This window comes from Tenrec ecaudatus, chromosome 11, assembly GCF_050624435.1.
Source record: "Tenrec ecaudatus isolate mTenEca1 chromosome 11, mTenEca1.hap1, whole genome shotgun sequence".
NCBI lineage: Eukaryota > Metazoa > Chordata > Mammalia > Afrosoricida > Tenrecidae > Tenrec > Tenrec ecaudatus.
Window position 1 is genome coordinate 26341417 of NC_134540.1, and position 576716 is coordinate 26918132.

The 576716-nt window shown below is 37.7% G+C and overlaps 1 protein-coding gene and 1 non-coding gene across 3 annotated transcripts; one reads left to right on the forward strand and one right to left on the reverse strand.

Moving 5' to 3' along the window:
* The first annotated feature begins 63567 nt into the window (after positions 1–63567).
* KLHL1 (kelch like family member 1) lies at positions 63568–480575 on the forward strand. 2 transcript variants are annotated; one of them, XM_075563613.1, is made up of 11 exons: positions 63568–64064; positions 181992–182174; positions 189037–189173; positions 222322–222518; positions 310179–310391; positions 359869–360055; positions 382465–382689; positions 432114–432276; positions 450706–450918; positions 472983–473154; positions 480516–480575. In XM_075563613.1, the coding sequence occupies exons 1-11, from the start codon at positions 63568–63570 to the stop codon at positions 480573–480575; spliced, it is 2247 nt and encodes a 748-aa protein (XP_075419728.1). The 2 variants fall into 2 exon arrangements, with proteins under 2 accessions (XP_075419728.1, XP_075419730.1); XM_075563615.1 differs by lacking the exon at positions 181992–182174.
* LOC142462060 (small nucleolar RNA SNORA48) lies at positions 197426–197569 on the reverse strand. The gene has a single exon (XR_012787205.1). It is a non-coding gene; the product is annotated as a small nucleolar RNA SNORA48 (small nucleolar RNA).
* Positions 480576–576716: the final 96141 nt, after the last annotated feature.

Sequence of the window (576716 nt, forward strand, 5' to 3'; positions counted from 1 at the left end):
CAAATTCCTTGTGATATTTTCATTCATAGTCAATCAAAGTCTTTCCTGAAAAGTTTCTCCCAGAGGCCAAAAGGAAAACATCACTCTAAATGTTTCACAGAATGTTTTGTATAGCGCTAGCTAGTTCTGAATGAAAATATCCTCACGTTGATTTTCACCAGCATATTTCTCTTAAATAGGTAATACCTAATCCATTTGTATTACCATTGGAACGAGTTAGATGGTCGCATTGTGGCACTGACATAAATGTTCCCTGAGTGCATGGATCACCCTCTACTCTTGCTGCAATCCCTAGTTCCGCAGTGACCCGCTGAGGGCAGACAGAGTAAACCCGCAATAGATTTTGTTAAACAAACGGATGAAATGTACTCATTTCTTTAATGCAAACGCCGGAAGTGTTTACAAAAAGTCACAGACTTGGAAGCATTAGTGACAATTATTTCTAAAGTTCCTAGTCTTGTGCAGCAATTTATTCATTAGGAGAGTCTGTCTTCAGAAGACAGAGAAACTTTTATTCAATGTGTAATTGTACAATGTCAATTCAACACACATAATTTAATGCTTATTTGAAAGTCTTAATTTTTTCTTTAATTTTCTATATTTGCACTAAGACTAATGAATGCCTGTGCTGCAGGCTCATCTGGCTGTTCCAGTCTTTCACTGTTTCTCTAATTATAATACATTTTTAAAATGTGTTAGAAATCACGGTCTTCATTAGTAGAATGCAATGCATCGAAGATCTGAAATACTTGTAATGATAACTTAAATGCGATATTGGAAAAGGAATTACCCACACAATGTGTGAGAGCTTACATTCCAAAACACGCAGCTTGTGCAAAGCTGTGGTTTATGTTGCAGCAGTAATTCTATGTTGAGTCTTGATGCCAAGTTAGCCCCCATTTGAGTTTATTCTCATCCCTGATGAGCAAATGGAAAAATCTCAAGTGGAGTGTTATTTAAAGTACACCACAATTCCTTGGGCCATCCAGGGAAAGGTTGTCTTTCTCCCAGGATACTTGACTGACAGAGCAAGGATGTCACTTTGTGCCTGACCTGATTGCTAGGTAGATAGAAACTTGCAAATAAAACAGAGGTGGTGATGGCATGGATCTGCCAGAAATTGTAACTACACGGGGTAGACACCATTTGCCTGTACATAGCTCTCTACACAAAGGATAGGGTAGACCGTTGCCCATAAAGACACCTCTCCAGCACAAAGGAACTTGAAGTGCACACAAGACACATCTTATCGGCAAAAGAGACCAGAGAGAGTGAAAGTTGGATGGCATAAGACATGATCACCACATTACCCCCTTGCTCCTCAACCCTTCCAAGAAGTCTTCCTTAGCACATTTTCCCACAACATGACTTCTGATTTCTTCACTGCTGTTTTCACGGCAGGAGTCTTGGCGCTGTTGTGATTGCATATTGGGCTACGATCTGCCTCGTAAACAGTCTGAAACCACCAGCAGTTCTGTGGGGGAAAGTCTGGGTTTTCTGCCCCCATTAACAGTTGCAGTCTCAGAAACCAACAGGGGTCACTATGAGTGAGCTTTGATTGGGTGACCATGAGTTTAGCTTTGGGTTTGACTTTCATGAGCATTGGTTGTGGAAATCAATGACAACTTCCAAGTAAAATGAAATCCTTGATAACTTTTTTTTTTACCATTTATCATGATGTTATCTATTGTTCTGCTAATGATGATTTATTTCTATTTTTTGTTTGTTTGGTTTTATATTGAATTTTCATCCATATGAAGACTAGAGTCCTTACAGTTCAAGTGCTTTAATTCCGCCTTGATTTCAAAGAGCAATGTGTGTCATCTGCTATTTTCAGATTGTCAATCAGCCTTCCTCCAACTCTCGTGTTCAGTTCGTGATATATCCAGCATCTTGCATTATTTGCCCATCAAGCAGATTGAATAAGTGCTCTGGAGTTCTCATTCTTCTCAGAGGTATCCATATTTTGTTATTGTGGTGAAGAGAATTTTCTTAATATAGCTCTTGTACCCAAATCGTTGTAACTCCCACCAAAGGATTGAGTGGGACTATACAAACAAACAAGATATTTGTAAAACTAAGAGAGAAGCATGGTCAGTTTTCATCACCACCCTCTTAGCCATAAGGAGGAGCCATCCTTGATGTAGCAACAGAGAGAGAAACTCGATGGACCGTCGCTCAGCCAGATCTGTCAGAGATGGTGGCTCAGAGACTCAGAAGAACAACACCAAGACTAACGAGTAGCTTCTCCACGCCTGATCCAGGATGATGAAACTGTCCGACAGAAATAAGTGGCTCATGGGAACAAAAGCCAAGGAACCATGTGGCCAAGAGACTGAGGACCAGAGAGATGGAGCTAAGAAGTGACTGAGAGTCTGAGACCCAAAAAAGAGACTTAACTGAGGAGACCAATGACTGTATCCTTGCTGTTTGCTGATCCTGACTGGTGCTAAACTTTTGACTTCCCTAAAAAAACCCTCTAAATTATGTGCATTGTCAGTGAGTTGTGTGTGGCCATTGCAGTGAATTATCAAACCAATATAAATATAGAGTGGCATAGGAAAAGTGGTTGGTGGTCAGAATAGGTACAGAAGAATGGAGCATGCATGACGTCTGGCTCCTGCCTCATGGCCATAGGCAAGTCAGAGGAGGAAAGACAGGCCTGCCTTCACCGGCACTTACCACCGTTATGATCCACTTAATTGAAGGCGTTTGTGCAGTCAATGAAACACAAGTAAACACACATTGGATATTATCTGATTTTTACCAAGAGCCATCTGACATCAGTGGTGATACCAGCATGTCCTCTTCTGAATCTGGTTTGAATTTCTTACAGCAACATGCTAATATACGGTTCCAAAATTGTAAAATGATCTTCAGCAAAGTTTTGCTCACTATAACTGGTGTTTGAAAATGTCTGCGGTCACTTTTCTTTGGAATGGGTGCAGATACAGATCTGCTTTGGGTGCTTGGCCAGGTAGCTGTCTTGCAAATTTCTTCCCAGAGATTGAGTTTATTGATCTATGCAAAACTGCGATAACTTCTGAGTGTGGGCACCGTATGACACGTTCTAATGGAGAAAAGACCTGAAACAAAAGCTAGTTTCCTGAGCAAGAACCGCAACCTGCTTACGCTTCCACTTTCGTTTACATAAACGTTTTATTAGGGGCTCATACAACTCTTATCACAATCCATACATACATCAGTTGTGTAAAGCACATCTGTACATTCAGTGCACTCACCATTTTCAAAGCATTTGCTCTCTGCTTAAGCCCTTGGAATCAGGTCCTCTTTTTTCCCCCCCTCCCTCCCCGCTCCCCTCTCCCTCATGAGCCCTTGATCATTTATAATTATTATTTTGTCATATCTTGCCCGATCCTGCATCTCCCTCCACCCCCTTTTCTGTTGTCCATCCCCCAGGGAGGAGGGCACATGTAGATCCTTGTAATCAGTTCCCTCTTTCCAATCCACTTTCCCTCTACCCTTCCAGTATCGCCTCTCACACCCCTGGTCCCGAGGGTATCATCCGCCCTGGGTTTCCTGTGCCTCCAGCTCCTATCTGTAAAAGTGTACATCCTCTGCTCTATTCAGACTTGCAAGGTAGAATTCGAATCATGTTAGTGTGTGGGGTGGGGTGGGGTGGGGGAGGAGCATTTAGGAACTAGAGGAAAGCTGTATTCTACATCGGTGCTACATCACACCCTGACTGACTCATCTCCTTCCCTATACCCCTCTGCAAAGGAATCTCCAGTGACCGACAAATGGGCTTTGGGTCTCCACACTGCACTTCCCCCTTCTTTCACTTTGGTAAGATATTTTTGTTCTGAGGATGCTTTATACCTGCTTCCTTTGGCACTTCATGATTGCACAGGCTGGTGTGCTTCTTCCATGTGGACTTTGTTGCTTCTGAGCTAGATGGCTGCTTGTTTACCTTCAAGTCTTTTATACCTGAGATGCTATACCTTTTGATAATGGGGCACCATCAGCTTCCTTCGACACATTTGCTTATACACCCATTTGTCCTCAGTGATCATATCATGGAGATGCGCACCCAATTATATGATTTTTTGTTCTTTGATGCCTGATAACTGATCCCTTCAAAATCTCGTGATTATACAGGCTGGTGTGTTCTTCCATGTGGGCTTTGTTGCTTCTGAGCTAGAAGGCTGCTTGTTTATCTTCAAGCCTTTAAGACCCCAGACTCTATATCTTTTGATAGCCGGGTACCATCAGCTTTCTTCACCACATTTGCTTATTCACCCACTTTGTCTTCAGCGGTTGTGTCGGGAGGGTGAGCATCATAGAATGCCAATTTAATAGAAGAAAGTATTCTTGCTTTGAGGGAGTACTTGAGTGGAGGCCCAATGTCCTTCCGCCACCTTAATACTAAACCTATAAATATAGGCACATAGGTCTATTTCCCCATCCTCATATATATTTGCATATGTACATGTCTTTGTCTAGGCCTCTATAAATACCCCTTGCCTCTCAGCTCTTTCCTCTATTTCCCTTGACTTTCTTCCTGTCCCACTATCATGCTCTGTCCCCACCTGGATTTCAGCAATACCTCTTGTTACATTACCCTTGATCATGCCCAACCAGGCCTCCCACACCTACTAAAAGAGCAAAAGAAATGCTGTGCCGGGGTATTTGCAAATAACATCGGATCTGAGTCTTTGAGAACATGAAGATCTAGGATGGTGCCTCGGTATTATCACAAACTGATGCAAGAGCCAAGAGGATCAAGCTTTATATGCTCATCAAAGTGGGGGTGTGGTATTCAGAGACACTTCTTTGCTGGGAGGACAGCGCCAGTGGCAGGCACCGTTTTGTACATTCAGCTGTGGATATTTTTAGCTTGTTGGAGATGTGTGTTTTGGCCCTGAAAGCATTTAGGAAGATCATTATCTTATTCATGGTGACAATAGTCTCTCCAAGATTAAATGCTTCGTATTTCTTATGATGATTTTCCAGGCAGGATTTTTTAAAACATTATTATCAATGCAATGATTGCTATGATTACATTTTCTCAAATATTTTAATGCAATGTAATGATTGATTTTATACAGTTAGAATATAGCCAGCCCATCACTAAGTTATCATAGTATTATATTTGTTTAGCTTTTACAGGAATATGAGGAGGTATGTGTACATGTGGTCCATCCCAGATGTAAGATAGAAATTTGCTCTTGGCAACGGGGGTGTGTGCTAGGTCAATGCTTGTCATTAAAATAATATGTGTCAGAGACATTATCAGCTTACAGTTTCTTCAGTGGTAAACAAACAAAGCAATCATGTGATCGTCGATGTAATTTAAAATGTAATGCAAAAAGAAAAACGTACAATTGTGCAGTACAGGAAAATAAATCAATATTACCAAAGCAAATGATGTGTGTAATTGCAACTACCATGCACAGAAAAGCTGGAGTCACCTGAAAGAAGACCTTAACACCACTGAGCCAACGACTCACCGAAGAAGCGAACTGCTGGGCTGCACGTCTTTCTGTGCTCAGCTGTTCTCAAGCCCTGGGAAATCCAAATCAGCTCAATCATGCAAAGAAATGTCTGCCAGCAGGTGAAAAGGATATGAAAAGTAACTCCCTGTGATGTCAAGTTCTTATAACTAAAAGCGTATATTTCAAGGTGTGTCTGTTGTATAATTTTTCACCTTGTCTAATTTCCATAATATTTCAAATTTAGTAGAAGAGATAGGCTGTCATGCCTGTAATGTTAAATAATAATAATAACAGTAAGTACCTTGATTTTTTCATATGTTCATAAGGGGGTAATATGTTTCACCATTAATTATGACAGCTTTTTCCCCTCTATATATTATCCTTTTTTTATTATATTTTATTAGGGGCTCATACAACTTTTATCACAATCCATACATATACATACATCAATTGTATAAAGCACATCCATACATTCCCTGCCCCAATCATTCTCAAAGCATTTGCTCTCCACTTAAGCCCTTTGCATCAGGTCCTCTTTTTTTTCCCCCTCCCTCCCCGCTCCCGCCTCCCTCATGTGCCCTTGGTAATTTATACATCGTTATTTTGTCATATCTTGCCCTATCCGGAGTCTCCCTTCTCCCCCTTCTCTGCCGTTCCTCTCCCAGGGAGGAGGTCACATGTGGATCCTTGTAATCAGTTCCCCCTTTCCAACCCACTCACCCTCCACTCTCCCAGCATTGCCCCTCACACCCTTGGTCCTAAAGGTATCATCCACCCTGGATTCCCTGTGCCTCCAGCCCTCAAATGTACCAGTGTACAACCTGTGCCCTATCCAGCCCTGCAAGGTAGAATTCGGATCATGGTAGTTGGGGGGAGGAAGCATCCAGGATCTGGGGGAAAGCTGTGTATATATTATTCTTTATATATGAAAAATATATATTATTCTTTATATATGCACAATATTAAAATTAGAGATAAATAGACTGAGAGATATATAAAATATTGTGTTAAGAGTGTATCTAATTTTTCAGTAACTACCTAAAGAAACCTAAAGAAATTTATGTTCTGAAAATTGCCCTTTTACTTAGTTTCTCATTTTGTGTTGGTTGCTGTCATCAGCATTATTTATTGTATATTCTTTTTTTGTTGCTAACAGTGGGCCTTGTTTGTTTATATTCTAATAGTTTTTAAATGACCAAGGGAGATAGCTATCTTTTAATATTTGCATATTTGTGCATATCTGTTTTAGATTTGAATGTATCTGGCTGGAAACAAATATGTGAGGTTTTATTATTATTTTTATATGAAACTTACTGTTTCACCATGCTCTATAATTGATTATCTACCTGGAGAAATCTAAATGTAAATATAGTCTGACTTTTCCTCTCTAGATATTTCCTCATCTGTGTGTTTGCTGGTCTGGATATTTTCAGAATTATTTAATGAAGATTTCTAGTGCATTTATAAGAATATGTCTTATTATCCTATTTGAATCGTATTCCTCAGTCCAGCTGTCTCCTTTCAATACTGAACATTTCTTTCATTGAAATTACATTCTCATCAATGAAAACTTTTCTTCTCTAATTATTTTTAAGTTTTATTTATTCTGTTTGTCCTCAGGACCTATGTCTATTCAGATTCATTTAAAAATTAATTTCATGTTTATTATTTTTTAAAATCTTCCCTACTTTCTTTCAGTTTTATTCTGGGCCCTCTTTCCATTGCCTTTGTTAACACATTCCTGGCCAGGTTGTGAGTAGAATTTTTTCCCCTTCTCCGGTAACATGTGGCTTTATTTTCTGAATGATGGAGATTTTCTTGCACTTTTACCCCAAACTGGGCAAACTCAAATATTAGCTTTAACTGGTTTTGTATTATTTCTTCCTATATTTGTCTTAAGATTCCTATTTCCATGTGCAATGCTTTATATTTTTAACCAAAATGTTCACCTGTTCTCATAGAGTCTTCCTAGAGGTGTGGGGCTAATTCCATGACCCTCGCTCTCGTGGCCCTTCTTTCTCTTCTGCTATGTAACACTTCTATGTAGTATCTACAATAGTTTCTGTTTATGATCACATATAATTTCCCATGACTTCATAGAGCACATCCATTGTTTTAAATATAAAAGATTTGTAAGAAGAAACTATTACAAATAACTTTTGAAATAAAGTGCATTTGCAAACACCAACAAAGTACTGTAAGCCTTTGTAAATTTCTAGAAAATGGGTTATTTAAGGTATTCTTTGCAGGGTTGTGGAAGGGGAAGGTGTGGGAGGGATGTAGGTATTCTGACCAAGATTAGGATTAAGCTACAATACCTGTTAAATTTGACACTCTGATGAGTTGAACCAGTTACGTGTCAGAGTGAACTTCATTCAAGATATAAGACATTTTATAGAACATTCTACTGAGGATGACTTAGTGTAATTTGTTTAAGCCAAAGATCCAAAATTTAGGTTCCTGATTACAGGTTTCAGTCTTTTCTATGCAACTCCAGTAGTGAGGGGAGCAAGGTAATGAAATATTATTCATCTCAATTTCCTCTAAGATGGATTGTTAATATTAGTAAATTACTAGTATAAGGTGATAGTATAATTATTAAATGAAAGTAATTACTGGTTCATTATAAATACTATATATGCTCTCATTGCAAATAGGGTTGTTTTATTATTTATAGAAATAGTAGTAGTAAAATTGTACTGTAAAAAGTGAATCTGATATTCTGAAAGTAGGAAGTTGAAAACAATAGAAAATTTGGTGTCAAAGCGTCATGAACCAAGTGCTTCAAAAACAAAATAAATCAAAGTAAACCTGCTTTAGATTTGATTCCAATCCACAGCACTCCTATAGGACAGAAGGGCTGAGTGGAACTACTTCATAGGGCATCCTAGGGAGTGTAAGACATTAAAAATATAATATATATGTGTATGTGTAATGCTTGTTTACATTATATAAATGTTTGTAATATATAACTTTTTATGTAAAACATCAACTGACTAGATAACACTTCTACTTTGCTACTTGAGGTTATTGAGCCCAAAAGTTTGCCTTAGGATTCTAAACTTGCTCATGCGACATCCAATGAAGAATACAGAATTTGAGAAGAAAATTCTCTGAATATGAACTAAATTCACCTCATTCAAAAGCTCTATCCTCCTCCTTCTTCATTATTCAACAAAAGGCCAGGCTACTTCAATACCTACTTTACTCTCTGGCTTCTGATAGAATTCCATAAAAGAGGAGGAAAAAATAATGGAAAAAGGATCCATTATGGTCCACTTGTTTATATTGCCTTTACTGTGGCGCTAGTCTGAAGCTGTCTACAGCCTTCGAGGACTTTATTGGCTTCCTCTGAAGATCCACCAAGCCTAGGCATGGCAACAGAACCTCATGATTTCTGAGCTCACTAAAACAACAAAAAACAAAACAAAACAAAAAACCCCGCAAAACAAACCATGTCTCAATGTGGTAGTTAGGTTTGTGTCAACTTGGCTAGGCACATGTCTCAGTAGTTTCAGAGTAAATACCCACAATGTGATCTAGCACAATGCAATCACCGCCATATTGGAACCTGTGTTAGATTGGGTTGAATACAGAAACAAACTCAGAGATACTCATATGTGTGTGAAAGAGCTTTATATCAAAGAACATTTATGTATATTGAGTTAACAGCCCAGCCCAGTTCATACCAAGTCCATAAGTCTGACATCAGCTCCTCTGCCCGATACTAGTCTATAAATTCCTCTTTAGACTCACGCAACACATGCGATGATGCTTAATGCAGCAAGATCACAGGCAGGTGGGTGGACAGTCTTGTGGATACAGTGATGGTGGAAGCATCTCCAGGGCTCTGTCTGCCATCATGATGGCTCCATGTGATTTGTCAACAGGAAGGTGAAGCAGAGAGAGAAAGAGACAGGAAGTTCCTAGAATCCTCATGATTAGGCCATGCCCACAGGAAGCATCATCAGACTGTGACCTGATTGACAGGCTAAACTCCACCCCGTCGTTCTTTTATCAAGTTGACGTGAAATTGTGTAACTACCACAGACCTAACATAACATATTCAACTATGGGAGGAGCTAGCAGCTGTGGTGTAATGCAGTCCCCGTACCCCTTGATTCAAAGCAATTGCACAGCCTTGATGCGATTGGAAGGAAGACTTCTCAGAGCTGGGACCTGCTCCTTTGAAAACAGGTTCCAGGGAGACATCACTTCTGCTGAATATGTATATTGCATGTTTCATTCATCTGCTACTACATGACTTGTCAATCCCAGGAGCCATCGGCGACCAGCTGACTGCGGATTTGATTTTGGATCCACTAGCCTGAGGATTCCTTTTCCATTGGTCTCCTCAGCTACATGAGTCAGGAAAAGCATCCTGTTTATCACCTGACACAGGACTTCAACCAGCCTGGACACAGCTGCTTTTGTGAGCTGTGTCTTGATAGAAATCCCCTCCTACACACACACACACACACACACACACACATACACACACACACACACACACACACACACAAGCTTCACTTGTTTTGATTTTCTAGAACAGGGGTGTTTGTGGCCCCCAGTGCTCTGAAATAAAATGTAATGAGGGAATTGTGTGTGAGGTATTGCCTTGACCTCCCCTAAGCGCTATTTTCTTCATAACAATTTTTCTATTTTCATTTTATTACAGAACTTCGTGGGCCACAAAAAATGCCCTTGTGGGTGCATTCAGCCCTCAGGCCACCCCTGCTCTAGAGAACCCAGCTGAGTCATCAAGTCAATTCCAAATCAGAGTGGCCATTTATAGAGGTTCCGAGTTCTTCTGAGAAGTAGCTGGTAGTTTTGAACTGCTAACTCTATGGCATAGACTTATGGAAACAAGAGTCTAAGGAATCTTGCAGGTGCATAAATAGAGCTAAATTAGTGGGACTATTCAGAGAAAAGGCAATGACACCTGGGTCAAAATAATTAGTGTTTCTCTTTGCTGCTTTTACAGTCAAGGTGCATGAATTTACTATGATCTCATGAGCTCTAGAAGTAAATTTGCTTATTATTTCTAGTATAACCTTATTTAAAGTTTTCATCATTAAATTGTTCAGAATGTTTACTTTCTTTGCCAGCTTGCTTTAAAAAATCAATTTTGAGGTTGTTAAAATTCAAGAAGGGTAGGTTTATAAATATCTCCTAATTCGGTAATTTATATTTAGACATTTCTACAGCATAGATGTCTGTCTGTCATAATAATGTCTTAAAACAACACTACTTATCAATCCACTGGGAGTCTAAAAATACCTACATATAAGTAGATATTATTCTATGTTGAATTAATGTAGTTTGGCATATTTTATAGCCAATATATAACGCCAGCTCTTTGTTCCAGAGTTCAGCATCTCAGCTTTCTAAAACTTATGAGCAACACTGTTTTCTATCTGTTCTTTTAAAAATGCTCTGATATCATTTTTACTATATGATGCCAATAAATTAATATAAACCTGAAACTATATTGCTGCATGGAAAATATAATTATGACAATTTCCTAAGATTTGACATACACTTAAAATTTAGAACATATCCAAGTCAGTTACTATGTGAAGACTTGTGCTAAATTAATGCCAGATGCACTATAGCTTCAACTGAAGTCAAGTCGGTGCACAAAACCATGCAGTGAATTTATCTAAGAGCATTTTTATTAGTGCTGGTGCTGGTGTCTGTGTGATGTGAACATGCTGTAGATGGGGTTGAATTCCACATAAAATAGCCTATCATATGCTACCAATTTAAGTGCATTCGCTGGAAATATTTATTTCTGATCCCCAGATAGTTTTTCCAATAATTTTAATGGAACAAAAGTTATATTGGGAATAATAACCACAAAAGAATTATTTGACTTTCTTGCAATTTCTTTACTATATTAAAATATTTTGTTTTATTGCTTTAAGAGGAGTAAATGAATCACAAAGTAATAGTAAAGAGACTTGTAATAGAGATTCTTAACCATTTTGCTTCAAATTGTACAGTGCTCTTTTGAAATACCAATTATAAAAACTAAGTTAATACTTTTTTATACTAAAATGAATGTTAGAAAATAACTAATAAATAACCTCAGTAATTGATATGCTTTCTGGCTTATTTTTGACAAGATGCCGAGCTTAGTACTATGAAGTTGCAATGAAAGATAAAAAGGAATTATAGTACCTAACAAACCGAAACAGACCAATGAAAAATCCCCTGCCATTGCGTCAATTCTCATCCATAACGACCCTATTTAGGAATTCCACGGCTCTTTGCAGGAGCAGACCGCCTCATCTCTCTCCTTCGGCACATTCGGTGCGTTGTAATGGCTGAGCTTGAGGTTTGCAGTCCAAAACTTACCCATCAGTGATCCATGCCCTCAATTTAGAAGCGTTTACACACACACACACACACACACACACACACACACACACAGCCAGGAGGAAATTTTAAAAAGCTGAGAATATAAGTTATTAATGGTGAAACAATATGAGTACAGTTTATAACAATGGTGGCACAAAAAGTATATAACCAACATAACTGTCCACTATGTGTAAAATATGAGTATGCTTAAAGCTTTCTATTTTGTTTTATTTCCCATGCTTCTTTGTTTCATGGCAACGGTTGTAATTCTCTGAATTACGCTTCCTTGCTGGGTTTCCTCAGTCTATCTGTCCATCTTTCTTGTCCCATCCTGCCTTTTGAACTTCGTTTAGAGGCTAATGCCATTCTGTTTGCCTCATGTGGTTGACTATACTCAGGGGTGCGTTCTCCCCGGAGTTGTTATGTATAGCTCCGTCTACTGTTGGGTTGAAAGTTGATTCCCAGAGGTAGGTTCAGTTCTTTGCTAGGATTGACTCAACTGTTTTTAGTTTCCATGGGCTTTCTATGCCCATGAAAATTAGTCTCAAAGTCTCTGGGGCAGTTCCATCCTGTCTTCTGAGGGTGAGGATTGAACAGGACTGTCACCTAAGAACTAATAGTTCTTAAATTGGAGTGAGGATTTAGTGCAAGCCCCAAACCCATTTCTGGATCGATGTTGTTTGTTTGTTTGTTTTTAATCTGCCTTTGGCTCTCTTTCAAAAATTCCTAGTTAATTTACGGTGGAGAGTCTTATTGCTAATCGCCCCGGGGCATGAATATCTTCCAATAGTATTGTTTTTGATTATTTCCTGGTACTAACTTCATGGCTCCAATGCTTTTTTGGGTAAGCTTCTTTCAAGGATGGATCGTTGGCAGCCGCAGTCCCCTTTAGCTACTGTAGTGACCATGTGCTTCTCATCCTGTCACTGAATTGATGATGACACATGATAACCCCAATGTTAGCCCCTCTAATGACTCATAACCCCTGTAATCTGCATTGCCAATCAGAACTGCCCCCTAGAGTGTTCTTGACTGTACGCCCCAGGAGGATCCCTGGTGTTGGCTGGTCCACCAGTCACTTAGAGGGTGAGTCATGTGTCTGTCTGCTCCCATAATGATTACAAGTCTCTGACCTCATAAGGCAGTTCTAGTTGGTCCCATTGGGTCACTATAAAAATGGAATCCACTTGATGGAAGTGAATTTGCTGTATTTTATTTTATTGATACTATCAACAAGCAAATTGCAGGTCTTTTATTCTGTAGGACCGATGGGTGTGTTTGTCCAGCCAACTTTTGGGCTGGCAGTTGACCAGAAACCTCACCTGCCATCTAGGGGCCTCTTTCTTTCATTACATGCTGATGGACCATGATTTGCCAAAGTCGCTGGGCGTCTCCCTCATACATTTAGTGTTTAAAGGGAGGAAATATCTATACAGAGGGAATTGAATATGTATAAACTGGGATTAAGAGATTTTGGAATTTTTCCATTAATATGTTGAAGCCCCTGGCATACATACATACATACATACATACATACATACATACATATATACATACTGTGTACATACTGTGAAAAATGCACAGAGGCTACATCTGACCTCTTTCAACTATGCAGGAGAGGAGAATCCATTTCCATGCCAATCCAAGGCTGATTGTCACAAGGCAGAGGTCAGACATGCCTCTAGCTCCTTTATTCAATTCTGACATTAACTGTTCCTCCCACCACACTCTATAATTTGTTGCAATGCTCACACAAAATTCACAGACAGCACTCACAATTATCTATTTTTTAAGGGAAGTTATATGTTTAGCACTAGCTGTCGTCAGAAAACAAAAAAGATTCACGCATTCCTCCACAGCAATACTTCTCCTCAACCAGCAGCCAACGCTCCCTCTCTGGTTTTCATCCTCTCCAACAGATGATTGTCCTCAGCCTCAGTGGTCCAGGAAGCCCACCCACTGCTCTCCCTCACAATCTTATAGTCTCATTTTATTATCTCCTCACCTCCACCTGTGATCTCAGCTTCCTCCACTTCAAGAAGGGCTCTCAATGGGCTCTCAATGCCTCTTCTTTGGTGGAGGGCCATTTCTGTTCCTGCTTCTGAGGTAGCTCTCTTGTAATCAGGAGAACAGCAACTAAAAGGACCAATCACTTCTACTAATGTAGCACACACCCTTTTAACATAGCCTCGTCCAATCATGTGTTAGGAGTTACAGGCTCATAAATAAAAGAGCCATAATAGGAATTTTACTTACACACACACACACACACACCTTCCGAATTTTAATATTTTAAGAACCTTGTGTTGTATTATAGTTTATGCAAATATTCTCTAGTTACATGTTCAATTGTGTTTAGTAGGAGAGAATATTTGAATAAATGAGAAAATACTGAGAATAAAAAGTAAAAGAGTAAAAACTAGAGGTATTCTTTAAACCCTTATGGAAATAAATACCTGGAAAACCATGTGCTCATGTTTTAGTTTGTGTTAGGGAAAAGGGTCTTTTAAATTAACCTAGTCAAATGGAATTTATTTTAATTCTTGTTAATGTTGATTTTGTAAGCAATTGAGATTCTACATTTGAATTTACTCCTTCAGTATGATTTCCCTTTTATAATGATTAGTGAAAAAAAACTTTATTTTTGTATTATTTTTTTAAAAAGAGAAATTTAAAAAATACTTGTTCATATCTCAAAGTGTTTTCAGAAAGAAAACATTCTATTAAACACTGAATCTGGAAAAATCATACAGAAGATAATTAAAAAATAATTAAAGGAGTATATTGACAGGGAATGGCTAGAAGGTCAAGCCAGATTCCAAAGAGAACTTAGAACAAGGAATATCATTTGAAGGTCATGTAGAGACCAGCTCCTATCTTACATTACTAACTGGTTCAAAAACAGTGCATGTGCAATGAGAAAAGTTATATCCAGAAGGGAGAGCCAAACGCTGGAGTGCAGGGTCCCTGCAGTATAGACACTCCAGTGTCTCAATTTTTATTAGAGGCAGACTTCAATACATTCCCTGCACGCTGCCTGCCACACATGACAGGATTACACAAAGGGAGAGTTCACTGTTCAAAGGCTTAGAAAGAGGCATTAACGCATCAGCTAAGTTATTCACAGATGGGAGCGGGGATGAGGCTGGGAACATGAAGTAACTGATAAGTTTCCAGACTGCTGCTTTCTGGAGTCTAGTCAGGGAAGAGGAGGCAAGTGTCTGTCAGGTGGAGAGACAAGGCGGCCATTGCTCCAGGAGCCAAAAGCATTCTCCCGTGAACCCTGGAAAGTGGCGGTTCTGTTCCATTTGCCTAAGGAGCAATGCTTCCCCCACCATTGCTGAAGACATGTGACTCTTGGTTGGAAGCATAACATACCAGATGAGTGTTTACTTGTGTTTTATTGACTATACAAATGTATTGTACTGCTTTTACAGAATAAACCCACAGATAACACTGCAATGACAGGGAATTCCAGAACACTTAACTGTCTACATAAAACTCCCATAAATACACAAAAAGGCAGTCATGTGATTAGAACCAGGTGATACTGAATGGTGTAAAATCAGGAAAGTTGCACATCAGGGTTTATATCACCTCACTATATTTATTCAGTCCATTTGCTAAGGAAATAACACAAGAAGCTGCAGTGTACAAAAAAGGATGTAGCACAAGTCTGGAAGGGAGGCACACTGGCAACTTGATATGCACCTAACACCACCTTGCTTTCTGATATCAGAGAGAACTTGATGCACTTAAAGAGGGAAATCTAAGATTGCAGATTTCAGTATAGATTATACCTCAATATAAAGAAAACAAAAATCCTGACAGCTTGAACAATAGAGAACATCAAGATAAACAGATAAAAGATTACAATTATCCAGGATTTTATTTCACTTGGATCCACAATCCACACTGAGAGAGCAGCACTCGAGAAATCAAAGGATATGTTATATCAGAAGAATCAGAGGCAAGGTGTGGTGACGCTACATGACGGCTGGCTGTCAGACAAACAGTGTCCGGGGGTCTAGCCATCTAAGCCAGGTATCCATTAAGTCTACATGGAAGAACCATACAAGGCTGTGTCATGCAAAGATTATAAATAATAAATCCCAAAGGGGGGGTGATACCAGAGTTTAAATTATGAACAGTGGGTTTGCAGAAGGCAATGGATGACCCTGGAAGCCCTACATCCATCGAAGGCCCCCGCTTGCTTTAAACCTCTGGTGAGTCCTCTGTGACCATCGTCCCGGCATGTGACCAACCTTGCTGCAGACATCGAGCAGGACAAAGTGCATAACAGAAGATGTAGCCACCTTGGAGTGTGAGACCATGCCATTTGCTGGCCCTTTGGACCCATTTTAAAGTTGCTTCCGTTTTTAATATTTTCTGGTTTCTCTTTGAGGTTTTTCTCCGTTTTATTTGTTGTTGTTGAGTTTGTTGTTGTTCATTTCTTGTTTGTGTTTTGTATTTTTTTGTGTTTATATGAAATCTAAGATAGCTAAATCTATAGGGAGAGTGACTAGATTCATAATTACCTCAGACATGGAAGGGGAGGTTGGTAGGCAAAGAGGAGCTAACAACAGTGAATTAGAGGATAAATGACCTTCTTAAAGTGTCAAAGAACAAAGATGTCACCATGAGGTTAAAGGACATCTGATAGCAGTCAGGATGTTTTCAACTTCTGCGTCTGCTTGTGACAGCCACCAATGAATATAGAAGACCAAAGAGAAATTGATGCATTTAATTTATGGTGTTGACTTCCAGAAGGAAAGACTAAATTTATTTTGGAAGAAATACAGCAAAATGCTCCCTTGAATGAATTATGGCAAGTTTTGGCCTCGTGTCCTTTCCATACACTATTAGGAGGGACCAGTTTCTAGGGAAGGACATAATGCCTGGAAAAGTCGAGCATCAGTGAGGAAGAGGAAGACGCTCAACCAAATGGACTGAGACACCGATTGTAGCAATGGGCTCAAACATAACAATGGGGAGGACCATAGGGCACCAAGCACTGTTTTCATATTGTCTATGGGTTAGGATGGGTAGGTACTGACTCCAGGACACCTAAGCAGAGCACCATCATTTATTTAAATGTTTTTCTTTATTTCATTGTTTGATGTTTTGAAAATATAACATAATTCTTAAAATACTGCTTAAGACACAAATCAAACAATAGACATGAAAACATTAGAAAATTAGATCAAACCAAAGGGTTATTTAAATTTTCCCATTGGTTTATAGAAATGGAAAATTATTACTTTCCTACATGGTATTTAGCTCTATTGTTGTTTCCATGTTTAAAAGCATGTTTTACTGATTGACGTGAATTATAATACACAAAAAGCATTATAATAATAACATGTTCTTGGCAGCCTGGTTTCACAATGTCTATGATTGATGATGGGAATGCATTTGAATTTTAAGTGGGTAAATTGAAAGCATAAGCACTGATATAATTTACTGAAGAATCAAACCATTGACAAAGGCGGAAGAGTGCCAGTCTGCAACTAAGCTGACAGGGTGGTCCTTTTCCATCTTCTTATTAGGAGAGCTTCGTAGAACTCATGCTTTTCCTAGGAAACATTATAAGAAAGCTCGACTTTTTTCCTGTCACTTTTTAATAACATTAATCATCTCTATTCCACAAACTATAGTTTTTCTTTAATTGATGTAATAATGTTGCAAATAAACAACCAAGACCCATTTTACCATGTGAACCTGTAAAATTATATATACACATATATATTATAGTGTGCCTTCAATTTGATTTTGACTCATTTTTATTGCTCTCTAGAATTATGGTGACCTATATAATTACCTCATATAAGTTTTTAAATCGGTAATGTTCACAGAAGCAAACTGTCATATTTTTATTCTATGGAATGGCTGTTGGGTCCAAACCACCATAATTTTGGTTAGCAGATGAGGTCTTAACCATTGCACTGCCAGGACCCAATAAAGAAAAGCTCTTCCCCACGCCACTGCAGAAGCATCTTTTCTTCTCTCAGCTGTAACATAATATTCTTCACATTCATTACAAGTAACATTAACTAAGATAACCATTAAAGAGTATGGCATAATTCACACCCTTTAATAAGGTCAGATCATGACCTCCAAAATGGAACTATAGCTATAGGCATATGAAAACCAAAATTATAATATATAAGATATTATGACTGGAAAAGACATATTAATTGACTATATAATTTTTATATATTGACAAGGCACTGACAGCGGTAGCTGAAATATATGACAAATAAGTATGGTGTAAAGATAAAATGTAAAAAGAAATAGCATATATCTGGATTTCTTATGCAAAAAATATGGGGATATAGGAAGTGACAAAAGTTGAAAATTAATTTTTTTCCTTGAGAGCACAATATAGGGTATCAAGTTGAAATGGATGGCATTTTTTTTTCAGTCCTGGCTTTAGCACAAATCTCAAAGCTTAAGTAAAAAGATCAAGATCAATTCAGTAGTTTAAAAGTATTCTCAGATACTAAACCTAAACCTGGGCTCACCTATGCTGGACATGCTGGGAGTGTGAAATAGGATCTTCTATGTGTAGTCTGCCTAAAAAAGTGGAGGTTGAAATGCAGCTAGGAGAAATAATTTCACAATCCCCAGTTCCCTTTTACAGTTTGAAAGGAATGCTTTCTGATTATTTTAAAGTCACTTCAGACTTTGTTATGTATTCCTTGGAATTCAGAGAACACTGGAATATAATTTGACTCTTGCCAGGAGTCTGACAATGGAAGTTGTAGATTGGGCTTCCATTGTCTAGAAATGAAGTAAAGTGAGGGAAAAAAAACGCAAAAAAACCCCTGGGAGGATATCTTCCTGTGCCCTACATCCCACTGACATTGAGTTGATTTCAACTCACAAGGACCCTATACAGGATCTCTGAGAATGTAGGTCTTCATGAGATCAGACCACTTCAGTTTTTTCTCGTGGAGTGGCTGGTGGTTTTGAACTCCGCAGCTCAGTGCCTAATCCACAATGCCACCAGGGCTCCTTTGTGGCCTTTCTAGAGGGGAGATTTTTAAGCAAGGAGAACAATACAAGAGCATTGAAAATAAGAACCCTCTTTCAAGTAGATTTAAAGGTTACAAGAGGAGCAGATTCCCGGAAGCTTGTGTTCTGGGGAGCTAGTAGAAAGTTGTCAGCCTAAGTAATATTGCCATTGTGCTGGATAGACTAGAGAAAAAAATCCAGACACACATATGTGTATAAGAAAGAGCTTTATCGATTTGTATATTGAGAAAATATCACATATGTGTGTAATAGAGAACTTTATATCAAGAGAAACTTTATATTAAGAAAACATCCCAGTCCTGCCCAGACCAAGTCCATAAGTCCAATATTAGCCCATATGTCCAATACCAGACTATAAATTCCTCTTCAGACTCTTGCAACACATGCAATGACGCCAAATGCAGGAAGATCACAGGCCAGTGGGTGGGAAGTCTTGTAGATCCAGTGGCAATGGAAGCATCTCAGCACTGGCATGTGTCCCCATGTGGCTTCTCCACCTCCAGGGCTCTGACTTTATCAGCATAACTCCATGTGACTTGTCAACAGGAATGTCTCAAAGGGAGAGAATGTGAGTCTGGCCTCCAGTGAACTATTTATCTCTGTATTACCTCCAAATGAGGTCATCAAACTGTGATCTGATTGACAGGTAAACTCCACCTCTTCGCTATTAATAGTCTCAAGTTGACACCAGATTATGTAACTACCACACCATATTTAGAGAACTGTAATTGGGTACAGAATTGAAGTTAGCGATCATTAATATATGTAATTTGTCACTAAGAGGACAACACTTTTTCTTGGTTAGTCAAATAAGAACAACGCAGCAAAGCATTGTCCGTCTTCCCACATCCACGTACACTAACTCAAAGGAGCCAAATTGAACAGATGGAAAATGGTAGAGAAGAAAAATAGAAGCAAAGAGAAGCCCTCCCCCACCTGCAGTGTTTACAGCTTGCAGAAGTTCTGATTTAGAATCTAAAAGAGAATTTCAAACCGATTTTAAAATAAATTTAGAATATTAGACTGAAATAAATTGTTAATGTTAATAAAAGTTGTTAATGAAACTCTCTTGTGATTGACATAGATTTGAAGAGGTGTGAGACGTACCAAGAAAAAAATTGGACTATAGGTTTTAAAGGCTTTTCTTAAAAGAAAATTTTGATAGTTTCTACTTTTTCAATTTGGGTTCAGATGTAACATGCAATTTGTCATGTAGGACCTAAATGAAAACTCAAGGGACATTGTAAGGATGACAGTGAAGGAAGATAACCAACCCCAAAGTTATGGATTGAATTATGTCCTCCCAGAATACGTCTTGTATATCCTAACCAGCATCCTTTTGGTTGGAAACTTGGTGGCACTGTGGGCTAGGCAAACAAGGTCAGTGGTTTAAGCCCATCAGCCACTCTGGGGGACAAAAATTGGACTGTCTCAGAGGAAGATGGGACTGTCTGCCTCCTTATTACAGTACCAGTAACTATATCGGACTAATATGAGATGGAATGTCCCCAAGGGCAGTAGTTTGTTTTCGTATGCCTGTAGTTCTCATTCCATTTCAGATAGGCCCTTTTTGGCATGGTAATAAAGTAGGACTCGCGTTGGGCGAGTCCCCAATAAATCTCTTGAAATATAGAAAGAAGATCAAATAGATTCTAACAAGCAGAGATGGAGAAGATCGTTTCATGGACACGTAGAGTTCTCTAAGGAACCAAGAAGCAGGAGCTAAAGAAACAAGGTCTTTCACCAGAGCCACAGGGCACTCTCTTTCTCCAGATCCAGCACTCCGAATTCAGACATTGAGTCTCCTAAACTGGGAGAAAATAAATTTCCATTCATTCAAGCAATCTGCTTGCAATATGTCTGTCATAGCAGCGCTACTTAACTGGAACGAGCGCTGAAGGTAGCAATTAGGAAAGTAAAACAGTCACACTGACAACACATGAAGCAAAGTTCCAATTTTAAATAGGGACAATCTTCAATATGAACTTTTTAGAGTTACCTGGTGAGGAGAAGCAAGCTCAGCATGTATGACTCGTATCCTAAGGAGCCTCGGTGGTTAGTGGTTGTTGCATATTGGACTGGAATCCTCACGATCAGCAGTTGAAAACCAGCAGCCAGCTCTGAGGGAGAAAGACAAAGCTTTCTATCCCTGTCAAGAGTTACAATCTCGAAAACTCACTGGGCTGTTCGACCTTGCCCCAGAGGGTCACCCTGAGTCAGAATTTACTCCAAGGCAGTGAGTTTGGTTATATTTACTAAATCGATTGATTATTTGGCTAGTCATTTTTGCGCTATTTTTTGCACTGGGAAATCTGAAGAACTCACTTAAAGACTACCAAAGGCCCTTTTCATGCTTTGTTTCTCCTGCTCCTTCTCCCTTAGTGGCCAACTCTTCACACAATGATATCCTAATGTTTGTCTCTCCTATTGAGTGATTCCAGTTAGCTATTTTCCTGTTAGAAATTTCTTAGTTTCACATTCAGATTTTCCTAATTTTGACTTGTCTTTTTTTAATATTCCAATTTGTGTATGTGAACTTAAAGTCCCATTTCCTATGCATCGTTTCAATGAATTCCCATTCCATCATTTTGCTCAGACTGTTTTCTGTGCCTAAAATTCCCTTGCCCCATCTTTCCAATTTGTCTATGTTCAAATTCTATCTTTGCTGTAAGACATTCCTTGTTCAACTAAGTCAGACACTTTATTATTTCACATATAGGCCTGTGTCAGGATTATCAGTGGTTTCTTGTTGTGTTGTGTTTTTAGGTGACTGTGGGTTGGTTCCAGTTCATAACCCTATTCCAGTTCCAGTTCGTAGCCCTGTGACCAAGCATGACGTCCTTCCTCAGGGATTGGTCTCTCCTGAAAACATGCCCAAAGTACATGACATGACATTCCCTCCCCATCTTTGTCTCTGAAGAACATTCTGGCTGTCCTTCTTCTAAGACAAATGTGTTTGTTCTTTTGTCAGTCCAAGATATTTTCCTTAATTTTTGCCAGTAGCATAATTCAAATTCATAGTTTTTTCTTCAGTCTTCCTTATTCAATGGCCACCTTTCACATGTATACGAGACAGGTAAAATGGCATGGCTTGGCTAATTAGTAGAATAAAATATTACATATGCATTTAAGAAACTAATATATTTTCTTTTGCATGCTTTCTTAGGTAATTACAATAGCTAATAGCCCTTGCTCCACATGCAAGCACTTGTCTAGAGATTCTCCTAAAATATCGTAATATTTTTTTTAAATGATCTCAAATTTTAAATTAGTATAAAACCAAACTTGGTTTAAAATAAAAAGAGAGAAAATAAGCAGTCCTCCGTGTCACTGAAATATAGATAGAAGCACAGGAAAAAGAAAACATGTCCAACATTATTTTTTTCCAGATGAAAAGTCCTTAGGATCACTTTGGATTACTTGTTCGACTGGACAGAGCAAGGGCAATAAGGAAAACATTGTAGAATGCGGCCTACATTCTGCTGTATCATGAACATCAGTTCAAGCAATATATGGGTAAGTTTTATTTCTGAACAGATTTAAGGGCCTTCACACATATCCAGTTTTAGAAATTAAAAAAAACCCAAGGTTTCCATTACTCACACTTATTAAAATACTTATTTTCTTAAAGATGTTCACATTCTTCATAATTCCTTAATGTCATTTGAAGTTATGCTCATTTCTCACATTAATTTTAAAAGTATTGAACATTCTTTTCCCCTCACAAACTTTTGGAATCAATTGTCACCTACACATTAATTTGATGGTTGACCTTTCACTGTCTTAAGATCTTGTAACTTATTAGAAATCCCATTTCAAATAATTGAAAAGACTATGTTTTAGATCTTAAACATTTCTACTGTCTAGCTTCATATTTTTAAACTAGACATAACTTTTTGACATAGTGAGAAATTATCTTAGATGTGTTTTTCTCCATAGCTCCACAAAGCAAACGCAAGACCACAAAAAGACAAAAACCTACAATATAAGTATCTCAAGATACTTACAAATTGGTTTTATGGGATTGTCACCTCAATATTTTCCCAGAGAACCCAAAAGTTATTTGCAGGTCATTTTCAGATTTCTATAGCAAGACTTTCTTTTTGTAGTGAAGCAATATTAAGTATATTTGAATTCAATAAACAACATTGATGTTAATTCAAGAAATTCAGATGCATGTTTGAGATCATTCTGCAAAGACTATCTACCAAGCACTTTACATATTCGATCATCCTCTTGTCATGGGCTTAGTTCTCATAATGTGCTATTTCCTTTGTAGGCCTGAGAGAGTTTCCACGTTTCCATTAGTACTCATATTTCTTCATGAAAATGTTTTTACCTTCTAAAAATGTCATGGAATATTAAGGATAATTCATTTAGAATTCAGTTGTGTGTTCATATTTGAGATGTAGTCACTATTAGGACTCTTCTAGTGTGGTGATTCTGCACTCTAAGCATACGACTAGGGTCCAGCTTGTGGTCTGTTATGGGATTCAGGTGGCACTAAGTCCTTACCATAGTAGAGAGTGAACCAAGCCATACTCTTTGTTTCCTTGGAGGAACCTTTAAGGTGACTCTAGAGTGTGACGCCTTCCTTTGTTTCACTGGGGCTCTGGTCATGTAGAAGATGTGTTAATGCCGTTTGGGAAGCAGAAAAAATCCCAGGAATCATCCAAAGAAAATGTTCAGCATGTCTGTCTGAGGTAGCAGAAGTCCCTGAGATCAGAGACTGATCATGGGGACAACGGGACAGAGAAGAGGAGCAGCACTAAGACTGTGGGGCTCTGAGGCATAGTGACAGGCAGACTTCCTGGTCCATGAAGGCAAAGGCCCAGGAATGCTTGACAAGAGGCTAAGGACCAGAAAGAGGTTTGACCTGTGACTGAGCAAAGGGGTTATTGTGGACAAATAATTATGGCCTTTCTGTTTGCTGATCCCGATTCGTGGTAACCTTGAATTTCCCTAATAAAGCTCTTCAATTGTGAGTATTGTCTCTGAGTTCATTGTGCTACTGCAGCCAGTCATTGAACGCAGCATAGAAAGAGAGTTCCGTGGGAGGAGTGGGAGGCAGGGGTGGTGTCAGCATAGGTCAAGAAGGATGGAGGATGAAGGCATGTCGGAGCCTTGCCTTGTGCCAATAGGGAAGCCAGAGGACATCAGCTAAGGTTGCCCACCCCCACCCCCATGCTTCTGAATGGGATATTCCAATTGTTATTTAAAAGTAATCGTTCATATGACCTTTTAAAAAACATAGAACCCCAAATGTAACAGAGTCACTTCAAATACCCAGAAGCAAATAAGTAAACATCTGATGTCAATATATATAATAAATATGTCATTTTCTTTGACCAAAATTATAGAAAGAGAGAAAAGTGATTTCTCTCATTTTCCCTCCCTCCTCCGGGTACACTTTGCCGAGCACTAGCACATTTTTGTAGTTCGGTATTCTTTTATTTATTTATTTTTCTTGGTAGCATTCAAAATGCCAAAGGATGTTTTCTCTCAGAAAAGGAATCACCTCATCGCCCCTTTCCTTCACCTTTCCAGTTTCGGGTCGCGTCATTGTTAGGTCTAGATTGATGATGATAACACAGGTGGACGTTGAGTCATGTGATGAGTTCCAGGTTTCTCAATGCTGAGTACCAAGCTGTGACTCAGGTTTCTGCGACTCCATTATCCTTGTCCGCGACTACTTCATCACATTGACTCTGACATCTGATGTGTAAAGATCAATACCGTTTTAAAAATAGGGGAATCAGATTTTAGCTAAACTGTATCAAATAAAAGGAAACTAACCGCTCAACCACATATTGAGAATAAGACTACTTCCAGTATAAAAGAAATATATCGCAAACACAGGTGATTTGAGAATTATTAATCATTTAAATGACTCATGTTATTTATGTAATATGTAGCATTTGTAGGTGAGTTATGCAGGCATGCACATAAATTATTTCAGAAAAAGGGCTATAAAATTCTTCCACAGAATAAGTATATGTCTTGATTACATAATTCAATATTTTAATGTTAATAGATTTATCATACTACACTTTGTAAAAGATGTCTGAGATCATATAAATTATATTTTCATTTTCTATAAATGTATAATTGTTTGATAATATTCATTTATTTACTTATAGTGTCTAATTAGAATAATTCCTGAAAGATAAAAATGGCTAAACAAATGTCCAGTTGCTAACAGAACTAGGAACTGTGATCGTCTGTGTCTATGCATACCAGAAACTATGGTAGCTGAGTGATACATCTTGGTTGCGAGGCTTAAGGTCAGCAATTGGAGATTTTGACCTTTGTACTCTGTCCTATAGGGTAGCTAGGAGTTAGAATTAACTCATTGACAGTGAGTGAATGACTGAGTGAGTGAGTGAGTGAGTGGGTGAGTGAGTGAGTGAGTGAGTGAGTGAGTGAGTGAGTGAGTGAGTGAGAATCCACCCAAAAACCCCTTGGCAGAAAGGCCTGGCATTCTACCTTGAAGATCGCAGACACTGAGCACGCTATAGATCCCAGGTCTACCCTGAGGCATGTATTGCTGTCATTAGTTTGAGTTGATTTGTTCACAACTAGTATGGTTTTAGATTGAATTAGAATAAACAACCATTCTAGAGTTCCAAGGACTTTCTTTGGCTTAACACCAAAACTCCCAATACTTGAAAATCAGTGTCAGGCAAACCAAGATTGTTCCTATCACTTTTTATCTGATATAATTAGTAGATAGAACTGAAAAATGTATGCCTAGAAGTCAAGAGACGTTTTCCCATAGAAATTAAATCGGGCATCTCTACTTCACTACTCACTTTGACGGAAATATGTGGAGAGACCCTAATTGAATACATACTACCTAGCTTTCAGTTTAATTCAAAAATTGCTCATTAAGAGCACAGAACATGTCAGACCTCATGATAAGTTCTTGCGTTTAAAAATAAATAGGAATACTGTGCCTTCTATTTTGAAAAGGAAGGAAACATACTCAAGTAGGCTTTTATTTCAAAACACATAATCTGTAACTTCAGCGTGAGGATAGTTCAGAAAAATAGACAGTTATATGCCAAGCCGAGTGGCTGCTTTTAGAGACTTCCGTGCGTATTGTGACCAATGCCACACCGCAGGACTTATTCATAGGATTTTCATGGTTGTAATCTCTTGGTTGAAATGATTTATTTTATTTTCTGGAGAGTTGCCACCACATCTCAGTCGGGTATTCCGGGTGAGGAGTGGTAACTAAGCGACACAGTGAACACTACCTCATTAGTGGACGAGGCCCTCGGACAGAACATCCTGGAGGAGAACAGCCTGTGAATCTCGCTCCGGAGCATCAGGAGCCGGGGTAGCCGTCACAGTTACAGAGGCAGATCACCGGGACTTGTCTCTTTCAAGTCTGCCAGGCAAGTTCGAACCTCCAGCCAGGTTAGAGCCACTTACTAACCCGTTGATAACCTCAGGAGAAAAAGACAAAGCTTCATTCCTAATTCATCAAGCTACCCAGATCAGGGCATTTAACTGCAAATGGGGCCAGATGGAGAAAACGGTGTGTAGAGAGGGGCAGTACCTGTGCTATAACCCACGCTGGCAAAGGGACACGGGACTAGAGAAAAGGGCAATGAAGCTCACAGAAATAATTTTAGAGAAATAGTCATAAGAAGGATAATACTACAGTTTAACACTTAGTATGCTCTTATTTGATGCCAGGCACCATCTTCTATGTTTCCTTTTAATATCCCAGTTGATATTCATAAAACCATTTTTGTCTAATGTTTGTTTTTTACGAGAACCAGTCCGAAGCGTACACTAAGAGAACCCAAGCTTGTAATTAGGAGCCCCGGCGGGGTCATGGTTACATGTCGGGCTGCTAACTGCAAGGTTGGTATCAGAAACCAGCAATTGCTGCGCTGGAGGAAGCTGCGGCTCTTGCTCCCATAAAGCAGGGCACAGAAACCCACAGGCGCAGCTTTCTCCGGGCCTCGGTGGGCACTGCAGTTGCAATCCACTCACTGGCATTGAGCAAATCTTTTACTTTATACACAGCACAGAATGTGGGAATCAAGATTACTTTCAAATACAAAAACATTATCAAAACTTTTTTTAAAACGTCATTATTAAGGGTTGGTGGCAATACATTTTACCTGAATTAGCTGACACCAATATTTTGAACTGCTACTTATCTGACAGGCTTCGGTGCTGTTGTGATAGAAGAAGCTGTGGTACCAGTATTTTGAATACAAAGAGCGTCACTTATTATGGACGGGATTCAGTAGAAAGGATAGATGAATGCAGGCCACAAAGAAGGAAGACACAGTCCTTTCAGGGGCATTAGCCCTCTCCCCCCAAAAAACTTTATAAATAGCAATGGAGCTTTGTCTGAGGTGCTGTAACTGAGAGCCTCAGAAGAGAAAACACTCAAAATGTGGCTGGAGGAGAGCTGCCTTTTCAACGTAGAATCAACATGAATCACACAGTAAAACAAAGCTTTGGGGACCTTTATTTTCTGGCGGGGCATGACCCAAAATGAGGAAAATAACTATTATTAATATTTAAAATGTGGAACATAGGAATATGAGTCTAAAGGCTTTGAAGTTATCAAAATGAGAGAGAATGCATGAAGATCAATGGCCTGGGTATTAGTGAACTGGAATGAATGGGTTTTCACTATTTTGAATAAGACAATAATAATACTATTCCACAAAAGGCTAAATTGAAGATATGATACCTCATTCATGGTTAACAGGAAGCTTTACAAATCTACTTCGAATGCTGTGCAATGCTTACTGTGATCTTCAGACTGAGTCTGATCACACGTGAAATTAGGATGCAGTGATCATCACTGGTGATTAAAGTGTGAACACTTTAAACAAAAGGAAAGAAGAGTAATTGGAAAATAAAACTTAAAGACAGAAACAATGCTGGAGATCACATGATAGAATTTAACAAGACAAACACCTTTTTCATTTCTCTTTTTTCTTTTATTACTAATTTTTAAAAAATACTTTAATTGGCATCTCTTATATCTCATCACAATCCATACATTCATCCAGTATGTCAAGCACATTTATACATATGCTGCCATCATCATTTTCAAAGCATTTTCTTCCCACGTGAGCCCCTGATATCAGCTTCCCATTTCTTCACCCTCCCTCCCCTGCTCACCCTCCCTTATGAACCCTTGATAAGTTATAGTTTATTATTTTCATATCTTACATAGTCCTCCATTGCCTCTCACCCATTTTCCATTGTTTGTCCCCCTGGGAGTGGGTTATAGATTGATCATTGTGAATGATTCACCCTTTCTCCCCTCACCCTCCCCTAATTCTCTTGGTATCTCTACTCTCGTTGTTGAACCTGAGGGGTTTATCTATCCTGGATTCCCTGTGTTGTGGGCTCTTATCTGTAGAAGAGTGTTCATGTAGAATTGAGATCATGATAGTGGAGGGAAGGAAGCATCAAAGAAGTAGAGGAAAGTTGTGTGTTTCATTGGTGCTGTTCTTCACCCTATTCTAACATCTTTTCAACAACATGAAGAGTTGCTCTACAGATGGAATTGCCAAATGGAATAGACAGGGACTGAAGTGATTGCATTTGTAGAAACAGTGGAAAAGCTCAATATCATCTTTAAAGCAAGGCCATAATGCAAATTGTGGAACAAATTATCAAATGCTTATATGTACGTGAACCCAAGTGTATGAGAACCAAAAAAAAAAGAATGTTCCTTGAGTATATTCCAAGAGATACTCTTATACTTGTTAGTAATTAAAAGACCTCTCAAGGGCAGACTGATTCATTCAACACTAATGCCCAAAGACCAAGAGAATTGTTGGATGAAATAAAAAATATCATACATGAAAAAGGCAAATGGCCATGGAAAACACAGGAATTTTATAAAAAACAAAATGTATGTCAGAGGAGACTCAGGAACTTTCACTTGAACATAGACTAGCTAAAGCAAATGGGGGGAAAATGATGAAGTAAAAGGGTTGAAGGTAAAATTTCATAGGGAAATTAAGAACACCCAATATTATAATGGTGTATTTAATGGCATAGGGAAGAACAAGGTCTGCTTTTCTCAAGTTAAAAGAACTGAAGAAAAGACACAGGCTTCCGACAGCAATATTGCAGGTTTGGGTGGTCAACTAGATCATCCAAAAACTAGATCGACCATGCTATCAACAGGATATTGACAGGAAGCTGCCAGAGGTTCAGGGGCATTCAGAAGTGGGTATGGAACATGGAATATCATTGCTGATGTCAAGTGAATATTGGGTGAAATCCGCGAATACCAGAACTATATTTGCTTGTATTTTATTTCTCTACCAAAACGATGGCCGGTGTAGATGATAACCGACTAAGAAGAGCCTTGAGAAGAGTGGGAATGGCAGAACACCTTCATGGTTCTCATGAGAAACCTGTGCATGGGTCAAGACGCCGTTGTGCAAATAAAAAACAAATGAATACTGCTTGGCTTAAAATCAAGAAAGATCGATGACAGTGTTGGATCCTCTCATCAAACTTGTTCAAATCTGTGGGCTGAGCAAATCATCAGCGAAGCTGGCTCATATGAAGAAGAATGTGGCATCAGGATTACGGGAAATCTTAATTACAGCATGCAATATGCAGATGACAAAACCTTACTTGATGAAAATGAACAGTAGTTGATGCACTTGCTGATGAAGATCAAAGATTGCAGCCTTCAGCATGGATTATAATTCAATGTCAAGAAGACCACAATCCTTACATTGGACCGAGAGGTAACATCATCATCCATGGAGAAAACAGTGATGTTGTTAAGGATGTTGTCTTGCTTGGATCCACAATCAATTCTCAAGGGAGTTACAGCCAAGAAATCAAATGACTCATTTTATTGGGAAAATCTACTGCACAAGATGTCTTTAAAGTGAGGATGAAGTCAAACCTGACTCAAGCCATGGTATTTTAAATCACTACGTATGCATGTAAAAGTTTGGACATTGAATAAGGAAGACCAAAGAAAACTCGATGCACTTAGGGTGTTGGCAAAGAATATTGAAAGCACCATGACCTACCAAAAGAACGAACAGATCTGTCTTGGAAGAAGTACAGCCAGAATGCTCCGTAGAGACCAGAATGGGGAGACTTCATCACGCGTACTTTTGTCATAATTTCAGGAGAGATAGTGCCTGGCTTCTCTACAGCGAGGGGCAATAATGAAGACTGCATTTTTTGCCCTTCCTCAGTGAATTCTTCAGTTCCTCTTCACTTAAATCAAGCAACGTCATGGCATTTTGATGCCTCAGATGGTTGAAAAGGCTTCTTTCAATCCAGAGGCTGTGTTGCTCTTCATAAAGTCCAGGTTCCCACATTATTTTCTCCATAGACAGATTGAATAAGTATGTGATGAAAAGATTTAATCCTAACACACCTCATTGGATCCAACAGTGGAATGGTAAACTCTCTGAGTCCGTGCATGAAGACATCATACGTTGTCAAGTGGAGGGGCAGCAGAAAAGATGAAGGCCCTCGACCAGCTGGATTGACAGTGGCTGCGACACGGGGCTCAATATAAGAACAATGGTGAAGGTGGTGCAGGACAGAGAGGTGGCTTATTCTGTTATATACGGAGTCTCTATTAGTTGGAACTAAACTAGCAATGATCACAAGGGGTGTATTAGTCTGGGTACTTCAGAGAAACAAATCCACAGAAACTCATGTATAAGAGAGAATTTTATATAAAGGTTAAGTGCACATCAAGAAAACATCCCAACCCAGTGTTGCCAAAGCCCGCAAGTCCAACATTAACCCATATGCCCGACACCAATCCACAAAGTCCACCTCTATCTCACAAAGCACAAGCAATGATGCCGACTGCAGGAAGAAATCTGAATCAGTGAACGTGTAAGCATCTCAGCGCTGGCAGAAGTCTCCACATGGGTTCTTCAGCACCCAGGGCTGCATTGGGGTAGGTCCATGTGGCTTCTCCTCAGAGATGTCTTACAGGACGTGAGCCTTGCCAGCTGATGCAGGGAGCTGTCTAAGGCAGCTGCACCCTTGTCTGACCATTACAAAGCATGAGACCCAAGAGCTAGAAGGGCGAGGCTCACTGAGCCTTTTATCTCTCTGCCCTTCAATTAACCCCACAGGTGTTTATCAGCCAGGTTGGCACAATAACATTTAACTAACTCTATGGGAAACTATTGAATGATGCAGAAAGCTTCAAAAAAGATTGAGGGAAAACAGTTGATCTTCAACTATTTTACGAGGTAGCTTACGATGAAGAACCTTTCTATTGCAGAAAGAAATTCATGTTGTATTGATTGCACTGGCAAAACAAGGCTCCACGACTTGATAGAATACAAATGGAAGCACTCGCTATTCTATGATGAGAAATTTGGAAGACAGCTCTCTGTCCAATCAACTAGTAAAGACCCACATTTGTGTCTATTCTAAAAGAAAGGTGCTCTAGAAGAAGGTGGAAATTGTGGAGAATACCATGCATATAGACAGATGTAAACATTTGCTAAAGGTAAATAAAAATGTCCACAGTACAACATCAGCAGGGCTTTGCCAGCAATTTAAGCAGCATTCAGGAGAGGCTGTGGAATGAGAGCTGTCTTGGATGTCTGCTGGGTCGTGGCTATGCAAGGGCATTTGACTCCGGATTAGAGCAAACTGCACCGCAGTGCAAAGAGCAAGGCTTCCGCGACTTTCTGTTGCTCATGCAGAACCTCCACACAGACCAGGAGGAAGACAATGAAACAGAACAAGGAGCTATTTCATGGTTTCCAATCAAGAATGGTGTGTGCTACGGTTAAATATTTAGATCACACTTAATCATATATACGATATTTGACATAATTATTAAGATGCCCCGCTAATAACTTTAAGGTGAGATGGTTAAAACCAACAGCTGCTCTGTGGTAGAAAGATGGGAGATTCTGTTCCATCAGAGATTCACTGTCTTGGAAACCCTGAGGGGAATTTCTACTTTGTCCTGTGATGCTTCTTTGGGTCAAAATGAGTCAGAATCTACTTGATGACAGTACTAGGTTTACCTACTGTCTTAGAGGGTGTTCTGACTCATAGTGACTGACCCGCTACAGAGTTTCAGAGACTATAAATCTCTAAGGGAGTGGACAGCCTCATCTTTCATCTGAAGAACAGCCAGTCTGTTTGACAAGCCAACCTATGCTCAGTAATGCAACGCCTAGCCCCGCAGTGCCAACAGGACTGTTTTAGAGACATACTAGAGGAATGCATATTCTATGTAGGCTTCTCCACAATGCACAGCTGAAAACATGTGTGCCTAGATATGTAACAGAAATAGAATTCCCAAACTTTAATCTCACACCAAGTTTTCTCTGAGTCTCCTCTGTGTCCACTGGACCTAAGAGACTAGTCAACAGCATCTGATCTGGGGTCTCAGTTTTAATTTAGAAACAACAACAAAACCATGATGTATGTTAGTTTAAAACAAGCAACCAAAAAAATACATATATACCACGATTCTTATTTGGTTTAAGTCTAGGACATTAACAATGGGAAGTTTACAGTTATGAATTAATGAAACAGAGTTGTTTCAGATTTATTGCTGATGCTTTAAATTTAAGAAGAGAACGCCAAAAGAAACACATAAAATCCTCAGGGTGATGCCTATGACCAGCAAATGAGAAAGCGAAAGAGAGAGAGAGAGAGAGAGAGAGAGAGAGAATTCATGTTACAAACATTAGACTAAATCAAATAACACTAAAAGGAAATATGCTAATTTTTAATGTGAATTAATATCAACTACTTTTTATCAATTGTATAATAAACTGACTCTTTAAGGTGATCCTAAATGTAATTTCAAAATTCTATATACACTGAAAAATATCCTGGAAATTCATGGCATTTGTGATTTTATATGCAACTTTCATTTTCTTTAAAAACTTTTAAACTCTTACAACAATTAGAAATTCATCAGATAATCTAGAGTGTGAAGAGATCTTTTCTCTTAAGATCTATCACCCAAAACAAGCAAATTCACTGCCATTAGGTCAATTCCTACCAATTCCCCTGAGTAGGGTTTCTGAGACTATTGATTTTCACTGGTGCAAACCACTTTCCTCTCCCACTTCCCCCCCTCCACCCCGTGGAGCTGCTGGTGAGCTTGACCTGCCACCTCTGAGGCCAGCAGCCCAATGTCTAACCCGCAGGGCCAAGAGGGCTCATTTTAAGCAATATGGTGCCTAATTAATTCATAGCATTTTTCATTGGTGAGGACAGACATAAAATTCAAGAACTATAAATGGTTGAGGGTACACTCTGTAAACTAATTTATATAAATAATTGACTCATTTTATATACTTTTAAAAGCTCAAATATCTTCTAATAAGGAATTCATAATTAAAACTTTCCAACTCCACCCTAAGGGACAGGCTTTGAATAGTCTATCATCTGGAGTCTGTACAGTTATGACCCTTTCTGTCTCTTTAAAAGTGCACAACCCACGATGCAAAATAAATGTAATTACCATGAAAGCAAAATTCTCAATCCCAAATTGAGTAGGACAGAATCCTGAATTATAAATACATTTATCAATCACCATGGTGTCCATATCTCTCTTATGCATACATACACAAGATGCACACATATAGATACTTAAAATCTCTACATAAACACTTAAAATATCCATCCAGCATTTTTACTGCATTGCCTAGGCAAGCATTCCACTTTTATAATCCCTTTAAGATAGTCAGTGAAATGAGCCTAATTTCCCATCCCTACTGAGCAACACGTTCCCACACAGTTTGTCCATTTATCTCAGCGATGTGGGACGAGGCTCGAGCATGTGCGCTGTGATGACAGAGACGGATGGGATCTGCGGTCGCTAAGCTCTGAGCAAGAGTGCCAGATGCCCCGCTTGCAGGCGTCTCATTATTCTTCCTTGTTCATAATCACTCACTTGGCAAACCATTCTTTCCTTTCTCTCAACGAGCAAAGTGGCCCCAATTACAAGAGGGTTTACTCTCCACATCATGATTTACAATTGGCATGCTAACATATTGATAAAAAACTTTGATTAGAATCATTAGTGCCAGTTATATCCATTAAACAAGTGTTTCTGTTGAAAGAAAACCCTTGCCACAGACTTCTTTACCTCAGTGTCTCTACAGTCTAGATGGCATTCTCATACATCACCTTCTGACAGCAAGTTCCTCTAATGGCCTAATCCATGTTAAATCCTTGGTCCTTATTAATCAAATTACATTTAGCAATTTATTTTTACACATGTACTTCATGAAATTATTGTACTTATTGTCTGTTCTTCCCTGAAATATAGCCAGCATAAGAGAACAGGGCGTGGCCTGATATTCTATTCCTGTATTTCCAGCAGTCGGAGTAATGTTTGGCACGTACAAACACAGGCTTTGCTCAAGTAATGAAAGCAAATCATAACAATGTTGAGTTTGTGGATAGAGAGGGGGAAGGAATAACCAATAAAGATCAGAGTTGGGGAATGATTACCTGTGTGTGCTGATTTTTTAGAGCATTACATATTTCCTTCATTATAAACATGGACAAGCTTCCTGGTTGGAGAGAGGCGGTGGAATCCCCAAGAAGATGGTCCTTCGTCACTCTTCGGGCTTGTAGCTCAAGGTTCAGAGCAAACATTGGAGGGTTCTAGATGCAGACCAATAACACTAGACAAGCACAAGCTCCCCAAACTGCCATTTGACGTCCAGTGAGTGGACAGAAAGTTTCACAGAACTTGGGTAAGCACTAGAGAATGGAAATACCAGCTTGGGAAGTGTGCAGACCAAGACTAGGTCTATGTGAAGACACAAGATCACTTAACCTTGTGCTATTTCTGTTTATCAAAGTTCCTTTGATTTTGTATCAATATTTTTAGTTACTCTAGCAAGTTCTTTATTTTAATCGGGCCATATTAATATATGGCACTAAAACCATACATTTTGAATTAGTCCTTTAAAGTCCTACACACAGCCAAGTTAAATTTATTGAATAAGTTAAAGTGGAATATTTAAGGGTCCTCAAACAATGTTCAGTGCGACAGGGAAAGCTATTGCAAAATTTGAGCAACTTATTGTGCAATATTTCATAGCAAATGTCACAGCTATTGAGGTAATTTGTTAGGTCCTCATCAAAGCTGCTTGAAAACAATTGATGGATATTCCAATCAGGGACTGAAAATGGAGTAGCATTGATAAAACACATCTTCATTTTAAAATTACTGATACCACTGGGAAGCACAATTTATTCAGAGTCAGATATAGTTTAAGTGGTTTATTGTAAAGAGAAAAATACTGATCATGTCTATTCACCTAATTTTTTTCTACTCAGCTAAGAGATAAATAACAAAGTCATAGCTCCCCCAAACTACAACAATAAACCAATTGGAAAAATATTTTTGAGAAGTGTTTCTTAGACATAACTACTTACAGTTAAACTTTACTGGATTTTATGGGAGGGAAGTTCTGGGTTTTCTATTGAATTTGTAAGAATGTCAAGTTTTTTGATACAAAAACATTAAGCCTCAAATAACTTTGTGCGGTTACAAATGAATTTGAAATTGCTGCATTGCTGATGCAGCACACCAATGACTGCATCTCAAAAAGGCTCACATGATTGGCTTTATTCCTAATGGAACGGTAGAATTTTCTTATTGATATAATACGAGATTATTAAAAAATGTAAAGTCTGTCCGTGACAGCAAATAGAAAGAACAATTATCAAATCATTTGCCATTGCATTGACTGTGACATACAGTGACCCCACGTGCTAAGGAATAGAATGTGATGTATTGCGTTTTCCATTACAGTTCTCTTCTGGAAGTAGAATTTCTTCCAAGCTGCCTCTAGGGAGGTCTGCTTCACCAGTCATTCTCTTAGTAAGTGACTGAGTTCTTGACCAGGTGTACCAATCTAGGAGTCCTAAACATAAGAAAGCAGGTGTTCAATTACAAAATAAGTTCCACAGAGTTAACTCTGGCTCACGGCCAACTCAGGGACAACAGAGTCGTGCTGTGCTCTATATTATTCTCAATATTTTTCTGCCTGTCGGTGAACCTGAGCTACCAACCTTTAGGTTAGCAGCTCAGTGTGATAACCACTTGTGCCACTCAGGACTCTGGTGTATAATTACTCTGACCATAGTTATATGAAGAACATGCAGCAGGATGTAGGAAAGCACAGAGCAGGTAAAAGTTGATCCAGCCTGAATTTATCAGAGGACAGATGCACATGAAAGTGAGATCAGAGCTAATTCCGGAAATCTGTAGAATTCACAGAACAAAAAGTGATTTTAAAAAATAATGCTATTCTTTTTTGGCAAGAACTTGCATTTGTACATTATTGAAAATTTAAAAAATCATTCTTCATTGGTTTTATAATACCAATGAAGGACATTATTTAAAATTAAAAGATTGCTTGCTTTCTTAAGCATCGTTTGACATGTACTATTTAGAGCCAAGTTTGATTGCAAATGGAAGACGTATCTAAGATAACCGAGGTTTAAAAATGTAAATATCACCCTCGCCCCTCATACACAAGGCCGCAGGGGTGAAGTTCAGGGATGCAAGAAGATTTTTCTGTCCATGCTATTGATGATTTGCTGCGATGGATGAGGGGAAAGAGAGGAATTGGGTGACTGTGAGGTTTTGATGGGGCCAATAGGTAGACTGAATGTTATTAGATACTTAAAAAGAGGATAACGAGTTGAAATTTAGAAACTATGTGATGACATTATAGAGAATTTGAAATTGATTGATCCTATAGGAGCGACCAATCCGTTGCAGGGGCCATGCTTTGGAATGTGGCCTGCCTCTGGTGTGCAGCTGGCTTGGTCTCTGGCAAGGCTCGCTCTCATTCGCAATCTGGCACCTGTCATCTTAATTCAAGCGGTAAGGATGGAGGCCTGTAGAGGTGGCTGGCCTGCCACCTGACATGCCAGTTGTGAATTGGAGAACCCCAGCAATTCCGTGTGCCAGCACAAGCCACCAACCTGCCTCCAACCGACCTGCATTTTGAGTTTCATCATCTCCTGCAACCGCGTGGGCCCGCAGAGGTCTTCCGTCTGCAGGCTAACCCACTCTGGCCTTCCAAAATGACTCTTAGGCAAGCAGTTCCTCACAGTCACATAAGCCATTTTCTTCAAGGAACTCTCTCTCTCTCGATTTACTTATCACTCAAATATGTGCCCCAGGGGCTCTGCTCTTCTAAAGGATCCAGACTAAAAGGAACATGGGAAATGTTTTGCCAATATGAATATAAAGTAAAAGAGTGACTCTCTTTGTAAGCACATTTAAATATAGCACAGACACTTGCATAACTCATAATATGAAAGATGGCATGTAATTATAATTTTTCTTAGGTTTGGATTTTTTAAATGCTAAATTTAATCAAATATATTATGCTTTATTCTCTCATGTTAAATAAATACAGGAAAAGAAACACATACATTGGATATGTGTACAGCCAGGAAACATTAGAAAGGGAAGTTGGAATGCGTCATTAGAGAAATATTTTCAAGTTTCCTGGTTTAGTCAGGGTGCATGCATATGCATACACAGAAGGAAATAGAAGCGCCAATCTTAATCTCTTAGCAAGATGACTATGTACACAGAATAAAAGTCATTTGATCTTCCCTCGACCACATACCAATACTTCAAGTAAGACCATATATTAGAAATTGTGACTACATTCTGAACAGTAACAACGTATAAAATGAAATTTCCACAAGAACCATCTGGTTGACTAAATCTAGTAGCTTAGTGTTGTTGCTCTTTGCCGGAGAGGTAAAAATAAGTGTGTAGATGGACAGCGTTAGGCAATCGGAGAAGGATGTCATCATTTAGTGAGGGAACAACACTTGCACTAGAGAAGCTTGCATGATTGAAAATAGCATACCAATTGATAACACTTATTACAGTACATACATCTTAGACTTTTGATTTATGATTCTATTTCAGCATGGATCATTATTAGCCGTGAAATTCACTGCTAGGAGTCTGAAGTTTCTTTGAGTAATATTATTTTTTTAACTCCAGTTGCTGCAGATTACATAGGTCCATAAATCTTAATTCTGCTTAGAAAGTAAGCTGTTACTGCTCCCCCTCGCTAACATCCGCTCCCTCCTCCCCAGAATACACACAGGTGAGTCTTGTGATTCCGTCTGCAGAGTCACGTGAAGAGAGCAAGTGAATTCCCTTGTAAAAGACAGTTATGAAGCACAAATGTGCCGAGCGAACAGTGGGTGAGAACATCACATAGATTTCCAACTGTTTAACAGAATCGTGATATAGGGAACCCATACTGAGTTATTTCTGATGCTTATTTTCGCTTAATGACCATTAGGCACAGGCAACTCAGCATTTAGACTTTAGAGTACCTATTTAAGGATGGGGGGGGGAGAGAAAGGTCAGGTAATTCAACTTGTTAATGGTTATGTGTTAGATGATGTAAACAAAAATATTAAATATGATCTCTTGATTAACACAAACTCTAGTACATCTTCTTAACTACTTTCTAGTATAGCTTATATGTATTTTAATGAAATACAAGCACATAAAATCAGAGTGCTGTAGTATAGGAAGAGGAGTTAGCGATAAATAGTTCACTCCCCAGTTACACAGCTCCCTAAAACATTTTTTATTTATTCCGAACACATGACAATTCAGCCTCAGTTTGGTCATTAAAAACAAAAACAAGAAAATTTTCTATTTAATTTTTTAAGTACTTCATCTTTTTTTCTTTTTAATCATTTCTTATTTTTAAAATTTGAGATCTGCAGTTTTTTATACTGCAGATTTTCACAATAATATTCCAAAATTTCTAAATAAATTATTTGGGGACAGAGCAGAAAAGATAGTGCTTTTTGTCTGACAGCCTTCCAGATATTTGGGGCAACAGGGTATACGAGAGAGGAGTAATGGGGGCTCCCTCTTTCACTCCCCCTCAATGTCAAGCTAACTTATGCCTTTACAACGCACCTTCTCTGAAATGAGCAACATAGAAAACAAGCTCATAAATATGAAAACCCATATACCTCGATATATTTGTGTTTATTTCCAGAGCTGAAAATATCATAATCCTTTACATGAATAATTATCTATACTTTTATTTATGGTATTAAATAAGGAAAACCAAGTTAAGGGGACTAGCAACATCCTATCATGCTTGGAAACCTTCACAATAAAAGTTTCTTTTTCACTTTAATTATTGGAGAATATCTAGCAATACCTTGACAAAAATGTGAAAATGTGTCTCCTATCTTTAGAAATTTATGTCTCATTAGGTCATAACTATTTTAGGGCAGACACATATCTAATTGATATAAAAATTTAATTGTATAAAAAAGAGATGAATTACCAAACTATTACACAATTCATAATTATTTTTCTAATTTTAGTTTTGGATAATAAATCTGCTTGACCTTAGTATATGCAGATATATTGAGATTAGCACAGTTTAGCCTAATTTAAGCTTCAAAAGAAATGAACAATGCTTTGAAACAATCGGTAAGAATGAGCAATATTATTACCATGTTTGGCGGAAGGGGTTAACCATCTGACTACTAGTCAAAAGGTGGGTCATTTAATTCCACCCAGAAGAGATCCGATGGTCTGTAGCTGATCACATGGTCATAGCTAAGATTGAACATCACGTTCTGTAAAATCCCTCCCATCTTCCTCTGCCCTTCAGTTAGCCTCTATGTTGGTTGTGGTTCATTGCTTCATAGGGTCACCTAAGCATTCACTTCTGCATCTGACCATTCATTGTTGCTGTTAGTCACAGGGACCCTAGGTCCACCAGAGCGAACTCCGCACTGTTCTGCACTATCTTTGGAATTGTTGCTGTGCTTGAGTCATTTCATCTTTCTGAGGATCATCTTTATTTGTCAAGCATGATGTCCTTTTCTAGGGACTGTTATCTCCTAATAACATGTCCAAAGTATGGGAGATGGATTCTCACCATTTGCATGTCTAAAGAACATCCCGGCAGTATTTCCCCTGAGACAGTGAAGTTTGCTCTTGTGTTTGTATTGTTGTTCGGTGTCATTGAGTAGGCCCCCACCAGAGCGACCCTGTGAACAACCAAAAGAAACACTGCACGGTCCCGTGCCACACGCACAGTTGTTCCTGTGTCTGAGCCCAATGATGCAGCCACCATGTCAATCCATCTCATCAAGGGTCTTCCTCTTTTTCTCTGCCCCTCCACTTTAGCATACCTGAAGTCCTTCTCCAATGTTTGCCTCATCTGGAAATATGTCCAAAGTATGTAAGACAAAAGTCTTGCCGTTCTTGCCTCTAAGGAGCACTCTGGCCTTACCTCTTTGAACACAGGACACTTTGTCCTTTTAGAAGTTCATGGCACTTTCAATATTCATCTCTAACACCACAATTCAAATGCATCCGTCGTTCTACAGCAGTAGTTCCAACCATCCTCATGCCGTGACCCTCAAACACCTTTCCTCCTGCTGTGGTGACCACCACCCCCTCCCCAACCGTAAAATTATTCTCACTGCTACTTTAAAACTGTCATTTCCTTACTGTTATCATTCAGATGACTCCTGTGAAGGGGTCGTCCACCCCCAAAGGGGTCACAACCCACAGGTTGAGAACCTCTGTTCTACAGTTTTCTTCCTTTCATATGCAAGTTTTTCACATGCATATGATGCAATGGAGAATACCATGGCTTGGGGAAGAGGCACCTTCCCCCTCAAAGGAAACTTCTTGCTCTTCTATAAAGAGGTCTAATGAAGCAAATTTAACTAATTCAATTTATCTTTTGATCTTTTGGCTGCTGCTTTCACAAGCGTTGATTGTGGATTCAAGTAAGACAAGAAGATCTTTGACAACTTCAAACCTTTCTCCATTTATTATGATGTTATCTATTGATCCAATGATAAGCATTTTGGTCTTCCTTACATTGAGTCGTGATCCATACTGAAGGTTACAATTTTTGCTTATCGTCAGCAAGTGCTTCGATTCCTCCTCACTTTCAGCAAGCACGATTGTGTCATCTGTGTCCCAAAAGCCTGGAGACAAGCCTCCTTCCAATCCCGATGCCACACTCTTTCTCATGCGACCCAGCTTCTCTTAGGATTTGCTCAGCATATAGATTGAACAAGGATGGTGAGAGGATAAAACCACACACACACTTCCTGATTTTAGACTCTTCACTATTACCTTCTTCTGGTCATACAACTGCCTCTGGATCCATTGACAATTTGCCCATGAACACAATGGAATATTCCTGAATTCCCATTATGGAACATTATTCACAGTCTTTGTATGGCACACAAAAGAGAATGTCTTCCAGGGTTGTCATGAAATTCAAGTAAACGTGTTCCTGTTATTTTCTGTTTTGATACAATAGCCATATAACATCCGCAATATCCCTTGATCCCAGTCCTCCCTGGTTCCGGCCTGAACTTCCGGCACTTCCCTGTCTGTGTACTGCTGCAATCATGGTTGGGGGATCTTACAGAAAATGTGACTTGTGTGCGATGTCAATCATATTATTCTATAGTTTGAGCACTTTGCTGCGTCACTGTTCTTTGGAATGGGCACAGATATGGGTCTCTTCCATTAAGTTAACCAAGAGCTACCTTCCAAACTTCCTGGCATAGAGGAGAGTGCTTCTTTTGCTTCTTCAGCTTGCTGAAACCTTTCAATGGGAATTCTGTCAGTTCCTGGATCCTTGGTCTTGGCTAATGCATTCAGTGCAGTTTAAACTTCTTCCTTCAACACCATTGGTTCTTGCTACCTCTTGAAATGGTGGAGGTCGACTAGTTCTATGGGGTACAGTGACTCTATTATTTCCATCTGCTCTTGATGCTATCTGCAGCATGCAATATTTACCTATAGAATCTTTCAACATTCTGTTCAAGGTTTGAATTTTTTTCATGAGTTCTTTTATGCTGAGTGGGTTCTTTCCTCTTGGTTTTTAATTCTAGGTCTTTGCACATTCTCCTCTTTGACTTTATTCTTTCTTCTATTTTCTTTAGCTACTCTATGGTTAATAGCAACTTTTCAAGTCTCTTTTGACATCCACTTTGACCTTTTCTTTTTGTCCTCTCTTCTTAATGAACTTTTGCATTCTTTATGAATGATATTCTTGATGACCTCCCACAGTTCATCAAGTCATCTCTCATTAGTGTTCAACACATGAAATCTGTTCTTGAGATGTCCTAGACATTCAGGTGGGATAGATTCAAAGTCATAATTTTGCTCCTGTGGACTTCTTTTTAATTATTTTTAGCTTTATCCTGAACTTACACATGAGCAATTGATGGTCTATTCCACAGTCTGTCCTGGCCTGGTTTTAGCTACTAAGATTGAATTTCTCTATCATATCTTCCCACAGATATAGTAAATTTGACTTCTTTGTATTTCATCTGGGTAAGTGCATGTCTCTACTTGCCTGTTGTGTTGTTGAAAAAGGATATTTTCTATGAATAGTTAGTTGATTTTGCAAATTGTTCCATGTGATCTCCAGCTTCATTTCTATTGCCAAGCCATATTTTCCAACTACTGTTCCCTCCTCTTTGTTTCTAACTTTAACCAATAATTATAAATTCATCTTAATTGCATGTTTGATCACTTTCCCAATGAAGTCCTTGGTAGATGTGTTCAATATCTTCATCACTAGCTTTTGGTGTTGATACATAAAGCGGAATAATAGTTGTATTGACTGGATTTCCCTGAAGAAAGATAGATATAGTCTGATCACAGATAGCATCTGACAACATTTTAGTTCTTTGAACAGTTTCAGGAATTGCATAATTCATTCGTAATAGCTACTAAGAATTTGGGGCATAACCCAAAGCTGAAATGAATAAGAGCATGTAATCCTCGGGCTGTTTGAACTCTTTCCCCTTTACAGTCTCTGTTTGTTTACTGGAGTAATAATTTCAAGAGAATAGAAATGAAGCATTTAATTAAAAGTATTACAAGTTTTCTGAAATGAATTAATAAATACTTATGGACAGAATGAACAGTACTACTGGCGCTTAGAATATGATTTTGCACAGACAGTGTTAAAAAAAAGAACAAATAAATTAAATTTGTAATTTCCATTGCAAATCATTGTCTCTCATGTTAGAGAGAACTTTGATTACAAGTGCCACTTTAATAACTGGTTTGCCAAGTTTAACAAAAAATTAGGTATTGTTTCTGCTGAAACTGACTCAGTCCCGTGACTGTAACCCATGTGGCAGATTACAACCATCAATCTTCATCAGCAAGTGCTTCAAGTGCTCCTTATTTTTATCAATCAAGCCTGTGCCATTTGTCTACAGAGACTGGTTAATGAGCCTTCTTCCAAACCTGATGCCTCATTTTCCTTCATACAATCCAACTTCTCTGACAAATTCCTGCCATCCCAATTCAATAAATATGGTGAGAGGATTCAACCCCATCATACACTGTTCCTGATTTTAAACCTTTATTCCTTTTTTCTATTTGTACAACTGCCTCTTGGTACTTTTAATTGCCTCATATGCATATGAACATTGGGCATTTAAATAGGAAAACTGAGGAGAATTGATGCATTTAATTATAGTGCTGGTGAATGATATTTAGACACCATGGACTACCGAAAGGATGAACAACTCTACCTTGGAAGAAATGCAGCCAGAATGCTCTCAGAAATGAGCAGGAAGGAATTTTGCCTCCGGTATTTTGGGCAAGTTATCAGGAGCAACCAGACCCTTCAGAGGGGCATCGTCCTTGGTAGAGCAGAAGGGCAGAGAAAATAGGGGAGACACTTAATGAGATGGATTGTCACAATGCTTGCAGCAATGAGTTCACAGATAAAAACAATAGTGAGTACGGTGAAGGGCCAAGCATTGTTTTGCTGTGTTGTGCACAGCGTCTCTATGTATTAGTATTGACTTGACTGTACCTAACAACTACACACACACACACACAGACTTTATTTTTTAATTTTGATATTGAAAAGCCATTCAAATAGAAAATTTTAGAGGCAAACACATAATACATGATATATCAACCAAAAATTCAAACCATTTTTCCTGAGCTTATTCTAACAGTGGCACGACATATTGTTGCTGATGTAAGTTGTTCCGGGAGCAGTCTCTCCATAGAACCTTGACGGGTTTGAATTACAGACTCTGTTAGCAGTCTAACACTTACTCATGAGTGCTCCATCAGTGCCTGATACTGTTTGTTTAGGGTTTATACCCAATTATGTACATAATTAGGCATCTATACCAAAATATGCATATAAAATCTATCTATATTTATGTGTAACTATACAACATAGGGAATGATGGAAGAACACTAACAGACAAATAATAGATATTCCTTGGGTCAGGAAATTTAATTTTGAGGGAAAAAATACTTGGATGTTCTGAACTTTGCCATTAAAATTAGTAGGCATAGAAAGATCAAAACACAAAGATATTCTCTATCTTCCTAGAATGTGTATGATTAGGAATGTGTGGACTAACTACAACTAACATTAGAAGTGCTATGGTTATTACACATATCTTTATTTTAAAAGAAAACGAGTAATATGATTGTCAGATGGCAGGTCTACATTTTCAGCCTAAGAATGGTTACAAAGAATGATGGGGCCGGGACACATAGGCAGTGGTAGCCTCTAGGAGGGAACACACAGACACACACACACACACACACACACACACACACACACACACACACACACGGACTTCCCGCAGAGACTTGCAATTTCTTCTGAGATAACAGTTAATTGAGTCATCCATTTAATTATTTTTCTCTCTTCCATTTACTGTAGCCCTAACATGCCAAAGACCTGCCTCAGAGCTTGTCCACTTGCTTCCTTCTGCCTAGATGACTACTGCCCTGGTAACGGCAGGGCTTCCTTTGCTGCCGGCCCCCACTCTAAGCAGGCTGCTGCCCCAATGCCACCTTCTCGGATAGACATTCTCTAAACATGTCATCTAAAACACTGGTCACGGCTCACTCACATTCTTTTAGTGCTTTACTTGCTTTATTTTCTACACAGTAATTAAATCCTGACAATTATTGTTACGTATTCATGTGTTTGCCCATCTTTTCCCTCTAGGATGCATGCTCTACGTAAACAGCTGGAACCGTGTTTGGTACTAGTATGGAACAGGAAACATTGATTATGTAATGTCTTGGAAAAGGAAAAATGTGACTTCCCACCAACGTTTCTTTGGAAATGACAGTTACTTGTTAACTTACAAAGGAAGAAAATAATACCGGAAAATAACACATTCTACCTGCTTTAAATTACAAAGAAAGAACGTGAAAAATGTGACATATTAAATTCAATAATATATTATGTATATGCGATTAAACATTGGGCCTCTAAATTGATTGCTTATAAACTAAATTAACAAAACACAACTGCTCCTGTTTGTAGTTCATTAAAAAATATTTTCAAAAAAACTCCTCTTGCATTCAACATGCTCTGAAATATCATTTCTGTGATTGAACTACGCATTGTAAATAGTAGCAAATTTACATATCTGTCCTACATGTTGCTGTTGTTGCTAAGTGTCATCACGTTGGTTCCAACTCTAACAAACTTGGATAGACCGGAAGCGAATACCCTGCCCTAAGCTTTCCTAACAATTGTTCTTATGTTTTATCGCTTTGTTGGTTGAGGAAAGAGTACTTTGAAGTTTTGATCTATGCCCTTAAAATTAGAAGTAGAAGCAGCCACTGTGTCAGTCTATCTCATTGAGGGTCTTCCTGTTTTTCAATGCCGCTCCACTTTACCAAGCTTGATGTCCTTCTCCAGAGACTAGTCTCTCCCACCAAAGTACTTGTGAGATGAGGACTGGCCATCCTTGCCGCTAAGGAGCATTCTGGCTGTACTTCTGCCAAGAGAAACTTGTTTTTCCTTTTGGCACTCCATGGTACTTTCGATATTTTTGTCAACACCACACTTAAATGCATCTATGTATCTATATAAATAACTTTATGCATCTCACAAAGTAATATACTTTGTGATAACTGAGTCAAAAATTATGTTGATTTTTTTCACTTAATTTACAAATAACCCCTTTATCCCTAGATCTCTCTTCTTGATGCGTGTGTTAGATTATATAATAACAAATTGTTACTGTTTTAACATATTCGGAATCTTTTCTGTACCTACACTGATAGCCACTTGCTTCCTTCTAAGAACAATATGATTTTATCTATCAAGTGGTATCTTCAGTGGTCTCTTAAAATTCAAACGAGTGACAGTGCTTTTACATCTGGCCACTGCTTTCTGAAGATGATTCTTTATGACTGTGACTCTGTAAAGGAAATATGAATGATGGCTATCTCTGGTAGTGATTGTAGGACTATTTGACAAAGGAATATTTTAGAGTGATGAAGTTTATCTCTATACTGTTCTGGGTGGTTGTCATATGAATTAATAAATACACTAGTCCAAACTCATCAATTTAAGACTTAAAAAATCCATTCATTTCTTGTATGTAAATTATAAAAGAATTTTTAAGCAAATAAAATACATTTTAAAATGCAAAACGAAACCATGTGATGACTTAACATTAAAAATTGATAATCATTTCCATCATGAGTGGAACTCTAAATATTCTTCACAGTCACTGTCAATGCTATACTGGTATCTATAGTCACTTACGCAGGTGACTGTGGTGGCTACCCAGGTATTGTGATATCATAAATCTCACCTCATTTCACTATCAATCAATGCAATATTTAAATTTTTTATCAAAGAACCTCCTAACAAGCTGTTTAACTCAACTTCAAAAGGTCCTATTTTTCTTGATAATTTATGGATATGTGTGCAGTTTATAATAATTACATGACTAAGAATTTTTATCTCCAGAACCTCATAAAATCTATTTCATAATTTACCTAATAAAATAGTAGCACATTCATCCTGAATCATCTTAATTTAGAGATAAAATGTAGAACAAGTAAATGAATATTTGCTGAGTACATTGTTATAAGATAATACAAGTTAATGTATTCCTTCTCAAAATCTGTGAGGTATTATAAATTCTGTTTTACAGATTTAAAAAACAAAGTCTCTCAAAGGTTTTGAAATTACTTCAAGTTCACACTGTTAATAAATGGCAGGGATGAAATTTAAATCCAGCTCTTTCTCCCCTTTGTCATTTTAATAATTTGGTAGATCTTGATAATATTTCTTTCATTTAGTCAAGATTAAAGACTAATCATTATATCTCTCTTCCTGGGGCATCTTCTTACTCTCTTTATTACTTTACTTTTTTCATATTAGACACCATCAAATTCTATTATTTTACTATATATTATTTTAGAAAACTTACAAAACATACATACCATTTTTATAAGGATTTCTAAAAAAATGTTTCATTGTTATCATAGCAAACATTGAGAATAATGTCATGTTTCACTTATAGAATTTCAATTAATGTCCAAGCATTTCCACTTGCTTTATTTACACTTTCTTGTCTCAGCTAATCTTGAGGCAGATTCCTAAGAAAGAGAGAAAATAATAGATGACATTAAATGATTTGTTATGTAAACTTTCAAGAATTGGTGGGGATTTACACTCCTATTTCAACCCAAACTGCAGAACTCATTCTCTGCCATTCAACCATAGATTAAGATGGACGAATAGTTCATTAAATGTATAATGTCAGATGAGAAAAAATGCAATAAAATTAATTAAGCTTCAGGACATTTTGGAGTAGGCTATTGCATGAGAAAATGTTCAAGGTTCTTCAAAGACATTGTCTAGAAAACCTGTTCTGTAAGACATGGAATAAATGGTCTCCTGCTCTGGAGAGTTTGTTTTTGGTATCTGTTATATTTTAGGGGGGAGTGACTTTTTATTATGAATATGTTCCCTCATTTTTGTAAGAAGAAGAGTGGTACTAGCAAACAATTTTTATAAATTTAACAAGTAAATTCTAATTCCTAAAATAAACCCAAACGGTACCTCTGCATGAAAGAAAGCATTAAAATCATCCAGTTCTTATTGCCCACCCCCATGACTGAATGTATTTTAGGGTCCTTATTGAATCTCTCTGTTAGAGAAAAAAGTCCTCAATTATTTCTTTTCAATTTCATGTTCCTATGAACCAATTTATGCAGGAAATAAAATGAGATGGAACAACTACAAACACCCATTAATATTTGGAACTTAGATGTCCACTTGCCTATACATGGGCTTTGGGTCCCCAATCCGCACTCCTCCTCATTGACAATGATATGATTTTTTGTTCTTTGTTGCCTGATACCTCATCCTTCCAACACCTCGTGATCACACAGGCTGGTTCTGCTTCATAACAACAGAATGAAACACTGCTCACAATTGTCATGTTTGAGCCTTGTTTGCAACCATTGTATCAACTCATTCTGTTGAGGGTTGTGTGGCTGCTAGTATTGAGCCTCTCCATCATTTCATCCAGTAGATGTCAATTTGATTCCTGTGGACTCCCTCTGGAAGGGTGCAAGGGTGCAGTTACCACCATTCAGGTTCATTTATGTTATTGATAAAAAGTGTTTGCAGCAAAGAAGTTATTGGCTTTGCAAAATTCTACCATGTGATATCCAGCTATGCTTATTTTTGATCAATTTTAGACTGAAGAAGTTGATCCAGTTCTTCAATTTCTTCATCACTAGCTTTAGTGATTGGTTTGTAAATTGGAATAAAAGTTTTAACTTGAGTGTCCTTCTAGCCTTTCTGTCATGGAGTCAAGTCTGACTCATAGCAACTCTGTAAGACAAAGTAGAGTTGTTTACAGGAGTAGAAAGTCTCATCTTTCTTCCAAGGAGTGGTTGGTGGTTTTGAACTATTGATCTTGTGATTAGCAGTCAAATTAGGTGTGTAGTATCATTCTACCAGACAGCATTGTACTTCAAGATGGATCTAAACTAGTTCTTCTGACAACGAATGCAGCACCAGTCTTCTGTAAATAGTCGTTCCTGTTATAATGAAACATATGATTGTCTGATTCAAAATGGCCAGCCTGGCCTATTTCAGTACATTAATTCCTAGGATATTGATCTTTATTTGTTCCATTTTATTTTTAAAGACTTCTAGTTTGTGTAAATCCATGCTTCCTATACTCCACATTCCAATTTTTTTATAATCATTTTATTGGGGCTTGTACAACTCTTAGTTCAGAAACAATAAAGCCCACGTGGAAGAAGCATACCAGCCTGTGTGATCATGAGGTGTTGAAGGGATGAGGTATCAGGCATCAAATAACAAAAAATCATATCATTGTGAATGAGGGGGAATGCAGATTGGGGATCCAAAGCCCATCTATAGTCAAGTGAACATCCACATTCCAATTATTAATGGGTGTTTGTAGCTGTTCCTTCTCGTTATATTTTATACCCCTTGAGCAACTGAGAGTCATGAAAGCTTTATCCCAGCCACATCATCATAGTCACCCCTCCGTTAGAGGGTGACTCCTCCTCAGTTGCATTTTGGGTTTTCCAATCTGAGTAGCTCATCTTCCGGCACTGTTGTATGACTATGTGTCAGTGTCTAGTACCTTAGACATGGACCACTTTTTCCTCTTCATACTCTTTCTCAATCTGGAAAATGTGCCTGAACTTCCTCCTCTCTGGTGAGCCTGCTACTGAGTAGAACTTCTCTTAAAGCTTCTTTTCAAACTGTGAACAGTGGGCACATCAAATGGTTATCCAAGAGCTGAAAAAGTTATATAAGTATTATAGCAGTTATCCAAGTTAGTTAAATATCTTACAATATGGGTAGCCATAATTTCTAAAACATTTGTTTTGTTTTCTATGTCTCATAGCACAAAGTGTCCCTGTTGCTTTCACTACACAGGACTGAGCCTATAGGCAACTCTCATTACTAATATATTGATTTATTTAAATATGCAATGATTTAATTAGTTATGCATTTTCCCCCCTTTTTTGAGTGTCAGAAATATAAGGGCCTAGTTAGTAATATTAAAAGATAAATATAAAATTTTAAGCTACACATCAGAAATAACGAGTCGTTTGGGTAGCCGCTTCGGTTGGACTGAAGAGTCAATCTGGAAAGCTAAAGCTATTTTAGCCCAAAATATAATTTTTCCATGTCTACAACATTTATGCAGATCACATAGTGTGTGAGCGCACCCTTATCAAACTTTGTTTCTTTAGCACCAATTAAGCAATGGTATAGAGAGACTGGAAGCCCCTTTACTACAGGCGGGACTAGAAAATAGTGCAACCTCCATGGAAAATGCTATGTTTTTATCTTAAAAATGTTGGAAATAGAATTGCCATAGAGCCCCACCATCCCCTAACTCAGTACATTTTATAGAGAAAAAGGCCATGACACAAGTAGGCATTCATATGCATGGCCTTGTGCATTATAGCATTGTTTACAAAAGTATTATAGCATTGTTTACAAGTAGGCATTCTTATGCATGACCTTATGCACTATAGCACTGTTTACAAAAGCAGCAGGAAGCATACAGGCTACACACCCACCGAAGGAAGGGTAGACACACTGTAGGCCAGATCCGGGGAACACCACACCGTGAAGCAGTGATGAGCCTGTGCTCCTGTGCAGCATGCATACAGCTGGAGCACATCACCCTGAGTGAAATCAGTCAATGACAAAAGGACTGATATTATCTGAGATCACTACTGTAAAAAGTCAAGGAAGGATTTTCACTAAAGGAAATTTTCTTTAACAGTTATCAGGGTTGGAAGAGGAAGGGAGAGTGCATTCTGAGACAAAAAGATATCGATGCATATTATCTTGGGTGAAGGGAAATACTATTTACAAAAGAGGCCAGCAAAAAATGCTGGAGGCCGAGCTAGAAGAATGCAGGAGCTAAAGACAACCAAGCTCAGTTCTACTGTACACACACCTTCAATAATGGTGATCCATGGATAGATAGATGCATGCATACACAGAGACTGAGTGGGCATGGAAGGGAGAGTATGACTATACCCACACATATGTATAGTTTGACAGAGGATATCTATACAAGTGTATTTATCTTTGCTTTGATTATATCTGTGAGCACAGTGGTGCACATTGAAGAAAGGTTATACATATTTAGACATACGCAAATATCTTGAGGAAATGAGTTCCAGCGTCTCTGAGGACACAATGATTAATTGGCCTAAACATTGTTCAAAAAGATGGTATTCTACATCTGCCAATGGGGAGTAGCGAGTGGGTTCTTTGAGAGAATAGCTCAGATGCACCTATTAGTCTCTCTCTGTTTGCCTGAAAGAGCGGTGAAGGCACACGAAAACAATTAGTCCAATGAGCTGATGGGTCACATGATCATAACATGAACAGTGCTAATGACTCTAAGATCTGTTTTAGGCTACAATGAGACCTCAAATCTCAAAAATAATTTAAAGAGAATGAGTAGTAAGACATGGTACAAAGACAAAATCACATCATCCAGAGGGGGAAGAAAATTCACATGAGGTAATAATGACATGCAAGGATTTGCTGAGTTACAGAACTTTAGAAAGAAAATGGAAGGGCAAAGGAAACCATCCCCAAAGTATGTTTGGTAGCAGATCAAAATATCATAATTACCAAGGCAACAACAGATGCAGGAACAGACTATGATTGGGACACATATATTAGGCGAGACAGAAGCGTTTACCAAGTTGGTCTAGGCCCTTCCAACCAAGCCATTCAGGACATGACTGATAAGGCATGAGCCATGACTATGTGACTCCCAGTATAGTAGTCTCCAACAGAGAGACACCAGACAAGCTCCGAAGGTTGACAGACTGCTTCTCCATGGACTGTTGGGGCGGGCGTGGAGGTCATCCATTTTCTAACACACTCTGCTGGAGTGCAGGACTATTCACATCCTTGGTCAATGGTCAGAAGGGATTCAACAGAGCCTTAGTCTATGTGGAGGCTGCAAATGAATTTTGGCCTTTCACTGTCATTCATACCCTTTTAAAATAGTGTGCTCAGAATTTAAGATCTAATATAGACCATACCAAATAAATGGCGTTGCACTAAGACTACCAATTGATCTGAAAGTGCTCATATTAGAACGTGAGCCTTGAGGCCAGACTGGAGGGGAAATGTGGATCCAAACACTAATCAGTAAAAATGATCAGGCTTATAATTGGATAGAGAGTGACGAACAACTGAGATTAGGGCTTTTTGTTATCCTACATGCCTGGAAATGAACTTAGCCCATCATTCAATTGTCATCCAACCAATAGCAAGTTTATAATGGGAGCAATAACACGTGGGAGGTGTACACCTTAGAATAATCAGCCTAAGATCAAAGGGAAACACATTCACTCAAGTAAAATGTTCAGAAGTGTCAATAAAGAAGGAGGAATGGAAAGAGGAAACAGTGGGAAGAAATGGCATAAGTGAAGGATTTATGAGGATTACAACCAATGAGATGAAACAAAATGTGTATGAATGGTCGAATGGAAAACTGATCTACTCTGTAAACCTTCACCAAATCACAACAAAAACTTAAAAAAATTAAAGCAAATGAAATAATTTTCCTTGAAATATACCTAAAATTCCTATGAAAAATCAGAAGTTTGATGCCATATATGCATTAATTATCTTAAATCATTGAGCAAAGCCAGAAAACAAAATGAGAAAAATATGTTTGGGGAGAAAAAGATGGACAACACCAGGTAATTCTGAACTGATGCTCCCCAGCTTGGAATATGAGCTTGCTCTTTTCCCTATGACCTTGCCACAGTCCTGTGTATTTATACATTTTATTTATTCCCGATTCAAATGTACACTCTCATACACGCTTTATAATCCGCTCACAATGGTCCCTGTTTTCCTTGCTGCTGCCATTTCCTGTTTATTCTCATCATGTCCAACACAGTAATCTTAGTTATGTAACCCTGAGTATCAATCTTATGCTTTAAGTTGCCCAATGAGTGAGTTCTTACTTCATCTTATCTGAAGCACCAGCATTTGCCTGGAAAATCCTTCAAGTGATTTGGTGCCTGCTGCTCCCTAAACTCGCCTCTTATCTTTGCTTACTCTGCTGGAGTCCCTTCCATATGCTAAATGCAGTATGCCTCAAGGCCTTGTTCTGCTCACTCTGCCTGGGGCACTGCCCCAGATACAGAAGCAGCTCCAGCTTTCTCCAGCTTCAGGTCACTGCTGAAGAGCTTCTCTATCAGCTGGACTTGACCCTTCAGTCTCTTTACATATCAGACTCCTCCTCTCAAGAATCTCTATCTTTGATCCTTAATGTATTAGGTATCAACATCTAGATTTAATTTTTTGGCTAAATTTTCTTATCAAAACCTGCCCTTAAGAATGGCCACATCTGTTGGTTTCGTTTTTATAAATAGCCATAGCTCTAGCATGTTGACTATGTTGTGGTGGCGGGTAGGTAACTGTGATTTGATTTTTGAATGATTACACTGTCCCCAAGTGGCAGAGTAGTGCTGTCCACAGGGTTACTGCAGCTGTAATATGCATAGGAGCACACTGCTGAGTCTTTCTACCACAGGAATCGGCTTGAACCTATCCAATTTTTCTGTAAGGATTACAATCAGTAAATATGTCACCAAAATGCCTTACCTTGAATATAATCAGTCCTCAATAAAAAGTGTTGGTTTCTGAGACTCTAACATTTTCAAGCGTAGAAAGCTGTTTCTGACTCCCATGGAGCGCCTGGTGTTTTCCAACTGCCAGCATTGCAATTGGCAGCACAATGCATAACCACTACATTGCCCCCTGGATGGCAGAGGGTTAGTGCATGGATGGAGGAATGGATGAGTGGATAGAAGGATGGGTGGATGCATGAATGGATGGGTAATGGATAGAATGATGGATGGATGGATGGATACACGGAATGACAAGTGCATGGCTGGATAGGTAGCTTATTAATGTTAATATACTTACCAGTTTAAATGTAAATAAAATTGCATTTAAAACCATACTATACCTTCTATTATTTCATTCTTAAATAGAGTACACTGAAGAGATGTTGAATCTCTTATAAGATTTAATACTTTAAAATGTAAATGAGAGTACTGAAGTATTTCATAAACCTCATAGTTTTGTAAGCCTATTTTTTGTAACATCACACACAAGCTTTTGTAGTTTTGTGTTTATATATGTGTTAGCCTGGGTTGACTAGAAAAACAAATTCATAGACACTCATATGTGTATAAGAAAGAGCTTTATATACAAGACTAATTGAATAGTGAGAAAACATCCCAGCCAGTCCAGATCAAGTCCATAAGTCCGTTATTAACCCATATGTATGATACCAATCTATAAATTTCCCTTCAGACTCACACAACACATGCAATGACTCTGAGTTTAGGATCACACAGACCAGTGGGCGGACCCAGTGGCAGTGTAACCATCTCAGTGCTGGTGTGAGTCTCCACGTGGTTCTTCCAGCTCCAGGGCTCTAGCATAGCTCCATGTGTCTTGTCATTAGAAATATGAAGTAGGGAGTGGCTCCCAGGGAGTGAGCTATTTATTTAGTGCCTCCAAATGAGGTCATCAAGCTGCTACTTGATTGACAAGCTAGATTCCACTCCTTTGCAAGTTGGCAGGAGATTATAGAACTGCCACATATATTATGGTTTTTCTTCCTTTTTTTACTATAAAGTGATCTTTCTAAATGTATCATTGTCATTAATATCAAAAGCATTCATTGAGTGTCAATACTATAATATGCACAGTGTTAAGAGAAAAAAATTTTAAATAATGAATAAAACTGAAACCAAACCCACCACAAACAAGTAAGTCTGACTCATAGTGATCCTCTCAGATAGAGTAGAAATATCCTGTAAATTTCTAAACCTGTAAAATTTTACAGAAGTCAACTGCCACATATTTCTCACGTAGAGCACTGGTGGTCTCAAGCAGCCAGCAGGGCGACCCAGGGAACTGTGGAAGGGGCTGTGAACTCATCCTTCAATGAGATACAATGTCTGTCCTCCCAAACCATCTTGCCCTAATAAAACACTGTTCTCCTTGGTGGCATAGGGGTTATGTGTTGGGCTGCTAACTGCAAGATGAGCAGTTCTAAACCACTAGCCATTTCATGGGAGAAAGATGAGGCTTTCTACTCTGATAACGTTTTACAGTCTTTAAAATCCACAAAGGTTCCTCTAGGGAACGTCTCCCCTGCCCTATTAGGTCACTATGAGTCACTCGATGGCACTGAGGGTGTTTGCTTCTTAGATTTTGTTTTTGGGGGAAGTATCAAGGAGAAAAATCATTATTTATGTTTTCACATCATTATTTATTTATACATGTGTATGTATGTATGTATGTATTTACACACAAAATTAGATTGAGAAAACTAGTATAAATTTCTTTATGACAGCAGAGAAGATTCATAGGTTATTAACCACCTCAAAAATCAGAGTCACACAATTTATGAAAGTATACTGAGAACCATTTCCTTTAATGAATGTGTTATTATCTTTTATTTATGCTAATATATTACAGAAGCCAAAAATTTAGAGCAGTGTCTAAGCTAGGTAATAAACTTTCCAGGGACAAGTAGAATTTTGGTTTTTTTTATAGTAGTATGTTTTATAATGTCTGAATACTGAGAGGTTTGTGGAGGAAGTAAAATATTTATCTGGTGCCTAATCAGATAGTATGAAATGGTTATTCTCTTCTTAGTAGCCCTGTATCATTACTTAAGAAGAATCAGTGAGAGGGAAGAGGGTAATGCAAATGTATTACTGGTAGCACTTCAATTCATACATGAAAGAGCTCATTCCAAAAAATACTATGTTTACATCTATCTTGGTGATCAGTGGATGATTGAAGAAACATTCTCCAAGCAATACACTTCTCTAAGTCTAAGGAAATTGAAGGACGGTCACATCTGATCTCCACTAGCTACATCAGGCGGAAGAAGAACTCAACTCCACTTTTGCCCAAGGATTATGGCTAAGAGGTGGAGGTAAGGCATATCCCACCTCGCATTCTTCTTTGCCTGTTCTGACACCAGTGGTCCCTCTCACAGCATCCCACTTATCTGTTGGGTTACATAATTCATGGTAATGGTCATACAGCTCACAGACAACTCAGGATGGGTTGTTAAAAATGGAAACAAATATGTTGGAAAGTGGATAGGATATAGTTCTTTTGTCCACAGTGCCTCTTCTCAAAAATGCTGGCAGACATATTTGTGGTTCTTAGTCACATGCTCTCTTGGCCTCTGCCCTGCTTATGAAAGTGTTTCAAATAGCTTCAGTGGTGGCAACTATCTAAAGAACCCTCCGTGCCCAAAAGCACTGTGACAGTTCTATAATCTGTTGTCAATTTGACAGGATTAAGAGTGAAGGGGTGGAGTCTAGCCTATCAATTAAGTCATAGCTTGATGACCTCATTTGGAGGGGCTAAGGAGATAAATAGCTCACTGGAGGCAGCACGCAGTTTCAGTCCCTGCGAGACATTCTCGTTGATGAGCCACATGGAGACAGGCTGATGGCAGCCAGAGCTCTGGAACTGGAGAAGTCACAGGGAGAGCCCTGCAAGGACTGAGATGCTCACACCACCACTGGATCCACAAGACTTTCCACCCACTGGCCTGTGATCGGCCTGCATTCGGCATCATTGCATGTGTTTTGTGAGTCTGAAGAGGAATTTATAGATTGGTATTGGACATATAGGCTAATATTGGCTTTATGGACTTGATCTAGATGGGGCTGGGATGTTTTCTCAATATTCAATTGCTCTTGTATATGAAGCTCTTTCTTATACACATATGAGTGTCCATAAATTTGTTTCTCTAGTCAACCCAGACTAACACAGGCATTAAGCTTTAATCATTCCATGGCTGGAAAGCATACATCTTTTTCTAAGGGTCTCAACCAAAGGTCATGAAACTGCAGCTCGAGAGGCCTATGTGGCTCTTTCAGTATGTATAGGTATGGACACGTGACTCTGAAGTGAAAAGGAAAAGGAAAATTTCACAGTTCCATTTATTAAAATTCTAAAGGATGTTATCTTTAATCATTAAAAACTTTTGAGACCGACAGGATTGACGCTTCCATGTCATGTGGTCTAGTCTCAGTTTCTGTTCTGCCTCATGGTCTCAGGGCTGCGATCTCTGGTGCCCCTGCTGCCTCTACTTCAAACAGGGGGATCTGGTTTCGCTGCCACCTCGAGCAGAGGTTTCACATGTGCTCAGCTAGGAGCTCTTCTCTCTTGATGATTGCAGGAGTCTTGTTCCTACTTCTGAGATGGCTAAACCGACCAGTCCCAGAGCTGAGACCCCTCTTCAGCTCATTTGCAAACTCCTACACAGTCATTGGGTAGAAGTTACAAAAATGACAGATGTAAGAGACATCGAGAGTAATTTTACTTCACTACTCCACCAAAGAGTCTCTTATGGTGCCTTAAAAAAAGTCTAAATACACGCTGGTTGTCAAAGGGATCTGCTAGACCATTTCCATTCTAAGCTGAGCGGTCACCTAAGGTTATGACAGGTCTTTGTTTTAAAATTCAAAAAGGTTTCTTGTGATAAATGTTCCTGTAGTAATTTCGTTGGGAAACCTTACCTGATCTATGCAACAACCCAATCTTGCCCCTAAAAACTGATTTTTGTTCTCATCACTCAAAGACATTTAAAAGAAATTTGATTTCAGTTTTTCAACAGTGTCAAAAGTGCCATTTTGATATGGTATAAATGGAAAAGCACACAGATTTCCTGGAAGAGTTAGAGATGGGAACACTGACCCCAGATGTGAAAAAACCTAGATGGAGGAAGAGTTGAAGAAAATATAGCTTCACATTTTGACCGTTTATTTACTAAAACTCCTTTAATTTTATAGCAATAGTTTTTACACCTATTCATATGTATAAGTACATATCCTCACACATATAAGTACATATATGCAGAGAGAACCAAAGGAGGAGTGCAGAGAGACCCAAAGCCCATTTGTAGGCCACTGGACATCCCCTTATAGAAGGGAGTCCAGGAGGAGAAGAGCCAGTCAGGATGTGATGTAGCAACGATGAAACATACAACTTTCCTTTAGTTCTTAATGCTTCCTCACTCCCCAGTATCATGATCTCAATTCTACCTTGAATGTCTGGCTAGCCCAGAGTACATGGATGGGTACAGATAGGAACTAGAAACACAGGGAATTCAGGGTGGATGATCCCTTCAGGACCAGTGGTGAGAGTGGGGATACCGGGAGGGTGGAGAGAGTGTGGGGTAGAGAGGGGGAACTCATTACAAGGATCTACATATAACCTCCTCCCTGGGGGATGGGCAACAAAAAAGTGGGTAAAGGAAGACATCTGACAATGTAAGATATGACAAAATAATAATTTATAAATTATCAAGGGTTCCTGAGGGAAGGGAGAGCGGAGAGGGAGGGGAAAATCAGGAGCTGATTCCAGGGACTTAAGTGGAGAGCAAATATTTTGAGAATTAGAGGGCAATGAATGTACAACTGTGCTTTTCACAACTGATGTATGTATGGATTGTGATATGAGTTGTAGGAGCCCCTAATAAAATGATTTAAAAAAAAAGACAATGTTCTTTTGGACAAGGTGCTAATTGCCACTTTGACTGGTTAAGAAGAGTCAGGGAAAACATACCAAGTGTCTTGAAGTGGTAATATTAAAATTTAGCAATTGGATGTGTAATAATATTGTTCTTACAAGTAATATCCTTAAAGCTGTGATTATATAATTTACTAGGAATAAAATCAAAGTATTTCTAAAACCGATTCTATAGAAAATACATTTTTTGCTTTTATAAATTCGCCAATGATTTACACGTGAACCTCTGGAGGAAAGGGACACACTAAAATGTACTTGCATTTAATGTTCAGTTCTAAGCAGAAATGCGTTACAGCAAATGAAATCTTAAATTCTAAGTCAGGCTTTTTCCCCTCTGGATTTTAAAAAGATTTGGTAACATTGCAGATGAATGCAGATATAGAGGCTTGGCAGATGTATCTCGAGATGGAAAGAAGTGTGAAATCAAACATGGAAAAAACCTATTAACGTTTTCAAAAGTCTATTTAATTTTCCATATGAGACATGAGACAATAAAACATCATCCACAAAGCTCTTTCAAGGTTAATTTAGAGGAAGAGGACATTTCCAGGCCTATCTAGCAGGCAAAAATCATGATTTTAAAATATAGTTTTCTCAAGGGTAAAAAGAACATTTAAAATTTGGGGTTTTTTTATTCCTGCTTATTCAGTCAAAACAAACTCTAATTTATAATTTCCAGATGTGTGTTATATAAACCACAATCTTTCTATTTTATGTTAGTAGTGGTTAAATCTTCAGGGGACACATACGACCTCATGGTGATTGACACATGAAAATATGTAATGCAATATAACGAGATTACTTCCTTTACATGATGCAAGTGTAAATCAAAACTACAATCAGAACCATTTTTCCTTTAAGGAAATCTAATGTTATAAGACAAAATGTGGGACATGGTATCTCAAAATCTCTTCTATTAATAGAAAACAACTGAACAATTAATCAATTATATATCTCCCTATGTATTTGATTTTACCCTAGAAATATTTCATAAAAGAAAAACAAATGATCTTAATCAAATCATACTACCCAGCACAGTGTGGTTTATGTAAGTGAGCTCTAACACAGAGCAGTCCACAATGAATATTCACATGCTGTCATCAACATTGTTCATGCCATTCTAGGAACTTAAGAGACAAATAAAACCAAAACCTAGCCATCATTAATATGATGCATTTTAGTGCCATTTGCAATTCACACATTCATGCAATTGTCTCAGCAATTCACATGTGAGGATTTCTCAAGTACATACAGTTATTGCGAGAGCCAAAGCGAAAGGTCAAACAAGCCAAAGAGGTAGAGTGCATTTAAAATGGCCCCTGAGGATCAATTAACACCTTACAAATGTTTATTAAGCACTCACTTAATTGCTTTTTAACCACAGTATACTTATACTGTAATGGAGATTAATACACCTTGAACGGGTTAGATAGATTTGTTTTAAGAAATGGAGACCTGGATCCCATACATCAGGCAACTAAACATTCGTGCATGTATTTACTCCCTATAGGAATGAAAACGCCATTACAAGCATGCCTCATTTAATTCCCATGAGAAGAATGCTGCGCAGTTATTTTAAATGATAGCTCATTTTAAGTAAAAGTACTACGTATGCACATAAGTAATATAAATTAAATAAAATATTTTTAAACCACCAACTTTTCAATTTGAGAATCATTAACTATTCAAATACTTCTTTTGAAATATACTACATATTATGTAAATTACTAGACATTCTAGAATAACTGCCAGGAAGATTCAAGAGAGTCAGAAGTCACTTTTCCTAGGTAAACACACATTTAATGGAGTGTCTTTATAAAACGATTACTGAACTAGAGTAGTTTTGAGCCAAGAAAATGCTTGGCACTAAATCCAACTCTGTTTATTGCTTTGATATTTGAGTTATAGAAACTTCCAAAGTAATTTGTCGGAGTAAAGAATTATGTGGGGTATATATATACATATAAAGAATGTAATTGTAGAAGCATTGTCTATAATTTCAGTACGTTGATAAACTTGTCTTGCTAAAATATATTGAATATGACAGCTCATGGATGTCAGCCATACAGCCATTCATTTGGTAGCTCCTGAGTGGCAGAAATGACAGTTCGCTTTAGTGAAACAATAGGGCTAAGATAATTGAATTGGCTTTACTTGCAAAAGAAACTAATTTTGTTCCAATTCTTTAAAAAGCAATCTTTATTATATCAACATCTTCTCTATGACCGTCGACATCTTGAAACTACATTTCATTGATTCATAAGTCAGTGATAAAGTATGATTTCCCAGTGTTTCATGTTAAGCAGTTAAAACGACAGTTCTTTGTCAGCTCCTGAACCAGGCTAAGCTCTTGAAGGTAGAGCTGTTCTACCATAGCTGATATTAATTGGCATCAGGTCCAATATAAGGAAAGTGCTTTTCTAAAGATATATGCTTATGCATTTTTTATCTTTTTCAATTGTCATTTCAATTTGCTTAGAAGAATTTCATGCTATGTTTACATGGAAAATAATATTTGTAAATTTAATAATTTAGATGAATTACATTTAAATACCCATTATACTCTACTTACATGTAATATGTTGATTGGTAAATACAGAAAGGTCGTTGTTATTCTTGTTAGGTGTCATGGACTCAGTTCTGACTCACAGAGTGAAACACTGCCAGGTCCTGCATCATTCTCACAAGTGTGATGCTTGAGCCCATTGCTGTAGCCATTGTTGTCAATTCATCTCATTCAAGGTCTCCCTCTTTCTCATTCCCTCTCTACTTTACCAACCATCATGTCCTTTCCCAGGGATTTATCTCTCCTGCTAACATGCATAAAGTGTGTGACAAGTAAGTAATAGGCTGCAACAATATTTTAAACATAATTAATATTAGCCCAAGACTAAAAATAAAAGTGTTACTAAATATACCTTAGTAGTTTTCGTTCATTATTGTTTATCTCAGTATCACACAAAGTACTGAATTACAAACATAACTTTTAAATTGTGGGTTAATGATATCAGTACGGCCAGGAGAATATAAATGGAATTTGATAATAGCAATAAAAATGAGCTGTAGATGACACTTTCTACTACCAATGGTGATTGGTGTTCATGGAGAATATGCAGACAGAAATGACTTATTGTGTGTTTTTAATGTTATATATTTAAATAAATTAAAAATGATATATCAGGGTTGAAAGTTCCTGAAAGAGCAATATCTATAGAAATCACTTAATCATATGCACTTCAGAATTTTGCATTATCTTTGATGGAAAGTTTTCTCTGTCCTGTTTGTGATGTGTAATTTCACACTGTTTTCTCCCCTAAGGGGAATACTTACTTCATTCAGTTCTTGGATAAAAATGATCTGCCACCATTGTTTGCTTTCAAAGACTTTTTTTTTTTGCCTTTAAAAAAAAACACTGAATACTGAGAGAAACATCAAGGCAAGGCAGGGCACAGGGGACTCGGTGCAGCTGTTGTAGCATGAATCAATATTTAAATACACAATAGTGATTTTCCTCCCTAGAAAGTAGCGCTTTTGTGCGCTTAATTTCCTGTTTTATTAAAACGTCCAACTTTCTGTAGGAAGGACTTCAAATTAAGCTTTGGCTTCTGTTTAAGTTTATTTCTCAAGACCTGGATACAGAAGAGCAAGATGACTGTTTGAATGCTTAAATCCTCCTCCCTGTTGGGGGTTTCTGAAGCTGTGCATTTCATGAATGGACAACAATCATGTTCTGGGTTAGTTCCGGAACCCGTTGCTTGGCGACCCCCTTTTGCCTTCAACAAAGGTTAACCTGGGCTCTATCTTAATACTCATTAAGGCAAACAATGAAATATTAATAAGTGTCCGTGCCTGAAGAGGAATCCCTATTCCGGTGATTCTAAACATAGGTGTCAGGGAAAGGGCAGGGCTGCCTTTCTCCTAACTGCTACTCGGGGGATCAGAGCCTTTGGATCCATTCGTTTTTGCACTGAACTCTTGCGGACGCATGATATCATGGTTTAGTGCTGGAAGGTGGTATCTGGAGATTCTCTTTTTGTTATTGCATTATCGTTCTTGGTTTACAGTGAGAACAGCCGTCATTCTGAGGCTACACATCAAACCCGCTGATCTTGTCAAGCCTGTTCTCAGGGCTCAGATACCCCTCTTTCCAACCTGTGCCCCTACTCCCTAGACCGGTGCACTGCCTGGGTGGCACGGCCCGGAGAATCACAATGTCAGCATCAGCCTGGTGCCCACCAGCACCTGAGCGCCCGCAGCCTAAACAACCCTAGTCCTTCACCTGCAACCTGCAAAGCGAAGGCAGCCTATTAAGTTTACGCTGCCATGATACCTGTGCGGGGGCTTGCCGATGCTGAAGCCTGACGCCTGGGTTGCTTTACTTTTCTTGCTACCCACTGAGGCGGTGGGGAACGAGGCGGGGCGTGGGGAGATGACAGGTCCCCCGCGAGGGGACAATAAGAGCAGCAGGCTCACTTGCACAGAGATAGAAGCTTTCCTTCCCGCCCTCCATCGCCAGCATAGGCCCGGGGGCCGCTCTGCGTCACCAACAGGAGGGAGGCGGCGGCGCCGAGGCGGGGAGAAAATTGGACTGTGAGGACTGGACAGCTCCGCGGCGGGCTTTTCTTTTCGCCTCTCTCCCTTCCCTTCCTGCAATCTCGGTTTGGCTCTTGGACCAACTGCCTGTCTCCCGCCGCACCTCCTCGCCACCCCGGAAGGCACTGGCCTGCCTCCACGGGACCCGGGACGCGATCACGGTGCCCTGGGCACCTGGGCGCAGGTGCTCCCAGCAGGCTCGCGTCTAGCGCTTCTCCAGGACTTGAACTTGGGGCTCTCCCGTGCCTTCTTTCGCTCGCTCGCCCAGTACGGAACTCCGAGCGGCCAGCCCGTGAGCCCCCACCCCATCTCGGTGGAGCCTCTGCGTGGGAGCCTCCCAGTGAGGGTTCTTCTGCAGCTCCCCCCCCCCCGGAGTCCCGGGGCGCGCAGACTACCCCCCCCCCTGGCTGGAGCATCCGCCTCCACGGGGGGCGTCCTTGCCCAGGCAGGGCTCACAGCTCTCTCCGCGGCGCCGCGCCTAGCATTGGCCCCCAGGGGTGCCGAGAGTGCACCCCATCTTCCTCTCTGTCCCAGCCCCCCCGGGGGAGCTCCTCAGGCCTCCCCCCACCTGCTGGCTGGTCCCCACCTCGCGGAGGAGCTGAGCCCCCTCTGGCTGCCTTACTGAGAGCATGTCAGGCTCTGGGCGGAAAGACTTCGATGTCAAGCACATCCTGAGACTCCGCTGGAAACTCTTCAGCCACCCCTCGCCCTCCTCGGGGGGCTCGGCGGGGGGCGGCTGCCTGCCCCAGGACAGCGGCAGCTTTGAGCACTGGGGGCCCAGCCAGAGCCGCCTGCTCAAGAACCCGGAGAGAGGTGGCGTGAGCGCCTTCTGGAAGAAACCTTCCTCCTCCTCCTCCTCCTCCTCCTCCTCGTCCTCCTCTTCCTCCTCTTCCTTCCACCCGCTGAATGGCACATTGCTGCCAGTGGCCACAAGGCTGCAGCCCGGGGCTCCTGGGCAGGGGGCCCCGCCGCCGGCGCGGACGCTGTTCTACGTGGAGTCGATAGAGGAGGAGGGGGCGCCTGGCATGGACTTGGCGGGGCCACCGGAGAAAGGGCTGGTCCTACAAGAGCTCCAGGTGGAGTCCGCCCACGCGAGCCGGGCAACAGGTGAAGGAGGTGGACACAGGTACCGTAAGTTTCCAGGGGGCTTTCAAGCATCGTCAATCATTTCCCCAGGTGCTCCTCCAATGGCTTCTCAATCTCCAACTTTCAGGGGGAAAGTTTGGGGAGAGTGACGTCAGTGCCCCTTTTATTATCCAAGTTGTAGTGTCATCCAAAGTTTGCTCATTAATTTCTATTGCCTCACACTTATGACATTTTTCTTTTCTTTTCGCAATTGTCCAGAGTTTGGTTACTCGTGCGTTTTGTCAGCTGTTCAGATGATAAATTCTCATACTTCTGGGATGATACCTATCTTCCCTTAAGTGATGATTGCCTCTCAGTTAGCTGTTGTCTCGTGAGGCTTGTTTTGAAACATACATTTCATATGTGGATCCTGGAACTGGTTTAGCAAATTGTCTGGGATACCCTTGGCTAGACTCTAAGGTGCACAAGAGGGACAAAGGAAGGCAGTGGACAACCTAACCCAGCCCCCATCCATGAAGTACAGGGCTGTTTGAGTCAGTACTCAATCCCCGTTTGGCCCTTGTGCTTGTGTGAACCCTTGCCCTGCCCAGCTGAACTTCGCTGGACTACACTGTGGCTGAATCCCTTTGAATTCAGCAGTCATGGCTTCTTTACTTGGTAGGGGGATTAGGTATTCACAAGAGGCAGGTCACTATGCCTTTCTAGTACCTTCCCAATATCACTGCTCTTTGGATATTTTTTTTCCCCTAAGACGTCTAGAAAAATCTTCAGATAAATAAATCTCCTGATCTTTTTTTTTTTTGAGAGAGAATTGATGCACTATTGCTCTGTACTTCACAACGACTGGTTTTTGTATAGAGTTATCACATGAAACTATTTGCATTGAAAATCTAATAGTAGCAGGATATATTATTAAAGAAGAAATAGCAGAGAAATACAAGGACATGAAAATGACCATATTAATAACTACCAATGACCTCTTGGTTAAAAAAATGGGAAAAAAGAAACTTTTGAAGTATTTGTGATGAATTGTGTATGTACTCATTTTGGTAACAAAAGAGAACATAAACTTAAAATAATATGTACAGTATTATTTATGTTGACAAATATTCATGAGTTTATAGTCACAATAGAATTATCCCTAAAAGTGTGTATCTGACTCTATGTATTTACATATAATTTAACAGCCTTGAAGATAATAAAATATGTTTTATAATATTGGGTAAAGCATAAAAATCATCTCGCTGAGGAACGGTTTATTTTTATAATTTTCAACTGACTTAAAGCTTCCCTTCCAATGCACATACACACATAGGAGATTGACTTTAAGTTTGTTTACTTAATTAGGTAAAATATTTTAGCAAAATATTTATAGTGTTGTATCCAAGGAAGTTATTTGATTTGGAAATTCATTAGTTACCTATCATTTATTTGTTTTCCTCCCCTTGTAAAATATCTTGGGCTAAAGCCCATTCTTGGAAAAATCACTTGTTCTAACATAATACATATGGAAAACTATGTATAAATATTTAGAAATTCACCTTATATAATTAAAATAACATTTTGTTACATGTATATACATGTATATGTATATAGATGTGTATATATGTATATATACACAGACATACAGACATATCAGGGAAAAATAATATTGGATTGATTTTGCTAAAGCCTTCCAATCAGTTTGAAATATCCGACATTCCAGATGATGATATTTTTAGAAGCACTATCTGTTCCATATCATATAATTTAAAAAAATAAATAGCTTATATTTGTCATGAATACTTCCTTGAGTCTTTAAAACACATTGGAAATTTCCAAAATAATGACTTATAATTAACAAAGCATTTTTTTTAATTGTACTAGTTCGGTTAGAAAAAAATCAGTCTCTTACTTCTAAATATGCTTCTGTGTTTTCAGAGTTATGAGTGATATGGACTCTGTAAATAATCAAGTTACCAACCCACATCATTTCTGTTGTTGGAAACTTAGTATCCTATGAGAGCTTGCATATAGAAATTATTGAAAATCGGGTTCAGTTTTATTTTAAAACTCTTACTAATACTTAAATGTTTTAGATAAATCTGAATTTTCACTAGATGAATCAGTAACTCTGATAGTATTTGATGAATGATGTGTGTTCCTAGCTTACATTGCACATTGGGTTTGTGCTCATGATTGATTGAAAGGCACACTACTAAACTCGGTATTTAATCACTATCAATATATATTATTTAATATGTATTAAGAATAGCTTCCACTGCTTGGATGAAGATAAAGCATGTCCAAAGTGAAATCCTAAAAGGAAACCTTATCCCAGTTCATAACTTTACACAATAGAATCAGTCATGTGGGTTTAGAGGTTTTGCTGTTCATCTGTTACGGCACATCTGAGAATGCCATGGTGTTTGTAATGATCAGAAAGGAAATATACTATATCAAACCCGTGTGATCCTCATGAATACACGTGTCATTGACATAGCACCAAACTATGATGTCCTATTTGATATTTAGCATTTTGGTCTATCAAGTCTGACATCTATGCTAAATTAATCTTCACATACCCATTTCTTCTCTTTATCCCTTTGACCTCACACTGGGAACACTGAATTGTGTGAGTGTAAGTAACTCAGCTGAGTTAACCTTTTATTAACCCAGCAGCCAGTAGCACCTCAGGGAAAAGTTGTTCTTAATCTCAGGATTCTAGAAGGTCCAATTATCATGGACTAGAGAAAAAAAAGTTAGCAGGAGGTTAATGGGAAGTAGATTTGCTGCCCAAGCCCCACCTTTCTGTTCTGTATCCACATGAATCATGCATAAAGAAAGCGCAGTAGTCTTACCTTGTCCATCACACCAGTAAGATTTCTAACCTTTACAACTCCAAGCAGCTGACTTATGTTATAAATCATTTATTTTTTCAACCTCTATATAAATGAGGTTATTGAAAAGTGCACAATTTCATATATATTCAGATCACCATATATCTATGTTGAATACATTTTTGCCCAAAATCCCATGCAGAGTAAAGGAAGACTTCCATACTACTGAACGGTATTTGTATCCTGGAAGACTGTAGTGATGTGGGTGGGAGGAGCGATTTGTGCTTAGTTCTCTAAGTGCCTACCTGGCACACTGATTTGAGAGTATGTCTCCAGCGTTTCTCCATAAGCTGTATTACAACAGTTGCATCTCCCAGCGCATATCTCCCTCAGAGCCTCCATTCCATCTCCGACGGATAGCAAAAAGACAACCCATACACAATTACTCTTAGTGTTCTGTTCGGTCTCTTTCTTCCCTGTATGAGATCATTTTGCATTTACTCTCCACTACCATCGAGGTGTTGCTGCCGTACAGAGAGCCGATCTGGGGCTTCTGAGGCTAGAAGTCCAACCAAGAGAAGAGAGCCTCATCTTTCTTCCTCAGAATCCACAGAAGTGTGTGACCCACCGACCTTTCAATTAGCAGTTCAGCGCTTATCAACAGCAAGACCAGAGCTCCTGATATGTGAGGGTACCTCTCGATGTTGGGCAAACCAAACATTTGGGGTGACCAACGTCAGTCTGCTCCCTCTTGTTATGCCCAACGCTTCCTCACGCTTTGGCAGTCTTCTCCAGAAAAGATTCCTCTGCACTGGTTCTACTTCTCTCATCTCCATGGGTACACCTAAAATTAACAGGGGTCCGATTTGAAGTGACCGGCTACAGCTGTCCTCACTCCTGCTGTGTGCCACTTCCCCCATTCAGACCACTTGTGCCCACCGCACTCTATTCTCCATCCTAAAGCAATGGAAACTGTGAGTGATAACTCATATCTGGTCCCTAATCATGCTGTGCATTTTTCCCCCTGAGAAGATGTCTGCAGTTCTTGGATCAAAATCTGTGCTATTATGGTTTGGAATGATCTGACACTTTGGTATCTGGTCACTAAGTGTACCATCTTTTTCCACATCCAGGGCTTCCAGAATCAAATTCTGTCTTTGTATTTCCTCCCTGAATAAGGCCTTAGATACTGGCTTGATGGCCATGATTACCGACCCTCTTCCTTCAGCACTCTTTGCCAGATTTGTATGTTTGTGTCTCTTCGTTGTTAGAAAGTCTTGGTTGTAAATTCGGCAACTTTCTGAGCGAAGCAACCCTTAATCTCTCAGACTATTCATAATCCCTTGTTTGGTGTTCTCATAGTAACTGTTGTCTAGTTCTTTCTCAATTCCTTACTATACATTTTATAATATTAATTTCTGTGTTTATTTGATGGCTTATCTACAATGATAAATCCCATCGAGACAGGGCGTATCTCTTTGCTCATCATGTTCCCTATCATAAAGCATGTAATTCCTCATTAAACATTGATACATAAATAAAATTTTCAGAATCATAATGAAGTTGATCAAGAATCTACTACTTTTTGAATGAGTCATTGAATATTTATAATTGTGCAAATTAATATTCACAACAATCTTATATGTCTGAAACTATTGCATAATTCTCTGGTAAAATAATTACATATTTAGATACGGTCATTTTTTCTGCTCACAAGTAAGGTCTTTTCAGTAGAGGAGATGGATTTTTAAGCATTTCCATCTAAATCCAGACACTGTGCTATAATAACTTGCTCAGACAGAGCTAAAGAAGTTCTAACTGGAGGTGGAGAAACAGTTCTTACGTTGCCTTCGTGGAAATTATGTTTGTGCTTCAGTGGTTAGAGCAGGCTTCTAGAAATGGTGAGCGATGGAGAAGCAAAGCTCCATGAGACAGAACCTTCTAGACCAAGCTAGCTAATACACCCTTATTTTCAAATTTATGGCACATTCAGTGCATCTTGTTTATAATTGAGCTAAGTTATGAAGGTGTACTCTAGTTAAAGGAAAAAATAACTTACTTTGATGCTCAAAAAGTGTCACAGCATGAAATTTACTTTTGGACTCCAAATATGACTACTCTATTGCCACATGGAGGCCAAAATTACTGCGTCTGGGTCAATGTCAACTCAGAGACCCTGCAGGATGGTCGAAGTGTGTCTGTGAGTTTCTAGGGCTGTCATTTTTCACAGAAGTAGAAGCCCTGGCTGATGGTTTTGAATTGCTAACCTTGTGTATCATAGACCAATGTCTAATCACTACACCAAAGAGGCTCCCAAAGAGAGTATATGTGATCAAAATCTCAAGGGAGGTTGCTGAGAATAGAAGCAGCCACTTGTTTAGAATGAAAGTGAGGTAGCAATGCTTCAGTCAAATGAAAAAAAAAATGGAATGATAATGGATAATGTCTATAGGAATGCACTTTTCAAATTATGCTTCCATGACACACATTAAGATAAAATCATGTTCATTGTGCTTCCTCCCCTTTTCCCAATTTCGTAGTAAAAAGAGTATAATGAAGGGACTTCTCTCAATTTTATATTCTTCTTTGCAAACCTGTCCTATATTTGGGTGTTTTAAAGCTTACTCTTCATTTAAACCACAATTGCATAAAATGATAACTTGTTTGAGGTAAGAGTGTTTTACATATTTCAGGATGAATTTATTAATGTCATCTCTAAAAATGACTCACAATATCTAGGCAACCTTTCTTTTAGCAGGTTTGCTTCAGGCAAACTAATAAGATCATAAAGGAAGAAGAAATGGGATCACAAGGTTGCATTCAAAGTATTTTGAAACCCAGAGCTGTCTGGAAAAAATGACGAAAAGTGTGAGATGAAATAGTAATTATTACTTTTAATTATCATAAAAGAATATGGAGTCATAATATTGTGGTACAATTTATCTATTTTAAAATGTGCACTTAAATGGTTTGGCTTCACTTAAAATACTGTTTCAATATATTTTAAATGTTTAAGAAATATTCCCTTCAATTAATTCAGAATTTGACTCCAGTATAATGGAACTTTTCCCAGATGTTTATCTTTGATTTCTCTAGCCTCTTAAGACCAGTTGTATATGTGTAAATAAGTGACTACTAATAACTGCATTTTAATTAACTTTTCATTGTGCGTAAGCAAGTTCTCTTCTAGAATCCATATAGCATTTCACTGTAGGTTAGTTAAGAGTTAAGCACTGTTCGTTGAACATGAAAATGGGGAACATTTTAAATGGATTCGTAAAATAATTGCCAATATACCACTGTATTGATTTTAGAGTGCTACCCAAAATAACTTTAGGTATTTTTATAGTGGCTATTTGCAATAAACTGCTTGGAAAACTACATATTTAAAAAAGGCAGGATAATAATCAGTTTATCATGTTGTATTAGAAATAAACTAAGAAGGAAATGACTGTTATAGATGTAAATGAATTCAACCAAATTAAAATTGGTTTTGGAACACTTTCTTACCAAAGATGGGCAGACATTTGGACTAAATCATTTTGATGTTAACTAACTTGGCTATTTTTTTTTCACCAAGATTGATATAAATTGATTAAAATATTTGCAAAGGCCCTTTAAAGGCAAACTTGACCAGAGAATGGTGTGTTACTTTTCTGGGGCTTTGAGGAAAAGTTGCTTCAAATGTGAAAGGTATGAGCCAGTGCAGTTTGATTGAAGATCCGTTCATGAAAGGGCTGCTTATTTAAAATCACTATTATGCAATAAAACAAAACGTGGCCTCACTGTCTAGTAATTCTAAATTCAACCTGTTCCATTCTTCAGGGGGCCTTGACTCTCTTTTGATAATAGATGACTCTAGGAAATCTCTTCGTTTGTTTCTCATAGTTCTTCATGGTGACGCTCCCCTGGAAAGCATCCTCACAGGCTTAGTAAAGTTAATTGGCATGCTTTCCTAAAACTTGACATTTTCATCTTATCCCATTTGTGACCCATGGGACATAAATAGCCCACCAATATTTGCAGCCTCCAAAGTTTGGGGGAAGCTTAGATCCCAGTTTTAGCAAGTTCTACCAGCTGGTGGGGACTGGTATTATCGCCAGAGTCTTTATATGGGCCTTGCCTCATCAATCCTTCCACAAGAGTCCACTTGGGACATATGTGTTCATATTATTGTATCAAAATACATGTTACTTTTAAAATATTGTCCTTGATTTCAGCATATCTTCCATTTTGAAATCACATTATAGCAATGAAACACATCCAAAAACAGAAAACAATTCTTTCATGAAAGGTTGAGAAATATGGGATAATTTTAATAAGCAATTTAAAAAAGAAAGTTTTTAGAAGAAAAGTATATAGCTATAAAATATAAATGATGAAATTATGGTTTAATAGTAAAATTCTTACCTTCCATTTGATCTTTCAAATGCCTGGTTCAATTACCAGTCAATGTACCTCATGCTCAGCCACCGTATACCTGACAGTAGAGATCTGCAGATCCCTATGTTGCTGAACAAGACTTAGAGGGCATCAAGATTAAGACAACGTAGAAAGGAAGGCCAAGACATCTGCTTCCAAAAACCAACCTATTAAAAAATCTGTGAAAAATAAAAGCCCAATCTACAGCCAATCACAGGGATGGTACAGGAACAGAAGTGATGACTCTATTGTGCATGGAGTAACTATGGATCAGACACCAGTTCTGTGACACCTAACAGCAATGTAGTTCCCAAGAGGGTTGCTTGTCTAGAGCAGTGGTTCTCAACCTTCATATAGTTCCTCATGTTGTGGGGATGCCCCAACCATAAAATTGTTTTCGTTGCTACTTGATAACTGTCTTTTGCTACTGTTGTGAATTGGGTGACCCTGTGAAAGGGTCGTTCAACTCCCAAAGGGATTGCAACCCACAGGTTGAGAACCGCTGGTTTAGAAGTTTCTGCTTTTCCCAAAATATCCAGGGTCTTTTCAGTTCAATATCTTCATATGCTAGAACTTCAACGAAAAACAAAAACAAAAGCCAAAAACATCTCTCCCTCCTCCCCATCCCCCCAAAAAGCCTTGGTATGAAAACTTCTTAATTGTTATTTATTTTACTTTATTTTTATAATAATTTTATTGGAGACTCCTATAAATCTTATCACAATCAAAACATACATCCATTGTAGGTCAAGCACATTTGTACATTTGCTGCCCTCATCAGTCTCAAAATATTTGCTTTCTACCTGAGCCCGTGGTCTTGTTATTTTGAATATATTACTATGAAATCAACCTGAGATTTTATTTTGAAATCTATGTAATTTGAAAATATACTTAGAGCAGATTTTATTAGTTGTAAAGATTTCAAGTATAAATTTTACTATTCAAGTAACATATTCTTTGATATATTACTATTTGATTTTGACAGAGGTATTTACAGAAATGAAAATTTAGATATTTTGTGCTAGTTTATCCTCTGATATTTTTTAAGCCATATATCCATATGGCTTAAATGACAAGAGACTTGTCATTTTTGTGTGTAATTGTTTGTATTATAAATATCTTATAAATTTGGTTTACAGTTATTTTATTTCAGTCAATGAATATTTAAAGGTAGCATGAATATGCCCAGACCTTCTATATAGAAAAATAATGATTTAAACAAGCAATGCAGATGAAAAAAACCTTGGGTCAATTCCATAAACTTGGGATGAAAAAAAGAAGAATTGGAACTCTTGCTTCTACCTGAGATGGAATTCCAGGCTCTGCATTTCCCTCTTACCTGAAACATCAGCAGTAATAACAATGAAAGTAAAACAATATATAAGACAAGACTTTTAAGGGAAAGGATCTCAGGTATTCTGAGAAATCGATTTCTGAGATTTGGAATATGTATGACTTCCATGATTGTTCTAATCCATAGCTGCTGATTCATAGTGACCCTCTGTGAGTGTCTGAGACTGTAACTGTTTACAGGATCAGAGAGCCCCGCCTTTCTCCCGCGGTGCTTCTGATGGTTTCAAACTGTGGATCACAGCCCAACACAAACGCTACACCACCAGGGCTCCACTTCCGAAACCCCTACTAGTAAAATATTCCAGGGAGTGACACAGGTAGACAACTTTACGGCGGGACCCAACAAGCACCCTGGATTACAGAGATGAAAGTGAGAAGCCTAAGAGACAAAGTCAACAAAAAGTCACAGGACAGAGTACCAAAAAAAAGAGAGGATCACATAGAAGGAGAAACTATCTGAATTTGAGGAGCTTACCTTTGCAGAATAACTGGTTTTTGTGTTTGAGGAGACTATTAAAGGCTGGGGGGAGAGGGAATAGTACAGATTTCTACCAGTCAGGATAACAAACACCATATTTCATAGGATTGCATAAAGCACTGCGTGTGGGATCTTACATCAATATTGGTGGAAAACTAGGGCAATATACTACTATGGATCTCCAAACACAGGAAATCCAGGACAGACGAACCCCCTCAGGACCAGTGTGAGAGTGGCGATACCAGGAGGGAAGAGGGAAGTGTGGGGTAGAAAGGGGAAACCGATTATAAGGATCTACATAAAACCTTCTCCCTGGGAGACAGATAACAGAAAAGTGGGTGAAGGGAGACATAGGGCAGCATAAGATATGATAAAATAATAATTTATAAAGTATCAAGGGTTCATAAGGGAAGGGGAGCGGGGAAGGAGTAAGAGGGAAAGATAAAGGAGGAGCTGATTCCAGGAGCCCAAGTGGAAAGTGAGAGTTTGGATAATGATGAGGGAAATGAATGTATAAGTGTGCTTTACACAATTGATGTATGTGTGGATTGTTATAAGAGTTGTATGAGCCACAATAAAATGATTTTAAGAAAATCTTAAAAGTAAGATCCCTATTATCAAACTAATTCTGAATATCTTAATTGTGCCCCAGAACAAAGTTCAAGAATAATTCACATGTATCAAGTTATTCAATAAGAATAAAAGATTACATAGTGTCCCCTGACAAAGCAAATTGTAACCCCAAACCATTGCCTGGCTTTACCCCATGGGCTTCAGGCACTGAAGCGGGTTACACAGTGAAAAAAAAGAATAAAAGATTAAATTTATTACGGTATGGATGTCATACAGTCAAATACTATGCCTTCAAGAAAACAGGGGAAACGTATAAATCATAAGGGGTGAAAATCATTTGATTATAACTGACTCTAAACTCTTGCTGTCAAGAATATTTAAAAGATATTTTGTATGTTGAATGCTCAATAAATTAACCAGGGGCATCCTAGATATGAAAAAATACCAAAAGAAAACGTCTGGAGCTTAAAGAGGAAAACAAGTGAGAGAATCTTAGATGAAAAACACACTAGACTAAGCTGAATACAGACTGGGAACAGCAGTAACAATATGTGGATTCCCTGGATTAGATACAATGCATAAGGGCAAATCCTTTTGACTTTTGTGGGGTGTGCAACTGATAGCTATAATTATAAGATATTCTTTCTTGAGAACATCCTGTAACAATAAATCTCTAGTGAAAAGTTTTCTGATAATCACTGTTGCTGAAATCTTTGAAAAATTCTCGATTCCAGGTAGCTCTGTCCACCTCCTTTGCTTCACAACAGATAATCATTTCCTTAGTTTGATAATTAAGTTTTTACAGAAGTTTACTATTCTTCAAGTAAAAGTGCTGGGAAATGGGAAAATGTAATTATCATTTCAAGAGAGGTTTGTTATTGGGTTTGATCCATAATCTAACAGTTAAGCTTGGTGACACTTAGTCTGTTCTCATAATGTTTTCTAGTGGGACTAATCACTGATATTTAAAGAGTGAAAGTGAAATTTAACTTGGATTGAATTTTGTTGGGAAGCAGGCTACAGAGGTAATAGCATTTTCGTCATGTGAACATTTGGCACCTAAGAAGCAAGACTGAAGCAGAATCACTGCACTCGAATTATGATGCAGAGAACATCGAAAGTACGATGGATTGCCGAAAGAACAAGCAAATCTGTTTTGAAGAGGAGGTGTTGTTAAGAGAACTCTGTGCCTGGAAAGGAACATCCTGGTAGGTGATGTGTGAGTCAGTGACAAAGAGGAGACCCCTGAGCAGATGGACTGCCACAGTGGCTGCAACGGTGGCTCACCTTGAAGAGCAGGTGTGAGGATAGTGCAGCTCTCGGCAGTGTTTCCTCTGTTGTACATAGAGTCGCAGAGTTGGGGTAGACTTGAAGGCACATAACAAGAACATAACAATTTCTTCAGAATTATAAATTTGGCAAACCCATGAATCTCTTATTGTGAGTGGTTAGAAAGTAACCTGTTTACCTATTCTATTTACTAGATTGTTTTTACTTTATTTAAAAGTTAAGACGTTAATTAGCTTGATTGGCTTTTATTTTAATCCCAGCAGTGGTAGAAGTGAGCAAAAGGGCTTCTAAGTGGTCTACCACTAAGGGGCAATTTTCAATTTGGGTCCTAGAGGAAGGTAAGAAACCCATCTCTTTCCCCAGGAAAGCAAAATCACGCATCACTCCAAATCTATACCTATCGTTGCATGAGGCAAGATTTGCAGTGATCACACTCAGGTGAAAATACTGTGGGTTTGGTTACAATATGTTCTCTCTGGAAATGAGAACTATAGGGGATAGGGTTTAGATAAGACATCAAATAAAGTTACGCAATATTTGAGTGTGGGGAAATAAAATCCGATAGTAGCATTTAAACAATCATAGGGAAGATGATCAGGATCATGAGGTGGAGGTATAACAAACGGAGGCAAAGAAGTTAGATGCAACCAAATATGCATGGCAGCCAAAAGAACCTTGCTAAAAGTCAAGCTGCTGGCTGAATGAAGCTGAGTTAAATTGGAATTTAGAATGGTGAGTACTGCAATAACAATAAAAACACTCCCCAAAATCATGAGAATTTTCTTGTTGTGATCTCAACTAGCCTTGCAATTGCAAGACTACTCAAAGGTAAGCGGGATAGCCTTGAGCAATGGGTTCTAACTCAATAGCATAATAGCTAGCATCTAGTGTATGGGAAGTAAAACATACGCTGTGATTGGAAAATATTAAAGCAGGGGTTTTAATCAATGCTTCTTTTTATTAGCAGACAGTACTTGGTATTCTTCAGAAAGTTGAAAGAGATCTGATTCTATAGTTTTTTAAATATTCACAGAAGTTGAGATAAGAAAAGACAATGCAATAAAAACAGATGGACACATCTCCCTGAGAACCATCTTTACAATATAGCAGATGCTCAACTGAAGTGTCCTCAGTTCTAGTGAACGCGGAGAGTTTGAGGAGGTGATTGGTGCACAAACCCTGGGTTGGGACCAGAGTGTTGGGTCCATGACTTCTCAGTAATGCAGCAGCTAATGGTCTTTCTAACCCTGCCTGTAATGCCAAAGAATGCCACTGAGTAAACCTGCTAACCCTTTCTTGAGTAAAATTAAGAAGTTTGGTGAAAACAGAGGAAATTTCGAGTCAGGGAATGCTGAATCTCAACAAAAGGAAAGTCAGTCCCTGGAGAGCAGCTGCCACCATGGGATAGTTATGGAACTAATTAAGGAGGTTGGGGTACAGTGTTCTGATTGGTGAGCTAGTAATTGTGGATGTTTCATGCAGGTCTTCTTGAAGTGCTGACCGTAATATGGCTTATTTCAGGTGGGTGTATGGACACATTGGTTGAAGGCAATATAGATTATAAAAATGCGTGGCTCTCTGGTTATTATTACTAGGAACCTACTCAAGGGCAGTGCGTTTACTTATATCAGTATTGGGGTTAAGTAAATGATAATTAAAATTGTTTTTGTAAACAATTGCAATGGGTTCTGTGCTGAGGGCATCTCGTTAACAATAGGTTAACTGGGAAGGTGTTTTACTATAAGTGCTAAGACATCTTAGATAAGAAGCTGGTGTCAGGATCATACATCCTTAGCTTGACCTCAGTGAGAAAATTAGCCAGGATGCATGTCTGTAAAAGGTTCACCATTACTAGAGTAAAACCAGAGTCAACCGAAAATTCAAGACGGCGTTAGGTATAACCCTGAACCAGCTACTGCATATCACCAGCTGTCTCAACTGTATAACACAATCTCACAGTGACAGAGAAAAACACGAATAGTGAGAGAAAAAAAATAAAGCGGGTAGAGAAAGGGAAATGACACAGATGAAGTAATATTTGTCATTGGGAGCAAACTAGTAATTTTTGACCTTCACCTTGTAGAGTTTGATGCTGAAACATTCACATAAAGTCTTTTGCTGCTTCATCTAGACTGCAAATGAGAAAAAGAAAGATGAAATTGTTTTTCAGTAATCATCTCTTCACAGAGAGCTCAGAATGCTTTGTCTTTACGACCTGGATGTTTATTTCAAGGTTGGGCATCATTTTCATTGTTAGTACAAGAGTATCAGCCAGAGGACAGGGATATTGCCAAAGAGCTAAACCCTAACAGAAAGGGAAGGGTGGTAGCTTGCTCCTCTTTGAGGTCTTCATATTCTATCAATTACTTGAAATCACCTCTAAAAACATATATTTTCCACAACAGAAAGAACTAAACACCATGCTACATATTTGTCTTAATAAATATAAAATATTTATATGTAATTATTTTACTTAACACATTTAGAACAGCAGTGATTTTAAAATTTGAATTTTAATACTTTTTTTTTTCATCTATGCATTGAAATTTATATTACTATATAACTCACAGCTAATATTTCAAATGTTTTCTAAATGTATTTTTTCATACATGTAACATATCTTTTTGAAATTTTAATAAACTATGAATAACCTTGAAATGAATGGAAATACCAGAACACTTAATTCAGCCCATGCCGAACTAGATATATATAACTAGGCAGTTATATGAACAGAACAAAGGAATACTGTATGGTTTAAAATCTATATGATAAGAAAATAATCCTAGAATCTGGACCATATGAAGAATATGGTAGCAAAGTGGAGAAAGACTTATTAATAGGCTACAATATTCAGATGGTTCAACCTGACTGTAAGTGAGGCTGATGTCAATGCGGATTACATTTCAACAGAAAGAAAAGGGAAATCCTCACAACTGGACCAATGCACAAGATCATGATAAATGGGGACAAGAATGAAGTCATCAAAATTTCCTTTTTGTTAGGTACATTATCAAAGATCATAGAAAAAGTAGTCAAGAAATCAAAAGACCTTTGCAAATCTTCTGAACAAGACTTGTTAAAAGTATTGAAGAGCAAGAACACTAGCGTTTTCTACATTCTCATCAAGAAATGGGGTATCACAACTGTCTTGCTCATGGCCGGGCCTTTGATGGAGGTGTGCCTTTCTGCCTGCAAACACCAAAACAATTGGAAGACATGGTCATTACTTCTGCACAGGTTAGGTAGGCCGGTCTATCTTTTCTCAATTAAGGAGGCACTGGAGGTTTGCCTATTAAGAGATTAATTTCAAACAGGAAATTCATTCTTCTTTCAATATAGATATCAAATATGATTACAGTACATCAAAATTTGGAGAACTGTGGCTAAAAGGGCCATATTAATTACTACACTAGGCTCTCTTCTGTCTGTATGTCTTCATCAAGTTTTTTAGAGACATGAAACCGGTGGTCTATAAGGTTTTCTGTGTATGTGTTTACTTCAAGAGTTTAGCTCAACTAATTGCAAATACTGGAAGTTTGAAATCTGTAGTTCATTTAACTGGATCAAGACTTATACTGGGTTACAGGCATTTGGTGGCTTGATAAATTCAAAGCCTGCAGGTCAGGTGGGAGCCTGGAGACATCTGCACACTTTCATCCCCAAATCTGTAGAACAGGAAAGAGGAAGAATATTGAGTCAAGCAAGAGAGAGGGTTCTCCAAAATTCAAATTCACTGTCATCAAGTAAATTCTCATAGCAAGACCATAGGACAGACTGTCACTGCCCCTGTGAGTTAACACAATTGTGATTCTTTGCAGGAATAGAAAGCCTCATCTTTCTCCCCAGGAATGGGCGGTGGTTCTGAAATGCCAGCCTTGTAGCTAGCAGCCCAATGAGCAACCACTATGTCATCAGGGCTGCCTGGTGTACCTCTTTCTAGCTTTCAAGCAGATTATACTGAATAGGAAAAGCTCCTTTCCACTGAATTATTGACAACATTGGATTACATTAGAGGAAGTGATTGTTTCAATTTTTACTATAATATTTTACATTTAGAGCGACAAGTCGTCTAGTACTTGTTCAAACCACTGCGAACCATAGCTTACCGAAGTCAGCGCATGAAATCATCACAAAGTGTTTACTCTTATGCTCCCTCATATTATTTTATTTGTCTCAAACAAAACATTTGACTGAGTGTTCTACTTCATATTTATAAATGGGCACTGAAAAATGCTGGAGTCATTATAATACCACAAACTTAAAATGTGTATACTTTACACATAAATCTAAAATTTGTGTTTGATAGTACTTCTCTAAGTTAATATATTTTCTTATTCTGATATACAAATGTCCATCATTACATGACTCCATACAGACTGAATTATGCTTTAGATGATATTTATTATAGGGTGATCTATGCTTTAATGGGAAAATATTAACATTATGCTATTTTAATATTCTACTAAACCATTTTGTCATTGGGATATAGGAGGAGGGAACATGAAATGCCTCACATCTAACTTCTTCCATTCATTGTCACAGAAAACATAGTGGGGTTTTCAACTGATTGTCTCAGTTGGACATCTAAACCATCAGCATGAATTAGGCTGTATTTTGGTGACCTAAGATCTTAAACTGAGATCTATAGTGAGCAGTTACAGTATAGTATATATAAAAAAGGAAAAGCTGCCTCTTATTTCTCTCAGTAAAGACATCTTGTTAGTGTTGTTAGCATCCACCAGATCAATTCTAACTCATGGCAAATCCCAGCTTTTCATCATAGAATTTCATGCAATAGGTGGGTTATCAAAGCAGGAACCTGTCTGTATTAGATCATGAGGCCTTGTTTCCATAGTGCCTCTGAAGAGGTTTTAACCTTAAGGCTTCCATTTGTTTCCCCCAAGGACTCCATCAACAAGACAGTTTGAAATCAATTACTCTTAAGACAATAGATGGGAATACTTGTGTTGCTGCTGCTAGGTGCCATCCAGCAAGTCCCAGCTTGTAGGGAACCGACATATAGGTGGAACCTAAATATGACAAAGAATATATTTCAAGAGAGGGTGTATTTTATTTAATAAATGTCACTGGTATTGCTAGCATCTCATACCCACTGCTATTAGATCAATTCCGACACATGCTGCCCCTACATAGCATCTCCCAGGCTGTACATCTTCTCAGGAGCAGCAGCTTCTCATGTAGCAGGGGGAAGAAGGTTAGATATTGGTTTCAAAGATAGACCAAATGAATGATCAGATGTGATAAAACAAAATATGTTTAACATATTACAGGCAAAGTTAGGGGAAATGGCAAATCTGGAGATGATAAGTAAATATGTTTTTATGATCTAAATTATTTTTATCAAAATATACTTGACACTTGAAAAAGCATTTGTGGCACTCATTATGGAAAATGTTAATACCTTTCAGACTAAAAAAAATTCTAAAATAGAAATTATGCCATGACATTAAAAGGCATTAGTCATCAGAGAGATTAATCAAGGATATTTACTGCTATAGAAATGTAAATATTACAATTTTGGAGAAGGATGGGAAACAATTGGGCAACATCTACCTTAATGAAACATATGAAATGCCTCTTGCCAGGGCTAGAGTATTTGGAAAATTATCTTACAGAAATAAAAGCCCAAGGAACGAAAGGAGCCCTCGTGACATAGCGGGCTGTGAGCAGGGCTGGTGATAGTAAGGTCAGCCCTTCAAGACTACCGGGCCCCCCACTGGAGGAAGAGGAGGCTTTCCACTCCCATAAGAATGTGTAGTCTCAGAAACCCACAGCAGCAGGGAGAGTACTACAGCGTCCTGTAGGGCTGCTATGACTCAGAACCAACTCCACGACAGTGAGTTTGTAGTTCGTTCAATAGTTCCGCAGTAGGAAAAGGAGAAGAAATCATTTTATACCTGTTGTGTAAAAGCAAAGAAAGTATGAAAAAGGATAAATGAATTTTACTGTGTAGTATGACTCAGGTAACAGAACTATCCAATGCATAAAATAGCTGGGAAAGCAATGGCTTCTTTATGATCATATTTTAAAATACAAGGGGTAGTCCCCAGCACACACACTCCAACCCAAACAGATTTTTTTCAAAGCTATGTATTAAATGTTTTAACCAGACAACCTTATTGCCTTCAAAGTACTTCAAATTGCCTTCAAAGTACTTCAAATTGATTGCAAGTGATCAATTTGTCAAATTGTGATTCATTCTTGGAATCAGTTTTCAAACTCATCTCTTTGGATGTCTGACAGCATCTCCTTTATATTTTTCTTCATCTCTTCCACATCATCAAATCACTGTCCTTTCATGTCCCTCTTAATTAGGAGCGAAGTCAGGCGGGTAAGGTGCATGGGGGAAGAGAGGCATGTTGCTTTTTGTCAAAAACAGGTGCACTGAGGTGGCTGTATCAGCAGGTTCATTGTCATGGTGATAGAACCAGCCCTCTCACAATTCGGACTTCTTTTATTATTCTCTCACACACTGTTATGCAATCTTTTCAGAACCTCTAAATAGAAAGCTTGACTAACAGTCTGACCTGGTGGAACAAACTTCAAATGTACTATGAGCAGGCATTAGGGAAGTTGATGAAAATTCAGAAAGAGGTTTGTCGTCAATCAACATTTCACCTTTTACAAAACCACTTGTCCACTTGAGTTTTCCCCATCGTGCTGTCCTTGTAGGCTGTGTTCAGCATCACACAGTTTCTGTGGTATTTTTCCTGAACAGGAAACAAAATTTCACAGTCACATGCTGTTCTCTTAAATTGAGCATCACAAAAAACAAAGATTGAGTAGAACTACTTTTAAAAAAACATTCACTGTGACCCAAGAGAACCTTCCCAAGTGATGCCACTGGGTGTACTAACTCAGAGAGTTCCTAGATGCTCACCTAGTGGGTAAAACGTTACTATGAAATCTCCACTCTGCCCAGCACAATTCAGTTTGTTTTCCTTTAGTTATTCCCTCATAAACAAAAACTGGAATTGACCACATAAATGTTCATATTTTTAACTGTATTTTTAGTGTCAGAGAAAATATGGAAAGTCAAATTTCATATATTTTTTACATTTCTCACCTGAAAGTTATCAGATTTATATCCATGTTCTGGCATTTTTATATTTCTATTATAATTTTTAAATTAGTAATTGAAGCAAAGCTACAAAAATATTGCCTATTATTTTTCAATATATTGTACATTTTCTGTCAAAGCTAATCTCGAACATTTATAGTAGATTCAAGAAAAAAATGATTTAATCTGGTAGATCTGTATTTACATTTAAACTCTGGTCCACTAAAAAAATAGGAGTCAGACAGCCAGTGTACATAACACAATACACAAATCAGGAAATCAAAAAAATTTAAGATCGTAAGCCATTATCTCTTAATTTTTCCCCATTTTTCATCTCCAATATCCACCACACTAAGTATAAACGATTTTATTTCCTTACATTAATTAAAGGGACATTTCTGGAAGGCAGAGTATTTAATTTAACTGGTTATAATACAGCATGATTAACTCTGTCATCGAATCCTTGCTGACTGAGAGTGCCCCTCTGCGGGTGTCTGATGCTGTGATTTTCATCGCAGAAGAAAAGGCCAGTCTTTTCCTGTGGAGTTACTGGTGGTTTCAAACTCCTGACCATGCAGATTGCAGTCCAACTGGTAACCACTGTGTCACTAGAACTACATTACCCCATGATGCTTCAAGGAAGTTTCCTGATTAAGTCAGCATTTAATCCCTAATTCTCAAATATAACAAACATTTAATTACCCCCAAAAATAAAATGGAAAAAAAATATTTACCTCATAGAATTTTAATTAGTTGAAATTGTATCCAAGTATCAAAGACCTGTTGGCTCAGGATTAAATGCTGCTGATCAAAAGGTAGGTGGTCTGAATTCATCAGGTGCTCTACAAGAGAAGTACCTGGTAATCTGTTCCTATAAACTTGCTCACTTAAGAAACCCATCAGCAGTTCACTTTTGTCCTACTGGTCCCTCTGAGATGGACATCACATAGCAATACCTACCTATGTATGAACTATACATAAATTATTCAGGTTGCTGTTGGTCCTTGGTACTGTCTGGTCGTTCCAATAGATCACAGTCTTATCGGTACCATCCTCACAATCATTGCTGTTCAAGCTGATTGTTGCAACCCCTCTGTCAATCCAACCCACTGAGGGTCTCCTGCTTTCTGGCTCACCCTGTACATGGGCACCGGTGGTGTCCTTTTGTAGGGACTGATTTCATCTGATCATTTGCCCAAAGTATGTGCATGAGCTGAGGCATCTTCATGCTCTTTTGCAAGGAGCATTCTGGCTGTACTTCTGTTAAGACAGATTGTTGTTTTGGCCCTTCAGGATATAAAGTAATAAAGTCACAGTCAAAACCTGCAGGAGACATTTATAGAAACTAGATTACTAGAAGAAGAAATGCCATGATGCTTTAGTAGTGTTTCTAAATTCGTCTATGTCCGTGGCTTCATTAATTATGAAAGACGTCAATTCATTATATCTATCTCACACACATAGTCATCAAGAAAATTCTTGGACTTGGGTGCTTTAACAAACACTATGTAACTCCCACAGCTGTTAGCAACATTAGTACTATGATTCAAAGTGCCGGCGTCATGAAACTAGTTTGAAAGTGCTTGTATCGTTATTTTTTCTCTATTAATTAAAACCCTACATTGGCTTTTATATCACCACATGTAGTTTGCTGGATAGTTTCCATGCAGGACGTTATTAGCTAAGCATGCAACAAGTAATCCTTAAGTACATGACCCACCAATGTTCTCTACATGGTCCATGAGCCATTTCAATTAAATAAATAAGTGGGTAAAGAAATAAAACAATAATGACAATGGAAATTAAACAAATAGCAAACAATCACATATAAACCCTAGGCCTTATTTAAACTAGTTCTTTGAGCCTCTTTCTGAGTTTTATTTCGTGAAGTACAATGTCAAGACAACTCTTGAGTCTTCTTTAAACAGCACATGTACAGGTCTAGCTCTTGCTGTATCTTTCAGAATATCATCTTGCCCCAAAGCTAGCAATTTCAACTAAAGTCATCTCATTTAGTTAATTGATTTTTCAATAGTTAGAGTTAAGTTGTGTCCTCATTAAGATTAGGCAATGTGGCAACTGCTGTCCTCTAACTCTTCTTCCTTATGGAAGATAACCTAAGCTGAAAATCGCCTTCTTCATCCCTCTCTTACCTGAAACTTGAGGATTGATTGCAGCCCATGAAGATTTTTTTACTGTTTTGTATGATTTCTGCAGTGCTTAACAAATTAAATACAAAACAATGCTCTTAAGAAAGACTACTCTCAGTACAGTGACTCAGCGTTCAGCTGTGGACAGACTCACCTGTAAGGTGCGGAACGACACCAGGAAGGTAGGCCCTCATCAGAGCAGAGCAATCAGCAATAAGACATCCCAAGGGCAATAATTGCTCCAAGACGAAGTTCAAAGGCAGGACAGGATGAAAAGGAAATCTAAGTAGAAAGGTAAGCATAGGGTGGAAGTAGGAAATACTGCTTCATTGTGAGACTTATAATCAATCTCACCAAATAAAATGTGTATTAATGTGCTGCAAACTGAAAACCACAATTTAAAAAAATGACAATTGGACATCCCTCCCAGAAGGGTCACAAAGAAGGAACAAGCCAGCCAGAGTGAAGTATAGCACCGATGAAACGTGCAGCATCCCTATAGTTCTTTAATGCTTTCTCCTCACAACTATCAGTTATTCTACCTTACACATCCAGCTAGACCAGAGCATGTATACTGTTACAGGTAAGAGCTCACTACACACAGAATTCAGTTTAGATAAACCCATCAGGAACAATAATGGGTGCATTGATACCATTAGCATAGGGGAAAGGTGGGGGGAGAGGTGGGAGAAAGGGGGAACTGATTGCAAGGGTCAAAGTAACACATCCCCGCCCCCAGGGGGATGAACAACATTAATATAGGTGAAGGAAGACAGCGAACTGTGTCAAATATGGAATGATAATAAAGTATAATTTATCAAGGGTCCACGAAGGTGGAAAGGCAGGAGAGAGGGACAAAAGAGGAACTGATACCAAGAACTCAAGTACAAAGAAAATGTTCTGAAAATTATTGATGGCAATATATGTTCAAATATGCTTGATATGATTGATACATGGATTATTATAAGAGCAGTAAGAGCCCCAATAAAATGATTTTTTAAAAGATCCTCACTTTGGGAATACATTCCTTATGAAATATAAAACCTTACTGATTGCCATAGGAGGCTTCCCAACACATATTGAATTTTCTCATTAGGGCAGCCGTGGAATGCTCTACGTCCCACAATGCACTCACTGATGGCAACCCCACAATGCACCATCACTTATCCCTTATTCCCTGAGTTTCTGCTTTCCATGGTAAATGCTGCCCATTTCATCTCAAATGGCTGATTATTCAATTGTGTTCGCATCTCTTTAGTGTTATTGCTCCCCTTGGACTATGTATCATTTGACTGAAAATTTAGACAGGGGGTTAAGTTCGACTTCAGATTGGAAGGGAGACTAGAGACCATACTCTTGGGTTCTGTCAGTCTCTCCGGACCAATAGGCCTGGTCATTTTGATGGCACGAGCAATGTTTCACATCATTCTTCCACTCTCTATAGGGCTTTCTGATGTCATTCCCTCCAGAGCTATTGGCAGTTCTAGCTTGGGATCTAGTTCTAGTCTCAAGGTCATGAAGACTGATGTTTGCAAAACTCATTAGCCCACAGGACGACTTGTTTACATGTGTCCTTAATTTCTTTCACTCTTCTTCCCTCCAGACAAGGGGAGACTCATGTTTACACCTTAGATGCCCCTCAGGAGCTTTTAAGAGATCTAGTCACTACTCACCATCATAGAATGAAGAGCATCCATACTTTAATCTCCACCACCACCCATGGATAAACTACTGAAATCCTTAATAATGTTTATATATAGGATTCTGCATTTTCATTTTGAATTTTGGTTTATAATTACAGAATTAATTCTTGAGAAGTAGAACAAGTTCTTTGTTTTCCTAGATTTCAACAAAGAAAATCTCAAGCCCAGAGATTCATGTATGTCAAAGTAGAGCAATAGTCCATAGAGTTTCCAAGGTTAGATGTGAACTTCTGAACTTCTGGGTAGTAGACTATTTTACATATGTAACACTAAAGAATGATTTTATGGTCTACTCATAAATTTTCTCTTGAAAATTCACAAATCACCATGGAAATATTTGTTCTGAAATTCTTGTTCTTAGCTATGTCATAAGGGACCATAATGGGCCCTAAATTAACTTAGATTCTGTTTCTAAAGCCATTATTTTTGTTCAGTAGACCACTGACTGACGCAGCGCTCATTACTTATTGTAATAATTCAGCTTTGATCACTTGTAAGGCAATAAAAAACAGGATTATGTCAGAGACTTTGCTTCTGTTGCTGAGAAAACAGAGCCATCCAAGCACAGGTAGTGATAATAAGATGGTTTTATTTTAACAAGGGTAAAGTCTGGGTAGAGGAGATGGCTATGAAGATTTAGTCAAATATTTCCTTTCCTCTTTTATTGCCATTCACTCATTGACTAGCTCAAAGTTCAAAGTTGCAAGACAGGGAGAATTCTTTATTATGTTTGTTTGAAAAATGCAAGTTTCAAGCATATTATTAGTTGCTGTGGGGTCAGCTCCGGTACAAACCAGCATTGTGTGCAGCAGATAAAAAGGTTGCTTGGTTCCACTATTTTTTCAATATTGTTCATATGTTTTAGCCCATTGCTGCAGACACTTACATTTTGAGTTTCTTATCACCTAGGGGCTGCTCTTCCAACATTATATAGGAAAATAGTAGGTTACAATCCATCAAATTTCTATTAGCAGTAGATCCCTGAGTCTTTCTTCCAAATTTGTCTTTGTCTGAAAGTTCCACTGAGACTTTAGGTGATACTGCTGTTGTTTGAAATATCTGTGATGTAAATTCCAGAATGGCAACTACATGAAAGTCAAGAGTACAACAAGCTGACAGTCCTATGATAGGAGAAGAAAAACCCAACTTGTTAGCACGGACTCAATTCTGACTCTTAGTGACGTGGGGTTAGAGAGTAGACTTGCACCATAGTGTTTCTCGTTGAAATCTTTATGGAAACCGAGCCCTAGCATTGTCCTCCAAGGTGGCACTGGATGGCTGGTGTCACAGAATTTAGATGAGCAGCAGATGTAGACTGGTGGTGAGGGTGTATACAATAGAGCAAAAAGAAAGGCGAGATATAAACAAAAAGGATGTCCTGTCGGTCACAAGACCAACTAATGAAGCTGCTCTCAACCTGTTATGTAAAGAAGACAATTCTCTTATTTTATCTCAAATAACACAAAGAGCACATCGAGTATAACAGCCCCGATGGGGTTATTTGTTTGTTTTACAACTTACTTATGAACCTTCCTAACTACAGCATAATTAATGACTTCAGTATCTTGTAGGAACTGCTGTTTTCTATTTCAGTTCACATGAGTATGCATATTTTTATAAGATGATCTTTTGACTTTGCTGCAAACAGCCACATTTTGTCCTCAAATTAAAGTCAACGATGGATAATTTGGAATACTCATTTAAATAACATTTTAGAACACTGTACTTTCACATAAACCTTGAATGTATTTCTGGATGTCTACAATTGTCTCTCTGGCTCCTGTACGAGGGTCTAATGCCATATAACTTATTATTTAGAGGATTCCCCTTTTCTGATGTTAAAAATAATTATTGATAATTTAATGCCAAGTTAGAGCTTATGATAGGTAAAACCAAATACAGTGTCTTATGTTTTGCAAAATGCATAATTTCATAAACAAATATGAATGTCATTTTAAAGTTATGTCATCAGAGAATTTTTGCTTAGTTTTTTATTGAAACATAGCTTCATATGCTCATGATGTTGATAAAATACACTTGCCAATATAGCATGAAGTTCAATTCTGATTGCTGCATGGCTTTTAATCTTAAGTCTTTATACAAAATTTTTGGTATTTTCAAGGATAATTTACCCATTCATATCAAAGACTTTGATCTATATTTAAGTTTGATGCAGCTATTTTTAAAAACCATGAGGGAAAAAAACAGAAAATACCTAGTCAAAATCAAATTAATGTCAAATGCAAACTTAAAATTTAGAAAAATAATAATTATGTGTCTGCCAGTCAGTGAAACATTCCTGCCATCTGTGTCAAAGTAGCTCTGTTGACTTTTTTTATTTTTCAATTAGAAAAGAAAATTATTTCAAGTAAAGGACTTGGAAAGATTAGGATATTGCTACTAGTAGAGTCAAAATTTTAAAAAATATATAGATATTTTAAAAATAATTTTATTGGGGGCTCTTAAAACTCTTATCACAATCCATACATCCATCCATTGTGTCAAACACATTTGTACATTTGTTGCCATCATCATTCTCAAAACATTTGCTTCCTACTTGAGCCCTTAAGATCAGCTCTTAATTTTTTCCCTCCCTGTTTACCCCCTCCCTCATGAACCCTTGCTAATTTATAAATTATTATTATTTTGTCATATCTTACACTCTCCACTGTCTCCCTTCACCCACTTTTCTGTTGTCCATCCCCCGGGGAGAAGGTCACATGTAGATCTTTGCAATCAGTTCTCCCTTTCTACTCCACCTTCCCTCCACCCTCCCAGTATTGCCACTCTCAGCACTGGTCTTGAAGGGATCATCTGTCCTGAATTCCCTGATTCCTTTTCCTTTCTGTACCAGTGTACATTCTCTGGTCTAACTAAATTTGTAAGGTAGAATTGGGATCATGATAGTGGGGGGAGGAAGCATTTAAGAACTAGAGGAAAGTTGTATGTTTCATCATTGCTACCCTGCCCCCTGACTGGCTTGTCTCCTCCCTGAGACCCATCTGTAAGGTGATGCCCAGTTGCCTACAAACGGGCTTTGGGTCTCCACTCCGTATTCCCCCTCATTTACAATGATAAGATATTTTGTTCTTTGATACCTTATACCTGATCCCTTAGGTACCTCGTGATCGCACTGGCTGGTGTGTTTCTTCTATGTGGGCTTTGTTGCTTCTGAGCTAGATGGCCACTTGTTTACCTTCAAGCCTTTAAGATCCCAACTGCTATATCTTTTGATAGCTGGGCACCATCGACATTCCTTACATTTGCTTATGCAGCTGCTTTGTCATTCAGCGATCAGAAATGCTCTGCCGCTGCACTCCCCAGATGCCCCCGAGCGTACCAGCTGGGCGGTTGGTGTCAGAGGAGGGTGAAGCAGGTGGGTGCAAGGAGGTGTGCTTACAGTCCTAAGGAAGCCAGAGGAGGTCAGCTAGGGCTCCTGCATGCACTTTCTGAACTATCATTATTCAATGCTCTACCCACTTGTGGATTGGGAAATTCTTTCTCACACGTATCCTATCAGGAGCATCCTTTGGAGTGAAGCTTCCTTGTGGGTGCTGAAAATTCAGAGATGATTTTTTTTAAAGGTATATATTTTTTTCTAATTTTTCATCTGCTCTCTTCACTCTGAGCATCTCACAAAAGGAGCAATGATCTTGTTTTTTGTCAGAAGGGCTTCTTGCCAGAGCTCTAACTGTTGTTTGTCATTTTTAAACCTGGTTTTCAAATCTTCAAACAGTAGCTGCTAAAGGAGAGATGGTTTGGGGTTGATTGACCTAAACAAAACATTAGATTTGGGCACATCCCCATCACAATTAATTGTATAATTTCCCCCCACAAAAGTCTCTTTAAAGGACTTTCTTAATATGCGATGTCCCTAGTAGAAGTCACAACGTCTCCTACGAGTTTTATAATCCCTGCGTCATTGTTGCTACTCAGTTACTAGCGTTTCCATTCATCTCCCAGTGAATGAGAGAGAGCTCAAGTACAGAACACATCAGAACCTGCCAGGCGGATGAGGCAATGCCACTCATCGTGTTTTCACCATATTACAAGTGGAAAACGGAATTTGTTTTCATTTCTTCAAGTTGACTCTTTAATTATTTTTTTAATATTTTTCCCTCTTTATTTACTTATTTTAAATTTTAACAATTTATTAGGGGCTCATACAATTCTTATCACAGTTCATACATATACATACATCAATTGTATAAAGCACATCTGTACAGTCTTTGCCCTAATCATTGTTTTCTCCTCTTTTCTTTTTTTACATTTTATTAGGGACTCATACAACTCATCACCATCCATACATATACATACATCAATTGTATAAAGCACACCCATACATTCCCTGCCCCAATCATTCTCAAGGCATTTGCTCTCCACTTAAGCCCTTTATTTTTTTATTCACACACATTTCCATGTAGTGTCAGCATTCACCATCTTGACAAGACCAGAAGCATAAACATCAAACATCATCTTTGAAATTCTCATTGGCCCTCCACTTAGTGCTGACAAGTGACCCGTCGCTTCTTCTGCTTCTAAACTCTCTATTTTCTCAATGTCTAGTGGGAACATCTTGGTAGATGGAAATCTTATTCTTTCTCACCCGTCCTCCTCCATGAATTCCTCGTTATGGTTCTAACCTTGCCCCAGTTCAGTCACCTTCCACAGAGCCAAGTGATTTTCAAAAACTCAAAAGTTAAAGTATCACTCCAAAGCAAACATGTGTTCCAAGACTCATCCTGATTTTATGTCCTTGTTCATCCTATGCTATTCCTGTGGTTCATGCATCCTCAACACTTGCAGACCACGAGGAATTCTAAGAATTCAGGGAAGATTAGGTGAAAATGAGGTTGTAAAGAATCAAATATCCTATAAGATGTCAGTGAGCTTTGGCCTGCTCACCTCACCTCTCCCTCTCTGAAGGCATTCGACATAGCAGACAGGCTTGGAAAGGACGATGAAAAACACACTCAGGAGCTCGCCTGAGAATGCAGAAGAGCATATATAGTTAAATCTTCCGCGCTTTTGAGATCGTTTCATTAACCCTGCACTCTGAGTTTTAGACAAGGGTTTTTAGCCAACAATATTCTCGCACTGTATTATTGATTTATTTAGGAATTTTAAGTTGCATTTTAGTTCAGGCAGAGCTTATGCTGATTACATATAATTTTAAGTTGTGGATTCCTAAATGTACCTTCGATTACCACTATTCAGTGGGGGTTATGAGTGGTAGAAAAGGTTAAACATTGTCTGAGTAATAAAACACTGGTGGTTCAAACTTATCCATATCCTGGAAGAAATGCTGGCGGCCGGTTTCTGAAAGGCCATGACCTTGAAAACGTTATGAAGCCTACTTCTAACATGCATCAAAATTCCATGAATTGAATTGGACACAATAGCAACTTAAACAACCACTACTAATGTGTAGTGATATTTCACAATGTATTTTTAACTCCATATTCTCAAAGTCCCTGGAAAGGTTACTTTGGTGTCTCTGATTATTCCTTGTATTTTAATCGCTGCAGTTTCTGTCTTTCAAGATGTGCAGACCCAGCTATATAAACAGTTTCTTTGAGTAGGCCTATTAATATGAAATGCTACTCACACTTATTTCTAGTGCTATTAAAATAATTATATACATTTTATATAATTTTAAAATGCATATATAGAAGTAGAGGAAATTATACTTAGCAATAAATAATTTCTGACAGTGTATATATGGATAGCCAATTAACATAATCGTTTTCATTTAATCTGTTTGAAATAGTAATTAAGAATTTTATTATGCCTAAATATCGACAAAAAAACAAATACGATTATATTTTCAAAATTAAAAGTTAAAAGAAGCACTGCCCTATTTTACATCAATCTTCATTTACTTGTTATATTCAAACATTCCATTCCCAAAGTACACTAACCCGCAGAACTAGGCTATAATAAGACTTCAGGAAAACCACTTCAGATCTTCATACAGTGCACCTGCACTTGTAAGGCTTTTAAGTAGTGAAAATACTGTGCTGAATTTTCATCATTTAAAGATTTGTAGCTTAGTTGCAAGAAGAAAACTAGTGTTTTTCAACTCATTACCTGTCTTCCTTCCTTCTTCTCTTTCCTCCTCTTGCTTCTGTTTCCATTCTTCCCTCTCTCTGTCATCTCCCGCTTGCTCTGTGTGTGTGTACACTTACACTCCTATAGTTACAGGAAAGCAACCACAGTGCAAGCACTTGCCCTGAGTCCATTCCAGCTCAGAGCAACCCCAGGGACTTCAGAGAACAGGTGTGCTTCATACGCACTCAACACTCACACAGTGTACATACATGTGTTTATTTATATTCTATTTATAGGTGATATACCCTACCTTCACAAACAAATACATGATATTAGGGTTTAATTTAGACATCAAAAAATGATCCTATGCATGCCTTCAATGGATGGCATCCATGAACTGAATTTAACTCTTCCGCACTTTAGTTTCCATTTATAGGTATTAGATAGAAGTCTTTAAAGCTAAGCATATGAGCACTTACCATATGATGTTCTCCTTTATAAATAATACATTTCAATCTAAAGCAAAACAAAAACAGGCTCTGGACAACCTGTAATTTCTATTACGGTGTGAAGTTGCTTTAAAAATAACAAATGCAATGAGAACCATCACTAAGAGTGAAGATACTCAGATATTAAAGGGAAATAAAAGCACTATTTATGCTTTTATTTGACAGAAAGTCTTAATTGATAAGTTTGAAAGAAAAACATTTTATGATTCATCATTTACATGTCCTTCATTTGGTAACATTGTTACAAACTTAACTTCCAGGTACATTTCTAAGATTTGGATACGTTGTCTCAATATTGCTACACAACAGTGCTGTGTAGTGAAAGTTAGTACTTCATAACCAGTCTTCCCTGTGCAAACACCCACTCATTCAGTCACTAAAGGATTACTAGAGGAAACAGCCATTCACATTTTTGTTTTATTTCTTAAATAACCTTAATTTGAGAGAAATAAAAATATTCTCCTAAGTGAGCTATGATTTTAAGCATCAAAATGACTCATATTTAAGTCTAGAGCATAGACATGATGAGCTGACCGCGCTGCTCTGCGCACGGGGCCACGCGCCTTCACCTGGGAGGGGACATGAGGCCGGAGTCCCAGGACCATCCTGGTGTCGGCCAGCCCAGGGAAATCTATTTTTCCAAGTCAACAATAGCAGCAAGGATCCCTACCTTTTTATAAGTCTGGTCTAAGTACGAAAATTTATAATAGTGCACACAATGTGAAGTCCTTCGTCCTCGCTCTGAAAAAGGAAACGACGTGCTTTCCGTCTTTCTAGCCACTGTCATTATCCGTGTTCTCATACTTGCTCTGAAGGGATGTGTAAATTATATTTACCCAAAGAACATAATAAACCAGGTTTGCATCAAAATAGAAATCTAGAGGAATTCCATCCTTTTCCATTATTTGAATATCTATTTAATATTAGACACATTATTGTATTATTATTGTTATGTAGTTCACTTGGAAAATGTTGGGCCCTTCTTTCTGAGTGTAGAAGCAGGGGTTGGAGCAAGCAGGTTTCAAATGGGGACATTTTTCCCCTGCATTAATCAATAGACAACATTACTTTATTCTTATTGGATTCTTTTCCAAATTCTAAACATCAATTACAATCCATTAATTTATTCTACTATTTTTGTCTCTACCATATATTTATATTTCTATGTAGCTCTAATCTTTTATATTTAATATTTTCTCAACAAATCTGCCAAAGTTTTTATAGTATATTTAACTTTCAAACATACCAATTTTGATTTTAATTATCCTTTTGATTTTATCAGTTGTGGCATTCATTGTTTTGGGGACTTGTATTTAATTCATTTGAATTTACCTTCTCACTTTCCGCCAGACGCTTGGCTTTCTGTATAGTATATGCTTGGCTTTCTTGTATGAGGTTTTAAGATTATACAAGAACTTGGAATGACCATTTAAGCAGAATTTCACAAGTTCTGATAGGAAGATACACTATTATAATTAATGGTTAGTGTTTAATTTTCTCTACTAAGTCTTGTCTGTCAGTGTGTCAGTGTTGTGGCTTGGCTGCTGCTGCGAGGATGTGTTGCGAAATCACTGATATTTCAAATACCATCAATGTCTCTCAGCGTGAAGAGCATTCTGGAGAGTTCCACACTAAAAACTGACTAGGAGGAGGAAATAGATCGTCCGCATCAGAGGTATTAGCAAGTGAAAACGTTAGGAATAGCAGTGGAACACTGGCAGAGATAGTGTCAGATGAGCTCCGCTGGCCAGGCACCACGAAAAGTGTCTGAGAAAGACATGCTTTTTTGAAGTAGAGTCAACCTTAGTGACGTGGATAGAGTAACGCCGCTGAGACCTTCATTTGCAGATGGCACATGACTTAAAATGAGAAGAAGCAGCCGCTCGTTTCTATTAATAACAGGAATGAGGAATAAAGGCCCAGTGATCTAGTTTCTAAAAATTATCCAATGAAACCCTAGGAATCAAACGATTACTGTCTGATGTCGTGCTAGACGGTCAGACCCTAACTTTGGAAGATTCAAAAATACACACTTAACAAAGGACTCACACTTGCCAATTGTGAAAATGGTGCAGGACAGGGTACATGAGCTCACTAGGAGCTGGAGCTGCCTCAATGGCAAGTCATCCTAAGAAACCGTCATTCTAGTCAAGAGTCCCATGTATATGTGGGATTAATTTAGATTTAGAATACATTTGGGGCCTTGGAGTGAACCCTATAGTGGGATGAGGTTCATAGGAACCATGAAAGAAGAGTAATGCATTTTATTATGTGGAAGGAAATGAATCACTGGGATATTGTGGCAGACAGAATTGAGGTCATGGCCCTGATATTAATTTATTTATAATTCTCTCCTCCCAAGAATGAACAAAGCTTATGGCTTGCTTTTAGGCAGTAAAATATGGTAAAACTGATGGAATTTAACACCTCTACTTGGATTATATATGAACTTGAAAGATAACGGGATGCTTCTCTAAAGCATATGTGTATATGTGATCTTTACATATGTATAATATTTATTCTAGGGTGCTTGCTAAAACACACACTAGACAAACATGTTTAACTTTTTCTCTGAGAAGGTATCTTCAAAAAATCATCTATTCAAAATAGTGGTTTTCAATGGAATCTACTTGACCTTGACAGTTAAATTCAAGGTTCAGGGATCAACTCTGAAGATATGGCAACTGTTTCTAAAGATAATGAAAAGGTAATGTTGCTAGATTTTACAAATAGATATGAGATGAGCACGAGGAATTATTATTTAGTTTTAAGGGAAAAAAATAAGTTTAAGTGAGAAGAAAGGCCAGTAAAGATGTACCAAGGAAACTTTGCCCATTGCAATGTACTTGCTGATTCCTCACAGACAGCAAGTGCTATCCTATGGGAATTTTGTTGGTAAACCTTACTCAGTCTACCTTACAGCATTACTTTTGTCATTTCAGACATTATTGTGTTTACAAACTCAAAGAGTATTTAAAAGGCACAAGATTTGAATTGATTGCAGATGCCCAAACTGACATTTTGACATGGTGTAAGTAAAAGAATGTAGAATATTTGGGGGAGGCGTTTGTACTGCCAACACATGATCCGATGTCTCAATGGTCCTGTATAGAATTTTCAAGACTGTGAATCATTATGAGATCAGACAACCTCGTCTTTATCACACTGTGTGGCCAGCATGTTGTTTTGCTGGACAGGAGCTGACCTTGTGGTTATCAGTCCAGTGATTACTTGTCAGCACCACCAAGGCTGCCTCAGGCGTATATAGACTCAGAAGGAGGGGTCATTCAAGAAGCCATAGCTGTACATGTCGATATTTTTGTTAAAGGAAAAGTTTTTATGACTTTGTTGCGATTCTTTCTGTTTACCTGTGTATTTCCTTGCTGGCTTTGGTCCAGTGAGATGCCACGTTTGGAGAGAACTTGCGCAGACCTCTCTGTGTGGATTTGCTGGTGGCCTCTAGGTGCTGGGAGATGCCCCAGAGGACAAGAGGGAACGAAAGGAGGAGCTCAGTCCTATCACAAGAGAGCCAGCTCCACAACAATCTAGTTGTGGATGATCAGACTGGCAGCTGGTTCTTTCCCAATGCAACCTCCAGATTAAAACAAAACAAAAATACAACAGCTCAAACAACACCTTAATGGTAGCTTGTTAAACCTCAAACAAAGGATTCAGTGTAACTGGACACTCAGTCTAAGAAAATGGTGTCATAATAGATCAAGGTATAGTTTTAAACTATTAGATATGTGATAACATGGTATGAAATGATAAGAATTTAAGATAGCAACCTTTCCATTTTACCCCAAATTGGAATTCAGTTTTAAATCTGAGAATGTTCTGGCAAAATGGAGCAGGTGGATTTTACTGCTTCTCCATTGCATTATTAGAAGCTCAGATACATCTTTCAATGCATATTTGTTAGAATTATAGGCAGAATTTCTAGGAGCTCTATGAAAAGAACTAGATTTTCTACACTGCAGAGTTTATAATATTTCAAGTTTCTAAATGTTGCACCGTGCATGCTACTTTATTAATATGTGAACATTGGGAAGGGAATTTGCTCATTACTACAGCTCATCAATATATTAGTCTGTAAGTATTGCCCTAATAAGAACTGGTGTTCTAGTAAGAAGAGAAGGTACAAAAGCGCTGAGAGACAATATTATGCCTCCAGGTAATTTTGTTTTACATATATATGTATATATATATGACTTGGTTTCAAATATATTATAAACAATTTAATTATAAAGGTTCACTCCCTTTATTATACCTCTTTTGTATTTTATTTTGGAAGTAAAATAATACTGTGGCCACTGCTCTCTTTAAGTCCTTGCCAAATGCTGGCAGGTGTCTGAAATAAGAGCCAAGCCACTGTTGGCTTGCTCCTTGGATCCTCCAATCAGCCAGCATTCAAGCTAGCAGACACACAAAGGCTGTCTGACCCATGCCAATGTTCATCCCCTCAGACTTTCCCAGAGTCTTACAGCAGGCTGCCTATTGACTAATGAACAGCATGTTGTATGTGTGGTAGAAGCTCCAATACGAAGACACATCTTGGTGCCTGTCCACCAAAGCCCTTTTTTCACTTATTGAACAAGAGATGGAATCAAGCATTATGAGATATATTATCATATCCAGATCTGAACCTCCACAGAGTTATCTCAGAAAACCACTAAAAAAATTCCCCATAGACTTAATTAAATTAAAATCGCATAGGAGGTGGCATAGGTTATACAGGGCTAAGCGTACACGTTCCTGGAGCACAAGCCCTTGCTCTAATTCTGACTTAGTAGCGCGCCCATGAGAAATATTCATATTTTTATGTTTCTGTTTTCTCACCCAGAACATAAGGATAGTAATCTTATCAACTTCATGAGGATGTTGTAAAAGATTAAGTGAGGTAATATTTTTAATTCAACTAAAATCTTGCACCTTATACTCAATATATACATACTTTTGTAATTCATTATGCTTTGAAGATGTTGAAACTCTAAGATATGAAAGTAGACTTAAACATAATATTAATTTTGCTATGCTTATGAAATAAAGTAAATGACCTTGTAATTCTCCTTGTTGTGATGGAATTTCAGTAAAACAAAAATCACTTTTAATTTTTCATCTAAACTCACAAGTTTGTATCTACCAGAATGACCTAGAGTAGCTATTGTTTCTAACTTTGTTGTACTACCTCTTCTCACTACAAAAACATCATGAACATACTTTTAAGGAAGTATATATCTTGATAATTTGCTAGCTATTATATTTTTATGGGAAGTATTAAAAGATTAGCATGTGGGATAATTACTTGTGAAAATTTGAACAGTATACATTACTAATTTCCACCCTAGGAGATTCTCATTCAGGAAATCTGGTAGAAGTCTTGGAAATATTAGAGATTCTCAGGGTAGCCAGGTGTAGGTGACACTGTCTGATTCTCATTTATTGATGTTCTGGAGCTCTCATTGGACCAGCTATACAGTCCAAAAAGCTTAGCAAGTCCTTATCAGTTATGGTTTGTATGCCACGATAGATCATTTCTGGGTTCGATTTCTGTCCAGTACATTAATGAATTCTATTGTGGATTATTTGTAGTGAATATGTTAACACTACTACATTGCTTTGCCATCTACCAGGTAGGCCAGTTTATCAACTTTAAGAATTGGTAGTTTGATATTAGTAAAAGAACCTGTGTGGATATGTATATTGAGACATATTAGTGCAGAGAACTGGTTGCTGAAATGAACACATTTTAGCTAAAGACTCACATGTCATGACTTTTGTGGAACATGCCATGAAGTATACTAATTACATTTGGTTACTCTTTATATTTGTGATCTTATTTTTATTTTCAGTGTAGCAATTTGTGTTGAAGAAGCAATGATGGATGAGTAGTAGAATTCTCACTTCCATGCTTGAGATCTGACACCGGTGCATGAATGCTTCCAGTGCTTCATCATCTTATTGAAACATTTCAATTGGTATTTAATCAATTCCTGGGGCCTTGATTTTAGTTAACACATTCAGTGAAGCTTAATATTTTTTCCTTTTGTGACATTGACTCTTGCTCTTATGCTACCTCCTGAAATGGTGGAACATCAACTAGTTCTTTTTGGTGCAGTGACTCTGTGTCTTCTTTACATCTTCTTGATGTTCCTGCATCGTTCAATATTTTTCCAATAAAACCTTTACTATTTAAACTTCAGATTTGAAATCCTTCTTAAGTTCTTTTAATTTAAGATATGCTGAGCCTGTTCAACTATTGGAAGCACTCACTCATTTCTTTCAGGAAATTTGTAAAATAGCTACTTGAAAAAGTGATGGGAAGAGTTCTATATTTGTATCCATTGAAAGAAAGTTGACCTAACAGAGCGCTCAATTTATAGAACAATTTTAGTGATGTCACATACAAGTCAAATTCTGTTCAAGACTACCCAACAATGATTGCAGCAGTACACTTACAGGGAGCTGCCAGAGGTTCAGGCTGGATTCAAGAGGATATGGAACAAGATATATTGTTGCTGACATCAGATGCTTCTTGGCTCAAAGCAGAGAATACCAGAAAGACGTTCATTTGTGCTATATTGATTATGCCAAGGCATTCAACTGGGTGGATCATAGCAAAATATTATATCTTGGAGAAGAATGGGAATTCCAGAACACTTCATTGTGCTCACTGGGCACTTGGACATGGACCAAGAGGCAGTAGTATGAACAAAATGGAGGAATGCTGAATGGGTTAAAGTCAGAAAAGGTGTGCATCAGGGTTTTGTCCTCTCACAAAAATGGTTTAAACTGTATGCTGAGGAAATCGAAGCTAGCTTATATGAAGACGAACATGACATCAGGATCTGGAGAAGGTTTGTTAACAACTTGCGATATCCAGATGACACAACCTTTAAGTGAGGAGGACTTGGAACGCTTGTGGATGAAGATCAAGGAGTGCAGCCTTCAGTGTGACTTGCAACTTGATCAAAATCCTCACAACTGGACCAATAAGTCACATCATTATAAATGAAAAAAAGGTTGAAGTCTTCAAGGAGTTTGTCTTGTCTCGATTCAAAATCAAGTTTCATGGAAGGAGTACTCAAGATACCAAGAGACACATTGCTTGGGTTAAATCTGCTGGACAAGACTTCTTTAGAGTGTTGAAAAGCAATGATAGATATCACTTTGAGGACTAAAGTACTCTGACCAAACCATGATCTTTTAATTTGCATCATATGTATATAGAAGTTGGACATTGAATAAAGAAGACCACAAAATAATCCATGCATTTGAAGTGCAGGCTGGAGAAGCATATTGGCCTGTAAAAAGGACACACCTGTCAGTTTCAGAAGACGTTCAGTCAGACTGCTCCTTAGAGGCAAGGATAGCAAAGTTGGGTCTTGTATACTTTGGTTTTCTATACTTATATATGTTGTCAGAAGAGATTAGTTCCTGCAGAAGGACATCATATTTGGTAAGGAAAGGGATAGTGAAAAAGAGGAAAAAAAGGCTCTCAAGGAGATGGATTGATGCCCTGGCAACAAGGAGAGCCTCCAGCACAAGAAGAACGGGGCAGACAGTGCAGAAGTGAGCCCTGTTCCTCTGCTGTGCAGGAGCTCAATATGGGTGGGAACCAATTTAATGGCACTTATCAATAACAACAACGTGCTTGAGACCCAAGTTACATTCTGGCTAATGTACCACAAGTGCAGATAGCAGGTACCTGTTTATTAATGGGAATTTTTGGTTTGCTGTGATGGTAAACAGGTTTCAAGAGAGCTTTTAGACAAAGACTAATAGGAGAAAAAATGCTGGTGTTCCACTTCCAGAAAATCATTCAATGGAAATGCTGTCATTCCTAACAGGGCCAGTTGTCCATGGGAACATGATGATCTGATACTTACTTCATGACAAAAAAACAGCAGCGATCCCAGCGGAAGTGCATTTATATTTCCAAAGAGCATGTGTGTATCAACACAGTGAAGAGAGGGATTTCATGGATAGAATAGGAAAGCTGGCAGCGATTTTATAGATGATATGGCTACAAGACTAAAGATCTGAAATGTTCATTGTAACATTACAAGGTTATAAATCACATTAGCGGTTTCCCTAATTTTAGAAAATTGGCGACAAAGCCAATACCCTTTTCACTAAGGCCAGTGACCTCCAGATGACTCCGAGTTTAACGCATAATTTTACTTTTTGGTTTCCTGTAGGCATTTGTATTAATGTATAAAATAATATTTGGAATTTCTACAAATTAAAAGTTTCTAGGATACAACTTGTCATTGAAAACCTAATGGAATACTTAAATAAATATTAATAAAAAAGAAAATATGGTGAAAAAAGCTGATGGTGCCTGGCTATCAAAAGATATAGTGTCTGGTGTCTTAAAGCCTTGAAGATAAACAAGCACCTAGCTGAGAAGGACAAAGCCCACATGGAAGAAGCACACCAGCCTGTGTGATCATGCGGTGTTGATAGGATATCAGGTATCAGGCATCAAAGACCCAGAGCAGAAAATAATATCCTTTGAATGATGGGAAGTGCAGAGTGGAGACCCAAATCCCATCTGTAGGAAACTGGACATACCTTACAGAAGGGCTGTGAGGAGGAGATGAGCCAGTCAGGGTGCAGTGTAGCAATGATGAAACATACAACTTTCCTCTAGCTCTTTAATCCCCCCCCCATTTTCATGACCCCAATTCTACCTTACAAACCTGGCTAGACCAGAGCATGTACATGGGTAAAGATAAGAGCTGGAAACCCAGGGAATCCAGACAGATTAACCCCTCAGGACCAATATTGATAGTAGTCATAACAGGAGGGGAAGGGGAAGGTGGTGGTGGGGGGAAGGATGAACCCATCAGAATGATCTATCTATAATCCCCTCCTAGGGGGAATGGGCAATAGAAAAGTGGATAAAGGGAGACATCGGTCAGTGTAAAACATGAAATAATAATAATAATTTCTAATTTCATGAGGAAGGGAGGGGGAGGGGAGAGAAGGGAAAATGAGGAGCTGATACCAAGAGCTCAAGTAGAAAGAAAATGTTTTGAAAATGATGAAGGCAACAAATGTACAAACATGCTTGACAGAATGAATGGATATAGGGATTGTGATAAGAGTTGTACAAGCCCCCAATAAAAAGATTTGCTAAAATCAAAACAGAAATGAGAACTCCAAAGTACAAAAAGAGGAAATGAATCATAAAATAAAGCTGTTTTAAAATGTATATCACTAAAAATATATTATATATATCACTAAATTGCTAATTCAAAAATTATTTTGGTAATGAAAATCATCTTAATTTCACCCTTCTTAAAAATCCATGTATTACACCCCCATCCCAAGCCAGCCCTGAGGCTTTGAGGCTTGGCTCAAGGGGAGTCCCTCTGCGACATGGGGGTACAGTGAATGGTATGCCCCTTTGCTGGGCATGCCTACACAGTAGGGCATTCTGGGCCCCTCTAGGGTTTCCCATGTTGGCTCAATAACTGTCTTCCCTTTTGCTTAAAAAAATCCATGTATTAAATGGAATCTGCTCTTCTCACTATGAATGTTGTAATAAGAAGGGTATTTGAAGGACCTTAAGTGGTGTAAGCATTTCTGTGCTTTCCACCCCCACTCCTTTTCCCAGGTTGAATTAATCCCCTTCATTGGAGCTCATTAGACAGACAAAGGGACTGAGTTCTGCCAGGTGTGTAAATCCTCCTTTTCTCTGATTAGATCAAGTCAAACAGATGGCCCCCTTAAGAAGGGTACCTGTAGAGGACAGGTTAATAGGATCTTTTCCTAGATGAGATTTTTAAAATAATAGTAAATATGGACTGAATTCTACTTGACCTTTCATTTAATAAGAAGAAAGATTTCCAAAAGGACCCAAAACCTAACAAGGTAAATATCACAGAAAGGTCACAGAACATATGTACAGATTTTGCATGAATTCTAGTTCATAAGACATCTTTCCCTTTACTTCTTGTGCTTATAACAATTCTTAGTACTTTTTACATTCAACAATGTTAATTTTAAGTATTAAGAAGCCCGGAGATTATTAGAAAATAAATAATACATGAATTTATTCCCAGAGTTGACACAAATCTATGCACTTCCTAGTTATTTCAAAGAGTAGTAGACTCAAGCTCTCCACTCTTATTCAGGAAAAAAGGCACATTTTCACGCTATAATACAGATAGGCACTGCAAAAATTGACCCCAAAAGATCATATCAGATGTTTCTTTTAGGTGAAATTACCTTTGTAGAAATCAATTTGGGATCCAGAATTCAAATGCATAAAACTACAGAAAAAAATTGGGTAGGCCAATCAACTAATGCACCACTTTCCCAATAGTTTATGACTCACGAAGACTTTATAAAGATGAGGAGAACTTCCTCCAAATATTTCTGATACTGCAAGTCTTAAAGAATTGAAAGCCTGATCTGTCAACTCAACAATTAACCCACCGGGCCACTTGGAATCTTATCATTTTAAAGCATCATAACTATTAAAGTGTCACTGTTTCAGTAACAGTATTTTGAAAGATCAGGGTTGGTAACTCCATATGATATGATATACTGTATATACTCGAATATAAGCTGACCCGAGTATAAACCGAGGTACTTGGGAAACCATAAAAACTGATTGACTCGAGTATAAGCCTAGGGTGGGAAATGCAGGATGTGAATTAACACAGAGACCAGAGGGGAGAGACAGAGCGCAGCCACAGACACATCCTTACCAGTTCAGCTGCCAGCTTAAGTGAATCACTACGGGTGCTTCTGCAAATTGGAGCCGTCCACGTCATAGGATGGCTCTGATTGGTTAGATGTGAGTAAACAAAAATTCAAAGCCCTGCAGTGTCAGCGGGGCTTTGAATGAACAGCAGAGGATCTGCAATCACCTGTGAGATGTTACACCTCGCTGGGATAACACTGACCCATGTATAAGCCGAACCCCAGTTTTTCAGCACATTTTTTTTGTGCTGAAAAACTCAGCTTATACAAGAGTATATATGGGAATTAAGTATCTGCACTTGAACTAGATAGATCTATAGCACCAAATTCCTCCCGAATCACAAGCATTTTATTTACATTGACAGTAGTCTACTGCGTTAGAGAAGTAAATCAGTCTCCCACCTCCTGACAAAGTTGGATGGGAGTGACACTGGTCAGTGAGGCCTTCATGCTATGTTTTGAGAGGCTTGGCTTATGTGCATCAATCGCTGAACAGGTCCTCCAGTGCTTCTGGAGTGTTCTTTCTTCCTATACTTCTGCAGATGGCAGCAGTACCTTCCAGTTACCTCCATTCTAGGTTTGAGTGAAATTCTGCTTCACTGATTAGGCATGTTACCTGAGAGCATCTATAGTTAGGGGGGAAATAGTGATATAGTTGGCCATTGGAATGATTAATTCTCCAGCTTTGGGGCAGTTACATTGTTTGGCTATCTTGGCCCCTTTAAAGAGCCACTGTAAAAACCCGTGCGCAGGGATCAATGGTCTCTCGCAAGCCTGCCCTACTTCCCTCATACGTGACGGCTGGATTCAAGTCTGGACAGAGGGTGATTTAGACGACCAGCTTTTCCTTACTCCCAAGTGCCAGGGTTCAAATCTCTGGGTTACTACTTAGTGGTTTTGTGATATTGGCTCAGGCTCCTCACTCTCAGATCTGTAGTTTTCTACTTCTAAAATGGGAATAACAATAGCAGCTATCTCACTGGCATTTTAAAAATTAAATGAGAAAGTGCGATGCACACAGTGTACAGCACAGAAACAAGCAGAGATTAGGAGTGATTGCCTTGATTCCTTCGCCCTGCTATTTCAGACACACCACAAACAGATAATGAACGGAAACTTACTGTGGGTGTTTCCCAGGTCACAGGTGCTGTTTGTATGTAGCTATTGATCACTTCTAGCCGTGGGTTGGATAACAATATTATGACAGCTCTCTTTGTTCTACTGACACAGATCATAAAGCAGAGTCTACTGAAACTAGAAGGGAAGCATTAGGAGAACAAGGGCTTAGTTTCCTTCAGACAAAAATTTTGAGTGCTTTGGTGAGTGCTTAGTATATGTAATGTCATATAAACACTGACAACTCTATTTTCTGAATCATAATGAAACTATGACTCTGCACAAGGGCAAACATATCTAGGTAAGCAAATAAACAGATTAGTTATTATTCAAGGTCTGTCCACTGAAAGGCGTATTGTTCTTTATGTCATCAGGCAAATTAGCCACTTTGGCATAAATATCGCACGTACTGTGCTTTCACATCAGGATTTCATAATGTAGTAAGGCCATAATATGTCGGGTGAATTATCCATTCTTAGTCGCTGCTCTGGCAGTGACAAGGGCTTCGGTGCAGCATGCTTTTTGAAGCCTGAGCCTAATCACAACAAGACGTGAGAGGAAACTTCACCAGCATTTTTGGGCCCCATGAGAAAAACGCAAAACAGAAACATTTCTCACTACCAAGGAAGATTTCTAACTACAACCAGAACCAGGGTGATATATGGAAGTTTTTATTCATAACCCGTGCTTAATATAAGTCTAAAGAAGCATTTTTCTTTCTCTCATCTAAGCAAGTACACTGGGTTTAAATCACTCACTAAAAAGCATGTTATCATGTCTTCAAGAAAAGTTCTAGCTACAGGTATAGTGTTTTATTGATGTCTATACTGCTGACAGTTCATGGCACATAGTAGGCTATCAATAAAGAATTGTTAAACGTTCCTTCATAATATATATCTGTAATTGCTAGATGATTGAGTGATTAAATTAGTAACTTTAGCTTTGCTTAATAAGTTTCTAAAATGTGCCGCAATTCCCTACCACCTCTTGAGAGCTCCAAGCTTGAGTGTACATTCACAGCACAGACAGTGAAGAGCACAGCTGGCAAACCACAGGGCACATTTACCAGCCATGTGCGCTTCAATTCAATTCAGTTAATTACTGTTTGTTTTGAATAATTATGCTATAGTCTGTAGTTAAAAGAAAAAAAACCGTTTTATCTGAGTCAATTGATAGAAATATTTATCAATGTCCTTAGTCGATGCTTTCATTTCCCCCTAATTACCACTGTGGAATGCAAAGTTTAGCTCACTGTTCTCCATAATAAGACTTGATACATGCTTAGCCATCTATTTTAAATATTTATTTTTTGCTCTATCTAGCTTTTGATGTAGTAATGAATGCTAGTAGTAAACCTGGGAATTCTGACTACCATCTGTCGGATCCACCTGCTAAGTCCTTATGTCAACTGACACTCAGGTGTCATTGAACAAAGACACTGCTGCAGATATTAAAGTAAATCAGTGAAAAGCTACAGTTATAATAAATCTACATCCTCTTTTCCTAGCTTATTGACCCATCCTACTTAAAGCTACAGACAAAATGAAAGAGATGTTTTGTTCTCTTATACTTTCCATTTTCCTTAAAAGGTTATTTTTCTTAGCAATCACTACTGAAAGGTGTATTTTTCTTTCCCCCAGTGATATCAAGGAAACCCCACAAATGGGACCGGCTGCTCCTGTAAGCATTTCTGACTTCAGAAGCCCGTAAAGATCGCTGTGTGGTGGCGCCCACTCCATGACAGCAGGCTTGCTGCTTGAGACTCTTTCATTACATGACAATTACCAAGTATGGCTGATTTCTTGCCAATGGTTTCATTAGGTTTAGACAAGTTCATGTCAAGCCAGACTTTTACTCCCAATCCGTTTGCTTCAAATCTCTTCCCACTTTATTATCCACTAATATGCAAAGCATATTAGAACCTTGGTTGGGCAACATGCCATAGCCCAGATAACCACACTCTAGACTTGGACCAATCATCAGGAGCTGCTAATGTTTCTGTGATTTTTTTAAATAGAAGATTGGTGGTTTTAGCCTGCTCACTTCTTCATGGGACAACGGAATGGCAGTCCGTGTTCATAGTTACACCATGGAAACATCAGGGAGCGGTTCTACCCCATTCTTTAGGGTCTGGTTAACCTGGGTCCACAAGAGAAACAAATCCAGAGACATTCATATATGTGTACGATGTAATTTTATATCAAGAAGCAATTATGCATCAATAAAGCATCCCAGCCCAGTCCAAATCAAGTCCGTAGGTCTGATATTAGTCCATATGTCCTATACCAGTCTGAAATTTCCTCTTCAGACTCACACAGCACATGCAATCATGCCAATTGCAGGAAGATCACAGGTTAGTGGGTGGAATTTCCTGTGGATCCCATGGTGGTGAAACGATTGCAGCGCTGACATGGGTCTCCACATGGCTCTTCCAGCTCCTTGGCTCTGGCTCTATCAGCATCGCTCCATGTGGCTTTTCAGCAGGAAGACATATCAGAGAGCGTGTCCTGCCTTCAGGGAGAAAGACAAGAGTTCCCAGAATCCTCAGGAGAAGGCCATGCTCACACAGAGGCATTATTGGCTCTGACTTGATTGACAGGTTTGACTCCAACCCTTTGCTCAAATTGACAGGAGATTATGTAACCGCCACAGGGTCTCTGTGGGTCTTAATTAAACTGATGATAATGAGTCAGGTTTTGTCTTATTTGGATAACCTTTAATCAACCAAGGATAATTTATTGAGCACAAATGTCACCAAGTTTTAATACTTGGAGTAGTATATTTATTTTGGATTTTACCAATATATACAATAATGGCTAAATTAACATTTATCTATAAACAAAAGAATAATTGACCCAAGAACCTTCGATAGGTCTAAATTAAGGTAGCGTTGTCCTTGATGACTCTTGTATTGGAGTACAAAGCAACCACGGGCCATCAAAAGAGAAGCATTTCAGCACGATCCAGACGCTTTCCAAAGTTTCCCTCTTTGATCCTTTAAACTTGTACCTATTCTTCAAATGTTCATCCACTACGCAAAGCGAACCCATGCCCATCGAGCTAATTCTGACTCATGATGACCCTATAAGGCACCTGAGAACTGCCACCGATTGCAAATCTCTCTAGGATTACAGAGCTCCTCTTTCCCCTGCAGAGCAGCTGGTGGTTTCACACTGCCCATCTCGTAAACTGCTCCACCACAAGGGCTCCTCAAAAGAACAGTTATCTGGTTATGTCATCATAATAATCCTGCTGGAATATAAACCTTTTAAATATATGAGACATTGGTGCTCATAGAGAGTAAACAACCTAGAATTTCACATTATTTTTGTAAGACAATATCTCTTCCTTTTAAGCATTTTATTGGGGGCTCTTACAGTTCTTGTAACATTCCACACGTCAATAGTATCAAGCATATTTGTGTATATATTGTAAACATAATTTCCTAAGCATTTGCTTTCTACTTGAGCCCTTGGTAACAACTCCTCTTTTGCCCCCTCCTCCTCCACCCTCATGACCCCTTGATAAATTATAAATGATTGCTTTCATTTCTTACGTTGACCGCTGTCTCACCTCACCCATGTCTGCTATGCACATACCCCTGTGGGTGGGGGTGGGGGTTACGCATCAATCATTGCCATGAAGTCCCGTTTTTTTACTCTTCCCCCCATACCCCCCCTACCCTCCTGGTATTGCTTGTCTCATTTATGTTCCTGAGGGGTTTATCTGACCTGTATTCCATGTGCCGTGAGCTCTTATATGTACCAGCATACATGTTCTGGTCTAGCCAGAACTGAAAGGCAGGACTGGGGTCATGATGGTGGGGTTTGAGGAAGCCTCAAAGGACGAGAGGAATAGTGTGTGTTTCATTGGTGCTATACTGTGTCCTGGTTACTCATCCCTTCCTTGTGACCCTTCTGTGAGTGGATGTCCTATTTTCTACAGATGGATTTTGGGTCTCTGCTCTGACTATATATATATATATATATATATATATATATATATATATATATATATATATATAGCTTTGGATCCTCTGATGCTTTTAAGACCCTAGAAGCTATATTTTTGATAGCCAGGCACCACCTACTTTCTTTACATTTGCTTATGCACCCATTTTATCTTCAGTGATTGTGTCAGGAAGGTGAGCATCACAGAATGCCACATTATTAGAACCAAGTGTTTTTGCATTGAGGGAGGGCTTGAGCAGGCCCAAAGTACATCCATTTTCTCAATATACTGCCATATAGATATATGTAGATATGCTAATACCTCTGTTTTTATGAAATAATAAATTCACATAAGTGCAAACTTATGTTTATAGCTCTATCCACAGATTTGCTTTCTAGATCTTTCCTGTGTCTTTTTACCTTCCTCCTGCCCACCATCACACTCTCCCTTCTTCTACCCCTTAGTACTTCCTCTCAGCTAGATTGCTGTTGCTCCAACAGCACTAGGATCTCTACGTCCTCCTCGTTGTTGCTTTTAATTCTCTAGCTGTTCCCCTGCCTATGGTGTTGTTGGCTCACTGACCCCTTCCTCCTCCTCCCCTCAAGTCCCTCCAGGACCATCAGCCCCGTTGCTTTCTCCGCGGCTTACTTCCCATGCCTATCTTGTATTATATTCCGTGTATCAGTAGGCAAAACAACTATAACGGAGACAACCCAAAAAGAAAACAAAAACGTGAATAAAAAGACGTGGGAAAAAAACAGCCAAAAAAACCCAACAAAAGGAAAAACGGTGCATAATTCTAGTTTTGTCCTCTGACCTTTATGACTATCTCCCCACAAGTCCTTGGGTGTTCTGGGAACTGCCCCTCCTAAACTGGAGCCTAATTTGGGAGCTCCTCAGGGTTTTTGTGGCTTTGCATTGTTCCTGTTGCTGAGCTGTTATTTTCCCTTCTTGGTTCACCATACTGTGGGGATGCCCCACTGTGGGGATTATCAGACCGGACTCACCCCTTGCTGTATCCCCCCAGTATTGTCCTCTGTCGCAGTATGCTCCAGTGAAAGGACATCATGTCTGGGGGTGCTGTCGGCCCTAAAGTCTTCTCTGTGCCTTGCCAGCTCTGGTCAGGGACATAATCTTTAGGGTTTGGTGTAGCATTATGGGGTCTAATCCCTAACTCTCTTTTTCCTCCTTGGTTTGCTTATGTATGGGTGTGGCAGGCAGGCTCCTGCCCCCAACCTGTAGGTTTAGTTTTGTCCTCTGTAACACATGTTTTGGGGGTGGAGGTGGAGATGTGGGGATCAGTTGGCTCTGATTGGGGCTGGCCCTATAGACCTTTCTGTTCATGAGTTGCTCCATGTGGCTGCATTGCCCTCAATGTTTGGGGCACTGTGGTGGGGCCTGCACTCACACTCCCATATCTATGAAGACATAAACAATTCCCTCCCCCTGGGTGGATTAGTGCCCTACTCCTCCAGTTCCATCATCTCCCTCTTTCCCCCCCGCCCCTGTTGTGAAAAAGACATGTAATATATCCAACAGATTTCAGAGATAAAGCAATGAAGAATAAAGTTATTTTTGCTTATTTTTCTTACTTTCCTTAATTTTTTCTCTTGCTTTCTCTCATATTCTGCTTATATTTAAGAAAGATCTCTGGGCCAGAATTAAAAACTAGAGGTGTTTTTAACTAGACAACTAAAAGTGATGAGCCAAGCGTTGACAATAGAGCCAGCGAGCAGATCTTCTCCAGTCCATTTGTGGTGTGTTTCCAGAAAACAAGAAAGTATGGGGGCGGGGGGAGTTTAAAAAATTTATTTTTGGCCAATGTTTTTTAGGACAAAAATTATGAACAATCTTCAAAATAAAAGTACCCTACGACTTCCCATTGTCTTTAAAATGGAAATTAGTCTCTTTTATAAAAGAGACATGAAGTAATGGCACCTATCTTGTCATTAACGTTTATCATAAAAAGCAAGCACATTGCCATTTAGCTGTCCACCCGTAACCATCTGATCAAGATCAAAGACATCATCCTTTAATAGGGAGTGCGCTTCCATGCTCATGGGAGCCGCAGTGAAGGAGCCAAGTGAAGGATGGCTTTGGTCACGTATCGTGTACAGGACCTTCACACAGTTATGAAGAGCAAGAATTTCATTTTGAGGACTGAGGTGTTTCTAACCCAAGCCATGGCTTTTACTATGGCCTCATACGCACTTGAAAGTTGGCTGTTGAATAAGGAAGATCAAAGAAGACATGATACCTTTGAATTTAAGTCCTGGGAAAGGATATGGAAAAGTCCCATGGACTGCCAAAAGACCAAGGGCAACTGGTGTGGGCAGTACAGCCCGCTGCCTCCTAGAAGTAAGGGTAGCAAGAGTGAGTCTCACATGATTTGGACATATCATCAAGAGAGACAAGTCCTGGAAAATGATTCCATGCTTGGTGTAAAGTAGAAAAACAACAACACTGACAAAGACTCTCACTGAGATGGATCAACAACGTGGCCCACAGTGGACTCAAGCCTAGCAGGAATGATGGAGTGGCACAGGACCAGACAATGTTTCCTTCTCCTGTCCATAGAGCAGCTATGAGTAAGAACCAACTGGATGGTACTTCACACGAAGACCTCATAGGCTGGAGAGATGTTTTAGGCATTGACATTGGCAGGTTGCCCAGGTAACTGGTTAATACCATTTTTCATTTATTGAAGACATATTCACCTTATAATACATGCAGTCAGGCAATGGGGTACAAGTAAGAAACAAAAGAAGTCAAAAGTCAAATCAGAGTTTTAAAGCGATTGTCCATGAACATACTTTCCAAATGGTCCTTGTTTGATCAGAGAAAATAATAAGAGTCTTGCTGTGGTGAGAATGACCATCCGGTGAAGCTTGCTCGGATGCTTCTCTATGAAAACTTTGGCTCATTTTCTCAAAACACTGTCTTAATAACTAGATGTTACTGTTCTTTGGTCCTGAAGAATGTCAACAACACAAATGTTTTCAGCATCCCCCCAAAACATTGTGGTCATGACTTTGGACTTGACCAGTAAGTTTTTGCTTTGACTGGACCAGTGGTTCTCAACCTGTGGGTCACAACCTCTTTGGGAGTTGAACAACCCTTTCACAGGGGTCACCTATTTCAGACTAGTAGCAAAATGACAGTTATAAAGCAACAACAAAAATAACTTTATGGTTGGGGGTCACCACAACATGATAAACTGTATTAAAGGGCCACAGCATTAGGAAGGTTAAGGACCACTGGACTAGACCATGGTGACCTCTCGGTAAGCCTTGCTTTGTGTGTCTCCAGATCGTCCTAGTAAAGCCAGGTCTCATGTCCTGTTATGTGCCGTCCCCAAAATGCTTTGACACCTCTATGCTTTTGCTGGTGATCTGGATGCAAGAGTTTTCACAGCCACTGAACAGAAGATTTGCTCAACTTTAATTTTTCTGTTATAATTTTTAAGTGGATGCAATTGATATATCTGTGGTACAGAGTATGGCTTTTGCTGTTAGTTAGCCATCTTCTTTAATTAGGATACCAATCCCAAACCCATAGACATTGAATTGATTCCTACTCACAGTAGCCCTGTAGGACAGAACAAAATTGCATCTTTGGGCTTTTGAGGATCTAAATCTTTATGGGATCAGAGAATATTGTTTCCTCACAAATTGATGCGAATAGTCTATCTATGTGGACTATAACTTCAACATTGTTTTGTCCCACCTTAAAATGTATTGTCCATTTGTAGACTGTTAATTTATGTAGGACATTTTGTAAATGGCCTAAACTTTTTGTAAAAAATGCCATAAACTTTTTGCAAAAACATTTTGAAAATGCCCATACACGTTTTGTAAAACATCAATGATTTCACCACTCTTTCACCCCAATTCGCCATAAGTGTTACGTCTGTTCTTGCTTCAGTGCCAGTAGTGCTCAGGAGCCTCTCTGGGAGAAGTTCTTCTCAAACTAATGACGTCACCTTCTTAGTGTCTCAGATGCGGTCCTGTTGGGGAATGTTATAAGAAATCAGCACACTTTTGCTTTGATGAAAAAAAATTGAAATCAATGCAATTTTTCCATGACACAGATATCAGTGAACTTTTTGAATATCCCCTCGTATGTTTCTAAATGTAAATTGAACAATCAAAAATATTTATAATAATCACGACAAAGGCAATGGTAAATATCATAATTGGTAGATGGGATAAGGCTGAGCTACAATTTCTATTATTAGTTGTAGCAGTTTTGCAAATGCCAATCCGAAACAAATTGTGGAATATATGCGTTTAATATTTGTATCTGTAAAGGCTCCCCTGACTGAGTCAACCAATCTTAAACCTCCCTAACTTTCCACATAATGGTAATTTAAGAATATACATATCCTTTACATATATTTATGTACTTAATACATATTTTAAAAACAGTTATAATTATTCAAAGACATTAAACTTGTTTAATATTGTTGCTTGGTTTTGCTCTGTCTTGTTTTCGTGAATGTGATTATCTCTACAGGTCTGTTTAAATAAGATAGGCTGGAAGAAGAATCTGGAGGACAAAACAACTGGACTGACAGTTCTGAGGGGAAGTTGGAGAGGGGGAGGTGAGGGGAAAGGTAGTGGTGTTAACAAACCCAGGGACAAGGGAACAACAAGTGATCCAACTCGGTGGTGAGGAGGGTGTGAGAGGCCTGGTAGGGCATGACCAAGGGTAATGTAACCAAGAGGAATTTCTGAAACCCTGGTGAGGACTAAACATGAGAGTGGGACAGGAGGAAAGTCAAAGGAAATAGAGGAAAGAGCTGGGAAGCAAAGGGCATTTGCTGGGAAGCAAAGGGAAGCAAAATAGAGGAAAGAACTGGGAAGCAAAGTCTAGATAAAGACATGTACATATGAAAATATATTTATATATGAGGATGGGAAAATAGATCTATGTGCATATATTTATAGGTTTAGTATTAAGGTAGCAGAAGTATATTGGGCCTCCACTCAAGTACTCCCTCAATGTAAGAATACTTTATTCTATTAAATTGGAATTCTATGATGCTCACCTTCCCGACACAACCACCGAAGACAAAGCAGGTCAATAAGCAAATGTGGTGAAGAAAGCTAATGGTGACCGGCTATCAAAAGAGATAGCATCTGGGGTCTTAAAGGCTAGAAGGTAAACAAGCAGCCATCTAGCTCAGAAGCAACAAAGCCCACATGGAAGAAGCACACCAACCTGTGCAATCATGAGGTGTTGAAAGGATCAGGTATCAGGCATCAAAAAACAAAATATCATATCATTGTGTGCTCACTACCATGATATGATTGCTGAAGACAAATGGGCACATAAGCAAATGTGGCAAAGAAAGCTGATGGTGCCTGGCTATCAAAAGATATAGTATCTGGGGTCTTAAAGGCTTGAAGGTAAACAAATGGCCATCTGGCTCAGAAGCAACAAAGCCCACATGGTAGAAGCACACCAGCCTGAGTGATCACGAGGTATCAAAGGGATCAGGTATCAGACATCATTAGAACAAAAATATTACCATAGTGAATGAGGGTGGAGTGCGGAGTGGAAACCCAAAGCCCATGTTAAGGCCATTGGACACTCCCTTACAGAAGGGTCGTGGGAAGAGATGAGTCAGTCAGGGTGTGATGTAGTAGCGATGAAAAGTACAACTTTCTCTAGTTCCTAAATGCTTCCTTTCCCCTCGTCTCTCCCCTACTCTCATGATCCCAATTCTACTTTGCAAGTCTGGCTAGACCAGAGGATGTACACTGGGACAGATAGAAACTGGAAACACAGGGAATCCAGGGCAAATGATCCTTTCAGGACCAGTGGTATGAGTGGCAATACTGGGAGGGTAGAGCGAGGGTGGGTTGGAAAGAGGAAACCAATTACAAGGATCCACATGTGCCCTCCTATCTGGGGGATGAACAACAGAAAAGTGGGTGAAGAGAGCTATCAGACAAGGCAAGATATGACAAAATAATAATTTATAAATTATCAAGAGTTCCTGTGTGGGGGAGTGGGGAGGGAGGGAAAATTGAGGACAAATGTTTTGAGAATGATGAGGGCAATGAATGTGCAAAAGTGCTTTGCATAATTGATGTATGTATGGATTGTGATAGGAGTTGTATGAGCCCCTAATAAAATGATTAAAAATACTTTTAATAGACTTTGAGACAATTACTGTCTTCTCCATCATTTTATCCAAGAAAGCTAGAAAATGTCTAGACACCAACTGGTCAAACCATATTATTGCTGCTTTGTCCAGTTTGTTCACCATGCCAGTAAATCAGGCATATAATTAAAGCTTGATAATTAATCAACTTAAAATTTTATTACTGTGATTACTATATTGATATTAAATTCAAAAGACTTTGTAAAGAAAACATATCATATGATTCATGTTTGGGTTGTTTTAAATAAGCCCTGCTGAGTTTATATTTTCAAACTTGATTCTCCAAGGTATAAGATCTGTGAGACACCTTGTAAGAATGCTTGTTAGCCAATAACATGCTAAACACTTTTATGTGAATGTTTTGGTTTTGTCTAATTCTTTCAAAATTAGAATGAATTTAGGTCTCAACGATCTTCCTCTTTTCATCTTCAGTTTCTTGGAAGATAAACAGTGTTATAAGTTAAACATAGAACCTTCTATAAAACTAGGAATTTCACAACACTAAATCTGAAATTTGTGCACGTTGAAGTTTTGGATAAGAGACGTAAAATTGCCTGGAATTTGGATGTCATTTTACGAAGGCAGTTGAAATCAGTGGGTTCCGACCCCAGGGATCCTGTGTATTGTAGGGTAGGATGCTATTCCACAGGGTTTTTAAGGCTCTGACCTTTCAAAAGCAGCTTGCGGGGATTTCTTCTGAGTTGGCAGTGGGAGGTCTAAAGTAACCAGTCTGCAGGTTAACTGTCAAGGGCTGGTGCACTAGTGTATGCACTTGGCAGCTCATCACAATGTCAGCAGCTGAAGGAGATCACTGTCTACACCAGTGAACATTGACCGTCTCAGAAACCCACCAGGGGAGCTCTATTCTGTTGGATTTCCAAGAGTGGAATCAACTTGATGGTAGTATTCTCATATATTTGTTCTGACTGATTTTTACTTCACAGTCCCTTACTTTTCACTTATATTTTCCCATGTTTAGGTATTACAATGGCATGGGAAAACAGTAGTATGAGCAAAAAATCACAATATGAAGAATCATGAAAATATAAGGGAACTTCAAAAAGGCAATGGAAAAGTCCCATTCTCTTTTAATTCTATTTTCCACAAAATTTTTGAAGCCTCCTTGTAACAACTCATTAATGACAATCAAATCAGAAACTATGTGGTGTCATAAAATGTATAGCAAATAAATTATATAAAACTGAGGAACTGACACCAAGAGCTCAGGTAGAAGGAACAAGCTTTGAGACTGATGATGGCAACAGATGTGCAAGTATGCTTGACACAATGGATGGTTGGATTGTGATAAAAGCTGCATGAGCCCCAAATAAAATGATTAAAAGAAGATGTAAGAAATTTAAATACTATTAGAAAAACAACAAACAAAAAATTTTAAACCCAGAAATTACAGGTTTGAAAAGAAGATATGGTTTGTACTTCTTAGATATAAAAAAAAGATGGTTCTTAAAATTATTCATGTATGGGTTACCTACCTGGAAAAACCAAGATTCTTTGAAAAATGAAGTTATGAGAATAGGGGAAATGTTTTGTTTCTCAAGATACTTGTACATTCCATTTACAGCAGTTTATTGAGAAAGAAGCAATCAGTGGTAGACATCGAGACTCAAAGAGTTTGGTGAAGATTTAAAATCATGAATACATAGATAGTTGATGTATTTATTCAATTATTGATTTATTCATCTATACTAAATATATTCAAAATCCATTTTGTATCTTGATTAAAAATGAATAATTGAATTTCCACTTAAAGAGAATAAGTAGGGGAAATTAAATAGCCCACTTTTTTTCTTTTTAAGTAATAGGTGATACTTTATGCTATGTAAAATAAAAATATTTCTTTGGTAAAATACACAGCCAATAAAAGGATAAAAGTTGTAATCACTGGAAGCATACAAGAAATATGACTTTTATGATCTTCTAATTTAATATATTTACGAAATATAAACAAGTTCCCTTAAGAGATACAGGCCTTACAGGTAAATTTAAGCAAAACCCATCTTTATTTTAATACCTGAATTATTCCAATAACCTATGGTATTAAACTCAGGTAAGTAAATTTCAAATAAGTTCACATTTACTCCAAAATTACCTGAAGCTCAAAATGTTCTGCCAGGGCTCAATTGCATTATGTTAGAAGAACTCAGTAAAATGCTTCTGGCTTTATTACAGGAACTGCACTAAGATGACCCTTTCATCTGAGAATGAAAAAAATATTAGCTAAAAACAAAAGCAAACACACAATCAAAGCACAAGAAAACAGAAAGAATCCAAGATGCACAATCCTGTATTGGATAGAGGTGGCTTTACTTTTGCAGCCACTCTTTCGTACCATTCAATTCATTTGACAATTCAGAAGACAAAACAAAGAAACTTAGAACAAAAAGAAAACAAACAAACATGAATTCGGATCTTTGACCAATACCAAACAATAAACACCTATGAGGGATGCGTGGGGGGAGGTAGGGAAGGCAGGTGAAAGCATGAGAAAAGGGGTTTTCTACTCCCCTGCACATAGCCATTTACAGTGCAAAAAACTCACAGGGGAGTACTTCCCTGGCTTGTATTCTAAATTTGGAAGGGAAGAAACACAGAAGAAGTTCCTTTATTTCTTAGAATTTAGTTGCCTACCTAGAAGAGATAGCCTCTTGGAGAAATATAAAAACAAATTAATAAATAACCTAAAGATGATTCTTTTTTTGCCAGTTCCCACAGGGCAAAATTATTTCATTTTAGGTTGATTGTTAGGAAAATAATTCATATCTTAGAAGAATGAAACTCGGTATACATCCTCAACAAGAAATATAATTCATATTTCATGACAGCGTCATTCGCATGAATTCTACCAGTGACTGAGCAGACATATTTTCTGTGCACCAGGCACTGTGCTGCTTATCCAGCAGTTGGATTTTGGCGCGGATTGAACTGCATTTCAGTGCCATATGCAGCTGCTGGGAAAGTGGCGGGGAAGGTTAGTTTCATGAAAACTAGGTTCTGAAATACTGATAGCTGTCCTAGCTGAGAGGAAATATAAGCTATAAAATATATCTTAATAGACATTGGTAGATTGAATAGACATTTTTACAAAACTAAGAATGGATTGATGATTTTGCTTCTTTTTTTAAAGTTGAAATATATATTTTTCGAGCACACAACAGACCAGATGCGAGGTACCAAGAATTTCCCTAGTGATTTCCTGGCATCTCTGAAAAATAAGCAGAACAAATTGGCAGAGACTCCATCACGTCAGCAAGGATAAAGAAAATCATAAATCACAGGTGCTAAGGGTCCTCCTATCATCAAGTTCACCTACACATATTGTCCAGGAAATGCTCATATAACATCTTTGTCACAATCTCCAGTAATAGATATTTAATCGTTAAAATTAATGTGTAATTCAAAATCTTCTTTAGACAGTGTCAGCAGTGGAAGTTTTTCCTTTCATATGAATTAAATGTGATTCATGAAGTGCCTGCGTCAAGTGCTTGGCTTTTTCAACAGGAAAGTCTCATGTGCTTCTTTCAGGCAAAATCAAGTGTCTATATCATTTTCCAAAGTAAACGTTAATGACTAAGAACAGGCAAGAAATAATTCTCATGTATTAATTTTCCAGGGCTGTCCAAACAAGCTGTCTGTCTAGCCGCATCTCTTTATAAATCACCAGTCAGGAGATTAAGACTCACCCTAATTTGGTGTCATTTCAACTGAGAACATCTTCAGAAACTCTATTTTCAAACAAAGACATATTCACAAATGTCAGGCATTGGGACTTCAATATCATGTGAGGAGATTTATTCAATTTATAAAAGACCTCCTCTAGACTCTCAAAGTTTATGCTTAATCCACAGGCGAAATTCATTCACCTTAACGTAGCATCTCCCCCAATATTAACTCATTCTAGTATAAAGTGCAAACTTAAATCTGATACAAGTATGAAATCTTAGTATGGTCAATCCTGGGGCGAAATATATTTCCATCTGTGAACCTGAAAAAGTTAGAATACAAGTTCACTGTTTCTAAAAGGTAATATTAGGGTAGAGGGAGCTCTGGTGGTGTAGTGGTTATGCATTGGACTGCAATCCTCATGGTTGGCAGTTTGAAACCACCAGCAACTGTGTGGGAGAAACACTGGGCTTTCCATTCCAGTAAATGGTGACACTCTTGGAAATGCACCAGGGGGTCACTCTGACTCAGCTCTGACTCAATGGCAGGGAGTAGAGGGTAGACATTGTATTCCAAAATGGAGAAAGTAGAGGCAAGTTTGAAGCCCACCAGGGCAAATTACATTTCTAGACCTGAAAATAACGCAGGACTCTCATACCACCTCTCATATCACCTGGGCCTCATCATCCTTGCGGGATGGTTCAAATTCTCAGAACCAAGCATGAAAAGGCCCTGCCCCTGCACCATATGGCAGATGGAACTGGTTTTGAGAATGCTCTTTCTTTCTCCTCAAAAATAACTCTCATAAGCAATTCAACAATCCCATGATCTCTTTCTTCTATTAGTTGAATCTAAGTAGTCCACCCTAGCTCGATCACCTTCAGTCTGAGCTGACAGGATTTCTGCTGAGATGGTTCACTGATTCCTAAGTCAAGCATCTTAGCTTTAGGCAGCCTTCCCCCCACCCCACCAGCTACACGCCTGACATCCTCTCCAGAGCACACTTCTTCAATGTTTGCAATCTGAACAGACTAACAATTGCTGAAATCTTCAACTTCTACTTTTCCCAGAGTCTAACATGATTAACCCAAGTTCTTTGCCACTTTATAACAGTAGCTGCCTTTTCTCCATTGCTCTCCCATTTCATTTACAGAACTCACCGGAAGCATCTTCCATGTCCACATGCCCAGTAACGTGCTGTTCATGATGCTAGAAGCTCTTTGCATGGCTCTACTCACTTGATGCTGAGCCAGCATCTCCCTCCACGTCCCCACTGACCCCTCACTAGCACTTCACAAGCCCCCACCGGTACTCTTTACCAGCCCCAGAACTGTGGTCCACATGTTAGGTGTTCATTACTGAAGCTCTTCCTTTTCAGGCCTGTGACACTGTGCAGGCTTCTCTCCTGAGGGGCGCTTGGGACAAGGTCAAATGGCTGCCGTTTTGACTAGTAACCATCGTCACACTGCAGCTCTTTTGACTAATAATCAAGTGCTTAAACGTTTGTGACCCCAGCGACTGGAGTAAGACTGCAGAGATATGGGAGAGTCGGCCTCTCTCTTATCTAGGGGAAACATCTCCCTCGTCTCTTACAAGTCCTTGTAGCCTCAGGTATTTCTTGATGTTCATTGATTTGTACATGCATGTTTACATTACAGTCTTCCCTCATATGTGTGCTTCTGTATACCTTTCCACTTTATAAATATACAACATATAGATGTGGGACCCACTCTACTCTTTTTTGTTATTATTAAAAGATATATTGGGGTCTCTTACAATTCTTATAACAACCCGTACATCGATTGCATCATGCACATTGGTTCATACATTTCCATCCTTCTTCTCTGGACATTTACTTTCTATGGAGTCCTCAGTATCAGCTCCTCTTTTTCTCTCCCACATCCCACCTTCGTGACCTCTTGATCAATTATAAATTATTATTTTCATATCTTACTCCAACTGCTACCTACCTTCTGCCATGATTTCTATTTATTTTCCCCTTGGAAGGGGTGGTGGTGGTGGTGATGTGTCAGTCATCGTGATTGACTCCCCCTTCCTCCCCTCCTCTCTCCACCTTACCCCTACACTTTTGGTACTGTAATTCCCATTCCTGTTCCTGGATTCCATGTGTTGAGGGATCTTAGCTCTTCTCTGTACCTGTGAACATGCTCCAGTCTAGCCCCCAGCAAAAGGCAGTACTAGGGTCATGATAGTGGGGAGACAATGAGGAAGTGTCAAGAAACCAAAGGATTATTGTGCTTCATCGGTTCTTTGCTATGCCCTGGTTGACTCATCTCTTCCCTGTGACTCATCTGTGAGGGGATGTCTCACTGTCTACAGACAGACATTGGGTCTCTTCTCTGACCCCCTCGGTCTCAACAATATGGTTGTGTTTGTTTGTTTCTTTGTTATGGGTCTTCTGATGCCTGTTACCCAGTCCCGAAGACACCTCATGATCGCACAGGCTGGTGTGCTTCTTCCATGTGAGCTTGTTGCTTCTATGCTTTATGACCACTTGTTCAATTTCCAGCCTTTAAGACCCAGATGCTATGTCTTTTGATAGCTGGGCACCATCTGCATTTTTCACCACATTTGTTTGTGAACCCATTTTGTTTTCAGTGATTGTGCCAGGAGGATGAGCAACAAAGAATATCCATATGTTAGAAAAAATTGTTCTTCCATTGAAGTCCAAAGTCCATCTACTCCCTCAGTGTATTGCCATATAAATATATGTACTTAGGCGAGTACCTCTCTTTTTATGAATTAATACATTTACAGATGTACACACCTATGCTTATACCTCTATCCATGGCTGACTTCCTATATTGTTCCTCTGTTTCCTTTGACCTTCCTCCTGCCCCACCATCATTCTTGCCCTACTTCCACATCTTAGTAATTCTCTCAGCTAGATTGCTGTTGTTCCTTCACCCCCAGGATCTCTGTGTCCTCCTTGTTGTTGATTTTATTTCCCTAATTATTCCCCTGCCTGTGGAGTTGTTTGCTCACCCCTCCCTTCCACCACCTTCTTCTACCCTAAGTCCCTCCGGGACTGTAAGTCCCATTGCTTTCTCTCAAGCTTGCTTCCCATGGCTATCTTATATCACAAGGCAAACCAACATGGCATCATATTAACTAATTATATCTTCAAAAGCCCCATTTCCAAACAAGGATATCTTAATAAGAATCAAAGATTAGGGAATAAATATACATTGAATGGAGGATGGGTGGGACAATATCTATATCTTTGGTTAATATTCTGTTTCTCTCTTCAAATACTAAGGAGTTGAAGGAAACTATCAATGAAGAGTGTGACCTTCAGTCACTCACTTTAATTTGCGAAATAAGGATGAAAGAAAATTGTAATCAAATGGTCATCTTGTTAGATTATGCTTCTAGGAAAAGTATAGTGTCACTAATTATGATTAAATAAAATGATATTCAATCTCTGTATAATATATTAGGATTTAATTTTTAGATCTTAAATGTTTTCATAGACATTCTCTTAATATTTGCTTAGGGATACATTCTAGTTCTACAGCCAACATATCTATTTAAGGACCCTTGGTGCTGCTATGGGATAAGCACTGGGCAGCTAATCTGAAAGTCTTCCATTCAAACTCCCTAGCTGCTCCACTAGAAAACAATGAGATTGCCCGATTCTTCAATATTACAGCTTCATAAACCCTTTGGGGTAGTCTTGTTCTGACCTATAGAGTCACTGTAAGTCAGCATTAACTGACTAGTGGCAGTGGATTTCCATTTTGGTGATGGAGACATGTGCAATATCTTCCACATATGAGACACACGCACACATATACACACATGTATGCAATATTTCAAGGAGCCTTGGTGGCTCAATAGATAAGCAAGTCCCTCTAAGGGAAAGGCTGAACATTTGACTGTGAACAATGGCTCTGTGGGAGGAAGGCCTGGGGCTCTGCTTCAGTAATTGTTAAGCAAATAAACTAACTACATTGCTCTCAAGTTGATTCTAACTCACACAAACTCTTTAGGATAGAGTACAACAGTCTCAAAGGTTCCTTGCCTCTGTAACTTTACAGAAACAGGCTGCCTCCTCTTTCTTCTGTAGTGTGCACTGGTAGGATCCAAGTGCCCAACTCTGGTTGGCCAGTTGAGTATCCATTCCTGCATCCCCACGAAACTTTTCCTTAAAGATTACAGTGTAGAACGGACTGTGGGGCAGTTCCCCTCTGTCACCGGGAGTGCATAGAGTCAATATTCACTCAGTGACACTGGACACTAGCCACCTGTCCTATTTCAAACAAACCTCACATTGAAACCTAATCGACCTCCTTATAGTCACTAGCAGAAACCTCTCTTTACACTTCTAGTACATACACTATGTCAGAGAGCCGCTTCTCTGCTATGGGAAAAATAAGTCCAATACTTTAGGAGTAATAAGAATGAGTACAAAATCACCTAATGCAAATGCAAAGCATGTTCAAAATGTCACTCAGATGTTATTGCTACAATGATTTACTTTTCTAAAATTTAATTTATGTTGAATAAAGCATGGTAGGAAATGACCAGTTAATACTTATTTTAGCTAAGTTTTAGCATATCAGTTATGACACAAATGAGGGAAATCAGTTAATCACAATTTCCCATTAGGAAATTTCAGAAATGCACTTTATTTCATTTCTTAACTTCTTTATGTAGAAAGGAGTGTTAAAATAGGAAAGAATTTCCTTGCTTCCTTTAACTGTACATATCAGAACCTCAGCTCTCATTTTAATATTTTATAATCTTAAACCTTATAAAACTTTAACACTGTAGATAAAAGTTTAATACGCTGGTGGAAGCTGGCTTCTGAAGAGTTTTATGGAAAGGTTTCTTAAGAAGGATGAAGAAGGCAAAGATACCAGAATCATGTGTGAATATTTCATGTAGCACAAACCAGTTTTAATCCAAAAGTTTCCTTCAATTTTTTTGACATATAGAGAAGAAAAATACTTTCAAACTTTGTGCTATGAGTTCTCACCACATAGAGGTGTTTTTCTTTTATCATTTCATCTGATCAATCATAATATTTAATTAAAAGCAGTAGTATTTTCACAGTGAAGATGGAATCAGTAAGTTGATGGTTTTTAAATTTAATACTATATTCACATTCTTATATATTACTTCATAAATCTCCCTTTACATATAAAACCACCTATTAGTTTGCTTTAACTATTTCATACTCATTTAAATTCATATTTCTCTCTCACTTTTATGTTTTGCAGTTTAAGTTGTGCCTATAGAGTTATGTATCTGTATGATTAGTCTGTTCAAAGAATGCAAATGGAATAATTTTTAAAGGTGTTTGTGTACAAAAATGGATTCAAACTTTCTTGAATTTGAATTTCTAACTTCATGTACTGGGAACAGCACCTAGTTCATCTTGGGCTCTTTTTTATCATACATCAACAGGGAACAAAATATTCCTTATTGTAAAGTGTGTTATAAGGTTACAAAGGCTAATGTACATAAAAACACATTGTAAATAAAATATCCTAAGTAAATAGATTTTTATAAGTTATAGTATAGTATCATAGTAACACTACATTAGCATATTAACATGCTATTATATTTATATAAAATACATCATAGTATTATGGTAATAATGTTACATTAGCATATTGACATACTATTATGCTGATATGCAATAAATTAAAAATGCTTATGTCTATGGCAGCAAAGATGCAACTTTTCATCAGATGGTAAGATCAAAAGTAAAATAGTTTCAATTTTCCTGATTGTTGATTGAGATGCTCATTAATTTTTTATGAGTAATTCAGAATAAGGTCAAAACATACTAGAAGGACTCAAGATTTACTAAGTAATTTAACTTTTAGGAAGATAATTTCTTAAAGAAACAAAACTGTAGTTTAAATAAGTACTGATTGCATTTCTTCCACTCATGTTTTTAAACAGAAATATAATGATTAAGTAAAGTAATAGAATTGTTTTGTCATTTAACAAGACTCTTTGGGGTTTCATTTAAGCCTTCTTGGTCTTAAGATTCCATATATAATGAGTTTAAAAGTTCTAATTCTGAAAAAAAGAGGCTAAACTATGAAAGGAACAAGTGTGAACTTTCTAAATTATACCCCATAATCAAATATCTAATAGTTGTAGTAGCTAAATTTCACTCACTTAAATTTGGGTGGGTTGACATAAATTGATTTATCTTAAAAAATGCTCATGTGAATACTATAGCCATTTTAAAGTCAAGCAATGCATGCACATTTTTTTCAGTCTTGCCACTGTCTCTGGACACTTTTGACTACTTTGACCCATGTAATTGGCACCTTTATGCTTCATAAACTTTTTGCTGTTTGTCCTCACAAATAATTTTGATTTCATTATTTTCTGATAATTACTAAATAATATCCCTGCATTTCACAGAACATGAATTGAATCAACCTTTCCTTTGTCATTCAAGTACTATAAAATGGAAACTTAAAGAGAATCTCAGAATTATAAATTAATTTTATAGGATTCTTTGGTATGCATAGAAATTAAGTAGTTGTACATTCTAAGTGACATGCACATCTTTTTACATCTGAAAAACTCACATCCAGTTCAGAATTTTCAGTTTTCATCCCTTCTTAGGCTAATCAGCTGTAATAAAAATCTAAGCCATATATATTTAAGCTGAACTCCAAGAAAGAAAGAAAAGCGGGAATTTTTTCAGTAGTATCAGGTTTCATTTTCTGAAGTTTGCTTTGAGACAGCATGCCAAATTACTGGAAGGTGTACTTCGGAGATAAAGAGCTGACTCTGCAGCTATAACAGAGAATTTGAAGTGATGGCATCAATGAGTTTTTGAACACTTACATTCTAATACAAGGCAGCAGGGACAAAGAGGCGCTCAAGGCCACATCCAAACTTCTGAAGTTGACCACAAAGGGTTCCACAACTAATATGAAATATTCTTTCCTGGCCCTTGTCTCCATTGATTATGTGGAAAATGAAATAAGTAGACAGAAAAAAATAGGAAGAACAACCTACATGAAGGAGGAAATTTATATATTTTCAATGTGAATTATCAATCATACCTTTAGCAATAATTAAAGGGCTCTCTTTAGTAATATTTTCAACAAAATGTGTTCAAAATTGCTTTTCTACTTGGAAATGACCATGATTTGACATGACCAGAGTACTGGATAGAGGTGAGAATTTATCTTTCATGTGTAATCGAGTTATGTGTGTCATGAACACATACTTTACCTTATTAGGTGTAAGCAGATAATGGGTAGATAATACAATCTTCATAATCTATATTACAATAGGCTAACTCTAAGCCTAAACTTGTCATCGAATCTGCTGCCTAATAGCTAATTCCAATTCATTACGACCCTATAGGACAAAGTAGAATTGGTTTGTAGGATTTCCAAATTTGTACTTTTTATGGGAGGTGACAGTCTCAACTTTCCCTAAAAGAGCAGCTGTGGGTTTGAACCACTGATCTTAGCAGCCTAAGCTTTCATTATTGCAGTACCAAGGTTCCTTAATTAAACCTAATTGTTTTTTCTATATTAATGAGTTTATTTAAGTTTGGACTAACCTTAGTTTCCTGGGGCTGTGAGGTATAGAACATGATTTTATTATCTCACATTGGAGGAGCCTGTGGGTTTGATTGAATCCAGGGCATCTATATTACCACATTAGGTGCCATGCCATCTCTGTCCACTGGCTCTAGCAGGAGATCCTCCCTCTGATTGCCAGCAGTGTATATGCGTGTGTGCGTGTGTGTGTGTGTGCACTTTTTGTGGTTCTTGTCACTCCTTGCATTAAAGATGCATATTCAGTTGACTGTCTTCTTCCTGTATGTCTGTCTATGGTCATTATCCTCTTATATACAAACAATAATCAGATTGGATTAGGACACATCCTACTTCATTCAGTATGGCACTTTCACATCAACTGGGTTTTAGGGCTCAGTACAAGGGGGCTCCCCCCATCTCCCCAAAAAGGAAAAAAATCCCTCTGCTAGACAGAGCTTTCATAGTACATATTTTTCCTGCTAGGCAAGCAACCACCAACTCGCTCTGAGCACACCCATTGGCCTTGCCAGCTTCTCTCTGGCCACAGTGAATTTTATTGTAAAAGCACTTTTGTTCAAACCTTGGTTTTTTTTGTGATAGCTGATTGAAGAGACCAGCATGAGGCTGTGCAATTTTGTTTCTGCTCAGGAAAAATGCCACAGAAACTGCTGTGATGTTGAACACGGCTTAAAGGGCAGCGCGATGGGAAAAACTCAAGTATATGGTGGTTTACTTATTTCAAAAAGGATGAAATGGCCCGTGGTGACAAACCTAATTCTGGACATCCATCCATCTTCCCAAATGGATGAAAATGTCAAAAAAAATTGTGCACTGGTGCTCAAAGACTACTGATGGACCATTGAAGAGATGGGGAAGTAATCTGGACTATCTTGGACATCTGTTAACTTCTCAAAGGATGAACATGTCCATTCATAGTACCTTTGGAGTTCATTCCACCAGGTCAAAATATTAATCAAGCTGTCTATTTAAGGGTTCTGAAAAGATTGCATAACTGTGTGACAAAAAAGGCCTGATTTGTGGCACCATGACAGTGCACCGGCTCACACAGCCATCTCTGTGCTCTAGCTTCTGGCAAAAATAAGTCCCAAAGCATGCCTCTCTGAGCCCTCGCACCTTACTCATTTGACCTCACTCCTTGTGACTGCCTTTGTTTCCATGAATGAAGCTGACATGAAAGGACTGGATCAAACTGCCCAGGAAGAAACAGAGTATCCAATATATGCTCGCCTTGGACTCGAAGTATTGTTGCTTTCTTTCCCCACAACATAAGATTTCCTTTCCACTTGAATCCACCAACAGAAATAAAATCACTTTCTCTTAGACATACATTGCCCCCTCTCCCCATCTTGACTTGAACTTCCAGTAAGGTCCACTCATCACTCCTAGGGGGTTTGGTGATTGGAAGTGACCTTAGTACAATTTTGAATGACAGCAACTGAATGTTCTCCCCCTCTCTCCTAAAAAACTGACCCCTGCTGAGGGGAAGTGGCCCCTTCGAAGTGGTTTTGAAGGTGTACCTCTAGAGGGAGTACTTTATGGTTCATAGACGCTAGACAGGCTCTCTACCTCATTGCGTGGGGAACCAGATTAGAAGATTACATGACCTGCAAGCAGAAGCCTCTCTTCATCTTGGTGTTTATCCTTATATTAGTGGACTTATACATTATTTTTCTTTTGGTTATCGACTAACTTCGCTCAGCATAATGGTTTCCAGGTCCCTCTATGTCGTGAGGTATTTCATGGTTGTTTTCAGGGATGCATAGCATTAAATTGTGTGTACATTGCAGTGTTTCTTTGTCCATTCTTCTACTCATGGGTATTTGGGCTGTCCCAAGCTTCTTGCTATTGTGGATGGTGCTGCATTGAACATGGGAGAGCTTACAGCTGTTCATGTTCTGTCTCTGATTGCTTTGGGATACGTGCACAGCAACGGTATTGCAGGGTCATATGGTAGTTCTGTTACAGGTTGATTTGGGTATCGCCATATCACTTTCCACGCAGTTGTACATATTACAAGTCCATCAAAATGCACCAGTGTTTCTATCTCTCCACACTAACTGTAGCTTTTCTTATTATATATGTTTTCTTATGCTTTTTCTATGATATATGGTTTTTATGAAAAGACAGTGTAATATAGACATTTTAGATCCTCAGCTTTTTATATATTCTTCTCTTGTCAGTCTAAATTGAGCAGAATGTGTGGTTCCAAGCTTCATGAAGGATTGTTGACTGTAATATTCATAATTTCTAACACAGGTTGAGTATTTATTGAGCTCATCTATTAAAACAAATCCTTGTGTATTCCTGAGTGCATTCTAAGGAAAGGATGTCCATTGACAACATCCTCAGACTATAGTTGCTTTAAAGCCATGGAGGAGTCGAAGTAAAGAGAACTCAGGATAGTAGTTTAAGTCTTTGATATGTCAGTTTAATCCAGCGTGTTAACACACGGGATCCTGTAGAAGGGAGTAGATCTGCCCGTGTGGGTTTCGGAGGCTGTAATTGTTTACAGAAGTAGAAAGCCTCATCTTTCTCTTAAGTACTTGATACTGTACGGTACAAAATCCCCGTCTGCAAAGCGAGACAATCCTGAATTCAAGTGAGATATCTGCCACTCTACTTAGGGAATCTTAGCGCATCCTTTATTCGCCCTGAATATCATATTCTTCATTTATAAGATTGAGACAATTTTCTGAACTGTCTAGTTTTTGTGAGGATTCAATGTGCTAATGAATGTGAAACATCATGAAAATATCTGCTTTTGTGATCCTCCCAAGTATATTTTATAGCAATTCTTTGTAAGATTTTTGTCTCACCCAGCCTAGCCTCAGTGACAGAAACAAAAGCAGCCCATGAGATTCTAAACCTCCTCCCCCACACACTTTTACTCCATATACCCCAGCGTACTCCATTCTGTGGACTTCCTGGTCTACATAAATCTTCCTTCTATAGAAAACTATGTTATCCAAAGGCTATTGAACAATCTTCTATGTATCTTAATGAGTAAAAGGAGTTTAAAGCTGATTAAAAATTTTGGCAAAGGTAGTAGATAGTTGGCAATTTTGGATGCAAAAATACAGTACTGGTTTTTATGAAAAGTAAATACACAGAAACTTAATGTAAAGCATTTTATTTGGACCCATAAGAAAATATATATGATGTGATGTATGTTAGTATTAAATAAAGATATCTCTTTTAAGTATAGACAGGAATTTAGAAAAGAAAATTCAGATTGGGTTTGAATTCTTTATTAGCCCTGTTAACATTAGAAATCTAGTAATCATCTTTATGTTTGTTTATTTTGTTCAATGGAGTTTAAAGTGTGATATATGTTTTTTTGGTCCACTCCCAACCTCTCTGTTGTAGCCTTCAGGATATGAAACAATCCTGTCTATATTTCCCAGTCTCTGAAATCTACCCGACAGCTGGCTAATTATTTCAAAAATGTGTGAAGAATTAATAATAATTTTATTTTTAGAACACAATGGGGAAAACAAAACTATTTTTAGAGTACATTTATTAAATGGTTATTTGAGAATATTTGTTGTTGAAAAATTGTAACAATTTTTAAGTACTTTATTATAAGAATATAAAAGGTCATTTGCTTGCTTGTGTCTTGAATTTATAATAGGTTATATTAATCCTGATTGCAATATGTTTGATTTAATGAGTTTAGAAATGATTCCATTTTTTCCCCCTAGGTTAGATCTTTCACCTTAGACAAAGCATGCACCGACCATTAGAAAATGGATATATAAATCAACGTCACACATTCCTTGAGTTGTGTGTTGACTCTGGTTTAATAGTTCAAATAGCCATTTGTGCTATATGTGTGAAGATCTTGAACATTTCTTCAGATATAACATATTGTACATAAAAATTATGAGAAAGAAATGTCCATGTTTTCCTTTTGTACCAAGAAATCATAGTTGCAGAAGGTTAAATGACCTTTTCAAGGTTACTCAGAGAGTTACAATCAAATTGAAAATCTAGCCCAAGTGTAGATTCCCTTCTATGATTCCTGAAATGCTTAGTATTTAAAATATGTGAGATTGATTTATGTTGAGTAGAGAAATAGCTATATAATAGATTATTTTAAATAATTATAAAACTAAAAAATTAACCCTATTTGGATCTTGAAATATAATTTAAAATTAGATAGTACAAATTTTTACTTCACAACAAATACATTTAAATTAGTGTGCTTAAAGGGAAAACTCATTTTCTTTTCCATTAATCCAAATTTATAATACATTTGGAAATGTAAGTACTACTGGCCAAAATAAAAATGAGGCAGCATACACCTGTACATTTATTTTGCTATCAAATATTTTTAAATTTTCATAATGGGAATTTTGTGATAAGGAAAATACGGATTAAAATATTCCATGCTTATATTTTTCATGTGAACTATTTAATTTCTTTTAGTTTCCAGTAATTCAATTTATCTAATATTGATTGCCTGCTATTTTACTATTTTTTGTAAAAACACAAAACGCATACTTATTTATTACATTTATTCATAAATGCATCGATAATTCTTTATATGTACAATGTAAGTTTATGTACCCTGCATAATCACATGAGTCCATATTGCACAACACAACACAATTGACGATGTACATTTTTTGTCATAACCTGAGTTTACTCTGATGACTTGCACTGAATGGAATGAGCCAGGGATGCATAGTCCGGGCAGTAGCTGCTGACAGCCAGCCTCAAGCACACTTCCAAATGATCATCAGTCATGGTGAACGTACTTGGATTAATGATCTTTATGTGGGAAAAGGCTGACTCACATAAATAAGTAGAGCCGAACAACACAGACAAGGAAGTAGCACATTTTCTCAGGTTTGAGTACTTTCCCTCTGCAAGTAAGTTCCAGAACTGTTCCTGCGCTCTGGACTTCAGCTGAATGTCAGCTCGTAGTGTCAAAATCTCCCATTCCGTGTGAAAGTGATACGTTTTTGTCTTCTTACTTGGTCCAGCTCCCCCTCCCCCTCATTTTAATACCATTTCTTACGTTTAAGAGAATAAAAACAAGGTCTAAAAATTGGCGATAACTTAGCTTGTCAGTTTTGCGGCACTTAGCAGAGTTGTTTGCGCGTGCATTTGACATCTAAGATTGCATCTGATAGGCTGAGCTGTGTATCAATTAAGTGATGGGATTGATGATAGGTTTACATCTATATTTTAATGCCGTGTGATCTACCCGGGCTACATTTGCGATCGACTAGTAGATCGTGATCAACGTATTGAGCACCCTGGATGTAAGGCATCATGCAATGACTAAGGGACCACACCCACCTCAGCATGCATGGCCCTCACGAGAACTCGATGGTGCCTGGCTACTGCTGCCAACCCTGCAGAACAACACCAAGTTGGAAGGTGCTGGGTATAGTTTGAAAAAAAAAACATTTGGAACAGAGCTCTGGTAATGAACGAGACCATGTCTGCTGGTCAGCAAAGCTACTGGTGGGCCTCCTGAGACTCTGGCCCCTCCCTCTCCAGGTCAGGAGATGATCTCACCCCCCTGACCTAATTTTTAACCACGCAGAAACCAGAAGCCAGCTGTCATCAAGTGGATTTGAACTTCATTGCCGCCCTACACAGGATTTCCAGGACTAAATCCTTAGAGGAACAGCCAGCCTCGTCTTCCTCCTGCAGAGCGGCTGATGAGTACGAGCCTTGTAATGAACAAGTTAACACCCAATCTGCACCATGCTATTGGAACTCCTGTCAGGTGAATAGTGATACTGAGATACACACGCCTTGGAATAATCAACTTTGATAGCAGAAGGCAGGGGTTTCCCAAGGAAAAAGTTCAGAAGATAGGAAGGGTTAAAGGGGGAGAATGTATAGAAACACTAAGCACAGGGACACATTTTTTTTCCTACTGGAGCCTTAGGTTTATTAGCAGAAAGGCGGGGGACATAAAAATCTAACACCAGTCTGATCAAATAGAATATGGCAAGGGCAGCCATTCCAAAGGAAGAGTATTTTTCCAGGTTCTGAAATTAAATATCATGGTTTTATTTTCATATTGGTAATAAGAATGTCAAGTGAAAAGCATTCTGTCGTAAATGATTTTTAAAAACACAGAAGGAATCAACATGACACAAAATGTCTATACAAAAGATACGAACACACAAGCAAACATGGGCAGATCAGTGGCTTCTGGAGAGGGAGCTGTGGACGAGGGCTGCGGACTAGGGGAGAAGGGGAAAGTTTCACAGTACACTCTTTTGTTCTTTACAATTTTGCCCCTCGGTGATTGAGGGATTCTTGCTACAGAAAGAACATTTCTAACTCATCTAGACTTCTTGAAAAGCTATGAGTTTGGACCTAGAAAGAACATTTCCAACTCATCTAGACTTCTTGAAAAGCTATGAGTTTGGACCTAGATTATTTGAAAGCAGTCATTTTGTGTCACAGGATTGACTCACTCAATGCCGACTTGTAGCAACCCTGAAGGACCGGGTTGACCCGCCTCGGTGAGTTTCTGAGACTCTGACTGCTTACAGTAGTACAAAGTCCAGTATTTCTTCAGCAGTGTGTTTGGTAGTTTTGAACTGCAGAACTAGTGGATCTCAGCTGAGTTCTTGACTGAAAGTCGTATAAATTACATGATTATGATTGCAATCAATGTCTTTTAACAGAGTTTATATAAAGTGAATGGAAAATCAATTCCATCTGTAAATCTTTATACCTTGAAAACACTATAGAGTATTTCTTATATAAAACAGAGAATTATGTTTATTTACAAATACCATAGAGAGTTATACTCAAATTTTTGATTTATTTAATAATCTGGTCCAATTAAAACTAAACCAATTAGGAGGTAAATATATTGATCTTATTTTAAATTTCAAATAAATAGTTATTGACATTCAGATGTTTCCTAAAAGAGAATAACAATTTATTTTTTTTAAAGATTTCTATCTTCTTTTCCTCTCATAATAAACATTACACGCGCACAAAGATAGGCCCACTCATTTTATTTCTTCCTGGTAAAAAACTACTCCAAAGCATTACTTTGTGTATTCCTTATGTCTGACAAGGGAACTTTGTTCTCAGTTCTGCTTCTGATCCCATATAAGCAGCGAGGCAGATAAATACAGTTGCCATGACAACTTTTCCACAACTGTAAAGCAAACCTGTAATTCCACTCACGGCTCTGGGGCCCACTAGTCAAGAAAGCACAGAAATGTGAAGCAAAAAAATGGACATTTCAGCCTCATCTACTTCAGTCTTCTACTGCTCTGACCTGAATGACTTACTATGGAGATATTTATTTTTACTTACTTATTTTTAATTTAAAGCCAGTATTAGATCAATTTCTTGGTGGAGAAATTAATTTGAAGTCTGTACTCTATAAATTGTGTTTTGCACTAAACTTTTGTACACTTGTTCAATAAGGTAGTAATGATATCTATTTAAACTTGATATGCCCTTAAAGACTAACCAAAGTAAAATAATGAATGATTTACCATCATGATACATACCTTCTGGACAATTTTTGAGTATATATCATTGAAACCCCTGAAGGAATCCCAACTAGTTAGATAGTTGGAACAACATCATTTTTACTACACTTTACTGTAGTTTCTGTAAGATCCATGTTGTGTAAAAGTGGCCCAGAATGAACCTGAATTGAGGACAAGTGTCTCATGATTTGACACATGGTCTGTGTTAGAGCACTCTGTCATTTGCCATAGAGTTGATGCTGACTCATAGAAGCCCGAGGCCAGAGCAGATTTATCTGTGTGATTAGATAGCTTCTTCTGTCTCCCCAAGAGCAGCTGGTGGCTTTGAACTTCAGAACTTGCAACTAGCAGTGCAATGTTTGACCTACTGCATAAGTGAGATTCTTAATTTAAATCATAAGAATTATTTTTTTACCCCATAAGATAGGTCAGTGAAAGGCAAAATGATTTAATGATTCCAGGAAAATAGAATCAAACATTTCAGAGGGAAGCATTGGAAAGAAAGAATTTTTAAAGTGCAAAGTGTATGTTAATTTTTAAAATATCTACTTTTAAAATTGTTTTTATATGATAGGACTTCAAAAGTTCATGGAACTGTAACTAAAATATAAGGAGTATAAACTTTATTTCTCAATGAAAGCTGAATCAAAGTAAAGGCACTTTTATAAACAATGATGATAACAACCATTTAATCTATCTATAAAGAACTGACTCAAACCAAACCCAGTGACATCCAGTTAATTATCATTCATAGAGTTTCCAATATTAAAAATCTTTACAAGATCACACAGCTTCATCTTTCTTCCCAGAAGAAAATGTTGAGTTGAACCTCTGATCTTGAGGTTAGCAGGCCAGCACCCAACCTACAGTAGGACATGGAACTCAAACATGCCAACACTGGGGGTTTTACATTTTTAACTAAAGAAAAATAAATACCTTTTAAAGATAGTTTAGTATTATTAAAAACAAGGAAGTAGAGGGCTTAAAAAGTGAATGTCTAATAGATTCCCATCAAACGCTCATAAAATTGTCCTTGCTCAATGAACTAAATAAGCAGAAGCACTGCTAGGGTCTAGAAGGCATCTCTGGTGAAAATCCCCAGGGCATTTTTGTCCCAAAGCTTGGGCTGACTTTCTCAAAATAATCTTAAAATAAGTACCTGTTATAATTCTTTGGCTTGAGCATAAAAAGAAAGAAAGAAAAATAAGAGAAAGATGAGAAAAATAGAGTAAGAAAATGACCAGACCCTTTGCACTCCTTGGTAAGAATTGCGTTGTTTGTGCTTTGTCTTCGGTTTCCTACAGGGTAAGTCTTACTTAAGATCTTGTTCCCAACTGTTGGTAATTTCCATTGGATACTCTGCTTTTGTCTACAACGAATGTGGGTGCTACAGTTTGGGAACCCATTGAGTACATAGTTTGCTCATTTTTTGTTTTGTTTTGTTTCAGTCAGATTTGTAAGAGTTGAATCAATTGAGAAATTGCTTAAATGTTGACTCTTGTTCCTGCTGTTAATCATTGTTCCTCTTCAATCAGGACAGGGACAACATTGTTTCCTAACAAACAGATGTGCATTGTCCTGTCCCTTCTTAAAATGAGCTATCCATTTATAAACCATGGTTAGCTTTGGACATTGTCCTCATAAATACTTTGCAAAATGCTACTGACTTCATCATTCTTCCAGCAAAATTGCACTGTAAATTTGATGTTTCATTTTGCTTCAGTTTTAGCACAATTCATGTTGCTTTGATAGGGCCCTATCCTTCTTAGTGCTTCAAATTAGATTATTTCCAGAGATGTACTAACAGTTTATTTGGGGCAAAAAAATAAGCATTGCAATCAATGAAGTTGTGTCATTACTGGATTTTCAATTTTTGAAGGCTCCAACATGTATTTTAATTGTTAAGGATTAATAGTCAGGAAGAAATAGTATTGAATTTCAAAGGTCAAATCATTTTAAATCGATATTTATCTACTTGATCTATGTTATGCTAAATAATTCAGATCTACAATTGACATAATGGAATTGAACCAATATCATGGTACTTAATAGTCACATAAAATAATGATAGTTGTAAAAAATTGAAATTTCAATTATAATATGCGAAGTCATTTATTTTAGTCATTTTTGTAAAATGAACATAGATGATTTTTCATGCACATATTTGCTAGACATTCCAATGTAAACACATTTAAATTATTCTATAATTCACTTTATCTTTAAAAAAATTCTGTTTTCTAAATTATATATGTATATTGTGACAAACACAGTCACATAATAGACATAGGGCTTTAAATAATTATGTTGATAATATAGCATGTGAGAAAAGGATACTAACATTTTTATAGCATATTTTAATGTAAACCTTTATGGCAAGCAACCTACAGCCATTGTATGGCATAATAGGTGCTACATAAAGAAACGTTAAAAAGATCACTCACTTTCCTCCATTGTTATGCTCTAGTGTCATTATTCAGGGTTTTCACAGATGCAACATGTAGTAAAGTGCTCTCTGTATTTTCTGGTTGTAAATTAAGCATAAGAGCATCAAATCATCTTTTCTTTGGGAGTCGGGGAAGAACTACCTATCTTCCCATATAGTTATCACTTACACACCATTTCTGCAATTCAAAATGATTATTATAATTTCATTATAAAAATTATATATCTTAATTTCACTAAAATGATCAGAATAAGTTATTTCACATTTTATATTTGAAGTTTCAATTCTTTATAATTATCATTCTTTTATGTGACCTCAATACCATGATATTGTTTCAATTCATCATGTCGATTGTAGCTCTGAATTTTTTCACATAACATATATCAAGGTTGACATTTTGAAACCACCAACTCTTCCTCTGGAGAAAGACAGGTTTTCTATTGCTCTGGAGTTAAAATCTTGTAAACCTACAGAGACACTTTTAATTTACAGGAGAGTTCTACCCTGGCCATTAGTGTCCCTTTGAATCAGTATGGACTCAGTGGCAGTGAGCTTATATTGTTTGTTTGTTTTTAGGAGATATTTATTAAATCCTTTCGAGGTTGTGATAAGTCAACCAGGACACAGTATAGCACCTATGAAACACACAATATCCCTCCGGTTCTTTGAGGCTTCCTCACCCCCAACCATCCTGACCTTTCAGTCCTGGCTAGACTGGAGCATGTACACTGGTACAGATAAGAGCTCATGACAAATGGAATCCAGGACAGATAAAACCCTCAGGAATAGAAGTGGGAGTAGCTATACCAGGATGGTAGGGAGAAGATGGTGGGGAGGAAGGAAGGAAGGGGGAACCGATTGCAATGTTTGACACGCAACCCCCACCACTGCCCAGGGGAACACACAACAGAAACTTGGGTGAAGGGATACAGCAGACTGTGTAAGATAAGAAAATAATAATATTTTATCAAGGGGTCACAGGGAGGGGGGTGCAGACACCAAAGGCTTAAATAGAAAGTAAATATTTAGAAAATGATGATGGCAGCATATGTTCAAATATGCTTAATAAAATTGATGTATGATTGTTATCAGAGCTGTAAGAGCCCCCAATAAAATGATCTTAAAAAATTACAAATAAATAAATAAACTTTGAGTCATTCATCTGTTAATCTATGGATATTTCGGGGTCAGATTTAAGTATTACCGCCTGCTTGCAGCATACTGATTCCATTTGAAGGTGGTACTGGTGTGAGTGACATCTAGACAGAGGTGATGTACAGTGACTTTATGGCCAGTCCTGTGCCATCGTTGGTTATTCTTATGTTGGAGCCCCTGTAGCAGTCACCGTGTCCTTCCATCTTGCTGAGGATCTTCTTCTTCTGTCCCCCTCTGCTTGACTGAGCACAATGCCCTTCCCCAGGAATTGGTCTCTCCTGATAATTTGTTCAAAGCACATGAGACAAAGACTCACTATCCTTGACTCTAAGGAGCATTTGGGTTGTACTTCTTCCAAGACAGATTGGTTTGCTCTTTGGCACTCCATGGTACTTTCCTTATTCTTCTCCAGCACCACAGTTCAAGTGCACCTGGTCTTCTTCAGTCTTCCTTCCTTTCTTCAATTTCCAAGTTTCAAATGCATATAAGGTGATTGAAAGAAAATACCATTGTTTGGGTCAGTCACATTTTAGACTTCAAAGTAGCTTTGTTACTTTTTTTTTGTTTACAGACACTAATTATAATTAAGGGGTTTTATTAGGGAAGTTAATAGGTTATACAAGTCAGAATCAGCAAGCAATGCGGATTTAGTCACTTGTCTATTCAGTCATCAGCCAAGTCTCTCTCTAACTTCCAGTCAATCAGCCTCATGGTAGCCAAGCATCCCTCTGGCTTTTAGTTTTTCATCCACGTGGTCCCTTGGCTTTTGCCTCCAAGGGCCAGGAAGCCAGCCCACTTGTCCCTCTATCCCAAAGTTAAGCTATCTTGGGCCAAATTAGGAGAAGATACCCTATAGTCTCAGCACTGTTCATAAGATTCCATAAGTACGGTGCGAGAATACAAGGTAGCAGCTGGACAAAATCTACCATTCAAAGGATAGCTTCTGGTGGTAACAGGTGTCTTCCAGGTAAAATTTTAAATACTTGCTTGATTCATACCCAGAATCCTACTAAAAACTCACTGTCAATCAAGCCAAATTTGACTCAGAGAACTTCACATCAGTTTTCCCTTTCTCACACTCAACTCTAGGAAAAATGGCCAGGTCATAGCCTTAGGCTTGGGACTCCCCTTTCCCTCCCCTACTTCTACTCAATAGCTAGAACCAGGTGAGCAATACTGCAAGCATACCATGCTGTCTGCTCACTTCCTTCCTTTATCTTGCTCAGTCATAGAATGGTGCTTTCTCTCACGGCCACAGAATTTTCCTGCATGGATGTATCTAATGGCAAATTTCTCAAAATTTTAAAAGCTGAAGTGCCATTTGTGCTCTGCAGGTCTTCCCTTAAAATGTGAATCTTCTCTTCTCCAAGCAGATCTGGTTGGGCTTTGTCGTAAAATAAAGCATATTTCTTCTTTTGGAGACATATCTCAAATCCTGTTGAATATCTAGTTCAGTGTAAGTGGAAGGTGGATTTACAAATTCTCCTGAGGGCCATATTGGTTTCTACAACTTATTTAGACCTAATTTAAAAGTCAGTTGGAGAAACTTTCAGTATTCATAGTTCAGTCCCATAAACACATAGCTTTAATCCTTTCAGGAAAATCCAAGTTTAATATTCTCTTCAGCACCAGAGACTGTGTGTTTATATGCATAGGGCTTTGGGAGGGTGGATTCAGGACCCCTCTGTAACTTTTGACTATCTTGTTTAACTATCTTGCCTTTCTCCCCAGGTCATGCTAGAATTTTTAAGTTTCACTTTCAATGCCCCTTCATTCTTTCCCTTACAAAGTCATTGGCACCCAATGAGCTTTAGCCACTGTAGTAAACCCCACTTTTTTTTTGCCAACAGTCAAAAAAGAAAGAACAGCTAGTTTGGCAGCATTATAAGCAAGTTACCCTTTTTATCTCTTCAATGTGAGGAAAGTTAGTAGGCTGATGAGCCCATATTTTTATTGCAATAATCTTAGAAGGGAATAGTCAAGCATCTAAGATTTCTGCTACTAATGTTCTGTGGTGTTATTGGTAGTTCTGAAAGATGCTATGCTTCTATAGAACATTAGTTCAAAACTAATGAATCACCCCAAAAGTGTAATTAGAATCCAGTCACTGTACTCCTTTTAGCAAATTCGCCAACTCAAATAAGAGCAATAAGTCAGCTTGTTGGGCTGAAACAGCGTTGGTAGAGGTCATGATATAGCATCTGCTGCTGGGAAGTAGGGCTCTGAGGACCAGGTTTTAGACAGGAGCCATCAACGAAGAGACCTAAATCAGGATGAGTGGGCAAAAAATATCTGATAAGTCTTTCTAGGAATTAACATACCCATTTAAACTTAATCAAAAGTGTTGGATAATTGTCAATTCCTGGAAAGCATGTAGGGGCATTTAAATGAGCCACAGAATGTAATCAAGTATTAGTTGCAACCAGGAGGAGTCCTTCCTAGAAAGTGAATCATCTGATAGAAAGATGAGGTCAGACTTAAGGGTGGCAAATGCCGAATGAGAAATCTATACACTGAGAGCGCTGTCCAGCACTATACTAGCAGACAACTCCAGCGGTGCTCTCCTGTAAGCACTGGACTGCCAATCACAAGGTCAGTGGTACAGAAGCACTAGTTGCTCCACAGGAGAAAGTTGAGACTGTTTGCCCCACTGAAAATAGCAAGCCTTGGAAACAGAATACAGGGTCACGATGAGCCAGACTCAACAGATAGCGGAGGGTTTGTTGGGGGGATCTCGGCCACGCTTCTAACCTGTTGGCTGTGGCAGCATCAGCTCTGAGGCAAGGCGGGTCCGTGCTAGCTCCAGAGTGAAACTGCACAAAGTAATAGCCTACTTGTCCCTGGAGTTCTCCATCCTTCTAGGTAAACATTTCTAAAGCATTTCTGGAGGATTCCTGCACAGATAATAAGGGGGAAATCTAAGTAAACATTAGGAAATTCCACTGGAAGTGCGTCTTGAAGAGCTTCTTTCAGCTCAGGTGCAGCTTCTAAATTAGCTGGGAAGGTTTCAAATAGTTCTATTGGAGGTTGGTTAACAACAAAAAACAAAGAACCTAAGTTATAGAATAGCTGCAGAGCTCCAGAAATTTATATAGGTAATTGTTTCTTAGTCTGGGAAATAGGAAAGGCAAAAATAGATTTTTTTTTCCTGCTCAGGAACAATAGGTAATCCTTCTGAAGAAATCAAATTACCTTAACAGAAGGCTGGGCCAATTGTTACATGTCTTTAGAAACGTTATGCCCTCTGCCGGCTAAATATTTTAATAAGATTACACTCTCTTCAAGGCGAGCCTGTTGGGAGATGAAGCAGACCTGTAATTTAGCCGCATGGTTCAGTCTGTGGACATGCTTATAGAGAGTCAAGTTGGCAAATCTACAAGTGAAGATTTCAAAAAGATAAGTGAGAGATTGAATGAAATTCTGAGTTATCAAAGTCTAGGAAAAGGTTAATTTCTCAGGTGAAAACAATGAAAGGGAAGTGACATTACTTTAGTTACATTATAGGAAGGTGATAAAAGGAACACTACGAAAACCCAAACCAAACCAGCAACCCTGCCAGACAGGCTAGAAGGGCTCCGTAATGTGGCCTTGCTTGTAACCTTTATCGATAAAGACAGCCTTGTCCTGGTCCCACGGAAAGGCTGGTGGGCTCACGTTGTTAGCCTTGTAATGATGAGGCCAACTCCTAACCCACGACACCAGCAGGTCTCCATGGGGACATTCCAAAGTAATAAGTAAGGTTGGTGCTCATTAAATCTAGGAATAACTATGCAGTGATAGTCCACAAATCCTGAACAAATCCCCAGTCTGTATCATTAGGTCTCTAAACCAGAGAGTATAAAACAATTACAAGAACCCGTGAAACTGATGTCTGCTCCACTGTAAAGGAAGCATTTGGTAAAATAATCCTCCAGACTCACTGCCATCAGCCCTCCCGGGTAATCCTTTATTAGTTTTTCATTTATGGGTGTTTTGAGGAAGTAGGGGTAAATGTGTATACCTAAATTTTAATGCATCTGATTACAAAACATGCCCCACTTCTGTAGCTATGATATCATAGGTGTCAGTTATTAATGAAAGGAGGTCACAGAGAAGCAGGTTAGAGTGAGTTAAGTTGTCTTTGTGCATGTCTCACGAGTGTAAGCAGAAGCAATTTCTTTTAGAATTACTTCTGATTAATATCCATTTGGGAGATTCTGACAGGATCAATAATATTCCCCTTTTTCAGGAAATTGTAAATGATGGGCCATTTTAGCACAGAGATCCTCCTGGCCCAGCAAGTTATCAGGAGTACCACAGCTAGAGAGGAATGGCTACAAAATTCCAGTGGGGCAGAGGGATACTAGAAACAGTCTCAGATTTACTTAAAATCTCTTCTGGATCTGTCACTACCCCAACTTTCAAACTTGTGTACTATCAGAAAGTGTGTCCCACATCAATGAAAAAAATGAAGTTTCTCCATTAATGCACAGTATTTTCTCTTTGCCAATTACAGCCACTAATAGAAAAGTGCCTCTTTTATTTCCGTAGCCCCTTCATTATTAATCTGGCTTAGGGTTTATCGCTTGCACTAATTAATTTGGTTGTCCTTTGCACTCATACCATCCTTGTTCATCGTTGAACGCCTCTAAAGGGGTCTGATTTAGCATGCTGCTAGGAGACTGCACATGTTCTCATGTGACAGCGATTCCCTTGCTTGCCTTAAAGGTTTCTTTGCAGTCTCCAAAGTCTAAGAGGATTTGGGACTTCAATTGGTAAGTTAGGCAATGGGAGCTACGGAGCTACGTTCCAATCTACGAAAGCACCGTTTTATTAGAGCTGAGAATTAAGGATTGGGACCGATATTAATGCTACGTTAAATGCTTCCGTATCTCCAGGGATGATGAACCAATCCTAGGATGCTCAGACAAGCTTGGTACTAGCTGCTCTGGTATTCACTTTTGCCATTTACTATTCAGAGGTGGAAATGTGTGCCATCTTCTATCGAGGAGAAATCCTTTCAAATGACTTTGGACAAGCTTATAGTGATGACTCCAGAATTATCCAAAATTAGGTGACTTTTATCTAGGTCTAATTTTAGGTCTAGTCACCTAACTTTTGGGTTTTTTTTTTCATTTACTCTGTTCTAGTCTAATTAAGGGTTCTTTCTCTGGCCCATTTATTATATAAACTTATTTGGTACAAATGAGGGAGTACAGGCTGATAAGATTCAACAAGGATTCTGAATTTCTCAGAAATTAAAAAAAAAATCCTTCCAAAGCTTTGAGTAACCTTGGACATCCCCCCTGCCCACACCCCCCTTAATTTCAATGTATTAAAGGAATAAAAGCACTGAGGGCATAAACTTAATAGTCAAACTGGAATGGGTTTCAAAAGTCACTTTTAGGCTTTATGCTCTCTGTATCCTCTTTAATGAAAGGGAAGAGAGACAGGAAATAGAGATAGGGATAGATAGATAGACAGATAGACAGATAGACAGACAGACAGAAAGATGAGGGAATTGTATAAAAATGTTATTAGAGGAATCCTTAGAAGCCTCCAAAAAGCAGGATGAATGAGGAGGATACAAAGAACTGGGACAAATAAAGAGTGGTCCTGGGATATTATTGTCAGTTGAAATAGAAATCTGATTGCAATGCCTATATCATATTTAGTTAGTTTTAAATGTTTATCTTGCAGGGCAGCAATTTTATTTCCATCACATCAAAATGCTTTTAACTGCTGGGCCCACGCCCTTGAGATCATGTGGTTTGGGGGTGGAGGTGGCTGAAATTCCACAAACTCAAAGTTGCAGCTTAGTGTTTCGTGCACGTCTAGCATCTCTACAACTGCCGTCACGTTGATTCTGGCTCTCAGTGGCCCTGTGTACCCACCTCCCCCCCCACTCCTGCTGCGTCCTCACCTGTGTTGTTCTGTGTGAGCCCATGACGTCATTCTCCAGGGACTGCTCTGCTGGGACAGCATGCCCAGGTTGTGAGACCAACCGCTGCCTTTATGGAGCATGTTGGTCTTTGGGAAGTGCACAGTACATTCAGTATTTTTTACCAACACCATAGTTCAAACATATGGGTTCATTTTCAGGTTTCCTTAAAGCTAATAATTCTTGCATGACCAGAATGAAAACATAAAGGATATAATGAAACAGGTACTATAAACTAAACCAGATTTTAAAAATTCAAACTTGAAGAAATCGACAGAAAGAGACAAAAATCAAAAATCAAGAGTTTGCTTACCTAGTGGTAATTTCCCCCAAATTATCCGGTTGTTGAGACTGAGAAGTCCGGCTTGGTGCTGATATCTACTGATATCTACTGATATCTAGTCCTCAGAGCTTGCTGTAGACAAAGCTCCTTGAGAGCGCACAATCCCTGACACTAAAAAACATCAAAGAACAAACTGGAATGTGTTTTAAAAATAAACCAAGGGGTTTTATTGGAGAACTAGAACAATTTAGATTGGGTAATACTTCATGAGGATTCACAAAAATACTCCAGGCAAAGGAATTTTTATAGGATTAGATTACAGTGAATTCAGAAAATTTCAAGGAAGAGATTAACCGGTTGGGGTGCGGTATAGCACCGATGAAACACACAACTTTCCTCTAGCTCTTTTATGCTTCCTTCCCCCATTATCATGACCTCAGTTCTACCTTAGAAATCAGATGAGACCAGAGCATGCACACTGCTACAGATAAGAGCCCTCAACACTGGATGCCAGGATAGATAAACCCTTGGGGTCCAACAAGGAGAAGTTGAGATACCAGGAGGATTAGGGGAGGGTGCGGGGGAGAAAAGGGAAATCCATCACAAGGATCAATATATAACCCCTACCAGAGGGAAAAGTGGTGAGGGGCGATGGAGGATGAAGTAAAATATGAAAATAATAATCTACAACTATGTGAGAAAGGGCATGTGTGAGAGGGAGGGGGAGAAATGGGGAGCTGATATCAGGGGCTCACGTGGGAAGAGAATGCTTTGAAAATGATGATGACGGCATTTGTGCAAATGTGCTTGACACACTGGATGAATGTATGGATTATGATAAGAGATGTAAGAGCCCCCAATAAAATCATTTTAAAAATTCAGAAAATTTTAAGGAGACAATTGTGATTATTTGACATTTACAAAATTGTGCTTTGATATTCACTAGATAATTTTGAAATCTCCGAAGTATTGTTTCGGTAATCATAAATTTTGAGGCAAGTACCTTGCTGGTTTAGTAGGGTTTGGCTCCTTTCTCTCTTGTTATGAGACAGAGAAAGGGATGTGGAAAGGAGGCCAAGGCTTTCTAAAGCATCTACGGACTAAATGCCCGCTCAGAATAAACAACAAAAATGGACTACAGCCTACATCTCCAGCACAAGCCTCTCCTTATGTCAAAGACCTAGAATTTTCAGACTCCTTCACAATCTTATAAAATCCAATTAACAATACACAGTTTCTTCTATTAATTTGCTGCTTTGACCAGAACTAAAGCTTCATTAAAGATTTATTGTCTCATTTTTCCAGAAATGGGGTTTACCAAATATTTCACCTCTGTTACTAATAACTGAGTCCTTGTTTCTAATCACCTAAAACTTTCTGCGCCTACTTCCAATGCTGAAGTGTAATGAAGTTTAACAAACCTCTACATCTCAGAAATTTAAAACAATTAAGATTTATTTATATGTCACAGATTGGATTAAGCGATTCTGCTCCTGGGAAAATATATTTTTCAGTTCATTTTGCTCTTGCTTCTATTGTGAGCTTTGAAAATGCTCTCTGTTCGGTGAGCTTAAAAAATCCTTAAGAAGATGTCACTTCTTGGGCTTCAAGAGCAACACTGCCTTAGGGAGAGTTGCCTCTCCCTGCATCCAGTTCTAGAAAATGCAGTCCCTTCAGAACCCCAGAATACAGAGCTTATGTTTGGATTCATACCCTGTCTTGGGTTTTATGATTGCACAATTCTGTCTTAAAGAAATGTGCACTTCGTCGGGAGTCATGGAGAAAGAGAAAAGAGCAACATTTACTTTGAAGGGATTCTAAGAGAGATTTATACTCCCCTGGTTCTCCTTAGGCTTCCCCCCTCCCCCTGCCTCAAAGCAGCAAACTGGATCTCTGTTGCTTAGTTTCTCATCTTTCCAGAAAAGCACTAAAAAAAAATACTACTCGTAAATTAAAAGTGATTTTACTTTTCTACCTTTGGGAAGTGATTTACTTATGAAAATAGTCAGAAATATCAAAATAGCCTTTTAATGGAAGCATCTATAGAGCCATTTCTCCCTTATATATCTCATACTAAACATAACAGACCTTCTTGGAGAATATCTCGTCAGTACCCACTGTGCACACTGTACACTCACTTAATCTTATAAGGCATTTGGCACATGTGTGCAATATGGCACGAATGTCATAATTGTTCTCATAGAGGAAACTTTCAGTGTTAAATCAAAGTAGAATGCATATCTTAAAGTAGTGATAAACTATATAAATCTATTCCAAGTACATTATTTCATAAGTTTTGCTAACAACTTTACATTCTCATTCCTCCATAACTTTGTTGTGCTTTTAATATTTTGTTTCCACCTCAGGAATTCCTCCCTTCATGTGTGAAATCTAATATTTTCCTGTCATCCTTTAATTTCTCTCTCTCCTCCCTCTCTTTTACCCACACATACACACACACCTTTAATTTCCTAAATGAGAACAACTCTTCCTTATTCACCTTGGCATTTCTAGCCATTACAGATTTCCTGGTTATTCTATACTATTTTACAGATGAGGATATACTGAACTAATTGGTCATTGCATTAATTCATGTCACAATTGGTAATGATAGTAGCATAACCTCCATAATAAACCCCATCATTGTGTGTATGTTCTATGAGTTTCTGTAGGGCTGGGGCAATGCTTTATCAAACCACCTGAGGAGGAGAGAGTGATGACCGGGACAGGTGTAGGTTTGCATTAGCTCTTAGTCCCCGCTAACCAAATGGAAAGTTGAACGTTGCCTTGGTGAACTATTTCATGCCAATTTACCTCGGTGTCCTCAAAAACTATGGTCCTGATCTCCCAGGCCCAGTGCTTCATTCCCTCCAAGCGTTTGGTTATATCTCAGAAGTTTCCAGATCTTGGCCCCTGTGTGCTTCACCACATTCATGGATATATTTATAGGAAAGGTGAATACACCTATACAGATACCTACTGTCAAATCCGTGTATGTGGTGGGTATATTCCCACTCTTCCTCCCACTTGTTGCGTCTGTTTGTCTATCCAAGCATCTACTTGTAGATCACACTATTCATGGACTGTGTCTGTAACTGTGTTTGCCTTTAACTCTGAAGAGCCTCCCAAGATCTTCCCCTCATTTTGCTAAGTTCTGCCACTCTCCCTCTTCTTGTACATTTCCCCCTCCTACACTGCTTGGTTGCTGGACAGCTGTGATTGCCCCTCTCTGCACGGTCCTCCCAGCCCTTTGCTGTGAAGAACTTTCCCTGACTTTTGAGAATGGTGATTTCATACAAATGCCCTTCTGTGTTTGAACTACGTTCACTCACCAAAAGGATCCCCGTGTTTATCCATAGTGTGATGTATATTGCAGATATATCAATATTATTTATCACTGTATAATATTTCATGATGTGTATGCACTAAAGTTCATTTATCCATTCTTCCACTGATAGGTACTTAGGCCCATCTCCTTGCTATTTTGAGTTGTCCTGTAATGAACATGGGTAAGCATAGGTTTATTCTTTCAGCAGCTTGGCTTTCTGTCAACTGTAAACCAAGCAACGGAATTTGGCTCATGGTATTTCTGCTCTCAACTTTTTGCGAAAGTTTTATACCACATTCCACAGTGGTTGCACCATCTCATAATCCCACCATCAGTGTATGGAGTTACCAGTTTCTTTGCAAACTTGCTAATATTTGCTTTCAGTTTGTTTTAACTTTGCCTTTCATGCTGGGGTGGCTGAGGTGATATCTCCTGGGTGCCTTGCTTTGCATATCTTGAATTGCTAATGATAGGGAACATTTGCTCACCTGTTTGAATATTTTCCTTTGTAAAGTGTCAGTTTATGCCCTCCGTCCATGGAGGCCATGGTTCTCCTCAGCATATTAAACTCTTTATGAATGTTTTATATGTCTAGGTCAATGTGTGGGATGAGGCTAGTTATGAAGGAAAATATTTATTTGTGATGTAGCCATTTGATAATCATTGTCTTACGTGGACCCTGTTTTCCCTTTTGTTGAGTGCTAACAACTGGCTACTAATAATTAATTCGTCCACTAATCCTTTGGGTTACTTGTTTGCAGGTATATTTGATTTTCTTTCTTGGTATATTTTCAATTGTTTAGGCCAAAGATATAGGAGAGATTAATAGTTTCACTTTAAGTGGCTGCTTCCAAGCTTTTAAACAAGTCATTTACTTCTAAAGGAAGATGTGGAACATTGTCTTTGTGGAGTATGTTATGCTAACTAACGATGTCTCTCAAGATGATGATGCTGAGTCCCCAGGCCAAGTGACCTTCCCTGAAGGTGTCTGGTTCTGGCTATTATGCTTTTATACTTTCCCCCAGGGATGCCCACTGCCATGGCTTCACTGTCAACCAAAGGTAGACCTGTAAGATGAAGGTACTCCTTAGATCAATCAACTGCATAAGGCACAAGGGCAGCATTTACCCCTGATAAAACTCAGAAGAGAGAGAGAGAGAAAGGAAGGATGAATGGAAATGGTAAACACAGGAAAGAAATGGGAAGGGTTCTGTTTAAGGATGAATTAAAAGCTGCATGAGTTATGAATGGAAAACAAATTTGCTCTGTAAACTTTCCCTCAAATTAGGCACCAAAAATACAAAAAGCAATTTACATAAACATAAAAATAGTGGCAAGGAAAAGAGGCAATTGTTTGTCAGCTCTCCTTTTCTTGTAGCATACGAGACAATTACTTTGCTGAAACTTTTTGCAGAATTTTGAGTCAAGCTTTACATGATTAATATTTGGAGCTGTGAATAAGAAAAAAAATCCAATTTCAAAGTACTATTGTCTTTATCAATTGTATAACTCCGCGGTGACTTTGCCAAAGAAGGTCTTTGTTCATGGAAACTTCATGTCAAAGTCTTTTGCTATGAAATTCTCAACCCCATCCCAAGGATTTCAGGAATATTTGGTATGTGCATGTGTGTGTATGTGTGTGTATGTGTGTGTGTGTGTGTGTGTGTTATGGAACAATGAAGCATAAATGAAAAAATTAAATGAGTTTGATGAAGGGAATATAGCAGTGGTTGTCTTTCAATCATTTAATGTACTGAACATTTTCTTTTACAAATCTGGTTACAATCAATTTCTTCCTGTAATGTATAAAAGAAGACGTACTTTTCAGAATTTCATAGCCATCTTGTAGAAAATGTGGAAACAAACTTCTGTGAACAACAAACAGCTTTTGAAACAAAGGAAACATTAGAGGAAATAGATGTGCCATCCATATGGAAGACAGATCCAAACTGCAGCATAAATAAACCGTGATAGCCCTCTGGGCTTTGGGATGTACCTTGACTCCGTGTAGATTCTGCCTTTCTTGAGAACTTTAGCACAATTACAGTTTGCCAGATTGCTTGCCTCATAAAGTATGCGCCAAAGAAAACGCGAGATTAAGGCATGAAAAGACTTAAGCTTCAACATATGCTTAGAGAATAACTTCACATCTGTCCATTTCAGATGTCAGCACATAAAATAACTAGCTCTGATGTTTGCTAAATTTACCTAAGCTCAGTGTCTAGCCCATCAATTTGCATTCATAATAATCAAGGAAATTTGCTTCAAGATCACATCTCTAAAATTATGAACATAGAAATTTTCAGAGATCATCCAAAATATAAATGACATCTTTATCAGTTACGTATGGGGTATTGGCATAATATACTTGTCTACCAATCATATTTTATTACTGGCAATTTCCCCCCAAATACATATTTAGAATATAAAATAATTCCCTGGAATTTTTTATGCTGATGATTTTGTTGTATATTTATCACATAAAACATGAGCATACATGGAACAATATTACAAACCAAGAGCAATACACAGACACACATGTATACTTTGCTACATTCATGTGCCACATAATGTTCATTCTGGCAGCATCAGACTTCATATGCATCCAAATAGTCTCAAGGCTACACAAGAGTCCAGAAATCCTAGATGTAGGAGACACAATGTAGCATCCGTTTTTTATCACTAAACCTTTGATATACATCAAAATTTTAATATAATAGGTTTGGTCCATAACTACAGATTTTATTTTGGAAAAGTTGTTTGCAATGAAGAAATCATTGGTCTTGCCAAATTCTATCTTCTAATCTTCAGCTTAATTGCTACCAGGTAATATTTTGATGTTTTTTGTTAGTTTGTTTTAATATAAAACGGTTTTAACTCCATCTTATAATGCAAATGTAGGTTTTTAATGCAATGACTAGATGAAAATAAATAGGAATCAATTCAATACAGCATTAGAGTAGAATAATAGTGCACATACAAAAATAAAAACATTCACACCAGTATTCATACGTCTATGTCAGAAATATGCTAATATATAACTATTATCTCCATCTTCCTGCATAGATTTGCAATGAGTTTCTCCTATAGGCCTTTCATGGTGGGAAATGGGACTTTGGGAGATAGTGATAACTCTGTTTCCCAGGCCTTTCCGAGATAGGAAGGAAGGGAGTAATCAATGATGGGACCACAGGCGAATATAGCAATTGCTCTACATCCACAGACAAAGAAAAGGTATTTTTAAGAGATTTTAATGAAAATGGTTTTCTATGAGCCTTTGAGGATTAATGCAAAATAATTGAAGTAGAGGGGAAAAAACATTTCAGAAGGAAACAGAAAGCATGTATTTAAAACAGCTTATGCATAATTTTGAAGAATAATTCAGTGTTGTTTGCCATTTTCATTAAAATTAATGATCTTTAAACTCACCTTAACTTGTTGCAACTAGGAAATCATTTAAAGTTTTTCTTAATTTGATCTTCTATCTTACTTCAATTACTGAAGAGCTGTAATATTAAAGGGGAAGAATCAGTGGTGGGATTCAGCTGGTCCGCACAGGTTTGGCAAATTGGTATCTAATTATTTGTTGAGTCTGGCCAACTAGTTATTAAAATAGCATTTGCCTTGAGGGTTCTCTTTAAAGTAGGCAGCTTTGAAGCCACTCACTATGGAAGTAAAAGATTTACATTGTTTCTCTGTTTAACATTGATTTGCACCACAGCCTATTGTAAGCATCTGTAATAATGTTCATACTATCCATTGGTATCAAAATTTAGATAAAACTACGCTTGTAATTAATTTTATAAAACTCATTATACATTTTATTTAATACTATGTTTTATTCCTTTGCGTTTGCTACAAACATACAAGAAAGAAACCACTTTGTTGACTTCAACTTTGCGTTATGCTCCAAATTCCCATGAGATATTATAAATGAATTATGATATTGCTGAAAGTGTTCAAACAGCTAAACTAGAATTGGAATTTTAAAAATATGAACCTAATATTTGGGTCTTCTTAGGGAAGAGGAATTTTAAGATCTCTCAAACCTCTTGATCTCAAACTGAAGCATTCAAAAGTAATCATGGCTTTCTCTGGATTCTGACCTTTGGTTATTCTTCAGAGCATTTCCTAATGTTTAAGTCTTGCACGAGGGATTCACATTCAAACATTTCCTTTTCTTGAGTCAACTTTCTGCTGAGGACATTCCAAGGAAGCAATTGGTATTCACAAACATCAACAGCCAGTGCACCTTTTTTTCTTTTCCAATGTGACATACACTTTATATGGCATTTCATCAGGCATTTCACCATCTTTTTGAAATCTGATTTTTTTTAAATGTGGCAACAAGGGCCTTATTGCCTCTCCTGCTTCTCGGTCTTGCTGCCTTCCCATCCCTAACTGTTGTTGCACCTAGCTCTGTCTAAAGGATTCTGGCTGGCACAGAGGGAAACTGTTGGCTGCTTTCTGAGAGGTTGCTGGATTGAACTCACCAGGTGCTCCGTAAAAGAAGGATTTGGCAGTCTGCTTCTGTGAAGATTTCAGCCCAGGAAGCCCTTGGGTCACTCTGCTCTGTCCTCTAGACTCACTACTGGTCTGAATCGACTCCACAGCACTGTGTGTTCATTTTTGCAGTAAGGTCCATCTATTTTTTCACTTGAAAAAATGCCCTGAGTTATCTCATTCTAAACATTGATTTCAACCTCTAACTGTGTACTATTGGGTCTTAAGTATCCTGTTATACAGACCGCTCCCTGACTCTTCAAATGTTTTATTCAATTGCTTCTTGTTCCTGCAGTAGAACCCCAGTACTTGACCACATCACCCGATTTCGATGCAAAATGTTGACAACATTTTGCATCCGAGCTGAAACAAAACATTGGAGTCTGACCTGATGCGCATGATTTTTATAAACAAAAGTAGTTCATATTTCAGTCACTCATCGTTAGTTGGCGTTTTTTAAACCTTTTGCGGCTGTGTTCCAAGCATTTTGCTATGCTTTTCTTAGTTTCTGTGATGTTTTATACTGTTTTCAGATAGAAACATGGGTCATAAGAAAGAGTTTTTTGAAAAGAATCATCGTGATAAGGAACTGGTCAACCGTGTTATTAATATTGTTGATGATAATGTAGTGATCCCTTTCAGAAAACTGCTAAGGAAAATGCCAACAGCATATAGATTTGTTAAGACAAATCCACCCAGGGCTCAGTGAAAAAAAGACAAAGCAGCTACCAGTTGATGTGAGGGAAGGGGATTCCCCTTCCAAACATGGTCTCTCTCTCCATCCCTCCTCCCCGCGTCCATGTCCACAGATCCAGGTCCTCATCATTCTCAAAATACAGGCCACACTGTAGTTGTTTAAAGCTTTTTAAATGTTGTGTTTCCTATTCAAATTATATTATTTCTGTGTAATAGTTTGTATAAAAAGGCAAGGTTAATGTAAAAATGTGGTGGTTGAGGATGGATTAATCCATCTTCAGTTATTTCTTCTGGGAAAAAAATGATTCGGAACTTGACTGCATCACATCTTGACCCTCCTTTTGGAATGGATTAGCGTTGAGGTCCAGGGTTCCACTGTATTTGTTTTGAATAACAACCTGTCCCGTACACCCCACATTAAAAACTGAACTAAGCCTCGTTTTCCCAGCCTCCTCCTTTTCATCTGTTTACATTCTCATTAAGCAGCAAAGCCATCCAGCGGGTCAGCAAGGGCCTAAAATTCAAATTGAAGCTAAATTGCCCAACGCCACCCCTCTCCACAATCAGACAGAATGGAGACAGCTCTCCCTTTGTGTTCTGCTAATGATGGTTGCATTTGAGGAGAGGCTAGACATTTAGAAGGATGCCCTAAATCTGTACAGCAACTGATTAACACAATCTGTTGCTGACCGCATGGTTCGACGTTTCACCCTACCCTGATGCTCCTCAGGAGACAGGCCTGGCGATTTGCTTCTGAAAAACCAGCCATTAAGTTTCTGTAACACTCTGATGTACATGTATTTGCCATGCGTCAGAGCTGGTTGGCAGCAATTGTGTTTTGTGTATTTTTCATTCAATTCTTGATTTTTCACATTTTACCTGAGTAATATTGGAAAGTTATCCTATTTCTCCTTTATCAACTTCTGAATTTACAAAATGGTTAAAACAGTGATACATTTATTATATAGTTTTTGTCAATAAGTATATTAAGTTATGTAAAAATTTGCCTAGATGTAGACTTTTAAATTGTTATCTGGCTGTTGCTGTTATTTCTAGTTGTCTTGGAATCAATTCTTATTCATTATTTCAACATTGGTTTTTAAATATGCTTCCCATAGAAAATAAAGCATTTTATATATTTTATGTTGTTTTACATTTAAACAAATATCTTCTAACCTTCTCTAGCAAGTATTTTGGACTTCAGCAACAAATTGATACTTGAGCCCTAAGTATTGTTTTCATTATGCGGTCTGGCTTTATTTCTCTATTGTCAGTCCCGTTCTCTTTGCTCTGTGAATATTGTCTGGTAGTTGTGGATGTGTTTATTGTCGTAGACTTGAATAACTTCAAAAAACTTTTGGAGAGTTTTATGGGATTAAACAGTGAGTTAGTTAAGGTTTATTGTGTCAACCTGGCCCATAAACACTTGTGGGATTAATTTAAGGGGAGAGAGATAAATGGCTCGGTGAACCTCGTCTTTCTAGTTCTCGGATGCAGCTGCCTTAGCCAGTTCCCTGCTTCAGCTTTCAAGGTTCACTTCCTGCAAGACACTCCTAAGGAGAAGCCCCATGGGCCTACCCCAATGCAGCCCAGAGTGCTGGAGCAGCCGTTTGGAGACCCCTGCCAGCGCTGAGATGCTTACATGTTCAGTGATATAGCTTTCCTCCTCAGTCAGCATCATTACATGCATTTTGTAATTATAAGGAGGACTCTGTAGATCAAGGTTGGACATATGGACTAATGTTGGAATTATAGGCTTGGACAGCATTGGGTTGGGTTGCTTTCTTAATGTACACTTATCCTTTATATTAAACTCTCATATATATATGAGTTTCTGTGGATTTGTTTCTCTAGTCAACATGGCTAACACAAATGGCACGTTTAGAAGCCAAAGATGGATTAGTACTGACTTGCATTTTCAAAAGTGCTCCCTGTATACAAAACCCACTTCAGGTTTCCGAAAAGGTTAAGAATATAAAACGGATATTTTTATTCAAATGTGTAAGAAAGTTTTAACTATTTATATCTTATTTTTTAAACAAAATAATGAAAACTTAAAATCTATCAGAAAAGAACAAATGTGAAGTGATGCATTAAATATGAAAATATGTGTTTGAAGGAATAAAATATACTCAAGTATATTATAAATGCATACATTTATATGTATCCATTTCTATTTCTTAGGTTCTAGAAAAAATGATGAACTACTTTGTTTTTCTGCTGTTTTCCTTAGATTTTTTTTTTTCTGGTTGTGGTTATTGTTAGCTGCTGGAGAGTCCCTTCTGCCTCACAGAGACAGTGTCTGGTGCCTCCCAGGCCTGACTACCTGATTCCAAGGTGCAGCCACTGAATCAATCCATCCTGTTGAGGGTAATTGTTTAAAATATTATAGAACACAAAATAAAACAAGGTCATACTATTCTAATCTGATCCAGTTAGGAGTTAACACGGCATTTTTGCTACCTTCTTCCTCCGCTAATACATTCAATGCATGTTGACTGTCGGTTTTCCTCTTCCGCATCCGAGTGCTGGAAGCTCAGTAAGCATTTGTACACGAATCATGTCAGTATTATCATCATTCACACAATATTCCTAAAAACCATTTACAACACTTTACGTACATTGATATTACATTAAAATCACCATAAAAATTGCAATGTCATTTTGTACCATGGAGATTCTTATGGGCAATAATGTGAAGAATTTGAGAAGCAGCTAGACTTTATGTTTTACTCCCTTATCTTTCTTAGTAACTTTCAATTTGGCATATTCAGTGAGGGTTTTGCTGTCATGCTCAAAGTAAAGCTTTTCGATACTCTCATTCCCTACTTCTTTATCATCAGAGAGGTGCGATTTGCATTCTCAGAACTGCACCAGAAATATTCTGACACACTTCAGATAAAAAAATGAATATGATAGCTACATAAAGTTTTAATTTTAATATTTATGTTATTGTTGAGAATATCTACTATAACAAACATCTGTCCACTTTCATGTGGACCACAAAGTAACAGAGCTCTTCCTCCTCGCCTTGTTCAATCATTCTTGCCCTCTGGTTCTGAGCTGTCTCTCCCCCATCAAACAAATGCAATGTGCCCTAAGCTTTGTATCTTATCTCTCAAGTTACTATGGCCAATTTGATCCCATCTAGATAGCTCTTTAAAAACCCTTGTGCTTAAGGCAACCATTTATTAATAGGTAAGATAAAACTAATTTTGTTTAAGACTTGAGGAAATTTTTTGGTTTAAGGGTCAAAAGTTAGACTTGTGCATTTATTTTGGCTTCGCTGTTCATTCTCTTTGAGCCTCATAAAATTTATTATTAACTTTGATTTATTATGAGACTAGAATATATGTATTCTATCTTTTTAGTCAGACATTAGTGTTACCCTTAGAAATATTATTTCTTAGATTTTTTGAGTTCTTCAGAAAAAATAAGATGTTATTTTTCTTAGTTCAATTTATTAATATACATATTAAACACTTGGCATGAAGGTGAATCTAAGTGATATAGTGCATAGTGTTTTAATCAATATTCTTGAGGAAATGGTATCCAAGACACGTCTGACATTCTTTGACCACTCTAGGAGAACCACTGTCCTCAAGTGGACTCCAACCCAGAGTGACCTTACATGAGGTTTTCAAGTCTGTAAACATTTATGGAGGCAGACAAGCTTCATCTGCCTTCTGAGGCATGGCTAGTGGGCTTGAACCAATGACCTTGTGGTTGGCACGCTATAGTTTTCCCAACAGGGTCACCCTAGCTTGGAGAATCCAAATTCACACCAGCCGAAGGTGAAACAGATGTGAAATATGTCTTCTCCCTTCAATTTTCCTCATTCTGTGCTACCTGTCCCTCCCATATCATTCTACCCCCCTGAGAGCCACACCAATCCCATTGACATTATCCATGACAATAGGGGTTTATTCAGGGAAATTAAGAATTTACAAGTCAGTATCAGAAACAGTACTGATACTGTTCTTTTGTCTGAGTATTATTTCTCAGCCCGGCCCACAGATGTGTCTCCCTGTGATCCTCAGCCTCTTCATCACAAACTCCCTTTGTGTCTGCCAATGCTGGGCCTGTGTTTTCCTTTTGTACTAATCAGTGACCAGAGTGCATCCCACTCTGCAGGCTTTCCTCCAGCTTAAAGGAAGCCTGCATTTTACTCATTCAATGGCCTAGGAAGCCTGTGCTCTGGCTCATGATCTCATAGCCACTTTTCTGCTGAATGTTGCTTGTCTACGACCTCTCCACCTTTCTGCACAGGGATCTTGTATGAGTTTTGCTCCTGGCTCTCTTTCATTGGTGATCATGATATTCTCTGTTGCTGCTTCTGACTGGACTCACTCTAAACCAACTGGAATGACAAAACTGACATCCTCTAAATCAGAGTTTCACACACCCTATTTGCACACCCCCAACTAATAATTTTATGCATATTACAAAGACAATAGATAGAAGAGCCATCCATATAATTAACCAAATAATTTAACTTTGCCACACTTCTACTTTGTGGGGTATTCTTCTCTAGAGAAGCATAGATTTGAATTTATTTCTTCTTTTCTCAAAATTGATGGTAATAGCTGCTTAATAATCCCAAACTAATATGTAGGAAAATAATCGTATCTTTGTGTGTGTGTGTGTGTGTGTGTCTGTACCTATTTCACAATTATAGATTTTGGAATACTGCTATTGCATTAAGTTAAATAACCCCTTTGGTGTCTATAAAAAGGTGAACAAATGAATTTGCTTCACTCGCTATGGGTTTTTACCACATGTACAAACCTATCTTTACAAGTATGGAATTCATTCCATAAAAGAGCTCCCACTGCATTGTAGACAGCTAGGATGAACAAGTTTCTACTAATTTATATCTAAATAATCCATCTAAGAAGTTTGTCTTTTTAACAGCCATCATGTATTTTATAATATTTACAATACAAATACAATACTGACTTTGCATTGTTGTTAGTTTACATCAGTTGTCTGTGACACGTGGCTGCCCCATGCATGACAGAAAGAAAGGTTGCTTAGACTTACGATCTCTTCACGATGGTTGGCAAGCTCTAATCTAGCAGTGTCAAAATAGCGGTCTGTTTTGGGTGACTTTCCATCCAGGAGGAGCATGTTCTAGCACTGGTACTGGAACTTATGTACATTTACCTAAAAGCAAAACCACTGCAACCAAGTGGATTCTGGCTTTTAGGAGAAAATAAACGTGCCCCCTAGGATTTCTGAGACTGTAAGTTTTTACAGTTGCTGAAAGCATCATCTTTCTTCAATAAAGTAGCCTGTGGCTTTGAACAGCTGACCTTGCAGTTAGCAGTGTAATACTAACCCAGAGCATCATTGTGTGTACCCACTTAAAACAATACCATAAGTAGAAAGAAATAAAGAAAAACAAAACAGCTTTAGGTCATTAATAAACAAAAGAGTGAGCTTCCAACTCTGGGATATTTCAACTCCATGTTCCACCCTGGTAAAATTAATATAGATAGGTTTACTATTTCCAAGCTTTAATCCATGAATTAAGTGCTCTTTCTCCAAGTTATCAGCAAGTAATGCAACCTGTCATGGAAGACCTCTGTTTTTACTATCATTCCGGGTAATTCAAAGAGCCAAGTAAGACTATCTTATTATTGAAAACTAAGTACTAAGTGCCAATCATAGTGATACTTAATACTTATGCACCCTTGGGTTCTACCCCTCCTCTTCTTCTTCTTCTTTTTTTTGTCATTTGCTCAGAAACCTATTTGAGAATATTATCTTTAAAGCATAGAATTCTTTACAGTTGGATGTTGTACTTTGGCATCTTACTATCTCTTTGATACTTGGGTTCATGTGTTTTTTTATACTGCTATTTTTCTTTATATTTAGAGTTTCTCTATATTCCTTTTCAAATTCGCAGAACACCAGCATTTGGTGTTCCAAATAATAACTTGGAATATTTGGTTTGTGTGTCTAGTTTAGTAAAGCGAACGCCAATCCTATTTTCAAAGCCTTCTCTGAGTCACTTTGAACCACTTACTTTTCTGTTCGTAGTTCAATGTTTTAAATCTTTGAGCCTCCAGGACTTACTGGCATATTGTTACTATTATTCAAATGGCATGTTCATGTTTCCTTCTTCCTCTCCAAAGATCACCACAGAAGTCCCCTCGAATATCATTACAGTAGTGCAAAAGCTTTTTAAAACTTTTCCTTAGGCAAAATTTCCCTGCAGAGAAAAATTTAGATTTGTGTCAATAAATTAAAGTAGTAAACAATGAGTGTGTCAATAAAATGAAAAAATAAACTATATGGGTATATTCAAGTTTAATTTTCATTTTTGAAAATAAAATCAAAGATAAAAATATAAAACTAGGATAAAGAGCACGAAGAAAAAATATAAACTAATCAGAAGGAAGAGAAAACGTGAATTAAACAAACCCTTTGCTCCTAACAAGTTAAGGGAAATGGGGAGCATGAGGTTCAGTAGACTATTTAAATACAAAATGGAGCAAAATACAGATATCTTTTTTCCCCAGATATCTCAATTAACACTCAATTTTCTTAGAAATCAGTGGCTATTTCAAAAATTTTCAAGTTGTATCAAATTCTTACACCGAAACATCATTCTTAACGCTGTGTGTAGCCTCTGGTAGCATTTCATGTACTTTGTAGCTATTAAGAGCAAATGTTTTCTTTGTGCGTTGGAAAAATATAAATAGTAATTATACATGCTGTAAAATAATTTGAATAACAGGACACAAAATGCAATCCATTACTTCCTGAATGGATTGATCTATACTTTGAGGCATCGATGATAATCTCTAAGTTTGACTTTAGGAGCAAGTGTATTTTATAATTGTGAAATATTTTATTGCTCTTATCTGTGTGGTCATCTCCCTCAAGTGGATATTTATACTTGTAAAAATAGTTCCAGGTCACTGATCCCTGAACAACCATTTATCCATTGCTATTTTCTTCTTCCCTCTCCAAAAGAATGCGTTTGATAACATAAAAGGGCAAAGAATGCGTTATTTAGTAAAGTAAAAGGTCACTAAGGGGGGAAAGATTTTAATTAACAAAATATTTCAATATTTCTGATGCAAATATATTATAATAAATTCCTTAACTTTCAGTTGAGATATTTTTGAATTGTAACAACCATCAGGAGAAGAGCCACAGACTAGAAGAACGTCAATTACTATGAAAGGAATGAATGGTGGGGGGGGGGGAAAGAAGGGGGTTGTTGAGACAATAGTCCAATGAGTCTATTACTAATGTAGCTTTTCTTTTTGGTGAACCACTAGAAGAGAAATCAGTAATCTACATTTATAATGCCCTAAGTTAATGAAATGACTGTATGACTGTGATGGATCAAGTATATCCTTATTTCAGAAAGGTCTGTAATCTATCCTGACAAATAAAACAGAACATAATGCATAAACAAACACCACAGCCTTTACGAAAGAGCTTCAAAAATTCATGGAGAAATCCCACATCTTTTCGTTCCGTTTTCCCATCCACTTTTTGAAGCCATTTCTCTCGGTTTGTCGTTGCATTTGATTACTCGGTGGTTTTACTAATTATTTTGCCGGCTATACTGTACTTGCTGTGATGCGCTGTGGAGTCGGTCTCAGTCCACAGCACCCTGAACACCCTGAGCCATCCTCACAAGCACTGCTGTATTCCAGCCTGTTGCTGTAGCCATTTGTAAATCCAACTCACAGAGGGTCTTGCCTTTTTATTCTTCAATACTCTCCTTTACCAAGCAGCGTGAGCTTCTCCAGGGCTGGGTGCCTCCTGAGAACACACAAAAATACAAGGACCGAAGTTCCAGCAGCCTGAGATCTAAAGATCATTCTGCCTGTGCTTCCTCTGAGACAGATTTATTTGTTATTTTGGCATTCCATGGTATAGTGGATAGTTTTACCAACAACATAATTCAAAGGCAAAACCCAAACCAGACTCACTTCCGTTAAGTCAATGCTGACCGCCTTGTTTGCTAGAGACTGGATTTAAGAGTAGGAAGCCCAATCTCTCTCCTGGGATCCAGTTGCACACCTTGAGGGTTGCAGCCCAATGGGCAACCACCAGGGGGCCCCGTTCCCAGGCAGCAGCTGCTCACAGGTGGCATCAGTCTTTGTGGAACTTTTGCCTTCCTGTGAGGCAAAATACCATACTCTGCCTTAGGCATTATTCGTCAAAGTGATGTCGGTAATTTAAAAAGATGCTATAGGTGTTTGTTCTTCTAAGGAGGTCCAGCGCTAAGCTTCTTGAGTGTCCTTCGTTTTTCAATCACCTTGTTTTAAGGGTTTGCAGAGCCTCCAGGTGCACTCCATATCAGAGAAGATTCCTGAGAGTTACTTTGTTGTCATTTTTTTTCAATAAATTCATGGCTAATAAGTCAATGACAAAAATAAAGTAAAAAGAAAAGTATGATTAGAACTCACTCATTTTTGCTTTTTAATTCACTCAATTTTATTTTAATGCACATAACAAAAACAATTAAATTGTAAACAAAATGAAATGAATTCTCCCCCTCCCCCATGCGCTGCTACACAGGCCTGCAGGTGCGATCTCCGGAAGCACATGGGGTATTTTGTTTTTATTTTCTGGGTAGGTTTCAACTGCCACCCACTGAATAGCAGTTAAACATAAATCCAACAAATCACTTGGTTATAGGCTCTTATCTCCCTCCTTACTGGAACTAATAGCAGCATTTAATGGAATTCATCTCTTCAGGCTCCCTTACTTTGCCTTTGACACACCTGGGTATATTGTTTATTCTCATATCTAGCCAGTTCTTTGTCTCATTTGCCACTACTTCTCTGGGCTTAATTCTTCAGCCCCTTCCCTTTGCTGCGTGCAATCAATGTCTATGTAATCTCACTAACTAGATGAGCTTCAAATGCTGTGGAGAAAATGGGACATGCGTATTTGTAACTCAACCTCTCTGCTTGCTCCAGAGATCCAAATGCATATGCCTTACTGACACCTCCAGTTGGATGTGGACTGTCATTCCACTGTTCCTCCTGACTTTTCTCTCTTTCATGGAGTGGCAACTTCATACTCCATGTTCCTAAGGTAAAAACCTTAAAAATTATATAGATTCATTTCCCACCACCCTTGCTCTCATAATACCATATGATATCATGATCTTATGATCCAGTCCACACACCTTCTCTTAACAGTATGTTTGGAATATACTCATTAAAAATAAAAGGTTCTTTAAGGTGTTTTTTTTAACCACCTACATATAAACCACCGTCATTAATTATAGTGGCCATCAGCTCGACGGCCTTTGAACTCGCCTTCTTGATTCTACTCTTCCTCAGGTAATCCATTTTACAGATAGAATAAGTGCGTCTTCTAAAACATAATCTCCATACAGCTTTCCTTCATAGTTTTCCTTTTTATTCATAATAATAGGTTGACAGGGAGCCTGACAAAGTCTTCCTGAATCAAGGCTCCCGTCTTTCTGACTTCTTCCCCTAAAATATTCCACTGCCCCCTTCCTTTCCAGCCGTGCTAGCTTTCTTTGTATCCCTAAAATGCAAGGCACGTCCCTTCTACTTCTAGGAATGGACGTTCCCTGGAGGTCATCCTTCAAATGTCTCCTTCCTAGGGAAGAGCCTCCTTCTCTGATCCTCTATATGTTAAAACGGTGCCTTGTTGGTTTTGTCCTGTTTGATTCCATTATTAAGCATCTTTTACAACCCAGAATATTTTTTAAAATAGTTCACTTCCTACTTAAGAATGACAACTCTCTCTTTTTTATACATGGATTATAGAATAATTCCTGATATATCATAGCACTTAATATATTTTGAAATAAGTGAAAGACTGCATGACTCATGTACTCAATTATTATTTCCATTTGATACTTGAGAAACACGGTGCTCATATGAGGGAGATATACTGGATCACATTTGCATAGCCAGTAGTCCCACCCCATCCTCACTATTACTGAGTCTCTTTTGACTCATAGTTACCTTTTATAGGGCATCTGAGGCTGCACATCTTCACAGGAGCACACAGCCTGATCTGTCTCCCAAGGAGCGCCTAGTGGGTTTATACCCGTAACCTTGAGATTACCGGCTCAATGCTCTCTCAAGGGCAAGCCCATATTTGAATCTTAGCTATTCTTTTTGATTTGATTAGCTACCCCAAATCTTGAAGCATCTCAGAGTCAAGATAGAAGAATGTATGTCCCAATTCCAGTATGGAAAGTTATTTATCACCTACCATTCACTACTTTAAGCCACTATCACTACAGAAATTCTTCCTGACTTGTGAATAGCTAGCACTCCTGTCTGTAAAGGTATTCTTCTTATCAAGAACATTATTCCTCCTCTGAAGGATCCCTGCTGGCATAGTGTTAGCACTTAGTTGTGAGCCAAAAGGTCAGTGTTCTGAACTCAGCAGCTTATCTCTAGTGTGGGAGGAAGATGGTAGTTTGCTTCCTTCAAGATGTTGAACCCTAAAACCCTTGTAGGACAATTCTACTCTTATCCTATAGGGTTGACATGAATCAGAAGAGACTCTTTGGCAATAGTTACTCCTTCCCTTCCCTACTCTTATGTAACTTTGTTATTCCGTAAAACCCAGTTTATGAATCTCTTCTTTGGAAGTCTTATTTTATTGCTTGACCTAAAGGTAAAACAAACAGAATGCTTCCTCTCTTCCATATGAGATATTGTCCATTCTTTGTTCACAGCATGGTGACTGTCTGCTGTCTTGTTGTCTGTCTTCCCCATAAACTCGTTAATGATAGAGGCTGTGACTTCTGTATATCTTTAAATATTATTCTCAAAAAACTAATGTTTGTGCATAATTATGGTATAAATTATCTACGATTTTCAATCCAAAAATTAAATATACTAGAGGGAGATGGTAAATGCTTTAATCGTGTCTTTTTATTGTGTTTTAGAGGAAGCATGCTATAATCATGAACATCAAAGGCAAATTTAACCTTCAAAAGGAGAAAAAAGAAAGGGTTCTTTTGTATTTTTAGAGGAGTCATCCTATTGATCCACTTTTGAAATTGCTTTCTCTTGTAGTTTTATAATTTTCTAAATCAATGAAAATAAATTAATTTGATTCTATCAAAGTGGCAGATTTGTGCTGATAAATAATTACATTGATTTCTCTGTTTTGGAACTGTTATTAAATACTTGATAGAGGTCAGTATTCAAGTAATTAAACAAGGATAATAAATCTATTAAATATTATCAACTTTTGAGGAACAGGTGGGGAAAAAAGGCAGGTGAGGACAAATTGTGTCTTAAATGAGGCAGCTTTAGGAAAAAGAGGTTAAGGATTAAAATAAATGGCCATGTCCATTGTCCCCAGGAGATTTTTAATTCTTATATAATTCTTCACTGCCCTTAAGTTAATCACCAACTCATGGAAACTCCATACTCAACAGAACTTAGACTATTTTGATACATGGGGCTTGTCCTGACTGATGTTTAAAAGGCTATCACTAAGCCTAGTGTGCATTGTAGTGTTGAAGGTCTGTTGAAACTCATTCTGAATCATAACAACACAGCAATCTCCACTGATAGACAAATGTTGGCTGCGTTTGATATGTACTGGTTAGGAATTGAATTTGAGTCTACACCTCTTCTTTAGGGTTGAAATCGCTTTGGCATATGGATGCAACCACATTTGAAGTCTTAGAGCCTAAACCACATTCAATATACTCATAGAAACTCATTTATCAGCAGATGACAGAAACCTGTGTGAATGAAAAGACGGGACCCCGGACCTGAAAGCTAAAAGACAAAAGACCATGTTTTCAAATAAATGAGACAACGTGTGCTTTATAATATAGCCCAAACTCAAAGAAAATGAGAATTAGCTCTTTTACTCAGAAATGTACAAAATTATTCATGACACATAAATATCTAAAATAAAATCCAGAAAGGCTGTCATAATAGTCTTTTGCCCCCCAGGAAACAGATTTTGAATATAAACTGTCATGGAAAATGATACTTTACAATGAACAATTCCAAAATGGATGATTTAAACTCTTACCTAAAGATGGATTATTTAGAAGAATAAGGACAGCCAAATCAGTATGCACTAATATCTAATATTTCAGATTATAATATATAAACTTCTGTGTATATTACTGTCACACTATATGTTTCCAATATAACTATTATAGAATTTGTGTACTAACTAGCATATTGTTAAGAAATGTATTTATCCATTGTTTGCCAGTGTGTGCTGGAATAAAGATACCAAAAAAAGAGGAAACCTATTTTAAACCATTAGGGTCATATAATCTGATCGAGTCCTATGAATCAGCTTGGACTCAATGGCAGTGAGTTTGATTTTAGACAGCCATGTAGAACAAAGGGCAAAGACTCGATTACAGTCAATGAATTTAAAGTCTATGGAGATCTTGTGGAGCTGTCAGATAAATACCACTACCTGCAAGGTAGGCAGTTCAAACCTACCAGTCACTCTGTGGGAGAAAGATGAGGCTCTCAGGTTCTGTGAAGATTTACAAATAGGAGGTGGCTGTGATTTGAAATAGACTCCATAAGTGTGGGTTTGTAGTTCGTTGGTTGTTTTTTATAAGAAAGAATAAATGTTATCAAAATGATAGGAAATAGAGGTCATGTTCTATTACAAAGAACCACGTTTAATGTACATTTGAATTTTGTTTCAATGAGTGACTGATGATAAAACTTATGTGAGGGTGGGTTTTGAAGTCGACTGGTGATGCAGATATTAAATACTGTACTGTTGAAAACTTGCTTTGGCATCATTAGGGAGACATTGCACTAGAGGTTAATATACAATCTCTCAGTTAGTCTAAAACATCTTGATTTTCCTTCAACACAGAAAACAACTTTCATTGATATTGTGGCGGGACATGAGATTAACGACCTGATCTATAGTTACATGTCAGGAGACAAAAATAGGATATTTCTCAGGCTGTAAAATTTAGCTCAGAATGACAGTATGCTCTCACTAAGAAAGGTCTACCGGAACGGAAACTGCCTTAGGGACTAATATAGATACTCCTTCTAACACCTGCTCAATACTTGAGTGATATGGCACAATTAGTTATTTTATTCAAATTCTATTTCCTCACCTTCGTCTCTTTCAATTAAAGATTTGATTTGCCATAAAGTCAGAGGATAGGTATTAGACTCATTGTCCAGGCTACAAACATCTTATTGACTATACTAGAATATACTATGGAGAAATTTCATGAAGTCAATAAATGACATCTCTCACCCACACTAATACTATCTAGTTGATACCAGCTAGAGATCATTTTTACCACCTCAGACAGGACTGAACGGGCCCCAGTGAGTGTCCAAGGCTGTAACTCTTTGTAAGCAGAATGCCCCGTCTTTGTCCCTAGGAGAGTCTGGTCCTTTGGAAGTGCTGGCTTTGAGGATCACAGCCCAGGATGTGAACCACTGCATCGCCAGGGCTCCTGAAACAGCATCTCCAGTTACCATTTTTTATGAGTATATGGCTCTCTGTCTGTCTGTGTTTACATTTGTTTTACTGTACTGTGTTTTAGGGCATGATGCTAGTTTTAGTTCTTTAAATAATCACTGCAAAATATAAAGTGGGGTAATTATACAGCAATTAAAAGCTTTATATAAATTTTCCAAAATAATTTTAGTGGGAGTTAGTACAGATATGACATCAATCCATATTTCAATCACATCAATCAGTATTGCGTAATTGCTACCAGTTTCAAAGCATTCCCTTCTTCCTTGAACTCCTTGATATCAACTCCCCTTCACCTCTCCTGGCCGACGCTCCCACCCCGGGATCTTCATTCTCTTCGCTGTCTCTGTAGGGTCATCAATCCTAGGTTTCATCTACTGAGAAACAGAAAAAGCATATGACAATAATTTAAGATGTTTATCCCCAAGGAGATAATTAATACATGTGAGCTAACCCACATATGAAAACATATAGAAAATGTTGAAAACCAGATCAGGTCCAGTGTGGATCAGAGAAATCACTGACATGTTTTAACCGTTCAAGTCAGTTTTATCATTTTGATTGAAGTTTAAATAGTTAGAGGTAAGGGGACAACCAACCTCTGAACCCCGCTTTGAATTATGCACATATACTGATGTGTGCAATAGATACAATTGTTAAATTCCGGGAGAATCGCTTCAGACTCATCGTGACCCTCTGTACAACAGAACAAAAGGCTACCTGATGCTGTACCAGCCTTGTGATTATGGCTCTACTTTCGCACATGCGGCAGCTACTATTTCAGTCTATCCCACTGAGGGACTTCTGTTCAATGATCCTCTGCTGGAAACTGTAGCCTTCTCCAGAGACGGATCCCTCCAGACAACATGTGCAAAGCTTGCGAGAAAAATTCACCCTTTTGCCTCCCAGGGAACACTCAGGATGTACTTTAACCAAGACAGACGTGTTAGTTTCTCCTCAAGTCCTCTTCACGTTCAGAAGACCGGGGTATGTCATCTACATATCACCAGTTAATGATTGTTCTTCAAACAATCCTGTGCTGATTGAATAAGTCCATTGAAAGAATATGATCCTGATGTGCAAATGGAGCTTCTCGTGTGTTCTCTCTCTACAAAAATAATTATGTATTTACGTATGTAAACATGAGTTTGATAGTCTCTTTTATTTTGTTAAAAAGTTTATCAACTCGGGCCACATGATAATAAATTCTAGGATAGATACTTCTCTAAACTAAGTACTTTCCAACTATATGTTATGACATCCAAAGTTTAAGATTTCACTAAATGAATAGATATATCACTTTATAAATATCTAGATATAGATATCCATGTGTGTGAATGGATTTCTTAGAAAATACTTTTTAATTTTAGTACAAAATTATTAGAAGAGACCTATAATAATAAATCTAGTTGCTTTCATTTTATTGTTACAAAAATACATATTTTTAATCTTATTTGCATATTTGATCTATTGGAATATACTTCAAAAGTAACATTTCCACTTATGATTGATACTACAGATTATTGATAGAAGCTTCTCTAATACATTTGAAGTATTAGAAAACTATAGGATTCATAATGTTAATCAAGTCAGTCCCTTGACACTTACATTTTGTCAATAGTTTCATAGCTCTGATAGTTACAATTTATGTTTCTAAATTCAATAAAATATATTAGTGAAATATTTTTATATATAAACAAGATTAAGAGAGATTTTTTTATAAGGAAGTTTAAGTTTGAGCTGTTTTAGGATTCAAAAATCACATTCCAATAATAAAATGAATATTACATTTTCTGTAATTAAGTTTCATATCACTCCAGTTTGTTTTATCAATCTATTTGTTTTGTGCTTATTTTATAATTACTTAAAGTGGGATAAGATAATTTATGATATAGTAGAGATTTTTAATAATAAGTCATCTTAAAATTTTTAACACTTCACTACAAATAGCACCTTTTCTTTAAAACTGCAGAAAACGTTTTAATGTGAATATTCTTTCTTAATACAAGCTATCACATTCAATTAAATTCTTGTATAATTAAGAAAAATAAAATTTCGAAGAAAATGAAATTGCACATCAATTAAGGAAAAATACTTAAGCATGCTGACATTGACATGAATCACGTGTTATGTTTTCCTTTATCTAAAATAAATGGAACCAACAAAACACCGACTACCACTGATTCCTAAAATGAGACACACTTCTCCTCACATGCATGTGACTTACTGATTAAAACTGGACAACACTGTAATTTGAAATCACACTGTCAAGAAAGAGAAGCATTAATTGACCGAAAGATAAATGCAGTTAAGTACTGATTATTAGCCTAATTTTCATGCTCGTGATTTCAAATTGCATAGAATATGCAAGCAAAATGAAGTGTTTGACACTTCCAATGCAAACATCAATTAGAACACAAAATTATTTTGACATAGTTTGAAATGAAAGACTTTGGCTTATGAATCTAAGAACTATTTGTTATTCAATGCCAGTGGAATCGCTACAAATGCGGGTCTCTTCCAGTCAGTAGTTACCATCCAAATTCCGTGCATAGAAAAATAACTGCTTCCAGTACTTTATCAGTTTGTTGAAAATTTTCAATTGAGATAAGATAAATTCCGGAAGCCTTGATGTTGGCTAATATTTTCAGTACAACTTGATCTTCTTCCTTCAGTACCATTGGTTCTTGCACATATTCTACCTCTTGAATGGTTGAATCTTGCCTAATTCTTTTTGGCAGAGTGAATCTGTGCATCTTTCCATCTTCTTTCGATGCTTCATTTATCATTTATCATCCATATACCATTCTACTTCCCCATAGATTTTTTCAATATTGCCACTGGAGCCTTGAATTGTTCCTTCATTTCAAGATATTCTGAGGGCATTCTTCCCTCTTGGTTTTTGAATTCTAGGTTTGTGCACAGTTCATTATAATGGTTAGCTTTGTCTTCTCGGGCTGCCCTTTGGAATTCTGTATTTAGTCTTTGACTCAATCAATTTTTGCATTTGCCTTAACTAGTCGACGATTCGGAGCAAGTTCCAGTATTTCCTCTGACATCCGCTGTCGTCTTGTCTTTCCTTTCATGACATTTTCTCTATGATGTCATCACACAGCTCACCAGGTCCTCTGTAACTAGTATTCCGGGTGCTTACGTCATTCTTGTTAGTTTTCTAAATTCAGGTGGCATACACTGAAATTTGTATTTTGGTTTTTGTGGACTTACCTTAGTGTTCTTCAGGTTCAACCTGAACCTTGACATGCGCAACTAAGGGTAGATACGTGTTAATGAGTGTGAAGGGAAGACAATGCACACTGGGGCCGTGGGCATACAATTATCAAGGCAAATGAAAACCAGGAGGGGTACAACAGTGATAGCCCTGCAATGCCAGTCCTCGCAGTAATCCAACGTGGATCCGCTGAGAGATATGCAAGCCCAACAAGTGTGAGGAAGTTTAAGGAACTTTACATATGAGTAAGTATAGTCTGACAGTAATTAAATATGTTGCAAATATATTCTGAATATAATAGAGCATACAGGGATAAATACTACTAAAAACATCTTAGCTATAACCAAACTCCTTGAAAGAATGAACTGTGAGCTAGAGGCTCAGAATCTTAATGTCTGGTGACTTCAAGGTCAATGCACAAAGATATATTCTACCTCCAATTTTGGTGAAAAGAAGCGGTCATGTTAAGAGCTTCTCAATAGGCACCTGTGGTGTAACTTTTGACTTTTCTTATCCAGAGAAAATAAGAATGAAATAAAAGACACAAACAGGTGAAAATGATGAGAGCAAAGAACTAATGGAGCAAGCAGAGCTAAGCCTCCTGAGTGCTGAGCCAGAAGACCTGTCTTCGATGGTGCCAGCTCGCACTACTGACTGCTCTGACAGTGATCACATTACACGGTCTGGATAGAGAGGGAAAAGCAAGTGACATGGGATTGAAAATCATAATAAAACCAGGCTTATTGTTTGGCGAGAGGCTTGTGGAATCTATGAGTCCATGACTCTCATCCACGTTTGATGCTGGAATTTAACTCACTCCCAGGGCTAAGTTTTCTGCCAAATAAACAAGTTTCCAAGATGAACAAGAAAAAAAAGAGATACAAAGTTAACAAGAACCATAGAGAGCTACCAACTACTCTGAGCAAGCAGCCATTTCAGACAGAAAGGGAAGCATTTTCCCTAACACAGTTCAGAAGGCGCGGAAGGTTTGGAAAGAAAACAAAATGGGAATGAAAAATAGAGGGCAGCCATGGATGAATGACGTTACCTTGTGGACATTACAATTAATGACATTTGATCAAGATGTTTATGAATTGCTGAATGGAAAACAGACTTTCCTGTAAAACTTCACTCAATTCACATTATAAGTTTAAAGAGAGGGAGTAGAAATGGGGTTTTGTACAGTAAACACCGAGGGTGAATTTGTTTATACCCTCAAAATTGTTGATTTTGTTAGATGCCCTCAATTCGCTTCTGAATCATAGCCAATGCTGAGTCAGACAGAAGGGATTGCTGCCTGGGCTTGAGCCAACTTCACAATAGAGGTCTGTGAGATGGCCTGTGGCACCCACGATGTTCACGCATCTCCTGTAAGCTCTCTCTTGCTTTTTCTGACCCTCTAGTCTACTAAGAAAGTTCCCTTTTACAGAGATTCATTTCTCCCAATTACATGTCAGAAATAGATAGGACAAAGTACACCTCCCTTGCTTTAATGAGCATTCTGGCTGTTCTTCTTCTAAGACAGATTTATCTTTTCTTCTGGCAATCTTTGGTATATTAAATATTCTTTGCCAACATTATTTTTCAATAGTGTTTCTATAAAAACTAACAGTCAGTTTCCAAAATTCTTTCTTTTAAATATCTAAAAATAAGAACATAGAGGATAAAACAAAAATTCAGTTTAAAGAAATATCATGTTGAATGAAACCAATTAAAATATTTCATTGAATTAGAAGTTTCTGAATCTCCAGTTAGAAAAAACTAATGTAGCTTATAAAATAATCCATTTACTCAAAACATTTCATTAAAAATGTGCTATTTTTTAAAAGTGCTATTTGTTAGCTTACTTGACTAATAGGTATGTGAATATAATATGAATAGGAGACAATTATTGATTCTCAAATTTGGGGACTTGGAGTCTATAAACAATAAAATGATGAAATGTCCTGCTTCATATTAATATAACAAAACAAACAATACTGACTCATAGTGACCCCCTGTGTGTTTCCAAGACTTTCAATGGTCGCAGAAATAAGAACTCCAGTCTTTCCCCCAGAGCTGCTGGTGGGTTCTAACAATCAATCTTTCCCAGCACTTAGCCCCTACACCACAGGGCTCACCTTGAGATACTGTGAATATACGGTAGAACCACATAAATGATGCCACCGAAGGTGAAATTGTGCAAAGGAAAGCCTTCATTCAAAGTTAGATACAATGTATAGTAATAATGATAAAGAAATACTTTATCCAAGAATGTTAAATAGGGCTAGACCTAGTGTAGGTCAGTCAGAATTGATGTTGAATTTAGATTCAGCTAGTTGGCATCGAGGGTAGAGATTTTTACAATGGTTCTAAAAATGAAGATGGTGAGCATTAAACCCTTAATAGCTAAATTCATCCACCTGCTTAGAGAGCTTAGCATAGTCTTTTCATGATCTGAACCTTATCTTCAAACACACAGTTTCTCAAGTCAAAATAATTGCAATTCCACCTTAAATCCTTTGGAATATGAATAGGTTTCAGTCCTTGCAATCTGCATCCCTTTATGTCACACAGCCACCCCCCCAGCTCTTAATCACATACACCTGCGCTTCCTTTGAATATTAGCTCAAGACCCACATATTCCTTCAGGATTATATTGAATCTTCATGGTCTAATAAACCACTTCATTTGTGTTTCCACAAAAGACAATAATGCATAGATATCTCACATAGAACTTTTTACTTACCCTATTTTCACTTTAAAAAATATGGGTTTCCAGAGCTCTTCTTATTAACTAATTTAATTCCAGTATAAATGAAATTATGTTATATTAAAATGAACTCGAAGTATGTTATCATAGAGATATATTATTGTGCTTATCTAATTTTGTTCAAAGTAATATTTTTCTTCTAATACTTATTAGATGATGGTTTCATAAAAACTTTGATATTGTAGGATTAGAATTGCATAAAGGCTAGAAATTACATTCATGTGTACTTTTCTAAAAAATGTAATATAAAACTTCAATGGAGATCAGTAAATCATATTAATTCACAAAAATGAGTGGGAGGAGTTATTAAGGAAGTTAATATTAGTGGATATAATTGATTTAATCTGATTTAGTATTTAACAAGGGGAAATATTAGCACAGAATAAATAATTTTCCAGGTTAAAATGGCTTTTAAATTATAATGGGAAAATGAGTATATTGAAGATACATAATATCTGAAGGAATATTTATGCCTGTTAAATAATTGAAAAAAATTATATCTCCAAAGCTAATGATGCTTTAGGAATAACTACCCCAAATGATTTTCTATAATGTGCTCAAATTTAAGCCTTATTCATATCAACAAATTTCCACTTTGTCCTTTTATATTTTCTTCAGTAATATAAATGGTAAGAAAATGTAGTGAAAATGACATGAAGTCAATGAAATCTAAATTTATCTGTACAAATTATGACTAACTATATTGTGTCCTGAATGAGGGCAGTGAGACGAAGAGATATGCCCTCTTGATAGCCCCAGCACCTACCCAGTATTCTAAAATTTGTTTAAACCAAGTCTCTTTGTTTAAATTAATCTAATCTAAATAAATACCACTCATTTATTTTGCATGAAATCAAGGGACACATGCCCTAATCTTCCTGATAACTAATTTCCCTAATGCATGATAATGCTTCATATATTTTTCTAATTAATCAACTTAACATTTTAGAGCAGTTTTAGGTCGACAAAAACAGTGTACAGACAAGCCGCATGCTCAAACACCTTCACTCACTAGAAAAGTTTTCTCCCATTGATAAGCTTGCTAAATAGACAATTGCCATTAATTTAACTTAGACTCATGACATTATTTTCTTTTTATAAAAGCAAACATTGCCTATACCGCTAACATCTACAGAATAGCTAGCATATTGTGGTTATTGTATAAAACCATCTGATCAGGGGTTTCCCCCACTTGTTGGACCATGACCCTACCAAAAAATGATTGATCAGTTTTGGTGCCTTGTCAAAAGCAAGGAAGTCTGCCACTGCTCCTTGCCTTGGTTTTTCTTTACAATAGTGGTGTCATAGAATAGTTCTTTTTATAATTGACAACTTTCACTCAGCATAATATTCACCAGGTTGATCCATGTCATGAGGTGCCTGTGGCTTCATCTTTTTTTTTTTGATGCATAATATTGCACCGTGTGCTTGTACCAAAGTTTTTGTTTTGTTTTATTTTTTAATCCATTCTTGTACTAATAGAAATTTGGGTTATTTCTGTCTTCTTTCTCTTGTGAACTGTGCCACAATTACCATGGAAGCATGCCTGTTTGTGTGATGCCCCTTACTTCTTTAGAAGCAAAGCACTACTGGATCATATGCAGTTTCAATCCCCAACTGTCCGAGGTAGCTTTTCATTTCCCTCAGTGGTTGTACATATTGACAGTCACCCAAGCAGTGTATGGGAGCTTTCTTCACCAACTCTAGCCTTGGTTGTGTTTGCTTGTTTATTTGGCTGCTGTCATTGCTGGAAGATGATATCTCATCACTGCATGAGAGCTACTCACTGAGCTACTTAATCACAAGGATGTGAATCTTTATGGAAGGTGACTGTCACATGTTTCTCAGTGGAACAGCTAGTAGGTTAAAATCAATATTTTTGGTTATCAACAAAGCAGCTAAGACCATTATTACTCTTCCTTATTGTAACATTTAACTTTAATTGCAATATTATTTTTATTGACCAAAACATACATATTGTCATTCTACATAAAAAATACTATATTTCTTTTTTAAAACTTTTTAGTGTATAAACATTTTGCCTATGTGTTATTCTTAATGATTTTGCAGTGGGTCAGAGGCAATGAGAGAAAATAGTTTTTATTAAGTATTTAAATTTTGTTTGCAGAGACAGGAAATGCTTCCCTGAGCATAGTTACCTTTCTATATTTCTTAAGGCAAGTGTTCTAATTTTTGTGCTAGGCTGAGTGTTCTAGAAAAACAAAACCAGTGATATTCATGTATATAAGATCAAGGTCAGTCCAACTCAAGCCTGAGTCCAGTGCTAGCTGGAGCCAATTCAGACCCTCGAAGTGGGCAGTAGATGAAGCTAGAAGATGAATCAGGAAGCTGTGAGTGTCCCCACATCAGTGGGAACAGAGTCACATGGATCCAAGGTTCTGAGAAATATGGCAGGGTGAAGGGTGCACAATGATCAAGGTCAAAGGGTACGGAATTGCATGAATCCAAAGTAGGTGGCAATATGACATGGTGCTGACAGTTTCCAGGAGCTGTAGGACATGTTGGCTGCCAACCCACACCAGATGCAGAATCCAAGCCAGCAGGAAGACAAAGAGGAGCTAGCAAGAGCCTAGTGCTCTGCCCCTTTTTCACTTCCAAAAAGGCCAGGCCCCTAAGGAGGTATCACCACACAGCGCGGTTGTAGTCAACCCCTACCTCCAATCAGGTACACGAATATGACATAATATCTAACCTTCACAGTAGTAATCTACAAATGTTTCCTAGAGATATTTTTTCTTTGTTTTCAGTCAGCTTTAGAAAGAATGAATTTAGATATCTTACTGTATATATGTCTTTATCTGTTTATATTTCTAGAAAACTTTATATTTTTACATTATTTTTTCAGGTTTATGATTTATTTCTGATAGACTATCAGTTTTTTAAATCATTTTATTGGGGGCTCGTACAACTCTTAGCACAATCCATACCTACATCCATTGTGTCAAGCACATTTGTGCATTTGTTGCCATGATCAGTCTCAAAACATTTACTTTCTACTTGAGCCCTTGGTATCAGCTCCTCATTTTTCCCCGCCCACCCCGCTCCTCATGAACCCTTGATAATTTATAAATTATTATTTTGTCATGTCTTACAGTGTCCGATGTCTCCCTTCATCCACTTTTCTGTTGTCCGTCCCCCAGGGAGGACGTTATATGTAGATCCTTGTAATCGGTTCCCCTTTTCTATCCCACCTTCCCTCCACCCTCCCGGTATTGACACTCTCACCACTAGTCTTGAAGAGATCATCCCCCTGGATTCCCTATGTTTCCAGTTTCCATCTGGACCAGTGTACATCTCTGGTCTAGTCGGATTTGTAAGGTAGAATTGGATCATGACATTGGTTGGGGGAGGAAGCATTTAAGAACTAGAGGAAAGTTGTATGTTTCATTGTTGCTACACTGCACCCTGACTGGCTTATCTCCTCCCCGTCACCTAGACTTTCAGTTTTATCAATATGATTTCTTCCTGCTTTTCTTTGTTGTGATTATCACCAATTTTCCCTGCCCCATTGTTACCTCTAAATGCTTTTCCTTTTTTTTTTTCAGTGTCTTTTTTCTTTAAGTATGTCTTGGTAGTTGCCCATTATCTCAATGACTGTATAAAGTTTATGAAGATATGTTTGGCCTATATATAAATTTAGACAGACATGCCACTATTGCTAAGTTTATATTATATCTATATAATATTCACATTTATTCTGATTTAAATTGGGGAAAGTATTAATGTATGTAGTAGTTAGAGTTGATGTCAGCTGGTGCTTGTGGAGGGGTGGAGTTCAACCTCTCCATCAGGTTGGGTCCCATGGAGGCTCCTGGAAGGCAGGCGTGAACCTTTTATAAAAGAGAAACTGGGAACTTCCCCCTCCCACTCAGCTCCTTCATCTTCCTCCTTGTTGGCACTCTTTGTCTGCCTCCAGGGAAGGCCCCAGTGGCTGCCAGACCACCGTGAGAGCTTTTGGCCCTCTGCCATGTTTCCATCTACTTTAATCCATGTGATGCTTCCACCTCTGGCCTTGCTATTATTCCTGCCTCCTACTTCAGCTTTTTGTGCCATTGGCCTGCATCTAGGAAAGTTTGAATAAGGCTAGCATCAAACCCTTGCACTTAAGGTGGACTGGGCTGTAATACCTTTGTGATATGATGACTTCTTTATATAAAGCTCCTTTTTATACATATATGAATGTCAATGATTTTGTTTCTTTGGACAATGGCCCAATATGATGTGTTTCTATTATATCTATTATTAAATGTAATTTTTATTTTATTATAACAAATATTTATATTTTAAGATCCTTTTTTCCAGACATTTATTGGATTGAACAAATTTTACTGATTTTTTTTTGTGTGGAGAAATGAGGAATTTAGGCTCTTCTAGGTTTCAGATTCTAAGTATATATTTTATATGTGTACTTTTTAGATATACATTTTGTTTTTGCCCTCAGTTTTAAACTTTTTCCACAAGTGTATAGTTTTATAATTTTCTACATCATTCCTCAATTTAAGCTAGTAACATTAACCTGGTTTCCCTTCTTTTTTATCGTGCAAGCCCTAAAGTCTATTTTCAGAACAACTATGTAGGGACCATATAGAACTTATTGTGTTTTTTAAAAAATGATTCAAAAATCATTGTGGCACAGTTACACATTTACTTACAATTTGGTTAACATTTATTATAACGTGAAGAGTCTAGGAAGAAGAGTGGGCTGCATACGAAATTGTTAACCACAGATCAGCGGTTCAACCCCAGAGGAGTCCCAGTGATCCAAAGGGGCAGGTTAGCCTGTCCCACAGTGTCACTTTGAATCAACATTGACTTGATAAAAATGAGTTTTAGCCTCTTGGTGGTATTTTTAATTTATTTGTACATTTTAGAATCACATCTTATAGTTTTCTTAGATTTCTAAAAATTGCCTTTGATTATATTTTAGTGTAACTCTTTTAGTGTGCTTCTCTGTATAATAGAAGATTTGAAAACTTGAATGTATAAAAATAAATTTATTTATAAACTATGTATAAAATACATCCTTATTGTACACTCCTACCTGAATGCTTTTTAATTTACTATATAACTAGAATTTTAAATTCAGTGTTCACCGAGTTTGATATTACCTATTGCTTATACTGTCTCTTAATAAAATTAATAGGATGCAAATAGAATAATCAGATATTCTCTACTGCTTGCACTATCTCTTAACAAGCTTAAAAAGATGCAAATGGAATAATTATTCTTTTAAAATATTAATATATTTGAATGTATTTAAGCAAACTGTTTTACTTTTAGATTCATAGAATTATAAAGAGCTTTTTTGAATTGTAAAAGGTTCAAAAACTCAAAAATATTCATGAATTGTAGAAGCATTTTTACAATTGAACCAATATGTTATTAGAAGCATCTACTTACCTTTAATATTATAATACTAATTTTTTCAACTTCCTAAATAATTTATTCTTATTATTTAATTTTATATATATTGTGTGTTATAGCTATTGTGTGTTAGTCTGGGTTGACTAGAGAAACAAATCCAATGACATTTGTATGTAAATAAGAAACAGCTTTGTATACAAGAGCAATTGAAAATTGAGAGAACAGCCCAGCCTAGGCCTGATCAAGTCCATAAATCTGATATTAGCTCATATGTCTGATACCAATCTGTAAATTCCTCTTCAGACTCACACAACACATGCAATGACGTTGAATTCAGGACATTCACGGGCCAGTAGGTGGAAAGTCTTGTGGATCCGGTGGCAGTGGAATAATCTCAGCACTGGCGGGAGTCTAAAGCTTCACATAGCTCCTTTTGCTCCAGGGCACTAGTGTAGCTCCATGTGTCTTGTCTTCAGGAATGTCTTTGAGGGAGTGAGCATGTGTCCTGTCTCCAATGAGCTATTTATCTCCTTAGAACCTCCAAATGAGTTCATTAAGCTGTGACCTTATTGACAGGCTAAACTCCACCCCTTCACTCTTACGTCTCATATTGACAACAGGTTATGTAACGACCACATACTTTCTATTCTTACTTTCTGAAATTATTCAAGATGCACTTGAAATTTCCGGATAAATTCTTAACCTTTCCTATTATTGCAAAACTACTGGCATCTTCAGCTATTGCTGTTACAGTTCTAGTGAATTTTTGAGTGGTAATTCCTAACTTACTGGATGAGTTGAGCTGCAGGCTTGAAGGGTGCTTAAGAGCCAGAATTTCAGATATTCCTCCTGTCTGTCTCAGATCAGTAAGCCTGTCTTTATTTTTAAAATGATTTAAAGTATGTTTCACATTTTCCTTCAGCTGTATCAGTTCACTTTCAGAGTAGCCAAGGAGTGTTGGTGGGACACCCATTCGTTCTTCTAATCTTAGGAGAGTGGAGCGTGGTGTTCATGTAATATATTAGTTCTTTGGAATAACTGTTTCCTTGTTCTCTGATGTTCTTCACTTTTCTTGGGCAAACATCTTTTCATGTTACAAGTCAGGATTGCCTGATTTGCTTTATGGTGGTTACCATTTCATAAGAAAATACTGAAGGAAGAAAAGTACTACTGAGTTAGTAGTAATCATAATTTCTTATTCACTTGCCTTATCTATTTATTTAAACCTTTGTAAACACTATTTGACAGAAGCTTGAGACAGGCTGGCTGAGTGCTCAGCTGTTAATACCAAAGGTCGCTGTTCAAACCCATCAGCTGCTCCAGGGGAGAGCAATGTGGTCACACGCCTTCAGAGAAGCCAACTGCCTCATGCTTTGCACGTGGAGTAGCTGGTATTTGAAACCACTAAGTACTCCTATATTTTAATATATATTTAAATTATGAAAGGCATGATATTTAAATTATCACTAGAGTAATCAGAATTAAGAAGAATGCCAATGTGTTTTGGAAATTCCAGGTGAGGAAAAATGGTCATGGAAGCTACAGAAGAAAATGACAATAAAGCAAGGATACAGCAGATTGTAGAAACTGGAATGACTAGGTATGGAGAGAATTAAAGCTAGAATGAAGGTTAGGAAAAGTTGAAGAAAAGCTTCTATCATGCACTATGGAGTTGGTCCAAAGAAAATTCAAAATTGGGAGAAATGGTAGCAGGTAAAGTTTGGAAATCATCCATTAGTCTGAAAAGGATACTATTTTTGGTTAATTTGCACAAAGTTATAAGAATACAATTTATTTCAGAATTGTTTATTACAGAGAAAGGGAAGGCTGTTTCATGCTAAGTTGCTTAGGAAAAGAATGCTTATGAGTTTTCAGTAGGTACTGAATTAGTGCTTCCTAAATTCAGTTATAAACAATGAAGCAAAACAGGAGTGGATTTGACATCAAAACCAGAAAAGCCTCAGGTTGATGCTCTGCTAGCAACTCATTCTTTCTCCTACATAACAATGGCACGTGTGTCCTCCAGAGCAACCGATCCTCTTGGGAGACAGAAACACAACCACAGAACTTAGGTCTAATATGGCAGCTATCTACACTGATCATGTGTGTCCTCCACATGCCTGAAGAAAATCAAACTTCCTGTATTAGGCTTCTGAAAGGGCTCACTATGTTTCTTCTGAGTCTTCAATTCCAGAGCTGCAACCCATAAACCCCCCGTGCTGGTTAGCGTAACTGTAAGATCCACAGTATATATATTTGTGCAGTCACATTTTCACTCTATCAAGACTGAATTGGTGCGAATTATTTTGAAGACTTGGTTTTTAACAATCAAGAAAAGAATTGAAAGGGAAATACACTAAAGCTCCTAGGAAGGAACTGATGTCCTTGGTAGAATCAATTTCATTAGATCTGTTTGGGAAGGCAAGTTGTAATTAATGAATCAGTGATGAGAAGAATAGAAAGTTAGGGTAATGAGTATAGCTATTGCTTTGGAGTCACGGGGTTATAAAAGAATAATGGAAAATAAATGATAAATTTTAAAAAGGTTTTATTCATTTTATTTTATGTATCTTGAATTTTAAGCATGCTTAAAATATTTGGGAAAAGTTATATTAGACTTTTAAAGTTACATTTTTAATACCTTAAATCTTTATCTTTTTTGACCTCAATAAAGATTTTTCAATTCTTAGATTTGAAAGAAACTGTAGGGCGTATTTAGATAGAAGATTTGGGTGTTTAGACAGGAGCAAAGCAACACTATCACATGCTTATTGAAACATCTTAAAGATGAGATTTATATTTTCTAAAAATTGAAAGCCTGTTTGTTAAAACAATATGGATAGACATGATGATAAAGGTATGCCAGTTATTTGATGAAAGTATATTTTAAAATTAGTAGTGTTGCAATTTAAAAACTTTTCTTCAAAGTCTATCCTGATTCAAAAGTCAAGGGAAAGGAGTCCTAACTTTGCTTGAGAGTTAGAAATGTTTTCTGGGAAAATGTGCAAGCACCATGACCATGACTTTATCATTGTCATTGAAAAAATCAATGACATATCATTTATCATTGTCATTGAGAAAATCAAGTCAAGCCTACCTACCAATTTCTCTGACAGACTGACCAACCTTCAAGAGAATTGACCAGTGATTACACAAAACAGAGTCAAAGCATGAGACCTTTTAGGAAAAATAATTTTTTAAAAAACCTTGTAATTTGGGGAGAAATATTGAGCCTAGTTTTTTAACTCTGTGTTGGTTGAAATCTATTCTTTGAAATACTTCAGAAAGTTCCCTAGTGGACATTTTCTTGAGGGCCCTCTTAGTAATACAGTGGTTAATTGCTTGACTGTGAAAACAAAAGTTCAGCAGTTCAAAACCTGCCAGTTACTTTATAGAAGAAAAATGAGTTAGTCTGCTTCCATAAAGATCTAGTCCTAGAAATCCTAACTGTAGTTCTACGGCCTACAGATGTGCTATAAATCAGAATGAACTCAATGCATTAAGTTTGGTTTGTTTTGTTTTGTTTCGTCTTCAAATTTCAAAGAAAGGTGAGCTCAACTGAGGCAACGTTGAAGGGGTCAGTGATTTCATTTACTCAGATCCATATTTAATTCCCAGGGACTCAGCAGTCAGAAAAGCAAAAGACATGTTGCCTTGGTCAAATCTGCTTCAAAATATCTCCTAAAGGTTGCAAAACCAGAGATGTCACCCTATAAACTAAGTTTCAGGTGACTCAAGCCATAGTATTTTCAATCACCTCATATTCATGTGAAAGATGGATGAAGAGAGCCCAAAGGAGGATTAAGACTTCTGAATTATGATGTTGGTGAAGAATATTGGATATTTCATAGACTGCTTAAAGAATGAGCAAATCTGTATTGGAAATGTTTGCCTCTGAGAAGTGAGAATGGAGACGTTCTTTCGTGTTCTTTGAAAATGCGATCAGGAGAGACCAATTCATAGAAAAGGACATCAGGCTGAGTAGAGTGCATGGTCCACAACAGTTGCTAGGAAGCCTCTCAAAGGCAGACGCTGACTGCAAGCACAGGAATGATGCATAAAGGTGCAGGCCTGGATAAAGTATGGTAATAAAAATTAATGGTGAGAAAGCCTCTGTTTTTGATAGGTACAATCTCTAAATGTAAGTTCATGGAAAATTCAAAATCTCAATGTTTCAAAACCCATGTATCTATTAATGCTTAAAATATTTGTAAATTTTGAACTGATAGATTCTGTTTACATTTTGGTTTGACCAAATGTGTGAAGATACTAAAAAAATTTCTCTGAGATACATATGTCAATTGTTATTACAAACCATATTTCCTCATGTTTTTATGAAATCATCTATTGTAGAACATTTAAACCATGACAAAGTATGACGACATAGTGATAGAACTAGAATGACATAATTAAGTTGGCTACTTTAATGTCATGGGAAACCACTATTTGATTATTAGTCACTTTTACACTAAGCATGTTAATATGGTGGTAAGTTAAGGAACGTAGTTACCAGGGTTTTATTTGATTACATACACAAGTTTATTCCAAAAGCGAAAACAAAGAATCGCGGTTAAACATAGATGGCTACAGATTAGTTCTCTCACTAAAGCGGTTGTCTTAGTGTTTCCATTTTGAAAAGGCCAATAGTGACTTCTGAGGAGATGTACTGAAACAGATCAATTCAAGGCAGAGGCCAGATCAGAAATGTTTGAGGACTGTTTTTATTATTAATAATGTTATTTCTCTAATGGGCGATTGTGATATATTTTCCCAGAGGACATACATGATCACAGAAATTTACTGGAAAGAAGTTTTAAGGAAGTTGAAAACTATACAGAGGAGAAAAATCCGGGAGAGTTGCACTGAAGGATGCACCATCTCCCTGACAAGCCATGTGCTCATTCTTTGGGAATAGCTAGGGCTATTTCACAAATTTCTACTGGGAAACCTGACTACATCTCCCCTATAGCCAAACTCCTGCCCCTTCAGACATTTTTTTGCCTACAGTTAAAGAATCTCTAAATGAGCATAGTGTGAGTCTCTAAAGCAGTCAAGGCTGCTCTTTAGGCTTGGTGAAGCATGAAGGGTGAAGAGATTCTTTAGGAAAGAATTAGAGAGCTGAAAACATTGACTTGAGAAATATGTAGACCGAGGTAGAAGATAGGTTCAGAAATAGGGCTTCAAACTTTCATATCGCTGTGAGGTACACTTGTAGCAACATTGATCCTCTTGCTATTATATACAGCTACTTATGTGACTATTTCACACGTAGTAACTTGTTCTAATACCAAAACACCCAGAAGCATCAAGCTGATCGTAATTCATATCCACCATCTGAAATTCCTGATAGAAGCAAATAGCATCTTTTTCCTGAAAATCAGCTGGTGTGTTTGAACTGCCACTTGCCATTTGCCCAATATCTAACCACAGTACCAACTTGGCTCCTTTAATAACTTTTTGCACTCTAATATATATTATAAATATAATAAAGGCTAGATATATCTATATAATTACTTAATACAAATATATATATATATATATACTTTTGTGCTGTGTTAAAAATAGCAAAAACCAGGATGGCAACAGCTTTTCCAGAACACATTTTCAGTGTCTGTCTAGATCTGGATAATTGAGTGCACTAGTGAACGCATCTTCCTTCTTTGTCTCGCAGATTGTCAGCCAACAGCCACGCTCTGACACCGCAGAGCGAGATGGACTCCAGTAGCTCTGAGGAATTCTATCAGGCAGTTCATCACGCAGAGCAAACCTTCAGAAAGATGGAAAGTTACCTGAAACAACAGCAACTCTGTGACGTTATCCTCATTGTTGGGAATCGAAAGATACCTGCACATCGGTACAGCGGTCTTCTTTATTGGCCATATGCAGTTTGTGTTTAGAACTGATGCACTGATAGAGGGCTTGCAGAATATTCAGTGATTGCAGAATTGAGAAGCTACATTTCTAAGGGAATTTCAGTCTTTAAAAAATATTTTTCTACTTTTTTCAAGGATAATGTTATTTTAAATAGTTACTTCTTTAATAAATGAAGGTAAATCATTAAAAGAAAAAACTTATAGGTAGAGATGATAACTATAGAGAAAAGTTATTTCATTTTTACTGACTCTCATTTATACTAAGTGGAAATAAATTACAATATAAATGAATGTACTTTTGCCAAAGATCTGAAGTAAAGTAAATTTTTCACTTCTGTCAAAATTTAAAGAAAACCTGCTGGTATTAAAGACACTAGTTATTTCAACTTTGAAGGTGCAGGTACATCACATCTGCATGTTAATTTTGCTCTTATAATTATTTATTTAATGATATATTGATAAAGTTTGTTAGGCTCAACAGCAAACACATTTAGTATCATAAAAATTCATCAATTTTGATTCGGTTTTATACTTTGTTTTTCGTACAATTTTAAAGAACAAAAAATCTATTTAATTTTATTTCAATATGGAATATTTCAGATATTGAGTACCTGTGCAAGTATCCATAAATTATCTTGAACTATTTACCAACTAATACTAATAAAACTAAGGAAGTAATGAAATAGACAAAGTATCTATGTGAAAATACAGTATTTCCAACGTTTCCCTGTACCCCACTATTTTTACACTTATATGGAATTATCTGGATAATATAGGTTCACTTAGGTGTATACTATTTTAAATATGACTATTTTTAACCATTGGAGAAAGATTAACATGTGGAAAATACATTGAAGCTTATAATGTGAACATTATGGTGTGGATAAAATATGTCTAATACTACAAATGTGTAAGAAGAAAACTTTGACTCTTCAATAGAGTTAATTTAGACTTTCAGTTTACAAGATAGTTATGGTGCAAAATCCTGTAATTGTAAAATTCACATTTATTTTTTCCACTATTATCATAACTTTTATTATCGTATTTTAAGGGAGCAGGTGATGCCAATTATTGTTATTATTAAGAAAAGCATTCCATAGAGTTTCTATAGTAGCAAACATGTATTTCGTGTCTCATCTTGCTACCATGCTTTGGTTTAAAGAACAGATTTAGTTTGAATTGGTGAGAACAATTTGCTAAAAGTAGTGATGTTATTAGGTGCCATAGAGTTGGTTCCGACCCACCTCGTTCTTATACACAAGAGATCGAAACACTGCCCAGTCTCTTCCCTATTGTTCTTAACGTTGAGCCCATTGTTTCAACCACTGTGTCAATCCATTTCATTGAGGGCCTTGTTCTTTGTCACTGGCTCGATACTACACCGAGCATGATGTCCTTCTCTAGGGTCTGTCCTCTCCTGACAACATATCTAAAATATGTAAGACAAAGTCTCATCATCCATGCATCAAAGGAGAATTTGGCTATACTTCTTTCGAGACAGGTTCGTTTGTCATTTTGGCAGGCCGTGGGACTTTCGGTATTTTCCACCACTGGCACATTCAAATGCATCAATTCTTCTCAGGCCTTGATTACTCAATATCCAACTTTCACATGGCTTTGAGAAATTAGAAATACCATGGCTTGGGTCAGATATACCATAGTCCTCAAAGTAGCATCCTTGGTTTTCAAAACTCCAAAGAGGTCTTGTGCAGCAGGTTTAACCAGGGCTGTGCATCATTTAAGCCCTTGAACAGTGGATTGTAAGCCCAACAAGACAAAATCCTTGACAACTTCAATTTTTTCTCTATTTATCAAGATGGCACCTATTAGTCCAGTTGGGAGCATTTTGGTCTTCCTTACATTGACTTGTAATCCATACTGAAAGCTACAATCATCGATCTACATATCAGGAAGTTCTTTGAGACCTACTCATTTCCATCATGCAAGAGTAGGTCATTTGCATGTGTCGGCTTGTTCATAAGACTTCCTCCAATCCTGTTACCACTCCTTGTCTGTCGAGAGACTCTGGTTGGATTCAGAGACAAAGAATGAGAGAAAACAGTGCTGATCTCAGAGAGATCGTGGCTGAAAGCAGAGAACACTAGGACTAGGTTTGCTTTCGTTTTATTGACTAGGCCAAGGCTTCAGCCATGAATCATAACAAACCGTGACTAGCCTAGAGAAGAATAGGAATTCTAGAGCCCTTCATTGAACTCATTTGGAACTTGAACATAGCTCAAGAGGCAGTTGAATGTAATATCACTGCTAATGTTTTATACTTGGAGCGATTTGTTGGGTCACCATTCTTTGGCATGGATACACATATGGATTTCTTACAGTCAAGGGGTTATGTAGCTGTCTTCCAAATTTCTTGACATAGATGTCTAAATGCTTCCAGTGCTTCCTCGGCTTGTTGCAACATATGAATTGACGTTCCATCATTTTGTGGAACCTTTGTTTTGGCGTGACTGCTTTCAATGGAGCCAGAACTTCTTCCTTCAGCACCACAGGTCCTTCAACGTATGCTACCTCCTGAAATGGGCTAATATGGATCCGTTCTTTTAATGCAATGATTCCATGTATTCTTTCCATCTTCTTTTGATGTTTATTCCATTATTCAATATTCTGCTCACTGAACTTTTGAATATTGCAACTTGAAGTTTGAATATTTTGTTCAGTTTTTTTAAGTTTATGATATGCTAAATGTGCTCTTCCCTTTTGGTTGTCTTACTCTAAGTCTTTGCAATGCCATTATACTATTTTGACTGTATCATCTCCAGCTGCCCTTTTAAATTTTCTATTTGGTTCTTTGACTTCTCCATGTCTTCCATTTGTTATACCAAACAGATAGCTGCTACATGTTTAAGACAAGTTTCAGAGTCTCTTCAGAATACTCTTTTCCCTCTTCCCTTTTTAGTGACCTTTTCCTTTCTTCATGGGTGATGGTCTTGATATCCTCCCGTAACTCATCAGGTCTCCTGCCATTGGTGTCCAATGCATAAATACATTCTTGAGATATTCTCCAAATCTAGGTGAGATATTTTGGCTCATGTAGACTAGTTTTAAATTTTCTTCAGCTTAACCTGAACTTACATATGAGCAATAAATGGTCTGTTCCATAGTCAGCCTTGACCTGGTTTTAGCTGTTGATATTGAACTTCTTCATTGTGTCATCATCATGGTCATCATTCAAGAAGAAAGCAAAATCAGCTGTTAAAAAGACAGGAAAGAAAGAAAAGATCAAACTGGATGTCCGAAGAGGCTCTGAAAATGTTATTAATCTAGGAGTGGTTAAATAAAATGGAAGAAAGGATGAAGTCATAGAACAGAATAGAAGTTCAAGGGCAGCTTGAGAAGACAAAACCAAGTATTCTAACTAGAAGACAAAACCAAATATTATAACATGTGCAAGGACCTAGAATAATAAAATAAAAAGGGAAAATATGCCCAGAATATCTGAAACTTAAAGAATACAAGAAAAAATTCAAACTGTGAATAGAATTTTGAAATATTCTCTAGGCAAATATTGAATGATACAGGTAGCATCAAGAGAAGATGGAAAGAATATCCACTGTACGAGAGTCGCTGTACCAGAAAGAACTAATCGATAGCCCAGCATTTCAGGTGGTAGCATATGAGCAAGACCGATGGTTCTGAAGGAAGAGGTTCAAGCTGCATTGAAAGCATTCAAGAAAACAAAGCTCCAGGATATGATGGAATACATACTGAAACATTTCACACAGGTGAGGCAGCACTGCAAGCACTCACTAGGCTGTGCCAGGGTATTTGCAAGACAGTTACTTGGCTATCTGACTGGAAGAGACCCATATTTGTGTCAATTCCAAAGAAAGGTAACCCAACAGAATGCTCAAGCTATTCAATGATATCACTGATATAGAACACAAGTAAAATTTCACCTAAGATCATCCAAAAACAAATAAAGCAGTGTGTTGGCAGGGAATTGCCAGAAGTGTAGGTTGGATTCAAAAGAGGACTTGAAACAAGGGACGTGATTGCTGACGTCAGATGGCTTTGGAGTCAAAGCGAAGAATACCAGAAAGATGTTCCCTTGTGTTTCATTGACTATGCAAAGGCATTCAACTGTGTGGACCATCCTAAACTGTGGATAACACTAAGAATTATGGGAGTTCCAGAACACTACATTGTGCTTATTAGAAATGTGTATATCAATCAAGAAGCAGTTGTGAGAACAGAACAAGGGAATTATGTATGGTTTCAAATCAGCAAAGCTGTACACCAGGGTTATGTCTTCTCACCATATTGATTCAATTTATATGCTGGGCAAATCATCAGAGAACCTAGATTATATGTATAAGAGTATGGCATCAAGATTAGAGGAAGGTTTATTAACAACCTGTGGTATAGAGATGACACAATCTTGCTTGCTGAAAGTGAGAAGAAATTAAAGCACTTGCTGATGAAGATCAAGGATTACAGCCTTCAGTATGGATTACAACTCAATGTAAAGAAGATCAAAATCCATACAACTGGATCAATGAGCTTGTCCAGGATTTTGTCTTATTGAATCCACAATCAATGCCCATGGAAGCAGTAGTCAAGTGATCAAAAGACTTATTTCCATAGAGAAATCTTCTGCACAAAATCTGTTGACAATATTTAAAAGCAAGGATGTTACTCCAAGGACTAAGGTGTACCTGATACAGGCCCTGGTATTCTCCCTTGCATCTTGTGGTAGTTCCATAATATGGTACCAACTTGAGAATATTAAGAGTTAAGGGGTGAGGTTTAGCCTGTCAATCAGATCACTGCTTGATGACCTCATTTGGAGGTGATATAGAGATGAATAGCTCTCTGGAGGTGGGACAGAGACACTCTCCTTTGTATTCCTGATGGCAAGACACATGGAATTACGCCAGAGCCACGTGGAGGACCACGCCAGTACTGAGATGTTTACATCACCACTGGATCCACAAGACTCTCCACCCACTGACCTGTGATTTTTCCTGCATTTGGCATGGTTGCATGGCTCTGTGAGTCCAAAGAGGAATTTATGAACTAGTACTGGACATAGGGCTAATGTTGGACTTATGGACTTGCTCTGGACTGGGCTGGGTCTTGTCTTGATGTACAGTTGCTCTTTATATAAAGCTCTTTCTTATGTACATATGAGTGTCTATGAATGTGCTTCTCTAGTCAACCCAGACTAACACATCATATGCATGTGAATGTTGAACATTGAATAATAAAGGCTGTAGAAGAATAGATTACTTGAATTGTGGTGCTGGAAAAGAATATTGAAATTACCATGAACTGTTAAAAGGACAAATTGATCTGTAGTATTAGAAGTATGGTCAAAATGCTCCTTAAAGGCAAGGATGGCAGGACTTCATCTTCCATACTTCAGACAAATTGTCAGGAGACACCAGTCCCTGGAGAAGGACATCATGTTTGGTAAAGTGGAGGGCAGTTAAACAGAGAAATGTCTACTACAAGATGGATTGACACAGTGCCTGAATCAAAGCATGGGAACAATTGTGAGGATGGTGAAGAACTGTGCCATGCTTCAGTCTTTTGTGTAAAAGGCTGGAGCCAAATTGATAGCCCCTAACAAGATCACTTCTAAGACGTTTTCTGGCTACATTTGTTCCAACATAGCTTTGTCCCTTATGCTGGATGTCCACAGTATAATCAGTATTTTTCAGCAACACCATCATTGAAAGGGATCAATTCTTCCTTGGTCTTACTTATGCATTGTCCAGCTCTTGCATACATATGAGCTGATTTAAAGCACCTCAGTTAGTTCAGGAACACTTTCATATTTGCATTTGAGCACTTTTATGAAAGATCTTTTGCAGATTATTTTCCTAATGCAATATGAAAATTGATTTCTTGTCTGTGACTTCCATGGATGTTGATTGTGGGTGCAAGTACAATAAAATCCTGATAACTTCCATCTTTTGTTTCAATGTCTATATTGTTCAAATTGTTCCACTGGTGCAATTTTTTCTTCATGTTTCAGTATAATCGAAGTATTTGTCTTGCAAATTTCCTGATATAGACAAGAATGCTTTCTGAAAATGCTATCCATTTGTTGAAACATCTCATTTTGTATTCTGCAATTCCTGGAACCTTTCTTGTTGACAATGGTGTCAGTGAAGTTTACATTTAATACTTGACACCATTCATTCCTGATCATCTGCTACTTCTGGATGTGATTAAATGTTGATTGCTTCTTTGTGGAAAAGTCACTCATGAAAAGATCTTTTGTGTTATTTCCATCACTGTTTGTATCACCAAGCACAAATTTTCCAGATACAGAGCCATACTCTTTTTCCAACATTCACATTACAATCTCCAGTAATTATCAATGTGTCTAATTGCAAGTTTGACCAATTTTAGATAGAAATGAAGTGAAAACATATATGCCTCATTAATCATAAAACAGAATCATAGTATAGAAAATGTTTTATTGTCACAAACTCAAATAAACACTAAAATGATAGAAATATAAAAGTGTGTTAATATACATTTATATTCCAAGAACTGATATAATTGACTCTATAATTAATTGAGAAAAATTAGACCCTAGTAAGTAGTTCTGTAAAAAATGTAGGTCAGTATCTAGATAAAAATGATTGAAGTCCAAATGGGTAAATAATAGCTATGAAATATATAGGAGAAATGTTTTTTTTGTAAGTAGATGTAACAAAACTTCCTAGAGCTGTTTTAAAAAGAAACAGCCTTAAGGCAATGTATAAATACATATATTTGACTGATTGATGGGATGTGTCATCTGCACTGCGCTGTGGTCAACATAATGTTTACATTCACTGCCTAAATTAGATCCTTTTAATCTTTCAGACTTGTTCTGAGTTCTGTGTCTGACTACTTTGCGGCCATGTTTACAAGTGATGTTTGTGAAGCCAAGCAAGAAGAGATCAAGATGGAAGGCATCGACCCCAATGCTCTCTGGGACCTCGTCCAATTTGCATATACAGGTACAGAAAATGACTTATAAAATCCTAGTGTGTTTTATTGTGAATTTTCTTTGAATAACATTTTAAAGCTTTAAATAGAAATCATAATCTTAAACTTGCACTTCCATTTTGTCAATTGAAAGACTAATGAGGAAATAATAAGAATATTTTCATTTATTATTGGAATCACAAATAATGTTTATAGTTATATATATATATATATATATACATAATCCCTATATCCACAAAGGAAGTAAACTGGCTCATCAAAAAAAGAAAGCTTCTTAATTGAATGCATGGACTTGGGCTAGAATTAAGGAGAATCTGTATAATTAAAAATCTCTTATTTCCAGACTTTCTTAGAATACTGAAAAATGAAATCTTCCTTTGGAGGTCGTGTGCTCAAGTAACTTCCTCCCCCTCCCCTCCCACTCTCCGGGAATGTGTGACTGCTATGATAAAATGTTAATGGTCCATTTACTTGGACTTGTAGTTGAATGTAGGTACATGTAGTTGAACAGGAAAATATTTCACATCTTTGATTTTTCTTAACTACTATGTCAACTTTTTCTAGTTTTCATGTTCATGCACTTTTGTTCATTGCACAAATATTTATTGGATATTGTTCAATCTAGAAGTATTAGTTTTCACTCTGATGAATAATTAATGACTAGGCCATACCACTTGCTCACAATTCTAGTGGAGAGAAAAGTTAGACAATAGAATAAGTAGAATACAAGGCAAATATTAAATAGAAATTAGAAGACATAAAACCCTGTTGCTCAGCACATCTGGGTTTAGATTCATTTGAAATATTTTACTAGTTTTGAAGATTAGAAAGGTGTTATTACTGCCTTATACAATAAGGGGAAGCCATTATAATAAAATCCAGGACTACTGGAAGCAGACAGCCTGAGTTCTGAATCTCTTTCCTGTAATACATTTAGAAATGGCATGTGGTTCACAATGAACCCCCAACATGAGTTGGAGATAGTCTGACAGATCAGGGTCTCATCAAACAAGCAGTTGCCTTATGGAAACCTTTCTATTGTGTCAACATTTTTGCTATAGAGGAAACAAGAGGCTGCATCGTAAAGGTCAGTCTTTGGAACCCATAGTCCCTGGAACTATGCTAAAATTAGGTTTAGCACAATGAGGCATTTACTAACATTAAGCTCAGACCCAGGACCTTAAACCTCTTAGACAAGGAAAATATACCTACTCTTGGTGTTGAATCTCGAAGTAGTGACAGCTATGCAAACACTTAAATATGTCCAGGCTTCAGTCATCTTTTAATAATATTTAAATTTGGAGACAAGCTAAACGAGGAACACTATAAAGGGAATATTGGTTCTGAGCTGAAAGACCACAAACTTAATCAATTCATAATTTCCTGGAAAGTGAAGAATCATGAAAGCGCCACATTTTAGGAATCCCTCCAGGAATGCAGAGCCTGAGCCAACACTAAGCCTCAGTGACCTGGCAGCACTGACTTCATTGTGTGCAAAACTAGGTCAAAAGATACTCAGCTTCTTGCTGCAGGAAGTGAGAAGGTATTTCAAAGCTCCCTGCTGAATATAATGACCCAGATTTGGGCTCTGCCTATTAGAGGGCAGGTAGGATCCAAAGTTGCCTTTCAGTTGCCCCTGCTAACTTTGGCCTTTGCTCCAATGCTCACCTCTCCCTGCTGGTTGATAAATTTCTAATAGTTACTTTAGAGACATGCAGTAGACAAGAAAATTACTCCCATTACTTTTTTTTGTATATACACAATGTAAGGATGGCCACAATGAAAGAGATCAAGTGCACAATGATATCAAATAAAAAAGGAAAAGAGAACGGATATCTGTGTATCTTTCTATTTAGCTAACTAACAGATATTTCTGATTTTCCTTTCTAGAAAAGAAGAATGAAAGGTTTCCAGATAAGAGGTGGGAGGGAGAGGGGAAGAATAAGTGAACTGAAAGACATGTAGAACATCAGCAATTTTGAACTACTTTATTATATTGGCTTTGAGAGTCCAAGAAGGGTAAACGATGTCATGATTTGGCAAGCCAAATGTTAGCTACAGATTTAAAATATTCAATGGGTCAGATATTTTAAAAATAATTTAGAGACATATTTGCATGAATTCAAGAAATCTTGCAAGATTTTAAAGAATCACAGCCAAGTAAATAGACAGATAAATAAATATATATATATATATATATATATATATATATATATATATATATATATATATATATAAATAAAACTCACTGCCATTATTTGGAATCTGACTCATGACAACCCTATAGAACAGAGTTGAACTGTCTCTATGGATTTCCAAGATTGTTAACCTCTTTGGGAGTAGAAAGCTTCATCTTTCTCCCAAAGAGCAGTGGCTACCTTTGAACTACGGACCTTACAGTTAGCATCCCAATGAACACCCCAATGTGGCATCAGAAATCTTTTATGTCATTAATTTGGAAATTAAAGAAGATAATGAATATTAATTGTTCAGAGTTTTGATTGAGATTAGCTTCATAATCACATGGCTGATGTTATATACTGATAACTGGGTTCTTGCTCAGAGACATGTCCCATAGCAGAGAACTGTCCCATAGGGTTTCCTAGGCCATAAGCTTCCATGAACAGATCTCTAAATTATTCCTTCCACACAGTGACTGGTACGTCTGAAACTGCTCACCTTTCAGTGAACAGCCAGGCACTTCACCATTGGGCCATAAAGACTTCTTCCATTGGAGAGATGCATATAGAAGATTGAAAGGATAAACCTAACTTGAACAGTTAAAACATTGTCAGTTGATCCCCACCCCTGATTCACATAAGCCCTGGTCTGGTTTTCAACAGTTTCTGTATTTTTGTTTTGTTTTGTCTTTTGTTGTTCATATTTGGGCTATCTCAGAGGTGTTATATCCTTCGAGGCAGCCCTCTTCAAGTTGCATTATATGTTTTTCTATTTTTGGTATATTATGAATCTATAGGATTGATGAACCTATAGAGATAGCGATTAGAATAAGGATTTAAGGGGGGAAGGGGTACAATGGTGGTGGAAGGAGGAGGTATAAGGTAGACTATATCAAAAAGTCCAGGAAGGAAAAAAATATTGGAAACTGATTGTGGTAGCAATTGTACAATACTGCTTGACTATGGAATGAAATTATATATGTATTAGCTCCCAATTAATAATACTTTCTTTAAAAAATACTTAAAATTATCTAGGGATATCTGTTAATATAATGGGCAATGTTCAATTCCTCTAATTTATTAATAAAAATTGTAATTACAAAAGAAAATAACTCATGTTTTTTATCTTTGAAATAAAAAAAGAATAATTATGTAATTTCATTTAGTACAAATATGTAACAAAACTACCAAATGTTTTGTTTTGTTTTTCCTAGACCAGCAAACTGATAATATTTTCATAAGAAATAAGGCAAATATTTACATAAATGGTAATGGGGCAGAATGAACTTTGAACCAATGCATGACAGTAATAGCTTATGTGAAATAATATTTTTATAAGAAAAGGGCTATAATAATAAAATAAAAATACTTATAAATATGTAAAATAGCACAATAATAAATAGAATAAAGGAAATCAGAAAATTTTGACAACAAAATTAAATTAAATATATTTTCTATTATAAAGTGCATAGATACATACTGAAATGGCCCCTCTTTGGCTATTATAATAATTTTTACTAAAAATAAATGATAATATATAGAACTTCACATGTTATATTATCTCAAAAACAGAAAGATGAAAATATATACTGGTGCTAGCTAGCTAGAGTTGTATATCTTCAGATCAGTTATCTCTAGATATTCTAGCCATAGCTTTCCATCAAATGATTGTGCGCGGCCATGAACACTGGGTGTATGCAAGTCTCACATTGGAATTGGTTAACTTTGCCATCTACATCAGTGTAAAAGGAACCAGCTCAGAAATGGGAACTTGGGATCTCACAACCATCCAGAAAGAATAGCAGGAGTCAAAAACATCCACTGGACCTCATGATCCCCTTCTATAATATCATTCATGGAGCCATGGTGGAGAGAACTTAGGAAGGTTGGCTGAGAAGCAGCAGCAGAAGTTAAGGGGTGACTTTTGGGTATTTATTGACTTTCCATCACGTGTCTGTGAGGATCCCCTTCTGTGGGGCCTTGCTGTTGCTCTGTGTTGCTGGAACATATATCACCCATATTTCAAATACCAACAGGGTCACACAGAATGACCCTTGATATCATGTTTCATCAGAGCTTCCAGATTAAGACTAGATAATGAAGAAGGACTAGGCTGTCCACCTCTGAGGAATTCGTCTCTGAAAACTTTGTGAAAGGCACCAGAGTATTGTAAGATGCTGAAAAGTTCATGCCTGGCAGTTGAACACTGTCAGGTATAGTGCCAGAGATGAGCCACTCAGGCGGGAAGGCACTCAAAATCTGACTGAAGAAGAGATGCTGTCTCCAAGTAGAGCTGACCACAGTACCAGGGATGCAGGAAAGCTCTGGAGACCTCCATTGGATGATAGGGCATGACTCAAAATCAGAAGAAGTAGATGAAAATATCGATTAAAATTTGGAACTTGGAATATATGAAGTATTAATCCAGGAAAATAAGAAGTAGTCAAAATGTAATGGAAGGCATAAAGATCAATTATCCCAGGTATTACTGTGCTAAAGTGGACCGATGCTGCCCTTTTTTAATCACACAATCAAATGGTTTATTAGACTGGCAATAAAACATCTAAATATAAATAATAAATCAAATCTAGATTAAAAAGTATCGAATTTACCATCAAAAGAATATTTTAAAATCCATCTTGAAGTATAATGTTGTCTCTGATAATATCATGGATTACAGGAAATCCAATCCATACATATTATTATTCAAATTTAAGCCCCAACCACTAAAGCTAATGATGAAAAAATTAAAGAAGTCTACCAATATTTTCAGTAAAAAAATCAACATGAAATCAAGATGTATGGCTAACTATTGATGATTGTAATGTAAAAGTTATAAACAAAGAGGAAAGAACATGGTCTTGCTGACAGAAAACAAGCTCTAGATTGCATGATTCCGTTTTATAAGACCAATGACATTCGCAGCACAAACACCTCTTTCAACAGCACAGACAGTGACTATACATATGGACTTTGCCATTAGGAATACTCAGAAATCAAATTGATTACATTGTGGGAAGCACTGGTGAAGAAGCTCAATATGAGGATCTACAATGAGACCATGGACAAATTGTGGAATAAATTGTTTATCAATGCATTATATGTAAATAAACTCAAGCTGACGTTGAAGAATTAAAATACGTCTATAGGAACGAAATCAGGTCTTTCAGTATATCTCAGATGAATAACAACAGGACCTCAATAAGAGATTTGACACATTGAACATGAATGACAGAAAACCTGATTAGTGTGGGATGGCATATGAGCATCAGACATGAAGACAGCAAAGCCATTAAAAATACAGAAAAGAAAGAAAAAAATCAAAGAGTTTCTGCCCATTGCTTTTAATCATACAATGGCTAAGACAAATTAAAAATAAAAGAACTGAACAGAACATTTCAAAGAGCAGCTCAAGAAGACAAAGTAAATATTCTAATGAAATATGCAAAGACCTGAAGTTAGAAAGCCAAAAAGGGAGAAGATACTGTCAATATCTTAAACTGAAAGAACAAAAGAAAAATATCAAGCCGTGTGTGGCAATATCCAATGATTCTATTGGAAAAATACTGAGCAATGCAGGAAATCTCAAAAGAAAATGGAAAGGATACAGAGTTACTTTATCAAAAAGCACTAGTCAACATTCAACCATTACAAAAGCTTACATCATTGAAGTGTTTACTATGTAACTTAAATTGATTCTTTTAACTGTTTTCCCATTTGTAGCCTCACCTTTGTACTGAAGATTACTTCATTTAGAAATATATGTGTATATTAAAATATATTAATTTATAATGAAAGGGATAGAGGCCAATACACATATATTTATATGTTAAGTATTAAGAAGGTAGATGGACTTTGGGCCTCCACTCAAGGCCTCCCTTAACACAAAACACTTTGTTTTAATAACCTGGCACTCTTTGGTACTCACCTTCCCTTCAAAATTGTTGAAGACAAAATGGGTGCATAAGCAAATGTGATGAAGGAAACAAATGGTGCCCAGCTATCAAAAGATGTAGCCTCTTAAAGGATTGACGTTAAACAAACATCATCTAGCAGGGAAGCAAATAAGCCCACGTGGAAGAAGCACACCAACCTGTGTGATCATGAAGTTTGAGAGGAGTAGGTATCAACTATCAAAATATTCAAAACATTAACAATTATATTGAAGCAAAAGAGGGGGGTTGGAGTGGAGACCCAAAACCCATCTGTAGACAATTGGATATCCCCCCCAAAGGGTTATGAGGAAGGGATGATTCAACCAAGTGCACTATAGCACCGATAAAACACACATCATTCCTCTAGTTCCTGAATGCTTCCTCTCCGCCCCCCCCCCAATACCATGACCCAGTTCTACATTACTAATCCTGCTAGACTGGATTAGTACAGATAAGGTACAGATAAGACCTGGTACAGATAAGACTAGTGCAGATAAGAGCTCTCCACACATGGAATTCAGGACAGATAAAACCCTCAGACAGTAGAGGGGATAGCAAAATCATGAGGTAAGGGATGGTAGGACTGGAGAGGAGGGATAGAAAAGGGGAACCCATGACATGGTTGAACATACAACCCGGCACCCCGGATGATAAATAACAGAAAAGTGGGTAAAGGAAGACAATGGACAGTGTAAGACACAAAATAACAATAATAATATATAATTGATCAAGGATTCATGAGGGTTGGTGGGTGGGAGAGGGAGGGGAAAAGGGAGGAGCTGATAAGAAGGGTTGAAATAGAAAATGTTTTGGAACTGTTGATTGCAACACATGTACAAGTGTGCTTAATACTATTGAATGCTGGGTTGTTATAAGATTTGTAAGAGCCCCCCAATAAAATGATTAAAATATAACTAAATTGAAAAAGTGGGTGAGTGCAAAGTGGAGACTCAAAGCCCAAAGGTAGCCAACCGGACATCCCTTGCTAAGGGGCTGTGGGGAGGAGTTGAACCAGGCAGGGGTGCAGGTAGCAACGATGAAACATATAACTTTCCTCTAGTTCTTAAATACTTCTCCCCACCCCCCACTATCATGATCCCAACACTACCTTGCAAATCTGACTAAACCAGAGGTTGTACATTGGTACAGATAGCAATTGGAAACACAGGGAATCCAGGACAGATGACTCCTCCAGAACCAACAATGAAAGTGGCGATGCCTGGAGGGTGAAGAGAATGTGGGATAGAAAGGGGGAATTGATTACAGGAATCTACATATAGCCTCATCCCTGGGGGAGGGACAGCAGAGAAGAGTGCAGGGGGAGATGTCAGACAGTGTAATATATGACAAAATAATAATAATATATGAGTGATGAAGGGTTCACGAGGTGGGGGAGTGGGGAGGGAGGGGGAAATGAGCAACAGATATTAAGGGATCAAGTAGAAGGCAAATGTTTTGAGAATGATGATGGTAACAAATGTACATATGTTTTTGACACAATGGATGTATGTATGGATTGTGATAAGAATTGTATGAGCCCCCAATAAAATGATTTTTTTAAATAACTCCAGAAAATGAAATCTATGAAATAATAATATAATTTAAAAAATAGTTCCCTGGTTTATTGCTCTCTAAATCTGCCATGATAGCTTTGATTTGGCACCAATGGAGGCAGACTAGCATTCAAGGGAGGCTGCAGAGCATCCTCAAGAGCAGGAAGTCAGAGACAAAAAGAATAATGGGGCTTTCCAGTTTTGCCACATTTTATTCTCAAATCACTTAGAAAGTTAGAAATGTATAGCACTTACAGAAAGTCCGTCCTCAGTAGTTATATTTTATGGGTGAATCTTTTATTTTATTCTGACTAAGTGTATGATGGAAAAAATAAATACCAACGATAGTTTCCTGTGAGTTGTGTATCTGATTTGTCATAAACGTCCTGATAAGATCATGAGATGTCAGGATCTTCTAGGCCTCTTTTGATATGAGGGGACAGTTTTTTGTCTTATGGCTTTGTTTTTCATTTCATAGACTAAATGGTGGTTCCATAGTCGAATTCTTACCTTCTACCCTGAAGACACTAGTTCCCGTCTCAATCATGTGCAGTTACCGTGTCTGTTAATGGAGACTGGTGTGCTCTTTTTTTTTTAATGTGCCCTAGGCATGAAACAGCTCTGGCCACGATCTAGGCATCAAGCTAGGATGAACAATGGGCTGCCAGTCTGCTCTGCCCCTGACTGATATAAGAGCACCACCACTAATCAGGTGTCTCTTTGCCCATAGCCAGGGGATGGTGTGTTCTTATAATGTGGAACAGCTGCAGCACAGTTCACTAATTATGCCATAATAGGATAAGATCTCTGGTTAAAAAAAATAAAAGACGTCTATTTGTCTCCTAAAATTTGGCCAACGAAACCCTGTGAATCACACTGTTTTCGTTTCCAACCGATGATGGGACCAGTACATGACTGGGTGTCATTGCTTCTGTATGGCATGAGGTAGCCACTAGTCATGGTTGACTCTGGCAGCTATCAACAACACATTTTTTAAAGCAACCCACTCATAGGTAAAAAAAAATCTGAAAAATATAACCATTAAAAGATCTGTGATTAGCACATGAACCTAAGATAATAAAAGCAAATGCTTTTATGCTATTTCTTCTATGCTATCACTCAATGCCCATTTATGGATTATGACATTGGAGTGACTTTTACCTTACTGTCTTGCCCTCCTGGAAGTTGGAATAACTTAAGTTGACTTCCATTGTTCTTAGTGACTCCCAGCAGGTTTGATTTAAAAAAAAAATCTAACATTAGCTCACTGCAGGTAGCAATGGTGCTTGGCCATTTAAGTACATTACTGACTAATTGACTTTACTGTGAGAGCACTAAATGACCCTCAAGTGGTATGAAAGGGGCAATATGTGTCATGCCTGTTGATGAGCTCTGGAAAGCAATAAGCTGGATTGCAGTCACTTGTTTCAAGGAAGGCTCAAAGTTAGGATTTTTAATAATTACTTTATGACATCTTTTTGGTATAAAGTTAATACCATTTCATCTACAGAGTCTAATATGTCCACATTAGAGAATCTTAAAAGACAATTTTTGAGTGATCGCCTATATAGTTGGTGTGGGTTTCTGATGTAATCAAGTAGTATGATCACATTGTGTAAACAAGAGAGGAAACAGAATGCATCTGAAAAGGAAGCTTTGGAGGCCAGTCTATTTTAAGGGTGCTCATAGGAAGATAGAATTGGCTCATCTCTCAGTGTCCTGACATACTTGAAAACGTACTGTGTTCAATGATGTGTAAGGAGAAAACTTTTATGACAAATATAGGAGATAGAATTGCAAAGTTTATTGTCAGATCATATAAGATCTGATAAGCACAAGGTTTACATAAGGGAATCTGTCCATCTAGTCATAGAATTGGAATGAAGGCCAGAAAATTAAACTATCAATGGCAAACATTAAATCATCCAAAAGTGTTCATTAACTTTATTATTAAAAAAAGAGTTTTGCATGCGGCTGTACTTACTTAGGGCCTAAGTTAGCTTCTGATCACTGCCAAACATTTGCATGATAGAACTGCACATGCATAGAAGAGATGCTAAATAACCCGCTTTCATATTAAAAAGGATATCTCAATAAATTCAGCCTAGACGAGCATATAAGCTCCCTTCAGAGTTTTTATTGTAATTAAAATTAAAATATTGTTTCATTTTCACCACTTGTTTAGTTTAAGTGATATAAATTATGCAAGTGCATTAACAGAGTGTTAATTTTAAACATAAGCTGTTACTAGATGATAAATTCTGCTCCCAGTTTAAAAATTTGAGCCATTGTAGACTGGCTTTATCTATTCTTGTTATGTATTAATTAGTAATACTGATTCAGGTAATTTTTTTTTGTATTCAGAAATACCCAGCATATTTAGTAACAAATTAAATAAATCAAATAATTCAGTAAAATCAGTTGTATATTGATTGCCACCATACCCTTATCCTTTCATTATTTTACCAATAAAACTCTGTATATATATATATATATGAATTGAATAAAATTTTATAAAAAATATTGTGTCAAAATAAATTTTAAAAATGAATTCTATTTTATAAAGATGTTAGATTTCTCATGTGGAAAATACACGTTTCTTGGCTTTGCATGAGAAAGAATTCATGCCCAAGACTGGTTTATGGTCCAGGTGGGTTTTTATAAAGGACAGAAGAAGTTTCAGGTTCTACAGTTGCTAAACACGGGGCAACCTCATGGGACTGCACACCCACATGTGGTGGCCCGAGGCCAGGGACACCGTGGCATGGCCTAGCAGGCACAGGACAGGAGCTGAAGGGTGAAGATCATCCATCCTCCTGTAGAGGGCCTTCAGGAATGGAGAGGGACACCCTCCACCCCCTGTACTGCTACCTAACATATCCCCACTGAAGAAGTATAGACCCGCATCTTTGGGGTACTAGGAGACGACTTCTCTAGCTGCTTTCCGCTTGAAAAAAGGAGCGCAATGTTTGTCTTTAGGTCCACACCCTCCCTACTCTGCGGGAAGGGGTTGTCCACTTGGGCCCCACCATGGATGAGGCTTGGGTGATCCAGGAGCTGGTGATTTGGGGTTGGCACACTTGCCTTAGAGACATTGATAACCTGACAACTTCTGGAAGAAACAAAACAGGTGAACAGTTGGGGTCAGAGAGGGCAGAGCTGTGAGACAGCAGTGTCCTTGGAGGTGTAGGTTTGTGGCACAGGAAGTTTAGAAAAGAGATCTTAGGTCTGGCAGGCCTGGGTGCCAATTTACTTTAAACACAGGCATTGGCTGATAGCATTGACTAGCTTGAAGACTGATGTGGGTCTGAGGTAGGGTTTTCTGTGGAGCACTTAGCTGTCCTTGGGGGTGGTGGGTGAAATGACATCGTAAGACCATCCAATGGCTCAAGGGAGTACTTATAGGTTCCTGTGGGGCGTCTCTCTGTAACAGTTTCCGTGTTTTCACCTGTGAAAGGTGCTTGGGGTCTGGGTAAGAAGGTAAGGACAGAGTAGACAGCACCAACTAAGAGAACATGTATTGAGTTGACCCGCCTTTCCAACATCCATGCACAACCAGAGTTCCAGACCAAGAACCACAGTCCTTTGCTGCTGGGGCCAGCCGGCTGGGCTGCTTTGTGCAGGTAGCAGGTGCAGACGGGCCAACTGCTCGCTTTCCTCTTGAGATTCCCCATAGTGTGTAGTTTGTTTGTTTACACTGATAGTGTGGCCTTTGGGGAGGCCGGTTCCCATTAGGGCAACCTTTGACCCATATCACAAAATGCCAACACATACATGGGACTGTGTACCCAATTCAGGGGTCTTGGAACCTGTGATGCTGTGGGCTGGCATTGGTTAGCTATGATGGTCAATACCTGCATGTCGAACACCTTTCCTTGTGTCCTTTGGAGCCCAAAGCTTTTTCTCTTTGTTCCTATTGTAAAAGGTTTTCTAGCACTAGTAACCATTTCTTCTACAGTAACTCCTTCAGGACACTTCCCTCTTAATCTGCATACGTTCAATTAGGGTGAAAGGCCTTTGAATTGACTTGGGTACCAAACTCCCCAGCTGTCTCTACTAAGGGTAGAACGTTGGCAGGGTCACCTCTTTCCCCCACCTCTACACTACAGGTTCAGGATCCAAGGATGGTGTGACTGGGCTGGGGGTGGAATGACCTTCAGCTTCAGAGCCCCTTAGGGGGGGTCCTTGGTACACTTGGAACAAAAGTCCTAACTGCTTCTCAAGAGGAAAAATGCCTTAAAACATAAGGGAGCTCCTCCCGCTTCCCCATTCTTCCACAGAAATGTTCAAACTGAATCAGGGTTTGAAGAGAAAGTGTGCCATTCTGTGGCCAGGATCCCCGTCAGCTAGAACATACTGAGGCCACATGTAATGCAGAAGAAGATTGTGCAGATCAAATCTATGACAAGTGGACAGGATACAATGGGGGACAGATATTCCAACACCCAGCTAGAAAACGAAACAACAGAGACGTTAGGAGAGAGCCTGGTGTCTCAGGGTGACAGCTGCAGTCCCAGCGCATGCCACTATGGGCCGTGGAACTGGGACAAGGAGCAAGTGTCCCTGCTGCCCTAGGGAGGTGTTGAGGACCCAGTCTCAGAGGGCAAACTGGGCCCTGGCTGTTTTCAAGATTATTTATTTTAAAATCTTCAGGAGGTTGGAAGAGAACCAGGGAAGACCTTAGCCGCCCAACCACCTCTCAGGTACCTTCAGGTATGGAGAGGGACACCATCCCTGCTCTGCTCCTTAATAAAGATGCCCATTTTTGTGTTTTGTTTTTAAACTTTATTTTGGAATTTTGCATTGGGGTTTAAGAAGGTTTATAAATAAATAGTTATGCAAAATAATACTATATTACAAGTGATAGATAGTATAATCAAATTTACTTTCTACATTTTCAATTAAGGAAAATCTCTTAGATCTCATTTCATAATCATAAAACTTTCTTGTCTTAGAGAACTTGCTCTGTGTTTTATGTTATTCCTACTTATAATCTTATAATTGCCTAACTTTCCATCCACCTTAAGTGCTGGCAATGTAGGTGCCATATCACATTCTGCTGGACCTGTTGTGCAGAGACTATGTCCTATGGTGGTGGTGGTGGTGGTGGTGGTGGTGGTGGTGGTGGTGGTGGTGGTGGTGGTGGTGGGTGGAGGAGGAGGAGGAGGAGGAGGAGGAGGTGGTGGTTGTGGTGGTGGAGGTGGTGGTGATGGTGGTGGTGGTGGTGGTGGTGGTGACGGTGGTGGTGGTGGTGGTGGTGGAGGAGGAGGAGGTGGTGGTGGTGGTGGTGGTGGTGGTGGTGGTGGTGGTGGTGGTGGTGGTGGTGGTGGTGGTTGTGATGGTGGTGGTGGTGGTGGAGGAGGAGGAGGTGGTGGTGGTGGTGGTGGTGGTGACGGTGGTGGTGGTGGTGGTGGAGGAGGAGGAGGTGGTGGTGGTGGTGGTGGTGGTGGTGGTGGTGGTGGTGACGGTGGTGGTGGTGGTGGTGGAGGAGGAGGAGGTGGTGGTGGTGGTGGTGGTGGTGGTGGTGACGGTGGTGGTGGTGGTGGTGGTGGTGGTGGTGGTGGTGGTGGTGGTGGAGGAGGAGGAGGAGGAGGTGGTGGTGGTGGTGGTGGTGGTGGTGGTGGTGGTGGTGGTGGTGGTGGTGGTTAGGTGCTGTCAAATCAGCTTCAACTCAGAGAAATCTGATGTGCAATAGAAGGAACCACTGCCGGGGCTTGCACCGTTCTCACAATGGCTGCCTTGCTTGAGGTCAATATGACAGTCTGTTGGGGTATGGGGATCCCCAACACTTCAATGGGTCCTCAGGAGCACTTTGCAGTTGTGGAAAATAAGACAGACAGACAGTGGGGCCCAGAGTTTCTCAACCCATGTCAGGACGGAGAGAGTGAATGTATTTTCCATGAGGTATGCATAACGAGGCTTACAGATCTTTCAAAAGGCATATATGTCATACAGAAAACATATTACACAGTCAGTGGGTGATATAATCAGTGGGTAACATCATGGTCTTTATAGAGTTGACCTCAAAATCCCCTGAGCCCTTCCCAGGGGTTTTCTTTTATGGTAGCTTCTTTAGGATTGCTCCTTAATGCAGGGTGTGTGTGTGTGTGTGTGTGTGTGTGTGTGTGTGTGTGTGTGTGAACAACATGTATTTGAAAACATTTCTGTCTCAGAAGAGTGGAGATAACTGTCAAACTAGGGCTGTTTTCTGTGCCCTGTTGTTGTGAATGTAGAAATAAGGCTAAATATACTCTACCAAGTCCTCAGTTGACCACAACACTCCATCTTCCTGAAAGTCTTCTTTTTGGCACTGACTCCACTTTCCCAGGAGCTCTGGTGGCACAGTGGTTATGCTCAAGATCAGTAGTTCAAAACCACCAGCTGCTCACTAGGAGAAAGATAAGGTTTTCTAATCCTCTTTTGGGAATCCGAAAGGGCAGTTCTACCCTGTTGTATAGGGTACCAATGAGTTAGAACCAATTTGAGGACATTTACTTTTCATTTTCTTTCTTTCTTTTATTTTTTTCCTTTACTTACTGTGTTGCAGGTTCAAGTAAATGAAGACCACTAAAATGTCTAATTTAAATTATGTGAAGTCTTTATTTTTATCAGGCTAACCTGGACTGCAGAGGGGACATTCAAAGGATCTGTACACCATACTGCACTGTTGGTCTTCTCTGGCTAAGCCTTTTTTATATTATTTAGGGAGGCTGGAATACAGAATGCAGATTTAAAAAAAACAAGTTAAAATGCATATATAACTAAGTAAGCAGTATTGACAGAAGTAAAACAAAAGTATATTTACCGGTAGGTAAAGTTTCAGGTGCCTTATGACAATATACCTGGTACTGACGTTTCTTCTGACTCCAGTTTGAATTTTAGGTAGTTTCCTGCTGTGACTCTTTCTGAATTTTATTCAGCAAAATATTACTTGCAGTTGATGGTAATGATATTGTTTGATAATTCTCATATTTTAACATCCTTTTCCTTGGAAAAACAAGGCATAATATGAATTTCGTTAAACTGTATAATCATGCATCTTCTAAATTTTATTTCATAGGTGAAAGAGTGTTTCCAGTACTATATAATTTTCTGAACCATTTTAATTTATGTTCTTTCAATTCCTAAAATTTTGCTTTAGTGCCAAAGTCCTCAGCTCAGTGCAACTTAGATTTTTTCCTTAAATAACATTGTTTCTTGATCATGTGCTACCTCTTGAAATGGTTGAATGTCAACTATAGTTTCTCAAAATAGTTAGTCTGTCTTCTTTTGCTGTTTTCTCCATCATTGTATATATTGTCAACAGAATCCTTCAATATTTTAACAGGAGTCTTGAATTTCTCTTCTGTTTTCTCAACCTGATCTATGCTGTCTGTTTTTCCCATTTGCGAATGCAAATGCAAAAACTCCGGGTTTTTGCATATTTCATTATGATATTTTACTTCATCTTCTTAAGCTACCCTTTGAAATTTTATGTTTAGCTCTCTAATATTATTCCTTCCATTTGCATTGCCTACTATGCACACTAGAAAAAGAATCAGAACACCTTCAGACATTTAAAAAATTTATTTTCTATCTTTTGAATGACCCTTTGCTGTCTTCATGTATGATATTCTTAATATCATCTAACAAATCATCTGGTATTCAGTGTTTAGTACTTAATGTTTTAAATCTATTTTTGAGATTATCTCTAAATTATGGTGGGATACACTTAAAGTTGCGCTTTGGCTCTGTGCACTTGCTTTAATTGTCTTCAGCTTTAACTTGAGTTTACCTATTAGCAATGGTCTCTTCCAAAACTCTAGCTTTTTTTCTGAATGATGATATGGAGTTTCTCCATCATTTATTTCCATACATGTAGATTATTTTATTTCTGTGATTCCAGGAATGTTTTTTGTCATTTCTACCATCAAGACAACATTTCCATTGTATGATTACCATTATTTTAAATTGTTTAAATTTGTCTTGCTCTGTTCACACATGCTTCGTAATCTACATACAGGTTCAACATATGCACAGTAAAGTGTTCTAGAATTCTTCTCAGAGCTATCCAGAATTTGTCCTGATCCTCACAGTCTAATGATTTTGCATAATCAACAAAACACAAGTAAACATCATTCTGGTATTTTCTACATTCAGTCACGAGCCATCTGATCTTAACAGTGATATACCTTGTTCCAACTCCTCTTCTGAATATGGCCTAAACCGTTGGCAGCTTCCTGTCAATATGCTATTTCAACAATTGTCGGACGATATCCAGGAAAATTTACTTGCATATGATATTGTTCTATTACTTGATCATTCTGTTGGGTCATCTTTCTTTGGAATTGGTACAGCTATGGATCTCTTCAATCAGTTAGCCAAGTGGCTTTCATCCAATTCCCTGGCACATTGGTGGAGTACTTCCAGTGCTTCATCCATTTGTTGAAACATTTCAGTTGGTTTTCCATCAATTCCTAGAGGCTTGTTTAATGTATTTAGTGCTGCTTGAACTTCCTTCAGTACCAAAGCTTCTTGGTCATATGCTAACTCTTGAAATGTTAAATGTTAAAATCATAGTTAAATGTTGACAATTACTTCTTGGTATAATGACTCTGGATATTCGTTCCATATCATCTTAATGCTTCCAGCATAATACCATTGCGTATATTCTTCCTTTTGGCTTTCTAATTCCATGTCTTTGCACATTTCATATAATATTTGTCTCCTAAATCTGCCTATGAAATTTTCTGTTTAACTCTTATTTCATTTCTTCCAGTTGCCTTGTCTGTTCTATGATTAATAGCAAATTCAGACTCTTCTGACATCACATATATCTTTTCTTTCTTTCCTGTCTTTCTAAATGACTTGTTTTCTTCATGTATCATGTTCATTAGGTCATGCCACAGCTAATGATATTTCCAGTCATTAGTGTTCAATAAGTCAAATCTATTCGTGTAATATTCTTGAAATAACGGATATACTCAAGGTCATATTTGACTGTCATGGATTTGTTTTAATGTTTTTTATATTTCATTCTGAACTTACATATGAACAATTAATGGTCTGATCCCCACTTGTTCTCTGTCCTGATTTATTCTCCTGATACTGAGCTTCTCCATTGTCTCTTTTCCGAGTGCTGTCCATTGAATTTTGGGGTTTTCCATCTGGAAAAGTCCACCTTCATTACTGCTGCTTCTGTTGTTGTAGAATGTGTTTGCTGTGAACAAGTTGAACAATGTTGTGACACCAGAGCAGCAAAGGCAGCAGCAGTGCGAGCAGGAAACACGTATGTGGCTCCCTGGTCCCTGGAGCAAGAAAGCTGAATGTCTTCAAGCACTTGGGTCGTGGGTGCCTTTTGGCAGACAAGCTACATTTGCTGATGCACAGAGCTAGAGCCATGTGTCTTGCGGATGAGACTTGGGTGGAATGGACTGCCGTGTGAGCCTTTGTCAGCAGCTCTCAAAGAAATTTGAATTGCTGTTGAGCCTGATAGAAGCCAAGGGACTTCAAGGCTTAGAGCAGTGGTTTCCAATCTGTGGGTCATGGCCCCTTTGGAGGTCGAATGACCCTTTCACAGAGGTAGCCCAAATCAAAACAGTAGCAAGTTTACAGTGATGAAGTAGCAACGAAAATAATTTTATGGTTGCGGGTTCACCACAACATGAGGAACTGTATTAAAGGTCGTGGCCTTGGGAAGGTTGAGAACCACTGACCTAGAGACAAACGACCACTGGTAAGTATGACCCACAAGAGGTGCTGCAAATTGAGGAACTGTATCTTTAAAATTTTTGATCCTGAAATGTAACCTGTTAACTTCCCTAATAAGCACTATAATTATAATTATGCTCTGTGAGTTCAATATGACCATTAAAATGGCTTGTGGAAACCAACAGAAAAGTAGAGAGTGTTGTAGGGGAGATGGTTGGCTTCAGAACTGGCAAGGAAGCTTAGCTGGTAGAGATATGTCTTGCCTTTGTTTAACAGGAATCATTTGTAGACTGAGGTTGAGTCTGATTCTCTTTTCCCCTTGTGAAATCAGAGAAGTTTGGATACCTTTTTTTTCACACTTAAAAATTATTTGCCTCATAATTTAAAATGTTTTCCCCCCACCCTCCTCCCTGCTTGAAGTGTAGGCAGGGAAGGGGTCCATTTGTAAAAGCTAGAAGGCACAAATGGAATATTAGCAAGTGTTGAGCTCGAATGCACCCAAATTGAGATACCTCATGCATGATGTATTTCTTTATATCAATAACCTAGCTATTGCTCTCACAAAGTTAGTGGGTAAAAAAGGGGGAAATATATGCTAGGTATTTTAATTTAAAAATGAATATTTAAAAGGTATTAATAATTATAATGCAAAGAAAAAATAATGATCTTTCATTGAAAGGTAACATTTACGTAACAATACTCAAATGCATTGAAAAAGAAAAAGAAATAAAATCCACTGCTGTGAATTTATTCTGGCTCACAGTAATCTTATAGGACAGCATAGAATAGCTCCCTCTAGTGTCGAGGTTAAGTCCGAATAAGAACTGACCACCTCATCTTTCTCACTTGGAGAAGTTGGGGTTCAAATTGCTGGCAGTGAGGCTAGCAGCCCGATGTGAACCTCACTATGCCAGGAGGGCTCTGTGTTAGACTCAAGTGGGCATCATTTAGTTTCTTTTATGACTGTGTAGAAATTTATTGATACCCAAATGAAACGTTAATGACATGAGGTATATGTTACTTATATAGGAGAAAACTATCATACTATTTTCTCAGATGATAGGAAAATATTTATAGTCTCTCTTAAGTTTAGAGAAAATTCTTCCTTAGAGATAATTCATTTAAAGGGTCGATACATCAAGAAAGACATCTATTTCAAATGTCATGTTCAATTTTCCTCAAATGCTGTATTTACAGGCTTCGTTTTAATAACGGAAAACATCCACAAGAAAAGGAGCTGTCTTTTCATGAATACATTCATTGCATTAGTGAATACATATTTGCTAAAGACCCCCAGCAATCTTTGCTCTGTGCTGCATTGGGGTGAGGGGGTGGTGAGGGGATGTTATATGACCTTATCTAACTCAATAATTTAAAAAAATTAGTTTTGATGTTAGATACTGTTTATAGAATCAGCCACCCTGCTATGTGTCCAATGGGAGAAAGCGATAAGATGTTTTGTTTTTTAATAAGACTCTAACAATTTGTGCTACCTATAGCCACAGCGTCCCTGTAGCAAATGCTAAAAACTACTAAATGTTCCAAATTCTATTTTTATCCCTTGATTAAACACTGATTTTTAAATCAGAGTATGGTTAAATTCACATGCTATTACACTCAAAATATATAAAATGGAACAGGCACAAAAAAGTAAAGATAATAAGTGAATCGATGATAATCATTTAAAATTTTCTATTTTTGTATTTTTTGTTGTTTAAAAGATGCACACCAAAACATGCACCAACTCCACAATGTATGCACTGAAATGTTGGTGCTGCTGGTTCCATTGTTCAGCCTGAATCACCGTTCTCACCCTTGTTTGCGATGAATTCTTCCTTCATTAACTCCCTGCCACCTATATTCCCACTTACCCTTTTGCTTTGCATTTGTCACATTAATCCTATATTGATAGTTATTGAAAACAGTCCTATGCTCAAGTAAGACATTCTTTACTAATTAAGCTAAACTATACTTTTAAAAAGAGCGAGCATATTTTTGGTTTAAGATTTAAAGATTATCACAGCACAATTGTTTTAGGGGTCCATAAAGCTTCATAGCTTTAGAAATCTAGATTACATGATATTTTGAAGGCTTGTTTCACATTTTCCTACTTTTAATAGAGATTTGTCTGTGAGAACTTTGACCAGAACATTCACTGGTGTGACATGGACATGATACAGTTATTCCAACATCATGGAGGTCATTAGCCACACGTTTCATTTGCACCACCTGTCTGCGACTGTCTTTTCTTTCATTGCTCCGGTATGTAGTTTTCTCTGGGTAAAACAGACCCCAAATTTCCACTATAATTTAAGGAGAACACTTGTTAAGTCTCCAGCAGGACAAAGACACATGATCCAGATGAGGAAGACACAAGGGCATAATGCCACCCGAGGATTCACAGAGAACTGAAGACTTACGTAGGCCAGAGGAAGGCCCAGGAAAGTATCACAAAAGCATGATTGCTGGCAGATGAACACATGCCAGGTGCAGGCCGGCTGGACTACAAGCAGAAATGGGACTATGATTTGGACGCATGGACGCATACATTATACTAGATAGACTCTCCAACCAAAGCAGTTAGGGATCATGCATGACCAAGTGACCCCAGTACCCCAACTTCAATTAACAGTCCATCCAGGCAAGTCCCTAAAGGCTAAGGCACTCCTGTACTAGCCAGGGAAGTGTAGTAATCCACTTTCTAATGTACTCTGACTGAGAGCAAAACTATTCACCTTGCTGATTAAAGGTTCAGCAAGAATTCAATGGAGGCTGAATTTGTGTGAAGAATCAAAAATAGATGGCTTGAGGACTTTCGCTGTAATTTCCTACTCTTTAGTATATTGAGAGCTCAGAATTTGACTCTCATACAAGATGGACCAACTGTATATCTTAAGTAATCATTTGTACCTTTTATGAATCCAGACATCTTAAACATTGTGATAGGTAAATGATTATTAACAACTCTGCCATATTTTCATGCTTCATCTATAATCAGTTATATTGAAAATAAAATAGATGTTGTCTAAGATGACATTAGTAATGACTCTTCCATGAGACATATAATTATCTATAATATCCACACATAAATTAGATAATATATATGCAAATAAGAAAATACTAATAACTAATATAAACAATAGAGTAACAATATTTTTACAATTCTTAGGAGCTTCAAAATAAAGTTTAAAAATTAGAATAAGTTTCTATTTGTATCAGTCTTGGTGGACTAGAGAAACAAATTCATGGACACTCATATGTGCATAAGAAAGAGCTTTATATCAAGAGTCATTGTATATTAAGAAAGCTTCCCGGCCCATTCCAGATAAGTTTATAAGTCCAATATTAGCTCATATGTCCAATACCAGTCTATAAATTCCTCTTGAGACTCACACACCATATGCAATGACAACGAATGCAGGAAGATCACAGGCCTCTGGGTAGAAAATCTTGTGGATCCAGTGGGGTTGGAAGCATCTCCATCCTGGTGTGGGTCTCTACATGGCTCCTCCTGCTCCAGGGCTGTGACTCCATCCGCGTACTCCATCTGGCTTGTTGGCAGGAAGACTAGCAGAGAGTCTGGGCCTGATGTCCAGCGAGCTGTTTATCTCAGTTGTACCTCACAATGAGGTCATCAAGCTGCGACCTGATTGACAGGCTAGATTCCCTTCACTCATAATAGTCTCAAGTTGACACCAATTTATATAACAACTAGAGACCACCCCTTGTCAACTTGACAATTTTATATAACTCTTTAGACATGTATAATTTTTAAAGAAAACAATAAAAAAATCATATCTGTACCTAATAGATTAAACTAAAATGCATACAATTCAATATGTGCCAAAGCCTCCTTTAACATAATATTCTATAAATGAGCACCACAATATTCTATGCCTAACAATTGCAGCTAAGTAATGCTTACACCTTAATCCTATGGATATATTCTCCCAAATATGAAGGTTTATAAGCCAGCCACTTCATGCCTTTACCCTCCCAATTTTGGGTCTCCAATTTCGATACTGGCCACTTAATATCAACCCGCTGCTCTGAGGACACAATCATATTGTTTGATGTGAAGAATCTTCATTCCAGTTGGAACCTTGTGAAATCTGCATCCATAAGCAAAGACAAATCAAGACGGGCCATCTGTAAAGTCAGCAGCAATGTGCACCAGTTCACAGGTTCAAATATCTTTTCTTCCTCTAGTTGGGTTCTGGTCAACTTCCTGTTGGCTGCCTCACTTAGTCTCATCTGGGTGTCCATTGGCTGCCTTGCCTTAAGACCATGGACCCATGACAAATTCTCAACAACCCTAGCCCCGTGGGCTATTGACTATTGGAAGATAATTTAAGAAGATACTGGGGATCCACAGATAGCATACACTACGTTTCACCTCTTATAAACATTATTCTGATCCAACATACCATCTAGGACATCCTTTTTTATCTTAGATATCAATTATCTGCAGACTTCCATTTTCTGTGACAGTTTCTTGCAATTTATTAATTTTGTATGCCTCTCACGGGTGTGGGAAGCACTGATCAAGGATGTTGCGTAGTGCCCCTTGATTGGTATTTGTTTGATGTTTTTCTTATGATTAGAGTGAGATGATATATTTTAGGCAGGAAGGCCACATAGGTAATGCGTCATTTTTATCACATATGAAGGGTAGGTACTACCAATACTGCTTTTCGTCGTTGATGTCAGCCCTGAACAGCTGACTGATGCAATGCTTGTGAGGGGTCTCTACTATAAAGTTGCTATTTTCTTCTGGCCTCACTAGTGTAGACAGGCACTTCAGAATTAAGTAGTTCAGGGTTAGTTTTCTTCTTGAGTTATTTGATCTTCCTAATAAGAGATTAATCTTATTTTGAATTATTCATATTAGTGATTATATAGGTTACATGGGTTATGAAAATGAATACACAGGTTTAAAAAGTGTTTGAATAAAGGCCAGAGAAGGAAATTTTCTCCATTCATTTAGTTACTTTTAGAAACTTAGAAGCCTTTCGACAATTACGAAAAACAATTGAGTTTTATACAATTAATACTTTGACAGCCATCAAGTGTTCCCTATTACCAGTGGGGCTGAAATCACAGACACCCTGGCCTTATCTCCAGTTTGGAAGAAAGAAATAGCCATCCTCTAAAATTTATAGCAGCCATATTTAAGAAACAGAATGAAAATCTTTGTGTAGGAAATGATCTAACCCTAGAACTCACTAAAAAATAAGCAAACAGTATCTTATAAGCCTGAGAGCCACAAGAAAAGCATGGCTTCTGTTTAGTACGTGCTAAATATATCTAAGAATTAAAGATTTCACTTCTATCAAAGGCATTAGGAAATAATATGCAGCAATCAGTAAATAAATACAGAGCTTAGACAGAAAATTTCCATTGGCTACTGACTGCAAGGGCAGCAGTTTGAAACCCCCAGCCACTCCTTGGGAGAATGACAGGACTTTCTACTCCCAAAAAGAGTTACAGTCTCAGAAACACATAGGGATAATTCCACCCTGTCCTATAGGGACACTATGAATCAGCATTGACAATGGCAGAGAGATTGATCAGCAGATCCAATGGGTTTCAGATCAGAAACAAAAGTGTTACTTATTGGAATTTATTGGGATTGTTTAAAATCCATTCCCTTTATTATGCACTTTTGAGGGAAAAAAAAACCAAGGAATTGATTTCTGAATACAAACCTTGACCTTGTCCAAATATATTCTTTTTAGTCTCATTTTCTTACCATTAATGGTGACAGGTACTTTTGCTGTTGACATACCATCATATTAATAACAGAAAAGTTGGTCATTCTAATCCATTATAGACGAACCACTGAAGAAAAACCTAGAGACCTGCTTTGAAAAAGTCACCACCTTGGAAACCTGGGTGTAGAGTCTCCTGGGTGCACGTGGGTTGGCCTAAGTGAGAACCTACTTGATGGTAATGTGTGCTGTTATTTATCACCGTTTTCTTTCTTTTTAATTCAAGCACACATTATTTTTCTACTCCTGACCTTGTTATGGAGTTAGGATAATACGGTCTGTCACTCGGCACTTACAGAAATTTTGATTGTGAGAAAAAGTCACAAAAAAGAGTAACTCAAAGTTATAAACATGATATAAAAACCCATTTAAGAAATGTGATTTAGTTAACTGTATACTAGAAATGGGATAAATATGTCTCATTTTGCCAAAACAGGAGTAAGCATTATTAACTGGAATATCTTTATACAGAAAATAAAATATGAAATTAGAATTTCTAGACAGAAAACCTACTTGAGTTCAGCATAGATATTACAGTTCCCTCTTTAATTCATAGTCTGAACTCAGAATACTATTGTTACGATATTTTAACATGATAACATACTATGCTACTCAAGATACACTATTCTGTTATCTAATTCCTGAGATTATTGCAGCCTATATACTTGGACAATCTTATTTCAAATTATACCAGTTCATAGAATATATAATTCTATAATTAATTACATTGTATCTGTTTGGGTATATTGGAGCAGATGTGTGATAGGCTACTTTCCTATGAAAATTAAAAATATAGGAAAACTCTTATTAGATTTAATAATTAGTATACCTGTGCCCTGGTCATGAGTGCCTGGTGGCACAGTAGCCATGAACTGAACACATGGTCCACTGTTCCATTTCACCAGTGGCTTCTCGGGAGAACACTGTGGCTTTCTCCTCCTGTAAAAAGTTACAGTCTCAGAAACCCATAACAGCAGTTCAACCCTGTCCTGTCGGGTCTCTGTGATTCAAAGTCGAATGGATGGCAGTGAGTTTAGTCTGGGCTTGTTGTATATACTGAATAAATATCTTCCTTTATTTTACAATACAACTGATTCAATCATTCATCTTGCCTTGAGGAATGAGACACTAAAACAAGTTGATAGCACATTTCTCTCCTGACAGCAAGGCTTTTAGGACATTATACTTACAGTGCAATTTATTCCATGAGTGTTATATGTTTCGATGAAAATAGTTTTATGGTTTGTTACTGTTGTAGTTGAGACTGTACATAGCAAAACATAGACCAATAGTTTCAATATGTACAATTTAATGACATTAATTGCATCCTTCAAGTTGTGCAACAATTATCAGGCTCTTTTCTAAGTTGTTACACCCTCCGTGCAAGTGACATCGTTGGCCTAGGTACCTGTCTAACTTTTCAGATTGGTTTTCTTAATTTGATCCCATACTGATAGTTCTGAAAAAGCATAACGCTCAAGCCAGATGTCTTTTACAAGTTAAGTTAAAACTGTGGTCCTGAGAAGACTTCAGCAGATATATTTAATTCAATGTTTAAAGACTATCGCAGGCATATGTTCAGGGGTCCATCCGAGCGCAATGACTCTAGAAATTCTGGAATGCATGATCATTTAAAATCCAGTTTTCATTTCCTCATGTTTTCTCAGTATCTAACCAAAACACCAAACTCACTGCCATCAAGTCAAGACTGACTCATAGTGGCACCCTGAGCGTTTCCGAGGGTGTAGCTGTTTGCCAGTAGAAAGCTCAGTCTTTCTTTTGCTGAGTTGCTGGTAGTTTATTAACAGCCCAATGCGTAACCACTACACCACCAGGGCTGGGCAAAACCCTTCATCAAATTAGTCAGGTATAGTAGCTAGTCTTCATCCGATTATCTTGGAATCATGGCAAAGTTGATCAGAGAGGAATTAAGCACATGTGCCTTTTTTGTTTCAAGCAAATATAAACCAATTGTGCTTTGGTTTGCTGATTGCAAACATTTAAGACTATATTCATTCTGTAATAAGCTAAGAGGTACAACATAAACACAAAACACATTATGAGGCTGATTAACTGAGATTCCCAAAGAAACCATGACCTTACAGCTCCAAACCTAGGAACTAATGTTCAATTTGTTTTATTTGAATTCCAAGATCTTATATGCATGAAATTGTAAGAATAAACTAAGAACAAAATCATTGTTGCCAGATGCCATTAAGTCATTTCCGACCCATAGTGCCCCTGGGGCACAAACGGAAGAAACAATGCCAGATTCTGAGCCATCCTCACAATGATCCTTGTGTTTGAGTTCATTGTTGGTGCCACTGTGTCAACCCATCTCAGTGATGGCCTTCCTCTCGCTCACTATCTCATTCTTTATCAAGCACGAAGACCTTCTCCAGGAACGGGTCTCTCCTCAAAACATGTCCAAGGTACCCGGGAATGTCTCACCATCCTTACCTCTATGGAGTACTCTAGCTCTTCTTCTATTGGCAAAACAGAAGATATTCTATTGATATTGATATAATACATATATCATATCATTCCATAGTTCAATTCCATTAATCTGTATTATATAATTGCTACTGCAATCAATTCCAAACCTTCTTTTTCTTCCTGGACTCCTTGATATCATCTCCCTGCCCCCTCTGCCCGCCCCCATCCCCAGTGTACCAGTGTACACTGCACTCTCCCCACTCTCCTCCCAAGAAATCTTTATTCTACTTTGTGTCCCAATAGATTAGTCAAGCCTAGGTTTCATATACCAAAAAAAACAGAAAGACATCTACCACAATTTCAAGAGGGTGATCCCATTCTATAACACTCCGAGATAAGCCCTAATATGAATAAACAAACAAACAAAATACAGAAAATGTTGAAAAACAGATCAGGTACATCGACATGACATGGGGGCTGGCTGACAAGGTTATAACGTTCGTGTTAGTTTTATCCCTGTGATCTTCTATATGCAGCTCTCCAATGCACTCTGCTTAGCAACCATTTTCATCACATCCCTCTCTTATGGATTGAAGGAGTTCACCAGAGCCTTATTTCCTATGCAGTTCCCACAAATGTATCTTGGGCTCCCACTGTCACATCCATAGACTTCTGCAACCAGGATTCTCACAATTTAGGCTCTTCTATTAATCCCTCTGTATACTGCGGATGATATGATATCCAATCCTTGGGTGACTGATGATGGTATGCTTCTGCCTTCTCAATGACATTTCAACTGAATTCATGTGGCAGCATTCTAAGACAGATATTTTTGTCCTTTAAGCAATCTTTTAAGAGTATTTTCAGTATTCTTGCCAACACCACTATTCAACACATCAATTCTTCTGTCTTCTTATTCGTAAATTTAAGTTGTGTTTCCTTTGGTTTTCACATGTCCTTTCTTCTTCAATGCCCTATTTCAATCACAAAAATAGAAGGAATGTTTAAAAGAATATGAGTAAGATAAAATGTGCTAGACAGATTTGAACTGAATTAAGAAGGGTCATCTGAGAGAGATGAATTGAGTTGAAGTTAACTGCAACATTTTTATCATATGAGACTTAAAATTTGTAAAGTTAACATTTTTTAAAAAGCATTAGCTGTGTTGAAGAAAGTATCTGTAAATATGAAAATGATGAAATACTGCAAATTTTGGTGGTACAAATAATTTTCATGGGGATAATTTCAAGATATAAAAATAATCATCACAGTTTTTAAAATTTGGTTTAAAGAACATGTTAACTATCTATGGAAAGAAAGAGTAAATGTGAAGTAAATGTGTTCTGTGCAACAGAACAGCAAAGGGAGCAGAGCGATGAAGTCCCCAGATAGACTTTGGGGCCAGGGCATAGCACCCCATCAGACTCGGCCAGAAAACATTCCTAAAGGTCAACAAACAGACCTTGAACTATTTACAGGTTTTTCTTACTTTCTTTTTTGGTTATTGTTATTGTTAAGGAAGTGGATGTTAACATACCCAGGGACAAAGGAACAACAAATAATCCAAAATCGATGGTGAGGAGGGTGTAGGAGGCCTGGTAGGGCTGGATCAAGGGCAACGTAACTTAGAAGAATTACTGAAAATGAAATGATGCCTGAACATGATAATGGACAAAAGGAAAGTAAAGGGGAATAGAGGGAAGAACTAGGAGGCAAAAGGGATTTACAGAGGTCTAAATACAGGCATGTACATATGCAAATATATTTATATATGACGATGGGGAAATAGCTCTATATGTATATATTTATAGGTCTAAAATTAACGTAGAAGATGGACATTGGGCCCCTACTCAAGAACTCCCTTAATGCAAGAACACTTTGTTCTATCAAACTGGTTTTCCATGATGCTCACCTTCCCGACACACTCCCTGAAGACAAAGTGGTGCATAAGCAAATGTGATGAGGAAAGTTGATAGTGCCTGGCTGTTAAAAGTTATAGAATCTGCGTCTGAAAGGCTTGAAGGTAAACAAGCAGCCATATAGCTGAGAAGCAACAAAGCCCACGTGGAAGAAGCACACCAGCCTATGTGATCACGAGGTGTCAATATGATCAGGTATCAGGTATCAAAGAACAAAAAAATCATATCATTGTGAATGAGGGAGAGGATGGAGTGGGGACCAAAGCCCATATGTTGGGAACTGGACATCCCTTATGGAAGGGTTGGGGAGAGGAGATGAGCCAGTCAGGGTGCAGTGTAGCAACAATGAAACATACAACTTTCCTCTAGTTCCTAAATGCTTCCTCCCCCGCCCACTAGCATGATCCCAATTCTACCTTACAAATCTGATCAGAGGATGTACACTGGTAAAAAAAAAAAAGATCTGGAAACACAGGAAATACAGGACAGATAAACCCCTCAGGACCAGTAATGAGAGTAGTGATACCAGGAGCGTAAGGGGAAGGTAGGAGAGGAAGGGGGAACTGATCACAATGATCAATATATAACCCATCCCTGGGGGACGGACAACAGAAAACTGGGTAAAGGGAGACATCAGACAGTGTAAGACATGAAAAATAATCACGATTTATCAATTATCAAGGGTTCGTGAAGGGAGCAGGGTTGAGGAGCTGATTCTAAGGGCTAAAGTAAAAAGAAAATGTTTTGAGAATGATGTTGGCAACAAACGTACAAATGTGCTTGATACAATGTATGTATGTATGGATTTGTTAAGAGGTGTTTGAGCCCCTAATAAAATGATAAAAAAGTGTGTTAAGATTTGAAAATATAGATATGTAGAAGTTAATGAAATGATTAGCATATATATTATGGGATGTGTTTTTAGGAAAAGAAAAATGGTAAGATCAAAGAATAAATATTTCAATATGAATTGGCATATTTCATAATAATAAAACCATACATTTTTATATACATAAATGCCAAAATTTAAACCAAATTAAATGAGTAATTATGCTTCTAAGTCCTTTTTAACTACTGTATATATTCCTTTAACAAATCAAAGGAACTGATTCTCTGAAAATGTTACTCATTTAGCATATTTATTTAAAACACTGCATAGTTTGACAAAATGGAAATTATAAATGACAAAATAAGCAGTATGTGGGATAAACATTTTGAAAAGTTAAAGTAAAGCTGATTTAGAATAAAATAGAAATATATATTTTAGAATAGTAAAGGCTACTGATATCAATAAAAGAAAACAATATTTCATCCATTAAATATTAGTTTATTGGTGCTTATGTAAGAATTGTGCTCAAGTTCTGGAAATCCATTCAGGATATTGGCTTCTTGTCTTTTGTGACACTCTGTGGACTAGTTTTCTTACCATCTTTAAAAAGGACATGGATGAATCTAACACATTTTTGTACCCTTGTTCTGTTTGTAGGATACAACCTTTTCTATTTATGGTCCATTTAAAAGACCTGCTCTATGTTCTATCTAATTTTAGGAAAAATTTGGCCTGGAACTATGACATGAGAACAGTAGATATATTTCTAGTCAAAATGTTAAATGTATCATTAAACAACTAGAATGAAATAGGTTATTTTGGAGCATGTGTAATTCATAATACCTTATTCTAGCACAATAAAAAATCTAAATGAAACTAAAATTATTACAGATAGTTAATTGTTATTTATTTTTTATAAATTTCTAATCATTCTATTGGGAGCTCTTACAGATATCTCTATCTAACTAACCACTAAAAGTCCAGATGGTTTCACAGATGAGTCCTGTCAACTGCCCGGAAACAGACAATCCTATTCTTTAATCAAGTATTCCAGAAATTAGTAAGGGGGGGGGGATGAAACATACAGAAAAGCTCTTACAAAAGGCAAAAAAAGGTGAAATACAGTTATAACCATAAGTAAATGAGAAGCTACACCTTGACAACTCACTATTTATATATATACACACACATGCACGCACACACCAATGGACTGTCAGCTTGTCATACAGAGGTGACGTGTGTTTTGCTGCAATGGGGGAAGCTACATCACCAGTAATTTAAATATCAACAGGGCTACCCAAGATGAGCAGGTTTCAGTGGAGAATGCAAACTAAGAACAGGCTACGACTCACACTACTGATTCTCATGCTGTCCCTTAATCTGAAACGAAGGAAATAACATTAATTCTAACTGAAATGATAGTATTGTTTCTGTGTGTCATTATATTGAATTCAACTGCCCCCTGTGGTTCCTGAGCCGTAATCTTTAAGGAAGCAGAAAGCTACATCCTTCTGTTTTAACTCCTAGTCTTTGTGTTAGTCGCCCAGGACGTATTTCACCAACAGAATTTCCTTCTGAATTGTAAAGTGGTATTTCTAAATTAAGACTACTTTGTATTTGATACTTTTGACAGTTATGAATTAGGCAAAGGTTGTTAGAGCAGATGATCAGTTTTACACTCAATAGCTGATGTACATTTTATTTCAAGTCCCTCAAACTGCCACCGCGTATTCCACTTCCTCTCTGTGGTTTCTGTTTCGATCCCTCCTCCTTTACTAACCCTCCGTCGTTTGCCTTTGGTGAATGCTGCTCATTTCATCTAAAATGGTTGATTATTTTCACATGGAATTGAGTCTATTTCCTGACTGAGGGCCATGGTCTTGTGACTTTGTCCAACATTTCTGTCTCTTCCCACACACTCTTTCTAAGATCTCCTAATATGATCCCGTTCGATGGAGTTGGTAGTGCTAGTCAGGCTCCATCTAGTTCTTTTGGTCCAAAGGTTTCAGAGAATGTTGTTTCTGTGGTCCATTAGTACTTTGTTATAATCTTTTATATCTCTCAATCTCCATCATTTTTCCTCCTCTGGACAGGAAAAGACTAATAATGGATCATAGATAACTGCTCATGAGCTTTTAAGTCCCCAGCCACTATTCCTGAAAGGAGAATGTAGAACATTCTGTGTTACATTCATTGAACTTTATGTCCCCTAAGATTATGACACTGAGACCCTAGATTCAGCTACTCATTTCGTCCAGCATTTTGGTTATGCCAATATATATATATTATATATAATAATTTTGCTTCACCAAATTCATGGATCTATTTGCAATAAAGTTAAATACATATAAATATCTTCCATTACTTATATATATGTATATATATACATACATTTATAATATATAATCTCCAAGGGAATACTCACACTCTCACTCCCACGACTGTTGTATCTGTGTTCGATCTGTGTGTCTGTCCGAGCACCTCCTTGTAGATCCCCGGTGTTGCAGGATTGTCTGTATAACAGTATTTGCCTGTGTTGAACAGTATTTGCCTGTGTTGACCTTATCTCTTGCGAACCTTCAGATATCTTGCACTACTTTCATCGTATTTGGTTGATTTCCATTTTAGTGTAAGTTGCCTTCCCTTTCACCCAAATAGATTTTATCTAGCCAATAGCATCCCCTCCCCTATACCACCTGGTAACCATCAAAGACTACTTCATTTAGTGGAAAAACCTTTTATGATTTTTCATTATAGTGGTCATCTAAAATATATTTTTGTAATTGACTAATTTGACACAACACAATGTCCTCAAGGTTCATCCAGTTTATGAGTTTTTTCATAGATTCATCATCATTCTTGAACATTGTATAGTATGCCATTGTGGGTGTATATCTCAAATTTTAAATCCATTATTTCTGTGATGTACACTGAGGTTGCTTCCATATTTTTGCTATTATAATAATGATGCAATAACAGACAACAGTGATATGATATAATATATTCTGTATGATGAATGTGAATACACATGTATTTATTCATGTTGCAGAGCTTATTTCTCTAGGATGTACGCCAGGTAGAGGAATTGCTGGCTCATGTGGTCCCATTTTTGGAGGCAGCGTTACACTGCTTCCCACAGTCTGTACCATTTTAGAGTCCCATCACCAGTGTATGAAGGTTACTGGGTCTCCACATCTTTGTTAACACTTGTTTTTATCTGTTTGTTTGTTTGCTTGCTTGCTTGTGTTTTGAAATTTGCAATGAGTGCTGGGTAAAGTGACAGCTCATTGTTTTTATTTCTTTTCCTGGAATGCCTAATAGTTGTGAGCATTTCCTCATATGTTTGTTGGTGAATGATGGTACAGTGGACATTCATGCTCTCTGCTCAGTTTCAAAGTCTGGTTGTGGTGAGGTAGGTGTTGACATTTTAAAATAAATTTAGGAATTAGTCCTTTGACATCTCTTTGACAATATTATTTCCTAGTATGTGGGACTTTTTGGTTTTGGTACACATACATATCTAGTCTTTAAGTGGTCTCAGTCACTTATTTTGTCTTTGGATATTTGTGTGTTCTCATTATATGTGATAATGTATGTTTTGAATTAGGGCCTCAAGTTGGTCCCTACTTTTGCATTGATTATCTTTATAATTTTATGGTTTCAATTTAGGGTTTTGATTAATATAGAGTTCATTTGTGTATTTGCTGTGGGATAGGGGTCCTCACACGTTCTTCTGTAATTGGATATTGCCAGCACCATTTAAGGAGACTACATTTTCCCCATGAGTTAAAGTTGATTACTTAAAATGGCCTTTGAGCCACAGTTTCATTCACCATAATCCATTTTGTGATGTATTGTAGGTTCTGATCCCTGTGCTTCGAATGATCCCATTGGAGAGCTTGCTAGATCCTACTTCACTGGCGGGTATGACTTACGTCACCATTCTTCGTTTCCCTGTGGGTCTGCTCAGATATAAGATTCAAAAATACCTCCATCAAAGGCCCTTCTGTGACCTCTGTTTTCTGAGGGAGTTTTGTTAGAAGAAAGAAGAAATGTTTGACATTTGGACATGTGTGGCTTCTGGTTCTGGACCCTGTACTTGGCTCACCTTTGCCTGACCTTCCATTTTCAGAAGGAAGAGCACGCACAACCACGTGGGACATGTCCTAATGTCTCATGCATTTCTGTGAGTCACTGCAGCAAATCACAGAACGCAGGGACTTGGAGGAATAGACTCAAGGGGGAAGTTGGGGAAATAACATCTTAGAAAGAGTTGGGACATTTGGAATATCTTTAATCTTCAACTCCTTGGGACTAGTCAGGTATTAATTCTTCTAAAGGAAATGATTGCCACATCTTATATGTTCCGGCCTTCATATAAAATCAGCTCTCTGTAGGTGGGAAGATTAAACTGAGTCCCCAGCTCTATTCCATCGGTCTCCATAAAATTGTTCTACTTCTGTCAGGCAGTTTTGACTACTGTGGCTGTGTCGGTAAGTTATGAGATCAGGAAGTAAGGGAATTTCTCCTTTGTTCTTTCTTAGTACTGCCTACTCATCTGGAATTTCTGTACTTTCAATAAAATAATTTGTGATGGATCTTTCCAATTATTTAAAGAGGGATAATAGAATTTAGATCTGGATTGTATTGTATCTATAGATCACTTTGGGTTATATTGGCATTTCATGGTGTTAAGTCTTCCTGTTTTGACCTATTATAATATTTAATATTATATTTACTTTGATTATCAATCTAGACTCGATGGATTTTTCACAGCGGTAACTAAGTATTTAAATAATACTTATGCTTTGAATTGCATTTCCTAATTCTCTTTGCTTTTGTTTAGGTTGCTTGGAATTAAAGGAGGATACCATTGAGAATCTTCTTGCAGCCGCATGTCTTCTTCAACTTCCTCAAGTAGTAGACGTGTGCTGCCACTTTCTCATGAAGCTTTTGCACCCATCTAACTGCCTAGGAATCCGAGCATTTGCCGATGCTCAAGGATGCATCGAATTAATGAAGGTGGCTCATAGCTACACAATGGTAAGAAAATTTAATTTGCCGATGATTGAGGCTTCCAGAGTGGCCTCAAAAAATTCATGAAAAAAAATCCATTGTCTTTACTCCTTTTGTTCACAAACTTTGTTTTTAATTTTGTGTTTTCTTCTTTTTCACAAACTTCTAGAAGTCCTCTTCTTGCTACAATATCTGAAATTAATATATTTACTATTGTGGCATGTGGACATTATCTTAGATTTTAAATAGTTTTGAATGCTTGGCACATTTTTCATTCTGGGTTATGGTGTGTCATACAGTATTTCATAATAGACTTTACCATTGCTTTATGTTTGAAATGACATTGTATGGAAAATACAGACTATATGTGGACTATTTGCATTTTAAAAATCATAAATGCTAATTTGTCTTAATTGCTCCCACTAGGTCCCTCATAATATTCACCGTCAGGCTTACCATCTATTTTTTCCATTTTTATCTTGACTTCCCATGACAGATTATTATATTGATGTGGTTTTGTCTGTATAATTTGTGGAGAAAATCTAACTGTGGTTACAGTAAATATTGGATGCCAGGACTGCCTGCCTCTTCTATAATAAAAGAGATATTCAGATGCATAAATCAGCAGAGATATTTGACCACTTGATTTTCAGTATCATTTCAATTAGGGTTTTAAACTGAATAATTGCCACTCAGTAACTGTCTTAAAATAATTTAAAACTAGTTTTATATTTTAATTTCTAAATGTGTTTCTGCTTACTAATTTCTACAGCTTTATTGAAATATGAAAAGCCACTGCATTTATATGCATTGAATGTGTAAATTATTACATATATTTATTTATTCTTAAGTTGCCTGTCTTCTAGAATATAATTGCCACAGACTCATGCATATGTGATACCCAAGAGTTAATAAATAATAAAAACTTTTAATACCATAATTTGTAAGCTCCAGGTAAATGCAGAGTTGTGGGTTAGATGTTATAGTAGTAACCGTTGGGTTAGTAGTTCAAGCCCAACAGTTACTCACAGGGGAAGAGGAAGCTGTCTCAAAGAATTACAGCCTCAGAAACAGTGTATAAGATGGCTATGAGTCAAGATCAACTGCATGACAATAAGATTTTTTGTTTTTTCGTTTTGTTTGTACATACATTTCTCCTCTTTTGCTATTGTCATTTTAGTATAGTAATTTTATTGATGGTTATTGTGATCATTAAGATAGCCAATTATTAAATGTTATGAAATGTTCCTTTGAAAATCCTGGAAAGAAATTTCAAAACATAAATCCTCATTGAGCTCTCTTAAGCTATTTCTTATAAACCTTCCACCGTGAAATAAAGGGCTTTACAAATTACTAGTGGAAATCGACATTTTCAAGATCTCTTAATTGTTATTCTTAGGGAGCACTTCAGTATTATTTTCATTTTCTTCTTTAATCTTTTAAGCTGGCTGATAAATTGAATCAAATATAGAAGTAAAATGAGAGTTGCATGATATTTTTCTATTGTCAAATGCTTCCACAGAAATACTCCATCACAGGGCTCAGTACTACTGTTGAAATCATACGAACTAAAGAAAATCAATGTGAACAAATACTTCATCAACTAAAATATCCAAGTCTAATTGTAGTCATTTAATTACTCATGTCTCTTTACAATTAGCAGGCTCCTGGCTTAGCTAGCTTCAGGGGGAAATATTCCTCTATGTCCAGAGGGCTAATGATCCCTTCTGGTCTTATTTAAAAATTATTAATATTATAATAAAAATATTTTTCTTGCAGCTGCTTGGGTGGTTCTTCAATTTACTTCAAAATAACAACAATTTCTTTTACAGACTTATATATATGTTCTCTCTAGAGAAATATATTTGGGAAAAATATATAAGGAAGTTGTAGCTAATGGGATCAACATTCTAAACAACTGTCTCTATTTTTAAGATATTAACTAGATGGTAGGAAATATATAATTTGTTGAAATGTACCAGTAAATTATTATTATAATTTTAACTTAAAAACGCAGAGCTTCAGTATTCTCCAGGAGCTTGAAGGTCACTGTTTAGGTGACATGGTGGTTATGCATTGAACTGGTAACTGTGAGGTTAGCATCTGGAAACCACTCTGCAGGAGAAAGATGGGTTCCAAGCTTGGAAACCCCCTGGGGAAGGTCTTCGCTGCCCACTAGTGTCTACAAGAGCCTGAATTGACTAAAGGGCAGTGGTCATTTGATTCAAGAAAATTCACTCTGATACTCTTTCCTCAGTTCCAGCTTTCTAAAATGGATGCTTAGCATCTGATATTATAGTTCTTCACCACATACTTACCTGCATTATCAGGTGTATGTAATCATTTATTTTTTCAATGTGTGCTTTGAAGATAAACCAATTATGCTCCTGCTTACTTCTTAATTGCTTTTAGTAACATATCGCACACTCATTACGGTTGAATTAACTTTTTATTTGCCTATATATTAATTACATACTTTTTATAAGTACTATTGATTTATTAATATTTTCACATTTTATTAATATGTTAAGTGATCTTGATGCCTTTGAATTATTCAATTTTCTTAGTTCTTTACTTGACTGTAAAAATGAACATCTGTTTTGTGGTGACTGTTTATTTGCTTTACAGTATTTCTTTTGCAAATATTACTCAATAGTAAACCTTCAGCTATTGATTTTATGTGGATGATTCTAAAATCTATCCATATAGACATTAGTCCATGTGCAAAACATTGGGAAAATTTGATGACAAGCTGAATATGAGGTAGAAGTGTGAAATGAATTATGAAACATGATGGTAGATTTGGGCTTCATGAATATATGGAGTGTCCAAACAACTTAATTAATGGAACGAGTCACATTATATTCTATGGGCTATGAACAGGCTTATTCTTAATTCTCGATGTCACATTTTAACACGATAGAGGGTAGTAAATAGAAACAATTAATAAGATTAGTATTAAAAATCTACAATTATGAGATATGGAAAATGTCGAGAGAGGGTATTATGGTTGTTTATGGCAGAGTGAAAGTGGGGCCTGACAATAGCTGTTTTCAATGCTACAATAGGAACAGACTTGTGTTTAAAGCAAACCAAAAAACAAAAATCAAACCTGACTGTTCAATGGATTCTGAGTGATAGTTATTGTACATAAGGGTTCTGAGAATGTAGATATACACAGAAAGAGGAGGACTTTTACTCCTGTGAGAGTACAGGAAACCCACAGAGGCCATTCTGCTTTCCTGACCTGTCGGGTAGCTGTGAGGGAATATTGACCAGTGGCTTTGGTATTGAGGTTGCTTTGTTTTTCTTCATTGTTTCATTGTGGGGCATTCTTCCAGGATCAGCAGTGGGGAGGGGCATTGCATCACAGACCTTTCAGTTAACAGTCTGGCAGTCTCACCAGAAATCCTTTGTGTTTAAAGCAATCATGTTCAATTGATTCTACTTTTGTTTTTGATTTAATAATGTCTGTTGGATAGTTCTATAACATAGAGTGAAACTTTTGTCTTATGGGTTCCCAAGACTGAAAATCTTTATTGGAATAGAAAGCCTCTGAAAAGCAGCCCATAAAAATTTCTATGAATCACAATGTTTTTGTTCAAGTAATTTTATTGGCATATAATTCACAAAATATACAATTCAATAGTTCAACATATTAAGAACATTTGTACAAGTATCACTACAATCAATGTTAGGACACTGTCTTTGTTCATTTATTCATAGTTATTAGATCCCTATATCCCACTGACCAACATTGCCATACCCCAAGAAACCATTCATCAAGTAACTGTCGCTATAGAGCTACCTGATGTTACCAGGTATAGTCAATTTTTATTTTCAATATTTCAATGAGGAAGTCACTGACCTTACACAATTTTACTGTGAGATTCCTAACTTTGTTCCTATTACCAAGATCATATTTTCCAATTATTGGTCTTTCCTCTTTGTTTTCAACTTTGGCGTTTAAATCAATAATAACAATCAATGTATCCTGATTGCATGTTTGATCAATTTCATGTGGAAAACTTTTGAAAGTTTTACAATTTCTTCATCACTAGCTTTATTGGCTGATATATAATGTTAATAACTAAATTTCTTTGTAGTGAATAGATATTATCTTATCACAGATCACATTATACTTCAATGGATCTTAAAACGTTTTTTTGACAATTAATTCAATGTCATTCCATTTGAATCTGTTATTCCTAACATAGAAAACCATATGATTTCTGATTCATATTGACCATACCAGTCCATTTAAGCACACTAATTTCTAGACTATTAATTATAATGCATTCTATTTCATTTTTAGTGACTTACAATTTTCCTGGATTCATACTTCATACATTCCAAGTTCCAATTATTATGTTTTTATCAATCATCTTATCGGAGAACCAATTTTATAACAATCTATCATTCAATTATATTAAGCACACTTATACATATGCTGCCCTCAACATTTCCAAAACATTTTCTTTCTACTTGAGTCCTTGGTATCAGCTCCTCTTTTTCCCCTCCCACCCTACACTCCCGTTCTGTGAATCCTTGTATATTATTATTGTTATTTCTTATCTTTCACTCTCCGTTATCTCCCTTCACCCACCATTTCTGTCATTCTTCCCCCTTGGAGGTGGCACTATATACCCAACCTTGTGATAGTTCCTCCTCTCTCCTCTTCCCCAACCCACCATCCCCCCACTCTCATGATATCACTGCTCCCACTACTGTTCCTGAGAGTTTTATCTGTTCTGAATTCCATGTCAAGAGCTCTTATCTGTACCAATGTGTACTCTAGTTTAACCAGATTTGTTAGATAGAACTAGGTCATTGTAATGGGGGGGGGGGGGCAATGACACTTTCACAGGGGATGCCTGATTCATAACAGTATCAAAATTGCAGTGATGAAATAGCAACAAAAGTAATTTTGTGAGTAGGGGGGTCACCACAACATGAGGAACTGTATTAAAGGGTTGCAGCATTAGGAAGGTTGAGAACCACTAAACTAGAAGAATGATGTGTGTTTCATCGGTGCTATCCTGCACTTGCTTGAATAGTTCCTCCCAACCCTTCTGTGAGAGAATATTCAATTGTCTATATATGGACTTTGGGTACCCACTCCTACCCCCCTCTTTTGCATCGATATAATTATTTGTTTTGGATCTTTTGATACGTGGTACCTGATCCTGGCGAAAGCTCCTGATCACACAGGCTGGTGTGTTTCTTCCATGTGGGCTTATTTACTTTCCTGCTAGATGGTTACTTACATAACTTAAAGTCTTTAAGACTCCAAACACTATAACTGTTGATAGCCGGGCACCATCTGACTTCATTCACTACATCTGCTTATGCACTCATTATGTCTTAAGCAATTGTGTTGGGAAGGTGAGTATCAAAGAGGGCCAGGTATTAGAACAAAGTGTTCTTGTGTTTAGGGAGGTCTGGAGTAGATTCCCAAAATCTGTCTGTTATTTTAATACTTAATAACATATATATGTTATATATATATGTATATATATGTATATATAAACATTGATCCCAATCCCTTTCATTATAAATTAATATATTTATTTGTATAAATTCTTATAGCTATACCTCTATACTTTTTGCCTTCTACTTATTTTATTTATCTCCTTTCACCTTCCTACTGTCCCACTATTATTTCCACTCTCCATTTGGCTCTCAGCAATTCCTCTCATACGATGCACCCCCACCAGGCATTATATCCCCTCCTCACCATCAATTTTAGATCACTTGTTGTTCCCTTATCCTGGAATTTGTTGGTTCCTTGCTCCTCTCACCTGCTCTCCTCTTATGTCCCCCACAAGACCGCTGGTCCTGTTGGTTTCTTCTCGGGATTGTTTTTCCTGCCTATTTTATATAGACATTGAATGAAAGAAGAAAAATTAAAAAAGAAGAGAAAAGACCAATAAATAGTTCTATGTCGGTATGCTGACCCTATGAGTATTTTCCAATCAGGTCTGAGGAGGTGCCAAGCCCTGTACCCCTAGTCAGAAGTCCATTTTCAGGATTCCTTGTAAACGGAGACATTGTTACTTTAAACCCCTTGATTCCCTGTTGCACTCCCTTTGCATTTCAACCTGCTGTGTGGGGGGCAGACCAGGCACACCTTCCACATATTTTCTACAGTGCTGTTCCCATCATGCAATGGGTGAGGGAAGGAATGTTGTGTCCTGTGATGGGGCCAGCCTTATGGTCCTATCTGTGCATTGGCTGTTCCAAGCAGGGATGTCCCCAGGGCTAGTGGCCCATGATGAGAGCTATATCTTCAGTGCTGTGCTCTGTATCACATTATCCTGAGGAGGGAGTCAATATAACTTGGCTTGAGCCCAGTTCCTTGTCCTCTCTCAGTTTATTGCTCCATGCTGATATGTTGCTTTCAAGGCTAGACACTCCAAAGTGGGGTGTGGTCCATTTCTCCCTTTCCTATGGAGATATAAGCAATACCCCTCCCGTGGGTGTATTAGTGCCCTGTTCACCCATCACCCTAATTTGTGTTTCCCCTCTCTTTCCCCCTCTCTTTTAGTAGGCTATCATATGCATCCCTGGGTTGGGTCAGACCCCTGCCAAAGTGCCTGGACCTCAACCCAGGATTTATATATTAAGTAGCTTATCCTTTATGCCCACTGCATTTTTAAACTTATCTCAGTGGAATCATGCTCTTGTCTCTTTGTGCTTAGGTAACTTCACTTAGCATAATTTCCTCCAACTCTCCCCATAAGACAATATGCTTCAAGCATTCACAACTGTTTTTTAGGGCTACATAGTACTCCATTGCATGTATATACCAGAGTTTTTTAATCCATTTGTCAGTTGGTGGAAATTTAGATTATTTGCAATTATAAACTGCACCGCGATGAACATTGGAGCTCAGATGTCTGTTATTAGTCTGTTCCTTATTCTGGGAATATGCCCAGTAGGGGGATTCTGGATCATATGGTAGCTTGATTTCCATTTGTTTTAGCTATTGCCAGATTGATTTCCATAGTGCACATACCTACAGGACCACCAGTAGTGGATGAGAGTTCTTGTTTCACAACACCCCCTCCAGCATTTGTTGCCCTCTGATTTTTAGAAACGGACTAGCTTTGAAGGTGTTCTCATAGTTATTTTAGTGTGCATTTGCCTATGGCTGATGATTGGGAACATTTTCTCATATGTTTATTGGCCATTCAGATTTCCGCCCTGTGAAACTTCTGTTCGGGTCTTTTACCCACTTCCACAGTGGACTCTGTTTTTTCCTTGTAGGCTAGTAGAGTATTGTTTATTTTAGTAATAAGTTCTTTGTCTACTGTGTCGTTGCTAAAGATATTTTCCCAGTCTGTGGGCTCTCTTATTACTCTCTTGAAAATGTATTTGAATGTGCACAAATGTTTATCTTCAGTATATCCCAGGTGTCAGTTTGTACTTCCTCTGTGTTTGTGTCCTTCCCTATTTCCAATAGCCTGTGGATTCCTGGAACCAAAGGTTTCAGGTATGTCCCAATTTTGTTGTTGATGGTCCTAACAGTCTGAAATTTCACCTTGAGGTCTGTGATCCACCTTGACTTTATTCTTTTGCATGGAGTGAGGTGAGGGCCTTGCTTCATTTTACTGAAGGTGGATACCCATTTTTTACAGCACCACTTGTTGAAGAGGACATCCAATTCGCATTTGATTATTTTGGGACCCTATCAAAGATCAATTGTCTGTATACTGATATTTTTTCTTTCTTTCTGGATTTTCTGTTATTTTCCAATGTTCTGAGTATCTGTAAATATATCAGATTGTTTTGACCATGGTGGATGTATAATAGGTGGTAAAGTCAGGTAAATCAAGCCCTCCTACTTTGTCCTTCTTGAGGAGTTCCTTCCAATTCTGGGCTTCTTCCCTCTCCATATGAACTTGGTAGTCAGTTTTTCCAATTCCTTGAAAAACAATCTTGGTATTTGTACCAGAATAGCATTAAATTTATATAGTTCCTTGGATAGGATTGACAGCTTCACTATATTGAATCTCCCAATCCATGAGCATGGGATAGTCTTCAATTCATGGAAGTCACTTTTGGTTTATTGTAAACATGTTCTATAGTTTTCCTCTTACAGATTTTTTTTTGAGTTAGGTAAGTTCCTAGATACTTCAGTTTGTGCTTGCTAATGTGCTGGGTACTAACTTTTTGATCTCCTCTTCTGTTGTGATCTCATCCAATATATATCGCAACCTAATAGACTTCTATTTGTTGATCTTGTATCCTGTCACTCTGCCGTGTTCTTCTATCACTTCCAGCTTTCCTCTTGTAAAGTTTTTGGAATTTTCAATATATAAAATCATAATATCTGAAAATAATGATAGTTTACCTCTTTTTTAAAATGTTTTTCCTTTGCCTTGTGTTGTTAGCTAGGACTTCCAATATGACTTTGAATAAAACAGGGGGCAAGGGACATTTTGTTTGGTCCATTTTTCAGTGGGAATGTTTTAAACTTTCCTCATTGACTGCTACATTGGCTGTTGATTTACCATATACATTTTGTATTATATTGAGGAAATTTCCTTTCATTCCTATTTTTTTGCAGTGTCTTAAACAGAAATGGGTGTTGTACAGTGTAATTAACCTCTTAATTTCATTAGGATGGATTGTAATTTCCCCCATTTCGTCCCTTATCCTGGCTATTGATGTTGTTTCCTTCCTTTTTGGTGTAAGATTTGCCAACAATCTATGTATTTTGTTAACCCTTTCAAAGAACCATATGATTTGCTGCATGTTTTCCCACTCTTTTATCTCTGCCTTGATTTTTATTGTTCCTTTTCTTTTATTGTAGCAGAATTATTTTGTTGACAATTACTGGAGGTATTGTGCCAGTGTATCAATTTTAAGTCTCTCTTCCTTTGTTTTGTGTGCATTTATCACTATCAAGCTTCCTTTGATAACTACTTATGCTATTTCCAAAAGGTTTTGACAAGTTTTATTCTCATTCTCATTGCTTTCTAAAAACTTGCTAATTCCATCTCTACTATGGATCATTACCCACTCATTTTTCAGTTTTACTCATCTTCCAATTATTTGCCCTTTTTTTCTTAACTATTTTTTGTTATTTCCAGCCTTATTGCATAGTGATCCAAGAAGGAAGTCTGTGTGATCTTAATATGCTTCAATATACTCAGACTTGACTTGAGCCCCAACATGTGGTCTACCTTCAAGTATGTGCCATGTGTACTTGAAAAGAATGTGAAGTTGTTTGTATTTGGATGAAGAGCTCCAAAAATGTCTGTTAGGTCAAGTTGCATAATTGCGGAGTTTAGTTATGTAGCTTCCTTGTTAAGATTCTTTTCCTGTGATCTAACTTTCTCAGAGTGGTGTATCAAAGTCACCTACTATGATTGCTGAACCTGTGGGGTTTTTTTCTTATTCTTTGGAGCATTTGATTGGTGAATTTCACAAGTCTCACATTGAGCATGTATATATTTATTATGCTCACTCATTCTTGGTCTACTGTTCCCTTGAGCATAATATAGTGCCCCTCCTTATCTCTTATTATGGACTGCACCTTTAGATCAGTTTTGTCAGAGATTAAAATTGTAACCCTTTCTTTATTTGAATAACCATTTGGTGGCTATATTTTTTTGCCAAGTAAAAAACGCTATATTTTTTCCCAGTCTTTAATTCTCAGTCTTTTTTGTCCGTGACCTTTAGATGTGTCTCTTCTAGACAACAGATATATGGGTTGTTTTATAAGCCATTCTGTTAGTCTCTATATTTCAATGGGTGAGTCCAGTCCATTGACATTCAGAGATATCCATCTGTGGACTCTGTGATGCCATCCCTTATCTTTTGTGTTGGGTATTTATCTCCCTACCTTCTAATCATTGTGTTTTTCTTGTGTGTATGCAGTGGGGGTTCATTCTTACTTTGTTTTCACTATTGAGCTAAAGTTATCTTAGGGGCTGTTTTTGATGTGTTGTCCACTGGGTTCAGTTGCTCTATGGGGTGATCTCCTATTTATGCTTGTTGCATGGTGTTCTTATGACAACACAAAGGTTGGTAAGAATTTTTTATAGAGCTGGGTTTCTTTTAATGTTTTCTTTGTGATTTTGCTTGTTAAGGAAGACACATACTTCTCTGTCTATCTAGTATCTTTATAGGTGATTTCTTTTCTTTTCTCTTTTCCTTCTCTCATTGTTCTTTTGATTTTCTCCTTTTATTCAAAGCTGGATAGTTTTAATACTATATATACTCTAGTATAAGTCGACACGAATATCAGTTATGGCATCTAATTTTACCACAAAAACTACATTAAAAGTGTGCTAAAAACTCAGCTTATACATAAGTATATATGGTATTATGTGCCTTGCCAACTTCTTCCTTGGATTCAGTCTAGCTGCTGTCCTCTCTGCCTTGTGAGTGGTTGCCTGATTCTCATTCATTAAGCTCAGGAAGTTTTCGTATAGGAATTCCCTCACTATATTTGCAGCTCTTGGCTGTGTCTTGTTCTGGTGATCCAATTATTCAGATATTGTTCCTCTTCATAACATCAAACATTGTTATTAGGTTTCCTTTAGCTTCTTTTATTAACTTGTTTGGCTGTCTTTTCTGTTTGTTGAAGTCTGCCTTGTCCATGAGGTGTCACTCTTATGGTTCTCTGCTTCTTCTAGTATATTAGTGATGGCTGTTAACGTGTCATTTGCTTTTGTTACCTCATCCCTCAACTCCTGTATTTCATTTTGGTGCATGGGCTTTATCTCTTCTATCATTTCATCCTTTTTCTGTACTGTTTTCCTCATATCCCGTATGACTCCAACCAGCATTTCTGTGGTAGATCAACATATGCTTCTTCTATGCATATCATTAAGTTCAGGACTTCTTCTAATATTGCATATTGTTTTTCTTATTTTTTCGTTGAAGTTGTTGGGGAAGATTGCCGTCTGCATGTCATTTTAGAGAAGTTCGGTGCCACTTTCCAGACAGTGAAAGAGCACTGGACTCTCTCTTTGAGAGAATCGTAGCAATGATTTTACAGACTTCCTGTAGATAACTGCGCTGCAGGGTTGGGCTACCTCTTTATCCCGCTGGGGTTTCGCGCTCTCCTTAGCCAACAGGTAATCTGTTATTTGGAAGGCAAGTTGGATGACCCTCTCAGGGGACGTTGGTTGGATGGTTGTAGACTGCGAGAATGGTGCTGGTCCTGTTGATCACATGGGACACAGTAGTGGCGTGACCATGGCAGCATGAAACACCTCTGAGGGCACATTGGGGTGCCTGCTGTGGTAGGAGTTCCATGGAGGACAGGTGGAGGTGCCTGAGCACCTAGGTGGCAGGGAGAGCCCTGAGGGAAGTGGGTGGTTTCTAGAGCTGTGTAGAGCATCACAGAGGGTGGGAATAGGTTGAATGGTGGACAGAGTTTCTCTAGGTGGAAAGAGTGCCATAGAGGGTGGGCACAGGTTCCTGTATCCCTGTGCAGTGATGCAGATGCCTGTGGGGGCATGGAGAGCTGTGGATGGCAGGTGGATGTCCTCCTAACCATGTGACGTGCCAGAGAGGATGGAGTTTCCTGCAGTCATGTGCAGTGCTGGAGGGCTGGCAGAGCTGCATAGGTGGTATAAAGCACTGTGGAATGTGGGATGAAGTTTCCCCAGCCACATGGAGGGCAGTGGAGGGCGGGCGTGAATTCCCCATGCTGTGTAGAGCACTGCAAAGGCTGGTAGGAGGTCCCCAGATGCATGAAGGATTAAAAGTTCCAATTATTAGTAGATCATTTGTGTTCTTTTCATTTTACATTGTACCCCATCAGAAATTGGAAGTTCCAAAAGCTTTACTCCTGCATGCTTTTTTTCCTTCATAGTCATTATAGTCTACTGTATTTTGAGTATTTACCTACTCCTTATTCATAGTTTGAATACCTCTAACCTGAGGTGGTCATCTGCTAGCATTATATCTGACAATATCCACTGTTATTTGGAGATTTTCAGTATTTTGTTAAGTTCCACTGCATTCATAAGGTTTTCAGTAGTTAGTTCCCCAAAAGGATAAACCTATTCCTTCTTCATAGTCTATTTTTAGTCTGGAAGCTCTGTTGAAACCTGTTCACTTTAAGTGATCCTAATGGTATTCAAAATATCAATATATCAATGACATGGTTTCCAGCATCAGAGCAATACACACACAAGCACTACAACAAAGTGACAGACAATTGGTAGTCATATATATATTCAACCATTTTTAAAAATGAGATAGACCTGTTGATTTATTTCTAAACATATGCTGTATATTCTGTTATTTTCTACTAAATTCATAGTATTTCTATTATCTAGAATCTGTGCAATCTACTTCTAAAAATCCCAGTTTAAAATTTATATTCAAACCCTGCTCAATAAATAGTCCCAGCATTTTATGACATTCTTTTCTTCCTTAAGGTTATATAGTATAATCATAGATATCCTTATACAATTAATTACCATCATGGCTTTTTTTGTGACTGGTATTACAATGATCTAGTAAACTCCTTTATGAAAGTAAGCAATTTTCCTTGTTAAATTTGTTTTCTTACAACAAAGTGTCTGGAACATCACCTTACATTCAACATAAGCTCTTGATATATAGTAATTAATTCTTATAATTTCCTTAAGCATTATTTTAAATTTATGAATCTCCGTGCCTCTGATTCAATAAAGCTTCTTTTGGTTTGCCTCTGGCCTATTTTCTAATATCATTTCCTGCCATCGCTTTCTCTATTCACTAAGTTCCAGTTACACTGACCTTTTTAATGTCTTTTGACTATAGCCAGCATAATCTCACCTGAGGGCCATTGGACTTGTTCTTTCTTCTCTCTGCTAAAGCACTATTCTATCAAATGATTACATACTTTTCCCTTTGTCTCATTTAGATTTCTACTGAAAAGTAACTTCCACAGAGATTTCTTTTCTGAATATTATACATGAAGTGAAAGTTTTTGAAACTCACTATCACAGAGTTCTTTATATTTTTAAGAACGTATTATTCACTTAAAGCAATATTTTTGTTAGTTTTAAAATGTCAATTGCTAGATCAATACGTATGCATAGCCATCACTGCCGAATGAAGAAGTGAATAGAGGAGTGATGGTTGGCTTTTTTCTAGGAGCTGGGAAAATTACTGTGCATACAATAATCAGCAGGATAGGCATGGCTTAATTTTAGAGTCCAGGTAAATATTCTGTATGTGAGATGTCTTTAATTAATACAGAGCTTCTAGTTATAATTTTTTATGTGATGTATTTTAATTCTAGACTGTATACTTGTGGAAATGGTGCTGTGATTGGTGTAGTGGTTACTCATTGGGCTGCCATCCACATGGTTGGCAGTTCAAAACCACTAACAGCTCTGTCAGTAAAAGATCAGCTTTTCTAGTCTTGTAAACAGTTATATCCTTAGAAACTTATAGAGATTGCTATGAGTAACCATTGAGACTGAGATATTTGCGCCTATAATCCTATTTTGGAAGTCATTCTCTGATTAAGATGGGATTAAATCTTGACATTAATAGATGACCTGAACTATGATATTCTGTTTTGTTGGGTGTGTGGTCTGATAAAAGACAAAAATCATACCATCATCAAATCCATTTTTCTGTGTAAAAGAGACATCTGGGACACAAACAGAAATCCCAAGACCATCATAGAAGCGTGTTCCACATCTCTGCCTGAAGTGGCAGAATCCAAGAGAGATTGAGAGGAACATCATTTAGATTGTGGGTACTGTATCATCTGACACTAGACAATGGCACTGTGAGTTAGAGGGATAGGCAGGCTGGTTTCCTGGCCCACAGAGATACAAGACAAAGGAACAAATTGCTGAGAGGCTAAGAACCATAAAGAGATACTTTGCTGTTGACTGAGTGTAGGTGTTGCTGTGGACTAATGGCTACATTCTTATTGTTTACTGATCCTGACTTGTAAAATTTTAATATCCTTTATAATTTATAAAAATCCCCATAATTTTAAATATTGTGTCTGATTTCTATGTGGTTATTGAAATGTATTATTGAACCAGCATTGAATTAGAGTGTCATTTGACTATTGTTATCAGAATAAGTAAAGCAAGATAGACTGTGGAGGTATATCTCATCCTTGCCTCAGGCAATAGAGACTTCAGAGGAGATCATATATGGCCACATACTCTGAACCATTGTACTGCAGTATGCAAATAAATGAGAGTTATAAGTGAATATCATTTATTATAAGTGTAGATGCAATTAGCTGCATAAGTAAATATGTATGCATATGTGTATATACTTAAAGATAATGCTACAATAAAGACAATTACAATATGATATGAAATAGCAACAACCCTTTGTGGAGCTTTAGTTTAGCACTCAACTCTTTGCCGAAAGACCAGAAGTTTGAACCAACCAGACCAGCCGAACAACAGTAGAAGATACTAGCGTGGCCAACTTCTCTAAAGATTACAGTTGTGGGAACCATATGGGAGAGTTCTACTCTGTCCTACCACGTTATGAGTAGGAATCCATTTAATGGAGACATTTAATTTTATAGGTTAGAAAGAGTAAATTTAGAAAAGTCTGTTTGAACAACTGACATTTATACTGCATTGCAAAGAATGAGATGGCGATAGGTGAAATTTGGGGGGGAACGAATGTTCCTGACAGGTGGAAATGGATGCATCAATTACCTGAGGTGGGTAGGAACTTTCATCTATGGAAATTGAAGAAAATGGAGTAGTGGAGAGGGGGAATAAAAGGGGGAAAACAAAGGAGCTGGATATTTAGGGTGAGCAAAGTATCTAGGGCCCATGGAGATTGTATTAATACAATGAAGTACAATGTTGTATGATTGAACATTTTAAAATAAATGTTATTTAAATTTTGATTTATTTTAAGAAGACATAAAGAAAGGGCCAAAAGTTCACATTAATACTTCACTTGTTGGCTGTTACTGTATTTTAGAAAATATGTAAGGGTTTTTTGAATTAGGGTAGTTTTATGGGGGATGTAGGGAAATAGATTGGTTCAAAGAGTATTTTTGAGTATATGATAAATTTACTAAGAGATTATATATAGATGAGAGAAGATAGTACTTTTCATCATTTTGGATTATTGTTAACTGGAAACTAAGTGACTCAGTTTTGTAAAATCAAAATATTACATACAAATATTTACTTACCCTTTCCATGTGTAAACATTTATTAATAAAAATCACAATATTTGCATTTTTGTTAGTATGTTTTTCTACAGGGGCACGTTTTTTACCTCCCCCATGCCCCTCTGAATCATTAGTAGGAATTTATCTTTCAGTAAGAAAGGGGGAACGAATTATAAGGATCTACATATAAGCTCCTCCCTGGGGAATCGACAACAGAAAAGTGGGTGAAGGGAGATATGACAAAATAAAAGGGATTTATAAATTATCAAGTGTTCATGAGGGAGTAGCGTGCGGGAAGGGAGGAGAGAAAAATGAGGAGCTGATACCAAGGGCTGAAGTAGAAAGCAAATATTTTGAGAATGATGAGGGCAACAAATGTACAAATGAGCTTGACAAAATGGATGTATGTATGGATTGTGAAAAGAGTTGTAGGAGCTCCCAATAAAGTTATTTAAAAAAATAACATAGCAGCTGAGAACACTCTTCTAATTATCATTATTGGGTGTATTTCATAGGAAAAATATTACAGATAAGGTTGATTTTAGCCTGTGTGTTTTCATACCCTAAATTCACCTCAAGGTCACAGAACCTCTTTCTTAAATTTGTCAAAATTGGGGTTTAGGAGGGATCTAGAATTCTAGCAAAATAATAAAACAAAGAGTGCAGAGCTATATTTCTAAATCCAAATGAACAAATATGAGAAATGGGGAAATTTGTCTGGAGGTACTTTAGACAAATTGGAGAATAAAAGGTTGAGCAATGGTAGGTTCTAGAGTCCAAGAAAGTTGAAGGATGCTGAAATAGAGACTAGACTAACAACTTTTAAAATGATCACAGGTCTGTGCAGTAGGTGTTAAAAAAATGTCAAATTATAGAAAATAGTAGCAGAAAAGAACCTTAAATCATATTAATATTTCAAAATACCTTTCTCCTAGGTTTTGTGTTGAAGGCAAATAATGGATGGATGGATGGATGGATGGATGGATGGATGGATGGAATGGATAAAACGATGGACAGATAAAGGGAGCCCCTTACAGTTATATTAGGTTTGACAGCTAACAGTAGCTCTACTGTTAGCAGTGCTTGCTGTGTTAGTCCGGTTGACTAGAGAAACAAATGCAGAGGCTCTCCCAAGTGTGGAAGGGAGAGCTTTATATCAAAGAGCAATTGTATATTGAGAAAACATCCCAGACCAGTCCAAAACAAACCATAAACCCGATATTAGCCCATATGTCCAATACTAGTTCATAAATTCCTCTTTAGACTCAGGGAGCACATGCAATGGTGCCAAATGCAGGAAGATCACAGGCTGGTGGGTGGAAAGTCTTGTGGATCCAGTGGTGGTGGAAACACCGCAATGCTGGCATAGGTCTCCATATGGTTCTGCCAGCTCTCTGAGTGTCTCCTCAACCGGAAGGTGTGCAGAGACAGAGTGTGTGGCCCACCTTCAAGAAGAAAGTGAAGGATCTCCCAGAATCCTCCTGAGAAGTCCACACCCACAAAGGATGCATCATCAGGCTGTAACCTGATTGACAGGCTAGACTCCACCCCTATACTTATTTATCAAGTTGATATGAAAATATGTAACTACCACACTTAGCCATGCTGATTCTGGTATTGCCACAAGATATAAATCTGATGTATTTTATACCTTATTCTAGAGGTTAAACTTATTTTTTCCCTAACAAGAGAGGTGTAGGAGTTAATATAGTCATTATACATATGATAAAAATATGGTTGAGCATTGTTCAATTATTTACTCCATATTAAAAAAACACTAGAACTTTCAAGAATGGTAATTTTCTTCTTCTAAATCCCACGACCTAACCAGCATGCTGATCAATTGTCCTTTATATTATTATAAATATAAGCCCAAACCAGATTGCTGATGTCATTAAAATTGTGACACATTGATTGTAATAAATCTAAAACTTAAAGGTATCCAAAGAATGACATGAACACTTTTCTTTAGTTTTTCACTTTCCTGTTTATTAACATCACATTTTCTGCCCAGTGTTACCAGTAATATTTCACAAGGATTACACCTGGGGCAGAACTTGTGGCAACAGGGCTGGTTAGCAGCAGATGCAGTCAATGAGTAGCCTTCACAGGCAGAAGACATGGAAAAGGGCAAGAAGTCCTCCAGAATCAGCGTTTGCTCTGAAAATTCACTGCCCTTGCAGAGCCTGGTACCCAAAGACTGCGCTGTTTACCTGTGCTTTAGTTTCATTAGCACACTGCTTGAGAAGGAGTTTAAACTTTATTTGAGTGGTTCTAGTCACGATTTTCAACTACCGTACCTGGTATTTCCTCTGGAATTATATCTGGCAGCATGCTTTTCGTGCCTACCTTTGAAAGGCTCTTTGTAAAACATAAATCTGATTGTGTTTATTAGTTGAGAGTAGAGTTCTAGTCTGTAAGAAATGGGGTCCTTGGGAGTCGGAATTGACTCAAAGGCAGATAACGACATCGACTGTATAGTCACAGCTTGACTTTGGAACTAAAAATAGTTGTTTTTGATGAAATAACCAGCACAACAAAAGGATGCTCATGAACATCCATTGCATAATAAGCATAATCACTAGACAAGAGAATCTTGACTTTCCTAAACTGAATAAGAGAATCCAGTAATATATGTGTTTTTAAATTAAGGATCTGTCTTAGAATAAAAGGAAGACCCTCAGCAAGATGTACTGAGACTCCGACTGCGACAATAGATTCAAAAGCTAGCACTGGCGGGGAGGATGCACACACACGGGCACACTTTTGTTCTGTTCCACGGATGTCCTTATAAATGGAATGCACGCAGAGGCCTGTAAAAACAATAACGAAATAAAATCAAATTTGTAAATAAAATCCAAAAGCTCGACTGCCATGGAGTTCATTCTGAGACATAGTGACTTTTTAGACAGTTTACCCCTTCTCCTCTGCTGCTTTTCAACTGTGTCTTAACTTCAAGTTCTTATTGCTCTACTGGAGAATATCTCATTTCAATAAAGTAATTCTCTATTGTTTTAATTAATGATGCTACTGCTATTCAAATTAAAAGGCATTCTATTCGTTGTAAAGATTCTTTTGTTTGCCTGGTTTGAGTTTATTTTCATTTTCTCTACTGTACTGTAAAGAACAAAATATAGTAAGTAGATATACTACACTGTGTATAAACAACCAAAGGTAATATTAAAAATAAATAGATTTTCTCCTATCTTTTGAGAGAGTTAAATTAATTTTAGAGCAGCTATATACCCTACTGTGTAACTCACACTTAAAAGTATTTTCACAGTGATTTGTAAATAGTTTCTTTATGTTTAATGATTTTAAGGATATTATCTATATAATTCCATTTTGTATGAACAATATTCTGCATTATTATAATAATAGTTTTGCAAAGTGCTTCTTGTGTGATATCAGCAAAAGGAATGTCAAACACTTTATGGCAACTGGCCCATTTCACTTTGGAGAGCACACGTGGTCAGAAAATAACTTAAGTAGTCTACTTTTGTTTGAATGAGAAACTCTTCTGATATATATGGGTGGAATTCTCTCTTTCTAAATAATAGTTTGCACATCATAAAATAAGGTAAGCATATTCTCTGTTGAGATAAAGACTTACATATAATGAAACAAATGTTATTTTAGGCCTCTAAAATAATATTTAAAGATGATTAGCAGCACTTTTTTCTTTTTGAAAAAAATTAAAGGCAAAAACATATCAATTCTCCTTCTAAGGAAACATGATAAATCAGATTTTTCCTGAGGGAAACAGCAGGCTGCCCTTGGTGCACAGGGCAGATTGAGAATGGGGCATATAATCTCTTTAATGGATTGCTTTCTGAAGCTCCTTGTACAACCTTATAAAACTCAAGGGAAAAATAGACTTTCATCAAGGCATCAGATGCCCCTGTCCAATTAATTATAAATACATGACAATTATATATACAGTTAAATTACATGCTCACTAAAATTACAAGCTACTTTTGGCATGTTCTTTGTTGCCCTTATAATTCTGAATACAGTACCTTTTGCATTGTGGGCATAGTAAGTGTTTATGGCACACCTAAATAGATAATGAAGAGATAAAATCACTGTATCTCATTGATTTAGAGTGCACTGTTAAATAACCTTAATTTAAATATTCTTAATATCAATAATCACAAACAAAATGTTTCTTCCCTATTCTACACAAACAATCCACACACACACACAAGGGTAAGTCAAGAGTATTGCTACGAAGATCCCATTTCATATGCATATTAAATAAATAATAGCTATAGATATTAATTCCATTCTTTTGTCTTATATTAAATTGTAATAATAAATACATCTTTATAGAATATATTCATAAAATTGATTGTTGGTTAACTTTATTACCAGTTATTTAAAATTTTTTAAATTTATCATAATTTTCAGCTTGCCATAGGTACATTTGGAAATTTATTTTTTTGTTTTTGTCTTATTAATTATCTTCTTTCCTAAAAAATTCTCTCTCTCTCTCTCTCTCTCTCTCTTCTCTCTCTCTCTCTCCTCTCTCTCTCTCTCTCTCTCTCTTTCCTTTTGGTTTGTTTACAATGACTCAATTTAAACAAAATTGTTTTCTACTTCTCTATCTCAAACTTCCTCTACAGCTATGTTTTTATTATCATCTTTCCTAGTCTCTCGCTCTCTATTTTTTCTTTGGTTCGTTTACATTGACTCCATTTAACCAAAATTGTTTTCTAGTTTTCCATTTCTCTATCTCAAACTGCCACATACACACTCTAATCTTCAGGTTACTACAATGATTATTGAGGAGAAAGAGTTGGCAAAATAGATTCTGCACGTTTAAATGGAACATATTTTAATAATTAAAGAAAGATTAAGTTTAAGTCTGGTTGGAAAATAGATTTGTTAGGGAATTAAAGGCTACTTGTTTACATTCCATCCATTCTACAGTCTTTACTCAATTATATATCCACAAATCAATACACATTGCCTCTAGGAGGCTACACAATCACAGAATATCTAAAAAAAGAAACTAAGATTACTGAATCTCATCTAGTGTCTTAGTTCACCATGGTCTTATCCAGAAAGAAAGAAAGGGCCTGTAAGAACTTAAGAAAAAGCAACAACAACACTTGTTGCATATTCTGATAAAAACAAAAACAAAAAACAGGCACAGAAGTCCTTTTGTCTACACAGAAAAGGCAAGCTCACAAATGTTTAATGTAAACATAAAAAGGAAAGTACACTACAGATGCGGAGAATGCCAGAAAAGTTTACTTGTGTTTTATTGACTGACTATGCATTTGACTGTGTGGATTCTAACAAACTATGAATATCCCTGAGAAGAATGAGAATTCCAGAACTCTAGATTGTGCTCATTTAAAACCTGTACATGGATTAAGAGGCAGTTGTGTGAACAGAACAAGGGGAAAAATATGTGGTTCAAAATCAGGAAAGATGTGAGTCAAGGTTACATCCTCTCTTTGTTACTAGTAAATTTGTATGCTGAGAAAATGATCAGAGGAGTTGGGTTACATGAAGAAGAGTGTGGCATCAGGATTGGAGGAAGGCTTATTAACAACCTACAATATTCAGATGACATAAACTTGTTTGTTGAGAAAGAGGAGGACTTGAAACAGCTGCTGATTTAGATGAAGGAATAGAGACTTTAGTATGCAGTACAACTCAATGTAAGGATGACCAAACTCCTCACAACTGGAACAACAGATAGCATTATGATAAATGGCAAGTAGATTGAAGCTGTCAAGACTTTTGTCATACTTAGATCCACCAGCAATGCTCATGGAAGCAGCAGTCAAAAGATCACAGGATGCATTGTATTGGGTAAATGGCTATACCACAACACTCTATTATGATGAAAAACAAGGTCGTGACTTTGAGGAATAAGGTGAATAAATAATATGGCTAGGACATAGTATTTTTAATCATCTAATTGCATGTGAACGTTGAACAGTAAAGAAGGAATAGTGAAGGAGAATTAATACATTTTAATTGGGTTGCTGCCAAATATTGAAAGTACCGTAGACAACCAAAAGAAGTATCCAAATTGCTCCTTCCGAGTAAAGATGGTTTGACTTTGTTTCACCTGCTTTGGACATGTGGTCAGGAGAGAATAGACTCTGGGAAACTCTTGGGAAATACAGGGGCAGCACAAAGAGGAAGATCATTGACAAGGTCATTGACGGAAACAGTGGCTTCAATAATGGACTCAACATAACAACAATTGTGAGGATGGCACAGGACCAGGCGATGTTTCTTTCTGTTGTCCCTCAGGAAATGATAACCCTTAAGAACAACAACCACACTATGGAATTGCATCTGAGCTTTAGAACATCTGAGGTTCCCTAGAGTTCCAAACTCCGGAACAATATATCATAGCAATGATTGCCTGAGGGAGTAACTTAATTACTCCCATATATCAAAAAAGCAAATGCTTCTGCAGTATTAGAATATTTCTATACCCAGAATAATATCACACAATATTAAATACAATTCTTATTTTATTGAATCTTATGCTGTGTTGGCAAATTATTCAAAACTTCAAAGAGGGTTTTAAAACTATAATCATCCCCTTGCCTTATTTAGAAGTTTTTTCTAATATTCCTTAAAAAGACAAAGAGCAGCCAGAAAGGGAAAAAAATTTAATAAATGTTTTACGATACAGATGAGATTGTCTTATGTTTCTGAGTCTTAAAAATTTTCCATTCTATTGGTCATTGTAGTGGAAAATTAAAATTTCCTTATCTGAGATTTTCACCCAACATAAGTTCTGTCCTTCACAAACTTCACTATATCACCAAAATAATAATAATTTCCATACATATAGTACTTAATACTATGAAATAGGTGTTATCGTTGAAATTAAAGAAACAAAAAGCTAGTTAACTTTCCCAACACCATTGAAGTAGTAATTGGTGAAGCAAGGATGCAGATTACTGAGACTAACTCAAAGTATTCATTTTAACCACTGGCTGCTGATCCTGGCAATCTACCTACCTTGGATCCACTCATCTCTAGAGCATTAAGCTTTACCTGTCAACTTTAGATCCATTGCTTCTGTGGTCATAAGCCTATAGTTTTATTGCCAATTTTGGATACATCTGCCTTCATACCTATATAACTCAAGAGAAGAAACCTCTAGCCTAATATCTTATCCATAGGTTTGGGATTTGACTGCAACTGAAATGAGCTTGCTACTAGAACTTTGTGAGCCATTTTCTTGATATAAATGTCTCTCTAAAAATTCACATACCATATATACTCGTGAATAAGCTGAGTTTTTCAGCACATTTTTATGGCAGTTTTTGTGGTAAAATTTTGTGCTCCAGCTGATATTCGGGTTGGCTTATATTCAAGTATATACGGTACATATATAAACTACAATGTTGCTTCTCTAGACAAGGAGCCTAAAATGAATATCATGACTCATATTCAAAATTAACACTTCGAATATCATATGTAAAGGCTAAATAAATTAATCTTGATAATGTAGATTTTTATTGATCTTCCATAGACAAAAGCAGAGTTAAAAATCTGCTTTCTCTAAATATCAAATCCAAGACAAGATTCCTCAAAGTCAGACCGCCCTATGTAAGTACAGTCTAGAAATGCTTGAACCTGCACTGCAATTTTGTTTCAGTATCCACTGGCTCACTAATACACTGCTACAAAATTGATCAGTGACCTCAGTGCTGAGAAATCCAATTGCAGTTTGCTGTTCCAATTTTCGGTAATGTTGGGCATTAATGACCTTTTTATTTTTCCTTGAAAATCTCTCTGACCTTTAATTTAGAGGCAGCTTCCATTATTGTTTTCATTTCTCCCTTATCTTGCCGTTTACTTACCTTTATTTATTCTCTTTCAGTCTTGAGTCCACTGCCTAGTTAAGTTTTGAATTGTTTCCCAGTTGAGCTGTTACATTCAGTTCTATATCTATCTCTTTAATTTAGTTTATTTAAAATATTTTCTCTGTAATACTTTAAATCCATGGTGAATTCTTTCAACTATTTTGTTTTAAATGCATTTTCATTAATTTCTAATGCTTTCTGATACAATATATTAAAATTTAAAATAGAACAGAAAATAATACTATAAGATGTAGTATGAAAATCACCATTGGTAATATAAGTTATCCTGTGTAACAAATAGAATTTCTTAGGTATGATTTTTCTTAAGTAATTAATTTCCTCAGTAGCACTTCAACTTGTTTATTCCTTGAAATTATATTTACCTCATTATCTGTTGACAATGAGAATTTCATATCTGTAATAGTTCTCATCTTTTTAATGCATGTAACATGTCTGTATCCCTTAAAAAATCTTAGTTTTGCTTCTCTTGTCTTTTTAAAAATAGGGGTTTGTAGTGCATCATTCCTTTGCAATTCTTCTATGGTAGAAAGAAAGGTTTATTTGATTATATAAAGAATAAAGCCTCAAATCCAGGATAGATAAATCTATAGAGACAATAACTAAGTAACTGAATTAATTGTTCTTTGTAAGGTATGGCAAGGAGGGTTGGTGTAGAGGGAGCTGTAATGATGAGCTAATAACCTTGTGTACAAGAATAAAGAAAATGCTCTAAATTTGATTGTAGTGATGACTATACAACACTACTTGATGACCTAGAACTATTTAATTGGATGTTATATGAATTATATGCCAATAAAACTTTAAAAAATCATTTTTAGGGACTCAAACAACTCATCACAATCCATACATATATCAACTGTGTATAGCACATATGTACATTCATTGCCCTCATCATTCTCAAAACATTTGCTCCCCACTTAAGCCCTTGGCATCAGGTCCCAATTTTCCCCCTCCCTTCCCACTTCCTCCTCCCTTATGAGCCCTTGATAATTTATAAATTAATATTTTGTCATATCTTGCCCTGCCTCACGTCTCACTTCACTCACTTTTCTGTTGTCCATCCCCCAGGGAGGAGGTCACATGTAGATCCTTGTAATTGGTTCTCTCTTTCAAACCCACTCTCTCTCTACTCTCCCAGTATCGCCACTCACACCGCTGATCCTGAAGGTATCATCTGCCCTGGATTCCCTGTGTTTCCAGTTCCTATCTGTACCAATGTACATCCTCTAGTCCAGTCAGACTTGCAAGGTAGAATTCAGATCATGACAGTGGGGAGGGAAAGGAAGCATTTAGGAACTATAGGAAAGTTGTATTTTTCATCGATGCTACATAGCACCTTGACAGGCTGATCTCCTGCCCTAGAACCCTCTGCAAGGGATCTACAGTGGCTGTCAAATGGGCTTTGTGTCTCCAATCTGCACTCCTCTCTTCATTCACTATGGTAAGATTTTTTTTGTTCTGATGATGCCTTATACCTGATCCTTTCAATACCTCATGATCGCACAGGCTGGTGTGCTTCTTCCATGTGGGCTTTGTTGCTTCTGAGCTAGATAGCCACTTGTTTATCTTCAAGCCTTTAAAAGCCCAGAGGCTAAATCTTTTGATAGCTGGGCACCATCAGCTTTCTTTACCAACTTTGCTTAGTCACCTGCTTTGATTTCAGCGGTTGTGTCGGGAGGGTGAACATCATAGAATGCCAATTTAATGGAAGCAAGTATTCTTGCATTGAGGGAGTACTTGAGTGGAGGCCCAATGCCTTCTGCTACCTTAATATTAAAACTATTAATATAGGTACAGAGATCTATTTCCCTGTCCTCATATATAAATATATTTGCATATGTACATGTCTTTTTCTAGACCACTATAAATGCCTTTGCCTCCCAGTTCTTTCCTCTATTTCTCTTGACTTTCCTTCTGTCTCACTATCATGCTCCATCCCCACCTGGGTTTCAGCAATACCTCTTGGTTACATTACCCTTGCTCATGCCTTACTAGGCCTCCCATAGCCACCTCACCACCAATTTGGATCATTTGTTCTTCCCATGGCCCTGGGTTTCTAACACCACTTCCTTCTTTCCCCCCACCTCCCCCTATCCCCACCAAACTGTCGGTCCTGTTGTTTTCTCCTCCAGATTGTTCATCCAGCCTATCTTATTTAGACAGACTTGTGGAGATAATAGCATGCACAAAAACAAGACAGAGAAAAACCAAGCAACAGTATACAACAAAACAACAACAAACCACTGACAAAGAACAAAACAAAACAACAATAAAGAAAAGCTTGTTGTTAGTTCAAGGATCATTTGTTGGCCTTTAGGTGTGAATTCCAGTCCGGTCTGTTAGAACACCACATCCTGGCCCCAACTTCCACCTTCAGCATTCCCTGGGTACCTTGCTGCTCTATTCCCTTGCTGTTCATTGCACTCCCCCAGTGCTTTTCCTCGGTGTGGCGGAATCAGGTTGGGCGCAATTCCCATACTGTCTCTGGTACTGTCACCCGCATGGCCATGGGTCAGTGAGGGCATCATGTCTCATAGTAGGGCTGGCCATGTGGTCCTCTCTGTGGGCTGGTTGTTCTAATTGGGTTCATCATCCTCAAGGCCTTGTGAGACAGGATGTGCTCCACTCTCTCCTCCTCCCCCATCTCCTGCTCCCTTGTGCTCTCATCAAATATGTCCCTCTCCAAGAGCTGCAGATTCAATGCCGTCCGTTGAAATAAATTCTTCTGGGGGGAGGGGCAGGCGTCCACTTAGTATTTGGTACTGGGACCAGACCCCCAGACCTCTCAGTGGTTCCCTATTTCTCGCTGGAATGTTGAATTCACACCATGGGGCACAGGGTTGAAGTCTGGTCCCTCTTTCCCTGTGGATATATAAACAATATTCTCCCTTTGGATGGGTTAGCACCCCATTCCGCTGCTACACATTTCTTCCTTATTTTCATCATTTTTTTCTTTCCCCACCACCTCCCCAGTTGTCTACCATGAGCATCCCTGCATTTGATCTGGTCCCTGCCATACTATATGTCGTTATCCAAGAATGTTTGTATACAGTAGCTTTTTCCCTATGCCCCTTTTGCATTTTTTTAAACGCTTACCTCAGCGGACTCATGTTGTACTTGTCCTTTTGTGCCTGAACTTATTTTACTTAGCATGATTTCCTCCACTTCTTCCCATGCAGCTATGCGCTTCATATGTTCATCATTGCTTTTTAGCTATGTGTAGTACTCTATTGTATGTATATACCACCGTTTTTTAATCCAATCATCAGTTGATAGAAATTTGGGTTACTTCCAACTCCTTGCAATTGTTAACTGCTCCACAATGAACATTGGAGCACTGATGTCTGGTCTTGGTTTGTTTCTTGCCTCTTCTGGGTATATGCCCAGTAGGGGGATTGCTGGGTCATATGGTAACTCTATTTCCATCTGTTTTAGATATCGCCAGATTGATTTCCATAGTGGCTGTACATACTTACGGGTTCACCAGCAGTGGATAAGAGTTCCTGTCTCCCCACAGCTCCTCCAACACTTGTTGCTTTCTGATTTTTTGAATTGGGCTCCTTTGAGGGTGTCAGGTGGTACCTCATTGTTGTTTTAACTTGCATCTCTCTTATTGCTAAAAATCGGGAACATTTTCTCCTGTTTGTTGGCCATTCGGATTTCTGCCCCTGTGAAACTTCTGTTCAAGTCATTTGCCCACCTTTCAAGGGGCTAGTAGTTTTTTTTCTTTTTGGAAGCTAGCAGAGTATTATAGATATTAGTAATAAGGCCTTTGTCTGATGTAACATTGCTAAAGATGTTTACCCAGTCCGTGGACTCTCTTATCACTCTCGGTGAATTCTTTCAATATACGCAGGTATTTTGTCTTCAGTATATCCCATTTGTCAATTTGTGCCTACTCTGCGTTTGTGTCCTTCCCTATTTCTGATAGCCTATGTATTCCCTGTGTCAAAGTTCTCAAGTTGGTCCTAATTCCCTCATTGATGGCCCTAGTAGTTTGGGGTTTAACTTCAAGGCCTGTGATCCACCTTGAGTTCATTCTTGTGCATGGAGTGAGATAAGGGCCTTGCTTCATTTTTCTGCAGGTAAATATCCATTTTTTTCCAACACCGCTTGTTAAAGAGGGCATCTGTTTCCCATTTGATATTTTGGGGCCCTTATCAAAGATCTGTTGTCTGTATGCTGATGATTTTATTTCTGGGTTTTCAGTTCTTTTCCATTGGTCTGAGTATCTCTCATTGTACCAATACCATGAGATTTTGACAACTGTGGCTGTATAGTATGTGCTAACGTCAGGTAAAGCAAGCCCTCCCATAGTGTCTTTCTTCTTGAGGAGTTCTCTGCTAATTCTGGGCTTCTTCCTTCTCCATATGAAGTTGATGATCAGTTTTTCCATCTCTTTGAAGAAAGATGATGGTAATTGTATCGGGATTGCATTAAACTTATATAGTGCCTTTGGTAGAACTGACATCTTGACTATATTGAATCTTCCATTGGTAATCAGTTTTTCCATCTCTTTGAAGAAAGATCATAGTAATTGTATCGGGATTGCATTAAAATTATATAGTGCCTTTGGTAGAACTGACATCTTGACTATACTGAATCTTCCAATCCAAGAGCATGGGGTATTCTTCCATTTGTTGAGGTTGCTCTTGGTTTCTTATAATAGTGGTCTGTGTCAGGCATATTCCTAGATATTTCAATTTGTATTTGGCTATTGTGAAGGGTACCACCTTTTTTATCTCCTCTTCTGTGGTCTTATCCAATGTGTGTTAACAGTTCTATAGACTTCTGTTTGTGAATCTTGTATCCTGCACTCTGCCATACTCCTCTATTGCTTCCAGTACTCCTCTTATGCAACTTTTGGGGATTTCCATATATAAAATCATATCATCTGCAAATAATGATAGTTTTACCTCTTCCTTCACAAATACCTTTGATGTCTCTTCTTTTCCATATGCTATTAGCTAAAACCTCCAGCATGATATTAAATAAGAGTAGGGGCAAGGGGCATCCTTTTCTGGTCCCCCTTTTCAGTGGGTTTGTGTTAGCTTTTCTCCATGGACTACCAAGTTGGTGTTGGTTTTTCATATATAGCTTGTATTGTCTTGAGGAATTTTCCTTCCATTCCTATCTTCTCAAGTGTCTTAAACGGGAATTAGTGTTGGATGTTATCCAACACTTTTTCTGCATCTATCAATAGTATCATGTGGTCCTTATAGTTTTTCATATCGATGTGAGGAATAATACTATTGGTCTTTTGTATGTTGAACTATCCCTGCATACCTGGTATGAATCCCACTTGGTCATGGTGAATTATTTGTTTTATATACTTTTGGGTTCTGTTGGCTAATATTTTGTTAAGGATTTTTGCATCGATGTTCATTAGGAATATTGGTCTGTAGGTCTCAATTCTTGTGGGATCCTTGCCCGCTTTTGGTATCATCAAAGTTATACTAGCTTCATAGAAGGAGTTTGGGAATTTGTTATCTTTTTCTATGTTCTGGAAGAATTTGTGTAGGATTGGTGTTAGTTCATCCCTAAATGCTTGGTAGAATTCTCCAGTGAACCCATCTGGTCCAGGGGACTTTTTTGTTGGTAATCCCTTGATAACATTTTCTATTTATTCTATTGCTGTGGGTCTGTTGAGATTCTTGACATCCACCAAGGGTAGTCTAGGGAGGGACACTTTTTCCAAGAATTTTTCCATGTCTTCCAAATTGTTGAATTCATTGTAGCACAGTCCTTCATAGTACTGTGTAACTATCATTTTGATTTCATTGGGGTCTGTTGTAGTGTCCCCTCTTTCATCCCTTATTCTTGCTATTGAAATGTGTTATCTCCTTTCTTTGGCTAGGTTTGTCAGTGGTCTATCGATTCTGTTCATCCTTTCAAAGACCCAACTTTTCACAGTATTAATTTTTTCCATAGTTTTCTTATTTTTCCTCTCCTGAATCTCAGCCCTGATATTTATAATTTATTTTCTTTTGCTATTAGTGGGATTGTCCTGCTGACTCTGCTTTAGTTGTTGTAAATTTTGTGCCAGCATATCAATCATGAATCGCTCTTCCTTTCTCAGGTGTGCATGTATTGCTATGAAACTTCCTCTGATGACTGCCTTTGCTGTGTCCCATAAGTTTTGGTAGGTCGTGTGCTCATTCTTGTTGGCTTCTAGAAATTTCCTAATTTCATTTCTGATGTGCACGAGTACACACTTCTTTTGCAGTAGAGAGTTATTCATCCTCCAATTGTTTGCTCTTGTTTTCTTTGTCTTCCTTTTGATGATTTACAGCCTTATGGCACAGTGGTCAGAGATTGATGCCTGTATGATTTTAATGTGCTTAAATTTATGTAGAATCACCTTATGCCCCAGCATGTGGTCTCTCTTTCAATGTGTGCCATGTGGACTTGAAAAGAATGTGAAATTTTTTGTATTTGGATGAAAAGCTCTGTAAATATTTATCAGGTCAAGTTGTCTATTTGTGATGTTTAGATCTCTAGCCTCCTTGTTGTGTTTCTTTCTCCATGATCTATATTTCTCAGAGAGTGGTGTGTTGAGGTCACCCACTGTAATTGTTGAGGCTGTGATTTCTTTTTTAATCTTTTGAAGTGTTTGGTTGATGTATTCAATGTGTCTCTCATTCAGGGAATATATGTTTACAATGCTTAGTAGTAGGCAGCAGATTGATGGGTTGTGTTTTCCATACCAGTCTGCTAGTCTCACTCTTTTAATGCCTGAGTTCAGGCCAGTGATATTCAGGGTTATTATCTGCATCTGCAGATTCTGTGATGTCATCTTATACCTTTTGTGTTGGGAGTTTTCCTACTTTCCTTTCTCATTAGTGTGTTTTGCATGTGTGTGTATCATTCTTGACTTCTTTCCATCTTTAAGCCAATGCTAACTTGGGGTTTTTTTTTCTCTTTGTTGCCCTCTGGGTGAGGTTGTTCTATGTGGCAGTCTCTTATTTATGCTTGGTGAAGGTTGTTCTTCTGTCCATACTGGGTCGGCAAGGATCTTTTGTAGGGATGGGTTTTTTTTTAACGTATTCTTTGAATTTTTTTTGCCTGGGAAGACACTTACTTCTCCATCTATCTTGATCAATAATTTGGCTGGGTAGAGCATTCTTGGGTTTGTGTTGTTTTCCTTCAATTTTTGGAATATATTACTCCACCCTCTCCTCTTCTTCATAGTTTCTGCTGATAGGTCTTAGTATATTCTTATTTGGGAACCTCTATATGTGATTGCTTGTTTTTCCCTAGCTGTTCTCATGATTTTCTCCTTTTCCTCAAGGTTGGATAGTTTAACTATTATGTGCCTTGGTGACTTCTTATTGGACTACAGTCTAGTTGGCGTTCCTGAGTTGTTGCCTGGATTTCATTCATTAAGCTGGGGAAGTTTTCCTCCAAAAAATATCTCACTATTGTTGCAGATGCTTTCTTTGTTGTGTCTTCCTCTGGTAAACCAATAATTCTAATGTTGTTCCGCTTCATAGCATCAGACATTCCTCTTAGGTGTTCTTCAGCTTCTCTGATGATCTTACTAGATTTTTGTTCACGTTTGTTAAACTCTGCTTCACTGTCCTCCCAGTCATTGATGTGGTTCTCTGATTCCTCCAGTCTATTCTCAAGGTCTGTGTTTCTGCTACTGGTTTTTGTTATCTCCTCCCTCTGCTCCTGTATTTCCCTTTGGTGTATGACCTTTATCTCCTCTATCATTTAATCCTTTTTCTGTATTGTTTCCCTCATATCCTGTATGACTCCAAGCAGCTTTCAGTAAATTTCTTTTTGTGGCTGCTCAATGTATGTTGTTATAGTCAGGATGTCTTCTGCCATTGCCTTTTGTTTCTCCTGTTTTTTCATTGAGGTCATTGGGGCTGATGGTTGTTTGTGTTGCATTGCTTTAGAGGAGCCAGATGCCATTTTCCAGGGAGTCAAAGAGCACTGGCTCTCTCTGGGAGACTTGTAGGAATGCTTCTTCAACTGTCTACGGCTAATTTTGCTATGGGATTAACCTATCACTTTATCCTCCTCTGACTTCCCTATCAGGGAAGTGCCCCAGAAGGCTGGTGGGTTGCCTGCTTTGGTGTTGCGGAGATTGGGCAGAGGTTCCTGCAACAGCTTGGAATGTTGATGAGTGTTGGCTAAGCTGCCTTATGCCCCCAGGAACAGAGGCAGGAATTCCCTGGTGAGAAGTTGGCAGAATATCCCCTGGAGGGAAAGCAGGGCTTTTCCTATCTCTGGCTAGCTAAGCAGGGTGGAGCTCACCTAGCTGGGTGTGGTGCAGGTATAAATGCCCTAGGCTAAGGGGAGTGGTCTGGAGGTCAGCAGTGGACTGTGAGAGAACAGGAAAGAGGAGGAAAAAAATAAGGCCATTTAGACTGTGTGGGAATATATGGGACCCATGGAGTTTCAAGGGTTTAGTCCCTACTCTGCGGTAGCAGTGGCAAGCCATAATAGAGCCATGAAAAAGCCCCTGCACCTGCAATAGCCTTCAAAGACTGTGGGTACAGAGAGCAGAGATGTAAACAGAAGCAACAATGTAGCTGAACCCCAAACACTGCCCGTGCAACTGCAAGGGTCCTGTCCCTGCCCTGAGGCAGGCAGGGGCAAACAGTGGCTGTGTTGAGACCAAGCCCGCTATGCACTCCAAATGGTCTCAGCTCTGGCAGAGACAGTGGCAGGGCTAAGGTCAAGCCCCAGCTGGCTTCCACTAAGGTAAGCCAAAAGCCCTCAGCCCCTCAAAACCCCTGGGTCTGTGCCTACTTATCTTTATGATGCTCCTCCTGCATACCAGCTGTGTGAAAGCTCCCTCTAAGCAACTCTCCTGTGCTGGATTCTGCGGAGTCCCTATGGTATGTGTCACTCTGTCGCCATCTTCCCTGAAGTCCTCACCAATAAAAGTTTATAAACAAACAAAGAAGCCTTAGAAAATCTATATAGGCTCTCAAGATAGAATTAACTTGATAGCAGTGATGGGTTTGGTGTTAAAATAATGTTTAATATTATTTTTAATGCAAACTTATACTTTCCTAAAATAAAAATATGGTAAAATTTGTTCCATGCTTAAAAAATTTTGTTGGCTCCCAATAAATTCTAATATAACTTAAAAACTTCAAATAACATTTTGTTAGAATATGGTTCATTGTTCCATTTCCAATATGTCCTTAGATTTTTATCTAAAACCTACTCTTCTGCATTACAAATTACTTAAAGCTTCTCAATATTCCATATTATTTTATGATTGTGTATTCTTACACGTTACTGCACTGTCCATCCTTTTATCTGTTTGTACAATTGTGATTTAATTTTCAATTCGAAAGTACAGCTTCCTAGGAGAAATCTTCTCTTATAGAAACCTTCTTCTTGAGAAGTACTACTTTTACTACATTTTTTTCTTTAACCTTGTCTTTACTTCTTTGGGAGAATTTATTACAATTTATGTTCTATTTGTATTATTGCCCTATTATAGTTCCATTATATTCTCATATGTATCATTATATTGCCTAAAAATTATTTTTAAGGAATATCTCTGGTGTAGTTCATTTTTTTAACCTAAAGTTCTTTGTTCCTATATACCACAAATTTGAATAAATTGCTATAATTTATTGATTAAATATGAATGAATGGATGAAGTAATGAAAGAATGACTGCTGAAATACACTCATGGTTGAGAGAAACCATGGAAAGGAAATTTTTCTTGATACTAACAGAGAGAACAAGATTTGGAGCCATTCCAGGGAAAGAGAGGTACCGCATTCAAACATCATTTATATTCAAAATATCAAAGTCACCACCAACCACATAATTCTGACTTAGTGACAGTATAGGAAACCGTGGAACTTACCCGTGGGCTTCTGAGGCTGTCAGTCTTTATGGGAACATATATCCCCATTTTTCTCCCAGGAGTGTCTGGTAGGTTTGAGCTTTTGACCTTGAAGCCAACACCAGGATCCTTATTTCTCAAACAAGATGAAGACAAAGGAAAGACAAAGACAAATCGTCCAGATGAAGGGGACTATCACCATGAAACCATAATGTTGTCCAAGATTTCACAGTAACACGGCTAGGTAAACACCACAAGAAACTATCACAAAACCAGGATTGGTAGCAGGCCAATTTGTATCATTTGTAGGCAGAACTACTATAGTGGGAGAGAGACAATTATTGGAATCAGTAGACTATTGCAGATTAGAGAAGTTTCTAAGACAGTTTGAGGGCTCTCTGACAACCTTGGTAGGATTATGGTTCATATCCACCAGTTTCAAGCAAGGGCACACTCAGGTAAGTTTCTGATGGCAAGATTTCTCATTGTTGGTCTGATCAAAGGAATTTCAATAAACTTCTGTAAAGACATTTCTAGAGAAAAGTCAGGAGGCTAAATCTTCATGGAGAAACAAATTGGTGTAGGGCTCCCATGGTAAACGGTAGCCTTCCAGAATCCAAATGTTCAAATTTGATTCCTACAACAGAACTCTAACATGAGGTCATCACTTTGAGGGCTTAGAAGCACCTAACCCAAGTCATGATGTTTTCAGTCACCTCATATGCATGTCAATGTTGGACACTGATTAAGAAATACTGAAATAAAATTAATAAATTTCAATTATGGTGCTGCCTAAGAATCTTGAAAGTGCCGTGGGCTGTCAAAAGAACAAGCAGCTCTCTAGGTAGAAGTACAGCCAGAATGCTCCTTAGGGCCGGATGGCAAGAATTTGTTGTTAGAGATACCAGTGCTTCTGTGAGGACATTGTGCTTGATACAGTAGAGGGCAAATGAGACAAAAAAAAAGGAAGACCTTGGCAACATGGATTGATTCAGTGGTTGCAACAAAGAATGAACATATAACAACAATTGTCAGGATGGCACAGAAACAAGCATGGTTTCATTTTTATTATTTTTTTAATTTAATCATCTTATTGGGGCTTGCACAACTCTTATCACAATTCATACATCCATCCATTGTGTCAAATACATTTGTACTTTGTTGCATTTGCTTTCTAGTTGAACCCTAGGTATCAGCTCCTCATTTTCCCCCTCCCTCCATCATGAACCCTTGATAATTTATAAATTATTATTATTTTGTCATATCTTACACTGTCCACTGTCTCCCTTCACCCAGTTTTTTTTGTCCATCCTACAGGGAGGAGGTTTTTTGTAGATCCTTGTAATCGGTTCCCCCTTTCCATCCCACCTTCCCTCCACCCAGTATTCCACTCTTACCACTGGTCCTGAAGGGGTCATCTGTCCTGCATTCCCTGCATTTCCAGTTCCTAAACACCGCTCCCCACCCACCCCACACCATGATCATGATCCCAATTCTACCTTATAAATCTGGCTAGAGCAGAGGATGCACACTGTGTACACTGGTACAGATAGGAACTGGCAATCTTTATGAATCTGAACTAACTTAATTAAACCTAGAAACAGCAACAACAAAATGTCTTCCTTATGATTTGGATATGGCGTCAATATTCAGACAGGCAATGGAGACAAGGTGGAAATTTAGACAAAGTATATCCAGAGCCCATTACATTTTGGAATTACATTGTCCAGAACTCTGTTAGCAGTTCCCATGAATCTCCTGTGTGGAAGAAATCTTCACATGGTATGGCATGCATGTGGGAGGCAATGCTACTGAGGTCAGCCATGCTGCCTTGTCAGTTTGTCTTCCTCCTAGAACTCTCTAAATAAAGTTCTCTTGTGATGCCCTATGTCTTCCAAAAGGAAATCTTTCTCTTGGTAAGATAAGAACCTGAATTGCAGCCATAATGCCTGCATTGCACGCAGCTTTCCTGATGGTAAACCTTGTCCTTGTTCTGTTCCTCTTCGTGCCTCTTGACATGGAATGATTAGCCTATGCCAAGTCTTTGAAAACTTATTTCAGACTTTTGGGCCAGATTTTTTTTTTTGTGGACAGAAATATATGTCCCTTGTTATTTGGTCAGTGGGATCATTAACATTTTAGCATACAAAAATTCCCTCATTATCTGACACTGAATGTGCTGACACAGCATGAGTGGCTTAATTGTTATGCAGAAATTGACTTTATGAATATGCTAAGAAAAGAGAGAGGTTAACATTTATGCCTTTTATGTATTTGTATATTTAATCTTCCTGGTTTATTTTTTGTTTTATACATGCAACCTTTACTTTGTGATTGTGTATTGAGGATAATTAATCTTCACGAGATGCTTTATGTCAGAGACAATATGTATACAAATAACTATTTTTGCTGGCTTCTCTTTTTTCTATTAAAAATTGTTAATGAAAAATACCATTGAACAATACTCATTTATTGCTGCCTTTAATACTTTGACTATTTTAAATTAAAACACATATCTATATACATGTCAATAATATTAAAAGCTAAAGATTGTCATAAATTTGCATGAAATTAAATACTTATTATGACATGTCCAAACAAATATAAATAAATGCAAAATGCAGTTTTTACTTATTATAGTGTTTTAAGTTTTCATCAATTTAACTTCCTCAATTTTTCCAATCCAAAGATAATTTTGTTGTTATTATTTCAATCAGATACACGACTCCCCTTTACCAAATTCTTCATAATAGGCTTGATTTAATAACTCCATTTTATTATGCCTATCCATAGGGAGAAAGATGAGGATTTCTACTCCCTTAAAGAGTTACCATCTCAGAAACCCACATGGCAGTTCTATAGGATCCTACAGGATCACTCACAATCAGAATTGACGTGATGGTCGTGAGTTTGACTTTGATTATCTGTTGAATACGGAAGTCCACCTGACTGTCACAATTCTACCCCTTAGTGCTGACCTTGTGTGTGTCGGTGCACTGGCACTGCGGTTTCTTCTTGTCCAGACTATAGTTGTAAGATCTTTCTTCAAACACTTACTGAAGTGCCCAAGCATGTAGTTCTAACTACATATTTACACAGATCTCCACGTTTTTCCAAATATGATTATTTGTGACAGAGCTCTTTAATAAACACCTTGGAGTGATTTTCATATAACTATTGTCCCTGGAGAAAATTACAAAGAGTAATACTAGTGAGGAAAACAGATTTCATTTGGCACATACAGCCAAGAGACAACAGAGATGGGAAATGAACTGACATGCTATCAAAAACAAGTCTGCCTGAGACTGGAGAGCATCAAAAAACAAGCAATGTATATTGAAGTTGCAAAAGAAATAAATTAATTAAAGGCTTAATTCCTTACATACAAGACATCACACTCATTACCCTCAAGTGGATTCCCACTCATAGCCACACTATATGATGGAGAAGACCACCCTTTTGTGTTTCTGAGAATGTCAACTTGTTGTTGTTAAGTGCCATTGAGTTGGTTCTGATCCATAGAGACCCTATGCACAACAGAATGAACTACTGCCCGGTCCTGTGCCATCCTGATCATTGTTCCCACACCTGAGCCCGTTGTTGCAGCCCCTGTGTCAATTCATCTCCTCAAGGGTCTTCCTCATTTTCCCTACACCTCTACTTTACCAAACATGATGTCCTCCTTCAGGGCCTGGTCTCTCCTGGCAACATTTCCGGAGTATGCAAAGCGAAGTCTCAACATCCATGCTTCAAGGAGCACTTTGGCCCTACTTTTTCCAATGCTGATCAGTTTGGCCTTTTAGCAGGTCCTGGTATCTTCAATATCTTTCTCCAGCACCCCGATTGAAGATTAAATGCATGGATTCTTCTTTGATCTTCCTTACTAAATGTCCAACTTTCCTATGCACATGAGGTAATGGAGAATACCATGGCTTGGGTCAGGTGCATCTAGATCCTCAAAGTAACATCCTTGCTCTATACTACTCCACAGAGGTCTCTTGCTGCAGATTTCCCTAAGGCAACACATTTTCTAATCTCTTAACTGCTGTTTCCAGGAGCATTGATTGTGGATCCCAGTAAAGTTAAGTCTTTGACAACCCAAACATTTTCCCTTTTTCATGATGTGACCTATTGGTTAGTTGTAAGATGTTGGTCTTGTTTACACTGAATGATAATAAATATGGAAGGCTATAATTCTTTACCTTAACAGTAAATGCTTAAAGTCTTCCTCACTTTCAGCCGCCCTGATTGAATCATCTGCATATTGCTTGCTAATAAGACTTCCTCAAATCCTGACACGACGTGGTCCTTCATATAATCCAGCTTCCCTGTTGATTTTCACAGCATACCATTTTAATAGATACAGTGAGACGATAGAGCCCTGATGCACACCTTTCATGACTTTAACCATGGTGTATCCCCCTGTTCTGTTTGAATTCCTGTACCATGTGAGCATAATGTGGTGTCTTGGAATTCTAATTCTTCTCAATAGTATCCATGGTTTTCTGTGGTTCACACAATCAAATTTCTTGGCTATTTCACTAACTCTTTAGGGGAATAGAAAACTTCATCTTTCACCCACAGAGTAGCTGGTGGTTTCAAACTACTTTCTTTGTGTTTATCAACACAATATATAACCATTTTGTCACCAGGACTCCTCATTTCTTTGATAGACATGCTGAACACTGTTAGTTATTGTTATAAATATCATTGCTATACATATATAGTACAATAGGTCAAATGATCTATTTTGATCAAATAAGTAGGACTGAAGAAGGACAAGAATTATTATTGCTCTTTATCTACATGTCTTAAAGGCAGGACAACATGTAGGCCAAGTTTCCCAACATAGGCTTCCTTGTTCTCTTCTGACATACATAAGTCTTCTATGAGTTACAGCAGACGGAAGGGCATCTAACAACAGCTGAGATCAGTGGATGGATCCATATAAGCTTTCCTTGTAATACATTTGTCAATTTCCTTACAGAGCCTTGAAAAAACTGTTTTAAGTCGGTTTGAATAAATATGCGGTTGACAATGGGATCAGCTAGGCTAGTTAAATTCGAAGCATATAACTTATTACAAAAGGATATGGTAATAACCTTTTGGGATTCCAAAGATATAGTCATGATCGATTTCTTCAAAGGACACAGGGTGATTATGGGGCTTACTATGAAGTTGTGTTCAGGACACTGAAAACTATATTGGGCAAAAAAGCCAGTAAAGCTGCCCTGCCACATATATAATTGAGACAATACATATGCTCGTTCTTTTAGGTAATTAGGGCTGTCTTCCAGACATGTTCCTGTCAATTTGTCCTCCCATCATGGCTTGTGTATTGTTGAGATGCTAGAAGCTATGCCACTGATATTACAAATGGCAACAGGGTCACCCAAAGTGAACAGATTTCCAGGGAACTTACAGACTATGAACAGACCATGAAGCGTGTCTCTGCTGCCCACTTCGGAGAAAGTAGCTGCTGAAAACTTCATGCATAACTTTGAGACATTATCAGGTAATGATGGGTTAATGAATGGAAGTTATTGTCAGGATTATGGTTGGAGGATGGAATTCTGGGCTAGCAAAGTCTTGAAATATGACTCAGAAGATGTTGCTTTCTCAAAGTTGAGTCAAACATGGTGACATGAAGGGAGTAAGCATGTGGGCATGGAGCACAATTTAAAGTGAGAAGAAACCGATGAAAAATCTAATAATTAGAATTGGAATGTATGAATCCAGAGCACTTGGAAGTCACCAAAAATGCAATGCAATGCACAAAGGTTGACATTCTGGGCATTCGTGAGATGCAATTGATCAGCATGTGCCAGATTGAATCAGAAAATCATATAATGTACTATGCCAGAATGACACGATCAATAGGAACTGGGTTGTATCCATAGTCAAAAAGGACATTGCAAGATCGATTATGATGTACAATGTATTGTGATAAGATTATGTCTATTCTTAATTAAGGAAATCCATTCAATAGCGCTATTATTCAAACTTATGCACCAACCAAAAAAGCTAGTGATGAAGAAATTAGAGAATTCTACTAATATCTTCAATCTGAGATTTACCAAACATGCAAACAAGATGCATTGATAATTATTGAGGATCGGGATGCAAAAGCTGCAAACATAAAGAAGGAACAGTAGTTGGAAAATATAGCCTTGGTCATAGAATCAAATGTGGAAATCACATCATGTAAGCGAATTTTGCAAGACTAACAGCCTTTTCCCAGCAAATACTTTTTCAACAAAAGAAAATGTGTCCATACACATGAACTTCCCCAGAGAGCACATACAGAAATAAAATTGACGACATATGTGGGTAGAGACTATGTAAAAGCTAGGTGGTGCCAGCTAAAACTAGGTCAGGGTTGGCTGAGGAACAGTCTGTCAATTTTTCATATGTAAATTCATGACAAAGCTAGAGAAAGTTAAAACACATCCACCAGAGCCAATACATGACCTTGACTTTATCCTACCTGAATTTCAAGAACAGATTTGTTGCATTGAACACTAATGACAGAAGATCTGGAAGCTGTGATAGGACGTCAAGACTAGCATTCACAAAGAAAGCAAAAGGTCTTTAAAATCATAGAAAAGGAAAAAAAGATCAAAGTGAACGTGAGAAGAGACGTGGAAACTTATTACACATAGAATAGCTAAAGAAATGAAAAATATGATTAATTCAAAGAGCTGAACAGACAATTTTAAGGGGCAGCTCTAGTAGTCAAAAGTGAAATAATATAATAAAATGTGAAAATACCTACAATAGAAAATAAAAAGGAAGAGTAGCTCAGCTTATCTGAAACTGAAGGAACTCAAGAAAAAAAACGCAAGTCTTGACTTGCAATCTTGAAAGAGGCTATGGGAAAAATATTGAGTGATGAGGAAGCATCAAGAGAAGGTAGAAGGACTCTGCAGAGCCACTGCATCAGAAAGAACTCGTCACTTTAGGGCTTGCACATGAACAAGAACCAATGGTTGCTCAAGGAAGTCCAAATTGCACTGAAAGCATTAGCCAAAAACAAGACTCCAAGAATTGATGGATTGCCAATGGAAACATTTCAACAAACTGATGAAATACCAGAAGCACTTACTCATCTATACCAGGAAATTAGGAAGGGAGCTACTTGGCCAACTGACAAGAAGAGGTACACATTTGGGCCCATTGGGAAGAAAGGTGAACTACCAGATTTCTCAAACTATGGGCCATATCACTGATATCACATGCAAGTACAATTTTGCAGGAAAGCACCCAAAGGCAGCAGTATTTCACTGACACGGAGCTGCCAGAGGTTCAGGAAATATTCTGAAGATGCTGTGGAACAAAGGATACCATTGTTGATGTCAGATGGATCTTGGCTGCAAGAAGAGAATACCAGGAATATATTTACTTGGTTTTATTGGCTATGCCCATGTATTTGACTGTGTGGACAATAACAGGCTATGGATAACATTTGGAAGAATGTGGATTCCAGAACCCTTGATTTTGCTCATTCAGAACTTGGACATGGATCAAGAGGAATTGGCGGGAGAGAAAAAGTGAATAATGCATGGTTTTAAATTAGGAAAGGTGTGCGTCAGGATTGGACACTTTTCCATACTTATTCATTTTGTATGCTAAGCAAATCATTAGAGAAACTGGATCATATGAGGAAGCATGTGACATCAAGATTGCAGGGAGGCTTAGTAATGATCTAAAATATACAAATGGCATAGCCTTGCTTGCTGAAGGAAGGAGGATTTGAAGCAGTTGCTGATGAGATCAAGAATTGCAGCGTTCAGTATGGATTTCAACTCCATGTCAAGAATATCAAAAATCTTCATAACGGGCCCCATGATAAAGGGAGAAAAGAACAAGCCCTCTTTAGAGTATTGACAAGCAAGGATAGCACTGTGAGAACTACGGCGCACCTGGCTCAAGCTGCCATATTTCAATTGTCTTACATGCATGTAAAAGCTAAACATTGAATAAGGAAGACTTAGGGAGACTAACTGCATTTTAATCGTGATGCTGGTGATAGATACCGAAAGTATCATGGGCTGCTAAAAGCAAAAACAAAACACCTGCCTTGGAAGAAGTGTGGCCAGATTGCCCTTAAATGTAAAGATGGTCAGACATGGTTTTATATACTTTGGATACATTGTCAGAAGAGACCAATCCCAGGAGAGGGACGTCATGCTTGCTACACAGAGGGGCAATGAAAAAGAGGAAGGCCTTCAATGAGATCAACTGGTTGCAACAATGGGCTCGAGAATGGAAACAATCGTGAGGGAAGCATAGGACTGGATTGCCTTCTGTGAGAATTGGGTCACTGTGGGCACTTGAATTTTGTTGGAAAACCTTACTACTTCCTACCTTTATCCTGGTTTTGTCTCTTCCGGCTTTGTTTTGTTCACCTATCACTAGGAACCTAGTTTTGAGCTCCTAAAATTTACCAAGCTGCCTCGATATATGTGTGTGTGTATGTATATATGTCTATATATGAGTAATCCTACATCTTAGTGGTCTCGTTTTATTATATATACTCCTAGAAATATTCATTGTATGCATATATAGGGGGAGCACATACATACTTTTGTATGTTTATCACAAGGTATGTGTAAAGCAATGACACATATTAAATATGAGATAATCATAGGTAGTTTCATAATAAATATCTCTGATATTTCCAGAAACATAAGAGGTGTCAAGGAAATTTACAGGTGCAAATATTCCATGGTTATGCTAGTTTCAGTGCTCTGGAGGCACAAAGCTCGTGATGGTTGTATGTGTTCAATAATGAATGAGATTTACATCAAGAAATGGCTTATATCGTTGTAGAAATAGCTGTAATCCAGTTCAAGTCAGATTCTCCTGACTGGAATTTGACAAAAAGGAAACAAGAGGACAACAGGGTCATGGTCGAACACAGACTGGCTTATGTAGAGTTCATTTGTATACGAAGTCACCCAATGAATCCACTGTGGTATCTGCTGGGGGCTCCTGGGAAGGGCAGGGGATGTGACAGACCTCAGAGAAATGAGGGGAGATTCAGCCCCAGCAGAGGAAGATGCTCAAAGAGAATTTTCTCTGGTCTGTCTTTCTCTCTCACTTACAAATTGCCACGCTGTCAATCAGCCTGTGACTCTCTATATAAGTTGGGCTCTGCCCCTACCTGACCCAGGAAATGTCTAGTTGACATACTACCTAGCCATCAAAATAATCAAACTGTATATACAAGGCTTATGGAGAGGAGAATGTAATTAATTTATTAAAGGAAGGACACACCAGAAGTCCAAAGAATTGTTTTAAGTAGTTATACTAATCTCTTGAAAATTAAAACTAAATACAGTTAAGCCTACCCTTTAATTTCATTGTGTTGTATTGGTTGACTTTAAACTGTATTAAATTTTTGACTTGATGAAACATGTCTGTTATCAAAAGTATCTCTCAGCTGATATAAGCTGACTCCATCAGATAGTCTTTCAAATAGCTGTATTCAGAGAGCTAAACAAAAATAAAATTTACTTTGGATTTTGGGCCATAGATAGTGTTGGCCAGGACAAAACAAAACATTCAACTTAAAATTATGTGTTAAATAAGATAAAATTCAAGTGACAATTTAAGAGGAAATATGTAAAATATTTAATGACGAAAAAGAGACTCTACAGTCTCACATTATGAAGACACGTGACTTATATGTAATTGTTCTATAGAACTTGAGATTTGGTTGTAGACTTTCTAAAACATTACATTCTACATCTTCTAATATATATCTCCTAATGCTAACGTCATTCTCCTATGTAATCATAGTAACATTATACTTGAAAAATCATACATTAAATAATAGCATGTAGTAGAAATTCCATATTCAAATTCATCCCATTAATTATAAGTATTTTCCCAAACTAATTTATGCATACTTCAGGATAAATTAGGTTAATTTAGAACATGTTGTTTTCAAATTTTGCTAGTTTCCATTAATCCAACATTGGAAACTATGACAGTGTCATTTTTTAATAGGATGCAGGCACTTGCCATAGAGTGTTACACAGTACACACATTGATATATATATACTATTTATAAATAGATTCAGTGAAGTGGTATACATCCCCGTGTCTTACGCATGAAGATTCACCTTGTCAATTTGTCCAAATTTTTGTTAATTCAATTTAATCATACTCTGAATAGTCTCTGTTAAATCTTGTAAAGTTCCTTTGTAAGAAATAACTGATATATTTTAAACAACAGCAAATATCTTATTTTCCATTCCTGTTCATTCATAGTAAAATATCGATTTTCGGAATGAATGCATTATATCAGTTTTCAGGATGATTTTTTTCTAAAAAACATTTAAGTGCAATAAACATTTAAAAAGACACAATTGGAATGCCTAGTGACTCAAATGGTTCAGCAATTGATTATTAGGCAGGACGCCATAGATTTTCCAAAGGTAGGACTTTCTGGAAGCAGATGATCAAGCCATAATCCAAGGTGGTTCTGAGTGGGTTTGAACCACTAACCATCAATGTTTATGTTTAGTATATGGTCACATCTTTTACCAATTTTTTTCCTGCCAGATGGTTGGTCTTTTTCTTTGAAATTAATAAAAAAAGACATATCTGAAAAATATTAGGCATTTATCTGTAATACAAGTTACTATTTTTGTGTTCTTTTCTATTCTGTAACTCATCTTGAGTATTTTGTCCTAACTGCAGTGTGTTTTTCGTTATTTATGCACTTGATTTTCTGCCCTTACCTTTCTGGTCTTTAAATGAACATCTTCCCCCCTAACATATTTAAAGTAATTGATCCATTACTTTTCTATTATTTACATGATTTTTAACAAGAGATATATTTGTTACACTTAGAATGATCAAATTACATATATGATAAGATTCCAACTTTTTTACTGAGCTTCATCATCTCCCAGTGATTTTTTAAAACGTTTTATTAGGAGCTCATACAACTCTTATCACAATCCATACATACATCAATTGTGTAAAGCACATCTGTACATTCATTTCCCTCATCATTTTCAAAGCATTTGCTCTCCACTTAAGCCCTTGGCATCAGGTCCTCTTTTTCTTCCCCCTCACTCCCCGTGCCCCCCTCCCTCATGAGCCCTTGGTAATTTAGAAATTATTATTTTGTCACATTTTTCCCGGTTCGACGTCTCCCTTCACCCACTTTTCTGTTGTCCATACCCCAGGGAGGAGGACACATGTAGATCCTTGTAATCAGTTCCCTCTTTCCAACACACTCTCCCTCTACCCTCCCAGTATTGTCACTCACACCCCTGGTCCTGAAGGTATCATCCACCCTGGATTCCCAGTGCCTCTAGCTCCTATCTGCACCAGTGTACATCTTCTTGTCTAGCCAGACTTGCAAGGGAGAATTTGGATCATGATAGTGGGGGGGGGGGGAGGGGGGAAGGAAGCATTTAGGAACTAGAGGAAAGCTGTATTCTTCATCAGTGCTACATTGCACCCTCACTGACACATCTCCTCCTCTAGACTCTTCTGCAAGGGGATCTCCAGTGGCTGACAAATGGGTTTTGGGTCTCCACTCTGCACTTCTCCCTTCATTCACTATGGTAAGATTTTTTTGTTCTGATGATGCCTTATACCTGCTACCTTCAACACCTCGTGATCACACAGGCCTGTGTGCTTCTTCCATGTGGGCTTGGTGCTTCTGAGCTAGATGGATGCTTATTTACCTTCAAGCCTTTAAGACCCCAGATGCTATATCTTTTGATAGCCAGGCACCATCAGCTTCCTTCGCCACATTTACTTATGCACCCATTTGTCCTCAGTGATCGTGTCATGGAGGTGTGCACCAAATGATATTTTTTTGTTCTTTGATACCTGATAACTGATCTCTCCAGAACCTCGTGATCACACTGGCTGGTGTGTTCTTCCATGTGGGCTTTGCTGCTTCTGAGCTAGATGGCCGCTTGTTTATCTTTAAGCCTTTAAGACCCAAGATGCTATGCCTTTTGATAGCCAGGCACCATCAACTTTCTTCACCACATTTGCTTATTCACCAACTTTGTCTTCAGCGGTTGTGTCTGGAGGATGAGCATCATAGAATGCCAATTTAATAGAAAAAAAATATTCTTGCATTGAGGGAGTACTTGAGTGAAGGCCCAATGTCCTTCTGCCACCTTAATATTAAAACTATAAATATGGGCACATAGATCTATTTACCCATCCTCATATATATATTTGTGTATGTACCTGTCTTTGTCTAGACCTCTATAAATGCCCTTTTCCTCCCAGATCTTTTCTCTATCTCCCTTGACTTTCCTCCTGTCCCACTATCATGCTTTGTCCCCACCTGGGTTTCAGCAATACCTCTTTGTTACATTATCCTTGATCATGCCCTACCAGGCCTCCCACACCCACCTAATCACCAATTTGGATCACTTGTTCTTCCCTTGTCCCTGGGTTTGTTAACACCACTTCCTTACACCCCACCCACCTCCCCATATCCCATTCCCTCCCATAACTGTCAGTTCCGCTGTTTTTCCTCCAGAATTTTCATCCAGCCTATCTTATTTAGACAGACCTGTGGAGATAATAATGCACAAAAACAAGACAGAGCAAAACCAAGCAACAATATACAACAAAACTACAAAAACAAACCACTGACAAAGAACAAAATAAAACAAAACAAGAAAGAAAAGCTTGTAGTTAGTTCAAGGATTGTTTGTTGGCCTTTAGAAGTGTCTTTCAGTCCAGTCTGTTGGGGCACCACGCCCTGGCCCCAAAGTCCACCTTCAGCATTCCCTAGGGAACTTGCAGCTCCATTCCTTTGCTGTTACTGCACTCCTCCAGTGCTTTGCCTCGGTTCGACTCCCAGTGATTTGCTAATCCTTTATCATATAATAAGTATCTATTTATTAGAGCCTCTTTATGGACTTTCTATTTAATTTTATTATTTTGTCTTAATATTCATATAACATTTGATGTATATGTAAAGTTATAATTTTTTAGATATCAAAAATGCAAGACAACCCAATACCATGGCGCTGAATCTTATAGGGACCCTAGATAGAATTTCCAATACAATACATCTTTATGCAAGCAGACAGCCTCAGCTTTCTTCCACAGAGTGGCTTATTGGTTCGAACTCTCAACCTTGTGGTTATATTATATTTAAAGATCTGTTAGGGCTATCTCTTCATTTTTCTTCCTTTGTTGCAAAGGCTTAAAATGTTTGGTATTTTTACAAATGATCTGTAGTGGTACTTTAACTCTAGAATATTTTAAATTTCCATTTCAGTCCTGAAACCTAGGAATAAAGCATCTCTAAGAATTTTTAAAACATATTTTGAGACATGGTTTTGGAAGAATTAAATGCATATATTCACTTATAATATGCACCAAATATAGTGTTTAGAGGCCCAGATAGATGTATATATATAAAATCAAGTCTTGTAATTTACTACTTCAGTTTAAAATGGAGTTATTTCAGTATATTGTAATGCTCTCCCCATAAATACCTGAAACTGTCATAACATATGTTTCCAGAATGAACTTCAATATTTTCTTACCCCGAGGTTGTCATTTTCTTTCTCCTTTGTGGCACCTTGGAATCCTGGTCATATGCTTTCTCACCATTTTAATGTGGTCGTTAGCTCTGTCTCCCTTGCATTCTGCGGTTACCCTACCTCAGCTTTGTATGGAACATTTCTTTGGCGTCTTTGACATATGTGCCTCTCTCACTATTTGAAGTTATGGATTTGGATGTTAAGCTCTCTATTTTTATATTTCCATAAAATTTTTAGTAAATAAATCTAGAACCCAAGGGTTATTACTAAAATCCAAATCTTCACTTAATAGATTAATGAATAACTAATCTGCTTAAGACCAGGCTCTACCTTGAAGGTAAATATCAGATTTTCATTTTGAATTTTTTTGTTTGCCAATTTAGAATTTATTCTAAAATAATTCCTGAATTGATTTTTGTCTAATGAAATTGTGGATTTTACCCGTATTTTACTGTGTGATGAAACCTTGTTAGCAGGTAAGTTTGTACAGCCTCTAAACATATAGGCTAGTTAAGATGCTACACTCACTGCCGAATGTCTAGGACCCTCCATGTCATCTTAAAATTCTCATCCCGGTGTGTTAATCATTGGATTGCTAAATGCAAAACCGGTGGCCCAAACCCTCCAGCTTCTCTGCTAGAGAGAGAAGAGAGTATTTGCTTCCCCAAAGTTTTACAGTATCAGAAGTCCTCCGGAGTCTTTCGACTGTTTGGACAGGTAGCTGTGAGTCAGAATTGACTCTGTGGCTCTGGACTGTTCTAATTTTCAGGATTATAATTGCTTAGATTCTGGGAAAGAGAATGCACATTTCCTTCTTAAGACATAACTATGCATGTGGACACATATACCCACACATATACAGTGAAATCTGTGTAACTCAGGGTTCTATGGGATGATCTTGCGTATCTGACACTCCTTATTTTCCTCTTTTGACAGAGTTTAGTCACCATTTTTCTATCATTTCCTGTTTAATGGGCAGTATTTAAGTTTTATTTGTCAGATACATGTTTCTGAGTTGAACATGTTCTGGTTTTCACTGTATATGATCAAAAAACAAAACAACAACAACTAAAAAAAGCAAAAAACCTTTGCCATCGAGTCAATTCCAACTGACTGTGACCTCATGATGTGGTTAGTAGTACAACTGTGGTCATAGGGTGTGTGAGGCCGGACTGACTAGAGATACAAATCTGACACTCATACCTGTGTAAGAAAGAGCTTTATAACCAGAAGTTATGATTTATCAAGAGAGCATATCAGCCCAATCCAGATCAAGTCCATAAGTCAATACGAGTCCACAAGTCCTTCTTCAGACTCAGCCAACCATATGAAATGATGGAGAATTCAGGAAGATCACAGACTGGTGGATGAAATGTTGTGTGGTCGCACCCCAGGGCTCTCAGAAACCAGCAGCCAGCCGGAGAGTGGAGGCATCCAGAGAAGGGGCAGGTTCCCAGGACCCTCCTTAGGAGGAGGCTACCTATACCCACAAGGAAGCACCATCAGGCTGCGACCCGATTGACAGGTTGAACCTCCACCCCTACACTTTTATCTGTCTTCAAGTTGGCTTGGAATTATGTAATTACCACACAGGGATTTTATGTCTATAACTTTTTGCCAGGTTTTTCTTTCTAAGCATCTCTGAGTAGATTCAAACCATCACCTTTATACTTAGTAACCCGGCACTTTAGCCAGTTCCCCTCCCTTATCGCTACAGTATGGTTGTCAGGTGCTTTTGTGAAGTCATTACAATTGATAGTGACCTCATGGATAATAGCAGGAAACACTAACCTCAAAACTCTCACATTTCTGGCATTTCCCTGGAGGTGTTCTGCTGTGTCTTAGCTATCAAGTGATGCTTCAACAAAAATGCCCTAAGTGGATAGTTTTATCAAACAAATGTATTCATTCACAATTTTAGAAGCTAGAGGTAAATCTAAATTCAGGCTGCCAGCTCTGGGGAAAGGCTTTCTCTCTTTGCCGGCTGTAGTTTCAAGTGTCTGCGTCTTGTCAGCATCTGTAACCCCAGAATTTCTTGGAAATGTACACGTGTCTTGGCTTTAGTCATTCCCTGCTTCTAGAAATTGTCAATGCTGTCACTGCAGGTCCAAAGCTTGTAGTTCATGGTCAGCTCTTCTTTCATGCTGGTAGGAGGTTACTCTGATCTCAGCTTGCTTCTTTCTCCTTTTAGCTTTATGAAAAAAGATGTTACAGGCCTGATTGGTTTATCCTATCAGATCACGTTATGGGGCATGCATGATTATATAACTGACACATTGCCTTCCTAGCTAACTGACAAACTAGAGAATTATGACCCTGCTAGCTTGGCATATATTCAACTCACGAAATTTTGCAACTATTTTTGAAATATCTTTAGCAAAATTTTACTTAGGTGTGACTATATCATTATATAATTGCCATTGAATGCCATATATCATATGTACATGTACAGAGATACACTGTTCTGTGGTTGGCTTTCAAGTTGATTCTCACCCATGGTGACTATTTAAGGAAGAGTAGACATGCCCCTTAGGGTTTCTTTATCTATAATCCTTATGGGAGCCGATCACAAGACCTCTTCTAAGGAGTCTCTGGTGGATTAGAACCTCTGGCTTTTTGATTGGCAGCCATGTACTTAAGCACTATACCACAAGGACTCCTTTATATCTATATTTTACATGCATATGAAATGCATGCATTTATATGTTTATGTATGTATATGTGAAAATTCTAAATTAGATAAAAAGCTAAAGCATATATCGGTTGAATTGATTCTGCTCAAACACTCTGGATAATAAATTCCATTTGTCAATATAATATCTTTAACAAATAGCACAATTAATAACTAATTATCACTTGGCATTTTATTAGAATTACTGTTTCAAATTTCATTGTCATTATTTTCTCTATTTGTTGAATTATCCTTTTGGAAAACCACTTGAATTATATACTTCATGTATCAGTATAAAACCAATGAGTGAAAAGAAAGAATTCACTGTTCTTGAGTGTGTATTCTGAGAGGAATAGAACCGTGGAAATAATTGTGAATTATAATACTAGTGACAACCAATAAACCAGATGAGATAATTTAGAATAATTATGTAATTATTGGTTATTAGGACTCATATCAGGGTTATTATGAGTCTGATTGACTCAATGGTAGTAAATTTTGGTTGTTGTTATTGTTGTTGTTTGTAGACATCATATAAAAATGAATATGCATAAGTGAATTTGTATGTCCAGTGATTTGAATTTAGATGGAAGATTGTGAATAGATCCTATTACATTAATGTTTTCCAATTGGACTGATTCATTTAGCAATCCACACCCTCTTAGTCCCAAATGTGTTAGCTATTGAAATTACCTACACAATAATTTCCATCCTTACTCAGGAAATCATGGAGTTTACAAGACACATGTAAGGTAATCATTTCTAGTACAAAAATGGTGCCACTGAGAGACAAATAAAGTAAATATTTAAGCTGCAAGAATTATGAAAATGTGAGTGCACATTGCACATTGAATTTGTTTGCCAAGGAGTTTCCATATCCAATTTCAGAGTTATTGAGGAGCAGAAAGGTAATATTTCAAGGAAAAATAGAATACACTATTAACAAAAGTCCTTGATGAAGTTTATGAGGTCATTCTTTAATGACAAGTGAAGGGTTAACACATAGAAAGCAGATCCATATATCTGAAAAGGCCAAGAGAGATATTGGTTTCAGGCTTGCCCTAATATAGGATTCCTTGGATGAGATAAGAGTCTCTCTGATATTGCAGCCTTTGGGTTGACTTCAGTCCACAGTCTGCATGATTCATTTTGCCATTGCTTCTGTTCTCTGAGCAAACAGGTCCACCACACAATTAGCTCAAAGAGTATCTTAACACTCTTCCCGGCTGATCTAACTTGATCTTCTCTATGGCACACCCAACTCTAAGTTATCATTGTGGCCAGACATACGCCGAGTTTAGCCCAAGTAAAGTAGACTTCTGGTGGTGCTAGATGTAACATCAACTTCTCCAGAAACAACCAATTTTAGAATAAAGTAGCTAATAATTTCACCAGAGAAAAATAAGTTTGCTGTGTATGTGTGAGTTTAGTAAAAAGTGGAATCAACATTTCAATGTAAAACTTCATGTCAAAGGACAAAATTTGATTCTGCATTACATCCATGAGAAATAATATAGTGTGTAGTAAGCATCATATGTATATACCCCATGTCCATTTCACGTATATATCTCAATTAACTTAGACTACTCATTAACCTATCTACTGAAATTATAAATATTTGTATTAAAATTGGACATAGTTGAGATAAGAAAAAAGGCCATAGATTATAAGCTAAGGGTGTGGTGAGCCAATGTAATGGAAGTTCAACCAAATGGAGCAGAGGCCTTGAATAGACTGTTTCATTTCAGGTTGTCCCAGTTGTAGGGACCATTTCCAATGTTAAAGAAATTAAAATATTGGTACACAATACAGTAAACAAAACATCATTGTTGTTTAGCCCGCTCCTCCTTTGGTAACAAAGATGTCACAGAGAAATTTGAGTGGTTTTGTACAATTGGCACAGGAAAGATGACAAGATAACAGGAAATAAAACTGGACTGCAGTTTAAAGAACAACTGCTGTGTAACGGCTATCTGGTTCTTTTTATTTTATTTTTTCTCCCAGCTATCTGCACTCATGATAACTGCCTTGGAACCCTGTGGTACTGAGTTAAGTGTTGGGCTGGTAACCACAGGTTGGTGGTTCAAACTCACCAGCAGTTCAGTTACCCGCTAAAACTTAAAGTCGTGAAAATCTTATATAAGTTTATTATGAGTTGGAATTGGCTTGATGGTAGTGTGTTTGGAGTTTTAATATTAACATGGCTAACAATTGATGCATATTGTTCTTCTTTAAAGAGAGGAAATAAAGTGTTGCCTAATGGAAGTAGAACTGAGTCCTGCAACTTCCTTTAGAATTTGGTTTTTCATTTATTTTAAATTTCATGTTATTTCTGCATCATTTTATATACATCATTATGTATAAAACATTGATTTCACCATCAGTTTAAATTAAATATTTGACCAATGTTCACTTTATAATTGTATAAACTGTTTTAACTTTTAGATGATTACAAGCACACGTAGTTTTCCGAGGATAGTTCAAACCATTTCATTTTATTTTCCCATCTAGAAGTCTTGACATTGACTATGCTTCTACCTTATAGGAACTCCTAAGAATAGCATTCCTCTGGTTCCCTGGACCATCACCCATTCCGATCCAGTCTTTCCTGTTCCCGCCTGTCTTTTCCCATTCCACCTGCTAGTACCATTCTGATTAAGAGACACCTTGGTGATCATTGTTTCTGGATCTAAAGGAGCAAGCTGGACTCCTTTACGTTTTTCAGACTGGAACCTCATTAAACACACTCGACACCATTATGTTATTATTTGCCTTCTTCCATAGCAGGAATGTAAACCAGTATCTGCTAACAAAGTGTTTGACCTTTCATTTTATCTTATTCAATAAGGTTTAAGGAGGAAGAGAAAGACGAAATCGCTGGCACATGAATGCTCACCCTGCCACACTAGTTAATGACATCATTTATGCAAAGTAGCACTCTTGCATGCCAATCATTTTTAAGGTTAAAAATACAATTTGATGACCATGACAAGTATTTTGTTATTTCTCCATTCATTGTAATTACAATATTTATGTTAAATTCTTGACAGCCATAATACTGGCATAATATTGCGAGGTCTCAGCTACAAAGACTTAAGACATAAGTCTCAGCAAACATTGTTCGCTTTCACTTATTTTATACAGAATATTCCATAAATGCCCTAGGTAAAATGTTTGTTATTATTGTGTTTTGCTTTTGATTTTTCCTGATTTCCCCCCCTGAATATGTCTTTGGCTATTTGTTTATTTATTTCTCTTCATATGAATATATAATTTCAACCATGAAGAATAAACATTAACAATTTTAATCTATTAAACACTAAATACATTCAACACAAAGCCATATCCTTGAATCTTTACAAAATCAATTTTTATTCTGAATAACACCGTAAAATTCATTTTCAACCCAAAAATGTTTATATAAAAATCCTATGTTTTATATAGGTTGTTATTTGAAAAATTATGAAACATGTATTTTTAAAGTAACAAAAATTTCTACTATAAGAAATTATAAGAAAAAAATAAATATATTAAAAAGTATTGTTTATTTAAGTAGAGCTTTATAATGTCCTACTTTGGGTTTTGAAAAAATAAAGTAGTTTATTAGGTTTTGTGGAATTTATTTTGTTTACGTTAGACAGAGAATCAATGGTTAAGCCTTCCTTGTGTTGTGCTTTTAGATAACTCTGTTTGAATAACGTTGTATGAAATATTTTATATCTAGGCTGTTTTTCATTCCAGAAATATGCTTTTATGTGGCTGTAGATCCATTTGAAATAAATTCTCTCTGAATCTAAGAAGGTGCTTTTTCAGCACAAGTCTTGCCATAAAAAAGAGGCACTTAAGATTCCCTCTGGGTGAAACTCTGAGAAGCAAGCCCCTAATTTACAGTGTTGCCCTGCCCTTCCTTTCTCTCCATCCGCTTGCTTCCCTCCTTCCCTTCATTCCTGTCTCCCTAGACCCCTCCCTCCCTGTTTCCTCTTCCTCCTTTCCCCACCCTTCCTCCAACTCTGTATCTCTCTTCTCTCAACATCCTGTGAACCCATGGCCGTTAGTAAGAGACAAAAAAATTCATTAGAAATGGTCACAATAGAAATATTGTATGAAAATAGGGAATGTTTAGAAATAAGGATTTCATCTTTAAAAAGGGCATCCATTCATGCACGCATACCCCGCCTAAATGAATGAATAATATATAAATTAATTAATTAATTAATATAAACATTGCTATTAAGTTTATTCGAACCCTTAGTGGTATTGTAGGACAAGGAATAGAACTGCCTTCTGGCTTTCTGCAACTGTTGCATTTTAAGGGAACAGAAAGTTTCACGTTTACCCCACAGAGTGGCTGGTGGTTTCAAACCAGTGACCTTGTGATTAGCAGGCAAACACATAACTCACTGCTCCATCAGAGCTCCTTAAAAAGCTCCTTAAAATTGCAATCTGCCTTATGTCCAGCATATTTTATTGAATATTCTTTTAAAGTATTTTGAATATTAAAAAATACAACAGTCTTTAAATGAAAAAATGTATTCTAATAGAAATGATAGGCAATTACAGTAATCAACTCTACAATGTTTGATCCTTTTAAATAAATATTAATATACAAGAAGATTTTTCTGTCATGCTCAGCCCTAATTTTTCACTAGAAACAAAAATAACATACGCTAACATCCTCTATAACTTTAAAAATTGATGAATGAATGAGCTGCTAACGTTAATACACATCACTTATCATCATCATGTAATTGGTCCAGTTATAAAATATTATAACACAGTTAATACTAAGTTCAATGTTTTGTGTATTTCCTTGTATTTAAAAAGTATTTGTGTATATGTCTCAGAAGAAATGTTTTGTTTATTATTGTTGTCTTTAATTTACTCCTCAGGTTCTTAAAGACTAAATTTAGGCCCTTAGTCAATTATGCAGCCCAATATAAGGCCCACCCACTATATCACTGTTACTATTTTGAATGTTATGTCTAATAATAACTCCACTAACAAGTTATATACATCAGCTCCTCTCTCCATTGCAATCTTTGTTCACTCCATTACTGAGTTCAGTGGGTCCACTGATCTGTACTTTAGTTAAGAATAATACAAAGTTATGCAGAGCATCAGCATAGCATCATTTTATTTACTTGTTAACAAAGTTAGGAGATGGGAAAATTTTTCAGAACACTCCATCCTTGAAAAATTGGCTGGGGAATTTTCTGCCTAAGCAAAACTCAGAAAGTCAGACGTACTCATGAAAGGGGTAAGGGTTCTGATGCATATTGATGGAGGATCAGCGCAGAGCAGGCTCTTGTTGTTTTTCAAGATGGAAATTTTTGTGTTAATCCAACATATGGTAAAGCAATCTCTCGCTTTTGCTTGACTTTACACCACTTGCCCAATTTGTTCTGATCAGAGCCCATCCCTTGAAAATAAAATAAAACAAAAATGAAGACAGAACTATTACAGAGGGACTTTGACTATCTTGCTCAACAAACATTGGCAGCTAGTGGCAAGACATTTATGAGGTTAGACGTCTTGTTAATTAGCTGTCTTCTATATTATTCACTCAAGGGGTGAAAGTTTCTATCTGTTAAGTCTTAGCTATATCCAAACGTAAATTACAACACTAATAGCAGATCCCTATACTTTAAATGGGCAGTGAAAAAGAGGAAGGCTTTCAACTCTATGGATTAACACTGCGACTTCAACAATGGGCTCAAGGGTAGGTACAATTGGAGGGGGGGGGCGGCACAGAACTGGGCAGCATATTGGCCATAGGGTCCCTGGAAGAAACTGACTTGATGCCACCTACCAGCAAGAACATATTTTAAACAGCAGATTCTCAGTAGGATCCTTGGAAATGTTTCTTAATATGTAATATGTTCTTTGGTTACTCTCTCCATGTCCACCCCAGGGTCTGGGGTGGTTTCATGTCTCTTTAATTAACCTACATCTACTCCAGTAAAAGGCCATTTTGCTCTTATGAGTCAGCATTTATTCCCAAACTCAAATGGAAATCTTAATTTTGAATACAAGAGCCCAATAATTTTACCTCCATATCTAACAAATCCTGATATTTAGTAGTTGTAAATAAACTTCACTGAGACCGAGTGACACAAGCTGTTTCCCACAATGTCAATGGTTTTAATTCACAAGTCACTCCTCCTGAGAAAGGCTGCCTGCTCCCATAAAGACGGATAGACCAGTAACTTTGTGGAGCAGTTCTACTCTGTTTTACAGAGTGATGAGGAGTTAAGATTTTTTTTTTTTTACATCCATTTAGATGCTTAAATTTCGCACCATGGGTTCACTATCCTCCACTGAGGTATGTGCTATCAGGTCGCTTTGACTCAGAGTAACTGCATGTGATAGAGTAGAATTTGTGTGTAGGATTTTCCCAGGCTGTGACCTTGACAGGATCAGATTACTAGATCTTTCTTCTGAGCAATCACTGGGTGGGCTTGAACCACCAATTTTGTAATTAGCATCCAAAAGCCTAACTGCTGTCACTAGAGCTCCTTTTATTATCTAGGTTAACATCTGTCTCTTTCTTTCTTTTTTTTAAAATCATTTTATCTGGGGCTTATACAACTCTTACCACAATCCATACTTACATTCATTGCATGTCAAGCACATTTGTTGCCCTCATCATTCTCAAAATATTTGCTTTCCACTAAAGCCCTTGGTATCAGCAACTCATTGTTCCCCTCTCTTCTTGCTCCCCCCTTCCTCATGAACCCTTGATACTTTATAAATTATCATTTTTTGTCATGTCTTATACTATTCAATGTCTCCCTTTACCCACTCTTCTGTTGTCCATCCCCCAGGGAGGAGGTCACATGTAGGTCCTTGTAATCAGTTCCCCCTTTCTACACCAACTTTGCTCCACCCTCCCAGTATTGCCACTTTCAGCAGTGGTCCTGAAGGGATCACCTGTCCTGGATCCCCTGTGTTTCCAGTTCCTATCTGTACCAGTATACATCCTCTGGTCTAGCCAGATTTGTAAGGTAAAATTGGGATCCAAGGGGACACGGGAGAATGGGTGGTGGGGAAAAGGCAGTGGTATTGACCAACCCAAGGACAAGGGACCAACAAGTGAAATTCGTGACAAAGAGGGTGTAAGAGGCCTGGTAGGGACTGATCCAGGGCAATATAACTGAGAGAAATTACTGAAACCCAAATTAAGGCTGAGCATGTTAATGCGATAAGAGGAAAGATAATAGAGGAAAAAACTAGGAGGCAAAAGATATTTATAAAGGTCTAATACAGGCATGTACATATATAAATCTATCTATACATTATCATGGGGAAATAGATATATGTACATATATTTATAGGTTTAGTATTAAGCAGATGGACATTGGGCCTTCATTCTAGTACTTCCTCAATGCAAGAACACTTTGCTTTATTAAATTGGCATTCCATGATACACACCTTCCTGACAAGATAACTGAAGACAAATGGGTACATAAGCAAATATGTTGAAGAAAACTGATGGTGCCTGGCTATCAAAAGATATACCGTCTGGGGTCTTAAAGGTTTGGAGGTAAACAAGCAGCCATCTAGCTCAGAAGCAACAATGCCCACATGGAAGAAGCACACCAGCCTGTCTGACCACGAGGTGTAGAAGGGATCACGCATTAAAGAACAAAAAAAATCATATAATCGTATGCCCACCTTCCTGATATTATTGCTGAAGACAAATATGTGCATAATCAAATGGGGTGAAGGAAGCTGATGGTGCTTTCTTGTTATTTCAAAAGATATAACTTCTGTCTTAGGCTGGGTTCTGGATAGTCCCAAAGTTTTTCAAATGCAGGGATTTGGGGTGAAAATATAGAGACAGTAAAAGGTTTTTCAATGTACAGCAACCAAATATTAATTCAATATCAAAATCCTAACGACGCTTCTGACAGTAATAGCCCATATTGCAAATTTCTGTGTAAAAAAGGGTTGGTGAGTGGAAAATACTTAAGAATCTCAGTAGAACTATAAAACCAGTGAAGTGTGTAAATAAAAAGAGATAGCTAGAGAGATTTATTTCCACTGACCGACTCAAACAGTTGTGGCATCTAGCATCTGGATGGAAGGGTTTCCAGATCCATGTGAGTGCAGGGGCTGAAGAATCCAAAATCATCTGAGTAGATACACTATTGGCTCACCATGCTGCAGGAGGCAGTTAATTAAAAAAAAAAAAAAAAAGACTTGCCCAAGAATGGAAGGTCAGGCAATAGTGAGTCAGATGCATGCCCAAGAGAGCATAAGTTTTGCTAGAATCTTTAATGTACAAGAAGACAAAATTTTCTTGGGAAAAATGCTATTTGAAACTAAATTTCCAGAAGATCACAACCTACATCAGCTTTTCCTTTCAACTAAATGATCCTATCATAGTATACCAAGCCACTGATAATCATGTTCTTGCCTCAATCACCACACCTTCTACATTTCCCACTATCTTTCCATTGTTTGCTAGAAAGTTATTCTTCATCTTGTTGATAGAATTTTATTTTTCTGTATTTACAGGACCATTCTCTTTAAAAACCTGTGTGGGTTTCCTCAACCAATAAAGTTCCATCTCCTTACAAACACACCAAAGTCATTTTTAACAAGGTTATATTTGACTTCATCAGCTTGCTCTTAATCTGCTTCTACTTCCTTTAACTGCTCACATTTTGTCCATAGACTATGTACTCCCCCAGTGGTGCTGACACTGGGGAAACCTGTAAGTTGTAGCATTGTCATAAGTTAAGTGGTGTGTTTACAAAATGTGCAGTTAGAATTGCGCACATCCTTCCATGCGTTTCATAAGGGTAGCCAGCCACTCGTATAGAGGCGTGACTATTCCTAATTGTTTCTGAAGCCAGAAAGGGTTTCATTTTTAAATATAGATTTACAATTCTATTTATATTCTGAAATGCATTAAAAATCTTCAAGAACTTTTATATGGAGGAGAAATCAGAAATTGGTTCTGGTGAAAACATTACTGCATCATTCGGCAGGTTGGAAAATTGCAGCGCTGATCTGAACACTCATGATATTTGAATTGCTGTTTTAGTATGTTCATTTTAAGATTTTGTAGTCATGGTGAATCTATGTAACATACTTATTTAGCAGTCTGCTATGTCAAATTAAGTATGAAGCAAGTTAGTCATGATCATATCATTATTCCAAATTGGGTTTACGAACTTTGCAGACAAATATAAGCCATCAATGGGCATATGTGATCAGCCATTCAATTTTTTTTTTTTTGCGTAGTGAAAATAACAATTAAAGGGCTGGTAATAGGTAACTGAAAATAAATTTCATACTTTCATGACGGAAGGTGATGTTTGAAAATCATAGATAGTTTAATTTGTTATATATATATAACATATATAATCTTTATTAGAAACATATATGTATATAATCTTTATTAGAAACATAAACAAACACCCCATCAATCCTCACAGAACAATATCAAAATACAGTCATATAAAGGACCTCAGAAGTTTGGGTAAAATGGAACTAAAAAGATAATGAAATTTTCCCACAAACATTTGGAAGCCCTTCTGTACTGCTAAAAGTCAGAATCTATGCAATGCTAGTGGTTTGTGGATTTGCTTTATTTTATTCTGTGGGCTGTGTATAATAGTCACACAAAAAAATGTTCGTAACAAAGGTGACCAAGCTTGTGTGAAGTAGAGAATTTAAGGTCAAGCAATTTGGCCTTTTGCTTGGCTCCTGAGAGCTAATCTTTGGAAATTTCTGACTAAGTTAGGTGTCTTGTCTCTAATTCCATGCCTGAGTGCTTTTGCTAACAGGTGAGGGTGAGCCATGCCAGCATATCCCCAGATCTGATCTAATATCAGCTGATCTCACTCCATCTTGCCTATGCAATGAGCCCTCAATCACGACTACATATTAAGCCAAAAAGGCTCTGGGCACAGTACTGCATGGGCTTCCTAGGTGAGAAAAGACATTGTTGCACGTAGAAGAGTAGCTATCCCTGTGGCCATGGAAGCTCTGTGTTGAAAGCTTCCCAGACCTGGCCCTAGGGGTCTCTTCTGATTTGTCCTTTAAAACAAAGCTGGATTTTTAAGTTTAGCACTTTCTAAGAATCAATTTAGACAATCATCAAACCCAAAGTGAGGATGTCATGTGGTATTTTAAACATGCAACTAGCAAAATTTTACTTGGTAGTTCGGGACATGCTGCTTTTTAACTTATGAGTTCTGATCCAAAATCTAGTTCCACAGAAGACTGCTGCATGTCCAGTTGGTGTGATTACTGAAAAGGGAAGTTATTTGGAAGTGAAATTATATGGTATGGTTCTTCTGTCCATCATCTTTGTAACTCCCACCAAACATGTAAATAATGGCTGGAGGATTCTAACGCGGGCTTGGTGAGTGTTCATTTTCATAAGCTTCAACATGAACTTACGTATCTATGAACCTGTAATGGTCTGTTCCATAGTCAGCCCCTGGCCTGGATTTAGCTGCTGATAGTCGGCTTTTCACCATCTTGTCCCACAGGTGTAATCAATGTGATTTCTCTGTATCCCAGCTGGAGAAGTCCAAGTGTGTAGTGTCCTTTTGTGTTGCTTTAAAAACAACAACAACAAAATGGTTGTTACTATGAAAGTGGGAGGTTTTGCAAAATTCTACTACGTGATCTCCAGTTTTGTTTCTATCAACAACACTGTGTTGTACAACTATTGTTCCTCCCTCTTTGTTTCCAACGTTTGCATTTGAATCAGCAATCATTATCAATGTTATTTGACTGTGAGTTTGATCAATTTTCAACTGAAGATGGTGGTAGAATTTTTCAATTTCGTCATTACTAGCTTTTGTGGTTGGTGCGTAAATTTGCATGAATTGTATTGGATCACACACAGCCTAGTACTTCAAGTTTGATTTTGTAATGTCCTTTTTGACAATGAATGGCAGACCATTCTTCTTCATTTTATCATTCCCAGCATAGTAAATCCTAAGTTTTTCTGATTCAAAATGGCCAATACTAGTCAATTAATGTGCACCGAATTCCTAGGATATTGATCTTTATGTGTTCCATTCATTTTTGATAATTTCCATTTTTACTAAATTCATACGAGTACTTTGGACATTCCAAGTTCCAATAATTGACACAATTGTAGTTGTTTCTCCTTGAGTCATGTCCTTATTTTCAAATGAGGATCCCAAAAGCTCCCCTCCCACAGGCTTTACTCCACTCAAGTCACCATGGTGACTCTAAGCTGAAAGGGCAGCTCCTCATCGGTCATGTGTCCTGTGCCTTCGGACCTATGGTGCCCGTCCTCTGGCAGCATCTCCAACAACTTTCTGCTTCCATTCTCTAGACCTTCTGTCTCTGACAGTGTTTCCAATTGATGCCCAATGTCTTCAGTGTCTACTTCCTTTAAGTGGGCAGCAGATGTAGTCGTTGTTGTTTTTCTTCGTCTGAAAGCTCTGCTGAAACCCCTTCATTTGGGGTGATCCTGTGGCATGGAAATACCAGTGACATGGCTTCCAGAATCACAGACACACACAAGTCACTATGTTATCATAAGCTGGCTGTACGCATGGGCATCCACATACAAGTAGTAGGCTTACACGTTTATTTCACTGCAGTTCAAATGAATCCAAATGATTACAGTTTTTTTTTTCTTTTCACATGTGATTTTAGAACCCTCTTACTTATGATGCTGTAAAGAAGGCCGTCCATGGGATGGATTGACCCAGTGGGGGCAACAATGGGTTCAGGCAGAGACACAATTGTGAGGAGGAGACAGGATGGTGTTTGCTTGGTACTGTTGTGCATCGTGTTGCTAGGGGTTGGAATGGACTCAATGGCACCTAACAAAAAGAGCAGCAGCAACAACAACTGCAATCATCATCTTCCTGTTTGTGATGCGGTTAGATCATGCTTATCATTATCCCAGGCCCTCTCCTACTTTAGAAAGCTCCTAGGGAAGTATCATCCCTTTCTGTGTATCTCCTTAATCCAGCAATACAAGTTTTATAAGCAGGTGTTTTTTTTTTCTTCCCAGTTTAACATAAGAACAGAAACAAATGTCTTCAAACCTCAAACAAAGTAATTCATGCCTGAAAGTGTATATATTTATCCTTTTCCAACAGGGTTGCTTGCTTTTTTATGATATTTTATCTGGTTTACTTTGTACACTGACTCAAATACATCTTAGTAAGGAGCATGATATAAATGGTAAGTAGCTAATAGCAATACACTGCTTCTTTTTCAGGCATGAGTCAGGTTGATATATGACGATATTAAATTTATTAGGATATTTTTATTCCAGGGAAAATAGACTACTGTTTTCTTTCTTCCTTGCCCCTAATATGCAATATGATATGAGATGGAGTTTGCAGTCTAAGGTAAAATTACATAAGCACATAAAAAAATTAATGATCTCGGTAAGAATGCACAAGGCAGATATAAAGGAAAAAGCTAGCTCAGAGGTTATCAGGTTGGCTAAAAGCTTGAGAACTTAGCCATATTTGGAAGGGTTTGCCTCAAATATTAAGTTTATTTATTTATAATGTATATATAGTAAATATATAAAGCATTATTACTTAAATTATTCATAGTATATTTAGAAATTTCATTGTAAAACTTTAGAAAACCTAAAACAAAGCATCAAGAATCCAAGAAATTAACCAAAACATCATCACTAGAAATGCCAACATTAATTCTATGTTTCCTTACAACCATATTTTCCTATGCATGGATTTATAGGTACAGCTCATTCTTTGATCGATGATAATTAAAAATGACTATAATAAAAATATGTTTTCTCACGATGCGCCTGTTAGCCTATTTTGCAGGCTTCCTTTTCCTTGTCCCAATAGATAAATCAATGATCAGTACCATGACTTCACTGATGATTTTCAGTTAATGAAATTTCCCTTAGGAACCTTAAGTCACAGTTATAGCCTTATTTGTGTAATTAATGTGTCCACTCTTATCTAATGTTTATTAGTAACATCTTGTGGAACCTCAGGAACTGCTTGATAAGTGGCTACTCTCATGGGTGGTAAGAATGTAAGAAAACACGGAGGAGTGAAAGAAATCACTGTTGGGGCCACTTTGCCAGTCAACCTTCTGTTGTCAGTCGTTTTCGTGCCTGGAGAGAATTTTGAAACACCAAGGTAATTTGAGGACAGCAGTTGAGTAGCATGGCACTTCATTAGCGTTGTTATGGTAAAACATACATATCTTGTAAATGTTTTGAATTGTTTATTCTATTTATTAGGGGTTAGTGTGTGTAAGGAGACAATGTTACAAATGCTAAAACGCATGGGTTTGTAGGCAGGCTGATAGAGTTTGCAAAGTCCTCATTTGCACAGCTATTTAGCACAACTAAAGTTCCTGTGCGTCAGTTACCCCCTCCCTCCCTCCTTCCCCCCCCCCCCCCCCCCCCCCCCCCCCCCCGTGTAAAAGTAAGCAATGCTATTCCTCACCTAAGGGGGAGAGGGCTGCTACATTTATTTTAAAGAAACCTAAAGCGTGAAATCATAGCTTTACCATCGCTTACCATAGGTACCACTATGCCAACTATTATGGAATTGGCAATTACATACTTTTATAATAAGCAAGAGCCCTTGAAGTTAGGGAATTACATAATTATTTTTTAATAACCAGAATTTAATAAAATTGCCTGTCACAGAGTGAGTGGGGCAATAAGTGTTTTTGTCATTTGTTTGCTTTTAATTAACCAAGTGGATACTTACAGTATTTAGTATTCAATATTAATAATTATAAAGGCTATTCAACCAGCCCAAGGATTTAATCAATGTTGGGTATATAGAGATGGAAGATAATCCCTTGATTATTTTACATAGTACACTTCTCTGCTTGATGTGTTATTTTTTTAAATTGAGTTCAGAATTAAAAGGCAAGGATTGCAAACTATCCCAAAGTAAAACAGCCCTTGCATTCAATCAGCGTTGGTGCAACATGTAAAAAAGACTCACCGAACGTGAAAAACCCTAGTTCGGAGCATGGTCATATTCTTTTGGAGCACACACACCAGAGGGCAGCTTGGTAACTTCTGATGATTGTAATCTGTGCTACACATAGAACTGTCTCAACCCTGATGACCACTTCAATGTGGCGTGTGGGAATGAAATAAATTGAATTCATTTTTGGATTGAATGGAATAATAACAATTTTGATTGCCCTTTCAATTTTCTTTTTAAGATAACCATGAGACAGGCCATTTGCTTACTCTAATTCTCTCAGTATGATATTTAATTATTGTAGAAAACACAAGTATCATACAACCATCATTAAGAATTAATCAATTATTTGTGTGCCTCTTTTAATGTCATATGATCTATAATAAGAATGTCTTTCAATTGGACATCCCGTTACAGAAGGATCACAGGGAGGAGACGAGCCAATCAGGGTGCAGTATAGCAATGATGAAACATACAACTTCCCTCTAGTTCCTAAATGGTCCCTCCACCTCCCACCCCCATTATCATGATCCCAATTCTAACTTACAAATCTGGCTCAACCACAGGATGTACACTGGTACAGATAGGAACTGGAACCACAGGTAATCCGGGGCAGATGATCCCTTCAGGACCAGTGATGAGAGTGGCGATAATGGGAGGGTGGAGGGAAGGTGGGGGAATAGGGGGTACCGATTACAAGGATCTACATATAACCTCCTCCCTGGGGGACAGACAACAAAAAAGTAGGTGAAGGGAGACTTCAGACAGTGTAAGATATGACAAAATAATAATTTATAAATTATCAAGGGTTCATGAGGGAGGGGGGAGTGAGAAGGGAGGTGTAAAAATGAGGAGCTGATGCCAGGAGCTTAAGTGGATAGCAAATGTTTTGAGAATGATGAGGGCAATGAATGTACAAATGTGCTTTACACAATTGATGTATGTATGGATTGTGATGAGTTGTATGTGCCCCCAATAAAATGATTAAAAAATGTCTTTAAATGAAGATGAAAAATAAATCATGTGATCATTGGCACAATACTAATGTAATTCACCTATTTTTATAATTGAACTAAACTCTCGTATATGACTATGTAACTAAATTATATATACTGTGGTCCATTGCTTGTGACTCCAGCTCCATTTTCCTTTTGTTTTGTGTGCTTTCATCAACTTTTACCTCCAACCCTTTGACATTATTTTGTTGAATAAGCCAACAAGTCAATTTCAACTCACTGTGACTCCATGTGACTGCTCAGGACTCCCCGTTAAGATTTGTAGAGTGAAATCTTTTTTAACAGTTTTATTGAAATATACAATTCATATATCATTTAATTCAATATTTAAGCATATTAAAGAGTTGTCCAATCCTCATCACAATTAATTTTAGTATATTTTATTCTTTTTTGTACCTGTTAAAATTAGCTCTCCTTTTTCTCCAAACCTACCTTGCCATAATCCCAAGAAATTGTTAATCTTGTTAATGTCTATAAATTTACTTATTATTGATTTATATAAAGAAAAAAACAACAAAAAATCAAACAATAAAAACCAAAAATCCAACAATGAAAACAAAATAGAACATTAAAAAAACCTCAGTTGAAAAGATAACCGAATGTAATAAACACTAGAACAAATTTAAAATGAGTCAAGAGTGAAAATAAATGATAAAGTCTTGAATTTTCACCTAATCCCTTTTACATTGTCCACTTTCTAATGCTCTCTGTCTGACAGGCAATCCATCACTGAGGACACACTGGGGGCTAATTCCAAGTGGGGGTCCAGGAAATGGATTTTGGTCTTTCACTGTCATGTATCACTTTCTACAAACTGGGTGCTCAGAACTTAAGCACTAATGATGTTCTATCCTCTGGTCTAAGGTTTTATAATTACAATCCTTGGATCACCCTGGCTGGTGACTTGATTAACCATATAGTACCAGCTGGATCCTTACCCTTGAAGGACCATAGAAGCAATGTCAAGCATTTCCCTCAAGGGCAAGTCATTCCCTCGGCAGTAATTCAAGAGAGGTCTTCTTTGAGGACAAACACTGCCCTCTGAGTGGTTATGGATCTCCAACAGGGTATTGGGCACCCATATAGAGGACCACAGGGCATTCCTGCATGGCGTGAACTATTTGGTCGTCTCCTATTCCCCCTCCCTCCTAATGAAGAGCTGTCCTCAATTGAGGTGAGGCCCCTGGTGAAGAAGTTGACCACTTTTTGTTAAATGGAATTATTTCATTTCCCTCATTTATCTCTCTATTTCTCTACTTTATTCTATTATAGTTTAATACATACTCTCTGCGTATGAAGATCTTATTCTGTACCATACTCTTTTTCTCTACTTTGCCATCAGTTTAGATAAAGTATTTATTTAAAATATTATGAGTGCCTATGTTACTCTGCCTTTGTGGTGATAAATATTGAGGGGACACTCAAGGATTGGGGTTAGGTGCCATTGACTTGGTTCTGACTCATGCAGGCTCGTGTACGACAGAACCAAACACTGCTCAGTCCTGGGCCATCCTCACCAGTGTTTCCATGCGTAAGTCCGTGTGGCAGCTCCTAAGCCAATTGAATTGTTGAGGGTCTTTATCACAGACCCTCTCTTTTACCAAGCAGTGGAGTCCCTTTCCAGGGATTGGTCTCTCTTGACAACATATCCAAAGTACTAAGACAAGATCTTGTCATCCTCACTTCTAAGGAACTTCTTCAAGACAGATTAGTTCATGGTGCTTTTAATGGTTTTTTTTTTTTTTTGACAGCACCATAATTCAAAGGCATTGATTTTTCTTCTGCCTTCCTCATTCAATATCCAATTTTCACATGCATATGAGGTGATTGATAATACTGTGGGATGGGTCAGGTGCACCTTAGTCCTCAAAGTGACATTCCTGCTTTTCAATACTTTTAAAAATTCTTGGGCAGCAGATTTACTAAATGAAATGCGTTGTTTGACCTTTTGACTGGTGCGTCCATTGACCATTGACTGAGAATCCGAGTGAAATGAAATCCTCCACAATTCAATCTTTTCTTCATTTCCCATGACCTATGGGTCTACTTGTGAGGGTTTTTGTGTTGTTTACATTAAGTTCTAATCCACATTGAAGGCTGTAAATTTTGATCTTCATCAGCAAGTGCTTTAAGTCTTCCTCACTTTCAGCAAGCAAGATTTCATCCTCTGAAAATTTCAGGTTGTTAATAAGACTTCCCCCTAAGCCTTAGGCTGAACTCAAATAGCTTAGTCTTAATATAACCCTCTTCCAGGGGGATAAACAACAGCAAAGTGGGTTAAGGGAGACAACGGTCGGTATATATATTATGCTGTGACAAAGAAACCTCTTGGGACAACCAGGCAGCCTTGTCCTTACCAGTACTTTCCCTGCTGGCATTTTCATACCTTTAAAAAGCCACCCCCTTCCCCTCCCTGTATATAAGCCTAGTGGGTTTTTTTCCCTCCAATATTGCAGGATAAAAGAGACATAATTCTGGTTGGATGTGGATATGTCTGACACTCCTCACTTCCTAGGTTGATTTAGTTGGAAAAACCAGGCTTGGGAATAAAATGGCTGGGAAGGGATATTCTTGTCTGTTCAGCTATGGTGCTAACAGGCCACAGGTGACATAAGCATAAACGACAGTGTCTCTACCTCAGCGTACTTGGCTAAAAGGAGACCAGCGAAAGGCAGAGTTTGTGTATCTTACGATGCCTAATAAGAGAAACGAATGGAAGCTTTCTCTATATCCACTGTGCTGAGAAACTAGGAGGGACTGATGTGACATGTCACTGACCCATTTCAATCTTGAATTCTTGACAAAAAGTGGGATGCTCATGAATGAGCTGTCACCTGACCCAAGGGCTTTTGAGTCGTGGAGAACGGCGAACCATGTACTTACTTTGTTCTCTACAGTTTGCTTTTTTTTTTTGGTTAGGAAGAAAATATATTTTCCGTATTCTAACATATACTTGGGTCTTGAATGTAAGAGCATGACTGAAATGGAGTAATCTATATTGATTGTTAGCTCACTTAATCTAATGAACTCGTATCTAGAAAGCAGGGGCGATCAGTTAGCACCATCCAGCTCTGGCACGCTGTCTCATCTTTTCAGCAGTGGTGTTTTCAGTGTCACCACTCACTGCTAACATTCTTGTGACCACATTTTCATTGGAACCATCTCCCTGAAGGTGACTAGGGGACACTAATGACGGACCTAGGGGCTTTTTCTCAGTCTCCAGCCTCCTCAAATTTTCTGTATTTTCCAATTTTGCTGATGAATTTCTCTTTCTTAAAACTTTTTCATCATCTGCTTCTTTCTATTGGATGAGTATAGCCTTTCCTTCCAATGGCCTAAATCAGCACAAGCTGTTGTAAATGGAAGGGCTTAAATTCTTAATGATTTCTGATCCACTCTGACTAATACTTACCTTTCTCATTTACCTTCATTTCTAGCTTCCTACTAGGGTTTGCAAAATATTCTTCAAAACCAACAAATATTGTAAAAACCCAGTAGACTATTTTTCAGGTGTTTAATTTTTACTGAATTTTCCCATTGCTAAAAGATATAATGGATTTATTTGACAGCCCAGATATAGGCTGCCATTGAATGTAACTTTCCCTTGATCACACCCTGCTTTGTCTTGTTTGTTTTCTCAAAGTCCTCATCAATTTGCTCTAGGAAGGAGTTGCGCAGACGTAGTGCATGGCTTATTGAGCTACTCACCGATCCTCAGTAGCAGTGTTAGGCTGTCTCATCCCTTAAGGATTTTCAGCTTCAGAAACACCAAGGGGCAGTTCTCCTCTGTCCTATAGGGTCACTATGAGCTAGAATCCATTCGATGGTGTGGACATTCATTTACCCCAGACTAAGATTATGTGTTAGGCCAGGCAGACTAGAGAACCAAAATCAGTGAAACTCAGTTATGTATATGAAAGAGTTTTATATCAAGAATAAATGTATATTAAAAAAATCCCATCTTAGTCCAGATCAAGTCCATGAGTCCAATATCAGTCCATAAGTCTGATACTAGCCCATAAATCTCTCTTCAGACTCACACAGCTACTTGCAATGTTGTTGGATGCAGAAAGATCATGGCTGGAGATGCAAAACTGTGTAGATCCAGTGGTGTCAGTCACATCACAGGGCTGGATCCTCCTTAGGAGAAGGCCGGGCCATACCTACAAGGAGGCAATGGCAGGCTGTGACCTGCTTGCCAGGCTACTTTCCACCTCCTCACTTGTATATCTTCAAGTTGACATGAAATTATATAATTACCACATCATGCATATTTCTATTAAATGGTCTACAACTGTTCCTTCAGTGTTAAGTGTACTTCACTAAATAACTTTTCTTCATGGGAATTTACTTACTTTTTCCAGTTTTTGTTGATTTAAACCCATTATGAGAAATTAAGTTAGACATAAAGATGAAATACAGATATAGGTGTACATTAATGACTGCTCTGAATTGAATTTTATCTCATAAAAATATGTGTTGTAATTCCCAATTCCCATGCCTGTGCTTATAATTCTATTTGGGAATGTATTTTTCTTGTTATAACAACGTAGTTTCATCATCTGCTCCATGTAAGTAGAGTGCAGGTCGCTTGGCCTGAAGACACTTCACAATGAAGGGATCAAATTGTCAGGGGGAGCATAGGGGCATGCTGTCTGCTGAGTGGTTGCCATGTGGATCTGGTGTCAGGTTCCCTGGAGAGGGAGGCAGCCCAGTCTGAGGGATGAAGCTTACTGATGGCAGGGGCAGCACAGAGGAGGAGTGAATGAGGATGCTTAGGAGAACATTAGGTGGGGAATGTCCTTAGTGGTGTGCAGTGGGTGGGAAAATTTGAAATAGAGCATCTGGGGTATCCCAAAACCCAGGTTGGCTGCTATGGAATGCTGGGGTACTGATTCCTGGATCTTTGGGGCCCATGGCATGCTCTAGAGGCTGCATCAGTGTGACCTTGTGCAGGAACTCCACAGGGTGAACGAGACTCACCCTCAGACACATTTGTAACCCAAGGACTTAAGCTGGAAAACACATGGAGTCTGAGGAAGCACAAGTCAGTCAGATGAACCAAGAGAGGTGTACTGTTGGTTGGCGGACAAACAGGAGCTTGTCACATCCCTGTATGCTGTATTAGAGCACACATTAGCCCAGCAAGCCTCTGGTGGATATTCTATTGTATTTTACTTAGGTTTGCTCACATTAGGGTGTATCTCAGAGATGTGTCCAAATTAGGGGTCAACCTTTTGAAGCTGTGTTATTTGTTTTTTTGTAAATGAAATCCAGGATGCTGAGCCTAACAGGAAAGCAAATATAACAAGGGTTTCAGGGGGGAGGGGATGGGGAGGGTGGAGCAGATAAGAGGCCAATGAAGTCAAGGATTCTACTCAGGGAAGTATGCTTGGAGACTGATTATGGGATCATGCACAATTCTGTTTGATGTGATTGAATTATGCAGTAATATGACATTGTATTAACTGCTAGGTTACAGCATATTAAAAGAAAGAGAAAAAAAAAAAACAAACCTAGATCCAGGAATGGGTTTTGGGTTCGCACTGAATCCTAGCTCCAAATTAAGAAACAATTAGTCCTTACATGATGGCCCTTCCCAAAACTCACCCTCAGGAAGGGAACACAGAAGATATGGGTGCTATAGCAAAATGTGGCAAAGAATTTAAATACTTCCCCAATAGCAGATAAAATAGTGGCTGGGGTCTTAAAGCCCTGCTTCCAAACAAGCAGCCATTCAAGTGAGACGTCAACGACGTCCACATGGAAGAAGCACACCATCATCAGTCACTGATAAATGGGAATCCATAAAATCTGAAGCTGAAGGAGGGACCAGTATCAGAGCCTAAGCTGTGAGAATCATGGAGCAGAAGGTCATAGCTGACAGGGGGAGCCCAAGATCCATTGGTGGAATTCCATAGGACAAGAGCCTCCAGAGAACTCCCCCTGTCTCTAATGGAGGGAGGCAAGGAAAGCAGTCGCTAGACAGAGTGCTTGGGGAGAAGAATGTAGATCAATGGAGTATATCTCAGGTGTTATGCCCACATAAGTGGTCACACTCTTGAAGCTGTGTTATACGCTTTCCAGTTGTTCGGTTTTTCAGGATTGATGAACCTATGAGGAATACCAAATAAAATAAGGGGTTCTTGGCGTGGAGTCCAGTTGTGGTGGTGGTGGAGGTGAAAGGGAAACAATATCAAGGGGTCTATGTAGAAAGGGAATGGCTGGAAACTGATGAAGGTAGCAAATGGACAATTCTACTTGATGTGATTGAAATATGGAATGTTTTATGTATTCAATGCCAGCTAATATAAAAAGAGTGTAGTTTGTGTGTTAAGGCAGGCATCTTTGAATATAAACATAATAGATTCAATAGAGAAGTGGGTAGCTGCTGGGGATGGTCAATCCCAAGTCAAATCAAGCTCATCAAGGATCCAGGCATGAGGATTTCTCCTCAGAGAGAAGAGCACTTCCTCTAGAGCCGTGGCTCTGAACTCAGATGTTCAGGCTCTTAAACCCTGTGAACTTAACCAGCTGTTTCCTTAAAGCTGTTCCTTCCAGGCCTCTCCCACCAGCAGTACTGCCTAATGGAGACCCCTCTGACCTCGCTGGGTCTCTGTGGGTGGATCTCTCAAATGGTCTGTGCTGCCTTCCTTCCACACATAAAACAAGAAATGAGTCAATGGATGCAAAGTACTTGTCACACTAAAATGAGCGGGGGAATGCAGAGTGGAGACCCAAAGCCCATTTGTCAGCCAGTGGAGATCCCCTTGCAGAGGGGTGCAGAGGAGGAGAGGAGCCAGTCAAGTTGTGATGTAGCACGATGAAACATACAACTTTCCTCTAGTTCCTAAATGCTTCCTCCCCACTCCCCCCACTCAATTCCAAATTCTCCCTTGCAAGTCTGGCTAGACCAGAGCATGTACACTGGTACAGATAGGAACTGGAAACACAGGGAATCTAGGGCGGATGATACCTTCAGGACCAGTGGTGTGAGTGATGATACTGGAGGGTAGAGGGAGGGTGGGTTGGAAAGAGGGAACCGATTACAAGGATCTACATGTGACCTCCTCCCTGGGGGACGGACATCAGAAAAGTGGGTGAAGGAAGTCGGACAGGGCAAGATATGACAAAATGATCATTTATAAATTATCAAGGACTCATTAGGGAGAGAAAGTTGGGGAGGGACGGCAAGAAATGAGGAGCTGATGCCAGGGACTTAGGTGGAGAGCAAATGTTTTGAGAATGATGAGGGCAATGAATGTACAGGTGTGCTTTACTCAACTGATGTGCTTTACACAATTAATTGTGATAAAACTTGTATGAGCCCCTAATAAAAAGATTAAAGAAAAAAAGCACCATTCTTATGAAAGAGACATGAATTCTCTCCTGAGTTCAATTCATAATAATAGATTGGTGTCTTTGGGAAACGGTCAGTTTTAAAGATCTAATTATGCATAACAAATTGAGTATTGGAATTTCAAAAAAAATAAAAAAGAATGATTGGTGTATTTCTATCATTGACAAAGTTGAATTTTTCTTAAAGTGCTTTTCCTTTCCCTCTGTTTGTTGTTCTTGGCGCTGCAATGTGGGAACAGAAACATCACAGTACAAAGTAACCAAAGACATTTTCACAGATCACTGAGATCCAGAAGTGCTATTTTCATTCTGGTTCACCTACTGCCACATCCCTTGGCTTACACATATTATTTGTGAGTTTCTTGTTTGTGTTTTATAGTAATAATTGCATTAGAACTTAATTACCTCTCTCAGAAAGGAAAGATCTGTGCTTTCCTAGAAAAATCCAAAGGCAAAGCTAATGGTCCAAGACATTATTGGGCTATGGCCTCTCGGGAATGCCAAGGGATGGAGAAAGAGAAAGTGGGCCAGGAAGGAGGGAAAACAAACTGAAGGCAGTGCATTTCTGAGCTCGTGATAGCTTCCAAAGGAAAGCATGACTGGAAGTTTAACACTGAGAATTGTCTTCCAAATCGGACAATGTGTAGGATGGCAGTGATTCAGAGCTGTCCATCAAGTGGATTAAAAGAAAGGAATTCTCCTCCAACACATTGTGTCTTCTGTTTCACAGTGGCAAAATTTGGCTGACATTATTTCTCTCTCTCTCTCTCTCTCTCTCTCTCTCTCTTCCAAATTGTGTTGACTAGTTCTTGGAAGATTCTGGGCAAATTACAACTCATGCCCACTCATGTTGGGATTTATCAGAATCTGGTGGTGCAAAGGTTATAAGTTGAACAGTTAACTTCAGGGTCAGCAGTTCAAAACTCCCAGCTGATCCTTGGGAGAAAGAGGAGGCTTTTGACTCCTTTAGAACCCACAGTCTCAGAAATCCACAGGGGCCCTTGGAATTGCCTTGATGGCATTGAGTTTTTGTTTTATTTATGCTTGGTAGGAATAAGACAATGTATCTGTCTGTTCATACCTAACTAGAGTGCTGCAGATATGTATGGTGAATCTAGCAGTCACTGGATGATGCACAGACTAGGGGCTCAGTTGGTAACCTGAAGTTCGGTGGTTTGGACCCAACCAGAGGCATCTTAGGACAGGCCTGGAGATTTGCTTCCAAATGTCACGGTCTTAGGCATCCTCTGGAGTAGTTGACTTTTCACATAAAGAGTTCCCATGTATCAGAATCAACTTGATAGAATACTGATTATTTTTATCTTTTTTGTTTTCTTTTGGACATGCCAAATCAAATCTCACATACTGTGTAAAGTTTAACAAATTAAAAATAAAAGGCAATAAGGCAATTTTAACTGTGCCCATCATGTTTCATTGAATAAGTAATTGGATTCTGAGACAAAAGGTGAGGCTAAACAAATATGGGGGATTATTCAGTCAACTTCTTGCGCCATTTAGGTTCCACTGTAGCCTCTTAGGGCAATGACTCATATTAATTGCAGTGAAGTAAACTCTGGCTCAGGAAAAAAATTATGAATCATGGAAGAAATGGGGTCCAGTCCTGTGCTAGCCTCATGATCATGGGGTAATTTCAGACTTGGAAGACATGTGGGCATATGAATTTCCTATTATAAGATGAGAGCCTGTTCTCACATAGAGGAGCCCTGGTGGTGTACAGGGCTGTGCACAGAGCCTCTGACTGTAAGGTCAGTAACCAAACCCAACAATCTCTCCAAAGGAGAACTAGAGCTTAGCCACTCATACAAAGATGTGAAGTCTTGCAAACCCAAAGGGGCAGATCCGATGTGTCCTATTTTGGAACTCACTATGTGGCAGTGAGTTTATTATAAAAAATAAGTGGATGCACATTACCTCAAATATATGTTCTATACCCTGGAGTGATTGATCCTAATTAATTAACCACTCCAAGTGCAACTGAGAAAGAAAAAAGCTGTTTATGAAGACACTAGCCAATGAAACATTCCATGGAACCAGCTCCTTTCTGGATGATTGCATTAGCCCAATTGCCAAATGATATTTATAATAATTTCTGCCAAAATACTAATCATATGTAGGTGGACTATAAATTTAAAGATACATGACTGGCTACAAAGTCATAAGCCACATAAAATATAATGAATATATAAAAGAAGAATTCTATAATCGATCACCTTGACATCTGCTTTCTACCTGAGCACTCTTATCAATCTTATGAAACGTCAATGTTCGAGGGGTCATCCACAATTTGCAATTTGCAAAAATAACCAAAAGAAATACATTTAAACACATGTTGTTTGGAATAAACCCTAACATGTAAGATCTGGAAATCCTGGGATCAATATATTTACTTACCTTAATAAATGATGGCAGGGACCGTATGAAGGATTTTGTGCTATGGGGTATAAACAAGTTTTCACTAAACTGAAAAATAAACTGCTCATTTGTGATTCACATAGAGTTAATAAGAAGGAAAACAAACAAACAAAAAAACTAGAATGAACACATAAGTTCAAGAATTTTGTCCTCATCGTACAAAGTATCGCTCTGATCTCCCCACCATCATGTCCCTGCTGACTCACAGCAAGCCTGGAGACCAGGGTAGAATGGCCTCAGTGGGTTTCTGAGACTGTAACTGTTTATGGGAGTAGACTAAAGGCTAGATTTGTTATAATCTAGCATAGAAAGGCCTAGATATTTTATACTTTAAATATTAAAACCAAGAGTTCCCCCACTCTACATGAGAGGATTACCGGTATATAATAGTTTCACATTTTGAATTTTTTGCTTAATAAATGTTTCTATGATTTTATAGCAATATATTTTCTTAGCTTAACATCACATGTAATCCTTTCATGTGAGGATGTTCCACGACCAGGCAGTGTTTCAATCTGTTGTACATAGGATCTCTCTGAGTCAGATTTGAGTAGACAGCACCTAGCAATAATAACAAGACAGATAAACCCCTTCTGGTAAACACCAATATGCCAGTACGACCCTTTTCTAAACTAGTTTTGAATTCTTTCCTTTTGCATTAACTAACTATAAGTCTTTTGACTTGAAGTTCTAGTTGAGACACAAGCAAATAATTTTAGTGTCTAGTGACCTGTTTGACCCTGGTTCTGACAGTGAGCAGTTGCACTGCACACTGAATGTCCTGGGTCTAGCTAGCATTACTCAGTGGGGTTTCTAACCCTCACACAATATTCATAATCACCGGTCATCCGTAGATAGGTCTCTGGTTATCAGTTGATCCAAAAAGAACATTCTCGGCTGCAGAGACAGAGTCTTGATACAGATTTCAGAAGTGTGAACCAAGACCTTATCCATGAGTTTGCTACAATCTCTCCCCAACAGTCTCCTGACCACAGATACTACCAGAACAAGTGGATTGCTAACCAAATGGGACAAATGACTTTCCCCCTAACATGAGCATGTGTGAGCTGGTTCCTCATCATCTGAAGAGATACTGAACCAAGGGGCTTGTATCAGCCGAATCCAAAGAAATCCAATATATTCTTTGCCCGATTTTTGTTCTTGCAATGACTTGTTTGTTACCGGATCACTCTTGTCCAAAGATGAGGGAACATTTCCTGCTTAGGATTTATCATTCGCCCTCACACACACAAGCCTGTGCTTCACTTAGTTTTCTAGAAGAGTTATCACGTCCTGCGCCTCAAATCCTATTAGCAGGATGATGTCAATAGAATGCATCCCTTTGAAGTTTTATGAAATCTCAGGAGAGTCCATAGATTTTTAGACAATGTCAGAGAGAACAAGAACTCTGAGGAAAGACTGTGAAAATGCCCTGACACCTTTGTTAAGAAAGTAAACTGTGTTTCCTGATAATGAGAACTGAGCAAAGCCTTTTTGTCAATATGGGCTCCAGCTCTGAGCGCCTCCCTGTGTCTAAGAGCACATCCCTTTGTCTGACGCCTGCCTGAGGGGATACGCTCATCTTCCAAGCCTGCTGATTCCACCCTTTGTTTATCTCCTCTGGTCAATTGAAGAACCTTTCAGGGATAATGCACAGAATATTAATTAACCTGTTTTGTTGGTTATGCCTGATATAATGTAAATGGCCTGATATTGGCATGTAAATCTGATGTAGTAAATAAAATAGTAAAATCTATACTGTTCATTTATATTTATTTTTTTTCTTTACTTAGAATATTGAATAGCACATAAAACAAACCATGACAATCTAAATAAGGATTTCAGGGGAAAAAAGCATTACACATTGAATAATATTTTTGTTTTGTTTTGTGAACCCCACATATTATGTAATCTCCCTGTCTCTAGGGAACTCATATATATATACATACACACACATTTAGAACAAATATGTAACAACACAGAGAAACCAAGTGGGGCTATTATCAGCAATTAATATTTTAATTATATATTTAAATCTAATAAAACATTCAAAATAATAACAGGGCAGGACTATGAATCCCTTACACCAGTGTGAGAAGTACTTTAGACCAAACTTTATTCACCATGTATCTTGGAAGTTCTTTGACAATCAAAAGACTAGTTTGTCATTTCAATGCAATGCAACTTCTTTATCACATAATTCACAGTCCTCAAACACGCCATGCACGTTTACCTTAGGAAAACCTGCAGTTCCACTGTGGGTGCTTGAAGTGGTATCATTTCTCAATAGAGCTCACCATCTTATTATTATTTTTTTCATTTTATTAGGGGCTCATACAACTCTTATCACAATCCATACATATAGATACATCAATTGTATAAAGCACATCCGCACATTCCCTGCCCCAATCATTTTCAAAGCATTTGCTCTCCACTTAAGCCCTTTGCATGAGGTCCTCTTCCCCCCCTCCCTCCCCGCTCTCCTCTCCCTCATGAGCCCTTGATAATTTATAGATTATTATTTTGTCATATCTTGCCCTATCCGGAGTCTCCCTTCCCCCCCTTCTCTGCCAATAAATAACTTCTGAGTCTGTGAACTTATTTGACCTAAAAACCGGGAAGAAGTAAATTTTTCACTGTAGCTATTATTATTAGCATATGATTGCAAACTAATGAATTGCTTATTATTCAAATGAAATAACACAGCAGATGGCAGCCAGGCCATCAGCACATCCCAGTATGTATATCTAGATAATTTCCATACCTCCAAGTGGATCTGGCTAATATGAAGAAGAGTGTGGCTTTAGGATTAGAGGAAGGCTTATTAACCACCCACGACATGCAGATGACTCAACTTTGCTTACTCCAAGTGAGGAGCTTGAAGCACTCGCTGATAAAGATCTAGGACGGCGGCTTTCAGTGTATACAACAACTCCCTGTAAGGAGACCGAAATCTTACAAGTGGTCCAAAGGTAATATCATGATAAATGGAGAAAAAGTTCAAATTGTCACCGAGTTTGTCTTGTTTGGATTCACAATCAAAGCTCGTTGAAGCAGCAGTCCTGTGATCTAAAGATGCGCTCCATGGGGTACATCATCAGCTGCAAAAGACCTCTTCACAGTTTGATGAGCAGGGCTGTCCCTTTGAGGACTCAGGTGTGCCTGAGCCAGGCCAGCCAGGGTGTTTTCAATGGCCTCCTATGCTTGTGAAAACTGGCCGTTGAATAAGGAAGACTGAAGTAGAACACATGCCTTTGAATTGAGGTGCTGGAGAAGAGTACTGAAAATGCCATGGGCTGCCAAACGAAGAAAAACCTTTTCTACAAGTATGGCCAGAGTGCTCCTTAGAGGCAAGACTGGCAACATGGTGTCCTGTACACTTTGGAAATCTTGTCCGGAGAGCCAGTCTCTGGAGAGGCCCGGTGTGTTTGGTAAAGTAGCCGGGCAACAAGAAAGAGAAAGGCCCTTCAGGAGGCCTAGCCACAGTCCCATCAGCCTTCAGAATAAAGGCTTATAAACTACTCCCACAACAGCCAAAAAATCCTAGTCGGTGATGCTCTGTAATGTAAGGCTGCCCGCAGTTCAAGTTTGACTTCAGAGCAGCTTCATTCAGCAAATACTGAAACTCCTGAGATGAAAGTGAATATAGATTAAATAAGTGATGAACTTCTATGTTTTTACAGCATTCTATGATTTGTGTTTTTCACTTGTTAATTTTATTTATAAAGCATAATATGCATGGGCTTATGGTTGGCACCAGCTTCACGTAAAATATACATTATAATGAAACTAATGATTCTTTGATTTTTTAACTAGAAATTATGACGTGCTAAATTATTATTTGGATAACATGAGAAACATTCATCAGATAATTATGTGACTAGCAGGAATTTCCCTTTCAATTCATTTTTTATTCCATAGAGTGAAGTATGCTACTCATTAATTTCTATTTTAGGTTTGTCTTTGGAGAGATATTTATAACTTGCTTTTGATCTTTATTTAAAATTTTAGCAAGGATTAGAGTTCTGTCTTCTGTTTGAAAGTTTTAACATAGATTAAATAGAAAATGTTGTAGTGTTGGTTGTAAGCAACTAGTAAATTAGGCTAAACCAGACGGGAAATAATACAAATCCTTTTATTAGGCAGTAAATTGTTGTAAAATGATAATTAAAAGTGTATATGATGCTTCGGTAGAAACCATTTAGATGTTAAGATTGTAATGTAGTCTTTGTTGGGGAATGCTAATGTTTCTCATTACAAAATAATCAGTTTAGTTCTGTAAACAAGTTTATACTTAATCTTTTTTTTTTTTTTTTTGTCGCAACTGACTCTAGCTCTTTCAGATTGTGTGTACTCCAGCCTCCCAGGAAGGATCTGTTATGCTTATAAACATAAGGACAAAGGGGTTTATTAGTCTATGTTGACAAAATAAGCCTTTATGTGCTCAGGAAAAAAATTGTTTTCAGTAAAGATAAAGGATAAACTTCCAATTATCTATAAGTATAGCACGAGCCCTACCTGGTAAAATATACATTCTTACATATCAAAGTGGATTCTTACAGTCAATTTCTTACCAGATGTTCTGGTAGGGAAGACGGGAATACCGTCATGATTACATTTTCTTTATCTAGCTAGGTTGTAGAGGATCCTTATTTTTATGTTCTCATCAAGCCTCCTAACTGGCTTATGAAAAAAAAAAAGTGCATGTGACAGTGTCCTGGTGGCTTTGCTGCAATGAGCAGGGGCAGCTGTGAACACAGCGTGCTGCTGTTTGTGCTTTAATTGACAATGGCGTCATTTTCCCGCGGGTCGCCACAGCCACATGGCTTTCATAAAGGTTGAGCAGACCTTTTCATCCTAAGCTTCCCAGCCGTTGTCACTCGGAACCGTTCCTGTAAGACCCCCAAAAGAAGGTCGGCCAGTTCTGGCCTGGAGGGATGTATAAGCGTGTGTTTGAGAGAGAATTTGTGACCCTCCTAAGGCATCAACATACCAAATATTAACAACTGAAAAAATGAATGCTGCTACTTTAATAACGTACATACAAATGCTGTTGCACAGTGTGCAAAGCAGTTGTCACACATAACAATAGACAGTTCTTTTCTTTTAACAAATAACTCAGGGAGAACTGTTTGCCTGGATTTACTGTTATTTTTATTTTCTGTTAATAAAGCTTATGAATGTTTTCTGCATACACCCTTCTCCAACTTTGGTAGGTAACATGCACTACATACCAGCACTATTAAACCATCTATAACTACTGTCAGAGGAAGGTCATATTAGCATAAAGGCTAAAGACTTTCTCCAAAATAATTATATATATATTTTACACATATTTGTAAAACTCAGTTTAGGGTTTGTTTGTTTAATCTCAATTGAATTTGTAAAGAAAGCAACAAAAAAGTTTAGGAGTTGAGTGTGCTTAAGTAACCCATTAGCAAGGAGAGCAAGTGTCTGAGAATGATTGTGTACTTCTTCCCTGGGAAATCGTGGATTGAATATATCAGAGTTAAGGCAATATTCCAAACCCTTTTACTCAAAAGTCATTACTCTTTTCACTACAGGCTCTGTCCCATCTTATCTCTTTAGTAACATTTTGTCATAAACTTTTCCAGGCAAAGCATCATCTATTTTCAAGGGACTCACAATAAGGACAGTCAGCTTTTATCTCCAGTGATAACCTTGAACGATGGCCATCAGATACCATCTCTGGCATTAGACACAGTTTGGGAATTACTAAAAATTGCTTTTTAATTTTAATGAAGACAGATTTAAAATATCTCATACCCATCTATCTATCACTAATATACTAGGTGGTAAACAGCTAATCAAAAACAACCAAACAGGTAATCATTTATGTTTGTTATTATTGTGGTCTGTCAACTCAATTCCAATTTATAAAGAAGCAAATATAACTTAGTAGAACTGTCCCACATGATTTTATCAGAATGCTTCCTTTACAGGCACAATATGTCATGTCTTTACCGACACTCCAGCGAGCCAGTGGTTGCTTTGACCTACCTTCTGGTTAGCAGTCCAGGGCATACCTACTGCACTGTGTGCTACCTCCTTCCATTTATGTCAGTCTGGCATGTCTACATCAAAGTAGCTCTGCTTTAATTGAGGGAATTTGGGAATCTCTTTTCCTAATATCACTATTTGAAAATACTGTGCAGAAATGTTTTTATAGGCTGGCTATTCATGAAACAAAATGTTAATATCATTGGACTTGAATTTCATTCACCCTCACCTATAATATTCTGTACCCATTCTCATTTTTAAGGCATCTTTATCTTATTATATTGCCTTGAGGGGTAGCTCAGCTCCCTGACCTTAAAAGATTTCAACTCCCTACCATGTGTCCACCAACCTTGGATCCTCTGGGCTCTGCACCCAAGCCTGCAATACCCCTGCTTTTGTCATCACATTTTTGAATCATTGCCTGCAGCTACACGAGGCTGAAGGGGCACTTATGGGCTTGGCTCAGACTTACACACAAATCTGATTAAGCTCAGTTGCCTTCTTTTGATAAGGCAGCACTTGTTGATAGAAAGCTCTTTTTATGTATGGCTGTCACAGGACAACCTGGCTTAACACAAAACTCTTTATGTTATTTTCTTTGTATATTTAGTATTAAGATATTATGTGTATGGCAAGCAATCAACAAAAGTTTATTGAATAAATGACTGGAAAATTAGAGAGAAAAAATATCCTAGGAAAAACACTGAAATCTGAAGGCACATTGCCCAGATAGCAGTAGAAGACTGACATGAGGGGTGAATTCAGATGCAGAATAATAAAAACGAACATATCCAGGTTAAGAACAAGGATGCACACGCACACATGCACACACACACACACACACACACACACACACACACACACTGCACAGAAGAGAGCATTTTTAGGGATTAGTTCCAATGGGAGCACTCTTGCCATCTGAGAAGTCATGAGATCCATGCCTACATCCATCAATTGATATAAAGAATCTAGTGGCTGTGGAAGGAGCTCTGGCAGCATAGTGGATTATGCATTGTCTTGCTAACTTTAAGGCCAGTGGTTCAAAACCACAAGCTGCTCCATGAGGGGAAGATGAGGCTTTCTGCTCCCTTCAATGCTTGCAATCTCAGAAACCCAAAGGGGCGCCATTCTACTCTGTCCTATAGAATGAGCGCTACTTAGAATTGACACCGCAGCAACAACAGCAATAAGTTTTCTTTATTATTGTTGGGTTTTTCTTTTTGGTTTTAGTGGTTCTGTGGGGTAAAGTATTGGGCTGCAAACTGCAAGACAGGTAGATCTACTCCTCTGCTTCTACTATGGATACCATTGAGGCTTTCAATTTCCATAAGATTTATAATCTCCGAAGCTTGATAGTGAGATGCTGTGAGCTGAAGTAAATTCAGTGACAATGGGTTTAACACACATAATGTTTTCCATGTGCCAGATACTTCTTTAAAGATATTACGTTTAATCTTCTCAATCATAAAATACACTGGATACTTCTTATATTGCCACTCATAGACGTGAAGCAATGACAAAGGCAGGAAGAAACTTCCTAATATTCCCTAAAAAGTGAGAAGCAGGATTAGGATATAGGAGGGGTACCCCCAAATGTAATTGTTTTTCAAAGATATGTATTTAATATTTTTACAACCTTATCATTTTCAAAGTACTTTCAATTATACTTGATACATTTATCAAATCAGCAATTCCATTCTTGGGACATTTTTCAAACTCATCTGTTTGGATGGCTGACAGCGCCTCCTCATTTTTTTCTTCACCTCTTCTAGATCATCTAATCACTGTTCTTTCATGTCCCTCTTCATTCGCAGAAACAAAAAGAAGTCTCATGAAGCAAGTTCATGAGTAAAGTGTGTAGGACAAGAGAGGCATGCTGTTTTGGGCCCCAGACTGGCTCACTGAGATGCCGGTGTGAGCAGCTGCATTGTTGTGATGGCAAAACCCCTATTGGCCACAAATCGTGCCTTTTTTGTCGCATTGTTATGCAAGTTTTTCAGAACCGCTAGAGAGAAAACTTGATTAATAGTCTGATGTGGTGGAACAAACTCCAAAGGCACTACAGGCTGACATTTCAACCATTAGGGAAGTTAACGAGCATCCAAAATGAGGGTTGTCATCAATGACATTTCACTTTTTTGAAAGAAGAAAACCACTCCTGTATTTGAGTTTGTCCCAGAGTGATGTCCTGGTAAGCTGTGTTCAACATCACAACAGTTTTGGCAGCGTTTTTCCCAAGCAGGAAACAAAATTTCACAACCACATGCTATTCTCTTAAATTGGCCATCACAATAAACAAGGTTCAAGCAAAACTGCTTTTATGAAAAAATTCACTGTGACGACACAGAACCTTCTCACGTGACACCACTGGATGTTCTAACTCAGAACGGGTTGCTAGATGCTCACCTAGTAAGAGGAATGCTTACTAAGCACCGGCCAGTGGATCTTTTCCTGTTTTTAGGGGGGCAGGGAAATGTTCATAATTAGTAGAGACCTCATAAATATGAAGATCCAGGTTAAGAGTCAGGATGCATTTATTACACAAGTCAACTCAAGAGAGGGACTCCAAACCAGATGGGCAGATGTGGCAGGAGGAAATTGAGCAAATGATAGATAGCTCTTGGAAGGTGCCAAATATGGCAATGCAAGAGACTCAATGGATAATCCTACCATTATCCTCATCTTCAGCATCATTTTCTGTAAAAAAAACAAGGCATGGCTATCTCCTAACGAGGATTCTTTCGAAACACTTAGGGCCACATTCAGAGTTCAGATAACAGTTTTAACACGAGATTAGAAATTAAGGGAAGAAAATAATACAAAACCTAAGAAAGCCATTTACAAATTACGATTTATAGTCTTGACAATATCTTAGTAAAACTATTTTAAGATAGGGGTTAGAAGAAGGCCCTGATAACTGAGAAGGGGCACCCTTCTTTTAAAATTTTTTGAATGTTTTTACTCTAAAGGTACTATATAAAAAAGAAAACAAATATATGAAAGAAGCTGATCCTAAGAGTACACCTTTTTTTTTTCTATCCCTGATACAACCTTTTTTGTCAAGTTATACCTGCTATCTCTCAGAGTCATTATTCTTTAAAAATAATTAGTTAAAAGATTGGGATAATAGTCATACTAAGTTTAATTTTTTAAATACCTCTTATAATATCAAGAATGAAGCACATCATCATCAGACACTGAGAATTGAGAAGCACATAGTCCAAAGTCAAAGAAAGGAATAGTATTAGAGCTGAAGTGTGAGAGTCAGGTGTGCAGAAGGCTACAGATGACAGTGGAAGGCCCAGATCCATTTGTGGACCTACATAGGAACCAGGCCTCGGGTGAACTCCCTCTGCCCACAATGGAGAGCTAGAAGGAAAGTAGTTGCTGAATGGAATGCATCAGAGAGTTGAATATAGGAAATCAAAGGCATAAATCTGACTTGAACAATTAAAACAGTCAGTAGATCCTGCTATGATGCATGCTAGACCAGATCTGGTTTCCAAAATTTTCCATATTTTTGGTTGCGGGTGTATCTCAGAGGTGTTGGTCCATGTAGAAAAGGAATGTTTGGAAACTGAAAGTGTAGCAAATGTACAATGTGACTGAATGTGAACTATGGAATGACATGATTATATATTAATTCCCAATTATAATAGAAAATAAATAACACATCTGTAGAACTCAAATGCGTGTATTTTTCTCTGTATAGAGTAAAGTCATGAATAAATATTTCACTTTTAAACATCAAAGCAATTTTTAATTTTGCTTCAAATTCTGACTTTAGACAAAACGTTGCATTATTTACACTAATATAAACCTTAACCAGAGATGCGGAAGGAGCGTGTAGCCACTCCTTTTATTTTCCATTTATTTGGTCACAGGTGTAGCCTAAGAATTTTTATTAATTTTTGCTAATGAACATTTTAAAGAGCAGTTAGAGTTTACTTATATTATTTTGACCTGATGCGAGCTCTAACTTTTAGCTTTTAACTGGTATATTTTAAACAGTGCGTTATAATAGAATTTCAATTAGAGCACTATTGTTATGATTATCTATTTACAGGAAAATAACAGGAACCCTGGTGGTGGTTACACATTACCCTGCTAACTTTAAGATTTGCAATCAAGAAAACTAGCCACTCAGCAGGAGAAAGAGGAGGCTTTTATTTCAGGAAAGAGTTGTTTTCTTGGAAACCCTCAGGGACAGCTCTGCTCTGACCTATAAGTTAACTCTGTGCTGAGATCTACTCAGTGGTATTGAGTGAATATCAGGAAGCAATAATAGAAATAAAATACAGGAGGGAGTGAATAACAAAAATTATAGCAGGCAGCAACATTATTATAAATTTTTAGGAAGTAGCAAAATAGATAAAATAGTGGTTTTAGTCTGTATTTCTACAACTAATAAATAGTATCGTGTTATATGTAAAGGCAACTTAAACATTTCTTTACAATAAATATGTCAAACTATATGATTAAAATTATATGTATAATACCCATTCAATGGCAAGAGCAGTTGTTTTGGACAAAAGCTTTAGAATGACAAAGCATGAGAGAAAACAATAATTTTATATGGGAAAGAATGAAAAACTCAGGTATATCTAATGCTGGTGTCCTAATGTCCAGTTTTCTTATAGAAAACTTAAAAGTGACTCTCATTGTTCCCAAAGATATATAAAGGATATAAATTGCAGGAATTTACTCTAAATAACTTGCAAATATAAAAGGACAGAACACAACGCTATTGACTGGAACTGTTATCTAAGAAAGAAATTAAACCATAAAAGTTTATAGACTTCCGACTGGAAGTCAGAATGGATTTCAATCTGATTCCAAGTCGTCTAGTGTGAAAACTTTAAAAAGGGATAATTTTCATAATTTACAGCATCCACAATAAAAACAAACCAATTTACTCAGGAGAAGTGAAATAATTGCTGTCACTAAAATTTGAAATACATTTATCCTTAGGGTCAGCATAAATTGGGAAATATAAAATATAATGAAATACGCCTTCAACATTATGTCTGTGCTAGACACCATTAAACGTTTTATAAGACTGCTTTAAATGATATCCTTCAATATCCATTGACTGTCCAGGTAAATAATTCTGTGTATTGTTTAAGATTTTTTAAATTAAATTAGTTTAAGAACTTTTTATTAAGCTGGTTTATTAATCGGTTTCAATAAACTAGTAGATGGATAAAAAAATCTCTCAAAGATTCATCAGAGACATTTTATCTTTTGATAGCTCTTTAGAGAAAAGCAATGGCACTAGATCACAGATCACTTGATGAGTCTATTTAGTAAACAGTGGTGAATATCTATTCTTTAGATATAGTCTTCCTAAAAGAACATCGTGTTTGTCATTAGAGTGTCTTCTGCCGCTCAGATCCTCGCCACAATATTGGTGATACAACCCAGTCACAGACATCAGAACAAAGAAAGGCCTTACCACCTAATTTCACAAAGCGACTCCCATGGAATGCCCCCATGATCATAATTCTGCCCTGAAACACATGGCATCACACTGAGTCAGAGCTGACTTGATGACAACTGGTGTAGTTTATATTAATGTTATTGAGGCATAACAATAAAAAGACAATACAATCATTTCCTATAAATCAACTATTCTGTTATGTCTGTTACTAGAAAATAAATAGAACAAACTTCTGGAGAGCAGTACAATGTAAATATCTTTTGGTAGGAAGGAAATTTCAATTCCAAAGACACTCCAAAACTGACCCAGGGTGTTCTGCAGACAGTAGATATTGACCTATTCTGGCATGGAAATTCAGACACTTGCTGAATATTGCACTTCTGTTTGGGGTGGTCACCATGTCTTTACTTTGGGAGAGTTGTATTCTCACCACAGGTTTTATGCTAAAACAATGGTTTTATTGGGAGTTCTGTCAACCAGGAAGAAGCACAACACACTGTGTGATAACGAGGGGCTGAAGGGATCAGTTATCAGGTATCAAAGAACAAAAATTCATATCATTTTGTGCTCACCTCCCAGATATGATTACTAAAGACAAATAGCTGCATAAGCAAATGTGGCAACGAAAGCTGATGGTGCCCGGCTATCCAAAGATACAGCATCTGGGGTCTTAAAGGCTTTAAGCTAAACAAGTAGCCATCTAGATGGGAAACAACAAAGCCCATATGGAAGAAGCACACCAGCCTGTGTGATCATGAGGTGTTGAAGGGATGAGGTATCAGGCATCAAAGATCAAAATATCATATCATTGTGAGTGAGTTGGAGTGCAGAATGGAGACCCAAAAGCCCATCTGTAGGCAATCTGACATCCCCTTACAGAAGGGTCGCGGCCAGGAGACCAGCCAGTCAGGGTGCAGTGTAGCAAAGATGAAACATACAACTTTCCTCTAGCTTCTAAATTCCCCCCCCTCCCCCACTATCATGATCCCAATTGTACCTTACAAATCTGGCTAGACCAGAGGATGTACACTGGTACAGATAGGAACTGGAAACACAGGGAATCCAGGGAGGATGATCCCTTTATTACCAGTGGTGAGAGTGTTCATACCCGAAGGGTTGCGGGAGGGTGGGGTAGAGAGGGGGGAACTGATTACAAGAATCTACATATAACCTCCTCCATGTGGGATGGACAACAGAATAAAATAATTTTTTTTAAAAAAGCTGTGATCTGAGAGAACCGAAGTATTTCTTCCTTAGCGTTATCTCAGGATGGGAGACAGTGATCAAACAGCTGATTGCTGTCTTCTTTAACTATATGTTAATTACAGAAGACTTTCAGTTGCAAATACAAAAATACTTACAGTTTGTGATAAGGTCATTTCAATAAATCAAATTTGAAACTCAGTTTGGTAATTTCTTTATCAGGCCTAGTCACATTGCACCGCGGAGGACAGAGGAGGTATACGCAGAGCTGGTGGGAGTCAAGAGTGGGCTCAGTTTAGAAGGCATGGCCCTTCAGTTGAATCTTGATGTATCATAGGGATTAGAAAAGTTGATGATAAAAGCCATTTAAAAGCAATTTAAAATTGGTTGGATGAATAAGGTCATCCAGCAGCATGGTAAAAGTGAGTCATTTGGGAGATTGAAATTCAAATAAGACAGAAAATGAAGAGTTAGAAGCAATAGGTGGGAAAATCCTGAAGAGGGAGAGCTTTGACTCCAAAGGCAAGGAGACACTGAAACAGAGAACAACAAAAGCAACGAGCAGCCCTTCAGAGTAATGCTATGCCCGTATTTATGTTTAGAAATACCATTCTGGGGTTATTATAGAGATAGAATCAAGAAGACAGAAAGAGCTATTAAGAGGTTATGGCAGCAATGTGGAAGAAAAGAAATGAGAATTTAAATTAAATCAGAAACATTGTCATGAAGTAGGGGAATAAATGAGGATGCAAAATGTTGTATTTTGTGATTGCCTATGGCCTAACCTACCTTTTGAATGAACACCGATGCACCTCATCATTTTATTCTTCTGTATGTAATTTTACTCCCACTTTCTTATAAATACATGTTTATTCAAGCTTTTTAAAAATTGAAATGCGATTCTTTTCATACTCACCAAATCATACATAGTAGTCCACTTGAAACCTGATCATTTAATCACTTAGCACATTCTGCCCGCATAACAAAGCTCTACATTATAATCCTCCAGTTTATTACAAGACGGGTGCCTTCTCTGATACATTTACACTTCAATTACAATTACAATGCTTTCATCTTAACAGCTTCTAGTTTCTGGAGGATTGAGTCTCAAGGATTACACTATAATGAGAACAAAGGTTATTGACTGCATTTCTCATTTCTTTCTGAGATACTTTACTAGCTAAATAAGTGAAATGGAATTTATGCCAAGATGCTTTCTCCCTGCAGGAAAACATAATGGAAGTTATGAGAAATCAAGAGTTTTTGCTCCTTCCAGCTGAGGAACTCCATAAACTCCTAGCCAGTGATGACATTAATGTTCCTGATGAAGAAACCATCTTCCACGCATTAATGATGTGGGTCAAGTACGACACACAGAGGAGATGCAATGACCTAAGTATGCTACTTGCCTTTATAAGACTGCCGCTACTTCCACCACAGGTAATTGCATGCAACTCTGTTGTAATGGCTTTGGAAAAATACAATCTATCAAAAGTAAATAAGCCTTTAAAAATCTTACTCACACATGGCTTCTGTTTTGAAAAATTACATACGTTTTAAGGTAAATCATGATGGAGACTTCAGGGATGCTCAGTCATTGCTCTGAAACGTAGCTCTGGCACTTAATGAACCATGGTTGTAGGAAGTCCACCGAATTGTTCTGGTCATGGTTCACTTTCTACATCTTTGTAGCACGATTTATTGACACGCAAACATGCAAAGTTCTGTGAGAATCAAACATGATGCCATATGTAAATACATTTTGGGGGAACAAAATATTATATATATGCTTATATAATTATTCATTTTGGCTTCCCTGTTTCTGAAAATAATTAATTTGACTTAAAAGACAAAGTTGTGATCTTCTTTGATAAAATAGATATTGTATGGTCATCTAAGGGTACCTCTTAAAGTTCCGTAAAGGATGTGTTAAGCACTTAGAAACAGAAAGAATATATTACTCATATGTGAATTATGAATAGGATGTTGTTATTATATTCCATTGAATTGGTTCTGAATCATAGCAACCTTGTGTAAGACAGAAAAGATACCACTTAGTCTTATACCATCCTCAAAATTATCCTTATGTTTGAGCCCATGGATGCAGCCACTGTGTCAATTCATCTCATCAAAGGCCTTCCTCTTTTTCACCATTCTTCCACTTTGCCGAGGAGCACATCCTTCTCTAGGGACTGGTCTCTCCTGATAACTTATTCAAAGTACAAGGGAGGAAGTCTCACCATTGTTTTCTCTAAGGAATGTTCTTGCTGTACTTCTTCAAAGACAAATCTGTTTGTTATTTGGCAGCCCATGGTATGTTCACTGTCCTTTGCCAGCATCATAGTTTAGGTGCACCCAGTTTTTCCTAATCTTGCTTATTCAATGTCCAACCCAGAAATGCATAATGGGCCATAGAAAATAATATGGCTTGGTTCAGGCATACCTTAGTCCTCAAAGTAACATCCTTCTTTTCAACACTTTAAAGAGATCTTAAGCAGCAAATTTACCTAATGCATTGCTTCCTTTGATCTCTTGACTGCTGCTTCCCAGGGTAGTCATTGTGGATTCAAGCAAGATGAAAGCCTGGACAACTTCTTTTTTCCTCTGTTTCTCATGATATTTGCTAATCATCCAAGTGGGAGGATTTTCTGTTTCAATTACTTTGAAGTGTAATCCATACTGAAGGCTGAAATTGTTGATCTTCATCAGCAAGTGCTTCAAGACTTCTTCACTTTCAGCAAGCACTGTGTTGTCATTTGAATGTAGCCGGTTGTTAATTAGCCTACCTCCAATTCTGATGCCTCATTCTTCTTCAATTTTTAATCTAGCTTCTCTGATGACCTACTCAGCATACACATTGAATGAGCATGGTGAGAAGGTACAACCCTGATGCATACCTTTCTTGATGTGAAGTATTTTCCTGTTCTCTTGACCCATGTACAGGTTCCCCATGGCCACAATGAAGTGTTCTAGAATTCCCATTATTCATGAATATCCATACTTTGCTGTGATACAAGCAATCACATGCCTTTCCATGGTTAAGGAAGCACAAGTAGACATCTTTCTTGTATTCTTTATTTTCTGTCTGACTTCAACAATGATATGCCTTGTTCCACTTCCTGTTCTGGATCCGGTCTAAATCTTTAGCAGCCCCCTGTCAATGTAGTCTTATAGCTGTTGTTGGATTATCTTCAGCAGAATTTTGTTTGCATGTGATATCAATGATATTCTTTTCTAAATTTCACATTCTGTTGGGTTACATTTCTCTTGAATTAGTACAGCTCTAGATCTCTTCCAGCTGGTTAGCTGAGTATGCAGCTGTGTTCCAGATTTCCTGCCATAAGTGAGTGTGAGTGCGTCTTGTGCTTGATCAGCTTGTTGAAACATCTCGGTTGGTTCCCATCAATTCCTGGACCCTTGGTTGTGGCTAATACATTCAGTGCAGCTGTAACTTGCTCCATCAGTGCCATTGGCTCTTGCTCATATGGTACCACTTGAAGGGGTGGAGTGTCTCCTAGATCCTTTTGGTACAGTGACAATTTTTTTCCTTCCCATGTTCTCTAGAGGCTTCCTGCATCATTCAATATTTTTGCCAATAGAATATTTCAATATTATAATCAAGGCTTGAGTTTTTTCCTGAGTTCTTTCCATTTAACATACCATAATTACTCAAGTATAAGCTGACCCAAATATCCACCTAATCTTACCACAAAAACTGTATGTGAAATGTGCTGAAAAACTCAGCATGTTCTTTTTTTCATTGTTTTTCTAACTCTAGGTCTTTACACATTTGACTATAAAATTTCATTGTCTTTTCAGCTGCCCTCTGAAAGTTTCTGTTCAGCTCTTTTACTTTATCATTTCTTCCATTTGCTTTAGCAATCTACAACTAAGAGAAATTTCAGAGCCTCTTGTGACATCCACTTTGATGTTTTCTGTCTTTTTATTGACCCTTTGCTTTATTAATGTATGATGTTTTAGTTGCCACAGTCCCTTAGGTCTTCTGACAGTGTTTAATGCATCAAGTCTGTTCTTAAGATGTTTTCAAAATTCGGGTGGGATATACTCAAGGTTTTATTTGGGCTCTCCTAGAGTTGTTTTAATTTTCTTCAATATCAACCTGAATTTACATATGAGCAATTGATTGTTACACATTTGGAACTGATTTTAGCTGCTGATATTGATCAATTGTTTTTTCAATTGTCTCTTCCCACAGATGTAGTTCATTTGATTTCCACCACAATACTACAAATAGATAAATGATGGAAGAGTACCTTAGCAATGATGATGACTATTATTATAATCCAGAATGACAAGCATGTTTACAATGTTAAGTGATATTTTAAAGGTCTCAGGGATAGTGAATAAAGTTTCTGTTCAAATTTTGGCTAGTCAGATATGAGCAGAAACTGAGATAAGACTATTGTGAACATCGCGGTTTCACAGTTCTTCGTTTCCTTTGTTCCCACCTCTTAAATGGAAAAGGATAATTTATTTGACTGAATCCAGTATTTTTAAAAGCTTCTATACAGAAACTAGAGAAGGAATAAGAAAACTGGAATCATATCTAAATCACATTCTGAGCTATTTTATGTAGCACACTTTTCCCGCAAAGAGATACAAGCTCTGAAACTCACAGATGCAGTTGGACCCTACCCTATTGCATCACTGTGAATTGGAATTGACTCCATGGTCATGAGTTTGCTTCATAAAAAAACAACACTTATTTAATTTCTATATGATCTCTATGCAATAAATATTATTTCCATTTCACAAAAGTGCAAGTTAAGAATTAGTACAGTTAATTGATTTACTATTAAATTCTGCAGTTCAGAATGTGCTCCTGATAGACCTAAATATTGAAGGGATTCTCCTTATGCTATGCAGAAACCTGTCCTATATGTGTGCTTGGAATTGGCTTCCTAATTCCTATGCGGTTCAGGCAGGTTTTTTTAACAAGATAAAACTGAACCTCGCAATTTCTAACCTTTTACATGGGCCAAGCTGCTGAGGTTGTTTATCATTCGGATTATATTTTCAAGCTCTTAAAATTATCAGAAAATAATTTTTGTTGAATATGAAACCATTGATTATAGGCTTGGTCCTTAATTCTTAGAGGGAGCAAATTATAGATTTTCTATAGCCTTTTACATATTTGAGTGAGCACATGTGCCTAAATATCTGTTATCATTAAGAGTAGATAAGCTGTATTTTTTTTAAAAAAGGTGGTAGAGTAAAGATAAGATAAAAGTAAATAGAGTAAAATTTTAATAGTAGGAAAAATTATTTGGAGATAATTTAATACCAAGGTTGTAGTGTAGAGTAAGATTGGATATTTAAAGTATTAAATAATATTGAAAGTATTAAATCATAAATCAAAATATTGATTAATATTGAAATAATCATGTGTTGAGAATAGATATTTTTACCCCCAAACCATTTACTCATCATATATTAAGCCCCTCATAATGAAATGTGTGGCTTTTGTTGCTGTCTTTATTGTTGTCAACACTTTTTATATTGAAGAGATGTGAGAACAAAATAATATGGAAGCAATAAATACACTTTCAGTTTAATTAGCAAGGATATTCCATGACCCTAACCTTCAATTCAAGAAACTCAATACCCAGAGTCTCTGTTTATGCATAAGCAGTCTCACAGCACCTACTTTTAAAATTTATTTTTGTAAGTATATCTAGCACTCAACTTTTGCCAATCTAAGTTGTAATAGTTATACAATTTATTGACAAAATTTACACTAATAACTTTGTGGGTTCACCCTTGTTCATTGTGAATTCCCCATACATTGAAACTCAGTACTCTTAAATATACTTAAATATAACCCCCACCCCACCTACCCAAGGTAATCACGAAAAACATAATCTTCATATATTTGCCCGATCTCCTCTTTTTATGTAAGTCATGCGGCATTTTCCCTTCTGGTTTTTGCACAGCATGATGGCTTCAAGCGTCCGTCATACTGCAGGATGCATCAAGATTGCAATAATCTTATTGTCTGAGTGTATCAGCTACAATTTGCTTAACCATTCCCCCTTGAATTTAGATAATCTCCATCTCATGTTTCTTTTAAATAGTGCTGCAATGAATGCCTATTGGTGTACATGTATCCATTAAATCTATAGTTTTAAGTCTTTTAATGTGAAATTGATGAGCTATATGGTAAGCTTTTTAAGGCACCATCAAACTGTTAAATTCAGTATCTTGTAGTGCTTGTGGTTTTATAAGCTTGCAAGTGAGCATCCAAAGATCAACAATTGATCTCTAGTCATTCAGAAAGTAGCTCTGGTGCTGCTGTGAGTTAGCCACTGAGCTGCTAACTAGAAGCTCTGGAGTTGAGACTCACTAGCAGTTCTGTAGGAGGCAAATGATGAGATGAGGTGAGTGAGAGACCAATATTTAGCATATCATTTGTGAGCTGCTCAAAATATTACTGTATTGCTAAGTAATATATAACAGAACACAAGGTGACAGCAAGAAAGGTGGAGGAGATCACAAGATGTAAAGAAATGCTTAAAAGTAAGTGTAGAGAAAACCTTTTATTTCAAAGTTAAGTAGAACTAGACAATCTGTACTTTTTATAGGTATGAATTTCTTTGATTATATTTAATAGCTTATAAAATCTTTCAAGAATTTAAAATGAAGTAACCACAAGGAAAGACACTTCACTGACAAGAAAAACATAAAAGATGGACTACTGTCAAAGATGAAATTTTGATAGAAATAAAAGTCTTTTGTGTTAAAACAATTTACCAACTTGACATGGGGAGATTTCAGTTCAGTCTTTTCTCCCTTTGTGCATTTTCCCGTGTCATTTATTTATTCAGTCCAGGCTGATTTTGTATATTTGTGCTTTATTTATTATTAATTTAAGATTATACATTATTTTAATTAACAGTTGCACTGACATATAATTGACTGTTTTAAATATATTAACAAGACGTGTGCGACCATCACCACAATTTTAGAATGTTTTCTTCTTTCTTGTATTAACTGTTGTTAACTCCCCATTTCCACCCAAGCTCCCAAGAAATTATGAGTCATAAAATTGTCTCTCTAGGTTTACCTATCCTGGATTTCATATACAGAAAAAAATACCCCCAAAAAGCTAAAATGCAAAAGGAACCCAACAAAATAAACAGAAAAACTTCAATCGAAAAGAAAGCAGAAGATATTTAAAGTAAAATAAATTTTTTAACAGAACAAATTTAAAATGGGTCAAAAGGAAGGTGAAATGATAAGGTGTTACATTTCAATCTCATGACACCTGCAAAAAAGCACCTACAATGTACTCTGTCTGAGAGCAAGGCTACACACATTCCTGCTCAGGAGTTTCAGGGGGATCATCCTGCACGAACATCCTGCAAATCGATTTTGAGCTTTCACTATGACCTTCTCCACAAGGGTTGTTCAGAATTTCAGCTCTGAATACCATTCCCTCCTTCAGATTTGAATGTATTTTTTCACAATCCATGGATCACACAGGCTGACATGATTTCTTCTGATGCCTCCCTGCATGGCTGCTTGTTTTAAGATAAGCCTTTAGAATTGCCAAAGGCAGTCTTGGGGAAAGCTGATCACCATCTGATTTCTTTACCATATTTTGCTACACAATCCGGATCATCAGTGTTGTCATCTTTCCATGAGGACAAATATTGAGTAGGTTCATGTCACGGAATTAATTGTTCTTAGTTGGTAGTTGGTAGCTATGGTTAAATTCAAGCTCAAAATCTATTCATCTACTATGGTTTGTATATGTCGCTGGTCCACTTTAATGACATCATTATCTTTTTATGGGAGAACATTGGAAATCATTCCCATGGGGAAATAATCCTATTGCTGCTGTTGTTTTTAGGTGCCACCCAGTGGATTACAACCCATATCAATATTATGCACAGAAGAACAAAACACCACATGGTCCTTCTCCATCCTCCCAAGTGCTCCATTGCTTGAGCCCATTGTGCCGCCGTGGTGTGGTGTCCATCAATATCCTTGAGGGCCTTCCCCTCCTTCCGGTCCCTCTACTAAACACGATGTCCTTCTGCAGGGACTGGTCTCTCCTGAAAACAAGTCCAAAATATGTAAGACAAAATCTTGCCTTCCTTACCTCTCTCTAAGGAGCACTCTAATCTGAGTTCTTCCAAGACAGATGGGTTTCTCTTTTAAACAGTCCATGATAGTTCCAATATTCTTCTTCAGAAGATTGCAATTCAAACACAACAATTCTTTTGTGCTCCTTATTCAGTGTCCAACTTGCATCTGCATATTAGACAATGAAAGTGTCATGGCAAGGGTTACGCATACCTTAGTCTTCAAAGGGACGTCTTTGATTTGCAACCCTTTGAAGTGGTGTTGTGTAGCAGTGAGTCATTTGATCTCTTGGTCAGCTGTTTCCATTAGCTTCCATTGTTAATTCATTCAAGGCAAAATATTTGACAACTCCAAACTTTTCTCCTTTTATCATTTTGGTCCACTTGTGAGGATTTTGGTTTTCTGTATGGGGAGTTGTAAGCTAGACTGAAGGCTGTAACCCTTGATCTTCACTTTCAGCAAGCCATGTTGTTTCATCTGCATAACACAGGTTAGTTAGCCTTCCACCAATTCTGATACCACATTGTCCTTCATATAAATCAGTTACTCTGATGATTAAGTATGGTGAGAGGGTACAACCCAATGGTATACTTTTGTAATTTTACACCATGTAGTATTCTCTTTTGCTCTTTGCACAACTTCCTTTCTATCAATGTACAAGTTCCACATGAGCATAATGATACTATTCTCTTAATAGTATTAATTTAACCAATGGTATAAAATGTAAAATATCTTTAAGAATACATATGTATTTTAGATCAAATTTTTAGACTAAGATACATGGATTGGTGACTTCTACAGATTAAAGACTTAAGTGACTGGACACTAATCACTCAAACAATGAGATTTAGAAATAGGACAAAACTTTCAATAACACTCATTTATGGAGTCATACCTGCTCGAGTAAGACGCGTCATAAAAAAGCAAAGAGTATAAAAATTGCAAATATATGGCAATCTTAAATTGTAATTTATTGGGAACCTTCTGATGCATTTAAATTAATTTCTATTATTTTAATATTCTGTGTTTTAAAATAGATTTCAATGGTAACTCAGAACTCACAGACAAGATTCATGATTGAAGGGTTTATTAAGGAAGTTAACAGGTTGTACTACCAGTGACAAATGCTCAGGTAACTGTTTGCCAGGATATGTTACAAAGTTTCAGGTATGTTAATAAATGTAAACCTCAACCTGAAGGTATTCAGCTCGAGTTGTGTGGGTCAGCAAACCCTACTCCTTGAATTAAATGCCCAGAGACCACACACCCCCACTCCAGTAAGCCTCAGCCCAAAGGCACTCACATCCAATTCTATGATTCAGCAAATCCAACTTCCCAATTTAGTCTCCAGGTGCACCCCACACCACAAGTCAGCCTCCTGTACAGATCCACTCATTTATATTACTTGTTTTGTGGTTTGGTAAAAGGTGCCACCCTGTTCCATGTTCTGTATACAGGTTCTGTGCTGCTCCTCTGATATTAGAACTGCCACCTGGATCCTGGAGGTTCATGGCACGGGGATCTCAGATCCCAGGGAAGAGTTCCATGCATGGCTTTGGCTGGCAGTGTGATCCCACCTCCAGCTTGTCAGAGGACGCATTTTACACACAGCAGGATGACTCCAAAGAAAGCATGGCCGGCCCACTTTGGAGAAAGTAGCCACTAAAAACTTTATTCATCTTATGGAAGCATTGTCAGACACTGAAGATGCAATAAAGGGAAGTAGAACATTACCACCAATCGTGAAGTAGGAGGGGCATCTTAGATTGAAAGGTACTCAAAATGTGACTGCGGAGGACTTCTCAAAGTAGAGCTGACCCTGGTGATTTGAATGGAATAAACTTCGAGGAATGGAGCCTTTAGGATATTCATTTGCTAATGGGCATAACTCAGGTGAGAAGAGACAGCTGAAACCCAATCTACTAATAATAGAAACGTGGAACGTAAGCAGTAGGAGTATAGGAAAATTGAAAGTGGCCAAAGATGAATTGAAAGACATAAAGATTTATATCCTAGGCATTAGTGTTCTGAAATGGACAGATATTGGCCACTTTGAATAAAAAAACCTGTGGTATACAATGTTGGGACGGGCACAATCATTGATGATGTCAGCTGGATCTTAGCTGAAAGCAGAGAACACAAGAAAGATGTTTACTTGTGTTTTATTGATTATGCCAAGGCATTTGACTCTGGCAGATACGTTTGCTGTTTGTTGAAACAGACTCCATTGTACCTAAAAAATAAGGAGCTACTCCAGGGAATCCACCCTTTGGTACCAGTTAGAGACTGGCCCAAAGAGCCCTTGAATCATTCACTGTCCTTGAACCCTCAAAGCAAGGTCTTTGGACAAAAGCCCAATGATTTGCACACCACTCACCATGGGATGTCAGTCATCTGCTTCTTCTTCCACTCAAGAAATTAAGTCTTAAATCTAAGACAGCATTTCTTTCCTTTTTACCCCTTCATTTGCTGTAGGCAGTCATAGGGCAAAGTGCAGTGTAGTAGTTACATAATCTGGTATCAAGTTGGGACTTGAGAGGATTAAGAGGGAAGGGATGGAGTCTAGTCCGTCAATCAGGTCATAGTCAATGAGGCCTCTGTGTGGGCATGACCTTCTCCTGAGACTTCTGGGAACTCCTGTATTTCCTCCTTAGAGTCAAGAGACACTTGTCTCTGTCTCTCCTCTCTCCCTTGGAGATGTGCTATGGACAAGACATATGGCACTGAGCCCTGGGAGCGGGAGAAGCCACATGGACCTACCCTGATGCAGCCCTGGGTGCTGGAGAAGCCAAGTGGAGATGCCTGCCAGCGCTGAGATGCTTATAACGACACTGGATCCAAAAGCTTTCTACATATTGGCCTGTGATGGTCCTGCAATCGGCATCATTGCATGTGTTTCAAGAGTTTGAAGAGGGCTTTATTTATTGATATCAGACATATGGGCTAACATCGGACTGATGGGCTTGGACTGGACTGGGTTGAGATGATTTCTTAATGTAAAATTACCCATTATATAAAACTGTCTCTTATACACATATGATTGTCTATGGATTTGTTTCTCTAGTCTACCCAGAATGACATATCCAGTTTATTTAGTGGGGTCTCCAAATGACACACTTCTGGTTTGGCCTATGAAGTCGATTCTATGTCAGAAAGGACAGAGTCTACTATTACAGTTGTCTATAGCATGTGGCCTCAGTCTCCAAGTGTTGAATAGAAACTAGGTGAAAAATATCCACGTAGGGACGTAAAAATGGGCATATGTTCCCATTGGGGTGGAGGTGGGGGTAATATATAAATAATGTTAAGCATTATTTATTTATTCTTTACAATTGCAGCTTCTCCCACCTGGTTTAGAATTGAAATCACCTTTCACAAGACAAATAGATCCCTGCACCGCGCCCCTGCCCCACCTTTTAACTTACATGGTCATTAAGGTTCACTGAACACTCTTGGAAGAGAATCTGTTGATTTGGAGTGTTCTTAGAATAGCGGTTCTCCACCTGTTGAGTGACCCTTTCACAGGGGTCACTCGATTCATAACAGTAGCAAAATTGCAGTTATGAAGTATCCATGAAAATAATTTTGTGGTTGGGGGGTCGGTCACCACAGCATGAGGAACTGTACGGAAGGGTCACGGCATTAGTGAGGTTGAGAATCACTGCCGTAGAACCGCACCAGGCAGGCATCCCCATGATTGCTTGAGATGCAGACAACATGGCATGAACTGAGAATAAATACCTGCCCTTTCTTCATGTTTCTCCTCATAGTAATGGATTTACACACTATTTATCCTACTGTTACTGACTACACTCCGTGTAATGGTTTCCAGGTTAATTCACATATCGAGGTGTTTTCTCGTGTTATCACTGTGTTTTGTAGAGATGTACAGTATTCCATTATGTTCACATAGCAGTTTCATGATCAGTTCTGCTGATTGGTGTTTGGGTGTTTTCAGCTTGTTGCTATTGTGTACTGTACTGTGGAAACAAGTGCACATCCACGTCTGTTCATATGGTGTCATTTACTCATTTGAGATGCATTCCCAGCAGAGATACTACTGGGTTGTCAGGGAGTTCTAACCAGAGTTGGTTTGGGTAGCTCAATATAACTTTTCACAATGGTTGTACATGTACGAGTTCCAATATGTCCACAACCTCGCCAACATTTGGTGTTCAATGTTTTGAATTTCGCAATCGTTGTTGGCTCTAAGTGCTCTCTCATTGTTGCTTGAATCTGCACCTCCAGCATGGCTAGTGAGCCTAAGCATTTTGATATGTGTTTGTTAGCCATTTGAATGTAATTTTGGTGACCTGTCAGTTCACATATTGAACTCACCTTTTAATTGGATTGTTTGTTTTATCTCATTGAAGTTGTGTAGAATTCTATAGATTTTAGTCCTTACTCTCTTATTCATTTTGTGGTTGCTAAAGATTTTTCTGTTCTTTTTACTCTTTTGATATGTTTAAGTGTCCTACTGTTATTACATCCCAGTCATAAATGTTGTTTTCTCCTTTGTGCACTTCCTTTATTAACTTTTGTAGTATGTGTTTGCCCTTTAACAGGGCCCTTAAGTGGTCACTGTGTTTTCATTAATGGTGCCTGTAGCTCTGGGATTTACCTTTAGGTCCCTGATCCATCTTGTGTTAGTTTTTGTTGCTCCTGGAGGAAAGTACAGATCCTGTTTTACTCAAATGTAGATGAAGATACAATTTTGCCAGCATCGTTTTTAAAAGAAACTCTTTCCCATTTCGTGTTTTTTGGCCTTTTGCCCAAATCAGTTGTTTGTAAGTGGATGCATTTATTTCTCTGTTTTCTATTCTGTTCCTCTGGTCTATGTCTATGTATCATTGTACCAGTACCAGGCTGTTTGATATGTGAGGCCCAGTAGTGGGAGGCCTCCTGCTTTTTCGTCTCCCTTAGGGATTCTTTGCTTATCACAGGTTTCATCCCTCTCCATATAATGTCAGTAATTCATTTTTCTACTTCTTTAAGAAATAAAGTTGGTATTTGTATTACATTTTAAAAAATATAGATTTCTTTTAGGCAGGGGTCTCTAGAGAAACAAAACCAGGACACTTATATGTGTGTGTATCACATATATATATATGTTTGTCTAGTGAGAAGGAATAGCAAGGCTAATTAGCCCACACAGCAGTACAGGAGCCTCAGTTCAACTCAATTTTTAAAACCTCAGAAACCAGAAGTTTCTATGTAAATCAACTTAAGGACAGTGAGATTTTTACTTGAACTACTGAATTTGTTGTAGCAGCTGAGTGCTTTAATCATTGAATTATAAGGACTCCTATAATATGCATATACATATTAATTTGTTATATATGTATTTTAATGTATATGAAAGTATTAGAAAAAGGATGTGCTCTTTTCTAATGAGTGAGTTATGAAATGGAGATATGTAACTTTTAAAATAAATGAAATTAAATTCTGTGTAAAATTAAGCCAAAAGATTCTAAGGATTATTCTTTTACTGCAGCAAGAGACTACTTAGAAGGTTGGAGAGATGCAGATTTCCATTCCTCCAGTTCGTAGACTTGTTTTTGTTTATCTCTTTTTTTAAATGTAATAAATCTTTTTATTGGGGTTCATATTTCTTGCCAATGATTGTGACGATTTTAAAACCACAAAATATTATGGATTGAATGATGCTTTACAGAACATATCATTGGTTTTGCAAACAATGCGTATGCAGTTTGATTGAGGAGATCTGTTTCAACCCCCACTGTCCAAATCTTCCTCATCTTAATGAGCAATCAGCTCCATCTCCCAAAGCCAGCGATGCTTCAAAACAACCCAGCAATGTGTGTGTGCTAGTGTACTAATGCACATCTCCTCTTATTTTCTGTAGTAAAGGCTGAAAGAAATATGTTTAAAATGCAATAAGAAACTATTGCCTAGGTTTAGAAAAATATGGTTTAAACTGATGATAAAAATAACAAGTAAAAATTATCCAACAAAATATAAAACAGAAGTTTAAACTAAGTGTTAGCTTTAGAAACCAAATATTATTCCTAGTTACAGAAATAATTCTGTTTTAATAAATTCACATCAAACTATAATCCATGGTAAACAAAGCAATATGAAAACGCACGACAAGGCCTTCCACCTTTAATCAATTGGAAATAAGATAATTGACCTCATATCAGTGACATAAAGACTCTGTTGTCATAAAAATTATAGCCACAACTAAGAAACCTAATAAAAAGCAAAGTGGCCAAGACCAAATCTATACAAAAAAATCAGCTATGACTCATAGTGCAGGATCTGAAATTGGTGAGAAGTACATGGTATCGAGATGCTTGTCTGCTTGTCTTCCCCATTTGTAAACGACTCTAATAAATCCAGTCATTCTCAAAGTCTCAAATGTCTATCCCATAACAAAAATGTTTACTAGTCTGTTCTATATCTTATCTTTACAAAGGAAAACAAAATATTATTTTTACTAATAAGTAAAGAAAAAAGAATTGTTCAAACACATTAACACAATTACTAATCATTATTAGTTTATAACTTTTTCCCCATCTTTCTGATTTACCTACTGTCAGATCAATGATTGTACAAGTTCATCAGTGTGCAGTTAGTATTCACAACAAAACTAAAACTACATAACCAAAATAAAGAGCACAGTTATTCTTTTTCAAACATAGAGACACACATATTAAAACTATAATATTAAATCCAAACTAGTAACCAATATATTTTTCATAAATATAAACTAATTAAGTGCTTAATATATTTATAATCATTTATCCAATTATGATGGTGGCAGTCCATATTACATTTTAAAAATATATGTTTTGTTCAATTTCAGCATTATTATAAATCAACTAGAGTATTGACTTAATAAAAATAAGTGAATATATGAAAATCCACAAACTCATAGCTACACCAAATAGCTTTCTTTGTAGAGCAAGGAGGAATAGAGAAGTTGGAGCCTAATCAGTAAGCCCTTTTTCTTACCCCATGGTAGGTTGGTTCGATTAGAGAAACAAATGCAGTGACACTCATATATGTGTACAAAGAGCTTTATATAAACAAGTAATTATATATCAAGAAAGCATTCCAACCCATTCAACTCAAGTTGATAAGTCTGATGCTAGTCCATAAATCCCTCAGACAACCACGTGTACTGATGCAGAATTCAGGAAGATCTCAGGCTGGTGGGTGCCAGTCTTGTAGATCCACGGTCGGTAGGGCTCCAGAAGCAGTCTGGGAGGCCAGAGGGCAAGAAGATGAAGGCAGAGAGAAAGAGAAAGAGACAGAGAGCGAGGGAGAGAGAAAGAGACTGGCCTCCAGAGAGCTATATATCTCAGTTTGTACTGCCAAATGAGGTCATTGGTTGCAACCTGATTGACAGGCTAAATTCCACCCCTACACTTTTGTATACATATTCAAGTTGACATGAAATTATAGAACTACAATATCCCCCCCAATAGATCAATTATCTCTGCTTTTATCTAGTGCTGTTCTTATTGCTTGTGATGCATATCCTATCATTACCTCTGAAACCTCCATTGCAAGTATCTATTATCCATCATCAATGGTCACTCTTTATTGGATCATTCCATTTGATTTACAAAGATGTGCTGTTTCAAACTTATTATTTTTGAGTGTTTCATTATTTTCTACCCAAAGTCTTCTAATTCTCTATTTCCTTTATTTGAGAAAACATGAAATTATTTTCATCACTCACTACCTTTCAGTTGCTTCTGACTCATAGGGACAGAGTACAATTACACAGAGCAGACCCCCTCCACCCCGGGGGTTTTCAGAGGCTATACATCGTTACGGAAGCAGAAAGCCTCATCGTTCTTCTTCTGAGAAGCTGATGGTTTCAAATCACTGATGTTGTAGTTAGTATCCCAACTCTTAACACATAAGTGTTTCCGTGACTCTCTCTTCAGCCCGTTCTAGTTTGTCTTTGCTGTACTCGCGGTTATCAAAAGCCCTCCTTTTACCATCTGCTTTTTACCTCTTGTCTTTCTCTTAGCTTCTCAGCAGCATTTGACACAGTGGCTCCATCTATTCTTTATTTCATGTGGGTACATGTCACAATGCCCTATTTATCGTTTGTTCCACATAGAAAATAGCATTTATGCTCATATTTTTAAATGATGACATTTAAAAAGATATTTCTAGTAATAACAATTCCTCAAAGATGTTCTCAAATAACCACTGAATTTCCAGAATTTTAGTTGGACGTCCCAAACTCTAATTGGCTTCCCAAAGTGGAAAATTTCAAAGCCCAAGCCCTTGTTCCCAATTCTCAGTGAGCAATACCACCAACCATTTAATTACACAGGTCTAGAGAAGTTTTAGGATTATTTGAAATTTTTCTCTCGGGTGACATTTCACATTCACTTCTTCGGGAATTCTTATTGAATCAATTCTAAGCCACATGCTGCATCTGTACATTTTGTTGGTGTTAGCATCACACTTGTCCATCTGTAAAACATGCTGGCAGGATGTCTCCCACACGATGATAACAGCCTCCCCTCTTGTCGTCTTCTATTCTGTGCCACTCCAATAATTTTCCAGTTAACAGCAAGAGAGGATGTTTTGCAATATGAATTAGCTCACCTCAAGTGTATGATTTATCTTATCCTTATTATAAAACCTGCCTGAAGGTCCTCGATGTATTCTCGCTTGCTTCGTTCTCTGACCTCATTCCTATTATTACTCAGTACCTTCCAGACACACTGAACTTCTTTTTCTTTCCCGAGCAGACCAAGGTCGTTCCTTCTCTCATATATTTGCACCGGCTGATTCAAGGGAACAAAAGCAGTGACATTCAAAAGACAGAGGTTGGCATTGGTCTATAAGGAATTTAAAACAATAATAAAACAGTTGAAAATCTGTTTTTATTATTCACTACATCTTAGCAAAGATGACATAATCTTATGAGTTGCCCTGACACTGTTTTTCTTATTACTCATGCCTCATATGAAAGACTTTTGGTGCTTACAATACTGGTATACAAAGTGTGGGTTTATTTGATTTTTTCTACTTCTCTGTGACTGTATTTATCAGAATACTGGATATGAATATGTTGTTTATCAAGTAGCTGACATAGTAGGAACTTAATGTATTTGCTGAGTAAAGATATGGAAAACAATTACCAGGGCCTAACAATTTTAGCTTCACTTATTTTAACTATATATTTCTATATGATTAGGTAGAAATGTGACAGAATTGTCTACAATTTGGGTATATTACAATGAGGTGATCAGTGAGTGCTGGGTACCTTGTTATAAAAAGGAATAGGAGAGTATTGTTTCCAGCTTTACTAAAAGTTCTCAATTGAGTGGATTTGAATAGGATATAATTGCTAATTTTTTTGCTTTATTAATTAAACTAATGGATTCACCCAAATTTGTCTACCTGAGGCATCCTTATTTTTAAAAGATCAACTATAAAATATTTAATTTATTTTCATAAATCAGAAAAACAAAATCCATATAAAAATAGCAAAAACAACTTAAACCTAAAAATTTAATTATTACATATAATTTAGCCTATATTAAGTTATGGTATACTTAGCCTTTGCCATATGGTCACAGAGTACTAGAGCAATTATTTTTATTAATTAACAGTGTTAATCTGGTTGACTAGAGAAACAAATTCATAGACACATAGATGTGTATAAGAAAGAGCTTTATATAAAAGAGCAATACTATATTAAGCAAACATCCCAGCCCAGTCCAAATCAAGCCCAATAGTCCGATTTTACCTCTTATGTCGGTACTAGCCCATAAATTCCGCTTTAGACTCATGCAGACATGCAAGGATGCCGAATGCAGGAAGATCACAAGCCAGTGGGTGGAGAGTCTTGTGGATCCAGTGGTGCTGGAAGCTTCTCAGCACTGGTGTGGGTCTCCATTTGGCTCCTCCAGCTCCAGGGCTCTGGCTCTATCATCATATCTCCATCTGGCTTGTCAACAGGAATGTCTCCCAGGGAGGGAGCGTGTGTCTGGCCTCCAGTGAGCTATTTATCTCTGTTGGGTCTCACAATGAGGTCATCAAGCTGTGACCTGATTGACAGGCTAGACTCCACCCCTCAGCAATTTGACAGGTGATTATGTAACTACACAGTAACCCAAGTACATAATCACATTATTAAACAATATCATTGATGCCCCATGCAAGTACATTTTTGCTGAAGATCACCCAACAACATTTACAGCAGGATATTGTCAGGGAGTTGCCAGAGATTGAAGTCACTCTCAGAAGAGGACATGGACTAAGGAGGGTAAATTCTGATGTCAGAAGAATCCTGGCTGAGAGCAGATGATACCAGAAAGATGTTGTGATTTAGTGACCGTGCCAAACCATTAAAGTGTATGAGCTCCAGCTATGGATAGTCTTGAGAAGAATGGGAAATGCAGAAACTATGCAGGGATCAAGAGGCAGTTGTGCAAACAGAACAAACTAAAGCTGCATGGCTTAAAATCAAGGCAGGTGTGGGTCAAAGGTCTATGTTTTTACCATAATTTTTCAATCCATGTCATGAGTAACTAATCAAAGAAACTGGATTTTATGAACAAAAATGTGGCATCAGAACTAGAGGAAAGTCTATTAAAAACCTGTTATACGCAGCTCACACACTCTTGCTTATTGAAAGCGAGGATACTTGAATCATCTGCTAACAAAGATCCAAGATTGCAGCCTTCAGTAGGGCTAACAACTGAATGTGATAAAAAAATACGTGCACTATTGGGCCAGTAGTAAAAGAAGAAACAATTGAAGTTGTCAAGGATTTCATCTTGTTTGGATTCACAGGCAATTCTCGTGGAAGCAGCACTCAAGAATTCAAATGACACTGCACTGGGTAAATCTGTTTCACAGACCTATTTAAAGTGTTTTAAAAAAGCGTGTTCCTTTTCAGACTACAGTGCGTATGATCCAAGTCAGTGTCTTCAGTGCGCGTGCAAGTTGGGCATTGAATGAAGACAACTAAATAATCAAGGTGTTTGGATTGTGTTGCTTACTGTAAATATCAAAAATAACACGGGCTGCCAACAGGACGAACAAATATGTCTTGGAGGTAGTACAGTCAAAATACTCCTTAAAGGCAAGGATGAGAAGACATCGTCTCATGCACGCTGGAAATGTCAGAAGAGTCCATTTAGTGGAGAAAGGCAGTATACTTTGTAAAGGAGAGCGACATCCAGAAAGAGGAAGGTCAAGGTAATGGGGTCCCAGAGTGGCTGCAACATGGCCTTAAACACAGGAACAATTTTGAGAGTGTGTGGACCAAGGAGTGTTTGTTTTGTCGTTCTTGGGGCTCTGAGTTGTAACCGCTGCAATGGCACATAGCGGCCATACACAAGCATGCCTATGCACACCTCTAGGAAGGTTAATTAAAGTGGTTTTGTAAGATGTAGAGCCTGTGCAACCCTGGCTTATAAAGTCCCGTTGCGTCAGAATCTTCTTGTTGGCAGTGAGGTAGTAGGACTCTGCTGCAGTCCCTGGGTGGAACAAAGGGCTAAGTGATTAACTATTGTCGTATATACTCGAGTATAAGGCGAGTTTTTCAGCACATTTTTAATGCAGTTTTTGTGTTAAAATAATGTCTCGGCGGATATTCAGGTTGGCTTATACTCGAGTATATATGGTAAATTTAAAATTGGGTATTTGAACCCACTCAGAAGCACCTCAAAAGAAAGACTTTGAAATATCTGTCTGAAAAGTGACAGGCAGGAATTGTAATTAATTACGGATTAAGAAAGTAGTTAATTACGAGAACTCTTAAGAATATAGAAGTAAATGATATATGAAATAACTGGTACCCGGGGGTAGCTAGAGAACCCCCAAGGAAGACTCTTCCTCACTCCCAGATGCCCTGTCTGTGACACAGGTGCGTATCTCCACGGGGATGAGGCAGCTCGGTCATGACCTGTGGGATGGCAGAGTCGGTAGTGTGATCCGCTGAAGGAATTTTCTGGAAATCTGTCCTCTAGTGTGCGACAGCTCAAGCACGGGATCAATTGTGAGGATGCTTCAGAACCAAGCAGTCTTTCCTGCTCTTGTGCTTAAGGTCACAGTGGATTAGATCAGACTCGATGGCATCTAACAAGGATGGCAGAACAGTGCTAGGGAGATCTCTTCAAGGAGAGGTGTCCCGTCAGGGCAAAGGCCTACCCAACTCTTCAGGAAACCTCAAGGGAATCTTCTAGGTGCAGCTGGCCACCAGACAACGCAGGAGAGAGACTGAAGAAAATGAATTCAATACTTGAACCTGTTGAAGGAGCATACCCAAACCAGGATTCACCTGTTTTCTCCTTCAGTGAAAACACCTGGCAGTGGCATAACGAGTTATGAGTTGGCTACTAAGCGAAGGGTTAGCAGATCAAAAATACCAGAAACTCAATTGGAGAAATATAAAGCTTCGTACTCTCAGTAAGAGTTCCAGCCTCCGAAATCCTTGGGGAGAGTTCTACTCTACTCTATAGGGCTGCTATGAGTTCTAGTTGGAATCCACTCTGTGGTGGTATATTTTTTGAGCTTTCTCTTCCAGTGGCTCTGCAGCACCCTCTGCAGACAATACTTACACATTACAGCTACAAAGGGGCTGGATGGGGTGGTGGTGGTGGTATGTCCATTTCCAATAGCAAACAATATTAAAGTTGAGAGTACATAAATTGATCACCAATAAATATAGAATTATATAATGATGTAACAAAATATTGTATTGAAAATAGTGTGTGAGATTTCAGGCACACATATTAGGGCTGGCATCAGAAAGGACAATAGAAAGATTATATTTTTCATGGTGTATGAAACAAGAATATCTATAAATCAGTGTTTATTTAGATTATACTTTAGACTGAAATTCATGCATTCACTGTTTGATAATGTAAAGCTTATTTAATTTATGTTACCATCAATTTCCATACTGGGTCAAGGAGGAACTCAAACCCATGGCCTCAAAGTTGTGTTGAAAATAATATTGTGTGATTCAAAGCAGAATTTCAGTTCCTAAGAATTGATATTGTTTGAAATAACATGACAGCTAATTGTATGTGTTAGGCATGGATGTTTCTGCCTGAAAGATGCATAAGTAAGAATAGTGCTTTTAATAAAATCTCAAAGAATTGAATACATTTTATTCATTTCAAAATATACTTAAAGAAACCAAATGTATTTTAAAGTCTGATTTTGTTTATCAATGTTTTACTGAATTAGATTCATTTACTTATAGTACTTTTCCTTTTAATCATTATTCATGAATTTTAACGAGTAGAAAATATTAATACTTTAAAGATCAATAAACTATTTACAATGACTTTGGAGGTTTTATAATTAAAAAATCTATAAATGGAAAAGAAGGAGACTATCAACTACGTGAAGGAACCTCAGGAGAATTAAATTTCATCACACATGTGTGGAAACAGCTACAACTGAGATTTTAATTTCCCAGAACATCAGATCTGATAAATCAAATACCTTATTATTATGACTCTAAAATCTGGGAGTAAAGACTCCCTAGATAATAGAAAATTGGATAGTAACAAATATCCAGAGAATCAAGAGCATATTTTTACACCCTAATTATATAGAAAATACCTATTTATCACCCAAAGTGAACTTCTTACTTTAATAATAATAATAACAAAACAGTATGCTGCTAATGTAAAAAAAATAGTACATATTAAGTTCTTTAAAAGAAGCACTCAAAATTTAGTAAGAACATAATTTTTTTAATTCAAGTTTTAAAATCCTTGAATAATCACATTGATGTTGAGTATTATGTAACTTTGGTTTTAATTATTTTCAATCGGGGCACATGTTAATTCCATGTTTCCCATATACAGATTTTTGTATACAGATAGAACCCTGGAGGTGTAATGAATTAGGATACAATGTCCATGGTGGGCAGTTCAAAATCTTCAGGTGATCCACAGGAGAAAGACAGGAATTTCTAATAGTTGCAGTCTTGGAAACTCGTAAGAGCAGTTCTGACATGCCCTACAGGGTCACTATGAGTTGGCATCAACTCAAAGGCAATGAGGTAGTACTAGAGCATAAAGATGTACATCCAAACCCAAGACTCTGCCACTGAGAGGATTCTGAGTCATAGCAACCCTTTGAGATAGAGTAGAATTGCTACCAAAAGCTTCCAGTAAAGTCCATATTTCTCATTGCAGATTGCCTCATCTTTCTCCCAAGAGCAACGGGTGCATTCAAACTGTTGACCTCAGAGTAAGCAGCCCAGTGGATAATCCACTATGTTACTGGAGCTCCTTATTAATGATAAGCGAACAAAAAACCAAGCAAGCAAGCAAACAAAACAAAGTGTGAGTGCAGTTAGGCATAATGGATATGCAGTCAGGAACTATCATGTGGGATTCTAGAGAAACATATCATACGACAGTGTTTTCTAAATTGCTTCTCAATTCTGGCTAGTTTCTACAGGCTGGAGGAATCTGCTTCTAGCAGTAAAGAGAGTGCTGCTAACCCACGGTATGATGTGGCAACAGAAATGCACAACATACTAGCATTAAAAGATCTAATATTTATGAGAGACAAACAAACATCCTTGGGTGTTTCTTATCGATATATCTATAATTTATCAGAATGAAAATCACAAGGACTGCTTGCTCGGTCCCACCTTTGTTAGACCAAGCAGTGAGAGAAAGGAATGAACTCTAAATTTCAAAATCACAGGCCAAATACTACATGTGAAACCTACATATGACGCAGTTCTGTGCTTAAAATATCTTTGTTTCTTATAGTAATAGAATTGTTATTGTCAGAAACCAAAACCAGAGCCTTATTGTAAGAGTTGCTCATTTACATGTCAGTTGAACCCCAAGTGTAAATGTTATCTGTCAATATATGGGCACTAATTATGAAGAAATGATCCAAAAACTTGGGATGGTGATCTAGGTGTATAAATAGGATGTAATCCCATTTTAGAGGGTTTTCACTACTAATGGACAGGCTTAGGATGGGATTAAGACCTGATTTTAATAGAGCAAAGGAGACCAGGTGACATAGTAATTATATACTGTGATTCTAAAGCTCAGCAGTTCAAAAACACCAGCTACTAAATGGGAGAACGTTGAGGATTTCCACACTGTTAAAAGTCTCAGGAAGTCACAAGGCAATTATACCCCACCCTATAGGGTCACCAGGAGTCAAAATGGACTCAATGGCAGTGAGTTTGACTTATTTGTTTTTGGTTTAGTAGAGTGTGTGAACTAAGACACATTTTTTGTTTCCTTATCTTTATACTAGACACCATCCTTTGTTACCTTATGATCTGAAAAACACATAAGCCATACCTCCATCAAAGAAATTCACGTTTCGTGATTAAATCTTGTAGAAACAAGATCTTCAACTTTCAGATATTTTTGGATTTCGAGCACTGGACCCTGCGTTTGCTTAGCTTCTATTAGGGAAATCAGAGTGTTAGCGTGGATTAACAGAATTGGACCCATGATTCTCTGGAAGTTCAGAGAACACTACTTTTATCGCTATAGTGAGACACAAGTTTGTGAAGAGATACTTAGCACCCTTGAAGATTAATGTGAGTGTTGGTTTCTTTATTTTTTTTAGATGTTGAAGTTCAGGATTTTGATTCATTATTTTTTAATAAATCATTTTATTGGTGGTTCTTACAACTCTTATAACAATCCATACATCAATTGTATCAAGCACATTTGTACATATGTGTCATCATCATTTCAAAACATTTACTGTCTGCTTGAGCCCTTGGTATCAGCTCCTCGTGCCATCCCCCCACCCTCCCACTTCGTGACCCCTTGACAAAGGATAAATTATCATTATTTTCTTATCTTACACCATCTGCTGTCTCCCTTCACCCATGTTTCTGTTGTTCATTCCCCAGGGAAGTGGGTGGGTTATTCATGAATCATTGCTATCTGTCCCCCCTTTCTACCCCAACCTTCTCCCCACTCTAATGTTATTGCTTCTCCCAATATTGTTCCTGTGGGGTTTAGCTCTCCTGGATCCCATGTGTCAAGAGCTCTTAACTGCATCAGTGTACATGATCCAGTCTAGCTGGGTTTGTAAGGTAGAACTGGGGTCATGATAGTGGGAGCAGGAAGGTTAAAGAACTAGAGGAATGTTGTATGTTTCATGGATGCTATACTGCACCCTGCCAGGCTTGTCTTTTCCTTGAGTCCCTTCTGTGAGGGGATGTCCAAATGTCTGCAGATGGGCTTTGGGTCTCACTCTGACCCCCTTCATTTTCACTGATATAATTCTTTGGGGCTTTCTGATGGCTGATACCTGAGGTATGATCACACAGGTTGCTGTGCTTCTTGCATGTGGGCTTTGTTGCTTCCTGATAGATGGCCACTTGTTTAACTTCAGACCTGTAAAACCCCAGATGCTATACCTTCGAAGAGCCAGGCACCATCAGCTTTCTTCACCACATTTGCTTATACACCTATTTTGACTTCAGCAATCATGTCGGGAAGGTGAGCATCGTCATAGAATGCTAGGTTATTAGAACAAAGGATTCTTGAATTGAGGGAGGATTTGAGTAGAGGCCCAATGTGCATCTGCTATATCCCCATCTTTATATACATTAATTTTAATATATATAGGCATATCTATATGCCTATAATTAAACTTCTATAAATGACTTTTGCCTCTTAGTTTTTTCCTCTATTTCTTTCACTTTCCTCCTGCCTCACTATCATGTTTGAACTTCATTCAATTCTCAGTGACATTGCACGTCACCGTCATCAATCCCCACCAGATGGTCAACACCTTCCTCACCATTGATTTTAGATCTCTTATTCCCTTATCCCTGGTTTGTTGGCTCCTCCTGCCCTACCCCCCACATCCCCGTCTTCCCTGTCCCCCTAGAACCACAGTCCTATTGTTTGCTCCTCCAGATTGTGTATCCTATCTACCTTACTTGGGAAAAAAAGAAGAGGGAAAAGGGGGAGGGGGTCCGGAGGGGGGGCTATAAATAGTTCCAGGTCTGTCTGCTGACCCTTATGTAGGTTTTCCAATTGAGACTGATGAGGTTCCAAACCTCTCCTCTGAGTCTGAAGTCTACTTTTAGGATTCCTCGGGAACTTTTTTGCTTAGCTCCCCTTGCTGCTCTGTTGTGTTCCCTTTGTGTTTTGCCCTTTGTGTGTGTGTGTGTGTGTGTGTGTGTGTGTGCAGGAGCAGTTGGGAATCAGCAGGGCACAGCTCCCTCACTGTGTCTCCAGTGTTGTCCCCTGCAGCGCTGTGGGTCAGTGAGGGAACATCATGTCTCATGGTCGGGCCGGCCCAAGGTCCCTCTGTGCCATGGCTGCTCAGAGCTGGCTGTGCCAGGTTTTGTGGTTCTCTCTCTCTCTCTCTCTCTCTCTCTCTCTCTCTCTCTCTCTCTCTCTCTCTCTCTCTCTCTCGTTTGCTCCCATGTGGTCTGAGCAGACTCACCACTCTCCCTGAACTGTATCTTCAATGCTGTTCTCTGTAGTGCCATCTTCTGGGGCTGGATTGAGGCTGGCCCATGCAGATCTCTCTGCTGTTCACTGCTTTACAGGTATGTGGCCCTCAGGCTAGGTGTACCAGGTTGCGATCTGGTTCATCTCTCCCTTTCCTGTGGAGACATAAACAATACTTTCTCCATGGATGAATTAGTGCCGTTACCCCACTATCCACGTCTTCATCTTTTTTTCTTTTCCCCTCCTTTTTGGTTGGCTGCCATATGCATCCCTGAGTTGGATCTGAACCCTGCCAGAGTGCCTTGTCCTTGTCCCCAGAATTTACGCATTTAGTGGCTTTCTCCCTGTGCCTCCTGTGCTTTTTAAACTTACCTTAATGGACTCATATTTTACCTGACCTTTTGCGCTTGGCTTATTCGCTTAGCATAATTTCCTCTAACTCTTCCCTCATAGCAATGAGCTTCATGCATTCATCACTGCTTTTTAGGAATGCATAGTGCTCCATTGTATGTATGTAACCGAGTTTGTTAATCCGTTTGTCTGTTGATTCCAAATTTGGGTTGTTTCTAACTTTTTGTGACTGTTCACTGTGCCGCCATGAACATTGGAGCACAAATGTCTGGTCGTGGTCTGTATCTTACTTCTTCTGGGTATATGCCCCATAGGGGAATTGCTGGGTTAAACGATAGCTCAATTTTCATCTGTTTTACATATCACCAAATCAATTTCCATAACAGCTAGACATAGCTATATGTCCACCAACAGTGCATGAGAATTCCTATCACACTACACCCCTCCAACACTTGTTGCATTCTGATTTTTTGAATTGGGCTGTCATTGAGCATTTCAGGTGGTATCTCCTAGTTGCTTTAATTTGCATTTCCCTGTGTCTAATAATCAGGGGCATTTTCTTATATGTCTATTGGCCATTTGGAATTCCATCCTTATGACATTTCTGTTCAGATACTTTTCCCAACTCAATTGGCTATTATTTTTTCTTATTGTAGGTTAGCAGAGTATTGTATATTTTAGACAAATAATGCCTTTGTTTGATGCTTCATTACTAAATATGTTTTTTCCAGTCTGAGGACTCTCTTATTCTCAGTCAATTGACAGGTATGTTATCTCCAGTATATCCCACTCATTAAGTTTTCCTTCCTCTATGTTTTCCTCTATTTCTGATAGTCTATGTACCCCCTGCCCAAAGTTTTTAGATTTGTCCCAATTCCCTCAGTTATGACGCTAATAGTTTGGGGTTTTACCATGAGGTCTGTGATCCTCCTTTAGTTTATTCTTGTGCATGGAATGAGGGGAGGGTCTCACTTAATTTTTCTGCAGGTAGATATCCATTTTTTTCCAGTATTACTTATTGAAGAGGGCATTCACTTCCCATTTGATATTTTTGGGGTCCTCATTAAAGATCAGTTGTCTGTATGCTGATGATTTCATTTCTGGGGTTTCGGTTCATTTGCATTTGTCTGACTATCTGTCATTATCTCAGTACTGTGCACTTTTGATCACAGAAACTGTACAGTAGGTCCTAAAGTATGGTGAAGCAAGCCCTCCTACATTGTCCTTCTTGAGGAATACACTGCTAATTCTGGGCTTCTTTCCTCTCCTTATGAAGTTGATAGTCAGTTTTTCCAATTCTTTGAAGAAAGATGAAGGTATTTGTATCAGAATAGCATTAAACATATAGTGCCTTTGGCAGGACTAACATCTTTACTATATTAAGTCTTTTCTTCGTGAGCCTAGGATATTCTTCCATTTGTGGAGGTCACTTCACTTTTGGTTTCTTCAAATAATGTTCTGTGATTTTCCTCGGTGTCTTTCTGATGGAAGTGCTATTCTATGTAAGTCAGATCTGACCATTAGAGACAACCTGGCTGTATTTCTCTTAAGATGTATTCATTCTCAAAATTCACGATGTATTCTATATTCTTTGTCATTGTCATAACTCAAAGATATCAATTATTTTTAATGCTCTTTATTTATTATGCAGCTTTCACATGCTTTTGTGGGAATTGAAAATGCATGATTTGAGTCAAGCTCACTTTAGTTCTCGAAGGGACAGCTTAGCTTTTGAACATTTTGAGATTATCCTTTACACCACATTTTCTGTGTTAGGTTGTTTGATTTGGACCTATGTCAATTGAAAGCTTGAGCACTTCAACATTTCCCCTATTTACTATGATGTTGCTTATTTTCCAGCAAAATTTTGATGATTCATGTTTACAACGAGCAAAGACTTGTTTTATTTGGCATTGCGAATGACTTTGTAAATAGATTTTCAGGAATTAAACCTAATAGTTATTTTAAAAGTCAAATATTTGTTATATCTGAGTAAATGTAAAATAATTTAAAAGTTGGAGTTGGTTCCAACTCACAGTTTTGCTGTGTGCAACCAAATGAAATGCTACCTGATCCTACACCTTTTTCCCAGCTGTAATGTTTGAGCCAATTACTGCAGTCATTGTGCCAATTAATCTTATTAATGGGATTCCTTTTTTACTGAACCTCTACTATACTAAGCAAAATATATCATTTCAAGGACTGATCTATCAAAATACACAAGATAAAGTTTTACCATCTTGTTTCTAAGAAGAACTCTGACTGTTCTACTTCTGATACAGATTTGTTTGTTGTTCTGGCAGCCCTTGATTCTCTCAATATTCTTCAGGACTACCACAATCCCAATGCATCAATTTTTCTATGATCTTCCTTATTCAATGATAACTTTCATATCCATAGGAAGGAGATGACTGAAAAATCATGACGGGTCAGGGGCTGACAACTACAGATAAGTTAATTGTCAATGTCAATTATAGACAGAGGTGCTCTGTGTATAATGATTATATTTAATAAGGTATCTATAACACTTGATTGTAAGGTTGGGTAACAATGGATTGACATTTCATGTTAATTACACAAAATCAGGGTGGTTTAGGTGTAGTAATAGTTAAGGAAATTAGCTTTCTTTCATTTCTATGCTCTTTCTAGCTCAAAGTAGCCTGCAAAATTGGCTTTGCTGAGCTGGAAAAGCAGAATATTCAGTGAATTCAATAAGCTGACCTATAAAGACCTGGAAACAGAGTCATAAATAATAATGAGTGTGTTATTCCCTATTCAGTCAACTGTGAAGGCTTTCCAAACCATTAAACAACTTCCCAATTTGCTACAACTCTGCATAGGTGCTTTACTCTTTACAAAAAAATCGCCTATGAATAAAAGAAGCAAAATATATGCTAAGAATTTAAGGAGAGATGAATAGTTAATCAATTTGAATACCAGAAATCTGGTTTCAGTGAGCAGTTGCCTATAACATTCATGTATTGTAAAAATAGAAGATGGCATTTTATTCTGTCCATTAGAGTTCACTCATGCCAATCGCTATCTGGGTTAATATTCATCATTCTTAGTATATATTGAGATATGAATTAAATGTGGAAGATAAATGACTTATGCCATAAACAAAAAATGAAATTATATTTAAATGGCAAATGTTCACTTTATTTATTGGTCATTTTTTTTTAAAGCAAGTCAATAACACTTTTCTTTGTTCCCCAGTCACAAAAAAGTACCTAGGAATTTATCTAAAATAAAGTTCTTCTCAAGTGCTATTATCTTCTTATTTCATATGTCAACAAGCCATTTTCTTTTAAATCACCCAATAAATATTGTTGTATTGTATGATTATCCTTAATATGTTTTTTATATTATTGTCCTTAGTTCAAGGCTTATTTTTGTGATTGGATATATTATTTTCCACGTTCAATTACCTAGTTTTGTAAAATCTCTCCCCAAGCAAATTTATATTTTAAAAATACCGCCAGATGATTTTTTAAAACATCTAATTAACTAAATGTTCAACAGATTTTTAAGGGAGTAGGAAGCCACGTCTTCCTCCAGGCAGAAGCTGCTGCCTTCAAGTTGTTGACCTGTGGTTAGCAGCCCCATGTGCAAGCCGCGACCACACGACAGGTCCTTTCTAACGCAACTAGAATGGAAAACTAGTCACTGATACATGGCGTTGATTTTGTATTATTCAATACATGCTGATTGTTGCTATTTGTGTCATCCAGGCCAGTGTAAGCTGTCACGCAGAAAAGCAGATGAATTCCTTCAAACTTTAAGTACTTAGACAATACTAAAGAATGTGTATAGTCAAGTATCGTGGGATGTATATCTTCAACTGAATGTTATCTTCAACTGAAGAAGAGTGTTTATAGAGACGAGAATGCATATCAGAAAGGAACAGAAAGTCCCTGACTCCAAAGACCTTCATATTTAAAATATTCTTCTCATCTGTTTAATTCTTGTGCCAAGATTCAGGTCTCAGGTGTTGTTTTTGCTTCATTATATTTGTTTTCCCAGTGGAAGTGGCATTACAAAGTGTAATATACTTCCCTTGTTGCTAATAATTGGTGAAAATATGAGTGATAGCCAAGAAAGAACAAAGAATCAAAAAGAACAAAACACACAGAAATTAAAAAAACAATTAACAATAAAAAGAAAAATGCAAATATAGTTGCATAAAATCCAATAATAGGAATGCCATGAATCTATTAATGGGTCTTAATGAGATATCAGAAGAATGTAATTTAAACATTTTACCAATTAAATGTCAGCCTTATATTTTAAAGGAGCTGACAACTTTGCTCAGAAGATAGTAACCATTTTCTTTTTGTTTTTGGAAATCCAATGTAAAATACTCACCTTGAATTCACTTACTTACCTTATACATTCCTTGGTAAGTTTTGAAATTTGTAGGATCATTAGAACCACTTAATGTCAAGAGCCTTACTTTCAAAACATGCCAGTTCAACTGTCAAAATAATAAATGGTAAAAATAATCAAAGACCTCATTCATGAAAAGTCATATTTGTAGCACAGATACTTCAGAGTACTTCCCACACACATAGTTCCCACCAACCCGGAACTTTCAGCAGCCCTTTGGTAGAATGGGAAGTTAGAATCAGAAGCTGTCGATTTGTTCATGAATCTGCTTCTTTTCTAATATTTGGCTTCTTGTTCTGGTAAAAAACAATATAATTATATTTATTCAGAATAAGTATAATATTCCCTTTGTATACTTCAAGCTTTCCCTTTAACACTAATGTAAGTATTATTTGCTACTCTGTTAAGTGTTCTAAACCCCATTATCAGCCTGTTATTTGATACTCACATTTAAAAAGATATGCTTTCCTCCTCTGAATCAACTATGTGGTACTAGGTAAAACTGAATACTAATGTTATTGGTAATTATATTACTCAAGCCTTTGTTTCCCATTTTAGCAGCAGAATCTGAGGTTAGACTGATCAAATAAATTGCAAACGTGTACTAAATATGCTGTACAAATGTTTCTTAGTAGTATATCACTGATACAATTTTTAAAACTGATAATATATTTACACAGATAAATAGTAGTAGTATCAAAATTGCAAAGAATATAGAAAATGATTTCTGAATAGGAACTATAAGGATGAAGCTAGATTTATGGGAGAAGGGAAGCAACTGTGTCAATGGAAGCCCCTCAGGAAAGCATGTCAACACCAGAGATTTAGAAACAATTCATTAGCTTCTTGGACTATGTTACATTACTTATGAATAAGCAAGTTCGCTAAGAAACGTTGGGTAGAGCTCATAGTACATTATTTATCAGTCAAGTGGGGGCTTTTCTGGAAAAAAAAGAAAAAGATGTGTTCCCTGAGGATTACATTCACCCTGTTCTCTGGGTATATGGGGTGGGATCGCACAGGAGCTGCAAAAGTTTACAAGAATTGATAAATTATACCCAGGTGAATATCCAATAAGAAAAGATAGCTTTTAGATAAACAGATTTCATTAACTTGTTTTCAATTAAGAAGTCTATTTGTAAGTTTCTTTCAAGCATTCAAATTCTGAAGGAGAATACACAACTAGAAATATATAAAAATTAATAGGTGCAGGCAAATCTTATAAAAATTCATAAATTCATTGAATAAATCTTCTCCTTATCGTAATTTTACACAAAATTGGAGAATAATTTATATAGTGATATATGATTTAAATATATGGAAGTATTTAACATACTTGATTTCACTTCAATTTAATATACTGAGATATGCAAAAGAGGCTTTATTATCCACAGTTTTTAAATGAATTAATTAAAACTCATGAAGTTTAAATGTCTTGGCCAAGTTCATAAGAAGTTACAGCGGCAATCCAGATCCAGATCGTTGGGCTTTGAAGTCTGTACCTTTTCCATTAAATCATTTTATTATAAAACCATGCTGAAACATTCCATCAATAGTATCTGTAAAAATTCCTAAAGATTTGTTCAATATATGTGAAGCAAACAGCTTTACAATGTCACTAGCATCCCCCCCACACACACACACCAAGAATGCTGCTCATAGCAATTGAGTAAGTAGCTAATATTAGATAAAATGAGAATTAATATTCTTCTTTGATTGATTCCTACTTGCTCAAGTTTTTTTCCCCAAATTCACACTTTCTATATCACACAGATTAAAATTAATCATGTACTGCCTAACATCTGTTTGGGCACTATCTGATCTTACATACATCTATGGTCACATACATTTATAGTAGAGTTCAGAGATCTGTGTTGGATAATACAATGTACAGAATACAGCAGCTTTTGGGGGGTACATAGTATTCTATTTTGTGCATCTACCAGAGATTATTTAACCATTCTTGGGGACATTTGGGCTATTTCCAGCTTTCAGCTGTTGCAAATTGCATGTAAACATGTGAGAACATACTCCTGTTCATGTTCTCTCTCATAGGTCTTTGAAGTAAGGCCCAGAAAAAACATTGCTGTGTCACATGTTATTTCTATTGTCAGTTGTTTTAGGTATTACTCTACACTTTCCGCTATGGCTGTGTATGTTTACAAGTACTCACTGAAAATTAAAGGCACATCAGGGGCAAGGAGAGGCACTAATGTCTCAAAGAAAGTGATTGCACTTATGTTAGTTGTAAACCAGGGGGACCAACATCCCAACAGGGGGAAAGAAAAAGTTTTGATAATATTTCTCTAGCACTGAAGAGGAGCCTACACCCATTACTGACCCTAATTTTGCACCTTTGACCTTGGTTACCGTGGGTGTGCTATACACTATTGGGAATTGCCTTTCTGTCCTTCCGAAGTGCACAGCACCCTTCACAGGCCACACCAGAGGAACTCGTGGGCACTCCGCTCCGTGAACTGGGCTAGATCTTCAACTCACCTGTAACCGATTTTAAGGCATTGACTCACTCTTGTGAACTGAAGGCTGAAAGGTCCTAATATGAGAAGAAGCAAGTGACTATTCTCCCACAGTTAGGAACGTGGAGGTTGCTACCTTTGATTTGGATCTCTTTGTTGAGGATGCTCAGTAAATGGTCACTTGAGGCTACCATATATTTATTACTTTAGTGCTGTCTTGATTTCTTATGGCATGAATTAGTTTGGTAGACATGTGTGTCAGTCTGGGTAGACAAGAGAAAGAAATTCATAGACACTCACTCATATGTATATAAGAAAGAGGTCTGTATACAAGAACAATTGAACATTGAGAAATGTCATGCCAAGTCCAGATCAAGTCCATAAGTCCAATATTAGCCCATATGTCCGATTCAAATCAACGAAGTCCTCTTCAGACTCACAAAGCAAATGCAATGACACTGAATGCAAGAGGATCACAGGCCAGTGGGTGCAAAGTCTTTTGGATCCAGTGGCAGTAATAGCAACTCAGCGCTGGCAGGAGTCTCCATGTGGCTCCTCCAGTTTCTAGGGGACAGAGTCTATCAGAGTAGTGACATCTGTCTTGTCAGTAGAGTGTCTCGCAGAGAGTGAGCAGAGAGAAAGAGAGAGAGAGAGAGAGAGAGAGAGAGAGAGAGAGAGAGAGAGAGAGAGAGAGAGATGTCTCCTGTCTCCAAGGGGGAAAACACAGCAGTTCCCAGAATTCCCAGGGGAAGGCCATGCCACACAAAGGTCTCATTGGCTATCTCCAGATTGACATGCTAGACTCCCTACACTCTTAATCCTCAAATTGACACCAAATTGCACAACTATCTTAATATGATTCTGCATTTATGCATGTTATTCATACCTTATTGCCAACCCCCATTGGCGCATAAATAAAGTAAATTAGAATTTTAATCTATATAAAGTTAATGATTTGCGTAGAATGGATTGAAGCTGGTCTATATTTTTCTTTTTTCAATAGTGTTTTAAGCTCTATGCTATTGGCTAAATTATTGATACTACCAATAGAATCTTCTCTATCTTTAAGACCCCAGATGCTATATATATATATATATATATATCAGATTTCTTCACCACATTTGCTTATGCACATATTTTTCTTCAACAACTGTGTTGGGAAGGTGTGCATCATGGAAAGCCAATTTAATAGAACAATGTGTTCTTTCACTGATTAAGTACTAGAGTGGAGGCCCAATGTCCATCTGCTGCCTTAATACTAAACTTATAAATATATGCACATATATCTATTTCCACACCTTCCTATATAAATATATTTACATATATACATGCCAGTATTTAGACCTCTATAAATACCCTTTGTCACCTAGTTCTTTCCTCTATTTCCTCTTGTCCCACTATCATGCATAGCCTTCATTTGGGTTTCAGTAATTTCTCTCGGCTACATAGCCTTTGCTGAATCCCTACCAGGTCTCTCACACCCTCCTTGCCACTAATTTTGGATCACATGTTGCTCCCTTGTCCCTGGGATGGACAGCACCACATCCTTACCCCCGTCCCCTTCTCCTCTGTCCCCCGGGAACCATTGGTCCTGTTATTTTCTCCTCCAGACTATTCATCCATCCTATCTTATCTAGATAGATCTGTAGAGATAATAATATGCACCAAGAGTGAAGGCATAGCAAGATAGGCAACGATTGAGAACACAGTGATGAGAACAAAAACGAAAACCAATGACCCATAAAAGAATAAATTAATTAAAAAAACTTATAAAAGAAAGAAAAACCTGTAAATAGATCAAGGTTTGATTTTTTATCTCTAGGTGTGTCCTTCAGTCAGGTCTGATGGGGTGCCACACTCTGGCCCCAGAGTCTGGAATATAAGAATTCTTATATAAGAATTCAATAACATCTTACTGTCATAGCCATCTAATCAATGCTGATTCATAGTGACACGCTGTGGATTTCTGAAACTGGTTTTAAACAGTCAACCTTGCTTGCAGATCACAGACCAAAGCTTAAACACTACACCTACTTATATCAAAATGTACATATATGTCGATGTAAAAATTTCAATATATCTTAATTTTGTTTTTCCACAGGCTTTTTAAAGCCCCTTTAAGTAATAGGTAGGAAGATAGATGAGAGTTAAAGTTTCAGATTTCTAGGGCAAGTCAAAAAGGCTTTCCTACAAATTCATAGGAACTTCTATGAAAGAACACATCAAAATGTGAAGCTATTGTTTCTCGGATGATCATCCATCTATATGCACACCCTTCTGAAACTGGGCTTCCAGTACTCCACAGGCACCCTCATGGAGTCACCAACTATTGATCCTTCCTCTTTGTTTCTAGCTTCACATTCCAATAACCAGCAATAATCTCAGGGCATCTTGATTTCATGATCCATCAATGTGAGATTGACTAAAGTGTTTGAATTCTTCCAAACAAAAGAACATGGGGTTTCTAACATTGTTGGCAGCAGTCATTGAGTCTCTGTGGCAGAGAGCTTGCTCATACACAACATCATGAAGTGTTGCCCAGTCCTTTCCCATCCTCACAATTTCTGATATGCTTGTGCTTGCTTTTGCAGTCGTTGTGTCAATCCTGTCCCTAAGAGTCTTGCTCTTTCTCACGGACCCTTAACTTTATCACGAGCCCTGGTTACTCACTGGGTAGTGACCAGTATGGTTAGCAGTTTGAAACCACCAGTCACTGCAGGCAACAGAGTTCCAGTCTCAACTCATTGGGGCATTTTCACCTGCTCGACAGAGCTGCTGTTAGTCAGAATTGACTGGATAGCAGTGAGTGGGTGCTGCTTAATCATGCACTATCCCTTCTCCAGCAACCAGTTATTTCTAATGACGTGTCTGAAATGAGAGACAGAAGCCTATGACTCACATATCTATAGATCATTCTGCTATACTTACCGAGGACTGATTTGTTTCTCCTTCTTAGAATTTCAATATTCACCAATAACCCAACAATTCTTCAGTCTTCCTTTTACATAGTCCCGATTTTCCATGTGTATGAGACAATTGAAAAGGCCTGGGTCATGCAGGAGGTTAAGCATTGAGCTGTTAACTGAAAGTCAGCAGTTCAAATTCACTGGCCCCTCCATAGGAGAAAGATGAGGCTGTCTGTGACCATGAACACTACAGCTTTGGAAGGCTTGTATTGAGTGACAGAAAAACATTTTCATTTGATCAGACTATGTGAAGGAACTGTAAGACTATGTTGGGAATTTGTCCTGACTGGGTTAAATGCTAGGTCCTATATAATTAACCCAAACAAAAGGACTGGAGTTCTATATATGTCTACAATTATTTTGGTATTGGGGTTAGCTGTAATAGTTTGCCATAATATGCCACGAGGTTGCATCTCTTTCATTTTTATCCCTTAATATGTTCCTCCAAGTTTGTTATCTGAATTTTGATTTGTACTTCATGACTTCTGTGAATCATTTATGTTTCCTTAGATACAATTCCTCCTCTGAGACAAGTGGAATAATATTAAACCCTTTCAAGTAAGATACCTAAAAGAGCTCTGTTGGAATAGTGGGTTATGCACAGGGCTCTATCCATAAGGTCAACAGTTCAAAACCACCAGCTTCTACATGGAAGAAAGATAAGTCTTTCTACTCCCATAAAGATGCATGGTTTATGAAACCCATAGGGGTAGTTCTAGTCTGTTCTAAAGGGTCAATAGGAATCAGAATCAACTCTGTGGCAATGAGATTGGCTTTTGGAGTAAGATTGTTCTGGGATTAAATCCCTTATCACATATAAAGTTGTTCTCCAAATGATTAAGTGTGATCATTGTTGTCAGTTATTGTCAACTCCTTTCCAAATTATGATGGCACTATGTGCTATAGAGTAAAATTGTCCCTGATGTAACTGTGGGTTAACACGGGACTGCTGGCTGTAATATGGATGGTTCAAAACCAGATCATTCCTCAGAAGGCAGATGAGGCTTTTTCACTAATGTTTTTCAGTTTTACAGAAACCCTTGCCTTTGCTGGAATTAACTCAGTGGCAGAGGGTGGGTGGATTAATCTTGAAAGTCGACTGCAAGACCCAGCTCCATAGTGCCAGTGGGGAGGGTGAACCACTAACTCTTAAGTTAATCATTGAGCATAAGCCACGTGATTCAACATTTGATTTGTAGACTTGGTTTTTGAAGAAAAAAGCTCACATAATGTATTTTGGAGATATTAAAGTTAATGATATAGATAGGATCATACTTGAACCCCCCAACTAAAGCTTACCAGACAGCTTCAGTAAGGCTCCGTCACTCTAATCACTGAGAAATAATAACCATATTCTCCAGTGTATTCTAACATTTCTTTGCGTAATGGACTAATACCTTTTTCTATGCCTCATAGAATTTGGCACATTAAAAATGCTCGTTTATATTCTCAGTATTTATATTAATAAATTTCTTTTGCCTTACCTCTGTAGTTTTTCTGCAAAGTTGTTTGAACAACTTATCTTCATACCCACACTTTAGAAATTCTCCAGGCAGTGTGTCTACCCAGGAGAATTAGCTTCACTTCAATGAGTTATTTTAATCTCTTATTGAGTTGCAAGATGCATCCACCTTGATGTTTTCACAGGAACTTATTTCACTGATGATGATCAAAGAGGAGTGTGGGGCTTTGATCAGAGTAAATCTAAAGAAATCTGAAAATATGCAGTGATTAAAATTCTTGATCTAACTTCCTTGGTGAAAGGGGGGAAGCAACACACTGGTGGACACCATAATGTGAGTGTGAGGCAAATGAAAAGGTTTTTATTTAGAGATGCTTGGGATGGAGCTAAAACAGTCTGAAAGATTAGGACCAGCGTCACACTGTTGTTGATATTGGGGATCTGATATCCATAAGACCCCTGGTGGCATAGTGTTTACAGCAAAGTCAACAAGGAAACTGCAGAGTCAGCAGTTTGAAACCATTGGTGCTTTGAGGGAGAAAACTTTCTACTCCAGTAAAAAGTTCTAGTCCAAGAAACACACAGGAGGAACTCCTAGAAAGTTTCTGTGAGTCAGCATCAGTTTGATGGCCATGACCTTACTTTTGGGTGTACTTATATCAGTAAGATGAAATAAACAGTAAATTCAATGAATGTAACCCCTGTTGGTACAGTGGTTTAAGGATCGGCCTGCTAAACACTAGGTCAGCAATTCAAAATCACCAACTGCTCAACAGGAGCAAAATGAGGATGTGCGCTTCAGGAAAGACATACAGTCTAAGAAAGCCTACGTGAACTCTATTCTATGAGTGGGGATCAACTAGATGGCAGTGGGTTTTGTTACTTTATCTTTTTGTTTTAAATTGAATGAAGCCTCTTCAAACACTTCCCTGAATATTTGTGTCTAAGAACTTTCAGGAACATCTTCTGCTTCATATCACCAGAATTACCATATATACTCAAGTATCAATAGACCCGAATGTCAGCCAGCACACCTAACTTTACCACAAAAACTTCATTAAATGTGCTGAAATACTCAGCTTATACACAATTTCACATGGTAACTCTTTGAAATAAATTATCCAGAAGTAGAGTAATTATAATTCTTTCTTGTTACATGAGATATTTTTCAGAAGATAGATTGTCATCTAACTGGAATATAGTGTTAGGTCACAATCAGATGTATACCTTTCAAAGAAGTTGTGCTTGAAAATGACCACATCATTTGCATTACTCTTGTTAGTTATGGACCATCCAAGGCTACAGGAAGGGTAGCTCTAACTTTTGACTCAGAAAATTTCTCAAAAGAAACCCAAACAGAAATACAGTATAACCCTGAGCATTATAATTGAATTTTATTCTTTCAGCAGTATTTTACTCACTATAACATAATGTAAAATCAGGTTATAATTTGAGTATCTGACGTCACTATAAAACCATTCATTAATCTCAGCTAATGATATCTACTATTAAAATATTGAAATATATCACAAGATATTAGTAAATCTGTATGACTAATAATAATGACATATTTTAAAGTCTTTTTAAGTGAGGTTATTTTCTCTTGGTTGCTAGTAGATACGGGATATACAGAAGGAGAGTTCAGAAAGCTAGCATCAATTGTAACTAGAGAACGTGTCCATCCAAGCCAGGAAAGTTTATGATAAGGTCTAGGAGTATAGGGGCATGGCAGGCATTTTTGGAGAGTACACAATTTAATGGGAAGTTGCTATCCCACTTTAAATACATACTGCCATCTGGTGGGAGCTAGTAAAACTGTGTATAATGATAAAGGCCCTCATCGCTCAAACTCCAACTCCAAAATCATTCAAGATCCAAACTGTACTAAAAATACAGCATTCGATGAAGAAAATAAATTTATCTTCAAAGTGTTAAGTCAAATTAAGAGTTATTGTCAATTGCAGTGCAAACAATCATAACAATGCAGCAGGCAGTGAATTAGACTGCTTGTGCTTTAGGAAATTATTTGGGAGGAGTCTGGGATCCATTCATGGTTGCTTCTGCCAGAGACAAAAATTCAAATTATTATTCATCCTGAAAATTTCATAGAATTGTTTATAAGAGGGCCAGTCATGCAAGGGTCTGAATTACGGCAGACCCAATCCCACGGGCCTTTCAAGGGTGCAAATGAAATATCACGGTAAGCTATCAATAAAGGATGAAAGACGTTGAGCTAATGGGAAAGAATGAGTTCTGATTGAAATATAGCAACTTGAACGGGTGATGGAGCATCCAAATATAATGCCTCCTAGAGGAAAACGGTGTACAAAGTCAGCAAAAGAATTCATTTAAAAGAGTTGTAGTGATGACTATGATTATGATGACATAAATTGTTTTCCATACAGAGATACAAGTACATTTCAATCAGTTCATGAACATTTTCTTATCTTTTAATTTCATTTTTTCATAATTTTTTGAGGCTCCTTAATATAGATATTTGGTCAATCAAAATCAACTGTTTCTGAATGACCATAAATACTTATGAAGATGATTAATTTATCAATTGAGTTATGTTACTGGATGTATATCTGCCTCTGTATTTTAATCCATACTAAGTATATTAATTTTTAATCCATACTAAGTATATTGTTTAAAATAAATTATATGTTCTTTTCTGAAAATAAATGTGCAATATCTAAAGCAGATTTTGAACATTTCCTAATAGCCTATTATCCTGTTAATGGTGCCCAAAAAAGAGGTTTCAGGCATTTTACCTGATGTCTGTGGATTAATAACTTAGCATGTATATGAACGTGTGTTAGTCTGGGCAGACTAGAGAAACAAATTCATAAACATGCATATGTGTATAAAAAAGAGCTGTATATACAAGAGCAATTGAATATTGAGAAAATATCTCAGCCCAGTCCATGTCAAGTCCATAATTCCAATATTAGCCCATATGTCTGATACCAATCTACAAAGTCCTCTTCAGAATCACGTAAAACATGCAATGACGCTGAATGAAGGTAGATCACAGGTCAGTGGTTTGGAAGTCTTGTGGATCCAATGGCATTGTAAGCATCTCAGCGCTGGCAAGGGTCTCCACGAGGCTCCTTCAGCTCAGGGATCCAGGGTAGCTCCTTGTGTCTTGTCAGCAGCAATGTCTTCCAGGAAGTTTGTCTGTGTCCCCCCTCCAGGGAGCTACTTACCTCCTTAGCATCTTCAAATGAGGTCATCAAGCTGCAATCTGATTGACAGGCTAAACTCCACCCCTTCACTCTTCAGTCTCTCTCAAATTGACAAGAGATTATGTAACTATCACAAACCCTAAATGACTTCTTACATGGGAAGAGTTAAAGTCAGATGGGATGGATACAAACAAATGATACTGACAGTGGCCTGAGCAATTATGTAAAACATGGAGTTAAGCCTTAAAGGTGACTCTGGTGGTTGGGTTATAATTGAATAGAAAATCCAAAGAGAAAAGTCTTTTCAGACATTGGTCCACTAAGAAAAAATTAGAAAAGGTGAGTAGAGATTTGGAAGAACAAAATAGCATATCTCTTTTAATGGGGCTAAAGAAATTAGAAATATAAATGGGTAGGATAACAATCACTTACCGTATATACTCCTGTAGAATCGAGTTTTTCAGCATAAAAATGTACTGAAAAATTGGGGGTCAGCTTATACACGGGTCCACGGTACCCCAGCGAGATGTAACATCTCACGGGTGATTGCCATTCCTCCGCTGTTCATTCAAAACCCTGCTGACACTGCAGGGCTTTAAATGTTTGTTTACTCACATCTAACCAATCAGAGCCATCCTCTGACGTGGATGGCTCCAATTCGCAGATGCACCCATAGTGATTCACTTATGCCCGCAGCTGAACTGGTAAGGATGTGTCTGTGGCTGCGCTCTGTCTCTCCCCTCTGGTCTCTGTGTTAATTTACATCCTGCATTTCCCAACCTAGGCTTATACTCGAGTCAATCCGTTTTTCTGGTTTCCCAGGTAATAATTAGGTACCTCGGCTTATAATCAGGTCGGCTTATATTTGAGTATGTACATTATTTCAGTTGTAGAGATTGTGAAATTTCAAATTACTAATGCAGTAGGAAGTCTAATTTAAGAAATAGTAGCATACAATCCATTTCACTCAACCCTAATAAGAACTATTATTTGTGTTAATTGGTAGTGTAAGTTATAGGCAAATTGGTGTGAGGATGCAGATGGGATTCAATGGTAGAAGTCTTGCCATTAATTATGGAAACTCTGACCCATTTCTCTGCCATTGTCCTTCATGTGAAATAATAACTCTCTGTCCATGATGGTGTTCATGAACAGATTTCAGGAGGGAGTTACAAACAAGGCAAACATTGAGAACGGCCTGTAAACGTCTCCTGAAAAAAAATCATCCAATGAACATCTTATGGATCATAAAGGTCTTATCTACAACTATAAAACTTGGAAGCATATTTCACTTTCCATAGAGTTGTCATGAATTGGGGATTATTAATATTATAGCTATCTGTATTAGTCTGGGTACTTTAGAGAAACAAATCCACAGAAACTCATGTATAAGAGAGAGTTTTATATAAACATTAAGTGCACATCAAGAAAACATCCCAACCCAGTGCGCCCAAGCCAACAAGTCCAACATTAACCCATATGTCCAACATCAATCTGCAAATTCATCCTCCATCTCACAAAACAGACACAGTGATGCTGACTGCAGGAGGAAAGCCAAATCAGTGAATGTGTAAGCATCTCAGCGCTGGCAGGGGTCTCTACATGGGTGCTCTAGCACCCAGAGCTGCATCAGGGTATGTACATGGGCCTCTCCTTTGGATGGCTTGCAGGAAATGAGCCTTGCCAGCTGAAGCAGGGCACTGGCTAAGGCAGCTGCATCCTGGTCCGACCATCAGAAAGCAAGAGACCTGAGAACTAGAAAGGCGAGGCTCACTGAGCCATTTATCCCTCTACCCTTCAATTAACTACACACGTGTTTATTTGGCCAGGTTGGCACAATAAACTAACTACCTCATTATCAAAAACTACATTAATGTTTAAGGATATCCAATATCTTGAAAACAATAAGAAATTAATGGTGCTTGTGAACCTAACATAGCACAAAAGCTAAGTAATGTATTGCTAAGTTGATTTGAACTAATAGCAACTCCATGTCTATCCGAGTAGAACTGCGTGTTCCACAGGGTTTCTGATGGGTATTTTTTGAGAAGCAGGTTGCTAGGTCTTGCTACCAAGGAAAGTCTCTGAATGGATTCTAACTTACAACATTTTAGTTAGCTACAAGTACATTGTAAAAGTTTTCACCACCAAGCGATGAACTTTGGATTTAATCTAAACACTAAAAACCCCATGCCAACTTGTGGATTCCAACACCCTTATATGTGGTGTTCAAGGCAATATAGCATAGACATGTGTGTATTTAGGAACATAGTATTGAGGGGAATAGTGGAGTTTGATGGATTAGGGCTGGATGTGAATGCCAGTCTCTAGGACCCAGAACAGTTCCTGACACACAGAAAGTGCCAACTAGATATTTTTCTGGATAAATGAGTCACCAAAAGAAAAGCCCAGGGCCCACTAAGACTCTCTACAATAAATTAACAAGGAGGTTTTGAAAGGGAGCCAAAGACAGATGAAAAACAAACAAACATAGATCCAGAAATGAATTTTGGGCTCACATTATATCCTAGCTCAAATTTAAGAACCGTTAGTTCTTTAATCATGGCCCTGCTGGATACTCGCTCTCAGAAGGCAACACAGAAGATATGGGGATATAGCAAAGTGTGGTGCAGAAATTAGATGATGCCTGGTTATCAGATAAAATAGGACCTGGGGTCTTAAAAGTTGTCTCCAAATAAGCAGCCATCTAATTGAGATGTCAACGAAGTCCGCATGGAAGAAACACAACTGCATAAGTGACCAAAGGATTGTAAATCATATAGTCCAAAGCCAAAAGAGGGAATAATATCAGATTCTAAACTGTGATAACCTCCTTTGCAGAGAACTTTGAATGACAATGGGAACTCAAGATACATTTGTGAGCCCTACAGAGGAAGTTGACCTCTGGTGATTTCCCTCTATCCATAATAGAGAGATGGAAAGAATCTGAATATCTTATAGAGTATATTAGATATGACTATAGCAGATCAAAATGATGCACCTAATTTGAATGGTTACAACTTCTGATGCATGTTGGACCTAATCTGGTTCTCAATATTTTCCGTATTTTTTTTCGTTTGTTTTTTTGTTTCTTCCTATTGGGGTTTATCTCAGATGTGTTACGACATTGGGAGTGATCCTCTTGAATTTTTGTTAGATTTCTTTCCCCTGTTTTTCATATACCCAGGGTTTCATATACCCAGGACTGATGAGCTTATAGAATTAACAGGTCAAGTGATAGTTCTTTGTGGAGGATACAGTTGTGGGGGACATGGATGGAGGTAAAAGGGAGCTGATGTCAAGCAGTTTAAACTGGAAAAGAGTGTTTTGAAATGATTGTGTTAGTGATTGTATAATATATCTTGATATGATTAACTAGGAATCATAATATCTGTATTAGCTACTAGTAAAATTGTTTTGGGGGAAAAATGGAATTGTTCCGGTGAAAGTGAAGCTCATGCTGGGCACAGAATCACTTATTTTAATTGTAGGAATTCTGAAATCTCAAATTACCATTGGGGCAAGAAGACTAATTTAAATAAATAAAAGTTAATCATAAAATAGCAGCATAAAATCCATTTCACTTGTCACTAATAAGGACTATCATTTGGGTTAATTTTATGGGCTCTACTTGTTTTTATTATGCCATTACTCTTCTCTATTTGTACTGTCAGCTTCACCAATTATTTTTCATCTTAAGGCAATGAAATAATTCTGTATTCAGAATCAAATTAATGATGCCATTCTTATTGCATAGATTGTTTCTTCTCATTTCCTGGGACATATCTGACATAAGGCTTAGAAGGACATTAATTTGTGCTTTCCTCTTAAAATGAGTACACTGGAAGATAATATACGGTGGTCTATTTAATTTGCTTTCACGTTATTAAAAATGTTTATCTGCTTAAAGTTTACCTTGAATAGTAGTTATTCCATGGAATGGGCTAGAATATATTTCAGTCTCTTAAAATTGGATGATTCTATCCATTGACATCCCCCCCCCCCAACCAATGGAAGTTAATGGGATTCTCACGTGTAATAAGACAATCTATCTACTCAAAGGTAATGAATTTCTTTTGGATTACAGACTGCTAAATGGGTTCATGTTGCTTCAGTTATTATTCCAGTTACAGCTGATATTCAAGCACTGATGAATTGTTTCAAGTATTAGTGGAATAACTAATTGATATTTCCAAAATTTTTGCATTATTGTCAATAACCTGTTCTTTTAGTGATGAGAGACATGTTATTTCTTATGGGGACTGGCACAACGTTGCTTATGTGGTCACTTTGTGTGTGTGTGTGTGTTGCTACAACACTTACATGTTGTCCAGGAGCCTGGTAACAAAGTGGGTGATGGGTTGGGTTGCTAACCACAAGATCGTCCATTTGAAACCACCAGTGATTCTACACGAGGCTGTCTGCTCCCATAACGATGTATCATCCCACAAAAAACCCGAAATATTCTACTCTGCCCTAAAGGATCCCTATGAGTCACTATCTCCTGCATGGCAGTGGGTTTTGATTTTTTTTTTCCATTTTAAGTTTGAGTTTCAGGTATAATTTGACAGGTTTTCCTCCTAGCATGCAGGAAGAAGTTTGAAGCAAGTTTAAAACTACATTTGTGAAGAACAAAAAAAGCCAGAAAAATTATGCAGAGCACATCAGTTTTCCATTCATATTCACACATCACCCCCACCCCACCTTGCCACCATCTAATGGATTTTCTTTTCCGATGTACAAGGTAACATTACTTATCTCACTCCTTCCTTGTATTTCCAATGTTGACTTCTCCTTCCTTACTCACCCTTCTGAGCTTTTCCCTTGAGCAAATGTTGCCCCTTTGATCTGAAATGGTTGATTACCATGTGGAGTGCTGGCCTCCTTAATTTTACTGTTCCCTTTGTGAATCTGATGTTTGTCTGAAAATCGAGTCATTGGCATGAGTGTGATTGCAAATGTGCAGGGTGTATTATCATTATTGGTGAGTGGTGTATTTTTCCTATAATAATATAAAACAAACTTAAAAAAACAAGCTAGTGACTATAGTGGAGGCATTCCAATAACAAATGACTCACCTTAAATGGGGTCTGAAAAATATATTAGTGGAGAAAATATGAGGGTAATATATTTGGATTCTAGAACTTAGGCTAACTTATTAAAAAAAAAAACCTTTTCCAAGGTGACAAATAGTTTCATAACTTTGGATTGGCGGCTATAGTGAAATAACAACCTTGAAGCAAGTACACGAGTAACATATCTGCATTTGCTGATTTATTGTCATATCCTTTAGAAGACATATCTCCTGAATCAAATAGTTATTTTGCTTGTTTGTCAGTATTGATTTGCATAGAGAAAGAGATATGCCTTGTACCATTGGCCACATGTTTAGCATGAAGACAAGATATTTTAGCACTGAACTGATTGGAATTTAATTTGTTCTAATATATTGAGATGCTTCTTATCTATCCTCTCTATTTCTTACCTCTCTCCCCATCTCCCTTACTTACCTGTGTATAAACCCATCATTCTGTCTGTATATCTCTCTACCTTGACTTATTTACGTTAAAACGAATAACATTATAAAGAATTGTCCATGAGAAGTGCCGTTACAACCAAGATAGTTTCATTATAGATTTTAGGGTTCCTGAAGAAATTTTAGTCAAGTATTTATATCTTCACACGAGCAACTCAGGATACTTTCTCCCTTGGAAGGTAGGTGGGATTTATATTGCCAAAGTTATAGTGCAGAGTCTGATGTTTATCAGCCAGCAAAACCAGAAATTCTACAAAAATTGTGTCTCCAATTGTCATAATTATTGGGATCTTTTATGCTTGGAATAAATTCTATCTTGTAAAGAGTTATTGTACACATTGTATATAAAAATGAGTGTTTCTAAGTAAACACAATTTTGAAACATATTACTATTTTTCTTGTAAAATAAAGGATCTCACAATGATATTGAATAACTTAAAATTGAATAATAAAAAATACCAAATGGATAATTTTAGCTATATTTCATTTTATAAATATAAATGTATATATATGTAATTATAGGGCCATTCCAGGAAATATAAGGACTGCTCAAGGTAGATACCTTAACCATTTTATTATGATAAATCTGAACTTCAAATTGAAAGAGAATATTGTCAAAGGAAATTTAATATGAACATATGTAAAAAGAAGGAAATTGTTACAATAATTTGGAAGCACACGGTAATTGACCTTAATTATAAAAAATTAAATTCACATGTAAGTGCTGAGAAATATATAGCCATTGAAATAAAAGATAAAATTAATTTTTGTTTATTATTGATGAATATTTTATTAAGGTATGATAAACTTTAGTAATCTATTTTGAAAAATTATTAATTTTCATGCATATTCCTATTTCTTTGTCGCCTTTTCCATTATTGACATGCTGTGGCCATCAGATTTTATGACCACTGGGACCATGTGAAAGGGTGTAAGCATGCCACATCTTCCAGAGATTCCTCCTTGGGGATGTAGCCTTTTGTTGTTGGGAGATTTTTTTAATCATAATTATTGATTGGGATTAATACATATATTAAATAATTCCATACTTTAATCACATCCAGCAGAATTATACATTTGGTACCAGTTGTATGATTAGAATATTCTTTTCATACTGTTTATGAATGGAAGATTCTTTTCCTATTAGGATCGCTTGACATCATAACCCCTGTACCCTGCCCCCACCTCTGGGCCCGCTCTCACCAAAACTCTATTCCACTTGCTTGCTCTATAGGTTCATTGGTCCTGGTATTCATACAACAAAAAATGAAAAAAACATAAACTACAACTCCAAGAGGGTGCCTCCCACTAATATAACACTTCTGAGATGCCTGCTAATATGGAAAATTAAAAACCAAAAAAAAAGAAGAAAAACCAAAAGTCCATAAATTTTGGAAACGAGATCAGGTTCAGCATACAGCACGGGGGACTCTGTTGCCAATTTTAACTGTTTCAGTCAGACATGCCTTCTGCTCTCAATCCTCCAATGAAGTCCATTTAGTAACAATTTTCCTCATAGCCCTGAATTGTGGAGGGGTATTTCCTACGTAATTCCAACAATGAATCTTAGGCCCCACTGTTATACATTGACTTCTGTAAACCTGATTATCAGACTTTAGGCTCTGATACCAATCCCTCCCTTCCCCTTCAGATTATATGCTTCACAATCCTTCAGTGACTGATGATGGTATGCTTCTTGTGGACTTCGGTGACATCTCACATAGATGGCTACTTTGTTTGGAGACAAGCCTTTAAGACCCCAGATCCTGTTGTATCTAATAGTCAGGCCTCATGTAATTTTTTCACTATTTTTAGCCAAAGCACCTGTCTCCTCTGTGTTCCCTTCCTGAGGGTGAGTCTGAGCAGGGCCATGACGTTCTTAACTTGGAGCTGGGATTTAGTGTGAATCCAAAGCACATTCCTGGATATATGTTTGTTTTTTTCTTTCAATTTATTATTACTTGGGAATTAACCCAAATGGCATGTCAATGCCTCATTCAGTCTCATTAAGCATAATAGTACCATTGCTTCCATAATTTGTTTCTAAACGTATTTCTTCCTGGGTAACTTGGTATCATCTTGCTGCTATTGTTGGCGCTCCTTTCCCTCTACCCCATCCCTGAAACCCTTATTCTATTTGCTGTCCCTATAGTTCATTAATTCTGGCTCTCATTTACCAAAAATCAGAAAAAAATTGTATTACAACTTCAAGGGAGTAAACCGCCCCCTCTATAGCACTTCTGAGATGCACCCTGATGTGAATAAGCAAAAACCAAAAACTACAGAACGATTGTCACAGGTTTGTCAGAATGATACTTATTACAACCTACAGGGAATTGATGTAGCAAGAGGTGATTTTCTGCCTACCAACAGCTCTCCAAAAGTGAACCTTATTATCTAAAATCTAAGACAATATCTGAATACATATTTTCATTTTTTCATTGATGTTAGTGGCATCTCTAGGGTTGGTGTCACCCTATACCTTAAAACATGACATCACTGCCCTGTGAGTGGGGTCAGCTGGTAAACCATCCTTGGATGGTTGGAATGGTCCAACTTTGCCTTGCGTTCAATCAGGACTGAGAGTGAGGCATAGCCTCACCTACCTAAATTCCTGCTCTCTCCCCTATGCCAAAGCAGAGGGCACATTGACTGGTCGGTGACAAGTGTAATGTATTATCACCAGAGGTTAGGTGTGTCACCAATCCTATTGATGCTGCTGCCTTGGGGACTGCTCACCCTGCAGCACAGAATTACCTGCCACCACTGTCAGGGAGCCTGCGGTTAGTTTGTTCTCCTCCACTCTGACCATGGTATTGAGATGGTCTGTGCTTCAACTGTCCTCACGGGAAACCACTGGTTGGAGTGTAGAAGTTTGGCAGAGTAAATGATATAAGAATGACATACACTTTGAGTGTCTTCTGCATTTTTGAAAAATTTAAACTGTTAATCTGGATATGTTACTCCTGAGTGTATACTTAATGACAGAATGACTTTGTCATTGTTTGCTATTGCTCATTTTTTAAAGGTCAACTAAATTTATATATACATATCCCTGTGAAAGATAGTTTATTTTTCTCTTATAAGAGAAGAGAAAGTTTTCGATGAAAGGATACTTTAGAACTTACATAAGCAAGCATGGGTCATATTAAAAATATCCCCCTTTAAGCTTATATAGACCACTGAGGTCTTGTTCCTTATATATATGATATTTCATGTTTTAAAAACAAGTATTCTACTAAGATAAAAATAATAATTTTCTTAAAATTTTTCTGTTAGAGATTCCATATGCTATTCTAAACAATTTTTCAATTTATTTATTTATTTTTCTGATTTAATGTTTGGGATCGAGATGGATAATAAGAACATAGCTAAAGAGAATATAGCCATGACTTAATTAAAAATCCTCACATTTATAATTTAGCATCTGGTCACTAATATGCTAGACTGCTTATTCAGCTTCATAGCTTTTGTGTTCTCCTTCCTGCATGGTATAAATGAGTGTTTTATGTCTTTTTATGTTCTTGAAGCCTCCTTTAGTAATTTATTAGGGTAGCCAAATAAATTAATTAAGATTAAATTAGTGTGTTGAAATTGGTAATTTAATTACATAGTGTCACCATGTATTAAGTTTTTCATTCGATGAACATTGTTTGTAGATGAGGTACAGTGCTCGGTAATGGAAAGGTCATCGAGTCAATGTTACAGTCAGCCTCTTGCTGTCCTAACCCTATGCAAAACTGTCATTGCCACTGAAACGGAAACACATTTACTTAAAACAAGAAAGAAGGAAAAATAGAACATAAAGAATGAGTGAGAAAGACCAAAAATAATGATGGTTTGGACTATTAGCAAATAGGGATGCACACAGATGAATTAAGTATATGTGTGCACAACCAACATTCATGGAAGAGCAGTTAGGTAAGATCTCAAGGTGTTGAAATACCAGCTTGTGCTGCTGATAATGAGGGTTGCCTGACCCAAGGCATGGCATTTTCAATAGCCTCCTATGCATGAGAAAGTTGGACATTGAATAAGGAAGAGTGTGGAAAAAGCAATAACACTGATACATGGTGAAGAAAGCACCATGGTCCGCCACAAGAAGAAATAAATCCCTCTTGGAAGAAGTAGAGCCAGAATGCTTCCTGGGCGCATGCTGAACATGTGGTCAAGTGAGACCAATCCCTGGAGAAGGACATGATGCTGGGTGAAGTAGAGGGGCAGAGAAAAGGGGGAAGACCTTGTGCAAGATGGATTGGCACAGTGGCTTCACCTGTGGACTCAAACTTAAGACCAATTGTGAGGATGGCAAAGGATGGGGAAGTGTTTCTTTCTGTTTTATGTAGGATTTTATCTAGGGTTTTCTATAGGGTTGCTATGAGTAAGGATCCACTCACAGCACCGAATAAGAAGAATGAAGGACATTTACATATCCCGAAATTCTGTTAAACTGTTATATTCTTTTAGACAGAGCTTTAAAATTTTAGTATTCTTAAATGTTATGAAAGTAGGTGTTTTTATTTACATTGGGTTTCTTTGATTTGAAAATAGTTTGTCATACCCAGAATGTCTTAAATTATATATATATATAATATATATTATATATATATACATACATACATACATAGGATAGGCTTGTTATGCCTTAATATGTTGAAGAATATGTGTCAATTTTCATCATTGAACATATTTATGACCAACAGACAACTATATTTGATGTGCAGTTTCCCTTAGAGGAAGTGGAATGGAAAATAGCTGTCTGCAAAGCACTTTAATTTCTGTGCGGTGAAAGTATGTCAAATAATATCAAACTCAAATAATTTTTATTCTGATTTATGGAAACCATGAATTTTAACTATATGTACTTCCCAGTAACAATAATTAATAATACATTCTGTTTCTCTATTAGTATGGGGTGATATTTTAGCTTTCTGATTTTGACTTGCCCTATTGATATTATAGACACATTTCTTTAAAGTGTTACTAACAACCCTTGTATATTATTCACAGATATTGGCTGACTTAGAAAATCACGCATTATTTAAGAATGATCTAGAATGTCAAAAGCTGATTCTGGAAGCAATGAAATACCATCTATTGCCAGAAAGAAGGACTTTAATGCAGAGTCCAAGAACTAAACCCAGAAAATCTACAGTTGGAACCCTATATGCTGTCGGAGGAATGGATAACAACAAAGGTATGTAATTCTGCATGTGCAGAACACATTGTGTGTCATTCTATGGCACGCCAACAAAAGTAATGCTAACTCTATCTTTTACGATTTAAGTTTAGGGGGATAATTAAAAAAGACCTCTTTTATTTCCAGTCTATAATCTCTGCTTCTGTTTGCTATTTGTCTTTAAACCTTTAATCCATTTCTTTTACATTATACTTTAGGAGAAAATATTGGCCACATAATGCACTGCATGTATTTAGAATTGCTTTCCATTGCTAAGATATGTAATTGGTTAGGCAGCTGCATGCTGGGAGTTCAATTATGAAGAAGAGAATGGAGGTAAAGAAATAGGTACTTATAAGGGAGCGTAGTAACTGTGGCAATTGAAACTTACACATTTGATTTTAATTACCTATTTATTCCCTCAAAAAGTGAATGGTTTGTATAAAAACTAAACACACTTTTGAAGGCATTAATTTTACATTTGCATAGTTACTGGAAAATTTTCCACAAATATTAATTATCTTCTATCGATTTAATGTATATCTTACTTTACTTGAGTAAGTACACATGCAAATAATATGTAGAAAAATAAAAATTGCTTATTTGTGTTAATACATGATATATTTATAATGTAATATATCAATATATTTAAATATTATAGAAAAATATAATTTGCAGCATGTGGTATATATATAATCTGATGTCAGTTTGAGATGTAGGAGTGAAGGGGTGGAGTTAACCTGTCAATCAGGTTGCAGCTTGACCTCTTTTGGAGGCACTAAGGAGATAAATAGCTCATGGGAGGCAGGATAGACACTCACTCCCTGTGAGAAATTCCTACCGAAATGACACATGGAGCTACACTAGTGCCCAGGAGCTGAAGGAGCCACGTGAAGACCCCTGCCAGCGCTGAGAAGCTTCCACTGTCACTGGATCCATAAGACTTCCCACCCACTAGCCAGTTCAAGCATTAAAAAGAATTGTATAACCATCTCCACAATCAATTTTGGAACACTTACGTCTTTCTTGTACTCATGTTTGTTGGTCCCCCAGCCTCCCATGCCATATCCCCAAGAAACCATCAATACAATCATTGGCTTTGTAGCCCTACACACCTATCCTGGATTTCAAATACAGGGGAAGTAGATAATAAAATACAGAAAAACAAAACAACACACTGAACGTTACACGATAGCAAGGCTGTTCACATCCCATCATCTATGGTCCACGTGAGGGAATCCACGTGGACTTTAATCCAAGGGTGGACTTTGGAGTTGGGATGTGGGGCTCCCTTTGTCATCCATAGATCAAGTGTTTACAATTTAAGCTTTGATACCATTCCCTCTATCAGGTTTGGATTTCATCGTTGGAAAATTTTGTTTCACACAGGCTGGTGTGCTTCCATGTGGGCCCAATTGAGGCCTCCCTCAGATGGCTATTTGTTTGATGAGAAATCTTCTAAGACCACAGATGCTATTCTCTCTAATAACCGGACACTGTCTAGTTCCTTTGCCACATTTTGCTATAGCACCAGTATCTTCAGTGCGTAAAGCAAAGCCGTGTCATAAGAAGTAATTGTTCTCAGAGTGCACCTAGAATTGAGTGTGAGCATCAAATTGCTTCATATATTTAAAAATTACATGTCTCTGATTCACTGTAGAAATGTCATTATGATTCTATGTTAGAGAACATCATCAATCATCTTAGTGCGATGTATGGTAACTCTATTGATAAGCGTCATTAATTTAACCAATAGTGTAGAGTGGGAAACACTGTTGAGAAAAGCACTTTAATGCAGTTTTAGGCTGCCTAGGAACCTCAGTATACGAATTGTTGAGGTGCACAATTTAAACTCTTCAGTGACTGGACGCTGTTTATACAAACAGTGGTTACTGGTCATAGAGGGAAATTTTCTAGTATATTCATTCGTAATGGCAGAGCCATGATGTCTTGACTATGCCAAGTCATTAGATTGTGTGGATCATAATAAACTATGGGTAGCTATGAGAAGAGTGAGACTTCTAGAACACTTAATTGTGTTCATGAGGAATATGTATAGATCAAGAGGTAGTGGTGCAAAAAGAAGAGAGAAATACTGCATGATTAAAATCAAGACAGGTATGTGGAGCACCCATCCTCCTGCCCAAGGCCACTGCCTTGTCCTCAAGCCCCACCGGTGCTTCAGATGATCTGTACTTGGCACGAACTGACAGCACAGCCTAGACAACCAAAGCTAGAGCATCGGAGAGCTGGGCAGTTCCGGGGCCTCCGACAGGACCCTCAACTCTGACCAGGCTACACCAGGGCAGCCCGCACCACCCCAAGCCATAGTATTTTACATTGCCTCATAGGCATGTGACAACTGGACATTGGATAATGAAGGCCAAAGAAAACAATGCACTGAATTGCGACACTGGTGAGAAATACGGAGAGTACCACGACCTGTCAAAAGCTCTAGCAAGTCTGTCTTTGAAGCAGTATGCTTCCCTTTGAAGCAGTATGCAGAATGCTCCCTGGGGGAAAGAATAATGTCCTTGTCTCCGGCCCTTTGACGTGTGTCAGAAGAGAGCAGCCCCTGGCAAAACATACTGCTTGGTAAAGTGGATGGACATAAGGAGAGCAAGACCCTTGATCAGAAGGTTGACGCATTGGCTGCAATGGTGGCTCAGATATGGTAACAATTGTCAAGATAGCACAAGACCGGGGACTATTTTCTTCTGTGGTTAATAGCGTGGCTCTGAGATGGAGCTGACCCAACACACCAAACAACAACAGCATATACTTGTGAAAGTTCGACAATGCATACGGAAGAAGAGAGGACGATGGATGCACCAAGGTGCTGTTGAGTTAAGGTGTTGTCAAGAATGCTGTACTGCCTGAAGAACAGACAGATCGGTCATGAAGTACAGCCAGTCTCCATGCTCTTTAGAAACAAGGACAGCAGACTGAATCTCACATACTTTGGGCATGTTTTCAGGAGGGACCAGCCACTAGGGAAGCGCATCACGGTCTGTAGACTGTCAGTGAAAGAGATTAAGATGACTTTCCCCAAGGACTGTAAGGACACAGCGGCTGCAACAATAGGCTCAATGATACCAGCAATTGTGCTGCTGAAGTCTTGTGTATGTTGTAGCTCTGGGTTGTTATGAGTCAGAAGTACGTGGGTGGCACCTAATGACAATACTATATCATCATTTTGAGGGTAATAAATACCGTTTAATGTACCCAGTATTTGTTTTAATCCCTGAAGACTATATAATTTATTCTGGATTTCAGGGGTGTAGTGGTTAGGCATTGGGCTGCAATCCTCAGGATCAGCAGATTGACACTACTAGCAACTCCACGGGAGAAAGACTGGGCTTGCCACTTCTGTAAGCAGATAAGATCTTGGGAAACTGCAGGGGTCGCTATGAGTCAGAACTCAGTCAAGGGCAGTGAATTTTTGAGTATATCATTTTGGGGGACAAAGGTATGAAAATTGTATTATAATATTGTGCAAGATTTATTTTAACTTTAACAGTAAGTATACTGATTTTGGGTGACTTTCAATGAACATAATTATATTTATCTGCAAGTCTTTTCTAAATAAGTAGTAATTTTACACTGGTAACACAAATAGTTTAGTGATCAACTATTTTAAAAAAGGCTGACACTTATAATATAATCTGAGGGACTCGAGGAAAAGAATGACAGTTGGTTTCCCAGAGGTTTTCACATTGGAAACCTTATGGACTCAGATCTACTTTGCACACATGGGCTAACCATGATTTCGAATTAATTGCATGCCAGCTGTAATTGATATGAAATATTAGATCAAATGGCTCATTTTAATTTTTAAGAATACTTCACTCTACATAATCTCTTTAAAATATTAATTCTAACTGGAATTAATCTTAAACAGAGATTAATTTTATATGATATAAGAAATTTTCACACAGTTACATTTTTTTTTCTAAAAAGAAATTAACATTACATCTGACAATGACTAGGATTTAACATTAATCTATAAATCAGTATTAGTATAGGAATCAAAATATCACTAAGAAGTCAAGGATATTCATTTTTACCTATTTAATATATGTAAACAATTAATTTCCCTATAGTACGTAAAACTTAGATTATATTTTCTCTGTATAAATTGATATGGGACTCTATAAAACACTTGTCTAATTGCACAAATGTTGAAGCAGGAATTAAAATTTAGGTAAGCTGTACTGTTCCAATTCTCTTTTAGTATTAGAAAACTGTTTCTATAATAGTCGTCTTAATAACTAAAGTATAATTTTTATAAAATAAAAGAACATGGAGCCTCTCAAGTTAAAAATTTGCGAAAATTTCTATTTATCTAACCCTGCCTTATGAGATTAGGAAGAAAAATAAAACCTTTTGTTTTAATGGAACTACCATAGGGATACTAAAACCCTTAAATTTAGATTTAATAATACCAAGCCTTGTAGTACCAATACATTTTTTATTATAAGATAGAGACACAATAGAGTATCAAGCCAAGCAGGTTATATCATCAGTAAAAATAAATAAATAAAACAGAAAGTATAGCTCCTAGAGAAAACTCATAGGCAGGATTAAGATGGCCTTTGTTATTATCAGTAGCCCTTGAGTAGGTTTTGGCTCATCGTGATCGGATGTAAAACAAAAAGAAACACTGCCTGGTCCTGCACCGTTCTCGCATTTATCCTTACTGTAGAGCCCACCACTGCAGCCACTGTGTCACTGCATCGTTTCGAGGGCCCTTTTCTTATTCGAATTGTAGCAATTGGTCATCAGCTATATCCCATAAACTTTGACCAAAGTTTAGGACATCATATTAATTCTCAGAGAAATTATTCTTTCTGAAGCAGAAAGTTATTGAAGTCAAACACTGCAAAGGATTGCAAGCAGAACTGAGATATTTTAGAGATAAGTTTTTGCATTTTTATTGTGCTTTTACTCCTTAAGATGTGTTTTCTACTTTTTGTTAGCTATTATTATCTGTAAGTAGGCATTAAGATCGTATCTAAAAATTGTACTCTCTTCTCTTAAAAATCATTAGGTCAAGGGAATTTTCAAAGGTACTAGCAAAGGGAAATGAACCAATAGCAAAATAATCTAAAACTAATTTTTCTATGTTCTATGCATGACTAATTTTAATAACTATGGTGTCATAGGAGGAGCTTTGTATCATAAGATGCATAGTGCATGACAAGTTGGACTGATAATCACTAGTAGTTCCTTGAAGGAGCAATGAAGCTATCTCCTCCCTTACAGAGCCACGGTCTTCATGCACAGGGGAACTCTGTCTTGCCCTGTAGAGACAATATGAGTCAGAATCCACTCAAGGGCAGTGACTGGTTTTGTTTGTTTGCTTATTCTAGCGGCATAACAGACTACACATTGAGCTACCAACCATGATGTTCGCAGTTCAAACCCACCAATTACTCTTCTGGGGAAAGATGAAGTAGTCTTTTTTTTTTTTTTTTTTTTTTTTGCAAATAGTTAAAGTCTTAGAGACCCAAAACACCAGATCTCCTCTGCCCTAAAGGTTTGCTATGATTAAGAATCAACTCCAGTGAATTTTGGTTTGAGATGCTTTATCACAAGTAACCTCCTAGTTTACTTGGTCATTAGCCCAAGAACTTTCTTCGAAGCATCGAGAGTATGCCCGGTATGCTTCACATGCCATAGAATCCCAGGCATACAAGGGGTGGGCGGAGTTGAACCTCAAAGGCAATCCTTAGTGAGCTGAACAAATGCCTCAGAATCTGTTCTAAAGATGAAATAGTTTGACTTAATTTCCAGTCACCTCAGACACACACACAAACAAGACAAAGCCAAGAGCGTCTTTATTGCCCATAGTAGTGATTAGTTCAATTCTGAAACTTTTGTTGTTGTTGTTACTTTTCCTCCCTTGTTCCTGACTCTGCCTTCTCACGTTTGATTCCTGAGATCGCCTTCCAAGTAAGTTCTACTTCCAAGTGCGGGTCTCAGAAGCTGCGTTCAGGACAGCCAAAGATGTGTAAAGAGTATTTTCACAAGCACTATGTAAGAGTCAAAAACAGCAGTAAACAAGGCAGGGCAGTAAAACAGGCACACTTCATTGTCCTTGGCCCAACTCTAATGAGGACACACAGGCAATTCTCATGTGCCACAGTATGATGACATGCCCAAAGGAACACACCGTACTTCTCCTAAAAATATATTTACTTTCAATTCTACTGCACCATATATACTCGAGTATAAGCTCACCTGGATATCAATAGAGGCACCTAATTTTACCACAAAAACTGCATTAAAAATGTGCTGAAAAACTTGGCTTATACACGAGTATATACGGTACCTTACAACAAAATAGCTTTTTATTTTACTTGATGATTCTCTCTTTCAGTGACCTATTTTTGAAAAATTCCAGTGGGTTTTACTTTTAGGGACAAAAAGCACAAGAGAGAGAACCTCTAATTGATTATCTGTAGACATTGAACAAGTGACATTGTAAGTGACTGGTCATAATGCGCATATGCTTTTTACGTAGCCATTTCTGGATAGAAGAGTTAATCCTGTATACTGTATGCACTTGCTCACTTCCAACATATTATAGCAACTAAATTAGGATTCGACTTTGGTGCATCAAATGCATGCATAGTGGAGCCCTGCAAGTGAAAATGACTCTATTTTTGAAAGAGAATAAAAAGGAAGTACTATTTGATATACACAAGTGGGGGTAGCATAATGACAGGGCATCAGCAACAACAAACATGAACAAACTGTTGAAAAATTAAGGTGCACATGGGGCATAAAGTAAAGAAAACAATAAATGAGTTGCATTATTATGCTGTTCCTATATAACCTGGTATGATATTTAGAACTTCAAAGGAACCATAATTGAAGAGAGGCTAAATATGCTGATAACCTGTCTAGACTGTGCCAGCAGCACTTGTTTCCTTATGTAGTGATTAACCACGAGGACAAGGGGAGGACGATAAACTCTACTCTTCTTGCAAAACGGCAAGAAAAGGTCACGTATTGATTTTGATCAGGCAGCCTCATCGTATTTACATGAACCCAGAATAAATCTTCTTAAAGTATGAAACTTGTCAGAGGGGCTGAAGCAAAATAATCAAGGAGAGGGAAAAGTTGACTAAAAGTTATAATTTCTTAGGGATTTCTATTAGTGAATCATATTTTTAAGTGCATGTATAATTATATGCTAAGATTTAAGGCCAACTTAGATTGTGTCACATATTTTAAGCTAAGAAATGGTCTAAATTTATAAATAAGTTTTGATATGTTTGCTCTTTGTTCTAATGGATAGCGAACTCCTTTACATGGAAGCATTTGGTGAATCATGTACTTTACTTGGTGTCATTATCAGTCTTGTTGAAGGCAACAATGGAAAGGGAAATCGCTAAGAGTGCTTAGCCTTATTGGCTTGTTGTTTACTTCCTCGGCTTTACTTGAACTAGCTGCATTTTCAATACTTCTAAAGTACAGGTTTTCATACCACAATCCAATAACTGGATACTTTTTAAGGCAACAAACTCAATAGTAATTAACATATGATTTTTAGAAAATAATTCTGCACCACAGAAGCCAGAGCTTTAGGGAGGGGAACATATTTAAAATACCGTGTGGCTTTTCTAAGGAAACATTATATTAAAAAAGAAGAAAAAAAGCTTACTCTTTGATTTTGTCCTTTCAAATACTGCTTTTCTTAAAGTCTGTCTCAGAAACTGCATTCAGTTCCTGTGGTTCCACTATAGAACTTTGTCTTTGAACTTAGCCTATCGCTGGAGAATACCAGGTCAGGGTCACCAGCTGAAACTGTTATCAGAGAAACTAAACTCCCCACACCCCTAAGTAACATGACAGCCAAAGCCAAGTTTGCTACCAAGGGATATTTGTTTTTGGAGCGAAGCATACTTCCCAAAGGATCCCATTGGAAAACCAAGGCGAATCCAGAGTCTCTGGATCCTTAATACTCTTTAGAATCATGAAAAAAAGGTTTTTGTGCAAAATTGAATTATTTAAATATTCCTCAGTGAGTCTGCAGACAAAGACTCAAGTTCATGATTGTCATGTTCCTTCGCAGATAGTGAAGGGAGCGTTTCTCAAGGGAAAAGTCAATCACCTTAAAAAAGATGCCCTCGCATTCCCTTCTCTTCACTAGAAAGAGAAAATGTCTAGTTACCATCTCAGCTGAAACTATTTTTAGTGCCTCTGCTAGAAATGAATCCAGGATAAAATAGGTCTGATTCTTCTAAATTTAGCCTACTAGCAACTTCAGCTTGCGTTCACATAGTCAGAAGAGTTAGCCTACTCTATTGTGCATTCTATAACTCTCTGTGAATGTTGATTGAATAAGTTTGTGTTTCTGAATAAAATGCCTGCTATAATTACAAGTTCTGAAGTACACAGCGCTTTCTTTTTCATCAATCTCCCTAGGAATGTGCTATTCACTACGAGTGTGCATTCCCTTCCTATTTCATTATTTCCTCTCTGGTTGCAAACCTGCGATAGAATTTATATGTGTATGTACGCAAGTGTTTCATACACACCTAGTTTTAATCTTCTAATTCATGACTATACTTTGGAAAATGAAAAGAGAATCCCAATTACCTTAAATTACTTCCAGAGAGTTACCCATGGAGAATAAAAATTAAAATATTATAAAACACATGAAGTTTCTACACTCATCAGTCAGTAACATGCCACTAATATAAATTTTAATGTTGAAGTTAGTAAAAATCAATTATTCATAGATTTCCCAGCTGGTAGCCATTAAGAAAAATAAAGCTAAAATCCCTATAAGTTTGAATTTTAGGTAGAGATAAATCGAACCTCATGTTCCAAACACACTCACTGCCTTTGAGACAATGCCTACTCACAGTGACCCACGGGACAGGGTCGAATGGCCCTGTGAGTTTCTGAGACTGTACCCCTTAAAGGGAGCAGAAGACTCCAACTTCTCCCGCTGAAGGGCTGGTGGTTTCAAACTGCTGACCTTTCAGTTAGCAGGCCAAAGCTTAACGACTATGCAATCGGCGCTCCTTCATATTCTGAACTACTTTTCTGGACAGACAATTCAATGACTTGGATGTTAACTACAAATTGGCATGTGAGTCACCTTTTTATTTTGTTTTATATTGATTTTTCACTCATCAGTGCCCACATTATCAAGGAAAAGTTAAGTTTGAATAAATGTTAACTTTAATGTGTTTACTTGTACCTAGGGCATTTCAATAGTAATATACAAAGCAATGAATTTGCTGATCCTTTGCACATTTTATTAGTTATAAAATAAATCACTATTTTGAAAATGTCACATAATATGAGTTCATGTTCAGGGATTCTGTTTTGAATAGACAGAAAATGAAATGTACTTTAATTTTTTTAGAGTTATGTCCACTTAACAATATTTATTTATAATCATTTTAATGGGGGTCCTTTCAGCTCTTATTACAATCCATACATCCATCCATCGTGTAAAGCACATTTGTACATATGTTGCCATCATCATTCTCAAAACCTTTTCTTTCTTCTTGAGCCCTTGGTATCAGCTCCTCATATTTTTCCTTCCGCCCTCCCACCGTCATGAACCCTTGATAATTTATATATAATTTTTTTCATGTCTTACACCAACCGCTGTCTTCCTTCACCCACTTTTCTGTTACTTGTCCCCCTGGGGTGGGGGTATACCAATCATTGTGATCCGTCCCCTCGCCCCCTTAACCACTCAAATTCCCTCTACCCTCCTGGGATTGCTATTCTCATTATTGATCCTGAGGGCTTTATCTGTCCTGGATTCCCTGTGTTTCAAGCTCTTATCTGTACCAGTGTACATCCTTTGGTTTAGCCAGATTTGTAAGGTAGAATTGGGTTCATGATAGTGTGTGTGTGTGTGTGTGTGTGTAATATTAAACAACTAGTGGAAAGTTGTATGTTTCATCGATGCTATACTACGTTCTCACTGGCTCATCTCTACCTTGTGACCCCTCACAAAATAATGCTTGTTAATAGGTGTATCATTTTCTGCGAAATTCATTTAATATGTTATTGATTATTTATGTTGTGAAAATGATAGTTACTAACAATGATGAAATAAAATAAATACAAGTCTTCCCTGACCTTTTCCAGGTTCTTTTTCTGTGATGTCTGCTATTATACATTGGGTCCTGACAGTAAAAACAAATCATTAGGTAATTCTGTGACCATAAAGTCAAACTCAGCTAAATTCACGGTCGTTGAATCACAGTGATCCTTTAAGACAGACTAGATGTGACCTGTGGGCTTCCCTGATGGTCACTCTTTCCAGGAGTAGAACAGTTCAGCAGAGCAGCTGGTGGTTTCAAACAGTTGACCATGTGGTCATCAACCCAAATTGCAACAACTATGCCACCAGGGTAGAGTTAAGTGACTGTTCAATTTGAATTAAATCAATGGAATTGTTGGGTCCCCCCCCCACTCTCTATAATCAGCAAGAGCTCCTTCAGCTGCTCTATATCAACCTAATGTATAGATTTTTTCAAAAGCTTGAAAATCATGTGACTCAGATTATTAATATTGCATTAAAATTATATTTAAAAAGACTTTGTGCGAGGACCTGAGGGCCTCTCTGGTGAGTTGAGTAAAGGAGACTTATATTCTTTATTGGAATTCTCTGTGACATCCATATTGTCATTTCAGACAAATTGTATTACTTAATTTTATGCTATGTTCAAGATTGGTACATTTGCTAAATACCCAAATTAGGATAGTGAAGCAAATTCTATCCTCTCTATTGTCATAATGGACTATCTGTAAAATTATTCCTATTGTGCACCTAAAAACAGTTATGTTTCTCAATGGATGAACAGTTTTATAAAATCTTCTTCAATTATTTCTATTTTTGATTTTGACTAAGATGTTTCTTTTATCAGGAGGAAAATGCAAATTCTTTCCAGTAATTTCAAACTAGCATAGAAATCAAATACTTGTTATCATAGACATCAAATAATTCATACATTTTAAAAATGCAAATGAAAATAACTATGGTCTGAGGAGTCCTGGCAGTGCTATGAGGTAACCGTTGCTAACAATAAGGTTGACATTTCAAATCCACCAGCCACTCCAGGGAAGAATGATGAGGCTGTCAGATTCCATTAAGATTAGGGTGTTAGAAACACTATACAGGGCACCATCAGTAAAAATGAACATGATGGCAGCAGGTTTGGGGATTGCCTGACCCGTCATGATATTTTCAATCACCTCATATGCATCTGAAACATGCATCTGAAACCTGGTTAACAAATAAGAACGATTGAAGATAATTGATACATTTCAATTCTGAAAAAGATCATCAAACAAAGCAAGTACTGCCAGAAGAACTAACCTATCTGTCTTAGAAGAATAGAGCCAGAATACACCTTAGAAGGCAGGATCAAGAGGATTTTCCTCACTTACTTCGAACATGTCATGAGGTGGTACCCATGCCTTGAGAGGATATTAAGCCGGACTGAGGGTCATTGAAAATTAGCATGGCCTTATACATTTGATTAACAATGGCTGCCTCAATGGAACCAATATAGCAACAACTCCCAGAACTCTACAAGACTGGGCAGTGTCACACCCTTGTAGATAGGATCCCTATGAGTCAGGGTCCACTTCAGTGCACCTAAAAACAACAGCAGCAGCAAAGTATAGGAGTGCCTTGGCAAATTACAGCTCGTGTTCTCATTTAGTTCTGGATCACTGTGACCTCATGTGCGAGCTTAGAGCAGCCCCAACAGTGTCTCTCTTGCTGACTCACTTCGCTGGCTTGAACTGTCAATATTTTGGGAAACAGCTGAGTGCTTAGAGTTGTGCTCCCCGCATTCAAATTCTAGTATGCTTCATTTCCCTTTGAATTCCGAATTTCCCTTTCCATCACAGGCCAGAAAACAAACAAACAAACAAACAAACCAACATACAAACAATCCTCTTTGTGGTTAAGGATTTCTGGGATTTTCTGGGGCCCTGGTGTCACAGTAGTTAAAGCACTTGGCTGCCACTCAGCAAACTGATGACCCCTCATCCACTGCTTCACTAAAAAAACAGGTGGCAATCTGCTTTCTGAAACATTGGGCCACCATCGTAAGGATTTATAACCTTGCAAGACTTAGGGGCAGTTTTATTCTTTCCTATCACAGCCAGTTCCACCCAGGTAATGCCCTTGGTTTTACAGGCAACTCTGCCACCCAATTCCCTGGACGATGTAAGTGGCCTGCAATAGTCATATAACTCACCGTTTGGGAGTTTGAACCTACCCATTGGCTCTGTAGACCCCTGATGTTGTAAAGATTGCAAACAAGGGAACACGTTGGAACAATCCGACCCTATCTCCTATGAGGCAAACTAGAATCATAAACTAGAATCAATTCTAAGGAAATAGGTTAATTTGTTTTTGTTTAGTGCCATGTAAGATGGCAATCAAAGGAGCAATACCCAATAATACTCAATGTCCAGGGATTAGGATATAGAATAATGGAAGAGATCATTGTAAATATCCTTCTTGCTAATTGCAATGAACCCTGTTCAACAGGGAGAGGAAGCATTAAATGAGAATGTTGAATAGGGTAGCATTTTATTTTTAGCAAAGAGACAAAATTATTTAAGACTTTTGTTCATCGTGTTTCTTTTCTTCAATATTGTCATTATAGTAATAACTGGCTCATAATATTATGTGGAAATTGAAAATGCTTTAAAATATTTAAATCTTGTATAGTTTAAGACCCATTACTACTAATTCCAATTCATAGAAACTCCATAAGACAGACTAGGAGTGCCTCGTGGGGTTTGAAAAGTGGCCTATTCATGGAAAAGATTGCTGTGTCTTTCTTACGTGGAGTAGCTGGTGAGTATGAACTGCTGACTACGGGGCTAATAGTCTAGAGCAACGGTTCTCAACCTGTGGGTTGGGACCCCTTTGGGGATCGAACCACCCTTTCACAGGGGTCGCCTGACTCAAAGCAGTAGGGAAATTATAGTTATGAAGTAGAAATGCAAAGAATTTCATGGTGGGGGCGGTCACCACAGCATGAGGAACTGTATTAAAGGGTCACGGCATTAGGAAGGTTGAGATACACTGGTCTAGAGTATAGCCATTGTGCTATTAGAGCAAGGAGAAATTAATGTTGTGAGGAGAATCCTGGATGCTAATCAACTGATTTTAAGATAAAAGGATCATTTGGAATCATATCAGAGTGGGTCAAATAGAATCACAATTGTCAATGATCAGAAAGACAGTTATGCTGACTTTATATATGGGTAATCATACAACCATCCAAGGAATATGAGTCACTTCTAGAGGATGATTCCAGAACAAGGGAATTAATTCCCCTTAGAGCCTACTGAAAATAAAGCATCCCTTCCTGTACATTTAATGTAGAAAGGGAAGACCCCCTTCAGACTTCTGAGCCTTGGAATTGTAATGCAACAAGTGTATATTGTTTTATCCATTAAATTTACAATAATTCTGAGTTAGTGCATCCAGTTGCATTGCCTGGGAAGATTCTCTCTGGTCACAGGGAATTTTTTTCAGAAAAGCAATTTCACTCAAACCTCATTTTTTGTGCTTTCCAATTTAAGAGAAGAGCATGTAGCTGTTTTGTTTCCTTCTTTGAAAAAATGCTACAGAAAGTGTTGTGATGTTGAACACAGATTATGAGGACAGTGATGTGGGAAAAACTCCAGTGTATGAGTGGTTTTCTTATTTAAATAAGGGTGAAATGGTGATTGATGACAAACCTGGTTCTGGATGTCCGTCAACTTCTCAAATGGACGGAAATGTCCACTTGTAGTATATTAGTATATATTTTATTCCACCAGGTCAGACTATTAATCAAGCTTTCTATCTAGTGGTTCTGAAAAGATTGCATCATAGTGCATTGTAGGAGCCTGCCGATGAGTCAAACAGTTCTGAGGGGGAGTGAGGATTAAGGAAAAAAAGAAAGACAGAAAATATTGGGAGAGCAACAGCGAATACAGAAGCCCTGAGTTTATTCCACATAATCCTTTTATCCATGCAGAAACAGCCCGGGGTTATAATTATTTCATTGTTAAGCAAGCACATTTGACACACATTAGCAACTCAATCTTCTGCCAAGCCAGACATCCTTGAGAAAATTAAACAACCTGTTTCCAAGACCTTGCATACTTTCTTGTTCTTGTTCTTGACAGTCTGTTCAAAATGTTAAGCTGCAGAAGAAATCAGCCAATACTGAAACATAGGTCATGAGACTTCTCAGCCATTTCAAGACTGAGTTTTAATCGCCTTCAACAGTGCATGGCAAGAAAAGGCCCGGTTTCTGACAGACAACACTGGTTTTGCCATTACAACCATGCCCCAGCTCCTGCAGCCATCTCACTGTGCCAGTTTGTGGCAAAAACAGCATGCCTCTTTTGTCCCATGCTCCTGATTCACATGACCTTGCTCTGTGAGACTTCTTTTTGTTTCCACAAATGAAAAAGGGCATGAAAAAAAAGAAGGAAGTGCTTTCAGCCATTCAAACAAATGAGTTTGTAAAATGTTTCCAAGAATGAAATTGATGAATGTATTGTATTATTGAATAGAGAGTACTTTAAAGGTGATGTGTTGTTTTGTAAAAATAATTAAACACATAGCTTTGAAAAAATTATGTTTTGGGGGGCATATTCCTTGTATATAATGTGAAAACAAAAGATACAAACAAGTACTTATATTTCCTATGCAGTAACATTGTTGGGACAATATTGCTGTCTATATGAGTCAGGGCTGACACAATGGCATCTAAGAACAACACTTTTGTTATTAGTTGCCTTGAACTATATCTTCATTAAGAGAAATCTTATAAATAACAAAAAAAGCAATGCCGACTTCTGGATCATATTCACCATATTTCCTATGATTGAGTACACTGTTGCAGCCACTTTTTTCAATGTATCTGGTTAAACATCTTCCCACTTTTCATTGTCCCTACGTGTTACCAAACAGTGTTCTTTTCCTGATTACATGCCCAGAGTATGTGGATAAAATCTAACAATCCCTTCTAAGGAGATTTGAGGTTACACTTCTCTTCAGAGAGTGTGCCTTCAGGTATCAAATCCTAACACCTTCATTTTTCTGGCAGTCTGCTGTATATTTCATATTCTGTGCCAGCACCATAGTTCAAAAGCATCAATTCATGTTGCTGCCGTCATTATCAGGTGCCAGTGAGTCAGTTCCAACTCACCGAGACCTTACGTGTACAGAACAGATCATTGTCTGGGCCCGTGCCACACTTGAAATTGCAGTGCTGGAGCCCATCTTTGCAGACATTATGTCTTCCACCCATCTTATTAAGGGTATTCCTCCTCTTCTCTTCCTTTCTATGTTATCAGCATGGTGTCCTTTTCTAGGGACTTATCTCTCCTAACACCATGTACAGAGGAGTGGCATGAAGTCTCTTCAGTCTGACTTCTAAGGAAAATTCTCACTATACTTCTTACAAGAATTATTTGTTTGTTCTTTTGGCAGTCCATGGTACTTGTAATGTCCTTCATCAGCACCATAATTAAATTGCATCAATTTTTTGGGTTATTCTTTATTCAATCAAACTTTATCATGCATATGAAAAAATATTCATGCATCTGAGGGGCCTGAAAATATCATAGCTTAGATCAGGCCCACAGTAGTGCTCAAAGTAACATCTTTGTTTTGCCATGCTAAAAAGTTCTTGTTCAGCAGATTTATCCAGTGCAATCAATTGTTTGATGACTTGAATGCTGTTTCCATGACCACTGATTGTTAATCCAAGCAAGATGAAACGCTTGACAGCTTTTCCCCCAATTATCATGATGTTAGCTGTTGGTCCAATTGTGAGGATGTTAGATTTCTTTGAGTTGTAATCCATGTTGAAGGCTGCAATTCCTGACCTTTGTCGGCAAGTGCTTCACATGTTCTACACTTTCAGTAAGCAAGGTTGTGTTTCTATGTATTGAAGGTTGTTACTAGCCTTCTTCTATTCCTGATGCAAATCATTCTGTGATGGTCAATCTATTGTGCCAACCTGGCCAAAAGGAACTTTTGAGATTAATAAGGTCGCAGTATGATTGGAGGGCAAAGTGCTGCCCTTCTCTCTCTTGCCTTTTGGTGATCAAACCAGCATATGGCTGCTTTAGCTAGTTCTCTGCCTCAACTTGTGAACTACACTACCTGTGGAATACCCACCCAAGGATCATCTTGCTAGAGCTTGAGGTTCCTTTGAGACCTGTTTAATAACATTGCTGGTATATACAGTACTTAAACTTGAGGCTGATGGAGCCTTTCATCTTGCTTTGCTTGAGTTCAATATCCCATCAGGGCCTGCTTCACTAAAATCCTGCGCTGCTGACTGTTGTTGACCCACTCTGCTTTTGCTGCCTGTGGCCAGACTGCCTGCATTGTACTAGGGAAGATTCAGCTGTCTGCTTCCTTGACCTTGCACCCAGAAGCCTTCAAGAGTTGAAGGATTTCAGTATATTAATTGTTCCACAGAAGTGAGTTGAACTGAGCCCTCTGTACTGCTTTGTGGACTAATTAACTGTTATATTCCTATGTGCTGTATATATATATATATATATATATATATATATATATATATATATATATATATATTTATTTATTTATTTATTTATTTATTTATTTATTTATTTATTTATAAGTGTCCCAGTTCTGTTTCTCTAGAGGACCCTGCCTAACACACTTTGTTAATATAATCTATCTTCTCTGTTGATTAAATCAGCATACACATGGAGTAAGTATGGTGAGAGGATGCAATCCTAATACACACTATTCCTGATATTAAACCATTCAATATTCCCTTTGTGGTTCACGCAATTGCCTCTTAATCCATGTACACATGCATGCAATCAAATGTTCTAGAATTTCTATTCTTCTTAAGGCTATCTATAGTTCGTTAAGAGCTACACAGTCAAATGTATTTGTGTAGTGCAGTCAAGAGCCCCTGACATAACAATGATGACCCTTGTTCTAAGTCCTCTGGTAGCTCCCTGTCTACATAATGCTGTGATGGTTCTTGAGTCATCTTCAGCAAAATTTTGCTTACACGTGTTATCAGTGATATTGTTCTTTAATTTTCTCAATCTTTGTGGTGTCCATTGTTTCGTATGGGCAAAATCAGGATCTATTCCAATCAGTTGGACAAGTAACTGTCTTTCAAATTTCTTAGCATAGACCAGTGAGGGTTCTGAGTACTTCATAAGCTTGTTGAAAATTTTCAATTAGTATCCTGTCAATTCGTGCAGCCTTGTTATCCATAATGCTGCTACTGCTGCTTGGTCTTATTCTTTCTGTTCCATTGGTTCATGAACTTATTCTACATCTTAACATAGTTGCATGCTGACTAGTTCTGTGACTCTGTATATTCATTAGAGCTTCTTTTGATGTTTTATGCATTTTCCAATGATTGTTCTGCCTTAGAACCCCTTGATATTGCAGCTCAAGGCTTGAATTTCTTCATTTTTTTAAAATTTAAGAATGCTGACTATAATCTTCCTTTTGAGTTTTCTAATTCTAAGCAGATTTACTTTTCTATATGTTCATGTGAATTTATATTGAAGACTAGTCAGTGGTTTTTATCAGTGAGTGTGTGTTAGTCTGGGTAGACTAGAGAAACAAATTCATAGACACTCATCTGTGTGTCATAGAAAATTTTATATCAATGAGTAATTGTATATTAAGAAAACATCCTAGACCAGTCCAGATCAAGTCCATAAATCTGACATTAGCCCATGTGCCCAATACTAGTCTCTAATTTCCTCTTCAGACTGACACACAACATGTGATGGTGCCAAATGCAAGAATATCACAGGCCAGTGGGTGCAAAATATTTTCCAAGCAGTATAGTGCAAGCATCTCAGCACTAGTGTGGGTTTTCCATGTGACTCCTCCAACTCCAGGGTTTGGTTCCATCAGTTGTCTCCATGTGGCTGGTCATCATGAAGACAGAGAGTGTCTCCCACTCACAGGGAGGAATATCAGCATTCCCAGAATCCTCAGGAGCAGACCATGCCCACAAGGAGGTTTCATTGACTATGGCCTGATTGACAGGCTAGACTCTACCCCTTCACGAGTTGACAGGAAATTCTGCAACTGGAACAGACCATCCCTTGTCAACTTGACACTTTTACACAACTCTTTAACCATATATAATTTTTAAACAAAATAATAAAAATCATATCTGTACCTAACAGTATAAAACTAAAATGTAAACAATTCAATATGTGGCAAAGTCTCATTAAGAGCCTGCTTTGCAGGTGGTCCTAACCCATTTAAATTCCAATTTAATAGCTGAGGGCAAGTAGTTTTTCAAACTCTCTATTTTTACTTCCCAATAAACATTTCTATCCATCATTTTTATCAATAAAAATAAGTAGAAGAAATCAGTATAAACACAATAGAATTATATACAAAATTTAATTATTGTAACAGTGAAATTAAATTATTTAAACTTATCAAAATCTTAATTATTCAATTGATACAAAATATGTCCTTAGGCCTCTGACAGCTTCAAGCCAGGGGTCTGTCTTCTGTCAGCCATTTTGGCCTTCTGCCAGTCATTTTCACTAAACTATATGATCTCTGAGAAATTCAAGGTGTGATTCAGAGCTCAAACTATACATTAATCACATTCATTTTTAACATTTCATTGAGGAATTACCCAAGACAAAAATCAAACAAAATTATCAAAACGTTAACTTCCCATTATCTTTCCAGAAACAACCCAGTAAACGACATGGGCATATCTGACCTCTGGGTAGCCAAAGAAGAAAAACTACCATAAGGCAGAGGTCGAACAAGCGCCCAACCTCCATCTTCATGATTTGTTTCTCTAGTACCCCTCTCCCAAGGTACTACAATGTGTTAGTTTGGGTGGACTTAAGAAACAAATTCATAGACACCCAAATGTGTATAACAGAAAACTTTATATCAAAGAGTAATTGTATGTTAAGAAAATATCCCAGACCAGTCCAGATTAAGTCCATAACTCTGACATTAGCCCATATGTCTGATACCATTCTCTCTATATTTTTTTCTTCAGACTCACACAGCACATGCAATGACACTGAATGCAGGAGGATTAGAGGCCATGGGTGGAAGTCTTGGGGATGCAGTGGCAGTGAAAGCATCTCACCACTGGTGTGGGTCTCCATGTGACTGGTCAGCAGGAAGACAAGTAGAGAGTGTCTCCTGCCTCCAGGGAGGAATATCAAAGTTCCCAGAATCTTAGGAAAAGGCCACGCCCATAAGGAGGCCTCATTGACTATGGCCCAATTGACAGCCTAGACTCCACCCCTTTGCAAGTTGACAGGATATTATGTAAGTGCCACAGAGTTCTTCAAACTTTCTTTGGTTTCAGTAAAGGGGAAGACATGAGATGTTGCCTGGCTATAAGATTAAATAGAGTCTGTGAGTCTTAAAGGCTTGTTTCCAAACAAGCAGTCATCTAAATGAGATGTCAACGAAGTCCACATGGAAAAAGCACACCAACATCAGTGACTAAAGGAATGTGAATCACATAATAGTATCAGGCCTAAATTATGAGCATCTGGTTTGGAGAAGGCTATGGATGACAGTGGGTGAATAAGGTACATTCGTGGGATCTACATTTGGAATAAGTCCCCGGTGATTTTCCTCTGTCCACAGTAGTGTGGTGGGAGAAAAGTGGTTACTAAATAGAGTGTATTGAAGAGGTGAGCATAGAAGCTCTAAAGAATAAACCTGACTTGAACTGTTAAAGCTTTGTCAGTTGTTTTTCAGTTTCATGCGCATTAGCCCTGTTCTGGTGTTCAACATTATCTGTACTTTGTCTGTTTCTTTTTTCATATTAGGGTTTATCCCCATGTGTCATGTCATTGGGGCTGACTTTCTTGAATCCTTGTTATAGGATTTTCTGTTTTTCCGTGTATGAAACCCAGGATTGATGAAGCTCTAGGCACAGCAAGGAGAATAAAAGATTCTGGGGGATAGAATCTGTGCTGGTAGTGAGGTAAAAGGAAACTGATGTCAAGGTGTTCTAGAAGGAAAATAATTTTTAAAACTGATTGTGATACAAATTGTACAATATTTCTAGATGTGATTGAAGTATGGAATGGTGTGATATCTGTATTCATTCCCAATTAAATAGTTTTGGAAAAAAATAAGACACATCTGAAGGCTGAAATTTAAGGGAAAACACTATAAAAGTAATGAAATCTGTCATGTTTTGTTACTTAAGATATATCTACTTAAGCCTTCTGCATCAGGTCCTCTTTTTTTTTTCTTTTTTTCCCCCTCCCTCCCCACTTCCCCCTCCCTCATGCTTTGAGAGTGATTAGGGCAAAGAATGTACAGATGTGCTTTATACAATTGATGTATGTATATGCATTGATTGTGATAAGAGTTGTATCAGCCCCTAATAAAATGTTAAAAAAAACAAAAAAACCCCAAAAACAAATATATATAGTTTGTGGTGGAGAGTTTCTCAAATGTAAATTAAGTTTTCAGTTGCTTATTTTAAAAATAAAATGCTTTGATAATTCAGAGGTAGTTCATTTCATCCACTGCCAATTATTTTTCTTTGAGGAGTATATTTGGACCTAAAATATTTTACTATGCTTTGACCTTAGCTCTGGACACTAATGGAAGTATAGATGTTCAAATGCTCACCTCATTTCCTACTGTATCTAAAAATATATGAGCCTCCTGGTAGTGGGTTATTTATAATTATTTTGTTCTATTTCTTCTGCCAATCATTAAGCAAGAGAGAGACACAGGAGGGAAGCACCCGATCTTATTCTTAATTTCTAGTGCACAATTAGGAAATATTGTTAGAAGACAGATCAACTTGAAATTATTCTGAAATGTAGCACATTTTAGAATAACAATATATACACATTTTATTAAAACATTTAATATAACATATAATAAATATTTAAACATAAAAAGTAACTTAAAATGCTTTTTAAGGCTTCATCTTTTTATAATGTTTTACAGTTATTTAATGTGAAATTTAACTGAAGATTTAAATTACATCCGGAAAAAAGGATTTTGCATCTTATTTGGTGATTACATTATTAGTCGTCAACGACATTTGAATAAAAACTGAACACCGTATGTGGGCTTTTTATTGCTAGTATGAAACATCTGTTACTAAGATATTTGTTTTTGTTTTCATCAGTGCGAGTTAGGTTTCAATGAGTGAATATGTCTCAGAGGAATATTTTCCCCTAGATGCAAGCTTTTATTATAACTCCAATGAAATGGAGTGTAAGTGCTTAAGGGAAACTACCCAAAAATATCACACATTCCTTTGGAAGCATGTTAATCATTACAAATGAAACGTTGATGAATGTGACGCTGAACATCAAGATCAAACACTGAAGCAACATCAGGGATTATTGTTATAACAATGTACACATTTGTGACTTCATTGTAGGCAGGCGTGTTTGATGTGGAATACATGAGTCCATTGAAACAAAACTCACAGCAATTTACCTTGTATCATTTTCCAGTATTAATTTTACTAGTCAGGATCTCTGGGTTTCTGATATTTGTATATAAAAACCTTATAGGAATGATGTTATTTTCTCTGTAGAATATAACATGTTTGGCTTCGAGTATTATTTATTATTCAGAGAAGGACCCTTGATGGAGAAGTAGTTAAGCACTTCGCTGCTAACTGAAAGTCCATGGTTTGAACCAAGAGAAAGATGTGATTTTCAGGAGAAAGAGGTAATTCTGTAGGAGAAAGATGTGGCAGACAATTTCCATCAACTAGAGATTACAGCTAGGGAAATCCTATGGAGAAACTGTCCTCTAGGGTTCCTATTAGTCAACATTGGATGGATGGCCAAAAAGATTTTAGAGGAATTCTTATATCCCTTCATGCAAGTTCAAGCATGTAAGCTATTTGCTCATATCTCCGAAATTACCTTTGGAAACCTTCTGGTAAAACATAGGACACATTTTTAAGGGGGGCACAGTGATCACTTAATTCGATTAACTTCTCTTTAAGAAATTTATACTGACAACATTTTATTTCTTGGTTTTTAATCATCTTTATTTTTTCCATACCAGAATTATTCTATATAGTTTTTAAAATGGAAAGCACTGGTAAAGAGAAGTTGTAGCATCTACTGACAGCACTGTGCCATGCCCGGCTGTGTCTATTCACTCAATAGTTTAGAGTGAGGCTATTATGTAATTCAGGCAAGTCTCATATTTGTGTATATTTTGATCATTAGTGTCTGCCACGAAGAGAAAATAAAGTACTGCCTTTGTTTTTCTGTCACTTTCCTTTTTTAAAAAGAGATATGGCTGTGACACAAAAGTTTTCACACCCTAATTTGTTCATTGCCTTGGGGAGGCTGTGCGTTGGATTGGTATCAGTTGGTGACTATTTGATTTTGTGTTTTATCAGGAGCTACAACCATTGAGAAATATGACCTCAGAACCAATTTGTGGATCCAGGCAGGCATGATGAACGGCAGGAGGCTGCAGTTTGGAGTGGCCGTTATTGATGACAAACTCTTTGTAATTGGAGGCCGAGATGGCTTAAAGACTTTGAATACCGTTGAGTGCTACAACCCTAAAACAAAGACTTGGACGGTTTTACCCCCAATGTCGACGCATAGACATGGTCTCGGTAAGATCTTCTCCTTGCTTCTGGAAATATTTTATTGATAATTAAGAATACTTATAATAGTATTATTTATCAGTTCTTATTAACTTTTGATAAATTATGGAATATGTGTGGCAATTTTGAAAGTTCTTGACATTTCCATGTGTTGACTAACATGTATTAAACTGAGAGTAATAATGAAAATATAAAAAACAAATATTACTCATTCTATTCTCTAACTTGTCTTGTGCACATAAAATAAGTAGAAGCAAAATATGTTAGATGCTCTCTAGTCAATTCATAGTCATAATCCTCCAAAATAACGTTGATGTTAGAGAACATGATTGCAACCACTCAGTCAAGTCTTCTCCTTGAGCGTCTTCCTCCTTTTCAAAAGCCTTCTATGTTTCCAAGCATGATATCCTTTTCTAGGAACCAGTCTTTCCTAATACCATGTCCAAAGGACATGAGATCAAGTCTCACCATCCTTACTTCTGAGGAGCATTCTGGTTATACATCTCCCAAGACAGATTTCTGGGTTCTTATGAAAGTCCACAGAATTTTCAAAATTCCTTGCCAACATCATAATTCAAATGCATCAAGTTGTCTGCAGCCTAACTTATTCATTGTCTAATTTCCACTTGTAATGAGGCAACTGAAAATACTATGGCTTGGTTCCAGCATACTTCAAACTGACATATTTGATCTACAAAACTTTACAGAGATCTTGTGCAGCAGATTTACCCAATACAATATGACATTTGACTTAACTAGTTTCCACAAGTATATTATCCTTAGATAGAAGCCAGATACTTCACTTTACCATTGTCTTCTTTTCTCTATAATAATGTTATCTATTGGTCCAGTTGAGAGGATTTTATTTTTCTTTACATTAAGTTGTAACCCTTACTGAGGGCTGTAGTCCTTGAACTTCATCAACTGCTTCAAGACCTCCTCATTTACAGCAAACAAGATTTTATAATTTTCACATTGAAGCTTTTTAGTTAAATTCCTCCAATCCCAATGCTTAGTTCTTCTTCATATAATCTGACCTCTAGGATTATTTGTTCAGCATACAGGTTGAGTAAATATGATGAAAGGAGGCAGTCCTGACACACACACCTTCCCACTTTTAAAAATTCCCCTTTTCCATTTTTCTGTTCCTACCACTGACCCTTGGTCCTGGTGCAGGTGCCACCTTAGCACATGGAGTTTTGGAATTGCCATTTTGTCAGTATTATCCATAGTTTGTTCTTACCCCACAGTCAAATGCTGGAGTATAATCAGCAAGTTACAAGCAAACATCTTTCTGGTGTTTTCTGCTTTCAGCCAAGATCCATCTGATGTCTGCAATGATATCTCTCATGTCATGACCTCTTCTGAAACCAGTCTGAACTCCTGGAAATTCCATATTGATGTATTGCTTCAACCCTTGTTGAACGATATTCAGCAAAATGCACTTGAATGTTATATAAATGATATTAATCAATAAAATTGTGTCACTTTTCTTTGAACTATGAATAAATACCCATCTCTTCCAGTGGTTGGGCTAGATACCTCTCTTTGAAATGTCTTAGCATCAATGAGTGAATGCTTCCACTTCTGCTCCAGCTGGCTGAAGTCTTTCGATCATATTAAAATTCCTGGAGACTCATTGTCTACAGTGTCTTCAGAGGAGCTTGGATGTGTTACTTCAATATCATTGGTTATTGATAATCTGCTGTTCTTGAAATCATTGAACATCTACCAATTCTTTTGTGAGAGCTATCCTGTGTCATCTCCCATTGTGTTGATTTTTCTTGCATCATTCAGCATTATGTGCATAGAATTCATCATCGCAACTTAAAACTGAATTTTTTTCATCAGCTCTTTCAGCGGAATGTGTTCTTTGTGTTTGCCCCTCTCATTCCAGGCCTGTGCACATTTCATTATCATGCTTTATACTGTCTTCTTAAATTGTCCTTTGAAACTTTTGATCCACTTTCTTAATCACTTCTTCCATTTACTTTAGGCATACCTTTTGATCTCTTCAAAATTTTTTATCCTTTTGATTTCTATATGTATGACACTCTTGATGTCATTTCACACCTTTTCAGGTCTTCTTCCACTAATCTTTATTGAGTCAAATTTGTTTTGTGGTGATCTGAAAATTCAAGTGGGATAATACTTACGATTGCATTTTGGCTCTCATGGAATATTTTTATTTTCTTCAACTGAAACATGAATTTATATATGAGCCATCTATGATCTATTCTGGTTTTCTCTGGCCTTTCTTTGGCTAAAAATATAGAGCTTCTCCATCACCTCTTCCTACAAATGTAGTCAATTTTATTCCTGTGTATTCTACTGGTGAGATCCATGTCTAATCATGGGATCACTAGTTTAATTTCAGTCACTAAAGCCATATATTCCAACTTTTCCATTCAAATTGCTTAATCTTTAGATATATACTGATTGCGATTTTAATCAGTTTCATACTGATGTTGTTAGAAGTCCTCAAATTTCTCCATAATTAGTTTATTGTTTGCTGTTGAATTTTAAATGAAAATTTTATTAAATGGACCTCTTGGCATGCATATAGATATTATTCTTTCACAAACGACATTGTACTTTAAAATAAATCTTGATGTATTCTTTTTGACAATGGTTGTGACTCCATTCCTTTTGAATTTTTCATTACGGAGAGGGTAACCCATATTATTAGCTGGTCAAATGGTTAATATTAGTCCATTTCAACTCAATAATTTATAAAATCTTGATTTTTCTGTATTCCATTTCATATTTTAGTTTCCAATTTTCCTAGAGTCATACTTTGCATATTTTGCATTCCAGTTAATAATGCATAGTTGAAGCTGTTCTTCCCATTTTCAGGCTAATTTATTTGTGTTAATGTATATACATGCTTCCACCACTTGTCTTCTAGTTCCTCATATGTGGGGTTCACATGTTGCAGTAATTGTGGCAGCTATGTCATGGTATTTCAATACCAGCAGGACCACCAAGGAAAACAGATTTCAGCAGAGCTTCCTGCCTAAACACAGAACTCAAAGAAGAAATACACTATCTACTTCTTAAAAATTGTACATTGAAACCTTTTTTTGTGTCTCCTGAATAATATTGGATACTGAAATTTTCACAAATTGCACAGCGACACTGTCAGATATAGTGCTGAAAATGAGGATAAAATGCACTTAAATATTAGTGAGGAAGAGCAACAATCTCAAAGTACAGTAAAGCATAATGAAGTTTATGAGTCAAGCTTTCAGGAACTTTGTTAGGTGATGGCATATAATGCAAAATGAGTAGAAATAGCTCTAAACATCTATTGATAATTGGAACACAGAATGTATGAGGTGGGAATCTAGGAAAACCGGAAGAAAATAAAAAGTAAAATGAAACACATAAAGATTGATATCTCAGAAATTAATGCACTTAAAAGACAAGTATTGACCATTTTGTATCAGTCAATCATATGGTTAATAGGCCAGAAAAGATATTCAAATATTTAAGATATAGCATGAGATCAAGAACCAAGGTTCTGCAGGAAACCGTCCAAGGTATATTAAATGCATTATTGAAAAACAACGCTCCAGAAATTGAAAGATTAACAATTGAGGAGTTCAAACATAGTAGTGAAGCATTGGGAGCATAATGACAAGAAATTTGGAAGTCAGCTACCTGGCCAATCAGCTGAAAGACATCCAGATTTATAACCAGTCCAACGAAAGGTGACCTCACAAAATGTAGTAATTATTGAAAAATTGACTTATAGTTAATTAATATGGCTGCTTCATCCATAACACTGTTTTTGGTACCATATCAGTTCAGATCCTCTTCTTGTAGCTGTGGTCCAATTTTGGAGAGAGTTACCAGTCACAGGGTTAACGTGGGACTAAATTCTGGCCTCAAGTTTCAATATTGAAAGATTCTATGGGCAACCTAATGAAAGATACAGGAACCATCAAAAGAAGATGGAAAGAATGAAGAAGGCACAGTCTGTAGCAAAAAGAACTGGTAGAAATCCCACCATTAGAGGAGGTAGCATATGAGCAAGTATTTATGGTGCTGAAGAAAGCAGTTCACGCCACACTCAAAGAATTAACCAGTTGAGAGCATTAGCCACTAAAACCAATGGTCAACTGACTGGGAAAGAATCATTGTGCCCATTCCAAAGAAAGGTGACCAAACAGAATAAGATCACTGGCCTCACATTCAAATACAATGTTACTGAAGATCCTCCAGCAAAGGTTGCAGCAGTGCATGGACAGGGAACTTCCCGTGGCTCAGGCCAGACTCAGAGCAGGACATGGAGCAAAGACGGTCATTGCTTCTGTGAGATGGATGTTGGCTCAAACCAGAGAACACCAGAAAGATATTGTGTTGTTGTGTTATATTGATACATTATTTGCCATGACATTTGACTGTGTGGATAGTAACAAACTATGGATAACCTTCAGAAAAATGGGCTTTCCAGGGCAATTGATTGTGCTCATGTGGGATGTGTACATGGATCAAGAGGGCATTGTGCAAACCAAACAGGGGGGTATGCCAAGTTGAAAATAAGGAAAGATGTATGTCAAGTTTGTATCCTCTTACCATACTTATTCAATTTGTGTGCTGAGTAAATAATCAGAGAACCTGGATTATATGAAGAAGAATGTGGCAGTGGAATTGGAGAAAAGTTTATTAACAACCTATGATATGCAGGAAGACACAACCTGTTTGCTGAAATTTAGGAGAACTTGAAGCATTTTTATGATTGAGATCAATGATTTCAACCGTAAGTGTAGATTACACCTCAATGTGAAGAATACATCAAGATACAAGAATACAAAATCCTCACAGCTGAACCAATGATACATGACAAAGAGTTGATGTTGTCAAGGGTTTTGTCTTGCTCATATCCACAATCAAACCTCCTGCAAGCAGCAGTCAAAGAGTAAAAGATGCCATGTACTATGTAAATCTGCTGGAGCAGATTTCTTCAAAGTACTTAATAAGGATATGACTGGAGGCCTCTGGTGAGCCAGACTTGAGCCATGGTCTTTTTAATTATTTCATAGCCATGTGAAAGGTGGGCATTGAATAAAAAGTCCCGTGGAAGAAGAGAACCATTTGACTTGGGGTGCTAGTAAAGCATATTGGAAAATACCACGGAGTGCTAAAAGGACAAACCTACCTGTCTTAAAAGAAGTACAGCCAGAGAGCTCCTCAGGGTTAAGAATGGCAAGCCTGTATCTTACACATTCTGGACATATTGTCCAAAGAGATCATTCCCTGTGGAAGGACATCATGCTTGGTAAGGTAGAGGTGCAGCGAAGAAGAGGATGACTCTCCACAAGATGTTTGATGCATCCTCTCTCACAGTGGGCTTGAGCATAGCAACGGCTGTGAGTGTGCTCCTGACTCAGCAGCGTTTGGGTCAGTTATGCAGAAGTTTTCTATGGGTTGGAATACCTTCCTGCCTTCTAACAATAACAGCCAACATTGGCCTCCACAGAGGGTGTGAACCAAGCCACACCCTCTGTTTCTGTGGTTACATTTTCAGACTATTTTATTTGAAGATGTGACTTAAGACACCATTCTGCATTTTTTTTGTGTGTTTCCAGTCACGTATAAGACAAACCATACTTCTGTCAAAGCCCTTCCACAGTATAGAAGATTTATTTTTGATACAGAAGATTCTTAGGACCATTTTTTTGCTGATCCTGCCTTCTGGTAACCTACTGACTTCCCTAATAAACTCTAATTGTGAATACTATCTATGAGTTCTCTGTGGTGGTTACAAAGAATTGTTGAACCTAGAAGAGAAGTAGAGCACCATGGGAGGAAAAACTACCGTCTGAAGAGGTAAAGGATAGAGCTGGCAGTTACTTCTGACCCCTGCTTTATGGCAACAGGGAAGCCATAGAGGTATGATATGGCTACCTTACATTTCCATGAACCACGATAATATCATTAATATCACATGCAAGAAAACTTTGCTGAAGACATTCAGCAATGGTTGGTGCAATACAGAGAGTGGGAGGTGCCAAGAATTCAAACTGGATTCACAAGAAGGTATGAACAAGGGACATTATTGCTGCCATTCAGTGGATCCTCGCTGAAGCAGAGGACATCAGAATGATGATCACTTATTCATTATTTAAAAATATTCTAATGTGTGGATTAAATAGAGCTTAGCATAGAGAAGAATAGAAATTCCAGAACACATCATTGTGTTCATGCTTAACATTTACATGGACTAGGAAGCAGTTATTCAAACAAAGCAAGGGAATATTCCATGGTATAACATCAGGAAAGAATAATAACCCTCATATTTTCAAATATAATAGCAAACCAACACTTAAAGGACAATAATTGTTCAGTCAATTTTAGATTTAAGATCCTTTGGAATGCATTATGATCATTCAATTCCAAATAATAAATAATATTTATTTTTAAAAAATCAGATAAGGTGTGTGTCCTTTCACCATATGTATCTAACCTGTGTGCTGAGCAAAGATCATAGAAACGGGATTATATGCAGATGATTGCAGCATCAGGCTCAGAGGAAGGCTTATTCACAACTTACAATATGCGCGTGATACAACCTTGCTAACTGAGAGCCAGAAGGACTTGAAGCACTTGCTGATGAAGATCAAGGATTGCAGCCTTCAATATGGATCACAACTGAATGTAAATAAAACCCAAATCTTCAAAACTGGATTAACAGATAGCATTATGAAAAAAGACAAAATCAAATTAAAGATGTCAAGGATTTCATCTGGCTTGGATCCACAATTAATATTCATGGAAACAGCAGTCAAGAAATTAAAAGATGCATTGCTTTGGGAAAATCTGCTGCACATGCTCTCTTTACAGTATTGAATAGCAAGAAAGTCACCTTGAGGACTTGGGTGAGCCTCCCTTAAGCCATGGTATTTTCAATACCACCATATGCAGATTACTTTGGAAAGACCAAATAAGAATTGATGCATTTGACTTATGGTGCTGGTGAAGAACATTGGTAGGGGCTGCCCAAACGACACACGGATCTATCTGTCTTGAACAAGTATAGTCAAATTGCTTCTTAGGAGTAAGAGTTGTATGAGCCCCCAGTAAAAATGATTTTAAAAAGAGAGAGTGAGAGAGAGGGAGAAGTAAGTGTGGTTGAGCGAAAGTGCTTACTATGGCTCTTCTACCAACTCTCTGTTACTCCCACCAACTGATTGGCTGGGACTATGCAAATGAGAACACTATTTGCATAGCGTGTGACACTAACAAAGGGAATTGGGTCACTTTCTGTTACTTGACTCCTGGCTATAGGGATGGGCCCTCTTTGAGCAGAAGAGCAGAGAGAAACCCCAAGACCACAGAAGAGCACCAGGAAGATGTCTATCTAAAGCACATGATGCATCACCGATTGTGCAGGGATAGTCAGAGGAGCAGTGCAGAGACTGCGGGGTGCCTTCTTCTTATCTGGTCTGAGACTGTGAAACTCTGGGACAGAGTGATGGCCCGGCTGGCTTCCTGCCCGTGGAGGCAAAGGTCAAGGGACCATGTGGTGAAGAGACTAATAACTGTAGAAAGAATTGGCTACCACATAGCTGAGACACAGAAGTGGGAGAGACTCCACTTCTGGCTCAGGGAACCAATGGCTGTGTACTTACTGTTTACTGATCCTGACTTGTGAAAATCTATTAAGTCTCCTTATAAACCCCCTTAAGAAGGGGTGCTATCTGTGAGTTCTGTGTGGTCATTGAAATAATTTATTGAACCTAGCATAGATGTAGAGTGGCTTGGGAGAAGGGTAAGACTAGCTAAAGAACGATGAAGCATGGAGGTATGTCTGTCCCTTTCCTCATCACATTAGGGAAGTGAAAAGATATCAGCTATATCGACCTCCACGCAATTTATTACAGTGTGGATAGTGACACTTTGTTTCAGTTATTCTGGACAAGTTGTGAGGAGAGATCAGTCCCTTGAAAGGGACATCATGCTTGGTAATTAAGCATATGTAACACCAAGGTCAGGGTCCCAGCAAAAATTGCAAGAAATTAAAGGATTTTGAACTTTTATGAGCCTGTATCTAAGGTGACTTGATATTCAATGGTGACTTTTGCCTCATGTGCTGACTTTATATCGTAGAGACTGCAAAAGACATTACTTTGCTATACTAAACTTCCCAATAATTGCTTTCTTTCACTACTACTGGCAGATAAATATGACAAATTTTGTATTATAATAGTGCTCTTATATTTAAAAGTATGTTGGATCTTATGTAAACTTCAATAAAAGGAAAAGCAGCTTCATAAAAAGAGGAAGATCCTTGTAGAAGTGTATCGGCACAACGACTACAAAAAGTGCTTCAAGAAGAAGTGCAATTGTCAGGATGACACAGGATGTGCAGTGCTGCGTTCTGCTGTGCCTAGGATTCCTATGCGTCAGCATTGACTCTCAGGCACCTAAAAAGAGCAATGCATGCATTTCTATGCTAACATGGGGAGGCCAGATTAGTGCAGCTCCAAAGAAAATGTAATTAATACGGAATATATAAATATTGACCTAAGTGCGTCACTCTTAAATTTCTGATCAGACAACTGCAACTAAAGCATTCCACTTGAAAATGAATTTCACTTTGAAAAATCCAGGGGAAAAGGTGACACATAAGCTAGCACTCAAGGTCAGCACAATATGATTTCAATTGACCTTGCCTATAAAGTAATCAGTGGAAGTGGAACAACTATATTTGGGTTCAGAAGATCTAGATTAGAGCCTTAGGCCTAATACTTTAGATTGGACTGACTTTGGTCCATCACGTAAATGCTAAGCCGCACTATCCTGATTTGTCACAAATGGACTTTAGGAAGTTGTGCACTGATAATGTATATAAAATGAATTTGTAAATTAAAAAGCACTCTACATCTTCATAAATAGAGGGATTTAATAAGGGATTAGAATTCCTTTTTTTGTAAAGTAAAATGAAAATTGCTTTTTTTGAAGACCTGCAATATGCCACATAGTAGATAGTACATTTTAGAATATGCATTTTAGAGTGATATCATAGTTTAATTGTGTTGTCACTATTGATATCAAAGATACTTTGAAAGGAAAAAGTTAAAACATTTTCAAAACAAATATTAATGATCATTCTACTTTAAGATCCTTTGCATATTTCTTCTTATTTATGTATATGCCACCTGAAACTCAGAAACCCGCCCCCCCAAAAAAGCTAATAAAATGATTATGAACTGACAAAAACAACCTTTTTGATCTATATTAGACCAATTCAAACCCCTTTCCTAAATTTACCTATTAGTAATTCTGGTAGTTACATAATCTGGTGTCAATTTGGGACTTGAGCGGATTAAGAGTGAAGGAGTGGAGTCCAGTGTGTCAATCAGGTCATAACCAATGAAGCCTCTGTATGAGCTTGGCCTCCTGAGAATTCTGGGAAATCCAGTATTTGCACCTTGGAGGTGGGAAATACCTCTCTCTCTCTGATCACTCCTGGAGAGACATTGCAGCTAATAAGACACATGGAACTACACTAGTGCCCTGAGCTGGAGAAGCCACATGGATCTACCTTGATGCAACCAGACCTCTGAAGCCAGAGAAGCCACGTAGAGACCCCTGCCAGCACTGAGAGGCTTACAGCACCACTGGATCCAAAGACAGTCTACCTACATTCAGTGCCAGTGCCTGTGTCTGTGAGTCTGAAGAGGACTTTATAGATTGGTATCAGAAATATGGGCTAATATCAGTCTTATGGCCTTGGACTGGATTGGGTTGGAATGCTTCCTTAATGCACAATTACTCTTTATATAAAGCTCTCTCATACACATACAAGTTTCTATGGATTTGTTTCTCTAGTCTACACAGACTAGCACAGTAATACTGCATATTAAATATTCATGACTTGTTTTATTCAGATTGAAATGATTAGGACCTGATGCCTAAACATTCCTTATGATTTCAATGTCAGAAAAATGGTAAGAAAATTATCGCAGAGGCTCTTTGATATTCTCTTTGGGTTTATTTCAAATAAGCAATTTAATTTTGTAGTTGACCAAAGTAAATCAATAGAAAACTTACTGAGGGTGATAATGATTTCATAAAATTGTCTTTGCTCTTTGACCTAAGTAATTTTCTTCTCTCAGTTTCATATTTTGTTTAATAAAAATTTTATTATAAATTCTCACATAGCTGCTATAATTAAGAAATGTATATGACTTTAAGATATGAAGTCTTGTCCCCAATTAATAATGATATTTTATCTTACCTAATACATAACTTTTTTCAACAATGCCTTTACCTGGTTATTATTATCATTCAAACACATAAAATATTGCAATTTAATATAATTTTTATTATAGAATTTGGTTTGATGTTGCCATAGTCACACTAAAAGGACTGGGTTTTCTTATACAAAGTTTTAAGATGTGAGTATTTTAATTCTTGCTGAGAAGTATGATTTTATGAATAATTATTTTAAAGTCAAATGATTTCATTTTTTAATGTTCAAGTGTTCAAATTACAATTTTATACTACAGGTAAAATCATAAGAATTTCTGTCACAAAAAAATTCCTGTATCAATTTACTTAGATAGCCTTATAAAATTTTTGATATATTCAGAAGAACAAATATAAAAACTTGATGTTATATTCCTTTGTTTCAATTTTACTTCTACAGAATTAAGAACAGGAGCACAGTTCAACATTTACACATATAAGAATTAATATTACATTTATAATATGAAGAAACAATTGCAAATTTTAATATTTTCCAGTTTTAATAAAGCATGTATATATTTCATTTGGATTTGGAAACAGAAAACATTTGTAACCAATTAATAAGCTTTACTAATTCATGAGACTCACATAGGGTGTCTTATGACCTTTCCTAATTTGTATTCAATACCACATATTAATTTTGTATGAGATGTATGGGTGTATATATGTAATTATTGATATTATTTAGTAGAGTCTCATGAAGATCATGACAGAGACAGTGACTCTAAGTGAATCATACACACATAAGTCTAAATCTCTTGTTAAAATCACAAGAATACAGGCACAAAATGGGCCTCCAAGCTGTTTATATTTATTGGTGTACATGCAGTAAATTGTAGGACACAATATCTCTGAGACAACTAGTGTAAGCCAAGTAAGGAGTTTCAAATTTAAAACTGCGTTGTTTGTGTTTTCCTGTGAGCATTGAACAGGTAGCCACTAGTTACTTTGTGGAAGAAAGATGAGGCTCTGTTTTTGAAATTTACAGTCTCAGAAACCTAATATAGGGCCTCTATGCATTAGAATTAACTCTGACAATAGGGTAAGCCAAATATGAAGTAGAATTTAATGAGTCCTGTGGGAAATGAACCTGAAGGAAATTTCAGCTATACCACTTAGGATTTATTGAAAAGTTCTGTTGACTTCCCTCCACCACAAAACTGTTTCTGCTACATACAACACTATTGCCACTCTTTTTCCATTGGTTTATTACTTAAAAATGAAATAACTATGGAATAAGGGGACTTCATAAGGAATTCCAATTCCTTGTGGTACCATGAAGAAGGTAAAGTAAAATAAAAATTATTCTTTTTGAAGGCTTCCAATAAAATACACAGAATATTAAGTGCTTTTTATATATATTTAGAATATGAGCATTTTGAGTGTCTAATTATGTCTTGATAATGAATTAGGCAACAATGAGTACATTCTCACAACTGTAGAGTATTAGAGCAGCAAATTAAAAGTAAAATGAAATAAATATGAAAGATAGATAATGACCAATTTACTTTGCCAAAATAATTACATCGTATCGTTATGTAGCCATACTTTTAGCTATTACTATTTATTGTTTTATAACATGATAAAAAGACCTCAGCAAGTATACATTAGATGCTGTCATAATGTTATCAATTAAGAGCAATTAATAAGTAGGTGATATTGGAACTATGTAATACGGTGCCCTGGTCCAAATCATGGCAACTATGCTGGATTCTGATATTACTTTTCTTCCTGTTAATAAGAAATTATTTGCTGAATACCTTCCATTTTCTCTTCCTCATTCCTAAAACACTAAACCGAAGTTAATGCTGCAGTTTTGATGTACGTTGAAATTGTTAAATAAAATTATTTAAAAATACTTTGTAATTTAAACTTTATTACAAAAACCCAAGGATTTCACTTTAAGATAAAATTGCAAATTACATAAACTTCACATTTACTAATCTGTAGCCTACATTTGAACAGGTTTTGAATTGTCACATCTATTATTAATCCCATAATTTATTAATGATCTTATTGAAGTTTTCACTTCTTTTACTTGCCATTCTTTTCAGTATAATTGTCAGGATGGGATTTGCTGCTACATTAGCAATCTGTCCTGATTTATCCAGAAACTAGAAGTTCCTATCTGGCTAGCTCATAGTTAAACATTTCCTACTCTGTAGCCTGTAGTATTACAAAAAATGTGTAATCCTGTATGATATTGGAAGGGATTTGATGAGGCAAATGGTTAATCAAAATCTGCTGCTTATCCAGGCTGGTGGCTCAGCCTCAGCCTCCAACTCAGCAGGAAGAAGATCTGGCTAATTCTTCACACCACACAGTGCTATGATTTTCTACCCCATCATTTGGGGTTGCTGTTTGTTGGACATCATACAGTTGAGCAAAAATTAGCCTGAATTGATCGTAATGAATACAACTATTTTCAACAGTGGTGGTACAGGGGTTAAGCACACAGGTGGCACCCAGTTTGTGAGAAGAAAGAGGGAGCAGTCTGCTTCTATAGAGCTGACAGATTTAGAAACTCTGAGGCAGTTCCATTCAGTCTTAGAGAATGGTTGTAAATTGCAATAGACTCAGCCACATCAGGCTTTTTAGTTATCTTAGTTATGTAGCTTTGTTCCCCTTGACTTATATGGAAAAATATTCTTACATAATTCTATAAGTTTATTTGCTGCTAAAGATGATCATGTGATCAACATATCACATCGTGACAACTTAATGAGGAAAAGTAATAAAATAATACAACGGAAACTACTTTTATTATTATTGAGTTATTTTGCTTTCATCATTATTGACTTTCATTTGAAGCATTCATAAATCTGATATGTATTGGTTTGGGAGGTGATAAATATGACATAAAAGTTACAGGTATACATTTTAATACATTCATATATACATGGAAAATCACAAATCATGATTTACTTTGACAATGAAGAAGAGTTATACAATATGGGCATTTTGTTAGTTGCAATAAACTCCACTTATGGAATGTTCTGAATCACTTGGATTATTCCTGAGAATAGTTACGGTATTTCTGTTTAAAAAGGTAAGAGTTTCTTTATCCTCCTTTCTTTATTTGCTTCATATATTTGCAGGAATATCTTGCTGTTTAGCAAATCTGACTTGCAAGTTTAGCAAAGATCTTCATCTTCACGTTTTCATGCAAGTCTTCCAAACCAAATCCCCTGCCCATGAGTTGTTTCTAATGAATAGTGATCTTCTAGCACAGAGTAGTAATAGCTCCCTAGGGTTTGTGAAACTGTAATATTAACAGGAGAGGGAAACTTCATCTTTATGTCAGCAGAAAAGTTGGAGGATGTGAATAGCTGGATGTGCCCCTGGACTGAGTGGAGAAAAACTCCAGTGAACCCCTTCTTTGCACCATCTGGTCTACTTCTCCCCTGCCTCTGGCTCATTCTTTATTTCATCTTGAGCATTTCTTCTCTGTTCACAATCCATTTGATTGTGATCTGTTATGTCCCCTTACTTATGACTTTGAACTGTTCCCCATTAGTGATGCTAGGTTTTAGATTCAATAATTTTACCACTGACCTCAGTCATTTTTTCACTGAGCTCATCCAACATATTATTCTGAGAAAATTTTTGCAGTGTATTCACATTAGCCACCAACTCTTTCCATATCTTCTGCTTCCCCTTTTCTCAGATAATCAATATTTCTGCTATAATGGAGAATATTGTAATTCTGTTAGAAATAATATATGACTTTATGTCCATCACTGGCAGCGATTCCATGAGCAAGTGTAGTCCGTAGGTAAGATGTATAAGGTGGTGATTATATCTTGAGCTAAAAGCTGAATCACAGTGGTCTTATCGGGAGATAGATATACCACTTCTACATCTTGATTTGATCATTGACGTCGACATTGTTATGAAGCGTTATCAGGAACTGGAGCATGAGCAGTTTAATTATCATATATTATTAGAGTTAACATGATCCAACTTTCTATTTGTTTTGACCCCCAACTGTGAAACCAACGACATTGTTGACTAGGACATTGCCAGTTATACTACAGTGTTTATACTTGTCGAGGATAACATTAAATATCTGCAAGTGAACATCTGAGTATAACATCATTTAATTAGGTAATTCAATGCATATGCAGTACATATTACTTATGATAAGCAGTACTAAAAACAACAACAACAACAACAACAAAACCAGAAGGCTGTAAGTGGAGTTCACACCTCAAAGGCATCAGAAGTCAGGCACTACCTATATAACAATTCCATGCATATTATATCTGTGAAACCAAAGGAGTAATGCATTTACCTAGGGAATTAAGCTAATTAAGATCTCAGTGGCCTGAATATGCTAGCAAGATTTTAGGTTAGCATTTATGCCTTTCAAGCATATAAATCTATATTTATGCCTGTTCTCAAACATTTATTAAAATTAAGTAAGATGTTATGACAATACTTTTGACAGTTAGATATCATGAGCAGAGAGGGAGGAATATTATACTCATTTTTGTCAAGTCCATTCCAAGTCATGGAAACTTTCTAGGACAGAAAAAAATCTCATAAGTTTTCGACAGCTGTTACCTTTCCAAAAGCAGACTGCCCTACGTTTATCCTGTAGAGAGGCTGGGGAGTTAGGCTTGCCTATCTTTGATGAGTGTCCAAGTGCTTGAAGCACTGCACTATCTGTGCTCCATTTTCAATATTTTAAATATGGTAGGAGTTATTTTGTTGTTTTGAGTGTAAATGTGGCAATTTACATATAATGTTAAAATATTTATATTATGTTATCGTTGAGAATACACAAAACTAAGCATCCATCAGCTCAACATGGTCTACTTGTACAATTCAGTGACAATAGTTACTTTCTTTGTGTTGTTCAAACATCCTCACCCTTCTTTGTTTGGAGTTGCTCCTATGCTATTAGCATCAATGTCTTGTCTGCTCAGCTCCCTATTAAAACTTTCAAGTTCCTGTTTTTATATTATTATTGATTCATGCAGTTAATTCTTCAGAATGTAATTCTCACAGCAGATATTTTTACTATTAAGAAAAAATTTTAATTTTCTGTTACAAGACTTCATAGGTTACTTTCTATTTAAGATTTAAGAATTAGTTCGGGACAATATTTTCCAGGATTCATCGAGCTTTTATGGCTTCAGGAAGAATCGAGTCAATGAGAATTTGAAATTCTGTCCTGAATTTCCTCTCTTTGGGTCAGGATCCCTGGATTGAATCCATGATCAATGTTTTTTTGTAATGGTGCTTCATGGCAAAGTTCCCAAATTGTTCATGGGAATAATCAACCAACATTCCATATTCTACTCTTAGTCTTTTTTATTAAATAATATTTTTATTGACATAGCTTACTCATTCCAATATATCTGTTCCCTTCTGAACTGTAGTTCAGTCCCATTGAGTGGGGCTATATCACCAATGCTATCACCTCCCCTCTCCTTTACTCCCCCTCACTTCCCACACCTCCAGGGAACCCTTACTGCAGTCACTGTCTCTGAGGGGTCATCTATCTTAACTACCATGTACTGAGCAATCTTACATGTACAAAGGAACATGTGCAAGTCTAACATGACCTATGAGGTATATCACATATGGACTATAATAGTAAGGGGGAGAAATCTTAAGGAATTAGAAAATAGTTATGTGGTTCATCAGTAACACACTGCATCCTGAATTTATCCTCAGTTCCATGAGGCCCTTCTAGGAGGGACTGCTCAGTTGTCTTATAGGTGGACTTTGGGTCTCTACTACATCCAATCCTGTCATATCAATTTGGATGTGTGTTTTTTTATCTTCTTCCCATGGGCACCTCAAAATCACACAACCTCATGTGCTTCTTCCACATGGACTTTGTTGCTTCCCTGATTCCACAGACACTGTAGCTTTTGACAGCTGAGCACCATCAGCTTTCTTCACTATATTTGCTTATGCACCCATTTTGTCTCCAGCAATCCATCGTGTCAAGAACCTGAGTATCAGCTTCATTATAAGAACATAGAAAAGTGAAACATTATAAGAATAAACCATTTTCACACAGAGGTAAAATTTAAGTAGAGGCCCAAAGTACATTTACATATATATATGCAAATATATACATATTCTTATATATATGATTTTGTTTTTGCTTTTTTATCCTACCCAACTATTATGCTTTCCTCTCATTCACCTCTCAGTAATTCTTATCAGATACAATTTGATTGATCCAAAGTGCCCAGGAGAGCTACCCCCTCCACAAAGTCCATCTTAGGACTCTTACTATTCCCTTGTTCCTGTTATTGTTGGCTCCATGCTCACCTGCCCCACTGGCTGGCTGCTGTCTCCAAGACTACCCATCCTGCATTTCTGGTGTATATCAACACCAAAACCCAGAACCAAAATAATAATGAAATAGAATAAGAGATAAAAACAAGAACAACATATAGATAATTACCAGACTAACAGTGATCATGATATATAAAGGGGTAGCCAAAAATACCAGCATTTTAAACGTTATGTATTTAATATTTTTTAACAAGCAACCTTATCACCTTCAAAGTATTCTCCATTACACTTAATACATTTTTCAAATCTGTGATTCCAGTCTGGAAAACATTTTTCAAACCCATTTGTGTGGATGGCTGGCAGTACCTCACTCATTTTTTCTTCACCTCTTCTATGTCCTCAAATAGCTATCCTTTCAGGTCCCTCTGCATTTGCAGAAACAAAAAGAAGTTTCAGGGGGGCAAGGTCAGGTGAATCAGGTGCTTGGGCAGGAGAGGCATGACGCTTTTGTCTGAAAACCAGTGCACTGGGATATCTTTGTGAGCTGATACATTGTTGTGGTGACAAAACCAGTCCCCCGTCTGCCACAAATTGGACTGTTTTGTCATATATTGTTTCTATTAAAAACCTCTGAATAGCTTGATTAACAGTCTGACCTGGTGGAATGAACTCCAAATGCACTATCACCCTCACATCAAAAAAAAACAAAAAAAGGAGCATCATCTTGATCTTTGATTTCCATGATAAACTTTTTTGTAGGACAATGGTGTCTTCCATTGGCTTCATTAATGTTTTTTTCAGGGTCTTAAGAAGAGCACCATGTTTCATCACCAGTAATGACTTTGGAACAATAAGTTTGTTGATTTGGAGCTGTTCTTTCAAAGGACAGCATGTATGTTTCCAGTTGACGCTCTTTTTTCTGGTTAGTCAGAACCGCAGGCACAAATTTCACAGCGACTCTGAATTCCCAAATCTTCTGTTAACATTCACTGACCCAAGCTTCAAGATAGCTTGTCAACATAAATATGAATCAGAAAGTTTGTCCTACCTCCAAGGAAGAACACAGGAGTTCCCAGAATCCTCTGGAGAAGGCCATGCTCACACAGAGGCATCATTGGCTATGACCTGATTGACAGGCTAGACTCCACCCCTTCACTCAAGTTGACAGGAGATTATGTAACTCCACAATGTTATTGTTTTAGTTTAGGCTGACTGGAAAAACAAATTCTAGTCACAGCACTCATACATGTATAAGAAAGAACTTTATATGAAGAGTAATTTTATATTAAGAAAACATCCCATTTCAGTTCAGGTCAAGTGCATTAGTCTGATATTAGCCCATACATCTGGCACCAGTTTATTATATATCAGATATGAAAAACAAAGACATATATCAGATATGAAAAAATAGGGATAGGTTGGGTTTGCAAAAAAATGATAGAACTTTTCATGACATACACTCATATACATGAAGTGATATGCATATGTTCTTGATTTGTACTATATGTCTTTCAGTAGATATATATGTATATATATGTTATAAAATGGGAAAAATTTTAAATAGCATATAAGGCATGAAAACAAGTTTTTAGAACAGGTAAATTTATCATATTTGTTGAGACTTTATAAGTTGAACAAAAAGAAAATCATAATACTCATGCATTTTTATTATAGGTAAAATACATATATATATATTTATATGAATGTTCAAAAATATTTTGAAAATTGTATTCCTTTACGTTCTGCTCTTCCATTCATTTCTCTTGGAAATATCATACACATAGAGCTACTACTTTCTCCACTCTCCCACCCAAAAGACAGAGGAAGGCGGTAAAGATGGAAGAAAGTCAGGAAGGCAAGAGGGCAGGATGGCAGAAGGAAGAGAAAGTCACAAAGTCCAATACATCTGAACAGAATTTGTCTTAAATAATTGGAATATTGATAAGCTATTAATATAGCTCATCTCAATATTCAAATAATCAATACCTCATTGTCCCACAGTGAAATCTAAGCTTACATATGCCATGAGATATTTTCACTGTTATAGTTTTGTATAAATTAATACTTTGTAAGAATAAATACTGCTTTTCACTGTTAAGAATTCCCTTAGGTGATGCCATCAAGTAGATTCCGACTCCTAATGAGTCTACAGGACAGAGTAGAACTGCTGGAACAAGTGATGAGTGTTGAAAGCCCTGTCTCTCTCTGCTAAAGTGGCTTGTCCTTTCAAACTGCAGACCTTCCTGTTAGCAGCCTTACTTGTAACCACTATGCTACAAAAAGAGGAATAAAAGAAAGAATACTTGCCTTAAGTATGACTGTATCATAAATGCCTTCCTAGAAACATAATCATGTAATCACAGAATTGTTTGCCCAATCTGTGTACATAATGAGAAAAGCATTAGTGTTTCACTTGATTGATTATTCAAGAGCAAGATGAGGCTGCTAGGTCCATAAAGAGTTCCAGTCAAGGAAACTCACAGGGACCCTTCTTCCCTGTCCTGTCAGGTTGCTGTACTCAGCATTAACTTCATGACAGTGGATTTTAAAAATTCTATTATTAATTTCTGGAAGTAAAAGTTCATATCACAAAATGTATGATTGATTCCCATTCTGATTCCTCGGCGATATGAATTAGTCAAGAGCTATGTTTTAGCTGTCTCCATAATAATTTGTTAAGAAATACAGTGTTATGTATTCTGAAGTGATATTAAGGTTTGGAAGGCAAACAAAATGAAGTGTTGTTACTACCCATGGCTTTGATAAATAGCCAAAGACCCATGGAAATCTTCATAGAAATTGGTTCTTGGAATTAGAACTTACAAATACTATAATCAGTTGCCATGGAGTTGATTCAGATTCTGAGAGAGTTTATATGTGTTAGAGCAGAATTGTTCTTGAATTTTTCTGTGACTGATTTTTGGGAAGTAGATCACCAGGCCTTTCTACCAAGGTAACTTCATGTTGATTGCATCTCTTGCCCTTTGTTTACCACGCGAGGAAGTTGACCTTTAACCACTGGAAGTGTACAGGGACTTCACAAGGTTCAACATTTCCTATTACATAAGAATATTTAAGAGATATACTTCTTGATGCAAGAGTCACACTATCAATTTTCTCTTCCAGAGAAATTTCTGTGTTTTTACACCCAAGTTAGAACAGTGTATTTAACTAGGTCTTACTTTTTTTTAATCAATCAGCTTCCCATTGTGATATTAAAAAAATGTATACATAGCTTGTAGCAATCATATAGTAGATTCCATTTAATATCATTTTGCTTGTTTTGCTACTTTTTTAATCTCCTATTTTAATTAAATTTGCCAATATCAATATAAAAGATTATTTGTTACCTTAATTTGTAAATAACAAAACTGTTGTTCTTAAATTCAGACCTGTAGCATCCCTATATGCACAACAGAGTAAAACACTGCTCAGTCCTGCACCATCTCAAAATTGTTCCCATACTTAAGTCCATTGCTGCAGTCACTGTGTCGGTCCATTTGCTCTGTTTCGCTGCTACTGCACTGCACTAACATGATGTCCTTCTCCAGGGACCGGTTTGTCCTGACAACATGCTGCGAGGATGGTAAGATGAAGTCGTGCCATCATTGTCTCTAAGGAGCACTCTGGTGAACTTCTTCCAAGACAGATCAGTTTGTCCTTTTGATAATCCATGGTACTTTGCATATTATTCTCCAGGACCATAATTCAAATGGATAACAAAATTGTTTATATAAACTGTTCCAAAATATTACTAAATATTCATTTAGTTATCTAGTGATGCTATAACAGAAATATCACAACTGGATGCCTTTAAAAACCATAAATTTACTCTTTGTCTCTCTCCTTGTCTTTTTTCAAGATCTTTAGTCATGTACTTATGGGGATTATGCATTGTTTAATGCCTTTAGTCACAGAAATACCATGAAAACTGCACCCACTTCATAATACAGTAGGCTTGCCGGAATAAAACAATAACTAATGTTTGGTCTTCAAAGACATTAAAGTAGGAAGAGATACAATAAAAATAAAATGATATATTATAGGTATAATATATAATGATGATATGCTAACTTTGTTTTAAAGTCAGAGTGAAGAATTAGAAGAGGTATCCAGAAGGATATGAGGCATAAATTGGATAATAAAAAATGAGTTATCACAGAAATCAAGGAAGAACAGTACTTCTCAGCCAAAGGATATGTGTGTTTCATATAAAAACACACATATATAAAACCAGTGCATATATTTAGATCACTAAATATACATTATTAGTATACCACATATACTTGTGTATAAGCCGAGTTTTTCTGCACATTCAAAAAAATCATTTTATCGGGGCTCATACAACTCATCACAATACACACATACATCAATTGTGTAAAGCACACGTATACATTTGTTGCCCTCATCATTCTCAAAACTCTCGCTTCCTGCTTGGGCTCCTGAATTCTCATTTTTCTTTTTTCCCCCTCCCTCTCTTCTGCCCCCAGTGATCCCTTGATAATTTATAAATTATTATTTTATCATATCTTACACTGCCTGGTGTCTCTCTTCACCCACTTTGCTGTTGCCCATCCCTCAGAGAGGAGGTTATATGTAATCCTTGTAATTGGTTCCTCCTTTCTACCCCTACTTCCCTCTTCCCTCCCGGTATTATCACTCTAACCACTGGTCCTAAGGGGTTCATCTGTCCTGGATTCCCTTTGTTTCCAGTTCCCCTCAGCACTGCTGTGCATCCTCTGGTCTAACCAGGTTTGCAAGTTAGAATTGGGATCATGATAGATAGAGGGGATGAAGTGTTTAAGAACTAGAAGAAGTTTGTGAGTTTCATCAATGCTACACTGCACCCTGAGTGACTCATCTCATCTCATCTCCACTAACCCCTCTGCAAGGAATGTCAGTTGTCTACAGATGGGCATTGGGTCACCATCGCGTGCTCCCCTCATTCACGATGCTATGATTTTTCCCCCATTGGTACTTGATACCTGGTCCCCTCGACTCTTCGTGATCACACATGCTGGTGTGCTTCTTCCATGTGGATTTTGTTGCTTCTGGGCTAGATGGCTACTTGTTTACCTTCAAGCCTTTAAGACCCCAGATGCTAAATCGCTCAATAGCCAGACAATATCCACCGTTTTCACCATACTTACTTATGTACAGATTCATCTTCAGCGTTTATATGGAAAAGGTGAAAAGACAATGATGATTTTTGTTCTTTGGTGTCTGCTACCTGATCCCTTCAACACCTCGTGATCACACAGGCTTGTGTACTTCTTCCCTGTGGGCTTTGTTGTTTTCTGAGCTAGATGGCTGCTTGTTTACCTTCAAGTTTTTAAGACCCCAGATGCTATATCTTTTGAAGCCGGGCACCATCAGCTAATTCAGTTTTTGTGGTAAAATTAGGTGCTTCGACTGATATTCAGGTCAGTTTATACTCGAGAGTATATGGTAAATTATATGCACGAATGTTAGATTCTCTTGTGAAAATATTTAAACAGAATGAACAATGTCCAGTCATGTTTACTATGTGAAATGCTATGGAACTAGAGAAAAAGAATCTTTATAATATCATCCTGTGAACACATTTTAATATTTTCAGTTGGATAGTGAAGCATTTATATGGTTTTGTAAAATTCTCTTGGTAATTTTCTTCACTGTTATAACACTGTACAAAATCAATCAAGGTGTAAAATTACCTGTTACCTTTTTCTTATTACATAGAAATGTTATCAGAGTCTACTTTTAGAAGCCCTGAGGATTATCTGGTCACTCAAGTGATTCTGCCACAAATAACTTTTATGGAGGTGGGAACAGATTAATTCAACCACAGAATATCAAAATTTCAGTTCCTGTTTTTCAGGTTCTGATTGCTAAATTAATGTCTGCTTTTATTTTTTTTGAGCTTTCCTTGCTTTTTGTTTTTCACTTTTGATATATCCTGTAAATACCTTCATCAATAAACCCAGATATATGAATCAGTTTTGAATGATTTAAAATTATTTTTCAAAGAAATTTATTCAGAATTAAGAGTTTCAAACTTCATATTTAAGTGATAATGGCCTGCTAAAGCCATGAAAGCAAAAAGTAATGTAGTCTAATATGTACTTAGACTTACAGGACACTTAAGAGAATATTTGCTCAGGAATCTCAAATTTACAAAAGAACAAACTGAAAAGGATTAAGTAGCTTATTGAAGTTCATATGGCTCATTAGTGTCAAAACTTGCTCAAAAATTCTCCACAGGTTTGGCAGATATTCTTTTGTCATTTCTTTCTTTCCGGGGGGATTGATTTTTATACCTTATTCTAAATAATAGTGTATTACTTCTTCCAGCAATATGTCGTTTCCTTTTCAAAATGAGTATAATGAGCTCATTGGCAGAGTTCTGTTTCGTGGGAATGATAGTGGCTCTCATTTTGAAAAATGCACGTATATAGCTGCCATCTGAACTCATCATGAGGATCATTCATTCAGGTGAATGAAGGGCCTGAAGTGTCATCTGTATCACTGCGAATACACCCTCAATTAATTGATTTTAAAATAAAGGTAATAAATTATGTAAATCACCATGCTTTTCAATTTGATGAGGATTTATGAAAATATTGTAAATAAACAAAGAATAAACCCTGCCTTCTAGTGGATCCCATTACCAAACCACTATTTTCAGGAGCTGAGAATTCCAGCTGCCCCCTCGACCAAATGTACTAAAATCTATAAAAAATATATACATCTAAGGTCATGTTCTTTTGTGTGTAATATAGAACAATTATAAATACAGTGGTCTGTATCTTAAGAATATATTTATTAACATTGAAATATTTTAATTACACATATACACAAGGGGTCTTCAAATTTTTAATTATCTTTTAATACCTTCTTGTTAAATTTTTGAAGCCCAGGTATACTTAGATGTATATAATATATATTTTAAAAGTATTGCCTTTTTTTACTCCAATTGATGTATAAGTGCCCCATAGTATTTCAAAGTCTGCTAAATCTTCCTTTCCAGAAGTTGCTGATATTACTGAACTTTTAGTGAGTAGAAAAGCATGTAGGCACTCAGCTACCAAGGCTCCTTGTGTCTCATTAGATGTGCTTCATCATTTAGCATTCTTAGTCATAACTTCATTGTGTTTAGCAGTGTGTTTTATTTCTTAACTTCTTACCCAAGAAATAAGGTAAGTTAAGTATTGTCCTACAATTTATTCCAACTCTTGTTATTGTTATAGTTTGATGTCATTGAATCCATTCTGACTCATAATGACACCATACAGGACAGAAGGAAACACCACCATTCCTGCTCCACCCTCACAATTGTTCCTGTGCTTGGGCCCATTGTTGCTGTCAGTGTATGAATTCATCTCAATGAGGATCTTCCCCTTCTTCACTGCCCCAATACTGTACACAGCCTGATGTCTTCTGTCAGGGACTAGTCTCTATTGAAGAAGTCTCACAATCCTTGCCTCTTAAGAGCCTTTACTTCTTCCAAGATATATCTATGTATCCTTTTGGCAGTCTATGGGAACTTTGAGTTTTTTTTTTTACCAGAACCACAATTCAAACGCATCTATTCTTCAGTTCTCCTTATTTGGTGTCCATCTTTCACTTGTGTGTGAGACAATTGAAAATAGCATGGCTTGGGTCAGGTGCACCATAGTCCTCAATAACCTCACTGTTTTTCAGCACTTTGAAGAGGTCTTGTGCAATAGATTATACTAATGCAATGCATAGGATGCTATCCTGACTGTTGCTTCCATGAGTATTGATTGTGCATAGGACTAAGTCAAAATCGTAAAAACCTACATATGTTTTCCATTTATCAAGATGGTGCCCATCCAGTTGCAAGTATGTTAGTCTTCCTTACATTAAGTTGTGATTCATACCGAAGGCTGCGATCCCCCATTTTCTTCAACAAGTTTTTTAAGTCCTCCTCATTTCAGGTGGAAAGGTTGTGTCATCTGCATATCAAAGATTATAAATAAACCTTCTCCCAATCTTGATGCCTTATTATTCTTCATCTACTCTAGTTTCTCTGATTATTTGCTCAGCACACAGATTGATTTAGTATGGTTATAGAATACAGACATAATACCCTTCTTTCCTGATTTTAAGACATATGGCATTCCTTTGTTCTGTTCCCACCACTGCCTCTTGATGCAGATACAAGTTCTGCATGATCACACTGAAGTGTTCTGTAATTCCCAGTCTTCACAAAGTTATCCCTAACGGAGTATGCTCCACTTAGTCCAATGCATTGGCTGTCAATAAAACACAGGCAAATATGTTTCTGGCTCTCTCTGCTTCCTGTGTTCCAAGTTCTCTTATGAATCCAGTCTGAAACTGTGACAGCTCCCTGCCAATATACTGCTGAAACCTGTGGCTGAATGACCTTCTGTAAAGTCATACCTGTGTGTGATATTAATGATGTTGTTGTTTAATTAGAGCAGTCTGTTTGGTCACCTTACTCTGGAATGTTTACTAAACTGGATCGCTTCCTTTCCATTGGACAAGTAACTATCTTCAAATTTTCCTGTCATAGACAAGTACTGTATATACTCGTGTGCAAGCTGAGTTTTCTCAGCACATTTTTAATGCAGTTTTTGTGGTCAAATTAGGTGCCTCGACACAGTTTAATGTTATTAGAAAAGAGTTCAAGTTGAAAATATGCAAGGCCTTTAGGTGAGTTGCTATATGGATTATCTCTTTTCAGGCAGGGAGAATACTTTTTAGGAAATCTCTAACCAAGGAAGTACATTAAACAATAAATAACATATATACATATATATTTTAAAATATGTGTTATTTGAGGTAGGCCTATATCACTTAAAAGGAGTGTCGAAAGCATTGGTAGTGGTTATACATTGGGCTGTGATCTAAGGTTAGCTGTTCTAAAGCACCAACCATTGCTGAAGGAGAAAGATGCGACCTTCTACTCCCACAAAGATTCGCAGTCTAGAAACTCACAGAGACATGTTCGATCCTGTTGGGTAGGGCTGCTGTGAGTTGAAAACACCTCAATGGTGGTGAGTTTGTTTGGTTTTAAGATGTAATACACTGGTGAGTTAAGGAATGGGTTGTTTACTACAAAATGGATAGTTCAAATCCAGCTGTTCTGAGGGAAAAAGATGACCAATTCTACTTTGTCTTGTAAGGTTGTTTTAGTCAGGGTCAACTTGACAGTAGTGGAAGAAACTTTTATACAGAAAAATTCTTGATTTTTTTCCAGAATGAATATGAAAAATATATTAATTTTCTAAATAAAATGTAATGCTAGAAAAATTCCAATTTTTCTTTTAAAATGTGTATTTAGAAAAAAAATTGTGCATGATTATATCTGACTCATAGTGATCTTCTAGGACAGAATAGAACTGGATATTCTTCTGCAGAGACTAGTCTTTTCGGGCAATATGTCCAAAATATATAAGACGAAGCCTTGCCATTCTTGCATTTAAGAAGTACTCTGCTCTTACCTTTTCCAAAAGAGCTATTTATCCTTTTAGCAGTCCGTGGCACTTTCAATATTCTTCTCCAGCACCAAAATTCAGATGCATTCTTTTGGTCTTCCTTCATTCAGAGTTCAACTTTCACGTGCATATGCTAAATGGACAATACCATGACTTGGGTAAGGTGCACATGAGACCTCAAAGTAACATCCTTGCTGTTCAATACTCTTAACCTGCGGGTCGTGATCCCTATGGGGGTCAGAAGACCATTTCACAGGGGTTGCCCAATTCATAGAGGTAGCAAAATGACAGTTATGAAGTAGCAACAACAATAATTTTATAGTTGGGGGATCACCACAATGTGAGGAACTGCGTCAGAGTTGTTGCACTAGGAAGGTTGAGAACCACTGCTCTAAAGAGGTCTTTGGGCAGCAGCTTTACCTAATGCAGCACATCTTTTGATCTCCTGATGGCTGCTTCCATGAGCACTGAATGTGGACGTAAGTAAGACAAAATCTTTGACAACTTCAACCGTCTCTTCATTTATCCTTCTGTTAACTCCTGGGCCAGTTGTGAAGATTTCGGTCTTCCTTGCCTTGAGTTGTAATCCACACTGAAGGCTGTGATATTGATCTTCATCAGAAAGTGCTTCAATTCCTCCGCACTTTCAGCAAGCAAAGTTATGTCATATGCACCGCAAGTTATTAATAAGCCTTCTTCTTCATGATGGGTTTAGCGTGATCCATTCTGACAATGATGTCATGTCATTCTTCTTGATGTGTCACTCCTGGCGTTGTAAGTCATATGATTTTCTGATTCCACATGCCCATTTCCAGTCCCATTCAGCTCCCCAATGTCTAGGATACTGGTCTTCATGCAATCCATTTCATTTGAGATCACTTCGAATTTTCCTACATACATACTTTACACATTCTAAGTTCAAATTATTAGAATATTTTTGCAGGTGTTTAGCTTTACCTAGAGTCATGCCTCACCAGCAAGTGAAAATCCTGAATTCTCCACTTCCATAGGCTTTACTGACTCATGACACCATTTTAGACTCCACTCCAAGAAATCATCTCCTCTTCAGTCACATTTAGAGTGCCCTGGGGCCTGAGGGGCCCATCCTCTGAGAGTATCTTTGACAATATTCTGCTTCCTTTGCTTAGGCTTTCAGTATTTGCCAGTTCTTAGAAGCTAGGTATAAAGCTTTCAGAAGATTCTTCTTATGAAGTGGAGAGCAAAGCCTTTCTTCCTTGTCTGACCTTGGTCTGGTAGCTCTGCTGAAACCTGTGCACTTTGGGTGACCCTGTTGGGCTTTGAAATGCCAGTGACATCGCTTCCAGCTTCACAGCAACATTCAAGCCATCACAGTATGGAAAACTGACATATAAGTGGTGGCAAATATACAAATAGCCTCCTACATTTTTCTAGCAACAACTTTCTGTATCCAGAAGATATTTTTGTAAACATCCCTGTACCATTTTGTTTCCCTTAACATACTGCTGTAAGAAAACTAGCATTACATGTTTGCAGAAATACTTCCCAAGGGAGGGAGCTGCTTTATTTGTATAAAAATCTAACAGTATGTTGAAAAGATATTAAAATTCATTTTAGAGGCAAAATCATATATTGAATGACATATAGGTATACTATCAAGTTAATATGAAATAATAAATTCATCTTAAGATCTAAACTATAATACAAAATATATGTACTTATTTAGACACAAAATATATATCTGGGGGGTGCCAATTATTTTATATAAAGCACATACATTTATTTTATATCCATGTGCCAAATTTGGAATATTCATTTTGGAATTCTTTTGATGAATAATAACATCTCTCATTAGTTGTAGGTCATTGCCAGCTTAGTTATAATCCTTACAGACCTAGTGTCTGTGTCTATGAATAAAAATATCGGATCAGTTTCTGATGTACAGATATCAATACTTTCTCACAATCAATCAACAAGAAAAACAAAACAAAACTTGCTTTCTTGTTATAGTACAGTTCACGGTGAAATTGCATGGAGGGCAACATCTGACCTCTGTGGCCAGGAGGTAGAGATCAGATATGCACCGACCTCCCATCTTTCTTTGGCCATTTTGACACCACCATTTATCAACAGTTCCTCCCAAAGTAACTGCGTATCTGCTCGAGAATCCATTGCAATGGCCACACAGAACTCACAGACAATCCTTACAAGTTGGGGGCTATATCAAGAGATTAATAAGTTGCCAAAAGCGAGGATCCATAAACAATACATATACGGGAACTTATCCACAGCATCACCACTCCTCAGCCCGTAGGCAAACTCTCTCACCTCCTCAGCCTCTGTAACTTAGTTCACTGGTCTCCGCTCCAGCGGCCAAGAAAGCCAGCCTGCCGCTTGCCTCACAGTCTCATAGTTGGGGTGACACTCTTCTGTTCTGTCCCTGGGTCTCCTTGTCTTGACCTCTAGTGTTGCTGATCCCAGTCTTGGTCTCTGCCTCTTTCCAAGATGCTCTGCTGGTGGCTCTTCTTCCCTGATGATCTGGGAAATCCTCTGCTTCCAAGATGCCTCACCAAGACGGTGTGGGAGTGAAAACTGACCAATTACCTCTATTAGTTTTACATACCTTCTCTTTGCATAGTTACAACCATTCACTTGGTGGGAGCTGCAGGGACGTGGGTAGAAAAGCCATTTGAAGAAATAGCACTCATCACAGGTAAAGTATATGTGCAACTCAAGTGCAGCTCTTATAGCACAAGCAAAGTTCATATTTAAATCAGCGGACTCCACTATGGTTGGCCTGAGAAATCCTTGACCTACATTCTCAGTGTGAAGCAATTAAGCTCTGACCTTCCTAGATTGCTATACAACTGTGACCCAAAATCATAGGTGCTCAGAGGCAGTATACTTTAGGTTACATATATTAATCACCACTTATTTCTCGAACAGAAATGAATCATTTCTCTCATCAATTATACACTTACTAGCAGAGTTACATTCCAAAGACCAGGTAAATATGAGTATATGAGAATTATGCAAAAATGGAGCACGGCCCAGCCACCGTACCATCATAGCCCTTGCTTAGCATTTCTACATTCCTTAGCCCCAGATTATTATTGATATTGCATATTATTAATTCAAAACATAGATATTTTACTATTGTGGTAAATTTGCAATGTCAAATAATAAAATATTCAAAAAGTGACAAGTAGGTGTCCACTAAATAAGAATGTTTTTGTTGGGTTGATTATAACTCTCAGTGACCCTATGCAACAGAACATTAATGGGATCTCCTAGGTTGTAACATTTATGGGAGCAGATTGGTGTGTCTTTTCTCCCTCTAGACGACTTGGTGGGTTCAAACCACCAGTAAGGAAATAATTGCTTAACAAATATGCCACCAGATTTTTCTAAATAAAACCAGGGAATTAATATAATCTGACTTATTGTAGTAGTCTTCACCTGAATAAAAGTTTATGAGTTTCTAAAATGATACCTTTGCTGTAGCATCTCCCCACTCTTTCAGATAAAAAATAGTCAAACACTAACTAACGGGCATCTGAATAAAGAAAGATGTCAACCAAACATGTTTCACTCTATGTGCTAATAAAAGAGGGAGCAAAAAAGGTTTTGATACAGAGATATCAGAACACATTAAATCATGAACAAGTTCATAGTTTTCCTACTACATCATCTCATTTATAATATATGGATTCCCTCATAGATTGATAATAAAAAGACAGATGCATGGGTTCATAGTTTGGTTCATTGCTTTAGGGTCTCCTAGACAAAATTAAGCAGCATTTTCATTATTGTTTTGTAACTTCCTTTTATAAATTCAGCAAAGGCTATTGTTTTTCATAACTTCCTTTTATAAATTCAGCAGAGGAGACTAAGGGTTACCACAGTCTTTGTGGTTTCATCAGTCTCTATTAAACTAGGGGACTTGGTCTCTTATGATTTTGGATTTTGTTCCACATTTTATCACACTCTATCTGGGGTCTTCTAATGTGATTCTCTCAGTGTACATGGATGGCAGTGGTAACTGGGGCCCAACTCGCTTACTTTGTCTCTGGGCAATGGAGACTGATGTTTGCATGCTCCATTAGTCCACTTCAATTATCATTTCCATTTCTCTTCCAATTTTCATCACTCTTATTTTATTCAAAAGGACAAAGAACAGTAGTTGGAACTCAAATGGATGCTCATGAACTTTTAAGACCCTAGTTGCTACGAACCAAAGTAAGAAGTAAAACATTGCCTTGTGAACTGTGTGATGTCATTCACTCAAGGTGTATGTCTCAGACATTGCCATAAGTTTACTGCCTGTATGTTTCAACATATTTATGGTTATATTTTCACCAAGTATAAATACACATGCATAAATATTCTCTGTCAAATACATGCACACACACTCTCAAGCTCCCTTCCACATCTGTTCACCTTTGTGTCTATCAACGCATCTACACATAAAGCAGAGAGATTTCAGGGTTGTGTATATTACACTGTATGTCTGTTGCATTTCTCTTTAATTTGTCATCCCCAGCATCTTAAGTCACATGGATGTTGATTCAAAATAGCCAATATCAGGTCATTTAAGCTTACTATTGAGATATTCATCATCCAAAGGACATTTCAAGATCTATCTTGAAGTACAATGTTGTCTGTTATAGAGTAATAGCTATATTTATAAAAGGAACTTCATTTAATAAAATATTCAACATTACAGGCCAACCACTAAAATGAATTAACTTAAAGAATTCTACCAACCTCTTCAGTCTGATATTGATTACACATACAATCAAGTTGTATAGATTATTATGAGTGATTGGGAAGGGAATGTTGGAAATAAAATAAAGAAAGAATAGTAATCGTAAAACTTTGAGGGAGAGGGGAGCTGGGGTTGAGTTGGGAAATGAGGAGCTGATAGCAAGGGCTCAAGTAGAAAGCAAATGCTTTGAGAATGATGAGGGCAGCAAATGTACAAATGTGCTTGACATATAATAGATGGATGCATGGATTGTGATAAGAGTTGTATGAGCTCCCAATAAAATGATTTAAAAAGCAAAACAAAACAAAAGACTCATTAGCATCCAAAAAAAGAAAATTTAAAGGAAAACAAACAATCCGTCTTGGTGATAAATAAACAAACAAACGCTGGAACTAATGGCAGAATCTTACTAGACCAATGTCTTCTTCCTCATGAGGAGCTTGTTTCAACAACATAAATGATGAGTAACATGAGCACTTCTCCATATATAATACAAGAAATTAAAATGATGACACCTATGGGTAGAGACAATGGAGACACTCAATATCAGCAGATGAAACAAGGTAATGGGCTGACTATGGAACAGATCATCACTGGCTCATACATTGCTAGTTGAGCTGAAGAAAATTAAAACAAGTTCAAAGTTGCCAAAACATGGTATTGAATATATCCTACCTGGATTTCAAGAACATCTCACAAATAGATTTGACTCATGGAACATACATGAATGAACTGAAAAAATCAAGTTGCAATATTAAAAGATTCTATAGGCAGAATATTGAACAATGCAATAAGCATCAACGCCAGAGTGAAAGAACACACAAAGTCACTGTACCAAAGGTACAGGGGGAGTCAACACTCAGCTCTTTAAAGAAGTAGTGTATGAGAAGTGCACGAGCAAATGGTGCTGGTGAAGAATGTCGAAAGTATCAGGGACTGCCAAAAGAACAAACAAAGCTGTTTGAGATAAGTACAGCCAGAATGCTCCTTAGAAGTGAAGATGGGAGACTGCACCTTATATATTATAGATATGGTGTTAGCAGTCTCTGGAAATGGAGAACGTGCTTGGTAGCGTCGAAGGTCACAGAAGAAGAGAAAGACCATCAAGGACCTGGACTGGCGCGGTGGGTGAATGATGAGCAAAGGGCTCATATATCACAGTAGAGGGAGGTGGGGCCAGCTGAGGCAGTGCTCGGTTCTGAAGGGCGTAGGGTTGCTCTAAGTGAGAACCACCGGGATGACGCCTGGCATCTTTGCGCCTATTCTCACTCTCTTCCATGTTCCTGTAAATGCTGTGCCCAGGGGTTAAAAGTTCAGGTGCTAACCCACAATCCGGCAGCTACCACCCCCACCCACCTCCATGGGCGATAGATGTAGCAATCTGTTTTTTTATATCATAAAACTGTGAACCCGCTGGGGCTATTCTACCCTGCCATGTAAATGTTCTGAGTCAAAATCAACTCAATAGGATTTTTAATAGTAGGTATAACTTAAGTTTTGTAAATAGTTGAACTGATTTTCAACTATAGCAATCCCATGTGATATTCTTTAACTACCCTATAGGGATTTTCAGGCTAAAATATTTGTGGAAACAAATGGTCAGGTCTTTCGCCAGCAAATCCAGTTAAGAGGCAAGTTTGAAAACAGTTTCCACTAAGACTTCTTTAGTTATGTTGCCCCATCAAAATAAATGGGGTAGGCTTTGTATTCAACATCAACGAATATACATTGCTGATATTTCCACATCAATGAATATACATCATTGCATAATCTATAATAAATCAGTATGAATGAAATATTGATTATTCAACATGCCCAAGTTGCCATTAGGAGCCTTGCGGGTGTAGAGCTGACGAGTTGCTAAGTGCACAGTAAGCAGTTTGGACCCAGAAGTCACTCCTTCGTCCAAGAAGGAGACTGCCTGCATTAGTAAAGATTTAAAAGTCTCTGTCCTATCTGGTTACTATGAATCAGAGTCAACTAAAAGGCAGTGGCTTTGGTTTTATTTGAAGCTTTTTGCTCTTGTTGGAAATTTTATTATTATTATAAATTGGACGTTAATACATATGTCATTCCATAGTTCAATCACATCAATCAGAATTGCACAGTTGTTACACAATCCAGTGTTCAAACATTCCTCATCTCCTTGGCATCGTCTTCCTTTTAACCCCACCCGCAATCACTGTACCCCTCCCCCAAACCCTTATTCTACTTTCTGTCTCTATCGGTTCATCACTCTGAGTTTCATAAACAGAAAAAAATATAACACCACTTAAGGAGAACGACCTCCAATGACATAACACCTCTGTGATACACCCTAATATAAAAATAGAAACAAAACAAAAGTACAGAAAATGTTGAAAACCAGATCAGGTCTACCATGCACCAAGGCGGGGGGCGGGTGGGGAGGGTCAACTGGCTAAGTTTTAAGTGTTAAAGTCATATTTATGCATTCAATCTTATACCCATCTCTCCAATGCCCTCTGTTTAGTAAGCCCTTTACTCTCCTGAATCTCAATAATTGCCAATATAAACAATTAGTGCAAAATATTGATATCATGCAATCCTCTTTGCGATTACATGAAGTCTCACTCAGTGAGATCCCAAGTATTACAGAACACGACAGTTCCACAGGGTTTTCTTAGCTGTAACCTTGGCTGAGACAGATAACTAGGCCTTAATTCCACAGAGCTGCCGGATGGATTTGAACTGACAGTAATATGTTAGTAATAGATTTTAAAATATTTGCACCACTATAACTTAGATCCCAAGTGAATAAACGGAATAATAATAGGAAAAATGGTATAAGGAGCAAATGGACTTAAATTAACTTAGCTTATTTGTTTGGTCCTAATTAGGGAAAGAAAATACTTTAACCTCTTGTCTCTCACTACATTGCATCACACTAAACAGATAGTTACTTCTTATTATTAAATATTCTTTGCAGATTCTGGGTTAGGAAACTCCCGTGAGTCAATACATTTCTCCTAATCAAAGGGCAAACTGCTAAGACTATTTAATAGAATCGTGTGTATCCATGCAGATGGAAGAGGGAAAGATGGGCTGTTTCCACAACAGAGAATAACTAACAACTATTTTTGACCTTAACAGTTAATAGTTTTGTTAGGTTTTTAAATTTGTTTTGTGTAATTAAATATAGCTATGTTCATTTAGCAGGACTGAAATTAGAAAATCAACAAACTGTTCTATGCTGCTTCTTAGAATAGCACTTACTAGTCTCAAAAAATTCAAATTCATCATTAAAAAAAGAAAAAACAAACAACTCCAGGATCAAAATGTACTTATTTTTATTGAATTGACACCATATATTGGTAAGTTTTACAACAATAATATAAATTTTAAACATAGAAAGGTGGAATTTTCTGTTTTAGAAATCAGATCTCTAAAATCTGATTTCTATACCTCTTTATGTATCATTCTATCAGAGAATACATGATATAATTGTTACAACATTATCTTTTTAATAGAATTTACAAAAAATAGCATTTAAAAAATTACAAACCTCAACCATAGTGTTTAAAGGTGTTCAATGAAAAGTTTTGTGTTATATCATTTTTTAAAAGAAAGTTCTACTAATTTTGATTTTATATTTAACAATTGCCTTTGATTGGGAACAGCCAAAGTGAAAACATCTTAACAAAGGTCAATTGCATCTTGAATGTAGCTAAGAATGACATGACAGACAAGAGCTGTTACCTGGAAAGTGTGTAGATGGGGTCTCTAACCTTAGCCCTTAAATCTAGAAAGGCACAGAAGGTATATTAAATTGTCAGCACCTTCCTAAAGTATTTAAGATGGATATGTGAGGATAAGTACCTCATTAAAACTAAATTGAGGAAGTTAATTCTTACTTCTTAAGACTGTTTTGAAGACGATGAATAAAAATCTATTTCCAGTATTATAGCACACCAAAGATTAGGATAGGCAGTTTCAAATTAACATTATTTTCTCTTATTTTTGAAAAATTGTAAAGGTACAAAATGTTAAGCAATCTCTTATAAATAGAGAGCAGACTAAAACAAACAAATATGCAACAAAAATCAGGAGCCTTCAGGATGTAGGAGTAGTAGTGGACCTGTGGACAGTGATGGCTGGATGGGTGGAGATTGGGATAGACAATTCTGAAGCAAAGAGATTCAAGTTGGTAAAGGTTGAAAGTATATATTTAACTATTATTTTCTTAAGGATGAGATTCTACAGAGATTACAGGAATAAGATAATTAAATCACAACTTAAAAATCATTTTATTGGTGCTTCTGCAGGTCATATAACAATCTATTCATCCATTGTGTCAAGCACATTTATCAACTCCTAAACTTTTCCCCTCCCTCCACTACCCTCCTGCCCTCATGAACTCTCGATAAACTATAAACTATTATTATTTTCATATCTTAGACATCTACTGTCTCCCTTCACCCATGTTTCTGTTGTTTGTCCCCCAGGGAGGGGGATGGCAGTGTTATACGTTGATCATTGTGAGCAGTATCGGTCTCCCTCCCCACACCTTCCCCCTATCCTCATGGTATTGTTAGTCCCATTATTGTTTCTGAGAGTTTCATCTATCCTGCATTCTGTATCGAGAGCTCTTATCTGTACCAGTGTATATGCTCTGGTCTAGTCAGATTTATAGAACTATGGCCTTGATAATGGGGTATGGGTGTAGGTAAGGAAGCATTAAAGAACTAGAAGAATGTTGTATATTTTGTTGGTGCTATACTGCACCCTGGCTGATTCACCCATTCGCTGTGACTGTTCTCTGGGGCATGTCCAGATGGGCTTTGGGTCTTTACTTGGTGCAATGCCCCGCCCCCCCCCACACACAAACACACACACACACACACACACACACACGTTCACATTAATATGGTTGTTTGTTTTTGGTCTCCTGAAGCCTGATACCTGATTCTGCCAACATCTCATGATCACGCCACAGCCTGGTGTGCTTCTTCCCAGTGGACTTTGCTGCTTCCCAGCTAGATGGCTGCTTGTTTATCTTCAAGTCTTTAAGAACCCAGATGTTATACCTTTCAATAGTCAGGCACCATCAGCTTTCTTCACCACATTTGCTTATGCACCAATTTTGTCTTCAGTGATCATGTCAGGAAGGTGAGCATCACAGAATGCCAGGTTATTAGAACAAAGTGTTCTTGCATTGAGGGAGTACTTGAGTAGAGGCCCAATGTCCATCTGTTACCTTAATTCTTAAGATATAAATATATGTACATAGATCTATGTTCCTATCATGATATAGAAATATATTTGCATATACACATGCCTCTATTTGTACATATAAAAATGTCCTTTGCCACCTAGTTCTTTCCTCTATTCCTTTTATGTTCCTCTTGTCCCACTATCATAATTGACTGTTACTTGCCTTTCAGTAATTTCTCTGGGCTACTTTGCGGTTGATCAAACCTCACTAAGCATTCTTATCCATCAATTTTAAATTACTTGTTGTTCCTTTGTCCCTGAGTTTGTTGGCTACACCCTTCCTTTCCCCCCCTCTCCCCAGCACCCATGCCCCCCCTTATTTTCTCCTCAGGATTGTTTATCCTGCCTATATGTCACTCTGTTTGCCTTTATGAATGTTATCTGACTGGGTCTATTCTGATGAAGTGCCAAGCCCTGCCCTAAAGGCTATTTTTGGGGATCCCCGGGGACTTCATTTTTTTGCTCCCCTTGCTGCTCTGTTACACTCCCTCATGTTTTGCTCCATTGAAATCACAACTTCCTAAAGAACACATTGAAGAGTATGTGTTTTACATTTGCTATGGAATCAATACTAGCTATCTGTATAACATAATTATCAAATAATAATAAGTAAAATTATTTTACTTATTGGATCACATTGCCATTCTCTAGTATAGGGGAATTGCTTAGTTCTTTAGTCTCTTCTCTTTATTAATTTCCCAGGTGCCAACGTTTAATACTAAAACATATTTGATCATTTCTCTAGAATTGTAAGCACCTAAAAATCATTTTGTTGGGGGATCATATGACTCATCACAATCCATCCATCCATCCATTGTGTCAAACACATTTTTACATTCATTGCCCTCATCATTCTAAAAATATTTGCTCTCCACTTAAGCCCTTGTTATCAGCTTTCGATTTCCCCTATTCTCCTCAATCTCCCCTTCCTCATGAACCCTTCATAATTTATAAATTATTATTCTTTTTTCATGTCTTACACTGTCTGACATCTCACTCCCTTCACGCACTTTTCTGTTGTCTGTCCCCAAGGTAGGAGGTTATATGTAGATCCTTATAATTGGTTCCCCTTTTCTACCTCATCTTCCCTCCACTCCACCCTCCTGTATGGCCACTCTCACCACTGGTCCTGAAGAGATCATCTGTCCTGGATTCCTTCTATTTCTGGTTCCTATATGTACCAGTGTACATTCTCTGGTCTAGCTGGCTTTGTAAGGTAGAAATGGGATCATGATAGTGAGGGTGGGGGAGAGGAAGCATTTAAGAATTAGTGGAAAGTTGTATGTTTCATTGTTGCTACATTGCACCCTGACTTGCTTGTCTCCTCCCCATGACCCTTCCGTAAAGGGATGTCCCATTACCTACAGATGGGCTTTGGGGCCACAATCTGCACTCACCCTCATTTACAAAGATATGATTTTTTGTTCTTTGATGCCTGATACCTGATCCCTTCGACATCTCGTAGTCACACAGACTGGTGTGCTTCTTCCATCTGGCTTTGTTGCTTGAACTGGGAGTAAAAGAGAGTGGAGCACACCCTGGACCACCAAGCCTAGAGGACGATATCTGGCTCAGAATAGCCAATGCACAGAGTGTACCATATATCTGGTCCCACTATGAGACCTGATGTCCCTAGTCAACCCATGCCCTACTGCGGACAACACTGTAGATTCAGTGTCTGGATTAGCCTGGTTTGACCCCACCACACTGAGGCAAAATACTAAGGGCATGCGGCAGAGCAGTGGGGGGAGCAGCGCTGGGTGGTGGGCAAAGGATAGACTTTGGGGTCAGGATGTGGCACCCCATTGGAATCTACTGGAGGACACTCTCAGAGGCCAACAAACAGACCTTAAACTATTTACAGGTTTTTCCTTTTTTAAATTTTAATTTAATTATTTATTGGTAATTGTTTTTTGGTGATTTTTGTTATCATCATGTTTTCTTTTGTTGCTTTGTCTTATTTTTAGGGCATATTAATATCTCTGCAGGTCTAACTAGATAAGATAGGCTAGATGAGCAGTCTGGAGGAGAAAACAATGGGACTGATAGTTCCAGGGGGGAATGAGAGAAGAGAAGGTAGGGCAAAGGAGGTGATGTTGACCAACCCAGGGACAAGATAACAACAAGTGATCCAAAATTAGTGCCAAGGAAGGTGTGAAAGGCCTTGTAGGGATTCAGCAAGGGCAATATAACTGAGAGAAATTACTGAAACGCAAATGAAGGCTGAGCATGTTAATGGGATAAGAGAAAAGTAAAAGGAAATAGAGGAAAGAACTAGGAAGTAAAGGGCATTTCTAGAGGTCTAAATAAAGGCAGGTACATATGTAAATATATTTATATATGATGATGGGGAAATATATCTACTTGCATATATCTATAGGTTAAGTATTAAGGCAGCAGATGGACATTGGACCTCCACTCAAGTACATCCTCAATACAAGAACACCTTGTTCTATTAAATTGGCATTCCACCATGCACACCTTCATGACACGATCACCGAAGACAAATATGTGCATAAGTAAATGTGGTGAAGAAAGCTGATGGTGCCCAGCTATCAAAAGATATAGCATCTGGGGTCTTAAAGGCTTGAAGGTGAACAAGTGGCCATCTAGCTCAGAAGCAACAAAGCCCAATTGTAAGCACTTTAATGTATTTTACGCAATTGTCAATATTTATTGTTTACCTCTTATAGTAATCTCTGCTGTTTTCTTCTCCTATTATGATCTGAGTTCATTCATACATAATTTTATGCCAAATTAAATGTAAACCACAGCTGACTTACCTCTGCTTCTCTACTCTACATCATGAAATTCTATTCATCCCTTCACAGCTGTCTCTAACTTTCAGTTCCTTTATATCTTCTTCAGCAGTCAATTTGATTTCAACTCATGGGTCTCTTGTAAGAAGGGGTACAAAAAAAAAAGAAAAACTCCTCTGGATGGACCTTTTGTAGCCCACATATTTCCTGCTAGGAAAACATGGAGCAACACTCTCTGAGTTAGCGAACCCAGTGGCGTCTTCTAGGAAGGTTCTCTCTGATCACAGTGAATATTTTCATAAAAGCAGTTATGTTTGAAGCTCATTTTTTTGTGTGTGATGGCCAATTTAAGAGATGAGTGTGCAACTGGGAAATCTTGTTTCCTGCTCTGGAAAAATGCTGCACAAACAATTGTGATGTTGAACACGGATTACAAAGACAGCACTATAGGAAAACCTCAAGGGTAGAGTTGTTTGCTTGTTTCAAGAAAGGTGAAATGTCAATTGATTCCAAACCTCTTTCTGGATGCCCGTCAACTTCTTGAATGGATGAGACTATCTACAAAATGCATACACTTGTTCTTGAAGACAGATGATGGAGCATTGAAGAAATGGGGAGGTAATCTGAATGAGCTTGAAGTTCAGTTCGGCAAATTTTCATGGGAGATTTGGGACTGAGAAGGATCACTGCAAAATCTGTGCCTCTTGTTTCGACTGACCAGGAAAAAAGAACATTGATGGAAACATGCCATGCTTTGAAAGAACAGCTCTGAAGCAGCCCGGCCTTTTCTTTTCAAGGTCCCGACTGACAAAGAGACATGGTGCTCTTCTTAATATTTTGAAAGCAAACATCACTCAAGCTATATCACCTCACCCCACAAAAAAGATTTTCAAGTGATATCAAAGATCAAGATGATGCTCATTTATTGTTTTAATATGCATGGGTGTAGTGCATTTGGAGTTCATTCCACCAGGTCAGACTGTTAATCAAGTTTTCTATTTAGAGGTTCTGAAAACACTGTGTAACAGTGTGCAACCAAAAAAGGTCTGATCTGTGGCAAACGGGGGCTGGTTTTGCCACCAACAGTGCACTGGCTCACACAGTCTTCTCCGTGCACCAGTTTTTGGCAAAAAGCAGCATGACTCTCTTGCCTCATGCATTACTCATCTGACCTCACCGTGCTACTACTTTTTTTTCTGAGAAAGAAGAGGGCATGAAAGGTGATTTGAAGACATAGAATAGGTGAAGAAAACAACGAGGGAGGTGCTGTTCAAGCCATGCAAACAGATGAGTTTTAAAATTGTTTCCAAAAGTTGAGTAGCAGATTTCATAAATATATTAAGTGTTATGGAAAATACTTTGAAGGGGATAAGGTTGTTTTGTGGGAAAAAAGAGAGATAAATATATAGCTTTAAAACAATCTATTTCAGGGTGTGGTTGGGGGGGCTATATCCTTGTGTCACAGTGTAGAATTTTTGCTCCATAGAATTTTTATTGGCAATTTTTTTTGTAATTTAAGTAAAACACCAATTATTTCATCATCTTCTGGGAGGAATCTGCTTATAATTTTTCAATGAGTAGCCAAATTTGTTCATTGCTTATACACCGTAGGACTTCTGTCCCTTCATTTACGTTTCTAGTATATTAAAAGTATACTGAAGACAGAATAAAACTAATTAATTAGTCATATTTCAGACACTCTATTATGTTCTATAATGAAATGTCATCATGTATTTATTTTAAATACTTAGTCCACAAGGACCTCCACAACAGTGCTAATTCATAAAGTAACTGTTCTAAATGAACATAATTTGATTACAGAAAATTATTACTGGGAAACATTTTTCTGTGTCTGGTAGTTTCCTTGTTCAGGTAGTTAATTTACTGTGCCAACCTGGTTAATAAACACATGTGGGATTAATTGAAGGGCAGAGGGATCAATGGCTCAGTGAGCCTCACCTTTCTAGTTTTCAGGTCTCTTGCTTTGTGATGGTCGGACCAGGGTGCAGCTGCCTTAGCCAGTTCCCTGCTTCAGCTGGCAAGGCTCACTTCCTGCAAGTCATCCCCAAGAAGCACCATGGACCTATTCCGATGCAGCCCTGGGTGCTGGAGCAGCCGTGTGGAGACCCCTGCCAGTGCTGAGATGCGTACATGTTCACTGATTCGGCTTTCCTCTTGTAGTCAGCGTCATAATGTGTGTTTTGCGAGATGGAGGAGGACCTTGTGGATTGGTGTTGGACATATGGGTTAATGTTGGACCTGTGGGTTTGGGTAGCACTGGTTGGGATTTCCTGATGTGCACTTAACCTTTACATAAAACTCTCTCCTTTACACAAGTTTCTGTGGATTTGTTTTTCTAAAGCACCCAGACTAACACACTTGTTCAGTTTGTGTTATCCACTGCCATTGAGTTGATGCTGACACATAGTAACCCTGTACAACAATGTAGAATGGCCACTGTGGGTTCTCTACAGGAGTAAAAGTCCCTCTTTCTCCCTTGCAGTGGCAGCATGTTCCACTGGCCTTCCTTGCCAGTAACCCATTTTGTAAACAGGTCGCCTCTTCATTTTTTTATACATACCTTAAGTACGAGTTTTTTAATATTTTTTATTTTAGTGTATATAACCTACAATAGACTCAGAATTTCTTACCTCAAGTTGGCTATAATAATCAAAAAAGATATAGCAAAGACCTTAATTAAGTATTTAATTATCAGAGTTTCACTCATATCAGGATAGGTCACGGTGAGTAAGGAAGAAAAAAATGTACTAAAATCTTGGTGGAAATATTCTTTGAGAGAATAAAATTTAAGATGATTTTAAGCAATAAGTGTGTTTGATGTCTGTGTGTGTCTCCTTAAGCTTAGTCTTGATGAAACAGGTGCTTTCAATATGTAGATGTGGTTAGTCAAGATGACAATGCACTCTTCTTTTAATTTGCTATCCTGAAAAAAAGTTTTAAAACTTATCATTTAAAGCACACTTCATTAAAACCTTGATATTCTATTTCTTAATTATCAATTAGAACATACCGCTTTTCTATGATAATTATATAAACCACACTATAAGTGATACAATGGGCAAAATGAAAACAGGTAATTTCCCTTTATTATTCATAATAAAAATAAATACTTTGGATAAAATATCTAATATATTTTGTAATTATTCTACTCAATAATTTGTAAATTCTCTCTGTAAGCATTTACTAAATAATGAGTATTAAATCAGCACAATGATAGACTTTAAAAATGCAATATGATCCACAAACAGAATAATGTTCTTGTATCAAATTTCCCGTGGTTACAGCTTTCAAAATTTTTGGTTACTGAACCACATCTTTAAAAATTGATATGATTGTGCATTTCATTTCAAGTTAATGAAGAAAATTGGTTTGTGGTAATAGGCCTTATTTGTATAATGAATGAATAATTCACTCCTTCATATTCCTCCAAGTTTATGTCCACTGTGACTTTAAGGAAAACTTATTTACTGACCATCCAAGTCCAAAAAGCAGCTATTGATTCTTTGTGCAGTTCCATAGTTATTGTTATTATTATTTAGAACAGTATTATAGAAATCCACCGAGCAGGAGTTTGCAATCCTGTGCTTTGCTGTTAGGTGGCCCGGAGTCAGTTCTAATTTACAGTCATTCCTGCTGTGGCAGTTACTTTTAGACTCAAGAGTGAGGGGGTGGAGTCTAGTCTGTCAATCAGATCACAGCTTGATGACCTCATTTAGAGGAGCTAAGGAGATAAATACCTCGCTGGAGGTGTGACACACGCACACTCCCTGGGAGACGTTCCAGCTGACTGGACACATGGAGCTACACTAGTGCCCTGAGCTGGAGGAGCCACGTGGAGACCCCTGCCAGTGCTGAGATGCTTACAATGCCACTCGATCCACAAGACTTCCCACCCACTGACCTGTGATCTTCCTGCATTCGGTGTCATTGCATGTATTTCATGAATCTGAAGAGGACTTTATCAATTGGTATCAGACATATGGGGTAATATTGGACTTACAGACTTGATTTGGACTGGGCTGGGATGTTTTCTCAATATTAAATTGCTCTCATCTATAAAGCTCTCTCTTATACACATGTGAGTGTCTATGAATTTGTTTCTGTAGTCTACCCGGACTAACACACATAGTAAGGAAGTTAAAAAGGCCAGGTCCTATGCCTTCTTCATCATAGCGCCTGTGTTTGAGCTATTGTTTTAATAACTGGTCAGTCCATGTCACTGTGCAGCTCCCTCTTTTTGGCTGGCTCTCTGCTATACCAAACACGATGCAAATTCTTCCAGGATGGATCCCTCCTGATAACTTTGCTAAAATATGTGAGGCAAGTCTCACCATCAATGCTTCTAAGGGGCATTCATTCTGGCATTCATTCAACACACGTGTTCAGTTTCTCTGAAAATCTGTGGCATGTTTGATATTCTTTGCTGACACAGTCATTCAAAAGCATTGATTCGTATTCCTTCTTCCTTATCCTTTGTCCAGCTTTTGCATATATATTAGTAAATTGAAAATTCTATGACTTGGTTCTAGAACATCTTCATCTAAAATATGATCATCTCCTTTTTAAACCATTTAAGGGATATTTTGCAACTCATTTGCCAATGCAATGTGTCATTGTTTTCCTGTTTCCATGGTGTTGATGGTAAACTCAAGCAAAGCGAAATCCTTCATAACTTCAGTTCTCCTTTTACGTGATGTTGCTTAAATTTTCCAGTTGCGATGATTTTTGCTTTCTTTATTTAACATGTAATCCACACTGGCTTTATCTTCATCACTAAGCCCTGGAAGTTCTCTTTCCTTTCAGCAAGCAAAGCTGCATTATCTGCATATTGTGATTAGTTAATGACTATTTCTCAATCTTGATGCCACATTCTTCTTCATATAGACCAATTTCTCTTATTATTTGCTCAGCATAGATATTGAATAAATATAATGAAAGGATAAACCCTAAAGCATCTTTTCCCTTATTTTAACCCCCCAAACATTCCTTTTATCTGTTCAAATGACTGCTTCTTAGTTTACATTTAGGTTCAACATAAGCACAATTAAGTGCTCTGGAATTTCCATAATTACACATTCTGGAATTCACATTCTTCATAATGTTATCCATAATTTTTGTGATCCACACAGTAGCATGCCTGTAAAAGTCAATTAAAAAACCTGGAAAACATATTTCTAATATTCTCTGCTTTCAGCCACAATCCATATGATATTGGCATTCTACTAATTGGTTCATTGTTGTCCTACTAAATGGGTTCTTCAGTGTGGGAAAAAATAGCAGTTTAGATTCTTTAACTCAATTTTAAGAAATTTAATTATTAAAATTCTGTTTAGTAAGAAAAGTTTATCTCTCATATTAAAATTTTTAGAAAGTAAACCTTTTGCTAGTTGCCATCGCTTCATTTTTAGGAGGATACTTTCTTTGTAATAGTATGAAATGTGCAGAGTTTAACATGAAATATTGATGTAAAATTCTAGGTCCCCATTTCAATCACACAATTTCATATAAAACTTAAATTCATGGAAATATACTTTTATTAATTCATTTGAGAATTTTAAATAAATGCATTATTAATATCTTACTCTGTACTTTTATATTAGTTTCCTAGGACAGCCATAACAAAATATTACACACTGGATATTTTAAAATGAGTCTTGATGACAGAATGATTATTCATTTGGCTGCTAACCCTATGGTCAGCAGTTCAAAACCATCTGTTGATGCTTTGGGGAATAATGGGACTTTTTACTCCCTTAAAATGTACAGTCTCAAACTCGCTGGGACATGTCTCCTTGTCAGCAGGGCCACTGTGAGTCAGAGTAAAGTTAAAGGTGGTGTGCATGGTTCTGATTTGAGGTGATTTAACGCAACAAAAACTTCTCTCTTACAAACTCATAAGTTGAAAGACTAAAAACAAATGTTGCAGAATTTGCTGCATCTAGACTATATACAATTAAAATAGCTGTTCATCTCTTCTAGCTTTGGGCAATTGACAGTCACCCTTGGCATTCTTTAATAAGTTGCTACCTGGCTATGCTGTGCTTTCGAATCTCTGCCTCCATTTTCACATCACATTGTTCAATATGTTTCCTTGTGTGTCTCCTTTTTTTCTAAGGGGGACACCTGCTGGGTTTAGGAATACTTTGAATGTAAAACTACCTCTCTCAACATCTTTACCTGACAGCTTTTGAATCTGGTGGAGTCCATGTCCAAATCATATCCCTTCTGACATTCTGAATGGATGCCTTTGGGTGGAGGGAAGTCAATTCAGCATCTATCATCTTTGCATTTTACTATATCATGCTTCTATCTGAGGAGAAAATGCCAAATTTGTGTAGCCAAGCTCCATTCAGACACCTTTAACTTTTCCATTTCTTCTATTATGTAGCAGTATAATTATTATCACTCCCTTTGTATGTCTATGTCGATAGACACTAATATTGGTCACAGAAGAGTCATCTGACAGCTATGTGAGTGTCATTATCTTTTGACAGGGATATGACAAATACTATCCCCCAGAACTGCCGCCCTTGGTCAAAGCAAGTATGGAGCAATGTAGCGTATGCAATGCGGTACATAAAAGTTCAAGCTTCTTTTCAAAAACAGGCTTGGACACTCACGAATGTGAGGTAAAGAGTATCTCTTGGAGCTTACCAATTAATTTCTCCCCAAGGACCATTAGGTAAAAACAAAAAAAAATCATCAAGGTCCCTGGCTTAACACACATTGTATGGCAAAAACAATTGAATCCAAAAGGGTCAGGGTGAAACAAAGGGTCCAAGTCCTGGGGATTTGGAAGGAGAAATTTGCGTGGCACTCTAATTATACTGTGAGCACGCTCTCCCCCCCCTTTTTCTTTTCCATGTACCCCACAGAGATACACATGATCATCAGCGTTTTCCTTTTTTCCCTTTGGTGCGGCGGTCAAGCTTTCATACAAAGAACTCCCTCTTTCTTCATGTATCACATCGCATTGCCTCATTTAACTGTAATGTAGCTTACCTGATGTGCACAATATGATAGTCATTAAGATTTACAATTTATAGGTAATTTTACCAAGTACAATTGCATATCCTTCATAGTGTGCTATGAATATACGTATCTAAGTGATGGATTTATGACAGAAAATTAACTAATCGCAGGACTAACACATCTCAGATTTTCAACTGTGCATAAAAGGCTTGTGTAGATAATTTTCTTTGTTAGAGATTTGGTTTTACTTATCTACTTGTTTGCATCTTTTCTCATTATTCTCATGCATTTTGGTACCCAACCCAAGATAACTCTTGTTTATAGCACTCCATAACTTCTTCTGTGTGCACACAATCTTATTAAGTGCACTTGAATGCTCCATAAGTTCAATTGCTATATCTGTTAAAATCAGATCTAACATCTTGTTCTGGGATTCACAAAGCTTCCATAAATCCGAGCTAGTTTGAAGGTAAATAGCAAAACTAATTATGAACTAATCTAATAACAGATCAAAAATCTTTTAAACTAGTCATGGATATTTTCTGGTATTGACTGCCATCAAGGAAATTCCAAATCGTATTGACCCTCTATAGGGTTCTGAAAAGAAAGAAAGAAGAACAAAAGAAACCTCGCTGCCACCAAGTCAATTATGACTCATAGTGACCCCCAACATTTTCTGAAATTGTAAATATTTATGGTAGCAAGATAGCCTCGTATTTCTCCCATAAGAAGTGAGTGGGATTTTACCGCCGCCCTTGCAGTTCCCAGTCCAATGCTTATGCAGTAACTACAGAGAGCTTCATGTAATTTATTCATATTTTCAATAGTAGAAAACATTTTACAATGTTTTCAATTCTATGTACGGTCTATTTTTCACTTACTTGATTCTTCCATTTATATTTGAATACATTTTGGTAATTCATGTTCTCACATGAATGCTTTCTTTTTATTGGTTTTAAATTGTATTGCTTGTATTACTAGAGGTATGTTCTTTGTCTTTTGTTAATCTGCTTGATTGTTTATATCTTTTGTGTATCAAAAGAAATTGACTTAATAGACACTCTACATGAATCCTCTTTTGTTAATATAGTAAATATGACCCATTCTCCAAATTCATTATAAGCACATGTGTAGAGGTTAGGATTTATTATATATTTTGGGGGGAAGCATTTTCATCCATACTAATACATATTTACTACTGTAAAAGCATATCTCAGGTTAGTTAAACATAATATTTTCATTTTGATTACTCACTTCCAGTAATCAATGCTGATTAATAGTCACCCTTTCGGGCCGAACTTCACCTGTGTTTGAGAGACGATAACTTTTTATGGGAGTAAACAGCCCCATCTTTCTCCTGTGAAGCAGCTGATGTTCAAGATGATGCCCTTTGGAATCACAACCCAATGCTGAATCACTACTCCACCTGCGCTCCTCAATATGTAATATGATATTTAAGCTAATATTTTAATCAGCTACTTTACCCTTAATTTATGCCATTTTATATGTGATATGCAGATTTGCCCATTGTGATAAGCAGTCATTTCCCTTTTGACTAATATAAATGAGCTCCTTGAAGACATGACCTTAGATCAAAACTGTGTTCTCAGTGAGAAGAACGATTCTTGACACATAATAAAAATTTCATGAATATGCATTGAATAAATGGATGAAGTATTTTGCTTTCATGTCACTGTTGGGAGATATTCTCAATTAGTTTGACATGATTCTACATGGCTTGGGAAGAAGGTTCTACCTGATTAATGCCCTAGACTATCTTAAAAAGGAATGCTAAACAGTTTAGTTAAATAAACCCAAGTTAGGCTATTTACAATTGCCTCTTATGAGTGTGCATGTGAAAGTTGGACACTGAATCAAGTAGACTTAAGAAGAATTGACACATTTGACTTTTGCTGATGGAAAAAGTACCATGAAAGTACCATTGAAAGTACCATGGACCGCTAAAAGGGCAAACCATTTGTCTCGGGAGAAGTATTGTGAAAGTGTTCTTTAGAGGTAAGGATGGCGGGGCTTCCTCTGACTTATGGTCGACATGTTGTCAAGAAAGAGCAGTCCCTGGAGAAAGATAGAATGTTTGATGAAGTTCTGGGGCAGTGAAAAAAGGAGGAAGACCCTGAAGGACATAGATTGACACTGTGGTTGCAACAACAGGCTGAAGGATAGGAACAATAATGAGAATGGCATAAGACCCAGCAGTGCTTTGTTCTGATAGACATAAGGTCGCTATGGGTGAGAACCAATTTGAAGGCACCTAATAACAACAGGAAACTAAAGATGATATTTCTACCCAAGTGAAAGGCATGCTTGGAAGTATAAAAATTGTATCTCTCTCAGAAGTAATGTTCACTTACCATTAGAAAGCAGATTTCTTTCTTGTATCCCAACACACCGAGTATACAGGATTCAAATGGCCCTTTCTGTGTCATCTGGGGAAGTGGGACTTAGGGACTCAGGGAAATGACGGTAGTCCATTCACTGTCACACTCACACAGTGAATCATCGAGGCTCTACCGGTATGAATTCATTTTGTCAGGCTGACTGGTCAACTTGGAAGTAAACTGCTAATCCAATTTTGAACATTTTAGAAGAAAAGTCATCAGATAATTTCTCCAGATAAGAGCTTTGATTTATCCATGCATTTAAATAGGTTTCAACTCTATAACATCAAAACAACTCAATTTAGGGTGAAGGGAATTTACTGGAGAAGCAGTACATATGCATTGTATAAATTCTTTAACTGACTACTCACAGGTCATTTTATTTGCTTTAATTGCTTGTGTTTAATGATTTCAATAAAAATAATAGGAACAGTGTCTATTTCCTAAACAAGAATATTTAGGAAAACTATTACCATGAAATTATGTGGGAAATCAAAAACACAGAGAGCACTATCTTTATATTTTAATGGATAGCATTATGTTGCTTAACATTTTGTCATAAAGTCCTTGAAACAGCTATGTATAACTATCTTTCAAAATAAAGACTCAATATGTGTCATGTGTTGACTTCAGAATTTGCCTATTAGTATGAGTAAGTCAGGTGTCCCTGAACTGAAATTGCAGTATTTCTAATGTCTCGTGTCCATGTGAGAGCTGGATCATACGTGGAAAAGAAAGAACAGAGAAGACTTACTGCAATAGAGTTACTGGGAAGAACTAAACATGTCATGAACTTCCAGGAAAACAAATAAATCAGTGTTGGAGAAAGGAAGCCAGAACACTCCTTTGGAGTGAGAATGCTGGGACTCGGCCTCAAATAATTTGAGCATGGTATTGGGAGGAATCAGTTCCTGGAGAAGGACTTCTGGCTTTGTAAAGAAGAAAGTCTGTTAAAAAGAAGAAGACTCTTAAATATATGTATTGAAAAAGTGGCTGCAAAAGTGAGGTCAAACATAGGAAGATCGCACAGACCAGGGCAATGGCTCACACTGCTTTATCTTAGATGCTACATGATAGTATATATTTTAGGAAATAAGGAAATTAATTTTCTTTTATAAACTAGGTTATAAAATTTATTTTTTTATTCTTAATTTGTATTTCATTTTTCATGAAATAATGCCATTACTAGTTCCTAATTTCTTCCTGGATGCAATCATTTCTTCACAGAAGGGGCCTCTAGTGAAGGAACCTGCATTGTTACTGTATAAGCATTTCATTATGATATAAGCCACTCAATTAACGTGTCTTCAATGTTTAGGTGTAACGGTCCTGGAAGGCCCTATTTACGCAGTGGGAGGCCATGATGGCTGGAGCTATCTGAACACCGTGGAGAGGTGGGATCCTCAAGGTCAACAGTGGACTTTTGTAGCCAGCATGTCAATTGCTCGAAGCACAGTTGGGGTAGCAGCATTAAATGGCAAGTGAGTAGGCGTTTCTCTTTCATCAGAACAAAAATTTATTGAATGGATATTCTTTCATTGAAACAATTACTAAACTGCTTTAGTAAAACTTCATTTTGATATTTTTAGTTTTTGATGTTTTAAAATTCTTTTTCCAAGTATAACAAACAAAATAGGACATAACATATGTTTATTTTTTTTTCTCCATCTGAACCAGAAGTCAAAACTTCTGCACATCAATTGCCAAATAAAGACAAACAAAACTATTTCACATGAATTGTGTACACTAAAAATCTGCATATTAGTGTTGCTTTGAGTAATCGGCCTAGGTTTCAAAAAGGAGTAGGAATTTGGTGTTCCTTATACACTCTTTCAGGAATATACCAATCTGTGTTTTTCAACATTTCCATTCATTTCTCCCTGTCGCAATCCTCAACTTCAGCACTGTCGACAATTTGGTTTTGACCATTCTTCATTTAAAGATTAAGAGTCTTTAATGTGCTTTGTACATCATGTGACTACCAGTTTTTTATACTGTGATGATTTGTGTGTTAGTTCAGAGGAACTAACTACTGAAAACCTTGTGGCTGTGGGGGGGGGGGGTGGGGAGAGTTAGATATTGAAAACTTCATAAACAGCAGTAGAATGTTGTCAGAGACAGTGTCAGAAGATGAGTCCCTCAGGTTGAAGGCACTCAAATTTTAGTGGAGAAAGAGCGGCCTTCTCCAAGGATAGTAGTCCATTGTAATGATGTGTCTGGAGCCAAGTATTAGGGAGTCAAGCCTTCAGAACCATCATGTGCTGATGGAGCACGACGTAAAAGGAGAATACAGAGCTGTAATATTTTTTAGTAATCAGAACTTGGTATGTACAAAGTACAAATGTAGGAAAATTGGAAGTCATCAAAATGAAATGTGACACATAAAGATGGAGGTACTAGGCATTAGTGAACTGAAATGGACTGGTATTGGCCGTTTTGAATCAGAAAGTCATAGTTTTCACTATGCTGAAGAAGATAAATTCAAGAGGCATAACAATTCATAAATCTTCCTAAAGGACACTTCGGACCTATATTGAAGTGCAAGGCTCTCTGTGATAGGGTCATATCTATCCAGATACATAGAAATCCCATCAACGTAATATTAATCATAGTTTTGCACCTGCCACTATAGCTGTGACAAAGAAATTAAAGACTTTTTAATATCTTAACTATTAGATTCATCAAATATGCAATTAGGATACATAGATAATTATTGGCCATTGGAATGCGTAAGTTTGAAACAAGAGGAAGAAATAGTAGTTATAAAATATGGTATTGATGATAATATTGAAAATAGAGGTCACATGATAGAAATGTGAAAGACCAAATGAGTCTTTAATTGCAAGACCATTTTTCAACAACACAGAAGGTGACAGAAGGTGACAGAACACAGAAGGTGATATCTCCAGATGCCTACAGAGATATCACATCGGCAGCATCTGTAGGAAAAGACTATGGAGTAGCTCACAATGAGCAGCTAAAATGAGGCCAGGGCCAGCTGTGAAATCATCAATTTCTCATATTTAAGTTCATGTTGAAGCTGAATAAAATGAAAACAAGTGCAGAAAAACCAAAATATGACTTTGCATAAATTCCACTTGAACTTCAAGAAGATCTCTAGAACAAACTGGATGCAGTGAACTTTAGTGATAGGAGATCTGCTAACTTATGAGAAAGCATCAAGAACATCAATGTGAAGAAAGCCAAAGATCATTAAAAAGGCAGGAAAGAAAGAAGAGATCAAAAGGAGTGTCAGAAGATACTCTGAAACTTGTTCTTAATCTTAGAGTAGCCAAGGAAAATGGAAGATATGAAGAAACCAAAGAGCTGAACAGAAAATTTCAAATGGCAGCTCAGAAGAAAAAGTAAAGTACTATAATGAAATGTGCAAAGACCTGGAGTTGGAAAGTGAAAGAATAATAGTGCCCTGATATGTATGTTTTAATGGTAAGATCTTACGAGAAAATTCAGCTCAAATGCATTATTGAAAGAATCCATGGGCAAAATATAAAATCGTGCAAGAAATATCAAAATTGATTATGCAATCAAGAGAATGACCTTATGCCCCAGAAGGATGACTGCTAATGTTCTCTAACATAAAATGATAATGTCTCCTAAATGAATCATATATATATAGATGACATATATATGAATAGAATTTGAGTTTGGGCTTAGTTCTAGCCCCAATATCAGAACAATTTGTTATTGTGACATGGCCCGGCTTGTTGCTTGCCCACATGCAGAGATGATTGAAGACATAGGAGCCATAGCAAGTATATTGGAAAATTAGATAGGTCCCAGGTATCCGAAAGAAGAGTGTCTATGCCCTTAAAGATTTGTCTTAAAATAAGCAGTCACCTAAGTGAGGTGGTAACTAAATTCACATGGAAGAAGCACACCAACCTGTGTGAGCCAAGTATTATAAATTAAAAAAATTCAAACACGAAGGAGGGAAGGATATCAGAGTTTAAATTGTGAACTCATGTGTGCAGAAAGCTATGGGTGACGGTGGAAGCCTAAAATCCTTTTTCCGGGTCACACGTGCACTGTGCCTACCGTGAATCCCTTCTGACTTTAAAGGAAGGCATCTGAGTAGCCTTAGTATCCAACAGAGAGCATTGTAAAGTCAATCCTGACAGATGTGGTTGGATTAATTGTAATGTGTTATCATTTGAGTTCCTCTTTGATTAATTTTAAAGCTGTTTCAACTTTTTTTAATGAAGGGAAATATACATGGGTTTATATCCTTCCGTGGATTCTCTGTCTGTAAACCAGGATTGTGAATGCAAGAGCAAACTGCAGAAAGTAGATTATTGCAGATGCAATTAGGTTAACATCTGACCTTCCTTTTGACTCATTTCAAATTTTTCTACTTCTTAATATTTTCTACTTTCTTTTCGGTTGAGGTTTTTCTCTGTGTTTACTTTTTCTTTTTGTATATTCTTCTGTATATGAAATCCAGTCTAGGTAAATCTCTAGAAGCAGTAAAAATAATAATATGAAAATAATATAGGGAGGCACTGTACCAAAGGAATTCTTTGATATCCAACTGTGTGGAAAGTGGCATATGATCAAGACCCAATCGCACTAAAAGCAGTCCAAGCTGCACAGAGGCATTGGCCAAAGGAATGCTCCAAGAATCAATGGACTGACTCCCAGTTAAATGATTCAAGAAGCTGCACAGCACTTGATGAGCCTCTCTCTCATCCATGTCGAGAAATTTGGATGACAGCTGCCTACCTGGCTATAAGACATCCATATTTGTACCCATCCCAAAGAAAGGTGGTCCAAATAAAAGCACAGATTTTAGAAAATAATCATTGAGATCACATGCAAATATGATTTTGTTGTAGATCACCCAACAATGGCTGCAAAAGTACATGGGCTGGTAGTTGCCCAAGGTTCAGATCATACGAAGAAGAGTACATATAACTAGGGATATTATCATTGTTAACATCAGATGGATCTAGGCTGAAATCAGAGAGCACCAGAAAGATGTTTACTTGTGCCTTATTGACTATGCAAGGTTTTGTTCTGTTGTATACAGTGTCAATATGAGTCAGAACCGACTTGATGGTACCTAACCACAACATGATGGTCTTGAGCAAATTTTTTCATATGAAAGATCAAACTTGGGTCTGTTTAAAATTAAAACATGGGGCTTTATTGAAGAAATAAGATTAAGAGAAAAAGAACACAATTCACAATTTGGGGGATCACAAGACCCAGTAGATTTTGAATTCAGTTTTCTGAGGAGGATATAGTTCAAGGAGTCCTCATTGAATTATGTAAGGATGTCAGTAAAAAGCCAATGATAGGCTGACATTCAAGTAATGGTTAAAAAATTGGCACTCATGTCACCACCACACTCCTTGATTGTGTTTTTCCAGGCTAAGTAAAACATAATGAATGACCCAATGCCAAATGACCAGGAAACATCTCAGCTCACAAATGCCCATGTGTTCCATTTCATTTCTGAGGACTCTCCTTTTTTAAACCAGAAACCCTAGATAGAGAAGCCGTGAATCAGAACGGACTCAATGATGTCAATGGGTCAGTGAGTTGGGCATATGAAGTTCTTGGTATATTCCTTCTTTGAAAATTCCTCATTACACTTAGGAGCGACCAGATAACCTCATCATAAATTTACTTGATAAAGAAAAATATTCCTAGCTATCCTAGATATCAAATATAGGATAATACAACAATTTTTCATTTGTATATATTTAGATAGGAACATACAATGATGACATTTCATATGCTGGATTGTTATGAATTTGTCTATTGTTTGGAGGAGGTGGTTACTATTATATTATTCAATGGACTATCCATATGTCCTTATATCTGCATATCTAGCCCTGAGTGCTTTTACTTCTAGTCAGAGTTTTGAAACTACAATAAAAGAAGAAGAAAGTCCCAGACCAATTCAGAAAACATCCTTTTTCCCTCTCTATGGAAGCACTTTTAGTACCTGCGTCATCACCACTCAAATACCTCCTAAGAAACAGAATCAATATTAGTTATTTATAAATTAACTCACATGATTATGTAGCTGACAAATGTGAAATTTGTAGAGCTGAGCAGTAGACTTAAAACTAGAGCAGGAGTCACCAGAGAAATGTTGAGACAGTCATTTTTCTCTAGGGAACCTGTGTTTGTTCTTAAATATGTCAACCAATATATGAGGTGTATCTACATTATTTCCAAGGGATCTAGTATATAGGCTTCCATGGTGGTCTGCTAACTGCAAGGCTAACCGTTTGAAACCACCAGTTCCTTCAAAGAAGGAAGATGAGGCTTTCTATTCCCTACAGGTTTGCAGCCTCAGAAAGCCACATGGGATGTTCGAAGACAGTGAGTTTTTGTTTTAGTCTACATTCGTGTGGAAGCACCGGCTGCATGGTGGGTGCACACCTGGGTGACAGAGGGTTTGGTAAATGCGACTCAGCAGTTCAAGACGCATTCTGTTAAATGCAAATCAGCAGTTGGAACCATGAGCTCCGCTATGAGGGACGTCTCAGAAATCTACAGGGAGCTCTCCTGCCTTGCCATATCAGGTTACTGAGTCTGAATTCACTTCATATCTAGTTCAGTGAGGTCTACCTTGTTGAGTATGTTTTCCTTTATATTAAATAACTATATATTAACAAAATATAAAAAACACCTTCAATTAAATAAATGGGACCCTTGGCGGCCTAGTGAGCTATTAACTGAGCTGTTAATCGCAAGGTCAATGGTTCAATCCCACCAGACACTCTGTGAGAGAAATATGTCTTCTTCAATTTTAAGAATAAGTTTACCTGGGTTTTGTTTGTTTCCTATGACCATTCTTGTGATTTGTCTTATTAAAGAATGGTTAAGACCCTTTATTTCTCTCTTGGACATCTATCTTGTCCAAAGCCCGATTCAAATATTTCATGAAAATTTTGGTTAAGGACAATATGCTTTATTTTAAAAAGATGTCAGTTGAAAGAAAAGAGATTGCCACGAATTGTGGAAAGACAAAGCAAATAATTTTCTACCAATGCGTTTTATATATGTTTATTCATTTATGTTTATGGATCATAATTTTCTTTTTAAAGCTTAATATTATTACCAATGTCAATATCAATTAATATCTGTCAACATTAATATCTGGCCTTCTTTTGACTGGAGTTATTGAGAAAAACAAGCAAACAAACAAGGAGAATCTTACTGCTTCTGCAGATTTGAAAATCTGACATGAAGGAATAAAAGGGAATAGAAATTATGTAAGACCTCTTGATCTCAGAGGCAGATGATGCTTTATAGAAAGTAATTGGGATACTCTTCAGATACCTTCCTTGTTATGCTGAGATTTGTTGGAAGAGTAATTTCAAACTTGGCCTAAAACAACTTTTTGTTTGATCTTATCTGTAAGTTATTTAAAAGAAATGTCTTGGCATTATTTTATATGAATTAATAAATCTTGTAGTAGGCAAATTAGTGGTATAATAGCTGAAAGTCAGTGGTATGAATTCATCAGTTGCCTTATGAGATAAATATGCAAATGAAGTTTTCTGTAAATATTACAAGTCTAGAAAGTGTATGGAGCAGGGTTGGTGTTTCATTTAGGGAAAGTTTAGCTTGTCCTACGAATACACTTTATTTTCATTTTGTTCTACTTTGAGTGAGAGTTAACAGAGCATATTTGTTTAGCATTGAATGACTTATATACATTTTGTCATGTGACACAGGTTACAGTCTCCAGTCTTTTCCCTTCTTCCCCGGGTTACTGGTTTCCATTTGTCTATTTCCTACCCCTTCCTTTCACTGAACGTGTGTGAGGGCAAACGCTGCCCTTTTGATCTTGTAAGGATGATTTTATTCAGTAACGCATTCCTCTTTGTTGTTATTACTATTAACATTCTAGGTCTATATATTTGGCTGAAAATTGATCCCTGAGGATGAGATTAATTCAGGTTTGAAGGGTATCTAGGGGCTAAACTTTCTGGAGATCCACTGGTCTGTCTCAAACTAGAAAACTGGTCCTTTCAATATTTTTGAAAATTTTGTTTCAGCATTTTCCCCTTCTCGCTCTGTCCAGGACTTTCTACCACGATCCTAGTCACAGGAGATCATCTTGGTAGTTGGATTCGACCCAGTTTTTCTGGTCTCTGAACAGTGAATTCTTCCTAAACCCCTTTAATAATAGTCTTCATTTTGTTATTTATACATCTTCAAAAAAGCATAACAAACCGCTTTTCTTCTGCGTTAACATTGTTATATTACTTAACTGCGAATGCATATATTCTCATCTCATTTCCATATACATTTCTTTCTTCTTGAAATTACAGCCATTTTCCTTAATTTTTCTTTTGGTATAGAAAAAAAATAATTTGGACTTAAGTAGAATTTTCATTGATACCATGCCCTTTTGCATACATCTTCCTGTATCATGGACTTTTCCTGAGCTGACTTTATGTTATTTTTGGCTAAAAATATCATCCATGTTTGGTAACACAGAATGATCGCTTCTCTTGGGTGTTAATAATTCTAAAACTTTATAGGAGAAAGCCATTTTTTGCCTCCTTATTTTTCTAATATTTTATATAAGTACATAATTTTCTAATGTTTTAATATTAGTACCAATCAGTTTAAGCGAGTGACTTTTCTCATCCTTCATTCAGATCTAAAAATACTCTTATCCTGTATTTGGTAGAGAAGGCATAGCTTATTAAATGACCTACACAGCAAATGCTCAACACGATGCAGAGTATGCTCGCTTTTTGTTATCTTATTTGCTACATTATATTCCAAAGACATACATCCATATGGATACACATTGATGTACACTCTACATTTAATCTGATTAAGGTCACTATGTAGTACTTTTTCCAAAATCAAATGACAAAATGGAAGTAGAACAGAATCAAGGTAAGAACAAACAGTCTCCCATTAACTTACTTGTGTGTGTGAGTTTAGCAACACTATTTTGCTGCAACTTAATATATTGATAATTACATGGCCCTTGTCTAATATCCTGGATCTTCCTTATTTTTTAAAATGATATGTGTATTTTAATAAATATTCTCCAACTGTAGTTAGAAATAAATGTGATAGAAGTTTTATAAATAAAAGCATTGTTAATCTAGTAAATTATCATTTATTGTTAAAACTGCATTATTCACCCAGTTTCTTCATAAGCCCCTTAAATTGACTAAACACAGACTTAGAAAACCAGGCAGGCTATCTTTATAGACCTTATATTTTCTTAGAGTATACAATATCTCAAAACATTTTGTTTTGCTCTGTCTTAACAGAAAAAAATCCAAACTTATTTTAATATCACTATTCTTTCCTAGAATAAGAGTGTTAATAGCATTTCAAGTTTTATTCCTAAAGTCTTTGCATTTAAATATATATGCTCCCAAATTTAAATCCTACCTTATGCAATTAATTTGAATGATTTCATTATTGATCAAATAATATTTCTCCATTAAGTCAAAATATTATAGCTGTCATTTGGATAGATTTTTTTTCTTGGAAACTCACTGGGGCCATTCTACCCAGTCCTATAGAGTCGCTATGAGTCAACATTAATTTGATGGTATTGAGTTCATTTTGGTTTTAATATTTTCCCTAAGTATAATTCCAAAGATCTCAATAGTCTGTCTGACAACTGTTGTCATCTAGCTGCTTTTCCTATTTTTTCCTTTTCTTTTTCCTTAGAGATAAACAAAATCACCAGCAAGTGACCTTTCACTCCAGGCACACACCAGAAAATTGTTTTAGCGTCACCTTCTGACAGTTGTTTATTTTTATTCCCACCTCTACAAATGTGATGCTTTCTCCCGTTTCATTTTCACAAATCACTAATGTGTCATTCTGCACTGGTTGTTGCTTTTCTGAAAGTGTTTTGAATATTTTCCCAATTAAGACTAATAAAATAACAGAGGACAGCCCTTTCGGCCATGGGTTATCCCCGACACCATTTGAAGTGGAAAAACAAAACAAAAAACAGCTCATAGCTGAATATTAATGAGTATGTTCAGAATGATTCAAAAAGAAAATTACATCAGGTTACAATACATTCTGGATGGTTTTCCAAGAAGGGTGAGATATATCATCCCTTGTCAGTAGAGAGCCCGTTTAACTCAGTAAATTAGGAAAATATATTTTTATAAAAACATGAAATAGGCATTTCTAAAATAATATTTGCATTAGTGGCTCTTTTTATTTTCTTGTTGCTCCCAAGCTTGGGTTGAATCTTTTACATTTTAGGTTGTGGTGAAATGACATTGTTTTATTTACCTTCATTCCCTTATTTTACTCAAAAAGGGTACTGATATTACTTGGACACATCCGTAACTGGTCTTGAGGTTTATGCCCATGAGGGAATCTGCGAAGCACACTGGGACCGTGGGTTTCTTTCATGATTCGCAGTGGCACAACGGATGCACCCATTCATTCATACCTCCCGTTAATAGAACCCAAAGGGAAGATGCACTTTTTGCATGTGTAATCTGAAGTTTTCACTTGTATTTCTAAACATATAATGCTAACAGGAGATAAAGTCTGTTATATTTTTCCACTCCTAATATCTAGCATAACAATTTTTGCTTCAATAAACCACATTTGCAAGGTGCATTACATTACAAGATCCTTTTTCTATTTTCATTTTCAAATGTTGGTATTTCTTTTCCTGAAGGATTACATTAAAGATTGTTTAAAATTCAGCCTGACTTGGAATTATTTTATTTAAAAGAATGAAAGATGGAAGAGGAGAGAGAGAAATGAAAGGGGGAACTTCAAATGAGAAAGAAAAAGAAAGGAAGAAAGTCATTGCTATTACTTTGGGTTACAAATGGAGTCTGAAAGTTTGTAAAATACCCTCTTGAAGGAAATTATTTTTGAGATGAGACTGGCTGATGTGTCAGATTTCAAGATCCTGGAGAAGTATTCCAATGTGAAGGATCAATTTCTTTCAAGTGTCAGATTGAAATGCCATAAAGAAAAAAAGGGGAGGACAATTTATAGTATACTATGGCTGAAATATAAGGAAAAAGAGTCAAATTAATCGATAGGAAGGCAGGTGCCTGGTCATGTAACAACTTGGCCAAAATAAGTACTTTGTTCAATGGATAAATAAGGCAGTGATGTTATATTTCTATTTCATAAGGAATACACTAGCTGAAGAATGCAAAAAGTCCAAGAAACTATCCAATAATCAGAATCTAATTTGAAAGTAGTCCTACTAAGACACTGTCCAGTGGTTTGAAGTAGTTTGAATGTGAATGTGTGTTGCCAGCAGATGGCATGTGTGACTCCCAGTTGGAATACCCAGTAGTCCTGCCAGACCTTTCAGTCTGCAGGGTATTGTCTCCAAGTGCTTTACTCCCCACCATTGGTTTCACTCTGTCTTCACTCAACAATGGAGCTCTGGTGGAAGCGGGTCAGTCAGTGGGCCACTAACTTCAGTGATGACAGTGTTGTTTTGTTTTGATTTGTTTTTTTCGGGGGGAGGGAAAAAATTAGGCAATCAACTACAATAAAGGTCTGCTCCCTTAGAAACTCTAACAGGGCAGGTCTCCTCTGTCCTTTGAGGTCACTGTGAGTCTTCTTGTAAGACTTGCCTTGTGAGAGTTGCTCTCACAGATTGTCTTGAAACCGCCAATCCCAGCCATAAACCATATGGAATTATCCGACTCGCTAGAGCATGCTATGATTATTGACACTCCTTTGTCTGCATATATTCACCTTTGATTTTGTAACTTTCATTTCCCCTGTATTGTTTTGTTTAGTTTGATTTTTAAGTAAGGCATTGTTCAATGCCTACTTAGGATTCCCTCATTTCTTCCTAACCTTAGGAGTCCATTTAAAAACTCTCTGTAGTGACAGCCCAACTCAATCCCACTTCCCTGGATGCATTTCCTTGTGCCAGGACCAGTGCTTACAGAATGGACCGTTGTTCAGACTAATGCTGTCAAGAAGCTCAACCCTTGTCAGATCATCTACAATGTCAATGTCAGCATCTAGTGTAATCTGAAACTTTCCCACGAGGACTTTTAAATACCTCTACTGTAGTTAAAATTAATCTTTCCATCTTTTTATTCCAAAAACATGTTTACATTTTTATCCTGACATTTGATAAAAGTCTTGCTTCAGTGGACCTTAAACAGGTGCTGTTTTTGTATGTGTACGTTTTCACAGATGAATCACCTTTATTCTCATATTGAAAACCAGTAATATGTTCATATTTTAAAATCTCAGAAACATTTATTGACCATGGTGTGTAGCAAAGTAAATAAACTAAATCCACCCTCCGAGAGCTTTCATTATTTTAAAAGGAAATGCGCAGGTGGAAGAAGTGATTACATAAAATTAAAATCACAAGGATTAATGGGGTAAATAAATGACCAATTTCTGCCAGGTCTTGGCTGTTAAACACTTGATTCTGAGTTATGGTCAATTATCTAAATTGATTTGTCTTTTTAACAAATTTCAGGTTGTCAGTGAATGTGGGTGTTTTTTGTTCGTTGTTACTGCAAACACTTTGAGTAATGGTAACCTCCTGTGTGATCGAATAAACTGTTTCTGAGACCTTAATGGCTGCTATGTTGAAGTCTACTGTTTTAGCTATTAAATATGGGTAGAGCTGAACAATTCGAGGTAGATGGGGTATAAGTCTTCAAACAGCAATCTTGATTACTGTGGCATGTATTACCATGAAAGTGAGCTTCAGCCAGAGTTTGCCATGTGCATCAGCTTTGATTAGATCTCTGGGTAGCATGAACAGTTTGTATTGGTCTGCTAAGGAGACTGATTGTGGGCGGAGTCCGCACAGCTGTACCAAGGAAGAAAGTCCTGTAGAACTGCTTCTGCCAAATGACAGCCACTGAAAACCCACTGTTGTCCTCTGACATACATGGACGGTGTAGAGTAGACTGGAAGGCAATGCTCAGATTATTTAATTTTTATCAAAATTTACTAGTAATCAGAAAGAAAATCAGTCAGATTGGTTCTATTGGTGTAAACACAGTGACCTTCTCTACAATGTACTGTGAGCAATCAATAATTCTATCAGGTGAAAAGCCATATGTGGCAGTATTTATGCTATCATATCAGCAAGTCTTCTATTTGATTAAATGAAAGAGTTCTATATCAATTAGGGAACAATAGACCGATCCACTTTTTTGGCTCTTGAGAATTGCTTCAGAGGTGTAATATTGTTGTTTGTACAATTTTTACACTTTGAAAAAGACAGAAAGGGATAGTTTTGCTCTCAACACACACACACACAAAATGTAAAATTTGTATCTTACTCTAAATAGCACAATGTTCTACTATGAAAACTAATGATACCAAAAGCAATTGTTTTAGCTATTCTTGAAGTGTGGACCCTTGGCAAATCATATCCAATATTAATTAACCTAACCAAGAAAGAGATTAAGTTATAAATAGAGTTGAATTTCGTGGCACAGATAGAAGGTTGTAAGGGAAGACAAGCTCCTAAAAAGGCATATGAATTGATCATGGAAAACTTAGAGAATCTAATAATATAGTTAGTAAAAATGAACTGATAGAGTAAAGATGAATGTATAATTACGTAAAGGACAGGGAGTAGTCTAACGGTATGGCAGAAAATTATAACTGTCTCCCAATATTCACTTTCCCTTTTTTGCATGACCATTTGGAAACCAAGTTTCAGCTGTCATCTGACCATCTCAAATCAATTCAACATCTTCAGTTAGGTGTTCGCAGGTGTGATATTCCAGCATGTGACAAAGGTGATGTGGAGCAGAGCTAAAGGAGTCTTAAAAGGAGTAGTAGCATGCCTCCCGTTTTCTCTCTCATCCTGTGTTTGAAGCCAGTGTAATCGGTCAGAAAAAGAGGGTTAATAGACAATTCTCCATGGGTTCTTCGGGCTACCTCATTTCTTTTTGAAAGAAGTACCAACAGCTTCTTTTCACCGTATATTCAAGGATATTTGTTCGATCAAATAGCCTTGGAAGCTAGAAAGAGTCTCCTTCTCTGGGGTGGAGAGATTTATGTCTTCACTGTTAGAATAAAGATAAGGCCTTTGTCCAGAGCCTAGTTTGGGCAGGTGGGCTCCCACAAAACAGTTCCAGAATCATGGTGCTCCCATGCACAGTCCAACTCAATGCTTCCTGGTCATGTGCTGGTCTCTGTTTGGTTTTAGAGAAGACATTGGGATCCAATGTATTTTAATTGACTGGTTTTCAGAATTCGAACTCCAGGCCTTTCATCCCAAGCTACTTTAGTCCCACAGTTCTAGTGAAAACAGGTTAGCATGAACACACGTCTCCACTGACAGAGCGGTGCTACAAGCACATGAAGTACATTGGCCCGGATGAAAGCTGCGTTTCCTGAAAGAAGTCAGAAATTCTGTCACGGATTCACCACTTGCCATTACTCTCTCACTCAGCGCCAGCGAGCCACTGCTGACTCGATTGACCAGAAAAGACAGTGTAGTCTTTGTTCTTTGGCACTGCACACCTTCCGGTTGCAGCCCAACGCATATCCATGGCGACACAGGGCCCCACAGACCAGTTTGAAAGGGGCATTTCCTCAGATAAGGTACAATTCACCATGCGGATGGCACTCACCTGTTCCACCCTGCATCACTCTGCTACAACATGGAGACAAGAGGAATCATTTTCTACAAGTAACAAACTCATTTCTTCCTAATCCAGGATTCTCCAGTCTTCTGTTAGTATCTATGAAACTCTAGTAGACTAATCTTAAAGTTTCAGACCATCCACAGTACTTAATAATGTGTCATATTCTAGAGCAGTGGTTCTCAACCTGTGAGTCGTGACCCCTTTGGGGGTTGAAAGACCCTTTCACAGATTCATAACAATAGCAAAATGACAGTTATGAAGTAGCAATGAAAGTAACTCAGCTTGTAGTTATCAATAACAAAGAGGGAAACTAGGATACAGTATGTCTACATAGATTTCAAAGTAAATCTCTGTTGCTTGTTCATGAATGTTTTGCATATAACATTCTATCTTCTTAGTGATCATTGTTTCTATTTCAAAGTTATTTTTATTATCTTAATAATGAAAATAGCGATTATTATCACCATAGATTCTTACATTCTAGTTCTTAGTCATTTAATGTTTCTAAATAAATAGATTAACAATATTGATGGCATGAATGCATACCTACCTTATTTTAAAAATCTTTGTATTGACATACAAGTTTATCGAGTGGCTTTAATAGTGAATCCATGAATCAAATAAAAAGAAAAACCTTCTATCTTTAATACAAATTAATTTTTTCCAATTTTTTAGAAAAATGAAGAATATATATTTTTCCTTTCACGTAATTATACTATAATATTAATTAATATATCATACTAAATAATAATATTTTAACTAGAGACTTACAGTAGACCATGAAGGTCATAAAAATGGACACAATATAGGTCAAATGAAGAAATATCTTATATATACATATATATATATCCACAATCTATTCAGCTTTTAAAAGGAATTTATAAAATAGTATCTACCAGATACCAAAATTTTATTTTTCAAAAAAACGCTGTCAGCTTGCTTATAGCAGTCCTTAAGCCATGGATCTGTCATATGAAGTGCCATGAGGATGGAAGAGAACTACATGAATAGTAGTTTATAATAGAATCAGTTTTCTAAAATAAGTCTTAAATTAGGAACACGCTATTTCTAAATAAAAGTAAATGATAAACAGTATAATATTCAGCTTTGATAATAGAAGTGTGTTTAATAATCAGAGCATATAATTTCTATAATCCCAGATTTTTGAAATGTTAAATATAATTAACTCACATGCAAAGTAAGTATATTAAATCTTCTTGTAAAGTGAGTATAATTTTTATTAAGCAAATTTTATTTAACCTATGAATACAAATTATTTATCATTGCTCTTTGTACACAATTAAGCAATAAGTTTAACATTATCATTCTTTTAGAAACATAGAAAAAATTAATTTATTGTTAATGTGAAATAATTTTATAACCAGAAAAGCTATTTTCAAGTAAAATAATAGCTTAATTTATCAGGGTAATGTGCATAAGCAAATAGAGCCACTTGAATCTAATATTTCCTTTGAAACAATAGAAGAAAAAGAGGATATATTTTAGAGCAAACACACACTAGCTATGTATCAGGGACTGAGCCAATTACCTTGTAATACAGTTATTTAAGCAATAGGTGACATTTCTTCAAAGATGATTGTGTTAAATCTCAATAATAATATCTCAAGGTAGTAAGACGCTTCTTTGAGTTGCATCTTCACTTTAAATGAAACAGAGAAATCAATGCCCTTCAGAATTTATGGAGTGTTTAAAATAATAAGAAAGCTTCAGAGTAAATAATTATTTCACTTCTGGGTGCTGTTGGAAGCTAAATTATCTGATACAGTCCTTTGAAAATGTTTCTGTTGGTCAATCTGAACATTTCGTAAGATTAAGAGCACAAGTTGTCTACAGCATTACATTCAGAAAGGAACACTTGGGCAATCAGAAAGATTTTATCATGGTATGCAGGTGTTGAAAGGAACATAAACAACTTATTTAAAATATGCTTCCAGGATTTGCAATCTGGTTAAATAGCACATTTAAAATATTTAGCGCAATTTAAAGCTGTTGCACAATAGAATATGAAGATCACAGGTGGTGTAATGATTCAGCTCTCGACTGCGAAAGAAAAGCTTGTCATTTGAACTCGCCATATTTCTTTGTGGGGAAAGACCTTTTAGCCTAGGAACTCTCATGGGGCAGTTCACTACAATATCATTATGAATAAGAATTGACTCAACACACCTAGCAGCAGCTATGGAAAGATTATATATGCCAGGAAATAACGTGTCCAGTGGATCTATTGAAGGAAGGCACCATCCTGTCAGTTTTAGTGCACCGCAGCTAACCAGCAACCCCACAGTTTGAGACGACCAGCCTTCACACAAGAGAAAGGGATGGAAGTCACAGCCATAAAGATTTACAGCCTTTGGCGTCCCCGTGGGGCATCTCTCCAGTCCACTAGGCTTTCCCTGAGTCAGACAGCAAAGTCATGGATTTGGTTTTGTTTGGTATGTTAGTTTAGAAACTGAGAGAGGGGAAATAAATCTCCCTAACGATATAGTATGCAAAGTATGAGAAATGTCTTTATCAAATGGCCCCCACATATATCTAACTATAGCTCTTCTACCAACTTTCCTTAGTTTTTTGCACAGACATCACTTTCACGGCAAGATCTTGTGCATTCATGTAGTATAGCCAATGCTCAACCACCTCCTTCGCTACCACAGTTACACCCCTGAGCCTCCATCACGACTCTCCCATGTCTCAAGCACGTAGCTCCTTCTAAAGCACTGTGTGTAGCTATTGTGAATATTATTCGTCTACTCCCAGTAGAATTTAATAAAATGATTTTCCTACTTTGCCCATGGGTACAATCATAAACTTAATGGTATATGACATGAACTAAGCCCTCAAATATTTTTTGAAGAATTCCTTGAATAAATAAGTACATTGAGTAAATGGCAAATCTATATTTTATGGAAACAAATCTTCTTGAATACACGAAATAGGCAAGACTTATTTAATCAGGAAAGCCCATGGCATTTCTGGTCATTTAAACAGCAGTTATTTTCCTGGGTTCCTATCGCAATGCGTACTAACAACATGATCACCATCATGTGTTTCTTAATGCCCACGAGACAGCCTGTGAAAGAGGACGTTGGTTGATTTGGCCATTGTTCAGGCACCAATCTGTAGTCTGTTCCTCCTTTCTCTTTACGCATTTCCAACACGCTTGGCCATGATTGTCATGGCGTGAGAAGGATTTGCTTTTGTGCTTGGTTCTCAATCCATGTATTTACAATTTCTCCACCTGTGCTCTAGGCCACGTTCGAAAGATTGTTAGCCTTGTAGCTGTCAGTGGAATGATTCTTTTAACTGCTTGGGGAATTTTTTCTTCATTTTTGACCCTTTCGTCATTATATAATGTAACATGTCTATTCCACAAGAAATACACCCACTGATTTTCCAATTTCATGGTGTTTAATAACCTTTAGATTCACTTCAAATCAATACTTCACTGTCTTTTGTTACTGCAATCATAAACTGGTTTTGTAACCTTTGGGATCTATGACATATTTCACGGTAACATTTTTAAAAGGAAACTAAGCAGAATGGTAACATTTCATCATTACAGATATGAACAATACTAGAGATTGGACGTTGGTGTTCATGAATTATAGCATACAGTTAAGTGGTATTTTTTAATAGAAAGGACACCACAGTGCATGCGCAAAACTGTACCTCAGACATTAATTATGACTATCAAGACACGTGTATGATCATGCACCATACTATTGTATCTTGACAAGTCAGTCACTTTGTATAGATGTGAAGTACACATACTATGTCCAGGAAGCTCGTGGTATATTCAGGATGCTCTTTGTATTCACTGCCAGCTGCTCTCGTAATGGGACTGATGAATTCTAATACGACCTTATGGAACTATGGATGTACATGCAGTTTGCTGTTTCCTGAAGAGACATTGTATAGTACATGATTGTATGAGAAAAATGCATGTATTAACCAAACTTCAGCATTATTATATTGATCAGAGTAATGATGTATTATTTAGTTTTCTTTCTCTATTAAAGTCACATCTATTTGTATAATTTTAACCAGAGCTCAGACACTGATTAAGAACCAATTATTCTGAAAGTACTTGTTTTGATTATTACATTTATTTAGTGTTCTGAATTGTAAGGAAAAACTAGGAGGGAGACATTACCTATACATTGATCAATGATTGCTCAATAACAACTAAGATTATTTTCACGAACAAAATGCAGTTTAATATGTTTTTCTATACTTTAAAATTTCATTACTAAATTTTACAAAAAATTAATATTATTTATATTACCAACAAACAATTTAAATATGGACAGCTCCTTGCTGCAAACAGCAGAGGGCCACCTCTGACCTCTTCTGGCTTCCATATTGCCAAGAGGCAAGGATCAAGCCCGCCTCCAAGGTCCATCCTTCTCTATATATGGACACCAACCCAAGCATGCTTCCCATGGAATTCTGCTTCTATGCTGCGTCTAATAGTTGTACTGACCACGCAGTACTCACAGACAATATTCACAATCATGGAGTTTCATTAGGGAGGTTGCCAGGTTCAGTCAACAGTGCGGATATAGTTATTGGTTTACCATAATACTTCCCCTCAGCCAGCCACCACATATCTCTCCAGTCCTTGGCCTCTCAGCAACAAGGTCCCCTGGCTTCTCCCTCTGAGGGTTAGGAAGAAATCCTGCCTGTTGCTCTACTTCACAATTCCATCGTCTCAAGTCAGGTAAGGGAAAGGTATCCCTTCGTCTCCTTGCTGCTTCTAAGAGTCTCTGTTCCACAGCCTCTGGTGTCGCCAGTCTTGGCTTCTGCCATTTCAGAAGAGATCTAGAAATGCTCATATGATGTCCTGGATGTATCTCATTTCTGTTGCTTTAAAGAATGGTTCATCCGTATAACCAGTGGGTGGTGATGAAAACCCACCAACGCATGTACTAGTGTTAGACATATCCTACTGGCCTAGCCCTTACCCAGTCATTGGGTGGGATTTACAGAAACATGAGAAGAGTCACATTAAGGAATTTCACTCCACAACACTCCTTAAATACAATGGAGCCTAAAAAAATAATTTTATTTGATTCTATTTAATCTAATGCATGGCATATTAGAATAATAAAAATCTCTGTAGTTATTATTTCAAAGATTGCCTTTTAAAAATCTATTGCAAGTAATATATCTATCTCTAAAGCATTTAGGTCTATATTGAGATTGAAATGTACATAGAATAGATACTTATTTTTCAAAAGTTCTGTCATCCTGATTCTATCACTAAATCATTCTCCCCACTGTTTGTAGGTTATATTCTGTTGGAGGTCGGGATGGAAGTTCCTGTTTGAGCTCAATGGAGTATTATGATCCTCACACCAACAAGTGGAATATGTGTGCTCCAATGTGCAAGAGGCGAGGAGGGGTGGGTGTGGCCACGTGTGACGGTTTCCTCTACGCGGTGGGAGGTCATGATGCGCCAGCTTCAAATCACTGCTCCCGGCTGCTAGATTATGTGGAGAGGTAAGACCCCAGAGCACTCACAAATGGCCCAGGAGTCTATGCTGACCTCTGAGCACCCCAGAGGATAGAGTAGAACTGCCACAGTGGGTTTCTGAAAGAATAGTTTTACTAGAGTAGAAGGGCCAGTTTCTTCTCTAGCAAATAGGCTGGTGGCTTAGAATTTTGACCATATAATTAGAAGCCCAAGACATAGCCACTAAGCCATCAACACTAGTAGTGTGGAAATGTAAATAGCATTATTACCTATATAATTCAAATAGTTGTAAACATGGCATAATTTGGGAAGGAAAATTCAACTTGGAGAGTATCCTTCCTTCTTTCTTTCCTTCTATCCTTCCTGCCTTTCTTTCCTCCTCCCTTTATCCCACACTCCATAGTCCTCTGGTTCTCTTCCTGATTTAAACTAATATTTACTTAAAGTGCTACAGTGTTTCTTACCATAACCTAAAAATGAGTAGATTTGTCCTTAATTTATTTAAAGGTTGGTTATGACAAAGCTTTGAGTCATTTGCTTAGTGTGAATATCAATTATCTGTTTATAATTGAATATATTATTTATGTGTCCTTCCCAGGTTGTCTTCTGTGTTCTGCTCTATGTATATGCCATTCATTGCTCAATGTTTTCAAAATAATTAAAAATACACTTCTTTTCTATTGTTTGGATATATGGAGGAAATATTTATCATTGTTTCCATCTTAAAACACAAGAAATTCAGATATTGGAGTGAAAGGTATGTTAGTTTCGCACTTAGTCTAACATCTCAGGCACATTCTGGCCCAGTTCCAGTTTGCAGTTTTTGTGGTTGGGAGGTGCCTTCTGCTCAGACTTCTCATTACCCAATATACAGTGAAACAAAAAACCACAGAGTCCTGTGTGCCAGCCAGAAAATTCTTCTCATGTTCAAGACCATTGATTCTTCAGCCTCTGGTTCAATCCATCTTGTCAAGGACCTTTTTACTGCTACTCCTATTACTAAGCATGGTGTTCTTCTCCAGAGAATGGTCTCTCCTTATTGCTTGTCCAAAACACGTGAAGATAAAGCCTCACCATCCTTACCTCTAAGAAGCATTCTGTACTTCTTTCAAGACAGAGCTGCTTGTTCTTATGGCAGTCATGATACTTTCGATCGTCTTCACGAGCATCGTGATTCAAATACATCAGCATTCACATGCATGCGCGGCAAATGAAAATACCATGGTTTGAATCCTTCTCACTTTAGTCCTCACAGTAAAAGCCCTGCTTTTGGACACTCGAAAGAGACCTGTTCTATAGATTTTCCCAATGAACTGAGTCCTTTGATTCTCTGACTGTTGCTTCCCAGCTCATTGGATGTGAATGTAAGCAAGAGGAGATCCTGGATAATGTCAATCCTTTCTCCATTTATCATAATGTTAACCAGGCTCCCGTTGTGAGGATTTCAATCATTTGGGCATTAAGTAAGCTGCGGGTTACAATTATACTGCAATCCATGCAGAGGCTATCCTCCTTGTCTGTCGTCAGCAAGGGCTTCAAACACGCCTCAGTTTCATCAAGCAAGATGATGCCATGCACTGGTCCCACATTTTCTTCCTCCCATCCTGAGGCTGCACCCTTCTTATGATCCAGCTTCTCTGATGACTTGCTCAGGATACAGGTTGAATAAGTATGGTGAGAGGATTCAACCCTGACAAAAGTCCTTCCTCAACCTTAAACAATGTGCCATTCACTTTTTCTGTTCATGCAACTGCTTCTTGATCCACGTACAAGTTAAACACGAGCACAGTGAAATGTTCTGGAATTCCCACTCTTCTCCAGGGGATCCATGGTTATTATTACCCACAGCGTCAAGGACATTTGCATAGTCAAAGAAACACAAGTAAACATCGAACCTGGTTATCTTTGCTTACAGCCAAGCTCCATCTGACTTCAGCACTGGTATCTCTTGTTCCATGTCCTCTTTTGAATCTGGACTGGACTTATCAATGTACTATTGTTGAATGATAACTAGCAGCATTGTACTTCCATGCAACATGAATTATATTGTTCTATAATATTTGAATGTTGTTGGGTGGCCCTTCTTTGGAATGGGTATGCATATGGACCTCTTCCAGTCAGTGAGCCATACAGTCATCTTCCAAATTTCCTGACATAGATAACTACGTAACTGTTTCCAGTGGGTAATTAGTTTGGTGAATCATTTCAGTTTGTAATCAATTTCCGGAGATTTGTTTTAGCCTAAAGTTTTACTTAATCTTCTCTATCTGCCCTTTGAAATGTTCTGTTTTGCTCTCTGCTTCATTGTTTCTTCCATTTACTCTTAATCTACTCTATGATTAAGAATAAATGTCTGAGTCTCTTCTGACATTCACTCTACAATATCATTTTTGATCAAAAGCAAGATCTTAGAGCAGGGTGCTCACATTTTTCAGCATGCGAGCTACTTATAAAATAATCAGGTCAAAAAGATATACCAACTACAAAATTGCAAAACATACATATATTTATTACATTTATTCATAAGTGCATTGAAAATTCTTTATAGGCACAATGTATGTTTATGTACCTTGCATAACCTCATGAGTCCATATTGCACAACACAACACAATTAACTATGTACATTTTTTGTCATTATCTGAGTTTAATGATTTGCACTGAATGGAATGAGCCAGGGATGCATAGTCTGGGCAGTAGCTGCTGACAGCCAGCCTCAAGCACACTTCCAAATGATCATCAGTCATGGTGGAAGAGTACGTGCACTCTATGTGGGAAAAACCTAACTCACATAGATAAGTAGAGCCGAACAATGCAGACAAGGAAGTAGCACATTTTCTCGGGTTTGAGTACTTTCCCTCTGCGAGTAAGTTCCAGAACTGTTCTTGCGCTCTGGACTTCAGCTGAATGTCGGCTTGTAGTGTCAAAAACTCCCATTCCGTGTGAAAGTGATACGTTTTTGTCTTCTTAGTTGGTCCAGCTCCCCACCCCCTCATTTTAATACCCTTTCTTACGTTTAAGAGAGAGAAAAAAAAAAGTCTAAAAATTGGCGATAACTTAGCTTGTTAGTTTTGCGGCAATTAGCTCAGTTGTTTGCGCGTGCGTTTGACACCTAAGATTGCATCTGATTGGCTGCACTGTATAGTGCACTGTAAGTGATGGGGTTGATGATAGGCTTATGTCTATTTTTTCAATGCATATGATCTACCCACACTACATTTGCGATTGACTCCTAGATCGCGATCTACGCATTGAGCACCCCTGTCATACAGTTTCTTCTGACACCCACTTTGATCTTCTTTTCTTTTCTATCTTTATGATGACCTTTTGATTTCTTTATATATAATGTTCCTAATGTCATCTCACAATCTATCAGTTCTTAAGCCATTCGTGTTCAATGCATCAAATCTGTTTTTGAGATGTTATCAAAATTCAAGGGAAAAATGCTCAAGGTTGTATTTTGGCTCCATGGAATTGTTTTCATTTCTTCGAATTCATGAAATTATAAATGCATAAATGATTATCTGTTCCACAGTCAGCCCCTAACCTTGTTTCAATCAATGTTCCTTCTTTGTTTGCATTCCATTCACCAATAATTATCCATCCATATTAGATTGTATTTTTGATCAACTTCAGACTGAAGACCTTGGTAAAATTCTTCAAATTGTGTTTAACTAGCTTTAGTGGTTGATCCATAAATGTGAATATTAGTTGTTCTTCTGTTTTAATTAATATTCTCTATTTTACCTCTCTGGGTTCTAATATACATTGGAATGGCAGCATAGAACTCACAAACAAGATTCATGATGGAAGGATTTACTAATGACCTCAATCAACTGTAATGCCAATGAGAAAGGCTCAAGGTTGAGTTGTTTATCAGGACATGTAACAAAGTTTTTTCAGGTCTTTTAATAAGTGGTCAAAAGGGCCTAGTGCTCCACTGAATTCCTCAGAGAGCTTTAGTCCCCAAAGCTTTACTCCATCCACATAACTATGGTTCACTCTGCTCTCAGAAAGCAGCTCTTTCTCAATCATATTCCGAATGCTTTCTGACCTAGGCAGTCATATTCTGAATGCTTTCTGACCTAAAGGCTTATCTTCTGGCACGCCCTCTTGCAGTGGTTTGCTTCTGTTCATTGGGCTTACAGTAACTGACAACGTTTCAATGTTATCAATAGGGTTTTCAGTGGTTAATTACTCTGAAGTAGATGGCCCATTCCTTCTTGTAGTCTGTTCTTAGTCTGGAAGCTTACCTGAAACCTGTTCACTTTGGGTGGCCCTGCTGGCATTTGAAATACCAGTACCATATCTCCCGGCACCATAGCAACACCCAAGCCACCACAGCTAATACCAAAAACAACCGACAGACACTAGTGGTTGGATTCTGGCTTCACAATCTCTAAGGGCTGTGCATCGTTTGGTGCTGTTGTGTTAGGTGCATCGAGATACACAGTTAGGGAAAAGCCTTTGATGATTTTACTCACTCGACTCTCACTGACATGGAGTTGATCCTGATCCCTATAACACAGCTTAGAATGATCATGTGGATTTCTGAGACTCTTCAAAGGAAGAGAGAGCTTTATCTTTATTTCTCACAATGGTTTTTGGTTTAAGACTGCTGACCAGTGTAACCCACTTTGTCATCAAGGCTATCACGTAAGACGGCCTCTTGCTGACATGCATGGCATTGAGAGTAGGTTATGGGGGTAAGGGATAATATATTGAGGTAGGCTTAAGTTAGTACATCTTAGCTTCCTAGAAACTCTCCATGACTTAATTCCAATGTGTATTTCTTATTTCTACATTAAGTTCATGGCGGATGCATGATATTTTTATTCTGGGGCACAGAATGAAATAGGAGTTACAAACGTTAGCACTGTGGCCTGCGTATCAGAAGGAAAGCAATCCGGATGGGCCAATTGCTCATTAGTTAAGTAGCAAAGTACTCTTCTGATATTTTAATGAACAGGTTTGCTTGCTAACATTTTCACGCAAAATGTCAGGTGCATTGGCAAAACAATTTGCTAACTTGCACCTTGTAAGTTTAAGCACCATTAAAATTTCCACTTGATATTAAGAAGTTAAATATATTCTAATCATGCTTGTAAGTGGGCCAGTTACCAGAATAAAAGTATTCTTTTTATTTGAGATTTTTTTTAAGCATGTTGCTTTTTCCACCAAGTGTTTTCCTTTAGTAGTAGAGATCCACTGGCGGTGTAGTGGTGCACATTTTGTGCTACTAACAGAAAGGTCAGAAGTTCGAACCCACCATGGGGGAAAGATGAGACTTTCTGCTCCTGTGAAAACTTACAGACACAGAAAAGCCAAGAAACAGGTCGACTATGATTAATGAGTCGCTATGAGTCTGAATCAGCTTGATGACAATGGTGGGCCTTCTAGCTCATTCCAACTCACAATGACCCCTGTAAGATTTCTGAGGTTATAAATCTTGACAGGAGCAGGTAACCATAAGTTCCTCCAGGGGAAGAGCTGGTAGGTTTGAATCACTGACAGTTAGTATCGCAGTGTTTACCTGACAGCACCACCTGGTTCTGTTAATAGAGAGAGGTTTTGGTAAACAGACTATGTGCAAACTTAACCCATTTCAATTATTAAATATAGAGCCATGTTTATTAGCATCACTAATATGTAGAATATATATATATATATTGCCTTTGGTTATATATGCACATAAAAGTGCATTAAATCCACACATTCTTATGTCAACCTTATCTGGTCCTATGAAATTAGGAACCACAGATCTTAACAGGGTGACAGTGATCAGAGTTAAAAGAAATAAGATTTATATTTTGAACATACAATCTTAGTTTTAAAACAAATTTTAATATAGTGATGGATCATTCAACTTCTCTCTGAAATTCCTTTGAGAAATTATAAAGTAGATGGATAAGATGAGGATCTTACTTTTATGAATGTCTGGTGTAAATGCTGTTCTTAAAATGGCATTTCCCTCATGTAGTTTCTTCTAATTTTGCCATATAATATATTGAAATGTTGTTTGTGAGAAGAAGCATAAATAATTCAGTCTAGGAATACATTTATGACACAAAATGAGATTTAAATAAGCATACCTATGTTAAATGAGAGAACAGAAGTGTGGATGAGCCGTGTAAGTAATGCAGAAGCACACACCACTAGCTTGATTCTTCCTGAGATCTCAGTGAAGGTCAGATTAATAGCCTTCTTGCACTTTCTGTAACTTGCATTCTATATTAATAAATCATCGATAAATCAAGACATGCAATGCATCTACAGAATTATTTGTGAATAATTTTAATATATGATCAATGGCAAAAAGATAATTAGAAATAGCAAAAGGTTCTATACAATACTATGTCTTTCCATATGTGTTTATATATGTATATATTTGCCATAGAGAGAGAGACAGTTACCGAGAGAAGGAGACTTCTTGGCTCTGTGAACTAGGCACTGGCTGCTAACAGCAAAGTTAGTGGTTCAAATCCTTCTGCTGATTTGGGGGACAAAGATGAGGCTGTCTCCCCCATAAGATTTACAACTTTAGAAACTCTACATAGGGGTGCTATAATTTGGAATAAACTTGGTAACATTGGGTTTAGTTTGGTTTTGTTTGGGTTGGATTGGTTTGGGTTGGGTTGGTTGAGTTTATACACACTTAAGTTTAAGTCCAACAGTATTACTATGAAATATTTATAAAACAAAAGTATAGAAACTATAACTTACCATTTCTATACATATCTGACATCTAGCTCAATGCACTTTTGAGGAAAGTGTTTCCATAACTCTAATCCTTCCCTGAATAAGTCTACAGTCTTCTCTTTACACACAACACAGAGGTTTGGGCATCCTTCAGATACAAACCACGCTTCTTTGAGATGTGTTTTTTTAGTTTGGAGAACCAAAAGAACTCAGAGAACAGGTTGAGGGTTGTTTGGTGGATAAGTTATGATTTCTCATTACAATTAGTATTAGCCCTTGTTACCCTCAAAACAAAAGCATTGTCTTAATGGTGGGAGTGGATTACTCAGTATAATTTCCTTGGTCTTTTATCAATTTCCCTAATATTTCTTTATACTGAGTCCACAAGATCCTTGTTTCCTTAAATCTAATTCTACTCAGATTAGCTCTTTTGAGTACTTAAGAACAGCAGGGATCACTTGGGAGCTGACTTGTGTCCCTTGAATTTAATTGACCTGCAGATCCCCTTAGAAGCCACCCTGTGGATTTGATATTTTGAAGGCACCCTAACAAAAGTTTGCTGCATGTGTCACAGAAATTGACATGTGTATCACAGAGAGAAGATGTTTGCAGCCATCCACGGATCGCAGCTGTCTACAGCATGATGTGTGTGGACCGACACCCAAGTACCAATGTGTGTACAGACAGACAGACAGACATGGGGCCTTCAAAATATCATGGGAAAACTCCATTGTTTTCTTATTCCTTTTATTTTTTCATAAAATTTGAAGCCACTTTATGTTTATTTGTCTGACAATTTTTTCATACCACAATTGTTTCTATGAAAGTATAAAGGTACTATTAAGATACAGCTATATAATGCTTAAAATATGTCATTCAGGTCTGGGCTGTCTTTAGTTAAAAGATTATTGACACTTCGACTCTAAGTAAGGAAGAAAGCAAGGATTGAGCTAAAATTGGAAGGGAACCTCAAAGAGCTGATACAACAGATGCAAATGTCTGCCTTCATGGCCCAACCTCCTCCTACTGGGAATATCTCAGGAGAGCAAGTCAGTGCCCATAAAGCACGATCAATTTTGACTTTATGAATATACCAATATTATCGTGCTGCAGAGGGTTTCCAAATGGAATTTTTACAAGTACATTGCCAGGCATTCCTTCTGAGGACACTTTAACCTCCAGCATTTCAGATAGCAAGTGGACCTGTTAATTACCACTTCGCACTACCCAGATTTACCACCAAAATAATAGGACCCTCCTGGACCTAACTTTGTGCTCTGAACCCAGTCTTATCCAATCTATTTTTCATATAGAAGACAGAGTTGTCTTTTTATAATGCTGGTAGCACAAGGAAATTTTCTCTGTTAAATTTATCAAAATTATACATTTTAAAATACCTATTTGATAACACCTTCTCCACCATGTTCCATACCCTGAAAATGATGTAGCTTAACTTGTGTCTTTTTCTAGTGTACTACTTGGGATGATTTCTAACACAGCATAGGTATTTATGAGTCAATAAAGCAGTCATGCATAAGAAAATACGATGTTATATTTCCCCCACAAAGAAAAAGAGCTTAAGAACAACTGTAAATTGATAGCCATAAAAAGATATACACTAGATGGATGATAGATAAATGATAGGTAGATAGATACCCTTACTTGTAGCTTTTAATTTACATGTTAATGCTCAGCCAAAGTTCATAATTATAGCCTCAATATCAATAATTATATGCATTCTAGACATTATTCAATAAAACATTCAGACTTCTAGGTGCGGCCTCATAAGAATAACCAGCTATTCAAGTTTGTATTTAAAATGTACATTTATATCTTATGTAAACAGTATTTTAAGATCTAATATAACTGTAACAAATAGAAAAATCTTTTTCACTATCTAAAGAAATTTACCCCCGTCATATCAGAAAAAGCCATCTTAAAATAAGAGTATTTAATATAGTTCTGTCAGATAGAATAGATGAAAAACTGTGTCATATTTTGTCAGAACTATATTAAATACTCTTATTTTAGATGGCTTTTTCTGATATGACTGGCACAGGTTTGTGCCAGACACACTGGGATGAATATACCATTCATGTGAATAAAAAACTCTTTAAAAATAACCAAAATCTCAATATTATAGGTTCAGATGTAATTTTGGATTCTTTTTCATTTCTCTAATTTTTTAAGCCTTCCGTTCAGATGTAATCCCAAAGTTATACCTTAACTACGCTATCATACCCACTGCATTAAATTGATACCAAGCCATTACCATCAGGGCAATTCTAACTCATTCAACCATGTGGAAAGAGGAGGTGTCCCATGGGCTTTCCAGGTTTGTAGTCTTTATAGACCCCTCGAGGCCTGGGGAGCTCCATACAAAACTTCTTCTAATGCCCGCAATTCAAACCGACCTGCCGCTCTGTGGGAGAATGATGAAGCTTTGTACTCTGGAGTTAGTCTGGGTACATTAGAGAAACAACTCCACAGAAACTCATGTATAAGAGAGAGTTTTATATAAAAGGTTAAGTACACATCAAGAAAACATCCGAACCCAGTGCGCCCAAGCCCACAATTCCAACATTAACCCTTATGTCCAACACCAATCCAAAAAGTCCTCCTCCATCTCACAAAACACACAGTATGATGCTGACTGCAGGAGGAAAGCCAAATCACTGAATGTGTAAGCATCTCAGCTCTGGCAGGGGTCTCCACACGACTGCTCCAGCACCCAGGCCTGCATCAGGGTAGGTCCATGCGGCTTCTCCTTAGGGATGTCTTGCAGGAAGTGAGCCTTGCCAGCTGAATCAGGGAACTGGCTAAGGCAGCTGCACCCTGGTCCGACCATCACAAAACAAGAGACGGGAGAACTTAAAAGGAGAGGCTCACTTAGCCATTTATCCTTCTGCCCTTCAATTAACCCACATGTGTTTATTGGCCAGATTGGCACGGTAAACTTGAACTATTTCGACTCCCATAAAGATTTATAGGCTCAGCACTCACAAGGGCAGTTGTTCTATTTTGCCCTGAAGGGTCCTGTGAGTTGAAACTGACTCAGTGAATGAGTGGGACTCTTTAGGGAAGCTGAGTGCTGCATTTTTTCCAGAGAGGTGGCTTGTCACATCACTGACTCTTCATGCGGCAGCTGAGAGCACGAGTCCAACTAACCACGGTGCCACCATGACTTCAGGCCTTGACTAGCACATTTATGTATTTAATGTGGAGCCCATGCCTGTACATATTGAGACTCTAAAATGTTCACAAAGGAGTGCTGTTTAAATGCACAATGTTAGTGCGAGCTTTGACATTTTCCCAAAGATCTCCTTCGTAAGATCTTATACTATAGCCAATTGGATTAAACTAACTACTCTTTTGTTATTTTCTTCATTGTTGCTATGCATAGCCCTTGCTATTTCTTTTGCACTGAATTAGGTTTAATTTTCTGATGTGTATATTTATTTATCAAACATGAAGAGTTTATGCCAACCTGCATACTTAGAGGGCCTACTTTAAAAACAAAATAATAATTTTATTGAGAACTTCTAAAGCTCTTAGAACTTTTCATACATCAATTGTATCAAGCACATTTGTATGTATATTGCCATCATCATTTTCTAAACATTATTTTCTATTTGTGCTTTTAGTATCAGCTCCTCTTTTTGCCTCCCACCCCAATTCCTACCCTCGTGACCCCTTGATAAATTATAATTTTTTTTCACATCTTGCACCAGTTGCTGTCTCCCTGCACCCACAATTCTGTTGTTCATCTCCCTGGGAGTGGGTGTTATGCGTCAATCATTGCATTCAGTTCCCCCTTCCTCCCCTCCTGCTCTCACCTTCCCCCTACCCTTCTGGTATCATTGCTCCCATTCCTGTTCCTGAGGGGTTTATCTGACCTGGATTCCATGTGTTGTTTACTCTTATCTGTACCAATGTACATGCTCCAGTCTAGCCAGCACTGAGAGGCAGGACTAGGGTCATGATATTGGGGTGGTGAGGAAGCCTTAAAACACCAGAGGAAAAAATAATTCTAAAAAAATAACAAAAAACCCATCAGAGAAATATTGTGTGTTTCAACAGTTCTATATTGTGCCCTGGTTGACTCATCCCTTCGTACTGACTCTTCTGTGAGAGGATGTCCTCTTGTCTGGTTTGGGTTTCTGCTCTAACTCCCCTAATTCTCAGCAGTATGAGTTTTAGTTTGTTTGCTTGTTTTGGGTCTCCTGCTGCCTGTTACCTGATTCTGTTGACATCTCATAATCACACAGGCTGGTGTACTTCTTCCATGTGGGCTTGAAGTTTCTCTGCTACGTGGCAGTTTGTTTAACTTAAAGTCTTTAAGACCCCAGATACTATATCTTTTCATAGTCAGATACCGTTAGCTTTCTTTACCACATTAACTTATGCACCCGCTTTGTCTTCAGTGATCGTGTCAGGAGTGTGAGCATGACAAAATGTCAGGTTTTCAGAATAAAATGTTCTTGCATTGAGGGAAGACTTGAGCAGAGGCCCAAAGTCCATTCACCTCTTCAATGCATTAGAGGGCTTACATTTATTATTATTATTATTAAATCATTTTGTTGGGGGCTCATACAACTCTGACCACAATCCATACATACATCCATTGTGTCAAGCACATTTGTACATTTGTTGCCATCATCATCCTCAAAATATTTGCTTTCTACTTGAGCCCTTGATATCAGCTCCTCATTTCCCCCATCCCTCCCCTCATGTCCCTCACTCATGAATAATTTATAAATTATTATTGTTTTGTCATATCTTACTGTCCTACATCTCCCTTCATCCACTTGTCTGTTGCCTGATCCCAAGGGAGGAGGTTTTATGTAGATCCTTGTAATCGGTTCCGCTTTTCTGCCTGCCCTTCCCACCACCCTCCTGGTATCGCCACTCTCACCACTGGTCCTTAAGGGATCATCTGTCCTGGATTCCCTGTGTTTCCAGTTCCTATCTGTACCATTGTATATACTTTGGTCTAGCCAGATTTGTAAGGTAGAATTGGGATCATGATAGTGGTGGGGAGGAAGCACTTAAGAAGTAGAGGAAAGTTGCATGTTTCATCATTGCTACCCTGTGCCCACTGGCTCATCTTCTCCCTGCGACCCTTCCGTAAAGGGGTGTCCAGTGGCCTACCGATGGGCTTTGGGTCTCCACTCTGCACTTACCCTCCTTTACAATAATATACATTCTAAATGGTGCAGCAATTGTTAACTAGCACTGCCTGCAAACTAGCATGGAATGCGATGAAATGTGTATACCAGTGGCTAATGAGATAAGAGTTCAATTGGAGACAGAGAATAACAAAATAACCTCTTGTCTTTGGAGAAAGGTAGCAGGTGATGCATCTGCCCGCTTTAAGAAGAAACATAATTCTGTCGATATGCCTGATGCTTGTAATATCCTGCAGAGATGCAAGAATGTATTAGCCTGTGTCAGTCTTCAACCTGCAAGCTGAGGAGGCTATTGGAAAGGACATAGTTGGGGCTCTCAATGCTATCAGTGATCATATTTTGGCCTTAAAGGCAAAGAAAGTGATTATAGCATATACCATTCTTCAGTGATGAACTACTAAGAACCATTTAAAGTGAGTTTTAACCCATATTAATGTCCCTAGAGTATATCACATTCTGTTGACTGACAATAAGGTGAATTCCTTCTTAAAGCTCCAGAGTAACGAGAAAACTCTCTCTGAGAGGAGTCAGCTTAGCTAGATTTTTCATAATTGCAGCTCTTTTAATAACTCGTTTCCTCTCCTCAACCTTGAACAGTGAATATAATTAAAACTTCCCCAAGTCAAACTAAGATTTTTAAGAATATCCCTCCTCTAAACCTACTTCAATGATTAAAAATATTTCATCTAAAATTAGAATAGGATATTGAATCAGGAAGGAAACAACTAGTTTACTCATCTTCTTTTCTAAGTTGTTTTGTGTCCATAATAATTTTATGAGGCGCCTAAAGGAAGATGGAAAGAATGCAGCACCAAATTGTGTCCCAAAATGACTGGATTTTAAAAATAAGGATTAAACACATAATCAACAAGAAGGTCTGGAATACAGTGATAATACATAGAAGAAATAATAATCTTTAACATTACACTGACTCCCTCCTACCCCTGCATAAAGTAATGATTGAAATGACTTCCTGATGAGCTGCAAACTATTCGCCTCACCTCCGAGGCAAAGTAACCTGCTATTCCCAAATAGTCCAAGGGAGCACTGGCTTAGAGCTTATGTGGAAGATACACCAAAGACAAGTCTTTGGATAAACAGATCATAATTTCTATCATGAGGTCTATATTTAAAACTAAATTATTCTCTTATGCTTGATTGCAGTCTTGTCTTTAACACTTTTAAAGGTTATGATTTCTTAACTATAAGTAAGTCATGTTTATCTTGGGGAAGGTGTTAAAGGAAACCATGTTCAAGTATAACTCTGTCACCCTAAATTACTTCTGCTATTCCTCTGATGTCTATCTTTGGTTCTTTTCTAAGTTTTAAAGTACACATTTTATTAAAAATAAGCAAATTCTAGTAGTGCACTCAATACCTTTCTTTTTCTCTTAATATATCGAAGACATTTATGTATCAGAAATATTTACCATATAATGACTATTGACAATACTGACCTAATAAATAAAGAAATAAATATTCCTGGTCGAATTCATAGGGTTTTATCATAAAATTTACAAAAATATATAATATTTAAAAATAATTCGATCAAGTCATTCTCTGTCGTTCTAGTTATTAATTTCTTCATTTCAAATAGGTATCTTTAGACATAGATGCTGCTAGACATTTGTTGATGTTTTTTGACACAGATAATTTTCAGTATTATTCTTCAAAATTAGATTGATACAGGTTTGCATTATGAGATTTTGAAATTATGATTTTCTGGAATTGTTAATTATCACTTTATCATCTATGACTTAAGAGTTACCTCCAAATCGTAGTGGCTTAAAACAATCATTTTAGTATCTTTCAAGATTTTATGGCAGTGTCTATAAGAAAATAACAAAAGTTCTTTCAGGCTACTATAGTACTTTTCTGATAATCTATAAATTTAACTTAAAACATTTAAGGCTTTTTTCTTTAACACTTTGTGCACTTATGTAAGAAAGAGGGCGAGAGCAGAGAAAATTAACAAAATAGCCACATGGAAATGAAAATGTAGGTCTCCCTTAAAACTATAATAATAACATATTTTAATGTAGTCACACTAAAAATTTGAGTTTTAGCACATAAAGAAAATGAATTTGAAAAATTGCAACAACTTAACAATTTACACAAGAAAAATTTTCAACAAGTCACACTCTCTTAGGAATATAGATGTAAAACATGCAGAAGTGTTAGAAAATCAAACCTTTGAGTATATAAAAAGAAGTATTTTCTCTCAACCAGTTCATTTCAGCAATACTAATTTGGTTTAACAATAAAATTTCCAGTCAACATGGCATAATACAATAACAAAATTAAGGCACGTATTATTGTTATTCTCTATTCAATGCCCAACATTCACATGCAAATCAAGTGATTGAAAATGCCCTGGCTTGGTTAGGTACACCTTAATCCTTAAAGTAATGTCTTTGCTTTTCTACACTGGAAAGATCTTTCACAGCGGATTTACCCAATGTGATGCATATGTGTGAAAGTTTGACTACAGCTTCCAAGAGCACTGATGGCGTATTCAAACAGCACATCTTGGACAACTTCGACCTCTTCTCCTTTTACCTTGCTGTTACCTATTGGCAATTGTGTGGATTTGGGTACTCTTTACAACTGAGTAGTAATCCACACTGAAGGCTGCATTCCTTGATCTTCATCAGTAAACTCTTCAGGTCCACTGCACAGGTAGCAAGCAAGGTTTTTGAATCTGCGTATATCAGCATCCCGGCAATACATTGCTGCAGCCATTGGTGATCCTCAGCAACATTTCATTTGCATTTGATATCAAGAACAGTCTTCTCTAATGGGAGCATTCTGTAGCCTTCCTGGGAATGAGCAAAACTATCGATCTCTTCTTGTCAGTTGACTAAATAGTTGTCTTCTACATTCTCTGGCAGAGATAAATGGCTGCTTCCAGGGCTCCCTCAGCTTATCGGAACCTTCACTTTGGTTTTCCAGCAAATCCTGAAGCCTCGCTTTGGGCAGAGGCTTTCAGTGCGACTCGAACTCCTTCTTCCAGTGCTCTTGGTGCGTACCCGGGTGCCTCCTCCGAAACTGGGGGAAGAGCAACGGATTAATTTTGGCCAGTGACCATGCATTCTTTCCATCTTCTGCTGGTGCTTCTGACGTCATTCTATATTTTCCCATAGAATCTTTGAATATTGCAACTTGTAGCTTGAACTTTTCTGGAGTTCTTTCAATTTCAGATACGTGGAGTGTTCTTCATTTCTGGTTTCTAATTCTAGATTATTGGACTTTTCATTACAATATTTGACTTTTTCTTGCAGAGCCTCACTTTGACTTCCTCACTTCTTCCCTATGCTTACGATGAAGAGCTAGTGTCAGAATCTCATTCGACAGCCACCTTCATACTTCCGTTCTTCCCTGTATATTAAATGGCCCTCTGCTTCCTTCGTGAAGACATGCTTGGTTTCCTTGAACTGTCCCCCGGTCCTCTGTCATTAGTGTTCACTGCAGCAAACTTGGATTTGAGAGGCTCTGGAAATTCAGGTGGGATAGACTCATGGTCATATTTTGGCTCTTGTGCACTTCAGCCTGAATTTACATATGAGCAACTGATGGACTATTCCATAGTCCCCCTGCCTAGTCTGGCTTTCACCGCTGATCCTGAACTTCTCCATCATCTCCTCCTACATCTCTAGTCATTTTACTTCTGTGTGTTCCATTTTGAGAAGTCCATGTCTGTAGTCAATGCCTGATGAAAATACATTTGCTATGAACAAGTCGTTATCTTGCAAAATTGTATCATGTGGTCCCCATCTTAATTTCTATCACCTGGAATGTGTTTTAAAACTATTGTTCTGTCCTTTTTGTTTCTAAATTTTTGAATTCTTATTGTGAAAAATTATCAATATATCTTGAATGTTCTATCAATTTCCAATTGAAGATATAGGTAGAATTCTTTAATTTCTGCATCAGCAGCTTTAGTGACTGATTCACAAATTTCAATAACTGACTAGATTCCTTGAACTTGTATAGATATAATCCTATTACAGAAGAAATTGTACTTCAAGATAGATCTTGAAAGTCCTTTTCCCACAATGAAAGAAGCACCATTTCTCTTGATTGTGTCATTCCTGACACAGTAAACCACATGTTGCTATGATTCATAATGGCCAATACCAGCCTATTTCAGCTCATTACACTTCAATTATTGATATTTAAGCATCTCATTTCATTTTGACAACTTCCAATTTTGCTGGATTCATACTTTGTACACTCTCAGTTCAAATTATTAGTAGATATTTCTTCTCATTTTTAATTGTGCCACATCATCAAATGCAAATCTTGAAAGCTTACATCCACAGGGTCTACTCCATACATGTTCCCAGGGTCCACTGTACTGTGTGAACACAGCTCCTCCTCAGTCATGTCTTAAGTGCCTTTCACCTCAGCAGCCCATCTCCCACACCATGTCTGACAATCAATGTTCTGCTTCCATTCATTTGACCATGAATATCTAACAATATTTTCATGCTAAGCATGAGGTTGCCAGCAGCTAATTCCTCCCTAGTAGGCAATCAACTGAGAATTCATGAGAATTTGAAAGTATGTTTTATATGCCCCACCCCCACCCCACCCCCTTATGATCAAGATCTGACATAAAATTGATTCTCAGGTGTTTTATTCTCTTTCCCATTCTTTGGCGAAGGTATGACTGAAGAACAGTGGGGAGCGGGGGTGGTGGCGGCGGGGGGAGGCCAATCTTTATCAATACAAGGGAGAGGGTCTGTATATTTAGTGTTAATAGCTCAATTTCAAAATAACTTCAGATTATTTTAGTGTTATTGTCAAATTCATTTAATTTAAATCTCTAAAGTATTCTTAGCTATTGTTAGATGGCCCTTTTAACATGATAACCCCATGCATACAAGAGCAAAACACCGTGTTGTAAATAGGTCCATTGTCATCTGTAGGTTTTTCATTTGCTGAATTTTAGAATTAGATCATCCATTCTGCCCTCTCAGTCTGTCATAATCTGGAACACTAAACGCGGTTAAACATCATGAGAACACACAGCTCGCCACTGACATAGAGGTGGAACTGCCTGCTGCAATGCTTTAGTGCTCTCTTGCACAGAGGCAAGAATTCTACCGCCAAAGCCACACTCAGAATCTTTTATCCATAATCTTTACAAAGATTTCAATTTTTCCTCTTTATGTATGACCTAGTGTTTAAGCTTGTAACACACACACACACACACACACGTGCGTGTGCACATACTTCAAAGTCATGGGACCAGTTCAGACTCAGCAACTTTATTTAGTTTCCTGAGCTTGGTGAATCATTATCAATGCAGGAAGCCTCTTTCAGACAAACATAACTGAGACAGTTATGGAAATCCATTCTATATTTTCTTGTTTGCTCTCTCTGTAAATATTACTTGCATTAATTTAGTAAAATCGAGATTTCCAATTCTGCTTGTTATCAAAGTAAATGTGTTTATATTGTTTAAATATTGGTTTAAATACTTTAGCTGAATTTGATCCTCAAGTGTAGAAAAATAGTACTGCTCACAGAATTCATGGCACCTCAAAAATTCTAAAGGGAATTTCAAAGAAAAACGAACTTTTTTTCCTTTATCATATGTCTCCAGCATGTTTGCATTTTATAGCCAGCTTCAGCTGCTAGCCACTGGTGCTCCTCCTGACTGGGGCCATAAACTTTAATAGAGTCTTGGAAGCATTCTCCCATTTTGACAATGAAGACCAAGGTGAGACTTGGCAAAAGCAAACAGGGTAAATACAACAAGACACCCCTCTTATGCTTTTGTGAACAGACAAACAGAAGCATAGATAGATAGATAGATAGATAGATAGATAGATAGATAGATAGATAGATAGATAGATAGAGTGAGTGTGTTTGGAATTGAATCTGTCAAAAATGTGGAACTAGCAATGATAGATTTCATGCTTAGGAATTGTTTGGAAAATGCTTAAAAATCAGTAGGGTCCTATCCAAAGCTAAAAAAAAATTGTTTTTCATTTCAAAAGTAATAGCTTTTATGTCTCCAGGCTACGAGGTGAATCCACAATAGTTCTTGAATACAGGAAAATCAATATGGATACGGTAATTGTGGTTTGAGTTGGGGGTGCCAGCCCCCCACCTCTAATCACTGGCCCAGTAAGCACAATTGTATGCTTGAGGTATCTAAGTATTACATTAACGTCATCGAGAGTGTGAGAGATAAAATAGAGAATTAAATACGGGAGTTAGACACATTTCATGGTAGAATGCGCACCACAGCCCTGCCTGGTGGTCCACGTGGAGTGAGGGGGAAGGGAAGGAGGGCAAAGGGAAAGGAAACAGTGGAGTTAGGACAGGAGAGCAGAGAGGGAGCCTAGAGAGTGGGGGAGGTTTCTCTATTGCTCACCCAGGCCTATATATCTTTACAGGTAAAGACATACGCCACAGGAAGGGGTTTCACTGTAGGTTATACAGCAATGAGGGGTTGGTCTAGGGACATGCACGCAATAGGAAGAGGAGGGGTTGGGGGTATGCATGTGACAAGATAAGCGGATCCTAGATTTAGGATGGCAGCTTAACTTTGACCTGTTCTCTGGATCTCCACAGGAACCATTATCAGTAGGGTGTGAACTCTGTCTACAGGAACCATGTAGATGACTGCAGGCCTGTCCATTGTCCTTTACAGCAGGGAGTAGGCCCACTCCAGTCTGGCAACTGATTGCCCTCAGGGAGGATGCTTGTAAGCATCTGACCTCCCCCAACAATTAATGTAATAGCAAAAGAAAAAAATCACTTGGTAGTTTTGAGGTTTATAAGCCTCCCTCAATATTTGAGATAAAATGGGGTGGGGGTAGGAGTCACCATAAACTTGTCTCTTTGCTGGTAATACATATATTTAAATATTGCCAATATTACTAGATGAAGATTGAACAGTCTTCACTATACATTAAAAGCATATTACCTACCACTAATGATAGGTAGAGTTTTAGAATTACTTTTGTTTCATTCAATTATAAAGTGTAAGATTTTTATGCACGAAAAATATGCAGCAATAATGTTAAATTCCACTCATGCAACTATGGAAATGTATTTTTAAATGACCATTACCCATCAGAATAAATCCACAATCCTAAATATTGTCTACTATTATTTTTGTTTAATATCCTCTCCATTATGGGTATTTAAGAAGTATGTCAACGTCAGAATTTCATGTGAAATGCCACGCCTTTAGAAATGTATTTACTATCATTTAGGTCACTAGTGTTGACTTTTTTTGTGATTCTTCAACCGTTTTTATTTCAGTATAATAGATGCAGCCTGCTTTGCAGAACACAGTTGCAATACAATTCTATCAAATGGAATGACTCTTGTGTGGGGACTAAAGGGTGACCAAATGAGCCCCGGTGGCTTAGATGTTGGGCAACTAGATCTGTGATCCAGACACGCTGGCTGCTCTGCCTAGAACGTTGAATCAGTTGCTCCCCTAAAAATGCATAATCTTGGAAACCCTAGGAAGCAGCTCTACTGTGTCTTAGAGAATCACTCAGAATCAGAATTGACTGAACAGCTGTGGGAAAATATGACCAGAAAAAGGTATTAAGTAGAGAGACTGTGACAAAAAGTCTATGATTGTATTGAGGAATGAATAAAATGTAAAGAAAAATCTTTACATGAAAGTTACCATGTACGTAGATGAAGTGCCAACAAAGCTGCACAAAAACTACAATGTACATGCATAGACACCTTCTTTCCATTTCTAAAACAAAATAAATCCCATGATTCAATTACCCTTTAAAATAATTCTGTTATTTAAAGAAATTTTCAAATAAGTAATTTCAACCAGACTATTTCTGAATTTATCCCAGTACTAGCTGCAATTCTATTATCCCAATTAATAAGACAATTACTTATAATTTCATGGATTTCTATGTTTAAAAAAAATGTCTTTCACAATGTTATCAATTTGTTTGAATTAGACTACAAGTAAGTTTCACTCAATGCATTTCTTCATATGTTAAATCACCTTTAACTTAGAAAGCTTATTTATTTTCATTGTTTCATTGTGTGGTGGAAACGTTAGATTGTTTTCCTGTAGAATGTTCTGCATTCAGGGTGGCAGCCCTTCCTTCATTATAGTCTTCTACAATGCACTCATGTTTTATCTTTAGATACATTTAAGAACTATTCATAGAATGTTCAAGTTATTTATAGAAGATTATTGTAAGGGTATATATATTAGTTATGCCTTTATCTATTTGCCTCATATTTTTAACTTACATTCTGATGTGATAATAGCCAGCCTGGTGCCCTACTGGTTATGCATGGAGCTAAACACAAGGCCACCTGTTTGAAACCTGCAGCTGCTCCACAGGAGAAAGATAGGGCTTTCTCCTCCCATAATGAGCTACAATCGTGTAAACTGACAGAGATAGGCCTACTTTGTCCCATATGAGCTGGCATCCACTCGATGCTCGATGGTAGTGAATGAGAAGCAGTCTGTGCTGTAAGGTTTTGCAGGCATTCAACCAGTTTCTCATTTCACATATCTCATCTCATTCCCACCAACCCTGTAACAATGTTGTGCAAATTAATATAACATTTTCTGCAATAATAATATTTACTCTGAATTATTAATTGATTAGGGTACTCCTTACCATTTATTTGGTAAAGCTTTCTTTATATTATACTGTTTGTTTTATTGCTCTTGTTATTCCTCTGTGTGTGTATGTTGTTTGTTTTTCTTTTTTAAGTAAAACAAACAAATGAAAGACTAAAAGCAGTGTGTTAAAGTGGGTTCTCTAGAGAAATAAAACCACAAGAAAGTGGCTCACATAGTAGTAGAAGTGTTGAGTCCAGTCTGGTTTACATCCATGGATCAGATGTGGAAGCTGGGGACTTTTGCTGACTTGCATCTGAGGCTGATGAAGCCGGAAGGAGGAAGACATTTAGCTGGTGGATTCCAAGGTGAATGAATCGAAAGTGAGCAAGTCAGGCTCTTCCTGACTTGAGGAGCTCCCCAGGACTGACAGACCTGGAAGCAGGAAGGCAAACCAGGCAGCATGTCTGGTTCATGGCTGCGGAGTCAAGCGAACTCAGAGTTGCCAGGGAATATGGCGGACTGTGGGCAGCACCTACGGTCAGCAGGTTATATGACAAGATGATGACCGAGATATAGAATGCAAGCAAACAGGAAGAGAGAGCTAGCTTCTTCATAGTACACTTTATGAAGGAGTAGGCCACAACCCCAAAGAAACTTCTGCACCACTTCTGTGATTTTTTAAGGGGATAGTGTCCAACCTGATCTTCCTACCCCAGGTTGGCTGCTCACAATAGAGTTCATCAAGGAATGGATTACATCATCTGAAATCAAATCATGAGGACCATATGGGGATGTGTACTTATGTTTATTGAATTCTCATTAGTTTTTTTCTAGTGTTATCTGAACCTGCAAATTCAGATTAAATGGAATGGTTTAATTATTCACCTTAACTAAAATAAAGTACTGTCTCCAAAACATTCACTAGATTCCTTCCATCCAAAATATAAATTATCCATTTGCAATATATAGTGATTATCCTATTGAAAAACTAAATGCTAATTTTTGATCAATTAAATCTTTATAGCATGTGATCCCTCACTTGTCACTTGCTTCCCCAATCTTTCCGGAACAAATGATGTTGACATAGTTTCCTTCAGGAATTATTTTCTCAATCTTCATAGGTTTTTTTAATTATAATACTAAATAGACTCAAATCACAGATTCACTACGAATCAGAATCCACCTAATAGCAGTGAGTTTTATTTCTTTGGTCTGGTAAACTCAAACCAACTCTGAGTCAAAGCAATCCAGGAACCGATCAAAAATGTCCTTAGTAATCACCTTTCCCACCTCATACATATTTATCCTAGTCACATTGGAGACATCTTCCTCTTTTTAAGCTCATCATGTATATATATAAACTTTAATTATTTTGACACTCACCTCTTGTTTGTAGCAAATTAAGACTCATCTCTGAGACATGGTTTAAAGAAGACGAGTTAAAGACTATTCTTGCATTTCTAAGAATCTAGATATGTTTTATTGTACCTAAAAACATTATAGATATTAGCTTAAACACATGATGAGATGACTGAACCTTAAAAACTTAAGTCTTTTTGTTACATGTATAATGAAAATCCAAAGTGATTGGAATATTTTAAGTGCTATTGTCTTTGTATTATAGATATGATCCCAAAACAGACACTTGGACCATGGTAGCTCCTTTGAGTATGCCAAGAGACGCGGTTGGGGTCTGTCTCCTTGGTGACAGATTATATGCTGTTGGTGGCTATGATGGGCAGACATATCTCAACACAATGGAATCTTATGATCCACAAACTAATGAGTGGACACAGGTAATTACTGTCTTCTGTATAAGTTATTTTCTTTTGGCATGGTAGAGAGCAGATTAAAAATAAATCATTAATTTTTCTGAAACAAAAATGATTGATTTACCCAATGGAGTGTCCATTTAGAAAAACAAATAAATAACTAGCACAAAACAAAAATAACTTTGTTGTGTGTAGCAGTTATACCTTGCTTGCCATAGTATGCATATATCTCCGCTTAGAAACTTGTTCTTTCATTTCATTTCTTGTTATTTTCTACCTCTCTAATTATTTCTATCCTCAGTTCTCTCAGAAATCTAAATGGAAATACGTGCAGTAAAATTCCAAAATTGTATTTAGCTGTGCAGAATAACAACCACCTCTCATATTTCTCAGTGGACTCATTTTTTTAACACAGACATTGATTGAAGTTCATACAAAGAACTAAAGCATTGAGAGAGGTAAATTTACTGTATAGTTGATAATTTGCTTGGGAGTAACAGGACTCTTCTGCACAACTATTCTTGACTGTGCTGGTTTTAGTGGTGTGTGTGCAATGGTAATGTTTAGATATGTTGACTTTGGAGTATCCAGTCAGTTTTCCAATGGTTCAACTAAATTTCCTGAATTAGGAATTATATTCTTCCCTAAAGGAATGGTCTTTAAACTCAGTGTAGAATCATATATCTGTCTACAGAACAAGAGAATGGGAGAAAATAGAAAAAAATCGAGAGTATTTAAAGAAATAAATCCAATACTTTTCTGTTTTACTACTGCTGTGAAAGAGGTGTTTTGTAGAGAAAGGGCAGAAAATATAAAAACAAACTGGTAACATATAATAATTGTTTTTCATAACTGCATCAGAATCTTAGAAGATAATTCCTAACATTACTTCTCTGATTCCCTAGAAATTCTATAGGGTACAAAACAAGGATTGTGTATTGATTTGCTAGAAAAATGTGGCCACTCATCGGCATATATTTTAAATGTGCCAGTTATGCAAATGAACATTAAATAAATGAAGTTTATAGGCATATAACACCTTCATTACATATTGATAATAACTAACTATAAACATATTATCCCTTTAAAATTGAAATCAAAATAACGTATGTAGTAAAAAGAGATAAAAACCTCCTAAAAGCCATTTCCCTTATTTGTATTTTATTGTCGTATTTTGTGTGTGATATAGTGTTGTAAAAACATAAAAGTGGGATTTTAAATGTTTATAACTTTATTTTAGTAGTATAAACATTATTTTTTAAACTCTAAAAATTATTTTATGGTTTTACGCCTGCATCCTTTTGCTATTTATATATTTTAAGACACTTGAGGGACCACTAACTGACCCACACTAAATTCCTTTGAAAACTCTTAAGATACAGCTCACAAGACAGAATTCCCTTATTTGTTAGGCAATTCCTGTCATATTTTCCTGAAGGACTCTTGAAGTTGGTGTTTCACAATATAAAAAGGCAAACTATCCTGTTTTCCTTTTTGTGGCTGTGTGCCATCCAGTCAGCGTTTGACTAACTAAGCAGCAGAGCTCGGTGTGGTTTCCCGAGGCTGCAAACACTATGGGGCCAGAGCTGCAGATTGTTTTCCCCAGGTTCAAACAAGCTTTCCATGAGTTCTTGAGCGATTTCACCATCGTGGCACTAGAAAACAAATCCAAATCCACAGCTGTGGATTGATTCCCACTCAGAGTGACTAGAAAATCCACAGGGTGTGATTGGATTTGAACAACTAGCTTGCGATGTTCAGTCTAATGCTTACTTAACAGCACCACCATGGATCCTTATCTGGTTTAAATGATTATTTTATGGATTTTAACAATATGTTGTCATCGTACTACCATAGTGCACCCATCTATAGGCCACGGGGAAACAAGAAACTGCATTTCACTTACAGTCATGTCCACAAAGTGTGATGTTGCCTTTGGCATAGCGTAGGAGGACCAAGATCACTTCTCAAATAAATTAATGAAGAATTGTGATTGTAAATACTTTTATTTTCACTTTGCCTGAGTTTATTTTCCCACGATACATACCACGTATACTCCAGTATAAGCCAACCTGAATATCAGCTGAGGCACCTAATTTTACCAAAAATATGATGGTGGGACAAGAAGAAAGCAAAAGGAAATTGAGGAAAGAACCAGAAGGCAAAGGACATTTATAGAGGTCTAAATTCCAGGAATGTACATATGTAAATATATATAGCAAGAGGGGAATAAAACTATGTACTCACTTGTGTTAAAAAAAAAAGAGGACTGGATGCAAAGGGCTTAAGTGGAGAGCAAATGCTTTGAAAATGATTCGGGCAAAGAATGTACAGATGTGCTTTATAAAATTGATGTATGTATATGCATGGATTGTGATAAGAGTTGTATGAGCCCCTAATAAAATGTTTAAAAAAAAAGAGAATTAAGCTTGCAGATGGACATTGACTCAAGTACTCCCTCAACACAAGAATACTTTGTTCTAACAATCTGGCATTCTGTGATGCCCACCTTCCCGATAGGAAACCTAAAAACAAAATGGATGCATAAGCAAATGTGGTGAAGAAAGCTGATGGTACCCAGATAGCAAAAAAAAAAAGCCTCTGGGGTCTTAAAGGCTTGAAGATAAGCAAGCATGCATCTAGCTCAGAGAAAACAAAGCCCACATGGAAGAAGCACACCAACCTGTGTGATCATGAGGTGTTGATGGGATCAGGTGTCAGGCATCTAAGACCCAGAACAAAATCACATCCAATATGAATGGGTTGGGGAAGTGTCGTGGAGTGGAGACCCAATGCCCATCTGTAGACAATTGAACACCCCCTCACAGAGGAGTCAAAGGGAAGAGATGAGTCAGTCAGGGTGAAGTAGCACCAATGAAATAACAACTTTCCTCTAGTTCTTACTTACTCCCCTCCACTATCATGATCACAATTCTACCTTGCAAATCAGATTAAACCAGAACATGCACACAGCTACAGATAAGAGCCAGCAACACAGGGAATCCAGGACACATAAATCCCTCAGGGCCAGCAATGAGAGTAGAGATAGCAGGAGGATTAGGCAAGGCTGGGGGCAGAAAGGCGGAATCTACTACAAGGATCAACCTATATCCCTCTCCCAGGGGGATGAACAAAGGAAAATGGGTGAGGGGTGATGGAGGATGATGTAAGATATGAAAATAACAATCCATAACTTATCAAGTGTTGGTGAGGGCAAGTGGGTGGGAGAGGGAGGGGGAGGAATTTGGGAGCTGATATCAGGGGCTCAAGTGGGAAGAGAATGCTTTGAAAATGATGATGGTGGCATATATGCAAATGTGCTTGATGTACTGGATGAATGTATGGATTATGTAAGAGACGTAAAAGCCCCCAATGAAAGTATTCAAAAAAAATAAAAACCTCAAAAGGAAAAAAAGTGCTGAAAAACTAGGCTTATATATGAGGATATATAGTATATAGTTTAGTTGATCCTGAGCTAGGAGTATTCACTTTCTAAATGTGACTAATTTATAAAATTACTAATTATGATTAATTTATAAAAATGTGAATAATTCTCCATATTGAATGCTCATCAGAAAGTATCTTGGAAACTTCTTAAAATACTGCTATCCAATTCTAATCCATATTTCTATTGTGTTTGAGTGGTTTAGATTTGAGCATGTCTCTGAAGTCAAGCTGTGTTAGAAAACTATGGCATAATAAACGACAAACAGTAGAAAATGCATGCAGTCACATAGCTTGGGTTTGTATACTTGTATACTTGGGTTTGTATACACATAACTTGGGTTTGTATAAACTGAAGCACGGAGATTTACTCTTGTTTCTAGAAAAAAAAACATGCACATGCCTGTTAGTCGGAGAAAAAATGTTAATAGGAGATAGTAATACAGGGATAAGTAGAAAGCACTGCTACAAAACCATAGCAATCTTTACTCACAAAAATATTAAAATGTGAATCTATTGTTTTATGATATCATGTTACATGTAGGTCTATTCACCTCTGAAAATAGTATTTTTGTCTATCTTTTATGCACTGGTTTGCTAACCAGACTGCCAGCAGTTCTAAACCACCAGCTACTCCTCAGGATAAAGAAAATAATTTCTACCTTGGTGAAAAGTTTCAATTTTGGAAACACACAGGAGCAATTTTGTCCTTTCCTATAAGGTCATTATGACTCAAAATTAACTCAATGGCAAGAAGTGTGGTTTGGGCAATCCCGTCACAATAGCTGCGCTGGTAATGGGTACTGGTGGGGGGAGGGGTTGGAGATGTGCTTCTCCTAAAAACGGTGAGCTTTTTATTTACACAGTGTTAAAAGTAGCAGCTTTTACATCTTCAAGGGACCTAAATCATGTCTCTTTGAACTGTTCTTTGAGTTTTAAAAAGAAAAATAAATATGATTTGAAAAAATTAGCATGTGGAGGTGGTATTTTTTCCCCAACAAAAGCCTTATAGGCCAACCATTTTAATTTTCTTTTTTTTTTAATTTAATAAATCTTTTTATTGGAGCTCATACCACTCTTATCACAATCCATACATACATCGATTGAGTACATTTGTTGCCCTTGTCGTTCTCAAAATTCGCCTTCCACTAGGGTTCCTGGAATCACCTCGCTTTCCTTCCCCCCCTCCCCGCTCTCCCCTTCCCCCTGAACCCTTAATAGTTTATAAGTTATTATTTTATCTTATCTTACACTGCCTGGCGTCTCTCTTAACCCAACTTCCTATTGCACATCCCCCAGAGAGGAGGTTACACATAGATACCCGAGATTGGTTCTCCCTTTCTACACCCCCTTCCCTCCCTGTGTCGCCACTCTCGTTAGTTCCTAATCAGTTCCCAATGTGAACCCGAGTCCTTCAGGAAAACTTACCAATATTATTCCTTTGGAAGTCACAGCAAAACTGCGATAGCATTCTAAGATGATCCCTGCCCTTAATTTTACTGGCCCAACAGTTCCCCTTGGGAGCCACTTTTTAAAATATAATTTTATTAACATATACTTCACATATCAGACAATTTAATCACTCAGTCATATAAACAAGTATGTGCAATCATTACCAAATTAAAGAGAATATTTTCTTTCTGCACTCATTTTTGTTAGCTCCCCATTGCCCTCCATCTTCCTTGCCATGCTTTTAGGCAATAATGAATCCAGTTTCTGTCACTATAGATCTAGCCTAGATTTCATATACAGGAAATCATACAAAGCACAAACAGGAAGCAAGCAAGCAAGCAAACAAACAAACAAAAACCACCAATGATGAGACTAGACAAAACATTGAAAAACATCAGTTGAAAAGAAAACAGAAAATATTAAAACAACTTTAAGATTGATCAAAAAGGAGATCGAATAACTAAGTATGACATTTTCACCTTAATACATCTAAAAAATCCACTTTACAATGCTCTCTATCAAATAGTAAGGCGAGTCACAGCCCTGCACTATGTCTACAGGACATTCACTGAAGGTTTTTTTCATGTGGGGACCCTGCAAATAGATTCTGGCCTTCCTCTGTCATCCATAACCTTCTGCAAACTGGGTGTTCACAATTGAAGTTCTTATAACAACCCCCTCATTGAGAGATCACTAAAGATCTGGGTGCTATAAGAAAGTGTGGTGAAAAAACAAGATAGTGCTCTGCAACCAAAAGAATAGCATCTGGGGTGTAAGAAACGTGTCTTAGAACAAGCAGCCATCTAAATAAGACATCATCTCAGTCCACATGGAATCAGCACAGCAGCATGGATGATACAAGGATGGTAAATAATAGAATTCGAATCCAAAAGAGAGTATGGGATGTGCTGTCTTAATTGAAACTCTCTTTTGAAACGCATCCTAATGAAACCACATATGTTACTGGGAGAATACGTCCACTGTCCTCCACTATTACATTTGAACATATTTTGATGGAAATGAATGTGTATATATGTGTATGTGTGTGTGTGTGTGTGTGTATATATATATAAAAGCTGGGCTACTTTAAAAATATTTATTTCACTTAACGTTGCATAGGATGTCATTACGTAATAAGTATAGTGACCTATAATAATATAATAATATTTCAACATAATATAATATAATAATATAATAATGATAATATAATAATATTTTGAATGCAGAAGAAACTATAAATCTATTCAAATTTCAATAACCACCTTTTATTTTAAGGCAAGGAATAGAATATTAAATTAGGTTTTAAAATAATGCATTTAATGAAAGGCATGTGAAAATAAACAACATACCTATAGAAAGAGGTGGGTTTTTTTCCCTTTTAATGTAAACCTATAGAGGAATAAAGAGAAAGAGGAAGTACATTTAAAGCGCTCCTGTGTAAGGTAGCTGGTTTTCATATTTAGAGAGGGAGGGCATGACCTCTCTCAATCAATAGAATCATCTATGAACTGAAGTTATTGTGCTCTTATCTATTTTATTTGTTACATTTTGTTCACATTCTTTTCAGACTACTAAATCTTGGAATATCTACTCTTTACTCGTATTTTATGTGCATAAATTATGTTGGGGAAAGTATAATAATCATTGATATAATAATGTCCAAAATATTACAATATCAGCTTACCTCAGTGGAATACATTTTCATTATAAGCTCTGTGAAAAATATTGCTTTTAATATATTCCTAGACAATTTTATTATCAGTATTATTAAAAATGAACTCACTTCTCATTTCCATGACTGTCATAAGTTTTTTTAATAAGCCCTATAGCAATTATAATTATTGCTTATTTATGACAAAATATTGAAGCTACTTCATTGCATATCTCTGCCTGGAATGAATGAATCACATATTTAATTCCGTATAATATCTGGGGAAATAACGTTCCCAAAATTTCAATACGTGTAATAAATCTTTCATCTAAAATATACTCCAGTCAATCGTGATGAAGTGTCATCACAAACATAGGCCCGTGCACACCCCCAGAAGGAAGCTTGGCTGGGACATTTGTTTAACACTTTTATTTCACTACAAATAATCATGTATTTCTATTGTATTTAAAATAAAGGTAAGCTATTGCTTTAAAAATCTCAAAATATAAATATCTGCATTTGTGTAAAAATATTAATTTTTAATTATTTATTTTTATTAATCATTTTATTAGGGGGCTCTTACAAATTTTATAACAATCCATGATTCAATTGTATTGAGTACACTTGTATATATGTTGACATCAACATTTCCAAAACATTTTCTTTCTACTTAAGCCCTTGGTATAAGCTCCTCTTTTTTATTTCCATTGTATTGCTCTCTTTGTGGCTAGAATAGAAAAATGTAAGCATATTTGGTTTTCTGTTTTGAACTATATCATAACTAGTATATTCTTTCTATGTCCATCAAGTTTACTTTGTGTCTCATCTCTTTCCACAGATGGCTTCTTTGAATATTGGCAGGGCGGGTGCCTGCGTGGTAGTCATCAAGCAACCTTGATTTACAATCGGTTGGAGGATTGTATTTGCTGGAGTGGTTATTTTTATATCAACGCGCAGGAATGAGAACTTGGTGAGATGAAAACTCTTCCAGAACAAGGATGTCAAAGAAGGTAGAAGATCAGACAGACCTACAGGCACCAAGGACACATCACACCATTAGAGGAACAGCGTCTACCACATGGTAGTTAGATCAGGAATGGTTATTGGTAATTTGTTCTGTATTGTAGCTTATGATCACTAGAGTTACCAAAGGCTTGTTTTTCTTGATCGGTTACAAGGAAAGCCCAATATTTGTGAGACGGATCATTTCATGACTACAACTCCTTCGATCATTTTATAATCTTTGGCAAAATCTATGAGATTGCCAAGAATGGAATACGTGCTATTTCCTCAGACAGAATCTCATTGGGTGACTGTATTCCTAATCAGACGTGGCGATACAAAGGAGCAGAATGATGCTTTATTAAAACAAATGTGCTTCTTCGTCGTTTTCCTAAGCTGCCAGGACAATTAGAGAAACAGATTGCTGCAAGTTTCTTGTATTCAGAACAAAAATCGCTGCTAATGGGGCTGCATATTTCACGCAAAATGGAGGTTAACTTTATTGCAACCACAATCTCCATCTGAAGCAGGCAAATGCAAAGGTCCTTTCAGTTAGGCTTGGCACACTGCTTTGCTTTCTTACCACACTGAGCCAAAGAAGCAGTATATTTAGGGGCTTTTGCCTTCTGTTGAGCTCAGTGTAAGCATGGAAGCTCGTCATTCTGAATGTTATATAGATCCATTGCATGTTGAAATCCTTTAAAATTTTGTTCACAAGCAAACACTGGATTTTGTGGGGGAAATTCATCTACTAAATTGGACTGTTTATAATCACAGTTACAAAGAAGGCATCCCCCACTTTTTCAAGTTGTTACATTGATATGCTCATTATTTTATGCCAAATGTTTGAAATCGCTTAAGCATCGAAAGAAAATGTCGAAACAGTGTCTTTAATAGATCCATGTGAATTTTAAATACAATTAATAAATGATAGAAAATTTGCTTTTATTAGTCCTTTTTTAGTAACTTTTAATACAGATATGAGTTAATATAAAAAGGTATACTGCTGAGACAATATTTTTGCCTGACTTTCCAAAACTTAATATATATCTATAACAAAATGTTCAGTTTTCCTAAGATACAATAATACACTAACACCAAATGAAATCCTTTATTATTTTCTCCCGAAGTCATTCAGAAAGCACACATCATATAATAATAGTTTGAGAATTGTGCAGCAACCAGAAAAAGCAAAATAACTCCTTCCTTTAAATCAGTGTGATCCATGGAATTGAGCTTAATTGCTGGTTTGGAAATAAATTTGAAATAGTGGCTAAATGGATTTCTCACTTGCTGTAAATTACAACCACCAAAGAAAATACTGATAAGGAATTTTTATTTTTAATCAAGGAGATAGAACATCTGTGATTTCTCAAAATGCATAAAATTAATTTTATTACTCACATTTTTTCAGGAAAATGCTATTTTAAGTTTAAAAGGGTGAGGAGGTATTGTTGATTGTAAAGGTAAGCATCATTGATGTATCTTCTACTTCCTATTGTCATAAGCATTTCATTATACCTGTGAGAAAGCATCTAAGGTTAATAAAGGAGCAATTATTAAGCAATTACCAAGGAAGAAAGATAATTTAAGTACCAAGAAAGGATTTTACTTTTAAATACTTCTTGAGGTTTTGCAAATAGCGAATGAGCTGTGCATTTAATAATTCTTAGGATAAAATAGATAATCAGGAATAGAAAAGTAGAATGTAAATCTCTAATTAAAATTAGAATGTGAAATATTTATGTTAAAATGTTTTCAAAATAAAACTGCACTGTTTAACATATTTTAATTATTGAAAATTTTAATATTACTAGACACATTCTAAATAAAGACAGCAATATGATTCAGTATTCTTAATCTAAATTTGATTTAGTATTGCTATATTTTGAGACTATTTAAGAGAAAACAACTTCTGAAATTCAATGTCATTGTGGGAAATATTTTAACTGCTCTTTTCCACAATTTTCACATTACACAATTTTGTTGCATATGTTCATCTATAATTTTAGAAATGGCCAATAAAAGGATCCTAACGTGTGATTTATAATTAAAACACAACTAAACCAAAAAAGCTCCCAGCGTAAGTATTCCTTTTCACTTGAAATCCTGTAAAAGTGGTAACTTAGTGCTTTATTATGAATATAAAATAATAGAGAGAAAAAACAAGAATATAAAAGTAATTCATAAAATTATTCATTCCTATAAACTATTATGCATTCAAAATAGGACTGAGACCGTTTAAGATATTGTCACTCAATCACGCACTCACTGCCATTGAATCATTCCTATTCATGGCGGTCTCTAGAATAGGGTAGACCCACCCCTGTAGGTTTTTGAGTCTGTTCTTTACTCAACAGAAAGCCTCGTTTTCTCCTGTGGAGAGGCTGGAGGTTTTAAGGGCTAACCTTGTGGCTAGCGGACCAACACATAACTTCTAGGCCACCAAGGCTCTGTAAAAACACTTGTTGTAACTACACCAACATGGAAAACGTGTCATCCTATTTTATCAAGATTACTTCTCACATCTATTGCATTTGTCTTTAGATGCCTAGTTGATAATAAGACTACCAATGTCGCATGGCCACGCTCTCGGACAGCAAGTGAAACACCAGCCGTGGAAACTCACCGGCAGCTCCTGGAGATGCCAGACTTGGCCTCGTGTCTTTATTTAAAAGGGGGGAAAAGAGAAATCTCCCACTGCCACGGATTGGATTTACCCCATTGTGAACCTATAGAGCGTATCCGAGGGCGTAAATGTTCAGGGAGCAGGTCGCTCCATCTTTCTTCCTAGGAGCAGCAGGAGGGTTGGAGCCCATAACTCCCAGCACCACCCGGCTCCTCTCATCAACTCCGCCATTGACGTGACTCTGGCCGTGGCGACCTGCAGGATGGGCAGTGCTGCCCCTTCGGGCTTCCAAGACTAACGCTTTAGGGGAGGAGAAGGCTTTGAACTGCTGACCTTGATGATGATAGCCCACTGCATAATCATTACACACCACGGTTCCGCAAAGGCTCTTAAAGGGTCCAAATATTGTATATAGTGAACTCCCTGTCATTGAGTCAATCCTGCCTCATTGCGATCACAGAGAAGTTTAGCAATGGCCCTTCTGGGTTTCTCAAAGTCGCAGCCTTCGCTCATCTTCGTGGGATGTCTGGTGAATTGCAACTGTTGACCTGGTGGACAGCCATGCAAAGTCCAATTCACGGGATCAGTGTGATCTTATCAGACGTCCATCAGGTCATTTTCAGCTGGAATTGGCACAATAGCATGCAGCAACAAAATAGGTTAAAATTATACATAAAATAGTTCATCCTATTTTATTGATTAGTGAAAGACAGTACTCCAAACAACATATTACTGAGCTCACGTTTTCATCTAGTTTTTATATAGTAATGGGCTCTGAATTGATTCAGTTTCTCCAACAGTCTTGCCTGACTATGAACGATCTTCCTCATGTGCACAATGCCACTTGTCTGTGTATTGTCGCCCAACACATAGACTAAATAGACAACATTAAGCTGACTGAGAACATTAATTTCTAAGCATTTTTAAAATAGAGGAATTTAAAGTTGCCTGTCTATATCTACACTTTAATAAAAAATTATCTTTAATGGCAACAAATGTACAAATGTGCTTGACACCATGGATGGATGTATGGGTTGCGATAAGAATTGCATGAGCCCCCAATAAAATGCTTTTTTAAAAAGAAAATAAATAAAATATGAATATCTTATGTAAAAACATGTTAATTTTAATTAAGGTTAATTTAAAACTTTTCTAAGAAATTCATCAATCTCTTCATAAATAAGCTTATCAGTTTTTCCTGAGAGACGATGTCCACCCATATGAATTTGAGGGTTTTTTTCCACATGTTAAACTATTTGACTAATTCTCTATTAATCCCAGGACAGAGTAGAAGTCATATGGGAATGTGTTTGCTTGTTTTATCATGTGTCTGATCATAGTATGCATACCTATATGTACCCTATTCTCAAAGAATAAATGTAAGGGGAAATCTAATTTCTTAAGTATTCTGGAGAGTAGGACTCTCAATTTAGTCTCTTACCCAGAAGCCACCTGTTTTATTCCCCTTATGGTCTGGGAGGCCCGCTGCTCTGCCTCAGTGAGCACCCCTGTCCTCAGTCTGTGGACTCAGTGCTGCGGCCTCTGCTGCCTCCATCAACTCAAGCAGGGGTCTTTTGTGCACGACTGGGTGGCTTTTCTTTTGGGTTGGTGGTTCTTGTCTTTCTGCTTCTGAGCTGTCTCACTTTCATCGCTAGCAGAATGAGGAAAGGGATGGTTCCCCGGGGTGGAGTTCCCTGTAACGTATCTGCATGCTCCTAAACTAAGTGGCTGCTGTACAAAAACATCTGGTTGGAGAGCCATGAACTCATGAACTGATCATTCACTTCACCACATTTCTACTTGACATTCTTTGCCCACAATGGTGACGTGAGTCACCTTGATGACCTTTCTAGACTTGGTCTTGTAAGACCTACACAATGACTAGATTGCAAGGGACTGGTTGCTTCACTGAGTGGTTTGAAAATTCACTCAATGGAATTGAGACCTAGTAGCCTAGCATGGGTCTTGGGTGGTTTATCCATTATGTAAGGTTTGTATAAGCACCAAAGTCAGAGGGGTGTGGGGGAATCTTAGAGTTTTCAAGAAGAATTAAGAAATTTCCGTGTCCACTGCACAAGGCATCCTTGACATGGAAATGTCATAAACACAAATAAAAGAGTTGTAACACTAAAGATGGAGGCAGTGTATTTGTCAGCCTATAGGGACAGAGTTGGCTATTATATAATTTCCGACCCATGGAAAAGTAATTTAACATACCTCTGTACAGGAAGTTTGGGCAATGTTAAAGAGCTGTTAACACTTTCCTATGCAAAACAGAGGCTTGTGTTAGGCCTGTGCAGCAAGTTTCTCACCTGGTCAGCCTGGGTAAAGACCCACATTTTTGGTAGTGTGTGCTGGGTCACATGGTGACAAGAGAGCTGCAGAAGGAGTCAGCTACAAAGGTCTAGAAAGGCCCAGCTGCGTGGACTTGGGAGAGTCTGGGGAGGGGTTTCCTTCTAATGACTCAAAATCCTGCAAGATTCAAAAATAGAGCAGAAGGCTAGGCTACCATGCAGGCCCCCAGCTCTCAGCATAGCTGCACTCGAGGCAGTGGTGACAGAAATAGAGTGTGTCTTGTACAATGGTATACTCACATGATGACATAAGAATTGACATGCACTCAAGGAGTCCATGTAGAAACAGAATGGTTTGAAGCTGATTGGGGGACAAATTGTACCGTTCTACTTGACATGATTGAAAAAATGGAGTGCTGTGTTATATGTATTAAATCCCAACTAATATTTTTTAAAAAACCGAATTGACATGGATAGATGGGAAAACAGTAAGTCATGGCAATTTCAATTGCGCATATGCATATGAAATCTGTGTGATAAATAAGGAAGAGGAAAAAAGAATTGTTACCTTTGAATTAATGTGCTAGGAAAAATATTGAATTAAAAAGGCACTTCCCGAAGAATAAACCGGAATAAGGAGAAGAATGGTCTGAGACAGAAGGATGGCACCATTCCGCCTCACATCCTTTGGATATGTGCTCAGGAGGGTGCTAAGGCCTCTGGTGAGCCTCCGGATAAGGGCATGATGCTTGAGAAAGAACAGCGTCAGTGAAAAAGAGGATGCCCATGGATGAAATTGATTGACAAGGTGGCTACAACAGAGTAATCTTGCTAGGATGGTTCACGACTAGGCAGTTTTATGTCCCCTGTTCACGGGGTCTCAAAAGCACCTAACAGCAAAAGTAATAAATGAGTCCCCTTTGAAAATGTGTGGTTATTGTTGACTTTCTGCCTGCCCTAAAGTAAAAATGTTTTCATTTTGTCAACACTGTAAATTTCTCATGTCTCCAGCTGCATCAGAGATGAATGCAATACTCATAGAATAGTTACTGCTTGTGGGTACATGTATCTCAGTCTCAGTATTCTTAGGATTTCCTGGCAGTTTGAGACAGAGATGGTCTGCAGCAGTGCTAGAGAGGGACAGATATCACATTTTATAGCTATAGTTTTGATTGGCCAGGTAGCTGCTATCCAAAATCCTGGGCATGCCTAAGTGATTATCTCCAGTACTGTATCCGTTTTTTGAATACTTCATTAGTGTTTAGTCAATCACAGAAGCCTTATAGTTTGTCATCGCCTTCAATGCAGCTTGGACTTTGACCTTCAGGAATGCACATTTTATTATGTGCTATATCTGAAATGATTGAATAATTATTCATTAATTTTGGTACAGTGAGTCTGCATATTCCTTTCATCTTTCCTTCCAGTTTGCTGTGTGATTCATTATTATTCCAATAGAAGCTTCAGTATTGCAACCCAAGGTCGCATAGCTTCTTTCTTCATTAAGCTTGTGAAATACCAACTACATTCTTTTATTTTGGTGTCCCAATATAATATGTTTACATATTTCATTGTTATATTTGTGTCTTCTATAGCTTCTCTTTTAAATGTTCTGTACATCTCTTTTATTTCATCATTTATAATACTTGGCAATCATTTTTTCCAATCACTTGCCAATCTCTGTGTTAAAAAGCAAGTTATAGAGTCTCTTGGGACATCTATTTTAATATATTTTATTTTTATTATCTTTATCATGAACTTTTGTGCCATTTATAACTCAAAATATTTCCATGTGCAATACGTCTTTGGTACTGGTACATTCTGGGAAGGAACCAAAGTATTCTCACAACCTTTTATTTTCTTCATATTTTATGTTCTATATGACATCACACAATTTTGTCTTCTGTCATTAGTGTTTCATGCAACAAATTTATTTTTGAGATGGTCTCTAAATTTAGTTTGGATATATTCCAAGGTTTTTTTTATTCTCATGGAGATTTAACAATTTCATTCTGCTTCAACCTTAATTTGGATAGGAGCAATTCATGAATTGTTCCACTGTTGGCCTCTGCCTTGTTCTGACTGATGATAATGCTCTTCGCCATTACCTTTTCCCACAGATGTAGTTGATAGGTTCACACACATAGTCACCATTTATGTTTTGGGGAAAATATATATTTGCATCAAATAAATAGTTGAACTTGCAAAATGATTTCGTGGGCCCTATGCCATTCTTTCAATCACTAATGCTGTATTGCCCAACTTTTGGAAAGTATCAATGCACCTTGATTGAATGTTTGATCAATTTCTTAGTGCTGAAGTTGGAAAATCTTCACTCTTCTCATCTTGGACATTAATATTTGATATCTAATTTGACTAATAGCCATATTACTTACTATGCCTTGTAAGCTTCAGGAAAGAATTTTACCTAATTTATAGGCTCTAAATTCTTATATTTAAACTACAAAGGCAAAATGTGTTGTGACTTATTAAACATATGCCCAATTTAATATTCAATTCAGTCCCTTATTAAAATAGCTGGTCATAAATTAAGAAAACCTCAAACTTACTGCCACAGAATTGATTCAGAATCACAGTGACTGTGTAGAACAGGGAAATTTTACATCTGTGAATTTCCAAGACTATAAATCTTGGCAGGAATAGAAAGCCTCCTTTTACTCCAGAGGAGCAGCTGGTGGGCTCAAGAAATCTTGCAATTTGCTGTTGAACTCTCTGCTCCACTAGGGCCGGGCACCTATACAAAGTGAATGTCAAAAATCGTGTGACACATCAACAAGCAAAAACAAATCCAACTTCAAAGGAGTCAGAGGACCTAAGCAAACACTTCACCAAAGAAGACGTTTGGGTGGCCAACAACAGATGCAGAAATGCTCATGATTATTGCTTATCAGAGTGATGTAGATGAAAACGACAATGAGTTTAAACCATCTCACCCCAGTAATAAACAATAATATCAAAGTTAGAAATGAAACACAAAAATTCTGGAGAGGGTATGGAAAGACCATAACATTCACACATTGCTGGTCTGGTTTTAAAATGGTACAACCTGTGTGAAAAACATCACAGTGCTCTCTTTAAATATTGGAAATAAAAATATCATGTGACCCATCAAATCCTTTATTTGGTTTATATGCAAGTGAAATAAGAGTCGTGGACCCAAAAGACATATGTATACCCATGTTCCTCGTAGCACAAATCACAATAGTAAACAGATGGAAACAGCCTAAATGCTAATCAATGGAGGAATGAATAACAGATTTTGGTTATAGATGCAATGGAATGATACACAATTTTAAAAATTAATAAATCTGTGAACAAAAGTATAGCATGGGTGAACACTTGGGACAGTATCCTGGGTGAAATTAAACAAAATTAAAGGGCACATATTTTATGAGATCACTGTTATAAAGAGTTAAAAAATGTTTTCTTACAAAAATAAGTTTCTTTGATGTTCACTTGGGATAGTAAGCAAAGGGAGGCAACATAATATGGAGAGCAGATATGCATAACTCAGTTAAAGGGGAACAATATAAAATGATATGGAAAGCATAAAAAATCAAGGAGTGCAAGCCTGATATCCCGAGCTCGTCAGTAACTGCGGATCAAATGCAGGTTAAACGGGTGTGATAGGGAAAGGCAGAGAATGCCCACAAATACATGGACATTTGACAGGGGCTATCTGTTTGTAGCTAATTACCATTGCTGAAAATATGAGTGGGGCTTCAATAGTTTCATGGAAAGTGGAATGAAAAGATAATTACATTTTCTCCTAGCATTGTAAATTCCCTTTGTATAGATCCATGAATGCACGGGAGCATAAGGGGACAAGGTTATGAAAACTTCTTAGACATAACCAGACACCTTGAGAAAATGAATCCATTGGCTTGGGTTCCAGACTATGGTCTTCAAGGACACCAAAGGTCACTGGCACAAATGAGTTTACAAAGAGTGTTCTGCTGGTGAGCCGCACTTGGGATCTTATGAGTGGCTATCTGAAGTGCAACTATTGCTCTCTCTCTGTCTGAATGAATGAAACAAGGATGGAGAAAATAGAAGATTCATGGAAACAGTAAGTCCAATCTCATGGACCCTGATACATTGAGACCAGAACTAGAGGTATCTGGGTATCATTACCAACTACTCTGAAAGGAATCATATTAGAAAGTACCTTGTAGAATGGGAGAAAATTGTGCAAATATCTCCAATTTACCAAAAAAAATTTAAAAGGTTAAGTTTAATAGTAGATGGCCCTTTGTCACTTTTCAGATCTGCAAATGAACTTACCCTCATTCATCACTTTTCAACCAGACATAAAGAGAACAATGTACTAGGAAGATATGCACACCTTGGAATAATCAAAGGGAGGTCAAAGGGAGTATTTACTCATGGAATAAGAACAGAAAAGTCAGGTAATAGAAAGGAATGGAAATAAGAAACACAGAGAAGAAGTGAAATGAGTAATATTATATTGTGGGGATTGTAATCGATAGCATGAAACAAAATGTACATGAGTTATTAAGTTGAAATTTGATCTGTTTTATAAAGCGTCACCCAACTCACAATTAAAAGTCAAAAACAAAACAAGCAAACCGAAAGAAGGAAAAAGTTGTGTGAAAGATATTTACAATGTCAAAAAAGGTGAAAGCAATAATAGTTACCAACAACAGTAGCTCCTAGAGCTGTTTTTGTGCGACCTTGATATCCAAGTTTGGGGTTTACTTCGTTATTTGGAGATTTAGGGTCATGGTTTCAAGCTCATCCATTGGCCTAGTATAATACTTAATGGTTCTGTTCCACCTTGAAGTTCATCGCACAGTTCCAGCTAAGGCACAACAACTGGTTCCTACTTATCTGGAACGATAGAGAAAGAAAGAGTCAGGGATAGGAGGGGTTTATCTATCCTGAATTCCCTGTGTTGCTGGCTCTTATCTGTAGCAGTATGCATGTTTGGGTCCAACCCAATTTATAAGGCAGAATTGAGGTCACGATGGGGAGAAGGAAGCACCAAAGAACTAGAAGAAAGTTGTTAATCCAAGGGTGCTATATTGCACCCTGACTGGCTCATCCCCTCCTTATAACCCTTTGTGAGGGGATTTCCAATTGTCCACAGATGGGCACTGGGTCTCCACTCTGTGCCACACCCCACACCCCCATTCATATTAGATATGACTTTGTTCTGGGTCATGATTCCATGGACACCTCATGATCACACAGGTTGGTGTGCTTCTTCCATGTGGGCTTGGTTCTTTCTGAGCTAGAGGACCGCTTATTTACCTTCAAGTCTTTGAGATCCTAGATGCTATTTCTTTTGCTAGCGGGTCGCCATCAGCTATCTTCACTACATTTGCTTATGCACCCATTTGGTCTTCAGTAATTGTGTCAGGAAAGTGACCATCACAGAATGCCACATTGTTAGAACAGTGTTCTTGTGTTGAGGGAATACTTGAATTGAGTCCCAAAGTCCATCTACAACCTTAATTTTTAACATATAGATATGTGTACATAGTTCTATCCCCCTCTCATTTTTATATACATGCCTATATTTAGGCCTCTATAAGTGTCCTTTGTCTCCTGGTTCTTTCCTCTATTTCCTTTTACTTTCCTCTTATTCCACCATCATGTTCAGCCTTCATTTGGGTTTAGTAATTCCTCGCTGCTACATTGCCCTTGATTAAGCCCAACTACGCATCCTATGCCCTTCTTTCTATTGATTTTAGTTCACTGTTCCCTTGTCCCTGGCTTGGCTTCTCGTCCACCTCCTTTCTCCCACCTCTCTTTCTCCCATTTCCCCCTGGAAACATTGGTCCTGTTCTTTTCCTCTCTGAATTCTTTATCCCTCCTAGCTTATCTAGATAGACATGCAGATACAAAAATAAGTGCCAAAACCGGGCAAAGACAAATAAAACAACAAAGGAAGTCAAAACCAATAAAACAATACAACCAAAAAGAAAAAAAAAGCAACATAACAACAACAAAAAGAAAGCCACTGACAACAATGGAAAAGCCTACTAAAAGATCAAGGTCAGTTTGTTGGCCTTTACAAATGTTTTCCACTTGAGTCTGAGGGACTCAATGTCTATTTTTGTTATTCCCTGGGGATTTCCTCACTTTGCTCCCCTTGCTTCTCTGTTGCATGTCTTTAGTGTTTGCCCCAGCGTGATGGGGTCAGATTGTGTCCAATTCCCACACTGTTTCCCAGTGTTGTCCCCCGCAGCACTATGGTTTAGTGAGAGGGACGCCATGTCTCGTAGTGGGGCTGGCCCTATGGTCCTCTCTGTGAGTTGTCTGCTCATCTTTAAAGCAGACAATATTAAAGGTCTGTTCTGAGCATTATGTTTTATTTAGAACTATCCACATAGGAACAAATTGACAAAGGCAACTCAAAAGATTTGATAGGAGTGGAAGGAAGAAGTAACGGTGCCAAGGATGGAGGACCAGCTCAGAAAAGGAGGATCAGCAGGATGGCACAAATTGAGAGATTTAATCTAAATTGTTTATATTATATGGTGGGATTGTATATTTTGCTAATAGCAAAGAAAATATTAGAAAGCAAAATATTATGAGATAAAAACATGATATTCCTGTATCTTTTTGTGATTCCTATTTTTGACATATACATGTCAAAAAATAGTCCATAGTGGATTGTAGTGATTTTTAAGTACAACATAACAGTATAAATAAGAATAGGAAATTATCTTGATAAATTGATCTTTTAATCAACTTTCTAATTACCTCTCCCCAAAAGCTTAACAATATTTAAAATAATAAATATGCCACTATTTCTGTACTAATTCCAAGGTCGTGTATCCAGTTATCACTCTTAACTACTGCAGGTTATGGCTATTTCTTCTGAGAAATTCATGTCTTGGGATTTGATCAATTTACTTCACCCACTCCTTATTTATTTACATTGTAAATAAATATGATTGGTGAAAACCGGTAATGTGCAAAAATAGAGGATGATCACATCAGACCACAAAATGGAGGATGGCACCATGTTATAACTGCCAAAACATTTCATTGCATAGCTACCAAATAATACCACTGCCTACGTGTCAGTTTACATTATTACATAGCAGCCACATTACTGAGAATCACTGGAGTTTAACCATCACAATCAACCTTTTTTAATATTTAAAAAATCTGTTTTATTTCTAGTTCCAACAATTCCAAAATAAAATTAAGAGTGTTATTCTATTGACAACAGCATCCAAAGGAAAAAATATATATGCCTAGGAATAAAATTAACAGGAGATTTACAAGCCTGGTATATTGAAAATTACAGATTACTATTGAACATTTTGATGTTCACTATTGCCAGGCCTATCCCACTGATGTCAAAGTACATGGACAGTACATTTTTATTATCCACAATATGAAATGTATGATGGGTATATTGTTGATAAGTGAAGAGATGTATTTTTGTGTTGTACTATAGTTCTCTGCCATCAAGTTGATTGTGGAGTTGATTACACAGCAAGGTCGGAGTGCTCCTGTGCGTTTCAGAGACTGTAACTCTTCATGGGAATAGAAAGCCTCAAATTACTCCAATGGGGCAACTTGCACTTTCAAACCCTGACCCTGTGTTTAGCACTCCTATGTTTAAGTTTCTACTCCACAAGGCCATATATCCAACTATTAGCTTTATCACAAATCACCAGTTACCATCAAGTTGATCCTGGCTCCTGGGGAGCCCACGTGTATCAGAGCAGGACTGTGCTGCATCGGGTCATCAATAGCTGCCTCCTCTGAAGTACAGAGCTGGACCTTTCTTTCAATGCACCTCTGAGGAACTTGAACTTAAAATCTTTCCTTTAACACCCAACTACATTAACTGTTTGCACTACCCAGAGATTCAAAGGTGTCTCTTACTAACTCCAATTCTCTTATAAAGACAGGGTGCTTGGTAATTAAAACCTAACCTTGTTTGGGAAACAAACAAAGAACACCCAAATGAGCACACAAAAATGCATTTATTCAAAGTTTAGTCTTGCAAGGCAGTCACCACGTTGAGTGACATTGAGCAGAGGCAGGTAAGGGATCCAGGAAGCTTCATGAATGGGCAAAGAAAGCTTCCTGGCATGCTCTCGGCAGATAGAGTCGGCAAGGGGGGGCTGCAAGCAGGCTGTTCTGAGTTTAATGATGTGCCTCTGGAACATGTCGCGTAAACTCTAAACCCTGTAGTGATTACAATCCCACCGGAGGATGAATATGATTTGATATGGTAATGAGAAGTAATGATTGTGAGCTAAATTTTAAGTCAATCTCCTTTGAAACAGAAAGGGAATTAAATAAGAAAGCTAGTGAACAGAGGTGGGAACAGAGATCTGCTGTGCCTCATGCAGATTGCCAAAGAGCCAAGCAACAGACACCAAAGATCACAGAGCTCTTTCTCCAGAGTTGACGGAGTAGGAAAACCTTCCCCTGGAGCCCCCGCCTGAATTCAGACTTGTAGCCTCCTAGCTGTATGCAAATGCAATGCTGTTTGCCACAGCCACTGGCTTCTGCTGCAGCATCACTGGAAAGTAGAGATGATCTGGTGTCAGGAAGCGGGGTCACTACTCTAACAAACGCTGCACTGCAATTGTGGTTTGGAATTCGTTCATACTCGGGGACTGAACGATTACAGTGTCCTGCATAGCAAAAGCCTAATTTGCGTGAGGAGGCTGTTGGTTGAATTACGGTCATCAAAGGACAGCCTCAGTAGAAAAGTATCTATTGTCTGAACCAAAATAGAGCGTCACCAATTTATAACAGGATTTCCTCCAAACATGGTGGTGACATAAGTCAAATACCTCATTTTGTTAGTTCTTATTTTTATTGCTTTTATTACCAGTATCTTTATAAATCCAAGCTTTATCTGTCTTTAGAGGATGGAAGCAATACATTCAAGGATAACAACAGCAAATTAAGTGTTGTAAAATTTTATGTAGTATTTATTACTAAAGAGAATATGTACAAAAAAAGCAAAAAAAGAGAGATGGGTGTAAGCGTAATGCATTTTATCTCAAATACATCATAAATCAGGGAATAAATCTATATGGCACGGTAAACAGAATGCTGCTAGACATGCTGTAGATATTAAATCATCTTGTGGCGAGCCTTGGAAAGAAAGTGATGGGCATGTGAGTGGACAATGGAACAAGGTGATGGTTTTAGGCCACGGTAAGAACTTGTTTGAATGTTGGAGAGGAAATAGAACTTGCGATTGACAAAGTTCATATTCTAAGCAAGATACTAAAAAGGGCCTGAATAGTTTCTCCTTCATGCTAATAATGAACTGTGAGAGAAACTAGATTTTAAAGTGAACAATGCTAAAAGAAAACCTACTTAAATTCGGGAAATTATGTTGGACATATGCCCTAGAATATTTATGAAGAACCTGACACAATTACTAACTGCAAGAAAATATTGTTCTGATTGGAAAAGCAACCACTATGGAATTTCTTCCTCAGGAAAAAGATGGGCTTTCTATCCTGTAGACAGCTATAGACTGAGACACTGCCCTGTCCTAGAAGGTTACTGACTGTCAGTTGGCAATGGCTTAATGGCAGTGAGTGAGATGACCTTTCTGTTATAGCAGAGGTAGACAATGAAGACAGGTTCTAACTGAAAAAGAGTCACTTCATAGGATAGGCTGTTGCAAGCTGCTGATTTATGGTGACCTTGGGAAAAATGAAGCAGTATGTTTCCACATTCTACACCATGCCTGTGATGAATTGTGGAGCAAATGGTGTTCCACGGGATTTATTTTATTAGTTGGGATTTAGTACATATATCATATCATTCCATGTTTCAATCATATCATGTAGAATTGTACAATTGCTACTCAATCTGTTTACAACAATATTTTTATACATGGACTCTGTTAGAGTAGACTAGAGAAAAAATTCATAGGCATTTATTTGTGTATAGGAAAGAGCTTTATATACAAGAGCAATTTAATATTGAGAAAGCATCCCAGCCCAGTCCAGATCAAGTCCATAAGTCTGATATTAGCCCATATGTCTGATATCAATCTATAAATGCCTCTTCAAACTCATACAGCATATGCAATAATACTGAAGGCAAGAAGCTCACAAGCCAGTGGGTGGGAAGTCCTGTGGTCTAGTGGTGTTGTAGGCATCCCAGCGCTGGCAGGGGTCTCCATGTGGCTTCTCCAGCTCCAGGGCTCTGGCTGCATCAGGGTAGGCCCATATGGCTCATCCTCAGGGATGTCTAGCAAGGATTGATCAGAGAGAAAGAGAGAGTGTCTCCTGCCTCCAAGGAAGTTCCCAGCATCCTCAAGAGAAGGCCATGCCCACACAGAGGCTTCATTGGCTATATCCTGATTGACTGGATAAACTATCCCTTCACTGTTAACCCTCAAATGGACAGCAGATTAGGTAACTACTACAGATACCTTGACATCATCTCCTTTTTATCTCACCACCACCAATGTACCCCTGTCCTTGAACCCCTTATTCTACTTGCTGTCCTTATAGGTTCATCAGTCCTGGACTTGATATACTGAAAAATGAAAAAGCACATAACACAGCATCAAGAGGGTGACCTCTATTGACATAGCACCTCTGAAATACACTCTACTGTAGAAGATCAAAGGCATAAATCTAACCTCCATAGTTAAAACTGTGTCAGTTAATCCTCCCTATGATGCAGGCTGGAACTGCTCTGGATTCCATAATTTTATGTAATTTTGGTTTGTGTTATTTTGTTTGGTTTTTGTTTGTATTACAATGTTAGTTCCACAGGAACTTTATTGGCTGAGTTTATTTATTTTAATCATTTTATTGGGGGATCATACAACTCTTATCACAATCCATATATCCATCTATTGTGTCAAGCACTTTTATACATTTGTTGCCATTACCATTCTCAAAACATTTGCTTTTTACTTGAGCCCTTGGTATCAGCTCCTCATTTTTAGCTGGGTTTTTAAATATAGATCACCAGTACTCAAAAAATTGCATGAGTGTTTCAGTCTGGCCTCTTATAAATTGACAAGAGCGAAGGAGAATCAGGAACCACAACCTGATGGAGAGGTCAGGTACGCCATCAGCCTTCAAATGCTTGACCACTTCTGACCCCAACAGTTCTTCTCACAGTATGGACTACTTCTCTGTGTTGTTTAATAAATTTTGCAATGTCCACACATAACTCCAAGACAATGCAAGCATTATTCGGGCGTATGAAGGTTGTAACAGGTTACAAAAGTGGCACTGTAAGGTCAGCAGTGAACTGAAATTTTCACGGTTCAAATCCACCAGCTGGTTTCATGGGAAAAGACAATTTTCTGTTTCTATAAAGACTTATAAAGACATCAGAGGTGTCCTTAAAGGTTGGAATTGGCTTAATGGCAGTGGGGAGGCTAACTGGTTACAATTCAGGTCCAGGACCACTGAGGATAGAGTGACTCACTTAGGAGAATCTATTCTCATTCATCTGGCCTGTGGACCTCAAGAGGCCCCTTGGTCCAGAGAAGCCTCTGCTTGCTCTGCCACAAGCGCTAGGGGGCACCCAACTCTGCCAGTAAGCATTATTAGCTAGTGAGAAACTGGCAAAGGGAGAAGAGGTCATTATGGAAGGAAACTGTCCGAGATCTTGAACACAAATGAAAGGTGGTGACACACTGTCTAGCAAAGCCTTCCAGCACAAAGAATAAAACACGTTTCCTTATCAATGGGGTAAAAGCCCCAGAGATATGGGAGATAATGAAGAGTGGGGATGTTGACACCATCCCCACAATGACGGAATAGAGTAGGGGTCTGACACAAGAAGGGCACAGCATGGAGTCTCAGTGGGTGGGGGTGGGGGGGTCTGGGTGCCAGATTATGCATTCCTGCAAGGAGGACGTGCACCACAGAGGACCAACCAATAGGAGAAGAGCCCCAAGAGTGTCAGCCAATGGCGGGACATCAGACATTAGCACAAGGTAACTTGATGTTTGGATTTCTGTCTCAAGGCGTCCCCTTTAAATAAACTTTACTCTTTCTATTCAAACCTTGAAGCTCTGAACCTACCCCCATAACAACGTCAGTGCCAACGAGCTCCATGGATCAGCCTGCCTGATTCCACCAAGTGCCCGGACGTCCGCTACTCCATGGGCAAGCCTGTAGGGACACACGGTAGCGCTTCACGGATGGCTGCTGGAGTCTTTTCTTCCCACCTAAACGATACCCTTCGCCACAGAACGGGTGTCAGCGCATATTCTGGGGCACTGACAATGCATCACGCTCACTTCCCTGGTGTTGTTCCCTGCTGTAGAGAGGCTTACCCTTTGGGCTGCTCTTCACAGAGTAAGCAGTTTGAAACCACTTCGTGGGAGAAAAATAAGGCTTCACAGGGACATTCTTTGAAACCCACAGGGGCGGTTCGGTCCTGTCTTACAGGGTTACTATGAGCAGGAGTTGGCGATGGCAGTGACTTTAAAAGCAGCTTGTTGTTAATGGCTTCAGCCTAGTTTCTATAGCAACCTCGCTATGCCTATACAAATGGCATCAGTCCTCTGCAGAAACGTTCCTGTCTAGCAGTACCTAAGCCCCAGAATATAGTAAAATGATTTCTCTCAGACTGGCTCCTGGTCAGTTTTTCCATCACTTGTTACCTACATAAAGGAAGACTCTCCCTTTGTAGCTTGAGCTCACACGGTACCTAAAGTCATTCGACTTCATTGGAGTATGGACTAGAAGGGACAAGGGACCATCTTCTGCCTGTCTCCTGTCACCCTCTGCTGCCACATCTTGCTCTCTCCAGTGCTACAATGCTTTCTCTCTCGGTGTTTCTGTTAGGTCGCTAGATTTAGGGACGGAGGGTTGGCTCTGCCATGCCTACAAAGGCCCCCTTGGAGGAGATTGGCAAAAAAAAATCAGGCAACCATTAGACACCTATGAAGACCCCAAAGTAAGCATTCTCATATTCAAGCCCTGCAGCCAGGTGGGAGGTACACCTGGGTGTTCCAAACTAGGCCTAGGCTCATGATATCACCCAGGTGACCTCAACCCAGCCAAAGGGGTCAACCAATGCCATCAATCACACCTCCCCAGCCAGATACTTAAAATAGCCTGCTTTGGGAAGGCAGTTCTCTTACCCAGCTCCTAGAGGCAGGGAAGTGTGAGGGTCCCCCTCCATCCTGCAGTCGCACATGCACATGGAGCTCATATGGGGCCGCATGCTCTTAGACTCTAGGGTTCTTGGGCTTTTGGACTCCCTGGATCCCCCCATCCCCAAGCAGTTCTGCACACATCGGGGTCTTTTCCAAGAGGTTGTTAGCGCTCAGTTGTAAACCCCTCAGAGACGGAGACTTTAAAACCTAGAATTTGTCCGGTCCTTCATAAAAGACCCAGTTCGATTACAAAACAGGCTTCCGCTTGAATTCCTTCATTGTGTGAATCCAAGAACCCAGGTATAAGCCACTGGAAAAACCTAACATTGTGGTGCTGTGTAGCTTATATTAAAAAAACCCCTTGGACACCATCCTCTAAGGCAAGCCCAGTTCAGGACGCCTGTCCCTGGGGCTGGCACACCTCTCTGCCTCGCTGACCCTTTCGGTACATGTTTCAGATTTCACCCCAACACCCTGGAGAGACTGAGAACCTCTGGCGACTGGGTCGAACTTTCTAAGTGTCGGACTTAAATGGCAAGGCATGCATTTGGGAACTCTGGCCCCCAAGCCTTTTTGCTTTCCAGTCTTTCCCACAGCCAGCACACTGCTGTGCCATAAACCCACCCGTTGGGCTCTCTGAAGGCTGTTAGTTCCCCAAGCCTTCTGGCCATAGATCCCCAACTTTGACATTTTGTTGCAGGGCAACTGAGCCCATGGTCTCCTACTGACCTCACCAAGATGGCATTCAGTGTTCCAATGGAGCAAAGCCACTGAGTAACTGCTAACCCTGCTGTTTTGAAAGGCTTTTAAGCACAACTGCCCCCCCCCCCGCCCCCGCCCCCACCCCCGCCTTCAGTCTCTGTGGCAGGATGTGTCTAGCCAAGGATCCCAATTTCCCTAAAGTGGCTGAAAGTACACTGAGCCAATGGACAGGTCTCCCATCCCCTTCAAAGTTTCCAGAAAGGTCACTCATCAGCCAGTGGTCACCTTTGAAGGCAATTGTGAGGCCTCTCAAAGCAGTGGTCCTTCCTTCAGAGGTTCTGATGAATTAGTCATGCCAGTTGTTGGCCTCTGTTGGCCCTGTGAGGTCACCCAAGCCGGTGACCTGCATCTTGCTTGCAGTCTAGAAAATGGTAGGGGCCAATTTACCAGCAGAGACTGAATCCCCTACCTACCCCCTTGGACAGAAGCATCTGTGTACGCTAGAGTTTCACGGCACCTTAGGAGCATTGTGGCAGGACTTCAGATTATGACCCGGAGCACTGGCCTTTCTAATATTCCTGCTGTTTTTGTTGTCTAGATGGCAAAGAAGGATCTGTCCCCAACGACAGGCATCCTGTCTAGCTGTCATAGACCCACAGCTGCTAGAGAATGGGGGCTAATATCTTCCTGCAGCACCATCTGGCCTCAGTACATTCTAGGTGCTGGGGAATCATGGCTGAAGAACGGTCCTCTTTCCCTTCCAACACTGGTTCAACTAGAACATTTCTGCAAAGAAGTGGGTGGAGTTCCCTTATGGTAAAGCATTTTTCCTCTTGAGAAGCAGGAAAGATCTTTGTTCCAAGTTTACCAAGGAAAAGCCACTCTGCCCCCAGCCCAGCCACACCACCCTTGGTCCCTGAACCTGTAGAAGTTGGGAGGAAAGGTGGACCCATCAACATTATATCCTTAAGAGGGGCAGTTGGGGAATTTGGTCCGCAGGTAATTCACAAGTTTTTCACCCTAATTGAACTCAGACAGATTAAGAGGGAGCTAGGCAGTTTTTCAGACAGTCCAGAACAGTGCATAGAGACCTTCAGCACCTCACCCTACCCTATGACTTGGTTTTGAAGGATGTACTGATCATTCTGGAACAAAGTATGACAGATTTTGAGAAAGACCTAGTGCTAAAGGGAGCTAGGAAGTTTGCAGAATGTTTACATGGGATGAATGATATGTATCCCATTGGCAAAGCAGCTGTGCCTCCTACTGACCCCACCTGGGATTATATTGATCCCAATGACAGGTGGGCATGGGAACATTTTCTGGTGTGTATCAAAAATGGGCTAAAGTCAGGGCAGCAAATGTCATCAACTACTAAAGTGACAACTATTAACGAAGGACCCAGTGGTAGCCCAGTAGTTCCTGAGAGTGGCTGGGAGGAGCCTGAGGAATCACACCACTATAGACAGACTCACAGGAAGGGCAAGTCGTACTCTGAGACGCATTTCTCACACAGGCCGCACCAGACAGTCAGCAAAAGCTCCAGAAGTTAGTGCAAACCCCTGAAGGTGTTATGCTGGAAGGGATGGGCACTAGTGCCCATGAAACCTTTTACAACAGGGACAAAGAGCGGGAAGCCCAAGCTCAGAAGAAGGAGCGAAGGAAAATGAACATTAGGCATGTGCAGCTTCTGACAGCCATTGCTAACCAACACCCATCCACTGCTTCCCAGGTTTCTAGGACCCCTGATCAAGGTACCAGGTGTTAACATGGGCCATCGCCCAGGTCACTGGGCAAGAGATTTCCCTAACAAGAATAGGCCTCCATGAGGGCAAGGCTGTCACCGAAAACAAATTGGCCATTGGGCAGCTCTCTGGGACACCCAGGAGGGGAGGCGTCCCCAGGAAACAACTGGCCCAGATGGCTCAGCAGCAGGAAATCACAATTTCTGGTCTGGAGGCCCAAGTGAGCCTAGATGTGGTAGGTAGGTCATTAAGTTTCCTCATAGATAAGGGGGCCACTTACTCTGTCCTTACCTCCTTCCCTGGAGCCCTGGCACCACACACTTGTACCACCGTGGGAGCGTCAGGAAAACCTCTGGTCAAACACTTTACAGAGCTCTTAACATGCCTCTGGGACAACCTTTATTTCTCTCATAGCTTCCTAGTCATTCCTGAAGGACCAGCCACTCTTCTAGGCCAACATGTATTTTCTAAGCTACACACCTCCATAGTCATAAGGCCTCACCCTAGGCCCAATATAGCTTTCCAAATATTTCTTACCTCAGCCAGCTGGCCAGCTTGCCTACACGCAATAGCATCTGTGGTCTTCCTAGTCCAAGAAGCAGTTAAGATTACTACAGGATGAACTTCACTAACCAGCCCGTCAGGATTGCTGAAGGGCTACAAGCTAAAGGCTGTAACTGGCTTGTGATAACCACCTACTAAAGTACCCAATCCTTCTTATGGAAGAGTGGTTCTCAGCCTTCCTAAGGCCGCAACCCTTTAATACAGTTCCTCATGTGGTGGCCCCCCCAACCATCAAACTCTTTTCATTTCTACTTCACAACTGTAATTTTGCTGCTGATATCCTTGATATCACCCCACATACTTGTAGCACCCTCAATCCAGCTCTGAGAAGGATTCGGAGCCCCTCCATTCCTGCTTTGAGCTCCTGTATACTAATAGCCTGACTTGGGCAGATCTTAAATACCAAATGCTTGCTGTGGCTGACCGTGTCTGCTTCTCTGAGAATCGGAGCTTGTGACTAATGGGATGCGTGAGGCCAGTTTTGCCATTTTCCTCTGGACCAAGTCAATGAAGACAATTCCCTGGCCACAGTTGGATGACCTCACTCAGCTTTGTCGTGAGCTTTGAGCAAGGAGAGGAAAGGAATTAACACTAAACACGGATCATGAATGTGAGTGTGTAGTTCTCCATGCACACCCCTCAGTCTGCCAGGAAAGAGTCTATCTAACCAATCAGGAATGCCCCATTAAGCATGGAGGCCAAGTCAGGGCACTCTTAGAGGCTGTCCAAAAACCAGCTGAGGTGGCAATAGTGCGCTGCCGAGAGCATCCGAAGGGCAACTGAGAAGTCGCCGTGGGCAACAAGAGCAGCTGCCAGGGCAGCCAGCCAGACAGCCCTGGGCATGAACCCCTTGCCTCCATGATGCCTTCATTCTCCAAACTAGCTTCCAGATTATCCTCCAAAAGTGGAACAAGCTAAATCTCAGGAACTCTGCCTTCAGCCTGATGCATGGAGGGAGAGAAACAATAGACTCCTCTTGCCGCAGGGTTGGAGTGGAGGGTTGGGAAAGCTTTTCACGGCACCACCATCTTAACTATACACCCTGCTCGACCCTCTGCACTATCACATCAACTATCAAGTCCGTAACCTCTCCCTGTCCCACCTACCAGGCTCACCTTCCCCAAGGAGCGCTTAGAAGTCACTTGGCTCAGCCTGCCAGCGAAAGGCATCCTACCCTGGGGAAAACAGGCAGGTAGATTCTACCCAGGTTCCAGCCATCCAAGGATTCAAGTCTCTTCTCGTGTTCATAGACTCCTTTACCGGGCGGATTGAAGCATATCTCACCCAGCCTGAGAAGGCTCACGGAGTGTCTAAAAGGTTACTTCGGGAAGTAATTCCTTAATGTGGGCTTCCCAAATCACTGCAAAGTGATAACGGGCCTGCTTTCATCTCCCAAATCACTCAGGCAGTTTCTCAGGCCACAGTCCTCAGGGCAGATAGAGAGAATTAACCAACACTTAAAGCCAACCCTCAGAAAACTGCCAATAGTTCTACTACGTCTCAGAATTGTCCCACGGCAACCTACGTGTTTAAGCCCCTATGAAGTTGTACACGGGCGACCTTCCCTTGTAACAGAGCCAGCTATCGACTCTGAGTAGCTTTCGTGCAGTGCAGGGCAAAGTGCTTGGATCCACCATCTGCGGGTGAAACCGTGGAAGCCCTTGTCACTGGACCCCATAGAAGCAGAGCACACAGACAAGTCGTCCTGTGAGCCATTAGACAGTGTGAAGGCGGTGTTTCCCCGGCCTGAGACACAGAAGTGCTCCACAAAAAGTCCTGCCTCAGGCCCACAGCAGTCCTTAAGCCAGTAAATGCTTTCACGCAATTCCTGGGTTTAAAGTAAATTGGCACCATGTCTGTCATTCCCAAGATTTCTTTTTCCATCTTCTAATGTGATTCACACTTTCACGGGCACTGCTACATCACAGCTTTGCTCTAACCTAATCTGAACAGTTCCTCCAGAAGTCGTCAGGTTTTGTTTTCCTCCAGAAGTTGTCCAGCTACCAAAATTGCTAACCCCAGGATCACTAGCTCCTGGATGACCCCACCCTCACCCACAGTGCACCCCTATGTGTACAACCCCTCCCAACACAGTAGGAATGGTGTGGACCAAAAAGCACCAAATCGTGTCAGCAGGAAGCAGCCAGAGATGCTGTGATGCAGCACTCCCAAAGATTAGGGTCCACACTCCTTCCGTGGGGAAATGTTAGGTAGCTAGATTTAGGGACCAGGATGTTGTCCCTCTCACGCCTGCAAAGGCCCCCATAAGGAGGTTGGGAAGAAATCAGGCAACCTTTAGATGCCTATGAAAACCCCAAACTGAGCATGCTCGTACTCAAGACCACCAAACCAGGTGGGAGGTGCACATGGACGTTTCAAACTAGGCCCAAGGTCATTACATCACCCAGGTGGGCTCAACCCAGCCAAAGGGGTCAACCAATACCATCAATCGCACCTCCCAGCCAGATGCTTGAAATATCCCGGCTGTGGGAAGGCCACTCTCTCTCACTAGGCTCCTAGTGGCAGGGATCTCCCTCCCCCACGCAGCTGCACATGCGCCTGCTCCACGCCTACTTGGGCACCATAACCAGTCTTCCTTTACCCTGCTTCTGCTCAGAGACAGGATGGAGGGCGGAGGCACACATGCGCCTCTTGTGCGTGCCCCTCTGGGCCTGCTTGGGGCCCATATTTGCCCCCTCCAGGCCTACTTGGGACTCACAGTCTCTGGGCTCACATGCACTTAGAATCGAGAGTTCTTGGGTTTCTGGCCTCCGGGGATGCCACCCCCTCCCAGTTCTGCACATGTGGGGGCTCTTTTCCATGAGGGTGCTCCTGCTCAGTTGGGAACCCCTTTGAGACTGAGACTGTAAAGTCAAACCTGTCCTTCATAAAAAGCCACTTGGATTACAAAACAGACTTCTGTATGAGTTCTTTCATCATGAGAAGCCAAGAACTGAGGTCTTACCCACTGGAGAAATCTAACTTTTCCTGGAGCAAGAACGTTCCCAGTGAAGGGGACTCAGGCTTGAAGCACACAGTCCACTCCTGGCTCTTTTTTGGTGGCCTTCCTCTGGTAACTACAGGTTCTGGTTTGACTTTCTGAAGTGGTGGGTGAAAGTTATGAATCAGAGTTCTATTTTTAAATATTGTTTGACTGATAAAATATTTTGGAATTGATATGCAAAGGAAGAGTTCATTAAACCCAATTGCAGCAACACTTTGAGTATTAAGCTGAGAGGTTTAATTAAAATGTTTCTATTAGCTGATTTCAGTGAGCTTGAAATTCAATCATAATGGACTTCTGATTCCAATTTAGAAAGTAAAATTAAGATTTCAATTAATGTAGAAAATATAAGAAAATGTGAACATGTTTTAAAGCAGCATTTGAATATTTTAAAATTTTGGCCATTATATTTATCATAATAACAGCTCACAATATAGTTGAGTTTGTTAAAGTTTAATTTGTGGGTGTGTGGGGAAAAAATTTCACCTGGTAATGTTGGAGCATAGTAAGGATGGCTTTGTGTTAAAGGAATATCCAAGCGCAGGAGAGGAGGCTGGGAGAAACGGAAGGCAAGTACTCTAAGGAGGGCAATGGCGGGGACGGGCCTTAGAGTTGAATCAATAACTCCAACTCAGCGCCGTACAGTACTACAGGCTGTGAAAAGAACCTTAAGGGACAAGGAGGAAGCTTCTAGGTAAGTAATGCCCACCTGGATCCCATGGGACCCTGTAGGAGGGGAAAATCACAGCTATTCAGGGAGAACCATAAGACTAGTTCCGTTACTTGCAACAAAACTGTCATTTTGCACAGAAGTCTTGTAGAAGTTAAAAAGATGGAATCTTTTTTGCATAAATGAAGCTTAGATAATATTCAAAGTTTATTATTTATTATTAAGCTACAGAATAAAATATTGGAAGAAGTTTAAAGAGTCTATAGATAGGGCAGATTGCTTATGGAGGTCTAATGTGTTTAAACTTATGTGACCATGCATTAATCAGGGACACTCTTAAAGAATTTTCTGCATTTCTGAGATTTCAAATATAGTATGCACTTTGAAAGTGAAACTTAGAAGCTCAAGGAAAATATTAGTTTTGATATAATTACTTTATAAGGAAGATTATTATTCAATGAAGAAAATAAACACTAATATTAATCTTTAGAATAAAACATCCTTATGCAAAACATAAAATATCTTCTTGATAACTAAACACTGTCTAACAAGCATTATCAATTTAATGTTTTCTCACATACATTATCAATCATGAATGTCTCCATGTCCAAAATGATAATTCCTTCAAAATTATACACTTTCACAGACTGATGGCTACAATTGCATGGTGCAGATGCCAATCCATAATTGAGAAAAGCACTTTATATAGCTCAAATTATCCAGCTACGATACAGAATCTAGATTAGTTACTGTAAAAATATAGTGTGTTATTCTTTTTTATTTCATTGAGCTTCAATTAACATCTCCTAAAGATTAATAGTTGAATCATATTAAGAGGAGTTGTGAAATCATCACCACAATAAACTATGGCAAGTTTCTTCATTTTTGCATCAAAGAAGGGTCCCTGTGGCAATTCTTACAAGATGGGCTTTGATACACGAGGGCTGCAGTGTGAAAGCAGCAAGCACAGAGCTTTCTAGAAGGGTCCCTGTGGCAATTCTTACAAGATGGGCTTTGATACACGAGGGCTGCAGTGTGAAAGCAGCAAGCACAGAGCTTTCTGTTCCAGTGTACAGTTACAGTCTCAGAAACACACAGGGCTTCACTATGAGTCAGCACTGAAATCTCCACTAAAATATTGAAATGCGTGGTTATTACATAATCTCCTGTCAACTTGGGAAGGGGTGGAGGTTAGTCTGTCAATCAGATCAAAGCTTGATGACCTCATTGGGAGGCTCAAAGGAGAGAAATATCTCAATGGAGGGAAGACAGACACTTTTCCTGCTGATAAGACTCATGGCTATGCTAGAACCTGGGAACTGGAGGAGCCATATAGAGACCCAAGCCAGCACTAAGATGTTTCCGCTACCTCTTCATCCACAAGACTTCCCACCCACTGGCCTGTGATCTTTCATTCAGCATCATTGCATGTGTTGTGTGAATCTGAAGAGGAACTTACAGACCGCTATCAGAGATCTGGGTTATATCAGACTTATGGATTTGATCTGGACTGGTCTGGGATGTTTTCTCAATAGAAAATTGCTCTTTTCTATTAAGCCATTTCTTATACACATATGAGTGCCTTCTTGGATTCGTTTCTCTAATCAATCCAGAAGAACAGAAACTGAAAAAGATTCCATTTTGAATTATTATGCATCCCTGTCTCCCTGTCTATACACATTTTAAGGTGATCTTTCTATCTACCTCTTTTCTGAAAATTTCTGTTCTCTTCAGTTTCCTGCATGACAAACGGTTGTTGAATTATAGTCAAGGGACCCAAATACATTCCTTTGAAATGTTCTTTGATCTTTGGGATCAAAAGGAAGTCTGAAGAGGCAAGATGCAGGCTGCAGGGTGGATGTGTAACGTTTGCCAACCACATTCTCATAGGATAATGCTTGTTACTCCAGAAAAATGAACATTGTAGTTATAAATATTTTCTGTAAGCAATTGCCCTAGCCTTCTCATAAATATAGTTTTAAATTCTCTAAAAATGTCTTCCTAATAAGATCCTGTGATCCTCCTGTATTAAAATATAAAAATAAAACAACAAAAAACTGTCAAGTAAACCGTTTTGAAATCATAAAACATCTTGCCTTCTCAGTGGAACTGTCTGCCATAAATTTAAAAGTTCCAGCAGATCTCTCTTTGAAGCCACTGTTTTGAATGGGCATTTTTTTCTAAGACAAATTAATGACACTAAATCAAGTGTACTACTAAGAGAACTCTTCTTTAGCCATCCACTGCAAAGGACATGATTCTACCTATTTTGTGTGGATTTAACTCATGGATTTATAAACTGGAAATATGTAACAATATTTTATGTTTACCCTTTTATATAAATCAGCTCTGATGTAATTAGAATACTTCATTTTTGAGATTTTATTAGTATTTCATTTTATTATCATTATCTTTATAAATCCTGCAGTGTATTTAACATCTGCAAGTGAATAAGACTGATAACATCAGTAAAGTGAATGCTGTTAAATTGCTACTGGCAACACGATGTACAACGTAGACAAGAGAAGCAATGGATAATGCTGTGATTCATCGTAACTCATCTACTTTGCTTTGTAAGTTGAGGACTACCTGTATATATCGGCTGCAAAATGTTCATGAAATTTTTCATTATCTTTCAATTCCATTTTCCCTACACACATTGTCAAGCTCCTTTATTTATAGGTCTGTCATTTTGTCATTCTATTTACATAACTATATGGACCAGATTTTTTTTTCATTGAACCAATAACCAAAAACAAATCCACTGACATTGACTTGCCTCAAAGTAAGCTTATGTGCTTTCCCTAAACAGTAAATATTTGAAGGAGCAGACAGCTCCATCTTCATCCCTCAGACTGGTTGGTGGGTTTGAACTGCCAACCTGGAGGTTAGCAGATCAAGGCTTACCCAACAGTACCACCAGGTATCCATTTCTTAAATAAGTTAAGTAAAAAGATTTAAAATAGCTGCTTTCTGCTTAAAGATAATAAGAAAACTTAAAATATGACAGAATTTGAAAAATTTCAAAATGTGCATATCCCATACCCCACATCCCACCCATGTACACCCAACTTTCAATACTCTTTGGAAGAAGAAGAAAAGTCTATATATCCTTATATGCCCCAACATCTTCCTTTCTATCTCTTCTGGCATTGCATACAAATGTATCTACAATACTTAAGAGAAATCTATATGATGTATTTACATACTGGCATAGAAGATGCTCTTTGAGAGTTTATTTTCTATGCATATGTTTGCAATATGGAGATAAATATAGATAAATGCGTTTTAAAAATAAAAGCATCCATAAAATACTCTCCAAAAATATCTTTAAACTTGCCATTCAGTGAGGGCTTAAATGTTTTGCAATCCATGAAGCTATGTCACTAATAGTTTAAATACCAGCACGGTCAGCTAAAGTGAACGAGTTTCAGCAGAACTTCCAGAAAAAAACAGAGTGTAAAGGAGAAGTATGTTCTCCACTTCAACTGAATAAGCCACTAAATGTTATGGATAACATTGAAACATTGCCTGCCCCTGAAACCTCACACATAGCAGCACACTATTCTCAGATGGACGGTCGGGAGAAGAACCATTCAGATCTGAAGGCCATGAGAAGACGGATGAGAAAGTGTTGCATCTCGAGTTGACCATAATTATATGGACCGAGCCAAGCTTATGGGAGCAAACCCTGCAGGACCTGTATATGCGGATGAGGCATAACTCAAAATGAGAGGAGACAGCTGTAAACACCTATTATTTTATATTTGAAATTTGAAAGATAGTATGAATCCAGGAAAACTGGAAGTCATCAAAAATGAAATGGGACACATAAAGATATCCTATACATGAGTGATCTGACACCAACTGGTATTGAACATTCTGAATCAGAAAGTCATGTAGTTTAGGATGCCAAGAATGACAGGTTCAAGAGGAATGACATTGCATTTATAGTGGAAATGGACATTTCAAGATCTACCTTGAAGTACAATCTGACCATGATTGGATATATCTACCCACATACAGGAAATCTACTCAGTACAACTATTACACAAATGTATACACCCAGCACAAAAATTAGTGATGCATAAATTGAAGAATTCTTCCAATGTCTTCAGTCTAAAACTGATCAAACATGCAATAAATATGCACTGGCAATTATTGGCAATTTGAATATAAAGTTAGAAACAGAAAGGAACAGTAGTTGGAAAATATGACCTTGAGGATAGAAATGATGCTGGAGACCATATAATAGAGTTTTGTAAGACCAATGACTTCTTCGTTGCAAATATTTATCTTCAACAACACAAAAGATGATTATACACGTGAACTTCTCCAGATGGAATATACAGACAAGTGTCTTCATCTGTGGGGAAAGCTGATAAAGAAACACAATATCAAGGGCTGTCTGTGGAACAGACCATGTATTGTTCCCATGCAAATTCTTATTTTAGCTAAAGAAAACTTTGACTCCACAAGAGTCAAATGGGATAACCTTGAATACATCCCACCTGAAGGTTAAGAACATTTTGAGAACAGGTGACACACGGACCACTAAAGATAGAAGAACTGATGAGCTTCAGGGTGACATCAAGGACATTATGCAAGTAAAAGACAAGGAAGGGAAAGATCAAAGTGGATGTCAGAGGATATTCAGAAGCTTGCTTTTAATCTTATAGTATCTAAGACCAAAAAGAAGGATTAAGTAAAAGAGCAGAAGAGAACATTTTAAAATGAAGCTGGAGAAAACAATGTAAACTATTATAATAAAATGTGCAAGGACATGACCTAGAGTTGCCAAATGGGAAGAACTCGCTGTGCATAATGTAAAATGAAAGAACTATAGGAAAATATTAAGCCTTGACTTGCAGTATTTAAAGATTCTGTGGGAAAAATATTGGATGATGTAGGAAGCATCATCAGAAGATGGAAAGAATACATTAGAGTCTGTCTACCCAAAGGAATTGGTTTATATTCAACCATTTCAAGAAGTAGCATATGACCAAGAACCGAACACACTGAAGCAAGAAGTCCAAGCTGCATTGAAAGCATTAGACAAAACAAGACCACAGGGATTTGTGAAATAGTAATTGAAATGTTTCAAGAAGCAAGTGAAGCTAGAGTACTAATTCGTCTATGCCAGGAAATTTGGTCAACTAAGTGTAGGATATCCCTATTTGTACTCATTCCAAGAAAGTTGATCCGACAGAATGCATAACTATAGAGCAATATGCAAGTAAATTTTGCAGAAGATCATCCAACAATGGTTGATGCAGTACATTGAAGCAGTCAGTCATAGACAGGGAGATGCCAAAGATTAAGGTTAAATTGATAAGAGGACTTAGAACAAAGCATAGACTTGCTATGTCAGATAGATTTTGAACTGAAAGCAGAGAATACCCAGAAGGTGTTTCTTATGCCTTATTTACTATGCAAATGCATTTGACTGTATGGATCATAACAAATATAGATAATCTTGATAAAAATGAAAATTCCAGAATAATTCTTTCTGCTCATGCAGAAATTATCCATGGATCAAGAGGCAGTTGAGTGATCAAAACAAGGATTACTGCATGGATTGAAAACAGGAAAGATGTGGGTCAGAGTTTCAAGCTCTCATCGTATTTCTCCAATATTTCTGTTGAGGAAATAATCACAGAAGCTATATTACATGAAGAAGAATGTGACATTAGGATTGGAGAAAAGGCTTATTAAAAATCTGTGCTATGGACATGACACAACCTTGCATGACAAAAGTGAGCTGGGCTTGAAGAATCAAGGTGAAGCCTTCAGAATGGATTACAATGTAATGTAAAAAAATTAAAATCTTCATAACTGGACCAATGGACAGCATCATGATAAACAGAGAAAAGATTGAATTTTCAAGGATTTTTGTCTTGTTTGGATCCAAAATCAATGCTCCTGGAAGCACTAGTAAAGAGATCATATAATGCATTGCATTTGGTAAATCTGCTTCACAAGACCCCTTTGAATTGTTGAAATCAAGGATGTTACTCTGAGGTTTAAGATTTATCTTCCCAGAACTGTGTCAGTCTGGGTAGATTCCAGAAACAAGTCCAGGCAGACTCGTGTTTGCAGGAGTTTTATATACAAGAGAAATTGAATATTGACAAAACATCCCAGTCCAGTCCAGATTAAGTCCAAAAATTCATAAAGCCCATGCACCCCATACCAATCTATAAAATCCTCTTCTGATTCACAAAAACCAATGCAGTGATGACGAATGCAGGAAGATTACAGACCAGTCTTGTGGATCCAGTGGCAGTGTTGTAAGCATCTCAGCACTGGTAGGGCTCTCCACATGGCTTCTCTGGCTCCAGAGGTCTGGGTCCATCAGCCTCTCTCCAAGTATCTTCTCCACAGGGATGTCTCACAGGGAGTAAGCAGAGAGCCTCATACAGGGAATGAGCCTAGAGAGTGAGTGTCTCCTCCTTGAAGGAGGAATATATCAGAGTTCCCGGAATCTTCAGAAGGCCAAGCCCACACAGAGGACTCATTTTCTATATCCTGATTGACAGGCTTGTCTCTGTCCCTATCCTCTTAATCCTCAAATTGACACTAGATTATATAACTACCACACAAGCCATTTTCAATTGCCTTATAGGCATGTGAAAATTAGACTTTGAACCAGAGAGACAGTAGAAGACTTGATGCACTTGAATTATGCTGCTGGGTAAGAATATTGAAAGTACCATGGACTGCCAAAAGATGAAATAAATCTGTGTTGAAAGAAATACAGCTAGAATGCTCCTTAAAAGCGAGCGAGGATGGCGAGATTTGTTTAATGTACTTTGGACATGGTGTCAGGAAAGACCTCCCAGCCCATGGAAATTGACCTCATACTTAATAAAGTTGAGGTGAGAGAAAAAGAACCTGGACAAGATGGATCGAAACAATGTCTGCAACAACATGCTCAAACATAAGAGTTAAGAAGGCACAGGTCTGGGAGCTGTTTTTTTTTTTGTTTTTTTTTCTGTAGCTCTGAGTCAGAACTTACTGACTGGCCCTTCACAATAGTAACAAGAACAACATAAGAGATTCTATAAAACAAATCATGCAGTGTCTGGGCGGGGGTGGGGGCTGGTGGGTGCTCCAAAACTTTGTGAAAAAAAATTATAATTAAAAGATAAAAATTTTCAATAAACCTTGGAAATCCTGTTGTATATTTGGGAGAATAACAAAATTGCATCTCCAACCTCTGCCTTGATTGATTTTTACTGTGATCTTCTCGACAAATTGCATTGGCAAAAGTAACCATGGAGACTAAAAGCTTGATTACTGAAGTGAACTAGAAAGTAATGTTAAATAATAGCATAAAAGAAAAGCTAAGGTCAGTTTAGAATCAGTGTCTTATTTTTTACATATAAGTAGGTTATATTAACATTTCTAAGACCTAAGAAGTCAATACCCTACCAACTATGAAGAACACCTAAAATCCATTCTCATCTAATGTATTCTGACAGAAAGGGACCCTATTTCAAATATCAGCTGATAAGTAGGTTTACATGCTCTGCTCCGCTAGGGCAGCGGTTCTCAAACTGTGAGCCATGCCCACTTTGCGGTTGAAAGACCCTTTCACAGGGGTCATCTAAGACCAATCGGAAAACAAAAATATTTCACAATACATAATTACTTATTGTTTTATGATGAATCGCTATACTTTAGTTGTTTCATTATGTTCAATTTGTAACAATGAAAATATATCCTGCATATCAGATTATGAGTCATAACAGTAACAAAATTAAAGTAATGAAGTAGCAACAAAACTAATTTTCGGTTGGGGTCACCACAACATGAGGAACTGTATTAAAGGGCCGTGACGTTCAGAAGGTTGACAACCACTACTCTAGGGTGTTATGCATCAGGGCTGCTAACCTTGGCAGCTAGAAACCTCTAGCTGCTCCATGGGAGGAAGAAGTGGTTATCTTCTCCAGTGAATGCTGACAGCCTTGGAAACCCCAGGGAGCAGTTCTCTGCCTTGCCCTTATAAGGTTGCTGTGAATGAGAATTGATTCCATGGCGTGGGGTTGCTTTGGCTTGGTGGTTCAATGGTTAAGAGGTCTGTTGCTAACTGAAAAGTCAGTGGTTTGAACCCACCAACCACTTTCAGACAGTAAACCTGCTCACATGAAGAATATAGGATAGGTCTGGGAAACTTACAGGGCTACTCTATTGTGTCACATTTTTATGAATTGGTATCAACTTCAAAGCACACAACTGTAACAGAATACTTAAGTGCTGATTGGTCTTACATTTCCTATTTATTTGTTGCCTGTTAAGTAACAACCTATATGCATGCAACGTGTTGCCTCATTATTCATCCCATTCCTATGAGATACGTATTGGATGGTTTGCCAAATGATCTCTGGGGAAACATAGCACACGTCTGCCTGAAAGGACAAGGCCGCTGCTGATTCTTTGATGACTCACATCGTCATGGAAACCTGAAGGGCCATTTATACCCAGTCCTATAGCACTGAAGGAATCAGAATTGACTCAAAAGTAGTGAATTTGATTGAACACAAAATATATTACTTTCCTAAAAAAATTCTTAGCATAATGTTTTTATTTATATACAGCCACACCTCAGAGATATTGTGCATTTGCTTGCAACAAGTGTGTCACATAAGTGCTTGGTTTGCCAATTACATATGTTAGATTCCCACTACAATGTAGTCTATTGAATATGCAAAAAGCTTATGAAAAGTTTGAAATGTAGTGAGAATTTCCAAAATGTGACACAGAGACAAGGTAAGCACATGCTGTTGGATTAATGGTTTCAACAAATTTTCTTGACATATAGGCCCCCAAAACATTGGTGAAAAATGCTATCTGGGAAGTGAGGTAAAGTGAATTGCAATAAAATTAAGTATGCCTATATAATATCATTAATTTTAACAGATATATCATAAACATGCTAAAACGTCCAGACAATCCATTCCTTCAATTGACGTTGAAATCGTGTTAGCCTACAGAAATTGTCCATTCACATCAAAGTAAATAAATAATCCTCCGTAATGTGAATGCTGAAGATAAATTGAATATAATATATGCTTTTAGACAAGCTTACACTAAATACTTCCCATAATTCCAGGAATTTAAATTGGTGTCAGAGATATGATTTTAAACTTCACTCCTTTACATCCAGGAGAAGCAAAGAAAGAAAGATACTTGTAAGCAAAGAATTCCTTTACTTTGTTTAAGTGCTGGAATGAATTTAAGTGCCAGATATAAAGGACGTTGATGAGAGAACATCAAATTGCTTGGGGACATGAAAATGGATTTACCAAGGAAACTCATATTTATAAGATAGAAAGGCCAGAGGAAGAATCATCTGTAGGCTTGGGGTGAGAAGTAGAAAGCAATTATATTCTTTCTATAACCACCTCCTCACCGCCCCTGCAAATCCATGACTGTAAATCATGGTAGAAGAAAGGTTTTTCTGCTCAGGCCTTTCGTAAGAGACTCAGAAATAAATCCTTAGCTTCTGATGAAGCCCTAAGAATGATTATCAATTAATGTTCTTTAATTATTATTAACAGTGAAAAATGATACTAATTTGGAAAATTGTAAGGTGCTTTTTATCATTTGTTCAGTTCTTCAGAAGAAGAAAAATATCCATCTACTTTTCTTTCATTAGAACTCTGTTATTATTAAAAATTGAAATTATAAGAGTTACTCAATGAACTGCCACTAAAGTTTGTTTGAAGTATAGTCTCCCCCTATATTTATAATATACTCCATATTAAACAATTATTTTATAAATGGATGATATTCTTAGTGGCTAAGAGGTTATAATTTGGATTCATATTTTGTGAGCTTGTATATAGTCTCTCTATGTTTCTAGATATATGACTATCAGGTCCAACAAGTACTCTCTCTCTTCCTGAGATTCTTTATCTGTAAGGATGTTGTTTGTATGTGCTGTTAAATGGATTCTATCTATAGCAGAATAAAATATTGCACATTCCTGTGTCATATTCTTAGTCATTGCTTTGATTGAGCCACATCTTGCATGCAACTCCTGTGACCATCCATTGCCTTCAGGATCTTCCTGTTCTTTGGCGTCCCTCTACTTTCCCAAGTCTGTCTTTCTCCAAGAACTTGTCCTTACAAATTATGTCCCTCCAAAATATGTATTGTACTTTTCATACAGATGTGTTCATTCCTTTGTTAGTACATGGTATACCCTATATTCTTTGACAATCTTGTAGTTCAAAATTTTCTTCAGTTTCTCTTATTAATTTTCAATTTTTTGCCTGTATACGAGGCCATCAAAAACACACGTTCAGGTGCACCTTAATCTTCAAAGTGATATTTTTGCTTTTGAGCTTTAGCACCAGATTTTCCCAATGCAATACATCATTAGATTTCTTGACCACTGCTTTCATGAATGTTGATAGTGGATTCAAGTAAAATGAAAACTTCCCAAATATATTTTTGTCTCACCATATTACTGCAGTTGATCCACTGTGTGGATTCTTGTTTTATTTAGGTTGAAGTATAATTCACAATGAAGGCTGTCATCTTTGATATTCATCAGCAAGTGCTCCAATTCCTCACCCCTTTCAGGAACCAAGGAGTCAAGGTTTAGCATCTGCATATCATGGGTTTTAATGAGCCTCCCTCAGTCACAGACTTCTTCATACAGGAGACCTTTCTGAAAGTTTCAGAACCCTTGCTCTAACTCATTACTCATGATCCTGCCAGCACGTGAAATACCCATGGCATCGCTCACAGCCTTGCAGTAACACATGATTCATTTTAATCAGAACTTGGGATTTTGAAGTCCACTTAAGACTAGGAAGAAAAACCAAGGACTAAGATTCAGGACAGTAATTTGATGGATTCATCTTTCCTCAATATCTCCAAATTTTGGGACATAGCAGAATGTGAATTCCTTACTGTTCTTTATGTTGGGGAATCTGTATGTCAGGTAACACACTAGTTTTTCCAAGAATAATGCATAAATTTTACTTTTGATGCTTAAAATATCTGATTTTATCTGATTAAATGAGCATCACTTGAAAGTGTGACAATCCTGTCAAGGCTTTTATTACATCACCAATGAATAGGTAACTTAAAAGCCTAGATTCCTTTTGTATTGAAAAAATAAGTGAAGATGATCACTTAAATGAAAACAAGCAAATCCATTTAGTGAGTTTACTGCATAACTGGCATCTGTCACCATGACTTGCATTTGACAGAAACTCATTGGCAGACATGTAAAAGTTTTATAGTGGAAACCAAAAAAAAATTTAAGCATCTTATTAGGGACTCATACAACTCTTATCACAATCCATACATATATCAATAGTATAAATCACATCTGTATATTATTTGCCCTCATCATTTTCAAAACATTTGCTCTCCACTTAAGCCCTTTGCATCAAGTCCTCTTTTTTCCCCTCCCTCCCTGCTCCCCACTCCCTTGTACACCCTTGATAATTTATAAATTATTATTTTGTCATATCTTGCCCTATACGGCGTCTCCCTTCACCCCTTTCTCTGTTGTTCGTTCCCCAGGGAGGGGTCACATGCAGATCCCTGTAATCGGATCCCCCCCTTCCAACCCACCCACCCTCCATTCTCCCAGTATCGCTCCTCACACCCCTGGTCCTGAAGGTATCATCCACCCTGGATTCCCTGTGCCTCCAGTTCCTATATGCATCCTCTACTCTATCCAGACTTGGAAACAAAAATTTTAAGGAAGCTTTACGTGTACTATGACTAGAACATTTGAACTCCAACCTGGTTGGGGAACCTGGAGGTAGGCTAGATGGAAGTGTAGCATCCAGTGTGACATATTTGAGATCATACCTGGCCTTCCTTATTGGTCTTGATTTGGAAAATAGGGGCAAAATTCAGACACATTATTATAGCAAGACCATTATACTTATACATAATTGTGCTGATTCTCATACACCTTTCTGTTTAAAATACAGTGAAATACTCTTTCTACTTAAAATCAGAAATCAAATGCCAATTCAGTAATGGTTGTACAACCCAAAGAAGAGCCAACGACACTGAATTGCAATGCAGAAGATGTTGAATTTGGGAAACACTGTTGTCTATGTTATTGTTACAATTAAATATAATAATTGGATAAATAAAACTGAGAAGAAGGAAGAAGAAAATGTTTTAGAATTAATTGTGATGCTTTTACAACTCTTCTTGATATTTAACTATAGGAATCTTGTTCAACTTTGCTCTTTTTTGTGTCTAAAATAAACTATTTTAAGACATAAAATAAGAACAAGTGCCTATCTGTGAAGATTGTTGTCCTTTATTATGATTTACTAAAGAATATTTATAAAGTACATAATAAAAGTTATTCATTATTTTAATTAGATATATTCAATAATTACAATAAATATATTTTTAAAATTTTAATGAATTTAAATTTTTACCCTTAAATCAATTAACAATATTTTGCTCCTCTTTCAAATATTTTTTTTACAGGAAATTTTTCATTACCTTTTTATTCTGATTTTTCATGAACTTGTTAAAGTTCTCTCATTGGAGAAACATCTCTGGTTGTTGGTTTTTATTTACTTATGACTTTCTCTTTGTTTATTTGCTATATGCATTTTACCCTCTTGTATTATATTATTTCCATATTTGATTGCAAAGGTCATCCAATTCTCCATACTAACACAGCCACGGTTTACTTTTAACTGACAGTCAGGTGATAATAAACCTGTTTCTGTGTGTGTGTGTGTGTGTGTGTGCACATGCGCATATGTGTGCATGTGTGTATGTTTCTGCAGTCTTCCTAGCTGGAAATAAAAAGAAAAGTCTAAATACTCATTAAATTGTATATCTGACAGAATTTATAAAGCAAACATCAACAGCAAATACGAAAGGAAGAAAATTGAGTTGTAAATTAAGCAGCAAAATGAAAGGAATTGCTCATTGCCTAGAAAATCATGAGGATAAGGAATAAGAAAATCTGTTTTGTGTGTAACAAGCATTGCTTCCCATTCTCTTCCGTGTGCTCTAGAAAGGCTATTTGAAGGCACCCCAGTAATTTTTGTGATAGGAATGATTATTATCTTTAAGTTTTACTACCCTATTTGCCAAGGTGTAATGCAATCACTTAATAATTGACCAATGCCCCTTCTATCTCTTCTTCTATCGCAGCCAAACACCACATACAGGAAGGGGCCTTTAAAAAGTTCATTGAAAATGGGCTAACGCAGTGATGAAAAAATTCCACAGAACTTTTGAAGTTCTCATATATGTACTGATATGTATAATACTGATTGTCCTCTCCCTTTACTTCACCAATAAAGCATAGCTTCTTCTACCAAAATATTTCTATATTTCACTCCATCCATTTTTTAGGTATTCAAGAACTCTCAATGAAATTAATTGCACGAGTTAACTTAGATAGTATAAGTTCCTTCTCCCTAGTTGACCTTGTAATTTACTTGCATAACATGATATAGATAACAAGACCAGCATTTTAGCAAAAAAGGATATTTATTTCTCTAGTGGTGTTTGAAAGAAGTCTAGATAGTGAAGTGATTAGGTACACAGATGCTAACTGAAAGTTTGTTAGTTTAAATCCACAGCGATCTGATGAAGAAATTCCAAATGATTAACACATAACACTATTATTTTGTCCCATTAACCAAATGAGCTACAGGATCACACCTTAGTAAAAGAGTAAATGTTGATTAAAAGTTTTACATTGCGGGGATTTGGTTGATTTAAAACAATAGAAGGATAAATTGTAATAATCCTGCTTCTTCATTAAATAGACACAGTTTAATATTTATGTGGTTCCAACCACCATGCATTTGATTCAATATTTTAAAATTCTATATAAAGTCTACTTGTCCTTTAAAACTCTTTACAATAGAAAAAAGTGCCTATTTCTCCCAAAATTTAAATTACTGCAGCTCAGTTTCTGATTATACTCTGCTCATTCCATGAAATAAGCTGCAGTTTCAATTTTAATGCAGTTCAGTGACTTTCTGTGTGAGATATGCATTATAAAGTTCATTTCACTGCCTCAGTGACTTTGACACCACTGGACAATCATTTTCTCACCAGTGTCATTTACTGAAAAGACAAAAGGATGATGCAATGTTTCCAAGTTAGCTCTCTGTGGCACATTAAGTTCAGCCATGGCGAATTTCATGGTCACTTTTTTATATTTCAAAATGAACTTTTATAACATGCCCTTTAAATACCTAATAAGAAAGGGTGGTGCTTAAAGATACATACCAGTCTTAAACTCTCCTTGAAAAATATTAAAATTCGCAATTGCCTAAAGCCATTGTCAATGAAACTTGCTAATGCAAATGCACCACAAAAAATAGCGATATTGATTTTAAAATATTTTCTTTAAAGAATGATAGCTTTTTTTGAACTCAGAAAAGACTCAGCAAACATTTTTTTTTCTTTCAACAATTCCTGAATTTTATTCTCTAATTTATAAATTATTAATTCTGATTAAATAAATCTTAATCCTTTAGAAAAAAGAATGTTAGTATGAATAGTAGATATTAGAGGGCACTATTTAGACCACACCATGTGTCTGTCAGGTATTGCGATGTAAGAATATATTGCTATGATGATGCAGATTATTACATTGATATTTCAAATGTTACCAGTGTCATCTAGGCACCCTGATTTCTTGAAGGCTAAAATAGACCAGGAAAGAAGTTATAGATATGAACTTCTGAAAACTAGCAAGTGAAAAAATCTTAGGGGTCTCAATAGAACAATGCTTAATGGGCATGCTTAGCAACATCATCAAGAAAAATTAGTCACAGCAGGGCTGGCACTAATCTGAGCTATCTTGACACACCTCCCACCCCCAACCTCACTAGCAGAAAGTGCTACAGAGGAAAACATTGAAGATGCAGACTGGGGAGAGTGGCCAGTCTTTCCTGTCCACATGAGAACAAACTAATAGGGAAAGAGAGATAGAGTGGACCTCATCCTGGCCCACCAATCCTCAAGGGTGACGCTTCTGCTCAGAGGAGCCAAAGCACAGAGGGAACCATAGGGCTGGCCCCAGTTTGAGACATATTATTCCCTTACTGGCCCACACTGCTACAGAGGACAACACTGGAGACACAGTTAAGGAAGTATGCCTAGTCTGACCCCACCACTCTCATGAATCATGAAGGGACCATAACAGACCAGCAATGGGAGCAAAATCATGAAACCCTGAAAATAGACTTCTGACTTGGGGGACAATATGTGGAATCTCACCTGACCTGGTCAGCAGATAGATCTGGAATTATAGAGGCTCTCTCTCTCTCTCTCTCTCTCTCTCTCTCTCTCTCTCTCTCTCTCTCTCTCTCTCTCTCCCTCTCTCCTTTATTTCCTTCCTTCTTTCCTTCCTTCCTTCCTTCCTTCCTTCTTTCTTTCTTTCTTTCTTTTTTTCCTTCTTCTTTTAAATATGACTATCTATTTAAGACAAGTGGGCAAACAAGCCCTAGAAGGAAACAATGGTACAACGGGGACAATGGGGGGGGGGTGCCTGAAGGAGGGGAAAGCTGGGGGAGGAGCATTAAGTTCACAAGCTCAGGGACAGGGGAACATCAAGGGATCTAAAATCAATGGTGAGGGAGGTATAGATTGCCTAGTGGTTTTTGATCAATTGTAATGTAGCCCAGAGGAATCACTGAGGTGGATATTTTGGCAGAGCAGGAGGAAAGTGAAGCAAAATAGAGGAAAGAACTTGAACGTAAAAGCTACATATAAAGATAGGGGAATTGGGTTATGTATATTTATACTTATAGCATATAGCAGTAAAGTGCCAGATAAACTTTAGGCCTCTACTTAAGTCTTCCCTCAACACAAAAACATTTAGTTCTCGTACTGCGGCACTGTCTGATACTCACCTGATCGCTGAAGACAAAATAGGGTACATACTCAACTGTGGCAAAGAAGAGTGATGGTGCCCAGCTATTAAAAGATGTAGTTTCTGGGGTCTTAAAGGCTTGAGGTTAAACGATCAGCCATCTATGAGGGAAGCAACAAAGTCCCCATGGAAGAAGCACAAGAGCCTGTGTGATCATGAGGTGCTCACAAGATCAGGTATCAGAAGATCAAAAACAAACGACCATATTGTTGCGAAGGAGAGGAGAAGCGAGAAGACCCAAAGCCCATCTGTTGATAATAGGAAACTCCCTCACAGAAGGGATACACAGAAGGCTCAACTCATCAGGGTATAGTGCAGCTCAGATGAAACACACAATATTCCTCTAGTTCCTCCCCCCATTACCGTGGCCCCAGTTCAACCTCACAAAGTCTCTTAACCAGCATATGTACACTGGTACAGATAAGAGCTTTCAGCACACAGAATCCAGGATAGACAAATCCTTCATAAATAGTAAGGGGAGTAACAATAATAGCAATAATAACATGTGGAAAGAGGAAGGGTAGGGGAGAGGGTAAATGGAAACTGATAGCAAAGATGGTTGCATAACTGCCCTCAAGGGGGAATGAAAAACAGATCTGTAGGTGAAGGGATACATCGGACAGTGTAACATATGAAACAATTATTAGGAGTTCATTAGGGTGATAGGGGAGGGGAGGGAGCATATATAGAGGTGCCAATATAAAGGGGCTCAATAGAAAGATGAAGTTTGAAAATGATGAAGGCATCATCTTCACAAGTATGTTTGATACAATTGATTTATGGACTGTTATAATATCTGTGAGAGCCCCCATATAAGATCAATAATAATAAAAAATTAGTCACAAAAACATTGCAACATGTTTGATGAAATATAGAAATCCAGTGAGGGTTAGGAAATTATATAGGGGAGAATCTGACCTCCTGAAGCTACAGAAGAGACAGGGAGACTCCAAATACCAGGATGATTCTTATGAAGTCAGACATATCTCCCCTCCATCCTTCCATCACTGACACCACTTCCATTGCATTCTGTTCCTCAGCTGGATTTGAAAATTAATTTTAATGACCACAACAGCTCTTGCTACCAAATATTTAGACTAAGCTCTCAAAGGAAACAAAATAAATATACATTCATATATATTTCATACAGCCGTGGAAGTGTGCAAATCCAGAGGAGACAGGTTGCAAGTCTCTGAGTCATATATCAAGCTAGAGACTTTTCCTTACTTGGTTAGCTTCAGGGGTAGAGGAATTCAAGACTGAAAGGATAATCACAAGCTTTTGTTTGCAGAGGTTGATAAATACAAGGTCAGATGATCAGGTGACTGGCTGCTGAAGGTTCCTGAGATAGATAAGGGATATGGCAGACATTGGCTGAAATCTAAAGAGGTTATTTAGCCAGAACTTATCATAATCAAGTTTGGTAGTTACATAATCTGTTGTCAATTTGAGATTTAAGAGTGAAGGAGTAGAGTTTAGTCTGTTAATCATGTCACAGCTTGATGACCTCATTTGGAGGTGCTAAGGAGATAAAGTGCTTGCTGGAGGTGAGACACACGGTCACTCCCTGCGAGATTCTCTACCTACAAGACACATAGAGCTATGCTGATGGCAGCCAAGCCCTATAGTTGGAGGAGCCATGTGGAGACCCACACTAGTGCTGCGGTGTTTTCACCCTCACTTAATTCACAAGATTTTCCATCCACTGGCCTGTGATCTTTCTGCATTCAGCATCATTGCATGTGTTGTGTGAGTCTGAAAAGGAATTCATAGATTGGGATCAGACATATGGGCTAATATGGGACTTGTGGACTTAATCTGGCAGGACTTTGATGTTTTCTCAATATTCAATTGTTCTTGTATTCAAAAATCTTTCTTACACACATATGCATGTATGTGAATTTGTTTCTCTAGTCTACCCAGACTAACACACCAACCTTCACAAAATCAAAAACAAAGAAATAGTCCTGAGGGAAGCTCAGGAAAAACAAAAACACACAAATAAGAACCAAAGAGATCAAATTCTGATCTCTCAGTAGAAATTATGCAGGCAAGACAACAAAAGAATTATTCACACACACACAGACAGACACACACACACACACACACACACACGCACAAATATGAAAGAAAAAAAAGTCAACCAAAAATCTTATTCCAAGAAAATTGTCCCTTAAATGCAAAGGTGAGATGAAGATATGTCCTGGTAAAGAGAAACTAAATGAATGTGTATAAACAAGACCACCCTTACGGGAGTACTAATTGGAGTTCTCTGGATAGTGAATCATAGTAGTAGACATCAACCTGACATCAATAGCCAGAAGAAGAGAACCCAGCAGTCAACCAATTCAGAGGTATTCAGAGTAAAACAAGACCACTTAAAATATAGAAAACAGGCCTCTTCCATTCTGCAGGCCTCTGTGTCCTCACACCCAGGAAACAGCTCAAGAGGAGCTCAAGATGGGTGGGCTGTGGGCCAACATACCACGCCGACCCCATGCAGTCTACCGTGGTCAACATCCAGAGTGAACCCCACATGCCTGACCATGTCATCTGCTCCCTCTTCAGCATGCTCTTCCTCAACTGCTCCTGCCTGGGCTTCATGGCCTATGCCTACTCCGTGAAGGCACAGTGATGAGTTTCCAAGCCCTGTCACAGATGATGGGCCAGCAAGGTCACTAGTCACTGCACCACACTGTGACCTGGACCCTCTGGCACTGCCCTGCTGGACGACCTGACCCCTGGTCTGCCTGTTGCCGCTCCTGCCCACAGATGTTTGTGCGTGTATCTCCATCTCTCAGCAAGTTCAATAAAGCACCCTGGTGTGTAGAATATATATAAAACATTGAACCAGAATTGTCATTCACAATAAACTCAATTGAAATATATGGAATAGTCAATAAGATATCAAGGGAATAGACTTTTATATTTAAGAAGATAAAAAATAGTAAGAAAGCTTCAAAACAGTATATAAATCTTCTTAAAATAAAGAGAGAAAAATCATCAAGGCTCAGCAAACATTAACAAAACAACAAATAAGAACATCTCAATGAACCCTACCAGGAAAATGAACTCAGGAGACAAAATTATAAGAAGAATAAAGAAAATGACCACATAATGAAAAAGCACATACAGTGGAATGACAGTAGCACAATCATACTGATCGATAATGACACCGCGTGTAACTGAATTAAATGTACCAGTCAAGATACAGAGAGTAGAACAATGGATAAGAAACAGAAGGCATCAATATGCTACTTATAGGAAACATATATTAGACACAAAACAAAAATGTACTGCAAATGAAAGCATGGGGAAAAACAACCAAGTTAATGGCAATGCAAACAAAACAAAGCACGAATGGTAATGCTAATTTCTGATGAATTCAATTTTTAGGTAAATCCATCAGGAGAGACTGTGGAAGACAGACACTACATAATTATTAAAAGGCCAATTGACAAACAAGATAAAAAGATAAATATAATTATATCCAATGAAAGACTGTAAAAATACATAAAGCTATCTCCTGTAGCGTAGATGAAAGAAAAAGAGAACTCCATAATTAAATGGGTGATTTTTATACACCACTCTTTGTGAAGGAATGAACAATTAGGAAGACACAGAATTAAACAACATATTAACCCATTGACCTCTTAGAAATATATAGAACACTGTGCCAAACAATATGGTATACATTATTTTTCAGTGCACAGAAACATTCTCCAATGTTTATGCAGTAGGTCACAGAGCAATAATGATTTAAGATAAAGCAAGGCATCTTCTCAGATCACAAGGATATAAAATTAAAAATCAATAATAAAAGACTAAGGGGGAAACTGAAATACATGAAAAATCAAAAGCATACAGCTTAAAACCTGCTGGGTAACTGAAGAAATAAAAAAAAATTTTAATTCCTTGGAATAAACTAAAATGAAAATGCAACATACCCAACCTTTGGGATAAAGCATAAGCAATTCACAAAGGACACTGTAGAAATAAACACACCATCAAAAATGAAGAAAGAAGCAAAATAAATACTGTTACATCAGGTTGTCTAGAGCAACAAATCCAGTAACACTCATCTATGTATAAGAAAGAACATTCTATCAACCAGTAGTTTCATACCAAGGAGGCCGCTCAGTGAAGGCCACTCAAGCCAGTAAGTGTGAAGGAAGTCAAGGCCACATTCAGTTTCGGGCCCCTGATACGGAAAGGTGAAAAAAGATCATCACAAGCTGGTGAGTGCAGAGTCCCATGACAGGGTTCCCCCAACTCTCACCAGGAGGCCACCCAGGAGGCAGGTAGAGCCCAAGCAAGCAGGAAGGTTATGGGGCAGTGAAAGAAGGAAACTCCTAGTTTTTCCCTTACAAGGCCACCCCCGAACTAATCCATAGAAAGTGTGAGATAACTGGATTTTCCCATAAAGATTTTTTTTGTACGACCAAAATTGTGCAGCACTATTATACAGCAAAGGAAAACCTAGCATACATATGTTCTTATTCATATATGCTGTATGAGTTAATTCAGACTACTTAGTGGCATATTAATATATTCAGCTAGTCATCCTGTGTGCATAAATGGACGCACATCTGCACATATAACTTATTAAAGATGTATTCACATATGGATAGAACCATATGTACATGTGTGTATATGTATATGAGGGGGTAACAAGCCAGAATTATTTTTCAAAGCTATGTACTTAATTTTTTTCTTCCATTAAAAAAATCATTTTATTGGGGACTCACACAATTCTTATCATAATCCATACATACATGCATTATGTCAAGAACATATGTACATTTTTTGCCATCATCATTCTCAAAACATTTGCCTTCTACTTGAGCCCTTAATATCTGCTGCTCATTTCCCCCTCCCTCCCCACTCCCCCCTACCTCATGAACCCTTCATCATTCATAAATTATTATTATTATTTTTAATTTAATAAATCTTTTTATTGGGGCTCATACAAATCTTATCACAATCCATACATACATCAGTTGAGCAAAGCACCCTTATACATTCGTTGCACTCGTCATTCTCAAAATTCGCCTTCCACTTGAGTTCCTGGAATCAGCTCATTTTCCTGATTTTCCCTCCCCCTCTTTCCCTGCTCCCACCCTCCACCCTGAACCCTTAATAGTTTATAAATTATTATTTTATCTTATCTTACACTGCCAGGCATCGCCCCTCACCCACCTTCCCATTGCCCATCCCCGAGAGAAGAGGTTACACATAGATCCCCAAGATCGGTTCTCCCTTTCTACACCCCCTTCCCTCTCGGTGTCACCACTCTTACGGCTGGTCCTGAGGCTTTCATCCGTCCTAGATTCCCTGTGTTTCCAGATCTCTATTGCACCGCTGTACATCCTCTGGTCTAACCAGTTCCGTGAGGTAGAATTTGGATCATGATAATTGGGAGGGGAGCAAGCAAGGACTAGAGTGCCAGGGCAAACATCTGAAAAGGAATGTTCAGTTATAAACACATAGAGCTGCAAGTGAATGGAGGAGATTCTACATATGTAATCGAAGTTTGAGGTATCCTCATGTATTTACATGAGGGCGGGGTTACAATTCCTGGCCACAGAGTGGCTGTCAGGCTTCTTGTTTTTAACTGTTGTCTGAAATGGCCTGGTAACATCCTCTTGGCCACTTATTGCGCTCTGACCAAATGTCTATTGTTCTGTGGTCAGCTGTTTTTTTCTCTACATGCTTGGTGGGCCTGATGTGATAATAAACAATATCCATCCACTGGCTGAGGTGGGTTATGTTGCCACCAGGCAAGGACAGAAGAGAAATCGGTTATCATAACGTAAACGGCAGGTGGGGGTGGGATCAATGCTGGAAAGAACAGGAAAAATAGTCTAATTATAGACTGAGGAACAAACATTAATAAGCAATAACGATATTTATTTTATTTTAATGATCGTTTCATTGGGGAAAATGTGGAATGGACAGTGTTGTTACTCAGGGCTATGAGGCTTAGGGGTGGGTAGTTGTCAATTCCATCTAATTATTTCCTCACTGTTCATGTTAACAAACAAGCTCAATGTCCTTCTCCAGGGATTGGCCCTTGATAGCATGTCCTGAGTTTGTGAGAGAGTCTCTGTTTCTCTTCTAAATAAAATTCTATCGGTGTTTCTAGTGTAGATTTGTGTATGCTTCTGGCTGCCCCTGGTTATATCTACACTCTTGGCCCGCACCATAGTTTAAAGGATTGGTTATCCTTTGTTCTTTCTCACATGCTCTTCCAGATTTCGCATGTATATGATTATTGATGACAGCATGGCATGGGGTCAGCCCACTTTAATCCTTGAAATCTTTGCTCTTTAAGATTAGGTGTTTTACAACAATTGCTTTTTCTTCCTTTTTGTTTTTGGATTGCTCCAAAGTATATTGAAAGCCTTTAGTTCCTTAAATGCTGTTTTCATGAGCTGTGATTGTGGAACAAAGTAAAATTAAATCCCTGACAACTTCAATATTTTTCCATTTAGCATGATGGTGTTTATTGGTCTTTTTTCTTTAAACTGCAGTTTAATTGATAGAGAAAGCTCTAGTCTATGATTTTAATTATTAAATATTTTAAGTGCTGTTTGTTTCCATAAGCAAACTGTGTCATCTGCTTATTGCAGGTTGCTAATGAGCATTCCCTCCATCTTGATGCCATTTGCTTCTTGAAAGAGTTTAGTTTTTGAATTATCTGCTCAGCATACAGAAGGAATCTATATGGCAAAAGACTTCAACCAGGATACCAAGTCCTCTTTTCTTTAAACCAGCATTTAAAAGACTGCTCCCTGGTTGAGGTACACTTTTCTTATGAGCACAATTATTATGAAATCCCCTGAGTCTTTGTAATATTATCACTAGTTTGTTATGGTCCACACACGTGAATGTCTTTGTATAGTGAGTAAAACATGTGTGAACATCTTTCTAGTATTCTCTGATTTCAGCCAAGACCTGTCTGATGTCGGCAATGATAGTTCTCATTCCGTGTTCTCTTCTGAATCAGACGTGAATTTCTACCAGCTCCCTAATAATGTACTGCTGGAAACATTTTTTCAATTATCTGCAAGGAAATTTTACTTGCAAGTGACATAGTGATTTTTCTTGACAATTCCCACCTCCCATTGTTAAATGTTTTAAAAATAGTTTCAAGCATCCATATTTTATGAACATAATATTCATTTTACAAAATAAAATTTTATTATTTATTTTTAAATACTATTAGGTTTGCAAAGAGCGACAATTTGCTGTGGGTTAGATATCAGATTGCCAATCATTAGGTTGGCAATTCAAACCTACTAGAATCTCAGCAACAGAATGATAATTCTGTCTGCTTTCATAAACATTTACAGTTCCTATGAAAAGATGAGTTGGGATGATAATGAGAGTCACTGTGCGTTGGATTGGCAGTAGAGTAGATTAACAGTTGTGCAGAGTAACACAGAGTTCTTCTGATCAGTCTTCTTAGAATTTGCCCAAGCAAAGCTAGTGGGTTTTCCACTGATGAGGAAAGTAATCATTTTCACTTCCTTTCTAAAAAGAAAAAGACACTCGTTTGATAGAGAACTCTTTTTCAGTAGTGTATTGTATATGAAGAATATTTTCTCTGAAGACACTGAGGGCTTGACAATTTCAAGTGAATGATTATGGCAAACTCTTTGGTTAATTAGAACATAAAACAATGAACAAAAATAAAAATGAAAGCAAGTAAAGAAAAAGTCCAGATGGTTAGTAATATTATATTATTCTGAAACTATAATAGTGTACAGTGATTAGTATTCCAAAATATTCTAACCTATTCCAAACAGTTATCTAACTCTAATTAAAGTTTACATAAGTACCAATAAGGTCTCACTATTAGAAAACACCGAGGTAAAATTTGCTATAAAACCAGAAGGCTTTTAAAGGGGAGGTGTTGATGCCTCTATACATGGTGATACAACTAGTTCAGCCCACTGGCTTACTGGCCCAAGTCCGGCAACTTGAACATACCCCAAAGTACATCGGAGAAAGATCTCACAATGTATTCCCAAAGAAAAATGCTGTAGAGCGGTTCCATTTTGTACATTCGGAGTCACATTAGTGGGAACAAAAACAAACATGCCTATCTGAGACTAATGAGACCTTATGTTTCCTCCTAGATTAAATTCTCAGTACTAGGTTTGCCAAAGGCTATCAGTTGAATGGAGACATAATTTGGATCCAGCTGCCATTTAGTTCTTTCTGATTGATGAGCAATGTGAAGAGCTTTGGCCTCAGGTACAGTATGTTTGCTGGGACTCCCTTGGCCCACCCTGGTAGAAGCCGTCTATGGCTCGCAGCAATTTGCATGGGTGTGCTTTTCACGGGGATCGAGGTGCTAGAAGTCCTACAATTATGAGTCCTACCAAGGCTGCATTGATCAGAGGGCTTTGAGCTAAACCTGTCAACGTTTCTAATTACACTCGTGTTTGCATCCAGAAAATTGTGCCACAACCATGTCAGTGGTGCTGCCTGAGTGTGTGCTGAATGGGTTTTCCATCCACTGTGATGTTGTGATGAACTTCTTGATTTTCCATGCTTCCTCTGTGACCACTTGGCTGTGAATCCTTTGCACGCCATGATCAGCCTTATGCTGGTCGTCTCCGTCCTCTGGATAATTTGCTTTTACATTCGTCTTGGCTTTGTCCTGACTAAGACTTGATACATTGGGCTTTATAAAATATATTTAAATTTGGGGTGCCTTTCCCCCTTACACTAGTGTTCAATTTGCATGTGTTAAGCAGGCAATACTTTTAGACAAAAAGTTCAAAGGAAAGTTAGTTATCTGAATTGTCCAATGAGACTAATGTTTGAAGTAAAGGAAGAAGCAGGGAAACAATCATGATTCATCTTGCTACTGAAGTAAGAGGCAGAAATATCTTTATAAATAATTGGACTGCATGTAATCAATTGTGTAATAAAAATATTGAAATAGCTTCTTTCTTATTACTTCCCACTGAAGTGACTGAAGGTAGACATATCTGAGCTCCTTACTATGACTGCTTATTGCCAAGAGGCAGGAATCAAAGATGCCCCCCAACCCCACCCCACACACTCCATCCATTCCTCCCACAGTTCCCTTTAGCTAGCCGATGCTGATGCAGGTGGTATGTTTGATTCACTGCAATGGACACCAGAACCCATGGACAAAATTCATGATGAAAGGGTTTATTAAGGAAGTTACCAGGTGTGAATGCCAGTGAGAAGTGCTCCAGATAGAGTTGTTTATTAGAAAATGTCACAAAGTACTACTCTCCCTTATGCCTCAATCTGAAGGCGTTCAACTCACGTTTTGTGGGTGGGCAAGCCTAGTTCCTCGATTGATTGTGCAGAGACACCCCACCACACAAGCCAGCCACCTAAAAAAAGAACTCAGCCTTGTTTTCTCCGTGATTTGGGGAGTCCACCACCCTGTCCCATGCTCTGGCCTCCATTTCTGTTATTACTCCTCTGATGTTCTAGCTGTCTTCTGGATCCACGAGGCTCACCAAGCAGGGCTCTCAGGTTCTGAGAATGTGTTCCACTCTCGGCTCTTGCTGGTGCTGAAATACCTCCTCCTGCTTCTCAAAGGGCTCATTTTATGTGGAGGATGGCATGCCAGGGAATCCTGGCCATTACCCACAGGTGAATCCTATCAGCATCATCTACCACCATCTTACCAGACACATGCAGGAAAGGATTGTTTGGTGGTAGTTAGAGCAAAATTAAAGAATCCATTGCTCTTACACAACAAATACTGTACTATTTTGAAAAAAAATGTTATTTTGCCATTAGGCAGGTAGATTGGTAAATAATTCAGATCTCTGTTCCTGTAAGTCTACTAGAGTCCCACTTGAACTTTTGACATATGGTGAAAAGTCTGTGGGCATTATATTTGTCATTGAAAAAATGACTCTGGCCAGACAGAGCAAGATATGACAAAATAATAATTTATAAATTATAAAGGGTGCACAAGGTAATGGGGAGCAGGGAGGGAGGGGAAAAAAGAGGACTTGATGCAAAGGGCTTAAGTGGAGAGCAAATGCTTTGAAAATGAAGAGGGCAAAGAATGTACAGGTGTGCTTTATACAATTGATGTATGTATGTATTGTGATAAGAGTTGTATGAGTCCCTAATAAAATGTTTTAAAAAATGACTCTGGTTTCTTTTAAAAATATTTACGTTCATTGTAATTATTTAAAAAATTATAAATCTTTTTATTGTGGCTCATAAAGCTCTTATCACAATCTGTACATACATCAATTGAGCAAAGCACCCTTATACATTCTTTGCACTCGTCATTCTCATAATTCACCTTCCACTTGGGTTCCTGGAATCAGCTCGGTTTCCCTTTCCCCCCCTTCCCCCTTCCTCCCCGCTCTCCCCCTGGTCCCTTGATAGTTTATAAATAATTATTATATCTTATCTTACACACCCCGACGTCTCCCCTCACCCACCTCCCCATTGCCCATCTCCCAGAGAGGAGGTTACACATAGATCTCCAAGATCGGTTCTCCCTTTCTACACCCCCTTCCCTCTCGGTGTCGCCACTCTCACCTCTGGTCCTGAGGGTTTCATCCGTCCTAGATTCCCTGTGTTTCCAGATCCCTACTGCACCACTGTGCATCCTCAGGTCTAACCAGGTCCGCAAGGTAGAATTGGGGTCATGATAATTGGGAGGGGAGGAAGCGTTCAGGAACTAGAGGAAGGTTTTGAGTTTCATTGTTGCTACACTGAACCCTGAGTGACTCATCTCCTCCCCACTACCCCTCTGGAAGGGATGTCCAGCTGTCTACAGATGGGCATTGGGTCCCCATCACGCACTCCCCCTCATTCACGGTGATGTGATTCTCACCACCACCCCACCTTTGTTGTTTGAGACCTGGTCTCCTCTGACCTTCACGATCACCTATGTTGGTGTGCTGCTCCCGTGTGGGCTTTGTTGCTTTCAAGCCTTTAAGTCCCCAGATGCTATATCTCTCAGTAGCTGGGCACCATCAGCCTTCTTCACCACATTTGCTATGCACACTTTTGTCTTCAGGGATTATATGAGGAAGGTGATCACACAATGATTGTTTTTGTTCCTTAGTGTCTGCTACATGGTCCATTCAACACCTTGTATTCACTTAGGCCGTGTGCTTCTTCTCTACGGGCTTTGTTGCTTCTGAGCTAGATGGACGCTTGTTTCATTGTAATTTTTAATAAAGAAATCAATAGGAGGGAAAACAGCACCAAACTAAGAAAAGCAGGGATTACTCAATTTGTCCACATGCACATCTTTTTCCTCAAACAGAGTGCAGAATAGTTGTCAAACGTTAAGTGTTCTTTCAGAGTCAAATGAAAAGTTGACTGACACCCAGTGCTGCTCTAATTTTTTAACTGAATTGGGTTTTCTGAGAGCCTGATGTCTTGTCACCACAGGATGAATGATTCACCCTTTTTTGCTCTGTGGAACCAGTTAGATTAGAGAGTGCACCTCCCAGTCCCAGTTCATTAGAAAGCTTAAAAGAGTAAGCCATCAATGTCAATTTGGGGGTAACGCTTGCAGTTAGGTTGCCAGGAGACAGGGAAAAGATGAACAGCATGAGAACTCGGAGCCCCAAGCTGTTCTTTAAATGAAGGAGTCGAGTGGGCACTTCACACTAGCTGTTTTAAGAGTAGTCAGGAAAAGAGAAGCCTCCAGCAAACTAAATATTAAATTAATGATAATGGGCCCTTGTCTAGAGCTAGAAACAATATTTTCATAAAATCAAACAATCAGGCAATTAATTGTGGCAAAATGAACTGAGATCACAAATGTAGAAATTCTGACTATAGACTGACACTAAACTAAGGAAGACCAAAAAAGCAATCAAGGATAAAAAAATCATTTCATCATATCATTTCATATTCTACTTTAAGAGGCAGTCAGTGATGTGATTAAATATCATTATATTGTTTTATATTTGACCTTATAAACAACAAAACCTGCCAAAATAATGTTTCTAAAAATATTTTATTTGCTAAAGTTGATAAGAAAACCTTCATATATGTAAATCTGTTTGGTAGTAATTTTGACATTATTGCTGAGTTCTGTAAAAATGAAGTATCAAATATTTTATTTGATACAAAAATAATCTCAGACTCTTTAATATACTAAGTTATTAATCCAGTAGATGTACTAGTTATCTTTCATGCTTTATACTTTGTTTGGAGTGAGGACCCCCATTGGAGGTACAGATTAGATTTGGGCCTAGTGGTTCAACCTACCAGCCAAGCTTTAGGATTAAGAAGAAGCTGTTCATCCCTGGAAAGATTTATGGTCTCAAATATTCTATATAGTGTGTAATCCATTCAAAGCAGTGGATTCTGTTGTTGTTGCTGCTGTTGTCTTGTAATTGTTCATGTCTATAATTGATTGATTGATGATTCTTCCTTTGCCTTTTATCACTTAAAGGCCATGTCGACATAGATTCCTACCTAGGCCTTAGATCATAAAAATATTGTTTTATAAGGATTTTTAAATAGCATATATGGTACAATTTTCACCAGTAACCTAATTGCTTTGTGTCAATTCCACTCATGAAAAGCCATGCAAATCAGAGCAAAATTGTCCCTAGAGTTTTCAATTATTGATCCTTTCGAAAAGGATCACTAGGCCTTCATTCCCATGCTCTTCTGAGTGAACAAAAAAAAAAAAATGGAATATTTCAGTAGGCAGTTGAGTATATTTCCTGTTTGCACCAACCAGGAACTCCTCTTATTTAAACTTTAAAAATTTATTTTACTGATATTGAAACTTTAAAAATAATACTGGTATAAATATATTTTTAAACTCAAACAATGGCTTTTATTAAGCCACATGGGTTCATTATATATGCAAATATGTAGTAAATGTTAACTTTTTGCAAGACCTTTATATTCCTGCCAAATATGACTTGAATGCTGTTATAGAGATAATATTTTTATATTTCAGCAAAGTTAATGAAATCCTTGAGAGTTCAAATATTTTCTCCATCATGTTAGATGTTGAACTTGTCAAAGATCTCATCTTGTTTGGATCCATAATCAATGTTCATAAAAGTAGCAGTCAAGAGAGCAAACAATGCATTGCATTGTATAAATGTGCTGCATAAGACTTCATTAAAGTGTTGAAAAGCACGGGTGTGGTCTTTATGACTAAAGTGTGTGGCTGACCAAAGCCATGGCATTTTCAAATGTCTCATATGCATGTGGAAGTTGAACATTGAATAAAGAAGACTGAAGGAGAATTGATACATTGGTATCAAGGGTCTGGTGAACAACATAGAACTGAACTGGAAAAAGAACAAACAAATCTGGGTGGAAGAAATGCAGGCAGAATGTTCTTTAGAAGCAAGGATGGTGAGACGTTTGCCCGTGAATTTTGGACATGTTGTGAGGAGAGATCATTCCTTGGAGAAGGTCATTATGCTTGGTAATGTTGAAGGACAGCAAAAAAGGTATTGTAAATGAGAGGGATCAATTTGCTTGACTGAAATGACTACAGTCTGCCCTGCTCTTCTGGGCATAGACTTGGCTTTAAATAGTGACCACATTGATTCAGTGACCACATTGATTTAGAGACCACATTGCTTTAGATCTAAACCCTTGATTTAGATCCTGCCTAAGAAATAAAGTAAAATAAACAATTAGAGAAAAGTATATATAAATCTATATTCCCAACATACAAATAAATATCAGCTCGTTGCTACAATGCACTTCTTTCATGTGTCCTCTTATATCTTACATCCCTTCAACTGTGCATGAGTTTGCTCCATTTGTCAGTACAGATTTGAATTCTAGAACTGTGCATTCGACCTCCTGCTAAGCATTTGCACCTGGATTCCCTATAGGTTATGGAAATTAGTACGTCTAGAATTCATTTTAGAGAAATGAATTCATTTTGATTATTCATCACTGATCTAGGATAAATATAAATGCAACTGGATGGCTTCCACAAAGAGACATACATTCCTTCACAGGTTCGACTGTTTAAAGTCTGAATTTAGGGTGCTCTCTTAAAAAAAATGCTTTTTCTATGTTCCATCCGGTGTACTTATCTTTCATTTTGTAACCTGGTCATTAATGTTATAATCCTTCATGTTGTAATCTCTGTTTGTGATCGGATGTAATTATCCTATGAATCATAAAAGTCTAACCTATATGCTGTGGATGAGGCCGCAATCGAGACAGTTACATCAGTGACACAGTGCCAATCTACAGCATTAGTTTGTGTCCTGAGTCGGTCTCTTGTGAGATATAGTGGGGATAAGGGAGCAGTGATCACCAAACCCCACCTCCTCTGCCCTTGAGCTTATTCCGATTCCAGAGACCTGAGATAGGGTTTCAAAGACTGGAAATGTTTAAAGGCCAACTCCCAGCAAATATAGTTACAAATACAATTATAATAGTTTTTAACATTCATTTACAAATTAGTAGACTTCAAACTAAGAATGAATATAAATTTTCTAGTGACCAGCACATCTACCTAGCAATGAAAACTGAGATTGTGTTTACATTACCACCTAAGAGTATTAAACTATATTTTTTTGCTTATAAAATTATACTTTTCAAACATGTTTTCTACTATTCCACCCTGTTTCCTCTGAACATATTCCATTATATAAAATGGCTCTGTGAAAATATGTATATCAATTTAAATAATTTGATGATTAAAATTCAAATTAATTCAATTATTGATAGTTTAATTATTAATAGTTAAATTAATTACAGAGTTTTCATTTCTTTTCATTTCATACTCACAAAAATGCATTGCTTAAAGAAATACACCTTTTGATTTTACAAATAGATCCAGATGTCGCATGCTTGGAATACAGTAGGGTCAACTCTATCAGTCCAATGACAAAATTAGTCAATGCTATTGATCATAATCAGAGTTATTCAACTAGAAGGAACATAAATTATAGCAATAACGTTTATTTTTCAGGATAATAAATTATAGCTTTAATTAACAACTTTCTCAGGTAATGGCTTTCATTTGTGAGTATCAGTAATTTACTTTTACTTTGAGCCATTAAATACAATCAATATTCTATTAAGGCCTCGAGTTAATAGTTTATATGAATAAAAACTCAAAAACTTTCCTTGAAAAAATCATTATCATCATTGTCTTATTGTTTAATACTTATTAGACACTATACTTTTCATGTAGCTTTGCCACTATGTATCTAGAATACCATAATTTCAATGCAATACTTAGAGGAAAAATGAAAATGAAAATCTTATTTGCATTAGTTTGTCAAGTCTTTTTTTTAACTTCAGGTTTCCTATATTCTGAATTACTGAAATATTGCTTGCAGGAATTGTTCAGAATTTTTTTGTTAAATAGCAGCCAAGGTTTTTAAAGTATGAGAAATATGCTTGTACCTTTTGTTCCTCTTACTTTGATATTAGTTCAAATCATTCAGTAGTCATGGATTTTGACCTCCAAGTATGCATATTTGATACTGTTTTGATGCAACATTAGGGAATTCTGAATAAAAAATAACTGCAATTAAAAACCTTCCAATTGATATGATCCAATAAAAATGAAAAACTCTGTACCACTTTGAAATGCAGTGTGGGGAAAAATGCAAGGCGCCTTTAGACAGAGAGAAAGATGCCGGATTACTCCTGTGGCTAGATTTTCCACCGCCTCCCTCGATCAAAGGCATATTAAACAAAAGATAGTATTCGAAATGTAAACCCCACCACCTAATTCACAAGAAAGGTTTGAAAAGTTTTTGAAAAAAATCATCTTTTGGCTCATTGTCCTACTCTGTTTCTTCACTATTGATTGAGATTGGGCACTGTTTTGTATTGCAGGTAGGTCATTTGTAGTGATTCATTTTATCATTCCCAGTGCAACGAAGAAAAGTCTATGGGAAATGTATATGTTCAAATCACATCAAGTGCTCATTCTTATGTAATGGCAGATTTCCAAGAGCTTGGAAATTATTTTCTTGACTTCTGGTCACACCCCTGATACCTAGACTTTATATCTGAAATACCAAATGCATTAAAGGTTTACCCCAAGAAATTAAGAATATCCTAACTCTAAAACTATCCCCAAACTACTGCCATAAAGTTGATTTCAGTTTCTATTGACACTCCAGGCTTTGTAAATCGTTACAAGAGCAGACAAGTACATATTTCTCCAAAGGAGCAATTCGTGTAACTGATCTTATAGTTAGCGTGCACTGCTTTATGTGCATAGACACCAGAGCTACTGACGACAAACAGGACAAACATACTATATCCTTAGATGGGAAAATGGACTGTGAAAAATCAACGTTTTCTTATATCACTAACTTTATTTTATTTTTTTAAATTTTCCCTCCCTCCCTCAGCCTCCCACTCTCAAGAATCCTAGATCAATTATGCATTATTATTATTGTTATTTCATGTCTTATATTGTCCATTGTCTCCCTTCACCCATATTTCTGTTATTTGTCACCCTGGGAAGGGGAGCTATGTAACCAACCTCGCAATGGGTTCCTCCTTTCCCCTTCCCCCACCACCATTCCCCTGCCTTCATGCGGCTCCCATGACTGTTTCTGAGGGTTTTATCTGTTCTGAATTCCATGTATAACACTAAGTTTAATATTTTCACTTTTACAATTATTTTCTGAGTAACATAGATTATGCATTATTTCATTGGGAAAATGTGTTGCAAAAGACCCCTTGAAAGTATTAAAAAGAAAATATGTCATTTTGAGGACTATGATGCATTTTACCCAAACGATGGCATTTTCAGTCACTTCATCTGCATATGAAAGTTGGACAATGAGTGAGGAAGACCGGAGACAATCGATGCCTGATGAATTATGGGTTGGAAAGTAATAATACCATGTACAAAAATTAACCCAATATAGTTCAAAGACTAAATATCAGCCACACAGTCGTAAGGACCATTAGTCCAGGTAGATGTGAGAAACAAATTCATGGACACTAATGTGTATAAGAAAGAGCGTTAGTTACAAGAGCAATTGGATACTGAGAAAACATCCCAGCCCAGCCCAGATCAGGGCCATAAGTCCAATGTTAGCCATATGTCCAATGCCAATCTATAAAGTCCTCTTAAGACTCACCGAACAAATGCAATGATGCCAAATGCAGGAAGATCACAGGACAGTGGGTGAAAAGTCTTGTGGATCCAGTGGAAGGGGAAGCAACTCAGTGGTGGCAGAGTGCTCCATGTGGCTGCTCCAGGTCACGCACTAGTGTAGCTCCATGTGCCTTCACAGTTGCACTGTTTCCCAGGGAGTGAGTCTGAGTTCTGTCTCCAGCGAGCTATTTATCTCCTTAGGACCTCCAAATGTGGTCCTCAAACTATTACCTGATTGACAAGCTAAAACCCCACCCCTTCACTCTTAATCCTCTCAAACTGACAACAGATTACAAAACTACCACACCACCAATGAAAAAATAGGGGCAAATTTATGACATAAACACACTATTGAATATTATGAAAAATATTCACACTGTACAATACAGAAAAGGACTTGGACATTCTAAAAATATGAAAGTTATTCATACTAAAAGATTTCATTAGTAGCATTAACGGAGAACCCACAGATTGAGGAAAACATTAGTAATGATACATCAGGCAAAGGACTAATCTCCAAAGCTATAAAGAACTACACAACCTAATTTACTTTATTGGAAGGAATTTTATTGAAGTTTATATTTAACTGAGTAATTAATAGCCTTCAGCTCTTTTTTCAATAATTGAATCATTTTATCGGGGGCTTGTACAAATCATCACAATCCACACATGTATCCATTGTGTCAAGCACTTTCATATATTTGTTTCCCTCCTCATTTTCAAACATTTGCTTTCTACTTGAGCCCTTGCTATCAGCTCCTCATTTTCCCTTCCCTCCCCACTCCTCCATCCCCACGAACCCTTGATAATTTATAAATTATTACTTTGTCATATCTTGCACTGTCTGACGTCTTAATTTACCCACTTCTCTCTGGTGTCCATCCCCCAGGGGGCAGGTTATATATAGATCTCTGTAATCTGCTCCCCTTTCTCCCTCACCTTCCCTCCACCCTAGCCTAGGACTTTTAATTGAATATTCCTTCAATTTGGAAATGTTCTTGCTGCCTCAAAGGACCAATTAGTAGAAGTGGGTTGGCCTAGAGTAAGGTGACCAGATTTTAACATTGGTAAAGTGGGACACCATTGATGGTGGGGGGTGGTGTTCTTGATTAAAAATTTGGTGTATGTGGAGCAACAAAAATTTTCATAGAATGCAAATAGTATTGTAATATATATTTTTTAATTTCAACATAAGTATAATTTACAAATATAAAACATTAAAATTATGTAGAGTATTATTTTATTCTTTGGCATATTTCTCAGTTGAGTGAATTTTTTTAGTAGGGTGTTGTCATTGTTTAAAAGGTCATGGCATTTTTCACAAGAATTTGCTAAATTATATTTCACACATAAAATGGCTTTCAAAGTCTCAACACTAATTGTGATTTTTCTGATGTCCATACTTCATTTACTGTAGAAAAAAACTCATTCAGTTGCAGCATTCGTTCCAGGTAAGGACTGTGTATGCCACAATTTTTAGGGCAGTATTGTATGGAACATGGCTTGTTTCAAAATGATGAAATATTTCTAACCATTTGTTCTCTATTGTGATTTTTGCTGATGCCCAAGATTTAACCTTTTTCCTTATTAATATATATTTTAAATAATGATACCTCATTAAAAAGATCGTTTTAGGAAATATTACCATATGGGAAATTTTGAGTAATATGTTCGAATTATTTTTGCACATGATTCCAATTAAGTTCTTGTTTGAATGTAAGCCAGTGAAAATGTTCAATGTCATTGTAATGTCCCGTCCCCTCTCCTAAATGATCTATGCAGTCACTATGGAACTTTTTAACGTGATTCATGATATCTGCACGAGTTATTGCATCTTGTTCTTCTAGCTGGCTTGTACTATGATAGAAGAAAATTATTTTCTAACAGCTCTTGACACTGAAATTTTAAATTATTAACTTCATTTGCTACTTCGATTACTGAAATTTTGTCACCTTCAGGAAGTTTTACAGCATTTTGAAAAAGAGCTGCTTGATTGTGTACAAACTAGCCAAATTTTTGAAGATTCTTTTTCAAAAAAACTCTTCTAAAATTCTAGGACATTTATCTTGTGATAGAAAGTAGGATTTCAAAGGTTTGTATATTTTGAAAATTCTTTTGACAGCTGGCAAAAGAGCTAACCAGCACCTTTACTGTATCCAAGTATTTTCTGATATTCCACTTCCGCAGTTTCACAAAATTCTTTAAACATTTAAATGCGCACAGTGTATATATAGAAATAAGAATATATTTTAATAACAATATTTTCCACATCTACGGGCAACACATCAGCAGCTGTTTGAACGGCGTTATGTATTATGTATTTCCCCTTCCCATTCTCCCTCCGTTCCCTAGCTTGTCATGTTTTCTTTCCAAAAATCACAAGGGATGCGGGACAATTTGTTAAAAATCAGGACTGTCCTTCCAAAAGCAGGAAGTCTGGTCCCTTAGTTTAGAGGGAGCTTCCCGAGACTGGTTAACTGACATGAGTGCCTTTTTCAAGGTGTGGTGTTCTGAGAAGGTGGGATACAGGATGGACCGCCCATGACACCATGCCAGAGGATGTGGTCATGCTGGACCTCCACTGTCCTGTGGAGACCACTCGTTTTCAGATTCTGTTGCCCAGCATCAGTATTGGACCATATATGTATGAAGCAGTACTCCAAAGGTCATTCAGACACAGGTAGAAGTGAAAATATAAACAAAGCAAAGGCACTAGTTAAAATGATTTTTCATTTTAATTACAGAACTTGTTTTAGGATTATTCCCTTTTGAAATCTCGCTCTTCTTCCTTCTTTCACTTAATTTCTCCCTTTTTTCTCTTCTCCTCCTCTTTCTTTTTCTTCGTCCTTTCGCTGTCATGTGCAACTATATTATGTCTTGACTATTAAACTATTGAAAAAGTATTTTAATGAATTTTAAAGAAAGTAATTGTATGACCTCTTACTTTCAGTGCAGAAATATATTTTTCTCATTAAATTGCTTTGGATTGCTTCTTGAAATGACAACTAATTGATAGTATTTTCAAAAGGAGAGACAATGTTATTTTGTTTATTAGTGTATGCCTATCAATGAATGCAGTATTAATTTTTTTATTTTCTAAAAACATTTGCCTGATATAAAAAAAAACACTAAAACTAAACCTGACAGTGAATACCGCTGATTTGTGGGAATGTGTATGCGAATCTTTAATGATAAGTATTAAAATGTTTTTTAATTTACACAACTTAATTTCCTAGTTTTTAAATGGGGAATATTTATATGTATTAGTGGTTAAAAAGGATATCTTCATTGAATAAACAGTGAAAATGATGATGATCAAGAGCATGGGCTTATAAAATCCTGCAAGCATGCTCCTTTACTGACAGTAACTACTACGGCTGTGCTCACATCGCTGACTGAACTAGTGACTCAGCCAACGCTGAGTAAGAATGCAGACTCTTAAACTAAAAGCAAAGAGATGTATGAAAGTGCAACCCAGTTCAGTCTAGGAGCAAGTACGACCTCACAAAGTAAAACTAAACATTCTAAAGTGTAAAGTGTTAGTCTAACAGAGCATTTTTATGAAGTAAAATAAAGATTCAAGATTTTGCAGGATTCTGATGGGAAGTTGCATGAGATTACAGCAATTGGAAGTAGGACTATACAAAGGAGGGTTAATTTTTACAGTCATTGGTTGGAAAAATAGTTTTTTCAGATATTTAGATTGCCTAGGTTAAAACACTATGAAGGTTTTGTTAAGGTGTTCAAGGTAATTATCCTATGCATTTCCTGAGGATTCAGAGGGAATTTCTGGTAAGGGAAATTTCTGTACAGATAATCCCTTAGAATATAAACATGTTTCATATTTTTAGCTTAAGTAAAAGAAAAAATGCTTTCTTTATTGTGCATGTAATTTTGGTTAGGGGTTTGACAATTGCAAGAGAAAGCCTTTTTATGTTCTGAAGCCTAAGATTTTAGCACTTGCAAGGTGTAAGATGGAAGTGGAGGTCAGACCTGGGCTGATCATTTTAAAAGAATCCAGTGACTCTATCTTGAAACTCTTAACACAAAAGTTAGAGTGCACACTGGGCTACGCTTTAGGTTGTTAATGGAATGATCAGTGCCTAAATCGACCATCTGCTCCCCAGGAGAAAGATGAAACTGTCTACCTCCATCAACATTCGCAGCCTCAGAAACCCTATGGGAAGATGACCATGAGTCAGTAATCCTTGATGGCAATAAACGTGATCTTTTGGGCTTTACATAAAGGTTTAAGAGATTTTTTATGGCAAATTATAAAGTTTCAGCCTTATCTGATTCTCAACCTTAAAAATATTTAAGTTAAAAATCTATAGCACTTTGAAGTTTTTTATTCCAAAATATATTTCATTTGCTAAAGTGCTGGCTTGTGTGCTATTGCTCCCGAAATTGATTTTAATATTGGTATTGCATTTTATTAGCCTTGAAAGCTCATGTTTTTAATTCTGTTTGTGTTTTTTTAAAAAATATACAAAATTCTCATCACAAATTATATTCCAATTTATTTTTAAGTATCATCTTATTTCTTCCTTTAGAGTTGAAAGACATTAGCCACTCCACAGCAGACATACGAGGTCACCTGCTTCTATAAAAACGTAAAGCCTTCAATATGGTTTTGGTTTAGGTTTTCTTAGGTATTGGCTGTAAAACTGTTGAAGAGTTGGCTGATCACCAGAAGGTGGATGTTCAAATACACGAGGCTCTCAATGGGAGGAAGATGTCCCAGTTTGTCTCTTTAGCCTTGGAAACTCGACAGAGCCATTTTACTCTGTCCATAGGCTCCCTGTGGGTCAAAATTGATATGGAGGCAAAAACTTGGTTTCAGTTTTTAAATACTATACATGGGATTTAATCTTATATCTGATGTCAAGACATTTACATGTACATTGGCATCCATATCCTTGATGTTATGATACAGACACATGTTTCAACTTATGGTTTGAGACCTGCATTTAAATAGCTCATTCATAATTTTCAACTTCACAAAATGCCCCCATTTGAATATTTGTTCTTTAAAAATCTATTTATACTAACCTGAACAAGTAGCAGCACAATATGCAAAGCAAAGGTAGAAACATGTATTGAATACATTTTAATAAATTTTAATTATGAATTTATGCATGTTTCCCAGTTTATTATGGATTTAATCTGTTTACTAGATTCCATGAATACAAGATAAAATATTAAGTTCCATGAATTCTCAATAATTGTATGCATGCATTTTATATGGATTTTTGATAAATATTGTGACTCAACAATTTTATGATCATTGTAATTGACATAAAACATGATTATTGATTACCCTAAGGATGTTACAACACAAGTGAGCAAAAGTTAATGCACAGTGATAATCATTGTTAATGTAAGTCATAGTATTTTATGAAACTCTTGGGAAATTAAACTGGCTTTCTCATTACACAGATAATTTTAAACTGTAGAAGTTAGAAAAATTAACAATGGTTGCAAATGAACAATGACAGAATATAATCTATAGACCAATTAGTTGTGCTTTTTTTTCTTTTCCATTTGATTTTGACTATGGGGAGATGGATTTATATTAGAAGTTTAAAATAATGGAAGTTTCCCTTAACTTTTGAAATCCCTTCACACACAGAATCATAGAAACGTTCATTAAACAAAATTATCAAAATGTGAAATCAGGCTTCCTGAACATATCTTCCTTTGACTTCTATATAGTTCTGAAAGTGATGTTTCCTTATCGATAACCTTCCCTGGAAAGTTCTGCCCTCTTCAGTTTACATCATGCCAAACGGGTATCTTTGGTCTTCTCAGGAGATACAAATTGTTTTTCTATTCAATATGTATATATATTTTAATTTAGAGGACAACAAACACACAACAACAACAAAGCATTAAAGGACGAAAATCAAAGCTATTGTGAGGATGGGGCAAGAATTACCAATAAAGTTCATGGAGAGCAGTCCGTGTTACCTGCAAACACAATTCCTTTCAGGAAGACTCAAACAAGACTAGTGCCACTGTGGGATAGGCTAAAGACGTTCCAAATATCCGGCATTGCCAAAATGTTACGTAACTCCATACACGCTGAATACATCGCCATTACTCTCTTTGGCATATTCCCTCTTATCCCAGGGTTTCACAATTCGCTCCAACGTCTCACATTACTAAACAACCATTAAGCAATGGGCTCACCTGGTTGTGAGGACTGCAAAGTCCTGATTCTGGAAGTGAAATATTCATCAGAAGCACCCTCCTAATGCACACGACTAAGGCAACTGGTGAATCAGGTCATGTGAGAAGCTGCAACTCAAACCCACAAATCAGAGTGATAATTCTTATTGGAGGCTGTGTTCTTTGACCTTTCTTAGTAAGTGTTCCATGTTCTCTTTAAGCACGTCAGATTTTGTCACCTGCATATCACGTGTTGTTAAATGCTCCTCCCTCCAATCTGATGTAAAGTTATTTCATATATATATATATATATATATATATATATATATATATATATATATATATATATATAATTCGCAGTTGTTTTGATGTTGTGAGGTGCCATTGTGTCCATTTCTATGCACAGCAGAATGAAACATTAACCCACCCAGGGCCATCGCACGATTGTTCCCTACGCTTACGTCCATGATTGTAGCCATTGTGCCCAACTCTCTCTTGAGAGCCTTCTTCCAGTTGCTTTAGCTGCTCTATACCCCATAGTAAGTTTCCGTCTTTACTAACATCCACTTTGGTCTTTTCATTCTTATCTGCCTTTGTGACATTCTTTTGATTTTTCATATGTGATGAACTTGCTTTCATTTCACAATTCATCTACTCTTCTATCATTAGTGTTCAATGTGCTCAATGTCTTTGTAATGCTCATACAGTCAGATGTGTTATACTCAAGGTTATGACTTTGGCTCTCATCACCCAGTTTTTGTCTTCTTGAGCTTCAACCTGAACTTACATATGAACAATGGTTGGTCTCTTCAGTAGTTGGCCTCTGTATTTGTTCTGCCTGATGATACTGAGTCTCTTGACATTATCTCTTTTCCCTGAAGTAGTCATTTTGATTCCGGAGTATTCTATCTGGCAAGGTTTCCTTGTATATTAATCACTTATCTTGTTGAGAAAAAGGTATTTGCAAAGAAGAACTCTTTAGTCCTGCAAAACTCTATCATGTGATCTCCAGTGTTGTTTCTTTGCCAAGGGCACATTTTGCAACTTCTTGACTTTATTCTTTGTTCACAACATTCAAATTCCATTCAACAGTTACTATCAATGTATCCTTGGTGCATGTTTGAATACTCGCAGACTGAAAAGTTTCATAGGTTTCCTCTGTTTCTTCACCATTATCTTCGTTGTTGGTGTATGAATTTGAATAGTTACATTAATTAGTCTTCCTTGTATGTGTATAGATCTTGTATTACAGAGAGCATGTACTTCAAGATATGTTCAATATACCTTGAAAATATACATTTTTGGCAAGAAATGTTTTGCCATTCTTCATGAATTTTTCATTCCCATTGTGAACCCTGTGTGAATGTAAGTAAACAATTTCAGTCCATTTTAGCTCACTCATGCCAAGAATATTGCTATTTATGTGTTCCATATTCTGACAACTTTTAATTTCCTTAGGCTTATTCTTGCTGCATTCAAAGTTCTGATTACGCATGGGTTCTTGCAGCTGTTTCTTCAAATTCTGCATAGTCTCTCAGAGCACAGGAAAGTTGGCTTGACTCTGAGGAGGCAACGTTTCTGTTTTATTCTTAACACTTTCCAACCTGAAGGGCCCATCATCTGGTAATGCGTCAGACAAGGTTTAATTGCTATTCATAAGGCTTTTATTAACTAATTCATCAGAAGTAGATGCTGCACTTAGGTGATTTTATGTCAACTTGCAGATGTGTGAAAGGGCAGGGGTGGAATCCAACCTGTCAATGGTGCTTCCTGGAGTTTCTGTCCTTCTCATCAGGAGGACTTGGGAACCTCCCTCTCTCTGTCTCCCACTTGCCTTCTGGTCTGCTAGAACTCTGCCATGATCCCGAGAGCTGCCAGAGCCCTGCAGTGTTCCCACTGATGTTGGATCCACACAACTCAGCATCCACCAGCCTGTGACATTCTCGCATTCTGCATAATTGCATTTGGTTGTGTAAGGCTGAAGTGGGACTTATGGACTAATATCGCACTTATGGACTTAAATTGGACTGAGCTGGGATGCTTTCCTGATACATAATTATTTCTTTATATGTAGCTCTCTTGTATACATATATGAATGTCACTGGATTTGTTTCTCTAGTCAAACAGACCTAGCACAGTGGGCAGCCTCTTCTTCCTTCTTTCTTCCTTGTCTGTCTTCATGAAACATGTCCACCGTGGTGTGGTGACCCTGTTCGTATTTTACATACCAGTCACATAGCTTCCAGTGTCACAAGAATATCCATTCATAATAGAACAGCCACTAAGTAATTGTGTAACTAGAACAACTGGGTCTCATTTGATTTAATTTTGTAAATGCTTTTCCAGTTTAAGATGTGTGTATATATTCTTTGGATATATTAAAATATAATTCAGTTGACTGTATGCAAGTATTATTCATTGAATATATCCATCTAAGATATAAATATGTTCATTTAACATATACATAGCATGACTATATTATATATATATATATATATATATATATATATATATATATATTTACTTGAATTTTGATGTAGGTGCAGTATACTAAAAAAATGTTGGCTTTCCAGAAGAACAAACACATTTGTCTAGGAAGAAGTAGAGCTTGAATGCTCCTTAGAAGGAAAGATGTGAAGATGTTGTCTCAGGTATATATATATATATATTCACTTAAACGAAGCTGAAAACATTATTGGCATTGATTTCTTAAAATCTTAATTCCATCCCCACTGAAAAGTTAGATACACTTTTCAATGTTTTAATTCAACCAATATTTTATCATGACAGTGAACACTTTTCACCACAAATGGATTAAAGATATTACCAGGGAAAAGGAGACTCCAGATCCAAATTCAATTTAAAAATACATGCTTACTGTGTCTTCACCAGGGCAATGACAAAGACTAATCATCTGGATGTGGGATATCATTAATAAGTGGCCACAATGATGTCCAAGGATTCACAGAAATGCACACACTCTCAACAAAGAGCAAAGTAAAATGTCACACAATCATAACCAGCAGCAGGTAAGTTTATCACGGTGGCAGGCAGGACCACCAAAGTGGGAACATGGACATTGTTGCAGATTAGGAAAGAGTACTCGATTAGTTCAGGCCTGCTGATCAAAGTTGTCCAGGACATACTTAGGCAAGACCCAAAGAAGGAAACTGATCCTTCCTGACCGAGCGAGGTGAGTGGTAGTAATCCACTTTAAAACACAATGCTTGAGGGCAGAGCTTTCACATGCTGGGCAATTTTCAGAATGAACACATCATAGGTCAAATCTATGCAGAGATTCAAAATGGCTTGATGTCTCCCACTGTACACCATAGCCCTTCTCAAACATAGTGCACAGAATTTAAACTCCAGAGAAACCTGAAATATAAGAATTAATTGCATGTACATATTTAATGTATACACATATGTACTACGTCTAGAGTAATAAATACAGGGTCCAAAATGAGCCTCAACAATATTCATTATTCATAGAGCTCACATTTTTTCTCCTTTCTTGCTCTGTTTAGGGAACAACTTTCTGGCTCCAAATTGATTACTTATCAAGAGAAGTTAAGTAAATATTTCCTAACCCATAAGGATACATTAAGTATGCACATAGCCATTTTTGAAATGTTGTTTCATAATTAGCACACATGGAAATATCAGAACATGATATGATGATTTTTTTGACTTTGGGTCTAGTGTAAAAAAAGTTAGGGAAACTTTTCCTGATCCCAAATAGAAGCACGTAACTCTATTTATGGTAGTAAAATCTCTATTTCTCTGCTAAATAATACCGCCCAGAAATATCACAACACAGAAATAATACAGTCATTTAAGATTTCATATGCACGCAGCGTTGCCAAAGTTAAACCAGTGCAAATGGAGATGTTAGGAAAATTACTTTGCCTAACATGTTTGAGAACTTGTGTGACTTCTTTCCTTAGGATCTTCCATCATATCCGGGTTTACTGTATAGAAAGAAGATTGATTTGTGTCCTTTTACATTCTTCTGTCTAAAGGCTCTGAGGACTTTTGAGGGACCAAAACAAACTGACCGACATCGAGTCCATTCCAAGTCATAGAGATCGTACAGAACAGAGCAGAAGTGCCCCCTGGGCATTTTTCCTGCAAGTCTTGGTAGGAGAAAACGGTCTCCCCTCTCCCATGCACAGCTGTGGGGTTTCAATGACAGCAGCACAACATAGAATGCCCACACTACAGGGGCCCGTAGCTGAGGAAACATCTCTTAGAATGTGCTGCCCTCATAAAAAGAGTGTAAACAAACCCAACAATACAGAGTCAATTCTGGGTCGGAATGACACTCCCGGATGAAGCACAGCTGCCCCACAGGGGTCCTGGGGCGGTAAATCTGTAAGGAGGCCACATGCCATATTTCTCTCGAGGGCACAGAGGCGAGGGTGAGCGTCTGACCTTCCCCATGGGCCCCTGCACACATAACGACTACAGCAGCCCTCAGAATAAGGTTTTATTTATTTGCCTACAATAATTTCAAACAATTGTAAGAAAATTGTAAAAAACTGAATTTCTTTCCGATGGAATGCAGAAATGTATTACAATTTAAATTAAGTGATCAAAAATACTTCCCAATGACATATTGAACTGTCAGAAATTAATTCAATATAGCATATGACTACATTTTCTTTAATTATAAATTATAATTAGATATTTATTAAAGGATGAAGTCTTGTTTTACTTTAGAATAACTGTTCATGGTAGAAAATTTTGATTGAGCCATATTTTTATAAATGTACGTCTTGTTTTTCTTGTAGTTATTTTTAATGCCTATCTAGCTTCTCAGTAGACTACAAGAAACATGAAATCAGAGATTACACCTACCTTGTGGAATGCCTGGTAACTCTCAATACAATACAATAATGAGCTGATAGTAGCCATTCCATAACAGTTTATTGATTGAATATGAAAATGTAGATACGTTAAGACATTTATATTTCTATCACTTAAAAGACTATACTGATTTTCACAATTCTGGCAGGAAAAATGTATAGTAACAATATATACATTCTCCAATATTTTGGAATTCTGGATGTGTCCCTGGATTATTTAAAAATAATGACAGTTACATTTTATACCTATATTTAAAATGTCCAATAATTTTTCAGCTAGTATTTATAACATTTATTCACTCATTCTATTATATAAAACATTTTTTATTACCCAATGAAAAACATGTGAATATAATTTTGTATTTTCCAAAAGTTGAGAATTTTCTCAATGCTTTATAAAATATCCAGGAGGCATTTTAGAATTTTATAGTGTTTGAAAAAAAAAGAATATGTCAGGCATTTACTTACACAAGTTATTCTAGAATACCACTGTCAAGAAGGTTTAATTCCTGAAAGAATTTTTACACAAAATGAAGATTGTTTTCCTTTAAAAGGCTTTATTGAAAATTGGAATTATCCATAACAGATTTTTTTTAAATTCGATTAGGATTCAACATAGTATTTATGACTCATTTCTGTCGCCAGGTAAATATACAACAATCCTGAAAAATTCTGAAGTAATGAAAGTTTTGAATTCTTCATATAAAATTTTATTGTTTATATTACATATAGTATATAATTCTATATTGATTCTATATCACAGCATATTATTAATACTATTAATAAATTTACTATAATGTAAGGTAATATGCCATATATATTATACACCATATATTACATACCATTTTATACAGTATATAACATATATGTACACAAGAGTTCTATATAGAGACATGTACATAGATATAGGTATGTATATACATATAGGTATAAATATAGCTATAGATATAAGTATCCTTCCTTTAGTTGTAGACACAGAGGCATGATAACAAGCCCTCCAAGTGGAGATGTATTACATGAATATACATTATATTATTAAATAAACTGCATATAAATTATTTAAATACCTCCTGTAGCACAAAATCTAGGCAGTACTAAAAATTTCAGATGAAAAATGGTACCTTGGTGGCTGAACTAGATAAAAATGTCAACTAGAATGATTAATTATGTCTTTCAAAGATCTCTATAATTTGCATATTTTCTTTCAGTACTTCAATATGATAATGATTAAGTTACTGTCTTCCTCCTGCTTCAATCAATCATTTGAAATTAACTAAGTTAACTCTAAACTGCCATTGATTTCCCCATTCTTATATATTAACTAAATATAACACATGCAAATAAAACTAAATTGTGGGAATTAAAATATATGAATAAAATATCACTTAATTTTTAATAGTATAATAATCACTATAGTTATTAGCAATACACAAGACTGCAATTGGTCATGTGCATTCACAAATCCAAAACTACAAAAATGCTTTTTCCCAGTGTTGAGAATGTTAAGAAAATTATATTTTCCTTAATCCAAATTATTCTATTCTGTATCAAATTGTCATATGCAGTAAGAACATTGAGAAATACATATTCCAAGAATCATTGAAAAATCAAACATCATAGCCTAAGACTAAAAATTACAATGTAGATAAAATTTTAAAATTAGTAGCTTAGAAAAATAAATAATTTTGTCACATTCTCCACTTTTTCATATTCAGTTTTCCTTTCTTTTTTATATTTTATATCTTATAGAGCAATGCAAGAGGAGATTTTGATTCAGATATGCAGGAATCAAATTAAACAGTTTCTAAGTCATTTTTGAATGTATGTTTTTCCTAATATCGATATGTTAAGTGTTGAAAATGGAGCAAAAGTAAGATATCTGAACAGGTGATATAGAAATGAGACTAGTTATCATGTTGACATTCAGCATGGTAACTCAACATATTAAGTGGAATTTTTCTTTTAAATATCTTTAAAAACTTTGTGAAACTAAAATTATGTGACTGTTGAACTATCAGTACATAAGAGTTTTATAGGATGATTAATAAAAGTATAATTAATTTGAACAAGTCCTGATAAACTTCTGAGCCTCATGCATAAAACTTGGCAGGTGCTAGACACCATGATAGGTCTGAAACTCTGCCAGACGCCGATGATAGTAACTACTTGACAGTGATAAGTCTGAAATGTTAGCAGAGAGAATAACTTCAAGGAGATTGTTCCTGTCAAGTTTCAGCTGTCTGTTACTAGGAGTGAATTCATTTAATAGTTATTTTGATGTCCCCTAGCGGATGTGCTACCAAAAAAAAAACCCATAGATTGTGGAGATATTTCCTCAAATTCCTATGAAATCTGTGCTCTGTACTAAAGACAAAATACTGAGAGTAGCATAATACATTGTTGCATTCTATTATTCTGAAATAATGTGAACTGTTATTGTGTATGCTGATATTGGCTGTAATTTTAAAAAACACAGAATAATTATTTCTCTACATCTTTTGATGTTAGAAAATGCTTACACTTTCACTATTGTTATGTTTTAGATTGCACTCATATGAAAACCGTTAGTTCAAAATTATGCTAAAATGTAATCAAGTCTGCAAATCAAGGCAGTGACTGCCAGAGTGAGAAAAACAGAAAATAACCAAGCCTGGAGAGGGCTTGGGGGGATTGGACCCTCATAGACCATTAGTAGGAAGGTAACTATATGCAAGCATTGTGCACAGTGATCTGGCATGACCGGAAACAACTGGGACTAGAAATAGAAATTCCCTATGATCCAGAGAACCCTCTCCCCGAACGGACTAAAGAAAGACGTAAGAGGTATAGCAAATGGGCACATGCACACCATGTTCATTACAGCACTGTTCCCAGTAGCATGAAGATGGGAAGAACCTGGATGTCCATCAGTAGAAGACTGGATCAAGAAAAACTGGCACATACACACAGTGAAACGCTATGCATAACTAAAGCAGCAAGCACAGCAATGAACCCAAGAACCCCATGGCATGGATCAATCAGGAGACCCGTATGCTGACTCAAATTAGTCAACCACAAAGGGACAAGGAGTAAATGAACTTATTTTTATAAAGAATTCTATTATAAAGACGTTCTCCCAAAGGAAACAGATGTCAGAGATTGCTAAGCAGGGATGGGCAAGTGAGGGCAGATGAAGCAATAGGCTAAATGGATGAAAGGCATTCATTTGATGGAAATCTCCAGAAGTGAAATCAGATGACGGGGAATGTAGGGCTGTTGATATGGGGTTTAAAGTGTTGCACACAAAAGTGGTTATCTGAAATGTAGCCCCTAATGAAACCCTACCGAACTCACAATGAAAATTTGTTTAAAAGTGTAAATCTGAGGAAATACATCCATGACATGATTATCTTATTTTTCTTCCTACGGCTCTTCAAATCTGCACTGATAATGGAGGAGGAATACTGGTTGCAAACTTAATTTTATGATAAGATGTATTTAGAAAGTTATAAATTTCTGTCCAAAAAAAATTTTAAGAGCAAGGATCAAAGGTCAACTAAAGAGGCTACAATTATTCTTTTTAATAGATATTCTAAAATTACATGAAAAGAAAAACTAGATCCAGGTAGCATTTATCTAAACGTTTGCTAAGGCACAGAGGCAAGGGGTTATGCAATAGTTGTGCCAATGATTTTAGCATTATCATGAAAACAAATCTTTTATTGTGGTCCTTGTTCTGAGATGCAATCAATTCAGTTCCAACTTATAATGACCCTGTATGAGTAATGCAGAATGAAACACTACTCAGTCCCTAAGTAGCAGAGCCCCACGTTACCAAGCACGGTGTCTTTCTCCAGGGACTGGTCCCTCTCAATAATATGTCCCAATGCACGAATCAAGATCTTGCTGTTTTTAAGGGACCTTCTGGTGGTACTTCTTCCAAGGCAGATTAATCTGCTCTGCTGGAAGTCCATGCCATACTCACCGCAAAAACCATAGCAAAAAAAAAAAAAGAGAGACAGCATATGGTGTAAATTATGAAAATAATAATAATTTATAATATATCAAGGGGTAAATGAGGGCAAAAGGGTGATGGAGGTAGGGGGAAAGAAGAGAAACTGATACTAAAGGCTCAAGTGAAAAGAAAATGGTTTGAAAAGGATGATGGCAACATATATATAAATATGCTTGATACAATGGACGTATGGACTATTGTAAGAGCTGCAAGAGCCCCTAATAAAATGATTTCTTTAAAAAAGTTAAAATCCATAACTAAAAGTCATCAATTTATTCTTTACTATTTTTAAATGAATGGTCAGCTTTCCCATGCACACATTTCTATTCAAAATAAGTAATTTTGGATCCGGTGCACATTTTTCCCCTTTGATATTTTACAGAGGTGTTGCAGCAGATTCACCACTGCAAGAAGGCATTTCACATTTGAACTGTGGCTTCCATGGCTTTGGAATGTGATTCCAAGTAAAATAAAATTCTTGTCACCTCAGCAATTTCTCTGTTGAGAATGATATTGCTCCTGGGTCCAATTTTGGAGATTCTTCTTGTCTCGGTTTGAGGTGTAACCCCTATTGGAGGATGCATGCAGTCTTTTTTCTTCATCAGTAAGTGTTTCAAGTGTTGTTCATTTCTACCAGGTAGTTTTATCATCTGCATAGTGCAGCTTGATAATGACACTTCCTCCACACCTGATGCCATCTTCTTCTCCACACTGTTCAGCTCCTTGGATTCAGCTCAGCCTACAGGCTGAACAAGTACGGTGTAATGATATAACTTTCACACATATCTTTCCAGATTATAAAGCATGCAGTAGATCCTTGGTCTATTGGAAACACTGCCTCTTAGTCTATGGGCAGAATCTACATGCGCACAATTCAATAATCTGGATGTCATATTCTTGCTAATGTGATCCATAATTTGCTATTATACACACAGGCAAATGTCCTTATATAGTAAGTGTTGTTTTTGTACTTAGGTGTCATAGAATTGATTCAGACTCATAGGAATGGCAGGTACAATGGAATGAAAACTGCCTGGTACTACGCCATCCTCACAATTATGCTAATGTTTGAGCCCTCTGTTGCAGTCACTGCACCAATAACCCTTGCCAAGAGCCTTCCAATTTTTGCTGTCTCTCTCCTTTAGCAAGCAGGAGGTCTTTCTCCAGGGACTGGTCTCCTGAAACATGCCCAAAGTAGGTTGCCATCTTGCCATCCTTCCCTCTAAAGAGCATCTGGCTGTACTTCCTCCAAGACAGATTTGTATGTTCTTTTGGAAGCCCATGGTACTTTACTATTCTTCACCAGCACCATAATCCAAATGCATCGAATCTTCTTTGATCTTCTTTATTCAAAAGTTCATCTTTCACAAGGATATGAGGCAATTGAAAATACCATGGCTTGGAGCAGAGGCACCCTATCTACAAAGTAACCACCATGCTTTCCAACACTCTACAGAAGCCTTGTCAAGATATATCCAATGCAGTAAGTCTTTTGCTGTCTTGACAGCCGCTTCCCTGATCTTTGTGGAGCAAAACAAGACAAAATCCTTGACAAGGTCAACCTGTTCTCTGTTCATCCTGCTGTAACCTTCCATTCAGGGGTGAGGATTTTGGTTTTCTTTAGATTGAGTTGCAATCCATACTGAAGACTGGGATCCTTGATCTTCATCAACAAGTGTTTGACGTCCTTCTCCCTTTCAGCAACAAGGTTGTGTTATCTGCATATTTAAAGTTGTTGACAAACCTTCCTCCAATCCTGATGTTGCATTCTTCTTATAATCCAGATTCTCTAATTATTTGCTCAGCACCCAGATTGAATAGCTGTGGTGAAAGAATACATTTCTGACATCAGGATGACACCTTTCCTCAAGTGAAATCGGTCAATGTTCCCCTTTCTGTTTGCACAACTGCCTCTAGATCCGTATACGAGTTCTACACAAGCATAATGAAGCATACTAAAATTCCCATTCTTCTCAAGGTTTTTCCTAGTTTGTTTTGATATAATAGAATGTTTGATATAATAGAATGTCTTTGCATAGTCTACAGACATAGGTAAACACTTTTCTATAACTGCAAATAGAGCTCTTAATACCATGATTATATAAGACTAAATAATTTGGTCTCTCCCTTTCTGAGTATCTGGGGTCTTGAACTTTTTATTAAAAATTTAGTTGCTTTTTGATGGATTTTTCAATTTTATAGATATTAAAACAACAGGCAACAGAGTGAGGACAATAAAATCTTAGTGAGTTTCACTTTGGGGCTGTAATTCTCATTTTCCCATCAGAGCAGAACAATAAACACCGAGTGAAAAATCTTAATAGGATATATGGCCATTTCCAGCCCTGAGGGCTAAGTTTTTATCTTCTTCATAAGCCGAAGCTGATACTACTATAGTCCTTTAACTGACAAGTAAATGTGTGTGTGTCTGTCTTTCATAACCTGCAAGTTATACAGTGGACTTTTAGTTTTTAAAATTTGTATTATATTGAAAATATGGCTATAGTATGATGTGATAAAATAGCATAGGAAATAGAGCCTATAAGAACAATAAAATATGTTGCTAATTATTTTATTTATATGAGACTGCTACAAAAATGTGTGGAAACCAGAAATTAAAGTATAGTGTCATTTTTCCATGGATATATTGAAATCCCCTAGGATTCTAAAAGCAGGTGGAACTGTCCTCGCTCAATGATGCATTTATTTATTTGGTTATTGTATGAAACAAAATTAAAACTTATTAGAGCAATGAAGCACATATAGTAGTTCTCATTTCTTTGCCCCAGATGTCTCAACCAGTGGTAACGTTATTTTATAATTGAACACATAAATATTGAGGTGGATATCGAGCTCTTTAGCAAATTCTAAATGCCTCCTTTAGATAATTTCAATCTCCTATTTTAAATACTGTAAAATGGTAGGCCTGCTTAATGACTGTCAGGTCTTATGCAGCCTCCTCTCTTCCTTTGACTTCACACGTCACATTTGAGCAGCCTGCTTTGATCCAGAGCTGCTCTCCCCAGGTGACTCTCTCTGCAGACAAATATCTCTCACCGTGTCCATACAGCATTATCAATTATTGATATAATAGAGATCCTACAGCTGTTCTCCTCTTATAAGCGCTCTAAACCAACAACAGTAGAAACGACATAAATAAATAAATACCTACCAAGAATTTTGCAGGGTGAAGCATACTGTGCTATAAAAAATGTCTTTCTTTTTCAGTTGAATTACTCCATCTCAAGCTAGTCTCTATTCCCTGTGAGATTTGTAGATGATATGTGGCCAGTATTTTACAGAAAAGTATTCTGTGCATAGCAGCATAAAAAGGTCCCCAGGGGTTATAAAAGATGCCCAAAATAAGAGTGATGTGCATATGCGTTACAATGGGGTGTGTAAGATCCTCTTATAAGTAGCGTTCTTTGTTTTGTGTTCTACTAGAGTACATTTAGGATTGTCAAATATCATTCTTGCAATACAGCACTCCTACTGCCACCTGGAGGAGAGTACGTGTCCTAGTGGGCTAATGTTGGACACTAACCACAGCTCAGCAGGTTGAAACAACCAGCCAATCCATGGGAGAAAAGATGAGGCTTTCTATTCCTCTAAAGTAGAGGAAGTCCCTTGGCAAGATGGATTGACATAGTGGCTGCAATGCCAATAATGTACTCAGGTACAGAAACAGTTGTGAGGATGGTATAGGACCAGGCAGAGTTCCATTCTGCATGTTCCTACGGGTTGGGACCTGGCCCAACGATGCCTAACTAAAGCAAGGATTTGCAGTCTAGGCCAGCACAGGGCTGTCCTACTTTGTCCTATAGGGTTGCTATGAGACAACTTGATGCCAATTGCATGTGTCAAATTTGAGGCACATAAGATATAAGAAAGACAAGAGGAACAGCCCACAAAATATGACCAATTTTAGATAATTAAAAATCCATTTTCCCTCTGTTTTCTTGGTGATGAGTTTCCATTAAAATTCATCATTTCATGTAATAATTATTCATTTTCTGATTTAAGCCCACCAGATTTTCCTTGAGAAAATATGGCACTCTCTTCTCCCATGAAAATGTACAGTCTTGAAAACTTTATATAGAGTTGCTATGAATTAGAATCAAATTGATGGCAGTAGGTGTTGTCCTTGACTACAATGAGAAATAAGAATAAAATGATGGGTTAGAGAGAAGACCATCATATGGTTTATGCCTGGCCTCTTTCTGTTTTTCCATCCCTTGACTAACTGAAAACATATATTAATACTTGTAAAGATAGCTGTCTTTAGCCAAAAAGATGCTGGTGTTATAGTATGGCAGTGAAAAGCAAATTATAATTTTGAATTGGTTATTTTAGCTACACTCATTACAAAATGTGTGAAAAATATGAATTAAGATACTAATTAAACTTTGGTAAAAAGAGAAGAAAATCTCACTATCAAAAACATAATAAGACAAAAACCCCTAATATAATATCCAACTCATAGTGATCCCATAAGGCAGAGCAGAGCTGCCTGACAGAGTTGCTGACGCTGTCAATCTTTACTGATGCGGAAAGCCTTCATCAATCTTCCCCAGAGCATCTGATAGGTATTAACTGCTGACTTTGGTGTTAATAATTAACCAGACAAATGAGGAAAGGTCATTATTATGTCGTTAAGTGAAAAATAGAGTATTCTATAACATTTTATGTCAAAAAAATTTCCATTTCTATTCTCAGAGTGAACAATACCACCAGACCTCCTAAATCTATCAAGATGCATGCATACATACATGATTTACTATTGGACTCATCCATTCAGCTCATACAGTACATACATTTGAATACATTTACTTGGCCTGGAAAATCAAATGAGAGGGTAATAAGAAATGACTGAAGAGTAGGTATTCTTATACTTGAATTAAGATCCATTTAATTCCTTCCTAGTGTGAACTCTGTCTTGGAAAGGCAAGAATTCAAGCCAAAATAGGAAGAAAAAATGCAATAATTAATCTTAGCAAAAGACTACTAGTAATATTAATAAACACGAAATTTTGTTAGAGTTTATGTTTGGATATATCCCTATATTTTATTAGGAAACATTAAATATTAGTTCTGCCTATCTTTTATTCTTTCAATTTCGAAGCATAAAATTGCATAAAGAATATTGACATGGGAATACAGCCTCATGCAAGCATCAAAAAGTACTGGAATAGAAAATATGCTCTAAGCTAATTAGGTTCAGTATGCTATACTTTAACCACTGGTAGTATAGTGAACAAATGACAAAATACATTCAGAAAATATTGACTGTTCTATAGCACATTAGGGATTTGAAGCAAAATTTAAAGCTACTGAAATTTGTTATATCTTTCAACAAGGGAAGAATAAGTATATTTAATTTCAACTTGATTCTCTAGTTATAATTTAAGCTGTACTAATTAGAGTGCATCAACTTATATCAAGAAAAGATAGATGAGGAGATATCATTGTTATGTCATTAAATCAACATAGAACTTTCTCAGATAATTTGTCGAGAAATATTTCATTTCAATTCTCCCAGCCAACAACTGCATACTATTTTGAATTAATATAATATCAACTGTATCTGTAGACCTCAATATGTGCATATCAAGCCCTTTAATTTTTTTCTGAAATGTCTTGACTTTTCTCAGTTTCTTGAGAGCACTTTGAGTGTCACTTCTGCCACTGGATATTGGTCCCATGGTGTGATTCATTGTTTACAGTTGTGCCTTAAACATGATTAAAAATCTGTGAGATGGAATTTTTTACTATCATAAGTAATTTTCTGTACAGATGAATGGTTCTTGTACAATTTATTAGAATTACATGGATTTTAAAATATCCCCCAATAAATGGATCTTTGCAGTTCAAACCCATTGTATAAAAATCAAATGAATATTTATATATATTTACTATTATATGTATGTGGGTTTATATGTGTATTCCACTGGCCTTTGAACAATAGATTTGAATGGATTCCTGCTGTTATATCCACTTATATCACAGATTTAAAAAGCAAAAACAAATCCCTAGGTGATTTCACGGTAGAATTTTGCAAGACCAAAGACATCATCATCCCAAATACTTCTTTTCGCCAGCATAAACAAAGACTATACATGTGAGCTTCTCTAGATAGAATACACAGAAATCAAATGGACTACATTTGTTAGAACAAACGAAGGAGAAGTTCAATACCAGAAGCCAAAATAAGGCCAGGGATTGATTTTAGAGCACATTATCAATTGCTCATATATAGGAGTTCAGATTGAAGTTGAACTTAATTAAAACAAATCCATGAGATTCAAAATGCAGCCTTGAGTATATTCCTTTCTGAATGTCAAGGATATCTCAAAAATGAATCATTGAAGGATAGAAAACCTTACAAGCTGTGAGGCGGCATTAAACACATATACATGAAAAAAGAGAAATATTGTTGAAAGAACAGAAAAAAGAAATCAAAAGATCAAAATAGATGCCAGAAAATTAAAACAATAAGACCTCATCCTGACACTTTTAGCAAAATTCAGTAAAACAGAAAATAAGGAATACAGTAGAGGATATTGAGAGATAGGAGCAGTTTTGCATTGCTGGTGAAACTGTAGAATTTTACAACCACTGTAGGAATCAGTATGTCAGTCCCTTAAACAAATGAAAATACAAGTGTCTTATGACACACCATCTCTTCAGTCCAAACCCTAAAGAAAAAAAGATACAACACAAATCCACACATATACAACTACGTTTATTTCCATAATAGTAAAAACATGAAAACAACCAAAACCCCTTGATTATTGAGAAATGTAAATAAACAAAACAACCCTCTGGTACATTCTTACAATGGAATATGATGCATCAATGAAAAATAATGACAACTCTGTTAAACACCATAAGACATGGGCAAAACTTAGACATGGACGTGAACATGAAGCTTAGCTAATTTAGTCCATCTTACAAAGATACATACTTATTAGTAAAAATATCATAAGGAAAAACAAAGAAAAAGGAAGACATTTTACACTCACCAAAGCTAAGACTGATGATTGAGGTGGCCAAGAACATGAGCCATAGGCGGAACAGGGAGGGTGAGGGATAAGGTATTGGGTGGGGGGATGGGTAGTGGAAGAATGGGGTGGGGGCACAAGAAAGCGAACCACATTTCTAGAGGGCTTAAAAGATATGACACTTCTTTTTTTTTGCATCCGGTTCTGATTTGACAACAGACATGAGGACAGCACGTATGTGTCACCTGCAATGAACAGCTGTACTTACTTCACACGACCATTTTCAAACTGAAACTTCATATTTTTAACACAATTTATACTATATCTAGAATGGAAAGCTCCTATTTTAGATATGCTTTTTAAGAACTTAGCCACATACTCAATAGGAGACTCCCAAGCAATTTTTTAGAGCATCCTGGTGTTAGGTGCCGTACAGGTGAATTCATCTCATAGCAGTCCTGTGCACAACAGAACAAAGCGATTCCAGGGCCGGTGCCATCCTCACATTGTTCTCACACTGTGTCAATCCATCTTGTTCAAAGGCTGTCTCTTTCTGCTGCCTCTCTACTTTACCAACCATGATACCTTTTCTCCAAGGACTAGTCTCTCCTGATAACCTAGTGAAAGGATGTGAGACAAAGCCTTCCCATCCTTCCCTCTAAGGAGCATTCTAGCTCTATTTCTTCCAGCACATAGTTGATTGTTCTTTTGGAAGTCCATTGTGCCTTCACTACTCTTAGCCAGCACCACCATTCAATTGCACCAATTCTTATTTGGTCTTCCTAATTCAATGTCCCACTTCAATATGCATATGAGGCAATTGAAAATGCCATGGCTTGGGTCAGATGCACCTTAGTCCCCAAAGTAACCTCCTTGCTTTTCAACACGTCAGAGTTCTTGTGAAGCAGATTTACCTAGTACAACACACACTTTGATCTCTGTTCCCATGGGCACCCATTTTGAAACCAAGCATATGGAAAGCCTCGAAAACACAATCTTTTTACCATTGATCATTGTTACCTATGGGTCCAGTTTGAGGATTTGGGTCCTCTTGACATTGGGCTACAATTCATACTGAAGGCTGCAATCCTTGATGTACACCAGCAAGTGGTTCAAGTCCTCCTGACTTTAAGCAAGCAGGCTGAGTGGTCGCATAGTGAAGGTTGTAATAAGCCTTTCTCCTATCCTGAGGCTGCAGTCTTTTACATAGAATCCGGCTTCTCTGATTATTTGCTCAGCACACCGATTGAATAGACCATGCTAGATTCTAGGAACTATGAGGGTGAACTTATGGGTGGTTTTGGTAAAAGAGAAAGATAAGTCCAAAGGAAGTTCTCAGTAAATTCTGTTCACCTTTTATAGATTTATTTGTATGGATTTAAGAGTCTGCATTATACATCAGTCTGTCTATAAAAGTAAATCTCAGTATCAATAAATAATTTTTGAACTATCAAACTGATTTTTACCTAATAATACAATTGACATTATGTTATTTATTTGAACCTTTCCTTTCCCAATATTTCCACATTCTTCTAACATTTCAGATGAACAGTTTTATATGTATTTATTAATGTATATTTCTAAAATTTCATCAAGATGGATTGACACCATAGCTGCTAAATTGGATGAAATATAAAACAATTGTGAGAATGGCCTAGGACTGGGCAATATTTCTGTTTATTGTACATAGGGAAGCTATGATATTGGACAGATTGATGACACCTGATACCATATTTTATGAAAACATGTGCCTCTTATTTCTTTCTTGTATTCCACATGAATTTTTGAATGTGCTTATAATACATTTTTACTCTGAGTTTCCCTCTCTGTAAAGTAAAACTCAGTGGTCTGCTTATGCAACATCAAGTACTTCTTTCTATACCTTTACCAAAAAGATGGAAGGAAGTAAAATAACTTCCCCAAGGGAAATTATTAGCTATACTTACCAAAAAATTATATATAAAGTTTCAGATTACCAGTATATCTGTGCACAGTGAACTAAGGTATTTTTATATTGATCTTGAAAATCACCATTACTCTAATATTTGAAGTGCTATAATGTGCTCAGAATGATGTAGTTGTGTGGCTAGGTTCTTTGAAGGATAGAAAGTTGTCACTGAAGAGCTCTTACTCAATATATGCTTCATTATGGAAAATGACAATGCCTTATGCTAATTTCCCCTTTGAATAAATATATTCAGTGGCACAACTTCTTAGCATATCAATAGCTAAGAAATCAATTATATATTGAACTGCGATCTTCCTGACAGATTGTAGGCCATATTGGTAGACTTTTCTTGATAGTCCATCTTCATCTGGAAACTTCTCTGAAATGTATTCATCATTGTAACAGAATGCAAACTCCACTGACAGATAAGTGGTGACCATGCATGAGTTAAGTGACCAGGAATTGAACCAGAATCTCCCTTATGAAAGATGAGAATTTTACCACTGAACCAGTAGTGTTCTGATCTTAACCTTACCCATAATCAAACCCACTACCGAAGAGTTCTTTCCAGCTCACAGCCACCCTGTTGTACAGAGTAGAATGCCCCATCTTGTTTCCCAAGCTTTAATGTTTATGTAAGACCAATGCCATACTTTTCTGTGGTAGAGTGGCTACTGGATTTGAGCCGCCTACCTTTCAGTTAGTCGTGAGCACTTAACCACGATGACACCAAGGCCCACTGATCTTAGTTCTAGGTTTATATTTACACACATTTACCGCCAAAGATGTCACCTATATTTTATAGATGGAATCTGTGCCAAGATTTAGGTAAGAATTGAACTACATATTCATCTAACATCAATCTGGTAGTTCTAATTACATTAATAGTCATTGAGTCACATGTTTTCTAATTTCCATAGTAGGACATGTACCTATATCCCTGTTAATCAAAGACAAAGATGTAGTTCGCTAACAAGGCAGTCTATTTGCATAGTCCTAGTGCAATAAGCTGTGTGCTGTTATCAAAAGTCAAACTGAATATAGAAGAGAAACTGTCATAAGTAACAGTACTCCCCAATTAAAATTATTTGGCCTTTGGAATAAGCTGCTGACTCTATCTTTGCCTTCACAAATGCTTTCTTCAATGTTTTGTTCATAAAATAGATCTTTCTAAAGCATAAATTATATCATGCTGTACACTGATTGAAACCTTATTTCACTTGGAAATGAGCTGATGTTTTATTCCTACTATTGAGACTGCATCATCTGTGCCATGCGAAGCCTTCCAACCTGATCTCCCACCCATCTGCCCTTTAGCACGAGTCTTCAAATTCATTGGCTGCTTTCAAGTTTAAAATTATTCCAAACTCCATAAAATATGTCTTTGCACAACAATCTCTTTTATTTAGAATTCTTTTCCTGCTGATATTTTAATCCTTCTTTTCCATCATATCAAAACAAAGATAACTTCCGGAAAGTCTTGCCTGAAAAATACTACCCAGCAGGTAAACTACGGACCATGATAGTTTCGCCCTTTCCCAATCCCATGTGGTTGTTAGTGCAATCAAGTTGGTCCCAACTCATAATGGCCCTGTGTACAACACAATGAAGCACTGCCGGGTACTATGCCATCGTCAAAACTATTTTTAGTCGTTGAGCTCATCAATGTAGTCACTATGTCAATCTTTGTCTAGGTCATTCCTTTTGAAAAAAATTTATTTTGCTGCCTCACAACCAACCACAATGTTCTTCTCCAGGGACTGTTCTCTCCTGATAACATGTACAAAGTACATGAGATGAAGTCTAGTTATCCTTCTCTTTAAGGAGCATTCTGGCTCTACTTCTTCAAAGACAGATTTGTTTGGAAGTCCATTATGCCTTCAGTACCCATAGCCAACAGCATAATTCAAATGCACCAATAATTATTTGGTCTTCTTTATTCAATGTCCAACTTTCATGTGCATATGAGGCAATTGGGAATACCATGGCTTGGGTCAGGTACCACTTGGTCCTCAAAGTAACATCTTTCCTTTTCAAAACTCTTTAGAGGTCTTGTGCAAAAGATATATGCAATACAGTAAGTCTTTTGATCTCTTCTTGCCTGCTGCTCCCATGAGAATAGATTGTGAACTCAAACAACACAGAATCATTGACAACTTCAAACTTTTCTTCATTTATCATACTGCTACCTATTGGTCTATGTGTGAACATTTGGGTTCTCTTGACATTGAGTTACAAACCATACTGATGGCTGCAGTCCTTGATCTTCAGCAGCATGTGCTTCAAGTCCTCTTCACATTCATCAAGCATGTGTGTGTGTCATTTGCATATCAAAGGTTGTTAATAAGCCTTCCTCCAATTCTGATACTGCATTTTCCTTTATATCATCCTGTTTCTCTGATTATTTGCTTGACATACAGATTGATTAAGTATAGTGGGAGAATACAGTCCTGACATCCCCCTTCTTGATTTTAAATCATGGACTATGCACTTGTACTGTTCGCATAACTGCTAGTCTTGATCCATACATGCCATGCTATTTATTATCTTACTATTTGACTGTCCAATTCCATTTATTAATTTGATTCTATCAAAATGGCAGATTTGGCAATAGCTTAGGACAGTGCTAATCCTGGTGCACATAAAATAGTAATTACAGGAGTCTTAAGAGATGCTGGGGCCCACTTCACAAACTTGTTCCTCATGGTTGTGGTAAAGGGTATGTCCTCAGGCCACTCCCTTTTTAGGTCAATGGGAATATCCTGATAGATCCTGAGATGGTTTATTGTGTCAGCCTGGCCAATAAACACAAGTAGGATTAATTGAAGGGCGGAGAGATAAGTGGCTGCGTGAGCCTCGCCTTTCTTGTGTGCAGCTGCCTTGCCTGTTCTGTGCCTCAATTTAAAGGGCACACTACCTGTGGGATGCCTACCCTGTAGGTTGTGTCACTGTAAGTTGAGATCCTTTTAAGACCACAGGAATGAAATGTACATCTCCGGATCTGAGGACTGACAGTTGGTGACCTAGCTGAAGGTTGGTGACCTGCCTGGTTGTTTGCTGCCTGTGCTGGGATAGCCTAGCTCTCTCTACAGATGACTACCTGGTGGCCCTCAAGACTTAAAGGACTGCCAGTGTCTCACAATTCTCTCATGGGAGTGAGTCTCACTGAGCCATTTATACTGCTTTATAATTTAACTGTTCATTTCTTGTATTATATATCAATCTGTATACAATCCCTATACTTGTCACCCTTACAAAACTCCTGGAAAATATCAAACACACTACCACTCAGACCTCTCCTTTAACCAGCATTTCATCTATCAGTGGTGCTATTTTCGGTATTATCTTTGCTATTTCACACCATGGATTAGTAAGAGTAGCAGACTTATCCATGCTTTGGGGTGTTGAAGTAGCATTATTAGTGCTGTTCAGACTAATCAGGCTGGAGAGCCAATTTAAGAAGCCCATATTATTATTTTATTTCTCTAGAAGCACTCCTGCTACCAAAATGTATTAGACAGGGTTCTCTAGAGAGACAAAACCAGATTGCTGATAATTTTATGTATATATATTTATTAAAGATAGATATATTACACAAGAAATTAGCAGTTAAATTATAAACAGATAGATATATAATACAAGAAATGAACAGTTAAATTATTAAGCAGTACACATGGCTCAGTGTGACTCACTCCCATGAGAGAGTTGTGAGACACTGGCAGTCCTTCAAATCTTGAGGGCCGCCGGGTAGTCAGTCCACATTTGTTGCTTTTTAAAGGTTTTGTAATTATACCCAGATTTTCCCCAATTTAAGTTTCCCTTGCTCTGAGCTTGATAACACAACCTCTGGGAATATCTTTCCTTGTATACTTTATTTATTTCACACTCATAATATTTCCCTTCACTGTTTTCCCATTCATAATATTGTCTATCATCACTTCTCAAATAAAAGCTTACATGTAAGCCCTTGCCTTAAGGTGTTCTCGGAGGAGAACTCAAATTCCTTGCTTAGCATTCATACAAATTCCTTCTCAGACTCTTATGTTGATAAAAAGGATACCTGCCTCTACTTCACATTGCTACCCTACCAATATATATAGGATCAAGGTTAGTGTCTTCTTTTTGAGGGAATCACTATGGCTTCTTTGGGTAGAAAGGAATTTTTCACATGCCAGAAAGCAAGGGGATAGAACTATTAAACACCAACCAGAACCAGGAGATCATGACTGGGAATGGCTCCTCATGGTGTCATGCTAATGATACTTAACTATAAAGCTGAATAATAAAAAGTTTATTAATAATGCATTTCCCTTCGATGATTTCAAAGTCAGCATTTTACCAAGGACACCCAGAATTATTTCTAATATGCTGATGCTATATGTTTTCAAGCATGGTGGGAGGGAAGAGTTTTGGAAAGAGAAAAGCTGAGTTGTAAGTAGAAATGATTTAGAAGTGTCAGAACTACTTGGGGATCAAAAGGCCAAGAAAGTAACAAGCTAGAGTAGATTTATTATGTAAGGGCATGAACACCCTCCAGCTGATTCTGATCTCCAAAGGGCACTCGGGACAATCACTTCTCTAAATCAATATGCAAACACTAGTGAAGAAGCTGTAGCCTTATTGGGAAGCCAGCGGTTGTCATCTTCCGCAGACTGAAATTGATGGTAGAAGGACAGGTATGTAACTGAGTTGTAAATTGTCAGTGGAGAAGATAGCCTTCCAAAATAACAGACATCACATTTCAGCATTGAACCAGTGGACATGAGGTGCCTAACGGCAGCAAAGCTAGAGTGTCACTCGATGTCCCCATGGACTCTGGGATGCTTAGTATAGCTATTATGGTGTCCCTTGGGGCAAGTTGATAGACCAATGAGTGAACATCTTGATTCTCATTTAAAAATAAAGACTACACATGAGGAAGCAGAAGGCTGTCAGCTGTCTTGCATTCAATTTCCAACCTGAGTCATTCCTTATACACAAATGCTGCAAAAGAAGAGAAAGTCTGGGGCTCTTTCACAAATAATTCTTTATTGTTACAGTTTGTATTTCCCTGATGTTATATGTTGACATTGTAATGATGCCACATCATAGACTACATATATACCTATAAACAGCCAAACTCTCTGCCATCTAATTGATTCTGACCAATAGTGACCCTAGATGACAGAATAGAATTGCCTCTCTGGGTTTCTGAAACTAAACCTTTATGGGAGCAGAAAGCCCCATTTTTCTCCAGTGGAGCAACGGGTGAATTCAAACTGCTGACATAGTGGTTTGCAGCCCATCTCTAAACTAACTCCACTACCAGAGCACCTATCATGTGCACACAGTGGACTTTCATAGAAATATTAAGTTTAGGGCCTTTCCAAAGAGGGGTAGCAGCCCTATCCCCAAGGTGCTCCTAGGTGATTTGAACTACCAATATGTCTATTAGTAGTGTAGTACTTAACTCTTTGGTCACCTACAGCCTCTTAACATCATGTATACCTAGTAGTAATTATTCCAATCCATCTTGAAGAGATCTGTGGCTACTTGTCAGAGCAAACACACATTAGAAAAAGAATACTTCTCTTTTGTGATGGTGGTTGAATACAGAATTTAAGTTGTTTTTATATTATGTACCCAGAGTGAGAGTAGTATTTTCAAAGATCAGGTGATAAATGTTCCATATCCATTTCATAATGGGTCTTATATACTGCATTCATAGGAAAACTGCTTGCGTACCATAATATTAGAACAGACAATTAAATGTATAGCTAACATTCTAAAAAAGATATCCTGATAAGCTGAGGCAGTGTTTTTCAAGATGAAGTATAAACTAGGACCCAGCAGCCAATATACACTGGTTTATCCCATCATGTAGAATATATGGGAGCTGGATCCAAGGACTGAAAGTAGAAAGGCTATTTTACTGTTATTCTCAGTGATTCACTTACTGTCCAGCTCTACTTCACTAAACACCATGGTCCCATGGAATAATTTTCTACCAAGAGACATAGTAAGCTAGCTTTCAGCTATGTACACCAGGAAAAAAGATGCTCACTTGTTTTCAAGTTGATGCTGACTCATAGTGGCCCTCTAGGACAGGGGAGAAGTGTCCCTGTGACTTTTTGAGACTGTAACTGTTCATGGGAGTGGAGTGTCCTGTCTTTCCCCTGAATATTCCAGGAAAGGGGTCAGTTATATTTAAGTAGAATTCTCACCATGTCCTGGTGATGTAGTGGGTTTTGCAATATGCTGCTAAGCAAAATTTGCAGTCATTTGAACCACCAGTTTCTCCCTGGGAGGGCAAAGAAAGCAAGCAGAAAACCTATGCTGCATTGTGGTCTGATCCTCTTATGGGTGGGATACCAATAAGTATTGTTATGTTCTGATGCTGCTAACAATAATACCAGAGACCAGGGGGGATTGAAGAAAATGTCTGGATCTCGGGTCATTAGTTTCAGGGTTAGCTAGAGTCTGGAAGACCCCCAGGCCCCCCCAGACACACCTAAATTGTTTCACATTATAATGAGCTGCATAAGCATTGGATTATGAGAGTAGTCACCTCACTGGAATAAGAACCAAGGATGCATGAAAGGGGGCAAATGGGAAAGCAGGGTAGTGGTTGAAGTGAGCCAATGGGGTTCTGTGTCTGCACCTCCAGAAATCCCAGTGTGGTACCCCCAAACAGGTCTTCCTCAAATTGTGAGGCCACCAGCTTTGTGACTGATGCGTGCTTTGCTTACTCATCTTTGCTCCATCTAATGTCTGGTAGGACTGTCTGGTCTTGATGTCTTGCTTGTGTGTCTCTGACAATTGTGGCAGCAAATATCATGAGAGAAAACTGCTAGCTTTTCTCTGAGGCAGAAAAACGCAGTGACTTTGTCTGTCTGCACATAACAATCGGTATGTCTATTCCTAGGGGTGACTGTGAGAAATTACGTTCACTATGACCTGCCAAAGGCCTGGTCCCCAGGAGCTCTAATTACATGATGCAAGTAATCTGGAGCAGCACACGTGCATGCTCGGGAGAGGGAGAGGGAAATGAGTGGTCAACAATAGCTTGGCCGATGTTGCTGGGTTTGGACTAATTGAAGGCGTGGGTATTGTGAACGTCCCACTAGCTCTTGCATTGTAATTTTTATCAAGCACAACCTTGAAGAATGATGACATTGCAAAATAACTTTGTGCTATGCCTGCATTTACGTGGTAAAAGTGGATTGCTTTCAGGAGCTCTAGTGGTCCCTTGCACCAGTCCATGAGAGAAAGATGAGTCTGTCGGTTTCTGTAAACAGGTACAGTCCTGGAAGCCCTATAATGGGTTTCCTTGAGCCAGAATTGGTTCTATGAAGTGGGGCATTGTAGTAGCTACAGAAGCTACTGTCCATTTGAGACTTATGAGTGAAGGGGTGCAGTTTAGCCTGTCAATCAGGTCACAGCTTGATGACCTCATTTGGAGGTGCTAAAGAGATTAATAGCTCACTGGAGGCGGGACACATTCTCACTCCCTGGAACACATTGCAGTTGACAAGACACATGGAACTACACTATTTCCCTGAGCTGGAGAAGCCCCGTGGTGACCTCTGTAGGCACTGAGATGCTTCCACTACACTGGATCCACAAGACTTTCCACCCACTGGCCAGTGATCTTACCTTCGACATCATTGCATGTGTTTTGTGAGTCTGAAGAGGACTTTATAGATTGTTATCAGACATATGGGCTAATATCAGACTTATGGACTTGATCTGGACTGAGCTGGGATGTTTTCTCAATATTCAATTGCTCTTGTACATAAAGCTCTTATACACATATGAGTGTCTATGAATTTGTTTCTTTAGTCTACCCAGACTAACAGGGGTGTGGCGAAGGATTCTCTGGCTCTCCTTGCCTTTATTAATTTAATGTAAAGTTACCTGACTTGTAAGTGTGAACACCTGTCTCTTTATTGGTAGACTTTATTCAGGTCCCACCCAGATCCCTCAGATACTCCGTCTAGAAACTCTGGGGGAATTAACATGCTCTCTCCCTTCCTCTCTCTGCCTCTCTGTCTCTCCCCACATTGTTGGCAGGAGGTTGTAAATGAATCATCCAGCTCCCAGTTCCTTTGACTTGCCTCATCAGATGAAGTTCTACTTACTACAGCCACTATTTGATGTATTGGCCTCCTTCGTGCTTCATTCTCACTTTCCCACTCCTCTACAGATGTTTTCTGGGATTAATTGTCAAATAAATTACTTAAACTTGAATTGGTTTCCTGAGAAAAGACAACCTTCAACTGGCAATGCAGTTGATAACTAGATAACTCTTCATTCTAATTAATTGTACTAGTATAATACCAATACATTGACCTTTGTGATCTTTTGTACTCTGCTTTGATGTTTATTTAGATAAGCAATTCACTTTCTAAAACAGTGTGTGCAAATATAGGTAACTTGTTTCATTCATTTTTTTTCTCTTTATTCTGTACTTATTCCCAATGACTAGATGGTATCTCCCTTTTTTATGACAAATTCCCTAAGGATGAGAATAAGTATATTCTAGAGAATTCTAGTTATTAATCTCAATGTAGGTCAGTTTAAAATCTCTAAATAAAATTCAATTTACACGACATATCTCCATCTTTTAGCCACCAGTCTTTCAAGATTATTTTAGTCTCAGTGGTTTTGGTGGCGAGACTTGCAGAACATCTTCTATAACTCGTTCATCTCTTAACAGTGGCTGTTAACTTATGTTATATACCATATAAACTAGAGTACAAGCCAACTCGAATGTCAGCCGAGGCACCTACTTTTACCACAAAACCTGCATAAAAAATGTGCTGAAAAACATGGCTAATACTCGAGTATATATGGTGTTCTTTCCATCCATCTCTCTCTCCTGGGTTTTACTCCTCTGCGGTTATGCTACGAGAGGGTCAATAGAGCCATGGCTGGAGTTTTCTTTCAAATGGACACAGGTCTGTGAGGGATGCTCCCATCTATACCTGAGACGGTCAGGCTCACTTTGCCACTGCTCCTGAAATAGGATTTTGTAGAGCTGGAAGTGACCGTTTCCCCTGAAGTTTCACAAAGGGTCCTTTCCAATATGCTGGGAAAGTCATTCTCCCTTGTTCTCCAGCCTCTGACCATTTTGTGGGGATTGGGAGCACATTCCTGTCCCACTTTCCTTGAAACACGATTGTATCGTTTCCACACATCCTTTTGTTGAGATCTTTCCTAGCAAGCCTTCTCCTTCAGAAGTCTTCAACATAGATATGGCGCAAATAAATGACTATCTTTCCAATCTCCAGAAAATAATGATTCTTATAGTCAGGTTACCCACTTCACACTCCTTTTGCAATAAATACCATGACACCATCACTTTTTTGTACCTTTGGATGTAACACTAGGAATGGAGATATGTCACTGTTTATTAATAAACACTTATTAACTTATTAATTTTATTTTTCCTTACTACCAAGCTTTTTCTTGCCATAGAGGAATTGAGTCTACTAATTAGGACTCATTAGTTGCTCTCTTCTGTATTTTCATGTTGCCCCTGGTAGTTGTCTTTTCTTTTTCTTGAAACTCAGACAGGAAAGTTACTGGGGGCACAGGAGAGACAATAAGGCTACTTACTCACTGATTCTGCTTAGCTCTTATCATGTAGCTTTCCATGGGTTTATCTCAGAAAGAATCACTTTTTACCTTTTCAACAAAAAATTTTTAAAAATCCAACTATATCCATATGGTTTTCAGGTTCATTCAAGTCATGAGGTGTTTGATGGTTTCCTCACTGTTTTGGGGGGTGTATAGTACTCCATTGTGTGTGTGCACCAAAATGTCTGCAGCCATTCTTCTAGTCATGGACACGTAGGCTGTGTCCAGCTTCTTGCCATGGCGACCGATGCTGCCATGAACATGGAGAGCATACGTCTGTTCACATTCTGCCTCTTTCTTCTTTGGAGGATATACCTAGCAAAGGGATTTCTGAGTTATATGGTATCTCTATTCCCAGTTGTTTCAGGTATCACCATATTATTTTTCACAATAGTTGTACATGTTTACAAGCCTATCAAAGTTGTTAGTGTAGTCAGTACTTACTGCTTTCTTTTTGGTTGAGGTTTTCCTATGGGTTGTTTTTTTTTGCCATTTGTTTGTTTTTGTTTCTTTGGGTTTTGTATGATTTTCTATATATTAAATCCAAGATAGGTAAATATAAAGAGACAGGTCACTGGATGAACATAACTGAGGGGAATAGAAGGCGTGGCTGGAGGGACAAAGAGACACTAACAAAATTGGGTCCTAGAAATAATGCTCAGAAAATGAGTGCCATGATCACTGCACAACTCAATAAAATTGAATGATTATATCGTATGATATGTAAATTGTATGGCAATAAAACAATTTAAAATATAAAGTAAATTAAAAAATTAAATCATACAATGGACAAAGGACTTATGCAGATATATCACTAAAGAAAGTTTTCAATTCTCAATAAAGAGATGAAAAATATGTCTAGTATCCTGAGCCATTAGAATGATGCAAATTAAAAATAGAGGAAAATACTGTTTTCTAGAGAGAAATGGGCCAAGGGAAGAAGGTGAAATAACAGATGAATCCTATGCAAGGGGAAATGAAAGCATACTTCCTCCACGCCTCTCCAAAACAAAGGTAGGTGAAGGGGTGATAAGACACATTTCCTTATCCAATGACAAAGCCAAAGCCAGAACCAAACTCACTGCCATCCAGTGGATGCCAACCCACAGTGACCTGATAGGACAGGGTAGAACTGTTCCAGTAGGTTTCCAAGATTTTTTATCGGTGAGAAAATTCCATCAAAGCCCCCACCAGGGATGAATTCACTCTTAATTTTGTGATCATTTCAGGAGTGGGCAATAAGGACATCAACTCTGGGGTGCAGGGCACACTTAAGTGGAGTGTTTGCCTGGATTGATAGAAAAACAAGTCCAAAAATACTCATGTATAAGAAAGAGTGTTATGTCAAGAAGTAATCGTCCATCAATAAAACATCCCAGCCCAGTCCAACTCATGTCCATGAGTCTGATACTTATTCATAAGTCCCTCTTCAGACTCACACAGCCACATGCAATGATGCAGAAGATCACTGGCTGGTAGATTCAGAGCTGTGTGTCCAATGGCTATGCTGCATCACATGGCTCACACAGGTCTCAATGTGCATTGTCAGCAAGAAGGTGAAGGCAGAGAGAGAGGGGCTGTCTTCCAGGGAGCCACCTATCTTGGTTGCACTTCCAAAGGAGGTCATCAAGATGTTGCCTGGTTAACAAGCTCAACTCTGCTCCTATCTTTTCACAAGTACAAGTTACCTGCTAATTGTTATACTCTTAGATTAGCTGTGGGACCTTTGGTACTAGTGTGGACTGGGGACCCAGGGCCCATCTGTGGGAAATTGGACTTCCCCTTGCAGAAGGGCTGTGGGGAGGATACGAGCCAGTCAGGGTGCAGTATAGCAACAATAAAGCATACAAGCTTCCTCTAGTTCCTAAATGTTTCCTCCCCACCCACTATCCTGATCCCAATACTACCTTACAAATCTGGCTGGACGAGAGGATGCACACTGGTACAGATAGGAATTGGAAATACAGAGAATCCAGGACAGATGAGCCCCTCAGGACCAGTGGTGAGAGAGGTGATACCTGGACGGTGAAGGGAAGATGAGGAAGAAAGGGGAAACAGATTACAAAGATCTAGATATAACCTCCTCCCTAGGGGACTTATTCTACAAAGAGAAAGATTTATTCTGGGACACATAGGGCAAGGCAATAGGATGTTCTCAGAAACTTGTAGGAATAAAAATTCAGCCAGGCATTATGGCTGGAATCAGTTCCTTGCTCCCAGTATGACTGCCAAGCTTTTCAAAGACTCCTTGGCTCATCCAAGATCTCCAGGAACTTCGGTTTGATCATGCCGTTCCCACTCAGAGGATGTCGGGATAGCGCAGGGTTCTATGAGGTGTAGTCTGTGGGTAAAATGTAGTCGTGGCGCTCTCTCTGAGCATACTCTGCCCAGGTGCCCACTTTTGCTCCCTTGCCTGCCCTGTCTCAGTTGTGGCAGAATGATTTGGAAGGGAGACTGAGAATAGTTGTACAATTTGAAGGACGCAGTCAATGCAGCTTAACTGTGCTTCAAGAAATTGTTGAGATTACATGTTTATTTGAATATTGTTTTCACCATTGTGTTAGAGCTCTCTAGAGAAGCAAAACCAGAACACTTATGAATATGTAAAATAAAGAGCAAGTTAGTCCACACAGCAGGATAGAGCGTTCAGTCCAACCTACTTACCTGGGGGAGTTAATATACAGAAGGTCCTTCCACCCCTCACTGCCAAGGAAGCAGACAATAAGAATATGAAGTGGTGAGGTGGAACGGCAGCATAGAGCAGCTGGTTGCAGTGGAGCCTCGTGGTGTAGCGATGCGAAGTGGCTGTCAGGGGTTGCAGCCTCTGGAGTGGTGGCAAAATGAGTGGAGTGTCCCGTAGGTAGCAGACACAGCAAGGTGGGGTGGCAGTGCAGCATGGGAGAGCGGCACAGCGAGGTGGTCCACAGTGTCCCACGGGTTGGCTTAGCCAACAGGCAGCACAGCATATGTGGGAAGGCAGGGCAGCTAGCTCAGGCAGCATATTGATCCAACCACCAGGCCCACCAGGGAGAAAAAGAGAGGGCCTGTCTCCAGAGAGTCATTTATCTTGGTCACACCTCCAAAGGAGGTAATCAAGGTGCAACCTCATGGACAGATTAAATGATACCTGCATCTTCTGACAGGTCCCAAGTTGGCAAAAACTAAACAAAACAAAGCAATAAAAATCGCACTACTATGATCGATTTTTTAAAAATAAATGTTTTTCTTGCTCACAACCTGCAATTCGATCAGGGCTTCAGGAGTAGACTTAACACTTTTATAGCATCATTAGCTAGAACAGCTGCACTAACACTGAATATCTACATTTAAATATGCTTAATCAATATGATAAAAAGTTTGGTGATAGCAACTGACTGGGTGCTTAGCTAGATGCTTGGGGTAGGGTTTTATGCCTCTTCGAGAGGAGAAACGGGAACCTGGTATATTCCTGAGGAAGAAGTATTGATTTTACCTCCCGTTAGAAAAAGTAAAAAGAATCCTGATGTTGTTATCAGTGCTGAGAAAATGCCCAGTAATATATGACTCTTTTAGATGAAGAATAGTGTTCCTCCTTCATCTTTGTCCTAGAGGTTAGCATAGTGCGATCCTTATCAGGATGTTGTTCTGTAACTGTACATTTATCTTTGCCACTTTCTACTGCTGTAAGTAGTTCGGCTCAGAAACCCTAGAGAGTGGCCGTGAGTTCCCCGAGTCAGAATTGACTCTATAGCAGTGAGTTATTTTTTTGTGTTGTTTTCAATTTAAAGGTGATAGAGTTTTAAGAATTCTTTAATATTTGGGGATGCTTTTACCAACTGCAAATTTATTTGCTCGCATTAGATTTATTCTTTTATGAAAAGAATAATTTCCAGAATCCTCTTACCTATATGGAAAAAGCAGATGTAATTACAAATCTCATTGGAATAAATTTTCATAAAACATCTTCAAAACTCAGAGTATTGCTTTGTAATACAGCTACAGAGATACCAATGCTATTAATTTGACTTTCTTAAGAGGAGACTTTTTCCCTTGGACTTCCCGGGCTCACTGCTGTCACATCACTACTTCTCCCTCCAAACTCCTTATTGTTAATGTGGCCATCAGCAGAGCTTGAGCCTGTTGATGGCCCTATGTAAGATCAGGAAGTTGCTCAGGTATTTTCTGGGCTATAATAATCAGCCTGGATATGATTTTCCTTTCCTGAGTTCTGAAATATCATTTGAGTCAATAGTTTCCTTCAACAAATCTGGCTCCTTCCTCAAAAGAGAAATGGCCTTGTGAAACAAGAATCTGAGCCTGAATACACAGGATTAACTGTAGGGAATTTATTTGCGTGTCGAAATGAATTCTTCTCTGCGGGTTTCTTTGGAAGTATATTACCAATATCCTTCATGAATACAAAAGTGGCAGCCAAATTTGCTATCATTTTGATGAAATGAATACACTCAGGAGGGACTCCCACCACGGCAGAGGCTCTCCACGAGAAGAGGCCCTGCTCATTAGAAGAGTTGTCAGATAAGAACAAAAGACAATATAAACTCCAAGCAGGCAAACTGATTTTATGTTTGCCTCAGGCAAACCAAATGTTCACTGTTGATTTACTGTTGAACCATGGGAGCGTGGGATATGAAAGTAAAAATTATCTTTGTTCTTTCTTTTTTTCCCCTTTCCATCATGTTTACTTGA

Excerpts from the sequence above, each read along its gene's own strand:
- KLHL1 (XM_075563613.1), top strand. The coding sequence starts at position 63,568 with ATGTCAGGCTCTGGGCGGAAAGACTTCGATGTCAAGCACATCCTGAGA. Across the intron at positions 64,065-181,991 it reads GGTGAAGGAGGTGGACACAG|ATTGTCAGCCAACAGCCACG; the intron begins GTACCGTAAGTT and ends TTTGTCTCGCAG. Across the intron at positions 432,277-450,705 it reads GTAGCAGCATTAAATGGCAA|GTTATATTCTGTTGGAGGTC; the intron begins GTGAGTAGGCGT and ends CACTGTTTGTAG.